The sequence below is a fragment of the Myotis daubentonii genome, chromosome 3, assembly GCF_963259705.1.
Source record: "Myotis daubentonii chromosome 3, mMyoDau2.1, whole genome shotgun sequence".
NCBI lineage: Eukaryota > Metazoa > Chordata > Mammalia > Chiroptera > Vespertilionidae > Myotis > Myotis daubentonii.
Window position 1 is genome coordinate 66,564 of NC_081842.1, and position 565,762 is coordinate 632,325.

The following is a 565,762-nucleotide window of genomic DNA, read 5'->3' on the forward strand; positions in this document are numbered from 1 at the left end:
TTGATCAGCTGCCTCCTGCATGCCCCAAACTGAGAATCGAGCCCGCAACCCAAGCATGTGTCCTGACCAGGAATCAAACCATGACCTCCTGGTCATAGGCTCAACCACTGAGCCACCCAGCCAGGCAAGAAGAGTCACATCTACATTAATAAAAGAGAAATATGTAAATTGACCATCTCTTCACAACACCCACCAGCCAATCAGGAGTCAGTATGCAAATTAGCAGGACAAAAATGGCGGTGGCCATGGAGCCAGCCTGAGCAGGTAGGAGGCTTGGGTCAGCCCTGGTGATGGAGGAAATCAAGCTTCTGGCCCTACTGGGCCAGCCGCCGAAGGAGGGGCCTGTGGGCGGCCGCCAAGGAGCCAGCCCAAGTGCACAGGAGGCTTGGGTCCACTGGGCCGGCCGCCGAGGGAGGGACCTGCAAACGGCCCTCAGCCCCTCTTTCAGGCTGGCCTGGCCACCATCGAGGTGTGGGTCCCTGCTGGGGGGGCGTGGCCAGCCTGCAAACAGCCATCAACCCCTCACCCAGGCTGGCCACACCCCCCAGCGGGGACCCTTAACCCATGGGAGCATGGCTGGCCTGCAAACCACCACAAGCCCCTTGCCCAGGCTGCCCCACCCCCCTGATCCGGGACACCCTTCAGGGCTAACCAGCTGGCCCCCGCCCGTGCACCAGGCCTCTCTATCTATACTAATAAAAGGGTAATATGCTAATTAGACTGGGAGACCTTCCAGGAGACCTTCCGGACGTTCTTCTGGACAAAGCCATGGTGGCGGGGCTGAGGTAGAGGTGGTTAGGGGCCAAGAGGGGAGGGCAGTTGGGGGTGAGCAGGCCAGCAAGGGGGCAGTTGGGGGTGAGCAGGCCAGCAGGCAGAGTGCTTAGGGGCAATCAGGCAGGCAGGCAGGTGAGCGGTTAGGAGCCAGCAGTCCCGTAATGCAAGAGGGATGTCTGACTGCCAGCAGTTGGACATCCCTCGAGGGGTCCCAGATTGGAGAGGGTGCGGGCCAGGCTGAGGAACGCCCCCCCCCCACACATGAATTTTGTGCACCAGGCCACGCCACTAGTTTTAAAATAAATGGTGAACCCAGGGGTTGAGCACCAACCAATGAATCATGAGGCCACGACTCAATGCCTGGGTTTTGGACTCAATCCCCAGTGTGGGGCGTGCAGGAGGCAGCCGATCAATGATTTGCTTCATTGATGTTTCTATCTCTCTCCCTCTCCCTTCCTCTCTGAAATTAATAAAAAAAATGTATTTAAAAGATAAATGGTGATGGGTGTGCCCCATGAAACTATGTGCCGAGTGTGTGCGGCTCATAGATACTGGAGCGGGAACCCAGCCGCCCCTGGGCTTGGCACCAGCTCTGCCCGACACATTGGGACATCGCCCAGATCCTGTTGGTGTACAGGGGAGCAGACCGAGGCTGTCATGGAGCGTCGGCACCGTTAGAAATGCCAGCCGCCAGACCCTGCTGACACATGTCTGTGCTGGGTCCTCAGTGCACACCTGCTCTGCCCTCCCGACATCCCATGTTCTTCTTGGGAACTTTCCAGAGTAAAAACAACACCTGGGCCCTGGCCGGTGTGGCTCAGTGGCTAGAGCGTCAGCCTGCGGACTGAAGGGTCCCGGGTTCGATTCCGGTCAGGGGCATGTACCTTGGTTGCGGGCACATCCCCAGTAGGAGGTGTGCAGGAGGCAGCTGATCGATGTTTCTCTCTCATCGATGTTTCTGGCTCTCTAGTCCTCTCCCTTCCTCTCTGTAAATAATCAATAAAATATATTTAAAAAAAAAAAAAAACAAACATCCGGAGGAGCCGCAGGCTGACACCCACCGAGGTACGTGGGCTCGGTGCAGCCGAGCACAGAGACAGTTCTGCATGCCTCAGCGATCAAGATCGGGTTTGGTCTGGGAAAACGCATAAATGGGGGTATTTGCTTCATTTTTCATGGACGCCGAGCTGGTCTCTCCAGACCCCGGAAGTCATGAAGACGATCCTCTTTCTCCTCACTGTTTTCCTCCTTCTGGCCCCAGGTAACATGAGCCCCTTTGCAGGATGGGCATTGGAGGGGGTGGACCGGAGACAGGGCCTGCCTCGGGGAGAACGTGGCCAAGGTCAACTCCGGAAACAAGGGCGCCCTGGGCCCCATGGCCCTGCCGGGACCACTGGCTCCAGGAGGTGACAGTCCCCTTGTGCCTCTTCTACAAACGCTTCCCCTTTTCCATTACTATCTGGGACAGAGTGTCACAGGTTTTCAGAAACACAGATAAGCCAGGAAAGGTGCGCCTGGACCCCTAGTCTCATGCTCACTGGCCAAAAGAAAAATTTGCAAAAAGAAAGAAAAGCAAGGGTAACCATCTATGGGTCTTTTAAAACATAGTTGTGATAGAGAGGAAGACGGGTAAGAAAGGAAGAGCTGGAAATCAATAGGAATGGAGCTTAGAGACGCTATTCGTGCCAGTGGGTGAAAGAGTCAAACCAGCTGCCATCCCGAAACACAAGCTATGCAGCTGGAGAGTGCGACAACAACTCCACATGCTGACATGCATTTAGCTCTGCAATGCCGGTGCCTCCCGGGAACTCTGTCCTGCCCTAACTCAGGGACATTCCAAGCAACTCTTTTCATTGGGAAGGACCATTTGACATCTCTTTTGAGAGTGCAGACAGGGAGGTTCAGGGGGGCTGAGCAGGTGCTGAGCCCTGCAGGTGCACAGGGGTGAGCCAGGCTCCAAGCCCAGCTCTGTCCCCAGCAAAAGGACTTTTCCTAACCAACCAGAACTCTCACCACTTTTTCCTGCTCCTGGAACCTCCACTGGCTCTAGTCCAATCCTCCCCAAAAGTAAAGTCCCAGACTGGACTCACCCCGGTTCCAGAGACCAAAGGAGGAACTTTGCAGAATTCACAGTGAGCCCAGGTGCACCCCAGACGACAGTGAGCTCTGTGCAGGGCTCACACCCACCATGCACCCACTATGCCAGGAGATTTGCAGTCACCTAAGGAAGTAGATTCTGGGTCAAGGACATGAGGATGGGGCCTCCAGTGAGCCATTCATTCCACTGGCTTTGACGCACACATCAGACACGGACCAAGGTATCATTTTCAGATCACTCCTGAAGATTGTATGATAAAGTGATCTGAGTACATGAACCTTTGCCATGGATGTGTCTTGGGTGCTCACACCTGCACAGAGTTGCATGAGCCTCTAGATGGGCGTCTCTGAGAATTCACCAGGAGCCTGTGGTCACCCATGCTCTTCCTCCTCCCAGAGGCCTCTCTTCCTGGACCATCACTGGGGGTTGAACCCAATGCAAGGGCTGTTGTCAGAGTGAGGTCCAGCACCCTAGCCTGAGACGCCTTACAAGACAGGAGGACAGAGAGTACAGGCTCCTTCTGTGGGAGCCACAGTTCCCTGGTCCTTCAAATGCAGGGTGTTTATCCGTATGAGCTTCTATGCTGAGAGGCAGGACCAGAGCACGCAGGGCACCCATCCCTCTTGTTAGTGCATGTCCAGGCTGTATGTTGACATTCATTCCGACCTGTGTCCATCTGACTCTTTATTGCAAATATCCAAATTAGCCAACTCTACAATGTGGATTCTGATGTGCTGTCTGTCCTGAACTTGAAGCTGGATGCTCTTATGGGTGCTACTGATCCAGGCCTCAGGCGAGAACCAGGCCCCTGGGCAGACTAGCAAAGGGAAGGAGTGGGGAGCACCCCACCCCACGCCCCTTCCTGCTCTTGAACGCAGGGGTGGATGTGGAGGAGAAATCAGACGGACTCTTCCTAAGCAGTCTCTTCACCTCAGCACACTTCTTTCTTCTACATATTTATTCGGTTTTCACCCTAGTCTCGGCCATTCCCCAAACTCAGGCTAGGCTCTCCTCTCTCCTCTCCTAGCACTTTGAGTGTGTGGGGGAAGTTACTGACTGCATGTGTTTATAGGAACAAGCTGATAATGGCTGGCGTGGCTCAGCGGTTGAGCATCAGCCTATGAACCAAGAGGTCACAGTTCGAATCCCGGTCTGGGCACATGCCCGGGTTGCAGACTCAATCCCCAGTGCGGGGCGTGTAGGAGACAGCCAATCCATGATTCTCTCTCATCATTGATGTTTCTCTCTCCCTCCCGCTTCCTTCCTCTCTGAAATCAATAAAAAGTATTCTTTAAAAACTTCTAAAAAAAAAAAAAACCCAACCCAACAGATTTTGATGAGAACAGTAGTGTCTGTTTCCCAAGGCCGCCAAACACTGGGCGCCAACTCTGTCCTTCCTGTTCTGAGACCAGACAGAAACCATTTCCTCACCCTCTCGGGGCAGGAGAGGCACCAACTCGGACAGAATCTTCACCAACTCGTCCCTCCCTGGCTGTGCCTGGAAACCACATGTGGCTGAGACGAGAACTAATCCTGGTGGCCCTTCCCTTGTGTAGCCAGGAATGCATTTTTTGATGAGAAATGCCTCAAGCTTAAAGGGAGATGCGTGAAATCTTGTCAGAAAAATGAAGAGCTCGTTGCTCTCTGCCAGAGGGCTCTGAAATGCTGCCTCGCCCTCCAGCCATGTTCCGACAGTGACAAGCAGGATTCCATCAAGAAGAAGATTCCCAGGACCACCGAGGCGGACCTACCTACAACTTCTTTCACGTCTCTCCCACCTCTCTCACCTCTCCCACCTCTCCCATCTGCCCCACCTCTCCCATCTGTCCCACCTCTCCCATCTGTCTCACCTCTCCCATCTGTCTCACCTCTCCCACCTCGCCCATCTGTCTCACCTCTCCCACCTCGCCCATCTGCCCCACCTCTCCCATCTGTCTCACCTCTCCCACCGAGTTCCCCTTGAGACGCTGCAATAAAAACGAGTGGCTGGCTTTCAGTAACGTGTCACATGCTTTGACTGGATGGGCAACATGAGTAGCTACCTTGACTGTCCCCGGATTCTTTTTCTGGGGTTTTGTTGCTGTTGTTTTGTTTTGTTTTGGTAAGGGAACTGTCCCGAAGCCATCTGATATTTCTTTTAAAGGGGGACTTCTGGAGGCTATAAACAAACAGACCTCTAGCTTCCTCTCAGGCAGTCAGCCCCAAGCAACCTGCTGAGATAGACTATGATGATGATGAGAGAGAGAGAGATGGAGACATAGTCATAGAGGTAGACAAAGACATAGACATAAATACAGATATAGACAGATGAATAGTTAATGAAATAAATAGACATCAGCATGGATAGTTATATTAATAATAAATAGATAGATGGAGAACCTACTTACCAAAAGCTCTCATGTGTCACACACCCATTGAAATTAATTTCTTGACTCCATGACTTTAATTGGAGACACTGAATTACTGCCCATGCGTTTGTTCTGCATCCATAAGTCTGGATTCAAATTTGCTGATGGGCAAATAGCTAAAATAAAACACTTATTTTTTTTCTCCCTGCATTATTCTTCAAGAATTAGGAAACTATTATTTTTTCTTATTCTTATGTCAACACTAGTGGCCCAGTGCATGAACTCGTGCACACTGAAAGGAAATTAATTAGAATATTTGAGTATCGCTATTCGCCCTTTCTCTATAATAAAAGTGTCAACCAAATTCACCTTCAACAATGACAGATCAAAACACACCTGTGCGACTGGCGCCACTGAGAGCTTTATATATACAGATAATTATTTGTGTAAGATCAATAAGAATGTTATCCTTGTAACAAGACACAATTGGAAACACTGGTTATGTTACCATGGCCGTGACTGGAATGTCTTTGCACCCAGAATCCAGTTTAAGGAACTGAGTTGACCTTATGGAGCCCGGTCCCTGGCTAACAGGCTTCCCCGCCTTATAGCTGTGGTGCATGTTGGCAGGCCCGGCACCCGGGGGTTCTTGGGGACCTCAAACATTCTCTATGTCATTTCAGTCTTTCCCCCACAAAACCTGCTCCAATGTCTTGCCTCTTATGTTCGGTGCCACTGCTCATACTGACTGTTATTTCAGTGAGAGGTGACCTTGACACAGACATGTGGCTCTGGGACTGCTCGCTGCCGGCGGAATTGTAAGAGACAGGAATTCAAAATTGGAGTCTGCCCCAACACTAACCCGTTCTGTTTGAAAGGACGGATGGCACCTCACTGAATCCTGTGAAAATACCCAAGCTCACTGGGGCCTGGTCCCTAGACGTGCCGACGGCCGGACCTCAGAGCCTCCCCTTTTTGAGAGCTGACAGCCAGAAAGTCCAGGTGCAGCCCCCGAGCTGGATATTAAAGGAGGGTTTGCTGGGAGGCAGAGCCGGGGAGCAGAGCAGCAGTCGGCAGGGCCTTGGCCTCCGGGCCCCCGACGGCCTTCTCTGCTGTGAAGGGAGCGTAGCAATGCGGGTTAACTGAGTTCCAGCACTGTAAAGCCCAACTAACATGTATCTAATCAGCTACAGCCTCAGTGAACATCATGGGGTTTTTTTGTTTTTGGCCTGAATTATAGCAATTGATCTTGATAACATTGTTGTTATTTTTCTGATCAGAAGTTCTGCTCAACAGTCATGTATGACTTTTGTTCTTTAATTTAGAAAATAAATCACTATTAAGGGCAATTTGGTATACACTGTAATGCAAACACAGCAGCTTCTGGGGAGGAAAACAATGTATGATGAGAAGGGTGCAAACTAAGGGGTTGACCCACGTGGGTGTCTGAGCGTCGCACCCAGCAGGTGGCAGCAGAGAGCGCATGCCCTGGGCAGTGCTGGGGGGCTGCATCCACTCACTGTCCCTAAGGAAAGGGAGGAATAGAACCTTTTTCCTGGCTTTCCCATCCAAACCGTCTCATGGTAACCAAAAGATTTATGACGAAAAGCTTCTCTGCAAAAGTAGCCCAGCTGATGAAGTAAGAACAGAATGAGAATGTCACTATTTTGCAAACACCCAGGGGACTCATGATCTAGCCCAGCCCCGTGATGGCGAACCTTTTGAGCTCGGCGTGTCAGCATTTTGAAAAACCCCAACTTAACTCTGGTGCCGTGTCACAAATAGAAATGTTTTGATCTTTGCGACCATAGTAAAACAAAGACTTACATTTTTGATATTTATTTTATATATTTAAATGCCATTTAACAAAGAAAAATCAACCAAAAAAACGAGTTCGCGTGTCACCTCTGACACGCGTGTCATAGGTTCGCCATCACTGCACTAAGGTCTAAGTGAGGCACAGAAGCGAGGAGTCGCCGAGGGAGATGAAGAGGCTCTGAAAGGGGAGGCAGGAGCAAGTTCAGTCGAATGGAAGACGGTCCAGGAAAGGAAGTCGTGTCTGAGACAACAGGGAAGATCTGGAGAAGAGTGAAGGATGCCACTGAAAAGGAAAGGGGGGGAGGGCTTGCAGCCTAGTCCAGTATCTGGTTACTTCCCCACTCTGACTGGCTCGGCCGGAGCTGCAGAGCCTAACCCCAGGCCCCGCCACAGCTGACTTGGGCGGAGCTGCGGGGACCCGCAGGGGCCGCCACAGGAGGAGATACAGGTCAGAGCCTCCCCTCGAGTGCAGATCAGACTTTGGATCCGGAATCCCTGGACGAGCAGATCTGCGAAATAAAGGCTAAACTTTCCTCCTCGGAGCTGGCTGATCGTTCTGCCGTGCACCCCGCCACACCATCTTCTCCACGTTTTCTTGGCTGCATCTGGTGGAGAGACTGGTCCATCAGCAACGTAGTTGGCGTTGGGGGCACAGTGGTGAGCATAGCTGCCTTCCGTCAGCAACGTAGCCTTGGATAGCAAGCCCGAGGATGTCAGATCTCCTTCTAAGTGATCAGAACAAACATGTCCTAAAGGGAGTTTCTGTTTATTTGGTTTTTTTGTGTGTAAGGGTTAAAATAGTGATTAACTATCAGTCCACAGTGGGGACTAGTGTGCATGTGAGGGGATCTTTGAAAGAAAGCATAAAGCTGAGATGATTGATAAGATGGAGAAAACTAGATCCTCTCTGCAAAAGTGTATCTAAGTCCGTCATCATTCTCCTGTCTCTCTAGTTCTGCCCGTTATCACTCCCTCGTTCGCTCGCTCACGCATGCATTCATTCGCTCACGCATTCTTTCAACACCCATGCAGTGAGCGTGCACAGTGCTCCAGGTGCTGTTCGAGGTTCAGGAGGGCCAGTCATGAACGAAATCCCCCACTCGTGTAGCTCACATTCAAACTGGGGAGACAGACAAGCAATATATGTCAGTAAAAACAGGACAGATTAGAAAGTGATCAACGACACGGAAAAATGTTGGGCAGGGAATACAAATGGTGAGGCAGAGGGTGGCATTCTGGAGGCAGGAGGAGAGGTAGACTGGGCGTGAAGACCGGAAGGTGAGGGGTGGCCCTCGGTGGTCCGTTTGGTGGGCGATGGGCGCCCAGCAAGAAGCCGCCCGGCCAGGGCCCAGGAAGGAGCATGCGGGGTAACTGAGGGGCGAGAGGGGCCAGTGTGGCCGGAGCCAAGGGAATCGCGCGGGGGAGGGGGGAGGCATTCCACACGGGATTTCAGTCGCATCAAGAAAGTCACAAATTTAACAGAAGAAAGAACTTTCTGGGCGTGAAGATTATAAAGCGGTAACAGGTTGCCCAGAGAGATTCCGGGTCCGTAAGGAGTAAGCTCTGCTCGCCGTCTTCCTGCGGAAATGTGTGCAGTTCCGCCGGGGCGGCCTCAGGCTCCGCCGCTGGGGGCAGTGACTGCTGGTCGCCGTGTGGGTCTCCCCGGGGCGCAGGGCGGGCGCCGGCTGTGCCCCCGGGGGACGAGCCTCCGCCGGCCGGTGGCTTTCGGGTCCCAGCTGCCCGGCCGCTGCTTCCGGCCTCCCCGGGACCCGAGCCCTCGGGCGCTTCGACCCTCTGACACCGGCCCGGCCTCCCTGTCCCCGGGAGTCGCTTCCTCCCGGTGCCCAGCCCTGCGGGGCCGGCTCCGTCACGCATCCCCACGCGGCTCCTCCGGCTCCAAGGGCCACACTGGCCTTCCCCCCGCGGGCGCTGGTCCCCTGACTGCGGGCGGCTTCCCGGGCTCGCCTCACCCCTCGGTCACCGGGAGGGACCAGGTTGGGCCCCGGGTTGCCTTGGCAACCAGAACAAAATAAAATGAGTCCGTCCCAGGGAAGAGACGGAATCCATTCGCACTTGGTGTTCCCTGGCCGATCCTGGAGGGAGAAGAGCGAGGGCCGGGGTCGCGCCTGGCCGCGGGGACAGCCCAGCCCTGGCTGCCGGTGAGCGCGCGGTGGGTGCTGCGGGAGCCGCTCCGGCCGGAGCCGCGCCGGGCTCTGAGCGCGTTCACAGCCGGACACTCGCCAGGTCCCCCACCTGCCACGGCGGACGGAGGAGCAGAAAGGGCTCCGCCGGAGCCGAGGAGCCGGGCGGCCGTGGCTCCTGAGAAACGAGTCCCTGCGACACGGGGAGCCGCCTCACCTGTGGCCCCGCCACCGCCCCGCCTCACTCCCCGCACCCCGCGGCCTCCCTGTGCGGGCCCGCCCGCCTCTTGTCCCGAACCCGCGCGGCTCCAGCGCGGCCCCCTCCCTCCCTCCCCCGGGTCCAGGCCTCCCGCCTCCGCTCCCGCTCCGCCCGCGCACCGGCGGGTCTCTGGGCTCCGGGCGCCCAGCACGGCCCGGCCCGGCCCGGCCCGCCCTCCACGGGGCCTTCTGTCGTTGGTCCGAACCCCAGGGCCGCGCTCTAACCACTGGGCGCACAGCTCGGGCTGCAGGGACTTCCGCCGGGACCCGCTGCTGTCTCCCGGCCCAGCTCCATTGATTATTTCACGCACATTTTTCTCCTGACCCGAGGCGACGTGTTTATCTGACAAAACTGATCTTTGGATCTGGGTCTCTTCCTGCACCTCCGATTCCGTTCCATGAGCTGATCGATTCGGCCGGCCGGTGCGGCTCAGTGGGAGCGTCCATCCCGTCAGGGCACCGGCCGGGCCGTGGGTCCGACCCCCGCGCGGGGCCTGAGGCGGCGGTCAGTGACTCCCCCCTCCCTTCCTCTGAAGCCAACGAAAACGTGTGTTTTAAAGTAAGACTTTGTAACCACGTATTTTCCACTCTGCTGACTAGGAATAGATTTGTAGACGCACCACAAACATTCCGCTCAGTCAGAACCGACTGAGGGCTGTCAGGTGCGGACCCACAGGATGAGACAAACTTCCATGTTCCAGGAGCTTTTACCCCGAACGGCCCGTTACCGGCCGCGTCACCGGCCCCGACGCCCGACGCCCCGCGCCCTGCGCCTGCGCGGACGCTCCGAGGAGATGGCGGCGCGCGGCCTCCCCACCCCCGCGCACGGGCACGCGGGCCGCGGCGCCTTCCGCGACGTGTACGCGCCCGCGGAGGACACCTTCCTGCTCCTGGACGCTCTGGAGGCGGCGGCGGCCGAGCTCACGCGGTGCGAGTGGGCGGGTCCCCGTGGGCCGGCGACGGGCGTCCCGCCGGCAGCGGCCCGGGGTCCCGGAAGGGCCGGAGGCGCGGTCCGCCGGGCAGGTGACCCGGAAGCCGTCACCGCGCTCCCCGGAAGCAGGAGCGAGGGCCGGGGTCCCGATGTCGGTACCGGAGCTGCGAGCGCTCCGCGCGGCCTTTCCGGGCGGCCTTTCCGCACCGGCCCCGCCAAACCCGCCTCCCCCGCGGCTCAGCCACGCGACCGGGAAGCGGGGCCGGCGCCGCCGACTTACCCGGAAGCCCCGCGGCCCCGGGGCCCAAACAGGAAGTGAGGTTGAGGGACCCGGATGGGAGGCGTTGGGGGGGGTTGTTTGGTGTTAATTCTCACTGGGGGACATTTTCCCATTGAATTTTAGAGAGAGTGGGAGGGAGGGGGAGAGGTGGGGAAAGGAGAGAGAGAGAGCGCGCGCGCGTTCAGTCGGTCGCCTCCCACGGGCGCCCCAAGGGGGACTCCAACCCGCCCCCGGGTCGGGCCCTGGACGGGGATGAACCCTGACCCCTGACCCCCCCCAGCGCCCGGCCGGGTTCTGACCTCTGCGCCCTTTAAAGCCCGGTTCGCATGCGGGGTGACGGCCGCCTGACTTTTTCATTGAATTGTGACAACTTCGGGACCTGCAGCCTCCGTGTCCCTAGCACCTTGCGCCTCATCACACCGACCTGTTGAAATGCTAGGAACTTGGCATTTAATGACCAAAACGAATGAATACCGGCATTGTCAGTGTTTAAATGGAAGGCGTCTGGGTATTCAGATGTGTTTAAAAATCCAGCCTTGAAGTGGCTTTTCGCAGGATGAAACCTGGTTGGGTTTTTCCACGTATAAAGTGGCACAACTATTACCATAAACTGGTTTTTCACTGTAAACGGCGGGACTTGGGGTTTCCTGAAAGCTAGACTGAAGTGGGGCTGTGCTGTAGGTCATGGCCTGCCAGCGACGACAAGCACAGATTGGGCTCCGCCCGGTGCTGCCAGCAGGTCCGATTCTGTGTACAGTTTGGGGGTTTCTGGTCTCGGAATTTTAGGTATTTCTGAGACCGTAACAGTTATTTTGTCCAGTATCAGCTGCCCGGTAAGATTCAGTCGCTCTCCCCACAGAATAAGGGTTTGTCGGATCCGGGACTGGCGCCTGGTGAGGAACCCGGCTTTGAGGTGGGAGCTGGGGAGCTGGGTGTCAGTGAGCCCCTGAACCCACCAAGCCGTTTCTGTAGTGGGGATACGTGGTGCTTGTGACCCCGTCTGTGTATGTAGTTACAGGCAAGGAAATGCATGTCATTGGAGGACGGAGTCCAGTAGAAGGGAGACGCTCAGCGGCAGCCTTAAGGTTCTTACGAATATTCAAGAGCCGACACTTCAGTGTTTTCCCAACTTAGTCAATAGTACAAATACGGAATTTCTTCGCTGCTCTCCATCTGTTACCTGCCGTATAGGGTAGCTTTCCTCCCCTAGGATATGCTGACGGATTGATGAGTGCTACATACTTTTAAATGATAGAGAAACGTCTTTCACAAATAAATATTGCAATAATCTATCCTTTTAGGACATGCCACTCTAGGAACTGCTCCTGGAAAGAACTGATGTCTTTCATATTAAAATGTCTAACCCTAAACTAACGTTATTTCATCGTTTTTATGTAATGTGCTATAGAAATGAATTGAAAGCCATCTATTATGTTACTATGTTATGGACTTAGAATAAGCTGCATGCCCAAAATTTTAACAATTTTGAGCTATGAATATTAAATGAGGCCAAAACAGTTGTCAGAAATTAACTTATTTATAAATTTCTTTTATATTTGTGTATTTTTGTGACACTCTGTACTTCAGGGGAGAAATGGATTAAAAGTAGCATGAGCGTCATTTTCTGTGATGTGTGTTTCACTGCAGCTGTAATAATGCGACTTTCTTTTGCTTAGAGTGGAGCTGTGCCTGGAAGTGGGATCGGGGTCCGGAGTGGTATCCACATTCCTAGCCTCCATGATAGGCCCCCAGGCTCTGTACATGTAAGTGTCAGGATGTCAGAGGCATCCACGTCTTCCACTAAGAGATTGACTGTAAATACTACCAAGTGTTGCTTGAATGAAATCATTTTTGGAATTAGATAATATGTATCTGACGGTGTCTGTTTCAGTAGTGTAAGGACTCAGATTGCACATGAACTTCCCTAAAAATTATAACGGAGTGTTTTATTCCGTCAGCATGGATAATTATAGAAGCTGCATAAGAATTTTAGGTCATCTCTAAATTTGAATTTTTTTAGGTAAATAATTTATCACAAATTAATTGAATGTTACCAGAATCTCTTTTGAGAAAATTTGAGAACATAGAAATTGTAAAGATAAAAATTACCTATAAATGTTACCACATGGTTGCTTCAGTTTTTTTCCTGTTTCCTATGTTTTTCAATTAATATGGTATCATAAGCATTTTCCTTCCAAAAACTCTTTAAATTTCATTTCTGATGGCTGTATAGTATTTCTTCATTGGATTCATAATTTAATAAATTCCTTCGGATGTGTGCGTGGTTATGTGTATTCTACTTTTGCACATTATCCTATATAATAAAAGGCTAATATGCAAATCGACCAAACAGCGGAATGACCGGTTGCTATGATGCCCACTGACCACCAGGGGTCAGATGGTCAATGCAGGAGCTGCCCCCTGGTGATCAGTGTGCCAGAAGCCGGGGTCACAGCTGGCGAGCGCAGCAGCGGTGGCGGGAGCCTCTCCCACCTCCACAGTAGTGCTAAGGATGTCCGACTGCTGGCTTAGGCCTGCTCCCACTGTGGAGCAGGCTTAAGCCAGCAGTCGGACATCTCCCGAGGGCTCCCAGACTGCACTGTGAGAGGGCGCAGGCTGGGCTGAGGGACCCCTTCCACCCCCCCACTGAGTGCACAAATTTCGTGCACTGGGCCTCTAGTATCAATGTAATAGCCTTTCTTTTTAAATCAATGTAATAAATCTTTATTCTTTTTCTACCATTATTAAAGTATTCAATTTTTAAAAAATCTGCTCCACATAAAAGAAATGGAATATTCCTTGAATTTTTCAGAAACTGATCTGTCTCCTGGGCATGGAATATAGTCTTTCTTTTCTGTTTGTAGGTGCACTGACATCAACCCCGAAGCAGCAGCTTGTACCCTGGAGACAGCACGCTGTAACAGAGTCCATGTGCATCCCGTCATTACCGATTTGGTGAGATGTTACTCCTTGCCCAATAATAGATTTCCTTTTCAGATAAGTTAAGGTCCACAGGATTTAAGTCAAAGATACTTGAGTGATTAATTTTCAGCCCAGTAAGCAGTATATCACAGTTGATAAATTCTTGACTGATACAGTACTCTGTCACAGTTCATGGGGGGTGTCTGTCGGCTTGTATGTCAGGCTCTGTCTGTCACGGTGACAGCATCCAGTTCAAACGGGCTTCACTAGAGTGGGTGGCTTCAGGCACAGCTGACTCTAGGAACTCAAGTACCATTACAGGCGTCCTTTTCTTGGGTCTGACCTTCTCTCTTGTGGCTCTGTTCCTAGGAAGTCTTCCTTGATGGTAGCAAGATACTTGCATGTCTGTTTCTTATTTTTCAGCAACCCCCCATGGAGAGAAACCCTGCCTTCCAGCAAAAGCCCCAGAATGAGTATAGCTTGCATCAGTTGGGTCATGTGTCTTTCTCTCAATCCGATGTCCTCTCGCAAACAGTCCTCCTGGTTGTGGACAGTAAATGCTTAGCTCATAGGCTGCAGCTTGAAAGCAGTGCAGTCTGTGCAGGACAGATGTACCAACTAGACCTTCCTCCTTCCTTCCTTCTCTCCTGAACGTGCAAACCACATGTCAGCACGTGGGCTGAGGAGCTGAGACTCCTGAACATCATCTTCATTCTGATAAATAGTCTTATTTCCTTATTTTTAGGGAAATTCATATAATCTTTATCTGAGTGAAAATCTAAGAATATTCACCTCCATTTCTGTTAATTAGTGTGGCTTAACACATTTTTCTTTCTAAAAATATGAGATATTTTTAAAGATGGTTGATTTAATTTATACTCTGGTTTAAAGTCTGACAGTTGTTGAACACTTAGGTCAAAGGCTTGCTACCAAGACTGAAGGAGAAGGTTGATCTTCTGGTGTTTAATCCCCCATATGTAGTGACTCCGCCTGAAGAGGTAAGACTTAACAGAATTTAATCGTTAATGCTGTCTGCTGCTTCCTTTCTAAATGCAAGCAAATTTCATCATTTGATGTCAGCTGTGGTTTAATACAAACTGCTCTGATTAAACTGACGCATCTCCATCCTTTAAAATTCCATTCAAATCAGGCCATGGTATTTAAATGGTATTTAAATTCATGTGTGTTTGTGCGTGTGTGCATGCCCTTTAATCCCCCTTAAATTCTAATAGGAATTCTTTTTGAAAGTGTTCGGTTTCCTCCTCTCAAGGGTATTATAAGGCAGTGGGGGCAGGAAAAGAAGGAAATTAGAAGATAAGAAACTTAGAGGTTATATCCGGGAGGCATAACATACAGGTAATAGAAGTGCATGCAGAAAGTTGTGGCTGTACTTACTAGTGTATCTAGACACACAACATGGGTGCTGTTGGTGTGTGCCCCTGATCTGCACAGGATCAAGGTCTGGTACAGCTCAGAGGTGGGCCCAGGCAGCAGGCAGGGCTTGACTCCTCCCTCCTGATGGACACCTCCCTCCTCTGGGTATAAGAATGTGGTTGGTGCCAGCTGGTCTTCCCAGGGGCACCTCCAGTGCCAGCACCTGCACCTGGCTGAGCATTCCAGGGTCCAGGCACAGAATGACGAGAAGGGCCTGGCCAAAGCTGCCTTCCCAGGCACTTGTCCACACACCACGGTACTTGGTGCAACATCCAGAAAATGGGGTCCACCGAAATAAGGGAGGAAACATGAGCCTGGAAAGGAAGGAATCATAGGAATGCCGAAACGGAGTCTCTAGGAGGAAAGTCGGACAAAACAGAGGAATGCATGAATTTCCTCATGATTAACTTTGTGGAAAGTTGTATATTGAGGTAGATATGGGAATAACTTAAATACAAAAGAAATTAAACAAGTGGACACGTTGAATGTTCATCAATAGCTATATGTGATTATTTTCCATCATAAAATGTTTTCCAGTCCTTAAAAGCAAGTTAGAACTCGACTAGATCACATGAAGAGATTTCATAAGGTATTGCGTAAGGAAAATATACATAAGTATACATAAAATAGATGGCTAGACTATTCCCTCATTTTTTCCCCCAACAGTGGGAAAATTAATTTTTTTTATCATTTTCTAACTTTATAATTGGAAACTATTGTTTTCCTAATTTTACAGATAAGGGAGGAAAGGAATTCACAAAGACTACACATTTATACAAGGTCACAAAGGCTAAGAAATGGTGGGGCTCAGATTAAATTTTACACCTATTGTGTGGCAGTAAAATACAAAATACATACTTGTTTGATGACTGTTACTTGTCAGAAAGATTAAGTTTGAGCCTAGCTGGTGTGGATCAGTCTCTCCCTCTCCTCCCCTCATCTCTGAAATAAAAAAATATATATATATTTTAAAAAGATTAAGTTGTGATTCTAAGTGTAACTTGAGTCAAAACAAGCTTTCCATTGGTCACAGGTCGGCGGTCACGGGATAGCAGCAGCTTGGGCTGGTGGCAGAAATGGTCGCGAAGTCATGGACAGGTTATTTCCACTGGTTCCAGATCTCCTTTCGCCAAGAGGGCTGTTCTATTTAGTCACCATTAAGGAGAACGATCCAGGTAACAGACCACTGTCAGACTGCACTCGATAAAGTAACCTGGAATGTTAGTATAACCAGCTGACAGATGACACAGACAACACAAGAGGGGTTTGTAGGAGGTTGATTTGGGGGTTTTAAAAAGTATTGTCTTGCGGTGGGGGTGGCAGTTTTCCCCTGATTCCTAAACTAATATTCAAATACAAAATCTTCAGTTTCTTCTTCTGACACTTCACCCTCCATATTGTGAATTCTCTCTCCTCCTTTAGTCTTCATGCCCTTGAAAATTCTGCTATGTACGTTTAGCTCATCAGAAGTTTTATCGTGAAAGCTATCTCATGGTGTGGGTGTTTATGCCTTAGCTTTCAAATTACTTTGTAACTAAATTGACCATGATTTTTCTTTTTCTGTACACCTCAGAGTTTGATTTTTTTGTTATACCTTATATCCTCAGCCCTTCAAATCACATTATGATTACTAGGTTGTTTTTCGTAACTCCATTTTCTTAGTTCAGTCTTCAGTGTTTGTAAAAGGGAAGGTTTTGCTTTTTTCAATGCGCCTAAACGAAATAAGATATTTTATCTACTACCATTGTTCCACGTTACTGTACACTTGGCCCAAACCTTCATTGACATTTTTTTTATCCAAAGGGAAGGATCTGGGCAGAGAATGGAGCTAAATAACTAAAAATCTAATTATTGCTGTAATAACAAGCAGGCTCCACTGCAACGCAGGCCGTTCAGTCTGGTTAGAATTCTCAGTAACACCTGTGTCAAGTCCAAGGTCACTGCAGTAGAATCCTGCTTGGGGTGCACTGTTTTCTCAAATGAATATAATTTGAAAATAGTCTATTATTTATTAAACCATTTAGCAGTCATCCACACTTCACCAAATGATTCAGTTGAATTTTACCTTTTGTTTTAATTTCCATTTTAGAAGACATTTTGGAAACAATGAAGGTGAGAGGTCTGCAGGGGACCACCGCACTTTCCAGGCGAGCGGGCCAAGAGCTCCTTACAGTCCTGAGGTTCACCAAGTCCCCACACAGGGTCTGCTCCACGTTAGACTGAACATTATGTATTACACTGAATATACACATGGATATATGTGTGTGTGTGTGTGTGTGTGTGCGCGCGCGCGCGTGTAGATAGGCTGAATGTAGTCACCATATTTTGAAACAAGTCATTTTTTGGTTAACAAGTGAAACTGTCAGAAATCTGCCGACTAGAGAAAGGTGACAGGGCTGGGCATTATCTTTCACCTACGAATCAAGCCTACAGACAAGTGCCAGGAAATATGTACATTATGTATAATTTGCATTTACATATAAAAGATAAGTTATGTTATATATGAAAGGACATTCATTTCAGCATTGCCTAAAATAGCAAAGCAAGAAGTCAACCAGTGTGCCATCATGAAAGGGGCCGGTAAAGGAAGTCACACTATGCCCAGGACACTGAGTGTGAGTGGCATCCAGCCCTCCAGCGACTCAGAGCTGTGTGGCCTGAACCACAAGGGGCTCATGGTGTGCTATTCGGTGAAAACGAAGCACGGCACAGACGGTGTTGCCCCGCGTGTGTGTTTCTTACAGGCCCACAGAGAGGGTAGGTTTGTCTGTGCATGTGAGAGTCTTGGAAGACATCAGGTGGGATAGAGGAACTTCTGCTTTTTTGTAGTAGCATTTGTACAAGGATAATGTATTATATAATTTTTTAAACTTTTCAATGAAAAATTTTTAGAATTTACTTTCACTTGTGTATTGTTTTCATTCTATTATAACTAGGGGCCCGGTGCACGAAATTCGTGCACTGGGTGGGTGGGTGGGGGTGTCCCTCAGCCCAGCCTGCCCCCTCTCACATACTGGGAGCCCTCAGGGGATGTCCTAGTGATGGCTTAGGCCCGCTCCCTGCTCCCCTAAGGGATAGGGCCTAAGCCGCAGTCTGGCCTCCCTTTGTGGGAGGTGACCGGGCTGATCAGGGGAAGGCACCAGCCCCATCACTGCGCTGCTGCAGCCACTGCCAGTCACCACAGCCACCAGGATGTTTTCATCAACATGGACTCCAGTCCCTTCACCATGAAAAAATGACAACTTTCTTTAGGCATTTTCAAGATGTGTCTTTCATATAATAATAATTTCTTTTTTTTTTTTTATCCTCACTTGAGGATATGTTTCCATTGATTTTTAGAGACTGTGGAAGAGAAAGGGAAAGAAGAAACATCAAAGTGAGAGGAACACTTTGATTGGTTGCCTCCTGCATGAGCCCTGACCTGGGCCCCGGCCAGGGAGAAGCCTGCAACCTAGGTACATGCCCTTGGTCAGAATTGAACCCAGACCCTGCCATTGGCAGGCCAAGGCATTATCCACTGAGCCAAACCGGCTAGGGCAGGATATGACATTTCTTAGCCCTCCAGCAGCGGACCTTCATTTTTTTCACCAGGAGTGTGGTGAAAAACCCTAGATCACCTTTTTGGATTCTTATTACCCAAGTTACTAAGAATATTACCAGTGGCATACAGGGAGCTTAACCAATGAGTGTTTCCCCTGTAGTTCACACCAATCGCCGGCTTGCCTCCCCCACTCCTGCCGGCCTGACACCTCTGGCCCAGGCTTCAGGCCAGGGCAGGGGACTCCCATCTCCCTCCAATCACCGGCTCCGCCCTCACCCAGGCCTGACGCCTCGGCCAGAGGCGTCGACCTCCATCACGCTCCAATCGCCGGATCGGCACATTACCCAGGCCTGACTCCAACGCCAGAGGTGTCAGGCCTGGGCAGGGGACCCCCATCTCCCTCAGATCGGCAGATTGACCTGGGCAGGGGACCCCCAGACCCCTCCGATTGCTGACTCTGACCCCACCCAGGCCTGACGCCTCAGCCAGAGGCATCGACCCCCATCACCCTCCAATTGCCGGATCGGCCCCTTGCCCTGGCCTGATGCCTCCGCCAGAGGTGTCAGGCCTGGGCAGGGGACCCCCATGTCCCCCTGATCACCGGCTTTTGGGGCCGGCCTGTGGCCCGGGATGGTGGCTTGCACTGGCGGCTGCCCTTCCCGCCCTGCCTGCAGTATGCAAATTTAGCCGCCACCTTTGTTGGCGGTTAATTTGCATATCGCGCTGATTAGCCAATGGGAGGTGTAGTGAAGGTATGGTCAATTACCATGTTTGTCTATTATTAGATAGGATGCCTTGCTTTCATTCTCCTTCCTGGTAAGATTTTCCCTATCTTTTATCCTTTACCATATACTTGTTTTCTTCTTGCATATGTACTGCAAATTGCTATACATTTTTTCTTAGGCCAAGGAGGATTACATGTCAATAATCTGACCACTCAGGTGCAGTGAGGAGATGTCTATCCAAGGAAAGTCGGAAGAACAAGGGTCGAGGACTCTTTACTCTTCAAGATTAATTACAAACCTTTTTAAAGGAAAAAAAAGTGTAGAATTAACAGATAAATAGGTCAGTGGAACAGAACACACCCGGGTATTTGGCGGCATGAGAAGGCGCAGGAACCTGGGGAGATACCACTTCATAAGTGATGCTGTGAGAACCAGCTATCGATATGGCTCAGGACTTCCATGGTCCAGCAATCACAACATTAATTTCCAGGTGAATTAGGCATAGAGTTTTTTTTAAGCCCCGGGGAACAAACAAAACTTTAAAAAAAAGATTGACAAATCTGACTAAACCTAACTGGAAAATTCTGTACAATTAGAGACAGCCACAGACCACATAATAGCCAAGCCCTATAGCCCCGGCCAGTGTGGCTCAGCTGGTTGAGCCTTCTCCCATGCACCAAGTCACCTGTTCAATTCCCAGTCAGAACACATGCCCTGGTTGTGGGCTCCATCCCTGGTAGGGGGAGTGCATGAGGCAGCCGATTGATATTTCTCTCTCTTCCTCTCCCTTCTCTCCTGAAAATCAATAAAAAAATCTTTTAAAAGTCAAGCCCGGTACTTGAAGAAGCCCTGTAATAGATAAACATTATGATCAATAAGATAATAAACTCACAAAATAATGACCAATAAATAGGTGAAATGAAGTTAAGACTCTTGACAGCCAGGTAAATGTAAATGAAAACAAAGACCTACTATCTCACAGCTGTGACCAGAAGAGGCAGTGTCTTGTAAGCCGGAGTGCTGGAGAGGAGGAGGGAAAGCAGGGGCTCATGGGTGCACACCCCCTGGAGAGCAGGCAGCCACCAGCTGCCGGTCCATGCGGGGCATTTACCCAGCACATCTGCACGAGAAAACACATCAAGAATGCACACGGGCAGCTCTGTTACAAATGGCAACGAATACCCATCGGAATGACCATTAGTGGGGGAACTGGTGAGTAAACTGATGTAATCTGGCCCTAAAAGGTAGTTATGTTGAGTTAAAAAGCAAGTTACAAAAAATAACATACAAAATCACAAATATGAATTTTTTTAAAACCACTATATATTATTTATGAGCACAAACACGTGGTAAAGTATAAACTCTCCAACAGGAAGGAGTCCCACCAATTTCCATTTAGCTCCAAGGAAGGAGAGAGGAGAGTCCTCAGAGAGAAGTACAAGAGAGTAACATTTTATTTCTTTAAAAATTAGAAGCAAATGTGGCAAAATAGTTTGTGAAGAGCACAAGGGCTTTATATTAGTACTCTGTATATTTGACATTATTGTGTAATTAAAAAGAACTTTAATGGGCACATATGGCATAACAACAAAATAATAAATTAATTATTCACAGCACAAACTTATTTATTAATAACAATTATTTAAGCTATGGAAACTTATGTACATACATTAGAGCGTGTGGTACAGAGAGTTAAAAATAAATCCTAAAATTTTCAATTTACATGAGGATTTTAAGTTAATAATTTTGCTAACGGGCTTTGAATCTCATGCAAGTTAAAATGTCCCTATGCTGTAATGTAAGGGTGTTCTCTGGAGTTGCCAAAGCTCTATAAATACAATTGTTTATAGCGTGGTACTCTGAACTCCAGTCTCATTTTGGAAAGCCCTCTCTTTAGCGGGTAACAGTAACAAGCACTATGTACACGTGTATTTACAGCTCAGAGAGACGTGAGGAGTCTGGTGCGGAGCGGTGCCCACCTGGTCACAGGGCTTCACAGTGGCAGGGGCCCGAGTCCCACTGGCAACACTGCTCCCTCCCTCCCTTCATGTCCTGCCTGGGGTTTGGGTCAGAGGCCGAGAAGTACCAATACTGGAAAAGTCATAAACAAACTCTCATTATAAAACAATCTTTAAAGAAAAAGTGTGTGCCTTTGAAAGAAGTAACGCGGTCCTTGGGGAATACTCTGTCAGAGGCCGACCTGGGAAGAGCGGCCGTCTGAAGACGGGTTAAGAAGAGGTAGTAGGATTTCGCTATCTGCACTTCACTTACGGACTCTGAGCCCCGAGGCAGTAGGACAATAAATACTAAGAAGAACTTCAGGGGACAGACAGAACTGGGTAGGACTCTGCACCCACAAACACAACTCCAGAGACCTGAAACGCACGTAATACCGCATTCTCGACTACCATACTCTGACCACATTCATACTATTTCAACAATAACCATTTTACCCATTTGATGGTGAGCAGTTGTTTTATTAACATGAATTGCTTTTGCCAATTAAACATTTGCAAGAGATGATTAGCTGATCTCACAAGTGACCTGGCTGCTGGATATGCTAATATTCCCCAGGGATGAAAGATTGCAATGGAATTATTCCAAGTTCCAAACCTCACACTTTCTGCTTCGGGCACAGCTGTTAGGGTGACACTGCTGTGACAGAGGGGGGTTGCGCTACTCCACGCCAGCCTGTCATATTCCCTTTTACTTGGTACTAAAACCTTAACTTGACTGGAAAATTTAGCTTCTTCAAATCTAATTTAATGTAACTTTGGCAGCATGAATAGCAAACTTCGCTTACAAAATCGGGAGCCAACTACAGCATTACTTTTTGTTTTTAATTTCCCCCATCACCAGTGTTAAGTTTCAGGACCGCTCATTCATTTCCTCCTCCCTCTCACAGAGGGCTAGATGCCCCTCTGCTACATGAATAAAGTAATCGATTCCTGTTCTCTCAAATTCTCACGTAACTGAGAATAATTCATGGGCAAGTCTACAGTTCGGATGTCATGGCACACGAAAGTCTTCCACAGCAAAGCTCGGGGTCGTGAGTTCCTGCTCTGGAAGTCAGAGCCCTAACAGCGAAGGCCGCGAGGGCCCGCGGACTTGCTGATGGAGGACTGCAGAGCATGCTTCAAACAGCTCAAGATAAACTATATTGATAGCTTAGTCATTTTTATCATTAAATTAATCTACAAATAGCAGAATACTAATTAATTTTGTTTTCATAACTAATAAATAAGTCTTAAAATATTGCTAGGTATAAATCATCCCTCTCAATTCATTTGCCTCACTGGACTGTTCTAGAACATAGATCAATGCAATGCTTTCACAAATTCCAAATCTGTAATTTAGGGGTTTTCCATATTTATTTTTAAATATATAAAGAGATTAAACTATTTTATAAATATTTCCTCCCAAATACGTAATATTCGTATGTAAAAGAAAAGGTTCCCAAACTGTTACAAACCAACCTAAAGGTAAGTAGACCCGATTGCAGGGCCATTGCATTAACCAAGGGGCTCCCCCGAGCAGGTCCGTCTAAGTACGCTCACTGCCTCCGCACACCAGCGCTTCCGGGCGGGCCCAGTCCACTGCCTTTGCTTTCCTTCAGGGTCACTTCCGGGGGGGAAACCTCAGAAAAAGGTCTCACGACAGAGCGGACAAGTGGATTTGTTGCTAGATGTAAACCACTTGTACTGAAAAAGAAAAGGTTTTAAATGTTAGAACTTCCCAAAGAGCTGTCATTTTCCATATACATCTAAAGTAACCTTAAAACGATACAGTAAGAGAGGGAGACGACTGTAAGCTCCTCCGGTTCGTCTCCAAATCCACACGCTCAGTGTCATGTACAAAGGCTACATACAGTGTGGTTCTTCCCACCAAGGCTCATGCACACGCCACTGAGACCTCCAAGCAACTAACCGGCCACGTGACCTTTAAAAAGAGCAAGAGGGCCCTGGCCGGGTGGCTCAGTGGTCACAGTTCGATTCCCGGTCAGGGCACAGGCCTGGTTCTGGGCTTGATCCCCAGTGGGGGGCGTGCAGGAGGCAGCCAATCCATGATTCTCTCTCATCATTGATGTTCCTGGCTCTCTCTCCTTCTACCTTCCTCTCTGAAATCAATGAAAAACATTTAAAAAAAATAAAAAGAGCCAAGAGCTCTGATGCAAGACGGCACTCAGTTCCAAATTTTTCAGTCTACTCTATGGTCTAGATCAGGGGTGAGCAACCTTTTTGTGAGTGCGTGCCAAAACCAGCAAAATCTCTGACTCAAAATTTTTCTGCGTGCCAACCCTCATTTTTCAAGAGCATGTTACGCCTACTTGATATCTCTTAAGGTGTACATATGTGAAGAACCTTGAAGAAATAATAAAATTCATTTGAGCGACAGAAACACAGTCTATGATGATGAAAAATACATTTATTTTTTAATGTATACACGTACACTGATAGTCCGACAGAAAACTTTATGACTCCGTTTGATAGTATCAGTGGGACTTTTGCTGCTGCATCACTGATGACAGAGATTTTACATCAGGTTTCTATTTCGTGACCTTCAGAGATATGCACGAGCTACTACTTTCATCCGTCAAGCTACTCCTATTACGAGACTTAACAAAATTCATCACTGAGAACAGAGATTCACAAGCGTATGTGGATGAAACCAAAACACTGGTCGGATCTAGAAAGGCCGGGAGAGTTAAGGCAGAGGCATAGAAATTGCTCTTCCCCCTCTCGTCAATCCATGTCTGTGGTCTTTAAGAGAACTTGTTATGTAAAATTATTTATTTATCTAAGATGCACCTACACTGAATTTATCTGAAAAATAAAAAAGTCGATATTAAGGAAAAAAATTGTAAATGGAAGATTATAAGAGAGGGTTTCGTGTGCCAGCAAAAGTTACTGGCGTGCCATATTTGGCATGCGTGCCAGAGGTTGCCCACCCCTGGTCCAGATCTTATAAGACCACCTATTTTTTGAGTGCTGAGACCTGTATTAGAAACACCCAATGATTAAAATGCTTTCATGCTGCCGAAACCGGTTTGGCTCAGTGGATAGAGCGTTGGAGCGTCGGCCTGCGGACTGAAAGGTCCCGGGTTTGATTCCGGTCAGGGGCATGTACCTGGGTTGTGGGCACATCCCCAGTAGGAGGTGTGCAGGAGGCAGCTGATCGATGTTTCTCTCTCATCAATGTTTCTAACTCTCTATCTCTCTCCCTTCCTCTCTGTAAAAAATCAATAAAATATATTTTAAAAAAAACAACACGCTTTCATGCTACCATTCTCAGTAATTTACTATTTACTTTGTACAGATTTTGAAAAACCATCTTAGTATGTCTCCCATTAACTACAATTAAGAGTTTATTTTTCACTGTTTTCTTTTCCAAAGTTAGATATCATACATAAACATTATACATAAAATAATAAATAAGTTATTTTCTTTTTAGACTCACCAAACAGGCTGAGTGGAACTTCTTCTTGCATGTTCTACAGGCTTTTTTGGGAAGAGAATAGTTGAACCCATGGATGACTGAAAAGCAGATCATGCAATCTTCAACACCCTCAAAGCGTTTGTCTACATTATTTTTCCATAATGCTAAGCCTTCCATAATACTTCCATTCTGTTAACAAGAAGAAAAATAAAGAGGAATATACAATGAAGACAACCAATCAGTTATTTTTATTCAACTTCAAAAATTTTAAAGTTGAGTTATAACTTGGAGAGAAGAAAATCTGTTTTGCTATATTCACATCTTTTAAGTTTTATGAATATTGGTTTTCAAAATGACCACCAAAATTTTGGAACAGATAAATCTTTCTCCAGTAAAGACAGGACTTAAAAAAGGGTTTTGCACCAGTACTTCAAAGTTCAGTCTCAGCTTGTTGCTTTATGAAACTCTTAGTAAGTCAATCATTTAGATTTTTTCTGAATTTTAAACTAAAACAATTAATCATTTTATCTTCACAGCTGCTGATTTGTTCCAGCTCTACAAATTGGTGAATATATTTATTTATTTATTTATTTATTTATTTAAATATATTTTATTGATTTTTTACAGAGAGGAAGGAAGAAGGATAGAGAGCCAGAAACATCGATGAGAGAGAAACATCGATCAGCCACCTCCATCACTCCTCCTACTGGGGATGTGCCCTCAACAAAGGTACGTGCCCCTGACCGGACTCGAACCTGGGACCCCTCAGTCCACAGGCCGATGCTCTATCCACTGGGCCACACCGGTCAGGGCAATATATTTATTTTTTAAAAAGTTTTCTTTACTGGGCAATGTTCACAATGTGTAAACAAAACTAGAGAAGGCTTATAGGTGTTTAAAAGTCAAAGGTCTTTAAAAGTACTGGGATTTCTACAGCCACAGAAGGAGAGTTGAAATGTTAGACTCAGCGTAGCTTGGAAGACATTCATCTGTCCGGCATCTTACCAAAAACTTCCATCTCTGACCACTTCCTTAATTACCATGTATCGTTCTGTATCGTTTATGTCAATAAAGTCAAAACAATTCCTCTCGAACACCAGAAGGAGATGCACATGAAACCTTGGCAGGTGCAAGTCACTCATCACAGATCTGTGCCCACCAAGGAGCCAGAATCCCAGCTCCAGCTGAAGCAGGAGAGATGTGTGTTCAGTGTCACTGCCGTGGCAGGAACCGACGAGTGGCCCTCAGTGTGGAGGCCACGTGTGCGCGGAACCGACCTGATGGGTGAGGTAGGTGCTCAGCTGCAGCATCCAGTTCCGCCACTGCTGCACGGCCACGCCCACGCGCCGCCCGCTCTCCACGGTGATGGAGCCCAGCGGGTAGTTGGAAGGCAGCTGTATTATCAGCTCAATGACGATGTCCTCGATGCTGTAAGTGGCCATCACTTCTCGAGTAGTAGCTCGAGCCTTAACCTGCAACACACGAACAGTAGTATTTGTTTTGTCAAATTTTCTTTCCTTTTTTTTCACTCAAAAAGCATTTCAATAGGTTGACTATTAGCAGCCAAAGTTTCCATTCAAGCAAAATGCAGGTAAACACATTCACTTATTGGACATCTATATTTAATAAGTACCTGACACAGTCGTCCCTCGGTACCTGCAGGGTAACTTGGCAGGACTCCCCTGCCCCCACGAGTCCCTCTGTCCGTGGGTCCACATCCCTGGAACCCTACTCTGATTTTGGACCCGAGGCTACTGAGCCGTGGACAAAGAACCCATGGATGAGGAGAGCTGAGTGTGTTTTATGGTGGTTTAGGACATTCCAAGTGCATTTTACTGGAAATTCACTCTCATGAAACAGTGTATTTTAGCCCTGGCTGGTTTGGCTCAGTGGATAGAGCATCAGCCTGTGGACCGAAGGGTCCCATGTTTGATTCTGGCCAAGGGCACATGCCTGGATTGAGGGCTTGATCCCTAGTAGGCGCCGTGCAGGAGGCAGCCGATCAATGATTCTCTCTCATCATTGATGTTTCTATCTCTCTCTCTCTCTCCCTTCCTCTCTGAAATCAATAAAGAAATATATTTAAACAACAACAACAACCCCGTGTATCTTATTTTATTCTATCAGCTTCACCAGGTAACACTAGTCTGACCGGACAAAGGACAGAGGGGTAGCCACCACTGCTTGTCTTCAGGGCATCAAGTGCCACGTGTGCCCAGCCTCCCTCTGCTGCGGATTCTGAATTTCACAGCAGAACACTCACCCCTGGTTCTGGTTTCCATACAGCATTGCAAACGCAACGTGAAACACCAATGACCCCCCCTGCCCCCAACAACTCTACTCTCTGACGCCCGAATCTCCAGGCTGACACCACAGTGTCACCTTAAACGTCTCCTCTGCCTCCTCCCAGCTATTCAAGGTGGGATACATTTCCACCAAATTCCCCACCCCGTTTACATTCCCACCAGCACTGCCCACCAGGCCTGCCCATGCCCACAGTTCTGATGCCAGCACTCCCCACACGCCTCAACCCTGCGCTACTCAGCAGCCCAGGGTTTATCTCATGGTCAGTCAGAGCAACTGCACAGATGATCACGCCACCCGTCACTGCCTCAACAGAAATTTGTCAGTGGCTACACAGGACCAAATACTTCAGACTGTTCTGTGAGGCCTTTCCCAGCGTGACCTAACCCCTCGCAGATCTGCCCGCTCCCTGACAGCCGCCTGCAGGAGCCTCCTCTCCATGAACACGGTTACTCGTCCTGCCTCGGGCAAATACAGAAATTCTCACTCCCAGCCTTTTGCTTCTGCCACTGTTTCCCTGCAGCGAATGCCTTCCACACGTCTCCCCAAACTCCTGCCCCTGACAGCGCCTTTCTCCATCGTCTCCCCTCCCTCAGCCAATGGTCCTCGCCTGGGACCACACTCCTCCCCTCCGTGTGCCACTTTCTAGTCTCAAACACAAACCGTGGTCAGTGTCTCCCCTTCCCTGACCAGAAGGCACGTCCCACAGGCCAGGCCCTCTCTGTCGCCCACACTGCTCGCACCCAAGCCCGGCACCTGGAGGTGTCCGATGCATATTTTACAGGAACTGATGACTATTCAAAAGCTCCCTGGTGGTGGCTGTGAAATCAGGCCACTGTTTCCATCTACGCATTCATATGAGATCTGATTTACAGGAGTCAGAGATACAGCAGCAATTCCTGTAAATTCTACACCAACGGTCCCAATGGTGATACTCAACTCACTACAATGTCAGACACAAATTCTAGAAAAAGTTCAAGATCATACTGACCGTCATGCCATTGAACAGCTGTGTGCTCGTCTGCACAGAAGCTATTTCCTGCAGAGAAAGCACGCTGCTGACGTACTTGCTGGTGAACCGGTCGACCACGTTGAAGACGCGCTTCTCGCTGCTGTTCCACCACAACCGGACCATGGCGGGCAGGTCCTTCAGGGCCATGTGGTAGACGGAGCAAGCCAAGTGCGGGATGTGGTACGGAAGGGTTGCTGTTTCTGAGGGAAAAGCAAAGTCTTCGTTCACAGCATGTATCTCGGACACGGAATAACAGACTAAGACAAGGACTTTCCTACGAAAATCCTAATTCCTCACATGAGGACCAGAGCTCCTAAAACAAACAAAGAAGCCGGGACGCTACCACATTAGCTTTTCCTACATATTTAACACGAACCACGGCAACAAGAAGATTCCAACTGACACGGGAAAACCTGCCTGGAAACAGCATTCTGTATTTCACACGAAGAGTCACAGGTAATATGAAGCACTGCCTTCAAAAGGGGGGAATAAAAGGTGAAAGGAGTCGCACCTCCTTTACTCCCAGCATCACTGACGTATTCACGCCAAGTCCTAGAACACCCACCTCAGCCTCACAGCCCCGCCCGCGGTGCTCTCAGGCAGTGGTCGCCCTCCTTTCGGACCTCACGGGCCACCAGTTGGCGACCGCTGCTCCAAAGGTTTCCTGAGTCTAAGGCATTTAACAAATTATTCCAAAGAATCAGTTACAAGGGTAGAACAGCCTGAACCCTTGGCTAAAATCTGAGCCTCCACACTGAAGGAAAGAACTCGTACTCGTCTCTGTTCCCTGACGGCAGACTACTGACTCACAGGCCTGCAAACCATTATCACACAACAAATACTTGTTTACAGAGTAAAATGTAAGTCTCAACAACCTAGGATTCAAAAATGTATTTATTTATTTTTTAATATATTTTATTGATTTTTTATAGAGAGGAAGGGAGAGGGATAGAGAGTTAGAAACATCGATGAGAGAGAAACATCGATCAGCTGCCTCCTGCACAGTCCCTACTGGGATGTGCCCACAACCAAGGTACATGCCCTTGACCGGAATCGAACCTGGGACCCTTGAGTCCGTAGGCCGACGCTCTATCCACTGAGCCAAACCGGTTAGGGCAAAAATGTATTTAATTCTTAACTGCGTTATCCACAAGGTCACACTGAATGTCCTACTTAGAGAAACATGGAAGGCCTTGCACTCAGGCCCCGTCTGGGGCTGGGCTGCACCCTCAGGTCTGAACCTGTCTCCAGGAGAGCTCACATGCATGTGCGCACACGTACACATGTGCACATGCACACATACCCCCCCCCACACACATACACACACCACCACACACACACACACACCCCACACACACATACACGCACACACCACACAAACGTGTGCACACACACCACACACACACACACGCACACATACACGCACACACCACACAAACATGTGTGCACACACACCACACCCCCTCGCTGACCTCGGATACTCAGCTGGACCTCCTCCGTGAAAAAGGTCTTGGGCTCCCTGCTGGGCTCAGCAGCTGCCTCGGTGCAGGTCGGGTTTTCGGGCATGAGCCTGAACAGGTGATAGAGCAGTTTATTTAAACTCTTTGTTTTCCGGAGGTACATTGAATACAGAGCCCGAAGCTGGTGGAAAGCAAAAATGTGTTAGTAAACCCAGGTTAACCAAGAGGAGTAGGTAAGAACAGATCAAAGTAGAACAGATGGCACAAGAACAGTAAAAAAATGTCAGGGGACATATGTAATACTTTCGACAACACGACTTTGAAAAGCCATTGATCTGAGGACTCAGAATGACACAGCAGAGTCCGCAGAACAGAGGCCACATCCGTACTCCCCGACGGGCCCTGGGACGGCCCTGCCTCCTCTCCTCATAGACTGCAGACCTGTCGCTCTCTCCTCACGCGACACGTACTCTAAGGTCTCTCTCCAACAGTCTCCCTGGGAGGCTCCCCTGCACTTGGAGTCCCTGAGCCATGGAAACCCACTCGCCACTCCCCAGATGACTCACTCGCTCTCTCACGCCTTCCACACATTCCTTCCACACCACAGGCCCTCGTCTCTGGAAACCTTGCTTAGAACCAATTCCATTTCCTGGCGGACCCGCCCCCCCAAGACCCTGCAGCGCCCCTGCAGATGGCACCGCCAGAGTCCGCCTGTCGCTTTAGGATCGGGGAGCTTCAGGTAAAACCAGAGAGCCTGGCACCACAGGGGCACTGCGGGCACCGGTGAGGCCCATCTGGAGAACTCCTCGTCCCTCAGGTCGCAGTACTTGTCATGTGCTCACATGGCTGTACCTTGATTTCCTCCATGCACTGCACAGCTCCTCCCAGGACAGACGCTGAGGGCTCAAATGCGGGGATCAAGCCATAGGGTTTCGAACCGATTCTTAAAATACGCTGATCCAAGTACCTTTACCATGGAGCATTCTGGGGAGCACTACCTTGACCAAGTACCACACTCAGTGTCACCAACAGGAGGCCTGGTCATGCTGAGCCTCTTGGGGACACGGTGAGACACATTACCCTGGGCAGAAGCCCTCCTGCTGAAAACCAATCGGCATCTAACCACCAGGAAAGTCAGAGCTGAACCGTAACCATCTACAAAATAGCTGACCTGGTGAGCGACCAGAGAGAGAAGAAAGGTGGGGAATTACTGAGTAAAGAAATATGACAAACCAACGCAAACAAGATCCTCAATTAAATCCCAAGAGAAGGAGATTAAACTATAAAGGACATTTACTGAGAAATGTGAATACAAATTAGCTAGTACCATTGTATGAAATTCATTTGAGTGTAATAGTTACATTGCACTTAGGTATGAACATGTCCTTGTTCTTAGGAGATACATGTTTATTTATTTTAAAAAATATATTCTTATTGATTTCAGAGAGGAAGGAAGAGGGAGAGAGAGAAACATCAATGATAGGAGAGAATCATTGATCGGCTGCCTCCTGCACACCCCCTTCTGGGGATCGAGCCCACAACCCGGGCCTGTGCCCTTAACTGGGAATCGAACCTGGGACCCTCCAGCCCGCAGGCCGATCCTCTATCCACTGAGCCAAACCAGCCAGGGAAGGAGGTACATGTTTAAATACTTTTGGTAAAGCATCATGATGTTTGCAACTTACTTCCAAGTAGATCATCAGGAAGAGCAAGTGTGAAAGTGTCGCAACAGGAGTAGGAAAAGGATACATGACTTCAGGAATTATTCTCCTTCGAACTTTAAAATTTTTCAAAATATAGAGAGCAAATTTTTTTTAAACATTGTACAATGATACTTTTTACTACATGGAGGTGGAATAATACATTTGTGCTGTTTCTTAAAAATATATTTTTATTGATTTCAGAGAGGAAGGAAGAGGGAGAGAGAGATAGAAACATCCATGGTGAGAGAGAATCATGGTGGATCGGCTGCCTCCTGCAAGGCCCCCACTGGGGATCGAGCCCACAACCAGCATGTGCCCTTGACAGGCATCGAACCCGGGACCTTTCAGTTCACAAGCCGACGCTCCATCCACTGAGCCAAACAGGCCAGGGCAGAAAGGAAATTTTTAAAAAATTAATCATACATATCAATGGACTTTTAAAACCACACACATCTTACCTAACAATCCCACTCCTAGGTAAATAACACCAGAAATAAAAACGTGCACACAAACATGTCCACACGAACGCTCGCAGCCGCGCGAGTCCCAACAGCCACAGGTGGAACCACCTGAATTCACCAGCAGGTGAACGCACTACGCTCGCATGTGGTACGTAAACACGACGTGGTGGGTCCTCAGCAGAAGAGACTCAGCCACAGAAAGGCCTCCAGCCCTGACACCCGCTGCCACCGGGTGGCTCCTGAGACTCGAGCTCAGGGAAGGAAGCAGAGGCAAAAGGCCACCTAGAGGGTGTCCCCCAGATGAGCACACACTGTGAGTAACTGTTAATTCCGATGGGTCAAATCTGAAAAGAAAAGACACCAACTGAGCTACCAGCTGTTGAGTGTGTAAGACAGCCTTCGGGACGCCCTGTACATAAAATGCCCATAATCGGCAAATCCAGAGATAGAACACAGGTAAGTGGTCGCCAGGGGCCGAAGGGTTCGAGAGGAAATGGGAACTGAGGACAAATGAGCGAGGGCTTTTTTTGCAATCACACACACAATCTCACACACACAATCTCACACACACAATCTCACACACAATCACACACACACAATCACACACACAATCACACACTCACACTCACACACACAATCTCACACACAATCACACACACACAATCACACACACAATCACACAATCACACACACACAATCACACACACAATCACACAATCACACACACACAATCTCACACACACAATCTCACACACACACACACAATCTCACACACACACACACAATCTCACACACACAATCTCACACACACACACACAATCTCACACACACACACACACACACACACAGCTTTGGTTACAGTTCAATCTGATTCACTAGGAGGTTTTTGAGAAGGTAAAAATAACCCAGATTTAGGGCTGATTAAGGTTTTTGTGGGTGTTAAATTCTGTTATAGCATTCACCTCGTGTTACTTGGTGGGTTACAGTGGTTTATCTGTCCACAGCTCAGTTCAGTTCCAGGCTTAGCAAAGTCGCTGGGCAATTCTCTGTGCCTTCCCACACTCTGGTTTAATGAAAAAGATGGTGCATGGCCATTTTCCAAATTTCTGAATATATGATGACAAGACCAAAATGCCTACACATACAGGCTTCAATTTAGGGCAATTTTTTGAAATGAGCAACATTTTAAGAAACAAATGTAAAGCCCAACAATGAGCTCTTGAGGTTTGTCACCAGCAAATAACACGAGCTCAGGCCACGGGGAGGCTCAGGCCACGGTGAGGCTCAGGCTACGGGGGGATCAGGCCACGGTGAGGCTCAGGCCACGGTGAGGCTCAGGCTACGGGGGGATCAGGCCACGGTGAGGCTCAGGCCACGGTGAGGCTCAGGCTACGGGGGGATCAGGCCACGGTGAGGCTCAGGCCACGGTGAGGCTCAGGCCACGGGGAGATCAGGCCACGGGGAGGCTCAGGCCACGGGGAGGCTCAGGCCATGGGGGGCATCAGGCCACGGTGAGGCTCAGGCCATGGGGGGATCAGGCCACGGTGAGGCTCAGGCCATGGGGGGATCAGGCCACGGTGAGGCTCAGGCCACAGGGGGGATCAGGCCACGGTGAGGCTCAGGCCACGGGGAGGATCAGGTCACGGGGAGGCTCAGGCCACGGTGAGGATCAGGCCATGGGGAGGATCAGGTCACGGTGAGGCTCAGGCCATGGGGAGGCTCATGTCATGGGGAGGATCAGGTCACGGGGAGGATCAGGTCACGGGGAGGCTCAGGCCACGGTGAGGATCAGGCCACGGGAAGGCTCAGGCCACGGGGAGGCTCAGGCCACGGGCAAGCTCAGGCCACAGTGAGGCTCATGTCATGGGGAGGATCAGGTCACGGGGAGGATCAGGTCACGGGGAGGCTCAGGCCACGGGGAGGCTCAGGCTATGGGGAGGATCGGGCCACGGGGAGGGAGGCCTGAAGAGAAACCAAGTGATTTCGACACGGAGGTGGATGCTGCCCTGTGACCTGATTCCCGAGAGATACAACGGCAAAGATGCACCTCGTGACATACTTGTCCCAGGAGATGGGTCACGCGCACAGCAGACCCCTAACGTAAGCGTCTGAAAGTGCACGTCGGAAAGGAGAGCCTGCACTTCCACTGAAGAGGGAAACTACGTCTTCTGGGAGGACCTGTCCCAGAAGCCACGTCCTCTATTAGACTGATTCCAAGCCTCTAGGAATTCTCAGTCGGTGTCTGCCTAGAAGCTTTTAAAAACAGGTAAGTAAACTAGAGTCTATTTTCCAAGTAAACATGACGCTGCAGAGTAACGTCGGCAAAATTACTGCCATCAGACACCCCCACGCAGAGGGCGCGGCTGGGAGAGCGTGGGTGTGCGCAGGTCTTCCTCTGAGCACGGGCCTTAAGGGATTTGCTGAGGACAGGCTTGTCCGACTGCCCCACGGTACTGACCTGAGAGGAAGAGGCTTTGAAGAAAGTGAGGATGAGCTTCCAGGTGAGGAGGTAGCCCAGCACAGAGCAGAAGTCCTCGCTCAGCGGCTGGATGGCCACGACCTGCCCGACGGGAACACAGCCGAGGATGCTTTCCAGCAGGTCCTCTTGCGCGTGGAGAAGGGACATCAGTGCTGCCGGCGGGGACCTGGGAGGAGGAGACACCCACTGTCTTCACAGCTTCCCTCAGCGACTGTCAGCACGCACACCCTCAAACGTTTTAGAAAAATCTCTCTTCATTTCCCCAAAACCATTTAAAAATCTCCTTTTATAGATTCACCTTGAACTCCGAATTTTACATAATGGCAATTATAGAAAATGAAAGACATAAAATGTATATCATTTATACGTGAAAATATATGTATTGTGCATTATATATTTTATATTCATAAAGATGTAAATATATATTACATGTAAAATATTTTTAAATATGAAACTTTTAAATTATATGTAAAATGTTACATGCTATAAAAATATGGACTCTAGAAGTTACCACTTAAAAAAAAAGACCCTTTTAGAAAACATCTATTTCAACCATCTGTTTTAAAGATAGAAAAAAATCACACCCTTCGCCAAGCTAAAATGACTCAAGTCCCTCAGCGACTGGAAGAACGAGGCTGCCAGGCGCTGCCAGGCCCTCACCCCTACAGTGGGCACGAGACACAGGCTGCGGGGCATCTGCCCAGGAAGGTTAACAGTCAGGGCAGCGCAGGCCCCTGTGCTCCCCCGGGGAGGTCCTCTGCAGGGGAAGCTGGTGAGACCCTGGGACCCTGTGTCCTCCATGGCTCCCCTCCCACACCCACGGGTCTTCCAGCTCCTGCCATGTTTTCCTCCACCACCCCCACCTCCCACACTGGCCTTTCGCTACTCCCGAGCCCAGTCCAGCTCAGCTCTCCACTCCCCACACGCCTCCACCGCATGTTATGATTTCTGGAATGGTCTCTAATTCTGCGTACACTTTAGGATTCATACTATTGCCAGAATCAGCTGGTGATATCCCAGTTCCTACCAAAAAATGCCCAAACCCTACAAAGTGTCATTTGTAAGCTCCCTTCCAGCTTCGTCTTCCACTGCCCCTCCTCCCCGCGACTCCACACACTCGTTCATGTATTCTTTCCTTCAACAAAGGAGCTTCACTCGAGTCTGCTTTAGGCCAGGAACCATTCTGGATGCGACGAACATGACTGAGAACAAGAGACAAAAGTCCCTGCCTTCCCTGAGTGGAAGAAGCTACGCAGTAAGAACGTGTGTCGAGGGGCGACGACTCGCCATCCCCAGCACGGCCTGACGGCTCGTGCCGCCCGCTCGGTGCGTGGTCTCCGGCCGGCGGCTCGCTGCCTGACCTGAAGGGCCAGACAAACGTCTCTTCCGCACGAGGAAGTGTCCCTTCCTGGTGCCAGCAGGGTGGCCCCCCACAGGCTCCCTGTCCTTTTCTCAGCACCCGTCACACACTGGCCACTTGTACAGGTCACACTGTAACAGTCAGCGAGGGCAAGCTGCTTATGAAAAGGAACAGTTAACCCTGGCTAGTTTGGTTCAGCGGACAGAGTGTTGGCCTGCGAACTGAAAGGTCCCGGGTTCGATTCCAGTGAAGGGCACAGGCCCAGGTTGTGGGCTCGATCCCCAGAAGGGGGCGTGCGGGAGGCAGCCGCTCCATAATTCCCTCTCATCATTGATGTTTCTATCTCTTTCTCCCTCTCCCCTCCTCTCTGAGATCAATAAAAATATAATAAAAAACAAAAGAACATTTACTCAACACTGTATCCTCCCCTCAGCATTTAATCAATACTTTGCACTAAATGGGTGCTCAAGGGACATTTGGCCACAAAAGCTACGATGTGGCCATAAGAAATTTTACTAAATAGCAGCAAACTAAAATATGGTTAAGGAGCAATTAAGATGAGAGAGAAGCCATCTTTCTGGGTGAACTCTAGATTTCATTTACATCTCACAGCTGGCTGTGAAGACCTGCTGAACCAACACACGCTCCACACTGAGAGTCTCGCTCAGTGAGACCGGTTATGACGCTGTAACAAACACATCATTAAAAACCTTACAAGGCTGGTTCCTCCTCTTCATCTCCGTATGACTTTAGATTATCCTGATCATATTGTGGTAATTCTGGCATCAACCTGGAAATCAGAACATTAGTTTAAATTGTTTGTTGTCAAAAATCATGTTTAAGAGCAGAAAGACCAATACTTATTTTGTAATGACTATATTTTTTAAATATTTCCTGAAATAACTACCTATGGCCAGGATGATCTAAATGTAAACTCTGCATGGAGAACACAGCGAGATCAAAACCCTGGCATCCCTTGTCATAACAAACGCACAGTCAAGTTTACTTTGTTTTTCTGTTGTTCTTGTAACCGTAAGTGACTTTAAAAGCGTTAAAACGGAATATATTCTATTATTTTAGAGCGCCATGACATCTAGTCAGACTTACTTGTACAGCATCTGGTAGACAGCAATCTGCACGGGCCGCGCTCCGAAGAGGAGTAACGGGGCCAGTGTGTTCAGCAGAGTCTGGAGATGCTCCGGCAGGTTTGTTTTCTGGCCGGCGATCAGTCTGGCAGGGAGCTTGTGACTCAAAAGCTGATCCTTTGGGATGTACGTTAACGCCTCGCACATGGGTTTCAGCATGGCGTTCTGAAAGGCTGTTTCAGACGTATCTCTGCTTTCTCCTGATGACAAAACAAAACACAACACACATGCACTTCCCAAAACAAAACGGGAAGCACAGCTCGGCTGCTTCACAGATGACAGTGTTACTACAGAAAATGCTCCTGGAAAACCAGAGCCCGGCCGGTGTCGCTCAGTGGGTTGAGCTGTGTCCCAGGCACCAAGAGGTCACTGGTTAGATTCCCAGTCAGGGCACGTGCCCGGTTGTGGGTTCGATCCCCAAGAGGCAGGAGACAGCTAATCAGTATTTCTCTCTCATCAATGTTTCTATCACTCTCTTTAAAATCAATTAAGAAAACTATATTAAAACTTCACATTAAACCAACTATAACTCTAGAAACACGAACTGAATATGTACAACATTTAGTGATCTCAACTGTCCGGCGACTTCTATTCTCGCTAAGACAGGTCTGAGCTATAAATCTGTGTGTATCTGACTCCTATCCTTTCACTCTGCAGTGGCCTCCGAAGCCATTTCAATTCTCATCGTGACTGAGCACCTGGCGCTCGGAGAGGCCCCGATTCTCTGGCTCTTGTCTCCTCGTCTGCTGGACGCTTTGACTGAAACACCCAGAGAAGCTGTTGTGGATTTTCTGACAAGTCGTTCTTAATGAACCTCATGATTACGCCTTTTTACTTGCCTGTAACTGTCACCAAGAGAGGTAAAAGCAAGTTGTGGATGCCTTGGGAAAAAAATTCTTTCCATTCACTGACTAGGTTTGCAGGAAGATGGCCAGCAGGGTCCCGCGTTGTGGAATCGAAGAAAGCGCTGAGCTCACAGGCCAGAGCACAGCTGACACAGGCCAGCAGCTGCACCAGCGGCACAGAGCGCAGCGCGTAGTTCTCACGCGTCGTCTGCGAAACAGAAATGAAGTCGGTAAGCAGACCTCTACCGGAACACCCGAAAATAAGGCCATACAGCGAAGGCCCTTTCAGTTCTCAGGGAGCATTTCTAGAGTTCACATCAAATAATTTTTCAAAATTAAATACTAGAAATTAGAATCAACCCATTTATTCTAAAATTTCTTTTTTATTTCTAAAACTACAAAACAAAGTAGCATCAATGACCATTTAGCAAGTGGAACACATTAAAGACACATTTATAATATTCTCAGGAGCCCTGCTAATTGGGCATTTTTAAATTATGTTAAAATAAGGACACCGAGGCTCAACTAGGTCACGCTTACACCCCCAGGCCAACAGCGGGCAAGGCAGACACCCCGACCAGGTCCACCCTGACCCCCTGCACGCTGGCGCCCACGATGACGGCGCACCAGGCCGCTCTGGGTCGCAGAAAGACGCCGATCCCCTGGGTCAACTGACCTCGGAGGCATCAGTTACTCTGGCAATACTGACAGTGTGTTTGAAGAATAATTTAATTAGAACCAAAAGCCCAAAAATCTTGTCGTGGAAAGATAACACCAGAAAGGGCTGTGCAGCAGATACTACATTAAAATGAGTGAATGGGGAAGACCAGCTCACTAGCGGTTGGGAGAGGGTCACGGAAGGATAAGGAACCTGTCCTCGTACTGTCCCGTGAAATGGGAGGCGGCGAGGAGTTCGTCCCCAGAGGCGCTGGTCACCATCATTACGTAAACGACACGACTGGGCGGCCGAGCGGCTCTGTAGATCGGCACGAAGACTCGGACGAGGGCACGAGACACCCGTGCGCTTACCTCCAGCCAGGCCAGCATGGAGCACAGGATGAAGTCCCACTCCTTCTCGGCCAGAGGGGAGGAGCAGCACCTCAGGAACAGGGAGAGGAACCGCACGATCTCCACGTTCACTCCCAGGACCTCTGGGCTCACTCCTGACAGGTCACTGTGACGAGGACAAAAGCAGAGCAGAACACAAAGCATTAAAGAGCCTTACAGACGACATTCCCTTCACCTCACACACGACGGAAGAGCGACTGAAACGTCCACCACCTGTCACTCTGCACAGCTGTGACTATAAAACACACATCCTGGGTCCAGACTGTACATACGGAGGAAAACAGTATAAAGAATCACCCACCAACTGAAAAGAAAAATGTCCTCGTGGTCTTTCTTCCAGCACATCAGAATGTTCAGTATGCCATGGAATAGCTCTCCGTCATCTATGCTTCTGGTTTGCAGACAAGAATTTAAAATGGCAAGATGTCCAAAACCTCCTAAAGGGAAATTCAAAATGAATATTAACAAAATGTAAGTGCTGTTGCTACTATCATAAAGACTACTTTGAGCTGGATCAAAACTTTCTTGGACAGGGAAGGTGTTAGAGGCACCAACCCCTATGCAGTTGAAAATCTGCATGTAACTTTCGACTCCCCCCCCAACTTGCTCCACGCCCCCACCCCATGGACCCTAAATCCTTGGGTGCTCAGGCCCCTGTATAAACCCATCGGGAACGCGCACTGCTGCCTCTGCACCCAGGTTCCCACTACAGGTCGCAAACGCCCAGGCCACGCAGGGAGCTGCACGCTTATTGAAAAAAGCGTGTACGAGGGGACCAGCCGCTCCAACCATGCATTTCAAGGGTCGACTGTGAATGCATCTCCTCTTCCTTTAAAGGCAGAGCTTTTTTTTTTTTTTAATCTTCCTGGCAAAATAGAAGAGACTTAAGGTACAAGGTGAACAAAAGGAGGTTTACATTGTTCGTATGGAAAATAACAATGAATGAAATAACACAAGAATAAACTCTGTTTAGCGTACTCACAACTGAAAACCTACTTCTGCACAGCCCTGTATAACCACCCTGTATAAACAGAAATCACTGATTTTCTAAGAACTAGAAGTCTTTGTCAGCTAATTCTGTCTCATCCGTTTGGCTGAAAGAACAAAACTGGCTGTCAAATATCAACACATCTGTCCTCCTCCGCTGTCCCCCGTCCGGCCTCTGCAGGCCGAGCCCCTTCTGTCCAGGACACGCCGCAGTCCCTGCCCTGCTCCTCTCTGCCGTCCGTGCAGCACGTCCTCGGTACCCCTGTGCTGGGGAAATCACCTGCTCCCACTGGGAACTCCTCTCTACAGGTCGGGTCAACTGCTTCCCCCTCCAGATCTGCAAATCCCAACCCCACAGCGAACCCCACGTGCACACAGCAGGAAGCCCATTGCCACAGGTTCTCTCTGGCAGCAGCTGCTCCAGGTGCCATTAGGGCAATGCCTCTAGTGCAGTGGTTCTCAACCTCGGCTGCACATTAGAACCACCCGGGAATCTTTTTAAAATCCTGATTTCTGGGCCTCATCCTCCGGGAATTCTGTTTCTTTGTGATGGGGTGAGGCCACAACATTAGTAACGAGGAAACAGAATTTCCGGAGGACGAGGCCCAGAAATCAGGATTTTAGGAAGATTCCCGGGTGGCTCTAACGTGCAGCCGAGGCTGAGAACCGCTGCTCCAGTGTTTATTGATAGGCACCTCTTCCATTATTTCACACGTTCACTGCCCTTCAGGAAACCTACAATGTAGCTGCCACGCGTTACATGGCCCGGCCTGGAGAGGCCTGAGGCCCGTCAGTCAGGCACACGGGAGTTCCCCTCCACACTCACCCCACACGGCGCCTACAAGGCTGACACCCTCTGACGTGTGTTGAGGTCCCGCCCTCTCGCCTTTCCTCACCTGCTCAGTGGGAATTTCCAGCAATGATTTTGTCTCAACTTTCTGCCCCTTCTCCTCCCACGTGTGACCTTGTATTCCTCTCCAGCTCCCACCTTCTTCCTACCACCCTTTCGCCAAACACCTAGAACAGGCTGTCCGCCCACCTTCTCAGCACAAGTACCTCCAACGCCGATGCCAGCGGACACTCAGGCCCCAGTTCTATGCGGCCTTCTGTGGCTTTAACACAGGTGCTGGGCGCTTCCTACAAGTCCTCCGTGGCTTCTCTTTATCTTCAGTCCTGAGTCTCACGTCTCCCTTCACGCACACCCCCTTGACTCTGTGTCTGACAGGCCCCCCTCCTTGATGGATCTGAGGCCACCTGCACGGCGTGGACCCCACAGCAGCAGCCCTGCCCAGTCGACAGCCTGCTGCTCCCTGAAATCTCCATGAATCCTCATTCCACAGGCACCTCCATCTCACATGCTCAGAACGTGGCACTGGCTCCCTGTACACTCCGCCCCACCCTAACCCTCGGGTGTCCTATGGGGCTTCCCACAAGGGCTATTGGTGCTTCTGCCTCCCCCGTAGGCAGCCCTTCAATTCTGTGTCCTACATCTCTTTCATGTCCACATCCTCTTCCACCTCGGCCTTGACTGAAGCTCTGCTTCTCGTTAAGACGATCCTAGCAGTTCCCATCGTTTCTTCCCCCACCTCCCCTCTCACGCCCGCCCTTCCCACAGCTGTCAATTTGCTTTCTAAGGGAATGTGCTCTCTCCTCCCAGATGTGGGCCAACAGCTCCTGCAGCTTCAAGTCCAAGCTCCACCCACACACCAGGCTCAGTATCTGCTCCTTCCCCTGCATGGAACCCACCATCCTGCGCACCCCAACCTTCCACCTGACACGCCAGCTAAACTCAACTACCCGCTCTCGTCCTGTTCCTGTGAACCTGGAGAGCCCTTCCCACACTGGGGCCATATAGCGACGACCCTTCCACACTCAGGTGGTGATTCCTCTGTGAGGTCACCACTGGCACTCAGAGTGGAAAACCCTTTTCTGCCACTTCCACACAAGGATTATGCCGGTTTTCACATGGTGTAATTTTATGTCTATCTTCTCAACACATGGCCAGTGTTCAACAGGGTTTATTAAGTTAATAAACAAATGGCAAAGTGTCCAAAGTAGTTTAAAACCTTTCTCTATTTCCCAATAACCATTAAAAAGTCTCCTTTTATAGATTCATCAGGACTTTTAAGAGCTGCCCAGACAGTGTTGCTCAATGGTTGGGCCTTCACCTATAAACCAGGAGATTGTGGTTCAATTCCTAGTCAGGTCACAAGCCCGGGTTGCGGGCTCAATCCCTGGTGCTGAAGGCAGTCAATCAATGACTCTCTCATCACTGATGTTTCTCTCTCTCTCTCTCTCCCTCTCCTTCCCTCTCTGAAATCAATAAACACATATTTTGAAAAAAAGAACTTAAAAAAAATAAAAGACAACAAAAGCTATTCCCTCTTTTGCCTTCATGGGCTCACTCCCTGGCTGACTTGGAGACAAGGCACAGCTTGAAGAGCTACAGGCAACCAGAGGGTCTGTGGTTGCAGGTCTTCCCTGGAGACTGTAGCTTTCTGTCCTACACACTGTAACAGACTCTCTCCAAAGACACTGACCCGACTGCCCATCAACTTGTTATGTAGCAAAAGTATCAACTAGGAATAAATCAGCTAGGATTTGTCTCTGCTAGATTTGGGTTCAGATATGAAGAGACACTTACTTCAACTCAAGCAATAACTAAAACAACAGAATATGTACCATCAGGAAACTAACCATTCGTACTGCAAAGGTCTTCCTCGGCCCAGGCCGGAAGGGCAGGCACACACTGGGCAATGAATTCTTTCTTGTCGTCTTCGGGCAGAAACGGACAGAGGCTTTGGATGGTGTGCATCTTGCCTTCTGTTAGGGGGAAAAACCTGTTTACAGAAAAGGTGGGAATTATATTTGCCCTAATATGAGCTATTTCAGAAATGCCTGACTCAGACTACTCAAATGCGCTAGTAATTCTACTGTATAAAATAACTACATTAAAAGAAGGAAACTCCGGAGAGAGACATGAGAATGCACACAACTGCAACATGCTGCTTCTCTCTCCTTTAACGTGTTTCTAATTTTTAGAACGAGCATGCTCCCCTCCCCCCATGTGTGGCTGCTCTGAACTGCACACACGGTGCATGGGTAAGCTTACCGCATACGTGCGCAGAGCTGGGCTCATTTATACAATGAGGTCACACTAAACATACTATTTTCTTATTTGCCACTTTCATACTTGAATACAAAGTATGTAAGTTGTTATCTGTCACTTATATACTCTGTAGATTTTTCTATCAGAACAGAGAGGTACAAACTGTTCTTTTTTAAAACAACACAACTTTAAAAATTAGAAACAAAAATATTCCACGCTATGGATGTATCACCATCTAACTACTTCTCTGTTAGTGGACACTTAGGTTTTACTCCCCACACTTTTGCTCTCATTTAAATAACGCTGTAGCAGATGTTCTGAGCACACGTGCACACACCTGTTCTGGCGAGATTCCTGGAAATGGGATTAGAAGATCAAAAGATCTGACTGTATTGTACTCTGGTCATTTCAAATTGCTTCCCAACAAACACACACACACATAATCCATTATACTTTCACCAGAAATGCACACAGGAGTGTTTTGCTGTGCACTCAATGAATCTTTTAAATTCCTGGCAATATGGTCGATAAAATATGCTTCTCTTAATCTGTACCTCCATCATTACTAACGAGGCAAATCCTTTATACTTTACATTTCACCTGTGAATTACCTGCTCAAGTCCTTGACATATTTTTCAATTTGGATTATTTTACTAATTAATAGAAACTATTACATAATATGAACATTAATTCTTTATTAATTTGCAAATGTTTTCTCCCATTTTGTCACTTGGCCTTTAATTTTGCTGTATTTTTGTCATACAGAAGTTCTGTTTTTTAAAAAATATTTAATTCTGGAGTGTGAATACAGGGTATATGCAATGCAACCAAACTATGCACTTAAGAATGCATGTCAGTACTAATTAGTTCTAATAGTTTGTTAGTTAATTCCCTACACCAGTGATTCCCAAAGTGGGCGCTACCGCCCCCTGGTGGGCGCTGCAGCGATCCAGGGGGGCGGTGATGGCCACAGGTGCATCTGTTTTAACTTTTTTTGTATTACCTATTCTGAGTTCAATAAATAGTTTCATAATTTCAAACTTCAATGTTTCTAATTTACACCTTTCTTTACTATATTTTACGAAAAAGGTAGAAACATTAATACATATATCTTTCTGTTTAATAGCTATTAAAATTTTAAAAAAATTAATTTCCAGGGGGCGCTGAGTAATATTTTTTCTGGAAAGGGGGCGGTAGGCCAAATAAGTTTGGGAACCACTGCCCTACACTTTTATAATCAGAAAAAAATTTAAATTATGCTGGATAAAACAACCAATATCAAAAGATCATAAACTGCATTCACTGACATCACAGTCCTAAGTGATGCAGTTAGAGAGGGAGGACAGAGGACTGGTGGAGGGATGAGGAGGTGGGATGCAGGGAGGTGGCTGGGGCTCTGAAAGGATCACAAGGGCCCTTATGATCAACACTGTCCTATATCTCATCTTGAGACTTCGGTGGCTGGTGCTCACACATGTGATCTACACAGAACACACGGAAGCAAATGACAACATGTAACCTGGTGGACAGATCGCATCCATGCCATTTTCTTAGTTGTGAAATTGCACTAAAGTTACGCAAAATGGTGCCAATGGGGGAAACTGAACTATGGAATCTCTTTGTATTAGTTCTTATAATTTGCATGTGAATCTTTAATTATCTCAAAATAATAAATCTATCATTACATCAAAGTACTAAGTTTTAACAATTTTAAATAAGATGTAAAACACTGACATTCGGTTCACAATTCTGCCGTGCCAGAACACATGCACGTCACCCCTGACGACTTCTCGGAAGTCAGTCAATTCCAAGCCCTTGGAGAGCCTCAGCCGAGTGCCTCCTGGGTGCCCGGCCTCTTTCTCTAGCTCGAGCTACACCTCTCGTATCTCCAACCACAGCTTAGCTCTTTGTCTTAGGAACGTACTTACTGCATTTCTAGAATATGCTTCCATAGGGTGACCCCGATGCAGAGAAGAGTAAGGAAATTTTCATAGAGCAAATGATGTAATGGAAAAGGATGCAAGAGACGGAAAAAGGAAAGACATCTAACCGAGATTTTGGGGGAAAGAGAACAAGTTTATGAAATGCTACTTGTGTAAAACAAGCATGAAATTCCACAACAAAGTGTTACAAAGTTAAAATTGATGATAAAAAAGAGTGTTCCCAACTGAAAACAGCTGAAACTGTTTTGTCTTTAATGCTCATTTCCTTTAACTTAATTTCTTCATCCCCTGGACCACATTTCCCTACTCCTCCGACTCTGCTAGCTGGAGGGAGCGAGGTGGCCCAACAACACATTACAAAGGAAACACTAAGCGAGTCTACCCTTCTTTCCTCCTGTAATGCTGCTTCACGTCATCAGGTGACACACTTCCGGAAAGGACCAATTTAGCAATAATAAGAGACCACAGGGTGCCATGTTCCATGGATCTAAAAAAGGAGGAAATAAAACCTATTTAGAAAGTGCACGTAAGATTTTTAAACACTGTTACAGAATTAAATCAATCCTGGGTTTCTGTTACCGAAGGAAATCCCCTCACGAGGGCGTCAGCTCCGCAGAGGCCTGCCCCTGAACGGCTGCGGGGCTGGAAGGATGGGGCGCCGAGGCTCCTGACAGAGCTTCCCAGCACAGGGCAGCCCTCAGCCCGCGTCCCCACAGGGACGACCTCACACAGCAGCCTGCACCGGGGAAAGGGCACCTCCCGGGACACGGAGGCTGCGGACTGAGGGGCTGCGGAGGCGAGCGCCGAGGGGGCAGTGCGTGCAGTGGGACGGCAGAGGAAGCCCTGACCAGCGGTCAGCCCAGCAATTTCAACCACTAGACATCTGACGGCCGCGACCGCTGCGACGACTGGTTTCCACCCTACTCCTCATCCCGGGGAGGGCTTATGATTCTACCATCAAGAGGCAACTGCAGCCGAAACCGGTTTGGCTCAGTGGATAGAGCATTGGCCTGCGGACTGAAAGGTCCCAGGTTCGATTCCGGTCAAGGGCATGTACCTGGGTTGCGGGCACATCCCCAGTAGGAGGTGTGCAGGAGGCGGCTGATTGATGTTTCTCTCTCATCGATGTTTCTAACTCTCTATCTCTCTCCCTTCCTCTCTGTAAAAAATCAATAAAATATATTTTTTTTAAAAAATATTTTTTTTAAAAAAAGAGGCAACTGCAAGAACACGCAGCACACAGGCACTTGGAATCCCAGCAGCGGAGAAGGGGCAGAGGCAAGCTGAAGCCACACCCACAGGCTGTTCCTCCATCACCTGCCCCTTGAACATGTTCATACAATAATACCACCAGCAAAGCTCAAATATCTCCCCATAAAAATAGACAGTACCTCGTATCCATAAGTTTTTATCATTAAAAATTCGGATTAATTTAGATCAACCTCTGAATGAAAAATTAGTATGAAGAGGGCTTAATTTTTTAGAAACAAGCCATAAAGTAGTAAAATGGTCATTTAAAAAAATGGAACTAGAAAGTGATTTTTACCTGTTAAACAGCAGGTGCAAAAGGCCAGACGTATTACCAAGTCCACATAAGTTATCGTATGTAATATTCATTTTTTCCAGCATTTCACAAAATCCGGTGAGGAAAGCAGGCGGGTTGTCCAGCTCCTCACACCACTGCAGCGAGTAGAGCAGCTCTGCGGCTGAGAAGGGGTGCAGGTCACAGATGCGCTCTGCCCACCACTCCCGTCCTGTCACTCCCCGGCCCCATTTCCTAACACTGGTTTATGTCCACTCGTCTCAGACGATCTGTGAACTGATTCAAATCTGCTTTGAGGTTTTCAAGATGATGAGCACTGAGAACATGTGTTTGACACAATGTACCACTCCTCTCCCAAATCTTACTCCATCCCTTTGTGGGCAGTTAGAAATGTGACAGAAACCTTCGTTACCAGACGAACAACTAAGGGACCCACGGCCTAAGGGAGACATTCCGGCCAGTGTGTTACGAACGGGCAGCAGGATGCAGCAGGGGGCGGGGCTTCGGCGACTGATGGGGCTGTCTTCCAATGGGCTGTCCACAAAGTTATCAACTAGGAAAATACAACCTCCCTCACGGGACTGTTGAGAGAGTATCTTTCACAAAACCTGGCGTGTCGTAGGTTTTTAATATACATTTAGTCACAACTCTCTTTTATAAATCCATGTATGATTTGGATTTTGAAGTCAGAAGGCTAGAGACCTGGCTAAAAATCTAATCCTCTCCTTTTCAAGCTAAGTAATTCTCAGCAAATGAAGATAAGAAAAACAGCCCGGCCGGCATGGCTCAGTGGTTGAGCATCGGCCTATGAACCAGGAGGTCACAGTTCTATTTCTGGTCAGGGCACATGCCCGGGCTATGGGCTCAACCCCCAGTAGGGGGCATGCAGGAGTCAGCCAATCAATGATTCTCTCTCATCATTGATCGATCTCGATCTCTCTCTCTCTCTCTCTCTCTCTCTCTCTCTCTCTCCCTTCCTTTCTAAAATCAATAAAAATGTATTTTTAAAAATTAGGAAAAAAAGATAAGAAAAGCAGTCACATCTAACTGATAGGATTGATGAGAAGATTGAATACATGATGTTGTCAGTTTGGAATTAGTGACACAGTTAACAAAAATAAGTGATCACAAAAATGATGCTCTACTTTCCAGTTCTGCTCTGAGCAATGTCCTGTGTGCTCATCTCCTTGCCCTTCACAGCACGTGGGGCTGGCCAGCCAGTGCTCTGCTGCCCCCTCAGGCACAGCCTCCGCCCAGCGAGGTCCCGGCTGAGGGCTTGCCCACGAGCCGACACAGGAACTGGAAAGGCCCTCCACTTCCAGCGCCACCCTGTCCAGGTCCCAGGGACCTGCGATTCTACACCCTGGGAGCCCACCTGCCAGGAAAAGGACTTCAGCCCGACGGAGCGGGACAGCAGTCCACACACCACGTCAGAGTCAGGGCCCTCGTGAGCCACCAGACTCGCCAGCATGTCCTCACGGCCGCAGGACGCAGGGTCCGCGGATGCTCTGTCCTGCTGGCTCGAAAAGTGTGCTGACACCAAATTCCGCTCAACACCCGACGCGTTGAGAGCCACGATTTCATGTTTCCACCCAACTTGCAACTTAACATTCATCACTTAACTGACCTCACATTTCTCATTACTAAAAGAGTTAATTAGGGGCTGAAGATTCTTGATTCTTTATGGATTTAAATCGCAGTATAATCTGAAGTATTTCAAACTTCGTATTTATGCTCACATATACTTACTTATTTTCTCAAGCTCATTATTTTCTAGGACTATTTCCTTTTTCAGCGCAACTAATATCATTTTGCTCAATAATGCCGAAGTACACAAATGGCTAGGAAGTTTCTCTGTATCGTGTTCTTTAAAATCTGCTTTGAAACACTCATAATTCAAGCTCAGTCGTCCTTCTAAAAGAGGTCTATGCAACCACTGTAAAAATATAAATTATACACAAAGTCATTACATATTCTATTTACCACCAAGTATACAACTAAGACAGGAAACAAAAATACAGTTATCAGAATATTCAAATCGTCATTAAAATAACTTCAAAAATAAAGTTATTAGCACCACCACAGAAGCCTAAGCTTTGGTTTCTGCTACAGGAGCCTCTCATATGCATGTTTCTGCAGACCCTACAGACATCACATACGATACAGAGCACTCAGAGGCATAAGAGCCAAGTGAGCTACTCATCTCACTCACTTGCTTTTCTTCGCCAGAAATTAATACATTGAACCTCGATGAAATCCAAACCTCAGAACGATGAATGCTCTCCAGCCTCAAACAAACTGCAGCGGGAAGGCCGGGGAGGGTTGGGGGGCAGGAGGTAGGGGGGCAAGAGATCAACTAAAGGACTTGTATGCATGCATATAAGCATAACCAATGGACATAAGACACTGGGGGATAGGGGAGGCTAGGGGACTGTCTAGGGCGGGGGGATAAAATGGATACATATGTAATACCCTTTGTAATACTTTAAGCAATAAAAAAAAATAAAAAGGAAAAAAAAAAAAACACACCTGCTTAGGCAGAGACTGTCTCATCTTCTCCCACTCCCTGGGGTCCGGCATCACACTCCCAATGTAGACGCCCAGGAGGGAAGGATCTTCGCTCTCCAAGAGCTTGTTCAGCAAGTCGTCCACAGCAGACAGGAGTCCCTGGAGGCTGAAAGTCACGCAGAGAACTCAGCTGCGCAGGGATGCCGACTGACACATGGTGAAAGCCCACGGCAGAAACAGCTTACCTGAACTCAACGACCAGCACAGCACATGCAGGCGGCCTGTCCACGCCCCTCCTCCCAGCACACACAGGCCACCTGGGGACGCAGTCCCACATTTATGACTGAATTGAGTGATACTTGCACCTCAGCATGCAGGGGACCTGCCCTACTTCAGATCCGACCTTTCTGAAACGCAGCTCCCTTGTTCCACAAAAAGAGCATGGTGACCAGACAAATACCTGCCTCAATCCCAAGGCCTCTGGGTGCATCTGCTTCGTTCCCACTTGTGTAAGTGGGTTTAGGTTGAGCTGTGAAATACACTGCAATGCAAACGCCTTGAAACCGTGGCTGCCAGACCAGCCAGGTCACCAGGCGAGAACCATCAGGGACCAGCCAGGAGAGGCTGTGGTCACACGCGCCCCGGTGAGACAGAGGACAGCACCAGCACCCGGCCCGGGAGCCGCCAGGAGTGGGCGGGTCTGTCACAACAGTCACTCTTCCATGAGCTTAAACGATGACCCATGTGGGAAATCCTCTCGGGAGTCCTATCGATTTCTTACGTAACAAGTCATTTTTCACAGGCACCCACACTAGTTATGGAGCCTGAGGTCAGGACAGTGATCAAGTAATAAGAGCTGCTGTGCAAATGAGCACAGACATGGTCACCTCGTAAGGTCCAGGGACGGAGACTGCGCCTGGGTCTTCAGCCACAGAGCCGATGCGCGCAGGAAGGCACTCTGCTGACCTGGACGGCCGGGGTGGTGGACCAATAAGTTCACGCCAGAGAGCCAAGTGTTTTTCAGTTTACAGATAAGGAAGTCTAAAACAAAATGTCAACAGGAATTTGTAATCCCACCGGAGTAACTATGATCATTACAAAACATCTGAAAGAACTCACTGCAGATCTCAGAATTCTAAGGTGCCATTTAAAAAAGAAAACAAAAATTACTACTCAATGTCAAACAAAATGTGTCATAAATATGCAATAATAAAGCTAGCTCATGCCACATGAGGTAAAAAAAAATGGTACGATTTTTAAAGTTAGCTTTTTTCTGTTCTGAAATTCTTTACAAGAAAGGTGTCCCTTAGAAGGTGTGAAAAATAGTATACCTTTTCCAAACAGAGAAGTTAGCACTGAAGAAGGGTGGGAGAGAAGGGCTCCCTATCAATAGTATTTTTTAATATTCCTTTTATAAATAAGTCTAAATTAACACAAGGCAGAATATAGTCCTTAAAAAGACAATCTAAATTTCATTTTGACATACATCAAGATTGAAATTTTCCATTAACGTTGCGGATGGATCATGAGAATTCTCGTGTTTTCATATTAAACAGTGTTTCACAAAGTATCATACTTTAAAAAGATATTTGCTTGTAAGAACATGTAATAACTTCAAAATGCAATGGGTATTTAATTTCAAAGCGTCCCTTTAACATTTATGTAAAACGTTTTTTGTACTTGTTCAATAGAAACTTATCTGGCCACTGGGTAAAGCTAGCGATAAAACTAGTGGTCCACATTGTGTTAAGAGAAAGAGATGTTAATAAATGTGGAAACTGAGGCATGAAGAAATTAAGCAAACTGCCAGAGCTCCTGAGCAAAGGGCTAACATTCTAACCAGGGCCCCTTGCAAAAGGACTTCCTTGATATCACGTAAGAACTGTAGACATCGTGTCTCTATACATCTTTAACATGGTTTCAAGGCTGAAAGTATTTAAGATTTGCAGCCCTTTACTCAAGAGTCTGAACTGTCACACACATTAAGACTCAGTTAACGAAGCCTGGCACTGACACTGCGAAGGGCAGGGCCAGAGCTTCCAGCAGGACCTGTGAGCTGTGGGCTGTTACCTGGCAGGCGCCCGTGTGCTCTGCTCTGAGCACACAACTGAAAGAGAGTGAGCAGCAGGTCTTCCGAGGACGGCACCAGCAGGCACCCTGTCACTGAGCTGAAATAGTCATAGGCCACATCACAGGTAAAAGACACCGAAGAGTCAATATTTTCAGCTTCTGACAATTTCTTTATGTTGGATAAGGTTTCATGAAGTTTAACAATAATTCTTTCAACATATACCTCTCCAATCAAGTAATCTAGAGAAAAATAATCACAAATAGAAAATATTAGCAGTATAATTTTGAATAACTTCCACTTGAGTCTTTCTATGCGTTAAAAAAAAGAAAAAGGTGCTAGTGTATTAGACAAAAGAAAATCATATCAGCCAGTCAATCTGTTCTCACATAGAAAAGCCCTTATGTAAAAAAGCAGGTCTAGCCCGGCCGGGTTGCTCAGTGGTTGAGCGTCGACCTATGAGCCAGGAGGTCACGGTTCGATTCCTGGTCAGAGCACATACCCAGGTTGTGGGCTCGATCTCCAGTGTGGGGCGTGCAGGAGGCAGCCAATCAATAATTCTCGTTCATCATTGATGTCTCTATCTCTCTCCCTCTCCCTTCCTCTCTGAAATCAATAAAAATACACTTTTAAGAAAAGCATCTTTACATTAAATTTAAAAACAATGCTCTACAAAATTAGAAGGAAGAACTTTGCTAAATTCAAAACCCTTTAGAAATAATAAAGATATTAAATGTCATCCAAGTTATGCTACAAGGATTAGCAAACATTTAGGGTACTTACAAAATTAAGATATTTTAATGAAGTATGTCTTGTTATTCTCAACCGGTAATATGCAAACTTAGGAGCATGAAACCCAAGTGACGGTATTATTCCTACTGAGAGACAAAAGCCGCCGTGTTGCCTACCATTGTTAACATGTTGGGATAACACCAAGCCTAAGAGAGCCCATCGCTCTGAGCAGTAAGGTTCAGAAGTCACTGTAGATCCCAAGTCCTGGTTGCAAAGACGATCCGCCAGGGTTACCAACTTCTCTCCGAGGATATCTCCTTTCAGCCAAGAAATTACTAAAGCATGTTTATCTGAACGAGAACATGCCTAAAAATCACAATTAGAGCAATGATTAGAGACAGGATCAAAACTGTATCTGCCTAACGGAGTACTGTACCAGTCCATATGCCTCCCCTTGTCACGTGGCCTGGCACCACGCCCCTCCTCCTCCTCAGGTCCAAGGCTGGGTCACCTGCTCCCACTCGGCCTTGCGCACTGCACTCCATGCTTTCCTCATCCATCTCCCCACCAGGAGTACCCCCTCTTCCCCACTCATCACCATCCCGCCTGCTGCATGAACCCCCCATCCTCTCCAGCCCATGCTCATCACTATCTGTCTCAGACTGTCTAAGGCACTTACTGGACTGCATTACTATTTACACTGTTTCATCTGCGTGTGTCTTGTTTCCAATGGGACTGTCAGTTCCTTGAGAGCAGAGACTGTCTTAAACTTCTTTGACACCTATCAATACTGCAGACATGCTCAACAACAGAGGGCTCAACTTGGAGGACACTTTTTTTAAATGCTCTACAGGTATTCAATTTTGTTCATTAATTTTGCGAAATTAAAGAACAATTAATATGTAATAATGGTAAATTACTTCAATATGAGTAATGGGACTTAATATTTCCACAAATTCTTTGAAATAGTTACCAGGGCCAGATATCTGACATCATCTGGTTTATTTTCATGGGGTGGGGAAGCAAGGAAAAAAGGTGTAAATCCACCCCCAAAAGCTGATCCACGTTCCCAGAGCTTCTTTTGCTTTAAGGGCTGAGAAGAAAGGAATTTGCAACTTGGTTCATTTCAAAGCAATCTAAGGAGAAAAAAAATCCAAGTGTGGATTGGGTAGTGCCTGAAAAACTGCTTATCCTTTTACTTAAAAAATTGTAGGTAAAGGGGGGACATCTGTGATACTCTCAATAAAGATGAAAAAAAATTGCAGATAACCAGAGCTTTTCTTTTAGCCCAAGCTTTACCACTATTCTGGCTTTATGACTTTGGGCAAATCTTTTTAAATCCTCACCTAAGTATATGTTTTCATTGATTTTTAGAGAGAGAGGAAGGAAAAGGGTGGTGGTGGGGAAAGGAGGGGAGAGAGAGAGAGAGAGAGAGAGAGAGAGAGAGAGAGAGAGATCAAGTGTCTCCCATACAGGCCTGGACCAGGGAACGAACTAGCAACTTGTGTGTCCTGATGGGAAATCAAACCTGTAACCTTTTGGGATAGGATGACATTCCAACCAACTGAACTACCACTGGACTAGGGCTCTAGACAAAACTCTCTCTCTCTTTTTAATATTTTTTATTGATTTCAGGGAGGACAGGAAAGGGAGAGATAGATAGAAACATCAATGATGAGAAAGAATCATTGATTGGCTGGCTTCTGCACACCCCCTACTGGGGATCGAGTCCGCAACCCAGGCCTGTGCCCTTGACCGGAATCGAACCCAGGACCCTTCAGTCCACAGGTCAATGCTCTATCCACGAAGCCAAACCAGCTAGGGCTGGACAAATCTCTTAAATCAACCTGGACCTATTTCCTAATTTGAAACACGAAGATTAAACTAGAAAATATCTAAGGTCTCTTTCTAGATACAAAATTCAGGTAGTTTTTAAAGAGGGTGACTTTAGGGCTCTGCTCAAAGTATGAGGTTGCATAAAAAACAAGGGAAACTAGAGTTTAGACGGCTACAAAATAGGCTTTCCTAATACAGCGTACCAAATAAACCAATCTATTTTACAGAATCCTCCAGAATCCAGAAAATAATCTTCTGAATAAAATGTGTCTCGGTAGCAAGGTGTGAAGTTCAACCTCTCACTGCTTTAACGCAGCGACAGAGAGGAGACCAGCTCAAGGAGACGGGAAGCTGTCTGCGAGCACTTGCGGAGGGGCCAGCCCTGCCAGGAGGACGGACTCCAGCACCCGTGCCTGGTGCACGCAGGCCCTTCCTCCGCCGCCTGAGTGCACGCTCTCATCCGCGTCTCGGCCCTTACTCTGACTCTAGACCTGTCAAGCAGCTCTCGTCAGGGTGGCTCTCCACGCAGCCCGCCTATGGGGAGAGAAGGCACTGGATAAGCTAATGCGAAGATGTGCCTGGGAAGTTACATTTCTCACTGAAAAACGGTAACTTTCCGTTTTTCTTTTGTGAAAATAAACTATTGGGGGAAAGGGGACGTCACTGTGTAATTGGCAGAGCTTCTGTTTTGCAAGATGAAAAACCCTGGAAAATGGCTGCACAATAATGTGAGTACACGCAACACTACTGCACGGCACACTGAGACACGGTTCAAGTGGTAAATTTCACTATGTTATAACGTAACTTCATTTTATTTTTAGTTATTTTTTATTGATATGAGAGAGAGAGAGAGAGAAAGAGAGAGAGAGAGAAAGAGAGAAAGAGAGAGAGAGGCATCGATTTATTTATGTATTCATTGGTTGATTCTTGTATGTGCCCTGACCAGGAATCAAACCTGCAACTTTGGTCAATTAGGAAAGCTCTAACTAACTGAGCTACATGGTCAGAGCTGTACCATAATTTTAAAAGAGAGAAATGCCCTAGTCGGTTGGCTCAGTGGATAGAGCATCAGCCTGTGGGCTGAATGGTCCCAGGTTCAATTCCGGTCAAGGGCAAATGCCCCCGTTTCGGGCTTGATCCCCAGTGGGGGGCATGCAGGAGGCAGCCAATCAATGATTCTCTCTCATCACTGATGTTTCTCTCTCTCCCTCTCCCTTCCTATGTGGAATTTTTAAAAAAAAAATTTTTTTAAAGATAGGAAAACACTTGTAAATTAAAGAGTTATCTGTATAAAACTTAAAAAATAATCTAAAATTGTTTAAAAAAATTTAGGTAGCTAGTCATAACATTTCTAGGGGTAGAAATGTGTTGTTACATTTGTACCTTCATTAGGAAAGACTACTGAAGCTATTAATTTTCGAAATTGTTTATGGTCCTTGATTTATTTTCATTATTCTCATCACCAATTTCTTATTTAGTCCAGCGGCCATCAAAGGCTGGAAGCTGGGCCAACAAAATTCCTGATGTGTTCTAGCCAAAGCTGGAGCCAATCAGTCCATTTATATAGAAGGAAAAGTAAGTAGGGCAAGAGTAGAAATTGTAGGCTGCTTAAAAAATAAACTTTTCACTCTGCCTTTGTTAGCTGCTAAGAAACAACCCTGGATTTCCCAGAGCCTGTTCAACCATCCCCGATATTTCTAACCAGAAAGGCAAGCAGCAACGTCTTCCCCAGTGATGGGAAGGTACAATAACGAGGAGGTCCTCTAACACAGACACCTGACCACATTCCAGGGTGTGACTGTGACTGTGGTGTCAATTTTTCTATACCCATAAATACACAAAGAAAAACGAAATAATCCCTGTGATACCTTTTCAATGACCTGAAGAACCGAATTCCATTTCAGATCCACCTAAAAGAAGAAAAAGACTCAGAAACAATCTCTGGAAGGAACAGTAAACATATACACGTAAAGTAACCATGTCATCACTGGAAAAAAAAAAACTTTTTTAGCTCATCCAACTTTAACGGATGGAGTGAAAGCACTCACCCTTTTACTTCCAAGCTCTTATCTGAACACCCACCCGAAGCCTCACACACGTCCCAAGTCACAGCCAATAAAAGCACTGCCCGTCCTTAGAAACCACCCCCACATCCCAGCAGGGCCCCCGCTCCTGGTCTGTGGTCACGGTGCGGTGCACACCACTCCTGTGAAAAGACTGACAGCAGCGATACCTCCGTTAGATCATCCAGGACGTCTTTTCTCTCCTTCTCATCCTCACAGCAGCAGAGGGCACTGTACAGAATGTCCACCACGAAGCCCGCCTCCTTCCTAGTGTCTTCGTTCAGCCACCCGACCACTTTCTGGTACAGGAACTGCACTGCTGGGTTTTTCTGTATAAGTTTGGCTATTTCCAGGGGTTTGGATTTGACGATACTCGGCTTTTCATCACCTAGGAGTATCTTAAATACTTGGGTCGAAGAGAAGGAGCTGAGCAGAGTGGAAAGAAACCGCAGGTGTTGCTCCGACTTCTGTTCGTTGACATAATTAATACTCATCTCTGCTAGTCTGCAGACTAAGTCTTCCAGCGGTTTCCTCCGCCGCGGAGATAAACAGTCTGAGCCGGAATGGGAGGGAGGCGGCTTAGCCACCAGTTCACAGGCCTCACTGCTCTGCCCTTCTGAGGAGACACGCGCCTCATTCTCTGTGTTACTTTCAGGCATCTCATCAGCAAATCTAACTTTACCCACTTTTTTGTTATTTGACTTCAATGAGCTGTTCGGCTTCTGAAGGACCTGCAATAGACTCGATACACCTGAAACCGACTTCACATCAGCTTCTGGCTCATCGATCTTCGCGGAACAGATCTCGGAGAGTCTCCCCCAGAAATTCAGCAGCACTTTCTCAAAGTTCTGAGCCACTTTATCATTTTTCTCCACATCTGCTTTGGCTTCCCAAGAACTTAAAGTTTCTGCTAAATAGTCAAAGAGCTGCCCATCTTGCAATCTTGGGTCTTTGAGAACTGTGTCAATCACAGGAATCAACTGAAAAACAAGATGAAACAGAAAAGTTCAGTTTTCAGGAGAAATAAAATTTAAACAAGGGATTTGTAAAACATTATAAATGTTCATATTTAATGAATGAGAAACATGGATTTCCCCCCGAACTCTGAAGAGTTAACTTGAAAATCATTTTCACACCATAGAAAGAGCATAATGATTTCACGCTATTCCCCCTGCATTACTTCGTTTTTATATGACTAGGGGCCCGGTGCACGAAATTCGTGCACTGGGTGTGTGTGGAGGGGGGGGGGGCGGGGGGGAGTGTCCCTCAGCCCAGCCTGCCCCCTCTCACATACTGGGAAGCCCTCAGGCGTTGACCCCCATCACCCTCCAATTGCAGGATCGGCCCCTTGCCCAGGCCTGATGCCTCTGGCCTAGGCGTCCGGCCCGGGCAGCGGGGCCCCACAGCTGCAGCGGCCCCGCGATCGTGGGCTTTGCTTTAGGCCCAGGCAAGGGACCCCTAGCTCCTGGGACTGCCAGCTTTGACCATGCCCAGCTCCTATCGCTGGCTCCACCCCTACTTCCTGCTATCACTGGCCAGGGTGGAAAAGGCACCTGATTCTCCAATCATGGCTGGGGGGCAGGGCAAAGGCGGCCCCAGCTCTAAGCTCCCCCCTGGGTTTCCGATCACTGTCAGTGGCAGGGGGCTTCTTCCTGCTTTCCCTTTCGCCTCCCTGCATGTGCCTACATATGCAAATTAACTGCCAATCTTAGTTGGCAGTTAATTTGCATATAGCCCTGATTAGCCAATGAAAAGGGTATCGTCGTACGCCAATTACCATTTTTCTCTTTTATTAGTATAGATTAACCAAGATTACTGTCATTAACAGATAATATATAGTTTTCATCTTCTGAAGTTATTCAAGTTTTCTTATTTTCTAAGCCATTATGAAAGACACAGAAGATCTACAGAAATCAGAACCCTTTTTATTAAATTACAAAAATAAGAGAAGTTAACTATGTGAGACACCCAGGAGGATCTGGGCTTGAGTTACATCAATTAACTGCCCATTGGAAGAGCCACATTCCAACACCTGCTCGCATCACTGGTTCTAAGAGCCAAGCACAACTGTCCACAAAAAGATACAAGACCCAGCCGGGCGTGGCTCAGAGATTGAGCAGCGACCCAGGAACCAAGAGGTCACAGTTCAATTCCCGGTCAGGGCACATTGCCCAGGTTGGGCTCAATACCCAGTAAGGGGCGTGCGGGAGGAAGCCAATCAATGATTCTCTCATCATTGATGTTTCTCTCTCTCTCTCTCACTCTCCCTTCCTCTCTAAAATCAATAAAAATATATATTTTTTTAAAAATATACATGCATGTAAATATTTTAGAAGTAATAAATAACTGTTGCATTATTTAAACTTAATACAAAAGATCACAAATAGCATCTTCTTGTACATCCAGCGACCAGTCCTCAGGCATGACAGTATGATACTATTCTACTAGCAGCTGTGAAACCCTCAGGAGGAAGGCTAATCAATAGAAAGGGCTACAAGACACAATGAGCTGGACTCCTCATGGTCAGTGTGAGGGGCACTGGTGGTTTTCACTCTATGATACCTGGTCATTGACGAGCATCTCCTCCATCTCCTCCTCACCTAAGCTTTGCTGCATTATAAAACGTAGGCATTCAAAAAAAGCAGACATCACTGCTGAGCACTCTGAAAAGCTGGTTTTGATTCTCTCTGTCGACAGCCTGAAATAACAAATAACTGTGGCTTACTCTTTCAAAAAAAAGAATATAAGCAATGCAGAAACACTAAAATAAAGTCATGGAAAAGGCATCATACCAAAAGGAGATGAATTTTTACAAATAAAATTCTTAAACTGAAAACTAAGAACAAATGATACAGCCTGATTAGAATGTAAACCTGAAGAACTGTGAAAAAAGCCTCAAGGATCCAAGAAAAATTTCAATTTAATTCTCTGAAAACCTGAAAAGTGTTTATAATGAACAGTAAAGCAATTTTGGGGAAATTTAAATAAGACAGTAATATGTGTGTGTGTGTGTGTGTGTGTGTGTGTGTGTAGATAGATAGACAGATAGATAGATAGATAGATAGATAGATAGATAGATAGATAGATAGATCTTCCACTTATCTGTGAAAATAATAGAAATCTCCTTCACTTTAAAGATCATGACTCTAGCCGGGCCAGTGTGACTCAATGGCTGAGCTTCAACCTATGAACCAGGAGGTCACAGTTTGATTCCGGATTCGGGCACATGCCTGGGTTGCAGGCTTGATCCCCAATGTGGGGAGCGTGCAGGAGGCAGCTGATCAATGATTGTTTCTCATCACTGATGCTTCTATCTGCTCTCTTCCTCTCTGATATCAATAGAAAATATTTTTAAAGATCAAGACTTTGAATTCCTTACCCTGCAACGAGAGAGGTGAGGAAGTTTCTGAAGAAGTCCAGCCTGGGGTCTGTGATGGACTGAGGGAGTTTGCTGATGAATGGCAGAAGATAAGGGCATATGACAGTGGCCAGACCCCGACCACCTTCACGAACCACAGCTGACAGTTTGGGAAAAACACTTTTTTTTGCATTTACATGAAGCCAACAGTCCTACCAAAGAAAGATGATAATAATTAAGGTTATAAACATACTTTTCCCAATTAACAGAGAAGACACACAGGTCTCTAAAATAAAAATCAAGTATTCTACCTAAAAAAGCTAACATCTCCCACTGCCATTAAAAACGAAAACTCTTGCCCTAACTGGTTTGGCTCAGTGGATAGAGCGTCGGTCTGCGGACTGAAGGGTCCCAGGTTCAATTCTGGTCAAGGGCATGTACCTTGGTTGCGGGCACATCCCCAGTAGAGGGTGTGCAAAAGGCAGCTGATTGATGTTTCTCTCTCATCGATGTTTCTAACTCTCTATCCTTCTCCCTTCCTCTCTGTAAAAAATCTATAAAATATATATATATATTTTTTAATATTTTATTGATTTTTCACAGAGAAGAAGGGAGAGGAATAGAGAGCCAGAAACATCGATGAGAGAGATCGATCAGCTGCCTCCTGCACGCCCCCTACTGGGGATGTGCCCGCAACCAAGGTACATGCCCTTGACCGGAATCGAACCTGGGACCCTTCAGTCCCCAGGCCGACACTCTATCCACTGAGCCAAACCAGTTCGGCTATAAAATATATTTAAAAACAAAATCCTAAATCACTGTGCATAAATATGATTAACTTTAAAAAAAACAACCCACGAAAACTCTGAAATTATAAAAAATTTATTGCATATAATATCAATGTATCCAACATGCTTCCAGAATATTCATCAGAAATAATTACTTACAATTAAAATATTTCTATAAAAGCTGCATTCTCAAAAGAACAGCAATATTTAGCCTTAAATATAAGATTCAGATATGCTTGCTTCAATGAGCCACAAAAGAATGAGTGATACTGGCTAAACTGAAAGTAAAAAACTCTTTGCCATTTTATAATCAGTTTATGATTTACACAAGTTTTGGATTAAATATTTTATTTCCAAGAAGCTTTTTTCCAATAACTTTTAGATATTATAACCTAGTAAGCTCTTTCCAAGACAAGTGTTCCCGGATGTAGCTAACGTACTTCTCTTTCGTACCTCAATGGTGGTAAGTGTGTAAAGCACAGCTTCCCAGAGAGCAGGGCAGACAACGGGGTCACTGTCATCGATGCTGAGCAGAACAGACGAGCTCACTTTTGAGGCTTCCTTTTTCATCAGTTGTGGAATACGCTGGCACAAAGCAGAAATTAGCTCAAAGTAAGCTGAGCGGATCTAAAAAAAAACACAGAAGTTGAATTAAATTCAAGCCAAATAAGACTAGGATAGGCTTTTATTCATGGTTAAGGACAGACAGGTTATTCATAACCCTCCCATTAATAAAACTGAAACAACTAGGAAAATACGTCAAAGGATATTTTTAAGAGAACTGAATGACTGAGAAGCCACGAGGAATCACCAAGCCAAAGTTAAAGGCAGGAAGAATTCAACTTCCCATTCCTGTGGCTGAAGGAAACACAGAGCCAAGTGCAGAAGCCTCTGTGGGGCCGTGGATTATTATGCCTACAGACACACTAGCAGCACAACGTTAAACAGAGCCAGACAAAAATCAGACACCTTGAGTCGCTATCAGTAGAAACCCAAGATAACACAGAGATCTGAGACTTTAAATCTTAAAATGATCAGTTACAAACTCCGTATCAACAATCCTTATTATAGTTAACACAAGCTTAAAGAAATTTGAGAGGAAGGACTCTTAGAAAAGGCACAGCAGACCTGAAAAATAAGCAAACACAATTCCTAATCTAAAGTAAATAAATACATAATTTTTTAAAGCTCAGTTCAAAAAAAATTATCCACCAAGTAGACTGAAAAGACAAAAAGATAAAAACACCAATGAGAGCATGAGACACAGACCAAGAGAATGAAAACATCAGCACATCCCAAGCAGAAAAAGATGTAAACAAGCAGATTAGAAAACCACACCCAATAACATCAATAGCTGATGAAGAGATGCTAAAGGTCACCCAGCAGAGAGCGCTTGAACGCCTAGGACTCTGTTAACAACCAGGAGCTGCAGGATGCCCAGTCGTGGCTAGAACAGAAGACTGTGGAGGACTCCATGCACTGGGTCCAGTCGAGAGTAACGGCCGTTCAGGTGAGCAATCTAGCACGACTTCAGAAAGTTAGTCCGTATGCATTTACTCTGGACTCAGCAATGAGAGGTTTTCAGAAAAATAAGCTCTCACAGGGCTGAGGATGCATGAATGAAGAGCGGTGAGGGCGAGGAACTAGAGGAACCAGGTGTCTGTCACGGGGGAATGAGCAGGGAAATGGAGGGGAGGCCCACTTCTGAATACCACGCAGCAGTTAGAAGCCATGGACCACATACACATTCAGGAACATGATGAGTTTAAAGTATTTTAGTACTTTTTAAAAGTACTAAATAAAAAGCAATAAACGGAACAGAATGTAACACAATGCCACTTAAGCACATTTAGAATGGCCAGCTGGTGGAGGTGGAGCATGGAGACAGAAAGGAAAGAGAAGAATAAACACATGCAATGAGAAGAGCCTTTGTACACCCCACAAGGTTAAGGTGCCAGGAGTGAGGATGACAATTCACTCTGACGTTGAAGCCAAATAAGAAACAGCAAAGAGAAAATACAGTTGCATCCGGTAAGAGAGGTGATTCAGTGCCACCACAGAGATGCTTTGTAGGGTTTTAAACATAAACAAGAAACATAAGGCATAAACAAACTAGCAAGATCAGAGGGAACAAAATCAATCAGAGGAATGTCTTAAAGTAAAAAAGATTAAGATACCTGAGGTACACTGTGTTTTCCATACTTCCAAAATTTATTCTGTGATAGAAGAGACTTAAATTTCTCCTCCAGAGAATCAAGTTCATTATCAGGTAAGAGGCAAAGCAATTTCTTTAATGCCAATAAGGAACAAGTTACAACCCGATAGAATTTAGCTTCTCTCTCTTCCTCTGGAACAGTTCTTATTGTAAAAAGAAAATAAATATGTATAAGGATTGAGTATAAGCCAAACTACATTTTTAAAATTAAAATGTCTAAGATTACTTTCCCAACAGACTCTTAACAGTGTGATTACAACATAAGAAACGTAAAGGGAACATTTTGCTACTATTTCAGTAAAACTATTCATAGTTCTTCAACTATTTCACCAGACCAGAGAGTGGTTCCTGCGATGATGGTCAAACGGTGAATGTGGCCTGGCCGGTGTCGCTCAGGCTCAGTGGCTGAGCATCAGGCCATGAACCAGGGGCCTCGATTTGATTCCCAGTCAGGGAACATGCCCAGTAGGGGGCATGCAGGAGGCAGCCGATCCATGATTCTCTCTTCATCATTGATGTTTCTCTCTTCATCATTGATGTTTCTCTCTCTCCCTCTCCCTTTCTCTCTGAAATCAATAAAAAAAGATATATATTTTTTAAAAGTCAATAATACATATTTTTAAAAAGAAGTGCATGTGGGAAAAACCTAAAAGCATCTCTTTGTAAACAAACCAAATATGTGGCTCCCAGATCATTCACCTCCCACAGCAGGACGAACGCAGGGAGAAGCACCTAGGACAGCACCTGCAAAGGGCACTCCAGGGCGTGTCTGCATCTCTGCACGCAGCAGCCCCTAACCATGTCACATTGCAATCCCCTTAGAACCTACGAGTGGGACAAGTCCTGACGCGAGTTACACGGTACCACTTACTGTGGGTCGCTGAGCGAGTCGGGTGTCTCCTTTATCAGGTGGTCCTGCAGCACCTGCAGGGGGACAACCGAGCCTTGAGACTCATGGAACTGAATGGTGACAGGTAGAGCACAAACCTTACCCCACCTCAATGCGTCCCCTGCCCCACAAATAAGCTAAATGAAGCAGCAAAGCTAAAAGGTTTGACTTGCACTTACTTTCTCTCCCTACCGTCCCCGAGACTGGCTGCTACTGGGGTGACTTCTCCAACAAGTGCTGTTTCCCTCAGGAGGAGGCGCCCCGAGACGCTCCTGCCCTGGCTGCTGGGTCCGCTGGCCCAGGCGGTGCCGCGCATGGACTCCCGTCAGGACGTCAGGACGTCCGGGCGAGAATCAGGCCCTGCTCCCCTCCCCCCCGAGCGCCTCCCTGCTCAGAGAACACAGCTGTGCTCTGCCCCGTCACACAGGCAGGTCTAGATTTTGTCGGAAATGCCGGGTGCGTCTGCCGACTTCTGGGCCCAGGACAAGCAAGGACCCGGCTCGTGTCAACGTTACCAGCACAACAAGCGCTGGCATTTCCTGAGCGTTTCCACACGCCAGACAAAGCCCGGGCACACTTCCCGCATCACCTCAGCCAGTCCTCACACCTCCCGAGTGGAGGACCATTCCCGCGGCAACAGACCGGGAAACGGGACACTCACCACACAACGGAAGAGGGGCCTGGAACGAACAGCATTGCCAGCCCTCATCTTACAGGCAGCACAGTCCGCTGTCCGCAGACAGCGTAACCGAGGCCTGGACTGGGGAACTGGAACGCACACCCTACACTGTCTACGCCTGGCGTTTCGATCTTCATTTGTCTACCTCCCCTCTAATGAGGTGGTTTTGTATTTGGGAAAGTTCAAACCTAGTGTCTGCAATGAACTGTGATAGAAGCGAAAGGGAAAATAACCAAGAGGAAACCATCCACAGATTCCACAAGAGCCAGAACACACACACACAACTCTGAACAGCCGAATCAGTTACCTCAAAATCCACTTTCTGAAACTCTTATTTTTAAAAATTTTTTGTTTTTAAAATTTACTTTTATCTTACATATTTTTATTGAATTCAGAGAGAAGGGAAAGGAAGAGAGAGAAAGAAACATCAATGATGAGAGAAAGCCCTAGCCGTCTTGGCTCAGTGGATAGAGCGTCGGCCTGCGGACTGAAGGGTCCCGGGTTCGATTCTGGTCAAGGACACATGCTGGGGTTGCGGGCTCAATCCTCAGTGTGGGGCATAGCAGGAGGCAGCCGATCAATGATTCTCTCATCACTGATGTTTCTCTCTCTCTCCCTCTACCTTCTTCTCTAAAATCGATAAAAATATATTTTTAAAATGATGAGAGAGAATCATTGATCGACTGCCTCCTGCACGCCCCTCATTGGGAATCGAGCCCACTGGGGATGCATGTACCCTTGACTGGAATTGAACCTGGGACCCCTCAGTCCACAGACTAATGCTCTATCCACTGGGCCAAACCAGCAAGGGCGCATTTTCTAAAACTCTTAGTGTCCAAACTCATGCCACTTCACCTTCGTAACAGTCCCCACTTGATATTTACACGAACAAGTGCCTCTTGCCCTGCGGCTGGGTCAGAGAACTCCCTTTGAGAAGAAGACTGAAGGTACAGACCCTCCGCCCAGAGGACAAGCGTGGCACACCTGAGAGATGGGGCCTGGAGGGACCGAGACCTCCTGGGGAAGGCGGCTGCAGATGTGTGCCTGGGGGAGAGGCGTCGGGGAAGGACCAGCCATGAAGAGCCCTGGAGTCCAGCTGCAGCGACGAGGGGAACCCACAGGAGACTGACCCACTGACAGGAGGAGGGAGAGGAGAGGGAGGGACAGACACGGGCTCTGAAGACCCAGGAGCACTGCACGGGGATGAACGGAAGCACACGTTTTTTCGATCCTCAACTCCCTCTCACTCACAGTCCATCTACTTCTACTTCATGTAATACCGAGAAGCTTGGTCATCTGGTTTTTCCAGTCCATATCTCAGGAATAGCAACAAGGAGGGCAGAAGTAAGGAAAATAGTACTAGATGCAGACAAACTGAAAGCTGCAGAAGTTATGGCTGACACCAGTGTGTAAAGTGTGGGCCAGGAGTTGAAGAAACTTTCAGATGTGTTAATAGGAGTCTAGATGTGTATGGCCATTTGAAGGGTAATTTGCCAATATCTACAGAAATTTTACATGTTCGTATCTTCTGACCCAACAAATGACGACTCAAAGTGCTGATAGTTATCACTCCCACAGGTGGGAGATATCTACTCATGAATGTGCACTAGCGTAGTGTTTGCTATCTTAAAAATATTGGGGTAAAACTACAAATGTATATTTTAAAAGTTAACTAGACTGTCATATATCCATACAAAGGAATACCAGAGAGCCAGAAAAAAGAGTGAGGTAGATCTGTAAACATGTGTTAATATGGAAATACAGCGGGGAAATAAGTTTAGATTGAATTTTTAGATGCACACTTTTTTATATTATACTAGAGGCACAAATTCGTGCACGGGTGGGGTCCCTCGGCCTGGCTGGTGATCAGTCCCAATCAGGATGGATCAGGCCAGCCAGCTGGGGGAAGGGACCATGGGATGTTGGTCGACCGGCTGTGGGAGTGCACTGACCACCAGGGAGCAGCTCCAGCATTGAACATCTGCCCCTGGTGGTCAGTGCGCATCATAGTAACCGGTCGACCGCTCATTCGGTCGACCAGTCGTAACGGTTGCTTAGGCTTTTATATATGGATGTATGTAGATAGATGTTACAAAGCGTATATCTAAGTTTTTAGGTAATATAGTTTGAGACTCATGAATTAAAGATGGAAAATTTAAACAGTTTAGAAAGATCCAGTCCAACAGCTCGCTATATAAAAGGCTAAGGTGCAAAGTGTCCCCTTGGGAGTTCAACCGGGAGACCCAGAGTTCGACTGCTTGCTATGATGTGCACTCGCCACCAGGGGGCGGCACGGAATGAAGGCAGGCCCCGGTCGGCAGCCGGGAGGCCCCAATCGGCCCTGAACGCTGGCCAGGCCCAGGGACCCTATCTGTGCACGAATTTCATGCACCAGGCCTCTTGTGTTAATTATATTTAAAATGCAACATGAACAGTTGTGTTAAATACTATTTTAAAAAGACAATCTTCTGGCCCAGCCGCTGTGGCCGAGTGGTTGAACCAAGAGGTCCCCAGTTCGATTCCAGGCAGGACACATGCACGGGTGTTTCAGGCTGGATCCCCAGCAGGGGGCATGAAGGAGGCAGCTGATCGATGTTTCTCTCTCATCAGTGTTTCTGTCTCCCTATCCCTCTTCCCTCCTTTCTCTTAAAAAATCAGTAAGAACATATATGTGTGAATACATATATACATACACACACACACACACACACACACACACACACATATGTATTTTTTAGAGACAATTTTCCATTGGAAAGACTCCACACACTTACTCCTTCATAATGCCAGGTAAGAAAGCTGTCATTGTAACATGCCTGCTATCCCTTAAATACTTGAGAAAAAAACAGAGAAGAGTGGCAAGAACTTACACTTGTGATCTCATCCTTACAGAATGCTATGGCTTCAGGCTGCTTGCTGGGAGGGAAGGCTGCTTCAAAAGCATCTTTTGCTGCAGACGCGGCTGGTGCGTACGTGTCACACTGAGCTATGAGCCAATAGCCCATTAAACTTTTTAAATAAGGAGCCAAGTGTTTCTTAACTTTGAGGATAAGTTTTTCAAAAGCTTGCTGTGTGGCTTCTCGAACCCGGCGGTCATGGTCCTATTGAAAGTATAAGATGGTTTAAAACAGCTCTAGCTCATTAAAACAAGTATAAATAATTCTGTACATGCTATGATGACCCCTTAATAAGAATTCAACTATGTACAGAGCTAAACAAAAGTCAGTAACTATGTGAAGTAATTAATTTATTTCCTTTCCCTTCTCCCAATGAGATAAGAACTATATTGAAGACTGAGTCAAGGCTAGGCCTTAACCCAAGAGTGGGGAACCTTTTTTCAGACAAGGGCTATTTGGATATTTATGACATCATTGGAGGGCCATACAAAATTATCAACTTAAAAATCAGCCTGCTATATTTGGTCAAACATTTAATTAACTCACCACTAATGCCTGGCAGGGCCGGACCAAATGATTTTACGGGCCTTATAAGACCCGTGGGCCAGACATTCCCTACCCCTGTCTTAAACAATGAAGCAACTGATTCTCATTTTCTGCATCAAATATACAAAGAAATTAAGCCACCCAAATTTACTGTGACTGGAAAGTATTTGGGTAATTTTGACCTAATTTTTGAAAACACAGACTCCCTATACACATCTTACAATGTGTAATTATGATCCAATCTACATAACAATACTGACATAACATTTCATTATCCTCACCAAAAATGTCCTATATACCTGACAGTCTCTATAATTTCAATAAAAAAAATATACAACAGTCCTGCCGGATAGTTCAGTTGGTTAGTGTGTTGTCCTGAAAGACCAAAGTTGTGGGTTCAATCCCCAGTCAGGGCACATGTATGAATCAACCAATCTATACGTATAAAAGCCTAAGTGACCATTACAACTGGTCGACCAAACGACCAGTCACTATGATGCACACTGACTACCAGGGGGCAGACACTCAATGCAGGAGCTGGCCCCTGGTGGTCAGTGCGCTTCCACAGCCAACCTCCCGTGGCCAGCCAATCTCCTGCGCTCCCTCCCGCCGGCTGGCCCGGTGGTCAGTGCACTCCCACAGCCAACCTCCGGCGACCAGCCAACCTCCCACGGTTCCTCCCTCCAGCTGGCTGGCCCTGATCGGCCCCTATCAGGACTGGTGAGACAGCCCCGATCGCCCCAATTGCCAGCCAGGCCGAGTGACCCCACCCGTTCACGAATTCATGCACTGGGCCTCTAATAAATACGTAAATAAATGGAACAACGAATTGATGTCTCTCTCTCTCTTCCTCCCTCCCTCTGGGCCCCTCTCTCTCTCCCTTTAAGGCCCTCCTCTCTCTAAAAGTCAATTTTTGAAAAATACAACAAAAATAAGCCAGTAAAGTCTTGATACTTACAAGTGAAATTTTGCAAAATATTCTTGGCCAGTATGGAAGAACTCCTTTTACAATTTCTGTATCTCTCTCTGTACACATAGTTCCAAATTCTTGCATAGCCTAAAGTAAATTATTAACATTGTTAAGGATCAACAGCCATAATATTGGCTTTTGATTAAATTTTATTCTGTTCTAGAAACTTCATCTGTTTTATTTAACAGGAGAATACATTGTTTCTATTTGTGCTATATAGAACTAATTTGAAGAGTTCCTTTACAAGCTAGTATGGTAGAAAATTTTAAGTTGTTTTTAAAAAGATAGATATACTATCTTTATAATTTATAACCTAGAAGGTAAATGCAAACTACGCTTAAGTCTGTGTGTCAGAAAAAAGTGCAACTGTGAAAGAAATTACTAGTGATGATTCATTTCTCTCTACATGAAACATGCCAATGATATCTTAATAAAAGGATTGTCTTCATCATTTTCATGAAAGCAAGAAAACTTACTTTTAATTTCGTGGTGACATCTTTCTTAGAAAGTTTCCGCAGCACCATTCGGAAATCAGAATCCACAAGGTTGTCTATTTCCTCAGCTCCTTGAACGGCAGGAACGTAGCCCAGGTCACTCTGAAACGTTCCGAAACCAATGAATCCAGGCACGGTTCCCTGTTCTTTGGCTAGAAGTTCTGCAGCTCGGCCACTGTTTGAAGGCTGATAAGAAAGGAGAGAAAAAATGTCCGAGACCAGGAAGAGTTCACAATTTAACTTTGAGTTCTTGAGAGTCGCCCCTTGGTAATTCCCAGGGGAGAACAAGCTTTCACTTGGGAACTTCTTCTTCCTAGCCTACGATTTCACTGCCGTGTTCCCCAAAGGTGAATGTCTCTGTCACCAAGAGGTTATCAGTAATGACCTTAGCACACTGCGGACGGATCACGAGAATTCCTGGGTTTTCATATCACACAGTGTTTTACAAAGCATCATACTTTAAAAAGATATCAGCTTGGAAGAACATATAATAAATAACTTCAAAATACCACGGGTGTTTAATTTTAAGGTGTGCCTTTAATATTTATGTAAAACGTTTTTTGTACTCGTTCAATAGAAACTTATCTGGCCACTGGGTAACGCTAGCAATAAAATTACTGGTCCGCAATGTGTTAGGAGCCATTTCCTGGTTTCCTAAACATCGGAAAAATGTTCTTTAAACTGGGTACATGATATCAAGTTAATGAGTCATGACAGCATTTTTAAAGACACAGATTAAAATATTTAAAAGCAGAGAATGCCTCACGAATGGGAGGCCCAAGTATGGCTTTATCAAATGTCTTACTTCCCATGTTTGTATAAATAATATGTATATGCGCTTGTATACTGTGTAATAATGCAGAATTAACTCACAATGGTTACAAGTTACATTATTATGGACATAAAAATCAATACAATTATTTTGTTTTGAACCATAATCAGTGGTCTGCTTGACTGATACACAAAGTGGTAGACTCTTAGCACTAAAAGGGATTAGTTGTGACAGAAAGAACATATTTAACTGTTGAAAGAAATTCACATACTAGCATTGTCATCAAATAGGAAGATGCCTCAGGTCAATGTCCAGGATGACATTACAATCCATCTAAACTTATCTGTTTTTCTCTGTAAGAATGTTCAAAAGGACTATCCAGATGTGTGATTCAGTTTGCTTGTACCTAACAAAATTGTGTATGGAAAACTTATTTGTCAAGGAATATTCTGGGTTACTTTCTAAACTAAAATGAGTGACCAGAAATGGAAATGATGGCCTGAATTACATTTTTTTCAAAACAGCAGCATTTAAGACTAATTGCAAAATAGGTTCTCTATTTTAAAACCTTATTTAAATGAGCATTATTCAATTCGTCTTTCTCAATATTGACGCATGCACAAAAAGCTACAAAGAAAGTTAGTGAACTAAAATACAATTCTGAAAACTAAATATGATGACCTTAGGACAGGGGTCCTCAAACCACGGCCGCGGGCCACATGCAAATACAAATATTGTATTTGCTCCCGTTTTATTTTTTACTTCAAAATAAGATATGTGCAGCGTGCATAGGAATTTGTTCATAGTTGTTTTTTTTAAACTATAGTCCGGCCCTCCACCGGTCTGAGGGACAGGGAACTGGCCCCCTTTTTAAATGGTTTGAGGACCCCTGCCCCAGGACATCCAAATTTTATCCATAACCCCATTGTAAACAGCTGTATGATACAACAGAATGAAGTAGTATAAAAAACTAACTATTGCTCAAAGCTAAAGGAGAAAGGCTGAATTCTGAACTGACCTGAATTATCAGAGCTGGACAGCGAAGGAGAAAAGCTATCCCATTTCTAGTTTCCAATTTAAAAGTAACAAATCAGTTCAATGTTCTGATTGTATCTTTTACTCAATGGCCACTTGGAGTTTAAAATACAGTTACTGTTTCTTTTCACTTACTCTATTGTATCTCAGATGGTCATACCCACAGCTCAGAAATCAAGAACCTTGATTTTCTTTCTGGCAGTTACTTTTCTTACACACCCAGCTCACTCTTGTGCCTGTCTTCCAGTTTTTAGACGACCATAGCACTAACTGATTCTAGCAATTATTATCAAAGAATGCCACAACTATCAGATGAAAGTTTGTGGGAGAGAACAAGGTATTTGAATGGCGAGCTTGTGTCTACAGTTTAAACACCAAACTCAGAACATATCTGTCCCCCGCTGGTCCCGATCGTTTCAGGAATGTTCTCCTGCCACCCTTTCCTTCCCTTGCCTCAACTGAGCTGCCTCAATTTATGTTCCAGTCCCAGAGTGAACGCAAGGGTCCCTGAACAAGCTATGCCCTTTCACAGTCACAATTCCGTCTTCGCATAATCTTTTCTCTCCACCCGAAAACCTCTCCATTTTAATTGTCTGACCAACTCCTACTCACCCTTCAAAACACACTCATGTTTTCAACATCTGCCTCCCTCAGGTCGATCCCCATTCTTTTTCTATTCCCCCACTTCCTTCCTACTCATACCTCTATCATAATTCTCTAATGTATTACCATTATTTATATACTAATCGGTGCCTGTCATCGAGAAAATGGGCCCCAGCCAGTTTCCCCAATGGTTAGAGCATTGGTCCGCAGACTAAAGACTCTCGGATTCAATTCCGGTGAATGGCATGTACCTGGGTTGCAGGCTCGATCCCCAGCCCTGGTCAGGGCGCATGCAGTAGGCAACCATTCACATTGATGTTTCTCTCTCTGTATCTCCCCCTCCCTTCCACTCTCTCTAAAAATCAGTGGGAAAAATATTCTAAGGTGAGGATTAACCAAAGGGAAGGGGACATCTGTCTATCACTTGAATACTTGGCATTCAGGATTCAAGATCGTCTGCTGAATCAATGACTGCCACTCAAATCCCAACTCCACAACTCCTGGTTACATGAACTTAGGTAAATTCATTTCTTAAGTCTCAGTACCATTGTTTTTAAAATGAGATAACTGTAGCTAACTCGTTATTTGGGTTGTTGTCAAGATTAAACATAAGTTTTTAGACTACCATAGCAATAACTGATCCCAGAAATTACTACCAAAGAATGCTAAAACTATTAGATGAAAGTTTGTGGGAGAGAACAAGGTATTCCCAGTCTCAAACTACCACTTAATATATTTTTAATTAGAGACCCAATGCACGAAATTCGTGCATGGGGGTAAGGGGGGATCCTTCAGCCCAGCCTGTGCCCTCTTGCAATCCGGGACCCCTCGCTCCTAACCGCCCGCCTGCTCACTCCTTACCTCTTGGCTCACCACCCCTTAGCGCTGCCACGGAGACGGGAGAGGCTCCCATCACCACCGCTGCACTCACCAGCCGTGAGCCTGGCTTCTGGCTGAGCAGTGCTCCCACTGTGGGAGCACATTGACCACCAGGGGGCAGCTCCAGCATCGAGCATCTGCCCCCTGGTGGTCAGTGCGGTCATAGCGACCAGTAGTTCTGGTTCTGCCATAAAGGTTGCTGGGCATATATATATACATACATACATATACATATATATATAGACTAGTGGCCCGGTGCATGAAATTCATGCAAGGCGGGCGGGGGGGGGGGGGAGGTGGGGTGTCCCTCAGCCCACCCTGCACCCTCTCCAATCTGGGACAGCCCTCTCGCAATTCAGGACCGCTGGCTTCTAACCGCTCACCTGCCTGCCTGCCTGATCGCCCCTAACTACTCTGCCTGCCAGCCTGCTCGCTCCAACTGCCCCCCTCCCACTGACCTGATCATCCCTAACTGCCCCCCCTTGCCAACCTACTCACCCCCAACTGCCCCCCCCACTGGCCTGATAGACCCCAACTGCCCCCCCCCCGCCAGCCTGCTCACCCCAACTACCCCCCCCCCGACCTGATTGCCCCTAACTGCCCTCCCCGCCAGCATGCTCACATCCAACTGCCCCTTCCACCAGCCTGATCACACCCAACTGCCCTCCCCTCCTGGCTTGATTGCCCCTAACCGCCTCTGCCTCCATGGCTTCGTCCGGAAGGTCTCCGGGAAGGTCCCCCAGTCTAATTAGCATATTTCCCTTTTATTAGTATAGAGGCCTGGTGCATGGGTGGGGGCTGGCTGGTCTGTTCTGAAGGGGGTCCCGGATCAGGGTAGGGTCCCCTTGGAGGGCATAGCTGGCCTGGGTGAGGGGCCTGGGGTGGTTTGCAGGCTGGCTACACCCCCTTCAGGGTGGGGGTCTCTGTGTGTGGGCATGGCCAGCCTGGGCGAGGGGCTGAGGGCCGTGCCCCCGGCTTTGTCCAGAAGGACGTCCAGAAGGTCTCTGGAAGGTCTCCCGGTCTAATTAGCATATTACTCTTTTATTAATATAGATAACCAATGGAAAAAGTTCTCTTCATCAAGTAAAGAAACAAATACCACCAGTAATGAGAGAAACAGGCTATGACACAGGGAGAAAGTCAGAGCTCCATCTACAAAGCATTCCTGCCAAAATGGCTTAACCTGAATCAAATCATAAGGAACAACGAGACAATTCTAAGTTAAGCAAAACAATTGGCCTAGAGACTCTTCCAAACTGTCCATGTCATAACAGAACACCCTCCACCAGGGGAAGAAAAGCTGGGAAACTGTCAAGATCTAAGTAACAAAAGGGAATGAGGGGTCTCTGGCTGGATCTTGGATGTTTTTTTATTTTTATTTCTTAAAAATCCTTTAAAATATGTTTTTATTGGTTTGAGAGCGAGAGAGGGAGAGGGGAGAACATTGAGTTGACTACAGAAGTCTGAATACAATGCTGTATCCTATCCGCTAACAGTATTATACGGAAGTTACACTTTTCTGCGTGTTATAATTGCTCGCGGTTACGGAGAATGGCATTATTTTTATAATACACGTGAAGTACTTTGGAGTTGAATTTCTGCAAGTAATTCTCATATGGTTCAACAAAAAACATACATTAGACAGAGGAAGCAAATATGGCCAATTATTGGCGCCTGGCGAGTCTAGGTAACGAATATATTGGTTGTCGTTGTAACAGTCTTGCGTATTATTCCCTAGTACTCTTTTCCTTATATTTGGAACATTTAAAAAACAAAACACTGAGGACGTTTTTAAAATAAAACGGCCCGGCTCCGTGAGGAGTCCGTGCGGCTGCAGAAGGGACGGGAAGAGGCGGGAGGGCGAGAGCCTGCCCGGGACCCCGGCGCGCAGGCTCCGTCGGCAGCCTCCCACCCACCGAGTCCGCGGCCCGGCTCGCCCCGCAGGCGCCCTCCCGGTGCCGCTGCACCGACGCATCTGCTCAAGAAAGTGTGTGCGCGGGGGCAGCTCGGCGTGGCACCCCCTCCTCTCTCTCCGCCACCTGCTCACCGGCCCCGCCGCAGGGACGCAGGCGGGAGGCCACACGCCCCCCGCCCCGCGGCCCTGCCCCGCGCGGCCGGCCACCCGCTCTCACCCGCAGGTTCCCTTTGGTCCGCTGCTTGTTCTTCCCGCCCATGGTCGCGACCTCCGCCACACTCAGCCCGCAGCCCCCGGGTTGACACAGCCGGGCCACCACTTCCGGCCCTGCCTCCGGAAGCGGTCACAGAACAACTTCCCGGCCCTCCCCTTCCGGCGCCCACCCCGGTCTTCCTGCCGCCCCACTTCTGCTCCCGCCTCCCGCCTCCCGCCGCGGCCTTGACTACCTTCCGCATCACCTCACAATTAGAGCCACGTCTCCCTGAGTGACGTCACCCCTGTCCAATAGGAAGCCGAGCCTGGGCCCACAGTGCTGACTCTCCGCTTCCTCAGCGGCAGGAGGCGAGATTGGTTCCGGGGGAGGGGAGGCTGGCCGTGTTCTCCCACCCACAAGGGTGGCAGTAGGACACTATCCATTGAGCCAAACTGCCTAGGGCAGTGTGAGATTTTGAAATGCAATCATCAGCATCATCTGGGTGTTTGTTAGAAACGCAGGCTATTAAATCACTTCCTATCTCTAAAAATCAATAAAAACATACTTAAAAAAGAATACTATTGTTTGTATAGGAATTACTTTTATAAATAAAAGTGGACATGTAGCCAATGTTTTCTGCTCACACTGTTTTCTATAGATTTTTAACTTTTAATCATAATTTGATTTGGCATTAATAGTTTCTTTTAAGGATAACACTTTCTTCACAGATGATTCTAATTCCAGACATATTACCGAAATAATACATAGAAAAATTGTCATTATGGAATGAATACACATATTGAACAGTTTTACATTTCAGGATCTTTATATCAAATATATATTCACTTTTAAAGTCTAAGGAAGCCATATTGCTCTAACATTTAACTGGCTTCTTACAGCTTTTATTGTGTCTCTTACATTAATGTAGGTAGGACCATCTAACTTGCTGTTTTCTTTTTTGCTACTACTCTCACCCATTTTCAAAGGAATTTACTAATCATGAGGTTGGAACATCTGTACTTTCTTGGTCACTGTCAATAATCCAATGTCTAAATTTGACAGGTTTGTCTCAAGGAAGGAAACTAATATATTATTATATTCTATGTGTTTTTGTTACACTTGAGATCTGTGTATCTGTACATAGCAGTGTGCTTTTTCTTAAAACAATGTACAGCCTGGCTGGTGTGGCTCAGTGGTTGAGCGCCGACCTATGATCCAGGAGGTCATGGCTCAATTCTGGTCAGGGCACATGCCTGGGTTTCTGGCTTGATCCCCAGTGTGGGGTGTGCAGAAGGCAGCCAATAAATGATTCTCTCTCATTACTCATGTTTCTATCTCTCCCTCTCCTTTCCTCTCTCTGAAATCAATAAAAACATTTTTTAAAAAGAGATTGAGCTCAGTGAGGTGAACTCAGGAACAGAGCATTAAGTATACACAAATATATATGAGCTGCAAACTCTACTTAAGAAATACTTCACGTATTTGTGTATCAAATGGTTGGGGTAGATTAAACCTTTGAGGTCCAATTTTATTTTTGGAGTTCAAACAGTCTGGTCCAAATTAATTGATGGGATTGAATGTTGAACCGGTTTGCGGTGTCGACCTCAGCCTCGACGTTGGACCTGCTCCTAGCGCCCGGTCTGTCGAGTCAGCCTCCATGTTGGACCGAAAAGGGTTAAAAACTAAAGCTTTCAAAAATTTATTTGGCAAAATAGCTTCCCACTGCTAGTAAGTGGCACAGAAATATAAATAAGATGGTTTTTATTTCATAACTAGAAGCCCATGTAGGGTCCCTAGGCCTGACTGGCGGTCAGGGCCGGCCGGGGCCTTCCTTCATTCCACGCCACCCCCTGGTGGTCAGCGCACATCATTGGGAGCGATCGAACTCCTGGTCTTTTATATTAGGCTTTTATATAGATGATAAGCTCTCTACAGCGAGGCAGGGGCTGGTGCTGGATCAGCAGCTCACCACAGGCGCTGGCATCTCTGTGGTTCTCCTGGCCCTTCCTGCCCTCGTGGATGAAGGGGCTACTGCAGCTCCAACCATCAGCCTTGGTGTTGCAGCAAAAAGAGGGGTAAGACGTGCTCTTGCTGTGTCAATCATATTCACCAGGAAAGCAAAAGTTTTACCAGGCAACCCATAGCCAAAGCCCTATCCCCAGGCCACCTGAGCTTCGAGCGAGGCTGGGAGAGCTCATGGAGGCAGGTAAACGGCAGGGGTCAGAGAACGGGTGGCAAGTTGGACTACCAATATTATCTCACTCAAGTCAAATTAATTTCTCTTTCAAAATGGGTAGATATGCCAGGGTATTCCTGTCAGTAATTTTAAGATTATAAATAAAGCCTCAGTTCTGCTTTCAATCAGGACAATTTTTAACAGATGCACTTGAGCTATGCTACTTTTTCTCTTCTTTTACCCCTAACATTTTAGAACGGACTGAAGGAAAATTACTGAATCTTTCTAGAAAGAGTGGGTAAAAACAGTGACAAAATACTTTCAGTGACTCCTCTGCTCAGCTACTGTCCTTCCACACCAAAGAACATCTGGAAAACATCCCCGCATCCACTGGCATTTAAAAATTGATACAGCTGACCAAAGTCCATGTGGTTTCCTCTGGCTCCACCAACACTGAACATTTTTTCTTCAAAAACTGAAAATTTTTTCCATCTTTCCATTTCATCATTTGTACCATCCAAAGGAATGTCTTCTCGATGGCGAATCAAAATTCTCTTCCAGTTTAATTTTTTGAGTCTGAAAAGAAATTTTCAAAGTAGAAAATTTGAAACTTGTGTTGTGCATTCAAGAACACTGAAAACATTACTTTCCTAGAAGGGTAGACATCTATTTTACAATCTCAGGGATTCATTTTAATCAAATGTGATTCTGGTCATAATCCTGTCCCCAAAGTTACTTGTTGCATTGTCACTGATACAGAAAGTACTAATTCTCAAACCCCCCAAAGGGACACCTCGGATACTCATTTAGGAAACCAGTAGAGAAGTTTGGGATTAGAAACTCCCATGCCTCGCAGGGAATACGCAGCTTATGACGAGGAAGAGTCAGATCCATGGGCAGGGAGGGCCTTGATGCAACATCTCTTTACAGAACCCTCCCATGTGCACTGTGTCCGATGAGCGAAGTGATGTGACCACGTGTGAGTTCTCCTTTGTCCAATGACTTGAGACTGAATTCCCAAAGGCACCACCCAGGGAAATACTTATTTTACATCTCCAGGATCTAGTTGAGAACTGAGATGATTGGCACGGCACACAGAGTTTGTGCGAGTGCACCCACCTTGACCAGAATTCCTCACAAGCACCGTGAGGGCCTTCCACACAGACGACGCCTGGCTTCCCAGGCATGCTAAACCCAGACAGGGAGAGCTCCTTCGCCCACTGCAGAATATCCTTTCGTTTGCATTTGTTGTAGATGTGATGGCTGTAGATCCAGAGTCTCGTGAGAATGACATGGACAGGCTGGACTGTACTTTCTGGAATGGGGGGAGGGGCGGGGTCTCTGCTGACATAGCCACAGGCGTGTTCTCTAACCCAATCGGTGGCATTCAGTATACAGACGTCTCCAAGGCAATGCTTCTGCAGGTAAGCGGTCAGATCTGTGTTCAGCTGAGTCTGCTGGGATCTACTTAATAATACTGACCTGGTAGAAAAGATATGGGATAAAACATTAAATCAATTTTCTTGGAACAGAAAACAAACTCAAGAATTGCTATTATTCTCCGATTAATTTTGACCTTAAAAGCTAGCCAGTTCCTGTAACACACCTGACAGTGATTTCAGGCAGAACTGCAGGGTATTCAAAGGGAAGAATACAGGCCAGAGAAAACACCACCTGATCAAAAGAGAAGGAAAATGCCCTCAGCGTTAAGTCTCGATGTGTTTCAATTCTCCAAAAAGCAAAGCTGCATTACCACTGTGTCCGCAGACATGTCCAGGTTCATGTTGATAGTAAAGTAAACGTTTGAAGATCGGCCCTCCATTGTCCCCTTCTCAATGCAATCTTTCAGTTCTGCTACAGCGAGCTGGTCATTCACTGTGAGCTCATTCTCGCCAGGGAACATGCTGGCCAGCAGGTCTAACTCAGAGAGCTGGGCCTCAGCCTGTTCAATCTCAACCATTTTTGGATGTCTGTAAGTTTCTAAGGAGGTAAGAATAAGAGACAATTAACACATATGATCTTAGGATTAAGGGTACTTATTAAAAAAGTATTTGATTTCTTCAGAAAATGTGAAATTTAATCAGAGTATTGTTCCCCATTATTCTACTTTGTAATGTCCTGTACTATGCATGGAATACATGTAATATGTTAATATGGGACAATCCAGTGAGAACAATAAACTCTAATTATAACCACACACCAATTCCTACATATCCAGATAGTTGATCTGGCATCTTGATCTACTTTATAAAAGTAACTGAATAATGTAATCAAAACCCACATCAATGATACAGCCAGGAAAGAGGCTAACACATATTACCGTGGAAACCTAGAATGAACACAGTGAGTAGGCAGAGCTAATTCTATGGATGGTTATTTTTTTCTTAATATTAAGTATATTAGTTTTAAAAGCAGGAGATTGGGAAAAGGGAAAATAAAGGCTCCTAATTATTCCACAGCTCAAGTAACCCTTGTCAACATGAAAAAAGTACAAGGTTGGAAAATTCAAATAGTAAAGAAAAAAATTAAGATACAGTTTCCTGCTGGCAGTCTCTTCCCTACCTACCTAAGTCCCCGATCCAAGGCAGAGTATTTGGTGTTTCACATCCAAAAAAATGTACGTATTAACATAAATGGAAACTACATGCTGGTATAACGTGTAAATACATGTAGCGTGAGCCACATAAACACAATTACAATGTATCCAAAGGGATGACACAAACATCTCCCCCCACCACTTCCCACCCCTCTGACCCCTCTTCCTTGGAGATCCAGTCCCTGGCGATCTAGCTCATTCTCTCGAGGGGCTGGCGTACTGAACCAGGCGGACATCATTTACTGCGTTCTTTACCGTGGACATGGGGTTGTTCCCACACTTTTGCTATTATGAACGATTCTGTAATAGAGGTTCTTTTCATATACAGTTTGATGAGCAACACACACAAACGCGCACACACACACACGTGTATATAGAGTTTGGTGACTACATATTCAAGGATAAGTTTGCAGAGATGGCTTGTTGGAACAACAAGTTCAACATTTAAAATCTGGGTAGATATTACCAACTTGTCTTCCAGAAAGTTGCCATACAAAAGCTTAAATTTTTTCATAGTTCCCTCCTTTTTAAAAGTAATTATGAATACATTGTCTTGTGTGTGTGTGTGCACGCGCACTTGTGTGTGTGTGTGCGTGTGTGTGTGTGTGTGTGTGTGTGACATTCAAACAGAGTTTTAGGGACATACAGGACTATAACAACCCTAACAACGTTCATGTCATCCGAGTCCCAGAAGGAGAGGAGAAAGAAGGCAGAGCTGAAAAAGTATGTGAAGAAATAGTGGCTGAAAACTTTCCAAATATGTCAAAAGGCATAAATGAATTCAAGAAGCTGAACATATCTCAAGCAAGACAAACCCACAAAAATCCATATCAAGACACATCAAACATCTGAAAACTAAAGACAAAACCTTGAAAGCAGCAAGAGATAAATGAGGAAAAGTAATTCATGTCAGAAAGTATTTCTCATCAGAAACTATAGAGGCCAGAAGGAAGAGTCATGATATTTCCCAAGTGCTGAAAGTAAAGAGATTATCCCACAGTATTACATCCAGTGAAAACATCCTCAGGAATGAAAGGGAAATCAAGGCATTCTAAGACAAATGAAGCAACTATTAATAGTTGACTAAACATGGGTACAAGGAAGAAGGAAAAGACTTTTACTTTCCAATTCGGACGCTTCAATATCATTTGAAGTTTTGTGATTAGCCTGCAGTACTTTTAAATTTCACAGAAAAAAGGAAAGGTTATACTCATAAAAAAAAACTCAGTCCCATTGCTCTAGAGGAAAACATGACTTATCTTCTTACAACAGAATTTACTGAGTGAAATCAAACACCATTATTTATGTTAGTGGTATCCTCGGGGAATTCTTTCTCCTCTTTGGTAAAGTTTTATCGAGCAGTTACTATATGTAGAGCTTCACCCATCCTTCCTTCCTGGAGCTTTTTATTTATTTATTTACTTATTTAATATATTTTTATTGATTTCAGAGAGGAAGGGAGAGGTAGAGAGATATAGAAACATCAATGATGAGAGAATCATTGATTGGCTGCCTCTTGCACACCCCCAACCTGTGCATGTGCCCTTGCCTGGAATCAAACCCAGGACCCTTCAGTCCACAGGCCGACGCTCTATCCACTGTGCCAAACCAGCGAGGGCGAGCCTTCTATTTAGTTTGAGGATCAGGTCATTAATAAGATCTAGAACAATGAAGACTTGGTGTTAAATGATCAGTATAAATATTATTACAGGCATGGGGCACAATAATGAAATGGGCCACCAGGAAACTTTTGGCAAAGGCCACAGGAACGGAGCTGAGGCTGGAAAGAAGGGTAAGACTTAGACAAGCAGAGCGGGAGGCATAATGGGGAGAGAGAAGAAAGGTCTGTGAGGCCGGAGAGCACAGAAAAATCACCGAGCCCTGAACCTGTCCCTGCCTCAGAGCCCCAACTACCAGGCCTAATCCAGAGGCTCATGATTTGGACTCTTTCCTCTGGCGCTAGCTACTTTGGCCCTAACCCATTTGGGCCCTTCTTTCCTCTCTGGGCAGGTGACTTCCACAGCCTCCAGCTCCCGACTCCTGTGCCTTTCTTGTGGTCGGGTTCAGCCAATGGGCTGGCAGGATGTGGAGGATGGGAGGACAGAGTCCCTGGTCCTTTTCCACGGCACAGCCATTCTGACAATGGCTGTGATGGGCAGAAGACCACCCCTTCTGCAGGCAGCCCTGTTCCTCGTCTCCAGCAGACCTTCCAGGCCGCCTCATGTTCCTTTACACGTGGCCACTCCCCTGTAAGCAGACCCTTCATTAACACTCTCCTCACAGCTTCACAGTCAAGTGTGTGTGTTTAGTTCCTCCCGGATAACCTTTGTGTCCTCCTACCCGGAGTCTGGCTCTAACGTCTCTCCGTCAGCTTCGCTCAGCACTGTCATCACACTGGCCGTATGCGGTGTCTGAGAGATGTATCTGAGACCAGCAAGACAGCACCAGCAGCCCTGTCGTCCTGCTTAGAAAAAAGTCAATGTGCCTGGTGACTGGGCAACAGCGTAGCAATCTGAGGGGAAGGCAAGCTGGCTGACCCGGACAGCTCTCCATGGAGTGAACTGACCAGGCTCACCATCTGGCTGTTCGCTTCAGGCTCAGAAGCAGGAAGTGCCAGCGTGTTGAGTGGACCCACGCTCCGCAGGCTGCGTGGGATGATCCATTGCCAAGTCCTTTAGGACATTAGCTGCCATGGGTCCTGTCGAAAGCACACCACCAATTCCGGGGGTGACTGAATGTCGGGGGAGCTGAGCTCATTAGGATGAACTGGACACAAATCGGGAAAGCAGGAAGCGCTCTTGCACCCGCGGGGCTGTCTGCACCCGTGAGAGCTGATGATGACACCACATCGTTCCTAATGCCAGTGTGGTTCCAACTGAAGTCCCGGTGCCAGCGCCACGCTGGGAAAACATTACACAAAGCACTTTCTGTTTCAGTAAGTCCCTGAGATGCAGAATGACAGAGTTCCAGCGGGTTCTGTAGGGTGTCCAAGAATGGTCGTCCTATTACCGTGACTGACCTAGTGTTTATCTTAGACACAAGTGTTGCATTTGGACAATAAATTATACGGGCACTTTTTGTGTGTGTGGCTGCTCGGCCTTTATTGTTAGATCACAATCTGCACCATGAATTTCTAGGAGGAGGGTTTAGTATGTGCTGTACCCCAAACCTTTCTGACCCTGATCACGAGAGTGAACATTTCCCTCCAGACCTAATGGCGTTAGCTCTTCCGGACACAGGAGCCATTCCTGGCTGGTCATCTAGCCGCCCCAACTTAAAGCCGTTCAGTACCAAGGCTACGTTCCATCTTCATGGAGTCCTTTTCAAAAGACGTTTAAAATCCCTGGACTTATTAGAATTCCAAAAATACCTTCTCCGGCGTGTTTTGGAGCTGAGGACTCTAGGAAACAGCGTACTGATTGGGTGGTTATGGGAGGAAATGAAGTCGCGCTGGTCTTTGTAGCGGTTAAGTGTGCGCTCTTGCCCGTCGGCCCAAGTGCCACCTGCCGCCCATGACCTGGGCCAGCGGCTCGGTTTCTCGGGCCTCAGTCTCCCCATCTCCAAAGCGGGGAGACGGCTGCTGGGAGGCCCGAGGGCGGCTGTGGAAAGTGCACACAGAGCTCGGCACGAGCAGCGCCCCACAGCGCCCGCCAGGACCGCACCTGCCGCTCACCCAACGAGTGTCCCGAGTGTCCCGCACGGTCCGAGCACCAACTGATAACGACCAACAGGACGATGAAATCTCTGCCGCCACGGATGCCCCCGGAGGGAGGAGCCAGGCGCGGCCTGCGGATGGCTGTTAGGAGGCAAGGGCGGACAGGGGACCGGAGCCAGCGGGCAGGTCTGGGGGCCCAGCACCCACAGGCCGAGGCAGGAGGATGCGGACCGTGGCGGGGCGGGAGCGGGGAGCGGGCAGCGCCGTGGGTCAGGGCTGGAGAGGGAACGCGGGCAGTGCCTGCTGGGCTCCCACGGGCCACGACGTCCCCTCCTGGCGCACATGGGAGGCCCCCGCGGGGCTGCTCGGTCACGCAGGGGCCGCACTGCCGCCAGGTGCTGGCCGCGGGGGGAGGGGGGTGCACCTGCCGGCAGGGCCCGCGGCTGGAAAGGGAGGCGCCGCTTAGTCCCCGGACCGCATTTCTGTGGACACCCGCGTCCTCCTGCCGCAGTGTTTCGAGGTCAGAACGGGCCGGCGGCGCCCACCTGTTTAATTCCCACCACGGGGCTCGGCGCCCATGGGTCCGGAACCAGCAGACGAAACCGCAGGTGGTCCACACGGGCCGCGCTGGGGCCCACCGAAGCTCAGGAGGGCTGCGACGCCCCGCGTGGGCCTGAGGAGCCGCGAGGGGCCCCGGGCCGCCGGCGGTCGCCGCTTCGCTAACCAGCAGGTGAGCAACCCACAGCCACGCCCCGCGGGGCAGCTCCCTCAGGACCAGACCTTCCGGACGCGGCGACTGCACTTCCGGCGCGAGGCGCGCGCATGCGCACCGCAGGGCCGCGCACCGGAAGCGGCTGCTGTCCGATCGCTCCGGCTTCCGCTCCGTCGCTTCTTACACGCCAAAGGGAGGAGGACGGAGCTGGCCGCGCGGGGCCCGCGAGGAGCGCTGGGATGGGTGCCGTCGCCGCGGGTGAGTCGTGGCCTGGCCGCGCGGCCTCCTGCGCCCTGGGCGCGAGTCTCCTGCCGGCCTCGCTCTCTGCGCCGCGACCTCGCTCGGAGCGCGGGTCCCCGTCTCGCCTGGCGTCGCGGCCTCGCCGTCCTCGTCCTGTCACTTCCAGGAGTTGCCCCATGAGTTGTGGGTGCTGGCGGCCCCCTCCCCCCATGGGCCCGCGGTTCCCGGGGATGGCGGCCGTTGCGGGGAGAGGGCTGGGGCGCTGGGGAAGCGGGCCGTCGCCTCGGAGACCCTGTGCTCCAGGGTCGGACCCCAAACTCGGCGCCACGGTCCAGACCAGCTGACAGCAGTCCAGACGCTTCCATGCTTTTTAGAGAAATGTGTTTTTATTGATCTTATTGATTTCAGAGAAGAAGGAAGTGGGAGAGAGAAGCATCCATGACGGGAGGGAATCACGGACCGGCTGCCTCCGGCACGCCCTGCACCCGCGCCTGTGCCCTGACCTCCCGGTTCCTAGGTCGGCGCTCAACCCCTGAGCCACGCCGGCCGCGCTTACTGAGGTTTCTTGATGTTTTACAGCTGGCGGTGCCCACGGTGCCGCCTCCTCCTGACTCATTAGAGGCCCCGCGCAGATGTCAGAATGTCACTGGGGCTGTTTCCGCTGCGTTGACGGCGGGACCCGCACGGTCCAGGCGCAGCTCATCCTCGGTTTCCCTCCAGGCAGTTCCTAGGGCGCGGCCGTCGCCGGCGGACGCCACCTGCTCCACTGGTTGCTTCCTTCGCTTGTACGTACCTCTGCACCTTGTCGTCAGCCCTAGTGCGTCAGGTATTTCCATGCGCGAAGTGTTTCTTGAGGACCTGCTAACACTGTTTTGGGTAATTCGGAGGCGATGCCGAAAACCGCTCCTTTTCCCAGAGCTGTAGGTCCCCGGCGGAGAAATTGCACATGTCCCGGTGGAGGATGCCCCAGCTCGCGGTCAGAGGGAGGTGTTTGGAGCGGCGGGCACCAGGGACTGACGGGGGAGAAGGGTCCGCCCTGTGGTCCTTCGTCATCTTGTTTTTGAGTTTCCTCCTTTAGTGAAATGCTCCGTGTGTGGAGTTGTGAACGCCAATGAGATGGTGGTCATGAAAGGGCTTTGAGAGCAAAGCACCATGTGATTAAACTTGAGAAGCCATGAGGGTCAGGGTTGCAGCGCATTGGGGACAGCTTGTGCAGGTTGTGCAGGACCTGGGTGCGGGCCCGGGAGTGCGGACTGGAGCCTGGTGAATGCTGCCAGTCAGGAGGGGGATGTGATGGAAATGGCGTCATGGGAAGATGTTTCTGGTGCAGAATGCAGCGGGTTAGAGGGAGTGTGACTGGAGGCAAGAACTTCAGTGCTATTTTTTCCCCTAGCATCTACAATTCTAGATAAGTTATGTTAAATGTTATCTTTAGGGCAAGAAAGCATACATAAAATATACCTTGTATTATATATACCTATATACTTTGTATTCTTTTGTTAGTTTATTTGCTTTGTAAACTTGTTACATTTTAGATTATCTTTGTAAAGGTTAACAATTACTTGATGTACTAATTTTTCGTACAGGCCTTTTGAATTACCTTTAATTACACTAACCCATTAAGAGCTAAAAGAGGAATACTTGTAAGATTCTAAGACAAGACATGGTGACAGCTAAGTAGCAGAATTAATTGGGAAGTGTTTTCAAAACATATGATCTAAGTCTTACTCTCCACTAATGTAATCAGAATTCTAGTAAGCATGCCAGGTCAGATATTCAGTGATTTTGACACTAAGCTATTGTAATGTATGTTAAATGCAACTTTTCAAAGTCATTACTATTATTTAAAATTATATAGACCTGTATGTACTTTCAGCACTTTTCGTATTTACTAAGTTTGCATTGTTGCCTAAGGAGGTGCAGACCTGATGTGCAGCTAGATTTGTCCTAGTATTCCAAACTGACTTTATAATATGAATCCTATATAACCCTGTATAATAAAGAGCTAATATGCAAATGGTCCTCTCGCTGGGGCCAGGGGACCTGAGGCCGGGCCCCCTTCCAGCAGGGCTTGAGGGGGGACCTGAGGCTGCGCCCCCCGCCCTGCGGGGCTTGACGGGGGTGAGGCCAGCCGGGTCTGGGTCTCCCACGATTTTGAGGTGCACATGGGTCCCATGGCATGCCCCAGACTCTAACAGGAGGGAGATTGTCTTACATATTTTACTCATTTTCTTTCATCTCTGACACTTCTATTATAGAGAAAGGGCAAATAGCAATATTAAAATATTTCCTCTAATTAATTCCCTTTTAATGTGCATGAATTTCATGTACCGGGCCACTAGTATATAAATATTTGACAATGCAATTATAATAAATTATCATATAATATCCATATAGGGTAGTATTCATATAGGTAATCCTGGTGTGGAAAATGCTGAACAATGTATCATTGTTTTGTATTTGGCCTGGTAATTATTTTGCAAATTTTCTAACTCCCTTTAATAGTTTGTTTTCAGAATTATTTATAATTTTTCTTAGAGAAATTATCGATTGAATTTGCATAGACCTCAGAGCTAAGAAAGGAAGCTTAGCCTGGCCAGCGTGGCTCGGTGGTTGAGCGTCAAGCTATGAACCAGGAGGTCACAGTTCAGATCCCTGTCAGGGTACATGTCTGGGTTACGGGCTCCATTCCCAGCGTGGGGCGTGCAGGAGGCAGCCAGTCAATGATTCGCTCTCATCATTGATGTGTCTATCTCTTTCTCCCCCTCTCCCTTCGTCTCTGAAATCAATAAAAAAATATTTTAAAGAAAGGAAGAAAGGCAGCTCAGAAGGGAAGAACACCGTCTGCGTGCCAGCAGCATTCCACACGTGCTCAGTGAGGAGTTGAATCCAGATGGTGTCACGTGCTGAGACTTCAGGTCTTGGTAAGAAGACCTGGGTTCTCTCCTGACCTTCACATTTATTGAAAGTCTCTTAACCTGACTAAGAATCTGTTTCCTAAGCTAAGAAACTGGTGTAGCACTATTTATTCTCTCTACTTCACAGTTTTTATTGAGAACTACATGATCTATGTGAATGGTCTTTATACATTATAGTGTGTGATAAACATGTAAAGTGTTACCTGTGGCTGAGTTCTCTTACTGTCTCAGAAAAGCATAAATGAACATTTTTTTTATCAAGCTAATTTTATCTTGTTTCCTAGATTATTATTTTGTGTCAGGAAGTAATCCATGAAGTGCCAACATGGGAAAGAAACGGATAAAGGGAAAAATTGTTCCAGTTGATGATTCTTCTGAATCTTTAGGTATATTTCACCAATTGAACCTTTAAAGTGATTTTATGTCTGTAAATGGACATTTTTTAATGTGTAAAAATGGGATTGCCCTAACTAGTTGGGCTCATTGGATAGAACGTCGGCCTGAAGACTGAAGGATCCCAGGTTCAATTCAGGTCAAGGGCACAGGCCCCAGTTGTGTGCTGATCTCCACTAGGGGGCTTGCAGGAGGCAGCCAATCAATGATTCTCTCTCATCATTGATGTTTCTCTCTCTCCCTTTCTCTCTGAAATCAATTTTAAAAAAAAGAGATGCAAATTACAGAACAATAATGTACACTTTGATCCATTAAAAATTATTTTTAAAATATATTGTATTGATTTCAGAGAGGAAGGGAGAGGGGGAGAGAGAGTGAATGTATTTAGGACTACAAAAATAGCAAAATTCCAGATTTCTCACGTAATCAACTAATATTCAGATTATCTAACAGTTTGTACCTAGTAAGTTCATATTTGAAGTTCAAATGAAAGGTAAACTTTGTGATTCTCTGAGAAAGTTGTATTTACCTCATCACTCGTGTGTTACTTGTTTTCATAGAACCTGTGTGCAGGCACATTAGAAAAGGACTGGAACAGAGTATTCTGAAAAAGGCGTTAGTGAATGTGGAATGGAATGTTTGCCAAGACTGTAAGACAGACAATAAAGTGAAAGACAAACCTGAAGAAGAAACAGGAGAAACCCCTCCCGTTTGGCTGTGTCTTAAATGTGGCCATCAGGTATGCTTGGTGTGATCAGTGTGGGATCGCACAAACTGACCTTGTTTTAGAAGGTGTCACCTAAGTACAGGATGGTGAGCAGGGTGCCAGCTCGCATAGGCCATGTGCCCTAGGGAGCAGGGACCTGGACTGAGGTTTGTGAGATTCAGGTGGTTTCCTGGGTGTGTTCGCACTGTGTCTTCACCAGGAAAACTGAGGGGGCAGGATTAGGCTGAGGGAGAGCAAAGAGGCAGACCTGCAGGGCCTCAGCTAGCCTCAGGATGAGCCGTGGTCTTGGTACCTGTGCATAGACCAGTCCTTGGATGTGGGACAGGCCGGGTGGGGGCCACCCTTAGCCAAGCCAGCTGCCTTTCTCGGGATAATTCCCGAGGGTGGACAGACCGAGCTGTGAGCTGTCAGCAGGCTACGTTCCTGGCAGCTGGGAGAAGGGAGTACCTTGGTCTTGTGGGTGGGGGTATCTGGGCGGCCGAACAGCTCCCAGGTATGCACGCACTAGAGGTCAGTGTCTCAGTCACCTGTGTCGGTTAGGAACGGGGCTGCGAGCCAGGCCTGCCATGAAGCTTGAAGATGAGCAGAGACCTTTGTTTTTCAATTTCTTTTCAGCTGAAATTGTACTGAGGTAATTATAAACTCAAATGCAGTATGAGAGATAATACAGAGATACCTCTGTACACTTTGCCCAGTTTCTCCCAGTGGTAACATTTTAACAAAACTAATACAGTATTATAACCAGTATATTAATGTTGATATGATCCATCAATCTTAATCAGATCTCCTGAGTTCTTTGTTTTGGAGAGAGAGACCTCTGTATCCACCACAACAGTTAAGATGCTGAATGGGCCTGGCCGGTGTTCCTCAGTGGTTGAGTGATAACCTATGAACCAGGAGGTCACAGGGCACATGCCCAGGTTTTGGGTTTGATCCCAAGTAGGGGGCGTGCAGGAGGTGGCCGATCAATGATTCGCTCTCATCATTGATATTTCTATCTCTCCCTCTCCCTTCTACTCTGAAATCAATAGAAATATATGTATATTTAAAAGTTTTTTAAAAAAAAGACAACACTGAATGATTCCAGTATCACCTGGATCTCTTCTTTGCTCTTTTATAACCACACTCTTCCCTCCTCCTGTCCCTCCCCTCAACCCCAAGCAATTACTAGTCTGTTCTCCATTTCTAAAATTTTATCATTTAAAAAATGCTGTAGAGCCCTAGCCAGTTTGACTCAGTGGATAGAGCGTCAGCCTGTGGACCAAAGGATCCTGGGTTCCATTCTGGTCAAGGTGATGTACTTTGGTTGTAGGCTCCTCCTTGGCCCGGACAGTGGTCAGGGCTCATGCAGGAGGCAACCAATTGATGTGTTTCTCTCACATCGATGTTTCTGTCTTTCACTATCTCTTCCACTCTCCCCAAAAACCAATGGAAAAATATCCTCGGGTAAGGATTAACAACAACAACAAAATAATAAGTAAATAAAATAAAAGTTACTCTGTTGTCAACATTTAAAAAAAAAATGCTATACAACCTGGCTGGTGTGGCTTAGTAGTTGAGCTTCAACCCATGAACCAAGAGCTCACTGGTTTGATTCCAGATCAGGGCACATGCCCAGGTTGTGGGCTCGATCCCCAGTAGGGGGCGTGCAGGAGGCAGCTGATCAATGATGTTTCTCATCAATGTTTCTATCTCTCGCCGTCCCTTCCTCTCTAGCTAAAAATCAATAAAAACATTAAAAAATAAAAATAAAAAATGTTATATAAATGAAACCATCTAGTATATAACATTTTGGGACTGGTTTTTCTCTTACATAAGCACCAGAGATTCATCCAGGTTGTGTATCATAAGTCTGTTCTCACTGCTGAGTGGTGGGTGGTTTAACTGCTGCTGCTTAACTGCGCACCTTTTGCAGGCTGTCTGGGCTGGTCCCATTTTTGGCAGCTATGAGGAACACTGCTATAAACACTGTGCACCAGTATTTATGTGGATTTAAGAATTCATTTCTCTGGGAAGTGTGCTCAGGAGCCAGTGGCTGGGCCACGTGGTCCTTAACTGTCCCCCAGGACAGCTGTGCCCCTCCATGTTCCTGCCCCTGCGCGAGGGGTGCACGTCCTCCGCGTCCGGGCAGTATCGTGTTGTTGCAGTGCTTCCTTCTTTAGCCTTTCTGACAGGTGAATGGTGCGGCCCCATCATGGTCAGACAATTTCTAAAGATTGTTAGCAAAGAACACATTTATTTGTACTTGAAAGGTTTTCATTGAACCTCTTAAATACATATGGTGAGCAGGAATATATTTTGCTACTTTAAATTTAAACTCTTTAAACTCTTTAAATTTAAACTCTTTAAACTCTTTCATTCTTGTGTTTCAGTTGATTTCCGATGGTGATACTAACAAAATTAATGTCAGATTTAATTCACTTTAGAATTAAATGTTGAGTGGGATAAACTAGATCAGTAGTGTCTTATATCATAGTTATAGGGTTAGAAGTCACTGACAGGTAGTTCCCCTCCAGAGTATATTTTCAGCTGCACTGGGAACAGGACCCATCGCTGCAGTGCTGTCCATGGGAGCTGGCCTGGTGCAGGCAGGTGCACAGTCCACATGGATTTCTTAGCAGTGACTCAACCAGCTGCAGGCAGGAAACGCATGTCCTTTTACGAGTAAGACTTTAGATCTTGTGGGTAAAAATCTCTCATTTCCTTGCATATGGGCACAGCCCGTGGACACAGAGGACAGTGTGGTAGGCCTGGAGGGTGTGGGGTGGAGGGGTCAGGGAGAGGAAGTAAGGGGGCACCGGTAGTACTTTCAACAATAAAGAAGAAAAAGAAAAGTTTGAGTTTGGAACCATAAAGAAAATCTCATTTGTTCAATTAATGCTATTGACTTTCCATTTTCTAGATAATTTTGATAATAGAAAAACGAACTCATTTCTTGTGCCTTCGAGATTTACAGTTCAGGGGAGGATGGACATGAACATTTGCACCTTTAATGTCAGGTGGAAAGTAGGGAAGGCCACCGGGATTTACACCATATTTAGTAGGAGAGCATTCACTGGAAGATCGTGATATTTTCCTCTGGGAGGACAAGCACAGTTCTGAGGGAGGCAGCCTCGGAGCGGGATCCTGAAGCCTGGGTGGGGTTTGAGCAGAGGCGGTGGCGGTGAAGGATTCCGCGAAGGGAGTCACGGGAACGAGATGCTGTTGGTTGGGAAGGTGCCGAGGGTGTCAGCTGGTAGACGTACGTGGACAGGAGGGTGGACTTAACCCTGGCGAGCTCGGTTCGGTCAGAGGGTGTCAGGCTTGTTGACTAGGAGTTTAAGAGCAACTTATAATTTTTGAATTAAGTATATGAACAGAGCTTTGTTCTATGAACATGAAACTGAAAAGATACGTGTGTGAACAGAGAGGTTGAAGTTAGGAGAATACTCTTTCGGAAGCCGATACGGAGTCCCGACCAGACCCAGTGAACGGCTGCATCGGCACAGCGTGGTGGGGACCGGAGGGCAGGCTGCGGGAGGGAGCACTCTGACTGCGTGGTTTTCTCCACGCCTAGGTTTTCCAACATCCACTCTCTTTAGAGCCTAACATTGTGTTTTCAAAATGATGAGAAAGGCAGAATGCCTCGAGCCACTTCCTGTTCACGACACAGTATGCATTCCCTCCTCTTTGGGTGAGTTTCTGTGGCCTTGAGACTGACGCTGCTGGTTCCCTAGGGCTGCGGCAGGAACTCGCAGGAGCAGCACGCTCTGAAGCACTACCTGACGCCGAGGTCCGAGCCCCACTGCCTGGTGCTCAGTTTGGATAACTGGAGTGTCTGGTGAGTTTCAGCTTCCTGGCTGGACGTTATTTGAGAAGGGAGGCATTTGAAATGTTTAAGGAGCAAGAAAGTTAAGATATTTGTGTTTGTTTAAAGCCACCACTCACAGAAGGCTGGAGACTGTGATGTTAGGAGAAGCTTCTCCTCAGTATTGCACTAGCCCAGCACTTGTAGCGTGCAGGAGACTAGAGCCCTCGCCCTGTTCTCTTGCTTGTGATACTGTAGAGCATATGGTAGGTTGTTTCCAGTTTCACAGTTGGGACACCAAGAACAAATTCCAGACCGACAGGGTAGAGTAAAACTTCGGCAATGATTTTACACGACAATAATTTTCACATCTTTAAAAGCCACTTACACAGCAATGTTCACGGAACATTATCTGACAGCCAGAGGCCCGAAGCACGAATTCGTGCACAAGTTGGCCTTCGCGGCTTCGGCCATCCGGAAGGTCGTCTGGATGGCCGTTCCGCTCGTCAGCCGTTCGGTTGATTTGCGTCTGGTGCTTCTATTATTATAGATTATAAAACTTGTTAATTTGGATGATGTAGGCTTGTACTTTGAAATAGGCGTAGAGAGAACTTGTGACTTTAATGTTATCAGTAGCCATTTCAAGTACTATGTTTGTTTGGGGTATTTTTCACAGTATTTATATGTAGCCATAATTTGGGCTAATGTTATTAATAGTAAACCAGAGTTTAATATGGACAGTCTTCTGTAAGAAAACATACAAGCTTTATTTTAATTTTTTTATTTTATTAGTAGAATAATTTGATGGCTATACATTTTGGATTCCAGGAATCATAATTTGTGCCCTTTTTGATTGTTAGTTTGTCACTTTTTTCTCTGTGGTCTTTGGGACGCAGGTGTTACCTATGTGATGATGAGGTCCAGTATTGCAGTTCAAACCGATTGGGTCAGGTGGTTGATTATGTTAGGAAACAAGCCCGCCTTACAGCTCCAGAATCAGGTAAAAAAATCATTGGTTCCTTAATAGATATGGTAATGTTGACTTACATATCTGCTGATATTTGATTAATTTACTGGACTACCCAGTATTGCATATAGGTGAGTAATATTGATTATGGTTGACTTTACACTATGAACCTATTTTTGGCTTAAGAATCTAAAACTGAAAACATAGATAATTCTAAGGTGTTAGAGTTAGAAGGGAATCAGAAGTAACCTCGTCCCATGTGATGAAGAGTCTGGCCTCACTGAGGGGCAGTCACGCCCTGTTCCCATGCCCTCCCGGCACAGGGGCTTAAGGTCGACCTGCTTTATTTTATTTTAAGACTTAAATTACTTTTCTAATATATATTTTCATTGATTTCAGAGAGGAAGGGAGAGGGAAAGAGAGAGAAACATCAGTGATGAGAATCATTGCTCCCCCTTCTGGGGATTGAGCACACAACCCAGGTATGTTGCCCTTGACTGGAATAGAACCTGAGACCCTTCAGTCCACAGGCTAATGCTCCACTGAGCCAAACCAGCTAGGGCAAAGTCGACCTGCTTTAGACTGAACTTAATCTTGTTTGAATGATATAAAAGTAAAATACTTGTAAATTCTTCAAAAGGCCAGGTACTTTTCAGGTATTTTTCACACATAATTAAATTAATTGGTGCCGAAACCGGTTTGGCTCATTGGATAGAGCGTCCGCCTGCGGACTGAAAGGTCCCAGGTTCGATTCCGGTCAAGGGCATGTACCTAGGTTGCGGGCACATCCCCAGTGGGAGATGTGCAGGAGGCAGCTGATCGATGTTTCTCTCTCATCGATGTTTCTAACTCTCTATCTCTCTCCCTTCCTCTCTGTGAAAAATCAATAAAATATATTTAAAAAAAAATTAATTGGGTGCTATGCATCCTTAAGCTTTAAGTTTGTGCAGGTTTTTACAAACACAGAAGTATCTTTGGCAGAGCCAGAATTGTTCCTAACTTCAGGGTGCGTTTTTGAATTCATTACAAATTTTATTTCATGTCTGCATTCTTTACTTGATTGCTCTGTATTCCAGTTGCACAAGGTAAGATATGCTCATTTGTGCATTAACAAAGAAAACTTTGTGCATTAACAAAGGGGTTATTGCTCAAAAGCATATCCTGTTTGGTTTTATTTGTCAGACTAATGCTCACCTCAGTTTTGAATATTTTATTTTATTGGTTTTTCTCAATGGTAGTTTACTTATATTTATTAGAAAACATTTAAAAAGCAGGTGGTAAATAATGATAGTGGGTAAAATTCACAAACTCTAGTACTTCATCCTCAGTGTAAATTTGCATTCGATATGGCTATATTACACATTTTGCTAAATCATTTTTTCTTTCTTTTTTTTTTTTCTAAAGCAGCAAAAGATAATGGTAGCATTGAACTTGAAAATAAAAAATTAGAGAAGGAGAGTAAAAATGAACAAGAGAGAGAGAAAAAGGAAAACATGGCTAAAGAAACTTCCATGAATTATACTTCTCAAATAACTGTGAAAGGACTCAGTAATTTGGGAAACACGTGTTTCTTCAATGCAGTTATGCAGGTGCCAGCGTTAATTTTCCTCCTATGAAAATTAAGTATCTCCCTATTTGTTACTTCCAGTATTGAGCTTTTTCGCCCTAAGTAATTTATTCCGATGTTTTCAAAGAAAACTCAAGGAAGTGCTTACTTTGCATGCCAGTTAAACACTGCTGAAGGGTACAGTCGGGTTCACAACAAACATGACCCCTGCCCTCGGGACTTGCCCTTGGTGCGGGGGTGTGGGGCACGGGCTAACCCAGGACAGAGCGGTGGTGCATGGGCTGCAAGAACCGTGGTGGAGGTGGGCGGTGGAGAATGCCTTTCCCGGGGGCTGCTTGTGCCGGGAATTGAAGTGCCGATGAGCGTGGAGCGTGGGCAGAAGGGCATCCGCTGCTTGTTTCCTGGGTAGAGAGTTGAGACTGCAGTGTGGGGAGTGACTTTGTGTTTGGATCAAATGGTTGATTTGTCTTGAGATAACTTTTCTTTTCCATCCTACATTCTAGAATTTGTCACAAACACCAGTGCTAAGAGAACTACTGAAAGAAGTAAAAATGTCTGGAACCATTGTAAAAATTGAACCACCTGACTTGGCACTAACAGTATGTACTTTAAAATTTTATTTATAATCACGACATTTCCTCTGTGAATACCCATAAAATATCCACATTTAAGTTATTTTAAAGCATTAGTGCTCATTTTCATCATTTCTGTTTGCTGTGCTTTAGGCTCCCAAGTTAGTGACTTTCCCACTAACAGAGTGTAAGGAGCCTTCCCATTTCTTGCTGCTGCTCTGCCGTGTCCTGCTGTGCTCGCGTGTGCGGCTTCCTTCTTGGGAATGTTGGGGATGTTTGAGGTCCTGGGTGTACAAAAGTGTAGCCGCATGAATTTCACCTTTTGCATTAGGTCTTTTGCTTCTTAAGTATTCCAAGTCCCTGATCATCTAAAACTAAGCCAGTAGAACTGAATTCTTCATAAAGCAGTCTGTGACCAGAAACTTTCTACATCTGTTGATGTGTATTTTGAACTTTTGAGTAGACAGCTCAATCAGGCACATTGGCACTATAGGTTAACAAGGTACATTTCACTAAAATAAATGCTTCCTAGTTTGGAATGAAGAGAGTATTTTTTGTTCCCGTCTTCAGGAGCCCTTGGAAATTCACCTTGAGCCTCCGGGCCCTCTTACTTTGGCCATGAGCCAGTTTCTCAGTGAGATGCAAGAGACCTCAAAGGGAATTGTGACACCTAAGGAACTCTTCTCCCAGGTCTGTAAGAAGTGAGTATCTGCGTTGAGTGTGCCTTCAGTGCCTAAGTCAGATGCTGAGAAATTCTAGGCAAATTCATAGCACTCGGGCCAACCCAGTGCACACATTAAAGCATCGTCGAGTGCATTTGGATCACAGAACATGTGCTTTATGTGACAGTGAAGCCTGCCAAGGGTGTTGTTAGACTAAACAGGAATTTTGAGAAACCAGAGCACATCGAGATTTGGGGTATGATCCTAAGACTTTCGTAAAAAGAGCTTCACATTTTAGTGGACTCGTCATCACTTTCCTCTCTCTCTGTCTTTCCCTTTCTTCTGTAGAGCAGTGCGCTTCAAAGGCTACCAGCAGCAAGACAGCCAGGAGCTGCTCCGGTACCTACTGGACGGGATGAGAGCAGAAGAACACCAAGTCAGCATGTTTCATAACCTCACCTCACTAGCTCTGCTGTCGTTTGGTATCTTAAGGGGCATTAAAGCAGTGAAAGGAGTTACTGAGGCCACTGGATCGGAAAGGTTTTTGTCCTGCACCAGCCTTTGCAGTCTGGCTTAGTCATCAGTGATGATGAGCATTAGAGATGGTGCTCCTCCTCGCGATGGTCTGTGCTCTGTGGTCCGGGCCGCACCCGCCCGCTCTCGTTCCCACCGCGGCGCCTCACTCTGATTCTGGGTGGGACTCTGCACAGCCTCTCGAGTCGGGAGCACAGTGGCCTCGAGTAATGACTCACGTGTTGTCCATGTTGTGTTGCTATCACGTTGATGAGCCTTAGGGCTTAACTCTTTATATCGATTAGCGGGTGGTAACATTGGTTTTGTTATATGTTGTTTTGCTTAAAGTTACAGAATCTAGACAACGTTAAGTGAAGATTCACTATATATTAACTCACTTTGTATGAGTCGGGACATTTGTTGCATTTTAAAGTTTTTGTTACTTGCCGGGATGGAAAGTAATGTACTTGGGGATGTGAATATAATTAATAATAGTAATAATGTAGTGATAACTAATATTTATTTTGCTCTTATTTTATGTCAAGCTCTGTGCTTAGTATTTCATATGACTAGCTTAGTCTTCACAGCCATTCTGCGAGGTAGACGCAGTTACCGGCCCCTCGCTCCTAGATTCCGGAGCGAGGCTGCAGGAAGCCCCAAGTCCCCTAGTGATGGGCGGGCTGTCTGGCTGGAGCCTGTCCCTGTGGCTCCTCAAACCGTCCTGCCTCTAGGACGCAGCTCAGTGGTCTCTGCAAAGGAGACGGGCCTGTTTTGAAAGCTTTGGTTTGAGTAGGTTAAAATTTTGAAATGATAAGACAGTGCCTTTTCTATGGGTTAGTGGTTTTATAAGTATAATTCTTTTTAGCTCCTTGAATTAATTTTGAAAATGTGATTTTAGAAATATTAATTTTTATTCAGTAAGTTTGGAGAGCTAATTCTTGATCACTTTCTTGACTTGATCACATATTTTCTAAGGAAAATAATTATAAAATTTTAAATTTAATAGTATGCATATATTCATTTTATTACTTTTAGAGAGTGAGTAAAGGAATTCTTAAAGCATTTGGTAATTCTACTGAAAAATTGGATGAAGAACTAAAAAATAAAGTGAAAGGTAATGTTTGACTTTTTGAACTAAACCACTGCCGTTGAGTTCCTCTGCCCTTAGGTGCAGATGCACCTGTACTTTGCATCCGGTTATTAACATGTACTTTCTCTTTACCACCATTGACTTTAAAACTTGTTCAATACTTCAAAGATGGATATTTTACAGAAATTAAATTTCTGATGTATTCTTTTTATGCAGTGTTATAGTGACATTTACAAAGATAGAGCTAAGATGACATCACAATTTGATTTTTCTTTTTTTTTAAAATATATTTTATTGATTTTTTTACAGAGAGGAAGGGAGAGAGATAGAGAGTTAGAAACATCGATCAGCTGCCTCCTGCACATCTCCCACTGGGGATGTGCCCGCAACCCAGGTACATGCCCTTGACTGGAATCGAACCTGGGACCTTTCAGTCCGCAGGCCGATGCTCTATCCACTGAGCCAAACCGGTTCCGGCCACAATTTGATTTTTCAAAAGCTTAAACTTCTAGTTAGCAGTAATCAGTGAAGTACGCTTGTCTGTGTGAGTTGGCATTAGCTGGTTTATTATCATGGAGCCAACGTCGCTCTGACTTGTGTGGCAGTTAGCGACCTGGCACCGGTCTGTCTCGGGGGCTCTGTGAGGTCGGGACTCTTCTCTGCCTCCTGTCGCCACAGTCGCCCCCGCTGGGTGCTGGGTCCCGGAAATGGGGTTGGTGCAACTGAGGAGCTACACCTTTATTTTTACTTAATTTTAATTAATTTAATTTAAATGCCCGCAAGACCAGTGGCTACTGTATTGTAAACCACAATTTAGAATCAACAGATAGCAACTCTCTGCCTCTGTGGTGCCCCTTAGGGCCTGGCTGGTCACAGGAGGACTCTCCTGCTGTCACTATCTGTCACAACATGTGTTTCTGTATAAATTGATATCTGCTATTTGAATAAAGTATGTAAATTCCATCTATTTGGAAAAAGGGGTGACCAGGTAGTAAGATTATGTTCCCTTATACTAAATTTATCAAGATTATTTCTGGAACATAGGAAAATAAAAGAATTTTGTCCGAAACATTTTCCTGAAGGTTTTTCTTTGTTTGTTTTGCTCCGGTTGTAAATGGAGCTCAGTCTTAGCCACCAGAAAGCAGGTGACGTGCATCGGTGCCCCAGCTTGCTGCTGAGTGTGAGATACCAGAGCCTGGAAGAGCGAGTGTCGTCCAGCCTCGCTGTCTGCTCGCTTCTCTGGACAGATAAACAGAACGTCTCCCTGCCTTGCACAGTTTGTTTTCCACTGACTAGGTCTTGGAGGAGAACTTTTTCTTCTCACGAGATGTGACAGCGTGGAATTTGTTGTGCTCAGAAGTGCAGTATATGCCGCTGATTATAGCATAAAAATAAAATCATGGTAATTTTATGACTAGAGAAAGACAAGTCTGAGATAGGAAGTTAAGAAGTAAAATTTTAGGGCTAGAGAGGTTAAGGCGTTGTAGCGTATTCCGTTGGTTTTGTAAGTGTAATTGATACATCCCCCTACAGATTATGAGAAGAAAAAGTCAGTGCTGAGTTTTGTGGACCGCATCTTCGGTGGGGAGCTCACGAGCACGATCATGTGTGACGAGTGCAGAACGGTGAGTGCAGTCGTGCTGGGGACTCACTGCCAAGCAGCCTGCAGCTGTGCTTTCAAACAGAGGCTGCGCCACAGCCGTCCTCGGCGCCTCCAGGTGCCGTTCGCTGCTGGCACGGGGCCCCTTGATGTTGGAAGAAGTTATTCACGTGTTTTGCTTCCCTGACCCGCAGTTCTCAGTGTTGTATTTTTCAAAGCTTAGGCCCCCGCCCCCAATCTTACTCTATGATGTTTACAGTGAATCTTTTCCTTCCTTTTACGTTTTCTTTTTTGGTTGGTTAAGGTCTCCTTGGTTCATGAGTCTTTCCTTGACTTGTCTCTACCAGTTTTAGATGATCAGGTAAGACTATTGAGTTCATTTTTTTAAGTAGATCTTTTTCCTGTTTAGATTTTATGGGGGAGCCTTGTCACCTTTTCCAAGTGTGTACATCACTAGCCCATGAAGAATTTTTCTTAAATAGTTGAAGAATGGGGTAAATACTTTTTTTTTACAAAAAAAAGAGGGGACTGCGGTTGGAATTCTTTATAGTTAAATTGGTTAGTTTATATGTAAAGATGTATTTTCTTCATACTAAAAGTTATTTATTTTCATTATTTAAGACTATCCACAAATCCCTTACAGTCCTAAGTTCATAGGTGTTAATAAAGACTATCTCAGTTTTAAGCCATATGAATTTGGTTTCTAGTAGTAGTAGGAAAAAAGTAAACATGGTATGAATTTTGGATAAATCATTATTCAACTTAATATGAATCAGGGGTCCTTTTAATCACTGTTACATAGTGATTAAAGTCTTACAAATTTATTTTCTCTTTCCCCAAATCTGTCATTTCCACACAAAGAAAAAAATGAATAAAAAGAAACACCTATATTGGGACGTGGAGATGATGGGGACAGAAAGTGCACTTGGAAGTGGACAGGCCCATCGGGCTGTGGCCTGTGTCGAATGCAGTGGCTGCGTGCCTTCTGTCGCCCTTCCTTTTCTTACTGTGGGTTTGCTTGTTTTGTCAGGATACGAAGAGTGCTGTTTAGTATTTGAGATGAACAAATTTTGTCCCGGGTATATTTTCAAACATTGTGGGAAAGCAATTACTGTAAAATAGGAGTAGAAAAACATTTATGTAACATGAAGTCTCTTCCCCAAATAGTAGTTGTGAAATTTTATTTTTGGCCCATTTTTCCCCATATTTTAAGAGTGGTAAGAAAAGTATAAATGATAAAAATCTGAAAAAGACAATGGAGAACGAAGATAAAGACAGCGAGGAAGAAAAAGATAACGACACTTACATAAAAGAGAGAAATGATGCTCCGTCAGGAATAAGCAAGCACTTGCAGAAAAAAGCAAAGAAGCAAGCCAAAAAGCAAGCCAAGGTGAGTCACTGGGGGGAAGGCCACGCCTCTAGTCTCCCATTGGAACGACTGCGTGTGAGTCGATGGACGTGGTGGACAGGCCTCGTTTACAGCCAGCACTTTCCCTTGGTCCCAGGGTTGTCCCTGCGTGCTCTCTGCCGGAAATCTCTTCCAGTAGATGCCAAGAAAAGGGACAGCTTTAAAAAAGTTTTTGTTCATTTTTAACTTTTTTGAGTTATTTATTCAAATAACATTGACATCCAACCTTTAAAAACACATTCATGTGTACAGGTCCTCTTGACCCCCGTCCTTTTATGATACTCATAACCACTTCACAAGCTCAGGTGTTCTCTGGAGTTTCTTTTGGAATATATGATCAGATACAAGGATGTTTTTAATCTCCTTTTAGAAATTATGCACATGGTTTTGGACTTTGTTTTTTGTTTGTTTCTACTTTATTAGATTCTTGGTCTTTCCATTTAGGACACAAACATATGTTTGTTAAATATTTTTATTGATTTAAGAAAGAGGAAGGGAGAGGGGGAGAGAGAGAAACATCAATGATGAGAGAGTATTATTGATTGGCTGTCTCCTGCACGCCCCACACTGGGGATCGAGCCCGCAACCCGGGCCTGTGCCCTGACCGGGAAGTAAACGCTGACCTCCTGGTTCATAGGTCGAGCTCAGCCTCTGAGCCACGCCAACCAGGCAGGTTGTACCAGTTTATATTCCCACCGGCAACATCTGAGACTTGCGTTTTCTCCTCGTCCTCAACAACAGTGTGCTCTCAGGCGTCCAGATTTCTGCCCGTCTGATGGCGACATATAGTAACTTACTGCAGCTTATTTTCCACTTATTTTAATATAAGTGAAGTTCAGCAGATTTTTATGTTTGAGTCATTTGTGTTTCATTTAAAGTATTCACTTATGTTCTTTCCCCATTTTTATTTTTTCTAATTGAACTTATTGAGGTGACATTGGTTAATGAAATTATATAGGTCTAAAGGGTACAGTTCTACAATACGTCATGTGTGTCACATCTTTCAGGTGTGACTCTTCTTACTGAATCACCTGGGAGACCGTTTGTGTCCTGTGTTCCCTTCTGCCCCTCTGTTCACATTAGCCTCCCGGGCCTGTCCTCTTAGTTACCGCCAGATGGTGACCCGTCTGCAGGCAGGACTCTCGATGAAATAAAGGCCTTTGTCCCTCCGCATGGAAATAGGCAGCAAATGGACAGTCCTCTGGACACAGGCTTCCTTGCTTCTCCCCTGACTTGGGAACATTTGTTTCCTGAATGTTTCCCTCCGTCTCTCTGTCCACAGCAGCCCCGTCTCCTCAGGGAAACCAGCCTGAGTTGCGTGTGTAAAGCAAGCCTGTCAAACCCAAAGGCTCACACGGGCCATGTAAGATTTAAGTTTCCGTGGCCGCAAAATAACAAAAGCTTCAGTTTTTGTAGGAACGTAGCTTTAGTTCGATAGAGACATGCTGAATACAAAGGGCTGAAATAAATGAGTCATCGTTAAAATAATAGAACACTTAAATAAAAGTTAATATTTTTCTTGAACATTAACCTACCAGAAACTGAATAACTGCACAAATTAATAAGCGTAACGCAAATAAACCTATTTTTCTTTTCTCTGAAAGCAAAATATTTCCTGTTGCGCACACCAAACAAGTCAACCCAAGATGAATGACGTGGCCACTGGCTGCTAAAATATTGGCTGCTGGTATTAGTGGAAATGGTGCACCTGCGCGTACAGTGTGTAAGGGAGATGAATGCAACACGATTATAATCACTAGTCATTAGCGAACGTTATAGTTCGTTATTAATAATTATGTATAACAGGATATTGTAAAAATTAAGTTACAAAATTTTTAAAACGTTTCTTACATGTCGTTATATTGGCTGGGCCGCAAAAATATTGGTTGTGGGCCGCGAGTTTGACATGCTTTGTGTAAAGTCACTAGAGGGTATAACAGTCTACTGCTCTGCCCAGAGCACTCCTCTTAGAACATCCTGCACATTTTTATTTGCCCTAGTGTGACGGTGGTTTGCTGATTGGTGATAGTTTATTCCTGCTTTCAATCAAAAACCTTTTCTTCAAAACTTATTTGATCCCTGATAGTAAAGGAACTCTTAGGATCAGTTTTGGGAACAAATTCTTCCTTATCAACTTCTTTATTTTTGATGAATAAGCAAGAGAACCTGATGTGGTATATGTATGCTCTTTCTCTTCCTCTCTCTCAATTTTTTAAAAAATGTTTTATGCTTTTTACACAGAACCAGCGAAGGCAACAAAAAATTCAAGGAAAAGTTCTTCATTTAAATGATGTCTGTGCCTTGGACCATCTTGAAGATAATGAGTGTGAGACTGAAATGTCAGTTGAGGGAGAAGTGGATATTAAATCCGACCATATCTCACAAGAGGAAGTTATAAATAAAGAATATTGTGTTAATCAGAATGACTTGAATGGCCAAGAGAAAGTGATAGAAAATGTAACTGACAATCAAAAATTCACAGAGGACGTAGATGTGGAAAGTGTCAGTGTAGATAACGACCTGGAGGTTTTATCATCTTCTCCCACTGACTGTCCCGGGAGTTTGAACGGTGCCTGCCTGGATGCGGGGGGCGGTGGGGAAGTGGACATTTCTAGGAATTTCCGGAACCTGCACTTGGATGCTGCTCTTCACCCCGACGACATCCGTCTGGAGATTCTGAACGGCAGCCCCGCTCCTGGGACCACGCTGTACGAGTGTGTGGGCCAAGATCCAGAAACTGCCTTCTGTACCCTTGCGAACAGGGACGCGTCCAGTGCTGACGAGTGCTCCATCCAGCACTGCTTATACCAGTTCACCCAGAACGAGAAGCTCCGAGATGCCAACAAGCTGCTGTGTGAAGTGTGCACCCGGAGACAGTGGGGTGCACCAAAGGCAAACCTAAAAGGTACTGGTCCCTCCCAGCAAGCACACTCGGTGTGGGGCATGTGCTGCCATCGGCAGGGCACTGCTGCTCTCATTGTGTCAGGACTTGGATGGCACCAGAAAATCCTCTCCATCTAAAGATTCGACTAGGAGGTCGGATCACCCGACCTTGATTGTGGGGCTTCCCAACAGTGTGTCCTGGACTCCTCCCCTGTGGGCAACCGGTCCGCGGGCATGGTCACAGCGGGACCCTGACGGGGAGTGGCGGCTGCCTTGCTCCTCAGTTTCCCACCAGCATTGGGATGGCCCTCACCTCCTTCCTCCCAGGAATAGAGGGATAGAGAGTTAGAAACATCCATCAGCTGCCTCCTGCACACCCCCGGCTGGGGATGTGCCCGCAACCAAGGTCCATGCCCTTGACGGGAATCGAACCTGGGCCCCTTCAAGTCCGCAGACCAACGCTCTATCCACTGAGCCTAACGGGTTAGGGCTTTTTAAAATATATATTTTTTATTGATTTTTTTTCAGAGAGGAAGGGAGAGGGATAGAGAGTTGGAAATAAGGAAGCCACACTTTAATTCCTCAGGCACTAACTAAAGGGACATGCCCAGTGCGAGGTCCTGGAAGCAAGGCTTTCTCAGCCGCCCTCGGAGGAGGAGCTTGGGGGAGTGGGACAGAGACGGGGGATGCTTAAGGACTCTTGCTAGATAGAATTGTCGAAACTAACTTTCAAGTCTAGTTTTCCATGTGTTTAGATGTCAACACAGAATAAACTGTTGATTCCACAATTGTTTTATTTTTTTTTACATTTTTAAAAAATGTATTTTATTGGTTTTTTACAGAGGAAGGGAGAGGGATAGTTAGAAACATCGATGGGAGAGAAACATCGATCAGCTGCCTCCTGCACACCCCCTACTGGGGATGTGCCTGCAACCCAGGTACATGCCCATGACTGGAATCAAACCTGGGACCCTTCAGTCCAGAGGCCGACGCTCTATCCACTGAGCCAAACTGGTTAGGGCCACAATTCTGTTCAGAGCAGATGTTGACAAACTAGTCCAGTGTGGCCTGCGTCTGTTTTTGTATGGTCTCTGGGGAAATGCTTTTCATACATAAATATTTCAAAGTTTATTTTATGGTAGAAAACACTAACTCTGAGCCCCAGTTAATTAAATGTTCTCTCCCCAAAAGTAATTACAGTATTTTCTTCAGTAGACTTGATCGCACTTTATTACATTTTGAGTTCCATCAGTAAAAATTTGTGGAAGTTTTTAATCTGATGTATAAATACCTACAAAATCCTTGATTGGTCCTTAGTCCATAAAGCCTAAAATATTTACCTGGTCCTTTCCAGAAAGTGTACAATTCTGGCTTTTTCATCACAGACTGAATGCCTTCGAGTTCTAAAATGTTCACACTGCTCTATTTTTTTCTCTTTTTTAGGTGAAAAGAAACATGTTTACACCAATGCCAAAAAGCAGATGTTGATATCTCTCGCTCCTCCTGTTCTCACCCTTCATTTGAAGCGATTTCAGCAGGTACCCATTTGTTACCTGAAACTTACTAATTCTAACGTCAAAGAAATATGAAAGTAAATATGTGTTTGTAAGACAAAAGTTTTGATTAAGATGCAAGTCGAGGAGGAGGAGGGATTTAGGCACAATTCTTCCTGTTTTACTAGAATTCACGTTGCTCTTTTTAGTAATGTTAGCATTGTGCTCTAACCTTAGTTTCAGGTTAAGAAAGCCCAGTTTACCAGTTACATGCCCAGTGGAGGCTGAGTGCTTCTCAGAAGAGTATTCTGCTCAGTTTTAAGCATCAGAACCTCAGGTCTCACATGGCTTTCCTCATTGCCGAAGCAGAAACGCTGCGTTTCCTCACAGGAGCACGTAGCCACACCGATCAGCTCCGTCAGAGAGAGACACTGAAGGGGGGCGGGGGGGGGGGCCTGCAGTTTCCTTACCACGCACAGCTTATGCGGGACAAGAACCTAACTCTGTTCCTCTTTTTCAGGCTGGTTTTAACCTACGCAAAATTAACAAACACATAAAATTTCCGGAGATCTTAGATTTGGCTCCTTTTTGTACTGCTAAATGTAAGGTAGGTAAAGCGTTCTTCTTGGGAAAATCCCTCAAAGGGAAATCATCTTACAATAGAGCAGCAGCTCACCAGTGTGAAGGTGGGCATTTCTGGGTGGAGTGGACCTTTGGCTTCTGTGCCTCCAGACTTTCAAGATCTGGGATGAATGGTTTTGAACGTTAGCGTTATTTCAGTTCAGCATTTTTTGAACTCCCATTATTGTGGTTGTCTGGGGAACTGAGAGCACAAAACTAAAGGTGAGCAGACATGTTAACAGGCAGTCTGTCTAATGAGGCTCAGTGGTAAGATTGGTGCACACAGAGCAGGGTGGTTCCAGGGAGGTTTTGCTGAGTGGACGCGTCTCAGCCAGCACTAGAGTAGGACTGGTGCGGCGAGTGGAGTGGCCATGTGAGGTGGCGTGGAGGGTGCAAGCAGTTCTGGAGCTCACAGGACAAGGTCTAGGGAGCGTGGGGAGCTGAGCTAGGAACCTGACTTTATTAGGCAAGCAGTGTGGAGCCACAGAAGGGGGTCATTGAAGATCTGTGTATTACATGGGTTCTTGCTGAAGCCTGGAGGCTGGGCTTTGAGGCGGAAACGACTAGAGGCAGAGGAACGAGTTGGGAGGCTGTGGAGTTCAATCTGTGGGTGCTGGGCTTAAACTAGGGCAGGAGGAAAATTAACCAGACTTGTGGTCAGTTGGCCTGCAATATAAGACAGAGTCCTTTCCATAAATGCTGAGGGTGACCCAGAAAGAGGGGTTGAGCGTAAATTCCAGGGCCTGGCTGGGTGTGTGGGCAGAGGGAATGCCATACACTGATGTGGGAAACTCACAAAAGGTGGGTGGAGAAAGTTGATAAAGGATTCTGTTCGGGGCACAGAGAGTTTCAGACGTTTTTGGGAAGGACTTGGATGAACTTGTTTGAGGCCAGGGCAGAGGCAAGGATTTGGCCATCAGTGCTAGATGGTGGTTAACGCTGGGAGGTAAATGCAGAGCTCTGGCTGTCAGTGATCTCCAGGTGGAAGGTCTGTGTCCAGTTTAAATACGCCAGTCTAAGTACATCCAAAGGTTTACTTTATCCACGAAACTTGGAATGATAGGAATTCCTCTTCTAAACTTGGCCTTGAAGCAGATTTCAGAGATGGCAGGTAGTGAATTGCAATTAGTATGTTCGTAGGCCACTGCCACTTTTGCTGGTAGCTTTGGATACAGGGCATCAGGAATCCAGCTTTTGCCTAAAATGACAGTGTCCTTTGTTCAGGCTTCAAGGGAAGGGCCATGTGTCCTTGACGTCAGAGCTTCAGAGAACAAGACAGGAAAGGAGTGTAGATTAAACAGGAGAGATCAGGGCAGGAGATACTGGGGATAAAGCAGGTAGATCCGTTAAGAGGCTTTGTGAAAAGGAAAAATGGCAGATCCTTGAACATTTTAAGTCTGGGAGACTTGGTAGGTTTGAAGGTCAAGAGGAAAACCTAGAAGTTGAAGATACAAAAGGTAACGGTCCTCGATGTAGGGAAGACCCTGAGGATGAGGACATGGCATTACAGGGCGAACAGGCCCTGTGCCTCAGTTTCCTGCAGGGGGAGGTGAGGCCAGTTTCTGTGAAGGACGGCCAAGGACAAGTGACAGGGTTGTGCAGTCACACTGAGGACCTGAGGAGGGAGGAATTCGTGAAGGGACCACCCACACGCACAATGGTTTCCCAGCAACAGCAGCGACGTGGGTGGGTGTGTGATAAACTGGGTGTGGCGGCCCTGCTGGTGCGGGTGGAAGATTGTGATGCTCATGGTCTGTTTTCGAACGCGAATGGGCACTGGAACCACCAGGGAATCACTAGGCCCCGCGGGGTCTGAGCATCTGCATTTCTCAGCTCTCAGGTGGTCCCAGTGCTGCTGTTGTTACACTGTGAGTCTTGAAGATACAGATTTTATCTGGGAACGAGACCACGAGGCAGGAAGAAATGGGACTGGAGGGTCCCGTTAGGTTGCAGAGTCCAGGTGAAGTGAGGCTGGCAGAGCTGTGCTCCAGATGAGACTTTCAGCCAGAATCCTGACAGCTCTGAGCGACGAAGCTGAACAAGAACAGCAGGGACAGTGCTGAGGGCCTGATGGACAGTCCCTGAGGAGTGTGGCTGGATTTGGGGTGAAGCAGCATTGAGCTCAGTGAATAGGGGTACCAATGAAAGCGGGGTGTACACAGCACCACTGGAGGGCGGGTGCTGGTTGGCAGCGGCCCCAGCTGGAGACGCCTGTCCACGTCCATCCAGCCTGTAACCGGCGGGTCTGTGGAGCCTCCTCCGCTCTGACAGGGACCGAGGCCCAGCCCCTCCCTGAACACAGGGGTTCCCGGGGGGTTGGATTTTTGAAATGTGACTGGAAGTTTTTAGCAGGACCAAGGGCGAGTGGTTGAGGCCTTTGGGATGATTTGATCCCAGCTCTCCCGAAGGAACTCGGGCAGGAAACGACGCCATGGGGTGGCCTCTTTGTAGGGAGCGTGGGCTTGGCTCAGTGGGCGGAGAAAGTCAGATACAACCTCACGGGCGACCTCTGGAGCACAACTGTCCTGCCCACATTTCCTGTGTAAATGTGACGAGAACTAACATTTGGGTCCTGTCCGGTTCTACAGAATGTGGCTGAAGAAAGCACCAGGGTGCTGTACTCCCTGTACGGAGTCGTGGAGCACAGCGGTACCATGAGGTCTGGGCACTACACTGCCTACGCCAAGGCGAGAATGGCAAACAGTCGTCTGTCTGACCTTGTTCTCCGCGGGGAGGTCCCCCAAGGTGAGCCCGTTCAGTTCTGGTAACTTGGCATACACTTGGCAAACCCAAAAAGTGAAGAACGGGAACCGTTCCATTTACACTTAATTTTCCGTCTCCTCGGCAGATTTTGAAATGGAATCAACCAAAGGGCAGTGGTTTCACATCAGCGACAGCCACGTGCAAGCTGTGCCTACAGCGAAAGTCCTGAACTCACAAGCGTACCTCCTGTTTTATGAGAGAATACTCTAAGTTTTTATAACAGCTGTGATAAAAATAAACAAGTGAAGACTAACTAAATCATGTTCACAGTAAATTACGTCACCAGGAGAAATCACGTGCTGAAATACTGATGGAAACACCTGCAGATTGACCACGGTTTTGTCCTGTCATCTGTCGTCATGGTGTTCCCGCCTGCTCCCAGGTTCTGGACGGATTCTGAATCAAGTCCTCTGGTTAACGTGTCTGTGGTGGTTGCAGCACATCAATAAACTGACTTACCCCAACACTTGTTTTATTACTCACAAGAAAAATGGTGAATTGTGTTGATTACCCCCACCAAGTACCATATGACTGGCTAAGGAAACTTCACTACATGTGTTAACTTTATGAACATAGTTATTTGGTATTGGCAGTGGTGACAGGCAGAAGCATGTCTTCAACACTGATGCTACGGTGGGCACAGCTGCGTGCAGGCTAACTGCAATTAACTGGCACCAGGCACCAGCTCCCTTCAACGCCAGCTTGTCGAGGGAGCCTGCAAACTGTCCGCCCAGTCCATTCCCTTTACCAAGCCTGTCAACAGTCCTGGGAGTTTCTCTAGGAATTTCTTTGATGACAGGAACCCTGGACTATGAAGTTCCTGAAGAGGTGTCACTTTTTAACGTGTGTAGAGCTTAGCCGGGACCCTGTCAGCCATAGGGCTTCTAAAAGAATACCAAAAACAATATAAAATTTGAAAGTTCTCCAACACATACGTGACACGTCCCATAAAAATCAGTTAGCTTTTACTGATCTTACGAAAGCAAACTTGGTTAATTTGTAAGGGTCAAGAGGGGCATGCTCAGCTGTATCTCAGCATCTTTGCACTTTGCTGCTAGAGTAAGGATTTCAACCCTTTGCTGCTAATGAAACAAGTTACTGTGAGTCTCAGGGTTTCCAGAGTTGTGATAAAAATTGGTCACACCCCTTCACAAGGCCAAGCCCCGCGAGAGAAGCGCAGACCATGTCTGAGTACACAAGCACAGCCATGTTCAGTACAACTCACGCACCAACAGGCAGCAGGCCAGGCACACACTGGAAAGAGGCCCCTGACCACTCCCACAGCCAGTTTCATGAACCAGGTCGAGTCATCTTAGATCCAGGGACAGTGGTCAACAGAAACGAGGGTTTGATAGTAACAACACCTTTACTGCATTGTCCAGCCAAGGACAGAAACACAACACTTCTTAACTTAAGAAAAAAAAACGCCAGGCAATTCCTAGTTCACTACAACTACGACTACAGCAAAAATTAACCCACTCAGTCATTTTGGTCGTCATCCCAGTCCTTCTTCCCAGTGGGAGGCTTGGGCCCACCGGCTGGTTTTGCCATGATGATCTGCAACACAAAACAAGAATATACTTACAAACTCAACCTTTAGGAGGAAAAAAGACCACGTTTTTATTGGCCTGACTGAAGATTAAGCAATCATCTAGACATAAGCCACGGGTTTTACGGTGTACATGGAATTCAGCGCTCAGCCGAGTTCCCTGCTTTCCTCAACATTAACAGCAACAAAACCCACACCCATTAGGGAAGGGCACTCATTCCCTCCAAGACCTGCAGGTCAACACCCATGGAGCCGAGAGACTGCCACGTACCACCAGCGCGAACCAATCAACATGGCACCCAATTTGCTATTTATACACGAGTGTTGCTTGCCAACCATCTTCATCACAATTTCCTTGAGGCTTAGAAACTTTAGGTCCACCTGCCAGTTTTGCCATTAAAATCTAGTAAGTTCAACACTGAAGAGTTCTAGCACTCCAGCGGCAGGAAGCGTGAGGCACGAACCCAGTTCACCTGTCCAGTCCCCAGTAAGTCCAACGCACGCCGGAAGCCTCTGCCTCATCTGCGGTGCGCTAGCCCAGCACTCCTCGGGTACAGTCACCCAGAGGCCTCGACACTGGGAGCCCTGGGGGAGGTCAGACTGATGGGGGGTGGCCTAAGCTGCAGTCGGACATCCTTAGTGCTGCCAGAGGTGGGCCACTGCGCTCACCAGCCCTGAGCCCAGCCTGTGGCCGAGAGAGGCTCCCCCTGTTAGAGTGCACTGACCACCAGGGGGCAGCTCCTGCATTGAGCATCTGCCCCCTGGTGGCCAGTGCACATCATACTGACTGGTCCTTCTGCTGTTCGGTCATTTGCATATTACCCTTTTATTATCTAGGAGGATTTGTTTGGAAAAAAGGGAGAAGGGAGGTGACAGTTTAGGGCTGAAATACATTTGGGAGAGTCTAAATTAAATTAGTTGGGTTTCCTTAGAATAGAACTCTCCAACTCATACTTTCTGAATCTCAAAACTAGAAACAGTGTTGCTTCCCAAACGTATATTAGGAAATGTTTCTGGGTTTGGCTTCTGTTTAAAGCACAATACCACCCCCTCACCCGCTTGGTTCCCACCTCTTTTCAGAAGCTTCCATAAGAAATATGAGCCTTAAATTCCTGGAATACCACTTTACAAACTGAAGGTAAGTTCAGATTGAACTAAAGGCATTATCATTTCAGAATCTAAGTGTAGCTTGATTTCTTAAACAGTCCCGGGACCAGTTCTCGAACTTTCGGGGCCTGGTAACCACCTGCACGGCTTCTTTAAAACACACTGCTGGGCCTCCTTCCAGAGTTTCTGATTCAGTGAGTCTGGGTTGGGCCCCAAATTTGAATTTTTACAAGTTTTAGGTGATGCTGATTTGTGGACTGTTATTTGACAAAGGTCAATCCATCCCTTCTACATTATGCAACACTTACAACTGATTTCCAAGTCCCGTCCCACAATATACGCTTTGCAAAATTAGTTACAAATTCATGGCGGCAACACACACTGGTGAATGTGGTCAGAGGGTGGTCGGCACCTGTTTTCCCAAGTGCAGACCAGGCAGACAACAACGCACTCACATAATTTGTCACATAGGAAAGTTAAGCACCCAGTTCCTACCGTCTCATGAATTTCCTATAAGCTGGTGACCTGCAGTGTCTGCCCTCTGTCCTGACTCATTCCTCACCAACGTCGCCCTGAACTTCCTCTCCGTGCTACTTTACAAAGGGCCTGAAAACGATGACTGTAAATCAGATCGGTTTAAAGACACTGGCCCGGCCAAGGCTCAGTGGTTGATTATCGATCTATGAACCAGGAGGTCACAGTTCGATCTCTGAGCAGGGCACATGCTCAGATTGGGGGCGCAATCCCCAGTAGAGGGCGTGCAGGAGGCAGCCGATTTTCTCTCATCGATGTTTCTATTGCTCTCTCCCTTCCTCTCTCTAAAATCAATAAAACAAAAACATATTTGAGGGTAAAAAATAAAGAATAGAGACACCGTTGCTGGCCCTCCTACACCTGTCAGGCGAAGATGAAGGCCACTCCTGTGAGCAGAATGAGAACTGTGCTCGGCCTAGTTCCACGAAAACACACTACTGAGCCCCACGAGTATTAGTTTTTCTAAAGATCAGAGCCCCCTCCCCTCACCTGGTCCACTCTGAGCACCGTGACGGCGGCGTTGGTCGCCAGTTTGATGGCCCAGTACTTCCCCAGGTACGTGTCCAGGACACCAGCCTCCAGCATGTCCTTCACGGCAGGGACTTCAGCCTGTGGGCAGAGCAGTTCTCCCTGTAGGTTCTTTATGTGGAAATGTTTACAGGACAGAAGTGCCACCCTACACACCCTATAGAAGGTTAATAACAAAGCAAGACACTAAATTCTCATCCCTGTTCCTTTTACACAAGTATTTCTACTTGCAGGTTTTGCATTCACAAAATCAGGTTCACAGTGTTTTTCCCAAATACCTCAATGTCTAATCCGACATTTTTGTTTCCTTCCTGATGCACTGCATAGAGCTTGGAGATGACTTCGTTGGCTTTAACCCCCGAGTTTTCCGACAGTGCCCGGGGAATAGCTTCAAAGGCCTCCGCGAACTTCTTGATGGCGTACTGTTCAAGCCCAGGACACGTCTGCAGCAGAAACAAGCTTGTTAACGTATTTGTTCAAATCGCAGGAGGAAAGACACTGCACCCGAGAAAGCTATACCTCTCCGTAGGACGTGATCTGCTTGGCTAACTCGATTTCTGTTGCTCCACCTCCAGGCACAAGACGTTTATCCTGTAACATGTAGGGAAATGTCAATGAGCAGGAGTTTTGTTTTCTGTACTCGGTTCCCATGCTCCACCCAGGGCCTGCTGGTCAGGACCTGTTCCTCACTCTCTAGGTACAACTGTTACCCAGATGTAGAGCTCTGGGCATCAGGTACATGACGAGGGAGAAAGCAGGAATGGGAGCCAGTCACACCTGCAGACCGAGCACTAAGAGCTGTGCCTGTGAAGGAACCCACCACAACCATCCCTTCAAGAATAGCTCACGATCTCAGGTAGAAGAGGGCTCTGCTCCCCACCAGCTGCCCCGGGAAGGCAGGAGTCTGTGCACTGCGCCTGAGCCCTGCAGTGAGCGCCACCTCCAGACGCCTCGGTACTGACCCTGGTGAGAACTTTGAAAGTGTTCACAGCGTCATCGACCGCCCTCTCCACGTCGTCCATCAGGTTGTCAGTGGAGCCTCGGAGCACGATGGTGGAGATGGCCCCGTCCTCCTTTTCTGTGGGCCAAGTGCAGACATTTGGGGAGGAGTAAAGAGCACGAGCTCCCGTGCTGCAGGCACCTGCGCCCTCCCCACCTACCGTGCTTGAAGACCACCACCTGGGTGTCCCCCACTTCTGAGAGGGAAACACTGTCACAATGTCCCATTTCTTCAGCCACAGGAGGAGTCTGGAAGAAAGAGACCATTTTAACAACAATAACCAACAGGCTTGGCCGTTTGTTAATGTGTCCAAAATGCATACCAGCCTAGGCAGAGCTGTAGCACCAACAGTCTTACACAGCCGCCGGAGGTCCCACTTTGAGTTCAGCCTTAAAAACAAAACCCAAAAAACAAAGACCTTAATATAAGAAGCTTTGATTCCAACAGCTAGAAAAAAATGCAGAGATTAAGCAGGAAACTGTACACTGGTCCCCACGCCACACATTTTTGAAGGTTCAAGCTCAGAAAAGGTTTGGATTGCACGGTGGGCCCAGGTTGGGGTGGGGGCGGTGCGGGTCACGCATTAATCTAGAACAGGGAGCTTCAAGTCCCCGTCAACATTGAGGGGTCAGTTGTAAAACATGAGGGTACGTAGAGAACGTCTGCTTTCCTGTGGCAGCCACATATGCAGGGATTTACCTGCTCGTTAGACCAAGTACGAGAAGGGGGGGTGGGGGGTGGTAGAGGACCTGTCCAGTGCCTCAAGTCCTGACCCCACACTCTGGTGACTGTGCCAGGCCTCTGCCTGGAACGCCTTCCTGCCCTCTCTTCAAATGACACCCCAAGATTAACCCTTTGCGGTCGTATTAAATTTGGACATGGGTGTCGTACTGGTCGGAATTAATTTCCATTGAAAGAGCAGTGATACATAACATGCAAGATTATGAAGGATAAACAAGATTCAATAATTCTTTTCTGGAACTATGTCACTACTAGTAGAATCACTACAAACGTTATCACTTTCTACGTCAGAGTCAGTATTCAAGGTGCCAAAATAAAACTCTTCATCGTTACTTTCAGATTCGCAGTACACTTCTTTCGGTAACTTTTCTTTTTGCCATTTTGGAGTATTATTTTGAAATATCTTAACAAGCGAGAATGCCTAATTACAGTTAAACGTAATTTGTAAAGTTTTATTTGAAATTCTGCGAAGTATCCGACGCGTGTCGATTTCTTCGCTCTCAAAAGGCGACTGACTCGCCACGGTGTTTTGCATGGCAAGTGTGGAACGACCGCGTCTGTTTATATTGAGATTCGATATCTCCGATTTGTCGGGGCAATGTTTTGGTTCGTGACAAGGTCGCTTAGACACTTAAGATTTTCAGAGAAATTATGAACTGACACATGAATGAATAGAGTTAAGATTCGTACAGTTTCTTGCTGTGGTGGCTGAGAGTAGACAAATGACCGCAAAGGGTTAAGTTAGTTCTTTTGCTCTTTGATCGAATGCCTTACACTTCCCTTTTTTAAACAGCCGTGCTGAATGTGCTGAATGTGATCGTGCCTCACCATGGACAAGTCCTGTAACAGAGGTGAGCAGAAGGAAGCAGCCCTCACCTCACCAGCATGACGTTGTACTTGTTTGCGTAATGGAGAGCCATGTCGGCCACCTTGCCGCCCGTGACGATGACGTTCGCACCGGTGTCAGCGATAGCTTTGACTTGTGCGTCCATAAGGTTTTCTTCTCCCTTACTGAAATTCATCAGCTCCTCAGCAGTCTTTATCAGCACTGTTCCCTAGCAACACAAGCAGGAACTCTCTCTAAAACCATCTCACAGCTTTGATGTTCAAAGTCATAAGATGGCATTCTACTGAAGACATAAACATTGGGAAAAACATGAAAACACACGTGAGTGTCTTACGAAGCAGAATACGAAACCTTTACAACAGACCCAGCTTGTTCCCTGCCTCCCCGGTTCCAAAACGGACCCCTGCTCCCTGACAGGCGCCCTGGCGGAAAGGCTGGAAACACCTGGCGTTAGATGTTTTGTCGGGCAAGGGTCCTGGTAGCAACGTGGTTCTTCCGCTACAACAATCACCTGCCACGTGCCAAACGACAACAATAGGCTTTTCTGTACCGAGCAGACATTTTTATAAGAATGTGGACTGACCACTCCGCACCCAAGCCTGTCCCACGTCTGAACCCATCAACAACTCGATTTCAACGATCTCGGGAAGAAGCCAGCAGTGACCCATAAACTTCAAACTTGACGTAACATGTATTTAAAAAAACACAAACGTATCAATTTTAACTACATCAGCATGTTTTTCTTAGGGTGCTACCGAAGCCCAACATCACCTTTGAAAACACGAATGAACAGCACGCAGTACGGGGGTCCCCGTGGGCACTCTGCCGCTGAGTGGGTAACTCCTTGCGGTCAAGGCCACGTTTACCACCACAGACACCACACCACGGCGAAAAGACTCAAACTCAATATTCAGTATTGGAATTAGACATTCAAATATAAACCCGGCTTTAAAAACCAGACATGACCTGAGTTTCCAATGATTTCACAGTATTCACTGGTTAAGAGCAAACCGCCCCCAGAACAGAGAACCCTCTAGCTGCCTGAGCGGGCAGCCCCAGGCCTCCCGGTGCTGGTACCTTGGTCTCGGTTATCATGCCGTCGAACGGACACGAGTACACAGCTATCTTCGCGTCTTTGACGGAGGTCACGTCCCCTTCCGCTTCCTTCTTGAAAACCATGCCGTGCAGGACCGAAGAGGAGCAGACGCCTGAGCCCTGAGGAGCGACACCAAAGCTACGATGAGCTCACAAGCAGCACCTGGGCTGTGCTGATCCTGCAGTCACCAAAAATACCCCTTCAACAGCGACAGACAGCAGCGCTGACTCCTGGGGAATGGGTGGGAAGGGGCCACCGATATGGGGGAGGGGAGAGGACCTTCAGTACAGTGGGAGGAGCCAAAGACAGAAAACTGTTCTCATCCACCACCCACCCATCGTCCACCTCCACCCCCAGTACTGGGTGCCGAGGGACAGGCACACTCAGTGCTGGGGCAGAACAGAGAACAAGCATCGTTTCCGATCTCCCAAGTTCACCACTTAACAGGGAGGGGGCACTGCATGGAGTCAGAAAACAGCATGGGCACCTTTACACACAGAGCGGGCACGTGTGTTTGTGCAGGCTAAACTTCCGCTACATCAACAGTCATATGGCAATGTGCAAACCACTAATTCTGGTTTTAATAGACCAATCAGACATTTTTATGAAAAACACAGGCTTATTTCAATGCTAACGTTGAAGTTATTATTGCAGAGCAAAGGACAACTTCCATCCCAAACAAAACTGCCCTGCCCAAGCTTGTGGCTCTAACGCAGCACATCCAAAGAATATGAAGATCAGTGTTTTGCTATGCACGCTCTCACCCTTCAAGCTGTCATGGAAGAATGACAACTTTAGCCCTAACAGGCTTGGCTCAGTGAATAGAGCGTCGGCCTGTGGACCGAAGGGTCCTGGGTTAGATTCCGGTCAAGGGCATGTACCTCGGTTGCAGGTTCCTCCCCAGCCTGGGCCCTGGTCAGGGCATGTGCAGGAGGCAAACAATTGATGAGTTTCTCTCACATCAGTGTTTCTGTCTTTCCCTCTCCCTTCCACTCTCTCTAAAAACCAATGGGCGTTGACTGATGAAGAAGAAATGGGAATGAAGAAGAGTCATTACACTCAAAATATCCCCGGGTGAGGATTAAAACAAATGAATCAATCATAAGTGCCAAAACCCAAGGCAAGGTTTAGGTGTAGATTAACACATTTTTCCCCCCCAAAACAAGTAACTTATCTAGGTCATGTCAAATGCATAATCTAAACTTACCAGAATCTTACAAACTCTGATGTTATCCACGTTGAAATGGCCCGACTCAGGAAAGATGGACACTGTTGAGAAAGAGGACGCATGAGGAGCTGCCCGGGGACAGCGAGGAAGCAGCTCCGGACGTCAGACGAGTGATTCTGGATCCGGACTCACCACAGGCCTGAGCAATGAGCTTGGCCAGAAAGCCTTCGTTGCCGTACTGCTTGCTCATGACGGACGTGTGGAGAAGAGAGGCCACTTCATCAACATCCCGGAGGTTTTTTGCAGAACAACACACCAAACTGGGGAGGATCTCGTGGGCTTTCCTGCAGGCGATTTCATAGCCTTCGATGACCTGCCGTGGGAAATGCAAAAACCGTTCTCAAAGGCAGACTTATGACAAAGCAGCACATCATGGCGACCCAATGAACACGTACGTTCATTTTCAGTATGAAATAACAAACACACGTCCAGAACGACATTCATAGCAGAGCCTACGAGTTAGGAGAGCCGTGGGCCAGAGGCCACCTCTGAATCCTAACCACCACTTATTAGCTACAAGGTCTCGAGCAAGATTTGCCTGAGGCCTCACCCCCTTCTCCTGAAATGGCCTGGGGTCCTTCTATTAGCCTCACAGGCAGGCTCTGGTGCGGACGAGGCGGGGCCTGCAGAGCCGGTCCACAGCACTGGCAGAAGGAAGGCTCACGCTCGCTGGGGCTCTGAGGTGGCTCTTGGAAGCAGTGGGGGTGTGCATGCACGAGCACACACATGCACATACGTGAGCACACACATACAACTAGGACACTAAAGTAAACGCTTGCCTCAGAGACCGACAGGCCGATCCTCAGGAGCTCCTCAGCCAGCTCCAGCAGAGCGCCGGCGAACACCAGCACGAAGTTGGTGCCGTCTCCAACCTCTTGCTCTTGCATGTGCGAGGCCATCACGATCATTTTGGCAGCAGGATGCTGCACCTGGTGGAGGGGGTTGAGTTTAACAGCAAGTTAAGGCACCGGATATTTAAAGCAATACAGCCATTCATTCCCATTTCTTCTTCATCAGTCAACTCCGATCTCCCAGGGGCCAGGGACTCCACTGCACAGACCAACGGTGTGGTCACGAGGGGACAACCAGGCATCCCTGGTCCCTGGCCACACGTGGTCACTGTGAAGGGGAACGACCTCAGTGTGTATGCTTTTCACCTGCAGTCGCAGCCCGTCCATCTCCACACACCAGGTCAGAGCGTCATTGTATGTTCACTCAATTAAAACAAAGTAACTCCCACCAGTAGTTCTAGGCTCTTGAAAAAGCTTTATGAGAGCTAAAACAGGTATCATTTCAGTGGGGCACGAGTCTCACTTTCTGTGTTTCTTCTTAATGTAAGGGAATCAGTTGTGATTTGAAAAAGGGGAACAGAAAATGTTTCTTCCAAAAAAGTATACCAAGATTTTAAGTGTTTTTCCCCCTTAGAATTCAGATGCTTTTTTAGAAATGAGAAAGGGGTACCAACTGACGGTGAGAAAACTCAGAAGTCAGTACTATGATCACATCATGAGGATTGTATCGCCACCACAACCAAGCAACTCCGAGAACAGCACAGCCCACAACGCTCACAAGTCCCTCCAGCATCTTGTGCAATTAACACATTGTATGCGGGAAACATGTTTACACGTTTTACGTATTTATACATTCTACCAGTGTAGTAGAGCGCAGGACACGTATTAATACGTTTTTTATAGGCTAGCAGTAGAATGCGGGTAACGTATGAATACGTAAACTAAAGTTATCATTTTACTGAACGTTGCCATTTGCACAAAAAATTAGCAAAAATGGCCCACGCCACCTGTTAGCGCGCGATAAAAACTACCCGCAAACAATGTGTTAAATGTTTTATTCAGTACATTAAGGATATACTGTTATTTAATAAGTGAGAGAAATGTTAACACGCCTATAGGGTTTCATTTAAAAGGACTAAGTTGCCTAACCGGTTTGGCTCAGTGGATAGAGCATCAGCCTGTGGACTGAAGGGTCCTGGGTTCGATTCCGGTCAAGGGCATGTACCTTGGTTGCAGGCACGTCCCCAGTAGGGGGTGTGCAGGAGGCAGCTGATCGATGTTTCTAACTCTCTATCCCTCTCCCTTCCTCTCTGTAAAAAATCAATAAAATATATTTAAAACAATAAAATAAAAAAATAAAAGGACTAAGTTATGCGGCTTTAAGCGCCAAGTTCAGGAGCATTTGCGGAGGGTCACGCGGCCTCTGGGACAGGCGGTGACAAGTGCTGACTGTCCCAATAACATGTGGCCGTATCTCTGCTACCGACTCTCAGAACAGCTGTTTCACTGTCACCAAGCCAAACAAATGGTCTTTTCTTAAAGCCACTGCTCTGAGCATCAGCTGTCCCTGCCTCGGATAAGCCACTTCAGAACCAGACAGCATAGCCACCTGTGTGCTTAGCAAACCTACTTATTGTTGCTGTTCATCCTCACCCGGGGATATTTTTCCATTTACTTAAAATTAGAAAATAAATGTTTTCACTGATTTCAGAGGGAGGAAGGGATAGAAACATCCACCATGAGAGAGAACCATGGATTGACTGGCTGCCTCCCGCACACCCCCCGCTGGGGATCAAGCCCGAAAAACCAGCATGTGCCCTGACGAGGAATCGAATGCTGACCCCTGGGTTCACAGGCTGAGGCTCAACCACTGAGCACCCCAGCTGGGCTCCACTGATTGGAGAGTGGAAGGGGGGAGGGGGAGAGAGAAACACTGATTGGTTGCTCCTGCGTATGCCCTGAACAGGGACGGGGACCGAGCCTGCCACCAAGGTACGTGCCCCCCCCTCCCCCCCAGAACTGAACCCAGGACCCTTCCAATTGCAGGCCAGGGCTGATCGGTTTCCTTCCTAAAGCACCTGACAGGGGACCAAACGCGAGGCCTTCTGGTGCATGGGACGAGGTCCAACCAACCGGACCCAGCTGGACCGGCCAGGGCTGAAATGAGGTTCCTTCCAGGTTAAGATCTACTGAACCTTGGAGTTACCAACACAGTTCTTGGCTTTTGAAAGGAAGCAGCTTACTTCCAGCTCTCTTAAAATAGTCGCCGCATCATTTGTCACAAACAGCTTCTCCAGGTGGTTGATAACCATTTTGTTCATTCCTGAAAGTTAAGTTAGAAAAGCAAGTCCATAACCATTCAAATCCGTCTCCGAACACCCAGGGAACTCTAATTAAAAATCTGTTTCCACGCATTTCTTAAACAACTGGAAACCCCCCCACTCCAACTCTCCCACCGCCCCAGCGCACACCTAGGCCACGCTCCCCTCGCATCTCCCCAGTCCACTTGGGACGACGCCAACCTCGTCTCCTTTTTGATCAATAAATACAAACCATACTGATACACACAGAAGAATCTACTTAAAAGTATGTTTAGTTCTCTGCTTATCATCTGCGTTAACTAGATTCCGTTGATGGCAGGAGGCCAGAGAACCTTCTCCCTTAAGTCACAGTCAGTGTGAAATGCTGGGCACCTGTAACACCGACCGTGAGCTCCCGTCTAACAGTCAGAGCTCCACTTTTCCTATCGTCCCCGAGGACAGAAAGGAACGTCTGATCCCTACTTTACTAAAGGCGACCTGAGCTGCTGATTCAACACTGGAACCTGAGCGGTGTCCCTGGACTGAGGTACCGTCACAGCCGCCCTGTGGGCCGCTCTCCAGCGAGCAGAGGGGCCGGAGCCCGTGCTGCCCGACAGCAGAGCTTGGAGATAGATTACCGTTCGGTCCGTACGCCGTGCGTGTGGTCTGGGCGAGCTCCTTGCAGGCCTGGATGTTCCTGTACACGGCCTCTTCCAACCCTGAGAAATGCTGGGACAGACCTTCCGATTAGAACAGGAAACAGGAACGGTCCTTCCCAGGGACAGTGGGGTCGAGAGTGGCAGCACCGCCCCGGGCCGTCCTGACCACCAGGCAACGCAGGGGTGAGAGCCCGGGGCCTGGTGCCCGGTGTTCCTGACGCAGAGGCCCCACCAGCGTCACGGATGGAACCCGGCCGGCAGGGACCTGGGAGGTCCTCCACCCTCTCTGCAGGGAGGGCCAGGGCTCCTCCAGGTGGGGGCACCGCCGGACTCTCAGGGGGCAGGGGAGGGAGCAGCTGCTGTGTCGGGGCCTGAGCTCAGCGAGGCCAGCAACTCGGGGTCCCGCTGGTGCACCTGCCCCCACGCTCAGGGCCCCGAGGGCAGGGCCCCCCGTCGCGCACGGAACGGAAGGAACCTGCTGCGTACGGGATGCTCTGGACTTGGGGTGACTGTGGCCTGTTTCCCCGAGAGCCGCTTCCCCCAGCACAGCAGCCCCTCGCCCCTCCCGCCCGCGGGGCCAGTCCTGCACCCAGTAGCCCACGTGCGAGCGGACACCGCCCCGACAGGACGGCGGTCCCGGCAGAGACCCTGACAGCGCCGTCCCAGGGTCACGCAGAGGAGCTGTGGCCGCAGCAACTCCCGCTCGAGCTGACGCCGGCTCTCGGCCTCCTGCCTCTGAGCCGAGCCGGGGCCCCCCCTCGGGGACAAGGCCCCTGAGCTCCACTCCTCTCCCCGTTCTCCGCGCCCACGGGCCTCCCCGGCCGGGACACCCGCACTGTGACCGGGCGGCCTCCCCTCCGCCCCTGGGGTCCCTCCCCGGCGCCCAGCCCTCCGTCTGCGCCGCCATCGCTGAGCTCCCCTCCCGCTCCGGTCCTGCTCCGGCCATTGCTTCCCCAGCGTCCAGACCAGCGGAGCCCCGTTGTCCTGCCCGCAAGAAGCTCGCTCCCGACACTGTCCGGGACGGAGCCTCGCCGCCGGTGTCCGTAACTGACCGCAGGGAACGGGGGGGGGAGAGCGGGGCCACCGGGAATAGCCGGCGCCCGGCCGTCCCGGAGCACGGACACTTGGAGGCTCCGGGGACACCGGGCCCGACCCCCATCGCAGGGGCTGCGGGCCGAGCTCGGCATCCCCGGTCCCGTGGGGCCCGGACCACGTGGCCCGAGGACCGACGGCCCGCCGCCCGCCCCGCCGCCGTCCCGGAGGGTGGGGACCAGGCGCGCGGCTGGACGCGAACCCGGGGTCGCGGGGGGACGGAGGCGCCCAGGCCGGACGCGCCCCCACCCCGGGCACCGCCCTTTCTAGAACCTTCTCTCCCTACGACCGCGGGACCGGGAGCAGCCGCCCTGCCCTCCGCGGCCGCCACGCCCGCCCCTCCCCGGCCGGCGCCCTCACCTTGGCTCCCTCCTTGAGCATCTGCGCGAAGCCGGGGGCTTTGGGGACGTGGAGCGCCATGGCTGCGCCGCGGGAGAAGTTCACGCGCCGACCCGGAGAAGCGAGGGCCGCACAGCCTCCTGGGAACGCCGCGCGGCCTCAGGCCCCGCCCCCGCTCCGAGGCCCCGCCCCCCCGCCGCGGGCGGCAGCCTCGCGAGACGGAGCGATTCCCGCGCCCAGACCGCGCTGACGATCCCCGAGCAGGTCGATCGGCCCGGCGGGGCGCGCTGTTGGCCTTCGGGTCCGCGCACGCGCAGGCCGCCCAGGCGAGGCGTCCGCTGCCGACGGCTCCGGCTCTGCGGGCGCGGGGCGTGGGCCGCCGGGTGTCCCGTGTCCGACCGGAGGCCGCGGCTGCAGCTCGGATGAACTTGCACGTCGTCCTGCAGACCCGCCGGCAGGGTCGAGTTAGGTCCCTTCCCGCCCGGAGCCCGGCCTGCAGGGCGGTTCGCTGTGAGCGAGTCTGACGCCGAGAGGCCTGCGCGGGGGGACGGTGCGGGCCGGGCCCCTGGGCGCGTTTCCCGCGTCGCGGCTGCGGCCCCGGCTCCGGCGCCGGGGTGGGCGGTCTGGGTCTCGGGTGGCAGCGGTGCCCCGGCGCCCGGTTCGGAAGCGGAGGCTCCTCCGACGGGTCAGCGCTGTGCCCCGGACTCGCCCTGGACGACAGCCTCGGAGCCGGCGCCCCACCCCCCGGGCCGGCGCTGGTTCCTGGTGTGAAACCTCCCGCTCAGCGCGGCTCTGGCTGAGTTTCCCCGGGGAACCGGGAGGTCGGCGCGGGCCCGGGCGCGGGGCTGCGGGAAGCAGCGATCCGTGATTCTCATCCACGTCTCTCCCTCTCCCTTCTTCTCGGAAATCAGTAAAAAACATTTTTAAAAAACAGAACTCTTTCTGCTTATGAACCAGGGTCTTTGTTTCCTTCCCGAGATGCCGATGGGGTTCCCGTGTGAAAGGCAGCGAGGAGGGTGCAGACCGGCCAGGAGTCTGCGTCCACTTGGAACAGAAGCTCTCGCCGCCCTTGAGCCGGCCCGCACGCCAAGCCCGACCGAGACAGGGCGTCCGGGGATGGCTGGCAGCCGCCCTGCACCCAGCCGGGCAGCTGGGCTCCGGCAAGCATTTTGGTATCTTGCCCCCGGCCTGGACTGGGTCAGGGTCAGGGTCAGGGACAGGGTCAGGGACTGCGAGGGACAGTGGTCTCTGCTCTAGGCTCGTTGCTGTCAGACATTTCGTTGCGTGGAATCTTTTATACGACCCGTGGGGAAACCGTGTCCTGTTAACCACTTTTTATTTTACGGCCTCTATGATCTTACATCTTTTCTGTTTCTCTCTTTTTTAAAAATATATTTTTACTGATTTTAGAGAGAGGCAGAGAGAGAAACATCAATAATGAGAGAGAATCATGGACCGGCTGCCTCCTGCACGCCCCACAGTGGGGATCAAGCCCATAACCAGGGCCTGTGCCCCGACCGGGAATCGAACCCTGACCTCCTGGCTCATAGGGCGACGCTCAGCCATTGAGCCCTAGTGGCAGGGTGTCGGTTATTTTTTATTAAAATGATTTCCATCGGGGTGAGTCAGTCTCAGGGGAATAAAATCAAGGCAGGATCTGTTGATGTGTGGTTGGCTGGAGCAGTTGCATTTTCTCTGCTGTTTGATGCAGCTGTTTTCTGTCCTTCATGATACTCACTCTTCTGACTGCGCCTAATTGCACCCAGGAGGTGAGATCCCCTCAGGCAGGAGTCCTGACCCAGGAGGGTAATGGCTACCAAGTCCTTTCCAGGAGTTGGTTTCATCCCGCCTGCATCGTCACACGGCGATTTTTGACAATTTAGGAGAAGATCATCTAACAATTAGAAATTAACTTTCCAAGATGAAAAAGGAAAGTTATTTAGAAATAAGAGCAACAGAGGAATCCTGTAAAATAAAAGGCTAATATGCAAATCGATTGAACAGTGGAACGACCAGTTGCTATGACGTGCACTGACCACCAGGGGGCAGACACTCAATGCAGAAGCTGCCCCCTGGTGGTCAGTGCGCTCCCACAGGGGGAGTACGGCTCAGCCAGAAGCCAGGCTCACGGCTGGTGAGCGCAGTGGTAGTGGCAGGAGCCTCTCCCACCTCTGCAGCAGCACTAAGGATGTCCTATGGGGAGCAGGCAGTCAGACAGCCCCCAAGGGCTCCCAGGCAGCAAGAGGGTGCAGGCCAGGCCGAGGGACATGCGCCCCCTCTCCCCCCCCCCCCGAGTGCATGAATTCTGTGCACTGGGCCTCTAGTATGTTTAGAAAAATGTAATAATACACAGTCACATCTCAAGATGACTCTCACATTTTGCCAAAAAATTACCAAGGCGAGAAGGAAAAAGAAGTTAGCAAGGAAAATGCCTGTCTCCACGCTCAAGCGCTTTCTTCTCATTCGAGGTGTGGGGATGAAGTGTGGTAGCAGTCATCTCAGGTAGAAGCTGTAATTTCACTTTAACCCTGCTGTTTGGCTTTTGTACTTACTGCTTTGTTTAACAATAGAAAGTTACTTTGATTTTCTGAACTCATGTATCCTATCCCAATTGATTGAAGGCTCCGTTTTTGGTGGTTTAAACATCCCATTGGTTGTGATCTTACTGGTTATCGAAGCACATTCCTCTGTACCTGGGAACCTGGGACAGCACAATTATCCTAAATTGCCTCAGTGGCCACAGATAATGTGTTCCGGTTGACTCAGTGGTCCCAAACCAGGGCAGCACAGTTACTCCAAATTGCCTCGATGGCTCCAGATCATGTGTTTCCGTTGACCCGAGGGCTCTAGATAATGTGTGTCTGTCGACTCAGTGGTCCGGAGACCCAAAACTATAATTTAACTAACTTGCTCAATTCTGCTTCTGTAAACTGCTTTTTTGCAAACCAGGTTCCTCATTCCAAACCCTGAGATGTAATCATTACCTTTGTGATTTTTGCCTATATAAATGTGGTGTTGGGGCTAGGAAATTACTATGAGATTTGAGAGAGCGAAATGCCCCCTCGTAGTCCCGGATTTGCAATAAACGTGACTCCTTAATTCGACCTCTTGGGGCGTCCTTGTGTGATTCACGGGGTACGTTACCGCAGGGAGACTGTTAGGCCCTCATCAGGACCTTTGGGGCTGAGACGTGTAAGGTGATGCCACTCGTTCCCATAAGCTTTCTGTATGATTTCTCACGCAGCCCAAGCGAGAACAGGTGTGGGTGCAAAGGTGACACACAGACCTACTGAGAGTAGCAGCAGGTGACAGATAACAGCCAGGGCCACACGTACAGAGACTTGAGGAACCAGAGAAGCATCATTGGGGCTATTCAATGAGGCATTGCCTGGATGGTGCATTGCAGGTAAGGTGATCACCAGCTGCGAGGAAAATAAGTAACGATTATTGCCCCTTTTGCGTGGTCAGTGAACATGTCAAATACATTTAAATTCTATCAAAAGTGACTTAATTTTTAAAAACATTTGGTTCTTTTTGTAAATTTTATTTTATTTTTTAAATCTTTATTGTTGAGATTATTACAGATGGCCTTCTTCTCCCCACCCCTCCACCTGGTTCCCACCCTGACCCAGGCCTTCACCGCTCCATTGCCTGTGTCCATAGGTAATACGTATCCTATATAATAAAAGGCTAATGTGCAAATAGACCAAACGGCGGAATGACCAGTTGCCATGACACGCACTGACCACCAGGGGGCAGACGCTCAATGCAGGAGCTGCCCCCTGGTGGTCAGTGCGCTCCTACAGGGGGAGCGCTGCTCAGCCAGGAGCCAGGCTCACTGCTGGTGAGCGCAGAGGCGGTGGGAGCCTCTCCCGTCTCCGTGGCAGTGCTAAGGATGTCCCGACTGATGGCTGAGGGCAGTGATGGCGAACCTTCTGAGCTCGGCGTGTCAGCATTTTGAAAAACCCTAATTTAACTCTGGTGCCATGTCACATAGAAATTTTTTGATATTTGCAACCATAGTAAAAGATTTATATTTTTGATATTTATTTTTTATATTTAAATGCCATTTAACAAAGAAAAATCAACCAAAAAAATGAGTTCACGTGTCACCTCTGACACGCGTGTCATAGGCTCACCATCACAGGCTTAGGGGAACGGGCCAAAGCCATCAGTCGGACATCCCTCAAGGGCTCCCAGACTGAGAGGGTGCAGGCCAGGCTGAGGGACGCCCCCCCAGTGCACGAATCCATGCACTGGGCCTCTAGTATACATATAAGATCTTTGTTTAATTTCTTCTCACCCCCTACCCCACTCCCCTCTGAGAATAGTTTGTTCCATTTCCGTGCCTCTGATTCTATTTTATTTACCAGTTTATTCTGTCCATTAGATTTCTCATTTGTTTATTTGGACTTTTAGATTCAATTGTTGATAGGTATGTATTTGTTGCCATATTGTTGTTCATATTTTTTATCTTTTTCTTCTCTTCTCAAAGTATATCCTTCAACATTTCATATAATACTGGTTTGGTGGTAATGAACTCCTTTAGCTTTTTCTTATCTGTGAAATTATCTGACCTTCAATTGTACATGATAGCTTTGCTGGGTAGAGTAATCTTGGTTGTAGGTTCTTGCTATTCATCACTTTGAATATTCTTGCCATTCCCTTCTGGCCTGCAAAGTTTCTGTTGAGAAATCAGCTGACAGTCGTATGGGTATTCCCTTGTAGGTAACTGAGTTTCTTTCTCTTGCTGCTTTTAAGATTCTCTCTTTGTCTTTTGCTCTTGGCATTTTAATTATGATGTGTCTTGGTGTGGGCCTCTTTGGGTTCCTCTTGTTTGGGGTTCTCTGTGCTTCCTGGACTTGTAAGTCTATTTCTTTCACCAGGTAGGGGACGTTTTCTGTCATTTCTTCAAATAGGTTTTCAATATCTTTCTCTCTTCTTCTGTCACCCCCATAATTCGGATGTTGGTACGCTTGAAGTTGTCCCAGAGGCTCCTTACACTATCTTCGTATTTTTGGATTCTTTTTGCTTATTGCTTTTCCGGTTGGGTGTTTTTTGCTTCCTTGTGTTTCAAATCATTGATTTGATTCTCAGAATCCTCTACTTTACTGTTGAATCCCTGTATATTATTCTTTATTTCAGTCAGTGTATGCTTAATTTCTGACTGGTCCTTTTCCATATTTTTGGAGGTTCCTAGAAGATTCTTCAGCTGAGACTACAGTGGGAGAGTTGCTGTGCAGGAGACACCCCTGTGGAGCAGAACTTGCTTCATTGGGGCTTTGGTGCTCACTGAGTCCGCCCCTTGAGTGTGTCCCTTGTGGATGTGTAGAGTTGTAATCTGGATGGTCTGACACTGACCACTGGGTACACTGGCTCTTGGGTCTCCAGGGAGGTGCAAAGTCAGCCAGTGCCTGGGGCCACCCAGTAGGAGCTACAGAGAGATCTGCAGATTCCTCCTCTTTGTATCGGGTTTGAAGTGCCCAGATGAGGCCCAGCTGTGAAGCAAGGCAGGCTGGTGTTGGTGCTGGGTCTTGGGCCTTTTATTGTTAGGTTTTGGGCTCCCTGACCCAGCTGCAGCTTGTCGAGAGAATTTAGCCTGAGTAAGGACAGGCCATTTATATGCAAAAGTTGTTGCCAGCTTGGGTGGGGCTGTAAATTGGATGAGGCGGGGTCTTAGGGAATCACCAGGGTGGAGCAAACAGAAATGGCTGCCAGTCAGCCCTGCACCGGGGAGGTCCCAGCACAGGAACAATGACTGCTGTGAGGACCTCTGTCTGGAGGAAAGCCGCCCAGAGCTCCTGCCCCGATGCCAGACAGTCCAGTTCCTCCTCCTGTGTCTGTGTTCCCCAGACGCTCGCCTGACACGAGCGCAGAGGAAGCAGGACCTCGTCAGTTCAGTTTGTGGTGCCGGCCTGTTCAGCGGAGCAGCTGGGTCCCAGCAGCCTCGGTGTCACTGAGCCCCAGTCCACACTGGTTTTTACAGCCCATAGTCCTCACTGCCCCTAGGGGCTTCTTTCCCAGCTCTGGGACCCTGAGCTGGGGGTCTGGTGTGGGGCTGGGACCCCTTGCTCCTCTGGGTGGCCTCCGCAGAGACGATCTCCCTCCCGATTAAAAAAGCAGCCCCCGTGGGTGCCGGACCAGCCCGTTCCCCCCTCTGCACCTCCACCTGCCTCGGTGCGCTTTCCTCTTTACTCCTCTAGTTGTGGGGCTTCGGCTCAGCCGGCTTTCCAGCGGTTCTGGGTGATGGTTCTTCGGTATTTTCGTTGTAATTTTGATGTGCTTGTGGGAGGTGGCGAGTACAGGCGTTTACCTACGTCGCCATCTTCCATCCTAAGTTTCTGCGTCCATCTCTTGGTGCTTGGTGGAGGGAGCTTAACTTACCTGAAACGTTCGTTTATAACATCTCATTCCACCGACATGATGGAGGAGTGAGGTGCTGCTGCGTTTACCGTCACTGAGTGCGCATGGCGGTGTCTCTGTTGTTGGGAGCAGCGTGGGGCAGCTTCCAGGCAGGATCATAGCTCTCACTCCGTGCAAGACCCTGAGGCAGTGAACCTGCTCCCATCAGAGTGACGGGCGGCTCAGATCTCTGCGCCTCCCGTGGGTTTGTGGGACGTGGTGACAGATCTCACCACCCCAGCCCTTCTGTGCCCCTTCCTGGAAGACTGCCAACTGCAGCCCTGTTTCCATGGGAAACACCCAGGAACATGCGGGAAAGCAGCAGAGAGCAGTGGACTTGGACGTCTCTGAGCTGACACTGCGGTTGGCACTGCGGGCGCCGTGGGGAAGGGCGTCTGTCCGTTCCTCGGGTGTGATGGAGACTCAGATGCTGAGTTCCCTTCATACAACGCCAGTTCCCAGCCAAGCCACTCAGACCTTTGAAAACAGACTCTAAAATAGCGTGTGATACCCTGGAGGGGAAATAAACCATGATTTAGATCCACAGAGTGAGGACTGCGCTGTACAGCATGCTCAGGGAATGAGCCGGTGCAGGTAATCAGGGGTGGCCGGTGAATTCTAACCTGAGACGCACCTGTGACGTTCCCAGTCCGTACCTGCTGCTGCTCCCCGGCTCTGGGAACCCCGGGTCCTTCAGTCACAGGCTGACGCTCTATCCACGGAGCCCCACCGACGAGGGCAGGAGCGTCTTCATGAGCTTTCGTGCACCAAGCCGTGCTCACCACGCCAGGGAGCGGCTCGGCGCCCTCCTGAGACTCGCGGGGAGACTGGGGCTGTTGATGTTTCCGTAGTGACCTCGGCGTTTGGGGGTTCCTCCTTCAGACTCGTTTTGCCACAGGCTGGGTGCCATGTCACTGCGGATGGCAAAGGTCAAGAATGGTGAGCAGTGCCAGCCGGGGTGGACCTCATTCAATTGGCGATGATGACGAGAGAGCCGGGGAGGCAGCCCGAACGGTGAGAACTTTAGCCCAGCGGTTCCCGACGTGGGCACACACCCGGGGCGGGGGGCAGTTTGACTTTAAGGGGGCAGTTTGAGAATGAGTTATGAACAGTGAAGTTTCTGCATTTCTTGTGGTTCTAGGGGCCTCATATACAGTATGTAAATCTATGTTGTGACATCTTTATGCCTTTCAGTTCTCCATTATATATTTTGAAGTTTGATTTGCTATTTTTCATATCACTTCATATTATTATTATTTTTTAAACAATTTCTTAGTGATTTCTTCCTCGGTCCTCCCACCGTCCTTTCGTTCTTTTATTTTTCTCTTTCGTGGCTGCCATGTTCTTTGGAAGCTGGTCTAGACCGAGTTCATGGCCTTTGAGGCTCCCTGCATGTGAACAGGGGGTCACTTTTTGAACAATAAGAATTCTGCGTCACAGGGGCATCAGGATGTTAGAGATGCTGAGGGGGGCCACGGCCAAAACAAGATTGGGAGCCACGGGGCTGGAGTGAGCGGTGGGCAGCTGACTCCCATCTCAGCTCAGGCCCGTCCTCACTCCGTCCATCTTGCAATAGCTCGGCCCTGAGTTCTGTAAGATGACATCTTTGGACTCGCTTACGTGCTCTATGCCAGGGCTGATCCAGTCACAGCGATGACGGCGTCTCCTGTCGCGGGTTCGCCCTGAGTCGAGTTCCCTGTGCTGAGCCCCTCGCGCGTTGGCTCACACCATCGTCACAGCCACCCTGAGCGCCCGCCAATGACTTCCCAGAGACTCAGGAGTTCAACCAAACTGCACCAGGGCCGCCAGGACCGGCACGATGCGCCCTTCCCTGCCTACGTCCTGCTGCGTTTGAGGCGTGGGGACGGCCGAAAACGCCACGGCGAGAGGTAACTCACCCTCCCGTTCTGCGTCACTTTCGGCTCCTTCAGTGCTTCCATTTTTCTTTTAAAATATTACCAAGCGGCCTGCAGAGGGTGCCCTTTCCTTAACGTAGGCCTTTGTAACCCCTTTCCAGAGCGGACACGTTTTATGAGTAAAAACTATTGTCCAAGAGGAGAAGGAGGCTGGGACAGCTTTTCTCTTCCCGCTATCCAGTGTTACAAAGCAGAACCTACAAAGGGCACAGGGCATGCGGTCTCTTTCAGCTGACAGAAAAATCAGTCTCTGCGACTTCCTTTTAAAAAAATAAGATTCCAGAGAAGAAGGGAGAGGGGGAGAGAGAGAAACATCAGTGATGACAGAGAATCACTGATCTGCTGCCTCCTGCACACCCCCGTACTGGGAATCGAGTCCACAACCAGGGCACGTGCCCTTGACCAAAATCGAACCCAGGACCCTTCAATCTGCAGGCTGGTGCTCTACCCACTGAGCCAAACCAGCTGGCGCTATGACTTCCTTTGTTTAGGTGGAGCTGGAATCGTCAGGCCCAAGTCCTCCCTCATGGACTGCGGTTTTTCAATTTGTTACATTCTTGGGACTCCTTTTCCCTCACTCGTGTGTGTGTGTGTGTGTGTGAGTGTGTGTGTGAGTGTGTGTGTGTGAGTGTGTGTGTGAGTGTGTGTGTGTGAGTGTGTGTGTGAGTGTGTGAGTGTGTGTGTGAGTGTGTGTGTGTGTGTGAGTGTGTGTGAGTGTGTGTGAGTGTGTATGTGTGTGTGTGTGAGTGTGTGTGTCTTCCCCTCCTTCAATAACAGCCTTGTCTATAACGCACCCTGCACATGTCATTGCAAAGTTTTTTAGTCGTCAGCATTAAACAAGTAAAAAGAAACAGGTCAAATTAATTTTAAAATAGACCCTATTTACTCCAACTTATCAAATTTTCGTCATTTTAATGTATAGCCAGCAGAACAACATTGGTGCAGTATTTTACATCCCTCTTTCGGCACAAAGGCTCCTGAGCCTGGTGTGAATTTCACCCTCTGGCACGTCTCCATGCGGCCAGTGACTGCCGAACTGGCGCACAGCTCTCCTCTCCTTCCAACCACGGCTGCCCCAGCCCCAGCCCAGCCACAGACATCAGTGTCCCGCAGGCGCTCTGTGTGCGGGCCGTGCCCGGTCGTCTACTGATTTGGGTCACGTGGGAAAACCGGGAAGCGACGCGTGTTCCTGGGGGAGACGGTCACCTCTACTCTGAGGTCTCGTCAGTGGGCTGTAAATAATGCTTCTCGGCGGCCATTTCTAAGAGGCTCTACCTCCCTCCGTTTCGGGGGGAGGGTGGGATGCTGGGACCTCCACTGTGTTTTCTGAGCTTCACGAGAGTACCCTCCAGTCTTGCCTCCTCCGGCCGAGGGCGGTGTGGCCACTGTTCACTAGGTGTTTCCACTTCCTGGTCGCGGTGCCCTCTGGGTTGGGTCCTGTGATGACCTCTGTGTAACCTTGAGGATGCGCGGGTCCGGGAGTGTCCAGGACCCCGCAGAGCAGGGATTCCGCGCTGGGTCTCACGCCTCCTGATGGCGGCTCCTTTGACTTCACGCTCTGTTTCCCAAGTTGTGGGCGTGTGGACCTCAAGGCGAGGACGCTGGTGAAGAGCAGAATTCTGCGTGTGGGAGATCCCGTCAGCAGATCCCTCCGTCTCACAGGAGCAAAGAAACCCACCCCTGAGCCCGGGGGCCGCGCGGTTTCCCCTCGAGTCTCCAAGACCAGAACCCAGGGCCCCCCTCTGAGAGGAAATGTGTCCGGATTTAAACTCCGGTTCACAGGCCATTAGGATCCTCTCTAAAGAGGAGGCGAGAGGTTTCAGATTCTTCTCAGATCAAAAAAGAACTGACATCAAAAGGTTTGCTTGGGGTCATTTGCCTCATCCTGACTTTGACTTGGCCTTGGTCTATACTTAGCATTTCAGTTTCAGGCCCTGCAACCTCCGCGGAGGGCCAGCCAGAGGCCACGGGCGGGTCGGCCGGCGGCCGGGCTGGTGGGCACTCGGAGGCCAACGCTATCTCTGCGCCTTGGAAATCCCCCCTCCCCTCGGTGCCCGGGAGCCGCCCCGGGAGGTGCTGTCGGAGCGGAGGGCTCCCTGGCTCCTGTCCCGATCTGCTCCCCTTTCTCCCCGGGGCTGGTTCAGAGGAGGACAGCCTTGCCGAGTGCGTGCGATTGAGCTGCTTTTATAGATGATTTTTATTGATTTCAGAGGAAGAGAGAGGGAGAGAGAGAGAGAGAGAGAGAAACGTCAATGGTGAGAGAGAATCATGGATTGGCTGCCTCTTGCACGGCCCCCACTGGGAACCAGCCTGCAGCCCAGATACGTGCCCTGCCCGGGAGTGGAATCATGACTTCCTTGTTCATAGGTCGACGCTCACGCCGCACACACTGCCCCCCTGTGAGTGCAGGACCCCGCCTGGTGCTTCCTTGTTGTGTTGACGTGCCCTCCCTACGCTGTGGCTGTGGCCGGAGAGAGAGGTCGGCCTGGTGGGCTGTGGGGCTGGCGTTCACCTCTGGGTGTGGTGCATTCCGCTTACAGAAAATGGGCGTGGTCTGGAGGGCGAACCCCAGGACTAGAAGGGGACTGTCTGCCCATGGCCTCCGCACAGCCGCCTCCTCTCCGTCCCTGCCCTGTGCAGGCACAACAGTGGCCTACGTTAGTCATACACGTCCTCCTCGCTTTCGCAGTTTTGAGGGTAAGCATGTGACCCAGTTCCGAGGAACGATTTTCTCCCCGACCCTAACCCTCCCCCCCCCCCGCCCCCTGCTTGGAAGGTGGCGTGTGGGGATGGGGTGTGTGGAGCCGCAGCAGCCATGGTGAGGCCATGAGGACATGAAGGTGTGGGAGCAACAGGGAAACTCACAGGCAGCCCTGGCTTTCCCGAGCTGGGAATGAACCAGTCCTATTCTGCACTGTTTGTTCTGTGGGAGGGTGTCCCTCGGTGAAGACATTTTATCGCGTGTTCTGCTAATGGCTGATGGCAATGTCGCTGCTGACATGGAGACTCCTGCTCCAGGCACTGCAGATTTTGTGGTCGTCATCGCTGCTCCGTGCAGATGAATTGCTGTTCTCTCTCTTTTTGGATGTGAGTAACGGAAGTTCAGAAATGTAGGGTGTTTTGTCCAACAGCATGGCAGGCAATGTCCTTATACCTGCGTTTCAGTCAAAGTGACACCCCCACTGTTACCTTTAATCAGTGGTTCCCAACATGGGGCACATGCCCCGGGGGGGCGATTCCAGAATGAGTTATTAACAGTGAATGGTCTGCATTTCTTATGGTTTAGGGGCCTCAAATACAGTATATAAGTAGATATTGTGACATTTATGCATTTCAGTTCTCTATTATGTTTTGAAACTTTATTTGCTATTTTTTCATATCACGTCATATTATTATTGTTTTTAACAATTCCTTAGTGACTGCTTCCTCAGTCCTCCCCCTGTCCTTTCGTCCTTTTATTTGTCTCTTTTGTGGCTGCCAGGTTCTTTGGCAGCTGGTCTAGACCAAGTTCATGGCCTTTTAGGCTCCCTCCATGTGAACAGGAGTCACTCTTTGGGGAATAAGGATTCTGTGTCGCAGGGGCACCAGGATGTTAGAGATGCTCACGTGGGGCCAGGAGCAGGCTGGGCACCGCGGCCTTCGATAGGAGACGGATGGGAGGGTGGCAGGAGCCTGAGGACGGTGCTTCTCTCCACGGGGGACGTGACCTTTGACTCATAGCCCTCAGGAAATCTCGGTTTTTATTTTAGTATGTGATCCTCGCTGATGCAAGCCTTTTATTTCTGTTGCCCGTTGCACAGGCCTGTTCGAGGTTCTCTGTCTATAAAAGGCAGCGACCAGAGCGCCTCAGACGTGTGCCTGCCGCGGTGACATTGCCACGGCTGCTAACTTGGTCTCTTCCACGTCGTCCTCTGGAGCCCATCCCTAAAAGCTCTAATTTGGGGACCGGAGCTGAAGCAGCTCAGCGGGATCTCGCCTGCTTGTCATTGAAATAGCTGAGCCCCTGCCATGGCCGGTTCAGCCTCTCGTCTTTCCGTCCGCTCAGCAGTTCTGCTTTCACATTTGGCTGATTTGTGAACGCAAAACCTCCTTTTCTTTATCCACTGCCATCGGCACCTATAAACAGCACCGACGGCGGGAGCGGGGCGTGGACTCAACGTCCCTTTCATAAGTGACCTCAGCGGGGACGGCAGGACCCACAGGCGTGGAGCGCGTGGTCCCCGCGGCTCCCGGCGGGCACAGAGGGGTGCGCCCGGGGTCCTGGCGCCCATGACACGCTGTCGGACCCTGGCAAGGGACCCGCCCGCCCTTTGCCTCAGTTTCCACATCTGTAAAATGGGAGTGATGGCAGTGCTGGCCTCAGACAGGACTAGTGTCAACGTGTGCAGAGCCCCTTGTCCAAATTTCGGAGAAATGAAAATGCTGGGCCCCCTGTTCCAGTTTCAAGGTGACGACACTAGATTGTCGATCCAAGCGTGAAGCCCTCCTGAGTGCAGGGCCCAGTGCCCGGGCCCAGGAGGCTGGCCCTGGTCGTAGGACCGCTGTGAGGGTTAAGTGAATTCTTGTATTTAAAGCCCTTAGTGTAGTGCCTGGCACAGGCAGGATCCAGGTGAATGTTAGTTAAAACTGAAAAAGAAGCAGTGAGGGCCCGGCCGGCGTGGCTCCGTGGCTGAGCGTCGACTATGAGCCAGGAGGTCACGGCCTGATTCCCGGTCAGGGCATAGGCCCGGGGTGTGGGCTTGATCCCCAGTGGGGGGCGTGCAGGAGGCAGCCGATCCATGATTCTCTCTCATCATTGATGTTTCTCTCTCTCTCCCTCCACGTCCTCTCTGAAATCAATAAAAAAATAAAGAAACAGTTAGTGAATCTGGGACTGGAGACACTGCCGCCAGCTCAGGGAAGGAAGGGGTCGGGGGGAAGCTCTGCCCGTGGCCCCCGCTCCGTTCACGTGCGTGTGTCCACACTGCGCTTCAGGGAAGGCCTGCCATCCAGCCGGCGTTTTTAATGCTTTGAATGTTCTGTGCGCACAGCGGGCAGTGGCAGTGCCTCGTGGGCGTAATGTGCTGTTACTACTTCACCTACAGCATCCAGATGAGACCTGGGCCAGTACCAGCCCTGTCGCTGGGCGGGCCGCCAGCCAATGCCTGATGAAGCCACATGAACTCAGAAGAGTCGAGTAAATGACACTGGGATCTTGTCACCAAAAATGAACGAAACGTACAAGTGTAAATCATTTTTAGAAGATAAATGTGAGTAGAAATGATGCATGCGTTGCCCTGGGGGCTCAACCAGGGGTGACATAGGTGATTTAAAGGCAATCTTCTGGTTTGAGTGTTTGCCGTGTGACCCAGGTGCCGACTCGTTGTCCCTGCCCTGTGGGCACAGCAGGACGCCCTGCGTCACGTTCTCTGGCGTTAGTTCCTAACCTGTCCTAATGAACGTCATCCGGAACATCTCAGGTCAAGGACAGACAGTTTTCTTGAAATCTTTGAAAAACCTAAACGAGTACAAAATAATGTCTATATTGTGATTAATCCCCATTTGCTTTTTTTCTTGGTAAAAAGGGAGTGTCATTCTTGTTCACTGTGAATTTCAGAATCTAAATCTGGGAAGAGAATTCTAAAGGCCCGCTGATGAGGCTCTGCAGAGAGTCCGCTAACGTTTGGATGTAGACGTAATCGTAGCAGCGTTCAGAGCACGAGCTCGGGGTCGTTAGTCCAGAAGGCTTTCTGAAGCAACGCGCCTTTTTCCTGTGCAGGAGTGCTTTCCTGGTAGCAAACAGCTCCCATTTCATGGACCTCGGCCCCGAGGGCACCAGGCATGGACTGGTCTAATTCGAATGACGCGGCTTAATTTGGCAAACGGTGAAATACGGTCCTCATCTCGGTCACGGGCACCCTGGTTAGCGAAGCCGCCGTGAACTCCGCCCGAACTACCGGTAGGTTTAATACATCTCAAAGCTCACAGGAGGCCCCGCCCATGTGGCTCAGTGGTGGAGCGTTGACCCAGGAGGTCAGGGCCCAGGCCCGGGTTCCGGGTTCCATCTCCACCCAGCGGGGGGGGGGGGGGGGGGCCTGGAGGAGGCAGCTGGTCATGATTCTCTCTTGTTGATGTTTCTATCTTTCTCCTTTCCTTTCTCTCTAAAAATCAATCTAGCCCTGCTCAGTGTGGCTCAGTGGAGAGAGCATCGGCCTGCGGACAAAAGGGTCCTGGCTTCGGTGACGGCCAAGGGCACGCACCTGAGCTGCAGGCTCCTCCCCAGCCCTGGTCGGGGCCCTGGTCAGGGCCCTGGTTGGGGCGTGTGCAGGAAGCAACCCATCAATGTGTTTCTCTCACATCCGTGTTTCTCTCTGTCTCTCCCGCTCTCTTCCACTCTCTCTAAAAGTCAATGGGAAAATATCCTCCGTTGAGGATTTAAAAAAAATTCAATATAAACATGTTTAAAAAAAAAAGTCAGAGGAGATGCCCGACCTTCGCTGGGTTCTCTGCCGCCTCCTCCAGGAAGCCTCCTGCTTGGCCAGGGCCCTGCAGGAAGCCGCCCTCCTCTGTGGGGCTCGCACCCTGTTTCTGTGTCTCATTTGAGAGGTGAGGCGGCTCGTTTGTGGTCGACACTGTGGCTTTTAAGTATATTTTTAAGAAGCGGGGGACGCATCTGAGCTCCGTTTTCGTCCGAATGCGATCACTGCTCAGGCACACGCGACTGTCATCGCCCGCGTCTGTGTGGGCGGGTCCCGCGCAGCTAAAAACGGGGAGCGGACAGGTGTCCCCGGGGCCCGGCCATCAGTCACCCGTGTCTGCACCGCGGTGACCCCTCCACACGCGGCCGCATTCCGGGCTTTCAGGAGGAGGCCCGCGGCGGTCCTGCGCCACTATTTTGGGACGTGATGGCTTAATTCGAGAAATGTCGGATGAACAACCGTGATCGCCTCCTGCCGCGGTCGGTGTCCTGGGCTCCCGGCGTCGCCGACCGAAGGGGCTCTGCCAGGGCAGGAGCAGCCGGTGACTGAGAGGCTCGGGTGACCGGCCGCGCGGTTACTTCCTTCTTTTCCTGCCGATGGCTGTCAAGTGTATTTTTGGTTCATTACAAGCCTTGGACGCTTCACTGAATCAAACCCAGGGAGGGAGTCCTGCGGTAATTGTTTTGTCATCTGGGGGCTGCTCCCCCGAGACGACAGGATGTGGATTCTAAGGCTCGTGGAGAGCATCGGTTTGATTTATTTACTAGGGGCCCGGCGCACGAAATTCGTGTGCGGGTACGGTCCCTAGGCCTGGCCTGCGATCAGGGCCATCTTCCCCAGCTGTCCGCGGTCAGCCCTGCCCCCGCCGCCACCCACCCCCGGCCCCCCGTTCGCCACCGGGTGATCGGAGCCTGACGGCCGGGGGAAGGGACCGAGAGGTCAGTGGTTCCCGCCCGCTCACTGGCCCTGCCTCTGCCACGGGTGGCCCTCTGTGTGTGGGGGGCGACTGGCGGGGCTGGGGCCTTGGCCTGGCGTTGCCCGTGTCCCCCGCCCCCCACCTCCAGTTCCCCATTTGCCATCGGGCGATTGGAGCCTGCCGGCCAGGAAAGGGACCGAGAGGTGGTCAGTGTGCCTCATAGCGACCAATTGAGCAGTTGTGCTGCTGTGAGGGTCAATTTGCATCTCACCCTTTTATTATACAGGATAGAGGCCCGGTGCGCGGGTGGGGGCCCCGGATTGGGGTGGGGGTCACCGCTGAGGGGCGGGGCTGGCCAGGGCAAGGGGCCGCGGTCGTTCTGGTCTCTGGTTGTCCCGCCATTTCAGAGAGAGAGAAGGAGAGAGAGAATCATCAATGATGAGAGAGAATCATGGATCAGCTCCTCCTATATACCTCACACTGGGCATGGAGCCCACATCCCGGGCATGTGCTGGGAAACGCGGCACATCTCTGACGACCGCGCCTTTTATCTTCTCTCCTTTGAGGCGTGGAATCTGTTTGGATTCTCGCTCTCCCTGCGCTGAGCTTGTTCCGCTCTCTCCGGTCTGTAATCACCTCGTCCACACTGTCACCTGCTTCCCAGCCCATGCACTCTTGTTCCTATTGTGTCCTCTCCCCATTTTCCCATCTTATGGATTTATGCCGACGAGCAAAGCCAAACCAATAAAAACACAGAACAGCACAACCACAGAGCTTCACCAGCTCTTCAGTAGGCGTCAGACATGGGAAAAGTCGCGCTCCGTCTTGCCTGGAAGCCTTTCAGCAGTAGGAGTGTGGGTCTGGGTTGGAGAGCTTGAGCCCCTGCAGTATCGTTGGAGACACAGGCTGCAAACTTACAAACGCCCTCCAGGTCTGGCAGTACTACGCACCGGCCGAGCCCTGCACCCACCCACCTTCACGGGTGCACCTTGCAGGCCTCGAGTGCCCAAGCACTTCTAGTCTTGCTCATAGAGTAGACATGGCGCCAAGCTTGGCCAGTGACTGTGGAATGAATGAGTGACTATCCACTCCAAAGCAAAGAGAGTATTTAATGGAAAAATAAAATATATTTGTACAAAAACAACTTTATTGGAGCCCATCCATCCATGTATACAGTGTATATTGCTGTGTTTAACAATAGAAATAGCAGAGATGAGTAATTGTGAGGGAGGCTTATGGCCTGGAAAGCCTAAAATATTACAGAAAAGTTTGCTGACCCATCTTCCTGATGGACAGACTGAGGCTCAGAGGGTTGACGTGTCTGGTCTAACTTGTACAGTATTTAGAAGCAGAATCATAGTTCAAACCTAGGTTTTCTAACATGTCGAATGCCCTTGGGTATGGTTTCTCCTATATTTTTGCCCCTGTGAAAGAATGATCCTGTATAATAAAGAGCTAGTATGCAAATGGTCGTCACGCTGTCACACTGTCATGCCAGGGCCGGGGGACCTGAGGCCCCACCCCCTACCCCAGCGTTGGGCTGGGGGACCTGAGGCTGTGCCCCCCCGCCCTGTGGGGCTTGACGGGGGTGGGGCCGGCCGGGTCTGGGTCTCGCGCAATTTCGAGGAGTGTGTGGGTGGGCGGGGACTTGACTCTGGGTCCTGTGGTGCACCCCAGGAGGGAGATTTTCATGTACATTTTACTAATTTTCTTTCATCTCTGACACTTCTATTATCAAGAAAGGGCAAATAGCAATATTAAAATATTTCCTCTAATTAATTCCCTTTTAATGTGCACGAATTTTGTGCACCAGGCCACTAGTGTTACTTATAAAGTACTTATTGTCTTCCCTGTTATTGTAAGTACTTTCCTTGTATTAAATCATTTAAGCTCCATGTTCAGACTAGGGTGAGGCAGGAGCTGGTAAACAGGGGCCTGAGGCTGAATCTAGGCAGCTGTTCATTTTTGTAAATAAAATTTTGCCCTGGCTGGTATTTTTCAGTGGATAGAGCGTTGGCCTGCGGACCAAAGGGTCCCAGGTTTGATTCCGGTCAAGGGCACGGACCTCGGTTGCAGGCTCCTCCCTGGGCTCTAGTCGGGGCTCGAGCAGGAGGCAACCAATCGATGTGTTTCTCTCACGTCGATGTTTCTCTTTCCATCTCTCTTCCACTTTCCCTAAAAATCAATGGAAAAATATCCTCGGGCGAGGATTATCAATAAATAAGTAAATTTTTGTTGGGACACACCACGCCCACTTGCTTCCTGTCTTTGTAAATAAAGTTTGAGCCCACCCATTCAAAGGCGTCTGCTCTGTGGCTCCCAGGAGGGCAGCGACGAGCAGTTCCCACAGAGCCCCTAGCAGCCTGGGAAGTGTGAGCACACGTTGTCTGGCCCTTTACAGAGAAGGGCCTGGAGGTGCTGGGACTGCTGATCATTTCACCATCATGAAATAGTTCTTTTTTGGAGACAGCCGGCTGCGCAGGTCACAGAGCCTGGGAGCGAACTGTGAGGACTGGAGAAAACGTCTGTAGACCCTTCTCCAAACGCTGCGTCGACAGCAGCGTGTCCCGTGCCGATGCGCAAGCCCCGGGCCTGCCCCGCTCTGGGGCGTCACTGCCTGGCAGGGCCTGGGCGCAGGCAAAGGCACGAAGCCAGGACGGAGGCGGATGTGGGGAAGGCCAGCCTGGAACACACTACGTCCTCCCAAAGCGTTGGCTGAATGGATGAGATCACGTTGGTTGAGGCCACAGGCGTACCAGGAGCTGCTGTGGGTCTGCTCGGCCGTCACTCGGAAGCTCAGCCTCTGAAAAGCTCCTCCGATCCTATGAGACATCACTTTCTGCGTCACAGCAAACACTTACGGCCGAAAAGGACACCGCACAGCTGCCTCCCGGAGTCCTCTGGCCGCGTGTTCACAGTTCGATGCGCACAAGACCCTCTGGGCTGAGTTACTGTCGTTTTATTGAATTCCCAAAATGCCATGAGGTTATTTTTGGTTCTGGTTCTGGAAAGCGATTCCACGTGGGGTGCGATTTGTTCCTTTCCTGGCATGCTTCGCTGAAGAGCCGAGAAGACGCACGGCTGCTCCTCTGGGCACAGGGTGGGGGAGGGAACATTCATTCGTCTGTGAAAGCCTTGAATTTATACGATCGGACTCGGGCAGAGCTCACTGGGCCCATGCAGAGGATCCTTTTTGTTTCTTGTCAAATCGTCCTTGGGTGACGCCTGCCCCTTGGGGGCTCTTCGCCTGCTGGGCCTCCGGTGCTGTCTCTGAGGCCAGGAGGCTGCAGGGGGACAAGCCGTGCCCGGGCCAGTCCTGGTCCTTCCCCGAGTGGTCTCTGGGTGAACTCTAGGCGGAACCTGCCAGGCACCCCGACAGTGTGGGCAGGTGACCTTTCCCACTGGTCCCTGTGCAGCTGCCCCTCTCACTCTGGGCGGCTCCCCGGGGGCCTCGGCTAGGCCAGATGTCAACCCTCCAAGCCTCAGTCTCTCCATCAGGAAGATGGGCCAGGGCGGAGGAGGAAGGGCTACTCATCCCAGGCCTTCCTGTTCCAAGGGACCAGTTTCATGGAACCCAGATGCTCCAGTCACTGACTGCCACGGCCATGGCAATGGCGACGGCGACGGCGATGGCGATGACCCAGGCCCAGGAGCCGTGCAGATGTGGTGTCTGCTTCCCCTCAGCACGTGTAAGATGCACGTCTTTGACTCCCTCTGGGTCCATCATGAAGACGCTGGTGCCAGGCGAGCCTGGATGCGAGGCCATTGGAGAAGGTCGCACCTTCGTCTGCTGCAAGCCAAGAGCTGAGAGCCAGGCTTTTTTTTTTTTTTTTTTTTAATTTGTTTTTATTGGTTTCACAGAGGAACGGAGAGGGAGAGAGAGAAACATCAATGATGAGAGAGAATCATGGATCGGCTGCCTCTTGCACGCCCCCCACTGGGGACAGAGCCAGCACCCCAGGCCTGTGCCCTGACCAGGAATCGAACCGTCACCTCCTGGTTCCTAGGTCGACACTGAGCCACACCGGGTGGGCCAGGCTTGTTGTTAATGAAACGATTCCGTTCACACAGACGGCATCTGGTTGGTGGAAACAGCGTGAGCTGTGACCTAATTGTCTGAGTCTCAGTTTGCTCCTGAGGACGGACAGGGATTATCTTATCGGATCTTGGGGAAATGAGGGAGAGACAGTGAATGAGATGCTTCTGATAAGTTATAATGTGTTATGCAAGGCGACGTGAACTGTCAAATAAAACCACGACAGTGATAATTCCTGGGAAGATTTGCAGTGCGCACCGCAGATAGGCTTCCCTGTGAATGCTCTCAGGACCCGAATCGACGCTGCCTGCAGGTGCAGCACGAAGTTAGCCTCCATGCACCAGGTCAGGGAGACCCGCTAAGGCCTCTCACCCCTTGATTGAACCTGTGTGAGCATGTTGAGGCGCACAGGTTAAAAAATGAGTGGAAATCAGTTTTCATGCATTCCCTACCCCGTAATGTCGCCCACTAAGAACGCCTTGCATTCGTGCGGTGCACGTGTTACAATGAGCCGATGCCGGTTCGTCGCTGTTAACTGAATCCCGTAGTTTACATCCCATGGGTTTCGGCAAATATGTAGTGACATGTGCCCCTCCTTGTAGCAGCACACGGATCACGGCCCTGAAACACCCCGCACGCCACCTACTCGTCCCTCCGTCCCTCTCCCTGGACTCCTCGCAGCCACTGAGCTGCTCCTGTCTTCCTAGTTTTTCCAGAATGTTCTACAGCTGGGATCTTATCCCTTGGCACGCCTTAAGCGTCTATAAACGCAGTTAAATTAAAAATATCGTGGCGTGTGGGGATGGATTCCGTTTGGGCGTGTGGCAGTTAACTGGTTAATAGTGTGTGGCCTTTCGATACCGGCTTCTTTCATCAGTAACATTCTCTAGAGTTTCCTCCATGTCTGCTGTGGCTGGAGAGCTCGCTTTTCACGACTGAATGATCTTCCACTGCCCGCCTGGGCCACAGCGATGCGCCCGCCAGCAGCTGAGGGCAGGACTGCCTCCAGGGCGGCTGTGGTGAGTGCAGGGCGCAGGCTCCGGGCAGGTCTGTGAGCTCCTGCGTGGCCAGCTCCTCTGGGTGAGCAGCCAGGAGCATGGCCGCTGGGTCCCGCAGTCACAGGGTTTCCTCCCAGGAAACCACGACCCGTCTCAGGGTCAGTGCCATCTGCATCCCCACCCGGGAACGGGCATTCCTGCTGCTCCACATCCCCCCAGCGGGGGGCGGTGTCGCGCTCTGGAGGTCAGCCTTCCTAACAGGTGTGCAGGCCTCCTTGTTTGTTTGTTTGTTTCTTTAAATATATTTTATGATTTTTTAGAGAAGAAGGGAGAGGGATCGAGAGTTGGAAACATCGATGAGAGAGAAACATCGATCAGCTGCCTCCTGCACGCCCCCTACTGGGGATGTGCCCGCAACCCAGGCACATGCCCTTGACCGGAATCGAACCCGGGACCCTTTACTCCGCAGGCCGGTGCTCTATCCACTGAGCCAAACCGGTGAGGGCGTTTGTTTTGTTGTTGTTTTTTAATTTGTTTTTATTGATGTCAGAGAGGAAGGGAGAGGGACAGAGAGAGAAACATCAATGATGAGAGAGAATCATGGATCGGCTGCCTCCTGCACGCTCCCCTCTGGGGATGGAGCCTGCAACCCGGGCCTGTGCCCTGACTGGGAATCGCACCGTGACCGCCTGGTTCGTAGGTCGATGCTCAACCACTGACCCACGCTGGCCAGGCTCAAATCTCACCTTGGTAACAGGGCTCCTGGCTGTTGCCATCTGAGCGTGGGCCTGTGGCCGCGAGTGGGCTGGGTGCCTGGTGCTGCCCCAGGGCGTTCCTGCCGACTGGGGTCACACTGTGTGTGCCAGTTCGCGGGCACAGCCAGGCCGGATTGGGCCACGCTGAAGACATTCCTGTCGTGTGACGCAAGCCTGCTTGTATTTTAGGTTTGCCAGGACTAATGAGTTCGAGCATTTGGCCTCTCCGCAGTCGCTGTTCATCAATGCCTCTGACAGGAGGAGGGCTGCACCCGCCCTGCTTTTTCTAGAAGCATGACCGCATCCCCGCTGTCGGGGAGGCGAGGGCAGGAGGGGTGGCAGCGGGAGCGGAACAGGAGGCCCGGGGGACACGGGTCTGGGACAGCAGGTAGCGGAGCCGCGGGCAGCTGTCGCTGCTGCTCAGACCGCCAGTGGCCGCGGCAGGTGCAGGGCTCGGAGTCTCTGTGCACAAAGGCGCCGGGCGGCCAGCAGCGCTGCCCTGGATTACACGAGGGCACACACCCCGCCGAGTGAGGTAAGGAACAGGTGTGCCCCCGCGCACCGGGCGGGGCACAGCCGGCTGGCCGAGCTCTGCCGGCCGAGGTGGGATGGGAAGGCATCTGCTCTCGGCCCCTGGTCCACACCGCGTCCCCGACTTGGCCGCCGCCACCCTGGAGGCACAGATGTCTCCGTCGTGCGGGGAGAAGGCCTGTGTGTCTGTGTCCCCTCCCTTCCCATCTCTGGAAGCCACAGAGCTGGGCGGACTCCCTGGTGCAGGACGCGCAGGGAGCCCCGGCCAGGAGGGAGCCCAGCTGCGCATCCTTAGACGTGGTGATGGTGTGGCCTGCGGACCGTGACTTTTTCCTTTCAGCCACAAGGTCCGGGGGTTTTTACAGTTTGTTTTGTTAAATGTGAGACGGCCTGTTCTGCTCCCGGGAGCAGGTGGATTCCAGGCAGACCGGGCTGCACAGGAGGGGACGTCAGGGCTCAGGGGAAACGCTCCCGGGTCGAGAAACCGATTCCTGCCACCCTGTCCCCAAGTTGGGTGCTTCGTGTTCCCACCCCACCCCTTTTCTAACGAGAAGGACAGGACTTGGGTGCCCTGGGAGCCATCGCTCTCTGCAGTGTGAATCGAATGGGCCAAGTGTGATTCTAGCTTCGTGATAAGCAGTTGGTGTTTTCCCCCCAAAGCTAAACAAGGTGGAAAAAGGCCTGTTTTCTTTCCAGATTCCGGGAGAGATGGTTCCGTGTAGGTTACGTCTCACACGCACGCACATATGTATGCCTCGCTTTGGCTCTATAAATAATTGTGAAAACAAACCCAATGTTCAGGCACTATTTTTAGGTGGAGAAAAGTTATGGGAAAGACTCAGGGCCCTTCCTGTGAGAAAATGCCCTGCCGACGCGGTTCCCAGAACCCCGCGAAGGGCGCTGAACGATGATTTATATTTTGCCATTTTTGGAGACATTTTCCTTAAAACATCCTTCAGCGCTTTTTGGTTTGCTGTCTACACGGGAAGGAAAGCAGAGGGTTTAGGGGAAACATGACTGAAAACAGAGAAGTTAAATCTATGTATTTAAGGAACCACGATGTTTAGAACAACATCTTTTCCTGGTGCCAGTGAACCAAAGCGACCACACACCTCGGCGTGGATGTATTTGGGCAAATGATCTTATTGTGACAAATGTGCTTGCCCACCTGAGCCCCTCTCATCTGTGGGCTATTTTCCTGTTCGTTCATTAAATGGTAATTTCCTGGATGAGGTAGAACATCAGGAGGACGTGTGCAGGTTTTGTGTTTCGAACCCTGCAGGCGAAGACACGCAACCTCGGAGATGCTGGCAGGTTCACAGGGAGCGAGTCTGGTGTGCGACGCACAGGCTGCTCATGCGGTGCCTGCGGGGTATTTTAAAACGGCCCTGGTCACTCTTCAAAGACCCCCGATGCTGATCCTTTGCCTACATTCACACCCCACAGACCTTGGAGCGTGGGAAGCGAGCCCAGTCTAATGGCGACCGCCCCCTGCCCTAGGACTTCTCCCCTCAATCAAAAACGAGGTGCAAGACCTGGAGGGGCCAGAGCTGGGCTGGTCAGTGTGAAAGGATGCGATGAAAGTCCTGTATATGTCACTCTAGGTGTATGTCACAAAGAGCATTGTTGGGTCAGAAAGGACTTGCAATGGGGCCGGGACACTGGATGCAGCGCAGGAAGGCCGGGGACCGGGCCGTCTTTACAATAAGAAAGCGACGCTTCACCACGCGCCCCCCACCCCCCCGCCAAGGCCCACGGGTGGCAGAGACCTGGGCGTGACGATGCCCCCCCACCCCCCACCCCCACCAAGGCCCCGCGGGTGGCAGACACCTGGGCGTGACGAAGCCTCTTGTCCCCGCAGCTGGAAGACCCGGGGGACAGCCGCGGCTCCGGCGCCCACATGCTCAGCACCGCCAGGGTTCCTGCGGACCGGCCCGTGCGCATCGCCTTCAGCCTCGGCCAGGCCTCAGGTGCGCCCTCCGTCCCCTCCCGCTCCCCACGCCCCCCCCACCCCCCGCGCTTGTGCAGGGAGCCCGCTGACCTTGACCTCCTGACCTCCATCGGTCCCGGCTGGGTGGCTTCCCCATCTCTCATTCTTGGGTCATTTTGGTCCATTTTCTCTTCTTTTCTTCCTTCCCCACGTCAGCTTTCTTCTGTTAGAGAGTCATGGGCTGCACTTTCCGACCACAGCCACGCGGGTCGGTGCTCAGTCTGTTGAAAACATCGCGATCTCGGTCTCAGCTCCAGCAGCGTCCCCTGCAGCTGAGGGAGGGGTGGGGAGGCGAGGCGGGGTGAGGCACGGGCAGGTGAGGTGGCTGGTGTGTGGGCAGGTGAGGCGGGCTGGTGTGTGGGCAGGTGAGGCGGGCTGGTGTGTGGGCAGGTGAGGCGGGTGGTGTGTGGGCAGGTGAGGTGGCTGGTGTGTGGGCAGGCCAGGCGCCTTCTCCAGGTGGCAAGGTTGAGGCGAGGCCGCCTGCACAGAGCTCCCTGTCACACTCCCCTCAGGGACTCTTCACACACCTGGAATCGCACCCCCTTTGACACGGACCTGGGGTGTGGTCACAGTGGTGACACTGGGAGGCGTGTATGTCCAGTGTGTCATCTGTCGCCCTCGGGCAGTGTCGTATCCGCACGTGTCATCCGTAGGACGTCCCCCCAATGGACACACGCACTTGGAATAACTCTAAAGGCAGTGCTCATTCAAATACATTTCACTTCCAAAATTGAGGTATCAGCTGTGAAAGTGTGTGTACATGTTTGGGGACCCCTGCCATGGTGTATATGCTACGTATGTGTGCACACGCGTGTACACATGTACACACACATGACATGTAGGCCTAGGTGCAAACAGCGTGGCCACCTAGACCTGTCTTTTGAGGGCTGGGTGCTTCTCTGCCACTCCATCCACTGACCTGTCATCTCCCGTCACCCCTCTTTCCTCCCACGGTGCCTGTGGGTGACACTGTGACCAGCAATGACTGAAGAGGGACAGGCCCATCCCCAAACGATGCCGCCCCAGCAGCTGGGCCCCTGAAGTCCCTGACCCGCAGTGCCCGTCTCCAAAGCTGGCGTTTGCCCACCTTCTCCAAACAGGCGCCCGAGAGCCCCCTCAGAAGGGCCCGGCCCAGATGGAAGCCGTGCCTGCAGCCTGGCGTGTGCAGGGCCTGGCTGCTCGGGAAGAGGCTTTGCGCACAGTGGGGGCGCCCTGGGACTTCCCGGGTCAGGGGTGTGCAGGTCACGCCGGGCAGCCCTTTGGATTCCAGTGCGTGTGGCGCACCCCCCCCCCCCGAGTTCAGGGGAGCACCCAGACTGTCAGGACGTGGGCACCGAGGGGGACTGTGGGGAGCAGTTCATGGCCTTGAACTTACTGTTGAGGAGTCAGCAGAGTCCACGGGGAAAGGACTCATTTCCTAGGAGCCTCATTCAGGGCTCCTTCCCTCCGCCATGTCAGGTCTGTTTTTCTTCTTCCTCCCCCTCCCCCCACCCCCTCCTCCCCGTCTTCCTCTTCCTCCTCCTCATCCTCCTCCTCCCCCTCCTCCCCGTCTTCCTCTTCTTCATATTTCTCTGAGATGAATTGGGGTAGAGATTAAGAACATAGGGCTCTAGCCTCAGCAAGGCACGGCTTTAGACCTATTTCCATCACAATGGTTTTGATTCTGTGTAAGTCACTGCACTTGCTGAACTGCAGTGTTTGGTGAGATGTGTGAGATGGTTGGCAGCTGTGAGACTCGCGTTCGCCCTGTGCAGGCACCATGCGCTTCCCGCAGATTCCGTCTCAGCTGTCCCTGCACCGGCATCTCACCCGTTACCCGCGGTCAAGGCAGAGGCTCAGGACCAGTGGCCAGGGACAACGAGGGGCCAGCTAGCCAGCTGGGGGCTGTGGTGTCCCTGATCTGACCTTTACTTCATTTCTACGCTCCCAGATCTGCCCCAGGTGGGCGAGGCGGCAAGAGAGGGCAGGGCACGACTCTCCCTCTGCGTTTCTTGAGGCAGAGAGAGTGGGGGCCTGTGATGACAGAGCAGGTGCAGCCGCTTCTGGGAGAAACCGGGTCAGGAAGAGCAGGATGGGTTCCATGAACACTAAAACCCTCGTCCCCCGGAGCGAGGGCTGAATGGTGGGACGTGCCCGGCCATTTCCCGAGCCTCTCTGACCCAGGAGGACCATGTTGTTACACCCGTTTTACGGATGGGGACAGTGGGCTCAGGGAGGGCCAGTAACTTGCCTCAAAAGGCAGCCAACAAATAGCATTAAAAAGGGACTCGGCCCATTTGGGGGTGGGTCCCCGTCATAAAAGAGAAGCCCGGCCTGGCCAGTGTGGGTCAGTGGTTGGGTATCGACCTATGAACCAGGAGGTCACGGTTCGATTCCGGTCAAGGACACAGACCCGGGCTGTGGGCTCGATACCTGGTGTGGGGTGTGCAGGAGGCAGCCGATCCATGGTTCTCTCTCTCATCATTGATGTTTCTACCCGTCTCTCCCTCTCCCTTCCTCTTTGACATCAATAAAAACATTTAAAAAATAAAAGAGAGACACACGAATGCTCCTGAGAGCAGTGTCCCCGCTGGCTATGGGGGGTGACGGAGGAAGGTCAGTTCTGATATGTTTTTAGAGGAAGAAGAGGGGAGGTAGAGGTAAATTTCATTTGATGGTGAACGACTTCCAAGGGGCTCTTGAAGCAGGTGTTTCTGGGCAAGTATGTGCTGAGCTAAATTAGTCAAAATATTCTTGCAGAAGGATAATTGATAAGAGTCACAAAGTGATAGCAGCAATAATGGCGACCAGATGGCTGCTCCTAAGAAACGCGAAACCTGTGCTCAAACCTGACCCGGTTCCCGGTGGAGAACACCGCGGCCTGTTTGACGCTCGGCCTTGTTGGCCTGACAGTGCCAGGTCCTGGCTGAGGCCACATGACGATTAATATTAATATTAATGATCAAGAATTGGCAGTCTGCCAGGTGTCGTCCAAGTCTCTGCCTGTATCCATATCTGTATCCATATCGATAGCCCCATTTGTCCCTGTATCGATACTTTTGATTTCATGCAGCTGGAAACCTAGTGTGGAGTAAAGAATTCACATCTCTGATGCTTAGTGAGCAGGAAACCGAGATGGAAAAGAGCCTTTGATGTGTTTCAAAGCGACGTGATGCTCTCATGAGAAGCCAGGCACCCAGACCTTTAAAGAAAGTTGTTTGATATATTATTAACGTGGGTTGGCAGCCTTATAGCACTTACTTTATTTCTATAAATAAAACATTAATCTCAATTTGGATTTAAAATGAAAGTGCCCGCAGTCCTTTTGCGCATCAGTTAAATTGGGGGCAATGTTTCATATAGAAAGTGTTTGCTTTGGTAGGAGAGTAACAGGGAGACCGTTCTACGTTGAGATTTAAATGAAGAGAGTTCACCCCAGGCCCAGGGCGATGTCCCTTCACTGGCCTGGAGCCCAGGAGGCAGGGCTCTCTGTTCTCTGTGATTCGGAGGAGGAACGAGGGCCGCATACACACACACACACACACACACACACACCCCACTACCCCTTTGTCCGACTTGTGGTGACAGAATGGAAGCTAAGCTTGACCATATTAAGCATTCATTGTTATTGTTATTATTACTGGTTATTTCCTAGGCCCCCGGCTGTGGGATAAATGATGGATGTCTGACCCCTTTACTGGCATCTAGTTCCCGGGACAGGGAGTATCGCGCCCATTTAGCAGAAGGGAAAACTGTGTCTCAAAGAGCTCACGCTGATACTCCACGTTCACCACCTGAAGAGCCGACGATCTCCCGTGTAGGCCTGTCCACTGTATGTTGCACTGACCCGCTGTGCCCTCAGCGGTCAAGGCCTTCAGAGGCGAACGTCCCCAGGAACGTGTGTGCGTGAGCCTGGGCGCGTCGCCACGGCCCTCACCCGCTGGCCTGTGAGTGTGTGTGTCCCTGAAGGACGGTCTCCGGCCACCAGCTCGGGCCAAACTGCCCACAGGACCAGCTGCAGGGTCTGGGGGCCGTGCAGTCCTGCGGGCTCCTGGTCGGAGATGGTGAGGAGTTGCAGACGCTGTGGGTGGAGCATGCCACCTGCCTGGGCCCACCTGGCCCAAGGGCCCCGTGGACTGAGCTGGCGGGAGACCCCGGGGCGGCTGCCCCCGCGGGACGTTCAGACAGATGGGACGGAGTCTGAGCAGGTGGCCCTCAGGCTCCTGGCTGGGATGGGAAGGAGGTGGGCTGTGCCCCGAGCTGGCTCCCCCGGGCTCTCCTCTGTGTGGACTGGGTCTCCTGGCCCAGCCCCCGATTGTGCCTGGGATGGGGACCCCGGTGGGGGGAGTCCGGCCGGGATGCCGTCCAGAACAGGGGCTCAGAGCAGGTGTGCACACCTGGCCTGGTTTTCACGCAGTTTTCACCTCTCGGATGGAAAACAGGAAATAGGAGAACCAAGATGGCGGCATAGGTTAACGCCGGAGTTTGCTGCTTTGAACAACTACTTCAAAAGTGAAACCAAAAAACGGAAGGGACATCACCCAGAACCACAGGAACGCTGGCTGAGTGGAAGTCCTACAACTAGGAGGAAAGAGAAACGCACACGGACACTCAGAGGAGGCGCAGTGCTGAAGTCAAATTCTGAGGCGCGGAGTGCGCGGAGCGGGCTGGCAGCGGAGGGCATGGTTGTTGTTTTCAATCGGGAGGGAGTCGCAGACTCTGAGCACCAGATCCGGGTGAGTCTTTAGGGACCCAGACTCAAACGGGAGAAGCGGGACTGTCTGGCTTCGGTCAGAGCGAGTGCAGCTTTCTCTCCGAGCTTTCCAGCGGGTGCTGGGACTCAGAGAGGCAGAGCCCCTGGGGACAGGACTGAGAGCCGCCATAACTGCTCTCTCCGGCCCACCCTGTTGATCCTGTGCGACCCACCCCGCCCAAGCCCTGCACAGAGGCATTTACCGGATAGCCTCAGGCAAAGGCTAGATTAGCACCTCCCTAGAGGACAGAAGTTCTCTCACTATTGTCACAGCTGATTCTCATAGCCACTTGGCCTGGAGGTCAAACCCTCCCTGGAATTAGCTACAACAATCAAGATTTAACTATAAGACTGCGAACAAAGACCACTATGGGGTGCACCAAGGAAGCATAACAAAATGCGGAGACAAAGAAACAGGACAAAATTGTCAAAGGAAGATATAGAGTTCAGAACCACACTTTTAAGGTCTCTCAAGAACTGTTTAGAAGCTACCGATAAACTTAATGAGATCTACACGAAAACTAATAAGACCCTCGATCTTATATTGGGGAACCAACTAGAAATTAAGCATACACGGACTGAAATAACGAATATTATACAGACGCCCGACAGCAGACCAGAGGAGCGCAAGAATCAAGTCAATGATTTGAAATGCGAGGAAGCAAAAAACATCCAACCGGAAAAGCAAAATGAAAAAAGAATCCAAAAATGCGAGGATAGTGTAAGGGGCCTCTGGGACAGCTTCAAGCGTACCAACATCAGAATTATAGGGGTGCCAGAAGATGAGAGAGAGCAAGATATTGAAAACCTATTTGAAGAAATAATGACAGAAAACTTCCCCCACCTGGTGAAAGAAATGGACTTACAGGTCCAAGAAGCGCGGAGAACCCCAAACAAAAGGAATCCAAAGAGGACCACACCAAGACACATCATAATTAAAATGCCAAGAGCAAAAGATAAAGAGAGAATCTTAAAAACAGCAAGAGAAAGAAACTCAGTTACCTACAAGGGAATACCCATACGACTGTCAGCTGATTTCTCAACAGAAACTTTGCAGGCCAGAAGGGGATGGCAAGAAATATTCAAAGTGATGAATACCAAGAACCTACAACCAAGATTACTTTATCCAGCAAAGCTATCATTCAGAATTGAAGGTCAGATAAAGAGCTTCACAGATAAGGAAAAGCTAAAGGAGTTCATCACCACCAAACCAGGATTATATGAAATGCTGAAAGGTATCCTTTAAGAAGAGGAAGAGGAAGAAAAAGGTAAAGATACAAATTATGAACAACAAATATGCATCTATCAACAAGTGAATCTAAGAATCAAGTGAATAAATAATCTGATGAACAGAATGAACTGTTGATTATAATAGAATCAGGGACATAGAAAGGGAATGGACTGACTATTCTTGGGGGGGAAAGGGGTGTGGGAGATGTGGGAAGAGACTGGACAAAAATCGTGCACCTATGGATGAGGACAGTGGGTGGGGAGTGAGGGCGGAGGGTGGGGCGGGAACTGGGAGGAGGGGAGTTATGGGGGGAAAAAAAAAAAGAGGAACAAATGTAATAATCTGAACAATAAAGATTTAATTAAAAAAAAAGGAAAAAAAAAGTTAAACTAAAAGACAAAAAAAAAAAAAAGAAAACAGGAAATAAGGACACAGCAGCGAGGACTTCTTAGTGTTTGTTTTTATCTACAAAGTACGTTTATCCAACAAATGGACTCGCTTCTGGCCCAGGGTCACGCTTGTCTTGTGAATCGAGTGTTAAGTGTTCTCTCTGTCACGAGGGTGCCGGTGACACGATTCCAGGGTTTGGGGAAAACTGCTGGGGCTCGAGACGGCCAGCGTGTGTGCCGCGGGGGTCATGGGCCAGAGGGGAGGCAGGCGGGGGCGCGGCGAGAGCCCGGCGGGACACCCCCTGCCTCTGCACCAGGGGACGGTCCAGCCACTGCGGGGCAGACCCCAGGTCCCACTTCCTCGGTTCAGGGAGCGACGCAGCGAACGGCGGTCTAAGGGACAGAACAGCCGTCCCGGGCACAGGGCGGAGGGTGCCGCGGAGGTGCAACCAGCGAGCTCTCTTTTAAGTGCCTGGACTAGTCCATCGCGTCTGCCCAAGGGCAGTGGACATCCGCTGGGAAACGCTCCTCTTTAGTCTCTCCTTCGGGGTTCACCCTCAGCAGTTTCCTGGGCCCTGGGAGTCCCGCCAGCCCCCGGCACCCTCTCGCAAAGGAAGCCTGGGACTGTTTCCCCGACACGTGACACTGTGATAAGGCGACTGGCCCATGTAGCCTAGAGCCCGGCGCGGCATCCAGTCAATATTAGGCAAATACGTAAATTTTTTTAAAAAATATGTTTTTATTGATTTCAGAGAGGAAGGGAGAGGGAGAGAGAAACATCCATGCTGAGAATCAGGTAAATAAATAAGCGTTAATCAAATACACTTGCCTCCGATTTTGCTAAACAAACCCGGGAGCTGCTTTTCTTTTTTTTAAAAAAAGGGAAGTTGGCGGGGGTGGCGGAGGCTCCGATGGCTACTGTACGGGCCACCTTGGCTTCGGGCGTCGCAGCCGGGCTCGCGGCTCTCAGGAGCCGGTCCAGCGCCGCCGGCCAAGGTCCCCGAGCTCAGCCAAGTGTCCGCGCAGCTGTGTCCCCGGGGCTGAGTCATCTCCCTCCTCCCTGCCGCCCGGCCTGTGACTCATCGTTCCGCTTTTAGCAGATTTGCCTATTTTTAAAACCAGTTGGAGAAGACGGCCACTGTTTGAGAGTAAACAGGCCACACATCACCGCGGGCGCAGCGGGCGGCTCCAGGCCCTGGCGCTGCCGGCGGCCCGGGTGCCAAGGCAGCAGATGGCCCGGGAGGCACCCGGCTGGCTCGCCTCCTCACATCTGTCTTGGGTTTTCTCGTTGCCGCGGCCACTTCCTGCTTGGATTAATCCGACTGGATGCACTTTTGAAACTAAAGTCTGACGTTTATTCTGCTTGTAAATTACCAATTCTGTATTTATTTCTCCGTCAACTAATCAGGCTTCCCTAGCAGCCCGAGGCTGAGCCTCTACTTGCTGCGAGCTCGTCAGTGTGGTCACGCAGACGTGCCCTGCGCTGAGACTGAACCAGGATGTAGATTTCTGTTAGGGCCTTCGCCGATTCTGAGGCACACTGGGAATTTGCTATTTTCTTGGCTATAAAAGTGAATTCTTTTTCCCCCAAAATGTTTGTTTTTACTGATTTTTCTGTAGTTTTAGAACAGCGGTTCTCAACCTTCTGGCCCTTCAAATACAGTTCCTCATGTTGTGGCCCAACCATAAAATCATTCTCGTTGCTACTTCATAACTGTCATGTTGCTACTGTCATGAATTGTAATGTAAATATCTGATCTGCAGGATGGTCTTAGGCGGCCCCTGTGAGAGGGTCGTTCGACCGCCAAAGGGGTCGCGACCCACAGGTTGAGACCGCTGTTTTAGAGAGAGAAGGAGAGGGAGAGAGAGATAAAACATTGATGAAAGAGAATCGTTGGTCGGCTGCCTCCTGCACGCCCCACCCTGGGGATGGAGCCCACAACCCTGGTGTGAACCCTGCCCGGGAATCGAACCGTGACCTCCTGGTTCACAGGTGGAGGCTCCACCACTGAGCCACGCCGGCCGGGCTGTTCTTTTTCGTTAATCCTCATCAGAGGGTACTTTTCCAGTTAATTTTTTAGAGAGAGGGTGAAAGGGAGGGAGGAGCGGGGAGAGAGAAAAACATTGATATGAGAGAGACACATTGATTGGTGGATTCCCAGGGCCCGGCATCAGACCTGCAACCCAGGTAGGTGTGCTGGACCGGGAAGCAGCCCTCCACCCCTCTGGCTGACACTCTAACCACTGAGCCACCAGCCGGGGCAGAGCCCCTCTTCACTGGGGAACAACCAGAGGCGTTTGCAAAACGCTGGTGTCGGCCCCGTGGCCGGATCCTTCTGTGTGTTTTGACCGTGAGTGCTGCTGTCCTCTGCGTCCTGTCCGTCTCCAATGAGGGAGCGACTCGTGGGGTATTGGTGCCGATGGCTCAGCCGCCGGGAGAGGAAGGGTCCGGAGTGAAAGTCTGATTTTCCTTCCAGATGGCGCCCCCCCGGAGGACCCCTCGCAGCTCTTCCCGGAACTAGACCAGCAGCTGCAGGTGAGGGCGCTCCCGCATCCCCCTTCCTTCTCGGCTTCAGCACAGAGCTGGGCAGTGGCCTGGGAGGCGGACAGAGGGCCAGGCCCAGGTGCACGGCCTGCCTGTGACCCTCAGCACCAGCCGGTCGGACGCGCAAGGGGGCGGCTCCTGTGCTGGGGGGAGAGGAGGGGCCCTGGGCCGGGAACGCCGTCCACCCCCCTCTGTCTGGGCCGCGCAGCGTCCACCCCCCTCTGGGCTGCACAGCGTCCACCCCTCTCTGTCTGGGCTGGGAACGCCGTCCACCCCCCTCTGTCTGGGCCGCGCAGCGTCCACCCCCCTCTGGCTGGGCTGGTGACTTTAGTAAATGATGGTGCAGGGGCGGCGACCTCAGCATCCTCGTCCTCGCTCCGCCCTCCCGCCTCCCGGGTCTCTGACGGCTTCCAATGGATTAGAACATCGTTACTCAGTGAAGCTTAGACCCCTGTCTGGTGTGACCGTGAGGACGATGTGATCACAGTCGGAGGATCCGTTGGAGACGCCCAGTTCAATGCGCCGAGGGGTTGGAAAGGCGCTGACTTAGGGCCCTTTGCTTCTCTCTAGACCAGCGGTTCTCAACCTGTGGGCGCGACCCTTTGGGGGTCAAATGACCCTTTCACAGAGGTCGCCTAAGACCATCGGAAAACACATCTATAATTACATACTGTTTTTGTGATCAATCACTATGCTTTTTTTTTTTAATATATTTTATTGATTTTTTACAGAGAGGAAGGGAGAGAGATAGAGAGTTAGAAACATCGATGAGAGAGAAACATCGATCAGCCGCCTCCTGCACATCTCCTACTGGGGATGTGCCCGCAACCCAGGTACATGCCCTTGACCGGAATCGAACCTGGGACCTTTCAGTCCGCAGGCCGACGCTCTATCCACTGAGCCAAACCGGTTTTGGCAATCACTATGCTTTAATGATGTTCAATTTGTCACAATGAAGTTGGGGGTCACCACAGCATGAGGAACTGTATTAAAGGGCCGCGGCCTCGGGAAGGTTGAGAACCGCTGTTCTAGACGCTAGGGAGTGACTCCAGGCAAACTCGGCTCTGGGATGAGGTTTGGCCTAGAAAGCCTGGACCCTGGACACAGGTCATAGGTGATTACACACGTCACTGCACAGGTCGCAGGTCATTGCACAGGTCGCAGGTCACTGAACAGGTCGCAAGTCATTGCACAGGTCGCAGGTCATTGCACAGGTCGCAGGTCATTACACAGGTCACAGGTCATTGCACAGGTCGAGGTCATTACATGGGATGCAGGTCATTACACAGGTCACAGGTCATTGCACAGGTCGAGGTCATTGCACAGGTCGCAGGTCATTGCACAGGTCGCAGGTCATTGCACAGGTCGCAGGTCATTACACAGGTCACAGGTCATTGCACAGGTCGAGGTCATTACATGGGATGCAGGTCATTGCACAGGTCACAGGTCATCGCACAGGTCGAGGTCATCGCACAGGTCGAGGTCATTGCACAGGTCGCAGGTCATTACACAGGTCACAGGTCATTGCACAGGTCGAGGTCATTACATGGGATGCAGGTCATTACACAGGTCACAGGTCATTGCACAGGTCGAGGTCATTGCACAGGTCGCAGGTCATTGCACAGGTCGCAGGTCATTGCACAGGTCACAGGTCATTGCACAGGTCGAGGTCATTGCACAGGTCGCAGGTCATTGCACAGGTCGCAGGTCATTGCACAGGTCGCAGGTCATTACACAGGCCACAGGTCATTGCACAGGTCGAGGTCATTACATGGGATGCAGGTCATTGCACAGGTCACTACGAGGCTGCCCAGGCTCACACCCGCACGTGCACAGTCACCACGTACTTTTCCCTAAACGTTGCGTCTGGAAGCCCTTGGAGGGGCTGCAACCTCCAGTTCCCAGCAGACCCGGCGTCTCCTCGCACCCAGCGCCATCCCCACTGTGGCTGGCCTGGTCCCTGGAGGCACTGGAGTTGGGGACCCATCGCCCTCGGCAGCAGGAAGACAAGGGTGGCCCCGTGTCACACGCTGGTGTCCCCTTTCTCGGCCGTTCTCCCCTCGGAGCCTGTGCCCCGAGCTGGGAACCTGGACGCTGGCGGTGCCTGCGGGGCCCCTGGGGGTGTCGCATCTCCCGCCCAGCCCCGCACGGTCTCTGCCCGGCAGGAAGTGCTCAGCAGGGCCCTGTCGGGGGTAGAGACGCCGCAGGGCGCCCAGGACGTGGGGGTCACCCCAGGGGTCGCACACTGGCTGTCGGAAGACTTCTCTGTCCCTGCACCCAGCGCCCGCCTCCCTCTCCTCCTCGTCCCCGGCGGGATCTGCTGCCCCCGCTGCTTCCTGGTGTCCACACATCCCCCCTTCCTCTCTTTTCACCGGCTCCGTCTGCGTTTCCGTCCACGTGCTCACACGGCACACGCTCCTGCTGGGCCTCGGGCTGTGTCAGCTGCTGGTGGTCTGGCTGGGGCTGCACGATTATCACCATCTACTGGTCCCGTCACCGTCTTTTCTGCTTTATTTCACCGTCATCCAAAGCTATTTTATTGGCCGGCTGGTGTTTCTCAGTGGTTAGAGCATTGGCCCCTGGACCAGGGGGTTGTGGGTTCAATTCCTGGTCAAGGGCAGGTACCTGGGTTGCAGGTTCGATCTCCAGCCCCGGGCGGGGGGGGCGGGGGGGGGGGGAACCAGTCGTGTCGCTCTCACGTTGATGCTCTCTCTCTCTCTCTCTCCCCCTCCTCCTTCCCTTCCACTCTCTCTAAAAATCAATGGAGAAATATCCTTGGGTGAGGATTAACCAAAGAAATGTAAAAAGAAACAGGAATGATGCCAGCCCTGGCGCCCGAATGCCCTCAGCTTTGGTGCCACTTGTACAGGAGCTGCCGGGCAAGGGTGTTCCCCGCCCACGCTCCCGTGTGAGCCTTGCCACAGCCGTGTAGCCGACTGGTATGTCCGCTGGGAAGGGGGAGGTCCCATTTTGGTCTAAATGCAGTCGCCAATCCAGACAGCGATTCTGCTGTAGGTAGCCTCCCTTCCTGTCACCTGCTGCGGAGCCTGTGGGCAGCTTACCTCACTTCGAGGGGTGGAGGACTGGTTTTGCTTCTGGTTTGCAAGGTCGTCATGGGGGGGGTCATAGAACAACCTCGCAAAATCTGCTCTGGCTTTCCGATGGCGATCACACATTCCGTGGCCACATACAAAATGCGGCTATAAAATATCTACGCAGTGGATGCTCTACCTCCAGTTTGACCCCCAGGGTTTTTCTGTCGCTTTGCCAAGAATGTGGACATGCTGGAGCATGAAATTCATGGTGCTATTTTCACAGAAGCCCAAAACAGCCCTGGGCAAGAATAGCTGTGACCCACACTGCTCTTGATGTCTCTATTAATGCAGAATGTTGGGCAAGAGAGCTTGGGGCACGGTAGGTGTTAAAATGAACATCCCTTCAAGACATTCATTTATGGGCTGTGGGCCTCAGCCCAGGGGCAGGTGGTAGGTTGGTTCTGTTTTGTGTGGATTCCTTTCCTGGAAATGGGTTTCTAAATTCTCCGTGCCTCTCAGAGGCCGCGTGTGGGCAGAGCGAGTTTAGACCATGCAGGGCCCAGCTTATGTCCACTTCTAAGAATGAATGAAACGTCTTTAGGCCCCTGTGTCCTTCCATTTGGAAAAGGTCAGGACCGACCTCCTCTCTCTTTGGAAAGATAGGACAGGAATTTAACTGGGTCAGGACCGAATTTGTCTTCAAATCTAATGACGTTGCTACGTTTTGGAGACCCCGGTATGGCCTATAGATGCTCCAAAGCTAAGCTGCAATGTGGTCTTGATTATTACCACTGGAATGAGGAATCTGTTTCTATACTCGGGCATCGAGTGGATGCTGATGGGAATCACAGGGACGGGTAGGAAGCGGGCTTGGCAATGGATTGGCTGGAATTGGAGCTCAGCTCCACACCCAGCAGTTCTGTGATCCGGGGAATGAATGCTATTCGCCCTCTCTAAGCCTCACTTCTCGGCACTGCAACGTGGAGATCATACCTCGCCCGCGTCACTGTTGTGGGGATTAGCTGTGAGAACGGCAGTGCTGGCACAGTGCTCGGCAAAATGATGGCTCAGTCCACGTTCACTCCCTTCCCTGGTGAGCTGTTTGCTGAGCGAAGCAGTGACAGAAGCACAGTTCTGTGCCAAATGCAGGAAGAGGGACATCTCTTCGGAGCTTTGAGTTGGGATAGAGTTCGGAGGCCGTCGCCTTTTAAGGGACTTGAAAACAAGGCGACTTTTTTTTAAAGCAAATTGAGCAATAGTCTCCCCCCTCCCCCACCCCCCACTCCAAGTCTCCCGTCGAATCTGAGCCGAAGGGACAGGTGTCTCGGTGCACACTGACCTGGCCCCTCCTTGGACAGTGTCTGGTCAGTGCAGAGCTGAGGTCAGCTCCACGAATAAACAGTGCGTCGCTCGAGCTGGGCACTAGCATATCTCGTGTCCGAGTGGTCCCTCCGGACACTTCCTTTAGGTCTTGCATCAACAGATCCCTTTGGCTGGAAAGGAAACCAGGAAACAGAAAGGAAGTCAGTCTTCCAGGGTTCTCCGCCATCAGCGGGAACGGCTGCTTCTCCCTCTCAAACGTGCTGAAAAGTCTCCTCCAGTGTCTCTGGCTGCTGTGACCACAGAGGAAACATGTAGGTCTTTGGAGCTTTAGAATGGTACCTTTTTCCTTCTTTTCTTTTCAGAAACCCAGGGGCCATTAGGGTGTGCCTTGTAGGAGAAGTTTGAGACACCCTGGAGTTGTCACCCTTGGCATTGCTTATGCCAACGGGAATGACTCACATACTCGTTCCAGGGTTAGATCAGGCATAGAGTCGCCGCACATCTACTAGTGCTGACGTTGGCCATCATGCAGATACTATGAAACGTCAGTTCCTAAAATGTTTAAAAATAATTAAAATTCTAGATAACAGCATTTTCAAATATTGCAATGAGTGCTGAGTATTTTTTCCATTTAGTTTTAACAAATTATGCTGGTTAATTTGGGGTCATTAAAGTGCAACATGGCCTTAGCCAGTGTTGTTCAGTGGACAGAGCGCCAGCCTGCGGACTGAAGGGCCCCGGGTTTGATTCCGGTCAATGGCTTGGTCCCCAGTAGGGGACGTGCAAGAGGCAGCTGATCAGTGATTCTCTCTCATCACTGATGTTGCAATCTCTCCCTCTCCCTTCCTCTCTGAAATCAATAAAAATATATTTTAAAAAAATAAAGTGCAACATAAATTTAAACCACTCTGCCCCCCTGCCCCCAATGAAAGGTAACACGAGAATTAAGGAATAAATACAAAGTCTGCTCGGCAACCATAGAACATTTAGCTTCCTAAATATACCTCGTGTGTGGGAAGCTGGGAGGAAAATTAACTTCTTACATTGTCAGGGTGGACGGGCCAGCAGCACTTGAAGGAGCCAAGGGGAAAACGGAAACGCTGAAGCTGGCTCTGCCCTGTGGAGAGGTTTGGCCGGGGCCGGTCCCCCGGGGCCCTGTCCAGGGACCGGGGCCATTTCAGGAGGAGCTTGCCCACACCGTGGCCGGCGGACAGCGAGATGGGGTGGCGTGGCTGGGCTGGCACTCCTGGACCAGGAGCCTGCGGTTTCTCAGTTACTTCATCTCGTTAAATCGGTCCGGTGAGTGGGTGGGGACCAGAGTGAGGCTCACCGCACCGCGTGTAATTAAAGCCCTTGGGAGCTCGTCCCAGCAGCTGGGGAGGCGGAGGTGGGAGGGCAGGAGGAAGTGCCCTCCTGGGCTCTGACCTCATGCAAACCCCAGGCTGTGCCTTGGAAAAGTGTCTCCGCGTTGGCTGGAGACGCCGTTGGGAGAATGTCTTAATTTAACCTTCGTAGAACCGGACGTGTTGTGAGTAGAGCAGACACCCTGCGGGGCCCTGGGTGGGCCTGCAGAGTGTCCGTGATCCGCGTGCGCACTGTCCGTGAGGCTGCCCCCACCTCTTCCTCTTCCGATCAAGGGTCTTCCAATAACCCCACGGCTGCCGGACAGGTGCAAGCACCCTCTGGTCAGCAGGACCCGCTGTGCTCAGGCGCGTTCACATCACCGGACACTCACTCCGCCTGGGAGACTCACCAAAGGATTTCTAAACACCTGTCTTATCCCAGTAGGAATTCTGCTGAATTAGAGTAGTAAGATATTTAGGTTTCACACCTGAAATGAAAAGTAGAACCATAGGGCCATGACATGTGATGCTCTGTATGACACGGGACACTCATTGCTCTGTATGACACAGGACACGACCTCCAGGCGGAGTGAGTGTCCGGTGATGTGAACGCCCAAGCACAGCGGGTCCTGCTGACCAGAGGGTGCTTGCACCTGTCCGGCAGCCGTGGGTTAGTGGCTCCCGATGTTAAAGGGGCAAGAAGTTCTCAGTTCCCAGGGTCCTCCTCTTGGAGTGCAGCATCGCACTCTTCAGCCGGAGTGTGGGCGGGAGTGGCATCCTCGTGGAGAAGGTAGGAACTGTTCCTCCTCCCGCGGCAACGAGAAAGTCTCACCCACGGAGTTTATTTATTGCTCGTTCGCTCCCGGCCCGGAATAACCACAAAGCTCTCTCGGATGAGAATGGTTAAAATTAAGCAATGAGAACTGAAGCAAAAATAAAAGTGTTAATTCTTATTCCAAGAAGTTAACCGACTATTTCATCCGGTTACCACAGGCTTTCCTTTAAGATACTCTTAAGTTTTTAGTGCGAACACGTGTCAGTATCTGACACGCATGGGGGCCAGTTAACTCCCCCCTGCCCGTGTTTTCTACGTCCCATGATGGGAGCTGACTGGTAGCTCCGCGTCTAAAGCGGAAACTTGATTCTGGTGCTTGGATTTCCGGAATCTATTTCCTCAGGCAGATCTGTCCATGAATTGTCATACAGTGTCTCCTATTCTGAGGGGTTGTAAGAAGGTAAGAGAGAGGATCTGAGATGCTACACACAAACACAAGCACACAAACATCCAGACATGTCACATACACACACACACACGCAGACACATTATATTGCAAAGCAATGAGTGTCCCGTGTCATACAGAGCATCACATTTCATTGCCCTATGGTTCTACTTTTCATTTCAGGTGTGAAACCTAAATATCTTGCTACTCTTATTCAGCAGAATTCCTACTGGGATAAGACACGTGTTTAGAAATCCTTTGGTGAGTCTCCCAGGCGGAGTGAGTGTCCGGTGATGTGAACGCCCGAGCACAGCGGGTCTTGCTGGGGGTGCTTGCACCTGTCCGGCAGCCATGGGGCTAGTGGCTCCTGATGTTAAAGTTCCCGGGGAGCAAGGTCGGGTGCACGGAGGTGAGCCTCGGACGGCCTCCCGGCAGCAGCGTTTGGGAGATGGGCTGGGCAGCAGGACGATTTAATGATAACTCTTGTTTGCATTAAATTTTATTGGTTTCAGAGAGGAAGGGAGGGAGAGAGAGAGAGAAACATCCATGATGAGAGAGAATCATGGATCAGCTGCTTCCTGCACGCCCCCCACTGGGGATGGAGCCCGCAACCCGGGCCTGTGCCCTGACCAGGAATCCAACCGTGACCTCCTGGTTCCTAGGTCGACGCTCAACCGCTGAGCCACGCCGGCCGGGCTGCATTAACTGTTTTATTCTGGTAAAAAACACGTATGTAAATGCGACCATCTCAGCCACGTCTGCGTGTGCACTCGGTGGCGGTAAGCACATTCACACGGTCATGGAACCATCTGCAGACCTTTCTCTTCTGCAGACGGACACGCTCCCCGTTACACAGCAGCTCCTCCCCGCTCAGCCCCTCGCAACCACACGACCATTTTACCGTGTCGTGGTGGGTTGTGCAAGATGACGCCCGTCCTCTCTTTAAAAGACTGCTCTTGCTCTCCAGGGCGTTCACGCGGATTGGGAGGCCTTGGTGTGGTGCGGCGTTTACGGGGCAGGTTGGGGTGCAGAAGGAGCTCGTAGGACCTGGCACGTTTCCTCCCCGGAACGCTGAGCATGTTTGGTTGGTGCTTTTAAAACTGGTGTTGCTTCTTACCCGTGGGAAATCTTTAAAGCATTATTATGGACTGGAGGCCCGATGCACGGAATTTGTGCAAGGGGCTCGGCCTCCACCGCCACGGCGGCTGCGGGCCTCTGCCTTGGCCCCCACCTGCCACGAAGGACATTGGGTCTAATTAGCATATTGTGCTTTTATCATTATAGATTATAGCATGGCCATGCTGCTAAGCGCACACGAGGACATTGAATATCCTGAAACGTCCCCTCTCCTCAAATACCCTTAGCAGTAGGGTCCCACTACCTGTACATAATTATGTCTTTGAATTTTCCACAATTAAGAAGCGCTAATAAAAAAAGAACCTGTGAACCCTGGCTGGTTTGGCTCAGTGGATAGCGCATCAGCCTGTGGACTGAAGGGTCCTGGGTTTGATTCTGGTCAAGGGCACATGCCCAGGTTGTAGGCTCGATCCCCAGTGGGGGGAGTGCAGGAGGCAGCCGACCCATGATTCTCTTCATTGATGTTTCTATCTATCCCTCTCCCTTCCTCTCTGAAATCAATAAAAAATAATGTATATATGTATATATATACATACACACATATATGTGTATGTATCCCATATAATAAAAGCCTAGGTGGTGCCGTGCGATCTTGTTACAAGATGGTCACCACAAGATGGCCAGCAGGGGAGGGCAGTTAGGGGCAACCAGGCCTGTAGGGGAGGGAAGTTAGGGGTGACCAGACTGGCAGGGGAGGGCAGTTGGGGGCGATTGGGCTGGCAGGAGAGCAGTTAGGCATCAATCAGGCTGGCAGGGGAGCAGTTAGGGGTGATCAGGCAGGCAGGTGAGTGGTTAAGAGACAGCAGTCCCAGATTGTGAGAGGGATGTCCGACTGCCGGTTTAGGCCCGATCCCACAGACATCCCCCAAGGGGTCCCAGATTGGAGAGGGTGTAGGCCGGTCTGAGGGACACCCACTCCCCATGCATGAATTTCGTGCACCAGGCCTCTAGTATATATAAAAGAACCCGTGAAAAAAATTCCAGTTAATAAAAAGCTAGGGGGGAGGGGCTTTCTCTTCTTTTTCTTTTTCTTTTTCTTTTTTTTTTCTTCTTAAGAAAATTATGTCTAATTTTCAGCTTTCCTTTTAAATTTTGGCAACAAAGGGCAGTTCCCCTTTTTTTGGGTTGCTCTTGTCTGTAGCCTCTGGCGCACATGAGTCGCTGCAGAGCCCTGGGATCTGTTGCCATCACGTAGGTAACTGCTGACTTTGAGGGTCAGGCTCCTACACATGGCAAGTTACTGACTGAACCGGTGTAGTTGGCGAGTTTCACGAGGTCAGGACACTGATGCACGGCGTCCCAACACGCCTCCCAACACGCTATCCCTATAGGCCTGGGGCCTGACTCACAGCTCAGCTGCCCAGAGTCCATTGCTTTCATCTCCTCACTGTTATCCCTGGTAACGTGCCAGTGGAACAGGTGAGAACTGATGAGGTGGTGAGTCCAGGGGCAGAGGTGGAGGGCCAGGAGTTCTGAATTCCTCTGGCGACAGCTTTATCTGGCAGGGTGAGTTGTACTGTAGGACTGCCCGGCCCGACTTTTCAGTTTATTTCTATATAGAAAAGGGTTTCCCAACAGGCTGAGCTCATGCTGCGAGTGTGCTCATGGACGATAAGGAAAGATGCCACATAATGTAATTTTTATTAGATTTTCCATTAATTAGGACACAACACATGTTCCACGGGAAGGTACATTTCCTCCAAATCTATTTCAAACATTTATTTCTTTTAAAAGATCTCTACTCGAGGCCTCATGATCAATGAGGAGGGTCATCTCATTCATCCACCAGACAAGAAACTCTATAGAATTTCTGTTGTACCTAGTGGGGCCCCTAACCATGACACCCCAAAAAGTCTGCGTTCTTGCAGAATGTAGTGAGAGGTGCAGCAGTAAGAAGTTCACTCGTTCTCAAGTTACCAACACAGAAAAGGTGAGAACACGACCAGCTGGACGCACAGCTCACACGTACAGGCCGCGGCGAAGAAAGGGTTATTAGGCGGAAAAGCTAATAATGAGCTCCTGTTTCTCAGATATCACATAACACTTTTCTATAAATAATTGAAAAGGGTGATTTAAAAAGCTCCTTAAAAGACTATTAACGAGTGTCTAAAAAGGACGATTTGAATAACTGGTTGCTAACTAGAAATTCGATTATAAACTCAGGAAAGCGAGGCTTTTCAACGTGTCAGGGGGTGAGGTCGCCATGCCGGCCTGCGCCTCGTGGATGGAGGAGAGCAAGGAGCTCGCCCTCCCTGGCCGCCCGGTCCTCCCTCCTTTCCTCGGGCCGGGCTTCCGCGTGGCCCCAGTCCTTGCAGACACTCCCGGCCCAGACCCTCGCAGCGGCAGTCCGGGTGCACTTCTCGGAGCCAGCCTTCCTGGCCGGCTGCTCCCACCTGGGCTGCGGGACGGGAGAGCCAGTCCCACGGACACAGGCCCTGCGCTGACCGTGGGTGAATGACGTGTGGGGTCCCAGCTCAGGCCGGGGCTGCTGACTGGCTCCGGAAGGTGAGTGTGTCCGTCCATTAGAACCAGCAGGATTCTGCTGACAATGCTGTTCTCACGCCCACGCCCCAAGACCATCCGGAGGGCAGGCGCTGGCTGTTTCTTCTGAAGCGAGAACGTGGACTGATTTCTTGTTATTGCTCCCCAAGCCTCTGCCGCCCCGACATGACTCCCTGGAGTCCATGCAGGTCTTCAAGCAGCACTGCCAGATCGCCGAGGAGTACCACGAGGTCCGCAAGGAGATCGCGCTGCTGGAGGAGCGCAAGTAGGTGCCGTCCTGGCTGCTTCGCGGGGGCCCTGCTGAGTGGAGGGGCGGGGCCAGGCTGAGCTGGAGGGGCGGGGCCAGGCGGAGCTGGGCGGAGTCAGGCTGAGTTGGGTAGGGCCTGCTGAATTGGGGGCGGGGCCGGGCTGAGCTGGAGGGGCGGGGCCAGGCTGAGTTGGGCAGGGCCAGGCGGAGCTGGGCGGAGTCAGGCTGAGTTGGGTAGGGCCTGCTGAATTGGGGGCGGGGCCGGGCTGAGCTGGAGGGGCGGGGCCAGGCTGAGTTGGGCGGGGCCAGGCAGAGCTGGGCGGGGCCAGGCAGAGCTGGGCGGGGCCAGGCAGAGCTGGGCGGAGTCAGGCTGAGTTGGGCAGGGCCTGCTGAATTGGGGGCGGGACCAGGCTGAGCTGGGCGGGGCCAGGCTGAGTGGAGGGGCGGGGCCAGGCTGGGCTGGGTGGGGCCAGGCTGGGCTGGGCGGGGTGGGGCGGGGCCAGGCTTAGCGGGCTCAGCTGGGGGCTGACGTCCTGGGGTTCTGAGGTTGCTGGGCACCTTCCTGTCCGTCCTGTTTGTCCCAGAAATGATCCAAGTGGCACCGCTGGAGGGTCAGTGCTTTGCGAGCAGTGAGGGACAACAGGGCGCTCTCTTCCCTCAAACTTAAGTTTTTAATAAGCACTTTTAGCTCAGGAAGTTAAAAATGCCAAAACACACCAGAGCAGTACTCTGTTCCCTGTGCACGTGCCCAGAGGCCCACCCACTCCGCTGCGTGTGGCGGGTGCTGAATGCTTACCTGGCGGGGCTCCCACAGCAGGTAGACAAGCCGCTGGGGGAGGCTTAGGGCTGGGGTGACGTATTCGTGTTGGTTGAGTGACACATGCGTGTTGAGTGAGTCCAAATATTGTCCTTCGTTCTCTGCTTCCCCCTTCCTCTTCCTGGAGAGACATTTATATACTTATTACTTAATGTTTAGATCAAAGCCAGGAATTCATGAAGCTGTCAGGACTCTGGAGACCCACGAGGCGGTTGTGCAGGGCGCGGGGGGAGTGTGGGCTGGGTGGGGACTCCGTGCTCACCCTGAGGCCCTGAGCAGGCCGCGGGCCTCGCCTTCCTCGTTGCTTTCTGTGTTTCACACACATCCTACCTGGACTCTGGTTATGGGGTTCAAGGCGTTTGCGAGATCAGAAACACCGCTCTCTCCTCACACGTCTGGTCTGAGGGTTTTCATAAACCGGTGTGTGCAGACTGAACCTTACACACAGGCCGCGTCCTGAGAAAAGCTTCAGAAAGGGACTGAGGAAGCTGATTAATAGCGTGACCAGTGGTGAGTCACAGGAGGACTTCGCAAAGTCTGTTCCTGTGTGTGTGTGTGTGTGTGTGTGTGTGTATGACTGTGTGTGTGTGTGTGTATAAGAGTGTGTGAGTGAGTGTGAGACTGTGTGTGGATTGTGGTGTCCTGACAGCGAAAAACAGGTAGCTGTGTGTTTATCTGTAAACTCAGTTGAGGTGCTGGGGGACTTTGTTATCTAAACCCACGAGAGTGGATCCTCATTTGGGGTGCAATGGAAGACTCACCCACTAAGTTATAGGATCTGTATGTCTATGTCAGTGATGGCGAACCTATGACACGCGTGTCAGAGGTGACACGCGAACTCATTTTTTTGGTTGATTTTTCTTTGTTAAATGGCATTTAAATATATAAAATAAATATCAAAAATATAAGTCTTTGTTTTACTATGGTTGCAAATATCAAAAAATTTCTATATGTGACACGGCACCAAAGTTAAGTTAGGGCTTTTCTGTTTTATTTTTTGTTGTTTTTTTAAAAAAATATATTTTATTGATTTTTTACAGAGAGGAAGGGAGAGGGATAGAGAGTTAGAAACATCGATCAGCTGCCTCCTGCACACCCCCTACTAGGTATGTGCCTGCAAGCAAGGTACATGCCCTTGGCCAGAATCAAACCTGGGACCCTTCAGTCCGCAGGCCGACGCTCTATCCACTGAGCCAAGCTGGTTAGAGCAAATTAGTGTTTTTCAAAATGCTGACATGCCGAGCTCAAAAGGTTTGCCATCACTGGTCTGTGTATCCGTATGTTGTATTTAAAAAGTACGCCAGGATAGCAGCGTGCGTGTGGCTCATCTGGAGTTTGTGAGAACCCATTCCTGCTCTCCTGCTTAGATTAGTAACCGCTGTGGCCGCCAGCGCAGCAGGAAACACCAAGAGGCAGAGTTGCCTCTGGGAGAGGGTGGCCTGTGGGTCAGGGGAGCGAGTCCACACAACCTGCCAAGCCACAGACGTGCCGGCCAGACCCCCAGCTCAGCCACTCGCGGCCTTTCGAAGTCACAGGCTGCTGTGTGGCAAAGGCCAGACTCTTTCTTCCCCTTTCCTTTCTCATAAAGTCTCTCAAATCCCTTTTTCATTCCTGCTCCTGCCGTTTGGGGCTGTAATATGGACGGTTGGCCTGGGAAGCCCCGTGCTCGGCCCGATTCAGACCTCCAGGTGGCCTCGTGCTTCTGCAGGTCCCCTCACCCCTCGCCTTCGAGGACACTGCCCCCTCCCCACTTCTGCCTCTGCCCCCCTGGCACCTCCCTCCTCTCTGCCTCCCGAGGGCCCCCTCGGAGGACGGCTTAGCTAGCCCCTGCCCCTGCCCGCCTTCCAGGGACCAGCTCTGTTCCCCAGAGAGGAAAGCCCACAGGAATGAGACTTCTGGCACTTGTGTGTGTGTCTGTGAGAGTGTGTGTGTGTGAGTGTGTGTGTGTGTGTGAGCGTGTGTGTGTGTGTGTGTGTGAGCATGTGTGTTAATATATATTTTTATTGATTTCAGAGAGGAAGGGAGAGGGAGAGAGAGACAGAAACATCAGTGAGAGAGATCAGCTGCCTCCTGCACACCCCTACTGGGGATTGAGTCTGCAACCGGGCCTGTGCCCTGACCGGGAATCGAACCGTGACCTGGTTCATAGGTTGATGCTCAACCACTGAGCCTCGCCGGTCCGGCTACTTCTGGCGGTTTTGTAGCCGGTTGCCATCGATAGTTACCCAGCTCAGGTCTGCTCCCTACAGACTCCAATCCCAGCCACCCAGTGGCAGCTGCGCTCAGGGTCAGACATGGCATGTGCGTGCGTGCGTGCGTGCGTGTGTGTGTGCGTGTGTGCATGCGTGTGTGCGTGTGTGCGTGTGTGTGCGTGTGTGTGTGTGAGAGAGATTTACAGTGGTTACTTACAGTGCTTACAGGAGACTGTAACAGCCTCTGTGTCCACACTTTATTGGAATTCCTTTGGTCTGTATTTAAAATAGAGTCAGTATCCGCAGTGAAGGCGAAGATGAAGAGTTGGGACGGACGCACGGCCACAGCTCACGTGATGATAAGGAAGGGGCCCTGCGAGGGTTCCGGGGTCATCGTGTCACTAACGCTTTCCTGAGGCAGGAACTCATTCGGCAGCAGCTGTTTTCCTAGACGACCTTTGTTTCCATGCGAGGAAAGGTGGCCCATGGGCTCCACCGCAGGGAGGGCTGTTTTCTGATGTTTGGAGGAGGGTTTCTTCCCGTCGCGTCCTGCAGTGGCTGCCCGGGCCCTGGTGATGGTGAGGGTCAGCGCTCAGGCCGGCCCTGGTGACGGTGAGGGTCAGCGCACAGGCCGGGCCCTGGTGATGGTGAGGGTCATGGCCCAGGCCGGCCCTGGTGACGGTGAGGGTCAGCGCTCAGGCCGGGCCCTGGTGATGGTGAGGGTCACGGCCCAGGCCGGCCCTGGTGACGGTGAGGGTCACGGCTCAGGCCGGGCCCTGGTGATGGTGAGGGTCACGGCCCAGGCCGGCCCTGGTGATGGTGAGGGTCACGGCCCAGGCCGGCCCTGGTGACGGTGAGGGTCACGGCTCAGGCCGGCCCTGGTGATGGTGAGGGTCAGCGCTCAGGCCGGGCCCTGGTGATGGTGAGGGTCACGGCTCAGGCCGGCCCTGGTGATGGTGAGGGTCAGCGCTCAGGCCGGGCCCTGGTGACGGTGAGGGTCAGCGCTCAGGCCGGGCCTGGTGACGGTGAGGGTCAGTGCTCAGGCCGGGCCCTGGTGATGGTGAGGGTCAGCGCTCAGGCCGGGCCTGGTGATGGTGAGGGTCAGCGCTCAGGCCAGCCCTGGTGACGGTGAGGGTCATGGCCCAGGCCGGCCCTGGTGACGGTGAGGGTCACGGCTCAGGCCGGCCCTGGTGACGGCGAGGGACACGGCTCAGGCCGGCCCTGGTGACGGCGAGGGACACGGCTCAGGCCGGCCCTGGTGACGGCGAGGGACACGGCTCAGGCCGGCCCTGGTGACGGCGAGGGACACGGCTCAGGCCGGCCCTGGTGATGGCGAGGGACACGGCTCAGGCCGGCCCTGGTGATGGCGAGGGACACGGCTCAGGCCGGCCCTGGTGATGGCGAGGGACACGGCTCAGGCCGGCCCTGGTGACGGTGGGGGTCACGGCTCAGGCCGGGCCTGGGACCTCCCGTGGGAGTCGCTGCGGCTACGGCTGCGCTTCCTCCCTTCGCCAGCGGGTGGCGCCGGGGCCGTTTGGGAGTCGGCAGAGCCCCGGGAAGAGCTGGTTGTAACTGTTGTTTCAAGTCCTGGTGCTGAACAGGTAAACTCTTTAGAATTATAAACTCAGCACCGAGTGACTTTAATTCAAATAATTACTTCTGGCCTATTCACCAACAACGGGAGAAAAGCCTGCTTTTATTGTTATCGGCATTTTTTCCCTTTGCTGTTGGGGAAAAAGGGCAATTTTATTGAAAGCTTTTTAAAAAAATTACTCAGCCTTCTTACATCTTTACACAGTTCCTGAATCCGCTTTTATTTCTAGGCTTTTTGCATGTGAATGTTTTTATATAATTACACATATAGTAACACGAAATGAGCGCATGCTTTTTCAGTAAATAGTGTGAGTTTTTACACGCAGTTTTGTGTCTGTAACGGGAGCACATGGGAGTGAGATATAGACGTTCTTTTACTTGGAACTGGTCCCTGAGCTGTTTGACAGGAAGTGTTTAATGCCCACCATGAAACAGCAATCGGCTCTGCCTCTAGATTTGCAATTGAAGGTCGCTTTGCTCCAGAGAGAGCGTTTTATCTCATTCAAAGGAGAACCACTTGGCCAGGACACACGGTGCTTAAAGGGCAGACTTGGAATGTGGGCGAATCGCTGCGTCGTTGTGACGTCGGGTGGGCCGGTTCTACGGTTAAAGTGTCTCCAGGTGCACAGCACCCTCCCATGGTAGGGCTTTGTCCTCCCGGAACAGAGGAGGGAAGAGGATGGGAGGGGAGGAGAAGGACTCCTGGACCCTTGGGCAACTCCCCGCCTCCCGCCGGCGCCTGGCTGCGCTCACTGCCCTCGGCCCGTGGGCTCCTGGCCGGGACACCCCGATGCCGTCAGACCCTCCGTGCCCCTGAGAACGGCTTCCTTATGGGGCACGATGTTTGCCAGGTTCACCCACGCACCCTGCATCGTCCTTCATCCCTGCTCATTCTGAATAATATTCCGTGTGCGGACGGACCAGACTTTATTAATCCGTTTCATCTGCGACGGACATTTGACGGGTGTGCACTGTGGGCTGCTGGGGGTGCTGCTGCCACAGACACTCATCCACGTGCTAGGCCGTGTGTGGACCCGTGCTTCCAGCTGACCTGTGCTGTGCGCCCCGGGGTGGGCTGGCCGCGGCCCCTGACGGCTCCGCGCGTCGCTGTGAGCAGCTGCCTCGGTCTGAAGTGGCCGCACCATGTTATCGTGTGGAAACTGTTACAGGTTCCCTCCGTCCGTCCGTCCGTCCGTCACGGTGCTCTGCCCCCGCCGGTCCCTGAAGGGGCGATAGGAACGATCCACAGGGACCACAGGGGCCCTCCAGCCTCAGGAGCTGGTTTGTTCCTCAGCCACCTCCTTAGGCGCTGGCCGGGCGGGTTAACCAGGACTTGCTCGTGAACGAGCGTGAATAGTCTGCAGTAATGGCTGGACAGGCGGTGACTGACGTTTTGACAGGATCATTGACTAGATGCATAATTGCTTAGCAAACGCACGACACTAATTAGAAACCTGTCCGTAAAGTCTTCCTGATTCTAGTGACGAAGACATTATTGCCAACATTCTCTGCTCACGAAGATTACACTAGAGCAGCGGTTTTCAACCTGTGGGTGGCGACCCCTTTGGCGGTCGAACGACCCTTTCACAGGGGTCGCCTAAGCCCATCCTGCAGATCAGATATTTACATGACGATCATAACAGTAGCAACATGACAGTTATGAAGTAGCCATGAAAATAATTTTATGGTTGGGTCACAGCATGAGGAACTGTATTTAAAGGGCCAGAAGGTTGAGAACCACGGGACTAGACAGTCGGGACCATTCCTTTCAGTGGTGAGACCTGTGAGTTATTTTCTCTGCCGCTCAGAAGGACTCGCAGATGTTCCAGGGATTGCAAACGAGTCGGACGTGGAGGCAGGGCAGCAGCCACAGTGAAACCAGGACGTCCCAACCCTGTGATTCAGAAACAAAACTCGACCTTAACCTGAGTCATTCGTGGGGCCGTTGACCGGGAAGGGAAACATGGAACAGGAACGATGAGCTAATGGAGGGCGTGAGGTGACCTAACGTAACCTGACTATGTGCAGGGCTTAGAAGCAGGTCTCTCGCTTGTGTGCGTTTTACTAATCGATTTCTGAAAAGTGTCCTTTTAATTACAGTTTACATGCACATGACTCTGCATCAGTGTCAGGCACACGGCGTATTGGTTACACCAGTGGTTCCCGGCGTGGGGCACCCGCCCCACAGGGGGCAATGTGATGTTTAAGGGGGCGATGGGAGAACGCGTTATGAACACTGAATGTTCTGCATTTCCCATGGTTCTAGGGGCCTCACATACAGCATATAAATAGATATTGTGACATCTTTATGCCTTTCAGTTCTCTATTATATGGTTTGAAACTTTATTTGCTATTTTTTCTTCTCACTTCATATTATTATTATTATTAACAGTTTCTTAGTGATTTCTTCCTCGGTCCTCCCCTGTCCTTTCGTCCTTTTATTTTTCTCTTTCGTGGCTGCCATGTTCTTCGGAAGCTGGTCTAGACCAAGTTCATGGCCTTTTAGGCTCCCTCCATGTGAACAGGGGGTCACTTTCTGAACAATGAGAATTCTGCGTCACAGGGCCATCAGGATGTTAGAGATGCTGAGGGGGCGTGGCCAGAAGAAGGTTGGGGTCCGAGGGGCTGGACGATCACGTTCCTTACAGAGGGACCCCGATACTTCCAGTCCCACCGGCACCACCCACAGTTGCTACATATTATTGACCGTCTGTCCCAGGCTGTACTGACCCTTTTCTCTACGATCGTCCGTAAGAAACTTTCCTGAGATTTCATTGCGACATTTAAGAAGGAGAAGACTTCGACGCTGGCTCTTGCGTAGCAGCCGCGTGACTTGTTCAGTTAAACGCAGAGCTTTGCATTTCTCCTTCCTCATCTTGAAAATATCCGGTGTTTGTCCCTGAGGTGCCTGACTCCTCGGGTATTCGTTCAGCGAGCATTTACTGGGAGCCTTTACATTCCAAACACCGTGGAAGACTCAGACCATAGCACAAGGGACCGTGTGTCTGCGTCCCCCCGCCCGCCCTCCCGCCCCCTCTGCCCCCCGTTCCCGCCCCCTCTGCCCCCCCCCCGTTCCCACCCGCCTTCCCTTGCCCTGGGTGTATGTCACGCTCCGTTGCCCTCAACACCTCAGGGGCCATTTCTAAGAACAAGGGCACCCCTTAGCCACAGCCCAGCGTTAAACGAGGATCTCGCACTGGGCGGCGCCGTGTGCCATCTGACTCAGTCCAGCTCACTCGCCTCCTGGCCCAGCGCGGCCCTCCCCGCGGTTCTTTCCAGTGCGTTTAGTTGTCACTTCTCTTCAGTTCCTTCAAATACTGTATGTGCTTAACCTTGAAGAGCACAGGCTGGCACCAGGCACGCTTCCTCTCGCCTGGGGTTGTTGCTGACACCCCGGGGTGCTCTCCACGCCCCTCCTTGCCGGTGCCCTGCCCAGGTCTCTCTGCACCCCCCCGCCCCCCGGCAGGGAGGGGAGGAACGGAGACTGCCGTCTGGGACTCCCTGACCCACCTGAGGCAGTGGACCTGCTGTGGGGGGTCAGGTTTATTAAATCTAAACGCGGACTGTGAGTCTGGGGCTCCTTTTCGCGCGTATTTACATCAATACATTTTTAAAATTTTTAAATATATTCTTACTGATTTCAGAGAGGAAGGGAGAGGGAGAGGGATAGAAACATCCATGATGAGAGAGAATCACCGATCGCTGCCTCCTGTGCGCCCCGCACTGGGGATCGAGCCGGCCACCCAGGCCTGTGCCCTGACCGGAATCAAACTGCGACCTCCAGGTTCATAGGTCGACGCTCAACCGCTGAGCCCGTGGCCGGCCCCTGCGTTGTGTGCAGGTGCTCACTGAGAAGCGAGGTGTTTGCCCCTCCAGTACCTGGAGCCGCTTCCTGAGTCCTCCGCCTGCAATAAAAGGACGTTTGGGCCCTGGCTGGTGTGACTCAGTGGATAGAGCGTCGGCCTGCGGACTGAAAGGTCCCGGGTTCGATCCCGGTCAAGGGCATGTACCTTGGTTGCAGCCACATCCCCAGTGGGGAGGTGTGCAGGAGGCAGCTGATCGATGTTTCTCTCTCATCAATGTTTCTAACTCTCTATCCCTCTCCCTTCCTCTCTGTAAAAAATCAATAAAATATATTAAAAAAATAAAAATAAAAATCATCAATCTCCCCTTAAAAAAAAGGACGTTGTTTTGTAAGTCAGGCTGCAGGATGGACGTCAGGATCAGGGGAAGCTGCCGGGGGAGGTGGAATTCTTAGTCCGAAGAACTAGCGCCGATTTGTTCAGCTCAGAAATAAGAGACAAGGACGGTAACTGCATTTGGAGGGAGGACGAGCTAAGGGTAAAGCTCAGCACTCCACCATGGACACTGGCGGCATCTTCAATCGTAAGCAGGTTTCCTGGCTTCCCCCAAACTAGCTGTCATTCCTGCTGCCCTTGGAAAGGCCAGCTTCTCCGACGGCCGATGTTCACTGGTTTGGGTGTCTCAGCAGAGGTGCCAGGACCTAAAGGATCCGAGGCCTGGGCCTGGCCGGTGTGGCTCAGCGGTTGAGCATTGAGCCAGGAACCACGAGGCCACCGATTCCATTCCTGGTTCAATTCCCGGTTCGATTCCCAGTTTGATTCCGGGTCAGGGCACCTGCCTGGGTTGCAGGCTTGATCCCCTGCAGGAGGCAGCTGACTGATGATGTCTCTCTCTCATCGATGTTTCTACTTTGTATCCTTCTCCCTTCCTCTCTCCAAAAAATTAATTAAAAATATATAAAAAGTAAAGGAAAAATATATAAAAAGTAAAGGATCTGAGGCTGGGGAGGCTGGAGGGCCTGGCAGAGGGTGGGATGTGAGGAGGGGGCTCCTCTGTGCATTTACATGCATTTGTGCGTGTGCATGTACATATGTGATTTGTGCGTGTGCATTTACGTGCATTTGTGCGTGTGCATGTACATACATGCATTTGTGTGTGTGCATTTACGTGCGTGCATTTCAGCGTGCTCTCCCGCTCCGCCTGCAGGAAGGAGCTCCTTGCCAAGCTGGCGCAGGCGGAGGAGGCGAAGGGGGACGCCGCCCAGCTGGCCCGCGAGTTCGAGGCGCTGACGGAGGAGAACCGCACCTTGAAGCTGGCGCAGTCCCAGTGTGTGGAGCAGCTGGAGAAGCTCCGCATCCAGTACCAGAAGCGGCAGGGCTCGTCCTAGCGCAGGTCCTCCCCCTGCCCCCCCCCCATCACCCACCCCTCCTGGTCACCCACACGCCGCCGTCTCTCTGGCTGGGCCCGGCGAGGTCGGGCCCGACGGGAGGGAGATTTCACGTTAAATAAGACAACGAGAGCAAACCTACTGCCCCGCGTGTTTCAGTATTTGTTCCCATTTAGAAGATATTTCTCCGCATTTAGAAGCTAGGGCCGAGACAGAGTATTGACAGGCTCCCTAAGAATCTTGAACAGGATTCAGCCAGGTGCTCACTGCCGTTCGCCCGCACGTGTTTAGATCTCACGTCGTTAGCATCTCACCTGAGCGCCAAGCAGAGGCCTCTCCGATGTGCTCATGTCCGTCAGTCAGTCCCTGCGCGAGGATTGCACCCGGAATAAACGGTCGCGTAGTCGAAGCTTCCTCCTGAAAACGTTAGCAGAGGCGGGTTTGTGCCCGAAGCGCATTGGCAGTGCCGACCTGCTGCGGGCGTTTCTTCACGCCGCGCTGGCCCCCGGGGAACGTGTCCCCTCGAGTGTGTTCTGGGGGCCCCAGGAGACGGAAGGGGATCGTTTAGACATCATTTTGGGGAGTTCTCAGGGAGACATCAAATGACGACCATTGCTCTGTTTGGATTTAAAAGGCGTTTGGGGTCAGTGATAACGAATGGAAATATATGAGTAAATTAAGGATTAACACGAGTTTCCCCCGTTCTACTTATCACCATCTCCCCCCAACGTGATCTCTTTGTTTTATGTCCATTTCTATTCATGTACCTTCTTTTTCATTAAACACGATCGAAACTGCCCGCTGCCTCCGGCCCCTTTCTTCCCCGACCGCGTGCTCGAGTCCAGTCGCTGACGCGCGTCCGAATCTGTGCTGAGTTGGGGCTGCGGGTGCCAGCGAGCAGCAAACCCCTTTCCTGGAGAGACGCGGCTTCTCGGCGAGCAGCGCGGGTCTGAGCTCATCTGAGCGCGAATGTCTGACGGGATTTCCCAGAAACGCACAGGGCGGAGCCGCTGGAAATAATACGGCGGCCCGGCCGCGTGGCTCATGGTGGAGCGTCGACCTGGGAACCAGGAGTCGCGGTCCCGTTCCCGGTCAGGGCACAGGCCCGGGTTGCGATCCCCAGTCGGGGGCGTGCCGGAGGCAGCCGGTCCACGATTCTCTCTCATTGTGGATGCTTCTGTCTCTCGCTGCCTCTCCCTTCGAATCTGAAATCAACAGAGCTCCCCCGGCCACAGGACTCCCCTGCTGTGGGTTTAACCCCGAGATGCTTTGTGACGCCAACAAGGGTCTTTGCTGGAATTAAGGACCATCACAGCCAACGCCGTCCGTCCCACGGTGCCCATCAGACTCTGGGAGGGTCAGGAGGGCTCCCTGCTGTGCTCAGTCCCCGATCTAAATCCTCTCTCACCATCGGATCCACTGAAATCACTTTACATTTAGCAAAGTCATGTTGGTGTCTGCTGTGCCAACACAGAATTGGACCATCATATCTTGCTTTCAGGCTTACCGTGCATTCACAGAGGCTGTAAAGTGATGCCTTGTATCTTATAAGACATGTGACTGTCCACGCATCCTGCACGGGTTTGCGTAGCTTAATAGGAAGAACCTCTTTTGCCCTGGCCCGTGTGGCTCAGTGGGTAGAGCGTCAGCCTGCGGACTGAAGGGTTCTGGGTTGATTCCGGTCAAGGGGACGTATCTTGGTTGCAGGCTCCTCCCCGGCCCGGGCCTGGTCAGGGTGTGTCCAGGAGGCGACCAGTCGATGTTTCTCTCACATCGATGTTTCTCTGTCTTCCCCTCTCCCTTCCACTCTCTCTGAAAATCAATGGGAAAATATCCTCAGGTGAGGATTAAAAAAAAAAAGTCAATTCAAACCCAATTATCCTGCCAACAGGGACAGCCCTGATCTCCTGAGAGAGACACCAGGTGGCACACGGCTTCCCCTGAGCCGCTGTCTCGCGGGTGCACTTGGAGATAAATGAGCCGTCTGTGCTCGGCCGTTTTATCAACACCCGCCGGTCGCCGGTCGAGGGGGGCTACACGGCCTTAGGTTCTCCCTCTTTCTGGTCACAGGTGTCTTAGCTCACCTGCTGCCCGATCCCTCCTCCCTCCTGTCGTGTGGGAGGGAGACTGAGGCAGGGGGGAGGACTGCAACCCGCTGCCCCGCACCCACCCCGCGCTCCAACGCTAGTCACTGGGGAGGGGCCGCCCCTGGTTCTGAGGTTTATGGAGCAAAGCGCGGGCAGGTCCCTCCTCCCGGCAGGTTCCCGAGGCCTTGTCCCCGCGACGCCCTCAGTCAGGCTCTCGGAGAAACAGGGTCTCTGCCCGTCACAGGCCGGTGCTCACGGGGCTACGAAGGCTGGTCTCCAAGGTGTTCAGGGGGGTCCGGAGGCCGGCGTCCCCGACGGAGTGTCCTTCCCGCTGAGGCCGAGGAGCTGGTCTCACTGGGCGGCGTCCAGGCCGGAGGAGCCCTCCTCGCTTCTGGGAGGGTCGGGAGGGCTCCCGGCTGTGCTCAGTCCCCATCTAAATCCTCTCTCACCTAGAACCCCCCCCCCCCCAGAAGCACCAGGACAACGTCTGACCAGGGATTCGGGCTCTTTGGGGCCCAGCCCGTTGGCCACAGAACTGACGTCAGGCACTGTGTGCGGCACCCAAAGGCCGTCTTTGCTCGGCACAGAGAGCAGCTGCCGGCTCCCTGGTCAGCTCTGCCCTCGCCACGGCAGCGGGAGTTTCACCAGAACCAGGTGACGGCTGTCAGCAGCTCCCGGGCCCGCTGAGCGCGAGGCACAGAGAACTGGGAGCGGACGGCTGGTCAGCGGGAGGGACGCCGGCTGGGAGGCACGCGTGTGTAACGGTCGCACCCAGAGCCCTGCCCTCACCCCTCCCTCTAACGGGAGGGTGGGTTTCCCCATTTGCACGTTCTGGCCGGAGCCCAGGCGTTGGCATCACGGCCGCACAGCGAGGCGGCTCCTCTAGGAAACGCAGGGCGAGTGGAATCGGAGTCATTTCCTTTCAGTGGGACGGAGGGTGGAGGGGGAGCGGGAACGAGAACTGGGAGCTGAGAGCCTGTGGGGGGAGGGGGCGAGCGCAGCTCTGATCCCAGGAAGGAGGGACCGACCAACCGACCGACCGACCGGCCGGCCGACCCGGGGGACGCGGGGGTGAGAGGACCGAGCCTTCGCCTGACCCGGAAAGGCTGTCCGCAGACGGCTGAGCCCGCAGGACGGCGTCCGCGGGGCAGAGCACACGGGACCTACAGGCGGGTTCGATTCCTTCGTGAAGCGTCAGAGCCGGTGACACTGGGCACTGCTCACACTGTTCTCACCGCCACCACGGCTGACTGAGCGCCTGGTGGGCACAGGGCGTGGGTGTGACTGTCCCTGGTGCCTGAGGCCACATGGAGCCATCACTCCCTGCTGCCTGCGGCCGCTGTGCCTGCCCTGCCGCCTCGCCCCTGCTCCGGGACCTGCCTGGCTTCCTGTGAGCGGGGAGTCCGGGCGACAGTGGCTGTGGCTCCTTTAAAGCTGTGCCTTCAGGACCCAGGGCCCGGCCGAGCCTCACAGCTGTTCGCTCACGAGAGAAGGAAGGAAGGAGTGAGTCCTACACACCCTGTCCTGCTCCTGCTCCCGGGTGTGTCGGGCTCAGAGCGGGGTGTCCGGGAGGTTTAGGGCTCAGAGCGGGGTGTCCGGGGTGTGTAGGGCTCAGAGCGGGGTGTCCGGGGTGTGTAGGGCTCAGAGCGGGGTGTCCGGGAGGTTTAGGGCTCAGAGCGGGGTGTCCGGGGTGTGTAGGGCTCAGAGCGGGGTGTCCGGGAGGTTTAGGGCTCAGAGCGGGGTGTCTGGGGGGTGTGTAGGGCTCAGAGCCGGGCCTTGGGGTGAGGACAGGGTTCCTGGGCTCCGGGAGCCAGCACCCCAGTAGCACCGCTGACCACCAGGTGGCGCTGCGCTGCAATAAGTAACCCCGGGGCCCATCCCTCTGGTTCCACATAAAGGACCCGAGTGCAGACCAGACCGTCGGGTGAGCCGTCAGGGGTCCGGGACCTGCTGGCCCTGAACGGTTAGTTGTTGGTTAAGGTTGAGGCTGGACCGGGTCTCCTGTGTGTTCCCAGCCCCACGAGAGAGGAGCCGGCCCAGGAGGACTGTGGCTTCCAGGGCGTGTGAGGAGCAGGAAGTGACTCAGTGAACGTCCTGGAAAGAGGGGAGGGGACTGCGTTCAGCTGTCATGGATGCAAAACCCACACGTGAGGCCACGCGGTTCTGACGGAGACACCCCGGCGAGGCAGGGCCGGCGGACGGGAGCCTGGCTCCCCCTGAGGAGGTGTGACGGGGAGGAGAGAAACCCAGCAGGTGGGAGGCAGGGCCTGCGGCCCCCCCCTTCCCCCCCTTCCCGTGGGAGCCTCGCCCCTTCGCCTCCGCCAGACTGTGGTCCGTCTGTCTGTCTGGGCAGCAGTTTCATTTCCCAGTGGAGCAGGGTGGACATCGGCCTCTGAGTAAATACTGAAGAGGAAACTCCAGGAACGTTTTGCAGAATCATGAATTGCTCGCCCGTTTGCACCCGCCCCCCCCCCCCCGCCCCCAATACTGGTGTCAAAACAGCATCTCTACCAAGTTGAGAAAAGAGTGAAACTAATGACGAGTTATCCAAACAAGAGGGGAGGCGTGGGCGATACTAACTTCTGCAGAGTCTGCAATTTTAGGTTTTTTCAGTTTTCTTTTCAGCATCACATAGTAAATACATAATAAAATAGACAAAATTTTCATATTCATGATGTTGGAAAGAGGTGGGAATACCTGTATAATAACTTTTGAGCAGTCACTATGCTCCCTATGAAATGTCCCTTAATCTTGGCATTACAAAAATACAATTGTACACACAAGTGGATACAATAATACAAGTACAGTATTGTATACAGATGTAGATACAATAGTACTAGGACGCTCTATATATAAAAGCCCAGCGACCAAACGGCGAAATGACCAGAACGACCGGTCGACTAGTCGCTATGATGTGCACTGACCACCAGGGGGCAGATGCTCAACGCAGGAGCTGTCTCCCTGGTGGTCAGTGTGCTCCCACAGGGGGAGCGGCTGCTCAGAGGGCAGGTCCACAGCCGCTCGGTTGACCGGGATGAGCGGTGTTCCCACGGTGGGCCACGCCCCAAGGCCACGCCCCCACCAGTGCACAGATCCGTGCACCAGGCCTCTAGTTGTAAACATAAATAGCTATAGTGACACTAGAACAATTATGTGAGTCTCGCTGAAGTTTGTGTTTATTTGCTCATCTATGATCACCCAACTAGCAATTAGTTACTTTGAAGTTCAAAGCTGACTTGACTCCCACATCCTTGTGGTTTCCCTCATTTCACACCTACAGGTAACGACCCACAGGTGAGTGACGGTTCCTGAGCCCCACACACGTGCCCTGTGGGGACAGAAGGCAGGAGTGTCCGTCTGTCTGTCTGTCTGTGGACAGGGCTGGTTCTTGGGGGAGGCTGGGCTAGAGGAGGGACGGACCAGGTCACCTCACCCTCTGATAAGATGGGTAGCAGGCAATGTGAGAGGAGTACTCAGGAGTGAAGGAAGTGTTACTAGTTTTAAAGCAGATATTGTGGTTCATTCTCGAAAGCTCTGACCTGGCTTATGTGATCTTTCATTAACTATTCCACGTAGGTGACTCACACTTAAATTCCCACACTTGCTCCCTTTTCTTTTAAGCACCCACTGGCATCATGAGTCATACTTATTAAATGGCCATTATTTATAATTTTCAGCTTCTTGTGTGATTATAGTTGGGTACCTCTTCTGTTAGAACTCTACACATTTATGTAGAAATATGTTTAAAATGTCTTCATAATTCTATAACCTACACGAGTGGTTATATAGTTGGGTTGACTGAATTCCCCCCCCCCCCACATAATTATTTCAATTATATAAAAACTAGTGTCCTGATGCACGGATTCATGCACATTGAAAGGAAATTAATTGGAAGAAATATTTTAATATCGCTATCTGCCCTTTCTCTATAATAGACGTGTCAACCAAATTCACGATCGACAATGACAGATGGAAACACGCAAGCGATTGGCGTCAGTGAGAGCTTTATGTGTATCGTGCATGGGTGAGTCAACTTAGCCTTTTATATAGAGAATATATATATAGTTTATAGAGAATAAACTTGCTTCATTAGACCTGCTTTCTGATTAGCTAAACTTTTTCCAGCCCAGTGAAGCACCCCAACTTCTCTTTCAGGTAATTGTCAGCAACACAGCAGTAAATATCAACACGAAGCAGATTATTATTGTAGATCACGCAGGGAGAACAAAGGGTGAAATATTTCACTGCAGCCGTGTTTGACTATATTCTGTGCAGTGAGAAAACCTGAAGTCATTTTCATGGTCCACCATTTCTTAGTTCTTTTCAATCGGGTTAAGTTTCTAAGCTTTCTAAATCTCCATTTTCCGGCTAATGAAAATAGGATTCCACCAAGTCTCCTATCTACCTACTCCAGGACTCCTGTGAGGATCAAATGAGATGAGGCATGGGAAAACGCTTCACAGACATTTGGTTACAGTGTAAAATGTTTGCACCTGGCTGTAAAGCAAGTCAGGTTCCTGGGCTGGAGACACTACAAGGAGGTCAGTTGCTAGGGAGAGAAAGCCGGGTGTTGCTACATGACATCATTACCTGGCGTCATTACCATAGCAACCATTTCTGGGCTGGGCTGTGGGCCGCATTTTGCGCCATGGGGTCTTGGTAGCGTTGGCTGCGATTTGGTGGGCTGTGGCTCCGGGGTGGTGACGGGGCCTGTGTCCCACTTGGGGGAAGCCAAGTGTTGGTTTGTCGGCACCAGGTCCGCGGTGCCGTTTCTTTTTAAATGGCCAATACGTGTCACGGCAACTCCTGCCCCCTGGTGGTCAGTGTGTGTCATAGTTACCGGGTGGAAGGTTGGATGGACACTTAGGCTTTTATATATATAGATAGAGGTTTCTAACATAACTGGGATGGTATTACAGTGGTAAAATATTCAATTCCTGCCAGGAGCCGGTCCATCCTTGCTGTTTCAAGGGGCCTGGCGCATATGGCATACTGTTCTTAATATGTTTGCTCACCTTCTTGGCGCTGTGTTTTAACCAAGGTCACCTCTCTGAGAAAGGTTGTTTCCCTAGGTAGGGATTTTCCCCTGAAGTTAGGGAGGGAATAAAACCCCTCAACTAAGTGCCAGGCGGGTAATTAATCACTTTAACTATGAACAATCATGCTTAAGCTACATAATCTTTACTCCCTGGAATGGAGATAAGAAACGCCCTAACCTTTGGAATAGAGATTGATAGGATTGAATCAACTGGTATAAATACAGATGTAACAAGACAACAAGAGAGACAGAACTTAGAAGACGGAACCAAGAGACACAGAACCTAGAGACAGAACCTAGACACAGAACCTCCCACAGAACCTACACAGAACCTAGAGACAGAAGAACTTCCCTGGAGAGAACATGGCAAAAGATCCTGGACAGAACCTGGCTACAGAACTTGGTTGGAGAACCTAGACAGAACCTGGCTGAAAAACCCGGCTACAGAACCTGGCGACCGAACCTGGCTGGAGAACCTAGCGAGAGAACATGGCTACAGAACCTGGCTGGAGATCCTAGACAGAACCTGGCTACAGAACCTGGCTGGAGAACCTACAGAACCTGGATAGAACATGGCAAGAGAACCTGACTAGAACCCGGTGACTGAACCTGGCTAGAGAACCTGGACAGAACCTGGCTGGAGAACCTAGCGAGGGAACATGGACACAGAACCTGGCTGGAGATCCTAACCAGAACTTCGCTGGAGATCCTGAACAGAACTTGGCTGGAGATTGTGGCTAGAGATCCTGGCAAGACTGCTGCTCAACTGAACGCTGTCTCCGTGTCATTCCTTCTTCGCTGACTCCGTCTACACCTTTGGGGACCCCTGGACCTGCTGGGGTTGGACCCCAGCAAATTCCGTGGTTACATACGATTAAGACAGTAAGAAGAAAGGCCTACCAACGTTATCCCTAGAGAGAAGCTGAATAGTTGTATTTCTGTATTTTAAAAAAGGTGATAAATATGAAAATGAAATGCTTTTAAGTATTTTTCTTTCTCAAAAGACATGAACCAAAATTTAATGTAAATCATCAAAGTGTTAGTCTGGAGTGTACCCTGTGGGGTGAGTACCCTGCAAACCTCTGGCACTCAAATCTGGCGTCCACGTCCTCTCTCCACAGATGCTAACTTATTGTCTGTAGCCCTAGAAGGTTTGCAAGATTTTCTGGTATAAAAGCAGCCATGAAAAATGCCCGGGCCACTGGTCCCTGCTCGGTCAGCTTCCCAGTCATCTCTGACGGCGGTTTTCTAACGGACTGCTCAGAAGCCACTGGGAGAAGGTGTAATTCTGCCCAGACCGGAATCGACGAGGAAGGCAACGTGCTGAGTCCAGATGTGTGCCTGAAGGAGTCATGGACAGTTGACATGTACACTTACTTAAAAGAAGTTTTTATTGATTTTAGAGAGAGAGGAAGCGAGAGGGATAGAAAGATAGAAACATCGATTGCCTCCTGCACGCCCCCTACGGGGACCAAGCCCACAGTCCAGGCACGTGCCTGACCGGGAATCGAACCGACAACCTTTTGGTGAAGGACGAAGCCCAAACAACTGAGCCACCGGCCGGGGCTGGGTGTGGTTTTCGTTTTTCATAAAAAAAAAAAAATCTTTATTGTTGAAATGGACGTGGTTTTCGATGGCTCAGTCCTCCAACTGTCCAAAGCAGCAGGGAGAGAACAGTGTAGGTTCCGACAAGGATTTATTCACTGGTTTTGGGGGAGGCAGAGCTGTGCAGTGAAGTCTGGAATAGTCACCTTTGGTTTTGTTCCTAGCAAACAGCACGTCTGAGGGCATTGTAGCCTCTAAAGAAATTGTTCCCTCCCCCCACTCCTCGGGCCTCACGCTGGTCCCCCTCCATGTCAGCACATAGCGCAGCCCTGACGCGTGAAAACGTGTGTCGTTCAAAAGGGAGTGGACACTGGCAATAGGGGGAAGAACGCGATAGGAGGAAGCACGTTCCGTGGCCAGCCGAGAAATCATGCAGACTTTGGGGGAAGCGCTGAGTGCGTGAGTCACTAGCTCCGTGTTTGAAGCCCTGAGGCCGGCTCTCTGCTTGGCAAACCATCGGAAAGACACTCAGGCTTCTAGGAAGGAAGTTTCGCAACTCTGGGTTTCGGCCCGTCTTCGGGCTCAGAGGAGACTGTTTAAAAATGAAGTCATCAAGCCCTCGCCGGCTTGGCTCAGTGGCTAGAGCGTCGGCCTGCAGACTGAAGGGTCCCGGGTTCGATTCCGGTCACGGACACAGGCCCGGTGTGGGCTCGATCGCTAGTGTCGGGTGTGCAGGAGGCAGCCGGTCAACGATTCTCATCATTGATGTTTCTCTCTCTCCCTTCCTCTCTGAAATCAATAAAAATATATTTAAAAAATAAAATCATCAAGAGAATCAGCTTCTCTCCATAATGAGGAATAACACTGTTCTTACAAGCTCTGGTTCCCAGACCTTCCCGTGTGCTTGGTGGAGAGGAGACACGGATGCGGGATCTCTGAGGCACACGCAGGGCAGGCGGGGAGTCGCGGTCTCGCTGGTGTGCCAGGTCAGTGGCCTGCAGGTGTGACGCCCAGAGACGTGCAGTGTACAGCCTGGAGACGGCCTCCTCTCTGAGACGGGCAGTTTGAGTCCCACCGACGAGTGGACCCGCCAACGGCGTGAGCACGACGTGGTCCCGTCACAGGGGACGGACTCCTTCCCGAGCAAGAATCACTGATCCATGACGTCGTCCCACCGCCCTGCCGGTCAGGGGGGCTCATTCCTGCAGGTGTGTGTGTCTCTGCGTTTCCGGTCTCCCCACCCGCCTCTCGAATCCACGTGTCCTCCCTGGCAGGCGCCTGTGGTCCGGAAGGATCTGGCTCCTTCTGCAGGGCCCAGGTGTGGGGGCCGGAGAACAGACTCCACTCAGACGCCCACTCGTTCTTATTCCACCAAAAGCTCCCAGAGGAGCACCTTTTCCTCTTTGCTGGCCCCGCACGATGGCTCACAGGACAGACTGTTACCAGGGGGAGTTTATGGGAAGCCTTTCCCGAAATGTCATCACGTTCAGGTCACACTGATGAGTCGGAGCCGTTACCCAATTCCTCCCACACGGACGGTTCTTGCTCTTCCCCGAGATTCAACGGAAATGCCTCCTTTTCTGTGAATCACCCCTCCGCCCCCCCGACCTGTGCACGTCTGTGTGTCACACGCCGGCATCTCCTCTGGCTCAGGCACGTGGAGGAGAGGAGAGTGGAGCCCGTGACCCCCGTGTCCCCCGTGTCCCCAGCATCTGCACCATCTGACAGCATCGACGCTCACGTGCGGCCGAGCGAGGAGCCGCCGGCCTCCGGGTCCCCTGGCGACTGTGGCCCTGAGGCTGGGGCTGGGTGAGCGGAGGACACCCTGGGCCTGCAGATGCAGCTGGAGCGACGTCTGATCCCTTACAGACCTTTGGGCTGTTGCTCCACCCTGTCTCCTTCCCTCTGTCCCAAGACTGCTGCCAAAAACAACATCCTGAAGCTAAGCTGCTCGTTACTTTTGTGATTAAGTTTTCAAAGGCCCCCCTTCCTCAGACCCCAAGGTAACTGGGTCCTGAGGGTGCAGCTGAGGGAGGAAGTTGGACTTTTCAGGACGGCTCAAGGCCCGCAGGCTTTTAAAAATTTATTGAATATATTTTTATTGATTTCAGAGAGGAAGGGAGAGGGAGAGAAACATCAGTGATGAGAGAGAATCACTGACCGGCTGCCTCCTGCACGCCCCACACTGGGGATCGAGCCCACAACCCGGGCCTGTGCCCTGACCGGGAATCCAACCGGGACCTCCTGGTTCCTAGGCCGACACTCAATCACCGAGCCACACCGGCGGGGCTGACTTCATCTCTTGACTCCACGTGGCGGCCGTGGTGTTTATAAACGTCCACGATTGCGGACCCTGAACCAGCTCTCGCAGCTGCAGAACCCCTGTGGGCTGGCGCCCGGCCAGCGGGCGCAGGCGTCGGCCTGAGGGAGACCGGGCATCGCGGGCGAGGAAGTAGGAGAGGGCAGGGGCCCAGAGGGGTTCTTGTCTTCCTGCCAGGTGGCCTCACGGGCCCTCTTGCCTTCTCTCAGTTCCCCCAGCGAATGATCCAGAATAATCAGGTGTCTCTCCCATTTCAAACTTTATTCTGAGAATCCATTGCTGCCAGGTGAGAGGCACCCCCCCTTTAGACTTTCAAGAAAGCATGAAAGTCAAGAAAAAGTTTCTCCACCTAAGCTGTGTGTTCCATGAGAAAGACACCGACAGAAGATAATCCAAAAATTCACCTGCAGAAAGGGAGCAACATTATAGTTTCTACAATAATCACCTTTCTTATGCCACGTGGGCGCTTTGAACAGAAGCCAATATTTTCAAAAAGCACCCGATTGAAATACCAGAGGAAAACGAGAAGACAGCAACCACACCCATGCCTTTCCCTCCAGCAGCTGCGGCCGAGGGACGCGCCCTGTGCGCCAGGCGGTGCAGGCCCTGCCGGGAGAGGCGGCTGTGCCCCTCATTCCCTCCCCGGGGGGCACGGAGCTGATGCCACACCCATGCGTTGGGAGGAGATATGGCTCAGTAACAATTAAAGTTAATCATTAAGGGAAATGATTCTAGTTTATGTGCCAATGAGACTGATGTAGCACAAAGTTATCTTTCTTTAAAAAATTTTTTTTATTGAATTTATTGGAGTGACATCTATACTAATATAGAGCTAATATGCTAATGGTCGATACGCCGTAATGGTAACGACCAGGTCATTAGCACATTAGCTAGGGGGTTGCTCTGGAGATGGGGCGGAACCTGGGAGGCACCCGGAGGAGGCGGGGCCAGCCCTAGGCGACTCAGTGACTGAGGGCGGGGCTTGCGGTGGCCAGAGAAGGCCAGAGGGTCTGGGGGCTGGGCCGGGCGTGCCGGGGCTCTGCGTGGAGAGGTTCGTGTGTCAGGCAGGAGGGCGCCGTGTGATTTCAAATCGTGCGCTGGGCTCCTAGTTGGTCAATAACATTATACAGGTCCCAGGGGCACAAGTCTATAACACATCGTCTGCCTGTTGTATTGTGGGGTCACCACCCCAAGTCCAGTCTCCTTCCCTCAGCATTCACCCCCCTGGACCCTCTCCCACTGCCCCGTCTGGTAACCGCCAGGCTGCTGGCTGGGTCGATGAGGTTTTGTGATAATTTTGCTCAATCCCTTCCCCTTTCTCACCTGACAGTGTCGGGCTGTTCTCTGCAGCCGAGTCTGTCTCCTGGTTCATTTGGGTCATTGGGTTCCACACGAGTGAGGTCTCGGCGCTTGTCCTCCTCGGTGGCTGAGTCCACTTGGTGTCGTAAACGTCTCCTTCTGGAGACCAGACCTGCCTCGTGTGCCTGAGCTTGGTGTTGTGTCCATAGCAACAGGCCTCCATCCTCCACAAGGTCGTCCCCTCGGGATGAGCACAGCTCGGCTTGTAATTCCTGTCCTGGAGCCACGCCCACGAACCACACCCATCCGCACGGGCGTCTCGGCAGAGGTGTGTGTGTGTGTGTGTGTGTGTGTGTCTGTGTGTGTGTGTCTCTGTGTGTGTGTGTCTCTGTGTGTGTGTGTCTGTGTGTGTGTGTCTGTGTGTGTGTCTCTGTGTGTGTCTGTGTGTCTGTGTGTGTCTGTGTGTGTCAGGGGTCCTCTCACTGCAGAACAGCGATCACTGACGGGGGAGAAGCCTCATGCTAATCCCACCTCCCCACTTACTCCTATTCCTGTGAATAATGAAGGCATGCCTGCCTGTTGTGCTCCCACCAGCCAAAGGGTCGTGTCTTAGAATCAGGGTCGCACCACATAAATACAGGGTGAGGTTACAGTTGTGAGTACATGAAACACAGAGTTTATTGCTGTATTATTATTAATATTGTATTGTTTTCCATATGAGAAACTGTAAACCTACATTTGCCCACACCATCTACACTAATAAAAGAGAAACATGTAAATTGACTGTCCCTTTGCTACGCTCACCAGCCACTCAGGAGTGAATATGCAAATTAACCTGACAAAGATGGTGGGTTAACTTGCATACACAGGCCCCGGGCGGAGAGCAGAAGTGGGAGAGCCGGCAACTTGGGGGGCCGTGGCTCCCTTGGTCACTCCCAGCATGGGGAGCACCAGGAATTCTGGGAATAGTAGTTCTGGTGGCAGCCCAGGACCAGAAGCAGAAGCCGAAAGCGCAGGGAGCACCAGGAATGCTGGGAATTGTAGTTCTGGTGGCAGATGGATCTCCTAGGCACTAGAGCAAAGTGAGCCTGGAGCAAGTTACTGTTGCGGTGGGGGATGGAGGGAAAGCAAAGGTGAGAGACATAAGTAAAATCAGTGTCTAGGAAAAATTAAAGGGAAGATATCCTAAAACTTCCAGGAAATCTCCACCTATGAAGCAAAGAAAAAAAAAAAGCCTCTATTATTCTGTGAGCAACAAACCAAACTGATTTGGGGTCTCAGACAATTCGCTCATATGATTGCAGAGACAGACAGAAACTCCCGGATTGGAGAGGGCTCCCCTGAGGGCTCCCGGATTGGAGAGGGTGCAGGTCGGGCTGAGGGACCCCCCCCCCCATGCATGAATCTTCGTGCATCGGGCCTCTAGTTTATATATATAAAAGCGTAATATGCAAATCAGCCGGTTGGCAAATGACCAGTCGGCTATGATGTGCACTGATCACCAGTGAGCAGACACTCAACACAGGGGCTGTCCCCAGCCTGCAGGCCCCGATTGCCCGATGGGGAACCAGGAACCAGGAACCAGGGGGTTTGGTGGTGGATGCGGGCAGCGCGGGGGGCCCCGATCACCCTGCCGGTTGCTCCACACCCAGAGGGCAACCAGTGGCAGTGGTCGTGGTGGGGGCGGGGCTGGCTGCTGGCAGCCGGGGAAGATCGGCCCTAATCGCAGGCCAGGCCCAGGGACCCTACCCTGCAGGAATTTCTTGCGCCGGGCCTCTAGTCTATTAGAATGAGGACGTTTTTCTCTAAAAAGAATTACGCTAACACACTGTACATAATTAAGGTGTTTGTTCTTCACTCTTTAAATCCTCTTCTAAAAAAATACATGGTGCAGCCCTGGCTGGTGTTGCTCAGTGGATAGAGCGTTGGACTGCAGACCGCAGGGTCCTGGGTTTGATTCTAGTCAAGGGCACGGACCTCGGTTGCAGGCTCCTCCCCGGCCCAGGCCCTGGTCGGGCTCGTGCAGGAGGCAGTCAATCGATGTGTCTCTCTCACATCGATGTTTCTCTCTGTCTTTCCCTCTCTCTTCCACTCTCTCTCTAAAAATCAATGGAAAAACATCCTCAGGGGAGGATTAAAAAAATAAAAGAAAATTTTAAAAAGTAGAATACATATTGTCACATGGTTTTTCCCCAATAGAAGTTCTGTCTTTGGTCACACACCCTTCTAGTCTGGGTCGTCAGCAGATTTCGTGTCACTGACGGTCCGCCCACTGACGGGCACTGAGCTTGCTGTCCTGTTTCCTATTTTCAGTCGATTCGCTGTCAGAGGCAGACATGCCGGCAGGGCCTATTTCCTCCTCGTTCCCAAAGCGCCCTTTTTGGGTGATTTCATTTCTTCTTCCAAGAAGAAGATTGGCTGACCCTCCCTTAGCAAGTTCCGGTGTTGTGTTTGGTCACAGATGAGACACAGAGATGAGCGCCCGGCTCTCCCCGTGCGGGCGGGAGTCGGCAAGACAGACACCCCGGGTCCCGCCCCGGTTCTGGAGACGGGGGTTCCGTTCCGCGCTGTCTCGCCTCTGCTGACAAGGCAACACGTGGAGAGTGTCAGACGAAACTGTTCGTTTATTTTCATGTTCAACATCAGCACTTCTAAGCTTTCAAATTTGTCCTATAAACTGATTCTTTGTTTCATGGCGAACAAAACTAAGAAATCAGAGCTTGGGCCCTAACTGGTTTGGCTCAGTGGACAGAGCGTCCGCCTGCGGACTGAAGGGTGTGAGGTTCGATTCCCGGTCAGGGCACAGGCCCGGGTTATGGGCTCAATCCCTAGATGGGGGTGTGCAGGAGGCAGCCGACCAATGATTCTCTCTCATCGTTGATGTTTCTCTTTCTCCCACTCCCCTCCTCTCTGAAATCAATAAAAATATATTTTTAAAAAGAAAGAATACAGAGCTTGGTTTTAAACAGACTAATGATGAGTAAATTTTTAAAAATGTCCAGTGAAAACAATACCCACTTTTCTATTGTTTTTATGTAATGAGATTGAGGATGTTTTTAATGTCTTATCATATTTGGTGTTCTCAATTTTTTACCTTAAACATTCAAACACTCATCCAGAAAACATTTAGATGCATCTTAGTGGTGGAGGTTCGTTCGAAAATGATTTCCACTTCTTTAGTGTCTGCCTTTCTTCGTTGCAAAGGGCCGTATTTTTATTAAACTTTAAAAGGTGTTTCATCGCCCTGACCGGTCTGGCTCAGTGGATAGAGCGTCGGCCTGTGGACTGAAGGGTCCCAGGTTCGATTCCGGTCAAGGGCATGTACCTTGGTTGCAGGCTCATCCCCAGTGGGGAGTGTGCAGGAGGCAGCTGATCGATGTTTCTCTCTCGTCGATGTTTCTAACTCTCTATCCCTCTCCCTTCCTCTCTGTAAGAATCAATAAAATATATTTAAAAAATAAAAAAATAGTGTTTCATATAGGGGTAATTTCTTCAATATCCACCTCCAAGGTCATAGACTGACTAGTTTCGTAAGGGAAATGCCTTGCCCCCTCTCCTTTCTCTCATGGATTCTTCTTCTTACTGACTTGTCTTCATCATCTCGGATCCCAGCAGACGTTTAGGCTTAAGGAGGTGAACTTGTGAGTGGGGAGACCCTAGACTGAGAGTTAAAATGTGCGGATACAGGGAGGAAACCTACAGGAAGAGCAAAGGACACAGCACGTGTTACCCTGGCTGCTCTCAGCGGCTCCTCAGATCAGCCCACACATTCTAGGCAGCATTCAAGCACCAGGTACATGATCTAGGGAATCGTTTCTTTATTCCTGTTTCTTGTGATTATAACCCATGGACACTCAGGTGGCGCCCACGCAGGGGCCTCTGTGTGGATTAGAAGATGCCCGGTCCAGGACAGCCAAGCCCCCTGCCCGCCCCACCTGCCTGGTCTGAGGTGGGTCTGCCCAGGACGGCCGCGCCCCCCCCCCCCACCTGCCTGGGTCTGAGATGGGTCTGCCCAGGATGGCTGCGTCCCCCGTCACCCCCCCCACACACACCTGCCTGGGTCTGAGGTGGCTTGGCCCAGGACGGCCGCGCCCCCCGCCCCACCTGCCTGGTCTGAGGTGGCTCTGCCCTGGGTGCCGTCCCTCCCTCTGGTCCTGGTGTAGCTTCTGTTGGCGTCAGCCCTGGGAGCGGCTGCAGGAAGCTGGGAGGAGGCCTGAGGAGAGGCTGGGCTTCCTGCTGGGACTGGACCGTGTCTCTCTGATATCTGCCCCCTCCTCTGATGTTCCTCCCTCCCTCGCCCTCTGGCTGGGACGCTGCACCCTTCTGTAGTGTCTCCACCCCCTGCGGTGCCGTCATGAATAGCCTGTTTACTGAACTCTGCGCAGATCACCCAGTTTGCAGGCCTGTGAGCTTCCTGCTGGGATCCAGCTGGTAAATGCTTTCTCCACACGATGTTGGATTGTTGACTGGAGCAGGCGATCAGCCCCTTCCCTTTAAGCTCCTCAGGGTGGGAGGTGCAGGCCAGCCCTGGACAGCACCTGCACCTTGGCTGCAACCCACGTGGTGTGTGTGCTCATGTGTGATCATTGTGTGTGTGTGTGTGTGCGCACGTGTGATCATTGTGTGTGTGAGTGTGACCATTGCATATGCACGTGTATGCATATGTGATCATTGTGTGTGAGTGTGTATGTGTGGTCATTGTGTGGTCACATCTGTGGTCGTCGTATATGTGTGAGTGTGTGTGATCATTGTGTGTGTGTGCTCATGTGTGATCATTGTGTGTGCGCGTGCACGTGCGATCATTGTGTGTGTGTGGCCATTGCATATGCACGTGTATGCATATGTGATCATTGTGTGTGAGTGTGTATGTGTGGTTATTGTGTGGTCACATCTGTGGTCGTCATATATGTGTGAGTGTGTGTGATCACATGTGTTTTCATGAATTCCACAGGATAAGGTATTAGCAGTCTGTTGCTGGGTCAAAGGTTATACATACTTTTTAACTCTGAGTTTGCCAGATGCTCTCCAAGAAGTTAGCCTGAATTTACCTTTTCTCTGTGCTCTTGTCAACTGTAGGTTGTGAAACTTTAAATTTTTTTGCCATTTTATAGGTAAAATGCTATCTCTCTTTCTCTATGACATTATATTTCTTTAATTATGAGGAAATTATGGGCTTTTTTCACATATATCTTGGATACTTACATATGCTTAGTTGATTTTTCTATGGGGTTAATTTTTTCCTAACTTAGAAGTACTATTTTTACATTAAGGAAGTGAGCTCTCTGTCATATGTGTAGCAAATGTTCTTTTCCAATGTTTCATCCCATGTGGATGTTTATGCGTTTTTATAGGCAAGTAGCATCACCCTTTCCATAGCGTCCGGATGTATCGTCAGGCTCAGAAATGCCTTCTCACTCTGAGAGAGTGGCTGGAGCCCAGGCCCATCTCCTGTGCGCATTGCTCTTTTGACGTGTGCCTTAGCGACCCGCTGGGAATCGGCCCGGGCGTGAGGACGGAGAGTCGAAGTGTCCCAGCTGGCCGGCTGGTTGTCTGTGGGATGATCGGTGATGCCTGGGTCTGGTGAGGACACAGTAAGCAACACAGCTCTTCGTCATGGATGTGGAACACCATCTTTACTGTACCCTAACCCTCCAAAGGGCTGTGGGTTTATCCTTATTCTCTTCATGTTCTTCTGCTGGTTCGTCTCTCTGGTCGTGGCAGGAAGACTTGTAAGGTGGCCCAGAGATCCCAGTATAATTCCTGCCCAGGGACCATCCCCTCCCCTCACAGTCGGCCGGGCCTGGTGACGTGGTCATAATGACCAGGCCACGTGAGCGTGGTGGGATGTCCCGCCAGCAGTTCTACAATCCCTGGGACTGTGGCTACCTGCTCATCCTTTCCTGCCCCCATTGGGGCTGTGACGAGCCGCCTGCCGTGTGGGAGCCGCCCTGTGGGGGACACCTGGGCAGGTGAGGTAGATCCCCAGTCACCCACCAGCAAGACGGCATCCTTCCAACAGCCAGAGAGCGAGCTCGGAGCAGGCCCTTCGCTGGGTGAGACTCGAGTGCGGCCGATACGATGCTCCGTGTCCTGGTGGGACCCAGGAGTCAGGAAACCAGACTGAACCCCCACGTCCGGGGTCCTGACTCAAAACTGAGATGAAAAGCCTGACTGTGCGGGCCGGCGGGTTTGGGGAAGTCTGTTGCGCAACAATGGATGACAAATGCGCCAGTCCCGCCACAAGTGTTTCACTTCTGGTAGTTTTATGTTTTCACATTTGACACAAGAAGCCTTTTCTCATTGTATTCTCTCCAGATTCCCTCCTGGGTAGTCTAGTAGATTGAATCTTCCAGATAAACTCAATATTGTTTAGTCAAATATCTCCCAAAGTCTTGATCCTTTTAAAACTGATTTTTTTGAAGGTTGGATTGATCCTTTTAGATTTTCTAGGTAGAAACGTTCAACTTTTATGCCTCCTCAGTAAAGTTGTAACATTTTCTTCATATTTGTTCTGCACATTCACCGTTAAGATGATACCTCATTAGTTGTTGTTTTTTTTGCTGTTGTAAGATTTAATTTATTTTTTTCTGTTATTATGATTTGTATATAGGAAAACTATTCATTTTTGTAAATGGCATTTTTAACCAGCCACTTTATTTAATCTTCTCCTGCAATCATGGGATCTTGAAACAATGAGAATTATGCGTCTGGTCATTTCCAATACATAGACTCCTTATTGATTTTTCTTCTTGATGGTGTTGGATTTTTCGTCCAGAACACTGAGTCTTGGTGAGAGCACTTTTGTTTTGTTGGTAAAATTTGAATGCAGAGTGGAAAGTTTCACCACTGGGTTTGATGCTGGCTTTTGATGCGATTAAATATAAGGATTGATCTATTTTGCTTTGTGTCAGGAATGGCTGTTTGATTTTACGTCATTTATTTTCTGCATTTATTGAGGTGGTTGCTTGATGTTTCTCATGTGAACGATTGACACTGAGAGTCGTGCTAACAGACCCTCACGTCGGCAGTGCGGCAAGTGGGGACACAACCCTCCAATGTGGCTGAGCGTTGCAGCTCGGCCTCTGCGCTGTGACAGGCTGCTGTGAACATCGGGAAATGCCTCAGCGAGTCCCTGTGAGGTTGTTTTTAAAGTACAAGGGGACAGAAGTCGGGGGGGTTCCCCAGCGGACGTGACGGTCAGAGACCCTTTCCGTTTCTGCCCGCTTTCCTTAGGGTTCGTTTCTTTAGCGCCTCGTTTCATCCTCACGCCGCCTGTACCGCGTGCGGGGAGAAAACATCACTCTTTCCCAGGGACTTCAGACTGAAGGACTTCAGAACGTGACGCAGACGGAAGAGGCAGCCTTTGGGGTCAGAGGAGGCTCAGCCGGCGTCAGGCCACAGGCCGATGCCTGGGGGCGGTTCCTGAACAGGCCCCTCTCTGCAGAGGGAGAACCCCGGCTCCTTCTCAGGGCGGCCGTCAGAACGAGGCCGTAGCATGAAGAGCGTCTGCCTGCAATGGGGGATAAAGGAGGGACATCTGGCCCTGGCCGGGGTGGCTCAGTGGATAGAGCGTCGGCCTGCGGACTGAAGGGTCCCGGGTTCGATTCCGGTCAAGGGCATGTACCTGGGTTGCGGGCACATCCCCAGTGGGGGGCGTGCAGGAGGCAGCTGATCGATGTTTCTCTCTCATCGATGTTTCTGACTCTCTATCCCTCTCCCTTCCTCTCTGTAAAAAAACCAATAAAATAAAATAAAATAAAAACATTAAAAAAAAATAAACGAGGGACATCTGTTATCCCTTCAACAACAAAGATTAAAAAAAAAAAAAAGAGCATCTGTCTGGGGAGGTGTCCAGCGATGTGAGTCCTACTGTGTGTACGTGACATGCGGCTGCGTGGTATTCGCACCCGGGGACACCTGTCAGCGTGATGCAGGAGGCATTTACAGTCCAATCCCAGAAGCCCAGGGGCGGGAGGAGACGGGGACAACGAGGCGGGGCCACCCGGGCCTCCTGACGGAGGGCAGGCGTCCAGCTTCCGGCCGGAACGGGCGGGGAAGGCGGAGGAGTCACGTCCAGTCCCGGGAGGAGCTGGAATCTGGGTGCAGCCTGGCACGTGCCTGCCCCGCCCTTCCGAGCCCTGGAGGCCGTGCCTGCGTGGCTGTGCCTGTCGCACTCCCGATCAGTCATCGCTGTGAGCCCTGTAGCCGACCGTCCCATCCCTTCTCGCCTGTTTGTGTCAGGATTTCCTTGGCGTTATCACTGGCGGGAAGAACGGACCCTCTGAGGTTTCCTCTGGGACGTGATTCCTTGCAGTCACGACAGCTTCGTGAATTCTCGAGGATTTCATCCTGATTCATCCTCCTTTTTTTTTTTTGTTTTCATCCTTCAACTAGCGGCCTGGTGCACGGATGCACTGGTGGGGGAGCGTGGCCTGGGGGGGTCGGCGCTGTGGGAGCACCGCTCATCCGGTCAGACGAGCGTGGCTCCCCCTGTGGGAGCGCACTAACACCAGGGGGCAGCTAGTGCGTTGGGCATCTGCCCCCTGGTGGTCAGTGTGTGTCATAGCGACTGGTCGAGCGGTCGTTCTGGTCGTCCTGCTGTTCGGTCGGTCGCTGGGTTTTTATGTATATAGATGTGGTTCCTTTGTTCTTGGCTGCTTTTCTCTTGGATGGTTTTGAATGATAATAATGATAAAAAAAGCTACAGCCCTGGCCAGTTTGGCTCAGTGGATAGAGTGTCGACCTGTGGACTGAAGGGTCCCCGGTTCAATTCTGGTCAAGGGCACTGGGGCTGGAGCCTACAACGTGGGCATGTGCCTTGCCCGGAATTGAACCATCACCGCTGGTCCGTAGGTCGATGCTCAACCACTGAGCCACACTGGCCAGGTGGGATAGCAGTGGTTTTTAATGAAAAAAGAAGTCTGTGGAAAGTTCTTTGTGTTGCTGGTGGGAAGATGCATAGATGCTATCACCCTGGAAAGCAGGGTGGCATTGTCTCTGAGAGCTAAATGCTCACAGGCAGGTAGCCTCACAGTCCTGCTCTCAGGGGTACGTCCAAGAGGAAGCCGGCCCAGGTGTGACGGGCAGCGTGAGAACGCCGTGCCAGCCGGCCCCAGCAGAACGTGCACCATGGCCCACGCCTGGGAGGGCCGGGTGCCCGTCATGGGACGGGGGTGAGAGAACTGCCGTGTAGTCACACCGTCCGATGGTGCACAGCTTCTTGCTAATAACATACTGCAGCACCGACGACAGGATGCGTCCCATAACTAATATCGCGTGGAAATACTAAACGCCAGGAGGTGACCTTCAGCATGCCATCATTTTTAAAAACGAAGGTAAAATCAAATAAAAGTATATATATTTTAGAAGTGCATACAGATAAAAATTCAGAAAATGCTTGTTGGATTTAATATAATTATTTATTTGTTTATGTATTTTTTAAAGTGTCAATTCTTTTTTTATTTTATTGATTTGAGAGAGAGAGAGAGAGACACGAGGGAGCGACACAGCGAGAAACAGAAACATCAGCTGTGCATCACTGGCGGGTCTTGTATGTGCCCTGAGCGGGGGTCGAACCTGCAACCTTGGCTTATCAGGACGATGCTCTAACCAACTGAGCTACCGGCCAGGGCTCACGTACTTCCTTAAACTGGCCATGTCCTTAGGTGGCGGTGGCACTTCCTGAGCGTCAGGGTGCAATTAGAGTCCTGGTCACCAGCCCCCCCCCCCCCCCATGGCCCTGGCGACCCGGCTCGGGCTCCTGCCCGTCCCCTCCCACGCGGACCAGATGCCGGTGAGTAACGGAGGCTGTTGCCCAGCGACCACGCGTGGCTCCTGAGGCCGGAGCGTGAGGAGATGTGGCGTGGCCTGGCTCTCTGGGCGACTCCCTCTGGGGGAGCACCCCTGCCAGGAGGATGTGCAAGCAGCTGGAAGGGGAACCCGCTTCCTTTCCGCGGCGGGTGAGTCACCTCGGAAAATCCCGCGCCCCCGGGCCCGTGGGTGGCCGTGGCCCCGGACAACGGGGGACGAGGACCTAGGAGCGACCCCAGCCGGGACCCCCAGCCCTGCCCCCAAGTCCTGGCCTACGGCAGCCACGGGACAAGGCTAGTAAATCCTACTGTTACTCTGAGCTGGTACCACCTACAGTAACTGGTTATTCAGCAACGTATGCCACATACCGTTAACCGGGGACTGCTCTTTACTTTTTTTATTTTATTATTATTTTTTAAATTATATTTTTTTTTATTTCAGAGAGGAAGGGAGAGGAAGAGAGAGATAGACACATCAATGATGAGAGGGAATCACTGATTGGCTGCCTTCTGCACGTCCCCTACTGAGGATTGAGCCCGCAACCTGGGCATATGCCCTTGACCAGAATCGAACCCGGGACCTTGAGTCCGCAGACCGACGCTCTATCCACTGAGCCAAGCCAGCTCGGGCCGGTGACTGCTCTTTAAAGCCATATCCCACTGGTTCGCTATTTTCTTGTCCTAAGAACCTTGATGTTCACATTTTAACAACAAATTGTTCCTAAATAGCGATCGCCCTGGTATGTTTCACTGTTTATAGGATATAAAATTGTTCAAATGTCTTAATGCACAGTTTGCATTTTAAAAATTACCTTTATAATGTTAATCATCTTGAATATAAAATGAAAGCTTATGTTTTTTTAAAAATTTTAGCACAGTGGAGGGTGTATTTGGAATTTGGAAATAATACTGACTCGTGAGTGAACAACTCTATTATGAGAATAAAATGATCACAAGAGGTGCGTCTACATCCAGAAATTTAAGGTACGATTTTCTCCCTCCTACTTACCTGTATTTTCCTCATGCGTCTGTTTCTGACAGAGACCCAACCCTACGCTGAATGTTAAATTCCAACGAGTGATAATAACAGGGATGACGTTTTCAAAAATAACTCAGAGCTACAGAGACCCGAGAGGGGACTCTTCACCGGATAATTCCACTTATACGACGTTCAAAAGTCAGGCCAACTACCGTGTGGCCTTAGGTTTCTGTATGGAGAGTGGTGGTCTTTGAGGGACGCGGGTCATTATTGAGGGGCACGCCAGGGAGTCATCGGGGTAAGGACGCAGCTCTACCCACAGGCCTAGAGGTGGCTCAAGAGGTGTCGTCAGTCTGTTCGGCGCTTCGCGTTGTAGACTTGACTGCATATTTGCCCGTGTGTGAGCTTCACGTCAAGAAAAGGTTTCTATTGAATTAAAATAAAAGACAGGACCAGGGCCCGAGGCAGCGCGGACAGAGAAGGGGAAAGGACGCTGAATGAAGGACGTGTCCGAGGTAAACGTAAGGAGGTGGTGACTGGTGTGGAGGAGGCAGAGGCGTCGGGGTGAGACGGGCAGCCTGGCGGAAAGTGGTCGGTGCCCCAACGGAGACGGACGGACGCATACACAGCGAGGAGCTGGAGTTCGGAGTGAGACGGCGTGATGTGAGCGGTAGGAGCGAGGAGGTTCTGAGTCCAGAAACCCTGGGACCGTGAGCCTTCCCAGGCCCTGCAGCACGGAGCTAGGCAGCGGCACGATGCGGTGATACCGTCTCTGCCGGTGAGGCTTCCGCTCCTTGGCAGCGAGTTCCAGTTCTGCTTTGTTCCACACGTTGGTCGGCGAATGCTTTCTCTTTGACCCTTCTAGCTGCTCCTGCCTCGTATCACCCCTTCTCTTTGCTTTGTTAAGAAAAATATGTTTTTATTGGTTCCAGAGAGGAAGGGAGAGGGAGAGGGAGAAATATCCATGTTGAGAGGGAATCATGGATCGGCTGCCTCCTGCATGCCCCCTACTGGGGACTGAGTCTGCAACCAGAGCGTGTGCCCTTGACCAGAATCGAACCCGGGACCCTTCAGTCCACAGGCTGAGGCTCTATCCACTGAGCCACACCGGCCAGGGCTCCTCTTCTGCTTTTTAATCGATTAGACAGAGGTTTCTTACTCCACCCGATTCCCCCATGAGAGTTCTTCGTTACTCCTTTTGAATAGATTTGGGGCCTGGTCAGCTTATCTGGGACATGTTTACGGCTCAGTCAGTCCCTTCTGAGTGTGTTGCAGGTGCAGCAAGATGCCTGTCATGTCCTTGAGGTTTGTGGAGTTTCTTGGATGTAGATGTCTGAGGTTCTCATCAAGTTTAAAGACTGTGCAGGCATTCTGACTTTAACCCGTTTTCTGCCCTCACCTGTCTCTGTGGAAGGCCGATGGGGTTGTCCCCGTTCCTGATCTCAGTTCTTTCCTTTTCCATTGTTTATTTTATTTCATTTTGGATAGTTTTCATCACTGTGTTTTCAAGTGAACAAATCCTTTCCTCTCCAGAGCCTAATCTTCTGTTAATTCCATCCCACTGATGAAATTTTCATTTTAAAATATTGTATTTTCCCCCTAGAAATTGGATTTAGGTCTTTTTAATATATCTCATACCTCTACTTAAAATATTTAATTGTCTTCTGCCTTCTCAGAGATCTATATATATAAAAGCCAAGCGACCAGAACGATCAGAACGACTGGTCGCTAGACACGCACTGCAGCGGCCAACCAGCCCGATGGGGGTGGGGCCGGCCAACCTCCTGTGGCCCCTCCCCCCAGCTGGCCCTGCTCTGATCGCCCCTCCCTCTCCCAGATCGGGGGGGCAGGGCTGGTGGCCAACCTCTCGTGTCCCCTCCCCCCAGCCAGCTGGCCCCGATTGGCCCTGATCGGGGTGGGCCGGACGGACCCCACCCGTGCACTAATTCGTGCACCGGGATAGTTACAACAGTGTGACAGCCTTGCCTGCTGATGCTGTCATCTGTATAACGGTCATCTCTTGATCTGTTTCTATGGATTGGTTTTTCTCTTTCTCATGGATTGCCATCGTTTCCTGCTTCTTGGAATACCTGGAAATATCTGATCGGATGACATTCATTATGAATTCACTTTGTTGGAGTGCTGGCTATTATTTTAAATTCTCATAAACATCCTTGAGTTTTATTGGGATGAAGTGATGAAAACAGTCTGATTCCTTCGAGGCTTGCTGTTAAACGTTTAAGCTTTTGAAGGAGCAGCCTTTAGTTGTAGCTTGTTTTGCCCACTCCTGCGGCAGCAGCCTTCTGAGAACTCCCCCCCAGAGCCCCTAAATCAGGCGCTTTCCCCTCTGGTTTGTGGAAACGGAATCACTGAGCTCCAGCACTTGCTCCTCTCAGGTGTTTCTCCCCGCCACCCCCCCCCACCACCACCACCACCACAGGCATCCCCTGGCCATTGCTAAGCTGTGATTTGAGGGCACTCTGCAGACTCCCAGGGTTTTCTCCATGGGCTGCCCGCTCCTCAGCATTCTGCTCTGGGAATTCCACCTGCCTCCACCTCCCCAGCGCCAGCTCCTCAACCCAGGCTGACACGGGCTCCGCCGGAGTCGCTCTCGCCAGGCAGAGTCTGGGGCACGCATAGGACTCCCCTCGAATGCGTCCCCTCCCTCAGGGAACATGGTCCTGCGTTGTCGGAACCCAAGATCCAAAAACATGGTTCCGTAATGTTTTCTTAGTTTCTGGCGGGAGGGCCAGTATCGTCCCTGTTATATATCTTGGGCGTCAGCAGAAATCTGGTGTCTCCTGCAATCACTTGGCTCCTTTCTGCTTTTTTCTTTGTAAGCGTAGAGAGGAACCTGCCATCCTCTCCCACGGCGCCTCCTGAGTCTCACGTGTTTCTATTTGTGAACAAGCAGTAAACAGGCACACCTGCGTGCGGTCGCCCCCGGGAAGCGAGCGAAGCATTCCTCGCATTTCTGGCGTCTCCTATCGCTGAATTCTATCGGTGGGACTGACACGTTTCCTGAGAGAAGGCTTGGCGCCCGCCCTTTCTTTTCTGAGGCCTTTCCAGCCGCTCCAACACGATCTGATCAAAACACGGACTCGGCTCTGCGGGCTGCCCGTGTCGGCGGCTCAGCCACCAGGCGGCCATGGCCTCCCCCGAGCCCCCCGGCCGCCCTGTGTACAGCCCGTTTGCGGGGGCTCTTCCCCGGGACGCCCATGACAACCCTCCCTAGGACGAGGTTGGGTCATCATCGTGTTACTCAGTGGCCATCAGCCCTGGAAGTCAGCTGAGGCGAAGACTGGCATCGCTCCTACTGACTGTGTTATCAGGGGAGTTCTGGAACCTTCCCGCCCTGGGGTTCCTCACCGGTGAGGTGAGAGTCAGGACGTCACCGCGCAGGGCTGCTGTGGGGACTATAAGAGAAGCAGCACACGCGGTGTTCGCACAGGGACGGTGCACGCACGCGATGACACAGGTGGCCAGCCGCACCTTCTCCATGTGAAACACCGAGAATAAAGGGGCTGCTGCTTTAGAACTTGCAGAGACTCTTTGCGACGGGGCAAATGGCCATGGAAACGTGCCTTCCAGACCTTCTACGGGGGTGACTCCCATGGATCCAGGGCCGCGCCGGTGGCTTTGAGATGCCTGGCATCTTTGACGAAGGCCCTGCCCCCCTGGGTGGGAGTACTGGGCGGGGGGTACTGAGGCAGACCTGTTCACGGAGCCAGGGGCTCAGGCCCTGGCCGACGTAGGCCGGGACTTCTGGCGGCCTTGCTGCCCCGTGTTGGGCTCTACCCAGGTCTCGGGCCCTTGGCGCAGCGTCTCTGGCTCTCTGCTCTGCTTGCGTTGAGACTTGCATGAGCCCGTGACTCCGTCTTCGCTGGCTCCGTCCCACTTCCTCTCACACGGCATTCCTCTCCGGGCAGCACTTGCCTGTTCCATCCTGCCTGCCCTCTGCTTCTTGGAGGGCCTGGAGGAACTCTCTGGAGCTCTTGTTTGGTTCCCTCTGGTCCTCACGCCGATCCAGGCTGCACAGCGCCGTTCCTGCCCCAGGCGGGCAAGGATGACCCCCCGCCCCCCGCTGTTCTCCCTCAAGGTCTCTCCATCCTCCCAATGGCTCCTCTGGCTTCCTTCACTTATTAAATAGGTTTTTATCGATTTTAGAGTGGAAGGGAGAGGGAGAGAGAAACATCCATGATGAGAGAGAGAGTCATGGATCGGCTGCCTCCTGCACGCCCCGCACTGGGGATGGAGCCCACAACCCGGGCCTGTGCCCTGACTGGGAATCGAACCCTGACCTCCTGGTTCATAGGCTGACGCTCAACCACTGAGCCACTGGCCGGGTGAGGACCCAGCGCTTTCACGAAAGACCCATTAGGACCTGCTTTCCCTACCAATCGAAGTCAGAGAGGGCTTTGCTTTTTTGTTGTTGCTGTTAATACTCACCCGAGGATATTTTTTTCCATTGATGTTTTTAGAGAGAGTGGAAGGGGGAAGGGTGGGGGCATAGGGAAAGGAGAGAGAGAGAGAGAGAGAGAGAGAGAGAGAGAGAGAGAGAGAGAGGAAGAGAGATGGATGTGAGCGAGGAACATGGATCCACTGCCTCCTACATGCTCCCTGACTGGAGTGGGGATTGAACCCACAACCTGGGTATGTAGGAAAAAATAAGTGATTTATTTGTCCAGCATTACACTGAACGAGGTTTTAAGTTCAGCCGGGGAATTGAATCGGCCACACTTTGATGTACGGGATTATGTTCCAACCGGCTGAGCCACACCGGCCAGGGCGAAACTATTTCTATTTTAACAGAGAACTTGAGAGCTTGCAAAACCTTCTGACCCCAGAAACTGGCCTCCAAGGGGTTTCAGGCACCAAATAGAGAAGTCATAGCGGCCAAGCCTGACCTGCCTGGAGGTGGCAACAGAAACGTTTAAAGTGGGTTTTTGTCACTTCAACGATAGAAGTGCCTGGGACCCTTCTCTTCCTCCCGGGCACAGCCTGCTGCTTGGCTCCTGCTGCGGAGGCTGAGGCTCCAGCCAGGCCCCGGCTTGTTCCGGGGGAGCCCGGGGCACAGGGAGTCCGAGACGCGCCTCTGTGTCCCTTCTGGTTTATCTGACGGGACGTGAGTGATTTTTCCAATTGCATTTCTTCTGGAAATCTTTTTTCTTTCTTCTAAGTCAGGGTGCCATTTTCTAGTGTTTAATTAATTTAAACCGATGCTTTTAGAATTTGAAGCTTAATATTAATTCTAAAGCAGCTTTTTACTTGGGTAAAATCTGCAAATTTTTAGTATAAGAACACAGTTCCTTTTCCCAAAGGGAACTCACTGTTCCCTCACCCCATGGCTTCAGGGCATAGGCATAGTGCATTCTTTGCTGTGGCCCTTGCAGCAGCTCTGCCTCTTGCAGTCCAGGCCATCTATTAATTATATGCAGACTTTTTACCATTCAGCTATGAAATGCACAATAAAGGAGGAAGAATTTAAATTGTCACAATAATTCCATATCATTTCTCACAATGTTTTTGCAGCGCTGAAACCCATGAAATGGTTTTGAGAGATTTAAGCTTCCTTTCTCCCCTCTGGCAACGGTCCCGTGTTTCAGAAGAACCATTTCCTGGAATTTTATTGGAGTATTTTTAATGGGCTTATCTGCATCCCTGCTTTCTGATTGGTGACCTCGTTCTGTCTGAGAGGAGATGGCAACTCTCCATCGTTTCACGATAAGGCCTCGTTTTTGGCCTCACACGACCCCTTTGCCAGCTCCAGGTCACATTCCAGGTCGCCTGTCTTCATCACAACCTGTTTCCTCCCACGGAACCCAGCAGGCTGGCTTCGGGGTCCCCGCGCTGGGTTGAAGCAGAATGAGAGCGGGTCCTGCCAGCCCCTGAGCTTGAGGAGGGGTGTCAGCTAGGACTGCATGCGGCTTCTGTACTCGAGACTCCGCGTTAGACGCTGAGCTGAAGAGGTTTTTCTAGCTCTGGTTCGAAAGGAGCTGAGCCCACAGTCGGGGCTGGTCAGCCGCTCAAGGAGCCCCGAGAACCTGAGCGTCTTTGGGGCTCAGCCCGCGACTTCCAGCGTGGCTGACAGAGGCAGCCACCTCCCCCCTATGGTGGGCGGCAGAGGGCACAGCCCAGCTGCTGGTTGTCTCTCCTTATCAGGAGAGGAAGAGCTGCTGCAAGTTCCATCCAGTGCGCATCTGCTCACATCTGGGGGCCAGAAATGGGGGGGGGGGGAAGGGAGCTGGGCGGTGTTTAGTGAGGAAGGAAGGGGTGGGCGCTGGGCAGCCAACCAGCAGAGTCCGCAAAGGGGACTTAGGGGAGGGACACGAGGGGAAGAAGGCGTCCCTGCTCTCACGCCGAATACAGTGTTTCCGTGGAGTCGGCACCATTGGACCCACCCCGTGGGCTCCTCCGTGGCAAACCCGCCACGACTCTGAGCCTGCAGGTCCCATGGTGGTGCCCAGCTGCAGGTGCACACCCCCCTGGAGCTGCGGAGGCAGGAGATGGGCAGGTAACGTGTGGGTGAACCAGGAGAATGTTGCCGCAGGAGCACCAGACGAGGACTCGCCTCCCGGCGCCGTCTCCCCGCAGACAGCGCACACCACGGCCAAAGCAAAGGGATGCGAATGCGACTCTCAGGGCGAAGCTGGTGGAACCAGCCGCCTGGGCCCTGCTCCCCTCCGCATCCTGCAGGTCACGGCGCCAGGAACAACGCCCACGTCCCGGCTACGGGCCCTCGCCCCGGGCAGTGCCCGGGTGTTGCCTGGGTCGCTGCCTCAGGGTCTCTCTCTCTGGTCTTCGGACTTTGACAACCCCTCTTCCCGACAGTGGCAGCCCCAGTCTTCCCTCCCGGCTGGTGACAGATTCACTTGACCTGGTGCATCAGTCAGGGGCCGGGCAGAAAACAGGGACCGAACTCAAGGGTCAGGGTCAAACCTGGGCTGGCCAAGGAGAGGGGTCACCACCCTGGAATGATGGTGCTTTGGTTAAAGACTAGGTGAAGGGGACCTGGCAGGAGCCAGGGACTTGGCCGAGGAATACAGCCAAGCCCACCTCTGGCCGGGTACGGGGGCGACGACACCTCCCCTTGTTCAAATACCACCGCCCACTGTGCCCAGAGGCCTGCCTCCCGGGCACTGAGCTGGGTGGGGGGCTGGCCAGGGGCTGTGGATGCCCTCTATGGCAGTCTGTGCATCTCCCCTCCTTATGTTACAGCTTTCACATCTCAGAGGCCAGTCCTTGTACCCCATTTCCAAAGCACTTCCCGTATGTGGCGCCCTGGCCAGGGGCCGGCTGGTGCTGGGTCCCCGCTGGGCACTTCCTCCTCTCCCTGGGCCACCCAGTCCCACCCACCAGTTAGCTCCTCACTCACTCAGCAGGTTTCCCTTTGAACCCGGCTGCTGGGAGCCTACAGCTCTGCCTGCAGCCCCTCTTGGCTGAGGATCCGCATTTGGTGATAAGTCTCTTTAGCTTCGTCCTGGCTCCACTGCATCTCCTCTCATTCCTTCTTTTAGTTTATGAACACACTTCCCACATCAGAGCACGAGGACCCCGAGGTCAGGGTCTCCCACCCTGGGCACTGTTGACACTGTGGGCCCACCCAGGGGTTCTGCGCTGTGAATGGGGAATCAGTGTCTTTATTCACAGGTTTTATCTGTGGGACGTCCTGTGCATGGCAGTGTGTTCAGCAGCGTCTCTGGCCTCTACCCACTGGATACCCCCATATTAATGCCAGTGTCTCCTGGGGGGCAGCCTCCGCTGAGAACCTTGCTGCAGGCGAGTGAGGCGAGAGGTGCCAGAGGGGGAGCAAATCTGAGCCCAAATATGGCACCTCTGTGCACTGTGCCCCTGCCCCGGAAAGGCATTTTTTAAATATATATATATTTATTGATGTCAGAGAGGAAGGGAGGAGAGAGAGATGGAAACATCAACGATGAGAGAGAATCATGGATCCGCTGCCTCCTGCACGCCCCCTACTGGGGATCAAGCCCACAACCCAGGCATGTGCCGTGACTGGGAATTGAACCGTGACCTCCTGGTTCATAGGTTGACACTCAACCACTGAGCCACGCTGGGCGGTGAGAATGCTTTCATTAAAGGAATATGTGATTTGTAGAGTCCGGCCCTTGCACGCATTTTAAAGATGCAAGCTGCAGGCGCTGTCCTGAATGGAAGCCGCAACAAGGGCGCGAAGCAGAGCGTCTGTGGGGTTTCCTGCTTTGTGGACGTGACTGTGGCTGAAGACGACTGTGTCTGACTCGGCAGGAAGCACAACCATCACCGGCTGGACAGTGAGCACGTGCACCAACCAGCTGGGAATCTCCCGCGGCGTCAGGGCGCTTCCGGGGGGCTCTGTGCACCTGTCCGTGTTCTGGCTCCCACCCACCCTTCCGTCCCCTCCCACCGCCCCCACTAGGTGCCGAGCATGCAGGCTGCACCCCAAATCCTACGGTCTCACTTGCTATCGCCAAGCACTCATTACGAGACCTGCGTATGCACATATACGTGTCCGTATAGCGATATAAAGTCCAATTTCCAGCACTGGCTTCTGAGAGAAGAACCATTCCTGACTTCAGTATGTAGATAAATACATGCAGCAGAATGAGGGAACCCTGTCACTGGGGATCCCCTCAAGGGTCATCTCTGATCAAGGGGGTGGACACAGGTTTAAAATGAAAGTCCCTTTGACATGATTTCTGTTTTATTTATCTGACCTTTCCTCTAAGCCCTGATCCTTGTGGTTCTTCTTACAAATTTAACTGCATTTTCAAGCTCTATCCCATCATCAGATATTTTAACCAAAACACCCCAAAACTTAGTGGCTTAAAACAACAATCATTTTATTATTATTATTTAATCCTCACCTGAGGATATTGTTCCATTGATTTTTAGAGAGAGAGTGGAAGAAGGGAGGAGAGACAGAGAAAGAAACATTGATGTGAGAGAGACACGTTGATTGGTTGCCTCCGCATGCACCCTGGCCAGGGCCAGGAACCTGCAACCGAGGAAAATGCCCTTGACCGGAATCGAACCCAGGACCCTTCAGCCTGCAGACCAACGCTCTATCACTGAGCCAAACCAGCGAGGGCCACAATCATTTTATTATCTCACTAGAGGCCCGTTGCATGAAGAGATTCGCGCAATAGGCCTTCCTCCCCTGACTGCTGGCATCAATTTTCCTCCGGCACCCGGGACCCAGGCCTTTGGTCTGGCTGCAGTGGAGAAGCCAAGCCTTTTCAGTCTTCAGTCTTCACTCTGGCCGGAGCCTTCAGTCTTCACTCTGCGCCTGCACATGCAAATTAACTGCCATCTTTGTTGGGTTAATTTGCATAGTCGCTCTGATTGGCTGGTGGGCGTAGCGGAGTGACACCAATTTTGCATGTTTCTCTTTTATTAGTATGGATGATTCTGTGAGTTGACGGGCTGGGCTGGGGGCTCTTCTGGCTGGGGCTGGAGTCACGTGAGCTTGGCTGGGCCATGACAGGAAGGTGGCTCGCACACACCTGATGCTGGCTTAGGCTGGCTGCTGGGGGCGAGGACAGGGGTCCCTGCTGGCTTCTCACAGCAGGGAGTGGGGAGGTGGCCTGTTGAGAGGGTGTCCCAGAGAGATCCTTTGGGGAAAGAAGTAGAAGATGCCAGTTCTCCTTAAGACCTGCCCCAGCACCCCTCCTGGGTGTTCCATGGTCCACGCAGTTACACAGCTGCCCGATCCAACGGCCTGGAAATCAAACTCCCCTCCCAGATGGAAGAGGGACAGACCTGGGGTCACCTATAGGCCGCTGCAGGCTTCAAGGGGTTTTGAAACGTTCCCCGCCTTGGGCCCCCTCTCCTCTCTCTCTCCCCCTGAACTCCCCAGCCGAAGGCAAAATCCTTTCAAAAAGTCCTGGGGGCCACAGGGTGGTGACGTCAGGTGGTGGCGTGGGGTCCGCACAGGCTTTGCCGCTTTGCACGCATCTCCTCGCAGAGACGCCATTTCACGTCCCGGGCCACTGGGCGCCTCTGCAGCTCAACTTTAAACTGAGGGGCGACAGGTAGTGAAGACCTGGGGCTGGGGGTGGGGTAGGGGCTAAGGGGGGGATGGGAGAGAACTGTAAAACTATCAACAATAAATCATACATTTAAAATAAATAAAATGGACGCTGGATAAAGACCAGCATAAGCAGCAGAAACAAAGGCCTGAGCAGAGCTAGGCTAGGCCACGGGTGCTGGGCTTTCCTGGCAGCCGCAGTGCCAAGGGCACACCTGGGTCTCAGTGAGACTGAGGGGCTCCTGGGTGCTGCCTGGGCCCTGGGTGCTGCCTGGGTCCGGGTGCTGTCTGGGTCCAGGGTGCTGTCTGGGTCCTGGGTGCTGTCTGGGTCCAGGGTGCTGTCTGGGTCCGGGTGCTGTCTGTCTGGGTCCAGGGTGCTGTCTGTCTGGGTCCAGGGTGCTGTCTGCCTGGGTCCGGGGTGCTGTCTGTCTGGGTCCGGGTGCTGTCTGTCTGGGTCCGGGGTGCTGTCTGCCTGGGTCCGGGTGCTGTCTGCCTGGGTCCGGGTGCTGTCTGGGTCTGGGTGCTGTTTGTCTGGGTCCGGGTGCTGTTTGTCTGGGTCCGGGTGCTGTCTGTCTGGGTCCGGGTGCTGTCTGGGCTGTAGGTGCAGGAGGCACTCTCCCGCTGCCCGCGAGCTGCAGATCCCAGCTTACCCGGGCGCTGCCCACCTGCCGACCGGGGCTGCGCGCTGCCCGGGCTCCCGCCGGCGACCCAAGAGGCTGGGGACCACGTGTTCCCGCCCATCCCGCCGCTCTGACCGCGGGAGTCCCGGCTCTCCGGGCGGGCGGCGGGGAGAAGAGGGGGGCTTTGCTCATTTGGGGAAGCCGGGCATCACGAGCGCCGGGGCCCGTCGGCCTCCTGCTCTCCGCCCCCAACACCCGGCCGAGCGCACCCCGTCGCCGCCTCCCGAGCCCCGCCCCGCCCCTGCCCGCGCGCCCCCTCCGCGCTCCCAGCGGGGGCTTCAGGCGGCGCGGACTCTGCAGCCAAAGCACCTTCAGCCGCGCGGGACTCGGGACTCCCGGGCTGCGGGGCGGGGCCTCCACGGAAGGCGGGGCCTCCAGCGAGGGTGGTGCGAAACATAGCGGGGCGGGCCTGGGGGCGGGGCCTCGAGAGAGGGCGTGGCCTCCAGCGAGGGTGGTGCGAAACATAGCGGGGCGGGCCTGGGGGCGGGGCCTCGAGAGAGGGCGTGGCCTCCAGCGAGGGCGGTGCGAAACATCGCGAGGCGGGCCTGGGGACGGGGCCTCGGCGTCCCGGGAAGGGCGGGCCGGGTATCGCGAGGAGGGCTAAGGGGGCGGGACCTCGAGGGGGGCGTGGCCTCGGCGCCCGGAGGCGGTGGCGGCTGCTGAGGAGAAAGGAGAGGAGCGAGCGGCCGGCCGCAGGGAGGCGGTGAGTCACCTGACCGCTGCCCGCCCGCCATCTGTCCGTCCGTCCGGCCCTCTCGCTGCCGTCAGTCGGGCCGCGCCGTGTCTCGGCTCCGGTGAGTGGCTTGGTCGCCCCACGCTCTTCCCCGGGGGGTTCCGGCGTCCGCGGTGCGGGCTGCGGGCCTGTGCGGGCGGCTGCCTGCGGGGCGGGGCGGGGGCGGCGGCGGCCCGGTTCCTGGAAGTGGCCGCGTCCGCCGGAAGGGGGACCCGCCGGCCCTCTGGACCGGCCGTGCCGTCCTGCCTCGGGCGGGTGGGGGTACGTGCCGGGCCGCGGTCCGGGGGCCTCTGCCCAGCCCGCCCGCCGGTCCCTGGTCCCGCCCCAGCCCGCCCGGCTCCGCGCGGTCCTCCTGCCCCTCCGACCCCGGGGCACGCGCGGGTCTCCGGGAGGGCTCGGCCGGGCGGTGCGGCGGCGGGGGGCGCGGGCCGAGGGGCGGCGGGGACGGGGACGGGCGCGGGGCTGGGACGGGCTGCGTCAGGGACGCCGACCCGGCGGCAGAGGGGCCGGTGCCGCGCCGACCCGGGGGCGCCTTCCGTCCGGGCCCGCGGGCGGAGCGAGCGCTGGGGCTGAGCCTGAGCGGGGCCGGGGGGACGGAGGCGGGGACGGCCGCGCTGGTGCTGCTCGCGTCCCGGCAGAGTCCGGGGCCGCCGGGCGCGGGGCCGGAGGGGAACCAGGTGGGCCGGGTCCTGGCACAGCCGGGCCGCTGAGTCATGGGTCCCAGCCCGGAGGGAACGGGGAGCAGCTGCTGCGGGCGCTCGTCACGTGCCGCCCCTCGGAGGGGTGCCGGCTGCCGGACCGGGCCGGGGTGCCGGGCGGGTCAGCGGGCGAAGCGGTGCAGCCACAGCGGTCCGGGCCCCGGCACCAGGCGTCCCGCCGAGGGCCCGTGGGCAGCGGGGCCACCCTGCAGCCGTGCGGCACCGCCTGGTCTCCGGGCAGGGACCTAGTTGTTTCCCTTTTGTGGTTTTGTTGTGCGGCTTCTGCGCTTCAAACAGCGAACTTGTGTTCTTCTTAAAGGTTCGTTGATGAGCAGGACTTCCTCCTGGTGTGCGGGCCGTGCGGGCCGTGCGGGGCGGCGGGCCCTTACCCGCGCCTTCTCTCAGCCACGCGGGCGTCTTCGCAGGCGACCAGGCTTAGGAACTGGAACGAGGAGGGCTCCGGCCCCCGGCCCCCCGGCCCCCGGCCCCCCGGCCCCGGCCGACCAGGTTGAGGAACTGGAACGAGGAGGGATCCAGCCCTGACCTGGTCCAGAGCGTGACTAAGCCTTTGGTGGCGGTTCACTGAACACGTTTGTATTTGAGACAACGACAGCCCTTTACTTGTTGTTCCAGGTTTGGGACTAGAGGAGATTAGAGATCATGATCTTTTGTTTTTGGTGTCCAAGGTGAGGTGCAGATTGATTCATTTGGAAGAAAATGGGAAAACTTTGACATTAAAATTATACTTTTCTGTAGGATAAGAAAGACATTAACTTCAGGGTACGGATGAACAGAAGCACATGCATAGAGTGTGGGTGCTCGGCCCGCTTTTACCCTTGGGGACACGAAGGGCTTACTGTGAACCAAAACATTCACCAACTGGAGGACTTACTTTAAAAACACCACACACCTGACTTCCTGACTCTTTCAAAATGTTCCTCATGTTCATTTAATTTTTATTTCCAATGCAGTTCTGTTCTTTTTATATTTTAAAGATTAGAAGCTTGAGTGTAAATTTCTTACTGCATTGTTGACATGGGGGAAAGGAAATAAAAAAGACAGATCTGCCCGTTACATTGGATACCACGAGGCTTGAATTGGAGACAAGCCAGGGGGTGGTTTCATGTGTGTGACCTGAAGTGTGGTCACATGTGAAAGGATCCGGTGGGATCACCTGAAGATAATCTATGCATTGGAGTGCGATTTAGATACAAATTTTAAAAGATGACTCTGTACCTGTGACGCCTTGTAAATCTGCATTTGTGGGGCCACGTGCGCACTCCTTTAACAGTGATTAATAAGACCACATATTTAGCAGGTTGCTTGGCAAGTGGCATTTCCCTCCTTAGGAAAAAGTGCTTGACTCTGAAAATGGACCTGGTCGGCATGCTGGGGTGAAGAGTACTTACCACTCGACTGACGCTCTGTGAAGGGAGAACTGCTTCAGCTCTCAAACTTGCATTTCCTGAGGGTCCTACCAAGTGGAGGGTGTATTTTATGTGGTGGAATTGATGATTTATGAAATTATTTTGATTAAAAACATATGCCACATAAGGTAATCTACTGGGGCCCAAGGTACGATAATTTGAGCACTATTTGCCAAATCCACGACCTTTGGAGAGTAAATATTTCAGGACTACAGATAAAATATAGACTTTCACCTGCATGAAACCTGGGCTTGGGGCCTTCTCAGTGCTTAGCATTAACAGAACTGGTCGGGCTTGCCTGTACCCTGGGCAGAAATGCAGGAAGCTCAGGGGTTAAGTGTGGGTCTGGAGCCAGCCTGCCAGAGGTCTGTTACTGGCTTTGGAGCCTTGGGAAGTTACTGCATTTAGTTGTGCCTCCATTTCCCACCTGTCACATGGGGATGATGGTAATGCAATCTATAGCACGGATAGTTCGCAAATTAAATGCGTGAACATGTGTGAAGTGGTTGAATATCCATACATGTTAGGTGTTGTTATCTGTCTTCAAAATCAGGGAAGTGCCTGGTTGCACAGCCAGGCTTGGCAGCCTCCTGGTGCTGAGTTACAGCCACAGATGAGGAGGGAGGTGGAGGCGAGCACGTGGGCGAGCCCCAGTCTCTGCTGCTGGAGAACCAGCTCCTGGGAGCGTGCTGGTAGGTCAGACCCCCACTGCCCAGGGCCAGGAGTCCAGCAGCCATGTGAGGTGCTCCAGGCAGCTCTGGCCAGCGACTTGGAATTGGCTGTTGAGGAAATAGAGGCACTTTGATCTGCATCTGGCCTGTTCACGTTGAGGTTAAGGGCGTTGTGGTTGGCAGATTCAGTAGCCTGTCCACTCCCTCCCGCCCAGTCGCATAGGACAGAACTCATTTCTTGATTCTCTTTCCTGGGCAGTTTGTTGGGGACATTTGGAATGTAAATTTACCTGCCAGTTACGTCTAAGTATTCTATGTTCTTTCAGTGACATGCCTATGCTAATACAGAAGAATTATCCATGCCACACAGTGGTCGGTTTAGATGCGGCTTCTTGCACCTGTTCGTCACTGAGAAAGGTTGGGGAGATGTTTTCTGGTTGATCTCCTGTGCAGTGTTGGGGTGCCTTGGCTGGGTTTGTTCAGAAAACTGTTGGTTTCTGTGCTGGTTGTACAATATGGATTCATTTTAGTTCTGTGGTTTTGAAACTTGGGCATTTTTAAAAGTGAGACCATTATTTGTTGTATCTATTAAGCTGTGTTAAATGGTTACCGAGTTGAAACTCTTAATCATTTAGAATTCTGCTTTCTGTTTTCATCATTGGTGTAAATATTGAGGAAGCAGCTGGACTTAAATCATTCTTTTGGTTCATCTCCTGAGATAGAAAGAAAATTTGCCTTGTGGCTTTTTTTTTTCTTTACCTATAATTGATCTGGAATTGAATTGAACCAAATATCATTTGGATTGTCTAGGTGTTAAACCTCTGATGCATGTAATAGTTTTCCTTTACTATTATTATTCCTCTAGAACTGGCCCTTGTTTTGTACAAAATCAGGGATAGTTTAGAGAACATGAATCCTCCTATATAATAAAAGGGCAATATGCAAATTGACTGAACGGTGGAATGACTGGTCGCTATGAGGTGCACTGACCACCAGGGGGCAGGCGCTCAATGCGGGAGCTGCCCCCTGGTGGTCTGTGCGCTCCCACAGGGGGAGCGCCGCTCAGCCAGAAGCTAGGTTGACGGCTGGTGAGCGCAGTGGTGGTGGCGGGAGCCTCTCCCGCCTCTGTGTTAGCACTAAGGATGTCCTACTGCCGGCTTAGACAGGTAGCGAGCCGAAGCTGTCGTCGGACATTCCCCAAGGGCTTCCGAACTGCTGCGAGAGGGCGCAGGCTGGGCTGAGGTACCCCCTTCCCCCGGTGCACGAATGTTGTGCACCGGGCCTCTAGTAGGATAATAAAAGTTGCCCCTAAGCAAACAAAAGGAGCAAAGACCTCGTGCTGCCAGTACCTTGTTACTGACTGGGTAGGATGGCAGTGGGCGTGCGGCAGAGTTGGTGGGCTGCTGGCTCCTCTCTCAGGTCTGGCCAGTTTACAAAGTGTTACCTGACTGCAGCGGAAGCTGTGCAAATCATGTTCCCTTAAAGCATAACTTTACATCATTTTCTTAATTTCCTTGAAAACTCATTATTCAAAAGAATATTTTTGTAATAAAATTATTCCCAGCTTCTATCTGGTAAAGTTATTTTCACTTTTTTGTTTGTCATTTCTTAGATTGGATCAGTTATAGTGGACAGTTTTACTTCCCTATCCCCCATTACAGTGGAATTACACTAAAAAGTGTTTCATATAGGGGTAATTTCTTCAATATCCACCTCCAAGGTTATAGACTGACTAGTTTAGTAAGGGAAATGCCTTGCTCCCCTCTCCTTTTTCTCATGGAGTCTTCTTTTTACTGACTTGTCTTCATCCTCTCGGATCCCAGCATAGATGTTTTGGCTTAAGGAGGTGAACTTAGGAAGGGGGGAGACCCCTGGTATCCTCATATCCTTATGCCGTGTTCCTCCTCTGAAATGTGCCACCTGCTTTGAGAGCCAGGAAAAGTAGCGAAGGAATTCTCCGAATCATCCATCTCCATGGAGAATTTGTTAGAAAGTGTAGCTTTAAACGATCTATTACTCTTTCAATACATTTGTTAGGTTGTAACTTTTGATTGTCATTCTGTAGTAAGTCTTTTTTTGTTAAGATCGTAATTTCATTAGTGTGTATTTTGCACTTAAGTGTATTTTTAAAATGCCAAGTGCCTATCAAATCTTGGCCTAGCACACTTCTCATTCTCAAGATACCTAACGTCTCCTTATTTACTCGGTGTGTCTGAGAAGTGTTCCAAGAATGGCTCAGGGCTCCTCAAGACAGAATTTTTCACTTAAATTAGAAAGAGAGGTAAAAAAAAAAAAGCCAATGGCCCTTTTAATCACCTTTCCCCAATTAGTAAAGACTTGAGGTAGAAAAGCATTTTTCCCGGATGACGAGGGTTGCAAACCTTCATTCCCGCCTGTCACCCGGAGAACCCAAAGTAAATGCCAGTTAGGGATGAGCTGTAGTTCCTGTCGTTTTGCCTACTTAATTGGCTCTTGGAGGTAAAGGACTGTCACAGATACTATTAAAACTCCAGATATAGTTCTTTTTGTTTTGAAAAGGTGTTTTGTCCCTGAGGGCGTGCCTGTTGCCATTGGCCTAGCTGCTTGTCTGTTTCTGACCTCAGGAGCCTGGACCACCTCCTCTGTGGGGCAGGCCGGACACCAGCCCCTCCCTGCCGTTGCCCCACAGACCTCAGTGTGGGAGGCCCTCCCCCCTGCTGAGGGGACTTGGAGCAGCTCCCTAATCCTGGAAAGTAAAGAAGAATCATCTTTAAGGTGAAGGCACTTCAGTCTCCTCTTTGTGCCACTGCCCGCCTCAGCCTCGCACACAAGCACGTCCAGCTGTGGTGTGTGCGATAATGGGGTTGCTAACTTTGTTTCAACGTTGGTGATGTGCTTACATGCTTGCTGTCCGGTTTACATTTGCTATATGGATTGCCAGTATCTGCTTTAGGAAGCAAATGTGCCAGGAACTTTGGCAGATACTGGCAATCCTGGACTTTTGGAAAGTCCTAGTCCAGTAGACAAGCAAGCCCATAGGTAGCCTGTGTTGCGCAAGGGCAGCCTGTGAAGTGTGCCTTGGAACCTCAGGAGGTGGGAAACCTAGTTTTTGGGAAACCAGGAAAGCAGTAGGAATGTCAGTGATGAATGAATAGGTTCGTGAGGCAACAGCTTGTTTTGACAACTCCTTTGAGAAGTTTAGCAATGAAGAAGAATAGAGAGATGGATGTTAGTAGGGGAGGTTGGGTCAGAATGGTTGTGTGTCGGTGTATGTATTTAAAAATAAGGTCAGTGGGAAGAGGTTGAAGATGTAGATTTGTCTTTCTTTGTCTTGTGATTGCAAGATGTTGGCCCCAAGTTCAGGTGTCAGCAATAACTATGACTAAGTTTCTTGGAAGAAAACTCTTTTTCCTGGGCTGTCCTGTCTTTTTATCCGTGTGAAACCTATGCCAGAAGCCTCGTAGTAGATGCATCCTGGCCCCTCCTCTCGGAGGTTCCTGGGCCAACACTGCACATCAGCCAGGAGCCGAGTCCCAGGGGCCAGGCACCACTGGGATTGCCTGGAATGGATCGCGATTTGAGCTGGGACAGGAGTCTTCCCCAGAAACTCATGCCTCAGGTGGAAAATGGGTGTGTGAGCACAGTCAGGGCGGGGCTAGGACGAGGGTGAGCAGTGCTGTGCCAGTGGGTTTTCCCTGCCTGCTGCTGGCCCACCGCGGCCCACACACACACTGCCCAGTGCAGAGAAGGTGTGCTTGCCTTTAGGAACTTTAGGTGACTTTCTCCCTTCTACCTGATCACATTTTCTACAATGACCAAGTAATACTTTTACAATCACATCAATCAAATGTTTTATTTAAAAACTAGAGGCCTGGTGCACAAAATTCATGCTTGCGTGCGTGTGTGCGTGCGTGTGTGTGTGTGTGTCCGTCCCTCAGCCCAGCCTGCACCCTCTCCAATCTGGGACCCTTTGAGGGATGTCCGACTGCCCGTTTAGGCCTGATCCCACCGGGGGCAGTCAGACATCCCTCTCACAATCTGGGACTGCTAGCTCCAACCACTTTCCTGCCTGATTGCCCCTAACCGCTTCTGCCTGCCAGCCTGATCGCCCCTAACCACTCCCATGCCAGCCTGATCGATGCCTAACTGCTCCCCTGCTGGCCCTATTGCCCCTTACTGCCCTCCCTTGTAGGCCTGGTCCCTCCCAACTGCCTTCCCCTGCTGGCCATCTTGTGTCCACATGGGGGCGGCTATCTTGTGTGTTGGAGTGATGGTCGATTTGCATATCACCTCTTTATTATATAGGATTGTTTAAAAATTAAAAATGCCCTTTCTATCCAAGCAATTACATATGGAAAGAATATAATTCTTTCAGTACTCTAAGCCATCCTAAAGTTCTTTTCCTTCTCTGAATGCTTCCAGGATAAGGAGAATAGATGCTGTCTTGCCACCTCTCATTGTGTGTATACCAGGTGAACCGCGGGCTCTTAACCTGCGAGCATGCCCCCTGCGATGGCTGTGGCTCTGACCTGAATAGAGTGCTGGGTTCATTGACTGGATGGGGAGGATTCTGTGGAACACAAGTCATAGAAAAGACTTGTAATATGGCCAAAATATTTTTTGTCTCAAATAAAAAGACAGTATTTATCTATTCAGTTGTTCCTCAAATAATGTCTGAACCAAGGAATATTTCACCTTTTCCTTTTAACAGACCTCGCATTATTATTTGACTAAATCTTGGGATGATTATATTTTGGAAAGTAGCCATTGAGAGCTTAGCTGGAAAGTCTACGTTTTGGAGATGGCAGTTTGACTCCCAAGTTACCGTAAATAAAGGAACTGGACTTTAGCATTTTAGGTTTAGCTGCGGATGTTGAGATACTGTAGCTCTGTGGTACTGTCATGGACTTCTGGGTTAGGTTTTTTAAAACAATACTTCTACCTAAATAAAAACATTTCAATTCTCTTATTCATGCAGTGTTCTAATTGCTTACTGTAACTGCTGCCTTATTTAATTAAAATGTTATTTATTTATTTTTTTTGAGTGGCTGAAACAGTAGGAATTTATTGTCTGTGTAAATTTGGGAGGTCAGAGGTACCAAATCAAGGTCTTGGTAGGATTGGTTCCTTTGGAGGGCTGTGGGGGTGACTCTGTTCCACACCTCTTCCCTAGCTTTATGTGAACTTTTTTTACTCTTCATCCTTTTTTTGTGACTCAAATTTATTATGAATTGGAGCGAGGTGTGTGTAAGGAATGGTTGGGCATTTGAAGGGTGTTTTTCAGTTACTTTGCATATGTGTCAGATTCTGTTCTAGGGCTTCCACTTTCTCTGGGCAATCAGAAATAAATAATTTGGATTATGGTTATAATTTTTACAGTTTGAAAACAAAAGGATATATGAAGAATCTTTAATATTTTAATTTAAATGTAGGGCATGGACACTAATGCTCTGGATTGAAAGTAACTTTTAGTGAAATATCGAGCATACTTTCCTCGAATTTTCCCTATGTAGATGGGTGTAACTATAGAATTTGATATAAGTTCAGCATAGTACAGTGTCAGGTTCCTCTTAACACTATGTGAGATTGTTTATGTAACCCAAGAAGTGTTAATAACAAATTAGTTAACCAGATATTGAGTAATAAGGGGAAATTTGGTATTTCTTAAATGCCATTTTAATCTGCTTAACAGAAATGAGGATACTTGAGGCATTTCCATCTTATTCCTTGTTCTTCTACCTCTCTTTACTTTTATCTCCCCCCCCCCCCCAACAACACACACAACACAGAGATTATGGAACATACTTGAAATGTAATATGTGGACCGGGGCCAGGAGACCTTTTCAACCTTGAAGTTACTGACCCTTCAAGGCTTCACTTTCTTCATCTGTAACAAGTGGGGAAGTGGGTCAGACTGGTTGAATGTGCTCTTTTTACTAGAAAATCTTTAGCCTTGTGAAATTAGAATTTATCTTGAGCAGAATTGTGGAGCTTTAAAGTTTTCTTTTTACCTTGTTGAGATCTTTAAATTTTTATTTTAAAACTAGAGGCCCAGTGCACAAAATTCGTGCATTGCGGCAGGGGGGCGGGGGGGGGGGTCCCCTCAGCCTGGCCTGCACCCTCTCGCAGTCCGGGAGCCCTTGGGGGATGTCTGACTGGCAGTTGGACATCCTTCGTGCTGCCATGGGGGAGGGCGAGGCTCCCTCCACCACCGCTGTGCTCGCCAGCTGTGAGCCCAACTTCTGGCTGAGCGGTGCTCACCCTGTGGGAGTGCACTGACCACCAGAGGGCAGCTCCTGCATTGAGCGTCTTCCCCCTGGTGATCTGTGCACCTCATAGCGACCGGTCGTTTGGCCATTTGGTCGATTTGCATATTAGCTTTTTATAATATAAGAAGTTTAGGAAGCTCTGCATTTTGTAACAATTCTTGGGTTTATAGAGCCTTTTAAAATGCAATCTTCTTTTTTTAAAAAATAAAGTTTTTATTAATTTTAGAGACAAGAAGGGAGAGGGGAAGAGGCGGGGAGAGAAACATTGATGTGAGAGAGGAACAATGATTGCCTCTCTTTCACATGCACCCTGATCAGGAATCAAACCTGCCACCTTTTGGTGCATGGAACGACACTCAACCAACTGAGCCACACCAGCCAGGGCATAAAATGAAGTTTTATTTTCATCACTTGCTTAATAATGGCAGTAGTAGTGATAAAATGTTGATCTTGTGCCAAGCTTGTGCTATGAAATGTGCCAAACCGTCCAATCCTCAGAGTAAGTGGTGGTGCTTTCTTAGGGGACCTGAGTGTGGAGTCAGTGTTTTACGGAAGGTCGCAGTTGGACATACCGGCAAAGCCTTAGTTGTATCCACGTACTCCTGCTCGTTCCCACGCTGTCCTGTTGATAGTGCTAACATGACCTAAACTTGGTTTTCTCTTGCATTTCATAACTCTTTGTATTTGTCTAGCACTTTATTGTCTTCAAAGGACTTTGTGAGATGAGGGTGGGCGCTACCTACTTATTCATGGTGCGCACCTGCCCTTGTTCCTAGGGCTACACCTGACTCGATGGTCTGTCTCCTTCTTTTCCTTTAACAGGGTTCTCTTTTTCCAAGTCAGTTCACCATCCTATTTTAGCTTGCTGTACAATTTAATTTTCTTTTGTGATTACTGTGAAGATACCAGTGGAGGCTGCTGTATTTTAGAGGCACCCATGATTTTTCTACCTAGTGACAAGCCAGTATCTACTGATAATGGGAGGAAATATTAATTCACTTGAGAGTATTCAGAACAATAAAAATAAATGTGAACTGCATTTTTAATGAAGGCACCTTTTTTGTTTATAGTTACTGCTTATTTTTAACATTTTTCTGATTACAAAGTAATGGGTGTTTATGGTTAAGCATTTAAATGCAGAAATAAACAAAAATTGCCTAGGTGTAACCCTTGTTACTATTTTGGTATGTATCCTGACTAAAGGTGGAGGAACCAAGGTTTATGGATATGTTAACTCTGAGGTGACTTTGAGATACACAAGTAGTAATGGGAGTGCAATTGGTTATGTGAAATCCTGGTTGGGCCAAATGTAGATGAGAGGGTACTGCAGCCCAGGAGTGAGCATGTTCCTGTGGGTCTGGGTGAGTTCACCCAGGGAGTGTGTGCAAAGGGGAGGAGAGCCCTGGCAGATGGCTTGCTTGGTTGGAGCGTGGTCCTGTGCACCGAGAGGTGGCAGGTTCGATTCCCTGTCAGGGCACATGCCTAGGTTGCAGGTTTAATTACGGTCAGGGTGTGTACAGGAGGCAACCAATCGATGTTTCTCTTTCACATGATGTTTCTCTGTCTCACTCTCTTTCTTAAATCAATACACATACCCTTCAGGTGAGGATTAAAAAAAAAAAAAGAGGAGAAATTTAAGGATTAAGCCCTGGGCTCTCCAGCATTTCGAGGTTTGGGGGAGGAGGAGGATCCACCAAAGAAAGTTGGTAGGTGGTGCCAGTATGATGGCATGTTGGGACTGTGGTACCCTGGAAGCCAAGTGAAGGAAGGATGCGGGAGGGGATGACTCATCTGGACTCCTGCTGGATGCTGGGAGAGAAACTGGTGGTTTGCCATTGGCGGAGGGGAGGCCATCGAGCCTCAGAGTGGTTTTCCTGGCGTGGAGAGGAAAGCCTGATGTTGTGGGCTCATGATGTCAGGAAGACGGAAGTGGGGATGCTGTGAATATAAACGGCTCTTTTTGGGAATTCACCAAAGGGAGCAGAGATTTTATTGCAGGTAGCAGGGTCTCGGAAAGGTCAAGACATTTTATTCTAAGAGAAAAGTCATTTCAAAAAGAAAAAGAGAAGAGTCATTGCAGTATGTTTTGTATGAAAATGGGAATGCTGTTGATTCATTTTCTTTTCGTCTTGTCTTGGTGAGACTGTGCTGAAGTTTGTCCATTTTATTGGTCTTCTCAGAGAATTAGCTCGTGGTGTAATGAACAGTTCCACCAAAAGCAGACACACAGTTGCACTGTGTGAGGGGCTCTGTTGGTGAGTGCAGAGGTTCCCTCAGGTTCGGGTAGGTGGGCCCCGGGCATCACAGCTCCTCCCTCACAGGACACCCACACCTGCTGTCAACATAAACATTAAACCGCGTGTGTGACACTGTCCCAAACAAGAGCTCTTACTCTATTTTTTCTACCTCCTCCATCGCTTAGTTTCTATGTCAGACCTAAGATTTTAGTTAAAGGTTGATGTTTTTTTCCACTTATCAAATTCCTTTTTAGTTTGTAGAACCTTTAAAAAGTTGCATTAAGACTCGAACCAAGTTATCAACAATTTAGACAACTCAGTTTTACTTTTTTGGGTTTGCTATCTAGTTAAACATCTTTTTTAGTTTGGGTTTTTAGTCAAAGTAATACATGTTGCTTTTTAAAAATACAGAGATTTCTCCTAAAGCAGCCTCGTCTGTTGCACCCCATCCCACCTCTAATTCTGCTTCATGGTTAATATTCATGTTTGTTTATTTTTGCTATTTAATTCTTTCGGTGCTTACTTACCTCTGTGTCTCTAAGATGTTTGTACTTCATTTATTTATGAACTTAAGACATTATCTGTTGGTTTCCTGTTATCCTGAAGGTTGATTTTTGTTTGCTCCTACCATCCCTCCCACCTGTATTTATAATTATTTTATTCCTGTTCTTGGTCACCTCTATAAATCAAAATTAATATGTATCTTTTTTACTTTGGTCTCATTAATCTAAGGAAGTACCTTCTTGACTTTGGATATTATAAGTCGTTAGGTGTACATCCTTTCCTTTCAGTTCTTTCTTGATCCCATCTCCCTACCCGTCAGTGTTACTTTTATGTTGTCAGGGTTAATAGTACTTACTTTCTGTTCGATAGCTGTCATTCAGTCCTGTGTTACTGTCTGTTCTGAAAACCAGTTCGTGTTCATGTTTTGTCTGTGGTGCTGGGCAGGGAAGCTGAGCAGCATGTGTTCCCTTTCCCCACAGCCTCACTGTCTCCTGTGCCACTCAAAACCAGGTTAATATTTAAAAAGTCAACTTCATGTTTACAGAGCAGAAAGTGAAGTTAAATCCGCTTATAGTAACTACACAAAAATATAAAGTACGTGGGAGTAAAGGTAACACAAGATATTCTTTACTAGAGACATTGGAATAATGCTGAGGGAAATAAAGAAGACCTAAGTAAATGGGGAGATAAGCATGTTTGTTCATCAGAAAACTCCATTTGTTAGATGTGGGTTTTCCCTAAATGGGTACATAGATTCATTGAAATCCTAATAAAATTCTACTGGCTCTTAAACTCAGTAGAAAGAAGAAAACAGCCCAGTTAAAAATAGACAGGAGACTTGAACAGACATTTCACAAAAGAAGATACACAGCTGGCCAGTAAACACACATAAAGATGTGATGTTCAGCATCATTAGCCATCAGGACCTGCAAACTGAAATGACAGGAGAGCGTGCTGTGCGCTTACTCGGGCAGCAAAGGTGAAAAAGACTAGCAGGACCAGGGTTGGTGAAAGCGAGGAGCAGCTGGAACCTTCAGACATTGCTGACAGCAGTGTCAAATGACACCATTGCTTTGGAAAGACGGTTTAGCCATTTCTAAGAAGTTAAACACAAATCTACTGTAGCACTCAGCTCTCCTCTCCTAGATATTTATTTGCCCAAGAGAATGAAGTGTATGTCCATTCAGATGTTCACTGAAGCTTTATCACAAAAATCCCAAATTGGAAACAGTGCAATTGTCTATGTTTATTACAATTGTCCATCTATAGTGAATGGATAAACAAATAGTGGAATATCCATGTAAGGGAATATTATTTAGCAATAAAAACAAATAAATCACTGATGTACACAGTATGATTGTCACAAGTTGAGTGAAAGAAACCTGAAACCAGAGAACACAGTGTGTGATTTCATTTATATCAAGATCAGAGAAAATGCATAAAGAAATTGTTGGTACCCAGAGCCAGGGAAACAGGAAGGAGAGGGGCCTGTGGAATTTTGAGGAGTGATGGGCGTTTCTAGTCTTGACCATGGTGGTAGTTTTCTGCACATATGCCAGTGTCAAAACTCACTGAACTGTACACTTTGAATAGTGCAGTTCTGCATAATCATAACTCAAAGTTGAGAAATAAAACAGTGACCCTGAAACATCAATCAGAAAGAATATATGTGCCCCTATGTTCATAGCGGCATTATTTACAGTAGCCAAGATCTGGGAAACAGCCCAAGTGCCCATCAGTAGACGAGTGGATAAACAAACCTGGTGCATTTACACCATGGAATACTATGCAGCTGTAAAAAAGGATCTCTGACCCGTTGAGACAGCGTGGAGGGACCTAGAGAGTATTATGCTGAGTGAAAGAAGTCAGTCAGAGAAAGACAAGTATCACATGATCTCACTTATATGTGGAATCTAATGAACAAAATGAACTGATGAGCAAAATAGATCCAGAGACACTGAAGCATAGAACAGACTGAAGATTCTCATAGGGAAGGGGTGTGTGTGGGGGGGGGGGGGAGGGGGGGAGGTTGACCAAAGACCTTGTATGCATATATGCTGAACCCATGGATTATAGACAATAGTGGGGTGAAGGCCAGGGAGGAGATGAGAGTGGGGAGGATGGGGGCCAATGGGAGAAAAAAGGAGACATCTGTAATACTTTCAACAATAAAGATAAATTTAAAAAATAAAAATAGTGACCAATAAAAATATATATTCAGTAAATTAGCTTTATTGGTATGGGCCAAGTGTCCTTGCTACGTCACATTATCTTATCATAGTCATATTCCATTGAGGTTTAATAATCTCTTTAGGATCAAGTACCTGCTAACTATGTTCACCAATAAAAGACCTCATCATTTATGTTCTCTGTAGTAAGAAAGTATAACTGTGGAATCAATTATTCTTGTTTTGGTTCTGGAACTTGGCTTTCCTATGTTCCTTCTCTTCTTTCCTCCCTTCCAAGCTGTTTTAAACTTACTACCCAGAATCCTCAAAATTGGGTTTGTTGACTTGGGAAGTAAAAAACCTATGTTTTGTTTCATGAGCCTGTAAACAACTCCCTCAGACTCTAACCATTCAGACGGCTCACTTCTAAGTGTAACTGTAGCTTTACATTTTAGATATGGAATTATTCCAAATAAATATAGCAAAAGATCCATGATTACATAGTTTCTAATATTAAGAAGAGTAAATGGGGGAAAAAAACACTAACTTTCCCTGTATGGAACCTCTCATAATGTTATAATAATCATGAGCTGCAAAAACTGCTTTATTCTATCCCCCCTCCCCGCCGCTCCTCCATTAAAGAAATGTTATGGCATCCTTAGTGGCATGGTTTTAACATGGATTGCCAGCCCAGTTTCCCATATGTCACTGTAAAACAGCGGTTCTCAACCTGTGGGTCGCGACCCCTTTGGGGGTTGAACGACCCTTTCACAGGGGTCGCCTAAGACCATCGGAAAACACATATATAATTACATATTGTTTTTGTGATTCATCACTATGCTTTCATTATGTTCAATTTGTAACAATGAAAATACATCCTGCATATCAGATATTTACATGACGATTCATAACAGTAGCAACATGACAGTGATGAAGTAGCAACGAAAATAATTTTATGGTTGGGGGTCACCACAACATGAGGAACTGTATTAAAGGGTCGCGGCATTAGGAAAGTTGAGAACCACTGCTGTAAAAGTTCTTCAAATAGCGCCGTTATTGTGCTGCTGTAAGCCTTTCTGCTACTCAGCCTTGTTCAGACTTTGTTTTACATTTTCTTTCAGCCTTTTTTGATATATTCATCCATGCATCTTACCCAGTCAAACTTATGATTTTTTCCTAAGACGGAAACAGATTTAGAAAATAGGATTATCAGATACGATGTTTAAACAAGTGTGATATTTAAGATTTGCCAAAGGTGAAAGAAAATAGCAAATCTTGGTCACAGAGCTCTTCTCCCTGGCTCTTCGGCAGGTGAGTCGGGTCTCAGAGCGTTGGGAAGAGTGCCAACTTGAATAATCGTCTCTGACTTAAATTCCATAGATATTTTGATGTTAAGGCTCTTTCAGAATTGGGAATGGTGACAAGAAAAGCCAAGTTTTAAAGAAATTCTTTCCTGTGTACATCCTCCTGAAGGAAAGACAAAGGACTGAGCTGCGGGGCTGACACTGTGGGGCTTTGCCGTCCACTGGACAACAGAGGAGAAGGTTCCCCTAGTGTCCAGAGCTGCTCCCACTCTGGGTACCTGGGTGCATCGTAACGGACCTCGACCGCCCTGGTGTAGGGGATGTCGAAGTGTCGGAGGGAGACACGAAGGAGGCATGGTGAGGGGACAGCCATAGAGACCCTGTCCTGCGGCTGAGCTGAGGGAGGCAGAGTGATGGGCGGGTGCTGGAGGGGGGTCAGGCAGAGCCGTGAGGACGAAAGAAGGACCTCAGCCAGGCCGCCATGGAGGCACTGCGTCAGTGTACAGGCCAGGAGAGGCCTGTTGCACTATTTCTGATATCAAGGGTCACTGGTCACTTATTGGCCCCTCCCCCCAACCCTTGGTGAACAGGATTGTTTTGGAAATGATTGTTCTCTTTAGCTGGATATTATGGTTAAGTGAGGATTGACCAGGAAGTAGTTTTTGTCTGAAGACTTACTGCAAGTAGATATTTTGGGAAATATCCCCCTTCCTGTGTCTGTGGAGGATAACGGTCACTGTTGTCTCCTTCACCCGGGCATCCTTTCTGGTCTGAGCATCTCTGGGTTATGTTTTGATGTGGGAACTGTCTCTTGTTGTCATGGCACCCTCTGCTGTGTGGCAGGATAGACACCTGTAGGAAGGATAGTTGTCACCTTTCACTGAAGAGGGAGGATGTTTGGATGGTTGTCCTTTTCTACGAAATGAGCCTTGGGTGTTAGATGACTTTCTGTGCCTCCCACCTTGAGAACTTAGGACAGTGCAGCCCCGTGAGACGTGAGGTGGGTGGTGCGCCCGCTCTTGCTGCTCGTGGACGCGAACCTCACACAGGATCTCTGAGTGTCTGCTTCAGTGCAGGCAGGCCTGGCTCCATGACCCGATAGCTACCTGAGGTGCTTAAAGGTTTTTAAAAGTAAGTTATCCGTCAAGTTACTTGTATTAAGATGTGATAAAACCACAGCACAATTTTCATTTTCTTCATGATTTTGAAAGAAAAACATCAAGTGATCACTGTTTTAAAACTCACATTGTGTGTGTTGAGCAGAGAGCAGAAGTTATTTCCAAATGGAGGTACAGGAAGCGTGAAATGTCTGCTCATCCTTCGTCAGCATTACCGGGTGAATCAGCAATTTGCTAAAGTCAGCAAACTTTTACTTTGAATTTTAACCATAGTATATGTAGAAAAAATCATCTGTAACATAGGAATCTAAATTTGGTATTAATACATTAACAGAATTTTAGTTTTGGAAGGTTCCTTGGGGGTATTATATCTTTTTAGGTTTGAGAAATATTAGAAGGTGACTGTGTTATTCGAGGGATGTGTGCATTCTTACCTGATTGAGTCATTGCCTGGTTACACTGCTGGGTGAGAATGGGGTACTGGCCACTTGGAAGAGTTTTGGAATTAGGGCAATAGATTTTCTGAACTTCCTGTGGTGCCCCATGCCAGTGAGGCCAGGCCTGAGGGGCCTCATTCATACAAGTCAGTGAGGTGGCTGTGCTCAGAGCTGCCAAGCCTTGCTCTTCTTTGGCCGTTGTCTTGCAGGTGTATCCAGCTCCCAGAGCAATGAGCGAGGGCTCTCTCGCTCCTCCTGGCTCTGGACAAGCCATCAGGGGTGTTTCTCTGAGTCCTGCCTCAGGGCGTATGTATGGCAATAGGCTGTGCTGTGTTTGGAAGAAGTTGATGATAGAGGTTTTGGGTTTGTATCAAAAATATCAAGTCATTCATTCAGAAGCAAGTACCTGCATTGGACCAGGTCCTGTGTTATATGCTTGAGGGCAGGAAACAAGACTGGCAAGGTTTTATCATTTCGGCTGAGACCTAAAGGAGAAGAGGTCCAGGCGCCGCAGGGAGGAGTTTATGCCTGTGGGCAGGACGAATGGTGAGGCTGGAGAAGAGCAGGAGAGGGAGACAGAGGCTTAAGAAGACGTTGGGCCAATAGGTAGGAAATCTGACCACACAGGTCCGAGGACGCGCTGAGGCTTTAAAATCGGTCATCAGACACTTGGAAGGCATCACAGGAGTTTCAGCAAGGGAGGATGACATTGCTGTGGGAGAATCAACTAGAGCGTGGTTCTCAACCTTCCTAATGCCGCAACCCTTTAATACAGTTCCTCATGCTGTGGTGACCCCCAATTTCATTGTTACAAATTGAACATAATTAAAGTATAGTGATTCATCACAAAAACAATATGTAATTATAGATGTGTTTTCCGATGGTCTTAGGCGACCCCTGTGAAAGGGTAGTTCGATCCCCAAAGGGGTCGTGACCCACAGGTTGAGAACCGCTGAACTAGAGGATTCAGAGGGCTTGGGGGGAATGAAGCTTTTGTTATTGTCTTGAATAGCAGCTAATATTTATTATTTGTTGGCTGTGGGCTAGGCAGTATGCCAAACACTTTTACTCTCGTCTCAGGGAAACCTTGAAAGAGCCCAGTGGGTGCTGCTGTTATCCCTGCCTCACGGATGAGAAAGCAAGACCCGCGAGGATCAGCAGCTGGCCCAGGCCCTGTGTCAGGCAGTGGCTGAGCTGGGATTGAGCCCAGACAGTGTGGGGTTCCAGACCCCGTGCTGTGAGCCACTGGGCATGCGCTTTCAGGGCAAGAGGTGATGGTCTGCCAGCGGTTCTTGACTGTGAGTGGGTCACGCTGGACATTTTTTTATACAACAGAAATTAGAGTACTTGGGACTAGTAAAAGTAAAATATTGGTATGTAAAACTTTGGTTCACTTTTTTTTGTACAGCTGTGCGTGTGCACTTGTGAGCTTGTAAGCCATTGCAGAAAGCAAGCAGCATTGGTGTAGCCGAGAGCCGGTGGAGTGGTGGCAGTGCTCATGGAGGAGAGGGGGTCTCGGGGTGAGAGGCCGATGTGCAGTCTCCATGTGAGATGCACGCAGGGCCCAGTGTGGGGAGGTGTCAGGATGTGCCCCGCTCTCTGGGGGAAGAAGATGGGTCCAGGTGTGTGTGTGCGCAGTGCAGGCCTCCTGGTTCTCTAGCTTCTCTCAGCGGTAGCTGATGGGACAGGGTTGGCATATCACCCACATGTGCATCTTCCAGCAGATCTGTCAGCTGGCTCTGACTTGTGAGGTGAGCTGTCACCCCGAACTGCCTGAATAGGGGGTTGAGCCACGAATCAATTCTCCGGAGTTTAAGGTGAGCGGTGAGCCACCCAGTGGCCGTGGGCTCGCAAGTAGTGTTGGAGTGAGGGTCTGGGAATGGTTTGGCTGCAGTCAGTGCCCTTGGGATCCAAGGACCTCAGGGTTCCAGGGTTGAAGGCCCAACGTAAAAGTAAGATTAGTACAGTTTTAGGAGTTCGCAAGGCAGGTGCCGCAAAGCACAGGCTGGGACTGGGTGCGGGACGCAGGCTGGGAGGTGACCGTCTGGAGAAGGTGGAGGCTCTGTCTGTGGAGCCAGCATGCAGGTGCGTGATGTCCTTGACCGATGGTGCTGGCCTCTTCTTCCCAACACTGGTTCCCTGTTGGTAACTGAAATATTAAGACCAGCTGCCAAAGGGAATTGCCTGTTTCCTACGGGCACCCCCAAGTCGAGTAGTTCTCTGGGTGATTTTGGAGTTGATTGCATGTGGTGCTGAGTCAGTCAGGTGGAGCGTGAACACAGTCTGAGATGTTGTTTTCATCGACTGCTTCTGAGGAACTCAGTTTCAGTCACACGGAGCACCTGGAAGCAAGCGTAGAAGTAGGATAGCGTTTGAGCTGCATCGTGTCTGAGTCTTGGAGGTGGAATGCCCTGGTCTGGCTGGGTCTGTCTGAACGTTGCAGTCCTTGTCTCTCCTCACTGTTTGGAGGAGAGTGGATCTGAGGACAGGGACGTTTCCTCAGTTGCTGAACATTTGGGACCTTCCGGCTTTAGGCAGTGAGTCCAGTGTCGGGGGACAAGGGGTCACAGGAGTGGTTCCTGAGGAGCTTCTCAGCCGCCGTCACATGATCACACGCCGTGGGAGGTGCACACACTGGGGGTGCTCGCCACGGTGTTGGGGTCTGGAAGGAAACGCGAATCACCGCCTGCTTTCAGCTCTGTGTGCTTGAAACGTCATGTGTGAGGACGGTAGTACATGTCTGAGACACATACACGTAGGCTGGGCTACCTTTCTTTGCAGGTGGTTGTATGTGATAAAATGTATGGAGGCTGCTATATGTTAGTTTAGATCTTAAAAAGGCACATGTTGATAACTTGTCCTAACGTTTTGGGAGAACCAGGAGCCTCTGTGCATGTGACCTGTGTGACAGCGAGGAGGGAGCTGTGCTTGCGGCCTGCACTGTCGTGTGGAGCAAGACTTGCTCTCAAAGAGGTCGTTTTCTCCTCCTGTTGGAGGAACTTGACCTTTTGTGGGACGTGTCCCTTGTTAGGAAGCACCGTGCCCTCCTGCCAGCTGTCAGGTTGGGGATGGGGCCTGGAGAGCGTGGTGCACCTGTGCCCTCGCCCTGGTCAGTCCTGTCCCACCCGTACCCCCTGGGGACCCACACGCCTATTCACGCCTATTCACGCCTTAGAGCAACAGGAATGGGATGCTCCCCCCCAATGTCCTGGCCCTTCTGCTCTGCGTCGTGTTTTCTCAGTATGAAAGGCCCCACAGTCAGAGCCCGTGTAACCCTTGGTTCACAGGTTCTTTCTCCCCCACCCTGAGAACCTTTGTCCTAAATTAGTTAGAAAAGCGCTATCCAGCCCTGTTTTAAATGAGGGAAATTGGTTAAGTGCTTCTAGGGCAGTGATGGCGAACCTATGACACGCGTGTCAGAGGTGACACGCGAACTCATTTTTTTGGTTGATGTTTCTTTGTTAAATGGCATTTAAGTACATAAAATAAATATCAAAAATATAAGTCTTTGTTTTACTATGGTTGCAAATATCAAAAAATTTCTATATGTGACACGGCACCAGAGTTAAGTTAGGGTTTTTCAAAATGCTGACACGCCGAGCTCAAAAGGTTCGCCATCACTTGTCTAGGGTCACTGAGGCCTTCATGTTCATTTTTGTTCAGGTGACACCTTGCCTGTGTCTTTCAGGTTGGACACAGTGGGGAGAATGCTTTCACGGCACATCCCAGGCCCACTCACAACTCAGGATGTCCCGGGGGGAGAGCGCGGTGTTTGCCTATGAGTCCTCGGTGCACAGCGCCAACGTCCTGCTCAGCCTCGACGACCAGCGCAGGAAGGATGAGCTGTGCGACGTCACCGTCCTCGTGGAGGGGCGGCCGTTCCGCGCCCACCGTGCCGTGCTGGCCGCCTGCAGCACTTACTTCCACGCGAGGGTCCTGGGCCAGGCTGACCCGGAGCTCAGCATTTCTCTCCCAGAAGAGGTGAGCGGGTCCACCCTCGGGAAGCCACCCTGATTTTAACTCATGGAACCTAATTCAATCTCTATGGTTCACTCAGTTAAAGACAAAACCATCTTGTCTCAAGGCTCAGGTGCAGTTCCTAGGTTCTGCAGCAATACGTTTAACTTTTTTCACAAAATTATGACATTTTACATGTAAAATTATTAATTTTGGATTTAGTTAAAAATATTTATTGAGCAGATGAATAACGTACGTTATTTTTAATTTTAACTTTTAAAATATATTTGTATTGCCCTAGCTGGTTTGGCTCGGTGGATGGAACGTCAGCCTGCGGACCAAAGGGTCCCGAGTTCGATTCTGGTCAAGGGCACATGCCTGGGTTGTGGGCTTGGTCCATCCTGCAAGAGGCAGTCAATCAATGATTCCCTCTCATCATTGATGTTTCTATCTCTCTCTTCCTCTCCCTTCCTCTCTGAAATCAATAAAAATATTTTAAAAATATATATTTGTATTGATTTCAGGGAGAGGCAGGTTAGGGAGAGAGAGAGAAACATCAGCAATGAAAGAGAATCATTGATTGGCTGCCTCATGCATGCCCCCTACTGGGGATCGAGCCCACAACCCAGGCATGTGCCCTGACCTCCTTTGCCAAGTTTCCTCCAATGGTAACATTTTGCAGAATTGTAGAATATCACAACCAGGATATAGACATGAATACAACCCATCAGCTTATTCAGAGTTTTTGGTTTTACTTGCACTAAGTGTGTGTGTGTGTGTGTGTGTGTGTGTATGTGTGTGAAGCTCTGTGCAGTTCCATGTGTCCACCACAGATACTAAATGTTTCCCACACCCAAAGAACCATTTATAATTGCACCCTCCATCCCTAAACCCTGGCAACCACTAATCTGTCCTCCTTTCTAAAGTTTTGTCATTTCAAAAATGTTATATAATTGGAATAACACAGTATGTGACCTTTTAGAATTGGCTTTTTTCCACTTAATTCCCTTGAGATTCATCCAGGTTGCATGTATCGATAGTTTTTTTTGGATTGCTGAGTAATATTCCACAGTATGGATGTGCCAGTTTTTATTTAACTGTTCGCCTATTAAAGGAAATTAGGCTCGTTCCAGTTTTTGGCTATTACAAATAATGTTGCTGTGGACATTGGGCCGAGCCAGCTCAGCCAAGGATTCGAAAGCCTGAGTGAGGGCGGCAAAAGGATGAAGAAATGACAGACAAAGAATAAGCTGGGTCTAGGTGGGTCTTCCTGTGCCTGGCTGAGGCCACAGAGGGAGATCCAGAGGCAAGCTGAGTCTTTATTTTATAGTCACAGGTAAACAAGGTAGTGGTCACCATAGTTACAGTGTTCTTGTGAGTTTCACTTGTTTTGGCAGCACTTGCTGCACCTCCCACAGCCCATTAGCTACCTAGGAAGGATCTAGGGAGCGTCATAAGGTCAAGCCTCATTATGGTAAGAGGACTGTGCCCTCTAAGCCGGGACTTGTTTGTGGCTTTGCCAACAGATCAGTCCGAGGCTTAACCCTATAGCCGCGCCCTACATCTCGCCCTTTTTTTTTTATTTTTAAGCTACTATAATGAAAGTAAAACTTAAGCATCAAGAACAAAACTCTGGCTATTAAAACAATAACAAAACAATGCCAATGCAAAACCCAAACTACAAACATGTTAACATTTTAAAACTTAAACATAAAGCTCTGGCTATTAACAAAACAATGCCAGTGTGTTAACGTTTTTAAAACTAGTAAGAATAATAAAACAATGCCAATGCAAAACAGCAATAAGTGAGTTTTTGCTAAATGAAAGTTTCTTTTGCTGATCTACTCAGAATCCTCAGACATGGCTGCGCAAGACTTTGCAGAAGACTGGCAGCTAACGAATGCTAGCATAGCCAGAAACATGTTTGAGGGAGTAGCTTCCACATCTTGCTTTTCTACCATCTGCTGGGCCTCAGTTGTTAACTTCTTCAGCTGGCCCCATGTTGGCACTTCAGTCCCCTGCGTAGCCTTCGTCATCTTCCTTTTTTTGTTTTGCTGTCATCGGGGCAACTCTCAGTCTTTTGAGCGAAGGGACAAGGAGCTTCTCTGGGTCCATTGTGGTGACGCACGTAACACCCTGGTACCCAAATTGGCTGTGCTGCTCCGTCTGGAAAGATACAAAACACCACCTCTTCCCCACATCATTACTGGATCTGGTAAAACTCTTGTCAGGAGGCCCAATGCCTTTCGGCTGCTGTACGACCCTCTGCATTGTAATTCAAAAACTTTAACACATAACATTCTTCTCTCCCTTTTTTTTGTTTTTATAGTTGCATTTTAAGAGTATTATTGGTGCTTTCCGCTATTGCCTGAGTTCTGATCCATCACCCCAGGGAGAACTTGCCAATCCTGCGCTTCCCGGGGTGGCATGAGAAAGGTATACTGAGCCTGCTGGAAAGGCTGCAGTGGGGTTAAGGATAAGACCCCTACTGTTTGGTGGGACCCAGCTGGCCTCCCTTGAAGTGTCTCTGCCTAGGGGGCATTGGTTGTCACAGTTAAAGCAGCCCCCTTTTGTTTCTGCGTGTTTAGGGGGTAAAAGGAGAGGCTTATGAGCAACAGTAAGCTCCCCAAATGTTTGCACCCGACCCCCATCATCCCAAACCCGCCGGCGCTGTTCCCTTGCTTCTTCATGGGAAGAAGCGCATCCTCCGGAGGGCGCTCTCCCACAGGAGCTGCAGCCCCAGGGACTGGAGGAGGCAGCGGAGGCGCCGATGGTACAGGTGGAGCCTGAAGCCTCTGGTAGCCTTCTCCCATCTGTCTTGATTCCCCTGCCACATTCATCCACTCCCTTTCAGGAGTGGGCTCTAGGCAGTCCCGAATCAGGGACGACAGACTGAAAGCAGAGGCAGGCATTTCCTCTGGACCTTCAGCGATATAATGATCTTTAAGTTGTTTTCCTACCTTCTCCCATGCCTCTGTATTTACCTTTCCTTCCTCCAAAAACCATGGGCAGATTTTACTCACAAAACCCAACAACTCGAAAAGCTGTTCGTACCTCACAGAACAGCCCCGTGCTTGGAGCATAACCTTAAGCATGGATATGTATAAGTTCTTTTCCTGTGATCCTGAATTTCCCATGTTTTACACCTAGTTATATCACTGAACTTTGCTCCGTACCTTCCTTCTTGTTTTCTGCACGTTCTTCACTGGAGTGTCCTTTCACCTGACAACTGCAGTTCCCCCAAACTCAGGCCCCTCGTTGGGCGCCACATGGGCCGAGCCAGCTCAGCCAAGGGTTCGAAAACCTGAATGAGGGCAGCGAAAGGATGAAGAAATGACAGACAAAGAGAATAAGCTGGGTCTAGGTCAGTGATGGCGAACCTATGACACGCGTGTCAGAGGTGACATGCAAACTCATTTTTTTTGGTTGATTTTTCTTTGTTAAATGGCATTTAAATATATAAAATATCAAAAATACAAGTTTTCGTTTTACTATGGTTGCAAATATCAAACAATTTCTATATATGACATGGCACCAGAGTTAAGTTAGGGTTTTTCAAAATGCTGACACGCTGAGTTCAAAAGGTTCGCCATCACTGATCTAGGTGGGTCTTCCTGTGCCTGGCTGAGGCCACAGAGAGGGATCCAGAGGCAAGCTGAGTCTTTATTTTATAGCCAGAGGTAAACAAGGTAGTGGTCACCATAGTTACAGTGTTCTTGTGAGTTTCACTTGTTTTGGCAGCACTTGCTGCACCTCCCACAGCCCATTAGCTACCTAGGAAGGATCTAGGGAGCTCATAAGGTCAAGCCTCATTATGGTAAGAGGACTGTGCCCTCTAAGCCGGGACTTGTTTGTGGCTTTGCCAACAGGTCAGTCCGAGGTTTAACCCGATAGCCGCACCCTACAGACATGTGTCCAGGTCATTTCTTGGGGACAGAGGGCAGGATCCCGTTGCCAGGCCTTGTGCGTTAGCTTTACAAGAAGCCCTGGACTGCTTTGCAGAGTGGCTGTGCGTTCCCATCCTGGCCAGTGTGAGTGCCCTGCTTCTCCATGTCTCCCCGGGGAGAGCTGCTTTCTGTTTCACACCATGTGAAAGCCAGTGCAGTGCGCACAGCTTAGAATGTTTTTAAGGAGATCACGGAAACAGTGTCTTGGCCACTCTTACAGGGACTCAGTGTTGAAGAATCAGTTCTGTATCGTAACCCAGACCGAGGCTTTCCCTGCACTTCACCCGCTCAGTTCCGTCTGCCCTCACGGTGTTGAGGCAGGTTCAGTGCAGATGTGCATGTTTCTGCTTAAAGCTTGTGTAGCCGGGAGCCCGTGGATCTTTGCATGATTTTTAGAATTTCACTTCGTTCACTTTTAAAATTTGAATCTTTAAAAATTTTATTAGAAGTTTTTGGAATGAGATCAAGGTAACAGTTACCATTTATTGTGCATTTGCCCTGGATCAGAACTCCTTGAAGTCCTTTAGCTGTGTTGTTCTCCACCTGTAAACTGCTCCCTCTGTGGCTGACAGCAGCTGGAGTTGTTCACATATGACTGCCTGGTGGGCTGGCGTGGACACGGGGGGTGATGCGTGTGTCAGGCTCCTCCTGCTGTAGTTACCGGTATTTACTGCAGCCCGTTTGGAGACAGTGTGGTGCTGTCTCTCTCTCTTTCCCCGTGTGAGTACATTGTAGTTACGTGTCAGTCAGCGTGGACTCTCTGAGTAGGTGTGTGTGATAGCGTGACCCCCTCAGCTTTGTACTCCCTGGGAATGGTTGTCTTATCCAGTTAAAGAACCTGCTTTATCGTTGTCACAGGTAAGTTACTCATCTCTTGTCCCGTCTGCTCTTGTGTTATCGACTAGACAGCTGTCGAGTAATGCATTTGTTTTCATTTTGTATGTTAACAGGTGACAGTTAAAGGATTTGAGCCTTTACTTCAGTTTGCCTACACGGCTAAGCTGCTTCTGAGTCAGGACAACGTGGATGACGTGTGCAGGTGTGTGGAGTTTCTAGGCGTCCATGACATCGAGGAGTCCTGCTTTCAGTTTCTCAGATTTAAGTCCTTGGACTCGACTGCCAACCAGCAGGAGTGCCCGAGGAAAGCCTGCTTCCCCGCCCACTGCCAGAAAGCAGGCCTCAGGCTCCCACTTCCGGACCAGAGGGATTTAGAAGTTAATGAGGTGGAGGAATTTTTGGAAAATAAAAATGGTCAGACTCCGCAATGTAAACTCCGTGGATGTCAAGGAAATACAAAACCGTCACCTCCCCTACAAGACAGTGCCAGTCAGACATGGGAGTCCATGTGCCTAGACAAGGGGGCTGCTCTGGCTCTGCCATCTCTATGCCCCAAATACAGAAAATTCCAGAAAGCGTTTGGGACGGACAGAGTCCGCGCTGTGGAGTCGGGGTTCAAAGACGCTCACACTTCTGTTCCGCCCAGTGAGACGCCTGAAAGCGAGTGTCCGGGAGGAGCCCAGGACTGCGCAGACTTGCAGGTGGTTTTAAAATGTGAAGAAAGTAACACAGCAGCAGAGCCTGAAGACACCACGGAGGAGCCTGCCTCTCAGTGCCCGTTGGAGCAGACGGGGGCGCCGCTCCTCCACTCCCCCGCGGACCCGCCGGGCCTCTACTCGCTGTCCCTCCTGCACACCTACGACCAGTATGGCGACTTGAACTTGGCTGGTATGCAACCCACAGCAGTGTTAACCGAAAAGCCGTTGTCAGGCCCAGCTGTTGGAGAGGAGAAGACCTTTGCTGGAAGTGAGGATTTACTTTTGAAACCGGACTCCAGCCCTCGGGGAGAGGGCGGCCCCACTCCTGGTGGTCGCAGCAGTGTAGAGCGGGAGGTGGCCGAGCACTTGGCCAAGGGCTTCTGGAGCGACCTCTGCAGCCCAGACGCTCCTGGCCCAGTGCCGCTGTCACCTGCCGGGGCCAACAATGGGGCAGGACAGGGCCACTCACAGAAGCGGTCCGAGTGCCCCTGGCTGGGGATCAGGATTAGCGAGAGCCCGGAGCCGGGCCAGAGGACTTTCGCAACGTTAAGTTCTGTCAACTGCCCTTTTATAAGCACCCTGAGCACCGAAGGCCATGTGAGCAGCTTGGAGATAGGAGCTGACGGTTATGCCTCGGAGCCCCAGCAGGAGCCCTGTCCGTACGCCTGTGTGATCAGCTTGGGGGATGACTCTGAGACGGACACCGAAGGGGACAGTGAGCCCTGCTCAGCCCGAGAGCAGGAATGTGAGGTGAGGGCTCGCGGGGGTGTTCAGTCAGGTTTCGCCACCACTGACGGGGATTCACTATCAGCGCCTGGCGCCCCACCAGGGGGGCGCGCGGGCTCGGGGAGGGGACCGCACCATGAGGTGTGAAACTGTGGGGTCTGCACCAAGCAGGTACTTCTGTCAGCCATGGCCTGGAGGCCCACAGGGCTGTGTAAGTGCTCCCCTCAAACGCCAGGTCCCCCAGGAGGGGAGCAGTGGTGCTGGGTCCCTGCGTGTGACTCCTGAGTGGGTAGCACGGACGGTCCACTCACTGCCATGGGGTCCTGCTCCTGGGCAGCCCCTTGGCAGGACTGCGGTGCCCATTGTAGGGATGCGGCCGGCAGCGCGACCTGCCTTTACTAGTAGTTACTCTCTCATAGCCGTTCTCGTTCTCTTAGTGCCCTTAGTCTTTCAGCATTGACTTCATGATGTCTAATAATTGAGCAAGTGCTACGTTAGTTGGTGTGCGATAGCTGCTGTTTGTAAAACATGCCTGTAATTCCCAGGGCTTCTTAGTTCTTTATTATTTTCTTGGTTCTGTAGTTGTTGGATGACAGGTTTGGGAGAGTGTAAGACAGTGATGGCGAACCTTTTGAGCTCGGCGTGTCAGCATTTTGAAAAACCCTAACTTAACTCGGGTGCCGTGTCACATATAGAAATTTTTTGATATTTGCAACCATAGTAAAACAAAGACTTATATTTTTGATATTTATTTTACATATTTAAATGCCACTTAACAAAGAAAAATCAACCAAAAAAATGAGTCCGTGTGTCACCTCTGACACGCGTGTCGTAGGTTCGCCATCACTGGTGTAAGAGGTTGTTTTTCCTGGGCTTGGGAGGAGGTGATCAGTGATTTAACTTAAGAAGTAAGATGTATGCATGAGTTGTATCTGTAGATTTTTGTATGCTATTTATAAACTCAGCGTTTGGAACTATGAAAAGAACATTAAAAATAAAACATTTAGGAAGTTTAAAAATATTTCATATATGTAACAAACTAAATAGGTTGCCAGAAAATTGACCAATATTTTATTTGCATTTTTAGTCATTAATATAATTAAGCTGTTCTACAATTTTGTTATTAGATTCCCCCCCCCCAAATTTATGTATCTTGAAAATGAATTTACAACATTTTCCTAATTATTTCTACACTAGAGGCCTGGTGCACGAAATTCATGCACTAGTGGGGGAGGGTGTCCCTCAGCCCATCCTGAACCCTCTCCAATCTGGGACCCCTCGGGGGATGTCCGACTGCCCGTTTAGGCCCGATCCCACCGGCAGTTGGACATCCCTCTCACAATCCAGAACTGCTGGCTCCCAACCGCTCACCTGCCTGCTTGCCCCTAACCGCTTCTGCCTGCCAGCCTGATCACCCCCTAACCACTCTCCTGCCAGCCTGATCGACGCCTAACTGTTCTCCTGCCGGCCCGATTGCCCCCAACTGCCCTCCCCTGCCGGAAAGTGAGATGTGTGCCTTTGTCTCCCAGGGTTGAGTGTGATAGCAAAACACAGCAGTGGTGACTGATGTTTGTCTCACGTCCTAGGTAAAACTGCCATTTAACGCACAGCGGATCATTTCCCTCTCTCGGAATGACTTCCAGTCCTTGCTGAGGATGCACAAGCTGACTCCAGAACAGCTGGACTGTATCCACGACATCCGGAGGAGGAGCAAGAACAGGATCGCCGCCCAGCGCTGCCGCAAGAGGAAGCTCGACTGCATACAGAACCTGGAGTCGGAAATCGAGAAGCTGGTAAGGATGCCAGAGCGTTAAACTCCACCACACCCACCCATTCTTTTTACTGTGGAGGAGACAGCTATTTTAATTCCTAAGTCAGATTATAATGTCCAATTATACATTGACTTTAAAATTTACCACATACCATTTAAGAAAGTAAATTATATGACATTTAGGAAGTAAAAAAGGATGTTTATAGACTACTTTACATATATACGTATTCTACATGTTATAGCATAATATGTTATAAATTGAGAACTATTTCTGGGTGCCTTTTTAACGATTTACAAATTAAGGATAGTTTTACCACCTACCTAATTCTTAGGTGGAATCAAGATGCAAGACATTGTGAGGCACTTCAGTGTTTTGTGCCATGAATCTGTAACGCTTAATGGTTCAGTTGTTAGTTAAAATACACTGTAGACTTGAATAACTTGTTTTGGTTGATACCAAAACAAACCCACTTGGATCTTTTATCTAAGGGAAAAAGTCAGATGCTGATAGGAAAGGAACATTCCGAGATCTAAGGAGACCCTGCGTGTGAGGAATGCCTGCTTTGTTGAAACTTATTTTCTGTTCCAGCATCAAAACACAGATTAACTGAAAAACGATTAACTTGCAGCCAGCCAGGTGTCTCTGTCCCCTAGTGGCGGCTGGAAGGAACATTGTCTGAGCAGCAGAAGCTGGGACTGGTACAGACAGCAGGGAACAGGGCCCACATGGAGGGAAGACCTTTCTTCTGTGCTTAGTTTTGGGTGTTTGTTAATTACTGATGAGAGCTTAAAATTGTGATTGTAGCAAATCTTCAAGTATGAACATTCTAGCTATGAATAGCAATTAAATAATTTAGAAAGAAAACCAAGCTTTTATATACCTTCCAAAAAATGGAAAACAAAAATTTATATATTTTGTGTATACTATAATTGTGCAAAAAGAGGAAGACATATAACTATTTAAAAAGACGAGGCACAACTGTAAAAGGTTAAACAGAAACCAGATGTTTTACAAGTGAAGGCACGAGAGAGATGAAAACCTCTGTGATTTTGCTGACTGATTAAAGTGGTTGGGAACACAGAAAAGTTACAGATTTGGGCCCTGGCCAGTTTTTCTCAGTGGTTAAAGCACTGGCTTGGGTCTGTGGGTTCGATTCCCAGTCAGGGGCATGTACCTCTGTTGTTTGGTACTTTATTTTTTTCAAAATATTAGCTGCTATGAAATACTTAAATACTAATTACCATAGTTAGATTTACAGTTTTTTAGAAAAACTTTTATATAAAACCGTAATCGTACTTCTGTATAAAGCAAATTTCCTTTTACCCTTATAGCTATTTTTGTTCCAGAAAAGAATCTATGTAGAGGGTTATCACTGATATCACCCATCTAACCGTTAACCACAGCGTCAGCGCTATAGAACCTACCCGTGAGCAGAAAACCAAGAGCCCTGTCTCATCCCACAGGGAGCCTTTGGCCTCCTGCCAGCTTTTACGTCCTCCCTCTGGTCACCTGGCTCCTGCTGGGCCAGAGCAGGTGCAGGGGCAGCAGGTGGGGTGGATGGGCTGCAAGAGCCAGCAAACCTGCGAACGTTGTGAAGACTTGCCTGGAGAAATAACAGTTCTAAATAATAATAATACTATGACTGACAAAACAGACCCCCCCCCTCCCCCCACACACCCCAGTTCTTCACACTCTTGTAGCTCACGCATTAGATTTCTAACTGTGGGCATTTTAGACGCTGAGCCCCACCTATAATGTGGGTTTAACGTTACTTAAATCAGCAGTCGTGGGAATCACACAGCTGAGAGTGCGAATTCGAAGACATTTTGCACAATATTTGGCACAAAGTAAGTGCTCAACAAATGCTAGTTGCCGTTCGAACCTGGTGGTGATTTGAGTCGCAGGAGTTCGGATGAGTGTGCTTGTGCCTCTTTGGACTCTGCTGTCCAAGATGTTAAGTCCACACTTGCTGTTCCGCGGTCCACACGTCCAGAAAGCTCTGAGAACCGTACAGGAGACAGTACCGAGTGTCACCGCTACTTTGGCCAGAAACTGATGCAAATGACATCAGGCGACGTAGAATCTATTTTTCTCTACTTTGCGCATTGTTTGATATTTCACTGTGTTTTATTTAGAAGTGTAGAGATGTTTGACAGTGGGTGGCTGCCCCAGACCCCGCCAGAGGGAAGATGTGCGTCCACATTATCTTCCTAAATCTGAAAAATCCTGAATCCCAAGATACGTCAGGCCTAGGAGTTTTGGATGAGGGATTATGGACCTGAGGTATTGAATACATTTTTCAATTGAATTGAAAGGAAAAATTCCATGTGACCTTGTTTAATGAAAAGATACTGCAGACACCAACGTCTGATCGCCTTAGCAATGGTTGCTAATGCCCCCGAGTCATTGCGTTCTCTCTGTGCCCACAGCAGAGTGAGAAGGAGAGCTTGCTGAGGGAGAGAGACCACATCCTGTCGACGCTGGGTGAGACCAAGCAGAACCTGACCGGACTTTGCCAGCAAGTCTGTAAAGAGGCGGCTCTGAGCCAGGAACAGATTCAGATACTCGCCAAGTACTCGGCCTCAGACTGCCCGCTTTCGTTTTTAATTTCTGAAAAGGACAAAAGTACTTCTGATGGTGCTCTTGTGTTCCCACCAATTCTGAGTTTACCGGAGGGGCCTCCTGCCACGCCACCTGCTGGGGGCCAAAGCCCCTGCTTCCCCGGCGGGAAGGGCAGTGGGTCGGGCTGCGTGCTGGCTCAGGAGTCTGGGCCGAGCCCCAGGGTGGCCCCGGAGTGCGCGGGGCCCTCGGAGCAGAGCCGGCAGAGCGCAGGCATCTCCGACTTCTGCCAGCAGATGACCGACAAATGCACTACTGACGAGTGAGCCTCATTCCTCCTTCCAGCCCCCGAGCCTCCTGCTGAAGCTCTGGCGTGTGTCTTGAGCCTCATCCAGCCATTGGTCTGCTGACAGGGCTGTTTCCCCTCCGTGGCCGAGGGGGCTTCTCTGAGGCCCCTGATGCCTCGACTCCACAGAGATGCAGAGATGGCGGCTTTCGACGGAGAAGTTCCATCGAACACGTAGTGAGGCTTTTATTCTGTTTCAAAGAATAATAACTGTTAGTAGCAACTCTCCCCCTCATTCAAAATGTCAGAATGTGGACTAGCCTATCCAGCAGCCGTGTAACTGCAGGCGCCTACAGGGTTCCCCAAGGAAGGGCCCGGGGAGTCAGCAGCCTGCCCTGCCTGCGTGTGCTGAGAGAGCCTGGCCCCAAGAGCTGATGGGGCTGCGCACAGTGGGGCAGCTGCTTGGGATGCCAGAAGCCTGGAGCTTGGCTCCTCAGCTCCTGCTAAAACCAGAGGTGGGTGGCCTACCACTGTGACCTAAGCGCCCATGGGCCTTGAGGAGCCGGGGCAGGCGGGTGGCCCAAGCAGAGGCTCTGGCCCTGTCGTGTGGCTCTTAGGGGCTGTGGCCATGGCAGTGGGTAAGAGCCACGGCTTCTCTCCTCAGTCTACCCAGCTGGTCCTTGAGGTCTCTGCCTCCTGACGTTCTGCCCCTTTGCGGGGGGAAACGGGAGTTGGATTCAGGCAGTGTGGCCTTCAGCTCCGTGGACCCCAAGGGCTCGCCACAGCGCAGTGCCCTGCAGAGCCCGACGTCTGGGGAGAGGGCCACCTGCAGGACTGGGAGCGGCAGGCACTTTCATATGGTTTTGAAACCCTTTGGTTTACTTGTAAAAAGTATTCTTGTAGATTTAAAAGATGCCTCCAGAACAACCGTATAGGTTTGTGAAACGGGATGAAACTCGATCTTGTTTCATGTGAATTTGAATTTGGAAACTAGAGTGAATGTTGCTGTTCCTGAATCTGGTGTCTCGGGGCCCACGGTCCTGGTCCTCTGAGTCGTCCTTTGTGTCTGCCCGTCCTGTTCAGTGCAGCGTTCACCTCTGAGTGCTCCCGCAGCACTGCCTGCTGTTACAGACTTGTTTGACGAGGAACGCTAGACTCTTGGCCTCCTACCATTACAAAAGCGTGTTCTCAGGCACAGACATGTGCAGAGCCCGTTGTAAAGGGTACGAAGGGGTGGTTGAGGGTGTTTGGTTTAGACAGTACCTCACTGAGTCAGACACCCAAGGCTCCATCCAGGGTGTCCTGAACCACGAGAAGGGCCCATGGGTGCCACTCCCGTGGGGACAGCTCTCGTCCGGGACAGTGAGCCTGAAGCAGGGCAGCTTTGGCTGAGGGCACAGGGACCACTGAGGACTTCAGACTCCTGGCCAGGTGCGACCCTTTCTGATGGGCAGTGGCTGCAGGAGGCATTCCCAGTCTATGTCTGTTACTGGCTTAGTGATTGTAAGAGAAAACTAGTTGGGCTTGCTTCTTGTCTAGAGCAGTGGTTCTCAACCTTCCTGATGCCGCGACCCTTTAATACAGTTCCTCATGTTGTGGTGACCCCCAATTTCATTGTGACAAATTGAACATAATTAGAGCATAGTGATGAATCACAAAAACAGTATGTAATTATATATGTGTTTTCCGATGGTCTTAGGCGACCCCTGTGAAAGGGTCGTTCGACCCCCAAAGGGTTCGCGACCCACAGGTTGAGAACCGCTGGTCTAGAGGCTTTCATGAATACACTCAAGAATGTGTCAGGGAGAATGAAATTAGTTCTGCGCTAATGCATCCCAGCCCATAAAGTGTGTGGGCACAGACATCCCGTGTAGCTGTCTGATACTTATAACTTTAACTTCAAAATACGAAATAATATAAAAATGCTTCTGGTTTACAAATGTAAAATCTAATACAAGCCAATGGAATCCTTGATTTCCTACCTCAGCGGACACTCAGCTGTCTGTCATATAAGTGTGCGTGCGTGTGCGTGCGTGCGTGTGCGTGTGCGTGTGTGTGTGTGTGTGTGTGTGTGCAGGTGTCACATGATCTGCTTAGTTGCCCCGTAAATAACTGCTTTAAAAGCTTCCTTTCTCCTTTAATGATAAAACCCAGTTGTCTCCAGAGTATGTATATGATTTTTAAGGCACTTGGTTTAAATTGATCTCTACATAGAAACCGCTTAGCATTAAGGGTTTATGTTAATGATACTCCGATTATTGGCCAACGGTAAAGCATAGCATTGTTTTACTAGCCAGCATGGAATACACAGGAACTACACTACCTCATACCTCCATGATTTTCAAGTTGTAACAGAGGGACAGGAAGATAAAAAAGATTTTATCTTTGTCTTTTGGCTGTAATTTTCTACATATTGCATAGGGTTACACACTTATGCGTATTTCAAAGTTAACTTCTAAAGAGGTTTTTTCCTAAAAGTGTGTTTAAGTTGATTTTCCTGAGGGTGCGGAAGACAGATGGCTGGGTTGTGTGCGCACGTGTGCGGCGTTTTCTTCCCGCAGAAGTCAGTGTCTGCTGCATAGTCACACGGTCCCGGTCCCCAGGTCTATGAATCGGCTTTCTCAATGCTTGATGGTTTTTAAGAAGCTGTTGTCTAACTCAGCAAAATAACATTTACCTTAAATTTGTTATTTCAGCTCACCTATAGCAAATGATTTGTTAAATTGTTATGCTCAAAGCAAATATGGATATAAATCTTGGTCCTCCATTTGTAACTTTTATGACATAATTTACTGCAGCTTAATGTTTTGCCAGTTTTGAATAAGGAAATATATATATATATTTTAAATATATTTTTATTAATTTCAGAGAGAGAGGGAGAGGTAGAAACATCAATGATGAGAGAATCATTGATTGGCTGCCTCCTGTACACCTCCTACTGGGGATTGAGCCCTCAAAACTGGGCATGTGCCCTGAACAGGAATCAAACCGTGACCTCCTGGTTCATAGATTGATGTTCAACCACTGAGCCACGCTGGCTGGGCGGGAATTAAATATTTCTGATGTGGTAGACGATACAGGTTGCATGTGGACACTCAGCCCCATTCACAGCTTGGAAAAAAAATCAGACAAATGGCAATGTTATAATGAATTCTCAGGTGAACTTGTTTTGTATAAAACATCTGTTTTGAATTTGTAAGTATTTTAAAGGTTTACTAAGGCATGTAATAAACTATTCTTTGAAGCCTGTTGGGTAAATGAAAATTTAAAGCCATAATGGCATACTAATTGTAAATAAACATCTATTGATTTTTTTGTATCTTCCTTAATATAATTTTCTAACAATGCAATAAAACCACTAAATTTATATATTCATAGCCAATTAAGGTCATGTTTCATTAAAACAAAACTTTCATAGTATTTAATTTATATTTCCTCCCTAATGTGCTTATCCAAATGTAGCAAAACGATAGATGTTAGTTGTTGGCAATAAATTGACAGTTAAATAAAATTCCCTAAAATTGCTTCTAATGGAATAGAGTTGTGTATTCCATTTCCATTTCCCACGCCTGAGGAGACTTTACTCATAATCTCAGTCTTCGGTCAGGCAGTACTTGTCTGAGGGAGGACTTAATATCTGATGATGGTGCTGAAAACTGTGCCCAGACATGGGGTTGAGGGAGCACAGTGTCTGCCGTGCCCGACGGACTCGGGTGGAGATGTGGGCTTTTGGAGGGGACGCTGTCTCTAGTCCCCGGGTTTTACAGACTCACCCGCTCAGGCACCGCTCCCAGGTGACAGGCCCTGTACCAGGCTGGCCACCCGGAGCCTGCACCCCCGTGTGTGCCTCTCCCGGAAACGTGACTCACCAGGGGGACCTGACACCCTAGTGTTCGGCAATTTCCCAGTAGCAGGGGCAGGATATAGGACAGGGCACCAGAAGTGTCTGTGAGGCGCAAGGTGACCAGACACCCTCACCAGGCCCGCCCGGGGCAGGCTGCTGGGAGGTGGAGGAGAGAAATGGGGTGTCACAGGCGGGGGATCTCGGTGTGGGCCACGTGCCAGGAGAGGGGGCACCAGTCAGCCTGGCATGCGTTGGCACCGAGGCAGCGTCACAGTGGGAGAGGCCAAGGGCCTGGCAGCCCCAGGACGCCACCGTGTGGTCACCATGGTTACCACAGGTCCAGGCATCTGACGGCCCCTGTGAACACTGACCCTGTCACGGGAGGCCTGAGGCCAGGTGCAGGGGCTTTGAGGAGGAGTGTGAGGGGTGGATGTCGCACTCTCTGAGGGGCCAGGAAGTAGCACCGCGCCCTCTGCCCCCGCACCCCAACATGAGTTTTGGGCCATTTGAGAAAGAAGGTGGGCGTGGCATCCACCTTGCCGATGGAGGCCCGAGAGGCCCGTGGGAGGGCGTGGCTGCGCAGGTGAGCCCAGTGGGTTTGCTGAACGTGGGCGAACCCCAGCCAGTCGCCCAGCTTACCTGGGACAGCGCCCCGGAGGGCAGGTCCCAGCACTTGGGTTCGGCCGGCCACCTGCTTCAACGGACCGACTAGAACCTAGGGCCTCCCTGGGCAGTGGGAGGAGAGGGCCGTGGGGACAAGGGGTGCGGGGCATGGGGGCGGGGGCAGGGGTTTAGGAAAGACCTGGAAGCCGGATGAGGGAGGGGTGTCCCCTTCATGCGCCTCCCCTGGCTTTTCCGGAAACACTGGGTCCTCATCCCCAGCGGCCTCGGCCAGGCCTGTCCCCGTGGCTGTGGCAGCGCCGGGCACGGCCCTGCTGTTCCGGACAGGCCTGCCCATGAGGGGGGCCCTCCATCCTGAGGGGTAACCCCAGAAACTCCAGACGTGCCAAGATGCCCATCGCAGCAGCGTCCAGTGCAGTGGACAAGCCCTCCGAGAGGGACAAGGTGACTCCTGTCCTGACCCTGCGCCGGGGTCCCCGAGGGCGGCCGGCGCGCTGCGTGGCTCTCGTGACCTTGTTCGCTGACTTCACAGCCGCCCCGCGGTGGGCCCTGCGCTCCCTCCTCCCTGCGCTTTAGCGGGTGCGCCCACCCGACAGACGCGGAAACTGCTGACAGCGCCCGCTGCGTCCGGGGCGACCATCACCTGCGCGTGAAAGTCTCTAAACAGCCCGCCAAGGTGTCGCCAAAGCCGACCAGGTCTTGTGTGCGCCATTCGCCTTCACCGGTGCACGCGGATCCGGGACTGCGGCCACCGCAACCGAAAACGGTCCGACGTGGTTTTAAGAAACAAAAGCTACAGGCGTGTCAGCCAGGAACCTAAAGGCAGGAAGTTATCTCACCAAGAACCGAAATCCAGGCCTCGGGACCGGCTCCCGCTCCCCCTGCGTCTCCGCCCTTCTCCACGCACTGGGCCTTGCCGCTGTGACGTCGTGATCGCCGCCGCTGTGACGTCATCGCCATTGTGGCGTCACGGGGCCTGGTTTGCTGGTAAGCAGTCAGGGTCTCACAGGACGTTAACCTGGGGAAGGTCCGTCGCCGTGCACGTTGGAACGTATTTTGTCTTATTTTCTTCTGTTCCTGGAACTTCTCACAGTCCTGGCCTTGTCAGAACTCTCTGCGCGTGACTTTCCTTTCCACCATAGATGGCAGCGCAGCCCCGCCTGCGCCCGGCCCGGCTGCGTGGGTCAGGCTGTGGCCGGAGCAGCCAGACCAGCGCCGTGGCGGGTTCCTGTCCGCGGGCAGGACGCTCTCTGGTGCCTTTGGGGACGAGGCCAGTGTTTCCAACCCACGTGTCTCACAGCAGATCCACCGCGTGGGCGTGACCCGCTGCGGGCCACCCTCCTGTGCAGCGCCCTCTCCCGGGAGCCCCCGCTCAGGCTGCGGGAGCAGCTTGGGGAGGCTGCCCCCTGTGCACGGCCAGGCCACCCGGAGCAGGCGAGGTCCCCCATCCCGGCTCTGCGGTCCCTGTGCGCCCCGAGGGCTCCAGGTGGGCCAGGCAGTCTCTGTGCAGCCGGAAGGGCAGGGCAGGGCAGGGACCCAGTGCCGGGGTCCAACCCCAGCAGGTCCAGGGGTTCCCAAAGGCGTAGACGGAGTCGGCGAAGAAGGAATGACACGGAGACAGGGTTCAGTTGATCAGCAGCCTAGCCAGTATCTCTAGCCCGGATCTCCAGCCAAGTTCTGGTCTGGATCTCCAGAGAGGTTCTGCTTCGGATCTCCAGCGAGGTTCTGTAGCCATGTTCCCTCGCTAGGTTCTCCAGCCAGGTTCAGGTTCTCTTGCCAATTTCTGTAGTCAGGTTCAGTCCAAGATCCCTTGCCATGTTCTCCCGCTAGGCTCTGTCTCTAGGCTCCGAGGCCAGTCCCTCTCCAGGATCCTCCGGCATGCTCTCTCCAGCGAAGTTCTTCTGTTTCTAGAGAACGTTCTGTGTAGGTTCTGTGCCTAGGCTCTGTCTCTCTTGGTCCTGTCTTCCAAGCCCTGTGTCCTTAGTTCTGTGTTCTGAGTTCTGAGTGTTTCTGTCTTGTTACAACTGTATTTATACCAGTTGATTCAATCCTATCAATCTCTATTACAAAGGTTAGGGCGTTTCTTATCTCCATTCCAGGGAGAAAAGATTATGTAGTTTAAGCATGATTGTTTGTAGTTAAAGGGATTAATTACCCGCCTGGCACTTAGTTGAGGGGTTTTATTCCCTCCCTAACTTCAGGGGAAAAATCCCTACCTGGGGATTCAACCTTTCTTGGAGAGGTGACCTTGGTTAAAACACAGCACCAAGAGGGTGAGCAAACATATTAAGAACCGTATGCCATATATGCCAGGTCCCTTGAAACAGCAAGGATGGACCGGCTCCCGGCAACCCAGGTGTGTGTTTGATGAGAAAGTGAGTCCCAGTTACCTGTGCGGGGCCACCGACCTGCGCTCAGCCCGGCCTGTCTCCTCCCGCTTCTCCAGGATAATCCTTCTCTGTAACCAGGACCAGGGAGAGTGAGGAGCGGCAGGAGGCAGGTCAGAGCCTCGCATCCTCTTCTGTCTCAGACACGAGATGAAGGATCCTCTGAGTTTTGATGGAGGGTGCCAGGCACCAGATTAAACATCAGTGAGCCTAAGGAGAAAGGGTTAACCCCATCTCGGAATTCATCCAGCACCACCACCCTCTCATGCTCAGGCTTTACCACAGGGACTAGAACCAATTGCCTGAGGCTGCGGGTCCCGGCTCCCTGCTCCAGTCACCGCCCCTGGTCACCTCCTCCAGGTCACAGGCCGTCCTCTCTCCTGCTCAGCCTCCTCCTCCTCCTCCAGATCACAGACCCGTCACCTCTCCCGGTCACTCCTCCTCTGGTCACAGGCGATTCTCTGGTCAGTCCAGCCCTGCCTCTTGGACTTTCTTCCAGGCCACTCCCCACCTCCCTGGGCCAGAAAGTGGCAACTCCACAGGGTGAACCCCTTCGGAGGGAAGAGGGTGTGAACGAGGGGGAGGAGCTCTGTGCTAGGACATCAAGGAGGGAGAACACCTTCGGACACAGGCCCCTCAGAAAGACCAGAGCAAGGTGAGTTTCCCGGGGGTGTTTCAGCGCGTGGTGAATGAGGCCAACAACGGTTAAAGGAAGTCTATTCAATACACGGTTTGGAACACTTAGTCATCTGTTTACAACAAATGATACCTTGGATTTTATCTCATTTCATGCACCAGAAATAAATTCTACAAAGCTAAAGGAATTCATGCAAAATTCATAGAATTGAAAGAGTGTAGAAGAAACTAGGACCTCTCTAGGTGAAGGAAGACTTACTAAACTTAAAAATATCAGTAAAACTATCAGGGCGAAGATGGATTTTATACTACAAGATAAAACCTGATGTCTATAAAAGTCAGAAATAAGAAGCAAGTACTGTGGGGATATTTTGAATCAGCTATGAATCCTGTTCATTTTCCTTATTGTAAAATACCACAAACAATAATAGAAACCTCAAAACCACAGCAGCTAAATATGCAAAAACCATTATCAGAAAGTCACAAAAGACGGCACCGATTGCTAAAGGAGCACATCGGAAGCATTTTCGACACTCGTGACCAGACTCTCAAATGCAGAGACTAAAAGGCCATTTCTTCCCAGCAGATCGAGACCCGTAAGTTGTTCTCAATGAGAATGCTCGCTGTCAGGCAGGCGAGGTCGAGGCAGGGGCATGCCCACACCTGGTAAGGCAGGTGCAATCTGCTGCAAAGGTTTTGGGGGAAAATTGGTAACATAGAACTTCAAATATTTCTGCCCTTTGAACTAATAATTTCATTTCTGGGAATTTGAGGAACCAATCCAACTAATGGAAACGCTTTCTGTGTAGCGGTACTCCTCGTGTGTGTAAGGGTTAAGCCTGAAGCCCATGTTACCATACCACATAGTAAATAGTTCACTCAGGCCAGGTCTCCCCAGTCAATGGGATTTTATGTCATTGCTTTAAGATGCTTTTAATTTTTTAAATATATATTTCTATTGGTTTCAGAGAGGAAGGGAGAGGGAGAGAGAGATAGAAATATCAATGAGAGAATCATTGGTCGGCTGCCTCTTGCACACCCCCTAGTGGGGATTGAGCCTGCAACCCGGGCATGTGCCCTTGACCGGTATCTAACCAAGGACCCTTCAGTCCACAGGATGACATTCTATCCACTGAGCCAAAGCAGCTAGGGTGCTTTAAGATGTTTTTTTTTAAACAATTTATAATAAGAGAAATGTCATGCCACAGTAAAGAAAGCAAGGTACATACGGTATGTATACAATGTAAAGAAAGCAACGTATACAGGGTGTCTCCCCCAGAATGTACACACACAGTTACAGCTGATAGCTGATGTTTCTTTCTTTTCAGATTTAACTCATTGGAATTAATAATTATTCAAAGTGTATATACATTTTTTTGGGATACCCTATATCTTCTATAATAATAAAAGCTTAATATGCTAATTAGACCAGACGTCCTTCTGGACGACTTTCCAGATGAAGCCGGGCTGTGAGGGAAGCCCGGGTCCCGGGTGCCAGAGGGAAGCCGGAGCTGGCCGCTGGGAGAAGGAAGCCTACTTTTTCTATGAATTTTCTGCACCGGTGGGGTCCCTTGGCCTGGCCTGTGCCCTCTCGCAATCTGGGATCCCTTGGGGGATGTCGGAGAGCCGGTTTCAGCCTGATCCCTGCAGGCCTGATATAGGAGGGAGCCCAATCCTGTGTGTTGAGCATCTTTCCCTTGGTGGTCAGTGCATGTCATAGCGACCGGTCGACCGGTCATTCGGTTGTTCGGTCACATAGGCCTTTATATATATAGACTAGAGGCCTGGTGCATGAAATTTGTGCACTGGGCTGGAGGGTTCCTCAGCCTGGCCTGTGCCCTCTCGCAGTCTGGGACCCCTTGCTCCTTACTGCCAGGCTCACTGCTCCCTAGCACTGCTGCGAAGGCAGGAGAGGCTCCCACCACCGCCGCTGCACTTGCCAGCCATGAGCCCGGCTTCTGGCTAAGCAGCTCCTCCTGTGAGAGTGCACTGACCACCAGGGGGAAGCTCCTGAATTGAGCATCTGCCCCCCTGGGGGTCAGTGCGCATCATAGTGACCGGTCGTTCAGGTCGTTCTGTTGTAACAGTTGCTTAGGCGCTTATATATACTAGAGGCCTGGTGCACGAATTCATGTACCAGTGGGGGCCCTCAGCCTGGCCTGCGGGATCGGGCCAAAACCAGCTCTCTGACATCTCCCAAGGGGTCCCAGATTGCAAGAGGGCACAGGCCAGGCTGAGGGACCCCACTGATTGCATGATTGGGGCTGGGGAGGGATGTGGGAGGTTGGCCAGCCGGAGAAGGTACCACGGGAGGGCTCTAGGGCATGTCCGGCCCATCTTGCTCAGTCCCGATTGGCTGGGACCCAGCAGCAAGCTAACCTACCAGTTGGAGCATCTGTCCCCTGGTGGTCAGTGCACATCATAGCGACTGGTCGACCGGTTGACTGTCTGCCCCCTGGTGGTCAGTGCACATCATAGTGAGCAGTTGAGTAGCCTTAGCATATCATTAACATATTACGCTTTGATTGGTTGAATGGACGACTGGACACTTAGCATATTAGGCTTTTATTATATAGGACTAGAGGCCCAGTGCACAAAAATTTGTGCACTGGCAGGGGGGTTGTCCCTCAGCCTGACCTATGCCCTCTCACAGTCTGGGACCCTCAGGAGATAACCACCTGCTGGCTTAGGCCCGCTCCCCGGGTGGTGCGCTGGGTCGCAGATGGCAGGCCCGGATGGCGGCTGGTGGTGGGGCGGGTGACGGATCACACTGCCGCCCGCCTTGCCGCCCCTGGTCGCACACGGCAGGCCTGGATGGCAGCTGGGCAGGTGGCGGATTGCGCTGTCCCGCCCCGCCTGCAGTATGCAAATTTAATGGCCATCTTTGTTGGGTTAATTTGCATACTCTTCTGATTGGCTGATGGGTGTAGCAAAGGTATGGTCAATTAGCATCTTTGTCTTTTATTAGTGTAGATAACTATATATTTATGAAGTTCCATATACACAATAAACACTATTCTATAAAACCAAAAAGTAAAAAAGGATAAAACAGACCCCTCCCCCCCATTCTCATTAGATAAATACAAAAAGAAAATCAATTCACCAAATGTTAATACGGCTTTGTATTGTGGGAGTAAGGTAATTTTTTTCACTTTTTTCTGTTATTTTTTATAATGAGCATAGATTACTTTTCGAATGGTCAAAATGAGAAAGTTTTAAAGGTAGGACACCCACACCAAATGCTTTCCCAGAACTGATTTACATAACGTGATTTTACTCAGCAGAAACCCATTAGTGCCCAAGTTCACATTCTCACTTCAGGCAGCGACTGAGAAGAATATAACCCTGTTCCCTTCACTCTGCAGCCTCAGCTGAAAGGTGGGGTAAGTGCTAGCATTTCCTTTTTAATAAGAACAGCCTCAGCCTCTCTCCAGCACTGAAATGTCACCAGGAAAGGGTGGTCCTTAACTAAAAGCTGAGACTCGAGACCAGTACATTCAGATTCATGACTGAAATGAAAAGGCCTTTAAATTGCAAAAGGCCCGGACAATGAAGTGAGTCACTTTGAGGGTGGTTATTTTTGAAGATGAGATTTCCCCCCAGAAATGTTTGAAAGCATGAACTTGGCAGCTGGAGAGCATCCCACAGGTTTGGGGGAAATGGGGCTGTAATGGGATGAAGACACCAGAGGCAGGACGCAGAGGAGCGCGCGAGGGCCCCCGGCAAGGCCGGCCAACTCGGGGTGTGCGCTGCGTCGGTGAACGTCGGTGAGGCCCTGTGAGCAGAGAGGAAGGGCCCTCCTACGGACGGGGCCGCAGAGAAGATGGGGAGGGGGGCTCTAGAAACGGTCTTGGCTGCCACTGCGAGAAGAATGACATGAGCACGAGCGGTGAGCACGCGCACGTCTGCCGATGCCTGAAGTCAGCTGGTCGGTCAGTCTCCTAAGAGCTTTCACGTGCGACATCTGCACACTCAGCCCCTTCCCCACGGTGATGTGCAGAGGAAAAGAGTGACCTTTCTCTACACGGACCTGGTTTTCTCCTGCGAGCTCATCCCGGGGTGGTGGGGTGTCTGTCAATCACCTGAGGCCCCGGTCGGTGTAGCGCTGAGGCATTGGGTGCGTCGCACAGAACCGAGCGAGGCTGGACTCTGAAATGGTTTCCGTTCTTACGAGGGGCCGGGTGGAGAGGGCGGGGCGGCGGCAGGTCCAGGCTTTCCTTGGCTCTGCCGTCTTCCTCACGCTGTGGCTTGTAGCTGGGAGCTCCCAGCCGTCAATGGCTTCGGCAGCGTTACAGGGTGACCTGCCATCCCCTGGGTTCCCGGGGCGCTGGGCGTGGGCTGATGAAGGTATAGCCTCCGGGGTCACCACCAGCCGCTGTTTTCCGGAGCCCACGCGTGTTGATTCCTGCCCGTGTGCCCCTCACGAAATGCGAGCCGGCGCTCTGTCCTGTGATTCAGCTACAGGGAGTTTGGCGATTGTCTAGCAGCGGTTCTCAACCTGTGGGTCGCGACCCCTGAAAATAATCCTGCAGATCAGATATTTACTTGACAATTCATAACAGCAGCAACATGACAGAGATGAAGTAGCCACGAAAATGATTGTATGGTTGGGGGCCACCACGACATGAGGAGCTGTGTTAAAGGATCGCGGCATTGGGAAGGTTGAGAACCACTAGCGAAACCCATCATCAGAAATGCGTTGTGGAGGGGGCCCAGGCTCCGCTCATCCACGGGTCGCCTCGACCTGCCCTTTCACTCCCGGCCTCCACTCACTCACGCCGCCCGCCCGCGGCAGGGGCACACTGAGTGCTGTTTATCAGGCAATTCACATCTCACTCTGGACTGAGCCTGAGAGACGCGGACCGGCCAGGCTGGCCCGGCTTCTCCTTTACGTGCACGAGAGGGTGTTGGCCACGTTTTCATTCCTGCCTTCCGACGCGGGAAAAGACTGAGGGCCTACGGGAGGACCGGACGTGAGCCAGCACTGTGTCTCGAGCCTCTCCTCGGGCCCTGTGGATTGGGGTTAAGATCGGTTGTCAAGGCCTCTGAGTTCCTGTGTTTATTCCTTCCTGGGGACACATGGGAAGCGTGGAGAAGACGAGGGTGCGGTCAGCATCGGGCCTAAGAAGGTGGCCGGCATCGCGTCGATCAGGCGGGGCTGCCGTCGAAGCCACGGGCACCGCTGCCACGTCTGTCTGAACGCGGAGTCGGTTTCCCGAGAGCCTGTCTCCCGGAGGGGCTGTCGGGGCTCTTCTCTCTGCGCAAACGTCAGAGTCGCCAGCGCGGGTTCTGGGCCAGGTGGTGATTCTTGGAGGAGGAGGCGCAGTGTGGTCCCCGTGTTTGGTGCCGGGGTTCAGTCCTGCACCGGCTTCTCCCGGGAGAGACTGCCCGGTCTTCCTGACGCCGCAGCCTCAGACAGCAGACCCCCCACGTCCTGGCGGCGACATCAGGTGTATTGACGTCCACCCAGGTCAGTCGTTCCCAAAAGCGTATTACAGGTGTTTGTATTGACCTCAGAGAGGAAGGGGGAGGGAGAGAGAAGCATCAGTGATGAGGCAGAGTCATGGGTCGGCTGCTCCCACACGCCCCGCACCGGGAATCGAGCCCAAAACCCGGGCCTGTGCCCCGACCGGGAATCCAACTGTGACCTCCTGGTTCATAGGTGGAGGCTCAACCACTGAGCCACCCGGCCAGGCAATGCCTTTACTAAGTATCGTTGTTTATGGAACATGCCTGTCTCCGTGTGTGTGTGTGTGTGTGTGTGTGAGTGATAGATATTTATACTGCACTCTTTCTGAACATCTTTGCAAAAAACCTTTTCCCCAAAGATCTGTTTTGTCTTGTTTGTTCATCAGCTCTTTCTTCTTTAAATTTTTAACCTCATGTTCTTTCCTTTGGTTGATGATAGGAAACGAAGGCTGTGAAGAACTCTACTTGCCTTTCACAACTAGAGGGTTCGCCTTCCTGGGGAGGTTGCGAGCAACTCCGACTGGACAGGTGAGGGCTCTCTCCGCCCACGACCAGGTTCAGCAGAATAACGAGAAGGTGAACTAGCTCCACGCCCCACCTCCGTCCAGGAACGCGTGTTCCCGCACCGACCTGACCAGCCCTGCCCACGGCCACATCTGAGGGCCACCTCTCAGCCCAGCATCTTCTCCGGTAGACGACACATGTGGACACACCCGAGGTCCAATGTGCAGTTAGTCAAAGTCAAGGGACCCCACACGATGCACTTTGACGGGACAAGACAAAAACAGAAACCCTCTCCCTGTCGCCCCTCGTAACCGTGGATTCTACCAGTGGATGTGTTGGCAAGCGCATTCGTGCGAAGTGAAATATTCCCCCAGTTCGCTGGCCAGGACCACTCACTGGCGCCCTACTGTGTGCCTGGCCCTGTGCTGTCCCGCCGAGGCCACACTTCTGGTTTACTCTGTGGCCTCTCAGCCCCGTGCTCCCCAGCGGCTGCCCCGCCCACATTCCTGATACGGGTGCTCAGTGGATGGTTGAGACAGTCCGTCAGCGGGGTGGTCCTCCCGCCTAGAAAAGAGCGTCTCGTCCAGGAACCCGCGCTCTGATGGTGGTGAGGAGGGCGAGGAGGAAGGCGTGTGCTCACGGACACGCCCGCTGCGGGCCTGGGTGTTTCCTCAAAATTCCCATGTTGGGGTCCTAACCCACAGGTGGTGTTTTAGGAGGGGGCCTTTGGGGGTGCTTGAACCACGAGGGCGGGGCCTGGTGGCGGGCATGAGGGCTGCTTTGACAGGTGGACCGGGGGGAGTCCCTCTCCCTCTGCTGGGCAAGGACACGGGGAAACGTCTGCCACCTGCACCATGGCCCTCACCCGGCCTCGCTGGCCCCCAGACCTCACACTGCCAGCCCCCAGGCCTGCGAGGAATTGATTTCTGCTGAGAAGCTGCTGGGTCTGGAGTATCTGTTAGCAGCCCAAATGCACGAGGGCACCCATGTGTGTGGAGATCTGAGACAAGCAGAAGGCATTTCCCATGAGGCACCTGGGTAGGTGGACCTTCCCAGGGGAGTTTCCAGCCAGAGACAGACTCTCAGGAGCAGCCCAGCATCTGACCCTCAGGGCCGTGGGGGCACGAGGTCAAGAAAAGAGGAGCCTGGCCGGGTGGCTCAGTGGTCGAGCGTCGACCTAGGAGCCAGGAGGTCAGGGTTCGATCCTCGGTCAGGGCACCGGCCTTGGTTTTGGGCTCGAATCCCAGTGTGGGGCATGCAGGAGGCAGCCGATCGATGATTCTCTCTCATCATTGATGTTTCTCTCTCTCCCCCTCCCTCCCTCTCTAAAGAAAACATACATTTAAAAGAAAGGAAGAAAGAAAAGAAAAGATATTGTAGCAACGACAACATGGGCAGCTGGCCCTGACTGACCCGGGCTTTGGAGCGTCCGGGACGGTGGCAGGGAAATGCCGGCGGTGGAGCTGGTTGTAGCGACAGAGCTTTGGGGTGACGGACACCCCACGACGGGCCAAGCCCCTTCTGAGGAGGATGAGCTTCGCACCGAGCGCGGGGCGGAGGGCCGAGCGGAGGAAAGGGCAGCGCCTGCCCGGGGAGGCGTGTACAAAGCCAAGAACTCGGCCGTGTTCCTGCTGGAGCTGTTCTTCCCGCCGGGCTGTCAGCCAGCGGAGCCGAGGAGATGCACAGTGTGGTCGGCAAACACGACGTGGAACAGAAGCCGTTCCGAACCCAAGCCCACGGGGGTCACGCAGCCTTCGTAGTCGGGGAGCTCCATTCTCTGGGCTCCGGGCTCGAGGGGAGGTGCGTGTAAGCTCTTTGGGCGGAAGCAGAGCGGCTCCTGTGGAAACAGACCACGCAGCGTGGCGGCGGCCTCCTCTCGCCCACGCTGTGCACGGGGTGGGCCCAGGAAGCCTGTCTGCACGGAGCCCCTCCCCGAGTTTCCACGAAGAGCAGGCCTGGCGTCAACCTGTCTTGCGGGCTCTCCCCGGGGTCCCCCATGACCACGGTCTTCATGGCTGCCGGCCAGTGAGACTTGGACCTGGAGTCCGCTCCGTGCCGTGGAAGAAGCGAGCGGGGCTTGCCTTCGCGTGTCCCTGTCGCCGGTCATGCCGTGGCTCGTGGTGGAGCCAGACTCCATTCCCGGCGGCCTCGTCCCGGAGGTGGTCCTACTGGCTCTCGGCGAAAGGTGACAAAAGTGAGGTTTGGTTTTGGTCCCCAAACATCCAATGTGTTCCATCCCATCCACACTTCAACCCCTGCTCCATGGTCAGTTCTGTTATTTATCTGTTATTTATTTATTGAATTCTCACCCGAGGATATTTTCCCATTGATTTTAGGGAGGGTGGGAGAGAGAGGGAGAGACAGAGAGAAACATCGATGTGAGAGAAACACATCGATTGGTTGCCTCGTACATGCATCCCGACCAGGGCCTGGGCCGGGGAGGAGCCTGCAACTGAGGTACATGCCCTTGACTGGAATCGAACCCAGGACCCTTTGGTCTGCAGGCCGACGATCTATCCACCGAGCCAAACCAGCTAGGGCAATTCTCTTATGTTTATTCATCACACTAATATTATTTTTACATATTACTGTATTTTAGCTTATGTCTTATTTATTAAAAGTAACATTTTGATATGAATAATATATGACAATACATAATTTTTATAACAAAAACAATATTACTAATTATTTAGTTGTATTTTGTATAAAAGTTGTTCATCATAGAAAGGACTCTGGGGGCCAGCAGCAGAGGGGAGTACACTGGGTTAGGGACCCTCAGTAGAGGCAGGGACAGGACTGGTTGCACCTGCCACTGTGGCCTGCATGGCCTTGCCTCGGCCTCTAGAATTGGCAGCTCTGAGGTTTCTTGTCTCTGGACGCTTTCCTCCCTATGTTATGTGCCTGATGAGGACTTTATGCAGAAGGAGGTAAAGTATAGGGGTGCAGCACAGAACAGGGCAGGGCAGGCAGCATGCGGGAAAGAGGGGGGGCTCGGAGCCAAGGGACTCAGGTTCTTCTTGTGCTTCATGACTTGGACAAATCACTACTTACCTGGACATTGCTGTCTTCATCTGTGAAATGATGGTGATGGTGCTGATGGTGGTGATGCTGGTGATGATGGTGATGGTGGTGATGATGGTGATGGTGGTGATGATGGTGGTGATGATGGTGATGATGGTGATGGTGGTGATGATGGTGGTGATGATGGTGATGATGGTGATGCTGGTGGTGATGGTGGTGATGATGGTGATGCTGGTGATGGTGGTGATGATGGTGGTGATGATGGTGGTGATGGTGGTGATGGTGGTGGTGGTGGTGGTAATGGTGATGGTGATGATGATGGAGATGGTGATGATGGTGGTGACGGTGGTGATAGTGGTGTTGATGGTGATGATGATGATGATGATGATGATTAACTGAAACCGACACACCCTTTATAAGCTTTCAATTAAGGCATCAAAGTCAAACTAGTTTACGGAGCATAGAGAGAGCTTGTGTGTTCTTTCAAGCAAGGTGTTCAGCTTTACATCTTTTATAGCCTTTGCAGCTCAGGAGAGAACTCAGACCAGCTTCAAGGATATATCAAATGCTGAACGGTTATGCACGTTGGGAAAGAATGAGGAAATGGGCTGCAGAGCAAGTTGGAGACGTGATGGGCTGGCTCTCACTGGGCCCCGTCTGGGCTCTTATCTGTTAGAAAACATATTGCGCATCCACACAATTTACATTCCGTTAAAGATTTAAAAACTCCTAATACCAGCTAACATGCACTGGGTGCTGACTCTGTTCCATCTTTTTACAGGAGTAGAAAGGTGCTCTCCTACTATGTGTTCATTTGCAATGTAATCTGGAGACTTAATCGCTAGTCATCACATTGCTGGCTTGGCAGGGGCGCGTCAGAGGTGACAGTCTCCGGGCAGGAGCAGTGCTGGACTTGAATGGTCTTCGAGGCTCATTCCACCCGTGGCCTCTATGACCGTGGGATGTGTGTGTGCTCCAGACTTTAAACAAGTGACTTCCAAGTGGATGCAAGTCCACGGCTGAGCGAGAGCTCGCCTGCGACGTTGCAAGTTCTGGTTCCTTCTTTTCCCCCTCATTCTAAGTTTTCACCTACACATTATTCTCTGATTTTTTCCCTACTCTTCTGCACAGGATTCTTCCTTAATCCCAAATTGCTGCTTTTTGGTTATAAGCAGTTCCGAATCGTCATTGGCTGTTTCATTAAGTGAAATAAACATATCCCCCACAAGGTGGAATATACTTGCAAATGAATGACATGGGGATATAGCATTAATTTGCTTCTAAGTCTTTTCAATCATCTATGTTAAAGGGTTTAACTGATTTTTTCCCTCCAATGGAACGAGAAGTGGTTGTTAATTTTTTATCATCTCCCCAAATAGACCACGGCATCCCTAACGGATGCATAACCAGAACTACTCTGCGACAGAAGTCATCCGTGAGGCGTGGCAAGATCTCGTGGATTCCTGGCAGCGTCTGACCAGGAGGCATGTTTTCCCGGACAGCTTGCATTTGTATTCAGTTGCTTTTATACTTTTGGTCGCACATTTTGATTCTTAAGAAAAAACACACTTGTATATGACGTGGACACAATAATGTTGGGTAGAATTAGACTGACAGAGGCCATTAAAGCTCCCTGATCCCTTCCTGGCAAGTGAGAATTCACTTTGCAATGTCATCCACGCCAAGCTACGACCTTCACAGCCTCCGTGGCAACTAATTCTAACCAACACGTTCTGTCAGGATTTTGCCCACAAACAATGGAACTGAAAGGCCTCTTGTCATTGTTCACTTTTCAAACCTTCAGGAAAAAGGCAAACAATGGCTTATGATTCTTCACAAGGTCACGAGTTGGTAGTAAAATCATGAGTTTAAAACGATGAGTCTCTTATTAAACTCATCACACTAAGGTTGCCTCTTGTTTGTTTTTTACTGATAGGAGACTGTGGACACTGGCATTAGAGGTGGGGTGGGTGGGTATCGGCTCAGCGGGGAGATAAGAAGTTACTAGACAGCCTTTTATCCACTCGTCTGCTGATGGGCACTTGGGCTGTTTCCAGATCTTAGTTACTGTAAATTGTGCTGCTATGGGCATAAGGTTGCATGTAGGCTTTCTGATTGGTGCTTTGGGTTCCTTAGGATATAGTCCTAGAATCACTGGGTCGAATCCATATTTAATTTCTTGAGGACACTCCATACCGTTCTCCACAGTGGCTGCACCGTCTGCACTCCCACCAGCAGTGCATGAGGGCTCCCTTTTCTCCGCATCCTCGCCAGCACTTGTCGTTTGTTGATTTGTTGATGGCAGCCGTTCTGACAGGTGTGAGGTGACACCTCGTTGTGGTTTAAATGTGCAGCTCTCGGATGATTGGTGACTTGGGGCACCTTGGTGGGGGTGAGAGACAGGCTGGAGTGAGAAGGAGGTGCGGGTGCCTTAGGGTTGGTCTCTACCCTTTCCTCTCAGGACAGAGAATGCCTAGTGTTTCTCATGGACCAACCCTGTGTTGGCTCAGACCGATGCTTTGGCCCGAGCTGTCCCCTCCAAATGCATCTTAACCCCTAGGAGGAGGATCGTTTGATTGGACGAGGAAAGGTCCCAGGACGGGATCTCTGGATTTGAGAGTTTTCACAGGTAATTTTTATTTTTGAGGCGCTGGGGGGAGGTCTTTGAAATGAGGATTTAAAGCAGCTGTAATCCCCACAGTGGCCGCGTGGTGGCAGCGTCCACGGCAGCAGCGTCCTGCTCACCCCCCCCCCCCCCCCTCTGGAACCCCGAGCCTGGAAACACCTCGCACACCTGAGAGGTGATTCCCGCCCCCTCCCCTTCCATCTTTTTAAAGTTAAAAACCAGTTTTGGTTCTTCCTCCCTTTTCAGAATTGAATCTAAACCTGCTCACGGTTGACTGTTGACAGTCTCACCCTGTCCTGCCTGTGGATCGCTACGACTTTTCCAGGATTCTTGGGGAGAACGTGTCCATGCTTTGGTTTAATAATCGCTTTGTCGTGTGATTTTGGGCGAGTGACTTAACTGCCCTTCGTGGTAGCGTCTTCATTTGAAAAACAGGCTACTAACCTGACGGTGGAGCAATGGTGCCTTCACCGGGGTTGCTTGAGGATTAAATACGTTAAAAAGGCGTGACGAGCGCTATACGCTGTGCCTATTGGCTGTTCCGGTGCAGCCGCCTGGTATCCCACGGCGTGACTGTCCCACTGCTTGTCCACGCGTCTGCTGGTGGCGCTGGGGCTGTTTCCAGATCTTCGCTGTTGTGAACTGTGCTGCTGTGACCTGAGGGGCACACATCCTTTGGAATCAGTGTTTCGTGGTTTTCAGATAAATTCCCAGAAGTGGAATCACTGGGTCAAATGGCAGTCCTATATTTAACTTTTAAAAAATATATACATTTTATTGATTTTTTACAGAGAGGAAGGGAGAGGGACAGAGAGTTAGAAACATCGATGAGGGAGAAACATCGATCAGCTGCCTCCTGCACACCCCCCACTGGGGATGTGCCCGCAACCCAGGTACATGCCCTTGACCGGAATCGAACCCGGGACCCTTCAGTCCGCAGGCTGATGCCCTATCCACTGAGCCAAACCGGTCAGGACACCATATTTAACTTTTCGAGGAAACTCCACACTGTTTTCCCACAGTGGCTGCGACAGCCTGCATTCCCACCGGCAGTGCACGCGGGCTCCCTTTTCTCCACATCCCTGCCTGCATTAGGCCTTTATTGATTTGGTGATGGCAGCCATTCTGACAGGTGTGAGGTGATACCTCATGTGGTTTAATTTCCATCTCTGTGATGATCGGTGCCCCTTGGCCGTCTGTACGTCCTCTCTGGAGACGGGTCTATGCAGGTCCCCTGCCCATTCTGTAACTGGATTGTCTGTCTTCTTGGTGTTGAGCTGTGGACGTTCTTGATGTGTTTTGGAAACTAAACCCTGACCGGGTGCGTCGCTGCGAATACGTCCTCCCATTCAGCGGGCTCCCTTCATTTTGTTGTGGCGCCTTCTGCTGTGCAGAGGGTTTTAGTCTGATGTCCCATCTGCTTGTTTTCCCTTCGTTCCTCCTGCCCGAGGAGACACGTCGGCAAGCGTGTGGCTACGAGACGTCTGAGACGTCGCTGCCCATGTTTCCTGAGAAACGGCTCTCGGTCGTGAGAGATCCCCGGGCACCGGGCACCGGGCACCGGGCAGGGGAGAAGTCTCCGTCCGAATCCCTCAGCCGAAGGCGGCTCCCAGCGTCGCAAGGGCGGGTCTGCTGAGGCACCAAGGGCTGCCCTTCCCCCAGGGCTGCCTTCGTCCTGCTGAGGCCGGCCCCGCCCTCGAAGGGGCATCTGCAGGTGTCCCGGGTGGGGACGGAGTGAGAGCCGTTGCTGTGGCAACGAGGGGGAAAGTTGGCCCAGGAAACACCCATGAGAGGCTGTGCTGGTGTCGGGCCAGAGGCGCCACCAAGAGTTTAAAAATGCGGCCGCGGGTCTGAGGGTCCCCGCCCCCCCCCGTGGGGGCCGCAGAGCGTGAAGGGCAGGAAATTAGGGCTGAGCCGCGTGCCCACAGCCGTCGGAGCTGCTTTAGCGTCAGATGAAGCGAAGTGGAAACCCACGCAGCCAGGAGGCGACTTTAGATTAAACTTCAAAATCATTTTGTGTGGTAACCCCCTGGCGCGCTCAGCATTGCAAGTAAGACCTCTTTCTTTAAGAGCCAAGGATAGGTAATTCAATACAAGCCCTCCCGGCCCCCTCCCCTTCGCATGCTCAGCACGCGCGCTCGGGGAAGCAGGTGGCCAGGCGGGCGCCGCCACGCGGCTCCCAGGAAGGGCTGCCAGCCCGCCGCCCGCCGCCCCTGGCGCCTCCACGGGAGCGGGGCCGCGTGGGCATCACGCTGAGGGCCCGGTGCCCCCGGGTGGCTGCGTGCAGAGGGCCCTTGGGGAGCAGACGCCTGCCCGGGGGTCGGGTGCCCCGGCTGCTGCCTCTGTGGGGCGGTGGGTGCGTTTCTCACTCACCGGTCGGGACAAGGTGCGCTGCCCCAATTTAAAAACTATATTATATATTGTATTTTATTTTCCCTTTATTGATTAAGGTATTACATATGAACCCTTTTCCCCCCATTGGCCCTCTCCCCCCACTCATGCCCTCACCCCCCTGGTGTCTGTGTCCATTGGTTAGGCTTATCTGTATGCATACAAGTCCTTTGGTTGATCTTTCCTCCTTACCCCCACCCTCCCCTACCTTCCCTCTGAGGTTTGACGGTCTGATCGATGCTTCTCTGTCTCTGGATCTGTTTTTGTTCATCAGTTTATATTGTTCATTATATTCCATAAATGAGTGAGATCATGTGGTATTTACCTTTCCCCGACTGCCTTATTTCGCTTAGCATAACGCTCTCCAGTTCCATCCGTGCTGTTGCAAATGTTGATTTCAGAGAGGCGACTTGTGTCCGTTCTGGGAGCCTCCCCCACTCCCTCCCTGCACTTCCCTCCCTCCCCCACACCCTCCCTGTACGTCCCTCCCTCCCCCACTCCCTCCCTGCACGGCCCTCCCTCCCGACCCACCAGGCGTGGCTCCAGGGGAACAGCTCCTGTCTCACTTACGGGGTCAGAGCCTCTTCGCCGGGAACGCCTCCGCAGCAGAGAGGGGAGGCTTGTCGTCCAGGGTGAGTGCACAGGAGATTCCAGAGGCTGACGGCCCCTCGGCCCCGTTCCCTTCCCTAGAGCTCGAAGCCTCCGTGCAAATTAGGAATCTAATCAGAAAGGCTTCTCGGCTGGAACAGGCTTAATTGGGAAATCCGCTCAATCAGGGCGTCCTGGGGGCTGATGGAGGCGAGAGCACAGCCGACTGATCTGGTTAAAGGGGCTGGTGATCATCTTAATTGTGACACTTTCAGGAAATTGGTTGTGTGTGTATGAGTGTGTGTGAGTGTATGTGTGTGTGTACATGTGTGTGAGCATGCGAATGTGCATATGTGTATGTATGTGTGTGCGAGTGCATGTATGTGCGTTGCATGCATGTGTATGTGTGTATGTGTGTGTATGAGCATGTGTGTGTGCGTGTGAGTGCGTGTGCTCATGACCCCTGATTCTGCGTGCTTCCCTCCACAGCGAGGTGTGCAGGGTGATTCACCGTGAACCGGTCGGCGCTGCCCCAGCCGCTTGTCCCCACGCACAGCCCTGAGGAGGCCAGAGTCCCGGGCAGACCCCGGCACCGCCTCAGTGACAGGACCTGGGGCGGCGGCCCATTGGTGGTTATTTGGTTAATCCTCCCCGCGGATATTTTCCCACTGATTTTAGGGAGAGAGGAAGGGAGAGGGAGAGACAGAGAGACATCAACCTGAGAGAAACACATCAATTGGTCGCCTCCTGCACGCGCCCCGACCAGGGAGGAGCCTGCAGCCCAGGTACGTGCCTTTGACCGGAATCGAACCCGGGACCCTACGGTCCACAGGCCGACACTCTGCCCACTGAGCCACACTGGCCGGGTGACTCTAACCCCTTTAAAGGAGCGTGTGGGCTGGGGGCTCCCGGGTAACGGGCCAGAGAAGGTGGCGCAGGCAGCGGCAGAGATGTGGTTCCCACCCTGGGTCCTGTCCCTACTGGCTCCCGGGCCGTCCCGCTGGAACCTGAAGTCACGTGGGTGACCCACGCCCACGGTCGAGCCACGCTGGGAACCAGGAGGTCCCAGTTCGATCCCGGGTCAGGGCTCAGGCCCGGGTTGCGGGCTCCATCCCCAGTGGGGGGCGTGCAGGGAGGCAGCCAATCAATGATTCTCTCTCATCATTGATGTTTCTCTCTCTCCCTTCCTCTCTGAGATCAATAAATATATATATTTTTAAAAGTTGCTTTATTTTTTCATTCTTGACTCTCAGAAATTTCAGGAAATGCAGGGAAGTAAGGGGAGAAGCAGTCACTTAACCGGACCAGGAGCCTGGGGCCCGTTTCAGGGTCCACTGGTTCCGGCTCAGGGACACCAGCCGCACGGCTCACAGCGCTGCTTCTGGGGCAGCGCGAGGAGGCCCCCAGGAAACCGGGGTGAGGTCGCCCCGCCTTCGGCCAGAGATGCCCTCGCACTGACTTCATGGCGACCCGCTGATGGCCCCCGTGCTGCTGGCATGTTGAGCCGAGGCTGGAGCTGACCGACTCCTGACGCGAGCCGCTCGCTGCCTTGGTTCCCTGGACACACGGTCGGCTCAGTCCCGTCCCCGCGGGGTCCTTTTAAAGCTTTAATGAAAACGTTTTCATCTCTATCCTTTGGTTTATCGTGCTTAATGCCACTAAAGCACTTTTAAATCTCGGACGGCTTTAGTAACCGTGGTCTCGTTTTAACCTGCGGCTCTGGGTACAGAATTCGGGAGGCCGGGGCCAGTCAGCCCCTGAGGCTCCGGGGGCCCCACAGACAGCATCAGGCACCGTGAGTGCGAGCTCCGTGGTCCACGAGCGAGGAGGAACGCGGTCGTGGGCCTGGAATGACCGCCGGCCAGGCTGCCGCACCATCTACGTCAGGAATAAAAGTGGAGACAGCTCTTGCCGCCCGGCCCGGGACAGGAAGTGAGAACAGACGGGACGTGTCCTGAACGGGGACCAGGCCGTCCTGCTCCGCGTGAGCGCTGAGCGGGCACCGGGCGCGTTTCCATGGGCGGCGCTGCCTTCTCGCTGCTGCCGGTGAAACGCCGACTCCTCGCCGCCCGGGCGTTCACGGTCACGGACACGTCTGCCACCGGCACTTACAGGTGGTTCCCTTTTCTCTTCACGTCTGGGAATATTTTCGTACTTAAGCTCTGAAGGGACGAGACTGGGAGTTTCTCGGTTGCAGAGCGATCCTCTCGAAACCAGTGGCGTGACCGAGTGAGGTGGTGACCGGCATCTGCGGTCCCAGCATCTGCTGGCCGAGCCCTTCAGGTCCCGGCACAATGAACGACTCCTCACCCTCGAAACCCGCCCCTCTGCCCCCCCACCCCCTGCCACCCGGGGCTGTGTCACCCCCTCCCCACTGTTACCCTGTTACCCCCCCCGGGGCTGTGTCACCCCCCCTTACCCTGTTACCCCCCCCGGGGCTGTCACCCCCCCTTACCCTGTTCCCCCCCCCGGGGCTGTGTCACCCCCCCTTACCCTGTTCCCCCCCCCGGGGCTGTGTCACCCCCCCTTACCCTGTTACCCCCCTCGGGGCTGTGTCACCCCCCCTTACCCTGTTACCCGCCCCCCCCGGGGCTGTGTCACCCCCACCCTGAGGCTGTGTGTCTTCTCGCTGCTGGGGGGAGAGCCTTCCAGGTGACCCCCACCCTCCCTCCGCCTTCTTTCCTTCCGTTCTTTCTCGCCTCTTGCCCATCCGTCCCCTCGGGAGTTCGCCCCGAGCTCCCTTTCTCTGTTGGTGCCTTTGACCATGTGACGCCCTCGGCCTGGAGCCCTCGCCTCCCCACCCACGTCCCTCCTGCTCCTGATGACGCCTCCTCCAGGGAGCCCTCCGGGCCTCCCTCCCAGGCGGACACTTCTCTGTTGGTGCCTCTGCTCTGAGTCCTGCTTTGAGTGACGGAATGTTCTCCTTTCCCTTTTGCTGTGAACCCTGTGAGAGCAGGGGCCATGGCAACCCCAGAACCAGAGCGGCACCCGGGACGGGCGGACACTTACTCTCTGAGCGAATTTCCCTCTTTAGTGGCCTTTCATCTAACCCTCACCGATGTTCCCAGGGCCATTGGAGCGATTTCTGAACTAAAATGTAAACACAGAGATGGTTTCCTTCACTCCAGTGAGCAGGTCTTGGGAGTAAATGAAAAGCATTGCCCTCAACTCGGCCAGAACCGACTGAGCAGGTGAGAGGACTCAACGCAGCAAACCTGGCAGCTGACAACCCCCGGCAGCCAAACCGAGCGGAGCGAGTCGGGGACAGATCGACGCAGATCGTTCTGGAAAACCCTGCATTTACTCGTCGTTAGAAACACGCACAGTGATTCCCTGGGGGAGAGACGGCCAGACACGCGAGCACAGTTCATTTAGAAAGAGGCGGTGCCACCTTCCGGGGATCATGGGGTTGTGAGCGTTCTAAAGGCTGGCGTGTCTCGTCTCTGTACACACAGCCCGCCCTGCCTGTGGGTGGCCGTGTGCGGGTGGCGTGTGGGTGGCCGTGTGCGGGTGGCCGTGTGCAGGTGGCCCTGCCTGTGAGTGGCCATGTGCGGGTGGCCATGTGTGTGTGGCCCTGTGTGCGGGTGGCCGTGTGCGGGTGGCCGTGTGTGGGTGGCCCTGCCTGTGAGTGGCCATGTGCGGGTGGCCGTGTGTGTGTGGCCCTGTGTGCGGGTGGCCGTGTGCGGGTGGCCGTGTGCAGGTGGCCGTGTGTGTGTGGCCGTGTGCGGGTGGCCGTGTGCGGGTGGCCGTGTGCAGATGGCCGCGTGTGTGTGGCCCTGCCTGTGGGTGGTCGTGTGCAGGTGGCCGTGTGCGGGTGGCCGTGTGCGAGTGGTGTGTGGGTGGCCGTGTGCAGGTGGCTGCGTGCGGGTGGCCGTTTGCGGGTGGCCCTGCCTGTGGGTGGCCCTGCGTGTGGGTGGCCGTGTGCGGGTGGCCCTGCCTGTGGGTGGCCATGTGCGGGTGGCCCTGCCTGTGGGTGGCCCTGCGTGCGGGTGGCCGTGTGCCGGTGGCTGTGTGTGGGTGGCCGTGTGAGAGTGGCCCTGCCTGTGGGTGGCTGTGTGTGGGTGGCCGTGTGCGGGTGGCCCTGCCTGTGGGTGGCCGTGTGTGGGTGGCCATGTGCGGGTGGCCCTGCCTGTGGGTGGCCGTGTGTGGGTGGCCCTGCGTGCGGGTGGCCGTGTGCGGGTGGCTGCGTGAGGGTGGCCGCGTAAGGGTGGCCGCGTGTGGGTGGCGGGAAGCCTCATGCGCTCGTCAGAAGCCCTTTCTCCAGGAACCGGAGGTGCGAGCCCCCGGCCGCCTGGCAGCTGCCCACGGGCGCCGTCCTGGGGGGCCCCGCCGCCTCCCTCCGCGGAGTCCGTCTCGGGCGACAAGTGAGGAGACTGGCGAAGGCAGATTTCCCCTTAGTTCTCGACTTTTTCTTTAACTTTTTCTGGTTCTTGAGTGGGATGCCCAGCTCTTCCATGATGGCGTTGAAGGAGAGGCACTGGGAACACAGAGGACAGAGGTCAGTTAACCGGCTCCCGTCCCGCTGCCCAGGCACATGCGACACCAGGACGCGCCCGCCAGTGCCCACACCTTCGCCAGCCCGGCTCCCGCCTCTCCCGCGTGGGGAAACTGAGGCAGCGGGCGAACATGGGGGTTTCATTCGCAGATGCAGTGACACAGACCACCCGGCGGCTCTCAGAGCGGACAGCGTGCCCTGCCCGAGCCGAGAGGAGAGCTAAGCCCCTGCCCCCTGAGGTGACCCAGGCCCGGACCCTCGGGGGACGCCGGAGAGAGTGGGCAAACCTTCGCTGCACCAAGGCTCTGCTTTCCCCCCATGAGCCTCGCTCTGTTCCTAAAATACAATCTAATTCTTGGTGACTTTCCTTTCTGATCAAGAAAAAGAAGGAAAGCACCATTTAAAATTGTACATTTTCTGCGGAAAACACACAGAGACCGGCCAGCAGCAGTGAAGGGGCGGAGGGTGGGATGGAAGCGAATGTGTGCGTGAGCGACACGGGGGACAGCGGTGATCGCGGACGCACGTGGATGCAGAGGGTGCATGTCTGTGGGTTTCACCACGCCGTTCGCATGCACGGTGGGTGGAAGGCGGACGAACCGACAGGACCCCGGTCCTCTCTCCCAGCCACGAGGTCTCTGGCACATTCCTGCCTGGAGGGATTTCATTAAGGGGGGATTGTTTTGTTGACATTACTCTTTGTTTTAAGAACATTTTTATTGATTTCAGAGAGAAAGGGAGAGGGAGAAAGAGAAACATCAGTGATGAGAGAGAATCATGGATCGACTGCCTCCTGCACGCCCCATACTGGGGATCGAGCCCACAACCTGGGCCTGTGCCCTGACTGGGAATCGAACCCTGACCTCCTGGTTCATAGGTCAAAGCTCAACCCCAGAGCCACGCGGCCAGGCTGTTTTTGTTGATATTACTCTTAAAACACCTTCTGAAAAGGTCAGAGCCTTGCTCCTGTTCACAGGCTCACAGTGTGGATCTGGCTGATGTCACGTGGCAGCCGGCACCCAGCAAGCCCTCCGGGCGCGAGGCCTGAGAGGAGGCTCGTGTTCTGTGTGTGCAAAGCACACACACCCAGTGTGCCCCCTGCACGCCCATGTGCGACGTGTGCTTTTGCAAAGCGGCACCCCATTCGGTTCCACAGAAGAGCTGATACTGGCAATGCCTGCCTCTGCCTTCTTGCCCGTCCTCTCCCAGGGAGTGAATCCATGCAGCCGGCCGGGGAGCCAGAGCAGCGAGCGAGGGCACGATGCTCAGAAGAGATTGCTCCCGAGCAGCTCTGTCCTGTGAGTGGGAGCAGCTCTGTCCTGAGTGGGTGTCCCCGGGACCGTGGCTGGTGTGAGTGGGTGTCCCCGGGACCGTGGCTGGTGTGAGTGGGTGTCCCCGGGACCGTGGCTGGTGTGAGGGGGTGTCCCCGGGACCGTGGCTGGTGTGAGGGGGTGTCCCCGGGACCGTGGCTGGTGTGAGTGGGTGTCCCCGGGACCGTGGCTGGTGTGAGGGGGTGTCCCCGGGACCGTGGCTGGTGTGAGGGGGTGTCCCCGGGACCGTGGCTGGTGTGAGTGGGTGTCCCCGGGACCGTGGCTGGTGTGAGGGGGTGTCCCCGGGACCGTGGCTGGTGTGAGTGGGTGTCCCCGGGACCGTGGCTGGTGTGAGTGGGGGTCCCCGGGACCGTGGCTGGTGTGAGGGGGTGTCCCCGGGACCGTGGCTGGTGTGAGGGGGTGTCCCTGGGACCGTGGCTGGTGTGAGGGGGTGTCCCCGGGACCGTGGCTGGTGTGAGGGGGGGTCCCTGGGACCGTGGCTGGTGTGAGGGGGTGTCTCCAGGACTGTGGCTGGTGTGAGGGGGTGTCCATGGGACTGTGGCTGGTGTGAGGGGGTGTCTCTTGAACCGTGGCTGACTGAGCCCTGCTGTCCAGGGAAGGGTGACCAGCCGGCTTCCCTGTGACACCAGAGGCTCTGTTCCGTTTCGTGGTCACAGTCTGAACCTTTAAGATCTGAGCGTCTGTGAGTCTCTGTCCTATAATCCATCTGACGAGTGAAGAGGGTTGGAGTGGAAGGAGCGTTGTTACCGAGTCAGAATGGAGACGGGGCCCCCTGGGGAGCGGGATCGGCAGGACCTGAGGGAGAGGGAGGGAGGGAGGGAGAGATGAAACCCATCCCACAGAACCGGCATTTTGTCGTCACGCTTTGCCCAGGTGAACGTCTGAATCTACTTTTTCAGGAAACAGCGGCTTAATTCTAAGGCATGAAGACAGGACTGAGGGACGCGGGTGGGAGAGCAGATCCTGCAAACACGCCCCGCGGAGCCCACGCCCTCAGGCCATTTCCAAGAGCCGTGCCCTCGGTCTCCAGCGTTGAACAGAGCGCGTGAGCTTCGCTCTCCTGGGGATGGGGACGGGGCAGGGAGTGACGGTCGCTTACGCTCCGCTCCGCGGATACGAAGAGCATCGTGACACCGATTAGGAGGGGAATTCCACCGGGAGCACCTTTCTTTCTAAGCCGATTACAGTGTGAGCGATGGTGTGTCCGCATGCTCTCGCCTCTCGAGCTGATCTGCCACCTTCTACATCCCGGACGGGGTGGTCCCGAGCGGAGCGGCCGACGGGTTGCTTACACGGAGTTGGTGCAGCACACACACAGCCTCGCAGGCAGAGGCAAGGAGGAGACGGAGAAACACGAATACGCCAGAAGCGACGCTGAGCACGCGATGACGTCACAGCCAGCACAGCGGGCACGCGTGAGCCGCACAGCAAAGCGTGACACGGGCGCCCACCAACAGGACGTCCGAGAGCGAGTTGAAGGTTAAACCAGGCCGGCTCCCTCTTTTCGGAAAGACAGTCTCCCTGGGAGGCCCAGGACGGGGCTCAGGGCTCTCGCAGCCGCCTGGGGACTGGGGGCACGTTTTCCTGATGAAGCCTGTTATCCTCAACCCCTAACCCCCCCGCCCGCCCCCCAGATCAGGGAGCTGCGGGAGCTCCCGCGAAAGGCAAGTGAGATAGAGCGAGATTCGGCAGGAACGGCCACCACGTTTGCAGAGCCCGGGCCCAGTGGGGGGCTGGAGCCCCCGTTCAGAATGATTAAGGATTCGAAGGCCTGACAGCGGAGCGTCAAGCCAGCCCTGCAAGGAGCAGCACCTGTGACTCCGCGGTGGCCGGTGGCCCGTACCCCGCGAGCCGGCAGCTTGTTTACTCTCGTCTGTTTGTGAAGGAACCATCGTAACCACAGTCGTCCTCCCAGAGGCCTGTACGCTCCTGTGTGATTTCCGTCAAAAATAACAACCACAGGAAACCATGGCTGACGGCTGAAGGCAACCTTCATCCTAACTGCGATTTGGAAAATAGTGTCTCACACGTTTTCTCGCCATTCGGGTGGCTCATCGTGCCCCTGGCCAAGGCAATGCACGGGCGCTGTCCTTTCTGGTCAGACCCCGAGGGGTCCACGCTCAGGTTGGAGACACTGTGTTTGCATCTGTACATAAATCGCTTTGCATGGCCGCGTGGCTCAGCACGGGCCTGAGGGAGGTGCTGCTTCCCTCATGGACCGGCTTTATTCCGTCCTCGCTCATCTGAGGCGCAGGTCTCGCTGCAGAAGCGACGGAGCCTGCATTCCTTCCCTTCGCTCAGAGAAGCGCTCACTGGATGCCACCTGCACGGCTGCCCTCGTCCCCTCGTCCACGGCCACGGCCATGTCCACGTCCACGTCCACGGCAGAGGAAGGCCAGCAGCCCTGCCAGGGACGCGGCAGATCTTCGCTCTAACTCAGCAATGGCGCTTCTGGGCATCGAAGTCCACAGACCGTTACGGAAAGGGGCGCACGCCCCCCAGGTCCCCCAACTCGCGACGGTAACCCAGACCGCAGGAGCCCAGGCCCGGGAGCAGGGGCTCACCTGCTGGGCGTCGCTGCTCCCGCGGGACGTGTACAGGAACTCGCCCACGGCCACGAACACCGCCAGCACCAGGCCGGCTGCCAGCACCACGAAGATGCCGCCGATGCTCTCCACGTCCAGGGCGCTGGCCTCCTGGCCGTCCTCCTCGGGGCAGCCGCGGCCTCGCCACCACTTCTCCTTCATGCTGTGCAGCTTCCCCTCCTCCTGCAGCTGCAGGATGGCGATGGTGACCCTGTCCCGGAGTGGGGAGCCTGGGGGCACAGGGAGGGAGTGAGGGACCCTGTCCCGGAGTGGGGAGCCTGGGGGCACAGGGAGGGAGTGAGGGACTCTGTCCCGGAGCGGGGAGCCTGGGGGCACAGGGAGGGAGTGAGGGACCCTGTCCCGGAGCGGGGAGCCTGGGGGCACAGGGAGGGAGTGAGGGACCCTGTCCTGGAATGGGGGGGGCGGGGGAGCGGGGAGCCTGGGGGCACAGGGGGAGCGAGTGAGGGACCCTGTCCTGGAATGGGGGGGCGGGGGAGCGGGGAGCCTGGGGGCACAGGGGGAGCGAGTGAGGGACCCTGTCCTGGAATGGGGGGGTGGGGGAGTGGGGGGCCTGGGGGCACAGGGGAGGGAGTGAGGGACCCTGTCCCGGAATGGGGGGGCGGGGGAGCAGGGGTGCGGGGGGCACAGGGAGGAAGTGAGGGACCCTGTCCCGGAATGGGGGGCGGGGGGGCGGGGGGAGCGGGGGGCCTGGGGGACCACTGGGCGGAGGGAGGGTGGTCTCACAGTGACCGTCCGACTGTGGCTGACAGGAACCTCCACCCTGACTGGCCAAGGGCACAAACGCTCAAGCCTGTACTTCGAAGGCTGAGGTGAACCCTTGTCCACAGTGTCTGTCCCTTTTATTTATTTTTTAAAATTTTTATTATATTTTAAAACCTATTGTTATTGATTTCAGAGAGGAAGGGAGAGGGAGAGAGAGAGAAACATCAATGACGAGAGGGAATCACTGACCGGCTGCCTCCTGCACGCCCCTCACTGGAGACCGAGCCCACAACCCGGGCCTGTGCCCTGACCGGGGTCCAGCCGTGACCCCCTGGCTCCTAGGTCGACGCTCAGCCACGGAGCCACAGCAGCCGGGCAAGCAGGGAATGTTCTAGATCCGAATAGATTTCATCTTCAGTTTCTGTTGTTGCTGCTTAAATGGCCTGAGTGACACTGGCCGTGCACGTGGGTGCACACGGCTCACCCTGAAGAGCAGCTGATCTCGCTTAACCGTCGATTCCTCATGGAGGAAACACCCCACAATCCGTCCCACAGCCGCTTCCCGCCGGAGGCCCTCTCTCTGAGGCCCCATCGGCCCCAGCCTCCCTCCACAGCCTGTGGGGTGACAGCGCGATGGGCTCGCGGCCCGATGACAAGCCCCCAAATGCGTGCTTCTCACCCGCGAGGGAAGGCACCCCCACTCTGGCGTGTGCGTCCGGATGGGTGCCGATGGCCGAGACCTGGCTGAACTGCTCGCTCACATCTTTCTAGCAAAAAAGTGATTCCTCCAGGCCGCCTCCCGCACGGGGCGCAGGGACACTCAAAGGGCCGCGTGCATTCAGGGGTTTGGAGACAGAGCCCCTGGCTCCACCCCCCCCCCCGCCCCCAGAAACACTGGCTTCAGAGTGACGTTCCACTCAGTGAGGAAACAGCCATCCAAAGGCTCCTCCCACAGGCACAGTTCACAGCTGGGGGGACCCACTTTGTCATTTTCTATCCTTATTGCCAGGCAGGGGGTTTGGGGGGCAAAGGGGGGTGCGCACAGGCGGTTGAGGTGGGGTAAAGGGCGGAAGACGGAAGGATAAGAGGTCAAGTTTCCAGTTTTATAGTTTAGTCCACAGACAGTCCACCTGAGGAAGGGCAGGTGCTCCTCTAAGGACACGCAGAGTATTTTACACCCAATCGCAAGGTTTTGTTTTTGTTTTTTTTAAGATTTTTTAAAATTGATTTTCACAGAGAGAGCAAGGGAGGGGGGGAGAGAGAAACATTGATGTGAGAGTGAAACACCCATCAGCTGCCTCCTGCACACCCCTCTACGGGAATCGAATTAAGCCCACAACCCAGGCATGTGCCCCACCCGGAGTTTTAAGGTAGAAAAAGTACACAGGCACGTGTAGGAACGGGAAAATAACGCCGAGGAAATTAACCAGAAGATGTTCTCGTTAAGACCTTTGGGGTAAAATAATAGAAACCTACAGGCTCAACCAGACACTAGAACGTGAATAATAGAAACCTACAGGCTCAACCAGACACTAGAACGTGAATAATAGAAACCTACAGGCTCAACCAGACACTAGAATGTGAATAATAGAAACCTACAGGCTCAACCAGACACTAGAACTTGAATAATAGAAACCTACAGGCTCAACCAGACACTAGAACTTGAATAATAGAAACCTACAGGCTCAACCAGACACTAGAACGTGAATAATAGAAACCTACAGGCTCAACCAGACACTAGAACGTGAATAATAGAAACCTACAGGCTCAACCAGACACTAGAACGTGAATAATAGAAACCTACAGGCTCAACCAGACACTAGAACTTGAATAATAGAAACCTACAGGCTCAACCAGACACTAGAACGTGAATAATAGAAACCTACAGGCTCAACCAGACACTAGAACGTGAATAATAGAAACCTACAGGCTCAACCAGACACTAGAACCTGAATAATAGAAACCTACAGGCTCAACCAGACACTAGAACGTGAATAATAGAAACCTACAGGCTCAACCAGACACTAGAACGTGAATAATAGAAACCTACAGGCTCAACCAGACACTAGAACGTGAATAATAGAAACCTACAGGCTCAACCAGACACTAGAACGTGAATAATAGAAACCTACAGGCTCAACCAGACACTAGAACGTGAATAATAGAAACCTACAGGCTCAACCAGACACTAGAACGTGAATAATAGAAACCTACAGGCTCAACCAGACACTAGAACGTGAATAATAGAAACCTACAGGCTCAACCAGACACTAGAACCTGAATAATAGAAACCTACAGGCTCAACCAGACACTAGAACGTGAATAATAGAAACCTACAGGCTCAACCAGACACTAGAACGTGAATAATAGAAACCTACAGGCTCAACCAGACACTAGAACGTGAATAATAGAAACCTACAGGCTCAACCAGACACTAGAACGTGAATAATAGAAACCTACAGGCTCAACCAGACACTAGAACGTGAATAATAGAAACCTACAGGCTCAACCAGACACTAGAACGTGAATAATAGAAACCTACAGGCTCAACCAGACACTAGAACGTGAATAATAGAAACCTACAGGCTCAACCAGACACTAGAACGTGAATAATAGAAACCTACAGGCTCAACCAGACACTAGAACGTGAAAGGAGTAGTGACTTCACAGTTTACGCGGTTACGTGTCTGGGACTGAAGACGCCAAACAGGCCTCTGACCTAGGGGGCGTTTGCCTCAGCGATCAGTCCACTCAGGCCTTGGAGACCTGGAAGGTGGAGCAGATTTCCCGAGCCCACTTCCCGCCACGCTCCCTGCCACGCTCCCTGCCATGCCCCACGGTGCCCGCGCCCTCCTCAGCCTCTTACCCATCGGGGTCCCCACGCCGTAGCCCTTGGAGTCGATGAGGCCCCCGATCTGCGTGAGGCTGCAGTTCCTCTGGGTCACGTACTCGATGCTGGTCGACTCCATGAGCAGCGCGTAGTCGGCGGTGAGCACGCGCTGGATGCCGTCCTCGCTGCTCCTCACCAGGGCCGTCTGCTGCCGGCTGCCCATGAAGGCCCACATCTTCTCGTAGGTGGAGATCCTGGACTTCTGCAGGGACAGGGAGGGGCCGGTGGTTCAAACAGTGCAGGGGAGACCTTCGCCCTCGGGAGGGAAACCCCGTGCAGGTCCTGGGCCTGCAGGTGGGTCGCCAAGAACCACCCAGCTCCCTGCCGGCCCAGGCGGGAGGCGCGAAGGGGCTGCTTGGTCATCGGTGCTTCTGTGGGTCTCAGTGAGGGAAGCGACGGGGCGGCTCATAATCTGACTAGAGGCCTGGTGCACAGGTGGGGTCCTGCGGCCTGGCTGGCAATCGGGCCCATTGGGGCCACGGGAGGTTGGCTGTGGGAGCGCACTGACCACCAGGGGGAAACTCCTGTGTTGAGCGTCTGCCCCCTGGTGGTCAGTGCGTGTCACAGCGACCAGTTGGTTGGTCCCTTAGGCTTTTATATATACAGATAGACAGGGCACCTGGGTTGATCTGAAAAGTGATCATATTATTTTAGATCTTAGAACACACACACTTCTGTGCAAGGGGTTAAGCTTCTCATATGTGAATAGGGGTTAAGTTTTTCTTAAATTTCCTTTCAAGGCCTGTGCGAAGCAATGGAGGAGGTGACTCAGCTGTGAATCCAGCAAGCAGAACCCATAGGCAGGGTCAGGCTGACCCGTCAGGAGTCAAACCATCATTTCACCCACCTCATCTCATCGCCATCATCTCCTCACCATCATCTCATCCACCTCATCTCATCACCATCATCTCATCCACATCATCTCCTCACCATCATCTCATCCACCTCATCTCCTCACCATCATCTCATCCACATAATCTCATCACCATTATCTCATACACATCATCTCATCACCATTATCTCATCCGCCTCATCTCCTCACCATCATCTCCTCACCATCATCTCATCCGCCTCATCTCCTCACCATCATCTCCTCACCATCATCTCATCCGCCTCATCTCCTCACCATCATCTCCTCGCCATCATCTCCTCACCATCATCTCCTCACCATCATTTCATCCACATCATCTCCTCACCATCATCTCCTAACCATCATCTCATCTGCCTCATCTCCTCACCATCATTTCATCCACATCATCTCCTTACCATCATCTCCTCACCATCATCTCCTCACCATCATCTCATCCGCCTCATCTCCTCACCATCATCTCCTCACCATCATCTCCTCGCCATCATCTCCTCACCATCATCTCATCCACCTCATCTCATCGCCATCATCTCATCCACATCATCTCATCACCATTATCTCATCCACCTCATCTCCTCACCATCATCTCATCACCATTATCTCATACACATCATCTCATCACTATTATCTCATCCGCCTCATCTCCTCACCATCATCTCCTCACCATCATCTCATCCGCCTCATCTCCTCACCATCATCTCCTCACCATCATCTCATCCGCCTCATCTCCTCACCATCATCTCCTCGCCATCATCTCCTCACCATCATCTCATCACCATTATCTCATACACATCATCTCATCACCATTATCTCATACACATCATCTCATCACCATTATCTCATCTGCCTCATCTCCTCACCATCATCTCATCCGCCTCATCTCCTCACCATCATCTCCTCACCATCATCTCATCCGCCTCATCTCCTCACCATCATCTCCTCGCCATCATTTCATCCACATCATCTCCTTACCATCATCTCCTCACCATCATCTCCTCACCATCATCTCATCCGCCTCATCTCCTCACCATCATTTCATCCACATCATCTCCTTACCATCATCTCCTCACCATCATCTCCTCACCATCATCTCATCCGCCTCATCTCCTCACCATCATCTCCTCACCATCATCTCCTCGCCATCATCTCCTCACCATCATCTCATCCACCTCATCTCATCGCCATCATCTCATCCACATCATCTCATCACCATTATCTCATCCGCCTCATCTCCTCACCATCATCTCCTCACCATCATCTCATCCGCCTCATCTCCTCACCATCATCTCCTCACCATCATCTCATCCGCCTCATCTCCTCACCATCATCTCCTCACCATCATCTCCTCGCCATCATCTCCTCACCATCATCTCCTCACCATCATCTCATCCACATCATCTCATCGCCATCATCTTGTCGCCTGATGACTAAGGACAATCGCTGACGTCCATGGACCCCCCAGCCTGCTTGTAGCTGTATCCCGTCCCCAGCCTCCCCCAGCCCCGTCCCCTTACAGGCCTGTCCCCTGCACCTGCTGGAAGGCAGGGGTTGATGCTGTATGCGCCTGTCTTCTTGGTGGGCTGGCCTTGTCAGTACATGCCTGATGGGATGCCACCTGCCTTTGTGGTTGGACACAGTGACCAGTGGCTCGCGCCCCCGGGGTCTCCCGGTGACAGAAGGAAGACCTTGGCATCAGTGAAAGGGGTAGCTGACGAGCTGTGGGCATTACAGCGAGTCCTCGAGGCCCCGGGCTCACCCAGGACGGGACTCACCGACCCCCCGGCCCCTCAGCCGGCCCCTCAGCGGCCTCACGGACGTCACACTTCCGGGCTCACCCTGCCCCGCGGGCCTGTGCTGGGAGCGGCCGCCTCCGCTCCGTTTCTGAAAGGCCCGCATTCACGCTCACCTTTTCTAGAAAACGCCGAATACAAACGTTCTTTGCAAATGAAAATTCAGGTCAGAAAACGCTTACACACGTGTTTATGTGCCTTTTACAGATACATTCAATTTTTAATTGGAACCAGATTTTAGGTGATGAAGACCGAGCATTTTATTTCAAAGTGTTCTGTGCTTTTGCCTTTTCCCTCATTCTTCGTTTTTGGGGATAGATTTAATAATAAGCCACACCTGTGATGTATTATATACACACCTGCATATTCCTCTGTCCACTATCCTCTTTCCTTGTTAAAATATACTGCCTACGTTTCCATATTGCTTAGCTGTGGACTCTCTATTCTTTCGAATGGCGATCTGTGACTACCATGTTACAGTCGACTGTAATTTCCATAGTGCCCCCCCCCCCCATCTGTCTTCCTTTGTATCAACACTCCCTCCGCTTCTTTGCGAGATGAGACTTGATGGGAGTCACTGGTAGTTCCACGCTGACGCCACTGTCACCCTCGAACCGGGGCCCACACACCAGCCAGCGGCTCGGCGGGCACAGGCGACGAGCTCAGGAGGGCGAAGGGCTGAGAACCGGCGTGGGGCCCACTCCGCGTGGCCGCGTTCGTGCTTCTTCCCGGGCTCCCCGGGCGCCTGCCTCTAGTTCAGACCGAGGTCGACGCTGTCGGCTTCACGCGTCAGGAGAGGACGGTGGCTCCGTCTGGAGAGCCTGGGGGAAGGTCTTGTGAGACAAGGGACACTTCAGTAAACAGTCCCCACAGACACCGCGCTTCACGGGCGCCATTCGCTCACGACGGCCGTGAGTCCTCCACCCGCAGGCGCTGCGAATCGACCCCGTGGCCAGGACAGCGGGGCCGTGGGTCAGGCCGCTTCCTGCCCTGCGACTCTGGCGCAACCCTCCGATGCTGCTGAGGTGCCAGCCGAGCGGCCGTGCGAGGGGGGTTGGGGGGGGCAGCTGTCCTGGGCAAAGCCGGGCACATCATTCTCCGCCAGGAAACTGCCTTCAGGGGGAATCGTTGTTTTAGAAGCATGAAACGCTGACGCTGCCAAAGACTTGAGAAATGGGCTCATTGAAACGGCCGCGTTTACACATTTACGGAGGACGGAGGTTCGGACAGGAGGCGGGGACGTCAGGAAGGCGGCGGACGTCAGCGGAGACCGAGAAGGAAAGGCGGACACCGTCGCTCTCTCCTCGGCGGCGACTGTGCCACAGGCCCCGTGGTTGCAGGTGCCGGGCACCAGGTGCGACGGGTAAACCATCTGTGAATTCGGGAGCGGGAGACGGTCTCGGGTCGGAAAGAACCTCCATTTCAGGGGCACGTCCCTCGAATGCTTCATCTACTCAGATTCACCCCTTTCCTCACCCAGGTCGTGGGGTCTGCACGGAAGCTGTGATCCTGTTGGTCGCAGCGTGAATTACTACACCGTCCTGTGCCTGAAGACAGTATCGATCCAGGAACACCTGTGTGCACTGGTCACGTCTCCGCAGCTGCCCACTAACACTGGGACGTTATTGTATTGACCTTTGTCATCCTATCAAAGGTGATCTGATAAATGGGGTAGATATATCCATGTGAACAAACAAAATACCAAAAACACACTGTAAGATCTCCAACATGCTTTCACTTTAAGTAAATCCTGATTTAAGAAAACCTTAAAAAGTAACCAAACACCTGGCTGGTGTGGCTCAGTGGTTGAGCATCAACCTATGAACCAGGAGGTCACGGCTTGATCCCCGGTCAGGGCACAGGCCTGGGTTGCGGGCTCGATCCCCAGTGTGCGGCGTGCAGGAGGCAGCCGATCCATGATTCTCTCCCATCACTGATGTTTCTCTCTCTATCTCTCCCTCTCCCTTCCTCTCTGAAAATCAATAAAAACATACTAAAAAATAAAAAAAAAGTCCACCAAAGACATGGAGATCAGCTATGTAGACATCCAAACTCGTGAACTAGATCAGGGATGAGTAGCTGCCCTGAAAACAACCATTTCCTCTAACACATGATTAAATATGTTATTTCACCGAGTAAATTTCGTAGTGTTTCCAAAACAGGATTTACTACATAAAATCCACTTGGCAGGGAGGGCGGCCAGCGGGAGACACGGTGTCTGTGCCAGGAGGCCCCCGTCTTTGTCTGTAAGGTACCCACTGCGTCCGACGGCGCCTGGTCTCAGGTTGATGGAAAGTAATGCCAATGGCCGAACCCCAAGGCTGGAGACAGTCCCGCGTTCCCTTTAAAACCCCTCAGTGGGCGTAGGCCCCTTGGCGAAGACATTTTTCACGGGTTTCTTCTGTCTGGAGTTGGAGATTGGTCCATTACGGGCAATGCACTCGGCTTTGAAAAAGGTTAACTCGAACTGACCTCATGGATTTCCTCCCAAACACACACATCTTTAACCCACAGGGTTCCCCTTTCAGACACGGAGGGTGGCGTTAGGAGGGTGCCATTGGGAGGGTGCCATTGGGAGGGTGCCATTGGGAGGGTGACATTGGGAGGGTGCCATTGGGAGGGTGCCATTGGGAGGGTGACGTTGGGAGGGTGGTGTTGGGAGGGTGACATTGGGAGGGTGCCATTGGGAGGGTGCCATTGGGAGGGTGCCATTGGGAGGGTGACATTGGGAGGGTGCCATTGGGAGGGTGACATTGGGAGGGTGCCATTGGGAGGGTGACATTGGGAGGGTGCCATTGGGAGGGTGCCATTGGGAGGGTGCCATTGGGAGGGTGACGTTGGGAGGGTGGTGTTGGGAGGGTGACATTGGGAGGGTGCCATTGGGAGGGTGACATTGGGAGGGTGACATTGGGAGGGTGCCATTGGGAGGGTGCCATTGGGAGGGTGGTGTTGGGAGGGTGACATTGGGAGGGTGGTGTTGGGAGGGTGACATTGGGAGGGTGACATTGGGAGGGTGGTGTTGGGAGGGTGACATTGGGAGGGTGGTGTTGGGAGGGTGACATTGGGAGGGTGGTGTTGGGAGGGTGACATTGGGAGGGTGACATTGGGAGGGTGGTGTTGGGAGGGTGACATTGGGAGGGTGGTGTTGGGAGGGTGACATTGGGAGGGTGGTGTTGGGAGGGTGACATTGGGAGGGTGACATTGGGAGGGTGGTGTTGGGAGGGTGACATTGGGAGGGTGGTGTTGGGAGGGTGACATTGGGAGGGTGGTGTTGGGAGGGTGACATTGGGAGGGTGACATTGGGAGGGTGGTGTTGGGAGGGTGACATTGGGAGGGTGGTGTTGGGAGGGTGACATTGGGAGGGTGGTGTTGGGAGGGTGACATTGGGAGGGTGGTGTTGGGAGGGTGGTGTTGGGAGGGTGACATTGGGAGGGTGGTGTTGGGAGGGTGACATTGGGAGGGTGACATTGGGAGGGTGGTGTTGGGAGGGTGACATTGGGAGGGTGACATTGGGAGGGTGCCATTGGGAGGGTGCCATTGGGAGGGTGGTGTTGGGAGGGTGACATTGGGAGGGTGGTGTTGGGAGGGTGACATTGGGAGGGTGACATTGGGAGGGTGGTGTTGGGAGGGTGACATTGGGAGGGTGACATTGGGAGGGTGGTGTTGGGAGGGTGACATTGGGAGGGTGGTGTTGGGAGGGTGACATTGGGAGGGTGACATTGGGAGGGTGGTGTTGGGAGGGTGACATTGGGAGGGTGGTGTTGGGAGGGTGACATTGGGAGGGTGCCATTGGGAGGGTGACATTGGGAGGGTGACATTGGGAGGGTGGTGTTGGGAGGGTGACATTGGGAGGGTGGTGTTGGGAGGGTGACATTGGGAGGGTGGTGTTGGGAGGGTGGTGTTGGGAGGGTGACATTGGGAGGGTGGTGTTGGGAGGGTGACATTGGGAGGGTGGCGTTAGGAGGGTGGTGTTGGGAGGGTGGTGTTGGGAGGGTGACATTGGGAGGGTGGTGTTGGGAGGGTGGTGTTGGGAGGGTGCCATTGGGAGGGTGGCGTTAGGAGGGTGGTGTTAGCGGGGCCTTTGAAACATGAGCTCACAGGTCTGCCATGAAGACTGCCTCACACCCAGACACCGAGAAATGCCCCCAGTCGTGTGCTCCCCGGAATAGCTGCTTCTGTTGGAAGCGCCCCCACCCCGCGCCCGCTCACTGCTCTGGCCCAGGAGGCAGGGATCTGCCCTATTAAGGGGTCGATGGCACCTCACCCCCCACCCCCCCGGGAGGAGTGACAGAGGTCGGGAGCCCGTGCCCCTCAGCTGGCCAAAGTCCCCCCCCCCCCCAAGGCAGAAAGGACAAGTCTGTTACGAATCTTTTTAAATCCTCACCTGGGGATGTTTTCCCACTGAGTTTTAGAGAGAGGTAAAGGGAGAGGGAGGGACAGAGAGAGAGAAACATCGATGAGAGAGGGACACACTGATTGGTTGTCCCACACGCACCCCAACCAGGACCGGGCGCCTGCAACCGAGGTACCTGCCCTTGACCAGAATCGCACCGGGACCCTTCATTCCCAGGCCAGCGCCCTATCCACTGAGCCAAACCAGCCAGGGCTTTTTTTCTTAAAAAATTGTCTTTTATTGATTGATTTCAGAGAGGAAGGGAGAGAGAGAGAGAGAGGAGAGAGAGAGAGAGAGAGAGAGAGAGAGAGAGAGAGAGAGAGAAACATCAATGATGAGAGAGAATCATTGATCAGCTGCCTCCTGCACGCCCCCCACTGGGGATCAAGCCCGTAACCCGGGCCTGTGTCCTGACCAGGAATCCAACCCTGACCTCCTGGCTCCTAGGTCGATGCTCAGCCCCTGAGCTACAAACTGATGGCTCTTCGTGTTTTCTAAGGTGCTGTGGTGGCCCGGCTGGTGTGGCTCAGTGGTTGAGCATCGACCTATGAACCAGGAGGTCACGGTTCGATTCCCGGTCAGGGCACAGGCCGGGGTTGAGGGCTCCATCCCCAGTAGGGGGCGTGCAGAAGGCAGCCGATCCATGATTCTCTCTCATCATGGATGTTTCTCTCTCTCCCTCTCCCTTCCTTTCTTCCTAAAAATCAATAAATGCATATTAAAAAAATAAAGAGTCCAGTAATTAATTAATGGTGTGACGCGGAGGAAGAGGGGGCCCTGGTGTTGGGAGAACTTCCTTTAACGTTGAAATGCCTCCCTCCCCTCGTCCTTCCTGCTGGTCCGCGGGTGACCGTCCCCCTCTGACCCAATAGCTGTCGGATCAGCCACAGCATCAGGGCCTGAGGGTGTCAGGCTCAAGGGGCGTCACCCCTGAGCCACACGGCCTTCGTCGAGCTTGTCTTCGTCGGCCGGGACCCGGCTGCCCCTCCACAGCCCCGTGGGCGCGCGTGGGACTGAGGGTACGATTCTTCCCGGTTCTCACGTGTGAGCGCGGCCCCTGGGGACCAGGGTGGTTGTTCCCTGCGCACCCCCCCCCCCAGGGGACAGCGAGGCCCCTGGTCTCAGACCCCGCGCGGCCCTCCCCCGAGTCACGCAGGGGAGAGTGGGAGTCGCGGGAGCTGTATTACAAAAAGCACAACTGAAGTTTGATTTTGTTTCATGTGGAAAATAAGATATCGCAGACCTGCACTCCCAGGGCGCCCTGCCTGCAAGAACAGCAAGTTTACGGGGAAAAGTCGATGGGTTTTGATGGAAACTTTAGCGAGTGTTTCCTGGCCCCGTTTTTCATGGAGAAACTTCGTTAAGAGCATCGAGGGCCAGTGCAGGGGTCAGTGGGTTTCTCTGCTCCTGGGTTTTGGTAATTTCTATCGTCCTCCCCTCCTGGCAGCTGCCTGCGTTTTATTTATTTGCTTTTCAAAGCTGTAAAACCATGTGGAATCGAGAAAACAAAGAGGCAAGATTTTGCCAAAGGGATATACACACAGGGTGTCCCCCCAGACGTATACACACACTTGGAATAATTACAGAGGCAGAGTTTTATCAAAGCACATTTCATCCAGCCCGTCCATGGCTCTCTCATCACTTATGTTTCCATCTCCCTCTCCCTCTCCTTTCCTCCCTGAAATCAATAAAAATATATTAAAAAATACACTTCACTGTCAATATCGAGCTGCCTGCTGGTCAAGTGTGTATACATCTTGGGGGGACAGCCTGCGTGTGTGTTTTCCTGGGAACAGAAGGCCCTGCTCCCCGTGTGCGACGGGAAATGCCGCTTGTCAGGCGTTCCTGTGCCTGAGGGGCGGGGCCGGGGGGGCAGGTGGGGGCGGGGGGCAGGCAAGGGGCAGCTCTTCTCATTCCTCCAGCAGCTGGCGGAGGGGGGTGGTGGTGACCGAGAGAGAAGGGGGCGGGGGCATCGCTGATGTGGAGTCAGGTCGGCTTGGGGGGCCCCGTGCCGTGGCTGCGTCACTCAGGGATTCGGGGTGCGGGGTCGGGGGGAGACCCTGGGACATGCGTTTAGGACCCAGAGCGGGGGACCCTGACGCTGTCTGACAGCGCACCTCCCTCCAGGGGAAACTAAATCGGGTTCAGCCCTCGCTCTTTTTTTGCAAATAAATTCCTTCTTGATACACAGGGTTGCTGGGCTGCAAGCCAACTTGTGAATCGAGGGACTTGCCACAGTGTCTCCTCCTGCCTGGACTCCGTGTCCCCGTACGAGGTCGGAACGTGTCCCCCAAACTCACACGTGAAAGCTCCAACTCCCGGGGCGGGGGGGGGGGGCATCAGGAGGCCAGGCTTGGGGAGGCGCTCACGGCCCGAGCGGAACCAGTGCCCTGATGGCCAAGGGGCCACGGACGTCGCTGTATGTCCCCCGGGGGCACATGGCCACCCACATTCTTATTCTCCTAAAGAACTGCCCAGCATCTGGCTCCCAGGGGGGCTCTCTCACCACCCCCCCCCGCCCGCCCGGCCGGGGCGCCACGGCGACCGCCCGCCTCTCACCTTGAAGAATGCCACGGTGGAGCCGTCCCGGACGGCGCCATACTCGATCCTGGTTTGCTTGGCCAGGTCGTCGGCCGAGCCGATGGGGGCCTCCATTCTCTCCACGGTCAGGAAGGCGGCCAGGTTGGCCGTGTAGGACGAGAGGACGACGAGGGCGAAGCACCACCAGCTGCCGGCGAGGATCCTGGTGGACAGCGCCTTGGGCAGGAGCTCCGACCCTGGGGGCACCGGGGTGGGCGTCACAGCGTCAGGAGGACCCGGGCTGGGCGGGTCCCGGGGTTAATGCATTTTTGTGGCATAAACGTCGTGAATTCATCAAGCGCTTACCCTGACATGTGGGTACAATTCATGCATTTTTTTTTTAAAGAAAACGGAGGGAAATCTAAGGGATCTTTTATCACAAAGCTCTGCTGCCGCCTGACGTGTGATTTGCTGGCCTCTGAGGCATGAAGTGGTCCCCCCCCCCCCCCCCCGAGATAATCTGCCGCGACCACGCGCGGGGCGAGTGCAGTTCTTGGTTTTGTGGTTGAAAAGCCAACCCCTGACCCGGCTCTGGCTGCTCTAACAGACACGTCGTTGGTGAAATAACACGTTCGAGGTCTCTGACGGCCACGAACGCCCCGAAATGCCAGCGGTTTCCATTTCAGGTTAAAGAGCTCGAGAACCTAACCTGCCGGCCGCTGACCTGAGCGCGAACGGAACCTGGGGTTTTACGGTCGAGTCAGCGAAGGGGCAGCCGGACGGGGGGTGTGTGTGCGGGGGGGGGGGGGGGGGGGGGGGACGCGCGTTTCACTGTCGGACGTTACTGTTCGAGCTGAAAGTACTTTTCCTAATGGAGAGACTGATTTGCCTGAAAAGAATATATTCACCGAAAAGCATAATTTTCGTCCTTGAATTAAATGCCATTTCTTTTTTTTTAAATATATTTTTTATTGATTAAGATATTACATATGTGTCCTTGTCCCCACGTTACCCTCTACCCCCCCCCCCCCGCTCATGCCCTCACCCCCCCGTTGTCCGTGACCATTGGTTAGGCCTATATGCTTGCATATAAGTCCTTTGGTTGATCTTTCCCCCTTACCCCCACCCTCCCCTACCTTCCCTCCGAGGCCCGACAGTCCCATCAATGCCTCTCCGTCTCTGGATCAGCCCTTGTTCATCAGTTTATGTTGTTCATTATATTCCACAAATGAGTGAGATCCTGTGGTATTTATCCGCTCTCCAGTTCCATCCATGCTGTGGCAAATGGTAAGAGTTCCTTTTTCTTCTTCCTCTTCTTAAAGAATACCTTTCAGCATTTCATATAATGCTGGTTTGGTGGTGATGAACTCCTTTAGCTTTTTCTTATCCGTGAAGCTCTTTATCTGACCTTCAATTCTGAATGATAGCTTTGCTGGATAAAGTAATCTTGGTTGTAGGTTCTTGGTATTCATCACTTTGAATATTTCTTGCCACTCCCTTCTGGCCTGCATGGTTTCTGTTGAGAAATCAGCTGACAGTCGTATGGGTATTCCCTTGTAGGTAACTGAGTTTCTTTCTCTTGCTGTTTTTAAGATTCTCTCTTTATCTTTTGCTCTTGGCATTTTAATTATGATGTGTCTTGGTGTGGTCCTCTTTGGATTCCTTTTGTTTGGGGTTCTCTGCGCTTCTTGGACCTGTAAGTCCATTTCTTTCACCAGGTGGGGGAAGTTTTCTGTCATTATTTCTTCAAAAAGGTTTTCAATATCTTGCCCTCTCTCTCCTTCTGGCACCCCTATAATTCTGATGTTGGTACGCTTGAAGCTGTCCCAGAGGTTCCTTACACTATCTTCATATTTTTGGAATCTCTTTTCTTTTTTCTTTTTCAGTTGGGTATTTTTTGTTTCTTTGTATTTCAAATCTTTGACTTGATTCTTGGGATCCTCTTGTCTGCTGTTGGATCTCTGTAAATTATTCTTTATTTCAGTCAGTGTATGCTTAATTTCTAGTTGGTCCTTTTTCATGTCCTCTATGGTCTCACTATACTTATTGAGGGATTCATTAAATTTATCGGCGGTTTCCATAAAATTCTTGAAAAACCTTATAAACGTGGCCTTGAACTCTATATCCAGTTGTTTGCTTTCCTCCGTTTCTGCCATTTGTGACCTTTTTCTTTGTCTCCGCATTTTGGCTGCTTCCCTGTGTTGATAGAGTGGCCCTGCGCGCCAGGTGTCCTGTAGGGCCCAGTGGCTCAGCCTCCCCAGTTACCTGAGGTGGACACTCTTGGTGCCTTGGTTGTTGTAGGATCACTGGGAGGAATTGACCTCCAGGCCAATTGGCTGTGAGAATCAGCTGTGTCTGAAGTGGGAGAACTTCTGTGCTGGAGACACCCTTCTGGGGCAAGACTTGCTTCAGTGGGGCTTTGGTGCTCACTGAGTCTGCTCCCCGAGTGTGTCCCTTATGGATCTGAGGGGTTGCAATCTGACCACTGGGTACAGTGGCTCCTGGATCTAAGGAGGTGCTAATTCAGCCTCTGCCTGAGGCCACACAGCAGGAGCCACGAAGAGGCTCAGCTGTGAAGCAATGCAAGCCGCTGCAGGGCCTTGGGCCTTCTCTTGGAAGTTCCGGGTCTGCCTGGCTCGGCTGCAGTTAGGTACATTCACATGCAAAAGCCTCTGCCGCAGCCTGGGTGGGGCGGGGTCTCAGGGAATCAAAGGGCGGAGCAAAGAGCTATGGCTGATTCTCCGCCCAACCCTAAGGAGTCCCGAGTCTCAGTGACCCGATAATTACTGCAAGCACCTCTGAGGGAAAGCCGCCCTCAAGTTCGCCCGCTGCCCGACAGTGCAGCTTCTCCCGGTATGAGTCCTGGGTCCCCAGAGACTTCCCGGAACCGGAGTTCAGAGCAGTCGGGAGCTTGTGATTCAAAAAGACAGCCGCGTCCTCAGGTGCCACCCGCTTTCCGCGCGCGCGAGCCGCCATACCTCTGCACTTCACCTCCGCAGCTCCTCTGGCTCTCCCTGTGCTTTTCTTTCCTTCTAGTTGTAGAATTTACACTCAGCCAGCCTTCCTGTTGTTCTGGATGATGTCTGCTCTGTCCTTTGAGGTGTTTTTCAATTGTTGTTGGAGGCGGCAATTTCCCGGTGTTTATCTATGCCGCCATCTTAGTTTCTCCCTTCTTTTTCAATCTGTGTGAAGCAAGTCTAAATGCCATTTCTTAATTGTACTCACAGACGGGCTGTTTCCCGGTGAGAACATACATTTTAGTCACCGGAGGCTCCTCGTCTGTGAGTAACACAGGGGCCCTGAGTGTTCACCCAGAACGCCTTGCTCTCCGAAGACAGGGCGTGGGACTGAGCTCGCTTACAAGAGGACAAACATCTATGGAAATTCTCTGGCTCAGGCCGGCGGTGCTCAGCGGCTGAGCGTCGACCTGTGAACCAGGAGGTCAGGGTTCGATTCCCAGTCGGGGCACAGGCCCGGGTTGCGGGCTCGATCCCCAGTGGGGGATGCAGGAGGCAGCCGGTCCGTGACTGTCTCTCATCATGGATGCTTCTCTCTCCCCCCGCAGGGCTCACCCCAGCACCGGCTCCTGCATGGGTTCTGGCCGACCCGCCGGCCTACAGTTCACCGTTGGTTCTGCGCTTAGCGTTTCCTCCAAAACCCGGAGGCGTCGCTGCGCATGCGACCATTTAAACCCCGAGTGGAAGCGTCCCAGAGGGTTAGCCCTCGGCAGGCAGAGCCTCTGGGTTGGGGAATCTGCCCGCTGTGCTGGCGTCTCCACCCTGGCAGTCGGGCCGGAGAGAGGAGCCCGAACTGAGCTACAAGCACACGCGTGGCTCCTCGGGCACAGGCACTGCTCGCCTGGCCCGCAGCGCAGCTCAGTCAGCGGTCGAGGCGGGCAGAGGCCCTGCCTGAGCGACGTTTCCCCCCCCCCCCCCCCGGCCCCGCCCCCATCGGCACCTCCAGGCCCTATTCTCCTTCAGTGAAATAAGCCAGCGCTTCGGCGGCCTGCGCTCCCTCCCTGTGCTTTTCTGTCCGGACCCGGGGCTGACAGTCCCCAGATTTGTAATCGTTTCCAGGAAGTCGCCCCCCGGGACCTGGTGGAGCAGCTGCTGCTGCTGTTTGCGCCTGGTGGTTTGATGGGGTTTCTGTGCCCGGGGAGGGGGGCAGGGAGGGGGCGGGGGCAGAGGGTGGTGGTGGTGGGGGGGGCTCCTGCTTCGTATCTTTGCACTTAATTGACTTCCCAGCCCGGTGGCCGTGGGACAGGAGGTTCGCTTTCCGGTGGGTTATCATTAAAACACCATTTCTTCCGTAAGGTCGCCATGGGAGTAACATGGCGTTAATAAAGGTGTTTCTCAGCGCAGAGGTGGAGGTCTCCGGCTGCAAGTGCACCCTCCTGTGTCTGGATGTGTTTACAGGAGATAAGGCTCCGCGCCATGGCTGTGAAACTGTGATACCGCAGCGGAGCTGGACGACAGCGGCAGCCAACGGCCGACGTGTAAGAAAATACTATAAACTCACGCCGGTGACACTGAAAGTTCGCGGTGATACTTTTGATAAAAAGTCCTGGGAATTAAACGCCATCAGTAGGAAACCACTCTGATTGCACCTAAACCCGGGAGGCGGCCAGGATGGCAATTTCTCAGCATCCCATCGTGGCTGTTACTTTTACGCAACTTTGGGACGTTCACGGCGTCGACGTTCTCTGAGGCCCTCGGCCAGGGCCTCCCTCCCGGGAGACGAGTGCGAACTCAGAGCCCGAGAGGATGGCGCTGGGAAAACAGCCGGGTCAGGGCAGTGTTCGCGGGAGGTGGGATGAGGGTGGGATGAGGGTGGGATGAGCGATGGCACCGCTGGCCCCTCAGGCCTGTGACGCGGACGCCACAGCCAGTCCCGCCCGACTTTCTGCGGGAAAGAGAGCGTCTGGGCGTCACAGTCAGAGGAAACTCATCGGACGGTTTCCGATCGGGGCAGCGCCAGGCTCCTGCCCACGAGAGAGGGCGTGGTGTTCGGCACAGAGGGAGCTGCCTGGCACGGTGCCACACGGGACGGACGGACCGACAGCCGCCAGCACCACACACCCGTCCGCGGGCCCGTGTCACCGGGTGCTCTCAGCTTCTCGGAGAACAGGCGGCGTCTGGGGGGCTGGCAGTCATGGACCTGGGGTCGTGGGGAGCGGCAGACACTGCACCCGCATTTGCTGTGGGAGATGGTGGGCTCCCGGGGAGAGCAGGCGGGAGGCGTGGGGGGCGGGCGCTCTGGTGGGACAGAGGCGGTCACGGTCGCGTGTGCGCTGTGAGCCCGTCTGTATCTTCCATCCGATGCACCAGTTGCTTCTCAAGAGGGCAGGGCGCCTCCTTCCCTACAGCCTTGGGGACGTCCACCTCCAGCCATGGACATGCACGTCAGTCACACAACCAGGAGGAGCCAGCCTCCTTCCAGGGCTTAGACCCCTCCCTCCCCCCGCCCCCCATCAACATGGGTGACACATATGGCTTTTCTGTGGTTGGAGTTGGATGTCCCCACCCCTCTCGGCGACGGTTGCTATGGTTACCAGGTGAGGGAGCTGGCAGAGTGTTACCTGGGAGCTAAGATGAATCCTGTAGTTGGTTGATGGCAATTAAGTGATGGCTTTAGGGAGAATGGAAGTCGTCTTATTTGTCAAAGGCTCCAGGTCCCTCTCAGACCCCCCACCGGCGGAGTTACGGGTGAAAAGAAAAGGCTGTGTCCCCATCTGTGCAGATTTGTAAACGATTCCGCAGGCCTGTGTTTTCCCTTCCCTCCAGGAAAATCCGCCCTCAGCCTCACAGGAGTCTCACTTTAGGCTCAGCACAGAGGCCCCCTGGAGCCACATCTCGGCTCTGCTGCTTCTAGGCCTGATTCTAGGTCTCCAGTCCCAGGCAGTGCCCGCCTGACCCTCTGCTCTCGGGGTTTACCAGGATGGATGCCCACGGACTGTGGGGGGTGGGGGCGTCTCAGGGTTTACCTGCATGGACGCTCACAGACTGTGGGGGTGTGGGGGCGTCTTGGGGGGTTTACCTGCATGGACGCCCACGGACTGTGGGGGTGTGGGGGGCGGGCAGCGAGTACCTTGCTGCATGAGGGCTCCAACTCCGAACCAGACGCTGTTCAGCAAAGTGAAGCTGTTCTCCACCACGTCCGGGTCAGGGCTGCACGGGTGGGGGTTGTACCACTCGTAGGGCGTGAACCTGTGAAGTTAACAGAGTCGGCGTCAGCGACGGGGAAACAAGACCTGCCCGAGGAGGCGCAAACCCCAACAGCTAGTGAATGACGACAGCCTCACCCCAACAGCGGCCTCACCCCAACAGCGGCCTCACCCCAACAGCGCCCTCACCCCAACAGCGGCCACAGCACAGACGCACAGCGCTGGGGGCAACTGCAGAGCAGCCTTCAGACACTCCACTCACCAAACTGGCTCAGCGGCTGAGCCGACCTATGAACCAGGAGGTCAGGGTTCAATTCCTGGTCAGGGCACAGACCCGGGCTGCAGGCTGGATCCCCAGGGTGGGGCGTGCAGGAGGCAGCTGATTCATGATTCTCTCTCGTCATTGATGTTTCTCTCTCTCCCTCTCCTTTCCTTTCTTAAATCAATAAAAATATTTTAAAAATTTTTATTTAAAGAAAGGTTCACTCATCCCAAGAATTTACTGCCTCCCCCCGCCCCCCCCAAGTAGCGAAGCTACCACACACCTGGTCGCGCCAACTACAATGTGAAGATGCCATGTGTGTGGGAGACACAAGGACCAGGGACCTGCCTACTGGGCATCCGTGGACAGAAGCTTAAAAGGGACCCACGTGGTCTAGAGAGTTTAGGGCACCTGAGGGGCTGCGAGGTGGAACTCAAGTAGCCAGCAGCAGGCAGATCTGGGTCTGGGCTGTATTACCTGTTTGTGGGTAGTCATGGAAACAGTCACACCCTTAACCAGAGAGGCAACGTTTAAACTTTCTGCACCCACCCCCCACCTCAGAGGGGTCCTTAGTCCCAGCTCCCACGGTGTGTGGGGCTCAGAACCTCCTCCTCTGCTGTTGCTAATGTAACTGTTGCTAATGTAACTGTTTCTATTGTAACTGTTGCTAATGTAACTGTTTCTATTGTAACTGTTGCTAATGTAACTGTTTCTAATGTAACTGTTGCTAATGTAACTGTTTCTAATGTAACTGTTGCTAATGTAACTGTTGCTAATGTAACTGTTTCTATTGTAACTGTTGCTAATGTAACTGTTTCCAGCACGAAGGGCTTAGTCACTGATCGCCAACCCCCATGAGGAAGCTGACTCTGCACACGTCACTTCACATCTCCGGCCTCAGTTTCCTCATCTGCAGGGAAGGGGGAATCTAGGTATTTCTGAAATGTCACCATAAAAACCTGGGGAATGTCACAGGTTTTCCTCGATTTTCTAAACCTGTCTGACGGCTGGAGCCCAAAGGAAGTCCTGCTCCGTGGTTGTTTTGGGGGTTATCTCGCCAAGAGGCACGTATTTTCTGGAGACATTAGCAGGTGCTGCACGAAGTGACGGGACAGTGATTGAAAATGTGGCCGTTCTTAGCAGGGGGTGGGGGGCTAGGGGGCTCTGCCTCGGGCCAGGGCACCCCTGCAACGTGAAAAGGGGCCCTGAAAGGCCATCCCGCTGAGGGGGGCACACGGGGGCCCCAGCCAGGAGCTCAGCCTCCATGAGTGGGGCCCCGGGAGCACAGGGTTTCGGTGAATCCGTTACCGGCAGCCACAGGCAGGGCACCAGGATTCAAGCACAGGGAGCCGGCAGGCGCCCCTCCTCAAGACGGGGGTCCTCGAAGCCCCAGACCCTTTGGAAAGCACAGCGTCTGCTCCCCAGGTGCTGGGTGACGGGGAAGCCTGAGGGGTTGCCCCGCAGAACGGCACCGCCCTCCCGGCGCCTTCCCCGCGCTGCGCCTGGAGTGGTCCCACGCGGCTCAGAGCCGCCATGGCGGGCGATACATTTTAATTAGTTTCAGCAGCATAATTACGTTTTGAATTTACACACTCTTCTAACCAGGCAGTTGGCTGAGTGAAGAAGTGAACACCCGTGTTAATGAACCTGCTAATGGAAGCAAAGGCGAGTAAAGACGCCGTTACTCAGACAACACCACGGCCGCCTGTGCCGTAATTTAAAAATATTAATCGCAATCCAGGAGCAGGCTGTGCGTCCAGCAGCAGGCGTTTTCTAATCAGACCGCGAAGCCGGCAGCCGGCCCTGGGACCGGCATCCCCCGCCCAAGCTCCGAGGGCGAGCCCACCACGCCCCTCTCTGAATCCAGCCGGGTCTTGCCTCAGGATTTGGTACTTTCCTCTTATAACTGAATAACTAATGTAATTTTCTTTTTCTTTTTTAAAAAATATGTTTTTATTGATTTCAGAGAGGAAGAGAGAAGGGGAGAGAGAGAGAAACATCAGTGATGAGAGAGAATCATGGATCGGCTGCCTCCTGCACGCCCCACACTGGGGATCGAGCCCGCAACCTGGGCCTGTGCCCTGACCGGGAATTGAACCCTGACCTCCTGGCTCCCAGGTCGACGCTCAGCCCTGAGCCCCGCCGGCCGGCCTAGGAGGAAGAAATGTCGGGTTTGTGCAATAACCTTGGCATTACCTCAAAGGGTTTCTTGATTTTTTTTTTTTTTTTTTTTGGCCAGATACGAACTGAAAAAAAAAGTTTATATTTAAGAAGGACACACATATCATAAAATATAAGCAGACATTACATCTGGCTTGTTGATCTATTTAAATTGTTCATGATAGTAGACATGATTTCTCAGGTTAAATATTTCTCAAAAAATAGTAAGAAAAAATGTCAGCCACAAAACCCAAACCCCGACGTGCCCACCGGTGACAGCCAGGGTGCCGGGGGCTTGTGCCGTTCGCTGATGTGTGACGTCACACACGCAGCTCAGCTCCGCCAGGGCCCCGTAGGCAGCTCTCCAGGAGCGCGCTAGCCTAAAAGCAGCGGCCAGCCCTATCCTTCCTCTTTAGAAGGACGTAGATTTATTCAAAACCACACCACACGCCTCCCTGGAGAGGACGACGAGGATACGATTCACTGTTTCGTTCTCCGTCACCAACTGAACGCAAACGGCTGAGGAGCTGACAGGAGCCATCTCACCCCTGAGCCTCCTGGGGCGGAGCCACCGAGTTCAGGCCTCAGCCGCTCCTGGGGAGAAGCAGGGCTGGGTCAGGGGTGGGGTCAGGGCTGGGTCAGGGCTGTGGAGAAGGGGGCGCAGCTGAGCGCAGACACCAGACAGAACACCTGCCAGGGCAGGGGCCACCCTCTGGGTCCAGCACCCACTGTCTAAGTCTGCACTGATGCCCACACCTCACTCCCCAAGACCAGAGAGGAGACAGTGATGAGTGTGACCAGGAGACAGACAGTGATGAGTGTGACCAGGAGACAGACAGTGATGAGTGTGACCAGGAGAGAGACAGTGATGAGTGTGACCAGGAGAGAGACAGTGATGAGTGTGACCAGGAGACAGACAGCGATGAGTGTGACCAGGAGACAGACAGTGATGAGTGTGACCAGGAGAGACAGACAGCGATGAGTGTGACCAGGAGACAGACAGTGATGAGTGTGACCAGGAGAGAGACAGTGATGAGTGTGACCAGGAGAGAGACAGTGATGAGTGTGACCAGGAGAGACAGACAGCGATGAGTGTGGCCAGGAGACAGACAGCGATGAGTGTGACCAGGAGACAGACAGCGATGAGTGTGACCAGGAGAGACAGACAGTGATGAGTGTGACCAGGAGAGAGACAGTGATGAGTGTGACCAGGAGACAGACAGCGATGAGTGTGACCAGGAGACAGTGATGAGTGTGACCAGGAGAGAGATAGCGATGAGTGTGACCAGGAGAGAGACAGTGATGAGTGTGGCCAGGAGAGAGACAGCGATGAGTGTGACCAGGAGACAGACAGCGATGAGTGTGACCAGGAGACAGACAGCGATGAGTGTGACCAGGAGACAGACAGCGATGAGTGTGACCAGGAGACAGACAGCGATGAGTGTGACCAGGAGACAGACAGCGATGGGTGTGACCAGGAGACAGACAGCGATGGGTGTGACCAGGAGACAGACAGCGATGGGTGTGACCAGGAGACAGACAGCGATGGGTGTGACCAGGAGAGAGACAGCGATGGGTGTGACCAGGAGAGAGACAGCGATGGGTGTGACCAGGAGAGAGACAGCGATGGGTGTGGCCAGGAGAGAGACAGCGATGGGTGTGACCAGGAGACAGACAGTGATGAGTGTGACCAGGAGACAGACAGTGATGAGTGTGACCAGGAGACAGACAGCGATGAGTGTGACCAGGAGAGAGATAGCGATGGGTGTGACCAGGAGAGAGACAGCGATGAGTGTGACCAGGAGACAGACAGCGATGAGTGTGACCAGGAGACAGACAGCGATGAGTGTGGCCAGGAGAGAGATAGCGATGGGTGTGACCAGGAGAGAGACAGCGATGAGTGTGGCCAGGAGAGAGACAGTGATGAGTGTGACCAGGAGAGAGATAGCGATGAGTGTGGCCAGGAGACAGACAGCGATGAGTGTGGCCAGGAGAGAGACAGTGATGAGTGTGACCAGGAGAGAGATAGCGATGAGTGTGGCCAGGAGACAGACAGCGATGAGTGTGACCAGGAGACAGACAGCGATGAGTGTGGCCAGGAGAGAGATAGCGATGAGTGTGGCCAGGAGACAGACAGCGATGAGTGTGGCCAGGAGAGAGACAGTGATGAGTGTGACCAGGAGAGAGATAGCGATGAGTGTGACCAGGAGACAGACAGCGATGAGTGTGGCCAGGAGAGAGATAGCGATGAGTGTGGCCAGGAGACAGACAGCGATGAGTGTGGCCAGGAGAGAGACAGTGATGAGTGTGACCAGGAGAGAGATAGCGATGAGTGTGGCCAGGAGACAGACAGCGATGAGTGTGACCAGGAGACAGACAGTGATGAGTGTGACCAGGAGAGAGATAGCGATGAGTGTGACCAGGAGACAGACAGCGATGAGTGTGGCCAGGAGAGAGATAAGCACAGGAGAGCTGGTGTGCAATGGGCTGTCTGTGAGCGGAACTGTTGGGTGGATGGTATCCACTGGGGGAGGAGGCTGCTTTCTTAATAGAAATAGAACGAAGCTGGAAAATGTGGGGACCTGGGTCACCAAGAGCCGATAGAGAAACGGGGAAAATGAGGAGGGAAACTACATTTTCCACCACTTTGACATGATCTGATGACAAACATCAGGCAGTGTGAGGGCGCGTGAAGGTCTAGTGGAACAGGGCACCTGCCCGTGTGCCCGGGAATCCTGCTGACGAGTCTTCTCCCGCCAGCTGGGACCAAGTCACGTGACCAACACACGACTTCCTCACACCGTGGGCGTCGCCTCCAGGACAGAGCAGAGCCGCGCGGAGTGGGGTCACCTCTCTGCCATGTGGATGGCCAGACCATCCCTGGCATCTCCGACAGCCTGGGGCCCGGGGTAGAGCCAACGCGAGATTTCTCGTTCATCATCGTTGGAGGCACATGGCCTTAGGCTCTAGGGCCGCATGGGTTTATTCAGAAGTCAACACTGAGACGTGCGCCTCCAAAGACGAGCGACTTGTCACTGAAAACTTGTTATCCAGCCCGGCTGGCGGGGCTCAGTGGCTGAGCGTCGGCCTAGGAACCAGGAGGCCAGGGTTCCATTCCCGGTCAGGGCACATGCTTGGGTTGCGGGTTCGATCCCCAGTGGGGAGTGTGCAGGAGGCAGCTGATTAATAACTCTCGCTCATCATTGATGTTTCTCTCTCTCTCTCTCTCTCTCTCTCTCTCTCTCTCTGAGATCAATAAAAACATTTAAAACAAAAACAAAACTTGATATCCAAAACATCTCTAATTACGGCGTGGCCGCTCAGCCTGGTGGTGGGCACTGCCCAGGTATTATGGGATATTTAGCAGCATCTCTGGACCCCACCTACCAGGGGCCAGTCCCACCTGCACCCCTGTTGTAACAACCAGAAAATGTTTCCAGAACGTTGTCAGCTGATTCTCTAGGAGACAAAACCTCTCCCCACCGAGAACCAATGATTTACTATATTCTATATAATAAAAGGCTAATATGCAAATCGACGAACAGCAGAACGACCGATCCCTATGACGCACACTGACCACCAGGGGGCAGATGCTCAATGCAGGAGCTGCCCCCTGGTGGTCAGTGCACTCCCACAGGGGGAGCGCGCGCTCCTCAGCCAGAAGCTGGGCTTATGGCTGGCGAGCGCAGCAGTGGTGGTGGGACTCTCTCCTGCCTCCGTGGCAGTGCTAAGGATGTCTGACTGCTGGCTTAGGCCCGCTCCCTGCCTAAGCTGTCAGTCGGACATCCCCCGAGGGCTCCTGGACTGTGAGAGGGCGCAGGCCGGGCTGAGGGACCCCCTCGAGTCCACAAATGTCATGCACCGGGCCCCTAGTTAAACCATAAATATTACTATATATTACTATATATTTTGTCAACATGTGATCTTCTGAGGTAAGACCTATGGGAGGAGAGCTTTGGTCACTATTTAAAAGTAGTTTAATATTCGCCTGAAATGCGGAACCAGTCTGGGTTTGGGAAGGGCACGCTGTGACAGGCATGGAGAAGACTCATTTCCTGTTGGGGGTGTAAACACCCCTCGTTAGGGTGACTGTCTGCTTCGTGCACCTCAGACCTTGCCCGCCTGGCGAGTTTTCTCACCTCTGTCATTCTCCCGGGGAAGAGCCCCTGGCATTCATCAAAGCCGGCCGTGCACAGCGGCAGAGACGAGCGTGAGGAAACCTTCTCTTACACATTCCGGGGGCGGGAGGGGGGGGGGCAAGAACTGATCAGGGAACAAGCCCACCGGCTTCTGCGGAGGATGGGAGAGATGGGAAGCGGGTGGGAGACAAAGCAGCTGTTTGCACGGTTTCTCCAGGGACAGCAGCTGCCGACGTAGCGGGAGGAGGATGTTGCTGTTTTAAATTCAGCACCAAAGGTATTTAGGAAACATAATCCTAGAGGCACGGGCCCGTGAGGAACTGTGTGAGCGGAATGGAGGTTCAGGGTTGCCTCAGGACACAGCCTCTCAGTCATCAGCAACAGCACGCACCTCAGGCCTCCAGATCTGACTGTCAGTCATGCTTCCTTCCAGAGTTATTTCCAGGATTCTCTCATCTCTAATGTTTTTGCAAATATAAATTTTACAAATATTTGAAAGGATGTGTCTTTATTCCTGAGGATGTCATGGTCTGGTTTTATTCCCGTGTTTCTATTTGCTACAACAGCTCCTCGCTAACTTCTCTCTGCCTTGCCCACCGGACTATCCCAGGGCTCAAGTCTACGGGCAGGAAAAATGCTCCTGTTGAAACATTTTCGATTTATCGGCTGAGCCACTGCTTTGGTTGTAACAGAATCCCAGGGAAAAGTGAGCATAACTATCTTGCCTGATAACATTAGATGGATATAAAGTTATTTTCTTACCGTCTTTTAAAAAAAATTTTAGTTGTGTACATGAAGTTTAATAAGAAGTAAAATAATCACGTAGACTTTATAAACTTAAAAAATACTGCAAAATAATTTGCTCAAAGAATAAAAAGACAAGCCACAGCCTAGGAGAAAATCTTTGCAAAACACGGATCTGATACAAGATTTCTGCTCAAATGACACACAGGCTATAAAACAACAGCCCCAAAACACAGGTAAAGATCCGCACTCCTGGCCAAGGTGCATGCGGACCCAAAGGGTTCTATGGGAACCACCTCTTGGTGACTGACCAGCACCCCTAACTGAGCAGGTCATGGTGGATACTCCTCCCCGCCCAGCACATAACTTCTTTTTTTCCTTTAATTTCACGTCTTTATTGTTGAAAGTATTACATATGCCTCCTCTTTCTCACACTGACCTCTCTCAGGCTGCTCCCCTCCCCCCCCAGCACATGCCCTCACCCCCCTAGCGTCTGTGTCCATTGGTTATGCTCATGTGCACACATACAAGTCCTTTGGCTGATCTCTTACTCCCCCCACCACAACCCCCGCCCCTCCCCTGCCTGCCTTCCCTCTGAGATTTGACAGTCTGTTTGATGCTTCTCTGTCTCTATTTCCGTTCACCAAACCGTGTCCATCTACACAGTGGAACCCTACGCTGCGGTGAAAAAGGAAGAACGCTTGCCCTTCGCAACAGCATGGAGGGACCGGGGAGCATGATGCCGGGCGAAATACGCCAGCGGAGAAGGGACGGAGCACAGGCTCTCGCTCCCCCGCGGGATCTGGTGAACGGCACGGCACTCCGTTAGCAAATGGCTTATCTTTGCCGTCAGCACCCTCTGCCCTTGTGTCGGTGCCTCTGCATGAGCAGACCTCTTGTCTTTTAAAAGGCCCTTCACAAAGCATCGAAGGTGTTTGTTCACAGAGTGGCTTTGACGAGGGAGAACCTGACAGAACAGGCCATGAGGCAGAAACGGAAAAGCCCCTGAAACACCCCTTTCACATCCCTCACCGTGTCCAGCCCCGGAGCCCACAGGCCACCGAGCCCACCCAGGCGGCGGCTCGGGGTTCGGACTCACCTGGCAACCACGAAGAGCACGCAGCTGACGCCCAGGCAGGAGAGGAGCACCCACACCCAGACGTCGGGCGCCAGCGGGCGGAGGAAGGAGAAGACGCTGGGGCTGGCACCGCGGGGCTTGCGGTAGAGGATGCCGATGCCCAGGGTCATGAAGGGCTTGGAGAAGTCGATGACCGTCTCGCGCACGTAGGTGATGGTGAGCGGGGCCACCGCCAGGTCCGCCCTCTGCAACGGCAAGTCCCAGGTCACCGCCGTGGGCCCAGCCTCTGGGCAGGTGCGCGGCCTCCCCCAGGGCCACCGACCCTTATTCCATGACCACCGGCTCTGCGATACCACGGGGCGGCTCACGCCAGCGGTTCTCAACCTGTGGGTCGCGACCCCTCTGGGGGTCCAATGACCCTTTCACAGGGGTCACCTAAGACCATCGGAAAACACATATATCATTACATATTGTCTTTGTGATTCATCACTATGCTTTCATTATGTTCCATTTGTAACCATGAAATTGGGGGTCACCACAGCATGAGGAGCTGTATTAAAGGGCCGCGGCATGAGGAAGGTTGAGAACCACTGGTTCATGCGGTTGTGGTTACGAAAGAGTATTCTTTTGGGAACAGAAACCAGAAGGTAGGACGTACACACAGGCAGACAGGCAGACAGACCCAGACACACATACATTCTGGAACTGAACGAACAGAAAAGCTGCAGAATGATGTCTTTAAAAAGAGCATGTGTCTGGCTGGTGTGGTTCAGTGATTGAACGTCAGCCTATGAACCAGGAGGTCACAGGCCCGGGTTGCGCGCTCGACCCCCAGGAGGGGGCGTGCAGGAGGCAGCCGATGGATGAGTCTCTCTCATCATTGATGTTTCTCTCTCTCTGCCTCCCTCTCCCTTCCTCTCTGAAATCAATAAAAATATATTTAAGAAAAAATACAAATACAAAGAGCACGCGGGAAAGGCACAGAATGAGCAGCTTGGGCCTAAGGTCCGCTGACAAGACGAGGCGTGACTGAGCTGCGGACGTCAGAACTCTTAGTTGAATGTAAGAGTCACCAGGTTTGCTCTCCAGGCGAAGGGCAGCCCAGACACTCCGCCTTCCATCGTCATCCTCGCCTGCCTCCAAAGAAGCAAACACCATTCCCAGGTTTTCTCCTACTTTTACTTTTAAAACCATCCTATCTAATAATAGACAAACATGGTAATTGATCGTACCTTCGCTACACCTTAAGCCACGCCCACCAGCCAATCAGAGCGACTGTATGCAAATTAACCCAACCAAGATGGTGGCCTGCAGCCACGGAGCTGGAGCAAGCAGGAGGCTTGGTTGCCCCAATGATGGAGGAAGCCAAGCTTCCCACTTGCCATGGCAGCTCTGAGCTCCACCAAAGCAACAAAGTTTCAATTATAGAAGATAAATACACTCCAGATACCTACTTTCAGCCGGTCGTGGCCACAGAGCTGGAGTGAGCAGGAGGCTTCCCTCCCGCCCGCCCTGGCCGGCTCCGAGCTCCTCTCAAGGCTACAAAGTTTCAATTATAGGAGGTAAATAAATCCCAGAATAAAAAAAAAAGATAAAAAGGAAAGGCTGGGAGCTTCTGTCGCCAGTGGGCTTGGCCAGCCTGAAAACCCTCAGCCCCTCACCCAGACTGGCCAGGCACCCCAGTGGGGACCCCCACCCTGAAGGGGGTATGACCAGCTGCAAACAGCCATCATCCCCTCATCCAGGCTGGCCAGGCACCCAAGCGGGACCCCCACCCTGATCTGGGACACCCTTCAGGGCAAACCAGCCGGCCCCCACCCGTGCACCAGGCCTCTATCCTATATAGTAAAAGGGCAATATGCAAACTGACCCTAACAACAGAAAGACTGGAAATGACTGGTCACTATGACACACACTGACCACCAGAGGGCAGACGCTCAATGCAGGAGCTGCCCTCTGGTGGTCAGTGCGCTCTCACAGCGGGGAGCTCTGCTCAGCCACAAGTCAGGCTGACAACTGCCAGCACAGCAGTGGTGGTGGGAGCCTCTCCCGCCTCCCCAGCAGCGCTAAGGATGTCTGACTGCAGTTTAGGCCTGCTCCCCGCTGGCAAGTGGACATCCCCCGAGGGCTGCCAGGCTGCCAGAGGGATGTCTGACTGCCAGCTTAGGCCCAATCCCCCGGGGAGCAGGCCTAAGCCAGCAAGTGGTTACCCCTGAGGGGTCCCAGAATGTGAGAAGGCACAGGCCGTGCTGAGGGACCCCCTGAGTGCACACATTTTTGTGCACCGGGCCTCTAGTTTCTGTGATAAAAGAGTGACCTGTTTCTTCTGACCCCGACTCAGAATCGCCCTCCTTTCACTTCTCACTGCGCTTTCCCGGTGTCCGCACCGAGGGGGGTGTGCTTACATGGTCCATCAGCTCCCGGACCATCCCATTCCACTCGCCCTGGTCGTCCTGGGCTCCGTATCTGCCGTCGGGGACGAGTCTGACATCGTAAATGAAGCCCAGCATGGCGGACAGCTCCTTCAGAAGGTCCAGGCAGTACCCTTCGAACCTGTCGTTTCCGAACAGGGGCTTGTCCGACTTTCTGTACATCACGTAGGGCTCCTCCTGCAGAGCAGACCGGGCGGGGCGCCTGTCACAGGAGGCAGAGCCCCGCCCAGCGCCATCCCCGCCGGAGGCCAGTGTCTCACAGTGACTCGGAGACAGGGCGGCCGGCACCCACCACCCACCACCCACCTCCCGCCTCCGCTCAGCCTTCTCCCCGTACTCTCCCGTATAACGTCTCTCCCTCGGCTCTTTATTTATTTTATTTTTATAGATACCTTTATTATTTCAGAGAGGGAGGGAGTGGGGGAGGGAGAGAGAAACATCGATGATGAGAGAGAATCATGGATTGGCTGCCTCCTGCACGCCCCCCACAGGGGATGGAGCCTGCAACCCAGGAACATGCCCTGACCCGGAATCCAACCCTGACCTCCTGGCTCACAGGCCGACGCTCAGCCCCTGAGCCCCGCCGGGCGTGCTCCCTCCTCTCTCTTTACGTGACATTTGAGACAAAGGTGTGAGGGGGCCTGAGTGGTCACGTCCCCTGGGGTTGGGCAGGGGCCGTGGGGACAGACTGTACCCACACCCGGCTTCCTGGGCGCGACCCGCCCGCCCTCCTGGCTTTCATCTAAGAGCTGCCCTGCCCACAGGTGAGTCTAAATCGGCTGAGAAATCTCTGCTTCAAACTTCCCAGCTGTTCTGACTCCTCTCGGCTCAGTTCCACCTCAGTGTCTCCCTCATCCTCTGGGTATTTGCTTGGCTTCCTTCAGGGCCTCTTACTCAGAGCCTTTCTGTTTTTTTAAATCACCAGCTTCATTTTCTTCATTGACTCACCTGAAATCTCACCTCTGCCAATGCCTTGCTTCAACGACAAAGCCCCTCTCCTAGAATAATGGGCCTTTTCTTAATGCTTGAAACCTGAATTCTCACTTGACTGATCAAAGTTTCATTTTATTTTATAAATGTCTAGTAGTTCCTATTAGTTCCTCTGCTACCGGCGTGTCCTGTTATTTCCCAGCTGCGTGGGCCCCACTGAGGCTCCCCTTGAACCCTGATAGACACAGAGCTCTGTGTCCGGAGGCAGCGGAGAGAGAAGTCGCAGCCACAGTGAGACTGTCCGCTCCATTTTGGACAAACAAGCCTCACAAGTCAGCGGCTTCAGAAATAAACAGTCTGACATGAGGGACTGAATCCAATGAGCAGGAAGGACTGAAGGTGACGATTCTAGACGTGGCGGCTCCTGCCCCGTATCCCGGGGGTCAGGGCTGGGATGGGGGGTGGGGGGCTGGGAAGTGGGGGGCACCTGGCAGGTACAGCGGCTGGACAGGTGTGCGGTCGGCGCTCCAACAGGAAGCGGGAGGTGCCCTCACCTGGGCTTTGAGGAGTGAAAATAAGGGCTATTTACCCAGGAGTGGGCAGGGGGTGCCCAGGATGCAGGGGAGAGAGGGTGCCACCCTGGGACCCGCCTTACCAGGAGGTGGTGCCACTCAGGCTGAGAGGCGGGGCAAGTCTGGACCTGGGGTCCCGGTGGGCGGGGCCTGGAGGCTGGATCACGGAGGGGCGGAGCCGGTGGAGGACAGATTTCTGACAAAACCAGAGGCAGGGAAACTGCTCTTACGTGGCCTCCCCTCCCCTGGCATCTGGTCACAGTCTCGCTCGTTGAAGCCAATTGGCAGCCAGAAAGCATGGCCCACTGGGCGGCGGGGGGCAGGGGGCGGGGGCGGGCGCGGCAGCTGGTAGTTCCTCCCACACAGGAACCCATGTGCCCTCAGTGTCCCCGTCAAAACGAGACATCTGGGCCGGCCGGGTGGCTCAGTGGTTAAGTGTCGACCTGTGAACCAGGAGATCTGGGATCGATCCCGTGAGGGCACAGGCCCGGGGTGCAGGCTCCATCCCCGGTGGGGGGTGGGCAGGAGGCAGGATCCATGATTCTCATCACTGATGCTTCTCTCTCCTCTCCTCTCCTTTCCTCTCTGACATCAATAAAATATATTAACAAACAGACAAACCCTAGATCTGCAGACAGAGCTGCTGGCATGGCAGACACAGGGAGCCCCTGGAGGTGGGGGCCTGGGTGGAGGGGACACAGGGAGCCCCTCACCAGGATGGTGGTGACGATGAGCGTGCGGTTGGCCAGTGCAGCGCCGGGGCGGGGAGCCGGCTCTCTGCTCGTGTCCGGCAGGCGGAGGCCGCGGCGGGGGCTCCAGGCTCCGATCTGCAGGGACACAGGGAGGCTGAGCCCAGGCCCTTGGCGGGGGAGGGGCCCCGCGACCCATCCCTGAGCTCCACAGCAGCAGCACAGGCAACTCGGGAGCTGCTGATGCGGGAAAGCGAGACCACGGACAGACAGACAGACGGACAGACAGACAGATAGACGGACAGATGGATGGACAGGCAAGCAGCGACCGGACAGGGAAGCCTGTGCCTCTGGGGGGAGGCCGGGAGGCCTTTTCATTTTTATTTATTAAATGTGTTGTTACTATTATTATCAACATGTTTTTATTGGTTCCAGAGAGGGAAGGGAGGGAGAGAAACATCTGGAGGAGAGAGACCCATGGATCCATCAGCTGCCTCCTGTGCCCCCCACTGGGGATGAGCCCGCAACCGGGATGAGCCCCGAGCGGGAATCGAACCCTGACCTCCTGGTTCACAGGTCGATGCTCAGCCCCTGAGCCCCTGGCCGGGCTGAACTTATTACTTTTAAGTGAAGAATTCTCTTCTTCCAACAGGTACTTGGTGATCAGCCCACCTGCCAGGCCCTGGTCTAGGCGCTGGAGGCCATGGATGTGAACAGACAGAGAGCAGAAGAGAGAGGGAGAGGGGGAGAGGGGGAGGGGGAGGGAGGGAAGGAGGGGGATGAGGAGAGGGGGGGAGGGAGGAGGCCCCCCTTCCAGCTTGATCACCCCTAACCACCTCTGCCTGCCGACTTGATCGCCCCTCACTGCCCCCCTGCTGGCCTGGTCGCCCCACTCAGCCTGTTTGGTTGTCCATTCGGTTGTTTCGGATGTGACGGCCCCTGGCTCTTTATATATAGACTAGAGGACCAGTGCACAAAAATTTGTGCACTGGCGGGGGAGGGGGGTGTGGGGGGTATCCCTCAGCCCCACTTGTGCCCTCTCACAGTCTGGGACCCCTCGGGAGATAACCACCTGCTGGCTTAGGCCTGCTCCCCGGGTGGCAGAGGGCAGGCCCAATCCCTCGGTGCCTGCCCCGCCTCCCTGGGTCGCACACACGGCAGGGCCGATCCGGGGGTTGGGGCGCCGCCCCGGGTCGGGTCGCACACGGGATGCCTGGATGGAGGCCGGGTGGGCTGGCCGATCACTGCTGCACCACCCGGCCACCCCAGGTTGGGTCACCCACGGACGCCCACCGCCCTGGGTCGCAAATAGCAGGCCCAGATGGCGGTGGGGCAGGCGGGATGGCACTGTCCTGCCCTGCCTGCAGTATGCAAATTAGCCATCATCTTTGTTGGCAGTTAATTTGCATATCACGCTGATTAGCCAATGGGAGGTGTAGCGAAGGTATGGTCAATTACCATGTTTGTCTATTATTAGATAGGATAGCTAAATAGTTACATTTAAATTGCTCTAAGTAGTAACTAAAATGGAACTTTAAACTTTGAGAGATTGAGAATTACAGCAGACCTAACCCTGAAACCAGATTCCACCATTGGGCGTATTTCCCCCCAAAATGAAGGAGGCAGAGCTGGTTCGCTCCACGGAGCTCCTGCCTCCTTCACGGTGTCCCTCCAGCACCAGCCTCACTGGGGGGTGAGCCAACGCTGAATTCTGGGTCACGGTGGACACCCCTCCAAAGCTAACCGGGGAAGCCTCTGACTTCCGTCTAAACTTACTTTTTAATCCCGTGAGGAACGGGGCCAGGGACACCCACGCCGGGTGATGCGAGCCCGACACAAGCACGCGGCTCTACAAGCTCATGGCGTTGCTACTAGCCATGTGCCCCGAGAATGGCGTCAGCCCCCGTCTGTGAGGCAGGAGGCCAGGGGAACGCTGGACGCCCGCGCCCTGGACTGTGCTCGCCGTGGGAATGGGTGGGCCGTGCTTTCCGTTTCCTTCTGTGGCTCTGTTATCGGTTACCTTCTCGGTGCCTTCCTCCCCGAGACCGAGGATGTCCAGGTCGAAGTCCTTCCTCAGGCCGTCCGTCTTGTTGAAGGCGATCCGCCCGGTCAGGCCGTCCCACTGGGCCTGCGGGAGGAGGGCGTGGTCATCACACTGAAGTCCAGACACCGTCACCCTGAAGTGCTCGCCACCCGCCGGCTCCCGGCTCCAGCTCGGTCACAGCCGCGTCAGGAGCCGAGCCGGAAGCTCGCACTCCCTGGTGTCACAGCTCCTGGATCTGTCCTCTCACAGGCCAACCCCAGTCTGTAACGGCGCCAACCCCACCGCCCGCCCCGGTGACCGCCCGACAGTGCCCGTAGCGAGCCGCCACGTCTCTGAGGCCACAGGACCCGCTTCCCACGGTCGCCCGAGCCTCTCCCAGGACTCCCCGGGGAGCCCCCCTCACGTTTCTCTGTGAAACAGTGCAGCTCAGTGAGGCGACACTGAGAGGTTAGGGTGCTTTTTAGGGTGGCCTAGGCCTTCCAGTGTCACGTGGGCATTCTGTCAACTTCCCGGGACTTCGTCCTGACGTGATGTTGGGGGGCCCTGTCTAAGTGGGGTTCGCTCACAGTGAGGATAAGGGAGAACTGGGCCCTTTGTGTACCATGAGCTGTTCTCCCTCCTGACTGACCCGAACAGCGTGTGAGTGGCCATGGCGGGGCTGCAGTGCGAGGTCAGGCGCCGAACCTGCAGCTGCTCCCTCAGCGCCCACGTCTGCCTGTCTGACTCGCCTGGATTGCGACTCCGTCCCCAGCACAACCCCGGTTCGTGTGGTTCCCCAGCACACAAGCACCTCACGGGTCCGCGCCCCACAGCTCAGTCCACACCCACTCACGCTTGAGGTTGGGGCGCTGTTTCAGCGGCAACTGGACAGGGCCACCTCCCATTCTCAGGGGCGATGGTTGACCTGCCTCGGCTCACGGCATCTCCTGGGAGTGGGCACTGGGCTCACGGCATCTCCTGGGAATGGGCACTGGGCTCACGGCATCACCTGGGAGCGGGCACTGGGCTCAGGGCATCGCCTGGGAGCGGGCACTGGGCTCACGGCATCGCCTGGGAGTGGGCACCGTCCGACACGGCCTGTGGGGGTCTCGTATCCTTGGTGTCGGACCAAGTCCGTTTCGGGCGCCCCCTTCATGCTCCTCCTCACGCTCAGGTCTGTTAGAAGGAGGGGCTCCCTTCACTAGTTCTGCAGGGTTTTCTGGAAGCTTTGCCCGAAGGCGCCGTGTCTTGCTGGGGCCGCGCTGAGAGCCACTGGGTGCGTTGTCCGGAGCTGACGGCCGGGAAAGTGCAGACTCGGAGCGTTTACTCTCACGGCGCCGCTCATGGCAGGGCCTCCGGCCAGGCAGGAGCCACTTCCGCTGCCTCGGAGGGTCCATGGCGTCGCTGCGGGTCTGCGTGTTGTTCCATCCCTTCACTTAGGGCTCCAGTCACCGCGTGTCACCCCTCCCCCCCCCTCTTTCTCTCTCTCTCTCTATATATATACATGTTGATTTCAGAGAGGAAGGGAGAGGGAGAGAGAGAGAGAAACATCAGTGATGAGAGAGAATTATGGATCAGCCGCCTCCTGCACGCTCCCCACTGGAGACCGAGCCCACAACCCGGGCCTGTGCCCTGGCCGGGAATCGAATGGTGACCTCCTGGTTTGTAGGTCGATGCTCAGCCCCTGAGCCTCGGCGGCCGCTGGGCACGGCTTCTTCTCTCCCATCACACAAGTCTGACGGCCAAGAGATGGAAACCAAGAGACAAAAGGAGAAAAGCAAACATTTTCGTTCACGTCTTAACTTGTATGCTCTTTTTCAAGATGGCGTTCACTGTCCCAACAGAAAGTCTAGATCCGAGTGTCAAGGAAGGAGGCAGCTACTAGCACGTGGCTCCGGGCTCTTGTGAGAGTCGCGTTCAGCCCAACGAGCTAGCACGACCGTGGATGCACTTATTCTCCCCAAATGGGCGGAAGCAGGCGAAAGCGCGACGGCTCCGTCCAGTTTCCCGACTCGGCGTTCCCAGCTGCCGGCGCCGGAAGGACAGTCTCTGCTTTGGGGAGGAGAGTGTGCTGTTAAGCAGACACGGCCTCTTAGGAACAATAGTGTCTTCACGGATGTGCTGGAAACTGTGCTCTTTTTCCGTTAAAATGTGATCAATAGGAGGCTAATGGCAACCCCCACATTCACTCCCGTTAGGGCTAGAACAGGCGCGTGGGGAACTGCTGGGGTCCAACCCCAGCAGGTCCAGGGTTCCCCAAAGGTGTGGACGGAGTTGGTGAAGAAGGAATGACACAGAGGCAGCGTTCAGGTGATCATCATAGCCGGGTTCGCTTGTCAGGGTCTCCAGCCAGGTTCTGTAGCCAGTTTCTAGTCAGGTTCTCTTGCCAATTTCTGTAGTCAGGTTCAGTCCAGGATCTTTTGCCATGTTCTCTCCAGCAAAGTTCTTCTGTCTGTAGGTTCTGTGTAGGTTCTGTCTGTAGGTTCTCTCTTCTTAGTTCTGTGTCCTAAGTTCTGTGTTCTAAGTTCTGTCTGTTTCTGTCTTGTTACATCTGTATTTATACTAGTTGATTCTAATCCTGTCAATCTCTATTCCAAAGGTTAGGGCGTTGCTTATCTCCATTCCAGGGAGTAAAGATTATGTAGCTTAAGCATGATTGTTCGTAGTTAAAGTGATTAATTACCCGCCTGGCACTTAGTTGAGGGGTTTTATTCCCTCCCTAACTTCAGGGGAAAATCCCTACCTGGGGAAAACAACCTTTCTCGGAGAGGTGACCTTGGTTAAAACACATAGTGCCAAGAAGGTGAGCAAACATATTAAGAACAGTATGCCATATATGCCAGGTCCCTTGAAACAGCAAGGATGGACCGGCTCCCGGCAGGAAACCACTGTTCAGTGACGATTCCACGTGTTAGGAAACATCACAACTTGATATTAAAGGATGAGACGAGGCGGCGTGGCCGTTCGTGGCCGTGGTGGCTGCTGTCTGGCAGGTGGGTTCCCAGGGAAACATCTCAGCCCAGAGCCCGGGGAGGCCCTGCCGTAGGAAAGGGGTCTCCGAGCCTCTCAGGGCCTCTGCGTGCCCCAAAGAAACAGGTTCGCCCCCATGGCCATGGTTCTGGGGTCACACCGACCTCCAAGGCCCTCCGTGGCCTCTGGGAATCGACCCTGGCCCGGCCCAGCCCCACCCAAGGTGCCTTCGTTCCGGTTCTTTCTGGTTCTGTGTTTGTACGTTTGGGTTTCCCCGTGTCCGCTCCACGGAGCACTGCGTGCGTTCCAGCCCCGCCGGAGCCTCCAGTTGCGAGCTTCCTCCGAGCGAGGCCTCCCCAGCGTCCGGGGCAGAGCGTGGTCTCCACGGCCGTCTCTGCTCCCCACCCTCTTCCCCAGCTGCTCTACCTGCATGAACGTGCTGAGTGCACGACAAGGAACATGGATTTCTGGGTAAAATCGTCCATAAAAACGTAGAGTCCCTGCTGCCGTCTCACTGAGGGTGCGATTATTCGGAGGAAAGACGAGCCCTTCTCGGTTGACCTCCGGGGTGGAGACTGTGTGGTTCCACCTGGGTGACGGCCCCGTCTGCCCCCCTCGGTCCCCGGGGCAGCGCCACCTGCAGGTCGCAGCTCCCGTGGTCCCGGGGGCACCCGTCCACCTCACCGGCTGCCGCATCTCCTTCCAGACGAGAAGATGCTGAGTGAACATCTCCGAGCATCGCTGTCCGCCCCTCCCTCCATCTGGTTCGGAAATTTGCCCGACTCCCCAGCAGGTGCCTGCACGGGCCTTGCTGCCTCAGCACCCACCTCACTGAGCACAAACACCGCACTCCCAAGAGCGAGCCAGACATGCCCTTTGAGGCAGCGAGGAGGGACCTGGAGAGCGTTATGCTGAGCAAAACGAGCCAGTCAGAGAAAGACAAGCATCACACGAGCTCACCAGACGTGGAATCCAGTGAACAAGATCAACGGACGAACAAAATAGACCCAGAGACATTGAAACCCGCCATAGACGGACGAATCTCAGAGGGAGGGGGGCGAATTAACAAAAGACCTCGTATGCGTATGTGCTGAACCCATGGACACAGACAATTGTGGGGTGAGGGCCGGGGGCGGGGGCGAAAGTGGGGAGGAGGGTCGATGGGGGGAGAAGGGAGGCACCTGTAATAATTTCAGCAATAAAGATAAGTTAAACACTCACACCTAAATAATGCCAACAGGAGGAATAAAAAGCCCTTGCATAATTTAGTTGGTAAGCTGGGCCTATGCAAGAGTCAGCGTGTTGCCCCCTCATGTCTGAAACACGAACCCTGTCAGGCTAAACATGGATTTAGAACGCCTGCCTAAAGCTCAGCTCACCTTCCCCAGAGGGAACTTCCTTTACTGCCTTTATTTTCAAAGTGTGTCACTGGCAAACCCTGTGGCTAGATGTGAGCACGTGAGGGCAGCTGAATCCGTGGCAGGACGTGTGGCCTGGTGCAAACCGCCGTTTCCATTTCTAATAATGGCCAGACGCAAAGAAGACACGGACTCATCGCACGGAGCAAACATAATCCCGGCTCCAAATTAGGCCAACAGCGATCACATGTACCGTCTCCGCTGTTCCTTCAAAACGAAATCCCTTGCAGTAGCTGATAGTGACCGTACAGATATTTAAACGTTTGACCCTGACCACACTCACCGCCTCTACTGACTCAGAAACGTGTTTACTTTTCAACTCTCTGTACGAAGATTTTAATCCCAGACGCTCTCACTGCCTGATAATGCTGCCACCCGCCTGCCAGACGCTGGGTCAGGAAATTCACTTGCAAAGGGGGTGGACTGTTTAGAAAGGATTTTAAAAAAGAGGCTTCCTTAAGAGACATTGCCTTTCCTCCTATTTGTCCTGAGATGTAAACTTTCAAGTTCTATTTACCATGGAACCAACGAAAGAACGGGTAGAAAACTTACAACATTTATACCCACACGGTCAGCTCGAGCGCTGGTGCCCACGTAGTGGGAGGGAGGGGCCGTCAGATCAGCTCGTTTGCACCCCAAGATCAGCTCTTCCTCCTCAGCCCAAGGCCAAGGGAATTTCCTTTGAATTTTGAAGGCTTTCCAGGGTCAGAAACCCCCTTCGGGCTGTGAACACGCACGGAAGGAAGGACCTTCGAGCGCCTGCCGAGTCCTCATGAGGAGGCGTTCACTGACTTAGCTCGTTTTCATTTTGCCGACACTCTAGCAGGGAATGACCAACGGGGGGGGGGGGGGCCAGGAGATGGAGGCTCCTTGGGGGACACGGTGAAGAGGAAAGAAAGCAGAGCAAGAACTTCATGGATCTTAAAAGTCTGACCACACTTGGCTCTGTGCCCTGAAGGAGTTAACAGTGCAGTTCACTGTGGTGATAAATTGTTTTTTGTTTTGTTTTGTTTTGTTTTGTTGTTAATCCTCATCCAAGGATATTTTTCCATTGATGTTTAGAGAAAGTGGAAGGGACGGGGAGAGACGGAGAGAGAGAAACGTCCATGCGAGAGACACACGGCTTGGCTGCCTCCTGCTCGCACCCGGATGGGGCTGGGGATCGAGCCTGTAACCCAGGTCTGTGCCCTTGACCAGAATTGGTCCTCGGGCCGATGCTCTATCCACCGAGCCAAACCGATTAGGACTATTTTACTTGTTTTTAAATATCTATACTAATAAAAGGGTAATATGCTAATTAAACTGGGTGACCAGACATCTTCTGGACGTCTGACTTCCTTTTAAACAAAGCCACGGTGGTGGGGGCCAAGGCAGAGGTGGTTAGGGGCGATCAGGCCGGCAGGGGAGGGCAGCTGGGGGCCATCAGGCCGGCAGGGGAGTGGTTAGGCGGTGATCAGGCCCGCAGGCAGGCAAGCAGTTAGGAGCCAGTGGTCCTGGATTGCGAGTTGGACGTCCCCCACGGGGTCCCAGATTGGAGAGGGTGCAGGGGCCAGGCTGAGGGACCCCATTCCCCTGCATGAATTTCGTGCACCAGGCCTCTAGTATTTTTATTATTGATTTCAGAGAAGGAGGGAGGGAGAGAGAGAGATAGAGACATCAATGAGAGAGAATCATGGATTGGCTGCCTTCTGCACACCCCACACTGGGGATTGAGCCCGCAACCTGGGCCTGTGCCCTGACTGGGAATGGAACCATGACCTCCTGGTTCATAGGCCGACGCTCAACCACTGAGCCTCACTGGCCGGGGCTGTTTTACGTGTTTCTAATTAACGGCGGCCCGTCCTGTGGCTGTTGTGTACGTGGACACCCTGCACAGTGACCGTCTCGCATCCCCAGAGTGAGGCCCAGCACGGTGATCGCTGGCAGTCACCACAGTCTCAGGCCAGTTCTCGGCGAAGCTGATTCAGAACAAGGCTAAAGTCTTCATCACAACGGGGAGAAAATACACATTAAGCAAAGGAGGAAACGATAAACATAACCTCCAGGCCACACAGCCTCCTCGGAGGTCAGCTATTCCGGGAGCTGAAGTGATGCATTTACCACACGCTCAGCTGTTCAATCTATAATTATTTTAACTATCGTGTGTGTTGTTTATAACCATTATCTTGCAATAACAGCTTGCATGGATCACGGCATAATTTAAAGATATAATAGCTTTTCTTGCCAATATTTGATTTCCAACTCTACATCTGCTGGCTGTGTTTCATTCTTTGGCATCTGCTGACTTTAACTGTTGCTATGCCGAGCTCACTGGGTAAGCGTGTTACTTCCTCGGGGTTTGTCTGAGACCATGCACCTGGCTGTTCTCTGTGCATAAACCCTTCTACTTCTGTGCTGGTTCATGGGGTGACCTGTTTGCCCAAATGTAACGACTTGGGTTCTGAATTTGCAAGTCAACTACGTGGGCGAGAACACCCACCGGAGACCCAGCGGGTGGGGAAGGGTGGAGGTCATGTGAGCGATGCAGCCTGGAAATCAGAGCACCCAGTCAGGAACGACTCAGTTACTTCGGCCGCATTAATCAGATTATGGTCTTCATAGCTGATCAATATGTTCCTTGTCCACAAAGATAAAACTTTGGATCCCACATGGGTTTAATTTATATTGTTCTCTAGTTAGCCTGGTTGGATGGGGGAATTTTATTTATTTATTTATTCATAAATATATTTTTATGGATTTCAGAGAGGAAGGAAGAGGGAGAGATAGAAACATCAATGATGAGAGAGAATCATTGATCGGCTGCCCCCTGCATGCCCCACGCTGGGGAGCGAGCCTATAACCTGGGCATATGCCCTGATTGGGAATTGACCCATGACCTCCTGGTTCATAGGTCAGTGCTCAACCACTGAGCCACGCCGGCCGGATGGGATACGCTATTCAAATATTTATTTACTTAGCCACCAAGATTCACCAAGCACTTGAAACATGGCTGGGCCAGAGTGAGTGTAAAAGTTTAAAATACAAACTGGATTTAAGAAACCTGTCCTGACAATAAAGTCATAACTTCATAACAAAGTACACATTACAGTGACATGATTTTGGTCTGTGGGGGTAAATAACATGCAATATTAAGAGTGATTCCACCTGCTGGCTTTTATTTTTCAATGTGGCCACTGGGGACCCCAGTCTCTATGTGGCTCGTACGATTCCTACGGGACGTGCTGAGGAACCACTTTATGAGGTACAGCGATGCCCACTCTCTCCGGGGACCCGCACACCCGCCCCCGTGAGCGTCGCTTGTTGACAGCCCTTGTCATCATCGAATGTACGTTTCCTCACTTATCTACCCGGTCCTGCCACTAGGACGTCATTTCCAGGCGGCGGGGACTCTGCTTTGCTCGCGGTTGCATCCCTGGTACTTCGACTAGTGCCTGCCCCTCGCTGGGTGCCCAGCGAACTTTGCTGACCGGAGGAAGGGGCCACACGCTCGGTTTCAGTGAGAATGAGTGAGGCGGGTAAATGACGAACATGAGTCAGCTTAGCTAGATCTCACAACGTAAGTACGGTGGATTGGAAAGGCAAACAGCTGAGTGAAACATACATAAACTCACATAAATGCATATCTAGCCGCCCAAACACACATACACCCACACATGTGCACGTACGTGTGTGCATATGTCTCTGAGTGACATCCACCTAAGTCCACAGAACACGCGTGTACTAGTATGTGCACACACACCACAGACTGGCATAGAAAGCAGCTCCCCATGCACACGGGAGCCAGGTGCCCACAGCTGGAGGGAGGAGGAGCCGGCAGGACGCAGACGCTGCCTGAGAAACACGGATGTTATTTGGATCCACAGACGCGAAGGGGACCCGGCAGGACGGCCAAGGCCGACACTCCTTTCGCCGTCTCATCCCCCACCGCCGACCCCGGGGACGGCGTCCTGGCACCTGAGTGTATGGGAGACCCTGCGCCATGGGTAACCCCTGGAGACCACGGACACAGAGGAGCTGGTCTCCTGTCTCTGCCCAGAGCCGCCCGGGGAACCGAGGGGAGGACCTGAGAAACCCACTCTATGTCCTGAACGTGCGAAGGCGCTGAGCTGAGGGGGTGACGGGAGGCGGGAGGGGCCAGGTGTGGTGCTGGGCAAGGGGTGCAGAACGAGAGACACCCGTGGGCGCTCGTCCAAGAGGGGCCTCTTCACCCGGCCGGCGCGGCTCAGGGGTTGAGCCTCGACCTATGAACCAGGAGGTCGCGGTTCAATTCCCGGTCAGGGCACAGGCCCAGGTTGCCACTTGATCCCCAGTGGGGGGCGTGCAGGAGGCAGCAGGTCCGGGATTCTCTCTCATCATTGATGTTTCTATCTCCCTCTCCCTCTCCCTGCCTCTCTCTCTAAAAATCAATAAAAATATATTAAAAAAACAACAACAAAGAGGGGCCGCTTCCCTGAGTTCCCGGCCGGATCCAATGTTGTTATTAACGGAGGATCAGGCGTCCCGGCCCAGGTCCCCGCTGCGGCCGTGGGCAGCGCGCTCCGCGGGCCAAGGACAGGAGGTCGGGTCAGAGCCGACCTGTCTGCAGGGCGTCACTTTCTTCCAAATCTGCATTTTTTCACCCGAATCCCGTCTGTTCAGCAGCCACCCAACGCTGACCCACTAAGTACAAGCCCAGTCGAATACGAAGGAGAGAGAAGTGCCTCCGGGGAATTTCGCCTTTTACTCTTCGCTTTTTAAAGTTGGAGTTTAAATGTCCCGTTTGCACATTCAAACGCATCATCTTCACGCCATCGAAACAACCAGTGAATCACCTTCCGCAGCAGAGCGGAGGCAGACGCTGCCGTGTGTGCCCTGTCTCAGGGGCCTCTCCCACCGTGGCATTTGGAGACAATTGCCCGCTCCTGATGGGCGATTTGTCTCGGTCCAGAGGAATTAGGAACCAGTTACATTGCTTTTAGGTCACCGAGAGGCGTCAAGAGTTTGCGAGATTCTAGCTCCCGGGGTTCAGTTCAACAAGTGTCTTTCTTACTTTTTTGGTTAATCCTCACCCAGGATATTTTTCCCATTGATTTCAGAGAGAGAGGAAGGGAGGGGAGGGGAAGGGAGGGGGGAGGAGAGAGAAATATCGATGTGAGAGACACAGAAAGGTCCTTTCGTTCAGCCCGGCACAAGCCCAGGCTCAGGGGACCCCTGGGTGATGGGCTGCGTGGGGGCAGCCTCGGTCCCTTCAGGGATGGACGGCCACTCACCAGGCGCGGAGCAGCACTTTGGGGGCCTGTCAGCGCGGAGGGCCAGCGGCTGCTGAGGCCACGTGGAGCGCGGGAGGGTGAATGCTTCCATCAGGTAGCGCCCGGACCTCTCGGCATCACACGGGACACCTCCTGGTGTTCTGGACGCCCTTGACCAGCGACATCCCCGGGAGCCGGGCGCAGGGGACGGCCCACCCACCACGGACCCTGGGCCCGGCTGAGCTGCAGGAGGAACGGGCACTTGCCTCTCTGATCAGGTTCATGAATCTGGGTCCCAGGCGCCAGGGCTGGTGTCGGTGGCACTGCAGGGAGCTGACGGCCAGCTGGGCGGCCCGGTGGGCGGCGACGGCCACCACGTGCACAGCGTCGTACATCAGCGCCGCCGCCGCCTGCGGGAGACACACAGCACACGCTCAGTCCCCCGCACGACTCCCTTCACGCGCGGGACCCGAGCTTGCGGGGGGGAGGGGGTGCTGGCGAGGGAGCCGGGGTGGGAGGGTGAGTGTGCTGAGCGGCAGGAGGTGGGGAGGAGCACCCCGCACCCGGGGTGGGGAGGCAGCACAGACACCACGTCCTCACAGCCTCGCACGCCAGGAACCGGGCAGCAGCGGTGGTGAGGGCTCTGGGGTCGGCCCCTGGTGAGTCTCAGCGAGTAGTTGCCCGCTTTTGAGTGAGATGAAGGGGTCGGAGAAGGGCCGTGTGTGGAGGAATCACACCCGGGGGTCCCCCTGTTGGACAGGGTCCCACAGGTCCCGGCGAGGCCCACCGTGGTCTCCACGTGGAGCCAAGCCCCGTGTCTCCTGTAAACACGTGGATTCTGCCGCCGTGTCTCGAGTGCCTTTTTCCTTCTTACTGATGAGCTGGCAAACAGCAGGTGGCAGCGACTGCAGGAGATCGCGTGCCAGAGGCTCTGTGGGGCGGCTGGTCTACCTGGGGCAGCCCTGGGCGTGTCGTATAGATTCCAGACGAGCACGGAGGGTCTGAGGGGCTAAAGGGCAGCGGGTGCTTTGGGAACAGAGCCAGGACTCAGAACTGGGCTTTGCTTATCCCGAAAGGCCTTGCTGTCTCCACCGAATCTCCATGACCATTGTGTTTCGTCACAGGCTGAGCCGGGGGCACTGAAGACGGCTTCTCTGGGAGCCAGGACCCCAGCGGGTGCCTCCAGTGAGGCAGGGCTCCTGACAACGTCCTGTTCGGATGCACCTGAGGGGCAGGAAGGCGGGGCCACTGAGGTGTGGGGCGTCCACGACCCCGCACAGCATCGGTCAGACGGGACTTGGCTCACAACCAGAGGAAGACCCGGCGGAGAACGGCCCCATCCCATCCATCCAACGCCAACGCCAACGCCAACGCCAACGCCAACGCCAACGCCGAGCCAGTCCAAGTGCCGAGAGACACCCACACGTGGTGAAGGGACCACGGAGAAAGGATGATGGACACGTTCTCTTCTAACCTCAATGCCTTTTTAAATAACGAGTTTGACTATTTTTGAACTCCATTGACTCAGTAACACTTTTCTTACTTCACTCAGTTTTAACCCTATTTTTTAACGTTCATATTTTTTCCTTGATGAAGTCTCTGGGTCTTACGTCCAGCGCCAAGATGTTTGCACTGGGACTTGGCTTCTTACTTTCAGGTTTGAATGTGGTGACACTTACGACGATGTCCTTTAGTTCCTGGGATTCTAATAAGTGCTTCATAGTTTAACATGTTAAAGAGGAAAAGAGGCAAGCAGACGGGGAGCAGAACACACGGGTTTTCAACTTTCAAACATCGAATACACTCATATGGGCATCGGTGCGTGCGTGTGCTACACGCAAAAATGACGGTAGGGCTGCAGGGAAATTCACCCTGAGGGACAGGGGACATGCATGAAATTCCGGGGACGGCAATTCCATGACAGTGATGGCATTCCTTCAATATTAATCGTGATCCGTCTACCGGAAATTCTTGAAATAATACGATTACTTTAGAACAATCTCTGTCTTCACGAATCAGGCCTATTTCTTACTTATACGCCCATTTCTTTCTTTAAACGTTTATGAAACGATTTCAGGGCGATGGGAAGATTTCTCTGTTGATGTCACGAGTCTTAGCAGAAACTCACTCCTGCGTTTGCTCAGTACAGCGATGCCTGTATTAGACCCGTGTTATTGACGGTCTTCTGTGGGCCAGCTCTCCCAACGCCATGTATTGAAGAGACTGTCTTCCCCGTCGTAGATTCTTGCCTCTGTCATCAGAGAGTAATTGTCCATATAAGTGAGGGTTTCTGTCCTGGCTCTCTCTCTATTCTGTTGCACTGATCTGTTTTAATGCCGGCACCGCACTGGGTGGTTCATTTGTAATATAGTTTGAAATCAGGGAGCATGAGGCCTCCAATTTTGTTCTTTTTCAAGGCTGCTCTTGCTGTTCAGGGTCTTTTATAAAATTTGTCATTATTTCTTTCTAGTTCTGTGAAAAAATGCCACTGGTATTTTCATAGGGATTGCATCGAATCATAGATTGCTTTGAACAGTTCAGATAAAATGTTCAGATTCATAACATTTTAATGCTACGCATTCTTTCAATCCATGAGTATGGTATACCCTTCCATTTATTTATGTCTTTCTTTAACTTCTTTCACCAATGTCCGATAGTTTTCAGAGTACAGGTCTTTCACCTTCTTGGTTAAATTTACTTTAGGTATTTTATTCTTTCTGATGCACTTGTAAATGGAATTTCTTCATTTCTCTTTCTGGCAATTTGCTGTTAGTGTACAGCAAGGCAACATATTTCTGAACATTAATTTTATATCCCGTAATTTTACTGAATGTATTAGTTCTAGTAGCTTTTTGGAGGAGTCTTTGGGGTTTAATAGATATAGCGTCATGTTACCCGCAAATAAGGACAGTTTTGCTTTTTCCTTTCCAACCTGGATGCTTGTACTTCTTTTCGTTGTCTGACGGCTGAGGTCAGGACTTCCAGTCCTATGTCGAATAATAACGGCAACAGGGGGCATCCTGGTCTTGTCTTGATCTTAGAGGAAAAGATTTCAGTTGTCACCACTGAGTGTGATAATAGCTCTGGGCTTGTCACATGTGGCCTCATTGTGTTGACATGTGTTCCCTCTGTACCCACTTTGTTGAGAGTTTTTTTCATAAAAGGATGTTGAATTTTGTTAAAAAATTTTTATTCTTTCTCTCTTAGGTGAGACGGTAGTCACCAGCTCCAGGCAGAATGGGCCCCTCCACCCACTGGGCTGGGCACGGGCTCTGCCACCCACTGGGCTGGGCACCACCGGCTCTGCCACCCACTGGGCTGGGCACCGGCTCTGCCACCCACTGGGCTGGGCACCAGCTCTGCCACCCACTGGGCTGGGCACTGGCTCTGCCATGCACCCCCCGCAGGACAGCGCCTGCCCAGGTCACTGCAGGGGTCCCCAAGGGCCTCACACCCCACCTGCTTCCCGTGGGGCCTGCGTGGCTCAGCCTCTCGCCTGTGGTTTCCTCATCGATGTAGACACGCTGTCTGTAGCTCAGCACAACGACCACACGCCCCTCCCGTGGGTCAGTCAGCCACGCCCGTGACGAGGACTCGAGTTTGGCGTAAACTACACCTGCCTTTGCTCTCAGTGGTGCCCCCGAGTGCAGGTGACAATGATGGGAGCTCTCGCCTTGTGATAGGGGTTTTGGGGGGGTCGGGGGGGTGGGGGGGCGTGGACAGAGGGTCTTAAAACATATTTGAACTCACTGGAATTAGCAACCGGAGAGAAGAGAAAAGCAGCACGTCGCCCCCCCCCCCCCCCCGCACCCTCTCCCACACCACCCCCTGCAGAGCCCCGTCTCCCCGACACTCCGCCCCCCCCCCGCCCCCGGCTCCGTCCTCCGCAGCCTCAGGCCACCCAGGCGCCCGGAGCGAAGGGCGCGAGTCTCCCTCAGGCCCCTCTCGTGGGGAAGCTGGTCGAGGAGCAGCCAGGGGCCACCCAGAACCACCGCCCCTTTATGTCTCCTTTAATGGGTTCCTCATCAAAAAAAAGTAGAAAAAGAAAAAACATCCCAAGTTAATTTCTCTGCGCCGACGTCTTCGTTGTCGGTAAATTGCGTCCTGGAGGCAAATGTGTGAGTCCCGGCGCCGGGAACAGAGTGGGACACTCGCAATTTGAAACGCTATTACCTGCCTGGGCCCCGCTCGCATCTTCTCCCGGAGATGGAACTGCTCCTGCACCGAAGGCCGTTTCACAGAAAACGTCCTGCTGTTTCCTGTCTCGCGGGGAGTCCCATTAGAGGCCTCGTTGGTGACAACGAAAGACAGATGGTGTCAGCGCAGCTCGGACAGGCCGCTCCATCTCCCTGCTCAGCAGAGGCGTGGGGGGGGGGGGCGGGTGGGCGCCTGCTGCTCGGGGGTGCCCTACCCTACGGGGCTTGGAGTGATGGGGGGAGGGGGGCCATGTGGGGGGCGGGGGGGCGTGTGCACAGCCACCGCCTGTGAACCCGCTCTGCCCGCTGGGCGTCCTCTCCCGGGATGGGGAAGTGGGCAGAAGCCAGGAGGCCCTGGTCCTGCTGGACCTTCCCAGGCGGCTCCTGCCCACCCGCCCTGCCCGCTCCTCCAGGTCGCACTCCAGCGCGAACTCTCCGCCCCTGGTGTCCGCTTGGTCCCCGTTGGCTGCCAGTGGTCGGTGGTGGCGATGCTTTTAGCTGTTTTTTATCCGAGACAAGTACAGTCAGAAACCCCCAAACAGCAGTCATTTATTTGTTTATTTATTAATCCTCACCCGAGGGCATTTTTCCATTGATTTTTAGGGAGAAAGAGAGTAAGAGACAGAGAAGCATCGGTGTGAGAGAGACACGTCGATTGGTTGCCTCCTGCACACGCCCTGACCAGGACCCGGGCCGGGAGGAGCCCGCAACCCAGGCATGTGCCCTTGGCCAGAATCGAACCCGGGACCCTTCCGGCCGAAGGCCCACGCTCTACCCACTGAGCCACACCAGCCAGGGCCCGGCAGCTGTGTTTGACACACCGGGCTCCTCTCCTCCCTCCTACGAGCCAGGGCACCGGCCGTCCCACCTTCTCCGGAGGCCGAAGGCGCCGGGCCCCTCAGCCGAGCCCTCGGGAACTCAGACCCGCCCCGGGCCGACCGCAGGCTCCCTACCGTCATCACGCCGCCCAGCAGGCCGGGCGCGGGCGGGGCCTGCAGCCTCTCCAGGGCCCACTGCTCCACGACGGACGACACGCGGGGGCTGTCGGCCTGGAGCAGCCGGAAGCCGGTCATGTGGACGCCGCTGTGCCTGTAGGGCCCCAGGTCCAGGGCAGACATGTCCTGCGGGCGGAGGACAAGGGGGGTGTTCAGTGACGCATCGCGACCGCCAGGCTCCAGCGACACGGCGCCCTTGGCCCCTTTGCATATCCCCCGGTGTTTGCATTTGCCGGCGCCTCCCCGGCAGGAAGCAGCTCTGTCCCGTCCACGTCCGTTGTCCGCAGCCCGAGGGCAGAGAAACCGAGGGAGCTGCTGCCCATAGCCCGCGGGCGCCTGGCGGGGCCTGGGAGACCCTGAGAGGCCGGGGCTCGTTTCCAGGATCCTCACCGGGAACGGGCAGGGTCTCTGTGTCCATTTGGATCAATACCTTTGTTTTATTTTAGTAAAAAGATTAAATTTTTTTTTATTGATTTCAGAGAGGAAAGGAGAGGGAGAGAGATAGAAGCATCAGTGATGAGAGAGAGTCACGGACCGGCTGCCTCCTGCACGCCCCCCCTGGGGATCGAGCCCACAACCCGGGCCTGTGCCCTGAGCGGGGATCGAACCCTGACCTCCTGGTTCACAGGTCGACGCTCGACCATGAGCCGCCCCGGCCGGCAACGCCTTTATTTTGTAAGGCAGCTGGGGCCTGAGGCACGTGGTCCCCCAGGAAAGACCATCTCACCTCCCACATCTTCAAAGGAGGAGATTGGGAACTGCCCAGCATTGGACAGGAAGCTCCCTCGGCGGAGAGGACACCGTCCCCCGCGCCCCACAGCGCCCCACAGCGCGGGCAGGACGGTGCTCACAGCACCAGCTCGGAGGAGGAACAAAAGGTCCCCCCTCTTCAGGGAGAACAGAAGCTCCCCGCACCTGCTGGAGCACCTGCCTGTGTGTGTGTGTGAGTGCGTGTGTGTGTGTGTGTGTGTGTGTGTGTGTGCGCGCGTGCGGGGGGGGTGAGTGTGTGTGTGTGTGGTGTGTGTGCGTGTGCGTGTGTGGGTGTGTGTGTGTGCGGGGGGGGGGGCTTGTCTTCACAGGAGAACCCGCCCCCCCAGCAAGGCCTCAGGAAAAGAGCCCCCCCTTCCCCCCTTCCCCCCCCCCCCCCGCCCCGGTTTCCATCACAGACGAGGCCGAGCCAAACCAGACGTGCATGAGTGGCTTCACATTTAAAACAGACACATGTGGGAACCTCACCTTTTCTCTAAAAAGGCCAGACCGTGAACGGTGTGATTAAGAATCTATAACCCGTTTAAGTCCAAACCAACCTTCCAAAGTATCACTGGACAGGAAACAGCCTCCAGGAAACGCCCTCACAACGCTCCAGCCGGCGTGGCTCCGGACTGAGGGGTCCCGGGTTCGATTCCCGGTCAGGTCCGGGCACAGGCCCGGCTGCGGGCTCGATCCCCAGCGGGGGGCGCGCAGGAGGCGGCTGACAGTGATTCTCTCTCGTCGTGGACGTTTCCATCTCCCTCCCCTCTCCCTCCCTCTGGAATCAATAAAAAAAGTCTATTTAAGAAAAGGCCTGCTGTGACGTCCCTGGGTGAGGAAGGCACCCGCTGTCCGAGGTGAAGGGGCCGCGGGCAGGCGTCGCAGGAGTGAGGTCTGACGGCCTCGCCTCTCACCCGCTGCCCTTCCCCGAGAGCCTGGAGCAGAGGGCAGGACTCCGAGAGCTCAGCGCTGCGCCAGCTCAGGGCCAGGAGGCGCGCTGCCCTGACGCTGCCCTGACGCTGCCCTCGCGCTGCCCTCGCTGCCCTCGCGCTGCCCTCTCTCTGCCCTGACGCTGCCCTCGCGCTGCCCTGACGCTGCCCTGACGCTGCCCTCCCTCTGCCCTCGCGCTGCCCTGACGCTGCCCTCGCGCTGCCCTCGCTGCCCTGACGCTGCCCTCGCGCTGCCCTCTCTCTGCCCTGACGCTGCCCTCGCGCTGCCCTGACGCTGCCCTGACGCTGCCCTCACTCTGCCCTGGCGCTGCCCTGACGCTGCCCTCGCGTTGCCCTGAAGCTGCCCTGACGCTGCCCTGACGCTGCCCTCGCGTTGCCCTCACGCTGCCCTCGCGTTGCCCTCACGCTGCCCTCACGTTGACCTCACGCTGCCCTCACGTTGCCCTGACGCTGCCCTGACGCTGCCCTGATGCTGCCCCTTCCCTCCCCTGCGCCGCAGGGCGCCCTCTAAGCTTTGCTAACACTCACGGGGAAGGACGGCGAGAGCGCGAGAGCAAAGCTGGGCGGCGCGCAGCCTAATTGGGGGGGGGGGGGCCTGAAATCAGCAAGTTTAAAGGCCGGATCCCAGGAAGGAGCGATTCCTTTTCACACTCAGGAAACGGCCGGAGCCACTGCGGCCGGAGGAGGGGCGGGAACTTCCCGACGCCCACGGGTCCCTCGTGGTGCAGCAGCCCAGGGACGCGGGGAGCTAAGAGGAGCCCCCGCACGGGGCGCGGCCAGGCCGGCCTGCGGCCGAGCTTCCACGCCGGGAGAGGGCGGGGATCCAAGGCCTGGTCCTCAACGTCCGTGGAGTGAGGACGAGAACCGAGACGTGGGGACACCTGTCCGTTCCCAGGGGTCCCCCCGGAAGACCAGCCTCCTGAGGTCCCCTCGCTCCTCCTCCTCACGTCTCGGCAGGACCGGAGCTTCGGGCGGGTCCCGCTGGGGACGCTGGGACGCCCCGGGCAGGTGGCCGGCCGCCGGGGGAAACCCAGGGGCCCCTGGCGGTGGGGGCTGTGTGTGAGCAGCCACACGGCTCTCAGGTCCCTGACGCTCCCGACCGAGCAAGTGGCCGCGATGCCACCGGGGAGGGACGCCCACGGGACCAGAACCGTGGACTCAGAACCTCGGCCCAAGCCCAGGGCGGTCACGTGACAGCTCCCCCGCTGCCCTCTGCACCCTCTGGCCTCAGTCACACCCGAGCCAGGACCTGTGTGTGACGCTGCCTGGTCCTGGTTCCGAATCCCTTATTTCCCCCGCCCGCCAGCCCACTTGCCAGGCGTCCTGGGCAGATGGCACCCTTACCGACCGCCCAGCGTCCGAGGAGATGGCAGTCAGCACATCCTCACGGATTAGAGCGGAGGCTGGGGCTGTGCTTTCTCCTCGTGTAAGTGGTGTGTGTGTGTGTGCGTGTAAGTGGTGTGTGTGTGTGCGTGTGCGTGCATGTGTGCGTATGTGTGTATGTGTGTGTGTAAGTGGTGTGTGTGTGTAAGTGGTGTGCATGTGTAAGTGGTGTGTGTGTGCGTGCGTGTGTGCGTGCGTGTGTGTAAGTGGTGTGTGCGCGCACGTGTGTGTAAGTGGTGTGTGTGTATGTGTGTGTGTATGTGGTGTGCGTGTGTGTGTAAGTGGTGTGTGTGCGTGTGTGTGTGGAGAGGGGTGGGGGCCTGTGTGGCTGACTTTTGAAACTGAATGAATGAGAGCTATCACACCATTTTGAGGAGTTAAACATCCCAAACCATTCTCCCTTAATCTGGTCATCTCTCAACATCTAGGGTGTTACAACTTTTAAAAACATTTCTCAGTCTGAGGGTCATGCTCTTTCTTAGGTGCAAAGTGTTCCATGTGCCAACATCTCCCAAGCTGCCCTTCTGAATGGTCCGCAGACACCGACAGCGACCCCTCCTGACCCAGCTCGCCTGGACAGGGTGGGGGGGACCAGGTCAGATCACAGAACCAGGACACACACGGAACACGGGGTCGAGGCTTCTTATGAACGGTTTGCACGTCGGCAGCTTCCACGTGATGGAAGTTTCACGTTAACCCCTTCCTGGATGCACGTGTATGGAGCTGGTTTAAAGAAAGAGAGAAGCCTGCTCCTCCGTGTTCCTGGATTTAGAGGATTCTAGAAGAGTCTGTCCCAGCCCCATGGCAAGGGCTGCCTCGGACCGAGGGGCTGCCTCTGAGACACGGGGTGCTCCTGTCACGGATGTATGTCTGTGGTCACGGATGCGTGTCTGTGGTCAGGGACGCGTGTCTGCGGCCACGGACGCGTGTCTGCGGCCATGGACGCAGGTTTGCGGTCACGGATGCGTGTCTGCGGTCATGGATGCGTGTTTGCGGCCATGGATGTGTGTCTGCAGTCACAGACGCGTGTCTGGGGCGTGCTTACCAGGGTGGTGAAGAGGTAGTGGTAGTGCTCGGTCATCATGCCCATGAACAGGATCTGCAAAGGGAAGCAGGGGAGGGATCAGAGACAGGCGGTCACGAGGCATCAAGACTGCGAAGGCGGCTCCGACAGCTGGGAAACGGGACGGGAAGGAGCCCTGAGAGTCCAGCAGACGAGGAACCGGAGGGACCCATGGCTGAGGCGGAGCCAACACCCGAGCCACTGACTCCATCCGAGGCCTGGTCACGGCACCGTGTTTGACTCGGAACGAAGTCATTGGACTCAGGATCACATTTAAAAACAGTTTGTGCAGCCCTGGCTGGTGCTGCCCAGTGGATAGAGCATCGGCCTGCGGACCCAAGGGCCCCGGGTTCGATTCCGGTCAAGGGCACATTCCTCGGTTGCAGGCTCCTCCCCTGCCAGGGCCCAGGTCAGGGCGTGTGCAAAAGGCAACCCATCAATGTGTCTCTCTCACATGGATGTTTCTCTCTGTCTTTCCCTCTCCCACTCCCTAAAAATCAATGGGAAATGCCCTCGGGTGAGGATTAAAGAAAATCAACTTCCTGCTTGGACTTGTCGGTAACGGCACAGGGTGGCCTCCGTGCGACCCAGTTTCTGAGTGACCCCAGGCGTGGATACACACCCGACGGGTCCTCGTAGCTGATGTGCTTGTCATCTCGCCCGAGTGGGGCTCCCACACGCTGAGTTAGCCATGCGGGTGCGCAGATGCCCTAGGTGAGGGCTGGAGGCCCTGCCTCTCTGAGACCCCCCACCCCCCGCTGCTCCCACAGAAGAAGAGGGCTTGGCGCGTAGATGGAAGGAGGGGATGTCCTCACACAAGTCTCCCACGGCCTCTCCAGCCCGACCTCAGTGACCTATTGGCGTCTTGTGGCTTCAGACGTGCCGTGCGTCTCCTTTGTGTTTGGCGAGGAAGGGAAGAGAGTGGCGGTGAGAAGGACAGGGTCCGAGGTAGACCTGGTGGCTTGTTAAGCTGTGGCCCTCCCTTGGGATTTTTGGAAATGTGTTCCCTGAGAAGCAAAAGCGGCTCATGGTCTGGAGATGCACGTTGTTGCTCAATCTCTGAAACCAGAACCATCACCTTCCTCGGGGCAGGTCCCCTGAAAGCACTGTTGGGGGAATTGCCTGGGGGTGGGATTTCTGAAGATCAGCACACAGCCCTCAAACTCGGATGCGTTTTGGACGCTGTGAGAATTGGCCCCGGCAGCTGTGCAGTCAGAGGCTCCGAGATACCACCCCAGAGAACCCCGAGTCCCTAGGATTTCTGAGGTGGAGCCGGGGTTGGTACAGCCCTTTGCAGCCACATGGAGAGCCGCTGCTCTATGGGAACATGGATGTTTGTGTGAAGAACAAAGACAGCCATGGCTTCCAGTGAAAGATGCACCGAAGGGTCCGGGCAGAGGCCACCTGGTCGCGGGAGTCCTGGGAGGGGTCTGAGATACGATCAGAGTGGTTCCGCAGGAGAGGGGGCGACACATGAAGAGGGGGTGCGGCGATAGCACACCCGCCATGGCCCACGCCCTCGGCTACCCCGGACACGGTGGGGTACCCGCTGAAGGTAACGCCATGAAGATCAGACAGATGACAGGAGACGCTCCCCATGAATCATGAGCCCGCGGCGTGGAAGTCGTTCCTGCGGTGATAACAAGCCTGGCTCACGGGGTCTCAAAGGGTAGAGCTGCTCCAGGGCCATCAATAACCCAGCGCCACGCGGGGCGAGGCCTCGTTAGCCGGTCCCTGATCTTGGCGGAGCATCAGGAGCGAGCCTGCTGGGCCAGCCAGGAGCCCAATTTCTCACTCAGTCATTAGACAGTGCAATTGCCGAGACCAGCTCTTGAAAGGGAAACGGACAAGTTTTATGTTAAGACGTGGAGCTGGGCACGGAGCTTTAAAATATTCTTCCTGGAATTGAGAGCGAAGCACAAAGGCACCCGAGCTTCTGGCTGCACGTCAGGGCTGGTGTTTCTTTTTAAACTTCATTTTGGAGGTGTTTAATCACCCATGGAGGGCCTAGGCCTTTTAAAAAAAATGATATTATAGCCCTGGCCGGTGTAGCTCAGTGGATAGAGCGTCGGCCTGTGGACCAAAGGGTCCCAGGTTCCATTCCGGTCAAGGGCATGTACCTTGGTTGCAGGGTCCTCCCCGGCCTGGGCCTTGGTCAGGGCTCGTGCAGGAGGCAACCCACCAATGTGTTTATCTTTCCCTCTCTCTCCCACTCTCCCTAAAAATCAGTGGAAAAATATCCTCGGGTGAGGATTAACAACAACAACAACAAACCGATGTTGTCGTAGTTTCACACAAAACCAAAAGATCTAAGATATGACCCCCCAAACATGAAGGCGGGAGGGGAGTAAAAGCGTGGTCCTTGTAGAATGTAGTTGGACGTACATGCCTATCGACCTCACACAGGCTGCTGTCGACACGGAGTGGTACACATTACCCTATGGAAGCCACAAACCAAAACCTACGAAAGACACAGAAAATGAAGAGAAAGGAACCCAGCAAAACGCTGAGGAAAACCAGCAAACCGCAAAGGCAATCAGTAGAGGAAAGGAACAGAAAAACTACAAAGACAATGAACAAAATGGCAACAAGCACATGCTTATCGGTAGTCACTTTAGATATAAATGAATTAAATGCTCCAGTAAAAAGACAAGGGGTGGATGAATGGACTAAGGAACAAGACTGGTCTATGTGCTTCTTGTAAGAGCCTCACTTCACGTCTAAGGACACACGCAGACGGAAAGCGAAGGGATGGACAAAGGTGTTGCACGCAGATAGAAATGAAAAGAAAGCTGGCTTAGCAGCCCTCATAGCCGACAAAATAGACTTTAAAACAAAGAATGCAAAAAAAAGGCATTACATACCAATAAAGGGGTCAGCCCCAGAAAAGGCCATACCATCATAAATATCTATGCCCCCAGTATACGGGCACCTCAGTATAAGAAGTAATTATTAATAGACGCAAATGCAGACATTGACGGTCATCCCATAATCGTAGGGGTTGTTCTGCCCACTCACGTCAATGGATAAATCATCCAAACAGAAAATTAGTAATAAGATAACGGCTTTAAATGTCCTATTAGACATTTATAGAAAAGTTCATTCAGAAACCGGATAAAGTTCTATTTCAGGCGCACAAGCCTCAATACATTCAAGAAGATTGAAATCCATCAAGCACCCTTTGCGACCACAGTGGCGTGAAACTAGAAATCAACAGTGGGAAGAAGACGGGAAAGACGCGCGCACACACGTGGAGCCAACACCAGGCGAGGAAGCAACCAGCAGGTCCAACGGGAACTCAAACAGGACAGAAAGAATGACCTCGAGACAAATAATGAGAAACACAACTTCCCCAAACTTACGGGACACAACTAAGTCAGCTCTAAGAGGCGGCTCATAGCTCCACAGGTTTGAGAAACAATAAAAAGCTCAAACAACCCACCTTTCCACCTAAAGGATCTGGGAAGAGAAGAACCAACAGCAGGGAGGACTAATAAAGACCGGAGCGGCTGTAAACGCCACAGAGATGAAAACGCACCAGTGGAAACGGCACTGAAACTGGGGGCTCGCTCTTTGAAAAGATACAAAACTGACAAACCTTCAGGCAAACGCTCCAGGAAAGAAAGCGCCCAAGCCACTGAAGTCATAAGTGAAGGAGGCTACAGCCGACACCAGAGAAATACGCAGGGTCGTTGGAGAATGCTGTCCATGCTGCCTCCCGGCCGAGGGGCAGCCTGGGGGTACGGATACGCGTCCAGCAGCGCACGACCTGCCAGGACCGAACAGGAAGAAACGGCAAATCTAGACAGGCCGATTCCTAGCAATGACACGAAGCAGGAATCCACACACGCACCGCGAACAAAAGCCAGAGGGTGTCACAGGTGAATAAGACGTGAGATGCTTTTTTTAAAAAGCAACCATTCAACTTATTATTTTTATGAGCATTTTATTGTCATACCTGGAGGCCAATATCCATTCGATATGCCCCTTATTCAACGTCAAGAAAGAGCTACGAAGATGCATGAATAAGCAGCTAATAGGTCTCCTGCTTTTTTAAAAAAATATATATTTTTATTGATTTCAGAGAGGAAGGGAGAGGGAGAGAGAGATAGGAACATCAGTGATGAGAGAGAACCATGGACCGGCTGCCTCCTGCACGCTCCACACTGGGATCGAGCCCGCAGCCCGGGCCTGTGCCCTGACCGGGAGTCGATGCTCAACCCCTGAGCCACGCCGGCTGGGCTAAGAGATGGTCCTTTAATGGCCTGTCGTCCGAGAGCAGAGCACTTACGGGGGGAGCGCTGCAGTCGCACAGGGTTTTCCCTCTGTAGGTTGTTATTTCAGCTACAAGTCGCTAAGGGATTAAGGAAACGTCCTATCAGGATAGATGTCAGCTCTCCCAGTAAAAGCATAATCGGGAAATGAAGTTTCCTAAGAGTTCTTTGCAGAACTGACGCTCCCCTCAGAGACACGGCCCCTCTGAAGGTTGATGCTGCGCTTGTCTGCGGCCAGATGGGGGCGCTGACCCAGGCCCTGCACACGTTCAAGGCAGTGCTCTCAGCAAGCAGCCCTGGCTCGATTCAGAGAGATCCATGGATGTGAGAGAAACATCGATTGGTTGCCTCCTGCACGAGCCCCGACCAGGGCCTGGACCAGGGAGGAGCCTGCAACCAAGGTGCATGCCCTTGACCAGAATCGAACCCAGGAACCTTCTGTCCGCAGGCCAATGCTCTATCCACTGAGCCACACGCCCGGGCCTATTGAGATCGTTTTAATGGCACACGGCACATCACACCACACACACTGTGTGGATAGCGTGGCTGCCAATACTGCTTGTATGGATGTGTATTCCCCTCCATGGCTCACACTAACGGAGGCAACCCATCGACGTGCCTCTCTCACATCCTTTCTCTCTCTGCCTCTCCCCGTCCCTTCCACTCTCTCTCTCTCAAAAAAAAAATCAATGGAAAACTATCCTCTAGTCACTCCTCCTCACGGCGTCAGACATTCGCTCCAGAAATCCGCTCCGTGGTCCCCAGCCACCTGGTGGGCCCTGGAGAGCCGCCCAGCGACACTCACTGCCCAGGTCTCCTTTGCCTCAGGGCAGAGGTTAGAGATGGTTGTGCTGTTGCTTTCACTTGTTGTATCGTTATCTCCATCGATCGGGGCTCAGTGTTGAATGAAAGAAGGAATTTCTGTGCCGTGTGCCCACCACACCCTCGGGGGCCATGGGACTGTTAATTGACGGCATTTCTTCGGCCGATGAGACGAGACGTGACTGGATGTGGAGAGTGAAGAGGAGCGCCGGGTCGAAGGAGTGGAGGTCAGCGGAGGCCGGTCCAGGCCCCATCGCTGGGAGTGGGCGTCGGGGTTCAGAGCAGCGGCAGGATGGGGGTGGGGGTGGATTCCTTTACTCTAAAGCCCGAGGTGAGCCTCCATCCGGACCAGCCGCCTGCGGGCCTGGGGCCGTGGGAAAGTTATAAGTCTCTCTGCGCTCGGCTCATGTCTCCAATACAGTTTTCTCCTCACCGTTGAGTGAGTGGCGCGTCTCATCCCCATGACCAGGCTGCGTCTCCCCATGGCCAGGCCGCGTCTCACCGCATGGCCAGGCCACGTGGCACGTGCTCGTTCAAGGCCGCTCCGAAGGTCTCCCCGATCTGACTGATGATGAGAAACGACGCCCCTCGGTGGTGCAGGTTCCAAACACGGGCTCGGCGTCCGTCCCGAGGGGTGAGGAGTGAGGGTGGTAACCACAGGAGACCCACCTCTGCCTCCGCACCCCACCCACAGCCGCGAGACACAACTTATGGGAGGAAAGGATCCACGCACACGGCTGCGTGACTAATCGGCGGTGCGCTCGCCTCCCACAGCGGGAAGCCAGGCGTTAAAGATGCATCCTCTCTCGGACTTGCTTTCTATTTTTTATTTTTTTAATCCTCATTGAGGCTATTTTTCCATGGATTTTGAGAGAGAGTGGGAGAGAGGGAAAGGCAGAGAGAAACACCGATGTGAGCGAGACACACCCATCGGAAAGAATGTTCCAGGCGTTGGAACTGCAAGTGGAGAGGCGGGAAGCGGGGAGAAGACGGGCACCCGGGGCAAGCTGAGTGTTGCTGGCGGAGGCCGGGGCTGGCACCAAGGGAGAGAGGCCTGGGCAGATCATGCCGGCCACGGGTTTTGGCATTAAGAGCAGGCTCCATCCTCCCTGGCCGGTGTTGCTCAGTGGATAGAGCGTCGGCCTGCGGACTGAAGGGTCCCGGGTTCGATTCCGGTCAAGACCACATGCGCGGTCGCAGGCTCGATCCCCAGTAGGGAGTGTGCAGGAGGCAGCTGATCCATGATTCTCTCTCTTTCCCTCCCCCTTCCTCTCTGAAACCAATAAAAGAAATACATATTAAACATAAAAAGAGCAGGTCCGCCCATGCCCATGGCGGACGAAATTATTACTGACTCTGAGCTTCACATTTCATTTGGAAAATAAGGGTGATACCATCACATCCAGGCTCCTTGTGTGACTGAGGGGGGTGGGTGCTGCCGGCCATCCTGCAGGTCGGTTTCCTGTGCTTGTCCTGGCCTAAGCTCTCCACCAGCCAGGCCTGGGGAGGGGGTGGGATGGCGCTCGTAGGAGCCAGCGCGGGGCAGTGGGGGGGGGGGGGGAAAGCCAGGAGCCCGACGGGTCCCCAGGGCAGGCTGGGGGGCGGGGGTTCCACCCTCAAAGTGCAGAGGCTGACGAGGCACTTGGTCCCGACCAAGCCCTGAGTCTCTGCAGCTGAATCCAGTCTTGACATTTGAATTTCTAACGAATTTTTGGGAAATAACTTTGCAGCTTCTCATCACACAGCACTGTTCCCTCTGAATAGAAATAATTGCTTCGCTGGGCGCTCAGCGTGACTAAGAATAACGCGGCCCCCCCCCCCGCCCCCCACTTCTAGTGAATGTCAGACGTCTTCCCCAAAGTGCACGCGAGGACCTGTTCTCTGAGGATCATTACAAAGTGGTCAGAGAGGGTGAGGGCGACGGGGGAGGGAACGTGCTGGAGAGAAAGCCAAGCCTCCAGGCCCGAGGGGACGTCTCCGCGGCGAGAGAAAAGCTATTGATACGGATTCGTCTGAGCGGCGGGGCTGCATTTCCCCAGAAACCCAGGAGCCCCCGGGAAGACATGCTCACCCATGGACCGGGGGGGGGGGGGGGGCGGAGGATTTAAAGAGAGAGAGAGAGAGAGAGAGAGAGAGAGAGAGAGAGATGCTTAAGGGCCTTGCAGGGCCCCGCTTCGCTCCCCTCTGCACACCACCCGCCCGCGTCCGTCCCGCGTGCACACAGGACCAGCGGCAGCGGCAGGGGCTTTGGCGGAGACGCCCGCGGTCCCGGGGCCCTGGCCTCCTAACGGGTCCGAAAGGGCCACTTCCAGCCTCGGGGCGGCCGGTGCTGGGGCTGCGCTGGGGAGGCCGACGTGTTCCTGGGAGAGAGCAACGCATGTCCCCCCCCCTCCCCCCCGCCCCTCACCTGCTGCAGGACCTGGGCGGCCGTCTCCAGGGAGCAGTCGAAGACCACGTGGAACTCGCGGGCCCCCTTCATCTCCTTGAGCAGGGCCTTGGCGTCCTGGGTCCCGGGCGGCAGCTGCCGGATCCGGATCCGGAGGTTGTGTCTGGAGGGGGCCTTGATGAGCTCCTGCAGGCGGATCAGACCTGCAGAGGCCAGAGGACACGTGTTCATTCCAGCAACTCCCATCATCCCCGAAAGGTAGCCAGAGGCCCGTCCAGGTCACACTGCTGACGGCACGCGTGTGGTTCCCCTGCCCGGGCGGATGCACTGCGTGGCCGCGTGTGGGGGAGATGTGGGAAGCATGTGGGGGACGCATGGCTGTGTGTGGGGGACGCATGGCTGTGTGTGGGGGACATGGGGCCGGGACGCTCACTCTCCCAAGCGCACCAGGAATGCATTGGGGTGCAATCATCCTCTGCAGCCGACACCCCCCACTTTTAACAAATGACGTCCGTGCCCCTCACACGGGCGTAAACAGGAAGTGGCTCCGTGCGACAGGGAACACCTGCCCCTCCACCAGCCGGGGTGGGGGGACTTCGCGGGCTGTGACCCCTGCGGCCCCGCCAGGGTTTCTCGGTGACGAGGTTTCCCGGCTGAGGAGCCGGTGGCCCAAAGTCAGCAGTTCACAACCTGTGGGTTGCGATCCCTTTGGGGGTTGAACGACCCTTTCACAGGGTTCGCCTAAGACCACCGGAAAACGCATCTATAATTACATATTGTTTTTGTGATGAATCACTATGCTTTCATTATGTTCAATTTGTAACAATGAAAATACATCCTGCATATCAGATACTTACATGACGATTCATAACAGTGGCAACATGACAGTGATGAAGTAGCAACGAAAATAATCTTATGGTTGGGGGTCCCCACAGCATGAGGAACCGTATGAAAGGGTCTCGGCGTGAGGAAGGTTGAGAACCACTGCCCTAAGTGATGGCGTCCTCCCCACGGAACCTCCTGAGAAGCGGCTCCTGGGCTCTCGCTGACGGGGCGGCGTGTTGCCGTGGGGAATCCTTTCTCCATTAAAGTAAAGAGGCCACAGACGCCTCAGAGAGGGCGGCGAGGGAAGCGAACAGCAGCCTTTAACCCCCTCCTGCCGCCTGTAGGGAAGGGCGCGGCCCACGCTGGCCGGATGTGGGCTTTCCCGCGAGTAGGACTGTGAGTGGCGCTGGCTTCTGGTTGTTTTTTAAAATATGTTTTTATTGATTTCAGGGAGGAGGGAGCGGGAGGGAGACAGAAACAGCAGTGAAGAGAGAGGATCACTGACCGGCTGCCTCCCGCGCGCCCCCCGCTGGGGATGGAGCCCACAGCCTGGGCCAGTGCCCTGACTGGGGATCGAACCCAGGACCCTTCAATCCGCAGGCCGACGCCCAGCCCCTGAGCCACCCCGGGCAGGGCTGGCCGCGCCGGTTTTTAACAGAAGTGCTTATGGGCGTGACGCACGGTCACACCCCGCTCCCCGTTACCTCGGCCGCGCTGTGGACTCTGCCGGCCACGCCCGTCATGTGGAAAATTGACTTTAAAAAGAAAATCACGCAGCTCTGTGCCCTCGGGAGCTGTGGGCTTCGGGAACCGTTGGAAACGCTGAGCTTCGTCGTGTTCAGATGGAAACGGCGGCGTGCGCGGTGGGAGACGCGGCCGATGGCCCGACGCCACCTGCCCGGCTGCACTCCGGCCTTTACTTCCTGGTTTCCAGCTCTTCCCCCCGAGGGCACATCCTTCGGGCTCCCCCGTCCAGAGGTGCCTCCAGGACCAGGCACGGGTGGCACTGACGGACGAGTCCAATGGGAGGGCGAGGACGCAGGAGGCGGGAGCCCACGGAGCCTCCCGCTCAGCACCCCCTAAATGCTTCAGCCTGAAACTGGATGTGAGCTGGCTGCCCTCCTGGCACCTGCTTCTTGTCAAGTCAATCAACACGATGGAAGGCGCTGAGGGCCAATCAGGAGCACGGCCTCCTCCCGACCCACCTGTCCGATGCGCACTCAGGGCGGGACAGGGCCAGCGAGGACGGGAGCCCCTGAGTCCTCACGGCCGGCGTGAAGCAAGCGCCGCTGTCTCCCAGAGCAAGGGAGCGAAGCCAGGCCCCCGCAGTCAGTGGCTCCTGAGGGCCCTGGGGCAGCGGGAGGGCGTGGACCCCACTGTCCTCAGGGAGCCCGCCCCCCACCTCCCGTCAGCGTCCCCCTCACACAGAGAGACAGCTGTGCCGGGGAACAGGTGCAGCTGCGTTATCTGACGAGACGGGAACTCAGAGACAGGCACCCCCCCACTCTTCCTTCTTTTTTAAAAAATATTTTTATTGATTTCAGAGGGAGGAACAGAGAGAGAGATGGAAACATCAATGATGAGAGAGGATCATGGATCACCTGCCTCCTCTAGGCCTCCTCGGGGATCGAGCCCACCACCCGGGCATGTGCCCTGACGGGAATCGAACCCGGGACTCTCTGGTCCGCAGGCCGATGCTCTATCCACTGGGCACACCAGCCAGGGCCATCCTTCCTTCTTCTTTTCCTGGCCGCTCCACGTCCCCTGGCGTTTCCTACCCTCCTGCTCCGCCATCTCTCTCTCCCCCTCCCCCCCCCACACACACACACTCCCCTGGAGCAGGACCGCAGGGAGGTCCGCGTGGCCCTCACAGGAAACAGGAAGCATTTAAAACGCGCGTGTGCCCTGCAGGGCCTGCTCTTTCGCGTGGCGGACGGAACGCCAATCCCGTGTGTCTTCTTGTCTCGCTGACGCGCACGCATCTGTTTGGCATTTAAAGCTGAAACGCTTCCTCGCTCCATTGGCTTTTAGAAACACTAACGTTTCCGGGGGCTCCCTGTGCGCCGGGCCCCCCGCTAATGGCCGAGGGTGCGCGTGGACGCGTGGCGCTCCGGTCCTCACGCCGCACAGGACACTGGCCGCCGGCTCTCGCCCTGGATGGGCCTGGGCTGCTGCCTGACTCCAGGGACGGTGAGCGGGGCCCACGGAGAGGGCAGCTCGCACAAGGTCGTGTCCCGGCTTAAACCTCTCGATGCCCAATCCAGGCTCTTGTCACCAAGTCAGGCGGCTCCTGACTGAGGCTTCAGATCACGGAACAACTGACCGAATTACTAACTAGCTAGCTAACTAGCTAACTGACTGACTGACTAACTAGATAGCTAACTAACTGACTAACTGACTAACTAGCTCACTGACTGACTAACGGACTGACTAGCTAACTTAATAACTGTCTAACTAGCTCACTAACTAACTGACTAACTAGCTCACTAACTAACTGACTAACTAGCTCACTAACTAACTGACTAGCTCACTAACTAACTGACTAACTAACTGAGTAAGTAGCTCACTAACTAACGTTGTAAGCAGGGAACTGCAGAAAGGAACGGAGGACGGGCTCGCTCAGCGGGAAGCCTTCGACCTTCCCTTGGCAAAGAGGCTTCGTCGACGCCCCCCCCTCCCCCCGAATCAGGGTGACGGCGACTCTCCCGGCCATTTCACAGAAGTCGGTTATTTCATCACCAAGAGGACGGGGAGAGCACCCGTACACGACCAGGCTCGCGGACTCGGTTTCCCTCCGGAAGAGCTCACGCTGGGCCCCACCTCGGCTTGGTCTGCACGGGGTGTGTGTGGGCAGAGGACGGGCCATGGAGGGGTGACAGACCAGGTCCCGGGGACGGGCAGCGGGGACAGGGCTCGCCTTCCCTCCGAGCACGTGTCTGCGTGGAGGAAGCCTGCCCCTCCTTGGCCAGCCTGGTGGGAGGTACAATTCAAAGGGCTTTTTAAAAACTGTTTTTACTGGTTTCAGAGAGGAAGGGAGAGGGAGAGAGAAACATCAGTGATGAGAGAGAATCATTGACTGGCTGCCTCCTGCACGCCCCCACTGGGGATGGAGCCCCAACCTCCTGGTTCACAGGTCGATGCTCAACCCCTGAGCCTCGCAGCCAGGCGGCGTTCCGTGGTCCGTGTTTGTGACTGTCGTGCGGTGACCACGGCGGGTCCTCCTCTCGGACACACGCTGTGTTTAGGGGTGAACGTGTCGTAAGGTCTTTCTCGTGGGGAACAAAGTGCTGTTCGCCGTCCCAGTCGCTGCAGCTGTTTCCACAGCGAGAACCACAGAGACGAGGCGGCGAGAGCCTGGAGCCCGGAGGGAGGGGGTGCGGGACCTCCCGGTCCACGGTCACAGCTTTCCCCAGGTTCCCATCTTCCTAAAGGAAGAGGCAGCCTGCCCGGCGGGGCCCCTGCTTACAGCGCCGGCCTCGGGCTGAAGGGTCCCGGGTTCGGTTCTGGTCAAGGGCACGATCCTTGATTGCAGGCTCGAGGCCCAGTCGGGGCCATACAGGAGGCGGCCGGTCGGTGATCCTCTCTCATCGATGTTTCCATCTCTCTATCCCCCCCCCACTTCCTCTCTCTCCAAAAAATGAATAAAAACATTAAAAAACAAAGAACAAGGCAAACCTGCAGCTGTGAAATCACACAGGCCTCACGTGTCCACCCCGGCCGGGAACGCAGCCGGAACCACACCGTCGGTTGGAGGTGCCGGGGAGCAGGGAGCCCGTTAGTCACACGCGGGCAGGGAGCTTCCGAAATGCCGGCGGCCACTGCGGGGCCCTGGCCTGGGCCACCTGCCCATCTGCTCTCGGGCATGACCAGGAGAGACGCTGATTGGCATGAACACGGGGACCCTGGGAAAAAGGACCCGCTCCTTCCAGGGCGTTCGAAATTTCCCCGGAAAATACAAAACCAAACACACAGAGAGAGAAATGAAATTTCCCAGGATCCCCCTTAAGTGACAACAGCATTGCTGTGTGCATTGCTGTGTGCATTGCCCTGCCGTGTGCATTGCTGTGTGCATTGCCGTGCCGTGTGCATTGCTGTGTGCATTGCCCTGCCGTGTGCATTGCTGTGTGCATTGCCGTGCCGTGTGCATTGCCGTGCCGTGTGCATTGCCCTGCCGTGTGCATTGCTGTGTGCATTGCCGTGCCATGTGCATTGCCGTTCCGTGTGCATTGCCGTGCCGTGTGCATTGCTGTGTGCATTGCCGTTCCGTGTGCATTGCCGTGCCATGTGCATTGCTGTGTGCATTGCTGTGCCGTGTGCATTGCCGTGCCGTGTGCATTGCTGTGTGCATTGCCGTGCCGTGTGCATTGCGTTCCGTGTGCATTGCCGTGCCGTGTGCATTGCTGTGTGCATTGCCGTTCCGTGTGCATTGCCCTGCCGTGTGCATTGCTGTGTGCATTGCCGTGCCGTGTGCATTGCCCTGCCGTGTGCATTGCCGTGCCGTGTGCATTGCCGTGCCGTGTGCATTGCCGTGCCGTGTGCATTGCCCTGCCGTGTGCATTGCCGTGCCGTGTGCATTGCTGTGTGCATTGCCGTGCTGTGTGCATTGCCCTGCCGTGTGCATTGCCGTGCCGTGTGCATTGCTGTGTGCATTGCCGTGCTGTGTGCATTGCTGTGTGCATTGCCGTGCTGTGTGCATTGCCCTGCCGTGTGCATTGCCGTGCTGCGTGCATTGCCGTGCTGCGTGCTGTGCACCGTGTGCCTTCACGGCTCGGTGCACCGGGCACAGGCCCCCAATAGGCCGGGCGGCTGCTGTTTTGCCGGAGGAGAGGGAGGTTAACGGGTTGGGGGGCCCTGAGCTTGGTCACAGGTGCTGGGCATAGGGAGGGACCTCAAGGACCCCTCCAGGCGGCGGCTGCTGAGCACCCGGCTGGAGAGATCGGCTCCTGGGGCGGCAGCTGGTCCAGGCCGGATGGGGAGAGTGGCAGTTAGTGAGCGTGAGTTCGAGAGAAAAGGGCCAGGTTTCCCCGAGTCTAACCCGGGTCCCGGTCATTAGGCCTCAGCTGTGGGCCCCCTGCCCCCACGCCGGGACCCCGACACCACGCACGCATCAGGCTCCTCGTCCTGGGGACCTCGAAGCAGGCGAGGAGGCCTTTCCCAATCGGGGAGCTACGTTCTCAGGCCTCACCGTGTCGATGGAAACGGATGGTGGTGAGTGCGTCACCCCGGAAACAGCACATGTGAGCGCAGACCCTCACACACGTAGAAAACGCATCACAGGAGGCGAGACTCCCCACAGGAGAGGGCCCGTGTCCCCCAGGACGCAGAGGGGAGGCCCTGTGCCCGGAGCGGCCTGAAGGGGTTTCTCAGCTGAATTCTGAAACAGGGGTCTGGCCAGGAGCCACGGTGCCTGAAGGGAAGGACGCCCTGAGGGTGGGGGAGGTGAGTTGTAAATTACCGGCTCCTGGGTGCTGGGAGCCTGGGCTCCTCATCCCAGCCACTCGGGGGTGAGAAGGGGTAGAAGTGCTGGGCTCCGCACCAGGTTTAAGGGCACGGTGGGCGAGGGGCGGTGGGCGAGATGGGCGAGGAGTGGTGGGCAAGGGGTGGTGGGAGAGGGGTGGTGGGTGGGGGGGTGGGCGCGGTGGGCGTGGAGTGGTGGGTGAGGGGTGGTGGGCGAGGTGGGCGAGGAGTGGTGGGTGAGGGGTGGTGGGTGGAAGGGACAGGGAGTGGGGTGCTGGGTGGAAGGGACGGGGAGTGGGGTGCTGGGAGGAAGGGACATGAGGATGAAACACTGTTATCAGGTCAGAGTTGAACTCTGTGTCGTCCTGAACTCCCTCTGTATTGCTTAGGGAATGGGGTCCTGGCCCAGGCCTGACTGTGGGGTATATGAAGCGACGTCTGTAATATTCTGACTAGATAACTTATATATCAAAAAGGTGGCATTTCTTTTTAGAAATCCTTTTAAAAAATTAATGATGAGAAAATCACTCCCCCACAGACGCTGGATTGGCTGTCCGGAGCATCCCCCCGTCAGAGCACCCCTCTCCCCCCCGTCAGAGCACCCCCTCCCCACCCCCGTCAGAGCACCCCCCTCCCCCCCGTCAGAGCACCCCCTCCCGACCGCCTGCTGAGCGAGGCCAGAGTCCCCGGGGCCGGTGCCTGTCCACGGGGCTACCTGTGCCGTCCTCGTACACCACGGTCAGGGCCCGCCAGCCGTAGTGGAGGACCAGGTCCAGCACGGCCCTGCCGACGGCCGCCGGGTCGGGGTGCAGGTTGACGTGGAACGCGTCTCGGGCGTCCGCCGAGGGGGGCTTCCAGCGGGTCTGGATGTGCGGGACCTGCAGGGCGTGGCAGATGGACTGCACGGCGCTGGCCGAGGGGCTGTGCGTGGGGCCGAAGAGCGCGGCCACACCCAGGGCCAGCTGGTCGCAGGCTGCCCGCGGGGGTGGTGGGGCAGAGAGAGAGAGAGAGAGAGAGAGAGAGAGAGAGAGAGAGAGCTGTGAATTCATGTAAATTCCAACCCCCCCAGCCTCCTCGCCACCTGCAGGCTCACGTCAGCCTCCAGAGTCCCAGACACTGAGCCCGGGGATGGGAACACCGGCCGGCGAGGAGCATCGCAGGCAGCTGACCCTGGCCTCACATCCCCACCCCTCATCAGGTGGAGTCTATCTTTTTAAAAAAACATTTTTATTGATTTTAGAGAGGAAGGGAGAGGGAGAGAGAGAGAAACATCCATGATGAGAGAGAATCATGGACCAGCTGCCTCCTGCACGCCCCCCACTGGGGATCGAGCCCACCACCCGGGCCTGTGCCCTGACCGGGAATCGAACCCTGACCTCCTGGTTCACAGGTCGATGCTCAGCCCCTGAGCCACGCCGGCCGGACCTCAGGTGGAGTCTAAATCCCTGGCCTGGTTCAGGGGCACCAGGAGCCTCCAGCGCGTCTACAGCCCTTCGCTGAGTGACGCCAGGTGAGTGACGCCGGGTGAGTGATGCCAGGTGAGTGACGCCAGGTGAGTGGGGTGAGTCGCCTGCCGGTGGCAGCGTCGGTGTCAGCGTGGCCACAGGAGTGGGAAGATGTGGTGGGCGGCTGCAGGTGCTTTAGCTCCTACAGGAAACGGCCAGAGAGCACCCCGTGGTGCCGGCACTCCGCTAATTACAGGATAACGAGTAGCAGCACCTACAGGGCGTTGGGAGACGCTGTGTCCACGACGGATTTCAGAGGACGGAGGCTGTCAGGGCCCAGCTCCGTCACCCTCTCAGCTCCACACCAGCCAGTGTGCAGCCCAAAACCCAGTCAACGTGTGTTTAACAACTCATTTATGGCCCGGCCGGCGTGGCTCAGTGGCTGAGCGTGGACCTAGGAACCAGGAGGTCAGGGTTCGATTCCCGGTCAGGGCACAGGCCCAGGTTGTGGGCTCAATCCCCAGTGGGGGGCGTGCAGGAGCAGCCGATCCATGATTCCCTCTCATCATTGATGTCTCTCCCTTCCTCTCTGAAATCAATAAAAACATAATTTAAAAATGTGACCATGTCTCAGAGTCCCCTCTGGTATCAGCAGACCCCAAAACAGGCCCCACCCAACTCTTCCCGGGAGGGAAACCTCGCCGCCTGCCTAGGAATTAGGTTACTTTTTAGAAACTTTTCTGTCCGAAGGCAAAAGGGAATCGAACGCGCAGATGGTGGGGTTGTTTCTCACGGCTTAACCTTTAATCATTTAATCTGATTCCAATTAATTCCTGTATTTGCGGTGGGTGTGGCTCTCCTTTCCACGTGGGGGCACGCGGAGAGCACACCCACTTCTTTGACCCCAAGTTCTCCGCTGTATTTATTTGTTCGTTTTTCCCCTTATTTTTACCCTTTTTGTGGAGATAGAGATCTGACGGGACACCAGTGGCTGGTGCACAACGTAACGACTCACTGTCGGTCACCGACCGCGTGGAAGGGGTTAGGGGAGCCGGGAGGGCGCTGGGTCAGCCCGGGGTCTGCACCCCGTGAGACGGAGGCGAGGACGGGCCTGCCACACGTCTCCTCTGCCGGCACCGCCCACGGTCACACGGATCTCGGCTTCGGGCCGAGAGGCAGGGCCAGCCCGACGTCTCCACTCACAGCCGAGCCGCTTCCTCCCGGGCGGGGGTGCGAGGGGCGAGCTGAGCGGAGGGACGCGCAGCCGGGTGCCTCCCTTAGGATGGGGACCCCAGCACCCACAGGGACCCCAGCGCCCACAGGGACCCCGGTGGCCCCTCCGCACAGCGATGCCACGGGGCCACATGGAGGGACCGAGCAGACCCCTCGCCCGGGAGGCGTTTGGACGTGTGAACGGTACCTCTCTGCGAGGCGTCGAAGCTGTCGAAAGGGGCTATCCGCTGGATGTCGTAGGTGAGGGTGGCGTCGGGCCTCAGGCTGCGGTTCCTGTTGACGCTGGCGACGGCGAACTTGAAGGCTAGCTCCTCCACGTTGGTCGGCTCGTTCTCCGCAGTTTCAAAAATGCCGCCTGCGGGACAAAGGAGGTGCGTGAGTCCCAGTGTCCACGTGGATTTTAAACACATTTTTATTGCTTTCAGAGAGGAAGGGAGAGGGAGAGAGAAACATCAATGATGACAGAGAATCACGGATCGAGCCTGCAACCCGGGCCCGTGCCCTGACCGGGAATCCAACCCAGAATCCTTTGATCCGCAGGCCGACGCTCTACCCACTGAGCAAACTGGCCACGTATATTTTTCAGAGAGAAGAATATAAATGATTCAAACAAGAGGCGCAAAAGAATAAACGCAGGCGGCTCAGGCTGGTCCCGGCCCCGGTGCTCACGCCGATCAGCAGGGGTGCTGGGCGGGCGCACAGGTCCACCGCCAGGCGGGTGCTCATGACTTCAAGTCCGCGGCTGGGCTGTGCAGCGCCTCCGGACGGCTAACGTGGCCCCGTGGTTGGCCCCGTGGAACGTGATGGAGGCAGCGATTTCTGCATTTGCACCCGAATCTTGCTGTGGTCGCCTGAACACACCCTGAGCCGTCTCCTGAGAACCAAGCTCCTCGCATTCGGAAGCAGACCTGCTAGATTCGGGGGGTGAGGGGGTGTGCAGAGAGCTGAGGGGTCCAGTGAGCCCCCCGCAGAGGGTTTCAGAGTGGAAGCATCTCTTCTGTGGCTGGGGGCTCAGAATCCTGGGGTCTGAGGCGAACGCTTTGCAAAGGGCCGGTTCAAGCACTGCCTGCGTTGGCTTGTCGTCTGGTTTTTGGAAACCTTCAGTCTTGCTCCAAAGCACCCAGTCTCCGTCGAAATCCGTTCCTCCACCGAGCAGGACACAGGAACTAGCCTCTCCCGACTCAGACAGCTCAGAACCCGTCTGAACGGTGTTTCAAGTCCCACATTTCCAACCGGCTCGTTTCCCTGACGTGGAGACAGGTAATGAGGTAGTTACCGTGGAAATGCCGTGCTGGTCCTCTCTGGGCTGCAGGAGGGGGGCGGGGCCTGAGGCTGGAGTCCAGCCTGTCGGGTCCCGTCTCCCCCATGAGGGGCTCCCACCTGGAGCCCCTTGTTCTCGGCTCCTCAGTGGCCTGTGGGCCTGGAGCGAAGGCAGGTGCTCCCGGAGCATTAAATCACCCCAAACCCAGGTTCTCCCCCCCGAACTGGGGTGACATTTCACAATGTGCTGACTTCTTCCTAAAGGACACACGTGTGGCCCAGCCAGCCTGGCCCAGCGGACAAAGTGTCCCGGGTCCGACTCCGGCCAAAGGCACGTCCCTCGGTTGCGGGCTCCTCCCCGCCCCAGGCCCTGGTCGGGCGTGTGCAGGAGGCAGTCAATCGAGGTGCTTCTCACATCGATGTTTCTCTGTCTCCCCCCTCCCTCCCGCTCTCTCTAAAATCAATGGGAAACATCCTGGGGGAGGATTTAAAACAAAGAATGCGCTGTGGTTAGAAGGCTGTGTGCTCAGCGATGGTCCACGCGTGCTCAGCCCCCAGGGGATGGGCCCTGCCCAGGGGCTGGAACAGTGGGCGGAAGAGCAGGCAACTCCGATTCCCACGCAGAGGCCTGGGCAGGGGCTGCGGGGCCTCACTGGGTGGGAGCCCCTCCTCCCGGGTGCACGTTTCCTCCGTGGGGCGTCCTCCTGACCGGAACCCGGCTCCCACGACCCCTGCCTGCCCGGCCTGCACGCAGCGTCCCCACAGCAAAACCCTCCGTCTCACTGGAAGGTGAGCCTGATCCCGGCTCTGAGATTCACGCACAGAAATGCCCCGCCCCCCGGCCCCTGTCCCCCCTCTGCCCCCGGACCCCGGGGTAAAAGTGCCTCCGGAGGAAGGAGTGGGGGCAGAGCCTGGCTGTGGGGAACGGCCTCCTCACTCTCCAGACACGGGCGCATCTCAGGGCCCCAGGCCAGCGCTTTGCAGCCACTGCGTGGATGTTAATGCCTGTTTCTTCCTCTTGAGCGAAGGGGCGAGGCCTCCCTGCCGTTTACATTTCACTTTCAAATCCATATTCGTGACTCGCGTCTGGGCTCGGCAGGCCCTTACAGACGGTCTTTTAAGCAGCGCAGGCGGGCTCACGGCCCAGCGGGTCGCCGGCGGTCCTCATTGATCGCGGCCTCCAGGGGCCTGTGTCCACCAGCGGCTGCTCGCGGCCCTTCCCGGCACACGGAGCCGTTTGACGAGCTCTGTCCTCAGAGGCCCTCTTCCCCGAAGGTATGACTCACTCCGGGGTGACGTGGGGGTGCGAGGAGGGGGATTCGTCCTGTGCAAATGCCGGCCAGTTCCCAAAGGATCCGGCCGGTGGCCAACGGAAGATCCATGGCTTCTCGGGGAGTCAGTTCCTGTTTGTGTGACCGACTCTCCCTGACGCTCCTCTCGGCAGGCGTTGACGCGCAGGGTCAGCCACGAGAAACGCCCGTGACACTGGACGGCCGGCCGTTGGGTTAGGGGCACGCGTCATGCGTCCTCACAACATAACTGGCGCGTCTTCCTCTGGCGTCCAGTGCGTTCGGGGTTCGCGCCACACTCGCCGCTTTGGCCCACGGGCGCCGCCCCCCTCGCCGGTCCATGGGGGGGTCAGGCGGAGGGTAGAGCCGCAGGGACTCGCGTCCGTTCTGTGGCTGGTGTCACGTAAATGTTCACACACGACGCGGTGCTCGGGGGACTTCCACGGCTGGAGCCCACGGCCAGGACTGTACCGCCTCTTCCCTGCGGGGCCCTCGCTCTCCGGAGGCGCGCGAGGGAAATCGCTTCTTTAACATCATCCATACGCCCAGCAGGCTCCCGGGGAGGCGTGTACCTGGCCGTGTGCACCCACCTGCTCACTCATCCTCTTAACCTGGCAGCTCATCCGCCACCTGAGAAACGCCTGTCGGTAACGACATGGCAGCGAGCACACGGGAGCAGTCCTGCCCTTCTGCGTGATACGTGCAGTGAGCACTTACGTGTAGCGAGCGTTCACGTGTAGTGAGTGTTTACATGTAGTGAGTACTTACGTGTAGCGAGCGTTCACATGTAGTGAGTACTAACGTGTAGGGAGCGTTTACGTGCAGTGAGCATTTACGTGTAGCGAGCGTTCACGTGTAGCGAGCGTTCACGTGTAGGGAGCGTTCACGTGTAGTGAGTACTTACGTGTAGGGAGCGTTCACGTGTAGCGAGGGGCAGACAGCAGGCCAAGCCTCCGTGTGTGAGAGCCGTGGAGGGAGGGGAGCAGTCGAGGTGCTGGGAGGTGGCTGTTGTTTGATGGTGTCACGTGGTCACAGGTGGAAAGGCCACACGTGAGGAGACACCTGTGGGCAATGAAGGGGGAAGCGGGGAGAGGGCGGGGAGGCTGTGGGCGTGGGTGAGAGGGTGCAGGTGAGAGGGCTGTGCCATGGGCTGTGTCAGGTTCTTGGCTGATCCCAGCTGTGCTCTATCGGCCATGACTGCCACCTGCCCGGCCCTCTGTGCCCCGTTTAGCACCTCGGCCCCTCTGGGTCCCGGCAACGCCGAGCTCGTCCTGTTAGCCGTCCCGACAGCAGACGGCTCTCCCGTCCTAGGTGGCGGCTCCTCAGATCCCAGCTCCTCACAAAGTCCTTCTGCTCCCGCCGCGTGCAGACGGACCCGAGAGCCCCCCCCCTCAAGGGTCCTCTCCCGCCTCTCCCCATCGCTGGCGGCTCTGAAGGCCGACGGGACCCGATGCTCCTGGCCCGGTGGGCACACGCCACCCACGCGGGAGTGAGGGGTGAGCCCCGGCCACGCCTTCCGCCCACACCCCGCTCCGTGTCTGCCCCCCATGGGCCCGTCCTCCTGTTTTTATGGGTTTTACGTCCTTTTAGTGAAGAAGGCTGTGTTCACTCGGGATCCTGGCCCGAGCCGCGGAGACCAGTGGCTGCTGCTGAATTAAAGGGTTTGGAGCAAATTCCAGAACAACATCGAGTCCCTGCCAGGACCTCACAGATGGTGACGGCCGTCTCTCCTGTTACCGCTTCCAAGGGTGACGACGAGATGAGGTCCGTCTAGCACCGTCGTGGGCAAAGCTGCGAATTGCGGGATCCTGCCTTAAAGGCACAGCGTTGCCTGTCGTCCGGTGAAAGCCCTTGGTGCCGTGGCCGCGGCCTCGGGGCATCGAGCCGGCTCCCAGGTGTCCCCGTGGGGACGGAAGGTGCGGGCGGAGCGCGAGGAAAGGCCATTAGCATCGCTGCTGTTCCTGGCCCCTCCCCCCGGACCTCCCGGCCCGGCCGCTCAGCCACCTGTAGGGAGAGAGGAGAGAACTGACCCGCCCAGGTGAGCATCAGCCAGGTCCTGCAGGGGTCACTCAGGAGAAGCCACTGGGCAGCTGTGGGCTCGGCGCCCTCTCGCGCCCCCTGGTGTCTGCCCGAGGGACTTCGGGGCCCAAGACCAGGCTGCCCAGCGGGCGATGTTCTACCCGCACACCTGGTGCACAGGCGCCAGCGACACACACGCGTGTCTAGTGGCAGGACGTCCTTCCAGACAAAACGGCGGGGGCCGAGGCAGAGGGGTTAGGGGCGATCAGGCAGGCAGGCAGGCAGGCGAGCAGTTAGGAGCCAGCGGTCCTGGATCGCGAGAGGGGTCCCAGATTGGAGAGGGTGCAGGCCGGGCTGAGGGACCCCCCTCCCCGTGCGTGAATTTCGTGCACTGGGCCTCTAGTTAGAATATATTGAAATGTCATAACTGAACACTGATCCAGGACCTCTGTCGAAATGCATGCTTTCAGGTTGCTGTCCTGATGAGCGCTGCGTTCGCGTTGCTTCCCAAAGGCGATGCCAAGAAATGAAAGTGCCCGGCTCACCGGCAACAACAAGCTCCTCAACCCAGGGGAGCAACTGCCACCTTCCATCTCCGTTCATCTTCTTTTGCCAACAGTATAGTCGCTTCTTACAATGCTGGCGAACCGAGGAGGGGAGTGATGGCGCGTTTATTTTACACGAAATAAACTACGGGCAATGCAATCACTTTAGGTTAAGATACGCCGTTTCTTATTTACATTTGTGGTCAGTATCTTCCCCTCAGCCATGCAGACCTGAGCGGCTGCTCCAGCCTGTGACTGTGTTAGCAGTGGCTGCGTCCTTTCACAATTCCTCCATATTTCACTCACTTTCCCTAAGCCCAGTCTCGCCTCCACCATCTCTGTGACACACCAGGATCACATTTATGGTCTAAATCTGATCACATTTCTGCTGCTTTATTTCTTAAAATATGTTTTTATTGATTTCAGAGAGGAAGGGGGAGGGAGAGAGACAGAAACATCAATGGTGAGAGAATCATGGATCGCTGCCTCCTGCACGCCCCCCACTGGGGCTCAGAACCAAAGAGGTGGATGGAGACAGATTTCCCCATGTAGGTTAGTCGGGTCCTGCACGGAACCAGAGCCAGTCGGACGGGTCTGGATATAGACTAGATCCAGAGAAGAGTTTTTATAGGATCGGATCCCATGGCTATGGAAGCGAGAGGTCCCATGGGGCCGCGGAAACCCCAGCAGAAGCCGGGCAACATGGATGCCTGGACCCCCGTGCCCCCGCTGCCCCGCCCCTGCTGTGTGCTGCCATATTGTGATGGTGTGAGGGTCAATTTGCATATTGCCTCTTTATTATATTTCTATATCTCTATCATCTATCTATCTATTTATCTATATTTATTGATTTCAGAGAGGAAGGGAGAGGGAGAGAGAGAGAGAAACATCAATGATGAGAGGGAATCATGGACCGGCTGCCTCCTGCACGCCCCACATTGGGGATCGCGACCGCAACCCGGGCCTGTGCCCTGACGGGAATCGAACCCTGACCTCATGGTTCCTAGGTCGACGCTCACCCGCTGAGCCCTGTGGCCGGGCCGTGCTGCTTTCTATGCCCACGTTGCTGGTGCCACATCTCGTGGTGGCTGCGTTGCCCTGGGGAGGGCGGTCTGGGGGGACACCCAGGGGCACCCGATGCTATTAAACTGGACGTGCATCTCCGCACTCCACCTACGACCTCCTTCGGGGTTCGTTTGGGATCCGGGTTAAAAGCTCAGGTCAGCATGGTTTCTTTTTTAAAAAATGTGTCACCTTTTGGAAAAGTCTTCACTTGACCACATCCGTGCATAGAAGAGTTAAAGTTTGATCATTCTTTTAACTTTTGGAAAATAATTACGGCTCATCAGCGATGCTTCCTGGAGGAATCATTAAGCCAGGAATATGCTCGACATGATGAATTACAATCGATTTAATAACCTGCATATTAAGGAGAGCCAGCTCCGAGGAGTGCAAATACACAGGCTCCCCATACAGCCCAGCTCACGCCGAACGAGGCCTTCCCAGAAGGCCCCCCCAAGGTCTGCTCTCAGGGATGTTTGGAATAAGAACTTGCCAAACAGTTCTGAGGCGCAGCTCGTAGAGCTAAGTCGGCATTTCCCTGTGCCACGGCCAGGATCAATATTTACTTGTGCATCTTTTATGGCTTTAAAGTTTCGTGGACGCTCGCCGGGGAGTAGGCAGGCCCGCGGTCTCCTGGTCAAGGCGTTTTCATCCTTAATCCTTTCTGCTCGTCTCCTGTGGGAGGGCCTTCGAGGATTAACGAGAAAATATTTCAAAGCACATTCTCATTAACTCTCGGAATCGTAGATAATAGGCGCTCGATACAATGAGGGGGATTATATTACTGTTATTCACAACAAGAAAGCTGGAGTGTCGAGGAATTTCTCAACTGACTTTTATATTTTAGGATGAAATCTACAAATCGCCCTGCGTTGGATGAAGACGAAGGAGCACCCAGCCCCCTAAATGGTCCCTCATACTCTCTCTCTCTCTCTTGGCTTTTGACAGCGTCTGGCCCACCCTGACTGTCTTCTCCGACATCCACTAGCTTCGAAGCTTTCCTTAGCCGTTTCCTTCTGGTCCGTTCCCCTTCCCTCTATCGCCGAGGAGATGCTTTCGTGTGAGACTATTTCCTGATCGAAAAAATTCCTGAGAGAAAACAGGGCTGCTGGGTGGGAACTGCTCGTGACGCCGTCCCCACGTCTGTGCCGCACGGTCACACGCGTGTGTGGGTGGATCTGAGAGGGGCCCACGATGGCGAAGCTCCGACAAGGCTGGGTCTCCATCCCTCGTCCCTCCACGCGCTCGCCTCGCAGGTTAGTGCCAGGACTGCGTGCGTGTCCACCGGGAGCCGTCCTTGCAGCCCCGGCTCCCCCTCACCTGATCGGTCCCCTCACCGGCAGGGTCTGCGGGACCCGAGGGCCCAGGCCGCGCCCCGCGTGCTCCGGGAACACTGGCTCTCAGGTCCCACCGGCCGTCCCTCCTCCCCACGGAACGCGACGGGGACATGGGCGCAGGACGGACAAGGATTCTGCAAATCGCGGCGCACCTTCCCGTTCACTCTAGATGCACCCGCTGGTCTTGGGCGGCCAGTTCTCTCAGTTTATTAACTGACATTGACCGGGAACCTGTTTCAGCCTTTCAGTCGCCCTGGTGTCAGCACGGGGCCGCCTCCATCTTCCCCGGAACCGCTGCTGGCTCAGCGCTCTCCTCCCCGGCCAGGGCTCGTGGCCGATGATGCCTGAGTCCCGCCTGTTGCTGTCACAATGGTCCTGTCCCGAAACCTCTGCCTACAGGCCTGGGAGGTGCTCCCATCGCGCTTCCTGCCAGACGCTGAGCACACGACGCCGTTCCTGCTGATGACAGGCGGGTGCTTGTAAAGAGGTGGTCACAGCGTGAGGCTGTTAGGACCGACCCCGGACTCGCACACTGGGGGTGCGTGCGAGTCCCCAGGGTCATAGCTTACATCAGTGTGTTTTGATTTTATCCAGAGATGAAGAGAGAGACGTCCCGGCCGCTGTGGCCTCCCCTCCTCCTCTCGTTCTGGTGTGGCTCAGTGGATAGGGTGTTGGCCTGCGGACTGGAGGGTCCCAGGTTCGATTCCAGTCAAGGGCACATGCTCGGGTTGTGGGCTTGATCCCCAGTAAGGGGAGTGCAGGAGAAGGCCAATCAAGGATTCTCTCTCATCACTGATGTTTCTATCTCCCTCGCTCTTCCTCTCTGAAATCAATAAAAATATATGCTAAAAAAAGATAATAAAAAGAAGGAAATCTCAAACAAACAAACAAACAAAACAAAGAGGAAGGAAGAATCATGGATCTGCTGCCTCAGCACGCCCCACATGGGGGATTGAATCCGAAACCCGGGCATGTGCCCTGACCGGGAATCGAACCCAGGACCCTGCAGTCCACAGGCCAGTGCTCTATCCACTGGGCAACACCAGCTAGGGCTGTATCCCTTGTCTTATTACTATAATGGATACTCAGTGGACGAATGAATGAATGAACCCACTAATCGAATGTCACCATTGGCCACCTGGGTCTCAACTGGGGACGTGCTGTGGCCCCCCGAGAAGAGACGCTGGAAAGCTGAGGGGCTCAGCAGAGTGACCCTGCACACCTGGCCAGCCCCCCTCCTCACCCCTACACCCCCCTCCTCAACCCTACACCCTACACCTCACCCCTACACCCTACACCTCACCCCCATCCCCCCTCACCCCACAGCCCCCACCTGACCCCCATGTGCCCTCCTCACCCCCACACCCCACACCTCACCCCACATCTCACCCCTACACCTTCCACCTCATCCCCACACCCCCCATTCCTAATGAGGAGGTTGTTATTAAGGGACCCTGAGTCCCTGGGTCCCAAAAGCAGAGGCAAAAGGTAAAATCTTTTATCACTTTATTTTAAAATAAAAAATCGCCTTAAAACTCGGATTGCCTTCGTGGAGGAGAAATAGATGTAAAGCCGGGTGGGGGAGGCCCTTCCTCTGCCCCGGACACGCACACTCAGCCGCGACCGGTCATTTTCCCTCTCTGCTCCTGCCCCGTCTCAGCGACGCACGGCCAGCACAAAGCTGTCCCTGAAGTGTCATTAGTGACCCGGAACGCGAGCGCCTGTCAGAGCCCAGCTCCGCGCGGGCGGCCGGGGCCCGAAGCCGGGGGACGCAGGCTTAAATTACAAAGAGCCGTGTGTCCTCATCGGAGCGGCCGCGACGTGAAATTGACATGGAATGAGTCTGACAGTGAAATATGATCCTGAAGTCTCGAGAAGCAGGAGCGGGAATTCAGTCGAGTAACCGAAGGGAACGGGAGAAAATGGACCATCGATTCGTTCCGACCCGTCCTTCCAAGGCGGGTTCCCCTGTGGGTCAAGCTCGTTCCGCACACAATTAGTTACCCCGTGGCTCACCTTTTCACTTAATCAATGGTCAACCTCAGCCATCATTTAGCTGCATAAGGAGGAAGTTTTCCGTTCGTGTGAAAGCCAACACCAAGCAGAAAGTTGCAGAAGTGATTCGAGTCCGCGTTGCACCGAAGAACGTGGGTCCAGGGCTTGGCGTGAATTAGCTCGACTCCTTCAAGGCTCGAGGGAGAAGCCGACGCTGGGCAGAGAGCCCGGGACCCCGGTCAGGCTCAGAGTCTCTGCCTCTAGGTTCCTCGGCTGTAAACCTGAGCCGCCCATCCCCCTCCTTCATTCTTCCGAGGCATCAGGAAGCCGCAAGGGAGGGAGGCGGGAGGCGGGACTGAGCCGGACGCACAGAGGGAGACTGGTAAGACTCTGACTTATCCATATGATGCGAACAGGTCAGTGTGCTGTAAGTGCGTTATCTGTCTATCTATATAAAAGCCTAAGCGACTGTTCCACCATCCGACCATCCGACCGGTAGCTATGATGCACAATGACCACCAGGGGGCAGACACTCAACGCAGAAGCTGCCGAACTGCAGTGACTTGGCAGCTGCCATTCCCGGGTGACGCACCCAGAGCCAGAGAGGAGGGAGCCCGATTCCGGGGTGCGTCACCCGAGAACCACCCCCTTGCGATCTGGGACCCCTCAGGAGATGTCAGAGAGCTGGTTTCAGCCCGATCTCCACAGGCCAGGCTGAGGGACCCCAGAGGTGCACGCATACATGTACCAGGCCTCTGGTGCTTGAATAAAGCTGCCATATGGCCCGGCCGGCGTGGCTCAGGGGTTGAGTGTTGACCTATGAACCAGGAGGTCACAGTTCGATTCCCGGTCAGGGCACAGGCCCGGGTTGTGGGCTCGATCCCAGTAGGGGGCGTGCAGGAGGCAGCCGATCCATGACTCTCCCGCCGTTGATGTTTCTGTTTCCCTCTCCCTCTCTGAAACCAATAAGATCCATATGTTTTAAGAAAACCTGCCCTACAGCTGATGGGCCGGTGCGATTGTACAAGTCGGAGGAGAACCGTTTGCAGTCACACAGGGCAGGTGTACAGGGAGGGACTCGTGCCATCGCCATTCGTGAGGCTAGAACGTTCTAGACGCAGCCTGGGGCCTGAAGACGTAGGTCTGGTCGGAGCTGTGGGTGAGGGATCTACCAGGAAAGTCCGGAGGGCGACTGGCAGGCTGAGAACCCTGCGGCCCAGGCAGGCGGGACGCGGGGTCGGGTCAGCCCGTGTGTCCAGATCCCCACGGCGAGCTGGTCTGGAGTCGGGCGCTAACCCAGGAGCCTGAGACCCTGTGGTTACAGCCTAGAAAACAGCACAGCTGCTGGCTTCCCGACCTGGGTGTTTTCTGAAATAATTGGCTTCTTAATGAAAAGGAAGTTAACTGTACCTTTACAGTGTGCTTTCCAGTATGTTCAGAAGTCATCACGGAGGAGGGCTGAGTGCGTGCGTCTCCAGAACCCACATGTGGGGGCCTTCCCCCGTGTGATGGCCTTTGGGGTGGGGTCTGTGGCAGGTGACCAGCTTTCGATCAGGGGGAGCGGGGGGGGGTGTCTTTATGAGAAGGGAAAGCCCGCCCTGGACGCGGTCCTCAGGCCCGGCTGCCACAGCGGGAGTTCGAGCCGGACGGCAGCGCTCTTCACAGGGCGCCAGCGGCCGTCAGAACTGAGCAGAGTGAGGTCGGCGCCTCCGGGGCGGTAACTTTCTGCGGATTTGAAAACCTTGGCTTCTCCCTTGGGAACAATCCAGGATGCCACAAAATAAAATAAAACCAAAACAAATAAACGCCACCTTGAATCCCAGCACCACGCACAGCACCACGCTTTTCAAACAACCCACTTGCTGTAAGGTTGCATCATTGCAATGTGGTAATCTCTGAGGCCTTTTGTTTAATTTCTATACGGAAACGATTCACTATAACTCACATTAGTGAAGGACTGAGAATTGAAAATAAAATTCAGAGTTCTGTAAAAGTTTCACTGCTCTTACCTCCTATTTTGTATTTTGTGTGTGTGTGTTAATTAATGAGTCATGGAAACCAAAGTGTGTCCCACCCTAAGAAGGTCCCAGGTAAAATTTCTCAGTTTTATAACAGAATCTATGCGGTAGATTCTACAACAGTATTCACCTCATTACCTGATAATTAGATGCTTATCCTGTTAAAGGAAGTAGCTGATTGCGCTATAAATCACAATCCGAGGCAAACGCTTTCAGTGCCTTTAATAATAATTATTTTTAGTCGCTCTAAATATATATTTAAATTATATTATAATTAGAAGCAATTGAGAATTTTAAGCTAATGCATTTTAAAGCAATTAGACCGTTACCACACATTTAAAAAATTCATTATGTAGAAAATAAATGATGAGATGCATTGGACATGGATGAGAGTGAGAGCTATGCTGACAGGCAGGAGCTAAAGGGTAGACCCATCCCCACAGCCACAGCGACAGCCACGACCATGGCCACGGGCTCAGAATCTGCTGCTGAGCTCAAGAACGCAGCTTCCAAGGAGAACGGCAGTTTAGTGTGGAACAGCAGTCATTTTTCAGTTCTTTTTTTTTAATCCTCACCCGAGGATTTCTTAGAGAGAGTGGGAGAGAGAGGGAAAGACAGATAGAAACATCGATATCAGAGAAACACATCAATTGATTGCCTCCTGCGTGCGCCCCAACCAGGGCCCAGGCTGGGGAGGAGCCTGCAACTGAGATGCGTGCCCTTGACCAACTGAACCCGGGATCTGCAGGCCGTCGCTCTATCCACTGAGTCAAACTGGCCAGGGCTATTTTTCAGTTCTTATTTCAGTGTTAGAAACTGTGCCTGTCTGTTCTGTGTTGAAAACCAATCCTATCCTATCTAATAATAGAGAAACATGGTAATTAACTGTAACTTTGCTACCCTTCCCATTGGCTAATCAGTGAGATATGCAAATTAACTGCCAACAAAGATGGCGGCCGGCAGCCACGCAGCTGAAGCGAACAGGAGGCTTGCTTGCTCCAGTGATGGAGGAAGCCAAGGTTCCCTGCCTGCCGCAGCCCAGCTCTGAGCTCCGGATGCAACAATGTTGCAATTATAGAACCTAAATAAACTCCAGGTACCTGCTTTCAGCCAGCACAGCCTCAGAGCTTAGAGTGGCCAGTGATGGTAACAGAGTTTCAATTATAGAAGCTAAACAAACCCAGGTACCTGCTTTCAGCCAGCCGTGGCCTCAGAGCTGGAGCCGGCTCTCAGCTCCAGTGACAGTTATAGAAGGTAAATAAATCCCAGAATAAAAAGAAAAAAGGAGAGGCTGGGAGCTTCAGTCGCCCACCAGCCTGAAAACAGCCCTCAGCCCCTCACCCAGACTGGCCAGGCACCCCAGTGGGGACCCCCACTCTGAAGGGGGTGCAACCAGCTGCAAACAGCCATCAGCCCCTTACCCAGGCTGGCCAGGCACCCAAGTGGGACCCCTACACTAATCCGGGACACCCTTCAGGGCAAACCAGCCAGCCCCCACCCATGCACCAGGCCTCTATCCTATATAGTAAAAGGGTAATATGCAAACTGACCCTAACAGCAGATAGACTGGGAATGACTGGTCACTATGACACACACTGACCACCAGGGCGCAGACGCTCAATGCAGAAGCTGCCCTTTGGTGGTCAGTGCGCTCTCACAGGGGGGATCTCTGCTCAGCCACAAGCCAGGCTGACGGCTGCCAGTACAGCGGTGGTGGTGGGAGCCTCTCCTGCCTCCTCAGCAGCACTAAGGATGTCTGACTGCAGGGTAGGTCTGCTCCCCGCTGGCAAGTGGACATCCCCCGAGGGCTGCCAGGCTGCCAGAGGGATGTCTGATTGCCAGCTTAGGCCCAATTCCCCGGGGAGCAGGCCTAAGCCAGCAGGTGGTCATCCCCTGAGGGGTCCCAGACTGCGAGAGGGCGCAGGCCGGGCTGAGGGACCCCCCCACCCCAGTGCACAAATTTTGTGCACCAGGCCTCTAGTAAAATATAACCAAACAGATGTACAATTATATTTTGGTTAAAAACTGACCCCTTTTCACCTAAAACAACACCTTTCCGGGATGTAGAATCTTCCTCTGCACGTGACACAGGTTGAAGCAGTGGTCCCTGTGGCCTGGTCTGTCCAATGAGCGTTCCCCTCTGCTGGGCGCTGGCCACCCCGCAGCCCTGCCCGAAGGGTTGGCATGGATTTAAGAGGCCTGGACTCTGTTGGCCAAGTTACACAGACCAGGAGACGACCAAGGGACAAGGCTGCTCTGTTCCATGGGTTTATGCAGGTTTCCTTCATGTCCAACTCGATTAAGTAAAACCTATAATCAAAATCATCACTTATCTCCCTAACCCTCAAATACCTCCATTTCCCGGACACCGGCCTGCCTTTCCACCGTCTTCCACTCTCTATTGTGACCTATTCTCCCCCTCCCCGCCCCCCCATCTGCTCCCTTCTCCCCCAGCCCCGCCCAGGTTCCCTCTGGGTGCCCAAATCCCCGAAGTCGGGGAAGGAAGCGGAAAGCCGCGTTTAGCTCCAGGGGCTGCCCCCCTACTCCTTCCCCCGAAGGCAAGTTAGAAACCAAAGGCTATTCCTCACAATTAGCTCCCAAAGGTGTTTTTAAAATCATGTCCCTTGCTAGCTGGCCTGTTAGGCACCTGCATCTTAGGGTGTCCAGGCAACGTGATTCGTTATAACATAAAGGGTACGTACTTCCAGGGCCTTACAGCTCAGCCTGTGACCGGCATGGTTTACCCATTTATGCCTTCAGGCGAACAGTTCTAATCAGCCTTCCCCTCGCTCCCCGTGAATGGGGAACCGCAGGCCATGAATACGGTTCTCTGCTGTCAGTGACCTTTACTGCAGGTGTGACCTCTGCTCACAGGTTAGTCAATGAAACGGTAAACACTCTTCAAGGTTTTTCTCCATAAAGTACCATTGGTAGATGCATTTCTCCCCTAGATACACTGCAAACTTTCAGTGTTAGGCACAGGAAATCTTTATAAAAATACACCAAAAACCCTTACTTTAAAAAAATAAAATAAAATTTCATTTACGTATTTGTTTGTTTTTCAGATGTGTTTTTTATTGATTTCAGAGAGGAAGGGAGTGGGAGAGAGAGAAAGAGGAACATCCATGATGAGAGAGAACCATGGATCGGCTGCCTCCTGCACGCCCCACAGGGGGATGGAGCCCACAACCCAGGCCTGTGCCCTGCCCCGGAATCGAACCGTGACCTCCTGGTTCATAGGTTGACCCTCGATCACTGAAGCCCACCAGCCGCGTTTAAATTTCATTAAAAAACCCCTTGTCTGAGTCTGTACGCAATTTCAGGGAAATGCTTGTCTAACAAACAGCCCCCCTTAAAAAGGATTTGTGTCCGCTCTAATGTACTAAGCTACCCATTGTGTTAATCAAATCTTCCTAAAATGGCAAATACAATATTTAGTAGTGCTCTTTAAGTGTTGCAAAGATATTTAAAGACTCCAAGATCATGACAAATGATTTTATTAGCTGCTTCACCTCATGTTTTATTGCTCTATACAATATCAATCAAATTATCAGCTATTCTGTTAGGGTTTATAATGGTTATTGCAACAAAAACAAGTGAATTTTCTGAGAGATCTTGACAGTCATTAACACATGATTATGTGACTAAAATATGACTGTGAGGAGAAGCTATACTATGAGAAAGGCATGCTTTTTGTGGCTACCGAAGTCAATACCTTCTAGACTAGCCTCCCCGCCAGGGTGGCTCAGTGGTTGAGCGTCCTCCCGCGCACCAAGAGGCCAGGCCACCTTTTCGATTCCCCGTCAGGGCACGTGCCCTGGTTTCGGGCTCCATCCCCAGTAGGGGGCGTGCAGGAGGCAGCGGACCCATGATTCTCTCTCATATCGATGTTTCTCTCTCTCTCCCTCCCCTTCTACCTCCCCCCCTCCAAATCACTAAAAACATATTAAAAAAATTAAAATCGCTTTAGTTTGTTTGTTGAAATCCACGCTCAGCAATAAGAATTAGAAATAAATGAACTAGCAGTGACTTTGTTAACTTGGAGACGGTCCAGTCCTCCAAGCTGAGCATCCTGAGCGGTTGGCAAAGGGAAGAGGCATTTATTCTCCTGTTAGGGGACCCGCAGAGAAGTGTGGGGGCCCGAGTGACAGGGAAGCAGCTGTCCCTTTACTGAAACTATCAGGGACCACAGGCCTACTCGCATCATGTTTATCCCTCAAGAGATTCAAGGATGAATCACTGAAAAAAACCACATTCAAATTCCAGGCACTTGGAGGAAATGCCCTGTGAAGTAGTGGGCTGACCACACGTCCCACAGCGCCCGAGGAAGCCAGCGGCCTGGGTGCCAGGAGCCCAGCACGTCAAGGAGAAGCCCTCGCGACACGAGAAAACGCAGCACCAGCAGGAAGGAGGCCTCGGTGGAGGGTGGGAGCTCCTCTGGGCTGGTCACATTTCAGTCCGTGAGACAATCCGGCTTCGCCGTGCGCTGGGCTTGAAACGCAGCCCACAGCTCTCGGGCAGATGTAAGCATTTGGCCGGACTCCACAAGGTTGTGCAGAACCGCCTCTCACTGCTGGGCATTACTATTCCGGTTTATTAACTCAGAATCCGAGAACGGCGCCGTGTCGGGAGGGTGGGTGTCTGACGACCGGCCTGTACGACAGCAGTGAAAGCAGGAAGGACCGAGATGAGGAGAGAGAACAAAAGCGAACGAATAGGAGAAAGCAAAGGATAATACGTTTGCTGATATGATTAGAAAGAAACTCATCAATGTGATTGCAGATACCACTCAGGTACTTACAGTTACAACAGGTATTGACACTAGGAGCTAATTGATAATGAGAACAGCTTTATGTGAATTTAACGTATATTGTGCCAGCTAGAGAAACCTTATGAAAATGAAAAGTGAGACGATGTGTTTAAGGACGCACATACAGGTCTGGACCTATTTTCGATTTCTTCTGTTGATCCCAATGAAACTTATTTTTCAGTTTATAAAAGTATGTTGGGCCCGGCTGGTGTGGCTCAGTAGTTGAGCATCGACCTATGAACCAGGAGGTCACAGTTCGATTCCCACTCGGGGCACAGGCCCGGGTTGCAGGCTCCATCCCCAGTGAGGGGCCTGCAGGCGGCAGCTGATCAGTGATTCTCTCTCATCATTGATGTTTCTGTCTCTCCGTCTCCCTTCCTCTCTGAATCAATAAAAATATATTTTTAAAGGTATGTTGGCTTGCCCTGCGGCTGCAGTTCTGCTAGTTGATTATATCGCCCTGACCTTCCTCTGGCCGAGTCGGGCGGCGCCTGCTCTGAGAGCCCCGGGCAGCCGCGCCCCTCGGAGCAGGGCGACGCGGTGCGTTTCCCGGCCACGCGAGCGACGCGACGGGAGCGAAAGGAGTGAACACTTCCCAGCTGGAAGCTCCTCGCGGATTAAAGAGCCGCGTCCACCCCTGGGTGGCGGTCATCACGCTGAGCTCCGACTGACCCTCTTGTTCCGTCAGGGATCTCGTTTCCAAGTGGCGTCTTCCCTTCCTCCCCTGACTCATCTTCTGTGGAAAGGCAGCGCCTTCTGGAATGGAATCCGCAGCCCTGAGCCTGGGCCTGGGAGCCTCTTCAATTTATCAAAAACAAGGAGCGTGAACTCCCAGGGAGTTCCCCCAGGGACCGGGTGTCTGTTCCCTTCTCACTGCACATCCCCCGGGGCGGGGGCGACGATGGTAAGGCCCCGCAGGGGTTCCCGAAGCTGGTGCCACAGGGGATTTAGCGAAGCCGGTCCCCCTCGGAACCCCTGGTGCTCGGGAATATAAAGGTGTTTGCGCCGAGCATCAGAAATTTAGGGGTTTTTGACCCTCTATGTCCGTGGTCGGCAAACCGCGGCTCGCGAGCCACGTGCGGCTCTTTGGCCCCTTGAATGTGGCTCTTCCACAAAATACCACGTGCGGGCGCGCACGTACAGTGCGATTGAAACTTCGTGGCCCATGCGCAGAAGTCGGTATCTTGTGGGAGAGCCACACTCAAGGGGCCAAAGAGCCGCACGTGGCTCGCGAGCCGCGGTTTGCCGAGCCGCAGTTTGCCGACCACGGCTCTATGTGAATAACGTTCCGAGAATGTGCGGCATTTGTAATATTTATTACGTGGCTTCTTCCAAGGGGTTTGGCGTTTTATACGATATAAAAAGCTGCCCCCAATTCGGCAATCTTGGCTTATCCCTGACGGGGTCGTGACCTTGGGTATTTCACTCATTCTCTCTCATCTTGAAGTTTCTCAGCTCGGAAACAGGTAGAACGTGGACGCGAGCTGCCCCCTGGACTTGCTGGGTGCGACGCACTCGATGTCTGTGACCGAACTTCATGCTTGGTCAGCCTGACCCCGCCGTGTGCTGCTTGGAGGGGGTGCCGTGGGAGATCCCTGGGCTGCACGGGGTCCCGAGGATGAGGCCCCGGGGGGACGATGGGCTAAGAAGAGAAAGAGGCTGCCGTTCTCTCTCCCTCACGTGAGGAAACGAGAAACGTGGACGTGGACAAGCCGGGCAGCGATGCTCACCAGCACCCTGTGCCCCGGACCCTCAGCTTCCAGAACTGTGATCGGCAGGCCTGAGGGTTCAGGCCACCAGCCTGTGGTATAGGGGGACAGCAGCCCGATGGACTAAGACACGATGCAGATAAGGAAACGTCCTTCTGAACCACAGAGTTATTTGCAAAGGAAGCAATAGCAACACGGTCAGAGGTAATGTTTCTGTCCCCTTAGCCGTGGTCCTGGCCACGGGCTCCTTGCCCTCCACGAGGGAGGCCAGCTCAGCTCACGGCCATCAGTCCCGTTTCACAGACAAGAAAGTCACAGTGGCCCTGACCGGTGTGGCTCAGGGGATAGAGCGTCGGCCCGCGGACTGAAGGGTCCCAGGTTCGATTCCGGTCAAGGGCATGTACCTCGGTTGCGGGCACATCACCAGTAGGGGGTGTGCAGGAGGCGGCTGATCGATGTTTCTCTCTCATCGATGTTTCTAACTCTCTATCCCTCTCCCTTCCTCTCTGTAAAAATCAATAAAATATATTTAAAAAGAAAAAGAAAAAAAAAAAGAAAATCGCAGTGGAGAGGAGCCAGGCAGTGTGGCCAGCCTCCCGCACCTCGTGAGTGTGGAGCTGACATTGAAGTGCACACAATATTGAAAACCCAGCCTCATCGTCACCTGTGCAGGTTACAGCTCTTCCATTGACGTTGAACGACTTTGAAGGCAAAAAAAAAAAAAAAAAAAAGGTCTGGAATTTCCGGGCACCCTCACGGCGCGGACCCCGCCGGGAGGGTGTCGCTGCTGATTAACAGGTGCCTTCGCTAAAGTGCACCCGTCCCGGCCGCCGACTGAAAACAAACAAACAAACAAATGTCAAGCAGCAGGGCGGATGCCGTTTGCCGGAAGCGGCATTTTCAGGGACACCTGGCGGGAGGCTGCGCGTGGGAAACGCCTGGTGTGCACGTCAGGGGCACCGTGGCCGTCTCCGTGGTTCACTGTCCCGTCCGCGGGCCGTCCAGCCCCAGGGCCTTGCACGGTGTCGCTCGGCGGGAGGCAGACGGGCTCTCGCAGGAGGAGGCAGAAGAGTTTCACGAAGACGCTCTTTATAAATACGGCGAAGAGGAGGTGTCACGAGAGCCGTGGGTCACCGCCAGCCTGTCTCCCCTGGGACGGAGGGCCAGGGAGACACGCAGAAAGCTGAGACCTAGAAGGAGGTGTGAGTGCGGCGCTGGCAACTCAGAGAATCCGCGGGCGCAGCCCAGGAGACACCTCAGCCAGCCACCTTCTCGTCCTCGCCTTCCCATCGGATGGGGTTTCCTGTTGACCAGAGCGACAACGGCAGGAGGCAAGGCCGTTCTCCACTGGCCGATTCCGTGCGTGACATCTGCCCTCAATTTCCACCCAGAACAGATGCCTGAGAAGTAGCCACCTTCTGCTTTGGGGTGACACTGAAGCTGCCCTATGGACATGCGTATCACACAGCCCAACACATGACATTTACATTTTAGGGTGAATTGGCCACGCCACTAACCTGTTTCAATTTTGAAATGCTTCCTCTCTATTGATTTCTTCAACAAATACCAAACATTGTGGGGAAAAATATAATTTCGGTGGATTGAATAGAAGGGATTTCACAATCATCTTACAAATGTGTTTCTTCCTGCTGTTCTTTGTGTCCTTGAAGAATTTAAGATGCACTTAGGCCTTCATTATGCAGAAACGGCTCCATCTCTAACAATGTGCATGGAGACGACGACTCGCAGAACAGGCATCACCGAGGGGAAAAACCCACCCCACATGGACGCGTCTTCATTTTCTTTCCTCTTCAGTTTTCTTCACGACGACGCGTTAAAATTACACCGACTTCCGTTATCCTTTGAAAAATGAATGGAAGCAGCTCTTTCTTTTAAATAGCAAAACTGCAAATTCCTTCTTTTACTTAATTTTAAAAACTGGGTCCTGCACTTCCACGCTCCCAAACACATCGCTTTCTTGAGCAGCTTCTGGGGGGAAAGTGTAGAGAGGATCGTGGATTTTTGGGGCAGAAGGATCTTAAATATTAGTGTTCGGTTCATAAGACCAGACACAGGACGTAACATGATTTTCCCCGTATCCACTGGGCAGCAAGTGCCACGGCTTGATGCCTGAATGGACTTGGGTGGGTTTCCAGAATCCGAGTTCCAGGGTTCTGGGACGTTTGGGTGTGTGCATGTGGGTGTGTAAGTGGGTCTAGACCAGGGGTTCCCAACGTGGGGCACATGCTCCATGTTGGGGGGGCAGAATGGCAGAATTTGACTTTTAAGGGGGCCATTTGAGAATGAGTTATGAACAGTGAACTTTTTGCATTCCTCATGGTCGTAGGGGCCTCATATACAGCATGTAAATATATGTGGTGGCTCTGACTGATCCTCTGTGAGGAGATGGGGTACAGCAGCACCTTACACGATAGAAACACGGGGAGGCCAGCGGAAACACCTGCTGTTTACGGGGAGACGACGCACGGAATCTGACATTTTAGAAGTTAAAAAAATACACACACACAGGCAAGAAAACGCCGAGAAGTTGTAATGGAGTCTTTTTTAAATTAAGTCTTTACAAGGGAAAACGACACTGGTTTTCACTCCCCTTCCCCCAGTTTGAATGACAGGGTCCGTTCCGTTCTGGGAAGTAAGTTTTGACTTTCTAAAGGCTAATTGAGACGATTTCGCTACGGAAAGGACCCGTGCAGAGTTTGCGGTGAGCAGTCACCCAAAGACCTCGGGGTCCCAGCAGAGCGGGCGGCGATGCTGGAACCAACATTCGAAGTTGGATGATGGTTCACCAAGCACAGGAGGCCAGGAGAGTTGGAAGCCTAGAGGCTTGTGGGTAGAAACTGCTGGTCCGACTTCCTACACACGCGTCACAGGACCCTCAGGGCGACGGACGGCTGTCGCGTTTTATCAACAGCACTTTCTATACCAAGGTTATTTCTTTAATAGTGTTTCCTGACTCGTATGCTGTTGTCTTTATTTTAACGATGCCCGTAGGAAACCCTTTAGGCAGCAAATCGTCGGGGACTGACCACAGCCTTTCTGTTCTCTTGGTACAATTAGTTACAGACCTTTCTGTGCGCAGCGGAGATGGGACCGAAGAGCAGAAGAAACCTGGATTGGATTCAGGTTTTTTTCCCCAACAGACTCTATTTCTTTATGTTTTAGGAGAGTGATAGATTTACATAAAAGGTGAGGATGTAGGAGAGAGAGTTCTCACATCCTCTGCATCAAATTCCCCTGTTATTAGCATCTTTACATGACTGTGGGCCTCTGTTAAAATCAGTAAACCAACCCTAACCGGTTTGGCTCAGTGGATAGAGCGTCGGCCTGCGGACTGAAGGGTCCCAGGTTCGATTCCGGTCAAGGGCATGTACCTTGGTTGCGGGCACATCCCTAGTAGGAGATGTGCAGGAGGCAGCTGATCGATGTTTCTCTCTCATCGATGTTTCTAACTCTCTATCTCTCTCCCTTTCTCTCTATAAAAAATCAATAAAATATATTAAAAATTTTTTAAAAAAATCAGTAAACCAACACGCACACACTGTTCTGAAGTGACACCCATCTTCATTCCCCGGCCTCCGTGTTTATAATGTCCTGTGTCCGTTGCGAGATCCCATTAGAAACGCGTGACGAGTGTTCATCGCGGCCACTGGGCTCCTGGCGGCCACCGCAGCTCCCCCAAGTTTCTTTGTGTTTGTGGCCCTCGCAGAGCCGCAGGGTCGGCCGGGATTCTGGAGGACGCCAGGCCGGCAGTGCCCGGCGTTTTCTCGTGACTAGAGGGGGAATTGGATCTTGGGAGGAAAACCAACGGGCAAGGTGCCCATCACAGCACGACTCACCCCTGGGCATGCTGACCTCCCTCCCCTTCCCTTCTGCCCGGACAGCTGCCTCTTCTCTCCCACTTGGGTACGGAATTATTTCTCCATCTAGTCGACCATTTTTCTATATCAGTATGGATTTGTGGATACTTTGATTTACAGTTAATATATATATTTATATTTCAAAGAGGAAGGGAGAGAGACAGAGAAACATCCATGATGAGAGAGAATCATGGACCAGCTGCCTCCTGCACGCCTCCTACTGGGGATCGAGCCCGCAACCTGGGCATGTGCCCTGACTGGGAATTGAGCCCTGACCTCCCGGTTCTTAGGTTGACCCCCAACCACTGAGCCACCCAGCCGGGCTGGTTTACTGCTAACAATGTTATTGCTCCGACGTCTCCCGTGTGGGGTCGGCAGTGCTTGGCGGCTGGGTCCCTGTAACTCCCCCTTTGCCAGCCCTTCCTTCCTTCCCGGGCACCGGAGATGCTCTGGGGCCGTCCTCATGCTCCCACATCAGCCCCAGATCGTCCCCGTTTCTCTCGGGATCCAGGTGCGGGGAGGGGGCCCTCTGCCACCGCGGCGTCTCCAGCCCCCTCAGCTGACACACCCAGGAAGTTACGTGTCGAGCAACCCACTTGGGGGTGAGTTGTCATCCGTCAAATAAAATAGATGCTTTGCCTTAACACAGCCGAGACGTGTGAACCTGCTTACTGCAACAAACAGTCCATTTTAATTTTCTTCTTTAAGGAAAACAGTGGGTGGACGTGAACCGACGTCTCCAGATGGATCACTGAAGGCAGGAAGAGCAGTGAATCTCCGTATTTCTATTAACTAAGAACAGACACACACGAGGCTGCTTTAAAATCGGTGTTTGAGTTCCTCCCGAAACATGATTCAGTAGAAATCTAAGGAGCGCGGACAGGCCCCTGTGCTGTTTCATTTTGTGTTTTGCTTCCCTGTCAGGATGACAGTAAACCGCTCATTCATCAAAAGACGGGAGACGGGCGACGCTTCAGGTGCATTTAGTCCGCCAACCAGCACCGAATAGGAGGCTAAAGAACTTAGAGAGCCAGCCGGCCGGGTGGCTCAGTAGTTAAGTGTCAACCTCTGAACCAGGAGGCCACGATTCGATTCCTGGTCAGGGCCTATGGGGGGCGTGCAGGAGGCAGTTGATTCCCAGTGGGGGGCGTGCAGGAGGCAGCCCATCAAGGATTCTCTCTCATCATTGATGTTTCTCTCCCTCCCTCTCCCTTCCTCTCTGAAATCAATAAAAATACATTTTAAAAACAGAATTTAGAGTCAAAGGCCGTGTTTGCGGGATTGTCTCTTGCGCTTGCGTTTCCAGGTGGTTGGCTGTGGTCCCTGGGCGTCTACTCTCCCTGCAGTCAACGCCATTGCGTCTTCCTTCCACCTCGTCTTACCGTGTATTTAATAAATGTGTGAACGGCACCATACAAAAGTACATGCTTTCAGGACCACATGAAAATAGAGCCGTCAGCACAGCAAAAGAAACCATCAACAAACGAAAAGAGAGCCCGCTCCATGGGAGCACATATTTGGCAAAGATACATCTGATAAAGGGTTAATATCCAAAATACACAAGGAACTCATACAACTTCACAGAAGGAAGACAGACAATCTAATAAAAAATGGGCAAAGGACCTAAATAGACACCTTTCCAAAGAGGACATACAGATGGCCAAGGGACATGTGAAAACATGCTCAAAGTCCCTGACCATCCGAGAGATGCAAATTAAAACGACAATGAGGTATCACCTCACACCTGTCAGAATGGCTGCCATCAACAAATCAACCAACAACAAGTGCTGGCGAGGGTGTGGAGAAAAAGGAACCCCCGTGCACTGCTGGTGGGAATGCAGACTGGTGCAGTCACTGTGGAGAACAGTATGGAGCTTCCTCAAAAAATTAAATATGAAACTGCCATTTGACCCAGTGATCCCACTTCTAGGAATATATTCCAAGAAACCCAAAGCACCAATCAGAAAGAATGTGTGCACCCCTATGTTCATAGCAGCACAATTTACAATAGCTAAGATCGGGAAACAGCCCAAGTGCCCATCAGTAGACGAGTGGATAAAAAGGCTGTGGTACATTCACACCATGGCATACTAGGCAGCAGTAAAAGAGAAGGACCTCTTACCCTTTGAGACAGCACAGAGGGGCCTGGAGAGCATCATGCTGAGTGACATAAGTCAGTCAGAGAAAGACAAGTATCACAGGATCTCACTCATACGTGGAATCTAATGAACAAAATAAACTGATGAACGGAGTGGATCCAGAGACATGGAAGCACGGAACAGAGGGCAGAATCTCAGAGGGAAGGCGGGAGGGTGGGTGGGTGGGAGGTGATCAACCACAGACCTTGTGTGCATGTGTGCGCGACCCACGGACACAGACAGGGGGGTGGTGAAGGCCTGTGGGGGGGCTGGAGGGGGTCGATGGGGCGAATAAGGGGACATATGTAATACTTTCCACAATAAAGAATTATTTTAAAAAGTATATGCTTTAGAAAACACCTTATTTAATAAGAACAAAAAGAGAGAGGAGTAAAATATGGTCCAACTGACTTGGGAAAGATATTCCCAATTTCTAAATTTTCTTAGTTCACAAATAACATAAATACAAAATCAAATGTTTTTGTCTCTTTACTGGCTTTGCTTTCCCCTCCAGGATAAACCATTTTTCCAATAAACTTGTTGTCACTAATATTACAGTGCTGGTGTGATAAGACGATAGGTTTTTGCAATTCGGTTTGACAACTTCATCTCGGGACCATAAACTTACGGGGTTTATGCAACTGGCATGCGTTCCCTTTAACTGAAATCCTTCCATTTCTCTATGAACATTTATCATCGAAAAAAATCAGATATGCATTTAAAAAAATAAATGAGTAGGTTGAACGTTTAAGCGTAGGTAGACCTTTAACTTTCTACAAAGTATATTCCTGGAAAATACACTACACATCTAACCTAGTTTCCCCTTTAAAACGATGTTAACATGTAAGGCTAGGGGAGGGGAAAGCATCAGGAAAATGCCTCCGCCAGGTCGCCAGCTGGTGAAAATGATAACTTTTGGATAGGCTGTGCGCTTTGGGGAAGGTTTCCTGCCTCGTGGAGAACACATGGGAACAGGGAAGTCTACTCTTGAAGCTTTTTATGCGAAAGCTCTGGAGGGGAGGGAGGGGCAGGGTCTGATGGGGCTGAGGAAGCTATCGGATGCGGCCACGTGCGTTCTCACCCGAGTGTGGAAATTCCCACGGTTCTACTGGCCAGTGATTCCTCAGCGTGTTCCCAGGGGCGGGAGTCCGGGGGCCATTCATCGCTGCGATTCCAGTTAGAGTCCTCTGAGCATCCAGCGTCGGGAGATAATGGATCAAACCTGCGACTGCCAACCTTTCTCACCTCGTGGCACATAAGCTAATGACTGATTGTGTGTGTGTGTGTGTGTGTGTGTGTGTGTGTGTGTGTGTGAGAGAGAGAGAGAGAGAGAGAGAGTGACAGAGAGAGATATTGAGAGAGAGTGACAGAGAGAGACAGATATTGAGAGAGAGCGACAGAGAGAGACAGATATTGAGAGAGAGCACACCAAAAAATGTGATTTATTTTCCCAATCTAATTAAAAAGTCGGCATAATTTTGACTCATGCGCACCAGTCGGCTATGGCTGTGCTGCCTGTGGTCATTTGCTGACCGGACCATCTCGGGGAGGAGAGGCCGGCGCCCTGACTAAATGGTCAGGTGTTGCACGTTTTCACAATTCCTGCAGCCACGGGTTGGAAGTTACTGGATTAAACAAAAGAAACTGGTTCCTTTACTGAGAATGACAAGAGCCTTTAACGTACAAACTTGCCTCACGAGACTCTGGGGGAAAACATCGCCCTCACTGACCTGAGCCGAAAAACAAACTCTTCGAAAGCATGACACTCCTTCCTGCTCATTAACAGAGAGAGAAAGAGAGGGAGGTGCCTCCGTAGGCTCTACAGGGGCCACGCATTCCACAGAAGCTCTCACAGTTCCTCCTGCATTGCTTCTTCTACAGCTAACACCTCTCTCTCTCTCTCTCTCTCTCTCTCTCTCTCTCTCTCTCTCTCCCCCCCCCATCTCTCTCACACACACACACACAACACAGTGATCATCTCAAGGGCAGCCCATAGAAAAGGCAGAACGCTGATTCCCACCGACATACAGCTCCCCATCTCGCTCGCTTCTAGTCGAAACAACTTTGGAAAATGTGTTGACACCGACGACCTTGTCTGTGTTAGACAGTAATCACAGCCCAGCGACCGGAGAGGCCTCACCACCAGCTCCACCCTCTCCGTGCTGCTCCCCGACCCCCCCCCCCCCCCCCGTCCCAGCCTCCTGGCAGATGGACGAACTGGTTAACAACAGTGTGTCTGCGGCAGCCCCTCCACGACCGCCTTCCTTTAGCCTCGTCTCAGAGACACTGTCGCGTCCAAAGCTCGTATCCACCGCCCTGGGTGCCGATCGCCTAACAGGTGCTCCAGCGCAGCCGCACGCACTGTACCTGTGAGCTACCCCGCGTGACTGACAGCAGCAGCTCCTTCCTCCTACCTGTGACTCCAGCCTCGTGCAAACACGAGTCCACACACAACACAGCCCAGGCTCACGCCAGGAGACGGAACGAGGGACGGGCGCAGCTCCCTTCAGGTTCCAGCATTTCCGCTCACTCAGCCCTTGAACTTGGGCAAAGCCACTGAGGTGTGGGATTCGCAATGAAAAGGGGGATCGAAACCAGGCAGGAAAAGTAGCAGCCGCTCTGATGTGTGGGTGCGGGAACCTGATCTTACGGCTCACAGGGTGAGCACCAGGCCTGTGGCGTAGCTGTTCCAGAAAAAGCTGAATTATGCAGATAAAGCAACAAGGCAAGAAGCCTGTCATTTGGAGAAAAATGCTAGCACCAGCCGGGCACTTGGCCCCTTTCATCCAGCTGCCGGCTTCGTTCTGGATTTTCAAAGGCCCGTGGAGTGACGGCCAAGACGCCGTCTCGGGATGAGCGCACTCGGGCCGAACACGACTTTCCAGACCGAGGCCGGAAGCCGGGACCACCTGCGACCTCCACGCCCGAGGGGCTTGGGGCTACTCTACGCCGACCACGCGGTGATGGGAGGAATCAGCAGCAGAAGATGAGCTAAAGCCCCCTGAGAGTGATATTTGGAGTAAAAAAATAAGAAGTGTCAGCCCTGGCCGGTTTGGCTCGTCAGCCTGTGGACCGAAGGGTCCCGGGTTCAATTCCGGTCAAGGGCACGTATCTCGGTTGCAGGCTCCTCCCAGCCTGGGGCCCTGGTCGGGGCTCGTGCAGGAGGCGACCGATCGATGTGTTTCTCTCACATCGATGTTTCTCTCTGTCTTTCCCTCTCTCCCACTTTCCCTAAAATCAATGGGAAAATATCCTCGGGTGAGGATTAAAAATAAACAAACCAATAAATACACGAATAAATAACTAGGAAGCGCCTGAGTGGGAAGCCGGGTGAAGAGTTTTGGGAGGAACATGGAGGGTCAGTGGGCGGAAGGGAAACCGCAGGGAGGGGCCGGTGTGTGTGTCATCGCCTGCCCTGTGTGCGGTCTTCGTCTGCACGTGTGTGTGGAGCAGCTCCTGGCAGGCGAGCCAGGCCTTGGCACAGGTTTGCAGAGTGAAGAACCAACATTAAGGTGATGAAAGGATTCGGCGATTAAAGCAAAACTATAGGCAGACGTGTAGTAAACATGCCTTGGAACGTGGGGGGAGGGTCCTTAGGGTTAAATATTCAAAAATGACGCTACAGACAACTTGGAAACTGACGTGAAAGACCTCGGCCTCCCTCAGGGAAATAAAGGCCCCTGGGTAACTACGTTTATCCTCCCCACGACGCGTAAATTCCCACCGCGTTTCTCTGTATACGCTGTGTTGGCTTACACAGTGGTCACGTATTTATTTATTGTTTTGGTTGCAAATACAAAAATTAGGTCATTGGGTCCTCCCCGGTGACTCCCAAAAGCAGAGGCGATCGCGGCTGGCTCACAGAAGAAGAGACTGGGCTCAGAAATACTAAATGCCTTAGGAAGACACCACCTCACCTGCTACGTCCCCGTCCAGAGAGAAAACGTCAGTAGTTTTTAAAAATAAAAACAAAAAGACAACGAAGCAAGTTGACTCTTGAACAATGTGGGCGGTGACGGACGACGACCACCGGTGGGTTACGGACAATGACCACCGCGCACTGAAAATCCGTGTACACCTTCTGACTCCCCAAAAACTCAGCTGTCCCCGAGCATCAGCCCAGGATTCTCCCAGGCCCCCCACAGAGACCCAAACCCAGGCAGGCCCAAGTCCCTTGCGTGAGACGGTGTAAGTCAATGCAGACGGCCTGTCCTCGCACCCAGGGACTCCCTGCTGCGGATCAGAACCAGTGCCGGCGTGTACCGAAAACTATCCGAGTAAGCGGCACGTGCAGTTTAACCCGTGTTGTTCAAGGGAGAACCGGATAACGCAGCCGATTTACTCCTGTTCTGCGCAAGCCGCCTCACACTCCATTGCACGTACTCTCACCAATTGTCTGGGTGCAATTGTCTTAGCCAATGTTTCAGACGCAAAGCACAGGCCTGGTCTACGAGACACGTGTCTGGTAAGTCTGAGAGATGGACGCAAACCTCTGCTTTCTGACAACAAATCGCGGCTGACAGCTGCCTACCCACCACTCAGCTCTCAAGTCTCTGCAGTGACAGCACCGCTGAGGCTGTGCGGTTGGAGATGACGCAGGAACAGCACCCTGTAGACAGGCCTGTTGTTAGAAACATGGCATATCTGCCCCAGGAATTGCGTATGCACGTGGAATTGTTCTTCTTTTCCCCAGTGATGGCGGTGGGCAAAGGTCCCCCAGACCTGCTCTGCCAGGTACAGGCTGTGTGGCCATGTGAGGAGGATGCCTGTGACCGTGAGACGCAGTTGTGTGTGTGTGTGTGTGTGTGTGTGTGTGTGTGTGTGTGAGAGACATTACTGGTTGTTCACATGCACTGGGGAAGCCGGTGTGCCAGGAATGACCTCGGCATCCTGTAGACAAGGAGGGGCTGTATCTCTCCTCCGTGCAGCTGCTGGGGCCCTTTGGGGTGTGGGAGTCACCTTAGCGCACCCCCCACCCGCAGACCCTCTTCAGGCGCCGACTCTGTAGACGATGAACTTGAGCAGACACGCAGCGTCCGCGCGGGCGCCACGGCTGCACACACTCAGGGCCTCCCTGTGCTCAGGGCGCGCGAACTTGGTCTTAGCGTTAGCACCTTCCTCACTGTCCCCGGCAGCCGCAGTGTAAGCGACACCCTGGTGAGCAAAGCAGACGAGCAATCGCCCGTCCGGGCACTGGGGTGCCTCCCTGCAGAAGTGCTGGGCGAAGTGCCCGCCCTGCACCTCAGGGACCTTCTGCAAAACGCTCACAGGAGCCATCAGGAGCCCCGGTCGGCTGGTTGGTTGGTCGTTTGTTGGAAAGAGAAGGAGAGAGATGATAAAGATGCAGGGATCCTTCTCTTTCCTTCCCTACACACACACACACACACACACACACACACACAGACACACACGCGCGCGCGCACACACACATACACGCACATACACACACATGCACACATACACACACACACCACATGCGTGGTTCCCCATCTCATGTCATATTCTGTGTTTGGTGCTGGACTTCACTGACGGAACACACTGCAGAGAGGCAGGCCTCCCTCCGCTAGCGCTGGTTTCCATGGCGCTGAGATGCCATGAAAAGTGAGCCTGGTCCTAGGTGTGCGGGCGGGTGCCCGCCAGGCCAGGCCCTCGTGCTTTGTGCCTCCGGCTCTCGCTGGAAAGGCCGTCTCGTCATCTCTAGCGTCTGCTGCAAGGTCCACGCATCACAGTGGGCTCTTCCCACTTTGAAAACCGTGTCTGCGTGGATGGGTGTGAGGCCTGGAGCCTGGCCAAGCATCACATCTGAGAGCAGACACATCCTGAACCATCCCTCCACCCTCGGGGACCCCTTTAGACCTGGGGTGCGGGGGAGGGAAAGCCACCTTAAGCTCCCCGTGCAGGGAGGGCTGGATCGACTGTGAAGGCTGTCAGCTATGAGTGGAGTTTCTTTTCCCTTTTCCTTTTGTAAAAGGAATACATCGGGACTCTTTTAAAAGGCCGTCGGAATTACCCAATCGCTGAGTTCCCCAATCGTCTGAGTTCCCCATCAAACGCACATTATCGCGATCCATAGTCTAGGAAAGGCATCTGTAGGGGCGCCTGTGTCGGGACCTTTCTTTCCCTGAGAAAACACACTTCATGGCAGTCACCTGTTTGTAAGAACCTGGCGTGTTCGTTCCGTTAGGAGGACCAGGCCTGAATGTTTGCACCGAGGTTTGCTCATGGCCGGTCAGACCCGGGAAAGTTACTGAGACGCCTCAGCCGCTCGGGGGCTGGCTGAGCAGAGGCGCTCCGGCAGGTCCAGCACCTTCCCTGGGCCCTGGCACATCCCCTGGGGTCCCGGGAGGCCCTGGCACATCCCCTGGGGTCCCGGGAGGCCCTGGCACATCCCCTGGGGTCCCGGGAGGCCCTGGCACATCCCCTGGGGTCCCGGGAGGCGTGGGGCTGGAAGCTGCCCGGTGGGGAGAGGGGGAGATGGAGAGGCTGGGGACTGGGGTTCGCACTCCCTGTGGCTCCGTCTCTGAGAGCACAGGCAGCAGGAGGGGGAGGAGGATCAACAGACTCAGGGAAGAGGCGGGTTTGGTTTGGAGGAACCTCACGGGAGGGAAGAGCTTTCTCAGCCCAAACAGCTTCCCGGACACCCTCAGGGCCGCTGCCGACCAGACCTGGGTCTGTTCCTACATGTGGGTGCCCGGTGCCCACACCTGCCCAGTGCCCACACCTGCCTGATGCCCACACCTGCTGCTCCCTGTCTTCTTCCCGGTGCCCACACCTGCCCAGTGCCCACACCTGCCTGATGCCCACACCTGCCACTCCCTGTCTTCCCTGTGTCCCCCCTTCTACTCCCTCCCCACCCCTCCCTCCACCCCAAGGGAAGTCCAGACCCAGCAGGTCCCCCCATTCCGACCATCAGCTTAGCCACAGGACACACACTGGGGAGCACAGAGGGCACTTGGTGCTGGTGCCGCAGACCCGCTCCGAGTCCTGGACCCTCAGCCGGAGGGCGCCTTGGGCTTCCGGACGCCCCGCCGGAGGACCAGCGGGGAGGAAACTTGGAGGGCGGCGGGCAGAGTGTGGGAACCCCAGACCCCTGTGGGCCCCTCTTCTACCCAGATCCGGGCGCCCGCGGACCAGACCCGTGGCCAGAGACCAGGGCTGCACACGGGGACCGGGACCGGGAACCGGGGTGGGGGCGGGGGGGGGGGGCGATGCTGGCAAAGAGAAAGGAGAGCTCTCTCCACGCCCCGCCCCGCCCCGGGCTGCAGCCAAGACCCCCTCGCGGAGCGGGGAGCCCTACCCCCCCACACCCCCTGCCGCGCCCGGAGACCCGAGGAAAGCCCGTCACCCCGTCACCGGTGCCCGGCGGCGGGGAGCGCGGAGCGGGGACGCGCGGCTCCCCCTTCCCACCCGCGGGCGCTGCCCCCTCCTGCCCCCGGCCCCCGCCCCACTCACCGATGCGCAGCGCCTGCGGGGCCGCGGGCGGGAGCAGCGCGCACAGGACACACAGCAGCGCGCGGCCGGGGTCCCTGGTCCAGAGCCCGGGCTGCCGGGGGGCCACGCAGCGCCCCATCTTCCCAGCCGCTTGGCTCACGCGCGACGCGCAGCAGGGCCGGGGCCGCCTCATGCTCCGGGGGCTCCGAGGCTCGGCGTCTGCGCCCCGCGCTGCCCGCGGTCGGAGCGGGAGCCCGCGCGTGGGGAGCGGGGACGCGGGGGGCGCGTGGGGAACGGGGACGCGGGGGGCGCGGGCGCCCGGCTCTGGCCTCCGCGCTAGCCCATCGCCCTGCACCCCGATTTCGGTCCCCGGCCGGCGGGTTGGCGCCCCCCGCTGCCCAGCGCAGAGCCCGGAGCCCAGATCCGGGGGAAAGTTGCTGCCTGTGCGCTGGGCAGCGGGTCTCCCGAGGGTCCGGTGGCTGCACGCGGAGGGGCTGGGGGTGGGGGGTGGGGAGGCTCGGGGCGCCCCAGCAGGTAGTGGGGTCCCAGCCGCTGGGCTTCCCGCCCGCAGTGACCCCGCACTCAGGAGCGCACAGCCTCCTGCACCCCGGCGTCCTGAGCCCCCAACTTGGAGCTGCTTTTATGGGAAACTCGCGAGCGGCGAGGGGCGGGGCTCCCGAGTGACGTCCCCGCGCCCGTGGGGTCCTGGGCGCCTCCGACTGGGGGCCGCCCGCCCAGCGCTGGATGGAGCCCCGCCTGCTGGCGCCTCTGTTCCCAGCAGGGCGAGCGCCCGCCTCGCTGCCAGGATGAGCAGGCGGGGAACTGGATCAGGCATCAGGGCACTCCCTCCATTCGGATCCGGACCAGACAGGACCCGGCCCGGACCCCGCCCCCTCACCAAACCCCGGACCTGGACTGTTCTGGGACCCACGTGGCGGGGGCCGGGCGCGCTCCTCCCGCATCGCTCCGCTCCCTTCCCTCCTGCAGCCGCCGGGAAGGGCTATTTCTGAATGTAGGTTTGGAGGCTGTTCTCTGTCCAGGACAAGGACGCTTCCCGGGGGAATCACCGCCTTTGATGTCCCGCTTCCTCTCTGGGAGCTCGGTGCCCAGATCCACTGACCTGCCCGCAGCCTCTGCACTGACGGCCAGGATTTCCCTACGTAAGACTTGCAGGAGGACCGACATGAGTCAGTCCATCAGAAAAGCCAGAACATGTCCACACACATGAGCCTAGAAGAGGAGACTGTTATAAAGTAGGTCTGAGATGCAATTGTCCATCCATCCATCCACCCATCCATCCAACCCATCCATCCAACTACCCAGGGTTGGACCAGACAGGGCCTTTCCACTAAGACTTACTAGTGGAAAAATGCACCGTCCACCCTCCAAGGCAGGTGATAACCACAGTGATGGAGTCCCATCATCCATCCCCAGGTACCAGCTCATCCCCAGGGATCATCCATCCCCCAGCTATCAGCTCATCCCCAGGTATTAGCTCATCCTCAGGTATCAGCTCATCCCCAGGTACCAGCTCATCCCCAGGTATTAGCTCATCCTCAGGTATCAGCTCATCCCCAGGTATTAGCTTATCCCTCAGGTATGGCATCCAGTTCTGGATACTCTGGGGGAGAACGGACAAAACAGAAAATCCACAGAGAAGAGTGTTGATCTGGATTTAGGGGTGCACCTTATGTAAGGGTTGAGGAGATCAAGAAAATTTAAGGGTCACATGTTGGTTATCTTTAGACATTTGAGGAGTTCTTGGGTTAAAAGAAGATAGCCCAGCTTGTGTGGCTCAGTGTTTTGAGCATGAACCAATGAACCAGGAGGTCATGGTTCAATTTCCTGTCAGGGCACATGCCCAGGATGGGGGGTTGATACCCTGTAGGGGGTGTGCAGGAGGCAGCCGATTAATGATCCCCTCTTGTCATTGATGTTTTTCTCTCTCCCTCTCCTGTCCTCTCTCTGAAATCAATAAACACACACACACACACACACACACACACACACACACACACTCTAGAGGCCTGGTGCAGAAATTTGTGCACCAGTGGGGTCCCTCAGCCTGGCTCTCCGACATCCCCCGAGGGGTCCTGGGTTGTGAGAAGGTGCAGGCCAGGCCGAGGGACCCCACCAGTGCACAATCAAGGCCAGGGAGGGATGCGGGAGGTTGGTCAGCTGGGGAGGGACTGTGGGTGGGTGGTTCCAGGGCATATCCAGCTCAGCTCGCTCAATCCTGATCAGCCGGACCCCAGCTGATCAGAGATTCTGCCCCCTGGTGGTCAGTGCATGTCATAGCCAGCAGTTGAGCAGCCTTAGCATATCATTAGCATATTACGCTTTGATTGGTTGAGTGGCTGACTGGCCAACTGGACACTTAGCATATTACATTTTCATGCACTGGGTGGGGGGAGTGAGGTGTGTCTCTCAGCCCGGCCTGCACCCTCTCACAGTCTGGGAGCCCTCGGGGGATGTCTGACTGACGGCTTAGGCCCACTAGCCATCCATTGGACATCCTTAGCGCTGCCACGGAGGTGGGAGAGACTCCCACCACTGCCACTGAGCTTGCCAGCCGTGAGCCTGGCTCAGGGCTCCCCCTGTGGGAGTGCACTGACCACCAGGGGCAGCTTCTGCATTGAGCATCTGCCCCCTGGTGGTTCGTGTGCGTCATAGCAACCAGTTGTTCCGCCGTTTGGTCTATTTGCGTATTGCCCTTTTATTATATAGGATATAAATATGACAGTAGTCTTAGCCGTGTTAGTTAAATGAGAGAAAATAAGAAATGCTATATTCCATGGAAATTGGGGAAGAGTAATTTCACCTTATTTGGGGGGAGCATTTCCGAGTCAGGAAAGTGTTAACAGGTATGACCTGCTGCAGAAAAGAGGCGGACTCTCTGTGTATCCGTCCATTTATTCTGCGGTTTATTCCGTGAGTCCATGAGCGCCTGCTTTCTGGGAGACCCTGTACCCAGCCCTGCCCCCAGCAGGAATGTGGGTGCCATCATTGGAGTGAGGGTGCCACCATCATGAAACTCAGGTATTAAAGAAGTGTGATGAGTTTCCAAAAAAAACCCTCCATAGCACTCTGGGTGAGAAGGAAAGAGGAATTTAACCTTGTTTAGCAGTTTGGGAAGGTCTCGATAAGGGGGCGAAACGTCAAACCTCAAAGAATGGCTAGTTCACAGGGGATTAGTAAGTATTTCTGAAAACGAGACTAAATATAAAACTTGTCAGAGGATTTATTTTTAAACCGAAAGATCTGGGTTAAGCCTATTCAGTTGTCCTTTTTTCCGTGATGCACCAGGGCCCACGGATGGTAAACATCGTGTGGCTGTGCCTTGAGACCAGAGTCCAGAACTGGGTCAGCTCTTCAGCAAAGCGTGTTTGAGTCCTGGACTCACCTCGTTCTGGGTGTGTAGCGTGGTTCATCGCTTTACCTCCCCGTGGCGGGGACTGGTGTGCATGCCTCTATCCAGTTCCCTTCTCCAGGCGCTGGGAAGCGAGTCCCTTTTCAGTTTTGTGTAAACATGTGACCGCGTTTAGCCATCGAACTGTGAGTGGACGTGGGCGCCCATTTCTGGACGAAAAGCAGGGCAGTGCGACGCTGTCGCGTGGCCTCAGGACCCTGTGCTGCCAGAGGGACCACGGAGGCCACACGTTCTGGACGGGAGGGGCGGGACCCGAGGCCCTTCTAGAAAGGAGTGGCTTTCAAACAACGACAAACCAGCTTTGTGTTCTGTTTTGTTTTTCTGATCCTCGCCCCAGAGGAGAGCACGGCCTGCAGACGGGAAGGGCCCGGGTCCGATTCCGGTCAAGGGCAGATACCTCGGTGGCAGTTCCCACCTGGGCTGGGGCCCTGGTCGGGGCGCCTGCAGGAGGCAACCAACCCTCGTGCTTCTCTCACATCCATGTTTCTCTCTGTCCCTCCCTCTCTCTTCCACTCGCCCTGAAAATCAATGGGAAAATGTCCTCGGGTGGGGATTAAAACAATAACAAAACAGAATGCGTGGCCACTTCAGACACTTCTCTGTGTCTTCCGTAAGATGCTGCAGAGCGGCACAGGGAATGTGTTTCCTTGTTAAAATGCTTCCCTCCGCTGCTCGTGCGCGGGGCTGGCCGGGCCGAGCTCCCCGCGAGTGGGCGGCGGCGGCTGCAATGAGTGTGTGCTTTTCACAAGGACGGTGTGCTGTGCATCTAGGCACCTCGTTACTTTATTTGCCCGAAGCGACTACGTTCACAGCACTCAGCTCACGTTTGTCATGAAAACGTGCCTCTTAAGAATAAAAAGGTCGGACGACATCATGCTGGCTTTTCTCCGTCCCCCAGCTTAATCCTAAAGCGAGACGGTCGCGGGCAGCCCTGTGTCCTGTGAGCGCTGGTGACCTCACTCAGGTGCGAATCCCTTGAAACTCGCCTAATTTTCAGATGATTAGATAAAGAGAAAAACACCTCAGGATAAAGTGAGGGACCCAAAGGTTATAGCTGAGCTCTCACGCGTGGTGAGGATGCGTGGGTCAGTCCTGGGACCCAAGTCAGTGGTCGGCAAACTGCCGCTTGGCAGACCGTGGCTTGTGAGCCACATGTGGCTCTTTGGCCCCTTGAGTGTGGTTCTTCCACAAAATACCACGTGCGGGCGCACACGTACAGTGCGATTGAAACTTTGTGGCCCATGCGCAGAAGTCGGTATTTTGTGGAAGAGCCACACTCAAGAGGCCAAAGAGCCGCATGTGGCTTGCGAGCCGCAGTTTGCCGACCACGGACCCAGGTGGTCTTAGCACCTTGTAGCTGGTTTAGGGTCAGTTTCTTCCTTTCTTGAATACATTTTAAAAAATTTTTTTATCTTTACCCACGGATATTTTTTCCATTGATTTTTAGAGCGAGTGGAAGGGAGAAGGAGAGAGAGAGAGAGAGAAACACCAAGTGAGAGAGACACATTAACTGGTTGCCTCCCACATGCCGGGAGCCTGCAACTGAGGTAGGTGCCCTTGATTGGAATCGAACCCGGGACCCTACAGTCCGCAGGCCGACGATATATCTACTGAGCCAAACCGCCCAGGGCTTGGATACATGCTTTATCTACACCCCATTCTGCTAAGTGATGTGGTGTGTTCCTAGGAGGTTAAACACCTGTAAGCCAAGAGGCCCCCAATTTTATCTTTTGCTCAGAATGTGTCTCTGAAGCCCAGACTCACGGAGCCAACGCTGTCTGCGGTGTCTGCCTCGACGTGCCAAACTCCCGATCCTGTGCCCATCGCTGCCCTGCCAGGGCCTCTTCCGACCTCTCATCTCGACGTGCGTGTCTCCCCCCATCCCGCCGTGAACGGGGGAGGCATGCATCTCTCTCTTCTTCCCTCACTTCTTCTCCGCGGCCAGTCGGTCTCCGTCCACGGCCGCTTCTACCTTCACCCCAGGCCTTCCGGCTGCTCCTCTGCACCTCAGGGCGGAGGTGGTGGCTCAGCCTCAGCGCCTTTGGCTTCTGGGGCCAGAGAAGTGCTGGTGGGACCCTGGGCCCCTTGTGGGGTGTTTGTGTAGCAGCCTCCCTGGATCCGTCCACTAGATGGCGCCAGAGGCCCCTCCAGGGGCACAGCCGGTCCTCAAGGACAGTCACCTGCGGGGTCCTGGCTCCCGCCCGCGTCACCGCGAGCTCCCATCTGGCCGATGACGAGAGACTCTTCATGGTGCCCATCTGGCCTTCCGCCCCTTTCCCTCCATCCCGCCGTGGGACCTGAATGAGCTGCCGTCAGCCCCCACTCGGCCCGCGTGCTGGCGATCGTCTCTGAGGGCTGGGCTGGTCTCCTTCGCTACAAACTCAGTGACTGCAGAGGACGGGCCCGGAGCCTTGGCCCCAGCGAGCCTGTGTCTGGCTCTGGGGGTGGGGGGGGTGGTGGAGGGGGGACTTGTAAGGGCCGTTGGATGGGTCTCTCCTACGCCGTGCAGCCTGCAGTTTACGAGGGCGTCTTCATGAGATGGAGCCGAACGAGGAGCCCATTTCTCTTCGATTCCACCGGAAGCTCCCGCTGGGCCGGCTTGCCTGTCCTGTCGCACGCAGATGTTGGTCCAGGGTGCTGTCCCGGGCAGAACTGGGCCAGAGTCTCGCCGCTGCGGCTTCCGATGTCAGCGACGCGCTGCTGGGGGCAGGGGTCGCTCCTCCCCTTCGTGTGGCAGCACGTGGCTGCCACCACCAGACACTCTCACGGGGGTGATGGCGCTCACGGCGGCCCATCTGCAGGAGCACCGCACAAGGCACCTGCGCAGAGTCCCTGGGAGAAACCCAGTGTCTGTCCACCCACAGTTTGCATCCTCGTGTGACGCCTGCACGTGTGGAGAAATCCCATGGCGGGAAGGGCCGGCCGAGTTGGTGGTTCGCTGCTTCCAAACGCAGTGAGGCCCCCCCACCCCGAGAGTAAGAGGGAATGTGGGGAGACCCGGTCCCAACCCTGACGTGGCCGCACGCGCAGGCCCCGTGGGCCTCGGCCAGAGCGCGGGCACTGGGCTCGTGTGTGACAGATGGGGCTGCTGTCCACGGCCCCTCCCAGCACAGGCGGCTCACGCCCCAGCTGGTTCTTTGCTTGTAAATAAGACAAGCATGTCCTGAAGCTGGTGGACGTCCGTTGTGTGCACATCACACACGCCAGGCTGCTGTCCCGGGTGCTGTTACACGTATGAATGCACTTAGCACCGATGGCGACCTGGGGCGGTAAGGGCTGCGCTTATGCAAATGAGGAAGCAACAAAGGAGAAAGCAGGGTCACATGACAGACTCGCATTTGAACTGAGTCTGGTTTTAGACTTCCTTTTAAAAAAATGTTTGTTTTTTTTATTGATTTCAGAGAGGAAGGGAGAGGGAGAGCGAGATAGAAACATCAATGATGAGAGAGAATCATGGATCGGCTGCCTCCTGACACTTCCTACTGGGGATGGAGCCCACAACCCAGGCATGTGCCCTTGACCAGAATTGAACCCGGGACCCTTCAGTCTGCAGGCCGATGCTCTGGTCCCTGAGCCACACCAGCTAGGTCTAGAGCTTCCTTTTTTAAAAATTGATATACCACAAAAGGAACCATCTATATATATAAAAGCCTAAGCAACCGTTATGACCAAACACCCGGAATGACCACTCGACCAGTGGCTATGGCACACCCTGACCATCAGGGGGCAGATGCTCAATGCAGCCAACCTCCCCCAGTCCCTCCCCCATATGGCCGCCTCGCTCCTCCCCCCCTCCCCCCAATAGACCTCTATTGCTGGCCAGGCCGAGGGACCCCACCTGTGCACGAATTCATGCACCGGGCCTCTAGTTTTAAAATAAACAGCTCAGTGGCGGTCAGTACATTTGCAATGTTACACCCATATATCAAGCTCATGGATTCAGTTCCTATGAGTTCAGGGGCTGCATGTGAGAGCCTGGAGGCCAGGGTGCCCCTAAGACATGACCCCGAAATCTCATCGCCGGAAGGGGGAGAGGCCCAGCCCGTAACAATGTGTTCAGTTTGCAGAAGGCTGGCTTTTGCACGGTGTTTTAATAATCACTGTTCTCAGCAGTCCCCTAAGTTGAAATCACTTGAGTTTGGAATGATTAAATGAGTGCGCAGGAACCTTAAGGACTGGTGTTCGGGAACAGGTAATTGCCTTTTAAAAGTTAAAATTGAAACTCGCGGCCATCACACCATTTTCATTTCTATTCAGCCCGCCCTCCCGCGGGGATTGCAGTTAATGTCTCCCCGAGATGACACACGGCGCCTTCCTGTTAAATCTCAGAAATTCAGCCCCGTTTCCGATGATTGCATCTGGTTCAATTTCCCTCCGCACCACCTCTTCCTGGACGCACCGTGTATTGTTTAAATGGCTTTTAAAAAAACTATTAAAGAAATGCACATTATTTTTATTTTATTTTACTTTATATTTTATTTTATTATTTCATTTTATTCTGGGGAACTCCATCCCCATCCCACGGCGGCTGTCCACTTGTTCCCACCAGCAGTGCATGAGGGTCCTTTGTCTCCACAGCCGCTCCGTAGCTGCTGACTCCTGTCTCGTTGCTGGGAGCCATTCTGTTTTGGCCTCTCTCACCTGTGGGCCTCCCGCGGATGCAGTGATCCCTGAAGAAATGCACGGACTTGAGACGCTAGGATCGCCGAGGACATGCAGCCCAGCAACCCCCAGCTCCGCCTCACGAGGGAGGAGCTTTGAAAACAAAATGTATAAAAATCTCACTTTGCCGCTTGGGAAAGCACACCTCGCCCTTTTAAAATGAGTGTTTCTGTTTCTTATTTGGGGGAAATCACTCCTGTGTGTCATGGACCGAATCCAGGAGTTTTACGGGATTTTGTAAGCCTCGCCCCTCACCCCCCCACGCTCTCTCTGCAGGTACAGCCCCTCCCCACACTCTCAGCGAGCGCTTCGCCGTCTGTCTCTGTATTTCACAATAACACGCTGGGTTTTCCGTTTGCGTGCTGGGGTAGAATATGGGCCCCCAAGTATGTTATATTCTAAGCCCCCGAACTGGACGTGTGGTTAACGTCAGGTCTTTGAAGGTATGAGCTGGGATCACAGGCCTAATCTGCTGCTGGCAGAGAAGTGGAGCCACCTGGGCTGCCAGGTGAGCCCCCCGCACTCACCTGCCTCACCTGCCGGGAAGGTGAAGAGGAGGCGGAGGGTCCGTGTGAGAGAGATGCATCCTGGGAGAGACCGCGGCCAGTGCTGGCCTGGGCGCCGGAGGAGCAGGGCAGCGTCCAGAAGCTACAAAGGTGAGAACACGGATTTTCCCGGGAGAGAACGCAGGCCTCTGCCCACCGGGAAAGGTGGGAGACGTCTCTTTCTCTCTCCCAGAACTTGCAGAACAGAACACGGAGCTGCTCCCACCGGAAAAGGTAGGAACACAGACTTTCACCTGAACTTCCCGGTGAGAGGGAAGACCTGCTCGCACACCTCGGTCTTCACTCATTTTGGACTTCGAGCTCCAGAACCGTAAGGTCCCCGATTTGCATTTCCTTCAGGTGCTAAGTGTGTGGCCCTCTGCTTCCCCAGCGAAGGGAAATTAAGCAGAAATATGGGTGCGGCCAAGGTTCCCGTTAGGGCTCCGTCACGCTGGGTTATAGTTAAAGCCCGTGTTTAGATCCTTCGGGCCTTTCATACTTTCCGCTGGTGACCATATGCTGTCTTGGACAGAGGCTAGTGTTGCCCGTCTAATGGGCCTGGTTTTGTTTGCTTTGGGTTTGAAAGGCGGGTGTCTTTCTGAGGAAGGTTCACTGGGGAGAACTTTTGAGACGTGAGTGTGTGGGATGTCTTGGTGCCGTGCTCGTGTCTGACAGGCGTTGAGCTGGGTATAGGATTCCGTGTTGGAAAGGCGTCCATTTTCTCCTAGTTTTGGATGCAGGGCTCGGAAGGGTCCGGTCTGCGGCTTTTGTTGTCACCTGTCCGTCTCCTTTGCTTTAAACCTTTAAATGGAGGAGGACTGTGACGTGTATCCAGGTGTCCGGTAACATGAGTGAAAGGAATCGCATTGCCCTTTGCACCTGACTCGCTCTCTGGGTTTGCTAATCACTGGGGGGATTGTCCTGCGGCTTTTCCGCTGCACCTGAGGGTGCGATGGGATCCGTTTTTGTCATTAAGAGACGGGAAAGCCCGCGGGTGCTCTGGCCACGGGCCGAGTCTGTGCCTTCTGGCCTCCTTCCCGGAGGGGGGCCCAGTGACGTCAGGGGTGAGACAAGTGAATCCTGGGTTTTGCGTGGTTTTACCGTCTCGGGCTGCAACTTTTCTCTCGATGCTCCAACAGGTGACTGCACGGAGCTCATGGTCTAGGGAAGGGACGGTTAGGTGGCCGGTAGGAAGTTGATGCGAAGCACCTTTCTCTGCGCCGTGTCACACTGCGGGCCAAGTCCATCAGCCACTCGTGGTTGCTCACGTTTGCGTGTGGCAGGAGCGTGGCGGCTGTTTCCGTGCTGACGGTTTCCTGATTGTATGCGGCGGCTTTCCTCCGTGGGGGCCGACAGCCCAGGGGTTGGACACAATACGCGATCCTGCTTGTGCGTGCGGTTCCCCAGGCCCATCGGACACGCCCTTCGTTGGTTTGGAGACGATGAAATGAGCGAAGGGTTGTTTTCCAGGGGTCAGGGGAAGAGGGTGACGGCCGGTCCTGGACGCCGAGGGCGGGGAGGGAGGAAGGCTGCCTGTGGACGGGCCCCTGGCTCTGGCCTCGGCTGTCGGGCGAACGGTCGTCACCCCGGGTCCTCGAACTCCGGTGACCGGGGGGCAGGGCCAGTGTTCCCTCAGATCCTTGTGTTTCTGTTTTTCTGTCGTCTCCACGCTGCATGTTTTCCGTTTGCGTGTTGGGGTAGAATATGGGCCCCAAGTTTGTTATATTCTACCCCCACGAACTGGACGTGTGGTTAGCGTCAGGTCTTTGAAGGTACGAGCTGGGATCACAGGCCTACTCTGCTGCTGGCAGAGAAGTGGAGCCACCTGGGCTGCCAGGGGAGCCCCCCCCCCCCCGCACCCACCTGCCGGAAGGTGAAGAGGAGGCCGAGGGTCCGTGCGAGAGAGATGCACCCTGGGAGAGACCGCGGCCAGTGCTGGCCTGGGCGCCGGAGGAGCAGGGCAGCGTCCAGAAGCTACAAAGGTAAGAACACGGATTTTCCCGGGAGCCTCCGGGGGAGAACACCGGCTGCCCCACGTGGAAAAGGTAGGAAACGTTCTCTTTTTTGTTTTATGTTTTGGGGGGATTTTCCTGCGGCGTTTCTGTTCCATCTGAGATGTGAAATGTGACACTTTTTAACGTTAAGTGACTATAAAGCCGGCTCCTGCTCGGGCTGTTGGCCACCTCACCAGGTCTTGTCCTCTCCGTTAGCTGCTCAGTGATCAGACCGTGTTCTAGTGACGTCCCTGCGACGGGGATGTGGGAACGGGGGGCTGGGTGGTACTTGAGTCGATGGCTGGGTGTGATCCCGTGATGTTGGGGGACAGGGGGTGGAGGGAGGAGATGGTGGAGGCCCCCGCGCTGTGAGAACAGGGGGCTGGGTGGTGCTTGAGTCGATGGCTGGGTGTGATCCCGTGATGTTGGGGGACAAGGGGGTGGAGGGAGGAGATGGAGGGGGCCCCACGCTGTCGGCAGCAGCTTCGCTGACCTGGGTTTGCCGAGGGAGGAGAACGGTGTGAGGGCTCCTGGTTTTGGGGGCCCGCTGGGCATTGGGGCCCTTCACTGAAAGGGGACACAGAGGAAGGTTTGATGGTGAAGGTGATGATTTGGGCGTTTTCACCGGCTACGATCGATCCTGAGGTCACGACCTCCCAGCAGCACACACCTGGAGCCCGTCTCCCCACGGGTCCTGGAAAGAATTCAAATCCCACGTGATTCTGAGAAGCTGTGTTGACTTTGTGGCTGTTTCAGTGGGAGACAGGGGACTGGAACTGGGTCACACGTCATATGTTAGCATTTAGGATCATCATTTCCTTTCTCTCCTTCCCTCTAACCATCCTCCTCCACTGGCCCGTGGAGAGGGCAGCCCCTCGGGGTCGTGGTGGGGTCCCCGGATCCGCCCCCCACATCCCACTCCATCACTCAGCACCGCACCCGCCTGGCACCCGCCTGGCTCTCTCCTCCGTTCCTGTATGTGATGCTCGGCCACCTGGGACACGGCTGATGTGTTTATGACATAACTCATGGCCTGGGGCACAGACTCCAGCACAGCGAACAGAAGTCAATTAGAAGAAATACGTTACTATCGCTGTTCGTCCTTTCTCTATAATGGAGTGTCAGAGGCGAAAGAAAATTAGTAAAATGCATAGGAAAGTAATATATAAATTGATTAATAAACAATAACAACATGATATAACAACAAAGACATGATATAAAACAATAAAAACATGTAATATGAAAACAACAGTGATGCAAACAATGACTGATAAAGTGATTAAACTTACTCTGATATCTCCCTGTACACCACATTGAGAGTGAAAACACTTTCAGAGTGCTTGACTAATTTCCCCTGTGATGAAGCATTTACAACTTTAACTTTAATGTCATACACTCTTCAAACTCGAGAGAAAGCAACATATAACTGACCATCTCTGTAAATGGGTTCAGGTAGGACTATGCCTACTCTGTCTAGAGTTTGTCCTTGTGATTTAAGAATAGTCATCGCAAATGCTGGCATCAATGGAAACTGTCGTCGAATTAATTTAAATGGGAGGCCAGTGTCAGATGGGGACAAATCAATTCTTGGAATCAGAACAACCTCTCCCTCTGCAGATCCTGTTAATACTTCAGCTTTGATAATGTTAGGTCGCAATCTTTTGATAATAAATCTGATACCATGACAAAGACCCCATTTGCTATTAAGATTCCTCAGTTGCATGGTGATTGCACCGACTTTCAATTTTAATGTATGACACGGCATTCCCGAAGGAGTAATACTATTAAGAAATTCGATGGGAGCTTTATGTGTATCACACATGTGCGAGTCAACGTTTATTTTTAAATTGCCAGTGCGCGTCATATGTACCGGTAGGTCGGTCGGTCAGTTGGTTGGTCAGAAGGATGTACGATCAGTCACTTAACCTTTTATTTATATGAATTGCCAGACATAGGTAGCATTCATATTAGGTGAAAAAGGCATATTTACTTAGTGAAAAAAGGAAGTATACTTAGGCATTAGCGAATTATTTTTCAAACTACACTTTTTAATGAAACTTTGCTGGATTTTCCAGTTTGAAATAGTCTCTCCCGTGTAGACTCCCCAACACACATCCCACCTCTGGTTTTTAACGTCCGCTCGTCACCAGCGAGGCCCCCTGTCACTGATCTCGTGCGTATCGTGTTCCTGCTCTGGTGTGGTGGTGTGTGCGCTGCCAACACCGAGCCTGTGGTTTGACTATGTCACGTGTTCATCCGGCCGGCATGGCTCAGGGGTGAGTGTTGACCTCTGAACCAGGAGGTCACGGTGGGATTCAGGTCAGGGATCCCCAGTGTGGGGCGTGCAAAGGGCCGCCGGTCCATGACTCTCTCTCATGGACGTTTCTTCTCTCTCTCCCTCTCCCTTCGTCTCTGAAGTCACTAAAAACATGTTTTTTAAAAAAGTGTTCACAGCACTTTGCAAGCACACGGCGGCCTGAACGGAGGAGGCGGCCAGGGCCGGGCTGTGTCTGTGCGCGGCCCCGGCCTGCGTCTTCTCTGTGAGAGACGCCCCGACCCGGCCGCCCATCTGGGCCGGGCACAGCACTACTTTGCGCGGGGACAGGCCTGTGCCTCTGGCTGGTCTGTGTCCTTTCACCCCTTGTCCTGCTCGCGCATGTGGCTCCTGCTGATGCTCGCGACGCGTTCATTCACGAAGCCTTTCGGTCGCCGACCCGCGGGCACCCACCCTGCCGCCTGCAGAGCTCACCCTCAGACGCACAGGGGCCGCGCAGCCTGGCGACGGCGAGGAGGGGCCGGCAGGGGCACCGAGGCCGCGGGGCCCCCGGCCGGACGCTGCCGTCCTCGGGAGCAGGTGTGAGGGTTCGTGTCTGTTCATAACGGACTTTTGAAGCGTTAGCCCTTGGTTGCAGCGACACGGCCTCGGGGGCGGCCCGCACGGGGCGGAGGCCGGAGCACGAATGCGTGTCTGATCTTATGTCCCCCAGAAGGACGTGTGAGCCTTTTATTAATCCTTCAGGAGCGAAAACCTTCACCAGCCGTGACGTGCAGCCCACCGCTGAGAATCGCACGGAAATGGCCGAGCTGCCCCAAACCGGCCTCCCCTAGCGAGAAGGGCAGCGGGCGTGCGGGCAGGCGGGACCTGCCGCAGTCACCACGGGAAATCAATGCTTAACGAGGCCCAGGCCACGTGTCCTGAGGAGAACACGGGGGGATCTGTTCGCTTCAGACGAGTCGATAAATTATGTTGATGTCCCCGAGTCTGTGCTGATTAAAACCGGGCAATACCCTGGGGCGGCGTCTGCGGCCCCCTGTCCCCGCAGGTCTGGGCTCGGGGAGGGTGTTCCTGACTGCCAGGTGGATCTCAGAAAACGGGACTTTCACCGGCCGGTGTGGCTCAGCGGCTGAGCCAACCTAGGAACCAGGAGGTCAGAGTTCGACTCCCGGTCAGGGCACAGGCCCGGGTTGCAGGCGCGATCCCCAGTGGGGGGCGTGCAGGAGGCAGCCGGTCCATGATTCTCTCTCATCATGGATGTTTCTCTCTCTCTCCCTTCCTTTCTGACATCAATGTAAATACATGTAAAAACACACACAATCAGAAAAGACGCTCAGGTCTAACCTGAGTGGGAGCAGAAGCTCTAAGTGAGGGGGAACCGGGTGGGGCAGGGCTCCCGGGCGCCAGCTCTGGCTCGGCGGCCCCTGCTGTCCGCCCGCGTGCGGGCGTTTTATCGAGGGAGGAAGGGTGGGTGCCAGGCCCTGACCCGCGAGGTGTGTGAGCTGCAGGTTGTGCGTCGCCGGGTCCCCTGTCAGGCCCCACGGCTTTGATCCTGCCACTTGGGCATGAAGTGGAACTAAGGCTCCTCATTAAGGAGAGAAAACGTTTCCCCAGGGTGTTCGCTCCGAGTCCGAAGGGGAAGGTGCCGTAAAGTAAACGTGCTGCCCTCGCGGGTGTGGCTCAGCAGACAGGGCATCCGCCTGCGGACGGAAGGCCCCGGGTTCGATTCCAGTCAAGGGCACATGCCCGGGTTGCGGGCTCCGTCCCCAGCCAATCACGGATTCTCTCATCACAGATGTTTCTCTCTCTCTCTCCCGCTCCCTTCCTCTCTGAAATCAATAAAAATACATTAAAAAATAATAAAATAGCCCTGACCGGTGTGGCTCAGTGGATAGAGCGTCAGCCTGCGGACTGAAGGGTCCCAGGTTTGATTACGGTCAAGGGCATGTACCTTGGTTGCAGGCACATCCCCAGTGGGGGGTGAGCAGGAGGCAGCTGGTCGATGTTTCTCTCTCATCGATGTTTCTAACTCTCTATCCCTCTCCCTTCCTCTCTGTAAGAAGTCAATAAAATATATTTTTAAAAATAAAAATAAAATAAATGGCATTGTCACATGTTCACTGAGGAAAACCTGCTCGAGGGGAGCTGGTTGCTGGGGGCTCAGTGGGAAGAAGGGCTTCTATTCGCCGCGGGAATCACACCTTCGATGGGGTCCGTGTTGGCGCCGCCCCCACGTGTGCGGGCAGGAGGGGCGTGTGGGCCCGACGTTCTCACGGGCACCCCTTTGCCGAGAGCGACGATGGGAACAGTGTTTACTGAGTGTGGTCCCTGCTGTTACTTTATACGTAATATCCTCTCTAACCCCACCACCACCCTCAGCCACTTCCGTCCTCATCTTCCCACTTTTCCGGAAGAGGATTTGGGAACAGCAGGTGAGGCCCATCGCCAACCCCCTCGGCCCACAGGACCCAAACCAGGGCTGGTCGCCGCCTCGACGCACGGCCTGAGCTCGCAGAGGCTCACGCGGGCGTGGGGTTGACGTCCGGATGCGGTGATTGACGATCTCCACCTTTTCTCCCGAAACATAAAACACTCCATGCCTGTCCGCCTCCTGCGAGTCCATTTCACTGCAGTGGAGACCAAGGGCCGTTCCTGTTCTTATTTTGTTCCCTTTTTAAAATGTGTTTGTATTGATTTCAGAGAGGAGGGGAGGGGAGGGAGAGAAGCATCAGTGATGAGAGGGGATCATGGATCGGCCGCCTCCTGCAGCCCCACACTGGGGATCGAGCCCACAACCCGGGCCTGTGCCCTGACCGGGAATCGAACCCTGACCTCCTGGTTCATAGGTTGACGCTCACCCACTGAGCCACCGGCCAGGCTTGTTTTGTTTCCTTCAATTCCCTTTCCTACCTCTGAAGCCGACAGACAGGCCAACACATGCCCATACGCAGGTGGGGCCGAGATCCCACCCCACAAGGAACCAGCCTGAGCCTGTGTTTCCCTCCCTCAGGCTCACTCCCCAAGAGACTCGACCCCTCTCTGCCCCTCGCCTATGAGGTGGGTGCACGGGGGCTCTGAGGTCTCGAAGGCCTTGGTCACAGAGGCAGTCCCGTCATTATGCACGGCAGCCATCCTGGGCGACACGGTGCAAGGGGGACAGGTCTCCCTGTGGGGAGAAGCAGGGATTCCCCGGGAAGCTTGGGGCTGGGGCTGGTCCCAGCTGCGTTCCCATAGGACCCCGCACAGCCCAGACCAGAAGGTGGCAGATCGGGATGACCCCAGGACAGGCGGGTAGGAAGGTGGGCCAGTGACCGGGAAATGGACCCTTGACACGGTGTGCGGTCAGGGGGGACACCAGGGGAGACGCGGGGGGAGCTCTGAGAAAAGCACAGAACAACGACGGGGACCATGACCCAGGAGGGGCCGCTGGGCTGGGGTTAGTGACCGCTGCCCTGGGGGCGGGTGTGTAGACAGACGGACGCAGGAGGCCAGAGGTTGCCCGGGGACAGGAAGGCAACTGCCGGCCATCGACAGCCACACCTGCCCATGCCCAGCGGTGACGGCAGGTGGCCTTGCCCGGGTCCCCCCGACGGGGTCTGCCGACAGCCTCCCGGCAGGTTAAGGTGACCTAAAGCATCGGCTGTGTGTTCTCCCGGTAGAGCTGGTTTCCCCTTCTCCGTCCTGGTAAATGTTATAAAAAACGGAACTTGTGTGGCCCCTGCCAGTGTGGCTCAGTGGAGAGAGTGTCAGCCTGTGGACTGAAGGGTTCCCGGGTTCGATTCCGGTCAAGGACACGCACCTCGATTGCAGGCTCCTCCCCGGCCCGGGTCCTGGTTGGGGTTCATGCAGGAGGCAACCAATTGATGTGTCTCTCTCACATCGATGTTTCTCTCTGTCTTTCCCTCTCTCTCCCACTCTCCCTAAGTCAGTGGGAAAATACCCTTGGAGGAGGATTAGAAAGAAACAGAACATGGCGCTTGTGTGAACGGCTTTGCCGGAGGAGCGTGACCAGGGTGCCGAGTTCCAGTTCCGGCTCTGAGTCTTAGACCCGTGCACTCATGTTCCCCACGTGGCCTCCTGCAGAAGTGAGTGTGTGAGATGTGAACTTGTGTGGTTTCTAATCCTGTGCTGGAGCCTCTGTTCTCGAGGCTCCATCTTCACACCGACTCTGCCTTCCTCACGAACCCGGGACCCCCCAGTGATCAGACACTCTCTGCCCAGGCCCCGGGGGCACCAGCTGACTAAGGGGAGTGTGCAGCTCAGCTCACTGAGCTTAGAAAACAGCGGGGATGGTTCTGTGTGTGCGTGTGTGTGTGTGCGCGCGCGCGTGCGTGTGTGCATGTGTGTGTGTGCGCATGCGTGTGTGCATGTGTGTGTGTGCGCGTGGGTCCCTCCCCCACCAAACGGACAGGCTTCTGGCTTTGAAAGGAACGAAGATGAGCTGTAACCTCAGTGGAGAAGTGATGATGCGCACGTTGTCTGCAAGCTCGGGTACTCACTGCAGTGCGCGGGGTGGTGGGGGAGCAGCCATCCCTCTAGCAGGGTCTCAGAGTCATGTTGGATCATCTAACACAGAGTTCACAGAGGACCCGAGGACTGTGATGGGATGAACATGATAACGGCAGACGCGGGAGAGCGTGTAGCCTCAAAGAAGAGAAGGGGGGACATTGTGTCTGGTTAGCTGCCAAGCGGAGAGGGACAGCGAGAGCAGGGCCCTGGTGCTCACCTGGGAAGCGAGGTCCCAGCCCCACAGGTAGCGGGGGTGGGGGGGGGCGTGGGGAGGGCAGGGCTGTGTGTCCCCGGGCTGGTGGGTCAGACCTCCAAGGGCACCTCCTTGAACGGCCACAGAGCTAAACCGTGGAGGTTTGCCGTCCTCATCATATTCGTACCCTGGTCACTGGGTCACCGTAAAAAGACCTCACACCGGGCGGCTTAAAACCACAGCCCTGGGGCCAAGAGTCTGGAATCGAGGTGGGGGCACCCCATCCCTCCGGTGTCTAGAGGGCCCGGGGCGTGGGGCTCGGGGCGCATGGCTCCACCCTTCCCCCCGCGTCTTCTCCTGTCTTCTCTCCTTTGTCTGTGAGGCGACTTCCCTCCCGTCTCCGCTCTGTGGGTCTCTCCTCTTAGGAAGATGCCAGTCTCTGCAGGCAGGGCCCCTCCTCCAGTCTGACCTCGTCTCTAATTCACTGACTGCTGCCCGGCCGGTGTGGTTCAGTGGGTGAGCATCGACCTACGAACCAGGAAGTCACCGTTCAATTCCTGGTCGGGGCACAGGCCCGGGTTGTGGGCTCCATCCCCAGTGGGGGGCGTGCAGGAAGCAGCTGATCCATGATTCTCTCTCATCATTGATGTTTCTGTCTCCCTTCCTCTCTGAAATCAATACAAAATATTTTTAAAAATAAAAAGCTAAACACAAAAATGTGTCAAAATTCCCCAAGCTTGTTTTTACAGTGAATCTGTATCTGCGAGTTTCCTTCCTTTTCTAAAAATGACGTGGACGACGGAATCCGCCAAAAATAAAAATAAAAAGGGGCTTGGACTCGGCGATCGAGTTCTACTTGGGCAGAAAGACTCCAACCCGCGTCTTAAAAGGTTGTGTTTGTGGGCGGGTGTCCCTGATGCCAGACGCCTCAGCTTCCACCGCCAGCGGGTGCGGCCGTGCTGGGCGGAGGGCTTCTACTCCGAATGGGGCCTGAGCAAGTTTCTAAATAAAGAATCTGAAACATCTCCCCCGACACCTCCCGCATTGAGGGCTGTTAGCACCAGGCTAGCTCCTCGTTCTGGTCTCCGCACGTCGACGCCGACCCCTCTTTTTCTCTCTCTCGATCGTGCTGAGTTCTTCACAGGTGCTTTGAAGTAAGAACACCTTCCATCTATTTTCTCTGTTCCCCAAAACGGCTTTATTTATGTGGGAACCGGGGAGATGTGTGCGAACCCCCTCCCGGAGCTGGGAGAGTCCTGACGCCTGGCTGCGAGCCGAACCGCGGGCGCATCTGCAGTTATAAATAGAGAACGGCACTTACATAAATCAGCTCGGCAAGGTCTTCCTAAAAGTTTTTAAAAAGTGGTTTATCTTCTCGGCTTTAGTGATATTGTTATGATTGGGTCTCTGCTACAAATCAAACTTGAAGCCACACCACCTGCCGTTTTTTAAAAAAAGCTTCACAGAAGATTTCCGTTTCTGCCCATGAGAGAAAAGGCGACCTCGTGAACGGTGGTCAAAGGTAAGAAAACAAGGAAAAGACACAGCCGGTCCCTGTCTCGCTCTCGTCTCTGACGTGATAGCCTGAGACCGAGGCAGCCGAGCAGGGGGTCCCCGCCGAGTCCCAGCCCCCACCCCATCCCATGCTGGCTGCTTCCTTCTCTCCTGTTTGTTTTTTAATATATTTCTGTTGATTTCAGAGACGAAGGGAGAGAGAGAGAAGCATCCATGATGAGAGAGAATCATGGGTTGGCTGCCTCCTGCACGCCCCACACTGGGGATGGAGCCCACCACCCGGGCCTGTGCCCTGACCGGGAATCGAACCCTGACCTCCTGGTTCATAGGTCAATGCTCAACCCCAGAGCCACGCCGGCCGGGCCACTTGCTTACTTTCCAATCGGCTGGGGCCACCGTGCAAATGGAAGAAAAGGAGACCGCGGCCTCGCAAATGTCAGGCTCCCTGAACTTTCCATCCTGTTGTGTAAGAGCAGAGCCGGTTCCCACACGGGGAGGTGTGTGCATGGCGCGTCTGTGAGCAGATGGCCCTGCGCACACCCAGCTGGGTGGAGGGCGCCGTGTTCCTCCATGGAGCGAATTACCTGCCACAGCAGCAGCCGGCCACGCAGAGACGATGACCTTGGAACGTCGGGTCACCCTGCCCAGGTCACGCTGCCCAGGGCCCCCTTCCCGCAGCTGCTGCGAGCTGTGCCCGTGTCCGAGGAGGTTAAGGCGCCGGCGCGACCAGGTCAGGTGTACGTGTCTGTCAGCTGCCAGACTGGAGGGGCCCAGCCGAACGGTGCAGGGACGCGGGTGTGTGGACCCCCAGGTCGCTGCAGCTGAAAATGCCATGTGAGCAAAAACATTGGAGATGCCGACTTCCCAAGTGCCTGTCACACTCAGGGATGCAGCTCGAATGTTTATCCAGGATGGCAGCAGTCCAGTTATATCCCAGATTATGAAACGAGCAAACGTGGCCGTCAGATCCAGCCTTTCGTACGGGTTCCATCCTTAAAGACAGCAGCCGTCGGCAAACCCTGCCGCTGGATGGAGAGTCTCCTTTCATTTCTCCCCTGGCTTATAGAAGCCAAAGTGACTGCGTGGAAATGATTTTAAAGCGATATTCAACTTTGTTATTAAAACCTGGCTCATTAACTGTTAGTGTTCATCACCTAAAGACGATATCTGAATCCCTCTTTGTAGCAACAGTGTTCTGAAAGAAACATTGTTTTTACTCATTGCCTATATGCTTTTTAGAAATCCTATGTAATAAAAGCCTAATATGCCAAGTGTCCAGTTGGCTGTTCAACCAATCAAAGCGTAAATGCTAATGATATGCTAAGGCCACTCAACCGCTCGCTATGATGTGCACTGACCACTGGGGGCAGACGCTCCGACTGGTAGGTTAGCTTGCTGCTGGGGTCCGGCAGATTGGGACTGAGCGAGATGGGCTGGGCACACCCTGGAGCCCTCCTGCGGTCCTTCCCCGGCGGGCCAACCTCCTGCGTCTCTCCCCGGCCCCAACTGTGCACCATTGGGGTCCCTTGGCCTAGCCTGCACCCTCTTGCAATCCGGGACCCCTCGGGGGATGTCGGAGAGCCATTTTCGGAGACTGCAACCCGGGCATGTGCCCTTGGCTGGAATCAAACCCGGGACCCTTCAGTCCTCAGGCTGACGCTCTATCCACTGAGCCACCCCCGCTAGGGCGCTAATTCTCATTTCCAGATTCAGTTCCTTCTGTGAGAATTGGATGCACTCGTGGACGTTAGGTAAAATGAGGTGGTCAGAGCGTGGGGTGTTCCTCCACAGCCACGTGGGGACGAGGCTGCAGGCACTGTGTCGGCCCTTCTCCTTCTGGGGGACCCCTCCCTGCTCATCAAGGTCAGGGGCGTGTTCAGCCCAAGCGCAGCTCAGGGTCCTGAGAAGGCGGAGGGAGCAGGTGTGCACAGACGTGGCCGTTTCTACCTAACTTCCGATGGTGCTGCCAGGCCGGCGGGGTGTTTGCTGGAGGGCCCCACGGTGGAGCCCCGGCGAAGGGCCTTGAGGAGGGGGCCGGGGCTGTGGCTGGGATAACCCAGGAGGGCCTTCAGGAGGAGGCGGCCGACGAGATGCATTTTAAGCCGAACGTTCTGATTCTGCTCACGATTCTGGGCGCCCGAGGACAGAGGGAGAGGAACTCCCGTCTCGAAGTCCAGGTGAATCAGACGATTCGACAAAACAACCACAGAGCTTGAGCGTAGAGATCCCGGCTGAGCCAGACGTCAGTTGTCACAGGGAAGTCACTGCGTCGCATCTGAACCTAAAAGCCATCAACGGCCCGAACTCTTATCTTACGCTTCACGGGGGAGCGAAGCCGTCAGGTGTAATACTTTCCATCGTTAATTATGAGGTGCCTCCTCGCTTCAGACCTGCTGAGACACAGAAAAAACATACAACCAAGAAATGAGCTGTCTAAACAAAAAAGCATACTCTTTGCATTTTGCCCTAAAAATGTTCCGTTTTCTTTTTCTTTTCCTCTAAACAAGCGACTCATCTGAGAGTCACAAAGATGCCAACTTACAGAAAATGCAACGAGGATCCAGGCAGAAGTGCAGGTAACTTCAGCCAGGAACCCAGCTGGGTCGGAAGGAACACAGCTTCATCACCCAGCGGGCAGCACCCCCGGCTCCCGTGGCCTGAGCGGAGGTGGCGAGGGAGCGCTGCCCGTTCGGCTGGCTGCTGTGCTGTTTCTGTCCGAGTGCCAGGGGGCTTTGAGGTGAAATCTGCCATTTGCAACAAGGAGGCTGGAGCCCGACAGTTTGCGAAGCAAATTAAGTCCCAGGGAAAAGGACCCGAACCGTGTCCTTTCACTCACCTGAGGGATGCAAACCTGAAAGCAACAGACCGGCCCTCACACTCACCCACAGACGCAGACAACAGTGTGGGGGTTGCCGGGGGGGGGGGGCGGACCGAGAGGGAGGGGGTCCCAGCGTACGGGCGTTTAGCTTTGAAAAGCGGCCTCTTTTACCTGCTGGGCTCTGACCGTTCCACCCACTGGTCATTCCTCCTCAGCGCACGGCCAGGACACGGAAAGAAAGCCAGTGACTTCTTTTTTCTTAATTATTCTACTTTCTTCCATTTACTCAGAAAATAACCACCTCAGGACACTGAAGTTTGATGCCGCGAATGCAGATCTCCAATTAAGAGGCTCAGTGCCTGGGACTCTGACATGTTTTCCCTTATTTTCTCCATAAATTGGCGAACTTGTGGACTTCGCTGTTGCATAATAGCCCCAGGGTCACGCTGATCTCATTCGGTCTGACAGTTTGGGGGGAAAAACACAGTTTGGTTATTTTTCTATCAAAGAGGCAAAGCCGTCATGTTATTGACGGGACGAGCAGGGTGTGGGCTGTAACCGGCCTCGGGGCCCCCAGGAGCTGCAGGTGAGTGCCACTCCGCTGTCCTGCACCCGCACACGCCCCGGAGAGCCATCGGCTGGGGGAGGCGGTGGTTTTAAAATAGGTTTGTATTGATTTCAGAGAGGAAGGGAGAGGGAGAGGGAGACAGAGAGAAACATCCATGATGAGGGAGAGTCATGGATTGGCTGCCTCCTGCACGCCCCACACTGGGGATCGGGCCCGCAACCTGGACATGTGCCCCGACCGGGAATCGAACCCTGACCTCTTGGTTCATAAGTCGATGCTCAACCACCGAGCCACACTGGCCGGGCCGGTATGCCTACTTTTTTTTTTTTTTTAAATGTTTAAAGATGGAAAACCCTGTGCCCCAGAGAAATGCCTCCAATTTGAGATGAAATGTATAAACTATCCCCCGATCGAAGGATAACGTGAGATTATTTATGTACTTTATACATTTTAGTCTTCTTTTTCTTTACAAATTATAAAATCTTATATACTAGAGGCCCGGTGCATGAAATTCGTGCACAGGTAGGGTCCCTAGGCCTGGCTGGCGATCAGGGCCGATCTGTGGGGCAACCAGCCGGGCAATCAGGGGCCCCTGCTGGCACCCGCCTAGGCTGGCCTGGGGCCTGCGGGTTGGGGGCAGCTCCTGCATTGAGCGTCTGCCCCCTGGTGGTCAGTGCGTGTCATAGCCACCGGTCATTCCACCAGTCGTTCCGCCCTTCGGTCGATTTGCATATTAGGCTTTTATTATGTAGGATAATGTATGTCTAAGATTTTAGAATGAAATGTGTATCTGACTTAATGAAGTTGTTGGGAAAGGCAAATGCATATTTATCTTGTCTGGTACGGTTCCAGCGGAAGATATTTTCCTTGATTCTTCAAATAACAAGTGAAGGAGACATGTGCGCCTGCTGGCAGTTCATCTGTAGCCCCTAATGCGTCTGTGCCCACAGTGCCTCCTCCCAGCCTCTTATCAGCCCTGAGCAGATAAGGTACTAACGTGATCTCCATGGGTGTTCCCTGGGGGTCACCGTATGGGTCTGTGGATACAGTGAGACGCTGCCAGACAACAAGTCAGGAATGGACTGACGTGGACGTGTTTGGCTTCGTGCAGCAGCGCTAACGATGCCTTAAATGTGGGGACGTTGGAGGGCCCCCAAAGGAGGTGTGAGGTGCAGGCAGGGGCGCGATGGCTCCCAGGGCCCAGGTCCTTGCCGTGCCGGCTCTGCCTCGGCCACGGCCCCTCGGCCACCAGGCATCTCTCGTGGGTTCGCGGCAGCTTCGTGGGTCGGAGGGAGCCTGAGAGTTTCCGTGGGCAGGAGAAGGATGTCTTTGTCCAGGGCTCCGGTCGGGGGCGGGGCAGGAGGCCTTTCCCAGAATCCTCTCTGTGTTCATTGACCGGACTTGCTCAGGGGCTCACTCTCAGTGCAGCACTGACCTGGCAGGAAGGAGGAGGGGTCACGCTTCCGGGGGGCAGCCGGTGGGCGAGCGGCGTGTGCAGGCGGCGGCAGGCGTGTCCTGGAGGAGAATGAACTTAGGGCCAACGAGCCACGCCGTCCACTGCTGCCGGGACACAGTCCAAATATCCAAACCTGATAGTCTGCAGCGATTATAGTGATTGGGTTAGATGCTTGGCACCGCTCACCCAGCTAGCACACCACGGGCTTCAAACGGTGCATTAATGCTTTTGTGTCTCTGGGGGTGAGCGTGCAGACCTTTGAACCGGGGGCGACACCTGGCATTCCTTTACTTCCCATGTGGCTTTCAGCTGTAGACGTGCTAAAGGCTCTGGTGGTTAAGTTGCGTGTGTGCGCGCGTGTGGGTGCGTGTTTCTTTGATGATCTAAGCCAGTGGTCGGCAAACTGCGGCTCGCGAGCCACAAGAGGCTCTTTGGCCCCTTGAGTGTGGCTCTTCCACAAAATACCGACTTCTGTGCCTGGGCCACGAAGTTTCAATCGCACTGTACGTGCGCACCCACACGTGGTATTTTGTGGAAGAGCCACACTCAAGGAGCCAAAGAGCCGCATGTGGCTCGCGAGCCGCAGTTTCCCGACCACGGATTAAGGCCATCGTTTGGATACATCGACTTTACAATCTGGGAGGTCCCGTGGTAGCCACAGGCACTGAGGTGCTGAAGGTTGAGGGGTCTCGATGAGTCACTGGCTGGTTTGTTCAGCGTGGGTGACAGCGGCCCCTGCGCCCGGGCCCCCCTGGGGTCCCGAGAGGAAGCGGCGACTTCCGTGTGCGCGTCTGTCTCATCGGGTTCCTCACTGTGAGGCGTCTGGTGGGGCAGGTGCACTCAGGTTCCATAGGAGGATGGGGCCTGGAGCTTGTCACCACCTCCCCGGTGCAGGGCCCGCTGAGGGCACTGTGATTGGACAGAGCTGCTGTCCATCACTCTGTGCACAGAGGGGAGGGACCCTCTGGACCATTGCACACCACGCACCTCAAAGCCGCATCCCCGCCTCCTCCTGCGAACACGTCCCAGCGACACAGAGCCATGCGAGTCCCAGCTGTCCTTGCCCGGATGGTGTCGGGGTCCATCTCCCCAGCCCAGAGCCTCCTCCTGGGCCGACACAGCTTAACCAGGCTTCTCCCGGGAACCTCTCTCCTGCCCGCTGAGACCCAGTGGCAGGTCTACGTCTCCGGCGGCTGCGGCCAGGTCAGGCCACACCCACGGCCTCTGAGCGGCATCCGGCTCAGCACTAAGCCGCTGGCGTCCGTGTGGCATGTAAGCGTGTGTTTCGGTACCGATTCCACAGGTTTCATTTCACTTCTCTGTTTTCTCTTTCTAATTTCCTCACCTGTTTTTCTCTAAAGACTATTTTCTCAGAGCAGTTTTAGGATCGTGGCAAACGTAAGAGGCAGTTCCGAGATGCACGTGTACCCCGAGCCCCACACGCACCGCCTGCCCCATGACCCACACCCACCGGGGCGCACGCCCGTCACAAATGGTGACACGCCCCTGGGGCTCGCGTGTGGGGCTGCACGTGCCGTGGGTCAGACCGGTGTGTGAGGACACGGATCGTGTGGCATCACACGGCGCCTTTATGCTCCCTAAAATCCCTGTGTCCACTTACCCATCCCTGCCGCCCCCGGGTCAGGACCTCCACTTACCTTTTTGGGGGACACACGTCAACCCACAGCAGATGTTCAAGAAGATTTTAATTAATGTTGTGTGTGACCAACATGCAGGTAGTGGGGGGATTAATGATTAATGTCACAGGCCGGCTCCATGGTCTCCTGAGGCGGCACTGAACTCGGTCGATGTGTGTGAACACGTCAGGGAAGGAAGACGAGGCTTTTGGAATAAAACTTCACCCCTGCTGTCACGTTTAATATAAATGGTTGAAACCCACCTAATGCCCAGCCCTTAGAATACGTATATTCTGTTTTTGTTTCATTATTATATGGAACCACATTTTGAACTCGAAATTTCCAGTTCAAATGACTGTTCTTTTTAATTGTTCTCTTTGAAAACTGTGTGTGTGTGGGCACGTGTTTTTGTGCACGTGTGAGTGTGTGCGTGTGAGTGCATGTGTGCATGTGTACACATGTGTGTGGTTGCGTGTGCACATGTGCGAGTGTTGTGCCACGTGTGCATGTGTGTGCATGTGTGGTTGCGAGTGCACGTGTGTGCGGCTTTAGCTGTAGGTGTGTTAAAGGTGCGCAGTAGCTACGTGAAGAATGTACTATGAATGGGTCCTGTTTCTGGGCCCCTGAGCAGCTGGTGGTGTGAGGAAAGGGCCTGATAAGGAGCCGCTCTCCCGGCGCCACAGCCCCAGGCGACGGTGTCTCCACTCCATGCCGTGCCCCCTCCCGAGGCGGGTTCTGCGTTAGTTACCCCGACGGACACTGAACCGACGCCGAGATGTCTAATGCTGAGCGCCGGTCTTGTGACTAGAGCTCCCGGTTCACAGAGAGACAAACAGGTCGCCGCGCTGGCACCTGTACTAACCTGTGGTCGTGGCACAGACTGACCCGGAACTGCGTCCTCGCGGCTGATGCCTGCTGCACTCCGCGGCTGTACTGCAGCCTGGAATTCTGCTAAAGCAGTCGGCGTAGCTCAGATTTGCTCAGAGGTCACCGAACGTGGGAGGGTACCGGGGTGTCTATTCCCCAACGTTATCTGTCTCACCCAAGAAAGCTTGTATTTTTGTTTTATTTTAAAATATGTTTGTATTGATTTCAGAGAGGAAGGGAGAGGGAGAGAGAGAAGCATCAACAATGAGAGAGCATCATGGATCGGCTGGCCCCTGTGTGCCCCCCACTGGGGGCCGAGCCCACAACCCGGGCCTGTGCCCCGACCGGGAATCGAACCCCGACCTCCTGGGTCCTGGGTCGACGCTCAGCCCCCGAGCCCCGCAGCTGGGCCCCAAGGGAGCTTTTAAGGTTGAATCCATAACTTTGGCCCGTTCCTTCCCATTTCACTGGATCCGATGAATTGCCACTATTTTTCTTTTTCTTGAGAATCCACGTGTCCCGGGTGGAATGCCCTCCTCTCAGACGCCTGTTCTTCCTTCTCCGCTGCGGAGCCGTCTGTGCCGGAATCCTGTCCGTGTCCCTCGGACTGACCTTCGGTCCTCGCCGAAGCGGCGATAGAGGTGCCACAGGCTCTCCGCTCGCTTCGTCTCTGAAGGAAAGAGGAATTAAGCTGTTTCCCGCTGAGCGACTTCCAGTTTCCCGGGAAGAAAAAACAGTCGCTTTCAAAGCTCGGAGGGGAAGCAAGAATGCCCGGGCTCAAGAGGTTAAATAAAAGCAAAAGTCGTTTTCAAAGGCGCGCTGGGCCCTGAGGTGCGGTTTTAGCTACTGTGAGAGTCACTGGGACAGAAACTGGGGAAAATACAGGCAAAATGGGGAGGGGTGTGTGTGGAATCTGCTCATTTGGTTCAACTGTAGAGGCGGCCTCCATGGTCCCGACAAGTCAAAAGACAGAAACACGTGGCTGAGTTCTTCCCAGAACGTGTGAGCTCGCAAGTCGCAAGTTAAAAACAGGGTTCGCCTGGCCGGCGTGGCTCAGTGGTTACACCCGGAGTTGCAGGCTCGATCCCCAGGGTGGGGCGTGCAGGTGACAGCCAGTCCACGATTCTCTCTCATCAGTGATGTGTGTGTGTCTCTCTCTCCCTCCCCCTTCCCCTCTGAAATCAATAAAAATATATTTAAAAAAATAGGTTCCCTGATCCACCGATTAGATTTACTGAAGACGGGCTCCGTGTCAGAGCTGCTCTCTAATCTCCGTCTATAGGACCTTAGTCTGACCAGCTCCTGCCTCACCTACCAAGTCCTGAACTTGCCCCTTCAAACCCGGCCTGCACGCCCCATACGCAACTAAAAAGTAAAAAGGGAGGGAGCCGTGCTTTACGGCAGCACCAGAGGCCTGGTGCACGGAATGCGTGCAGGGTAGGGTCCTAGCCCGGCCTCCCGGCCTCCTCGCCTCCTCCTCCCCTCGCTCCCTCAGCACCCCCACTCCCACCGCTGGTCACCTGCCATGCTCCGTGCTGCCCCCTGGTGGTCAGCACACGTCATAGCGAGCAATCAAACGCCTGCTCTCCTGGTTGAACTCCGAGTGGGCAATTTGCATATTAGCCTTTTATATAGAGAGATGCTGTGAGCCCCTTCACCCCTGTGTCCCCTGAGCATCTGTTCAGGGATGGGGTGGGGTCGCTCAGGAGGTTAAATTGTAAGACTATTGTTTCCCTCTTGGGCGTCACCTCTTCCTAGATCTCCCACTCCTCTGTGTCCCTCTGTCTGTCTGTCCCTCTGTAACCGGGCAATCAATGGGTCCGGGCTGCCTGTCACTCCCTGAGCCAATTCAGCAGGGACAGGGTTGAGTCCTAGATGAGCGTTTATTCCAATCCTGGCGGCAGCTGGGAGAGCAGCGATTCACCCACAAAACCTGCTCTGTCTTCCCCTCCCCACGAGCCGGCTGCTTATATCGGGTAGAAGGACACAGATTACATGAGAAGGAGGCAAAGGGGCACGTGCTCCTGGGAAGGAGACAGGGAGCGACTCTTCCTCACGGTCCCACCTGCTCCTGCAGATACGTGGACGTCTCTCTATTTTCCTCCGAAAGCACTGAGTTCATGGTCACAGGGAGCCTGGCTGGTGGTTCAGTGGTTAGAACGCCAGCCACAGACCAGAGGGCTGCTGGTTGCATTCCCGGTCACGGGCACGGGTCTGGGCTGCGGGTTTGCTCCCGGCCCCACCTGGAGCACACGCGGAGGCAGCCAGCGGGTGTGTCTCGCAGCGATGTCTCTCTCTCTCGCCCTCCCTCCCCTCCCCCTCCCCCTCCCTTCAACTCTAAAACTCAATGGGAAAATTCCTCGGGGGAGGAGCTACAAAATAAATAATAAATAACAACGAGGGGGAGCTCACGTGTCCTGAAGGACAGGCGTGTCCCCGCGCCTCCCGCTCAGTGTAAACGTCGCCCCGGCTTGGACCCGGCGTCTCCCATGCTCCGGCTACAGGTGCTGTTTTTATTTTTTATTTTTTCAATAAAATGCCCTTCGCATCCCGGCTGCTGTTCCAGCTCCTCCCCCCAAGCTGTTTTTGATGCGGAGAAGCCCTGACTCAGGCCGTGTCTCCGCGGGCGGGAGCCCGTCCTCAGTGTTTGATTTGGCGACGGCAGCTCTTGAAGAGGAGCCAGCTCTGCACCGAGGCAGGAACGCAACCAAACCCAAACCTCCGGCTCCGCTGGTCCATCCGGACCGTCCGCCGCGACCACGGAGTGGCAGCCGGGCCTGGACAGGCAGCCGCTGGCCCTTAGTCACTGTCCCACGGGCGTCCGAGTCCGCACCTCTGCCCACAGCTCCCCTCCTCCCACGTGAGGGCAGCCAGGACCACGTGCTCTCGCCAGGGCACGGCCGCTCACAGGGCTTTCGTTTCTGAGGCAAATCCAGCGGCTCATCGGCCGGAAGTGGGAGAGAGGAGAGAGGTTATCTCCTGGTGAATGGAACTGTTAGAACACACAGTCACACACACACACACACACACACACCCCACACACACACAACATACACGCACACACAGTAACACGCACAACATACACGCACACACAGTAACACGCACAACATACATGCACACACAGTAACACGCACAACATACACACACAACACAGTCACACACACGCAGTCACACACACAACATACATGCACAGTCACACACACAACATACACGCAGTCACACACAACACACGCACACAAGTCAGTCACACAGCCACACACAACATACACGCACAGTCACACAGTCACACACAATAGTCACACAGTCACACAGTCACACACAACATACACGCACACAGTCACACAGTCACACACACATGCACAGTCACACAAGTCACACAGTCACACACAATATACAGTCACACACAACATAGACACACATAACACAGTCACACACAACATACACGCACACAGTAACACACATGACATACACACAGTCACATACAACATGCAGTCACATACACAACATACACGCACACGAGTCACACAGTAACACACACAACAGTCACACACACAACACACATGCACACACAACACACAGTCAAACACAACACACACATTCCCACACACAACATACATGCAGTCACACAAAACACACACAGTCACACACATGACATACACGCACAAACACATGACATACACGCACACACAACATGCATGCACAGTCACACATACACCCTCACACGCACACACCGTCAACACAACATACACACACAGCCACACACAACACAGTCACACAACATACACGCAGTCACACAATATACAGTCACACACATATACATGCACACGTCACACACAGCAACATACACGCAGTCACACAACATACATGCACACACGACATACACGCACACACAACACAGTCACACGCAACATACACCCACACATGCACACACCGTCACACACACAACATTCACGCTCAGTCACACATAACACACACAATCACACACACTCGACATGCACATAGTCACACACCATACACACAGGCACACACATGAAACATGCATAGCCACACAGTCACACATACAGCATACATACACAGTCACACAACATACATGCACACAGACACAACGTACATAAACACGCACAACAGTCACATACAACATGCACACACAGTCACACAACATACACGCGCACAGACAACATACACACAGTCACACACACAGTCACACACAATCACACACACAAACACACACAACAGTCACACAATTCACACACACACCATACATGCACACACAATCACGGTCACACATCACACATGGTCACACATATCACACACATGCACACACACATGCACACACACATGCACACAGTCACAAGTCACACACACCATACACACCCACGCACACAGACACACAACATACATGAAGTCACACACAGTCACACACAACATAGTCACACAGTCACAGTCACAGACAACATACATGCACACACACGGTCACACACAGTCACACACAGTCACACACATGCACACAGTCACACAACATACACATGCACAGTCACTCACAACATACATGCACACACAGTAACAGAACATACAGTCACACAATATACACGCAGTCACAGTCACACACGACGTACTCGCACAGACACACACAACATACACGCACACACGCGCAGTCACACACAACATACACAGTCACAACACATGCTGTCACACACAACATACACGCAGTCACACACAGAGAACATACATGCACAGCTACACACAACATACATGCACACACCATCAGTCACACAGTCACACACAACATAGTCACACACAGTCACACACACAACATACACGCACACATAGTCCCACACAGTCCCACACAACAGTTACACAGTCACACACACAACATACATGCACACAGTCTCACATTCACACAGTCACACACTGTCACACATGCACAGTCGCACAAGTCACAACATACACACGCGCACATGGATGAACACACATACACATGTGCACACGTACAACATACACTCACATGCATACATTCACACATGTGCACACATACATGCACACACACACCTTCTAGAGACAATTACTTGAGACGCGGTGCATTTACGCTGTGGCGGATGCCTGCCCGTGTCGCCCACAGCCCGAGCCCCACCTCGAGGGGCCTCCCGGAGGCTCAGGCGGGTCTGAAACCTGAAGAGCTGGCTGCGGGGCCTCAGTGCTGATGCCCTGGAGGCCGGAGGCGTTTGCCGGCGGGGGGTGCGTGTTTGTGTGGAACGGGCTGCGGGCGCCCGGGGAGAGTTGGGTCCTGAAACCGATCAGGTACAAGTTCCATGTCTGGTAACTTATTTGACAGTTGGGAGAATCCTGGCGACAAGAATCCCTTCTCTTTCCTTGGATATTGTGTGTGTGTGTGTGCATGAGTGTGTGAGTGTGTGTGTGTCTGTGTATGTGTGTGTTCATGAGTGTATGTGTGAGTGCATGTGCATGAGTACGTGTGTGTGCATGAGCGTGTGCATGTGTGTGAGTACATATGTGTATGCAAGTGTGTGTGCATGTGTCTGTGTACGTGTGTGTATTTATGAGTGTGCATGTGTGTCTGTGTGTGCATGAGTGTGTGTGCGTGTTTGTGTATGTGAGAGTGTGTGTGAGTGCATGTCTGTGTGAGTACGAGTGTGCGTGCGTGTGTGCGTGCATGTGTGCGTGAGTGTGTGAGTACATGTGTGTGCATGAGTGTGTGTGCGTGTGTGTGAGTGCGTGTGTGTGTGACCGTGTGTGTGACTGCGTGACTGTGTGTGTGTGCATGTGTGTGTGTGTGTGTGTTCCCCCCTCGAGGTGCAGGGGCTCAGTCTGCATGGCTGGTGGTGAGCAGCACCATCGGAAAGTCAATGCCGATCCCATCGATACCTTGCACTATGCACATTGATAAGAGGGGTCACCCCTGAGCGTGCAAAGTGGCAACGTCACGGCTCACCTTCCGCGGGGCCTGCCTGAGCTCCAGCCGCTGGGACGCCCCCACCGGCCCCTGAGGGGGCGCAGCCTGAATCCTAGGGGAGCTCCCAGGAAGCCAGTGGCTGACGTGACGGGGAGGGGGACGTGGACGTGCTCTGGGCGTTGGGAGAGGCGCGTGGATCCATTTGCTCGGCAGCGCCACTTGGGGGCCTGTGCCCGGCCCCTCCGCTCCTCTGCGCGGCCAGGCGTTGGCACCCGGCCTGCGGGGCTGTAATTATAAACCCGAGCCAGCCTCTCAGACTCATATGCTCTGCCCCCGGAGGAGCGTAGCAAACGGGAGGTTATAAATCAGGTTAGCGCCCCCAGATTGGAGAGCTTTAAAAATGCATTTAGTTATTTAATAGATTTTTCTCTGAACATTTGAATCCGTGGCCTTTGATTTATGTTGTTTCGTTGTTGCTGGGATTTTTTTTCCTTTTCGGGAAATGTGGGCTGGTAGCCACAGAAGGGAATGTGTGGGACCCAATGGCTGCACACACACAGATCCTCAGCACACCGCTCAGAAATTCAGTATAATTTTTTAATGAATAAACATCGCTTATCAATGTCAATCAAAGAACTTTCCCACAGGAGAAAAATGCTCATTTAGCCGTCATCTTTGACAAGTGAGGACTTTGTACAGATCTCTTCCCAGTAGCACACAGGCCAGGGAAGGCTCTGTGTCCAGAACATGGATTCAGAAATCCCAGCGTGAGCACCTGTGACCCAAGTACCTGTGACCCAACGCACGCGGACCGTTTATGCAGAAGGTTCAGAGTGACCCCCACTGGGTGCCACGGGGACATTCGTACCTTAGAACATAGTGGGTGCAGGGACGGTCTCCACGACACGTTTGCTGGTCGATGCAAATCTGTATGTGAAGGTCACGTCACTTGCTTATTTCCAGAAACAAACCCCGGACCCCAGCCCCAGGGGTAAATTTCGGCGCCGGCGCCTGTGGTTTGGGGGTGGAGCAAACCTTCCCAGCCCCGTGGCCTCTCACCGTTTTGTACAACAAACACAGGTAACTCTGGTTTATGTCTCACTGACATCGTTTTGCTGTGGCTGTGAAACGCTTTCGGAGCCGAATTTTTCAAACGATCAGTATTTACAAAAGCGTCTTTAAACTCTGCAATCTGGGCAGCTCGGCTGACTTACAACCTCCCGGGTGTCTTCTGTTCCGAGGGGCGAGCGCACTGGCCCGCAGTCAGACTCACAATTAGAGTGAGGACTGGAGCACGACAGCCCACGGTCCGAGGAGGAATAATAGCAGCGACGATGCTTTCGAAACCCTTCTTTTTTGTGACGCCGTAGGTGTATGTGGGTTATGGTTGCAACGCTGGCTTTTTTTTCTTTTTAACTGTGGGTAAAAGTGAAAATTAGTTCGAAAGCAATTATTCTAAAGATATGTCTTTTCTTTATTGTCAACATCCAACGGAATGAGTTGACCATAATTACTATCTGTGCTAAAGTAAGTGAACTCTTTAAAACGGAGTGACAACGGTGTGCCAGCCACGGGTGAACCTTTTAACATTTTTATCCATTACCAGCCCCAGTAATTCCGTAAGATGATGCTTAAAATTAAGCTCTTGTTACAATAAGAAAATAAGACATAGAAACACAACTGATTATAACTTGGGATGCTGCAAAAAATACAGCGATATCAGCATTTCCCCAACGTGAGCTTCCTAGGTCTGCACATAACTGGATTTATTTCACATAACTGGATTTCACGGTTGATGGGTTTTGGAAATTTCGTGTTAAACCTATTAAGTTTTCTTGACTGCAGTCATTCTTTGGTATTTTAATATGCTAATGGAATCTCAAATCACCCAGTGTGAAGACATGGGTAAAATCATTTAAAATATTATTTTTTTCAGAGTATTATTTATTGAGACACACTTTGGGAAATGTTTAATTTAATCATGCAACTGAAGCACGTTAATAGAGACAAGGCCTTATCGAGTGAGTTGAGATGACGTTCTGCTGTGCAATAGAATTTCTTAGAAATCAGACTAAACTCAGATTTTCCTGTTAACAAGAATTTAAGGATGGGAGCGTTTGGTATTTTCCAAGCTTGAGATTCAACTGAAATGGATATTTACTGGTCTACTTTCTTAGGAATTCACTTGAGTAAATTTAGAGACATAGATGCTTTATGTTTATTTGCCCCTCTTATAAACCATAGTGTAAATTATTTATTACTGGAGGCCCGGTGCATGAAATTCGTGCACTCTGCGGGCGGGGGTCCTTCAGCCTGGATTGCAAGAGGGTGCAGGCCAGGCCGAGGGACCCCACCAGTGCACGATCGGGGCTGGAGAGGGATGCGGGTGGGTGGCCAGCCAGGGAGGGACCGTGGGAGGGGTCTGGGGCATGTCCGGCCCTTCTCGCTCAGTCCCGATCGGCCAGACCCCAGCAGCAAGCTAACCTACAAGTCAGAGCACCTGCCCCCTGGTGGTCAGTGCACGTCATAGTGAGCAGCTGAGCGGCCTTAGGATTTCATTAGTATTACGCTTTGATTGGTTGACCAGACAACTGGACATTTAGCATATTAGGCTTTTATTATATAAGATTATTTATATTTTTAAAATAATGTGCCATGGCTTGGCTGGTGTGGCTCAGTGGTTGAATGTCGACCTATGAACCAGGAGGTCATGGTTCGATTCCCTGTCGGGGCACATGCCCGGGTTGTGGACTCAATCCCTAGTGTGGGATGTGCAGGAGGCAGCTGATCAGTGATTCTCTCTCATCACTGATGTTTCTCTCTCTCTCTCTCCCCCTCTCCCTTCCTCTCTGAAACCCATGAGAACGTATTTAAAAAATAATAATAATGTTCCATGGCCAACTCCCAGACGTTGTGTGAACTGTTTGCTCAAATCACTCTGTTGAGGTTACAACCGTGTCGCACACACAGCTGCCGGTATTTCCGTTGTCCAGCCGTCTGCAGGCTTTGGGGACAGGAGGCCCCCTCACGCTTCTCTGAGCTCCTGTCCGGATTGGCCGTGCGGGTCCACAGCGAGCCCCGAATCTGGAGGTTTAGGACTGTCAGGTGTGCATCGACGGAGGACCTGGGAGGGTTAAACTCCCGGGGGGAGGGCTGGCTCCCAACCACCCCCGGGGCCCACGCGTGCTCCCTCACCCCTCTCACCTGCTGCTCACCAGGCCCTCTCCCGGGTCCATGTCCAGTGCGTCTCATGGGCCTTCCAGGTGAGCCCTTCTCTTCTGTTTCCTCCGAGTGCAGGGCTGTCTGTCCACGGAGATGCTCGGGGCCTTGCTTCCCAGGCCCCTGTGATAGGCCTCCCTCCCGAGGGCGTTGTCAGGAGGGACACGGGGCAAAGGGAGCTGGGCCTCACCCGGTGGACGGAGCGGACTTTCGTGGGGGAGCCCTGGCCTTTGGCCCAGGTCCCCAGGATCCGTCTCCTCCCCCCTCCGTGGAGGGGGGTCCTTCTCTGCGCCCAGCGGCTGAGGGGTGCCCGGCAGAGCCATGGGCTCACCCCCAGACGACCTTGGGTTCGTGACCGATGCACGTGACCCTTCTGCTCCCTTCTCCACAGCAACAGCCCTCACACCTCACACCCGTGTCACCGCTGAGCCGGAAACACGCCTTTCTGACGGGCGGGCGCCTTCCCAGGCAGAAGTGAGCCCTGCGAGTCCCAGGGTTAATAGTGTCTCTGGAACTTGAACCCAGAGCTGTGGCTCCGGGCGAGGCCCATCTGGGTGCAGAGCGTTCCCAAGGGAGTCCCTCCGAAGTGACGATGCCTCATTACAACGTCCGGCTTCTAGGACAGTGACCGCCTCGCCTCCCTGCTCACAAGAACACAGGTGGTAGTTGGTTTTATAAAATATGTTTATTGGTTTCAGAGAGGAAGGGAGAGGGAGAGAGAGAGAGGAACATCGATGATGAGATAGAGTCATGGGTCGGCTGCCTCCTGCACGCCCCACACTGGGGATCGAGCCTGCAACCCAGGCCTGTGCCCCTGACCAGGAATCCAACCGTGACCTCCTGGCTCATAGGTCAATGCCCAAACCCTGAGCCCTGCTGGCCAGGCAAGAACAGTTTCAAGGTCACAGGGCTGCTTCTCTATGTATTTTTAAAACCAGGAAAGACAGACAACACCCAGACCCTTTACTAAGCACCTGGTGGTGGGCCTGACACGGAAACAGGCTGGCGCGTTGGGCGGGAGCGAGCCCAGTGTGGCCACCGTGAGTCTGACTGACTAATACTTCACGTGGGAGCATCTCGGGGTTTGGGGGAGGGGGTGAGGGAGGGCTGGCTGTGGGGAGGGATTAAGGGATTAGATGAGTCAATGAGGAGCCCCGGAAGGGAGCGGCCGGGCGAAGAGAAGGAAATGAGCCGGTTCCCATTGCAGCAGGTCGGAGGGTGAGGGAGGGACCCGAGGGAGAGCTGGGAGTGGATCCAGGTCGCCCTGAATGAGGCCAGCGTTTGTCTCTGAAATTCTGCCCTTTGCTCACATTTCCAAAACGCCACGTTCATGCACAGAAACGACCTAAGCCTCAGGGCGGGCATTTCAGAGGAGCTGTCTCCCTATCGCCGTGCCGTGCCCACCACACCCACGGCATGCATTCCCCGGGACTGACTCGGGTCTGGACCAAACCCCACGCAGAGAATAAAGACTTCACCTTCGATGGCTGAAAGGCAGGAGAGAAGGGACGTCCACGTCTCAGAAGACGCTCCCCACACAACTCTGGACGAAGATGAAAATCTATTCATTGATCAACGTTCAACCCACAGGAAATAAACTATTTAAATATCCTCCGGCAGGCGGTGGCATAAAATCTATACTAATAAAAGGGAAATATGCTAATTAGACCAGACGTCTTCCAGACATCCTTCCGGACAAAGCCACGGTGGCGGGTACCAAGGCAGAGGCTGTTAGGGGCGATCAGTCCGGCAGGGGAGAGCAGTTATAGGCGATCAGCCAGGCAGGCAGGTGAGCGGTTAGGAGCCAGTGGTCTGGGATTGTGAGAGGGATATCCGACATCCCCTGAGGGGTCCCAGATTGGAGAGGGTGCAGGCCAGGCTGAGGGAGCCGGCGCCCCCCCCCCTATGAATTTTGTGCACCGGGCCTCTAGCAAATAATGAACAAAATTCTCTCGAAAGGGTCTGAGTCGCCGCCAGTCTGTGGACCAGGCCAGGAAGACCTGTGGGTGTGGGCAGACTGCTGTTTAAATGCAGACACACTGGCTACAGGTGGGAACGTGGAGAAACGCCCACGAAAACCCTCACTTGGCATGAGAAACCGGAACAGCCGTGCGAAGCGAGCAAAGCGACCTTGAAGGCAAAGTAACATCCGGAATAGAGCCAGTTCGTCAACATAAAACGCTCCGTCCATCAGGAAGGCGGAGCCACGCGTGCGGCCCCCCTAGCGGAGCCCCAAACCACAGGCAGGAAACCCGCCCGAATGAGCCAGAAGGAAGCGTGGAGGCGAGACCTCGGCTCTCCTCTCAGCGCCTGCACCGCGTGCTGCACCGCGTGCTGCACCGCGGCCGGAGCGAGGAGGCCTGGGGGTGGCAACAGCCAACCTTGTCCTGGTTGGGCATCTCCATGTCATTCGCAGAGCAACGCGCCCAACACACGCAGGGCACGGTCCTCGCCAGGGCACGCGGCAGCGACGGTCCCCAGACGGCCACGGCGGGTTGTGACGCTGTGAGAGGAGGTGCCCCCAGCCGCCCTCCGTGGGCAGCACGGTCATCGTCACCGCCACCGCCCGGGTCTACGTGTGAAAGCGCGGGAGGGACAGGCACGCAGGCCTCACCCCCGGCCGTGGCTTCCGCCCCCTCCATGCTCGCTCTTCTCCTTTCTCCCTGATTTTTAAAAAACATCTTTATTGATGTCAGAGAGGAGGGGAGCAGGAGGGGAGAGAGAGAGACACATCCATGATGAGAGAATCATCCATCGGCTGCCTCCTGCACGCCCCCCACTGGGATGGAGCCCACAGTCCGGGCCGGTGCCCTGACCTGGAATCTAACCGGTGACCTTTGGGTGCCGAGGACGATGCTCAACCAACGAAGCCACACCAGCCAGGGCTATTGAGCTGTTTTTAAAAGAAAAGAGTTTAGAGGAAGACAGAAAAGTAGAGACACAGCCTATTTTCTGCATATTTTTTACCACACGGACACTTTAATGAGACAAGCTCGTGATTAAGACATTAATTATGTAATTGTGTTCTCGTTTTTCGTGGCAGTCCGATGAGGAGCGTTAGTATTGGGCGGGAACTGTCTCACGCTGAGTAATAGATAAGCACTCAGCATCAAAACGGGGATATTGATGTTCACGGGAAGGAGTCTAACACCCATCACTCCTCCCCGACAGCTCGTCCGCTCGTGGCTCTCACTCTGTCTCCGCTGTCCTTCTCCCGGTCACCCCTGGGATGCTGCCTCCACTCGAACTGTTTTTGTTCCACATCTTGTACCACAAACTATTTTTTTTTTTTTTAATTCTCACCTGAGGAGTGAGGATATTTTTTCCATTGATTTTGAGAGAAAGAAACATTGACGTGAGAGAGAGACGCATTGATGGGTGGCCTCCTGCTCCCAACCCGACCGGGGCCAGGGTTCGAACCTGCATCTGAGGTCCATGCCCTTGACCGGGAGTCAAACCTGCAACCCTTCAGTCCATGGGCTGATGCTCTAACCACTGAGAAAACTGGCCAGGGCCGTGCCACAAACTTTTTAATAACAACAATGTGATATATTCAATTCACTCCTCTTCCTCTATTGAACCAGATCTTCATTTTCTTTATGTTTTTCACTTTTGTGAATTATTCCTTCCCACATTCTAACTCCTCCCTGCCTTTATTGCTTTATCTCCTTGATTTAGCAATCCTTTCAACAATAATTTTACTAAGGACTTAAAAATTCCTTGTCTATAGCCTTTTGCAATATCTTATTAATATATGCACAATTTTGGATATATTCTTTCTCTACATACCTCAGCGACTAAACACTGCTATGAGTTTAAAAAAGTAAATAAGTAAGCCATCAATAAGCAACTAACAACATCAATTACTATAATGTAAAAAAATACAGCAGAACTTTCTCTTCCTCTCAGCAATCCTATTTCATCTGTGTGGCAATTAGCAGGTCATCCTATATAATAAACTGGTGATATGCAAATTGACCCTCACTCCATCACACCATCACAAGATGGCTGCACCCACAGGGGAGGCGGGGTTCCCGTAACAAGTTGTAACTAACAATCAGCAGGGACCTGAGGCTGTGTGGCGCTGCACCGGGGTGGGGGACCTCAGGCCGCCCTCCTGGCCGGGTGGGGCTTGACCGGGGTTCTCAAGCCGTGCCTCCTGCCCTGGCGCCAGGTTGGGGGACTTGAGGTTGTGCCCCTGCCCGGCACGGCTTGACAGGGGTGCAGCCGGCTGGGTCTGGATCTTGCCCAGTGGGGGTGGAGCTGGCTGGGCCTGGGTCTTGCGCGATTTCAAGGCTCACGCGGGTGGGCAGGGACTTGACTCTGGGTCCTGCAGCGCGCCTCAGACTCTGACAGGAGGGAGATTTTCATATACATTTTACTAATTTTCTTTCATCTCTGACACTTCTGTTATAGAGAAAGGGCAAATAGCAAAATTAAAATATTTCCTCTAATGAATTCCCTTTTAATGTGCACGAATTTTATGCACCGGGCCACTAGTTATTTTATAAAGACAGACAGGCTTTGTTTTGCTTCAGAAACAAGTCATTTCAAACCCTTATTGGCTTAAAGTAGCAAATACTCTGTTAGTTCCTGTGGGAGGAGGGACTTGGCTGACCCGACAACGTCCCCGCCCCTGGGGCCTCCATCCTGGACCTGGGCCTGCCCCGGGGGAGTGAGGGACACGGGAGGGACACGGGAGGGGCACGGGAGGGGCACGGGAGGGGCATGGGAGGGGCACGGGAGGGGCACGGGAGAGGCATGGGAGGGACACGGGAGGGACACGGGAGGGGCACGGGAGGGGCACGGGAGGGGCATGGGAGGGGCACGGGAGGGACACGGGAGGGGCATGGGAGGGGCATGGGAGGGGCACGGGAGGGGCACGGGAGGGACACGGGAGGGACACGGGAGGGCACGGGAGAGACACGGGAGGGACACGGGAGGGACACGGGAGGGGCACGGGAGGGACACGGGAGGGGCACGGGAGGGACACGGGAGGGACACGGGAGGGGCACGGGAGGGACATGGGAGAGACATGGGAGGGACACGGGAGGGACACGGGAGGGACACGGGAGGGGCACGGGAGGGACACGGGAGGGGCACGGGAGGGGCACGGGAGGGGCATGGGAGGGGTACAGGAGGGACACAGGAGGGACACGGGAGGGACACGGACTCAAACTCGCTCGTTCTCCCTCACTTGGCCGACTATGCTCCCACTTTATTGGGCAAAGAGGTGCTGAGCCGCACCTGCCGCCCCGTTCATCCCCGAGCCCCCGACACCCTTCTCCTCTCCAATCGCCTCGAGTTGAGAGCAGGGCCCCCGGTGGTTGGTGCCGGGAACAGAGGGGCCGTGGGCAGCAGGACTAACGCAGGCGTCTGAGGGAAGGAGCGGCCGGTACGTTAGGTCCCCGATACCCGGTGGTGGGAGGTGAGGGCTGATGTCAAGGAGGGTTCATGCGGGACGGGCGTCTCGTTACTCGGAGGCCAGCACGCGGGAGCCGGGGCCACAGCGCTGCCTTCCCCGCATCGGCAGGCACCCCCACCAGGAAGTCTGAACGCAGCCAGACCCACAGCTGAGATGCTCCCAGAGTTGTCCGTCTAATTCCCGTCACATTTAGGCTGTAAACAAAGACAAGCGTACGCGGCTGCTCCAGCAGCTCACTGATGTTTCTCTCCCTCTGAAATCAATAAAAATATATTAAAAAAAAGACAGGTAGGTCTGCTTGCAGGTGAAAATCATAGGTTACGGAAGCATATTATTTCTTAATTACACATGGGTTTTTTGATTCTATAATTCTGAGCGAGTCTAACTGGATACATTAACTGCCCTAGAATCACCTTACGCACCCGAGGGTGAGTCACAGCCCCTTTTCCCCGCACGTGCCCGGCCTCTGCGCCTGGAGTCCCCAGGAACGAACACAGTCTTCCCTGGGCCGGGCGTGGCCACAGCTTGAAAAACTCCATCAGAGCCCGAATGCCTGTCTGCTCCTCTCCCGGCTGATGGTTCTGACGCGAGGGCATCGCTGTGGGCGGAGGGAGCCGGTGGGAGACACGTGGAGGGGACACGTGTTTCAGGCGCCTCGTGGCTCGGCCTAGGCATGCGAGGTCAGTGGCCTTCTTAGTGATGATAACTGATTGTCCAGCCCGGGGCGTCCACTCTTCCTGCGATGGGGGCCCTACTTGCGTGTAGACACAGACGGGAATAGAGACCGAGTCCAGCAGCGGGAAACGCTCCCACTGCGCGAGGTCGGAGTCCGGTCCCCACCCCAGGCGACCGCCCCTCCGTGTGCCTTCGCTCTCCATCTCGGCTCGGATGGAGCCGTGAGGGGGACCCTCCGCCCGAGGTCCTTACAGTTCCCGGCAGGACCTTCTCAAACCCACTGGCCGCCCCCGGCCCCCCCGCCAGCTGGAGCCGCGCAGGCCTAGACGTAGCTGGTGCAGGGCTTCCTGGGCACGGCCGGGTCCCCGTGCGGCCCCCGGGGAGGCACGCGGTGCCTGGGGGCCGGGCGCCGCTGCCCTCGCTTCCTCCGGCTGCAGCAGCAGAACCCGCAGAGCAGGGCCCCTCCCGCGAGGAGGACGGCGGCGCTGGCCCAGCCCAGGAAGAGCGCGGCCCCCAGCTCGCGCTTCTGCCCCACGTGGACGGCGGGGTCGTGGAAATCCCGGATGACGATGTGGGCCGTCCAGGACACGGGGATGAGGACGAAGAGGCCGGTGAGGAGGAGGAGGGCCCCGGACGCCCCCACGAGGTACGCCTTGGCCCTCTCGTCGGAGCCCGTGCACTGGACCTGCCTCAGGCCACACACGCCCAGGAGCAGGGCCGTGAGGGCGAGGGCCACGGCCACGCACATCAGGGCCCGGGCGGCCTCCAGCACGGGGGGCAGGGCCAGCAGGGAGCTGTAGAGCTTGCACTGCAGGGTGGTCCGGGCCTGCCGCACGCAGGTCATCCACAGCCCTTCCCAGATCCTCTCGAAGACGATGATGTTGCTGCCCACGTACGCGGACACGCGCCACTGGGGCAGGAGGGTGGTGGCCAGAGCCCCGGCTAGGCCCAGGACGCCCAGCACCAGCCCCGCCACCTGCAGCGGGTAGAAGGCCATGGCCTGGGCGGGAGACGGGTCGAACCCAGAAGCTGCTCACGATCCCGCAGGCCTGTCCTGGCCGGTGGCTCAGCGGATAGAGCGTCGGCCTGTGGACCGAAGGGTCCCGGGTTCGATGCCGGTCAAGGGGACGTTCCTGGGTGGCAGGCTCCTCCCCAGCCCGGGCCCTGGTCAGGGTGCGCGCAGGAGGCAGCCAGTCGGTGTGTTTCTCTCACGTGGAAGTTTCTCTCTGCCTTTCCCTCCCTCTCTCTCCCACTGTCTCTAAAAATCAATGGAAAATGTCCCCGGGGGAGGATTAACCAAACCAAAAGGCAGGTCCTGGAGGTGGAGGTCTCGTCTACAGGCGTCTCGGAGGGCGGTTTCCACGGCAATGGCCCATCACGATGCGTCCCCCTGGCAGCCCGGGCCCTGGCCAGCGGCAGGACCTGCTGCGGGCGATGCCGCCTCTGCCCACACTCGCCCGCGTCCGGGGGACTGTGTGCCAGGCACAGAGAGCGTCCCGGCCGGGGAGGAGGAAGCCAGAGGTGTGCCGAGCGGCTGCCTTCACGCCAGCCTTTCTCATCCCCCGATTGTCTCGGTGATGCTGTAATTAGTGACGGAGAACCGCTGTGGAATGTTAATTACAGAGCCCGGAACTTCCTGCCTGAGATCTCTCTATAGAAATGCACAAATGCACCAGTTAAGCCACCAGGAAGACAACGCCAAAGCCTGGAGGGCTCTTGGTGTTTTGTTGTTGTTGTTTCTCCTCTCTCGCCAGTTCTTGGCAAGGAAGACGCCGTGGGCTCCGGAGGATCCAAGACTCTTCTCCACCAACTTCCTTTCCTGCAGTCCGTCCGTCCTGCTTCCACCCAGGTGTCGGACGTGGGGAATGGTAGGTGTGAGACTCAGGACTCCTGCTGAAACCAGTGATACTTTACAGAAGGAGGAGCCCTGAGCAAGAGATTCAACTGTCACAGTTTATTCCCAAGATCCAGAAAGGAGGGACGGAGAGAAGCCTTCTGTTAATTTAATTTGCTGGCAATTATCATATTATCTTTTAAGCAACACCCTTCTCACTGGTGAAATGCTGGTTGGCCTATAAACTTTCATACGTGTTTTTTTTTTTCAGTGGCAGCTTGAAATACAGCACATTTATCAAAGTGAAAAACATCTCTCCCATTTTCAGGGAAACACCGTGAAAAGTGACCTTTGGATTAAGCGAGGCCACTGGTTAAATTCAGAGAAACCTTCTTAGGGACGGGAGTTACCTTCCACGTGACCAGGCTTGTGTCTCGTTGGCCACATGCAGGATGAGAGGGCACAGCGAGGCCAGCTCTGCGGGTGCTGATCAGGAATACACCCATCTTGGACCTACTAAGCGCGCGTTCACCTACTAAGCGCGTCTTCCTCAGTCGGAGTCAACAACAGGAAGGAGAAAGGTTTTCTCAGGCCTTTTCCTCTGAAGGGACTAAACCAAAAATTGAATGCCACCCCTTCCATAGTTTCCCAAATAGTTTTCAAAGCAAGAGAACTTTAATCAATGCTGTTTCAAAGTTCAGGGGGGACACTGTCATCCTTGACTTCCCTCCACGCATTTCCTAGAGGTGGGGGTAGGGGGGTGTGGGGTGGGGGTAGGGGCTTTATGTGGGGAGCAGACCTTCCCCCCTTTTCCTTTTATGTCCTGATGCAAGGAATCCATTTCAAGGATGGAAACTCTGGGAAGGTGTAGCCATTACTCAGGGCACAGCATGCGGACTCCTGCTGGGAGACCCTACCTTTGCACAGCCCTTCATTTGAGTCAACCCCAGCCAACAGCTGGTGTGTGACCCACTACTACTGAGATATTTTTGTAGGATTCAACACTCTCAATCTATATAAAAGGCTAATATGCTAAGTGTCCGAATGTCCGACCGGTTGCTATGATGCACACTGACCACCAGGGGGCAGACGCTCAACACAGGAGCTGCCGTGACGTGCACCGCCCATTTATAGAGAAATGGCACCGCGGAGCTGGTGCCCACAAAGCAACACTTGGCTTCCCCCAAGTGGGACACAGGCCCCGCCACCACCCTGGAGTGACAGCCCACCAAATCACAGCCGACGCTGCCAAGACCCCATGGAGCAAAACACAGCCCACAGCCCAGCCCAGCCCAGAAATGGTCACTGTGGGCACTGGGTAATGATGTCACCTAGCAACACCTGGCTTCCTCTCCCTAGCAACTAGCCTCCTTGGAGTTTCTTCAGCCCAGGAACACGACTTCCTTTCTAGCCAGGTGCAGACATTTCACACTGTAACCAAATGTCTGTGAAGCGTTTTCCTGTGCCTCATCTCATTTGATCCTCACGGAAGTCCTGGAGTAGGTAGATAGGAGACTCGGTGGAATCCTATTTTCTTTTCATTAGCCGGAAAACGGAGATTCAGAAAGCTTAAAAACGTGACCCGACTGAAAAGAAGAAAGAAATGGTGGACCTTGAAAATGACTTCAGGTTTTCTCACTGCACAGAATATAGTCAAACACGGCTGCAGTGAAATATTTCACCCTTTGTTCTCCCTGCGTGAGCTACAATAATAATCTGCTTCGTGTTGATATTTACTGCTGTGTTGCTGACAATTACCTGAAAGAGAAGTTGGGGTGCTTCACGGGGCTGGAAAAAGTTTAGCTAAATCAGAAAGCAGGTCTAATAAGCAAGTTCATTCTGTATAAACTATATATATATTCTCTATATAAAAGGCTAAGTTGACTCACCCATGCACGATACACATAAAGCTCTCGCTGACGCCAATCGCACGCGTGTGTTTCCATCTGTCACTGTCGGTCGTGAATTTGGTTGATATCTCTATTATAGAGAAAGGGCGGATAGCGATATTAAAATATTTCTTCTAATTCATTTCCTGTTGATGTGCATGAATTTGTGCACCGGCCACTAGTAATTTATAGTATCTAGAAAGAACATCAGGTAAGATCCAGGTGACCTGCCTGGCTGGTGTGGCTCAGGGGCTGAGCTTTAACTTATGAACCAGGAGGTCAGGGCTCGATTCCCGGTCAGGGCACAGGCCTGGGTTGTGGGCTGCATCCCCAGTGTGGGGCATGCAGGAGGCAGCCGGTCAATGATTCTCTCTCATCATTGATGTTTCCATCTCTCTCTCCCTCTCCCTTCCTCTCTGTAATCAATACAAATATTTTTTAAAAAAGACCCTGAACCAGCCCCGAGCAGGCCTCCCCTCGCCTCTGTGTTTCAATTCGCAGTCGCCTGCAGGGGACAGTCCGGCCTCCTCAGAGCCCACACAGCCCCATCCCGACCCTGCTCCTGCTCAGCCTTAAGCGTCTCTTCTCACCGTGGCTCATCCAACCTTCACCGCACGCACGTCGCCGTGAGAGTCGTAAATATTAGGTGGTGATTGCCAAAATGTGTTAATTACAAATGGACACACAGCTGTAGACAGAAAGATAGAGTGCAGAAACATGGGCTATAGAAGAGTCCAAACAGAGGAGAGTCCTGAACGTTAATTGTGAAGTGAAAGGAAGACTCGCTGACAAAACCGTAGCTCAGCCGTAGCCCGAGGCCCGAGCCGGAACTAGCCTGAGCGTCTCGCAGGGAGTGGGATGGAGCACGTGCGTCACGCGGGCGGGCTGGCGTCAGACGTGAGGCCAGAGGGCTCAGGGCTCCTGGGAAGGGGCCAGAGGAGGGGGGGTGACAAGGGGAGAGGGGAGGCCGCAGACGGGGCCACGTGCAGACCTGCAGGTGCTGGGAACCTAAATTGATAAAAATACATTTGTTTAGTAATTATTTTTATTATTTTTTAAATTCTCAGCTGAGGGTATGTTTATTGATTTGAGAGAGAGAGGGAGAGAGAAACGTTGATCAGGTGCCTCCCGCACGTGCCCCGCCCGGATGGAACCCGCCACCTTCCCGTGCAGGGACGATGCCCCAACCTCCTGAGGCAGCCGCACGTTGTCATCGACCAAAGCTCAGTTATTCGCACTTGCTGGTTCCTCGCTGTGTCCTCGCTCTGTGCCCAGACCCCCGCCCTCCCCTCCTCCCCTACCCCCCCCCCCCGCCCCAGGCACCGCGACCTTCAGCTCTAAGGTTCCGGCTCTTCCCGGCCGTGACCTTCCTCGAGTGTTCCCGCACTCGGTGACCTTGACTCTGAGGGGCATGCGCACGGCTCGGTGGGTCGGCCACCCTCGTCCTGCAATGTCTCCTGTTCCCCTGCTGATCCCACGAGGCTGTGGCTGGGGAGACGGTCCCAGAGGTGAGACCTTTGCCCCCATCGCCTGCAGGGGAGCCGCCCTCTGTGGCTGCCATGGGGCCTCGGTCCCGGCTGGGACCCGCTGTCGGGATTTCGGGTTTCTCACCCAGAGGTGGCCCTCGCTCTCCCGCGGCCCCTCCAGGGAGGTCCCTGCACAGCCCACCCTCGGGGAGGGGGCTCCAGGCATCAGGTGGGAATCCCTGCCCGGCTCGCCTTCCCCTCTTACTCACCCACGAGCCACCTGTGCACATCCGTGGGGACTCGTGACCGTGCATTTCGTGCTCCGCGCCGTAAGCTGCAGCACCGGCTGGGTTTGCTCCCATTTTCCCTTTGGGCCTGGGGATCCTCCCGTCCCTCCCACACGGGTTTGCGCTGCAGCCTGAGCACATCCAGCACAGCCCCTCCCCTCTTCCCAGCAGCACAGATGGGGTTCATGCCCCGGTTGGGAGGGGGAACCCAGACGCAGCCTCAGGCCGCGGTGCCCGAGCCGCACTGCCCAGCACCACACGCTGCCTTTGCGAGTTCCGTTAACTTCACGGGAAAGGCTCCGTCGGCCTTAAAAACGCATGAATTTGTCTCCCAGAAGGAATCCCAGGGGCACCGCACCGCTGGCTTCATTGCATGCGGGTGGGGGACGGTCGGTCCCCCGAGGCTCCCCTGAAAGTTCGTTCCGCGGGGACAGGCGGGCCCAGAACCCGGGCCTCCACGGGCTCCCTGGGTGCCCTGCACCCCGAGCTTTTACTTCTTTGTGGTTGAAAGTGTCACCTGTGTCCCCTCCCGCACGGACCTCTCCTGCACTCTTTGTTGGGGACACAAAGCCGGAGGCGGGGCACCGGGCTGGCAGCGCTCCCAGCCGGGTCACAGGAATGATATTCCGTGCTGTTCGTTCTGTGTTCGTGGTAAGAAAAGGAGACAGACACGCAGACAGAAGCCACAGGACCCGATTCAGGGAGACTCTTTATGGGGGTGCCCCAGGGGAGAGACGTTTAATGAGGATCATCGGTGGTGGCCTGGGAACAAAGGCTGCCCATAGTGATCTCACCTCCCAACATGCCCGAGGGGGGAGGAGGGGGAGGAGAGGAGGAAGAGGAGGAGGAGGAGGAGGAGGAAGAGGAAGGGGAGGTGCAGGCACTGGGGTGGGGAAGTAGCTTTAGTTCCCACTGCTTTGCCCATGTCTCTCTGAACTAGTCATGCTTTTGTGGGAGTATCTGTAGTTTGCTCTGCAATCCTAACACTTACATGATGAAATAGACATGTATATATTTGCATTGATTTCAGAGAGGAAGGGAGAGGGAGAGAGAGAGAAGCGTCCATGAGAGAGAATCATGGATCGGCTGCCTCCTGCGGGCCCCCTGCTGGGGATCCAGCCAGCAACCCAGGCCTGTGCCCTGACCGGGAATCGAACCCAGGACCCTTCAGTCTGGAGGCGGATGGTCTCTCCACTGAGCCAAAGAGCAAAGGCCAAATCGGCCGTTAATCAGTGACTCTGCCTCCCACGGGTCCCGAGGTGGGAGACGCAGGTGAGGGCCTTTTGCAAATGCGTGTGCGTCCGGGGAGTGGAGCTGGTTGACACCCACTGACTGGGAGTGTCCCTGGCATGTCTTTATTTTTATGTGTTTATGTGTTTATTTGGCTGAGTTGATTGGGTGCCTTGGCTAATGAAATGACACGGGCTCCAGGTGCACCGTCCTCTGACACCACCTGTGCTCTGTTCCCAGCCCTGGCTCCGTCCTGGCACCTGCACAGGCAGGACCCGTGAGCAGTCAGTCAGCGCCCAAGGGGGCGTGTGCCCCTCTCAGGCCGCGGTCTCGGGCTCTCTGGGCAGCACCTGGAGCCCCGTGTGTGAACGCAGACGCTCCTCCCCTTTACATCTAAATCCAAAGTCACCTCCTCGCCTCAGGGCAGCCCGGGCGTCCAGGGATGGGGGGGGGGGGGCGGCTGTGGCCTGTGTGGTTTGGGACTCACGCTGACGGCTGTTTGTCATTTAAAACATGTGGCATCGCGGCATCGTCTGGCCCGTGAGCCGTACGCCTGGCCGTCTGTCCCGTGCTGCCGTCTGCCAGCCCCTCCCCGTGTGGAGCCCGGGCGTCCAGGTCCATGTCCCTCAGAGGTGGTCCCCTTCGACCACGCGATGAAGTAGGTGCTGGTTTTCAAACAATGTTTTCATTGATTTCAGAGACGATTGAAGAGAGAGAAACATCAGTGATGAGAGAGAATCCTGATCGGCCGCCTCCTGCACGCCCATCACTGGGGATGGAGCCCGCAACCCGGGCATGTGTCCTGACCGGGAATCGAACCCTGACCTCCTGGATCATAGGTCAATGCCCAACCACTGCGCCACCCGGCCCGGCCTAGAGTCTATTCTTAAGGCATTTCCATTGTTTTCCTTTGTTTTGTTTTGTTAGTCCTCACCGGAGGGTATTTTTTTCATTGATTTCCAGGGAGAGGGGAAGAGAGAGGACCATCAGTGTGAGAAACACACCGATTGGTTGCCTCCCATGTGCACGCCCCCCCAGGGCTGGGGAGGAGCCTGCAAAGGAGGTAAGTGCCCTTGACGGGAATCGAACCCGCAACCCTTCCTCCAAAGGCAGATGTTCTGACCACTGACCACACTGGCTAGGGCTCATGTTTTGTCCTATTAAAGCCCCAGGCAGGTGTGACCACTGGGCAGTCTGTGTGCTGCCGAGAATATAGCACCCGCCACATATACCAGCTGCACTTGTTAATATCATCAGAGAAGGTCCACAGCCACACAGAAAACACATGCACACACACATATGCACACACATATGCGCACACACGCACACATATGCACACACGCGCACACGCACACATATGCACACACATATGCGCACACGCACACGCACACACACACACACACACACACAAGAAGCCTAAGAGAATTGCAGTCGCCTGCCCTCCCCGTGAGCTGCAAACCTCCAGCCACCGGAGCAGAAATCCCTCCGAGTCCCACCAGGCAGGGCCGCCGGGCACAGCGCTTCCTGAAAACGTGCGAACGCGCGGCCACGCAGACAGCGCAGCACAGGCAGCTCTTCGCTGAGCGCCAGCCCGCCATCGGTTTGGGGGACGTGGGTCTTTTTACATCAAGCACAACCCCAACCAGGGGAAGGGTCAGACGGGAAGCTGGTGAGTCCCCAAGCGCCTGTGAGCTGAGTGTGTTGGAAGGTTGCGTTGGTCATGTGACACGTGACGCCGGGCACTGGGCTGGGAATCCACGTGCGTGTGCGTGACTAGAAGTGCTGACTGTTTGCAGTGTCCACACGCTTAGCCATGGTTCAGGGCAGTCCTCTGCTTCACCTTTTCCTCGTAACTGAGCAGCAATAAAACAGCATAAGCCATGAGCACAGACGTGCCCTGGAGCATGGCCAGTGGGAACTGGGAGCCAGACTATGGAATGAAGTTTGACCGCAAATCCATGCCCCCACAGGGGAAGGGGCTGGAGGCTGGGGGCCCTTGGATTCTAGCGCGTTATTCGAAAGGCCCAGCCGTGCCTGACAAGTGTAAGTGCTGCGCGTCGCACCCCGGTCCGTAACCATCCCCGCTGTGAGGGTGAGAGCTCTTCATGTCCACACTGGGTGTCAGTGAAACAGCAGCCGATGAGGTGAGGAAGGAAATGGTAGTTCTCATTCCGAGGACGTCCTCCAAAGCGGGTTGGTGAGGTTTGCGAGGCTCCGTGGCTGTGACAGCTGCGCAGGGGCACACAGTCCCTCCCCTCGGCGCCCGGCAGCCACGCCCGCACCCGCCCGGCCCGTGTCCCACGGCCGCTCCCAGGACCCGGCTCCCTGGCCCTCCGCCCGCGGCTCGCACAGCCGGGCCTGGGCACAGCTGGGGGCGGTCTGGGCACAGCCTGGGGTGGTCTGGGCACAGCTGGGGGCGGCCTGGGCACAGCCTGGGGCGGTCTGGGCACAGCCGGGGGCGGTCTGGACAGTACCCACACACGCTGGTTGAGCTGCGCCTCCCTCTGCCCAACGCTCTGTCGTGACTGTGCCGTTGTGACCACCCCGCTCCCGTGTGAGGGGGGAGGATGGGAGGGCGCTGCGCCCCGCTGTGCACGCGAGCAGACAGTTATATGGGCTCATCAGCCCTGGCCGGTTGGCCCAGTGGATAGAGCACCGGCCTGGGGACCACAGGGTCCCGGGTTCGATCCTGGTCAAGGGCAGGGACTCGGTTGCAGGCTCCTCCCCGGCCCGGGCCCTGGTCGAGGCGCCAATCGCTGTGTTTCTCTCACATGGATGTTTCCCTCTGTCTGTCCCTCTCTCCTCCACTCTCCCTAAAACCAGTGGGAAAACACCCCTGGGTGAGGGATACATGCATGCATAGTGTCATCTGCTGACTTTCACTGACAGTGCAGGGGAGTGGAAGCCATTTCTAAAACTCTCTGAAGAAGAGCATGCTGGTAGCACTGCACGTGGCTTCACGTGACAGACGTTCCAGCGGCTTTGCGTCAACAGCGAGATGTTTACTTTTCTCCCTTAAAAACACACGTGTGGCGTTTGGCGCTCAGGGCTGGCCGGCCGCCCGCACTTCCTCCCGGAGGCCCGTCCAGCCTCCTGCTCACAGGGGCCATCTGTCCTCAGGCTCAGAAACGCGGAGTCACGGTCAGGCCAACGGGAGGGGACTTGGCAAGGCAGAGCCCGGCTGGGGGTCAGCTTCCACCCCACACGGCCTCAGGCCTGGCCCGGAGACCCCCCACGGTCACACTGGCCAGAGCGGGTCCCACGTCAGAACGGGGCCCTCGGGCTGGGAGGGGCGCGATTCTACTCCCACCAGATGGAGATTCTCTTCGCGGAGGACACACGGATCCCGGACAGGCCACGGCCGCTGTCGGCCACGGAGGAGAGGGTGCCCCTCAATGCTCTTCCCGGGAGAGGCCGGCCTGGCTGGCAGGCGGCCTTCCTGTCCTCACAGCTCCCCCAGCGTCTCCCATCCTGATGGCGTCTCCTCCGCCCGCCGCCCCCTCCACGTGCGAGTCTCACCTGCACCTACCACCATCCACGGAAATGCTAGCGTGGGTCCCCTCCCCCGAGACGCTGACCCAACTCCCCTTCCAGTCCAGCTCCCAGGGAGGCTGATTGGCAGCCCCGGGGGATGGCAGCCCGACCGTTCCCCCTCATTAACCTGGCCCTCCCCACACATCTTCTGGAACATTCCACGCTCTGACCTTCACCACCAGTGACCCTCTGACCCCATGGAATCCACAATCCCTCGGTTCACATGTTCAAAGTCTCCCTCTCCTCTTGTCCTCACTTCCCGCCGGGAGCACCTCCCATCCCTCTGTCCACACCCTCCCTCGCTTCCTAACTCCAGTTTCTCTACTTCACGCTCTGGCCAAGCCCCCTCTGGTGCCCCCGGGGGGCCTGACCTCCACCCTGTGCCCAGGTGCCCCATGGCCTTACCTCCACCCTGTGCCCAGGTGCCCCATGGCCTGACCTCCACCCTGTGCCCAGGTGCCCCATGGCCTGACCTCCACCCTGTGCCCAGGTGCCCCATGGCCTGACCTCCACCCTGTGCCCAGGTGCCCCATGGCCTTTCCTCCACCCTGTGCCCAGGTGCCCCGTGGGCCTTACCTCCACCCTGTGCCCAGGTGCCCCATGGCCTTACCTCCACCCTGTGCCCAGGTGCCCCGTGGGCCTTACCTCCACCCTGTGCCCAGGTGCCCCATGGGCCTTACCTCCACCCTGTGCCCAGGTGCCCCATGGCCTTACCTCCACCCTGTGCCCAGGTGCCCCGTGGGCCTTACCTCCACCCTGTGCCCAGGTGCCCCATGGCCTTACCTCCACCCTGTGCCCAGGTGCCCCATGGCCTTACCTCCACCCTGTGCCCAGGTGCCCCGTGGGCCTTACCTCCCGCCCTCCGCGTGCCCCGCCTGTCCTGTCCCCGCCTGCAGCTCCTATAATTTCCCTGGAGAACCTCTCAGGCCTCTCAGGTCAGCGTCCCTGGAGCCACATCTCCAGCTGCTCCAGCACCCGCCCCTCTGCTCGCCCTGCTCAGGGCCACGCTGTGGGCCGAGGTCACGCAGCCCAAGGCCTGTCGTCCGCCTGTGACCCTCATGCCTTTTGTTTTCACCCTCCCGTCCCGTCTGTCAGCCTCTCGGCCAGTTTTGCTTCCGACACGGGCCGGGCTGAGCCTCACTTTTGAAAGAAAAGAAAGAAAAGAAAAGAAAGAACAATTACCTGAAGTTGTGATGAACTTTAAATGTAAACCCCAAAGCGGTTCCCAAGGGCTACCTGCCCTCGCACTCGGAGGGACACCTGCCACCCCGGCCCCAGGCCAGCAGCTGGCATCACCTCGCAGCGGGGCCTGGAGCGCCCCCTGGTGCTCGGGCCACGTCACTGCTCTACCTTGGCCTTGCTGCTCACAAGGGGTTTCTGTGTTTTCCTGTGAAGGAGACGGGGTTTGAGGCTGTAAGGTCTGAGCCTCACACTGAATTCTGGGCTCAACCTTTTTTTTAATTTTTATGTATTTTTATTGATATCAGAGAGGCAGGGAGAGGGAGAGAGGTAAACACCAATGATGACAGAGAACCATCACTCAGCTGCCTCCTGCACACCCTATACCAGCGATGGCGAACCTATGACACGCGTGTCAGAGGTGACATGCAAACTCATTTTTTTTGGTTGAATTTTCTTTGTTAAATAGCATTTAAATATATAAAATAAATATCAAAAATATAAGTCTTTGTTTTACTATGGCTGCAAATATCAAAACATTTCTATATTTGACACGGCACCAGAGTTAAGTTAGGGTTTTTCAAAATGCTGGCACGCCGAGCTCAAAAGGTTCGCCGTCACTGCCCTATACTGAGGATCGAGCCCACAGCCCGGGCATGTGACCTCCTGGTTCATAAGTCAAAGCTCAACCACTGAGCCACATGGCCGGGCATTAAAAGACTATTGCTTGTTGCCGTGGCCACTGCAGCGGGTCCGTGCTTGCCTGTCTCAGCCGGGGGCGCTCATGTACGTGGGTCCCCGAGTCGGGTCTCCAGGTGGCCACGTGGGGGGGATACAGGAGAGCAAGTGGCACAGAAGGACCCAGATCCCATTGGGGGCGCGGACGGACAGCAAAGGGAACCCTTATTGTTGAGCCCGATGTTCTCCCCCATCCAGACCTTCAGAGACCGGTGTGGTCTCCTGTGTTATCCAGTTCGTGTTGGGGACGCGCTTCAGTCCAGGCTCCCGGATGGGGCTGAGCCTTCTGCATTGGGCCTGAGGGATTCTCGGTGGAAAAACTAGTAAATAATTCAGTACATTGAACGGTAATTAAATGTTGATGCATAAGCGCCTGCGCCAACGGGATCATGCATCCGGGTTCCAAGACGGGGCTGCTTTCATGTCATGGTGGGTTTTCATTCTTGTTAGAAGAGACGGGACCAAGTGAGTGCCCGGTGCGCCTGACACAGCTGCTCCAATGAGGAAGGAAGAAGCCGGCTCTGAGTCTCCACGTTCGTCCCCCACTTCCTCCTCCTCTGCTCCCATTCTGCCGTGATCCGGGCGAGGTCTCAGTGGGGCGATTCCATTCCGACGTCGGTGGAACACGAAGCGTATTCCAGACAAGTGTCCACAGACTTGGTGAGACCAGCAGCCTTTACATCATTAGCGATAATCTCCTTTAAAAATCCAGAGGTCAATGAAGCAGGGGGATTGTGTGCGCCTACGACGCAATAAATACATCAGCAAACCGCAGGGGATGGGTTACTTAACAAGTGCAGCTAAGAGTTAGCTGCTTGGGAAATGTGGAGCTTACATTCTTACCTATTACCGTGCTAAACAAAGTGCATTTTCTCCGTGGAGTAACACAGTTTAAAGGACTCGATGCAAAAGTCAAAGGGCAAATGAAAGGAAAACCCACTTGCTCTCTTGTGTTATTACTTTAGGGTAGAAATAAAACTTACGTTTGTGTACCGACTGGACAACTTTCATCTTCACTTTGATATTCCCCAAATCCTTTAGTTAAACGTGAGCTCTAAAGCTTTTATCAAACCAGCTCTTAGTCGTCACTAAAGATCGTTGGTTTTTCCTGAGACGCGATAGACCAGCTGTCTCTCCGTTGCGGGCCTCGATTCCCAGCGATCTTTGCAATATTCTTCACTCTTCCTCTTGTGTTCCGTCATGTTTAACCTTTTTTTGTTATTTACCTGCACTTTTCCCCCACAGTTTTATTATTTCCTTCAGAGTTTAATGACCTTGTCTCCTCTCTTTCCTCCTGGTCCTGATTTGATTTTCTGCAACATGAAGCCTGCCATCTATTGTTTTAATAGACTCCCCTCTTGAAAGTATACTCACGAGTGTATTGATTTTCCCCACTAGGAACATGTTGGCATATCAACACTAATAAAAGAGAAAAATGGTAATTGGCGTACGAGCTACCCTTTTCATTGGCTAATCAGGGCTATATGCAAATTAACTGCCAACTAAGATTGGCAGTTAACTGCCAACAAAATGGCGGTTAATTTGCATACGTAGGCACAATGCAGGGAGGCGAAAGGGAAAGCAGGAAGAAGCCCCCTGCCACTGACAGTGATCGGAAACCCAGGGGGGAGCTAAGAGCTGGGGGGGCAGGGCAAAGGCGGCCCTGGGGCCACCTTTGCCCTGCCCCCCAGCCATGATCGGAGAATCAGGTGCCTTTTCCGCCCTGGCCAGTGATAGTAGGAAGTAGGGGTGGAGCCAGCAATGGGAGCTGGGCACGGTCGAAGCTGGCAGTCCCAGGAGCTAGGGGTCCCTTGCCTGGGCCTAAAGCGAAGCCCACGATTGCGGGGCCGCTGCAGCTGCGGGTCCCCGCTGCCCGAGCCGGACACCTAGGCCAGAGGCGTTAGGCCTGGGCAGGGGCGGAGCCTGCGATTGGAGGGTGATGGGGTCAACGCCTGAGGGCTTTCAGTATGTGAGAGGGGGCAGGCTGGGCTGAGGGACACTCCCCCCCCACACACACACACCCAGTGCACGAATTTTGTGCACCGGGCCCCTAGTCTATATAATAAAAGCCTAAGCGACTGTTATGGTGGAATGACCAGAATGACTGGCTGCTATGATGCGCACTGACCACCAGCGGGTAGACGCTCAGTGCAGGAGCTGCCTTCTGGTGGTCAGTGCACTCCCACAGAGGGAAGCGCCGCTCAGCCAGAAGCCAGGGTCATGGCTGTCGAGCACAGTGGCAGGAGCCTCTCCCACCTCCATGGCAGCGCTAAGTAAGGAGCAGTGAGCCGGCGGGTGGTAAGGACAAGGGGTCCCGGACTGTGAGAGGGCGCAGGCCGGGCTGAGGGACCCCCCTTCCAGTGCACGAATTTCGTGCATCGGGCCTCTAGTTAAGAAATGAAAGCACAAAAAATTAGGAAAGTGAATAATAATCACATTAAGTTCATGTGGACGTGTGTGCATGCGTGCTGGTGTGTGTGGTCCATGTGTGTGCGAGAGAGTTTTTATGATTTCCACGAATATAAAATTTTAAAGTGTTTATTCTACTTTCATAGCCTTGTGTCAGTAGCCACAGTCAGGTCGTCAGGGATGTCTCATAGCAGGAAACACGGACCCGAGCGGGTAGACGCACCGTCATCAGTCCCCGTCCTCTGTGGGACGCTGGGGTTCTTTCCGGCGCCTCCTCCTCATCACTTGTGTTTAGATGAACACAAACTTACAACGTATGTAAGTTACGGCCGACCATCCATTTCTAGATGATGGGCTTGTTTCTCATGTTTTTCCTGACTGTGTCCTGTGTCGGGGGAAATGGAATAAAAAGAAAATCACCCGACCTGGGAAGGCTCTCCGCAGAGCGGTGGAGAAGGAGAACTTGCACCGGGGAGTGAGCGTCAGGGCAGGATGAGGCGCAGTCGTGGGCGATCGCGAAGAGATGGACGGCCACGGCAGCCAGAACCTTGTGCCTTATGGGGCCCCGGATACAACCCCTCACACTCTGTCAAGACAAACTACGAGCGAGGTCACCTCGCTCGTCACCCTCCGTATTCTTCCTGGTGAATTACACGTCTTCCCAGGTCTGCTCGGTGCGCCTCGATCCCCCAAACATCCAGCTTCTACCTCAGCCCTGACCCTGAATTCTCCGTCCCTGCAGACTTTTTATTTACTTATTTTAATATATTTATTTTAGAGAGAAAGGGAGAGGGAGAGGTAGAAACATCAGCAATGAGAGAGAATCATGTACCGGCTGCCTCCTGCACGCCCCACACTGGGGATGGAGCCTGCAACCCGGGCCTGTGCCCTGACCGGGAGTCAAACCTGGGACCCTTCAGTCTGTAGGCTGACGCTCTATCCACTGAACCACACTGGCTAGATCCCTGCGGACGTTTACGATGTGAGGTCCCGTTATTTTTGTCCGAGAGGCTTTTCAACCCTGTGCTCCCGTCCGTTCTCGGCTCTCCCAGGTGTGTGTGTGCGAAGCCCTCCTGGAGGTCGCCTCCTCCGGCCAGTGGTCAGCTCGGTCTGCTCTCCCCTGGCTCTTCCTGGCGGAGGTCAGTTCCTGTCCTGAGTGGCCACCGGGGGCAGCACCCGTGCTGGCTGGCAGCTGTGCCAGGAGCTCACTCTCCCTCCAGGAGCCCCGGGAGGTGCCTGTGTGGTGCCCGCGCTGCACCCTCACCTTCAGTCACAGCGCCGGCCGGTCAGGAGGAACCTCCGCAGCCTCTTCCGTGTTCTGGCCCTGAGATCCCCCCGAGACCGCAGAGGTCAGGCGTGTGAGGGGTCAGGTGAGGGCGTCCTTCCCGGGGCTGTCTGGGGGGCAGGAGGCCCTTGCCCACCTCCTGCTGCTCCACGGGCCCAGCCTCAGGCCTCACTGGCCAGATCCCGAGTTTCTGGTTACTGCAGAGCCGGGCGTGTGCGGAGCTGGGCGTGTGCAGAGCCAGGCGTGTGCAGAGCTGGGGAGCTGGGCGTGTGCGGAGCTGGGCGTGTGCGGAGCCGGGCGTGTGCGGAGCTGGGCACAGGCCGCCGCTGGCCCTCCCCTGGGATCCTGCAGGAGCTGGAACTGAGCAGGAAGCCCCCGGGCGCTGCCTCTGGGACGTGCAGCTGCTCAGCCTGGCCTGGTGCCCGCGTCCGAGGTGGGAGGAGGGGCAGGGTTCTGCTTAGGCGGCCGAGGCCTCCCAGCCGGACCGGACTGGACCGGGGCGTCCTCACTGCCAGGTGGGGGCAGGGTCTCCACATCCCAGCGTGTCCCGGGGAGGCAGGGCTGGGAGCCCAGCTCCCTTCGCCTGCAGGGTCCCGACCTTGTGACCTTAACTGGGCCCAGGCTGCCTCGGGGGTGAGTAGGGGTGAGGGGGGGTGGGGGTGAGGGTGGAGGGGCCACGGAGGCTGATTATCTGGGGAAAGACTAGGTCTCTGAGGAGGCATGAGAGAGAGAGAGAGAGGGAGAGAGAGAGGGGGGGGGGAGGAAGAGACCGATGTACTTTTAAGGCTGGAACCTAAAGCCACGTTCAACCACTGTCCTGAGGCCTGTGCTGTCGCAGGCGCTTTAGGTTAGTTTTGTGGAGGAAGAGCTCAGACTGAGCCAGAGGCACACGGCCTGCCCCCCAGAATCGGGCAGGCGTTGGATGACTGCACAGGCAGCGTCTGAAAACACGTGTCATCTTCACAACGTGATAGAAGCAGCCGTGGGAGTGTTTTCATGTTCACACACCCGCACAGGCGTGTGTTTACGCTCTGTGAGGTTAAAATACAGGGAGGGAGACTGTCCACGTCTGTGTCTCCTTGAACTCGACGTTGTCAGGACTCCACGTGTGATTCAGGAATTCTTGGGGGACTGGCGGCTGAACGCACAGCGCAGGTGCCCGGCCTGCGGGCTCAGGGGCTGAGCATCGACCTGGGAACCAGGAGGTCCCGGTCCGATTCCCGGTCAGGGCACAGGCCCGGGTTGCGGGCTCGATCCCCAGTGTGGGGCGTGCAGGAGGCGGCCCATCCGTGACTCTCTCTCAACATTGATGCTTCTCCCTCTCCCCCTCCCTCCCCCTTCCTCTCTGAAACCAACAAAATCTACACTAATAAAAGAGAAACATGGTAATTGGTGTACGACCACTACCCTTTTCATTGGCTAATCAGCGAGATATGCAAATTAATTGTCAGCCAAGATGGCGGCCGGCAGCCAGGCAGCTTGAAACTAACATGAGGCTTGCTTGCCTCAGTGACGGAGGATCGTTGGAGGAAACCACGTTCCCCGCCTGCGGCTGCAGGCCTCTGAGCCTGCAGTTTCAAACACTGTAACAAATACCGCGGGACTTCAGCCAGCAGATTCGCAACATTGTAAGCAAAGGCCAGAAACCTACTTTCAGCCGGAGGCCTAAGAGCTGGAGCCAAGCCTCAAGCTAAAGCTGGCCCAGAATTAAAAAAAAAAAAGAAAAAAAGGAGCGGTTGGGAACTTCAGTCACCCCCAGCCTGAAAACAGCCATCATCCCCTCACCCAGGCTGGCCAGGCACCCCAGTGGGGACCCCCACCCTGATCCAGGACACCCTTCAGGGCAAACCAGCTGGCCCCACCCATGTACCAGGCCTCTACCCTATATAGTAAAAGGGTAATATGCCTCCCAGCACCGGGATCAGCGTGACAGGGGGCAGCACCCAAACCCCCTGAGCAGCCCTGCTCTGTGCCTGATAGGGGGGAGCTCCCCAACCCCCCCCCCCATGGGCCCTGCTCTGTGTGTGATGGGGTAGAGCCATAACCTCCCCATCGGCCCTGCCCTGAGTGTGAGAGTGGCGGCACCCCAACCCCCTGATCGGCCCTGCTCTGTGGGTGATAGAGGGCGGTGCCCCAACCCCCTGATGGGCCCTGCTCTGTGTGTGACGGGGGCAGCGCCCCAACCCCCTGATTGGCCCTGCTCTGTGCATGACAGGGGGTGGCGCCGCAACCTCCCCATCGACCCTGCCTTGAGTGTGACAGGGGGCGGTGTCCCAACCCCCCAATCGGCCCTACCCTGAGCGTGACTGAGGGTGGCATCACAACCTCCCAATCTGCCCTGCTCTGTGCATGACGAGGCGGTGCCCCAACTCCCCAATCGGCCCTGCTCTGAGCCCGACCAGGGGCTGCACCTAGGGATTGGGCCTGCCCTCTGCCACCCGGGAGCAGGCCTAAGCCAGCAGGTCGTTATCTCCCGAGGGGTCCCAGACTGCGAGAGGACACAGGCCGGGCTGAGAGACCCCCCCTTCCCCCCGAGTGCACAAATTTTTGTGCACCGGGCCTCTAGTCTGTTTATAAGAAGGAAGGCGCCAGTCGATGGTGACCGCGGTAAAGGTCTGATTCTCCCTCTGGAGCCGTCTTGTCTGTTTCCCCTTCTCCCCCCCTAGACCAGGGGTCCTCAAACTACGGCCCGCGGGCCACATGCAAATGCAAATACTGTGTTTGTTCCCGTTTTGTTTTTTTACTTCAAAATAAGATATGTGCCGTGTGCATAGGAATTTGTTCATAGTTTTTTTTTTTAAACTACAGTCCGGCCTTCCCATGGTCTGAGGGACAGTGAACTGGCCCCCTGTTTAAAAAGTTTGAGGACCCCTGCCCTAGACTGTCCATACTGGACAGAGACTCAGTGGAAGGGGCTGGGGGGCAGGCAGCAGGAGGTACAGTGAGGGCGTCAGGTGGGAGCGTCAGGTGGGGCGTCAGGTGGGGCGTCAGGTGGGGTGTCAGTGGGGGTGTCAGGTGGGGCGTCAGGTGGGGCGTCAGGTGGGGTGTCAGGTGGGGCGTCAGGTGGGGGCGTCAGGTGGGGCGTCAGGTGGGGCGTCAGGTGGGGCGTCAGGTGGGGGCGTCAGGTGGGGCGTCAGGTGGGGCGTCAGGTGGGGGCGTCAGGTGGGGCGTCAGGTGGGGGCGTCAGGTGGGGGCGTCAGGTGGGGCGTCAGGTGGGGGCGTCAGGTGGGGGCGTCAGGTGGGGCGTCAGGTGGGGGCGTCAGGTGGGGGCGTCAGGTGGGGGCGTCAGGTGGGGTGTCAGGTGGGGGTGTCAGGTGGGGGCGTCAGGTGGGGTGTCAGGTGGGGCGTCAGGTGGGGGCGTCAGGTGGGGTGTCAGGTGGGGCGTCAGGTGGGGGCGTCAGGTGGGGCGTCAGGTGGGGCGTCAGGTGGGGCGTCAGGTGGGGTGTCAGTGGGGGTGTCAGGTGGGGTGTCAGTGGGGGGACCACGCCCGTCCCCCGCAGACGGTGTTGCTTCCATCACATCCCCTCCTCCCCACAGACCTGCACTGTGACGCCGATAGGAGGTCCCCTGGCACATATTTGCCTCCAACCAGCCCCCCTCAGTCCCAGGCGCCCCCTCGAGGATGGACAGAGGCCCCTGAGCGTGCGGGTCGCCCTGGTGCCTGGACGTCGCTGTGGGCCGCTGTCCCGCTGGCGCTGACGGATGTGACCGGGGCCTCGCTGTGGAGGCGGTAACGGCCCCGGCAGCTGCGCTGAGGGTCCCACGCCCCGTGCGGGCAGGGAGGGCCCTGCGGACACCGGGCCGGGCTACGGGCCTGACTCCCATTCGATAATGAAGCCCAGAGGGACCTGGGGAGAGGCCGGCGGGCGCACACGTCTGCGAGGCTCGTTCAGCCTGGAGGGAAGGGCGCTGGCACCCCGGGGCGGGCGGGGCAGGGTTTGAGCCCCTGGAGCCATGTCCCGAGGAGAGCCCGCGGGGGGCGTCGCTTTAGGGAAAGGTGAGGCTGACACGGGGGCCTGGGACACGCGGGCGGGTCCCTAAGAAACACGGCTGTTTGATGAAAGACCGGCCTTAGCCGCTCGGGCTGCTTCTCCCAACGGCTTCTGTTTTCCTCCCCTCACAAGTGCTTTGGCCTGAGAGCAAAGTGCTCGGACAGAAGAGCACGTCCCGCCGGGGAATCGCCGGCCACGGGCGGAGGCCACGGGCCCGGCCAGAGCTGCTGAGCAGGCGTGTCCACATGCGCGTGCCGTGTGCAAGCGACGCCGTGTGAGGAAATCCTGTGTTTTCTGAAGAGAAAGAGCAGGAGCTGGGAGTCAGACAGGCCGTGTCCTTCCTGCCGAGTCTGGGGAATCAGCTGTGAGCAAACCGGGGCCACATGCGGCCCCTCACGGTCCCGGGGGCCCGCGGCGGCCCCCACAGCGCAGGGGACCGGGACGCACCACGGGAGGGTGTGACGTGAGACTTCCCGGCCAGAGCGGGTCGCGGGGCGTCGCGTGGGGCCTCAGCCTCCCTGACAGCCAGTCTTCGCCCTAACTGAGCTGGCGTCTGTTCGTACCTTGTAAACGCGCCTTTGAATGTCGATGTCTCCTTCTCCAGACCCGGACCCACCCTCCCGCAGAGAGAGACCACCCGGCCCTCGGCGATCTGCTCCGCGAATGCGTCCCCATGGCTGCAGTGCTCACTGTGAGCGCCCGTTTCCTCCCGTGCACAGGGCGTGTGCGTGTCCACGGCTGCAGTGCTCACTGTGAACGCCCGTTCCCTCACATGCACAGGGCGTGTGCGTGTCCACGGCTGCAGTGCTCACTGTGAACGCCCGTTCCCTCCCGTGCACAGGGCGTGTGCGTGTCCACGGCTGCAGTGCCCACTGTGAACGCCCGTTCCCTCCCGTGCACAGGGCGTGTGCGTGTCCACGGCTGCAGTGCCCACTGTGAAGGCCCGTTCCCTCCCGTGCACAGGGCGTGTGCGTGTCCACGGCTGCAGTGCCCACTGTGAACGCCCGTTCCCTCCCGTGCACAGGGCGTGTGCGTGTCCACGGCTGCAGTGCTCACTGTGAACGCCCGTTCCCTCCCGTGCACAGGGCATGTGCGTGTCCACGGCTGCAGTGCCCACTGTGAACGCCCGTTCCCTCCCGTGCACAGGGCGTGTGCGTGTCCACGGCTGCAGTGCCCACTGTGAACGCCCGTTCCCTCCCGTGCACAGGGCGTGTGCGTGTCCACGGCTGCAGTGCCCACTGTGAACGCCCGTTCCCTCCCGTGCACAGGGCGTGTGCGTGTCCACGGCTGCAGTGCCCACTGTGAACGCCCGTTCCCTCCCGTGCACAGGGCGTGTGCGTGTCCACGGCTGCAGTGCCCACTGTGAACGCCCGTTCCCTCCCGTGCACAGGGCGTGTGCGTGTCCACGGCTGCAGTGCCCACTGTGAACGCCCGTTCCCTCCCGTGCACAGGGCCTGTGCGTGTCCACGGCTGCAGTGCCCACTGTGAACGCCCGTTCCCTCCCGTGCACAGGGCCTGTGCGTGTCCACGGCTGCAGTGCTCACTGTGAGCGCCCGTTCCCTCCCGTGCACAGGGCGTGTGCGTGTCCACGGCTGCAGTGCTCACTGTGAATGCCCGTTCCCTCCCGTGCACAGGGCCTGTGCGTGTCCACGGCTGCAGTGCTCACTGTGAACGCCCGTTCCCTCCCGTGCACAGGGCGTGTGCGTGTCCACGGCTGCAGTGCCCACTGTGAACGCCCGTTCCCTCCCGTGCACAGGGCCTGTGCGTCTCCACGGCTGCAGTGCTCACTGTGAACGCCCGTTCCCTCCCGTGCACAGGGCGTGTGCGTGTCCACGGCTGCAGTGCCCACTGTGAACGCCCGTTCCCTCACGTGCACAGGGCGTGTGCGTGTCCACGGCTGCAGTGCCCACTGTGAACGCCCGTTCCCTCCCGTGCACAGGGCCTGTGCGTGTCCACGGCTGCAGTGCCCACTGTGAACGCCCGTTCCCTCCCGTGCACAGGGCCTGTGCGTGTCCACGGCTGCAGTGCTCACTGTGAGCGCCCGTTCCCTCCCGTGCACAGGGCGTGTGCGTGTCCACGGCTGCAGTGCTCACTGTGAATGCCCGTTCCCTCCCGTGCACAGGGCCTGTGCGTGTCCACGGCTGCAGTGCTCACTGTGAACGCCCGTTCCCTCCCGTGCACAGGGCCTGTGCGTGTCCACGGCTGCAGTGCTCACTGTGAATGCCCGTTCCCTCCCGTGCACAGAGCGTGTGCGTGTCCACGGCTGCAGTGCTCACTGTGAGCGCCTGTTCCCTCCCGTGCACAGGGCGTGTGCGTGTCCACGGCTGCAGTGCTCACTGTGAATGCCCGTTCCCTCCCGTGCACAGAGCGTGTGCGTCTCTCCCTTGTACCTCATCCCAGAGGTTTCCCTGCTTTGCTTTCTCCGGCCCCTAACCTACCCCGTGGACGTCGTGTAACTAACCCCCCTTTACGTCTCCTCCTTTGAGTCTAATCCTATATAATAAAAGGTTAATATGCAAATAGACAAACGGCAGGCGACCGGCCGCTATGACGCGCACTGACCACCAGGGGGCAGATGCTCAAGGCAGGAGCTGCCCCCTAGTGGTCAGTGCGCTCCCACAGGGGGAGCGCTGCTCAGCCACAAGCGGGGCTCACGGCTGCGGAGCGCAGCGGTGGTGGCGGGAGCCTCTCCCTCCTCTGCAGCAGCGCTAAGGACGTCCGACTGACGGACATCCCTGAGGGCTCCCAGACTGCGAGAGGGCGCAGGCCGAGCTGAGGGTCACCCCTACCCCCCCCCCCCAGGCACTGGGCCTCTAGTGTTTAGAATCAGCTGTGAAACTGCCATTCTCTGAAATGTTTTCTCAACTTGTTGAGATTTGGCTTCTGTTTGCTCCAAGCTGTGCTCGTCTGTGGATGGAACGAATCATGTCAATATCATAAAACACGTAATGACACAGTCCATGTAAAGTAGTAGAGGCCCCAGCATGCAGTACCGGCCCCTAAACATGAACCACCGTTACTAATTAATGCCACTTCCTGGAGGCAGAAATGCACTGAGCCCTGGAAAATGCTTCTAAAATGGCTTTCGCATGCGCAGTATGTACAGTACATGGATTGGGACCTATGGCCCTACCTCAATAAATTACAAGTATATTGCATTCATCAAATCGTAGTGTATGAATTCAATGATTACAAGGTAAGTGTATTATTATTGAAAACAATACAGTATTTTATAGTCTCAAAAGTTAATGCTGATCCTACTTTTACCTTTCAGATGTGACCTTGTTACTCTTTTTAATATTAGAGATCCCAAAACATTATGTTTTCAAAAACTCATTTCAAGTGAATGAAACAGAAAAAAATGGAGAATAGGGAAAAATATAAAATTTATATAAAAGGCAAATTTATTAACACAAAGGACAGAAAGCAGATGACACACAGTCACGTAAGCTAAGAAAATGTAGGTACAAACTTTCGAATGAGATGATCAATTGCATCAAATGTGGAGGAAACACGCAGCTACAGCATTTCCAAACGTCCTAAAACACCCGGAGACGGGTCACGTGGGGACCGTGCCTGGCACCTGGAATGGCGACTGTGACAGGAGCCCAGCGTGAGGAGACCCTGTTCGGAGAGAACTTGCATGGGGGTTGTTTTGGTTGGTTGGTTGGTAAGTTTTTGGTTAACAAATAAAATCAAGGCATTTGACTTTTCCGTCCTGTGTACGTTGGTAAAAACCTGAAGGCTTTATCCACGCAGCTACCACACGATTCACATCCGTACGCGACTTCTATCCAGAGCAGCCCGGACGCGGTTAAGAAGGAGACACTTCACTCCCGGCCGTCTTCAGGGCGTCCCGGTCTCAGCCCGGCTGCCTCCTGGGCGCAGTTCTGGCGAAAAGCCCTTTGCAGACGCAGCCCCTGGCGCAGACCTGCCTTGGACAAACGGTTGATTTAATCGGGGAGGAAAGGCAGGCCTCGGGCAAGAGCAGCCGGAGCCGGAGAACGGCTCCCGGAAGCCATGGCGTTGCCTTCACCCGCTGATGAACGCCTTTTGCTCAAACCCCCGTTACGACCCAGGTGCACTCCTTGCTAAGCCGCGTTTCAGTCCTCAGTATTCAGTCTCCAGCCCTCTTACCCCGGGCCCCCGAGGGCGCTGTGGGCTCTGGGCTCCGTGGGTGGACCCGCGTCTCCTTTAGAATAAGAACCCCAGGAGCCGACTCGGTCTCTGGGAGACAGGAACGTCCCTCCCGTCCGTCCTGAGGAATCCCGGGGACAGATCACAGTCCGCAGGAGGCGGCTCGGGTCAGGGAGGAAAGGCCGGCACCGCGGTGAGAAGCAAACCTCCGGACGGACCCGCTGGGGCAGCCTGTCTCCTGGGCTGCGCTCTGAGCTCCGCAAACCATCCTCAGCGACCGACCGACCGACCGGGCGGGTGGGTGGGGGCGCCCCAGGTGAGAAGGCGAGTCCAGGCCCGCGGGCTCCGCTTGTAGGAAACAGTGGGCATTGCGGCCACCTGCTAGGTGAAGCCAAAACCTCCACACGGTGCAGGCGGCATGGCTCAGGGGTCGAGTGTCGACCTGTGAACCAGGAGCTCAGGGTTCGATTCCTGGTCAGGGCTCATGCCCAGGCTGCGGGCTCCAGTGCAGGGTGTGCAGGAGGCAGCTGGTCCATGATTCTCTCATCATTGATGCTTCCATCTCTCTCTCCCTCTCCCTTCCTCTCTGAAATCAAGAAAATACTCAAGAAAAAACACTTAAAAATAAAACATTATGGTCTCTATATAATAAAAAATAAAAAGAGGGGAAAAAAAAACCTGCCCACCTACACGTACTGGCTTCGCGAGGGCACGCTGCCCGGCCTCCTCTCCGAGCGCCAGCTCCTGGGGGCCACGCGGTGGGCAGGCAGGTGGTACCGGGGGCCCCCGCTCTCCCCGGGGACGTAGGACGCGCAGGACAGGACGGCGCCCCCGGACACGAGCAGCAGCGCGGACACCCAGCCCAGGTACAGCGCCTCCCCGAGCTCGCGCTTCCGGCCGTCGTCCAGGGTGGGGTCGTAGAAGTCCCTGACGATGGAGGCGGCCACCCAGCTCACGGGCGCCAGCACCGCCACGCCCACCACCATGAACAGGACCCCGGCGGCCAGCAGGGTGGCGCCCTTGGCCTTGGCCTCAGCCCCGGCGCACCGGGTGCAGCGCATGCCCAGCGTGGCGGCCAGCGAGGCCAGGGCGGCCAGGGCGCAGGCCGCGCACATCAGCCCGCGGGCTGCCTGCAGGTCGGCGGGCAGGGCCAGCAGCGAGTCGTAGACCTTGCACTGCAGCCGCAGGTTGGTGTGGCTGCGGCAGCTCATCCACAGCCCCTCCCACAGCGACTCGAAGACCACGATGTTGCTCCCGATGAAGGCGGACACCTTCCACTGCGGCATGATGGTCACGGCCAGGGTGCCCAGCGCGCCCGCCCCGCCCAGCAGCAGGCCCACCAGCTGCAGCGCCGCGCTGGCCATGGTCCTGGTCCGGGTCTGGTCCGGGTCTGGGTCCTGGTCCGGTTCTGGTCCTGGTCTGGTCCTTGTCCTGGTCTGGTCCTGGTCCTGGTCTGGTCCTTGTCCTGGTCTGGTCCTGGTCCTGGTCTGGTCCTGGTCCTGGTCCTGGTCTGGCCCTGGTCCTGGTTCTGGTTCTGGTCCTGGTCTGCGCCCGGCCCGGGCGGCTCTCCGGCTGGGCTCCTGAGCCTGAGCCCGAGAGAACAGTCTGCAGGAATGAGCTCAGAACCTGGCTTCTCTCTCCGAGCTGCCTGGCTGCCTCCTGCTATTAGATTAGATCCAGTGCCGGCCGCCCGGCCTCCCTCCCCTGTGACGGGGGAACTGGCAGAGCAGGTGCAGCAGCTTTCTCGGCCAATGAGGGACGCACAGGCAGCCCGCGTGCGAGGCGGCCGGAGCCGCTTGGAACCCGGACAGAAACACGCTTTGTGCTTCTCCGGTTTCCAAGAAGCCGGGAGACGGTGCTGTGCCCGTGGGCATCATCCTGAATGTTGGCGCCGCCCTCAGGTCACCAGGGGCTGCCCCACCGATCCCGTGACGTGAGCAGGTGCCCCTGGTCCAGGCAGGCGGGAGACCCGGCCCAGAGCGGCTGTGGCCGAGGAATAAGTGGAAACGCTGCCCGAGAGGGCGGCCAGGCCTGCACGGGCCCGAGGGAAGGGCAGGGGGCGGCCGGTCCTCAGACCCGGGAGCCGCGTTCTGGACACACGGGGTCCGAGGGGTGGGGTTAATCTGCCCACAGCTTGGAGGCGGGCTGGGCCGGGGCGACGTCACGGGACAGAACGGCCCGTGGACCGAGTACGTCGTGAAACCACAGGGCTGTCCCCTATGGGGCCAAACACATCCGTTTCTTTTGAGCCAGGAAACTCCTGGATTTAGGAGGAAAAAACTGTATAAGAAAAAAAGCCTGGCCAGGGTGGCTCAGTGGTTGAGCGTTGACCTATGAACCAGGAGGTCATGGTTGGATTCCCCATCAGGGCACAGGCCCGGGTTGCGGGCTCCATCCCCAGTGGGGGGTGTGCAGGAGGCAGCCGATCCATGATTCTCTCTCATTGATGTTTCTCTCTCTCTCTCTCTCCCTTCCTCTCTGAAATCAATACAAATATATTTTTAAAAAAGAAAAGAAAAAAGAACCTGTTGGAATTTGAATCCTGGTCTCTAAGAAAAGAACGTAGTGCAGACGTTGACAGTTTCCCGCCTGTAAAGAGAGAACCGGGACCCGCATGACCTGCTGTCGCCGGGTCTCAGCACAGCGATGAGCGGCTGCAGGGTTTGCAGCGGCTGCTGATGTTGCTGCTGTCTTCTTAGGCCGAAGCAACTAGACTCCTGCCGATGGGACAAGGATGTGCACAGATGGCTACTATTTCTAAATAAAATCCTTACAGGATAAGGGGCTAAAGTCGTTGAACTGCATTCTACTAGGTGCTCACGAAACCAGCCTTTAATACCAGGTCTGCAGAGGGAAGCAGGCGCCGCTCAGCGTAGCGCAATCCGACTGTCTCGTCTTAACGCGCAGAGCGACCCGCACGTCGTGTCTGGGAAGAACCCAGTGGACCCAGAACCCGAGAAAGAGCCGCACGCTCAGGGGACCCCGTCTCCGGAGGGCGCCCCTTTCCTCCGTCGTCAGAGCAGAGCCTGATGTAAGGGTGGCCGCCGATCCCACCGCGTTCGCTTCAGCCCCGCGGACGACGTCCCACAGGCCAATGCCTGCTTCCCCGTAAACGCCCCCCTGCCGTTCGCTGCCCTCGATCTGATCTTGTCGTTCTTATCCCCGCAGCAGCGAATCCGGGGCCAGCACCTGCTCCTCTGAGGCTCCTGTTCATTCTTATCACGACTTGAAGTAGTTTTGCTTCTGCCAACCAGGCGGCTGCCCGTGTCTGCTGTTTTCTGGGTTGTGTTTGAGCCGTTTTCTGGGCTGGTGACCGTCCTCCTGCATTTGCCTTTTAATTATTTTCCTGCTGTTGATTAGCTGCGCTTGGCTGCCCCCTGGTCCCGGGAAAGCCAGCGCGCATTTCAATAGACCCCTTTGTGTGTTGTTCCCAAAATAACGCCGCGCGCGGCTCCTGCCCTTGAACGCCTCCCTGCGTGTCCTCCACGGCGCGTCCTCGAGCCCCGTGGTCATTAGCAAGCGGTGCCCCGTCCGCCACGCGCTGTGACGTCCTGCGACTGCGCTGCTCGGAAACGAGCGCCTCCCAGTCCAGTCATCGTCTCGGGGCTCAGTCACCTCGAGCAAAACGCCACCGTCAGGCGGTGGGAAGTGGGGGGCCAGGGCCAGGTGTGGTCTGGTCAGAGCCCCTTCCCGGGCCGCTCACACGCTGTGCCCTCCACGGCTGCGCCGACGGGGAAGCTCTGGGGAGTTCTCTTCTTTCCTCCTGACGACACTAATTCTGTGTCCCCATCGGCACGTCTATCTCATCAGCCTCCTGCTCTCTTCTCCGCCTGTGGCTCTCTCTCTCTTTATTTATTTGTGTTTGTTGTGGAGGGTATTGCAGATGTCCCCATCCCCCCTCCCTTTTCACTGCTGCATAGTATTCCATGGTGTAGACGCACCACAGCTTTCTATCCACTCGTCTCCTGATGGGCACCTGGGCTGCTTCCAGATCTCGGCTGTTGTAGATTGTGCTGCTATGAACAGGGGGTGCACGCCTTCTTTCCGACTGGTGTTTGGGGATCCTTAGGGTAGATTCAGGGGGGGATCATGGTACTTAATGCTCTGCCACCACTGAGCACGCATTTGTCTGGAAGAGGAACTGAACTAACTCAGTGCAGTGACACCGACAGCTGGTGTACCAGAGCCCTCGGCTGCTGGGGTGCAGGGGACCCCATGTTTCCCAGGAGTTGGCGAATGACCCGTCCACTGAGGTCTTCTCAGCCACTCAGCCATCTTCCTCCTCCGGCCAAAAGCCAACAGGCAAACGAAGTTGCGCCACACTGCCCACCACGTGGTTGTGTGTGAGGTTGGCGGGGGCGGGGAGGGGGGGTGGTTGCTGGGGAAGCGGGTGTGGGACTCTCTGAGCCCGTGAGGGGCCGTCTGTGAATGAGAACAGAGGGCCCAGCGGGGAGCGCACACACGTGGTTGTGTGTGAGGTTGGTGGGGGCGGGGGTGGGACTCTCTGAGCCCGTGAGGGCCGTCTGTGAGTGAGAACAGAGGGCCCAGCGGGGAGCGCACACGAGGTGTCGTCTCCCGAGGAGAGGAGCCCGTGCTGACCAGGCGGGCGCATTCCTCCGTGACCTCGTGACCTCCGGGAACCAGCGGTCCCAAGAGCTCTTCCTGCAGCTTTCCACGGAGCCCACCGCAGTTCAAGTGCGAGTCCGTATGCGCGAAGGAGGAAAGGGGAAACGCTGTGGAATAGTAGCTTCAATGTGGCAGCCTGTGCTCAACGTAGTACGCATATGTGTGTGCGTGTGTATGTATATAGTATGTTTGTATTGGTGTCAGAGAGGAAGGGAGAGGGAGAGAGAAACATCCATGATGAGAGAGAACCGTGGATCGGCTGCCTCCTGCACGCCCCCCACTGGGGATGGAGCCCCCAACCCGGGCCTGTGCCCTGACGGGGAATCGAACCCCAACCTCCTGGTTCATAGGTGGACACTGAAACAGTGAGGCACACCGGCCGGGCGATATAATATATTTTTAATATATGACTTAGTATTACCATGTGAATCATGAAAACGATTCAGTCATTATCAAGTATGTTAACAATTAGAACTATTTAGTGATACAGTTAATGATTCCATGGTTTGATCCTTATTAGAGCAGAACTATTATCGTGTCAGTTTTATTAAGGAAACCGAGTCTGATGAGTAACAGGCCCGAGCCCCCCACTCCCAGCCAGGAAGGCGGGTGCGGCTCTCCCATCTCCAGACCCAGAGGCCACGCCTGACTCGGGGTGACCTGCTCCCCCTCGAGCCACCACTGGGACCACGTAGAGGGGGTGGCGGTGAAAGCTGAGCCCCGCCCACCTCCGGAGGGAAGCGCACCCGTGGACATGCACAGACATGTGTGGACACCCACAGACACGCGTGGACATGCACAGACATGCGTGGATACACACAGACACACGTGGACATGCACAGACACGTGTGGACACACACAGACACATGTGGACATGCACAGACACGCGTCCCGCTGAGCAAACAGGAACGCAGAGCACACGGATGACTTTCTCTTGTGAAGGCGGAGTCGACAGGCAGGGAAAAGTAATTAACCAGGCAAACAGCTCCGCTGTGTTACTGATTAATTTACCAAACAATCACCTTCCGCTACAATTTACACTCAGATTCCGTCTGCCGCAGGCGGCCAGCGTCTGCACATTTAACGGTTAGACGTAAGGGCCTCACTGACACCCGCTCTGACCTCGCGGGGAAGGAGGTTGTCGGGAGGAGAGAGCGTGGAATTCTCGGCTCTCGGTCCCCGATGCCGGCTCCACGGCTGCGATGCTCCCTGTGAACGCCTGGTCCCTCCCGTGGGAAGGGGGTGCGGCTCTCCCTTGTACCTTATCCTCGAGCAGTGATGGCGAACCTATGACACACGTGTCAGAGGTGACACGCGAACTCGTTTTATTGGTTGATTTTTCTTCGTTAAATGGCATTTAAATACATAAAATAAATATCAAAAATATAAGTCTTTGTTTTACTATCGTTGCAAATATCAAACAATTTCTATCTGTGACTCGGCACCAGAGTTAAGTTAGGGTTTTTCAAAATGCTGACACGCCGAGCTCAAAAGGTTCGCCATCACTGTCCTGGAGGTTCCCTAGAAAGAGGTTGCTTTCTCCCGCCCCCAACGCACCCCCGTGGGCGTCCCGTAACAGCACGTGGGGTGCCGGGTGGGCCTGGAATGTCGGGGGGCGGGGGAGGCTGTGCATGTGGTCATCTGACCGCCCTGCTGGACACCTGAAATGGATACGAACAGTGTTGAATGTAAAATAGAAAGGAGACACCTGCTTTCCTCACCACTGGGGGGAAATGCCAGGACGCGGGAACATCTGTGCTTGGTAAACACTGAGGAATGTGGAGAGTGGGGCCGGCCCAAGGGAAGGAGGTCACCCAGACATTTCAAATCAAAACCAACCAGCCCCGCTGTTTTCAAGTGAAACTCCACGTCGTGTCCAAAAACAGAAAGAAAAAGGTGATGGGTCAGTGAGCGCCCAGCGGAGCCCTGAGCCGTGAGGGGGCACAGGCCCGGCCCCGGAGCTGGGGCCCGTCCGGGAGGCGCTGCTGTGAGCTGGGCGCGGACCGGCACCCCCCTCCGCCCCAGCATCTGTCGCACACACGGCGTCGGACTCCAGTGCCCTCAGGGCCCGGGGAGGGGACAGAGACCAGCGGAGGGAGGAGACCTGCAGACTCCCAGGTGCCAGGAGCCACCGAGTCCAGCTGGTGTGGCTCCTGGGGGTGCACCCTGGGTCCTCAGAGCTTTCCCTTCCATTCATTCATTCATTCATTCATTCATTCATTCGTGTTAATCCTCACCCAAGGATATTTTCCCATTGATTTTTAGAGAGAGTGGAAGGGAGAGGGAGAGACAGAAAGAGGGAGAGACACATTGATTGGTTGCCTCCAGCACGTACCCAGGACCAGGGCCTGGGAACCTGCAACCGAGGTACGCGCCCTTGACCGGAATCGCACCCAGGACCCTTCAGTCCTCGGGCCGACGCTCTATCCCCTGAGCCAAACCGGCCAGGACCAGAGTTTTCCCCTTTTAACCAGAAGTCAGAAACCTGGGTTGTTTTCAGTGGAATTCTCCGATTTCAACGCTGCCAACGTGGTGGTTCTGAACAAAAGCGTGTGGGAAACTTTGGCTCGGGGTTCGCCGGTGACCAGCCCCTCGCCAAGGCCCAGCGGCCTCCGTGGTCCATCGCCAACAAGAAAGTTCCTGCTGGCCCGGTCGCTGGGCCCTCTGGGCTTGTTTCCATGCCGACGACGCGGAAGCTGCGCACCTGGAATGTCCCAGGAGCCAGTGGCCCCAGAGGACCTAGATGTCCCGATAAAGGCGCTGAGCAGCCCGAGGCCCGATGCTATCTGTGCCGCCCCGGCCGCTGGCTCTGCACCGGCCACCAGGAGGGGGGAGAGTGACCGTAACCTCAGGTTCCCTGTGAGGGTGAAGCAGTATTGCACGCAGCGCGATTTAACAAAATCCTGCTCACTTTTTCCAAGAAGCAAGTCAATAATAATTTAAATTATCAGCCCGGCCCGGTGGCTCCGTGGTTGAGTCGACCTATGAGCCAGGAGGTCACAGCTAGATTCCTGGTCAGGGCACCTGCCTGGGTTGCGGGCTCCATCCCCAGTGGGGTTCGTGCAGGAGGCAGCCGATGGGTGACTCGATTCTCTCTCATCATTGATGCTTCTCTCTCTCTCTCCCTCTCCCTTCTTTTCTGAAATCAATGAAAATATATTTTTTTAAAACTGAGGCAGGCCTGTGCTGTGTTGCTCCGTGTTACTTTGTTCTGTCAGGACATGTGATGGCTGTGGTTAGCGTTTGACCTTGTACGGCAGCAGGGAGACGAGAGTGAACACGGTACTGGGCGGGAGGGGCCGTCGGCCTGCGTGCCTCATAGCCACAGGCCTGGCGAGCTCGCAGCCACGGAAGGGCGTGTATTCGTCGGGGAAATGGCACGGAGCCCGGAGTCTCACGGATGCGGCCCCCGCCGGCTTCCGGGGATGGTTACACGGGGAGGAGCACGCGTCTCGGTGGCCGAGGCGCTGGGCTGGGCAGGGAGCGCTGACCTCTGTGGGGTCCTGGTGCCGCGATGGGCGTTCTCTGTCCATGAGGGTGCGCTCCACGCGCTGTTCTGTCCGGGGCCTGGGCTGCAGCACCGCTGAGGGCAAGAGCTTATCGATCGCGGCTGGAGCTGTTTCTGGGCCGGCGGCCTGAGGCTGTGTTCGTAGGACAGTTTGGGGCCGTCACAATCTGATGTCCTCGGGGCCTGATGCGGGAGGAAGGGAGTGGGCGGCTGAAGGAGGAAGCATCCCTTACAGAAACGGAGTTTCAACACGGTTGCACCTGTGATCATAAAAGTTCATGATCCGGCCGGCCGGCGTGGCCCAGGGGCTGAGCACGGACCTGGGAGCCAGGGGGTCAGGGTTCGATTCCCGGCCAGGGCACAGGCCCGGGTTGCGGGCTCGATCCCCAGTGTGGGGCCTGCAGGAGGCAGCCGGTCCACGATTCTCCCTCATCATGGATGCTTCTCTCTCTCTCTCCCCCTCTCCCTTCCTCTCTGACATCAATAAAAATATCTAATGAAAAGTGAAAGTTCATGATCTGAAAGCGTCTGTCCTCAAGGTCCGTCTGGCTGGTCTCAGAAGCAAACACACAAGACAGAGCAGCAAGAGCAGTAAACGAATTCCATGCCTGCGTCTGTAGGGATCCCCCCACACGGGAGAGTCAGAGACCCCACGGGCGCGAGAGGTTCAGGGGCACAAGGGGGGCGAGGGACGGACGACCCCCTGAGCCGGGACGAGGGAGGTGCCGGGGCTCCGGGGGTCCCTGCAGGAGGATGAGCTGAACAGACTTGAGTCAATAATCCGTCCTCCTCGGCAAGGGGGTTATTAGAGCTGATGCAGCGAACCTTCTGTCCCGCTCATCTTTTAGCTAAAATAAAAGATAAAAAGTATTTACGGAGCTCATGCTTGCTCAGAGATGTGCTGTCTGCAGTTCTGTGTAAAATGCTGTATTTCTTTGGGCGACCCTCACATACTTGTAAACGAAGCCCTCAGATTTGGGATGAAAAGTACGTGTCATTCGTGGCATCGCCTTCTGTTCCTCCACCCACGGGATCTGTTGCCAAAGGATGTTGCTTCCTGACCCCAGTTTTGGCCGGGGAGCCCTGTTCATTGGTTCTCAGGGTGGCATCCCTCTGTGTATGTGTGTGAGTGTATGTATGTGTCTGTGTATGTGAGTATGCATTGGTGTGTGTGTGTATGACTGTGTATGTGTGTGAGTGTATGTATGTGTCTGTGTATGTGAGTATGCATTGGTGTGTGTGTGTGTGTATGACTGTGTATGTGTGTGAGTGTATGTATGTGTCTGTGAACATGCATTGGGTGTGTGTGTGTATGACTGTGTATGTGTGCGAGTGTATGTATGTGTCTACGTATGTGAATACGCATTGGTGTGTGTGTGTGAGTGTATGACTGTGTATGTGTGTGAGTGTATGTATGTGTCTGTGTATGTGAATATGCATTGGTGTGTGTGTGAGTGTGAGTGTATGTATGTGTCTGTGTATGTGAACATGCATTGGTGTGTGTGTGTGTGTGGGTGTATGTATGTGTCTGTGTATGTGAACACACATTGGTGTGTGTGTGTGTGTAAGACTGTGTATGTGTGTGAGTGTATGTATGTATCTGTGTATGTGAACACGCATTGGTGTGTGTGTATGCACGCGTGCTGAGGCAGCTTCCGTCAGGGGGAAGCTGGCCAGGAACGGGGAGGCCCCTTAGGACAGCTGAGCTCCGTGGGAGGCTGGGCGGCGGGGGGGTGTTTGGTTCAGACGGACCTCCCCGGGCTCCGGTGGGGCCCAGGCCGTGGAGATTGAGGCGTGGACGTGGTATTGATCCCTGCAGCTTAGTGAAGCCGTGTGAGTGTGGAGACCACAGTTCAGGGGCACGAAGGCAGCCTGTGAGTGACACGGAAAGAGCTGTTGGCTTCACGTCTCCTGTCCGTCTGATCCCGGCGGGCGGGCTGGCGTGCAGAAGGACAGCCCCTTCCCCCTGTGTCCCCCCCCCCCCCAACAGAACAGCTGACCTGCCGGGTCAGGAAACATGCGTGTCTACAGCACCTGAAGCTGCAGGTAGCGGGACCTGGGCAGCCAGCCTGCCAGGGGCAGGGGTCCCCTCAGGTGAGCGGGACATTCTGCATCCGTTCCCCTCACGCCTGTCAGGTCGGAAGAGGGGCCAGAGGCCGAGAAGACAAGCGGATCCGGGACCGACAGGCGAAGGCCTGAGCGAGATGCTGGCCGTCTTCGGGGCTGGAGAGCCAGGTGCGTTCAGGCCACCAGAGCCGGATCCCGGAGGGGAGGAGCCGCGCCCCCTCGAACCTCCTCCGCTCACCGTGGCTCAGGCCACGAGGCAGGAGTTCAGGGAGCCAGCTGCTCTGCGGGCGGGGAAGGATGCGGAGCCGCTGGGCCTCCGGGCTGGAGGGAGGCGCTCTGACCCCGGGCGGACAGCTGGGGGGACCCCAGCCAGGCTCCGGTCCGTGCCCTGCCAGCCCACCTTCGGGGAAAGATAGAACCAAAGGGTACTCGACCCTCCCAGGACTGCAGCCGCCCTGGGCTGAGCTGAGCCACTGAGGGTGCTCTCCGGCCCTCGGGTGCCGCCGAACGGAGCTGAGGGGAGTCACCTGGAGAAGGATCACTGGGGCACAGCCTCTAGGAGCCTCGTGTTCAGTTACAGAGGCCAGTGGTCCCCAAAACAGGACAAAGGAAAGCAGAGGCCGTGGGGATGCACCTCCGCTGTCCAGAGAGAGAGGTGACAACCACAGAGTGACAGTCCAAACCCTGAGCGCACGCCGTTCTCTCACATGAATGTCCGTGGAAGCATTTAAACCGGAGGTCCGCGGGCTGGCTCTCGCCGTGTTTAAGGGAACAATAGATCACAGACCAAGCCTCTTATTCTAGGGGCACTCGCTTTGGTCAGCACTGAAAAGCGACACTTTAGTTCTCTCCACAGAGAGGCAATAGGAAGTGGCAGCTGAGGGTATTCCCAACAGACGCGGTGAGAGCATGTTCACAAAACGCCGCCCTCATTTGCGAAAAAGCAAAACAGCTTCGCCAACTGGAAAAAGAAGGATTTTTTAAAAAATTGTCTTTACTGTTGGAAGTGAAGAGGGTTCTCTTGACCCGCCGAGGGCGTCTGCAGAGCCGCAGCGGCCTGTGTTCAGGGACAAACACAGCCCTCGGGCTGAGGAGGGACGAGGAGGACACCGGCCGCCCGCTGTGCGATTCTGAACCGCAGGCCCTGCCCCTGCGGCAATCGAAGGAGAGAAAGAGGATGAATTTTGAGCAGAAACGAAGAGCATAAACACGCCGTTTAGATGTGCATACATGCCCGGGCTGTCCAAAGCACACTATAGGGAAACGATGGCAATCAGTAAGTGAACGCAGCAAGTTCGCTGTATACAACGAATGCAAAATCAATGTGTGCATGGACGCTCACAATAAAGTCTCAAGAAATAAAATACAAAAGTAGACTCATTGCACTTAAAGGAGCCTCTCGCTTCACGTTTTATTAAAGGGGGCTCGGATGAATGCAGGTACTGCCCGCGCGTCGATCGGAAGATGCAACGCTGTTAACAAGCCCATTGTTCCCAAAGGATCTATCGGTTCAACACCGTCTCCACAAAAATCCCAGCAGGACTTTTTTTCAGAAATTGCCCCGGTGCTTGTAAAACATACACGGAGACGCAAAGGGCGAGACGTGGCCAAGACGAGGTGGAGACGTGGAGACGGACCGGGCCCCACTCAGGGATAATGCCAGGTGCGGGGGAGCGTGCAGAAGCCGGGACGTCGCCAGGGGCTGGCCACGTAAGCGAGCTCCCGGAAGGTGAAAACTGCGGATAAGCTTTTATTGAGTAAAACGTGTCCCTTTCTAGTTTTCCTAATTACAGTTTTTCTTCCGTTTTCACTGAATGGAAAACTGGTCATAAAAGCAGGATGATGATAACATGCCCGTCGAATGCTTGCCCTGGGCCCCGTGACAAACGCTCTGTGGGCTCAGCTCATCGAGCCGCCCGCCCGTACCTCTCAGGTAGGAATTCTGGTTGTTCTTGTTCTCGCGTGAGGCTGTGTCGCTTCGGAGACCCGGATACAGATTTAGGGCCTAAAATCACTCTCACTGACTCAAGAACCTCTGAGCCCCTCCAGCTGGGTCTCCAAACCTGGAACTAGTGACATTTTGAGCTGGATCATTTTGGGGGGCTGGGGGACCTTTCCTGGGCATTGGACGATGCCCAGCAGGATCTCTGGCCTCTGCTCACTGGATACCATCCCCTCCGTCCCCCACAAGAAGGAAAAATTTTAAAAAGGGTGTCTCCAGGCCGGTCCCTGTGCCCTGGGGGCCAAGTCACTCAGAGCCACGCTGGGCTCGGTACTGCTTTCTCCCTAGTCACCCCTCCGCAGGGGAGAGCAGAGCCGTAGAGGATGCAGGTTGCACGTTTCTGCACAGAAGTGGGATCTCCACCGTCTGCTGTGGGGGCCCAGGGAGTGTCGGCCGCCGGGCCTGCGTCTGGCGTGGGACTTGCTGGGGAAACCTCGTTCGCTTTCCGTGCGAGCCTCTTTAAAAACACACGCACTCATGATTTTATTGATCTCAGAGAGGAAGGGAGAGGGAGAGGGAGAGAGAGAGAGAAACTTCAATGACGAGAGAGAAATTTTGATCAGCTGCCTCCTGCACGCCCCCTCCTGGGGATCGAGCCGGCAACCCGGGCTGTGCCCTGACCGTGACCTTTGGTGCATAGATCAGCACTCAGCCACTGAGCCACGCGGGCTGGGGCTCATGCCTGCTGCTGCAGCCCACATCCCCGGGGTTGGAATCCAGGGAAACAGGACTTGGTCTGAGACGGCCGCCCGATCTGTGTGACCTGCCCTTGCTGCCTTGTCCCCAAGCATCTCTGCTACTGCCCCTGCCCCACGTGAGCTGCTGAAGTTGGAGCTCGGAACCGGGGACCAGAATTCCCGGGGAAGCGCAGAGCGGAGAGGGCACCTGGGCTAACCTACCAGGCGACCTGCTGTGACAGGGGAGCGTCCTTCAGTGACCAGGATCCTGTGGGAAGGAAGGCAGGTCCTTCCACCGCCTGGGAGGGCAGCCAAGCCTTTCTTTCCTAAAGGCAACGTCTCAGCACCAGGGTGCAGCGGTGAGCCTCCTGTGTCGGCCGTGGAAGGCCCTGGACCAGAACCATCTGGTTTTGTTCCCACTTTGGCTCAGGATGTTGTAGGCGGAGAAGATCGATTGTTTGCTCAGAGCTGGGGGAGCCGGGAGCCGTGCAGAGGGCAAGGGCGAGGGTGAGGGCGAAGGCGAGGGTGAGGGCGAGGGAGGCTGAAAGAATGTCGGGGGGCGGGGGGGGGGAGAGGAGATCAAACCTGGGTCTGAGCCCCTGGAGGGGACACGGCAGAAATGTTCGTGAGGCCTGAGCGGGTGTCCCCAATAGGGCATACGCACTTGGGACGGTGATAAAGTCAGTGTTTGTCAACATTCAGTGCGTGTTCAACATTGGAAAGACTCTACAGAAGCGAATAATTCTTTTATTTTTCTGGTAACACCTGTTTTCAAATGGATGGCTGTTCTGGTCCCGGCGCCGCTGAGAATGGGAAGCAAAGGCAGCTCGAACAGCAAGAACCAGTTCGCTGTGTGTCGTGTGCCCTCAGCTCACCGACCGCTGTCTTCTCTGTGTCCCCATAAGAACAGCCGAGTGGCACATCAGGATACATTTTCTTTGTTCGAAACTTAGTTTGGCCTCTCCCATGACTTCAAATCAGTTAAACCCCAAAAGGAGTGAAAATTAAGTGAGTTGTCAGCTGTTAAAGTGTATATACACTTTTGGGGGACGCCCTGGTTTCCACTTTAACTGTCTCAAGAAGTTTCCTTATGAATAAACTAGAGGACCGGTGCACACATTCGTGCACTGGTGGGGATCAGGCCGACACCGGCAGCCCGACATCCCCCGAGGGATGTAGTTGTATGCGGAGCCGCAGGTGGCAGGAAGGAGCCGGAGCCTGGCTGGGCGCCCTGCCGCTCCCCCTCATCCCGGCCCCGCTGCGCCTGCTGCCGCCCCTCAGTAGGCTCGCTGCCACCCCGCTGCGGTTTCCGTGCGCCTGTCCTAGGGTGATACCGACGCATCCAGGGCCAAGAAGCGACCGTGGGCTCGCGCCCAGTCGGTCCTGATGCTGGTCCCAATCCTGGTCCCTGCCTCTGGGGTCCCACTGAATGGGGGGGGGGGCGGTGGGGCACGCAGGGGGAGTGTCCATGGGAGAGGCTCCCACCACCGCAGTTGCACTCGCCAGCCATGAACCCGGCGTCTGGTGCCCGTCGGTCAGCTGAGCAGCGCTCACACTGTGGGAGTGCACTGACCACCAGGGGGCAGCTCCTGCATTGATTGTCTGCACCCTGGTGGTCAGTGTGCATCACAGCAACCGGTTGAACAGTCGAATGGTCAATCAGTAACTTAGGCTTTCATATATACACTAGAGGCACGGTGCACGACATTCGTGCGCTGGGGGTAGAGGGGGTGTCTCTCAGCCCAGCCTGCGGCCTTTCACAGTTCAGGAGCCCTCAGGGGATGTCGCTGCCACAGAGGCGGGAGAGGCTCCCACCACTGCCGCTGCACTCGCCAGCTGCGAGCTGTCAGCCTGGCTTCTGGCTGAGTGGCGCTCCCCCTGTGGGAGTGCACTGACACCAGAGGGCAGCTCCTGCATTGAGCGTCTGCCCCCTGGTGGCCAGTGCACACCACAGCGACCAGTCCTTCCACCATTCGGTCTATTTGCATATTTCCCTTTTATTATATAGGATATAGATTATCGCGACTATAACAAGCATGTACCGAGCATCCAGCTGGTCATTTGAGGGACATGTGATGTGTGGACTACACTGCTTTGGTATTAAGATGCCTAAGATCCCCAGTTTCAGAAAATAGAGACATACTCACCAAGGCTACCTTCTAAACACATAGTATTTTTAAATCCTTGCATTTGATGGGCATTTAATGACAAATCTACAAAAGGTATTTGTAAATTATATTTATGACCTAAAACAACACAGGAGTAGAATGCTGCTTAAGTATTATCTGCAGATCTAAATCTTATGAGGACAATGCCTATAGAAAATAAAAACTTCCCATTTTTATATAAAAAGCATATTTAAGCATATTCACTAGGTGCATATATGCCCTGTCAGTCATATACGTCACTCAGTGGCCTTGTTTCTAGCGTTTTTATTGGTTTCTTGGCAAATGAATATGCATAGGAAACACTAAACACATATTTCTGCAGAATGCTCCACCAGGACTAACAACAGCTAATCTCTAATAGGAGATAGCACACTGAGAGACATTTTATTTAGGAAAAGCAAACAAATTTAATTCATTAAATTGCTAGGGGGCTGAATTAAGATTCTACAGTTAGTTTCATGCTCCTATGGGTACTTAGGTATAATTATTCAAATTATAGCAATGGGGAAATGCATAGTTTTAAAGTAAATGGGAAGTAAGCCCTCTGGCATCATTCTTAGGTTCTTCTTTCACACACACTCACAGACATGCCTGTGCCCGCACGCCTATGTTTCTTCCTTCTTAATTAGTTAGCAGTTAACTACAGCTTAACCTTCATTAATCAGAGAGCTGTGGCCAGGTTGCCTGCTTCATTGGTTTAGTTTTGGGGTGCAGGGCTGGGAAAAGGAGCTGTGAGAATGAGGAATTGTTTGCTAGCACTGTGTGGTGATAAGGGATGAGGGTGGGGTATACAAATATATATATTTATAATTTTTAAGTATTCAAGTGGTTGCAAATAAGTGTAAACATAATTAACTGCTTTAGAGTCACCTCCTTAAAACCAAGAATGTTGCTCGCCTAAATAAATATGAAATTAGGTCTATATCACCCGAGTAATGTGTATTTTTGACACAGTCATAAGCACATCTTTCTGAAGCCTGTTGAACTACACGTGTTGGGGCTCTAATTGTTTTCTTGTCATGAGTTTCAGAAGTCAGATCTGGAAATGGATGGTAGGCATCTAACATAAAGAGCTTATATAAGAGAGGAAGCAAGAAATTGAAAAAAATAAGGGAAAACTTCCCCCACCTGGTGAAGGAAATAGACATGCAAGTCCAGGAAGCACAGAGAACCCCAAACAAGATGAACCTAAAGGGGCACACACCAAGACACATCATAATTAAAATGCCAAGGTCTAAAGACAAAGAGAGAATCTTAAAGGCAGCAAGAGAAAAGCAGTAGTTACCTACAAGGGAGCACCCATAAGACTGTCAGATGATTTATCATCAGACACTAAGCAGGTCAGAAGGGAGTGGCAAGAAATATTCAAAGTGATGAAAAGCAAGAACCTACAACCAAGATTACTCTACCCAGCAAAGCTATCATTTAGCATCAAAGGTCAGATAAAGAGCTTCCCAGACAAGAAAAGCTAAAGGAGTTTATCACCACGAAACCAGTATTACATGAAATGTTAGAGCGTTTTCTTTAAGAAGAAAAATATTTTTTAAAAGATAAAATATATGAACAATAAAATGGCAAAAAAGACATATTAATCAACAATTGAATCTAAATAACAACATAAATGAACAGAACAGAAACAGACTCATAGAAGCAGAGAACATTTTGAGGGTTGCTAGATGGGTGGGGAGTTGGGGCGCTGGGGGAGAAGGAGAGGGGATTGAGAGGTACAAATTGGTTGTTACAGAACAGCCATGGGGCATGGTGAAGAGCAGCACAGGGAACATAGTCCACACTATTGTAATAACCGGGAACGGTGCTGGGGGTGGGATTTACTGGGACCGTCACTTAGTGCGTTATGTCATGTCTAATCTCCGGGGTGTGCACCCGACATGGATGATATTATTGTCCGCTGTGGGGAAGGTGTTTCGATGGAGGGGGCAGGGACCTACAGAGAACAGAGAGCGAGCTGGTCTGGCATGAGCAGCTACTAAAACGCTGAGTGGCTCCTCTGCCTGCCTTGGGCTTCCATTTTTAATGCTTAGAAGAACTCCTCTCCGTAGGTGTCAGTAACCCCACTTTTCATGAAAATAAAGCTCAGAGAGGTTAGGGAACAGGTGGAAACTCCCCGGATTTCTCACTTCAGTGCCTCCATCACGCCTCCGCCACCACACACGACTCTCGACTCTCGGGTGCGGGATCATATATATAGAAAGGAGAAGGGCATTCTGATCGTCTTTGGGCAACAGACAGCATCTAAGAGACAGAAAGAGCCCGGCCAGTGTGGCTCAGTGGTTGGATGTCAACCTATGAACCAAGAGGTTACGGTTTGAGTCCAGGTCAGGGCACCGGCCCGGGTTGCAGGCTCTATACTCAGTGCAAGGTGTGCAGGAGCCAACTTTGACTCTCTCATCATTGATGTTTCTCTCTCTCCCTCTCCCTTCCTCCCTGAAATCAATAAAAATATATTTAAAAAAAGATGAGATAGAAAAAACCTGAGTAAGGACGGGGGGGGAGGGACAGCCACTCAGCCCCGTGAGCTGAGAGGGACGAGGCGTGTGATGGGGGCAGGGCATGTTCATGATGCTCTCATTCGCTTGCAGTTTCACCCAAACTCCCCGAGAATCATGGGACTCTCTCACGGCGACACTTAGGAAGCGAGACAGAACATTCCACAGGAGTGTCAGGAAGGATCCTAAGCCAGGGCAAGGGGTCCTGACCACGCAGACCCCAGTGGCCTCGATTTAAAGCCATTGCTCTGTGTCTCTGCGCCCGCGGGCCAGTGGGCTCGGGCTGCCCCTGGGAAGCCAGGATCGGTCCGCTGCTCCTCGAAACCCCCACAGACTCTGTGCAAAGACTTGTTGGATGAGATATCAAACCACAGAACAGTTTCCTGTGTGTGTGTGTGTGTGTGTGTGTGTGTGTGTGTGTGTGTGGAAAGGTTGTGCATCTTTGGCTGATAAAAGTACTTGAGGGAAAGTTAGCATTTTTTAAAAAAAATATTCATTGTTGAAAGTATTATAGTGGCCCCCTCCCCCCTACCCCACTGACCTCTCCCACCCACCCCGCCCCCACCCCAGGCCTTCCCTCTCCGATTGTCCGTGTCTGTGGGTTATGCATATGCTTATACGCATACAAGGTCTTTGGTTGATTTCTTCCCACCCCCTCCCCAACCTGCCCTCCGAGATTCACACTGAAAATGTACGAGGCGCTAATATTTTGAAAGGAGCACATCCCTGGGGCGCGGACAGAGGGGTCCCACGTGCACCCGGCTGAGCTGGCCGTGGCCGTGGCTGGGGGGCCAAGTGCGCCGCCAGCAACCCCCTCACTAACTAGATCCAGAGTAAGAATAACCGACCGGCTTAGGCTGGACTCGCAGGCAGCTGGAGCCTCTATTTAAAACCATCGCGCTAAGACGTGCTTTATTATATGCATAATGCATGAAGGCATTTGCATTTAAATACACGCACATTCGCTGATGAAGACAGAAAAACGAGAGCCCTTGCCCCCCCCTCCCCGCGCTTCCCAGTAAGTCCCTCATTTCGAAATGTACCCACCCCCTGCACCCCACCCCACCCCCACCCCCGTTCCGGCCGGCTGCGCGTTCTCTGTGCGAGCTCCTAAGCGCGGGGGAACATTTAGGAGATTGTCAGCGTGGGGTCATGTTCCTCTTCTTCCTCCTCCTCCGTCTGTAACGTGTGTGGCCCACACGCTCCTGCTCCTTGTCCTGGCTTTCTGTTAACGATGTGTGTCCAAGGCCAGCGCCAGTCAGACTGCGTGGGCCTCACCCAGTCTCACCCCGGGGCTGCGATTGGCCGGCTGTGTCAGCATCAGGCTGCTGTTTTCTCGTAGAGCAAGAGCGTGAAAAAATACGTTTCTTATTTCATGGTGCGTTTTGTCACTGGCCTCTTTAAAAAATATAATTTTTATTTGATTTCAGAGGAAGGGAGAGGGAAGAGAGAGAGAGAAACATCCATGATGAGAGAGAGTCATGCACCGGCTGCCTCCTGCACGCCCCCCACTGGGGATCCAGCCCGCAACCCGGGCCTGTGCCCTGACCGGGAATCGAACCCTGACCTCCTGGTTCATAGGTCGATGTTCAAGCACTGAGCCACCCGGCCGGGCTGGCCTTGTTTTCACTTTCCTGCCTCAGTTTCCCTACTCCTCCTGCCCTGGAACGGTAAGGCCCTCGCTGCATAGGTTCGCTGTCTGCAAGCAGACGGGCTCGGCCATAAGCCCCGCTGCTGAGAGGTTAGCTCAGAGCGGCCTGGACACTGACCAGGCTCCTCAGTGCAGTGTTTCACGGCTGAGGCTGCCTCGGGGCAAGAATAAATCGGGGGGAGAGGGGGCACACGGTCCTTGCTTTCCTCGGAAAGGCCATGGCTGGGGGTGACGAGCAACCGGAAACAGCGTTAGCAACAGTGGCAGAACCGTCCACTCGGCCTCTTAGGCTAAGAAGGTCTCCTCGGGGTGCCCTGGCCCTGCTCCCGTCACCTGGGCCGGCTCACTCTAGCGTTTCATCTCGTCTCTGGGTCTCAGGATTGATCCCATGGATCAGCGATCAGCGCGCTGGCCCTCCCTCTGTGTTTTCCGTTCATTTCCTGCTTTAAAACAAGCAGAGAGATCTCCGGACCCGCCGGGGGGGCGGTGCCTTAGTGACCCTCTCACTGACGGATAAAGACACCCAGGTCCGCCGGCCGCCCCGCGTGGAGAGGTCACTGCAAAACATGCCCGACTGTTCTTCGTTTCCTCTCGTAAGAGGCTCACAGGTTGGAGAGCGTGTCCCTGACCGTCACCCTGTGATGGCACGTCTGCAGGTGGGGAACCTACCCCCCAGCAGGGCAGGTGTGAGGAGGCGGCTTACAAGGTCTCCCTTAGGGGTGAGGTTTTATGGTGTTTGGGGGGCGGTGGGGGTGCAGGACTTGGAGCGCCTGCAGTTTGCAGCTCTTCCTCAGAAAATGAGGTGCTGGAGGGAATTCGGCCCTGAGGGCCTGCCCTGCCCTGGCCCCTTCCCTCCCAGGCCAGCTCCTGGGGACCCCAGAGGGGGCGGGGCTCGGCCGCCTGTCGCTGTGTCCAACCACGAAGGCAGGTGGCATCCCATCAGGCGTGTACTGACAAGGCCAGCCCACCAAGAAGACGGGCGCTTACAGCATCGACCCCTGCCTTCCAGCAGGTGCAGGGGGCAGGCCTGTAAGGGGACAGGGCTGGGGGAGGCTGGGGACGGGATGCAGCTACGTGCAGGCCAAGGATCAATGGATGTCAGCGATTGTCCTTAGTCATCAGGCGATGAGATGATGGTGAGGAGATGATGTGGATGAGATGATGGCGATGAGATGAGGTGGATGAAATGATGGTTTGACTCCTGGCGGGTCGGCCTGACCCTGCCTATGGGTTCTGCTCGCTGGATTCACAGCTGAGTCACCTCCTCCATCGCTTCGCACAGGCCTTGGAAGGAAATTTAAGAAAAACCCAACCCCCTATTGACATATGAGAAGCTTAACCCCCTGTTCACGCAGCATCTGTGTCTGAGAGTTAAGGTGGTGTGAGCGGTACCCTGTCTGCCAGGTTGTAAGTTCCCCCATCAGTAGACGAGCCTCAGAAACACCCACGTCATGTGCACAGCTTCCCGGGTACTCAGGGCCATGGAATAACGGGGTCCCAGCGAAGGCGGGTCCTGCCTGGGGGGGGGGGGGCGCCCGTGTCATTAACAGGTGGGGGGTGGGGGCAGGGGGTTAAAGCTCCTCGCACTGGGGCTGGCTGGGCAGTTCCCCTGGGGAAGGGAACCAGGAAGAGAGCCAGGGAAGCGCCTGGCAGGTCAGACAGGCCCACAGTCGGGATCAGGCTGCAGGTCCCGCGGGATCCGCCCTCGTGGAGGGAGGGTCTGGGGAAGGTTGTTGTGCTGCTGCCCCGCAGGGTGGTCAGGCCTCAGGTGGTGGCGCCTGTGCTGGGTTCGCAGCTGTTTTCCCTGTTGTCGTCCCCTAAGCACAGCATCGGGGGTCACGCTGTTCCCATTGGGTCGGGGCTCCATGCTCTGCGGGGGGGTGGGGGGTGCCAGGAGGCTGGGCGAGGCTCAGAGACGATGCCACCCGCCCTCAGGGCCGCGGGTGGGGGGGTGTTGTTATCCTGGGGCCGAGCCCACCCTCAGGATCCGAGGAGAAGAAGATGGTGGTGTCTCAGAGGGTGCGGGCTCCCTCCTCTCACCCCTCCTGGCTGGTCAGACACCGAGCCCGGAGGGGAGGCGGGTCCTCATCTCGGTCACACGGCTGTTCAGTGGCAGAATCAGAGCTGACCACCGCCAGGCCCAGCTCCCGTGTGACCAGGTGTGACGACAACCCTGTGGCCATCACGGGTCTGGCTGTGCTGTGTGCTTTAGTTCCCCCCTCCTCTCCCGCCCACGGTAGACCTACTGTGGAAACAATCGGGTGGGAGCCCATGTGTAAGCTGCATGCGTGTTTCCGTTTCAGTCCCTGACACGGACATGGACCGTCCCCCCCGCCCCCCCGCCCACCTCAGCCACAGCCACCTGCAGCTCACCCACCTCCAGGCGCCATGGTCCTCGACTCTAAGTGCGAAGTTGCTTTTTACTTATAAAAACTCTTAGGACGTGTGTCACTGTCACCCCTGGACGAGTGGTTTTATCTTCTGCGTGGAGAGCGTCACGGAGGGAAATCACCTCCCGGAGAATTCGGTGTTAAGTCTGTTTCAAAGCCCAAACATTATCTGCGGAACCAAGAGCTAAACCTCTTGTGCGAGGAAACATACACACACTGAATACTGCATATACTTTTTATGGAATTGCTTTATGTTATAGTAATTTCCCCAAATGCTCCTGTAAATATCAGTCGCAGCCTCTCTAAGGTAGGTATTAGTTAACGTGTAGAAAATAGGACAAGCCCGGCCGGCGTGGCTCCATGCTCGAGCGTCAACCTAGGAACCAGGAGGTCAGGGTTCAATTCCCAGTCAGGGCACACGCCCAGGTTGCGGCTCCATCCCCAGCGTGGGGCGTGCAGGAGGCAGCCGATCCACGGTTCTCTCTCCCTTTCCCTTTCTCTCTGAAATCAGTAAAAAATATATTTAAAAATAGAGCAAAACGAATCAAAGTCTTGGGAATTCATATTATACCTTCGTTAGCTTTTTAATTTAGAACAGAAACTAATTGGCAGGAAGCTAGTGCTTGGACAGTGGTATGCATGTGGGCGTGAATGCTAATAAAATGCGTGAGCACGAAATAAAACATAATGAAAATCACTGTTTCCCCACGGAAATGACTTTATTTCCTGCGAACCGGCATTTTCCAGAAGGAGACAGCCACGCCTGGGGAGGGGGCAGGGGATGACCAGGCAGGAGCCGGAGTGGACGGTCCCTAACTGTGACCGCCCGCGAGTGTCTTGTCCTCCTTCCTACACGTGTCTCCGGTCCTAAGGCTCCGCCCAGGTGCTGCCAGGCCCCGGGAGCACCAGCGCGTGCCAGCGTGCGCCCGGCTTCCTCGGAAGAGAAGGCGCTGGGGGTCCCACTGCGAACCTAGGGACCCCCTGCTCGCTGCCATGACCGGCCGCGGGGGAGGGTGACCTAGCTCCATCCCGTTCGCTGAGACGCACCCTCAGCTGCTGGGAACCGAGTTCCGCAGTTGACAGGACTTGACAGCAAGACCATGATCTGGGAAGAGGTGCTGGAGTCAGCGGCCAAGCCCAGGGCCCCTTTTCCCGGGAAGGTGGGTGGGAAGAGTGACAGAGAGGCCACCCCAGAAAGCAGGGCCGTGCCCGTGGGCGCTCCCCCGGGGCGGGCTCAGAGGCAAGGACGCGGCCCCAGGTCTGCCCCGGCCTGGACAGTGCAGCGGGAAAGCGCGGGGGTTGGGGGTCATGGTCCTGGCGCCGGAGGGAGCAGCGGCGAATGCGACCAGGCTCCTAAGACGGAAGTAACTCCATGGAAGAGTCAAGAGGCCCCTACACAGTACCTTCTCCAGCAGCTGCCGCCGCGGATGCAACATGCACAGCAGCAGCTCAGGCCCTGCAGCCGTGTCGCAGGTACCGCAGCGGCGGGAAGGTGCTGGGCAGGTGGCCCAGTGGCCGGATGTTTCTGGAAGCACAGCTCAGTGGCGGGCAGCTCGCGGGCCTGAGCCTGGGCCAGGGACCGTCTCTCAGGACGCAGTTTCGGGACTGGCAGCCGCTGGCCACGCAGCGGGAGGGGGCGAAGCCGGGTACGGAGCCAGGGTTTCTGCAGCTTCTGCCCCAGAGACCGCCCCGTCTGCAGGGGGGCAGGGGCCGGGCGCTCCCGGGGAAGCAGCGCAGGCGCGCAAGGCATGGGGGGCCGACGCCCAGGGTCCGGCCGGCTGCAGGGGCGCGCGGGCTGCACGTGGGGCCGTGGGGCGCACGCCCCTGGGTCCAGGTGCATGGGCGGCAGCTGGGGTGGCGGCTGGGACGGGGTCCTGGTCCTGGCCCCGCGTTGGGGGTCCCCCAGGCACCGCAGGCCGTCCCCCCTACAGGAGCGGGACAGCGGCCGGGCGCACAGCAGGTCCGGGGGTCCCAGCTCATGGTGCGGGCGCTGGGCTCGCAGCTCCACGCGTGTCCGTGGCCTCCCTGGCCGTCATCCAGGAGCCAGAGGGTCCCTTGGTGGCAGCTGGGTAGGCAGAGCCCAAAGGCAGGGCTGGTGTCACCCGAGCAAACGGCAACCGAGGGCGCCCCCGGGTCACAGCAGCGGGGTGCGCAGGGGGGGCCCAGGAGACACAGCGAGCCCGGGTGCATGTCCGCTCTGCAGGGTGGCGGGGTGGCGGGGTGGCGGGGGCTCCTTATATGTCCCCCGTGACCGAGGCGGCTCTCCACTCTTCCTCCTTCTCCTGGGGACAAGCACGGCAACATCTCATTAGTGTGGTGGCTACGGCGCCGCTGGCCCCACACGCATGTAAACGGAGGTTTATTTTGACTCTTCAAAGTGTGATAATGGCCACCTGGCCGCCCACCTCACTCATCCCCGCAGGGCGGCCGGGGGCAGGGCTGGAATGCCATGGGCACAGGCGCCTGCAGCCGGGGAGCACCAGTGCGTCCTGCTCCCCGGTTATTACAGGTTAACGAGGAGTCGCTGGGACAAGGAACCTGGGCTGCTCCCCTTTCCTGGGGGCTCAGAGTGAGGCCGGGGCCCTGGCGGCCAATCGCTGCTCAGGGGAGTGGGTGGGACACCAGCCACCAGGAGACAGACCTGCTTCCCCACCAGGAGTGACCCCTCAGGTGCAGGCCTGTCCTGGTGACCACGTCCTCTGACTGTCCGGGAATTCCACCTGTAAGGCCCCCAATCCCCCTGAGACTAGTGACCCCAAGGCCAAAGGTGACCTGGACCTACGGGTCAGTGTGGCCAAGGGACCAGGACCCCTGGCGACCCCTGGGCAGAGCTCCTGTGAGGTGAGTGCCAGAAAGGCCGGTTCTCACTTCGCCTCCTGCTCCACTGAGATGACACATCCGCCCGTGGTCGCAGCATGAACCTCGATGGTGTCAGAGGTAACGTCTTCCTGTCTTTTTAAAAAATATGTCTTTATTGATTTCAGAGAGGAAGGGAGAGGGAGAGGGAGAGGGAGAGGGAGAGGGAGAGGGAGAGGGAGAGGGAGAGGGAGAGGGAGAGGGAGAGGGAGAGGGAGAGGAGAGAAGCATGGATCATTGGCTGCCTCCTACACCCCCCACCCCACCCCCCCCACCCCCGGGGATGGAGCCCACAACCCGGGCCCGTGCCCTGACCGGGAATGGAACCCTGACCTCAACCACTGAGCCACGCCAGCTGGGCCGTCTCTCATGTTTCTGTATTTCTTCTGAAATACGTTGTGCTCTTCTTGCTCTGTTTTGTTATTGTTTTTTGCACATGGACTTCATTTTATTCCAGCGCTGAAAAATGTCGCTGTTTTGGGTCTGTGCCCACCAAGGGAGTGTCTCTGTTTAACATTCTATTTGCAAACCCAGACGGTCCTTGTGAGCACCGTCCCTACTACATAACGCCTTTCACTCCGCACGGTGCAGGCTGAGGGGAACTTAGAGGGGAGGGGAGCAGCTGGTGGGTCGCCTGTGCAGACGATGTCCTCAGACAAGGCAAGCAGGCTTCCCCCCTATCCTCTGCTCCCGGCTGCGCTGTTGACCGCACGCCCGTGCCCACCCGCAGGCGTCCTCCCCGAGTGCCCGGGCCCCCCCTTTCCCGGGGCCTCTCAGCATCGGTCCTGAAGGTGAGGCACCTGTTCTCCCTCCACCTTCCCCATCGCCACAGCCGCTGTCTGGGGGCATCTGGGTGAGAAGGTCGTTGTCGGGAGCACACGTCACCCACCGTCTGGCTCCGAGGATCCTGGATTCTGCAGAAATGCGGGCCCTGAGGCAGCAGAACAGGACGAAGGTGCAGGGGCCGCTGGTTGCCCGGTTCCTGGGCCTTCGTGACGCAGGAGCCAGAGGCCGCGGGCGCTGTGCCTGCGTCCGTCACACCGCGGGCCCCTGTCCTGTCTCACTCAGTTTTTATTAAACGGTTGAAGGGCAAAGAGCAGAATGGACCCGGCACCTGTGAAGCCCACTGCGCCCTCTCCCTCCTCACAGCAGGAAATGACGGAGCGTTTCATGCCGGCTGGTGTGGCCCAGTGGTTAAGCGCTCGCCTAGGAGCCAGGGGGTCACGGTTCCGGGTCGGGCACAGGCCTGGGTGCGGGCTCCGTCCCCGTCGGGGGCGTGCAGGAGGCAGCCGATCCGTGCTTCTCTCGCACATGGATGTTTCTCTCTCTCCCTCTCCCTTCCTTTCTCTCCAAAATCAATAAAAACACATTTTAAAATAAGAAAGAAGACTTCCAGCCCCCAGGCGGTTTCCCGAAATCCCCGTTCCTTCCGGGGAACAAGACACAAGCTCCCTTTATCGAGCGAGGCCGCCGGTTCTCTTCTCGGCAGCTCGTTAAAGGGGAGCTGGGAAGGGCCCCCCGGTTTCTCCGAAGGTCAGACATCCCGGAGGGTGAGCACAGACGGTCACAGAGCGAAATCCCTCCCCGCAAACGGCCCTTAAAGAAAGGCTTGAGGCCACCGACCAGCCCATAGGTCAGGCTGGCAGGCTTAGCGTCTTTGCCCCGATACACATGTAATTACGCTCTCATTCCACTGCCACAACGCTGCCGAACGAAGCGACAGTGATCCCATGATTTATAAAAGCAAATTGCATGCAGATCCAGCCTCGCACAGCACGGAGAGGGTCAGGAGTGAGTCAGAGCGATTCTGAGACGGACCAGGGTAACCTCAAGGGCAGCCACGCGGCTGGCTTCGCAGATCAGAGACGGTTTCCAGGACAAAATACAACCTTTAGGAAACAGCCCGGCCGGCGTGGCTCGGGGGTTGAGCGTTGACCTAGGAACCAGGAGGTCACAGCTTGATTCCCGGTCAGGGCACAGGCCCGGGTGGCGGGCTCACCCCCCAGCGGAGGGCGTGCAGGAGGCAGCCGATCCATGATTCTCTCATCATTGATATTTTCCTCTCTTCCTTCCTCTCTGAATCAATTAAAAAAAACCCAAAACATTATTTAGGAAACAGAAGTAAATCAAGACAGAGCACACTTTAGAGATAATAACCCATCAGGCGGGAAGCCAGGACCGAGAGTGAGTTTGTGGGTGCCTGTCAGGGGAGCCTGGTGTGACTGTGCCGAGGTGGGGTTGATGGGAGCTCAGCATCTGAGCTGGACCTGCCGTGGCTGCCAGTGGGGGTGGGTCACCCCTTTTTGATCACCATGGAAACGTGTTGGTCAGTGGTAACCTCTCGGGACCTCAGGATGTGCGGACGTGAACCCAGAGCTAACGGGGTCGGGTCTGCAGGACCCAGCGAGGATGGGAGGAGAGAGTGAGTGTGCAGAGACCTGGGGATGCAAGGCACGTAGTGGGCGCCAACCAGCTGTCACTCCTCTTCTAATTGTCTAAAGGCCTCAGGTAGGGACTTCTGGTCGCCCATCAGACCAAGAAAACTCTTCCTATGCGTTTCCTTTGATGTTGCAAATACGGACGTACAGGAACCCCTGTCTTCTCCAAAAGTTAATGCCCAAGACGAGCAGCTCCGCCGCGTGCCGCGGAGAAACCTGTCCTGTGGGAGGGAGACCCAAAGCCGCTCTCATTTAACCCTCATTCCCAGGGCCCACGTCGTGGCTAAGAGTCGGGGCTCATATGCAGATGTCCCGGGTTCGAATCCTGTCTCTGAGGCTCCCTGGGAGCGTCCGTTAACAGCCACACGTCCTCTAACTCCATTCCCACGTGTCCACAGTGGGGTTAACAATAGTGTCGTCTGCAGAGACGGCCGCGAGGGTCCAGTGAGCTCGTCAAGGACAGGTGGGCAGTCAGAGCAGCAATGTCTCAGGGCCCCAGCCGGTTGGCTCAGTGGGTAGAGTGTTGGTCTGTGGACTGACGGGTCCTGGGTTCGATACCCAGTCAGGGCACATGCCTGGGCTGTGGGCTCGATCCCCAGTGTGTGTGTGTGTGTGTGCGGGGAGGGGGCGTGCAGGAGGCAGCCGATCAGTGATTCTCTCTCATCATTGGTGTTTCTATCTCTCTCTCCCTCTCCCTTCCTCTCTGAAATCAATAAAAACATATTTAAAAGCAGCGTCACTGGAATTTCCAGGCGGCCTGTCTCCTTGTTTTAATGCTCCGCCGAGGGCACCGCTGCGTGAGCCGTTCTCTGTGCATCAGCCCCGACCGTCCGTCTCACGTTGCAAACACCCCCCGCCCCCCGGCAGCCTAACACCTTTACAGTTAAAAGTGGAGTCTGATTTCCGAAGTCGTGGGGAGCGCAGGGGGTGTTTCCACGTTGTCATGTGATGACACACCTGCCGGGACCAGCGGACGTGTCCTGCGTGGGGCTGGCGGGTGCAGCTAACGCGTGAACGCGGTCCCAGAGCCGCGGCTGGGGGCCGGCATTCCGGGTCCAGAGCCTCCTCGCCTGAGACCTTCACTCCGACTCTGGTCTCTGCACTAAACACACAGCATTAGGCAGTTTGTTTGTTTGTTTGTTCTTGGTAATCCTCACCCAAGGGTATTTTCCCGTTGATTTTTAGAGAGAGTGGGAGGGAGGGAGAGACGGAGAGAGGCATGGGTGTGAGAGAACCGGTCCTGTCCCTGGGACCCCTCCTGGCTCGACCCAGAAGTGCAAGTCACCGCGGCTGAAGCCGTTTCCACGGAGATAAACACCTGATGCACCAGGACCCCAGCCTGCCCTGGCCGGGTGGCTCAGTGGGCAGAGCACTGTCCCCCGCACCACAGTCAGCAGCCACGTCGGTTCCACGTGTTCTGACGCCACCTCTGTGGTGTTTCTCCTGCAGACCCACAGCCCCCTCATCCTGAGAAAGTGTCCGGCAGGTGGTAACGGAGGGCGTCGCACACAATCCAGACAGGACCCCTCAGAATTCCCAGACCCGTGCCCCTCAGGACCCTTGAGGCAGTGGGGCTCCCCGCAGGCTGTTGGTGGGGGGCTAGGAGCCAGGTGGGCGCCTGGGGTTAGAGCAGCTCCCCCAGGACCCCCCTCCCAGAGCAGAGCCGAGCGGACAGAGTGGAGCAGCGACCCTGAGGAGCGGGGCTGAGCTGCCAGGCACTCCCATCAGGGTGGGCTTCCTGATCCCAGGGACGTCCTCACAGGTGCGCCTCCCCCTGGGCAGGGTGCCCACCCTCCCCTCGTGGCTCCCGGCAGCTCCGGGGGCACCCCCCTCCCTCCCTCCCTCCCTTTTCCCCCCTCCCGCCGGCTGAGCCCCGCCTGAGGCATTCCATGGATGGTTGTCCTGCTGCCATGAAACACCCCAGTGTTCGCTCCGTCTCACGGCCGTGTCCAGGCGCTCTGCCCCCCACCCCACCATGCCTGTCACTCCGCGAGGGGCCGGGGTTCCCAGCAGCCGAGACGGAACCCCTTCTCCCGGGGGCGCCAGAGGGGAGGTCAGACGCGTTTTTATCCGAAAGTGGTGGGACCACACGCCAGAGACCAGGCCTGCGGCTCACGGAGCAAGACCGCCCCCTCGTTCCTGAAGTTTTCAGCCTGGTGACCAGCAAGATGGGAAAACCAGACACGTGCGGTGGGTTCTATAAACTGATTTCAAGATGAAATAACGCATTTATCCGAGGATTATGCCCAGGTCACATCCGCATGGAAATCTCCCCATAAAACACGCGGACACGGAGAATCCCTCTTCATGGGAACGCCCCACCCCCCAGCCCCCCCTTCCCCCGCCAGGTAAAGTGGTTCCCGAGGCCTGAAGTCTTTTCAAGTGTCTCCATGGCAACCGGTGAAGTCAGCAGCATTTGTTTGGAGCCTGTTTTTTTTTTCCATTGGAATCTTTCCGCTTTATTCCTGTTTATTATTCCTTAAAAAGCTCTAATCCACTCCTCACGGTATATTTAAAGACCTTGATACATTTCTAATACCGTCCACTATGCCATTGGATATCGTTACCGTGACGTTAAAAAATGCTTTGCCAATTAGATGTGGAAAATATGTCCTATTGTTGACCTGATTTGCACGTTAGATGCCTGCGAGGTCCCCAACGTTGTGTACTTCTATTGATTGTTTAGCTTGCTAGGTTTTGGATCTTGATGATCAATTTTAGTATCATTTGTTAAATATATTTTAGTATCATTTGTTAAATATATATCCCCAAATTTGATCCTTTTCTAAGAACCCAGAAGAAAATGAGCACCAAGAAAGAGTAGATCAATTCTTTTTTAAAAATATATTTTTACTGATTTCAGAGAGGAAGAGAGACAGTGAGGGGAGAGAATCACTGACCAGCTGCCTCCTGCGCACCCCACACTGGCGAAGGAGCCCACAACCCAGGCCTGAGCCCTGACCGGGAATCGAACCCTGACCTCCTGGTTCATAGGTCGACGCTCAGCCCCTGAGCCAGGCCGGCCGGGCATAGCCCCTTCTTTATACTTTCCTACCAACCTAGATCTCTCCAGCCTTTGCTGTGTATGATTATCATTCCTTAATTCACACACACAGACACACACTCACACTCACACATACACGCTCACACACACTCACACACACGTTCACACACATGCTTACACACACATACTCACATACACACATATGCTCTTACACACAGACACACACTCACACTCACACATACTCACACGCTCACTCACACGCTCACACACACACTCACGTACACACACATATGCTCTCACACACATACACACACTCACACACACGCTCACACACACGCACACACACGTTCACACACGCTTACACACACACATATGCTCTTACACACATACACACACTCACACACACAGACACACACTCACACTCACACATACTCACACTCTCACACACACGCTCACACACACATGTATGTTTACATCGCAAACGAAACACTCTGTACTTGTCTTATTGTCCTGACTGTAGTATGGAACCTTGTTAGCTACTGTTTACCCAGCCCTTGTTCTACACCAAACACGGTTCGCACGTTTCGCGTGTATTACTAACTGATTTCATCGCCAGGACACCCCTGTTGGAGTCGGTGTGATTATTGTTCTCGACGCATGTGTGGAAACTTTAGTCAATTCTTAGTAATGTTTGCGACTGGCACCAGAGCTCTCACGAATACAACGTGGGTTTTCTTTTTCCAATAAAACTTGGCCTTCCCTTCGTCAAGCCTGTAACCTCCTTCATCCACTTCCCTCTCCGTCCACCCATTTTCACGCGGGAGCGCCGAACACCATGGAGATGGGAGGGGGTGCAGAGGGACGGAGCCCATCCCAGCCCCTCGATGGGTGTCTACCTGAGCCCGGCTCAGAGAGGACAGCCGGTACCCGGAGCCGGTCCACGGCTTCTCCGCAGAATGGAGCGTGTCTCACTTACCCGTCCTGTCGGGTCTCACCCGTGAGATCACTGAGTCATGATCCACTGGGAGATAAACAATCCCACGACCGGCCGGGGGGTGGAGCTGGGCCACCTGGAAAGGCGGCTGCGGGCCACTTCCCGCGGCAGCCTCGCTCGGCCCTACGGTTCTCTGCGATGTGCACGGATGACGTGATTTCTAGGAAACTGGCTCCGCTCACGCCCACTCCAGTCACACACGGCGCCCCATGTCAGCGACGGTTTGTACTGATCGCACGTCCCGTCTGCCTGATGAGAGACGGAGGGGCTGGCGGCGTCCCTCCTCCTATGTCACAGCCACGCCCTTGACTCTGTCCCTTTGACCTCCACAGGTCTCTCTCGGTTTCCTCTCTCGGTTTCCTCTCCGTTTATTGAGGTACCGTTGACAAGCACTAAACTGAACATATACACTCAGTGGCCAGATTATTATGACCACCTGACGTTGGTAGGCAAATCAGCTATAATTTCGCGCTGAAGTTGCTAGAGGGCCAGGCCATGATAAATAGGGAAGCAGGATGTTTACCACGACAGGAGAAGTGATTTTTTTCTGAAGATATGGGTAAACAAGGCGATTTAACAGCCTTCGAACCTGGGAGATATATGATATATTTGGTTAATCCTCACCCAAGGATATCTTTCCATTGATTTTTAGAGAGAGAGGGAGAGGGAAAGACAGAAACATCGATTGGCTGCCTCCTGCACGAGCCTCGACCAGGGCCCAGGCCGGGGAGGAGCCTGCAACCGAGGTCCATGCTCTTGACTGGAATCGAACCCGGGACCCTTCGGACCCTTCAGTGCCCTGGCTGGTGCTCTATCCACTGAGCACACCAGCCAGGGCACTAAACATATTTAAAGAGTGAAATTGGATAAGTTTTGACATCGGTGTGGGCCAAAGATCACGCTGACGTGTTTATCACCGGCCCCGGCAGTTCCTCCCTCCCTCCCCCTCCCCCCTCCCCCCTCCCCCCTCCCCTCCCCCCTCCCTGAGCAGCCTCTGCTACGTGGACACCGGGACTTGCTTATTCATACGCTGATGGACTCTGGGTTGTGTGCAGCTTTTTTGGAAACGACAAACACACAGATACCACGGGCACCTGTGTGCCAGGGTGCGGATGGACACGTGTCTTCGTTTCTCGTGGGTCAAGGCCGAGGAGTGAAGTGAGTGCGTGGATCCTGGGAGGGGTCCGGGTGTGAGTGTCAAGGAAACATCAGATTTCCCCGAGTGACTGCATCGTGCGTGTTCCCGCCGGCGGTGCCAACATGCGGTCGGACTTTCAGAAATGCCAGGCGTCCGTCCCGGGTGGCAGCGCTTGGCGGGGGCTCTCGTTTGCTGGTGGCCGACGCGGCGGGCGGCGCTCATGCTCATCTCCCACCTGAACGTCGTCTCCAGCGTAGAACCTGCTCGGCGTTTGCTCCTGTTTGACTCGGCTGCTTGTCTTCTGGCTGTTGACTTCAGTTCTTGACGAGCATTTAAGCGCAACCTCTTCGTCAGACGCGGGATCTGCGGGCGTTTCTCCCGCCCGTGGCCTTCCCGCTGCTGCCAGAGAGACGTCTGGAAGAGCCGGCGCTTCCCGTTTTGGTGAAGTGCGACTTGTTGGTGTTTCATTTTACAGACGTGCTTCCGGGCTTGCATCCAAGACGGCTTTGCCCAGCCTCACGTCTTCACGGCTTTGCCCCTCTGTGCTCTCCATCTGCTTTGGGATCGAATTTCTCTCCCTGCCAATATTTTAGGCTCTGCGCTTAGAGGTCCCCCGGGGTGAATCCCCTGCTTTCCATGCCAATTTCCACCCTCAATGGCTAAATGAAACCGAAACTTCACTATAGACACAATCATCGAAATCATCTCAAAGTAACTGTGACAAATGCGCGCACTCACACGGGAGTCGCCAGGGGAGCTCTGGCACGGTTATTAGAAGCTGAAGGAACAATTTGAAGCCCCAGCGAACACATCTCAAAGGCGCAAAGGGCATGAAAACGAGAGGAAAGGAAGCGAATGGGGTCGTGAAGAGACAGCCGCCCGTCTGGAGAGAAGAGCGACGGATGGCGAGCTAGACCCTCCTTCGAACAGCACGGCCACAGGCTGGCCTCTGCGAGACTGGCCGCCTCTCCCAGCGCGGCCAGGGGGGAATACCGAGGTCCTTTATTAGACACGGACAGCGAGGAGGGGCTCCCCAAAACACCTCAAGGTCTAATGGTCTGGAACTCGGAGGCAAAAGTCCTTGCACTTAAAGGCATATGTGGGTGGCCATGGACCCAGACAGTCGTGTGATGAAGGCCTGGGGGGCAGGGGGCGGGGTGGAGGGGTCCGTGAGGGGGACAAGGGGGACACCTGTGACACTTTCAACAATAAAGGTAAATTTTTAAAAAAGAAAAGCTGACCCTACGGGTTTGGCTCAGTGGACAGAGCGTCAGCCTGTGGACTGAAGGGTCCCGGGTTCGATCCTGGCCAAGGGCATGGACCTCAGTCCTCCCCTGGCCGGGCCCTGGTCGGGGCGCGTGCAGGAGGCAGCCAATCACTGTGCTTCTCTCACATCGATGCTTCTCCCTCTCCCTCCCTCTCTCTCTAACAATCAATGGGAAAATATCCTCGGGTGAAAATTAAGAAAAATAAAGGCTGTTGTGTCGAAGCAAGGCCGGCCACTAGGGGGCAGCAGCCGCTAGGACCGGGCGGGGAGGCGGGCGGGGCCCAGGGTGAGGTGTGCCACCAGCAGCCACTGTCCCCGCAGCCCGGGTTCTGAGGCAGCTGCTGGGCGGGAGGATACAGGGGGAGGAGCAGGGACTCAGGTGTGGCAGGTTCTGGACACAGCGGAGAGGGGTCGGGGCCGGGGGTCAGGGGCTGGGACGGGCGCTGGCTGGCAGCGGGCGCTCCATCCAGAGCCGGCCGGCCCTCCTGGCGAAGCAGAGGCACTTCCCAGGCCCCGTGTGAGTCGTTAGACGAGAGGCAGAGGCAGAGGCTGTGGCTGGGTCGTTACTGAGTGAAGGTGACCCCAGGGAGGCTCCAGGCAGAGCACCCACGGGTCAGGCTCCTCCCGTCTGTGCTGTGGCTTCTAGAAGCTTCTAATAATGAGCATTGCCATCCAGTGCAGACCCCAGTCTGACCCCGTGGGGCTGGCCCTGGCCGGTGGCTCTGTGGGTGGGCGGCAGCCTGGGCACGAAAGGTTGCTGGTTCAATCCCCCTGGTCAGGGCTCAGGCCCGGGTTGTGGGCGCGATCCCGTGTGGTGCGTGCAGGAGGCGGCCCATCGATGGTTCTCTCTCACATGCATGTTTCTCTCTTCTCCCTTCCTCTCTCGCTAAAAACCAATAAACTTTTCTAAAACACACACACACAGAAACCGCAGTGCTAAGCACGGCTGGTTGTTCAGACGTCAGGGACCAGGCCGCTCTCAGCCACAGACAAGCACCCACGACCCTAAAACAAGGGGCGCAGTCTCCCCCTCATCCCACGGACCTCGGGCCCAGAGAAACCAGGTCCGACCTTCGCGGAAAGGTGGTCGCAGCCTCTGCAGACGATGAGCGTGTCTGACGGCGTGTGAGCGGAAGGGAAGCCTTCGGATCCGATAGAGCAGCAGTTCTCAACCTTCCTCACGCCGCGACCCTTTAATACCATTCCTCATGCTGTGGTGACCCCCAATTCATTGTGACAAATTGAACATAATGAAAGCATAGTGATTCATCACAAAAACAACATGTAATTATAGATGTGTTTTCCGATGGTCTTAGGCGACCCCTGTGAAAGGGTCATTCGACCCCCAGAGGGGTCACGGCCCACAGGTTGAGAACCGCTGCGGTAGAGGTTTCCTATGTGTTGAGCGCGGCCTGTGACTGCACACAGGGGTCGTGACAGCGTGTGGTGCTGGCGCAGGGCGCATGTGGAACGACCTTCTCAGGGGGACTGCGTGCCGGCAGCGGCTCCGGGTGTGAGTCGGCCGCTCGCTCCAGTTCCAGCCGCGGCCCCGCCGGTGCCCGCTCAGCTGCAGAGCGAGGCCCCGGGAAGGTCTCTAGGGACGAGGAATAAGCACGATTCCGTGAGAATGTAGCCGATGAAAGTGAGGGAGCACCGGAGAACCGTGCAAAGTGGCCGGTCCGTCTTCGCCACGAATATCTAGGCCAGTGACGGCGAACCTTCTGAGCTCGGCGTGTCAGCATTTTGAAAAACCCTAACGTAACTCTGGTGCCGTGTCACAGATAGAAATTTTTTGATCTTTGCAACCACAGTAAAACAAAGACTTATATTTTTGATATTTATTTTACATATTTAAATGCCATTTAACAAAGAAAAATCAACCAAAGAAAATGAGTTCGCGTGTCACCTCTGACACGCGTGTCATAGGTTCGCCATCACTGCTCTAGGCCCTCAAACCGCACTCGGCCTCCTGAGGGTGTGGGGCCGCTGACCTGGGAGTGGGCGCCTTCCGGGACAAAGCCCAGCCTGGCTGACGGGGTTGCCCTGGAGCGTGAGGGCCCCTCCGAGGGCAGTCCACAGCCGCTCGGCCAGTCCAGCCAGTCCAGCCCCACACACGTCACTCGTGGTCTGTGGTCTTCACAGTGGCGTGTGCCCATCTTCAACACGGTCTCGGATTCTCCTTCATGCATGCAAACGGGGTGAGGGCACATGCCCTCTTCCCTCCAAATAATTATACTGTTGTCGTCTTATGAAAAAACAACAACACAGCCCGATGTTATAAAACCCTCCAAAGCACTGACTGAAAATAATAGCCTGACGGTGAAGTTTGTAACTTTACATGAATTCAATGTATTTGATACAAAGAACATTTCCCAGCTCAAAACCGCTTACGAAAGAGTGAGAGGAGGAAGCCGCGGGGCTAGAGGCGCTGTCCATGCTGCACCCCATCCTCGCGCCCAAAGAGCCCCGGCGGCCGCGGGCTACCGTGTCCACGGCTGTGAACCCACAGTGCTCTGCCGTGTCCAGCGAGGGGTCAGCCCCCCCGTGACCCGGCGGAGTGTGAGCCACAGCACAGAACGCGGAGGAGGGCAGCGCGTGCACGCGGACGTCGGTGTGGTTCTGACGGTTACCTGCACGGCGGCTCCTGCAGAGCCGACCCTGAGGGTCACAGGACTGGGTGGGCGACAGGTCTCAGCTCCAATAACATGTGGGTTCCTGACATTAGTTGTACTATATTCACATTATATTATGTTATATTTTATTATATTATACTATACTATACTACATTATGTTATATTATTATTTTATTAATGACTCAGTGCTGCTAAGTGTGTGCGTAGATAATAAGCAGCAGTTGGTGTAATGGTGACGTGGCACGGACTCATGTTAGTCTCTGGTTGAACTTTGATTGACCTCTGACCCTTAGTGACTAAAGTAATTAACAGAGTTTCCCGTCCCAGCTCAGCACCAGAAAGCCCCCCTCCCCCCCGAAAACCCAATGTATTTGGACCCCGTGGGAGACACGCTCACCACTTACAGCCCGAGCACCTGCGTCTGTTTTCAGAGAGAAAAGCTCCCCGAGGCCCCAGGAGCCGATCCACTCACTGAGCGTGCCCTCCCTCCACGCCGCCCGCCCCTCACTTCCCGGGCAGCCGCCAGCCCCCCGTCACGCAGCAGGTTGGCTCACACGCACCAGCAGAAGGTCCCGGGAGCGGTGGCCCCAGCGTGACTGAGACGAGAGGTCTGCGGGGCCGGGAGTCAGGGCTCTGAGTGTGGCCCTGGCTGGACTCACGGTCCAGAGTCTGGGGAACCTCGGGCACATTAGTCTTGGGGGGCCAGCGCTTGGTCACCCCAAGTGGACAGCCCTGGACGGCAGAGCACAGGGACCGGCTCTTTCCTGCTGGGCGAGGCTCAGACGTGCACGTGGACTCGGCCGCGACGCGCCCTGACGGGCCCCTGGGCCTCTCGCAGGGGCCGGCATGGGCGCCAGTCACCTGGGCAGCTCCCGGGAGGCGGGCCTTGGGCAGGCCGCTGGCCTCTGGGCTCGGCTCCCGTGGAAGGTCGGGCACTCGGCCGCTGCTGGTTCCAACCGGGACCTCGCCCGCGGGGTCCAAGAGCCAGGTCCTGCCGTGGCAGCTGCTGGGCAGCACCAGTCCGCCGTCCAGGCTCACAGGACGCGGGTCGTGCTCGATGGCAGCGAGAGGGGGCGCCTTGTAGATGCGCCTCAGCGCGGGGCTGTGGCTCGGGGCCATGGCGGCGAAGCTCTGGGCTGGAGTTGGCCGTGCGGACCCGGGCCCGGACCCGCCATGCTGGTCTGCAGGGGAGCTCTGCCCTCGGGAGGTTATATACTCGGACCCTGGGCGGAGCCTCTGCTGGGCTTGCCCACCTGCTCGCTGCCCGTGAGGGCGGCTCATGGCCCTGGGTGCGGTTCGCAGGGCGGTGGTGTGAGTCAGAGAGGGGCTGGTCCAGCCTGACAGGGCTCTGGCGTCCCAGCGGACTCAGGACTCACCGGGCGGGTTTGTCCACCGTCGGTGCCAGCGGCACCAGCCAGCGCTGCTCTCCCCGTCGCGGCGGCTCTGCAGACCGGGCAGTGGGCGATGCGACACGAGGTGGGACAGCCGAGCGAACGTTAACATTCAGCGTCGGAGCTCGGAGAGACGCCCCCTTCGCAAAACACGGTCACACCATCCAGAGACCTTTTGCCAGAAATCACCCCCGTGGAGCCCACCCTCGGGCCATGCAGGCCCTGGTCTGCCCGGGGGCTCGGACTGTGAGCGGAGAGCGGCCGTGAAACTCCTTCCTGCCGTCCCCCCAGAACACAGTGCGGCCCTGCCCGTGAGCACCGGCCCTCCCTCCACCGCTGTCCCCACCTCGTGCGGAGGTCGGGTTCCCTTCTAAAGCGCGTCCTGACCTCCCCGTCGGAGGGTGAATGGCCGCTGACCACTCCTCATTCTGAGGTGCTGGCACTAGGCAGTCTCTTACTTCCATCACCTCCATCACTGCCCCCCAAGGCTGACCGCGACCTGAGCCACGCCCGCTCCAGACCTGCTTGTTTTCGTTTATTCAGTGTCTCGTTTGATCGCAGGGCGATGGTGGCTCCTACGTTGATCACATTATGGGTGACACAAAGCAGAGCTCCCTCCTCACAGCACAGGACGGGCCAGCACATTGTCCACGGCACCATCGACAGTGGCTGCGCTCAGCCTCAGCCCTGCGTGGGGAGCAGGCACCCTGAGGGGAACACCATAGTCTCCCTACTTAGGACAAAGGAAACCAAAAACATGCAAGAGCCGTGGACAGTTCTTACAGAATGATCCGTGGTATGTGGTCGCAGAGGGATGTTACATAATTCAGAGGTTATGTCTGAGTAACTTAGGGCTAAGAGGCTGTGTATAGTGCCTCTCCTGGGTGATGAAAGACCTCATTACACCCTCCACAGGAAAATTACAACAGGAACCCTAACCGTAAACACAACCCTAATCACAACCCTGACCCTAACCTAACCCTGACCCTGACCCTGACCCTGACCCAGTGGTTGGCAAACTGCGGCTTGCGAGCCACATGCGGCTCTTTGGCCCCTTGAGTGTGGCCACGAAGTTTCAATCACACTGCACGTGTGCGCCCACACATGGTATTTTGTGGAAGAGCCACACTCAGGGGGCCGCAGTTTGCCGACCACTGCCCTAACTCAACGCTGACCCTGACCCTAAATCTAACCCTGACCCCAACCCTAACCACAACCCTGACCCTGACCCTAAATCTAACCCTGACCCTAACCACAACCCTGACCCTAACCCTGACCCTAACCCTAACCACAACCCTGACCCCGACCCTAACCCAACCCTGACCCTAACACTAACTCTAATCCTAACCACAACCCTGACCCAACCCAACCCAACCCTGACCCTGACCCTAACCTGCTTCATCCTCCTTCATGTTTGGACTGATCTCTGCACAGAGGCTTCTACTGCTGCTTCCCACTCTCATGCCTCAAAGTATTAAGTGGCTCCTCACTGACCTCAGAACAGGCCCCGTTCCCCACCTGCACAGCGTGCCAGGCCCGGCTGCTCCCTGCTCTTCTGACTCCAATCTTGTCCTTTCCCCCCCGCCCAGTGAACTCGCAGGCCTGGAGCCACTCTCAGAGCCGGGACGGCCTTTCCTTCTGCAGACCCTACAGGTGCGCCTTCTGTCTGCCTCCTCCTCCCTCAGCTCCCCCTGCCCCCCTGTCCAGAGCTCCCCACCTCTCTGCTCATCTCTCGCACCGTGTCTTCCCATCATTCCCCACCTGAAGAGACCCCACTCCCAGGGCCCAAGTCTTTCCTTCGTGGAACTAATCTGAGTTTGTGGGGTTTCATTTCCTCGTTGTGCCGTTGCCGCCACACTGTGCGCTCCACAGAGACAAGAGGCATGTGTCCTCCCACTCCGTGTCCCCAGCACTGTGCACAGGCCCGGCTGGTGCTCAGTCACAGCTCCGTGGCGTGCTGGTAAAGGCTCATGGCTAGAGCGCCGAGTACAGAGGCCTCACGTTATGGTTGCATATACGAGGCATCCGCTCCACAGCACTGGCACCCGGGCCCCACACTGGCCAGGACGCCGCACTTAGAGAAAATACGTAAATCCCCACGCCTCCCTCCCATCGCCTCGTGAAATAAGAATAAAATAGGTTCAGCCGCGTGTGAGCATGGCGCAGGCCGAGTCAGTGATCTTAATAAAGGCTGCCTGTCCGTGGGCGTCGTCTGAAGAGCTTTTACTGGGCATGAGGGCAGCGCTTCTCGCCGCCACTCGGGGTCCTGCTGAGAAACCCGGGGTGGCGGAGGTGGACACTCCCCAGGCGGCTCCCACACACGCTCTCCAGCCACAGCCGTCCACTAGCCTCGCAGCATGCAGAACATTAGTGCGTACCCGCCACTCCACGTCCCCAAATGCCACCCAGCCGGGCCAGGCCTGGGTTTGGGAACGAGGCCGCCCCATGAGTTCCTTGCTCTTTGGGGCGAGGCGTTAATGGCACATTCTGCCTTGCTGAGTGGGGGGTTAATAGGTGTCTCAGCACACGATGGTGACGATGAGTAACTGCAGATTCTGGCTGGGCTGGGTTTATGGAGGGAGTTCCCAGGCTTAGGGTTGGGAACGGCATGGGCTGGACCACTGGTCACCTGGCAGCCATTCTCGTGAAACTCCGGAAAGCTGAGTGTTAGCATTGCAGGTGCTTGAGCAATGGGCACAAAGCCGGCTGCCTCCTGCTGCTCCTGGGAAATGGTGGGAATGGAGTGGGATTGCTTAGGGCAGCGGGCGCTTCGCTACTAAAAGGTTGACCAGTCCCTGTCTCTCCGAGTCTTGAGGTGATTACAGCTGCAGTGATGCCTCTGAGCCACCAGGGGGTGGAATATCAGCATTCGCTGCAAATTTACCTACAAGGACATAGAACCATTGCATGATCATAAACAAGCAATGAAATATACGGTTCTAAACCAAGTTCTACAAACACAAACTGTGACCTCAAATATTCCCTTAAATGTCTGTGCCTTCGCTTCTTAACTTTTAAAATGAAAACAGTAAGATTGTGGACCTCATGACACTGCTTTGCTGATTAAAGGGGAGGTTATCTGCACTAATAAAAGAGAAACATGCAAATTGGTGTCACTCCACTACGCCCACCAGCCAATCAGATGAGTGTGCAAATTAACTCATCAAAGATGGCGATTAATTTGCATACGTAGGCGCGGAGTGAAGACTGAAGGCTCCAGCTGGAGTGAAGACTGAAGAGGCTGTGGCCGCAGTGGAGAAGCCAAGTGGCCATGGAGCTGGAGGCTTGGGTTGCCCCCAGCGGTGGAGGAAGCCAAGCTTCCCACCCACCAGGCCGCCGCTCAAGAGAGAGAACAACACACAGGCACAGCCAGGAGCCTGAGAGATCAGCACAGAGGGGCGCCTGCTCCGAGCCTCCGCGGTGTGGCTGGGGGCAGGCCCACAGTGGACACACACACACACACACACGGGGCGTCTGCTCCGAGCCTCTGCTGACAGACTGTGGCTTAGGCCCGCTCAGTAGGACATCCACTGAGGGCTCCCGGACTGTGAGAGGGGGCAGGCTGGGTGGAGGGATCCCCACCCCCCAGTGCACAAATTTTGTGCACCAGGCCTCTACTCTATATATATAAATGCCCAGCGATTGGAGCAGCGGAACGACCAGAATTGCTTAACGACCCGTGGCTATGACTCGCACTGCGGCAGACAACCAGCCTGATCCAGGCCCCGATAGGCCCTCTCCCATGAGCCAGCCCTGCCCCCAATCAGCCCCCAACACCCCGATCAGGGGTGGGGCCGGCCTGCCAACCACCCGTGGCCCCTCCCCCCACCAGCCCAGCCTGATTAGGACAGGAAGGCCAGACCCCACCTGTGCACGAATTCGTGCACCCGCCTCTAGAATTACATAAAAGATTGCCAGCCACATACTGAGTGACGAATACATAGAAGCAGCAACTCTCTCCGATCGGGTGCAGCATCTTCGTGCAGCCTCCCTGGGGCTGACCTAGAGCTGCAGGGCAACATGAGCAGTGTCTTTTCTTGTCGTACCTGCTGCCGTGGTACCTGCTGCCGTGGTACCTGATGCACGTCCCATTCTTCTAAGGGTGGCTGGTGTTTCCATCCCCGTTCAAGGTCCAGCCGGCCTGTCTCCATCTCCCAGGAGCTTGGCCCCTGGCGGTGATAAGGTTGAAGAGTTTCTATTGCTTTGATGTGTGATTAGTGGCTATTCTGGTCTTGGACTCACTTGCTCAGCTGCATGGAGCTTAAAAAAATTAAGAACTAGAGTCTCCCTGAAGTAACAGGATTCAGCCCAGCTCTCCCACAAGGTGTTCCTTCTCCCCTCGCCTTAGTTTTGTCTCACCTTAGTTTTGAATCGAACCCTGACCTCCTGGCTCATCGGTCCACACTCAACTGCTGAGCCCCGCCGGCCAGGCCTGTGGCTCCATTCTTAAGTAGAGAAGTAAGGGGGGGCGGGGGGCAGGGGGGGCGGGGGCGGGAGGTGAAAACAGAGCTGGAGCTCTGCAGTCTGTGCTGCTGACACTGCGAGGACTTTTATTTCTTTATCACGAAGGCCGGGCAAGAGCTGCCTCTGACTTTGAGGAGGAGGATGGTGAGGTTACAGATGAGGAGGGACCTTAACAAGTTGATGGGGAGTAGAAGCCAGAGCCGCAGGCTGGGCTGTGACAGGATGATCAGCAGCTGCTGGAGGCCAGGCCGTTGGAGCGGCAGAACCCGGACCCATAGCTCATCACGGGGAGGGCACAGCAGGGGGAGGGCACAGCAGGGGGAGGGCACAGCACAGGGTTCGATTCCAGGTCAGGGCACAGGCCCGGGGTGTGGTTGTGATCCCCTGTTGTGGTGCATATGGAGGCAGCCGATCGATGTTTCTCCCTCTCTCCCCCTGCTGTGCCCTCCCTGTGCTGTGCCCTCACTGTGCTGTGCCCTCCCCCTGCTGTGCCCTCCTGTGCTGTGCCCTCCCCCTGCTGTGCCCTCCCCCTGCTGTGCCCTCCCCTGCTGTGCCCTCCCCCTGCTGTGCCCTCCCTGTGCTGTGCCCTCCCCCTGCTGTGCTGTGTGAGTCTCGTCAGGAAAGTGGCTCATAACCCTGGGCTGTAATTGTAACTGCACACACTCAGGGCGTAACTGCTGCCTCGTTATTTGCGTGTAGCCGCCTCTCCGTTTCTCTCTGTAGAGCAGTGGTTCTCACCCTTGGCTGCACGTTAGAATCACCTGGAAATCTTTTTAAAATCCTGATTTCTGGGCCTCGTCCTCCGGAAATTCTGTTTCCGTGTTACTAATGTTGTGGCCTCACCCCATCACAAAGAAACAGAATTTCCGGAGGGTGAGGCCCAGAAATCAGGATTTTAAAAAGTTTCCCAGGGGATTCTAACGTGCAGCCGAGGCTGAGAACCGCTGCTGTAGAGGGTGGGTGTGCTTTGCCCTCAGAGACCTTGGTCATGAGACCCCCGCACCCCCGCCCTGAGCTGGACTCGGGGGTTTCGAGATGAGCGTGAACCTCGTGACCGGCCACGGACGCCCACCGCCATGAGCCCTGCTCCCGGGGTCATGTGTGTTCTGGGGCGGCTGCTGGGTAAGCCCGGGAGGCTGTGGCCACGTTTAGCTCCTCAGCCGCCGTCTGCGATGGGCCTCTCCGCCCGGTCAGGGCCCCCGTGTCCGGCCCCAGGGCCGCGGCCACACTGTGCACTGCCAGCGGAGAAGCGTGTCTTCCCGCCCTCAGAGCCGCTGAGCAGCGCGTGCCGGGGAGAGAGGCCTTCCCGCGGTCATCGCATGGAGGTGCTGTGCCAGCCGGCGAGTCCCCCCTTTAGGACACCCCAACGCAGCCGCGAAGGGATGGCCTCTCGGGCCTTTAGTTATGTTTTCCCATTCAGAGTCGCACGGAGACGTTGTTGCCAGCTCTTCTGTTTGTCCTCCATTTAGCGAGTCATCCGAGGCCAGGCCTGCCCCCCCCCCCCCGCCCCCAGCCCGGGGCTGAGGAGGATTCTGGGAAAAGGCTTAGGCTGCCCCGGGGTCACTGCCGACACGGCTGCACCCTGGGGATGCACCCTGGGCGAGGTGATGACCTGAGCAGTCCCTTTGCAGACACTTGCACTCTATCTGGGCGTCCCCTTTGCCAGCCCCGCTGCGGTGGGAGTGGGACCCCTTAGCCGATTCCTCTCACCCCAGCGGAGAGGCTCTCAGCACAACCTGCCTGCAGGTCCAGTGGAACCGGATCCTCGTCGCCATAGAAACCCAACCGCATAGAGATGTGTCCTGGAGTCAGAGGTGTCTTCCCCCACGTATCACGCCCAACTTCTGCTTGAAGGGCTTTTAGAAACTGGAAACCAAGACGCTGTTCGTGTCATTTGATCTTTTCTATTTGCTTCAGAGATGATTGCATTTTCTGAGTCTTAGAGTATCTGCTTACCCGGCACCAATGGAATTGTCTGTGTTGCTTCGCTTACAAAATTCTACCAGATGCATTGCTCACGCCTGCAAACCCTTCTCCGACCCAAAGCCAGCGTCACAGCCTCACACCTGGCAGGTGTTCATCCCCCCCGAGCCCCACCTGCCCGCCAGGAGGGTTTCAGAGTCTCATCAGCTCTCCATCTGGGTGACACACAGGCACATGCACACATACACATACAGGCATGGACATGCACACACATACACACAGGCACTTACAGGCATGCACACATGCACACATACACATCTGCACACATGCATACACACAGGCACTCACAGCCATGCACACACATGCACAGAAGCACACATACATATACACAGTCACACATGCATGCACACACACGTGCACACATACACACACAGGTATGCACATACACACATGTATACACAGACACACACCTGCATATACATACTCAGGCATGCGCACACTTGCACATATACACACACATGCACACATGCACACATGTGTGTACATGCCTGTACACGCGCACAGGCACACATACACACATGCATGTACATGCAGACAGGTGCACGCACATACACAGGTATGCACATACACACATGTATACACAGAGACACACACCTGCATATACATACTCAGGCATGCACACACATACACACGCATGCACACATACACACATGCGTGTACATGCATGTACATGCACACAGACACACACATGCATGCACAGATGGACACATGCACACATACACCCATGCATGTACATGAACACAGCACACACAGGCGTGCACACACGCACACAGGCATGCACGCACATGCACAGATACACATACATGCACACATACACACAGGCACGCACACACACACACCTTGGAGCAATTGGAAGGGATCTTTTGATGTGGGTCATGAAGACGAAGGCTTCAGCTCTTTGAACACAGAAAAGTCACGTGTGTGGAAGTAGCTGGAACGTGGCAGTGCCTCAGGGTCAGCCTCAGGGCTTGGTCTTCTTTGACCTCCTGCCTGGCCCACCGCGGGCGCTGCCGGTTCCCTGTGGAATGAAGGAATGCGTCACGTCATTAACGTTCATCCTCACACCATCTAAACGTATGCGTGGGGACATCTTTTTTAAATTTTAAAGTTCCCATTCGTAAAACAGCAAGTGAGCATAAATCTCTTTCATGATTAAATATCTGGCCCAAGTGGCCACCACTGGCTCAGTGCGGGCAGGGACCCTGGTGCCTGTGCCCACTCACCCCGCGCGAAGCCGCCCCGGGCCCTGACCCGTCCCTCCCCATCCCAGCAGCTCCCTCACAGCCGCTGTGACGGTCCCGTTTTCGGCTTTAGACACACGGCCGCCGCCGTCCATCCAGACGTTCCACAGTGTCGCCCCCAGGACGGCGTAGCCCCCCCCCAACCTGGAAAGACGGGGTGCTCTGGAGGTTGTACAGCCACTCTGCCCACCGTCTCGCTGTGTCGCCTGCCAGTCCCCACGCTGCTCTCCGTGTCACACGGTCTGACGCGCCCTGGCCACGGCCCAGTGGCTCGAGGCTGCGGAACGCCGTGGGCGTGTTGGGGTGACTCCTTTATGTTCAGTTCACCGGGGAGTCCGTGTGTTTCGTCCGCCACAGGTGTGTTATTTCTTCGTCGAAAGGTATGCAAAGCCGGCTGGCTCAGCGTGCCGGCGAGCGCCGTCGTGTCGGACCTGGACACGCGGGTTGCACTGTGTTGGTCCTGCTCATCTGGTCTCGTGTCGGTGTTACTGCTGGTGAGGCCGCAGGAGCCCAGAGCGTGCGGGGAGATCCTCGCCTCCCAGAAACCACATTTCTCCACGGGAGGCTCCTCCCTTCCTGGCTTAAAGCACGGCCCACAGTCTACGCGTCCGAACGTGTGTTCCCAGCGCACACTTCCAGTTAAATTCCAGACCCGGGCACCCCGCTGCTTACCACTCACCTGGAGTGCTCACTAGGGTGTGGAACTTCTGTCTGTGAACTTGAACTTTTAGCACAGCCGGCCTGGCTCAGTGGTTAAGCTTTGACCTATGAACCAGGAGGTCAGGGTTGGATTCCCGGTCAGGGCACAGGCTCAGGTTGCGGGCTCGATCCCCAGTGTGGGGCGTGCAGGAGGCAGCCGATCCATGATTGATATTTCTATCTCTCTCTCCCTCACCCTTCCTCTCTGAAATCAGTAAGAAATTGTTTTAAAGAAATGGAACTGTTGCACACACACACACACACACACACACTGACAATTAAAAACGTCCCCAAGTCACATGGGCTCAGCGGGTCTGATGGGGACCCTCCTGGGGGAATCTCCTGGTGGGACCCCGAAGGTTCCACGTGGCCTGGCTCCTTTCCCAGTCTCTCCGGCTTTGCTCTCTCTTCCCCCTGAGCATCTGAAAGGAAGGGCGGCCCCTCCCGCTCCTGGTGGGACCCTTCCCATCCTCTTCCCATCACACCCGAGGACGCCCAGAGCCTCCTGATTCACAGCTACAGGTGCCCCGCCCGCGTCTGTGAGCCATTGGCACCCCTTTCCCCCCACTCGCCTCTGCCCCACAATTAAACTCTCCCTGGCGTTTCCTGCCACAAGGACACGCTGTTTTCTCCGCCGGGAATGGGAGGCCTTCCTGGGGTAATTAAGATAATTAAGCTTTTCCTCGCTTTCCAGCCACATCCCCTGGGGAGTTCCCTCCCTGTGGTGGCCTCTGTGCTTCCTGCACTGAAGTCTGTGCTTTTGTAACGTCTGTTTTTAAATCGTTCTGCGGACCGGCGCAGTGACGCGTAACCAAGCCGGCCCGTGAGGCAAGTTTATCGGCAATAAACCCGGCCAGTCCTCCTCCATGAGGGAGCCTCCCAGCCGGCAGGGCACTCGGTGGGCTGAGCATCGTCCCGGGCACACAAAAAGGCTGCCAGTTCCATTCCCGGTCGGGGCACGGGCCCAGGTTTCAGGCTTGACCCCCAGTGCGGGGGGAGGGGGAAGGGATGTGTGTGCAGGAGGCAGCCGATGGATGTTTCACTCTCACATCGATGTTTCTCTCCCTCCCTCCCTCTCTCCCTCTCCATTCCTCTCTCTCTAAAGAAAAATCAATTAAAAATCTTTTTTTTTTTTTTTAAAGAAATCTCACGTGATTGAAAAACCTCAGTTTGGCAGGCTCACAGGTGTGGCCACTTCGCTGACTTGCGGGTCTGGGCCCCTCTGAGCGGCCCCCTCCGGCCTAGTCTCCAAGGGGGGGGGGGGCGTGAGTTCCTTCTTTCTGACGAAACACTGAGTTCTCAGCTCGAGAACAGTCAGCCAAACGGTTGTTGCTCGGTAGATAATTCTGGGCAAGTTGGGAGATGGGCGGTGGTACGGCCCGAAGTAGCGTCGACCTGGTCCCGTCTCCACACGTTTGCTGGATGCTCAGACCCCGTGGACATTTCATGGGAACCGGAACCCCAGCAGCGGCCCACCCGCCCTCAGAGCATCTCCAGCCAAACTCCCTTCTGCACATCCCCTCCCTCCGCTGTGTCCGCCGGCCACGCAGGCCTGAACGCAGGGTCCCTGGGGAGACCTGTGACCTCCCTCGTCCTCACCCCACCTTCCCTCTCCCGTCAGCACATCTTGGTGTGTTTTTCAAATATATTTTTATTGGTGTCAGAGAGGCAGGGAGAGGGAGAGAGAGAAACATCAGTGATGAGAGAGAATCACGGATCGGCTGCCCCCTGCACGCCCCACACGGCCGGAGCCCGCAGCCCGGGCCTGTGTCCTTGACCAGAATGGAACCGGGACCTCCCGGTTCATAGGTCGACGCTCAGCCCTGTTTTCTCCGAACGCGCCAGCCCCCTCCTTTCCCTGCCCCTGTAACCCAGCTCCGCAGCCTCTGTTCTCCAGGAGGACCCAGGGCGCCGCCCAAGACAGGAGTCTTGCCGATCTCCATGCTGCTTTCCATGGATTTATGTTTTTCTAGAAGTCTCTGTTGCCTTTCAAACTCGGGTTTAATTCCCTAAGTACCTTATGCCGGTTCTGTTATGATCCACCCCCCCCCGCCCCCCAGTTATTCACACCTGGGGTCTCCCTGTCCTCAGTGTAGCTTCAAACGATACCAGGTGGTGTCGGCTCCACTCAGCGCCGGAGCAGAGGTGTTAGCTGGCGAAGGGTCTTGTGTCAGAAAGCCAGCCCTGAGGTCGGGGAGAAGAGGCGACAGGTGAGACAGACAGACAGACGGACGGGGGCCTGACCACACGGGGCCCTGTCGGTCCTGGTGCAGGCTCCACCGTCTCCAAGGCCCCACAGCTCTGAAAATCGTTTTCTAGAACGAATTGGGCGGTGAAAGGCGACATGACCGGCCTCTTTAGCTGGAATAAACTAATGACAATGGCATATTCTTCCTTCTTCTTGGCGTGGTGCCTTCATGGGTCACCTCGGAAAGAGTCGTGTGTTTGATTCGGGTGTTGCTTCTAGATACGCCTGGGGTTATACAATACGCAGCTTATTTGTTCTACCATCGTTCTGAAACGGGAAAAACTGGGTTCTACAACATACCGGTTCCATTGGCTTCGATAGAGAATGTGGATCCGCAGCAAGGAGCAGCCAGTGACGAACACGGCACAACGGGCGAGCTTCAGCGGACCTGCCTGGACGGAGGCCTCGGGGGGTCCCGGGGCAGGAAGAGGGGCCCGGGCCCTGCACGTCACCCAGCAGCCTGAGCTGTTCGCCGCGTGCCCGGCCGCCTCCCGCCAGCGAGCCCCCGAGGCCCCGCAGCTGGTCGGGCGCGATGGGCAAGGGGCCTGGTGCCCTGAGAGCAACCTTCCACGTAGGGAGTCGGCAGTCACAGGCCCAGAAGCCGGGCAAGGGAGGCCGTGGAGTAAGGAGAGACGCTGGGTGACAGTCAGGTTTAAGCTGCATCCTGACCATGGGGAGCAGCCGGGCATCCAGGCCGGACGGAGGTCGGCGCAGTGGGCGTCCGGGACGCCAGCATCTCCCTGCCGGACGCTGGGCCTCTCTCTCTATCAGCTGCACTGCTGTGTTTTCATTTGAAAAGGGCCCCTGGCCCTGGCCGGGTGGGCTCCGTGGATGGAGCATCGCCTGGGACTGAGGGGTCCTGGGTTCGATTCTGGTCAAGGGCATGTACCTCGGCTGCAGGCTCCTCCCCGGCCTGGGCCCTGGTCGGGGCAGGAGCAGGAGGCAACCCATTGGAGTGTTTTTCCCACATCGATGTTTCTCTCTGTCTCTCCCTCTCCATTCTCCCTGAAAATCAATGGGAAAATGCCCCCAGGTGAGGTTTCACAAAAAAGAAAAGAAAACGGCCACATTTCAATCGTGCCTGGGACACAGCTGACGCTAAATAAAGCTCGTTGGACGGAACACCTTATCCCACTTGTCCAATCTGTTAGATGGAGAGTGAGGGCTGGAGGGACCCATGTGGGTGGCCCCGCGAGCTGCATGGAGGGCGGAGGGCTGGGGGCCCTGAGGGCGCTGCCCCGGGAGGCACGCCTGCCGCTCTCTCTGGAAAATAAGTGGAAACGTGGGGAGACGCGGAGTGGCTGTGAGTAAGTGCCTCACAGGCAGCCCAATCCATCACTTGGGCTCCTCCTGGCACCCCCGCCGCGGCTCACCCACCGACTGCACCCTGCGCCCTGTGCGTCCACGCGGCGCCTTAGTTTGAATTCCGAGTGTGTTGTCCATGGGAGCCGTCACTCTCTGATGAGAAGTCGTTGCTGACGGTCGGCTTTTCTGCTGACAGTGCGCTGCCCCGGCTGGTTTACACTGTGTCTCACGACATTAGTCACCAGAGCTGTCCACACAGTCGTCGTCCAAATAAAAATAACACGCAGCCGCCGACAGCCAGCCACACTGAAAAAAAGGGGCCATGAAGGCACCCCAGGTCCGTCCAAGGGGAGCTTGTGGACTCGCACTAGGCCTTTCCCAGGAAAGGACCCCGGAATCCTCTTGTCTGTAGCTGCCCGTCATGTCTGGCCTGAAGCTCCAAGCTGGTCTCCCAGCCTGGACTCCTCTCCGAGTGCGTCATGGCGATAGCCTCATGTGTCTGCGTGAAACTGAGCGGCCGGTGGCAGGTCCGCCCCTGAAGCTGGGGGCGGGGGGCGGGGGGGTAGGGGTTGGAGGTGACGGGCAGCAGCACTTTGCATCCAAGTGCGACGAGGCATCACGCTGATCCCTGGGAGCCAAGACGTGCAGCCTGGTCTGTGCTCGAAGGGCGTCCCTGGGAGAGAAGCAGTGTGGGTGGAGGGAGCTGGGGGATGAGTCTGATGGTAGGAATCACAAGTCTGTAGGAAAGGGATGGCTTGTGGCTGCTGGGGACTCATCTCAGCTTCTTTTTTAAAATATGTTTTCATTTATTTCAGAGAGGATGGTAGAGGGAGAGAGAGAAACATCAATGATGAGAGGGAATCATGGATTGGCTGCCTCCTGCACACCCCCTACTGGGGATTGAGCCCACAACCTGGGCATCTGAATGGAACCCAGGACCCTTCAGCCTGCAGGCTGATGCTCATCCACTGAGCCACACCGGCCAGGGCCACAGCTTTCTTGAGGGTCGTCACAGAGCAGCCTGACTTGGTGGAGCCTGGAGAACACAGGTCAGTGGGGAGACAAAGATGTTGACATAAGAGGAGCCACAGGGCAAGGCAGGTAGACCAGCAGGCCTGGACAGAGCAGACACTTCCAACCAGCAGATAAAGGATGTGATCGCCACGTCTGATCCGTTTGTTATCGGTGTCAGAGGGCCGGGCTGGCCTCTGCTGCCTGGAGGGCCCTGCAGAGTCTCTCCCTGTGGGTGGGACGTTTCCCATGGCCAACTTCAGATCCGAGACAGGAATTTTCCCAAGAATGTCTCCCGATTGTGTTGTCCAATTTCAAGCCAATAGATCAGCGGTTCTCAACCTGTGGGTCGCGACCCCTTTGGGGGTCGAACGACCCTTTCACAGGGGTCGCCTAAGACCATCGGAAAACACATATATAACTACATATTGTTTTTGTGATTAATCACTATGCTTTAATTATGTTCCATTTGTAACAATGAAAATACATCCTGCATATCAGATACTTACATGACGATTCATAACAGTAGCAACATGACAGTGATGAAGTAGCAACGAAAATAATTTTATGGTTGGTGGTCAGCACAACATGAGGAACTGTATGAAAGGGTCGCAGCAGTAGGAAGGTTGAGAACCACTGCAATAGATGAATACCTTCATAAACATGCTCTCGTGTGCTTTGCGGCTAGAAGTCAGTTGACCGCGTTGCCGTGGCCTTCAGATCAGCGTTGCCTGACAAGCAGCCTCTCGGTTGTTTACAGGGAGCTGGCACGGAGCTGGTGTCCGTCCTCCCGCCGTGTTGTATTTTAATGTGACCCTCTTCTCGGTCCCCAGCGCGGCTCGCCGTGTCATAAAGCATGCTCTTACGTTCAGTAGCAGCCAAATGTGGGCTATAAATGGTGCGTGAAGGAACACAGCACTGACCATCCCCATACGCCGCCAGAATCAGATGAGTTCATGCTGAATAATTCTGCTCGGCGCTCCTGCAGCGGGGGGTACGGGTGCTCCATAAGGGGCTTCAATTACATCAGCTGAGAAGACGAGCTTCCCAGCCAAGTGCTGTCGGAAAGTCATCTACTATCAGATTTGTAGTGCGTAACATTTTAATGGCCCCTCAGGGCTGCGCTTAGAAGCAGGAAATAAATACCAAATTATTTTCTTCAAGCACATTGGAAATTGCACATTGAAAACCGCTGAGCAAATAGGAAGTTCCAAAGCAAGGTCACAGGGGGTCACCCTTTCATCTTCTGTGAGGTGGGCACTACATCGAAGGAGCCTCAATTAACTGCACAGAGGGATGTGGTGGTTGCAGAGCAGACAGATGCTGCTAGAGGCCCCCGAGTTAAAGGCAGAGATAACAGTGCCCAAAGGGTCGCAGTGTGAAAGAAATGTCTAAATAGATGATAGATATTAGATAGATGATAGAGAGATGAAAGATAGAGGGATGATAGATAGATAGATAGATAGATAACAGATAGAGAGATGATAGGTGGATAGATAGACAATACATAGATAGGTAGGTAGATGGATGGATAGATAGACAGACAGACAACAGATAGAGAGATGATAGATGATAGATATTAGATAGATGATGATAGATAAAAGATAGAGAGATGATAGATGGATAGACAATACATAGATAGGTGGATGGATAGATAGATAGACAACAGATAGATGATAGATAGATAGACAATAAATAAATAAGTAGGTAGATGGATAAATAGACAATAGAGAGATGATAGATAGATAGATAGATAGATAGATAGATAGATAGATAGATAGATATAGATAGACAGACAATAGAGAGATGATGGTTGGATGGATGGATGGATGGATGGGTGGGTGGATGGATGGATAGATAGATAGATACATAGATACATAGATACATAGATAGATAGACAGACAATAGAGAGATGATGGATGGGTGGATGGATGGATGGATGGATGGATCAGAGACCCCCGAGGTCTCACTGAGTATGTTCCGGAGAAGCTCTGACCAAGTGCCGACCCCGCATCGAGCCTCAGACACAAAACTCACTCAACAAACAATAAGCACAGAGCGTGTTCGGTCGCGGATCCCAGGGATCCCTTACAAGGGTCTACTTCCTTCTCCCTGTCACGGGAGCAGCAGGCCCCAGGGACACCAGGCAGGTGATAAGGTTTACAACATGGAAGGTGATTTAATCAGAGCCTGGCCGGGGGGCTCAGGTGGCGGCTGCATCCCATGCACTGAGGGTTGCAGGTTCGATCCCCAGTCTGGGCACCTATCGGAGGCAACAGATCCTGTTTCTCTCTCACATCGATGTTTCTCTCTCCCTTCTCCTCTCTCTAACATACCAATTACAAACTTTAATCTAATTATATCTCCAACTCAGTGCAGAAGTCACCCAAAAAAAGGGGGTGGGGCGGTAATTCACTTGTCTTTTATTACTTGAGAAACTCAATAAGTTCAAGGAAAATTACCCAGGACATAATAATTCTATAACTTTATAATTCATAAATGTGTATCCTATACAATAAAGAGGTAATATGCAAATTAACCCTCATGCCATCACAAAGATGGCTGCCTGTGACCAGGCTGGCAGGGGGGGTTAGTGAGAGATGACCAAACAACTGAACAGCAGGCTGCAAGGGGTGACCAGGCCAGCGGGGAGGGCCATAAGGGGTGACCAGGCTGGCAAGGGGGGCAGTTGGGGGCAACCAGGCCAGCAGGGGGGGCAGTTAGGGGTGACCAGGCAGGCACACAGAGGCAGTGAGGGGCAATCAGGCCATCAGGGGGGGCAGTTAGGGGCAACCAGGCAGGCAGGTGAGCAGTTGGGAGCCAGCGGTCCAGGATTGTGAGAGGGATGTCTGACTGCCGGTTTAGGGCCGCGATCAGGCCTAAACTGGCAGTCGGACATCCCCCAAGGGGTCCTGGATTGGAGAGGGTGCAGGCTGGGCTGAGGGAACCCCTCCCCCCGCACAAATTTTGTGCACTGGACCTCTAGTATCTTTATAAAAGCCAACATACTCCCCCCTATAACTCCATTCCTCAGTTTTAATCTTTAAGACTCTCTCTCTCTCTCTCTCTCTCTCTCTCTCTCTCTCTCTCTCTCTCTCATAGACACACATACGCACACACATTCACACTGAACACCCACTTGCCCGTATATGTAGAGATAACATGAGGCCTTCCACCCCCTGGCATTTTACATTTTCTCTTTTCTGGCCATGAGAGTAGCTCTATTCACATAGTCTACACAACATGTTGTAAGTGTTTCCTCACCCAGTTGACACCTGGACAAAAGCTAACTCAACGTGGCTCAGAATACGCACAGTCAAAACCAAATGCAACTGTGGGGTACAGTTCCCTCACGGAGCCCCAGGGAGAGGCCGACGCCACTCGGGCGGACCCTCAGGATGAAATCTACGGCATCGATGGTGGGGAACAGCGGACTCCTTACCTGTGAGGCAGAGGGGGGACCAGGGGACCCCCACCCCCCAGCCTCGCGCCTTCTCCGGGTGAAACGCTGTGCTCCAAAGGCCTGAGCCCAGGCCGACCACAAACCAAACTTTGAAAACCAATAAAAACAACGACAAGAGAGGCAGCATCCAATGCAGAGCAAGCGGGTTTATTGGGGCAAGGGGGGGGGGGGGGCGGGGACCTCCACCAGTTCATCAGGAGAATTTACGCAAATCGCAATCAGTTGTTCCAGAGCCGCAAGCACTGGACTCGGTTGTGATCAGGTGTTGATTTCCCGGGTTTAAAGGGGCTAATCTGGCAGGAAAACGAAGTCGGGGAGAGGGCAGAGCGGGTGCTGGGAGGGACAGCTCCCCGGGCAGCAGGCAGCAGCTCTGGGCAAGACGAGGCTCACGGGCTGGAAGCCCAGCGGGTGCTCAGCCAGGCTGACCCACTGGTGGGCCGGCAGCACGGGGACTGGCCGCTCCCAGGCAGCAGCCTCCAGACCCACAGCTCAGGGGAGGGACCCACAGACCCCGTAACCCAGGGACCTGACACCAGGGGACCCGCAGCCCAGAGCCTCAGGGCGGGTCCCGCAGGGCGCAGGGGTCCTGCAGGGACCACAGGGTGAGGGGGTCTTGCAGGGACCGCAGGGTGCGGGGGTCCTGCAGGGACCGCAGGACAAGGGGGTCCTGCAGGGACCACAGGGTGAGGGGGTCCTGCAGGGACCGCAGGGTGTGGGGGTCCTGCAGGGACCGCAGGACAAGGGGGTCCTGCAGGGACCGCAGGGTGAGGGGGTCCGGCAGGGACCACAGGACAAGGGGGTCTTGCAGGGACCGCAGGGTGAGGGGGTCCTGCAGGGACCGCAGGACAAGGGGGTCTTGCAGGGACCGCAGGGTGAGGGGGTCCTGCAGGGACCGCAGGACAAGGGGGTCCTGCAGGGACCGCAGGGCGAGGGGGTCCTCAGTCCACGGCAGGGTGAGGGGGTCCTTGGGCCACCGCAGGGCGAGGGGGTCCTCGGGCCACAGCAGGGCGAGGGGGTCCTCAGGCCACCGCAGGGCGAGGGGGTCCTCAGTCCACGGCAGGGCGAGGGGGTCCTCGGGCCACCGCAGGGCGAGGGGGTCCTCGGGCCACGGCAAGGCGAGGGCGTCCTCAGGCCACCGCAGGGCGAGGAGGTCCTCGGGCCACAGCGGGGCGTGGGGCAGCTGGGTGGCTTCCGGCAGGTCTCCTGGCGGCCCCTGTGGAGAGAGGGGCTCTGCGGGCAGGGGCTGGGGGTGCAGGGGGCAGGACTGTAGACCAGGTTGCTGGGGTGGGAGCCACAGGAGGGGCCTGGGGTGCACAGGGAGCCCCCGAGGGAGCGGGAGGAGAAGTTTCCGGAGCAGCCGCTGAGGGACATGGTGGCGGAGTGGAGCGGAGCGGAGAGGAGAGGAGGTCAGCGAGGACAGCAGAGAGTCTGAGTGTGGACGTCGTGGTCGGGAGTCCACGTTATATACCCGTGCGGCCTGGGTGTGACGGGCAGGGGGCCCTCCCCCGGCCCCGCCGTTTCACGGAAGAGTGACTGTGGGCTGCTGCGTAGCGTGAACTGAGCACGTCTTCACGTACTAATTGCACTTTAATCCCCGGAAGGCACTTAGGGCGACGCTGCTCACTTCCTTCCCAGGATCATCTGGCGCGGCCTCCACGGCTGAACCCCAAGCCCCTCCCTGCGTCTCTGTGCGGCCGCGAGCCCCGTCCGGCCCAGGGGCTCCCATCGACCCTTCCTTGGCCCCGGGTGCCAGGAGGCCAGCGTCAGGGCTGATCAGACAACCGGGTTGATGCCCCTCCCCCGGGAACTAACCTTTGGGCAACTTCACAAGGACGTTCTTTGCTTACAGCAGTGGTTCTCAACCTTCCTCACGCTGCGACCCTTTCATACCGTTCCTCATGTTGTGCTGACCCCCAACCATAATATTATTTCCGTTGCTACTTCATCACCGTCATGTTGCTGCTGTTATGAATCGTCATGTAAGTATCTGATATGCAGGATGTATTTTCATTGTTACAAATGGAACATAATGAAAGCATAGTGATTCATCACAAAAACAATATGTAATTATATATGTGTTTTCCGATGGTCTTAGGCGACCCCTGTGAAAGGGTCATTCGACCCACAGAGGGGTCGCGACCCATAGGTTGAGAACCGCTGGCTTAGATCATTCCATTGGCTCAGACCAGTAACTTCCCCTCCGGGCTTGCCCTGGATCCGGACCCGCCCAGGGAATTCCTGCTGAAAAGCCCCCCTAGATCCTTACAGCCTCTCCCCGTCCGGGGGTGCTGGCGCCCGTGGGGCTCAGTCCATCTGGCTTCCAGGTGCCCTAATCCCCTCACGCTCTTTACTCTTGGCCCTGCGCCTGCCTCCTTGGGCGACCCTCACGGTCAGTGGTCACTGTTCCACACGGTCCGTCTGCTTCTGCGCCTGCGTGTCCAAGTGGTCTCCAGGTTCAAAGCCTCCACCATCAGTGCGACCTTCCCCGTGTCCGTGTGACCTGGACGACCCCCGTGGTTCCTGCCAGCCACGGATGGAGCCTGAGGGCACGGAGGCTCCTTGGCCATGTGCTCAGCTTCCTGCGCGGTGACAGGCGTGGCTCCCGGGCCCTGAGCTGGGGGTCGCATGGAGGGGTGCCTCCTTGTGTTCATGTGACGCCTCCTTGAAGGCGATGGGAGCCCGGAAGGTCCCCCCACCCCCCTGCGTGAGGCTTTGAGTGGAAGTGTTGGCGAGAACCGTCTCCCCGAGCTTCCCCATGAGTCTGTCTGGTGTAGGCGCCATTCTTGGCTTCGTCTCTACGCCGATTCACGGTTCCCGTTTTGTTTAGTTTCTTGGGGGAAGGACATGTAAGTTCTCAGCTGTAATTATTATACTAAACCAAAGTCGTGCTGCCGGAGTGGCTGCGCCCCCTGCAGTCGTGAACGTGGAGCGCTGGGGCTCCGTGGGGCTTCGTGGCCGGTCAGCCACGCGGAGAATGAAGTCCAGAGCGGCTCCCGCGTCCCCCCTGAGGCTCAGGGAGGTCGGAGCAAAACTAACCCTGGACCCACGGCCTCCACGTGCAGAGCCCGGATCCCGACACCCGCCCCCCGAGACGGCAGCGAACCCGCTGCCATGGGCCCAGATGAACCTGCAGGTCATTCACCCCGAGAGGCAGCCTGGTCCCCCTCCGGGCAGCATCGGCTCGGAGCAGCCTGGACCTCCATGGGGCTGGTCTTTCTGCGGGCGAAGTCAGTGTTACTGTGTCGCCCCAGAAAGAGGAACAAATACTTGGGTTAGTGGAGAGAGAGAGAGAGAGAGAGAGAGAGAGAGAGAAAGGAGGAGGAGGAGGAGGATCTTGTCTGTGCTCATCTGCCTGCCTGTGGGTCTGGTGTTTCATTCGGTTTAACTCAGGGAAGTGGGATTCGGGCTGTCGTTGAAGAGGGCCCTTAGGACCGGAAATTAACCTGCTTTATCCCAAAGCCCCCGCCTCCTTTGTTCCGTGATTCTCTCCCGGGCAGAACCCGTGAGGTGGGAGGGCACATGGCCGTCCTGGGGCCCTCACTCTGACTCACGGCGGAGCGCACGCTCGCTCTGCGAATGGACAGCTGTTACATTCACATTAACACACACGGGGCCCATGAGGCCAGCTCCTCACGCCATCTGGACGGCGATACTTCCCTCTTCTCATGAGGAGTTGGTTCTGCTTTGTGAAAAATGACTTTTTAACGTCCAGACGGCCTTGCTTTTCCCAGCCACGCCCACGTCGGGCAGCGCACATCAGGATGGCTGGGGCGTGAGTCGGTGCCGGGAGCACCCGCCCGCCCTGACGAGGCCAGCTTCTCATGGGAGTCACCGCCCCTTGCAGGATGCTAGTGAACAGCTCGCGATGCTCGTAAACGTGTCCCCGGAAAAGGGGAGGCAAAAGCAGTCCTGCTACAGCTGGGAGTGGGTCCAGAGCTGCTGGAACGTTCCGTGAGCCCGTGTGCACAGGCTGAGCGTGAGGGGGAGCGCTGTCGGGATGGGTCCCAGGGGAATGTGAGAAGGGAAATCTCTGTTTCTTCTAGAAATGGAGGGATGCCAACATGACAGAGAATTAAGACACGTCCACGTCTCCCTCCTGCTCACCCTCTCAGGCCTCCAGCTCTACCCCGTGAGGCCTGCAGGGCCTCTCCTTGTCCGTCCCCACCGGCTGCTTCCCGGAGGGAGGGGGTTCAGCTGTGACACATCCTTGCGGGGTGTGAGCTGGGAGCCCCACTTTGGGGTGAGGGACTGAGAAGGCTGGCCTCTCTCCGGGCACCAGGCCGGGTGGCTGGGCTGGTCACCTGCCCCACGTGCACCCATCTGCCCACCCCAGCCTGACCCCTGTGCCTGCAGCACCGAGCCACCTGCTCTCTTTGGTTTCATGGAAAGGCCTGTCCTGGTGGCAGATGCCTCTGCCCACACCAACCTCGCTGGCCTCCTGACTGTGGGTCCCCCGGTCCGTTCACACCCGAGAAATAAATAAAGTCACAGGGAGTAACATAGCGAACCCCAGACAGCCTCCCGGTGCCCAAACCCACGGCCGTGAGCACTGGATCCTGCTTATTCACTCTCTCTCCCTCTCCCTCTCCCTTCCTCTCTCTAAAAATCAATAATACTTTTTAAAAAACACGTTATAGTTATAAACTGTGTTTGCCTTGTGTAGGATGTAAATTTCCACTCACTAGACATGTCACGGTTGGTATCTTCACTTTGACATCACCGTGTCAGTCCTCATCCCCTCACTCTGACATCACTGTGTCAGTCCTCACCACCTCATCACCATGTCAGTCCTCATCCCCTCACTCTGACATCACCGTGTCAGTCCTCACCACCTCACTCTGACATCACCGTGTCAGTCCTCATCACCTCACTCTGACATCACCGTGTCAGTCCTCATCCCCTCACTATGACATCACCGTGTCAGTCCTCACCACCTCACTCTGACATCGCCGTGTCAGTCCTCATCACCTCACTCTGACATCACCGTGTCAGTCCTCACCCCCTCACTCTGACATCACCGTGTCAGTCCTCACCAACTCACTCTGACATCACCGTGTCAGTCCTCACCACCTCACTCTGACATCACCGTGTCAGTCCTCACCACCTCACTCTGACATCACCGTGTCAGTCCTCACCCCCTCACTCTGACATCACCGTGTCAGTCCTCACCAACTCACTCTGACATCACCGTGTCAGTCCTCACCACCTCACTCTGACATCACCGTGTCAGTCCTCACCCCCTCACTCTGACATCACCGTGTCAGTCCTCACCCCCTCACTCTGACATCACCGTGTCAGTCCTCACCAACTCACTCTGACATCACTGTGTCAGTCCTCACCACCTCACTCTGACATCACCGTGTCAGTCCTCACCACCTCACTCTGACATCACCGTGTCAGTCCTCACCACCTCACTCTGACATCACCGTGTCAGTCCTCATCCCCTCACTATGACATCACCGTGTCAGTCCTCATCCCCTCACTATGACATCACCGTGTCAGTCCTCACCACCTCACTCTGACATCACCGTGTCAGTCCTCACCCCCTCACTATGACATCACCGTGTCAGTCCTCATCCCCTCACTCTGACATCACCGTGTCAGTCCTCACCACCTCACTATGACATCACCGTGTCAGTCCTCATCCCCTCACTCTGACATCACCGTGTCAGTCCTCACCACCTCACTATGACATCACCATGTCAGTCCTCATCCCCTCACTATGACATCACCGTGTCAGTCCTCGTTTGCGATCGGCCTGGGCTGCAGGCCTTCGGAGCACGGCGTTTCCCCGAGAAGGTGAGCTCCTGGGGAGCTCTCTGCGACTAGAAACACCCCCACAACGATCCTTGTTCTTTAAAATTGTGCAGGTAAAAGAGGTCAGAGAGTCTAGGGATTAATTCTAAACACGTGGCGGAATCTCAATTTCCTCTGTTAATACAATGACAGCGGGTAACATTTATAAGGTTTCCTAGGCACCGGGCACGGTCAAGTATTACAAGCGGGACATGCGTTATCTTATTTTTTATTTTATTATATTTTTATCTTTATTGTTGAAAGTATTACATTCATCCCTTTTCCCCCATTGACCCCCTCCAGCCTGCCCCCACCCCCGGCCCCAGGCCTTCAGCACCCTATTGTCTGTGTCCGTGGGCCATGCATAGATGCACACAAGGTCTTTGGTTGATCACCTCCCACCCCCCCACCCCTGACCCCCCGCCTTCCCTCTGAGAATCTTCAGTCTGTTCTATGCTTCTGTGTCCCTGGATCTATTTTGCTCATCAGTTCATTTTGTTCATTAGATTCCAGATACGAGTGAGATCATGTGATATTGTCTTTCTGTGACTTATGTCACTCAGCATAACACTCTCAGGTCCCTCCACGCTGTCTCGCTGGGTGAGAGACCCTCCCTTTTCACTGCTGCATTGTATTCCCTGGTGTAGCCGCACCACAGCTTCCTATCCACTCGTCTCCTGCGGGGCACTGGCTGTTTCCAGGGCTGACCTTCAGACGGTTCCTCCCCCATAGCAGGTCCCTGCCTCTTGGCCAGCGACACTCAGGGCCGTGACTGCGTTCCCGTCTCCACCCCAGAAACAACGTCTCCCAGCCCCACGGGCGGGGCCCAGGCGCTCACAGACACGACGCAGGAGGGACTTCCCGTGATGAGGGCCCATCACACACGGCCGTGGCGTCCGTGCGGGTGTGAGTCCCTGACTGAGAGCCATAAACCCCAACGAGCCCCATAAATGCCAGATGACGAGGGTTGGTTCACAGCAGTCACCGGGGAATGGCCGGTTACGCGCCTTCACACGGGGACTTCAAATGTGGGGACGATGATGCTGGGGGGGCCACGCCCAGGGCCGGGAGGATATAAACGCGTAGTCCAGGGTCACATTCACACTCTTCTCGCTGACCTGCTCTCCTCTCCGTTGCCATGTCCCTCAGCGGCTGCTCCAGGAACCTCCCCGGCTCCCACAGGGGCCCCCTGCGCACCCCCGGCTCCTCCTGTGGCTCCCACCCCAGCAACCTGGTCTGCAGCCCAGCCCCCTGCACCCCCAGCCCCTGCCCGCAGGGCCCCTCTCTCCACCGGGGCCGCCAGGAGACCTGCTGGGAGCCCCCCAGCTGTGGCCCCAGGACCTCCTCGCTCTGCAGTCCCTGTGGGCCAACCCGCCTGGGGTCCCTGGGCTGTGGGTCCCCTGGCGTCAGGCCTCTGGGTCACGGGGTCTGTGGGCTCCCTTCCCAGAGCTATGGGTCCGGGTTCTGCCGCCCCACCTGCTCGCCTTCGAGGGTCACCCAGGCTTGTTGCTACCGACCAGCCTGGGGCTCCAGCCGCCGCTGAGCGTCGCACTGAGTCCCTCCCGGGCCGGCCCACCAGCAGTGCCTGTCTCAGACCTGCTCTGGCTTCACCAGCAACGATGCATCGCTCCCTTGTTCTCCATCAACTTCTCACCTCGTCTCTGGCCCCAAATACGACGGAAAGACTTTATCTCAAAAATTCCATAATTAATGGATGAGCTCTCCACTGGGGATGGAATGAATGACACTGGAATCTCTTCCAGAGTTGTATGAAACGCCGAGTCATTATACTCTAATACAGTAATTAATGAGCAGCTACGTGTACTGTTGCTAGTTGTTCACGCACGGGGGTTTTGACTGTGATCTGTGAAAGCGATATTATGGAAAGGTTCACGTGCACTGGAAATAGGTTGTGAAATTCCAGGGAGTTGGAGGTTTGAACAAATTTTGTGGGACCTCAAACTGTAAGTCGTTGGACTCTTGTTTGAATAGATAGGCTTTTATGGGTTAAAATCTCAAAGTCAGGAGTGAGATTGACCTCCTCAGAAGACGTGGGCCCTCTGGCATGAAGCAGCAGCGGGGTGGTAGTTACACGGGCAGCGCAGAGAAGGAAACGTCTGCTTTGATGGGAATGGTTAGGGTTACACACGAAAGAAAAGCTGAACAGAAGGCAGAGCCTCAGAGTACACCTTCACATGGACAGATGAGCTACAAATGCAAATGGAGACAGAGATTTATGAACAGGTGGAGTTACATAAATGCAGATGACTATCTAGCTGTGATGTAGACGAAAAGACAGAGGAGACAGACATAGAGACAGGCTGAGAGCCAAGAGCACTTCAAGGAGTTAAGAAACTACAGAATCCAATACACAGGCCATGCAGTCGAAACACGCCAGCAGGAGATTCAGTAAATGGAAATATGAGACACAGATGTTAAAGTAACTATAACTGATAGACGCGGAAAACAGAAGGATGGATTTTAGATGCAGCTGGAGAGACAATTAGTGACTGTTCGCTAGAAAATATTCAAAGTAAAAAAAATCGAGGATATTTTTTTAAAATGTTGAATGGAGCTTCAGAGACTATGGAAAGGTTTGACATAATTTCAGTTGAAGCCCAAAACAAGATTGTGTGTGTGAGTGTGTGTGTGTGTGTGTGTGTGTGTGTGTGTAGGGCAGTTGGGGGTGACCAGGCCAGCAGAGAAGGGCAGTTGGGGGCGACCGGGCTGGCAGAGGAGCGGTTGGGGCAATCAGGTAGGCAGGCAGGCGAGTGGTTGGGAGTCAGCAGTCCCGGATTGTGAGAGGGATGTCCTGTGGGATCGGGCCTTAGCCAGCAGTTGGACATCCCCCGAGGGGTCCCAGATTGGAGAGGGTGCAGGCTGGGCTGAAGGACATCCCCCTCCCCCGCACAAATTTTGTGCACCAGGCCTCTAGTATACAGTAAGTGTCAAAAGCAAAATGATCCCAGAATATAGTGAAAAGATGTAGGAAGGAAGGAATCGTAAATAAAAGAGAGATATTAGATAAAGTTAAGAAAATACTGCCCATACAAACACAGGGACAAACATACTAGTCCCATGGTCGGCAAACTGCGGCTCGCAAGCCACATGCGGCTCTTTGGCCCCTTGAGTGTGGCTCTTCCACAAAATACCACGTGTGGACACTTGTACAGTGCGATTGAAACTTCGTCGCCCATGCGCAGAAGTCGGTTTTCGGCCTGGGCGAGTCTATTTTGAAGAAGTACTGTTGATATTTGGCTCTGTTGACTAATGAGTTTTCCGACCACTGTCCTAGTCTATCCACATGCATCAGCCTACATGAAATTAAAAAACAGAAATTCCCAAAACACAGTAATGCACGAATTGGGGTAACGATAAGTGGCCTTACAATTCCCAACATTCTTGTGTTCTAGAGGAAATAGGAAAAGTATTCATGTCACCCAGCCGGCGTGGCTCAGGGGTTGAGCGTCGACCTATGAACCAGGAGATCAGGGTTCAATTCCTGGTCAGGGCACAGGCCCGGGTTGTGGGCTCCATCCCCAGTGGAGACGAGATGGGATGTTAGGGAATCTCAGGTATGACCGTGTGTGCCGTGGCCCTGGTCCTGCTGGTGACTCACTCTGTGAGTGGCCCTCACACGGCTCTCTGTTCACGCCCGATGTGTGAGCTGCTGCTGTTCACTGGCTAGTTGTGTCCCTGAGCTCAGTGACTAGTGTCTGTGGGTGGTGGGGTGGCCCGGCAGACACCCAGACCCTAAGCCCTAGAACTTGAGATTGCGCCACCTTAGGGGGCAGAGGCAGGCAGTGGGCAGCATGAGAGCTGAGAACCAGCCAGCCTGGAACTCTGGAGGGCAGGGGGGCAGGGGAGGGGGGCGACAATGGAATTCTAAGCCTCCTTAATGATGGATGGAGGCATGCGAACAGGTGAGGGTGATGGACGTGAGAATGGTTGAGCCCTGGCTGGTGTGGCCAGTGGTTGGGTGTCACTCCTGCACGGAAAGGCTGCCTGTTTGAATCCTGGTCAGGGCACATGCCCGGCCTGTGGGCTCCATACCACCCCCTCACCTTGGAGACGTGCAGGAGGCAGCCAATCAATGTCTCATTCTCACATTGATGTTTCTCACTCTCCCTTCCTCTCGCTCTCAAAAATATTTTTTTCTGTTTTAAAGAATGATCTGACCTGCCATTGGCCTGGAAGGTGGAGGGAGGGACAGGGAGCCCAGGTGGCCTCCAGGAGTGAAGGGCGAGGAGGAGAGCTTCCCGGGGCCTGTGGGGAGGGTGCAGCCCCGGCCCCCCCAATCCCTCCCTGGACTCACCCCCACCGGCTCCTGACTGCAGCCCAGTGAGGCCGGGCTGACCTCTGACCCATAGAACTGTGACAGCCACTGACGTGGGGGGATTTGTTGTCGCACAGCAGGAAACCGAGGCACGGGTACATATGGAGGAGAACTCCCTCTCCGCTCCTGGCCTCGGGACACGGGGGGAGAAGGCCTCTGCGCTGGCTGCCTCCTGTCGGCTTCCATTTTGGGGTAAAATTGGATGATTTCTCTCGGTTGGAGATTATGTCTGAGACCAACGTGGATCATGAAAAGCCATGAGCTGGACTGCTTACTCTTGACCATTTTAAATGTTATGAGGCGATGGTGGCGACTCCCCCGCATTTCCTCTCATCACCCCGTTCTCTTCCTCTGTAGAAGCAGGGCCACCATTTCATGGCTGAGGAAAGGCAGGGAGGAGCGAGGGGGCACCTGGGAAAAGGGCAGGAACAGGAAATGGGCCGTCGGGGATTAGGTGGTTCTGTCGCGCTGTGCGAGCCCTTCCGTGTGGCCCGTGAAACGCCGGCTCCTCTGGGTTTCCCTGTGGAAGGGGTTAGGTTGAGCTGGATGAACGCGGCCACGTCTTCTGTGTTGCCTGCTTTGTGGCGGCTCTGGGGCGGGTGGCGGGGCGGGCGGCGAGGAGATGAGTGGCGTGTTTATAGGCTCCCCAGGCCCCAGGGCCCTGCACTCCGTAACCTACACCAGGGGTGTGTGAGGACCCGGATGTCCACGTAAGAAACAGTCAAACCCGTAAGAATGTCTGTGAGTGTCTTTGAGCCCAACTGCCGACAATTGCTGGGAAGCAGAACCTCAACGGATGGGGATGACGCTCCGGAGAACACGTTTCTCGCCGTGTTTTATACGTGACGTCGAAGGAGGAGACGCAGGCCGGCTCATGAAATCCGCTGGCGATAGGGAGGCGGGAGCAAGCGAAGCGGTGGGGGGCGTGGGGAGGACCCTGGGATTGGGTGAAAAGTGAAGTGATGGACACATGCCCCTTTCCCGTAGGCGGGTGCCGGGTAGTAACTGTCAGCAGCTCATTCACTATCGAGGGGCCGTGGCCTCGCAGAGCCGTGCCTGGGCTTTGGGGGTGCGGGGAAAGGGAAGTCGCCCTGACATTCCAGCGAGATGTCATTTGTTATCATCGATGCAGAAAGACAACAGGCTCAGCCAAGGGAAAGGTGGCCCTTTGCCAGGGAAGAACCTAGCACACGACGGCCCACAACGGCTTTTTAATTCAAAGGTTTTCGTCTCAGGCCGCCCTGTGGTCACTTTCCGTCTCTGAGTTTGCCAGGCGGCCACGCCGGCCCCCCCTGAGCCTGTCGGTCAGCACGTGGCCCCTTTCCGTCCACACTTTATGACAAAGGCCAGGAGCACTAGGACACATTGCGCGTTCTCTGTAACAGCTGTGTCTCCAGGTAGCAGCGGACGCCGTGTTAGCGCCTTCCTGTTACGGTACCGGGACGGGAGGGGAGGCAGCGCCGCCGGTCAGTGCAGAGCCGAAGCGTCCTCCGGGTGCTGTTGACGGCGTCTCGTTGGCACCGCCAGGCGCGAAGAGCCAGGTGCGCCCGCAGGTGCTGAGCGAGGGCCCCCGTCTGTGGGCTCCTGACGCCTATTCGAGGGCAGATGATGTGGACAGACTGAAAACGGGGATGGCGGCCAGGCGCTCAGCCAGTTTTAATAGTAGGAGCGTTCCCTGCCGTGAGGGCCTCGAGCGAGGGGTGCGTTTTCCCCACATTTCACGCCCACACGCTGGCGTCTGCGGCAACAGCCTCGGTGCCGGCCTCGCCGGCAGAGCCAGGTTGTTCCGCGCCCTCCAGGCTCTGGCTTCAGAGCTGCGTGGACCATACTCAGCTGTGAGCAAGGACGGCCCAGCCTTCTCATCGATTTATTAAGAGAAAGGCTCCATCTAGAGCCGTGGTCGGCAAACCACTGCTCACGAGCCACATGCGGCTCTTTGGCCCCTTGAGTGTGGCTCTTCCACAAAATACCACGTGCGGGTGCACATGTACAGTGCGATTGGAACTTCGTGGGCCATGCGCAGAAGTCGGTATTTTGTGGAAGAGCCACACTGAAGGGGCCAAAGAGCCGCATGTGGCTTGTGAGCCGCGGTTTGCTGAGCCGCGGTTTGCTGACCACTGACCGAGAGTGTGGTGGTGTCCAGGACAAACTCCCCCCTAAAGATGGAAAGCTATCTAAGGCCAACCACATGAGTACACAGCCCCCCAACAGCAGTGACAACGCACCTCCTGGTTGACATGTTCCTCCTGGAATAAAACCCTAATATGCAAATCGACCGAACAGCAGAAGGACCAGCGAAACGACCAGTCGCTGTGACGCACACTGACCACCTGGGGGCAGACACTCAACACAGGAGCTGCTCTCTGGTGATCAATGTGCTCCCACAGGGGGAGCTCTGCTCAGCCAGAAGCCGGGCTCAGGGCTGGTGAACACAGCGGCGGTGGAGGGAGCCTCTCCCGCCTCCATGGCAGCGCTAAGGAGAGCGAGCCCGGCTTCTGGCTGAGAGGCGCTCCCCCGAGGGGTCCCGGACTGTGAGAGGGCACAGGCTGGGCTGAGGGGCCCCCTCCCCCCTGCACGAATTTCATGCACCAGGCCTCTAGTTATATAATAATGAGTAAGATTCCTTTTCTTAAAGTAGAATACCTGAGTTCACTTTGTATTAATAATTTTGGCTGAATGTTTTGCTGAAGCAAAAAACATACTTTTCTCAAATGGAGGAAAATGAGCTCAGACTGTTTTCCTGGTTTGTCCGTGGGTCAGAGGCACAGATGGGGCCTCTCCCGTCACCCTGTCTTCTCAGGCTCCGAGGTAATCACCCCCCCACCCCCTCCCTGCTCCGCGTGGGTCCCAGCCACTGAATTCCCTGGCGGCCGGGGCAGAGGGACACGGGCACGTGTGTGCAGATGTGCTGGAGCGAGGGACAGGGCCGAGGCAGGCACTGTGTCCATGGGCTCAGCCGTTGCTTCTGGACAGTTTATAGGAAAACACGCGTGGACGCCTCGCTGATAAGTTTATTGAGAAACCTCCACTGTGTCTCCAGCTCAGGAAGCCTAGTAGAAGGGTCCCCGGGGAAAATGCCAGGAGCCTATGGCGGAGCGGTGGCTGCGGTGTGATTCCTGCACGCGGCACACGGAGGAACCCAGCCGGGTAACGTGGCCCAATAAAGTGTTCTTTAACGGCAGAACTCCAGGTCCTCTCACCACGCGGGGCGCGATAAAGCGCGTGTTTTGCGGCTGGTGATTAATTCAAGGTGATGAAGGAGAATCTCTGTCTGGACTTGGCGTTTGCCCCCCAGCGTGTCGGTGACAAGGTCACGGGTCACTTGGAGAAGAGCAGTGGGTGGCTGTCCAACATGGCAGCTTGCAAGGATGGAGGCGATTCTGCTGGAAAAACAGCTCAAACATCAAAGCCCATTTGTTCACGGCTCAGAGGGCGCCGAGCAATCAAAACGGCCGTCGCCGCCGGGCACATGGCCAGAGGGGACATTTTTGTGAGAAATGTGTCTATTTTTACGTGTTGGTCAATGGCCCAGGTACAAAATAGAATGGGGGAGGTTTGTGATACAGAACAAACAGTGTATCCGGGCTTAATTCAGTTCCGGGCTGGGGGGGGGGGTTGGGGGGTTACACATCCTTCGGACATTTGTGTTAACACCATGCAGATGAAGTTGTTACGTTTGGAGACAAAGGGAAGGAAGACAGCTTCCCGGAGCGGGATCCGTGGACAGGAGGCCGAAGCCACGGAGACGCGGCCACTAAATGCCCCGGGTGTGTCTCATAAATGCATCTCACGGAACCCTTACGCTTTATCCTCAAGAATCTTTTAGTTTTTTTATAGTTTCACTAGAGGCCCAGTATACGGATTCGTGCACCAGTGGGGTCCCCCTGTCGAAACCGGCAGTCCGACATCCTCCGAGGGGTCCCGGATTGAGAGAGGGCGCAGACCAGGCTGAGGGACCCCACTGGTGCATGAATCTGTGCACTGAGCCTCTGGTATGCATATAAGATCTTTGGTTAATCTCTTCTCACCCACCCCCTCCCCCCTTCCCTCTAAGGTTCATGAGTCTGTTTCATGTTTCCATGCCTGTGTGTTGAGCGTCTACCCCCTGGTGGTCAGTGCATGTCATAGCTACTGGTTGAACGGTTGAACAGTTGCTTGGGCTTTTATATACACAGATTGATTTTCTGAGCGAGAGGAAGGGAGAGGGAGAGAGAGAGAGAAACATCAATGTGAGAGAGAAACAGCAATCGGCTGCCTCCTGCATGCCCCCTGCTGGGGATGGAGCCCACAACCTGGGCAAGTGCCCCGACCAGGAATTGAACTGGCAACTTCCTGGTGCCTGGGACAAAGCCCAACCCATTGAGCCACACTGTCCAAGGCAAGACTCTTTTATTTTAAGTTTGAGTGACAAGTAAACGCTGTGACTGCTTAAGGTGCACCATGTTTTGATGTAGATATGGATTGTGAAAATCTGACCAAAATCAAACTAATTGGCACACCTTCATTTCTCACGGTTACAGTTCGTGTGTGTGTGGATGTGGTGGGAACACGCACCATCACTCTCTCAGCAAATCTCAAGTCTGCAACATGGTAGCACCGTTAACTACAGCCACACACTGTACGTTAAGTCTCCACGGCGCCTTCATTCTGCGAGACTGAAGCTGTGCCCTTGGCCCAGCATCCAGGTGACTTTAAAGAGGTTGGTCTGAAAACAGAAAAAATGGGAGGAGCCAGGTCCACAGTATCGTGTCTGTAAGACCCACCTGCCTGGTGTCCTCGCTCTCGCTGCTGCCCTAACAGGGGACCAGGTCGCCGGGGAGAGTGGGGACACGTGAGACGAGACGGACCCTCCCAGGAAGGCTCCCAGCCGCTGGGAATCGAGCCTCTGAGCTATTGAACCAGAAGGAAAGCAATGTCACCCCCCCTACTCCCCTCGGAGCAGATCACCCACCAGCCAGCCAGTCGCGGGCCCCTGGGGAGCGACTCGGGAGCCCCGAGGTTCCCGGCCGGGACGTGGGCCTGGCCACATGGACGCCCATTCGTGTCCACAGCCACGGCAGCTCCTGGGCTTCGGGGTCACACAGAACCATCCACCGTAAACGCAACGCCTGCCAGCGGCCCCAATGTGACCGCGGTCCCAGGAGGAGCACTGAGTCCCACACGTGCACCCAGAAATGCGATGCTGCAGCCCCTTATGGGCCAGAGACACCCCCCTCATGGGCCACACCCGCGGCCGGAGGAGAAACACCAGCATCCAGAGCGACACCCACACTCAGACCCTCAGCTGCTCCCCATCTCCACCACCAGGTCCCTCAGCGGCTGCTCCGGGGCCCTCTCCTCCCGCTCCCTCAGGGGCCCCCAGCACCCCAGGATCCTCCTGTGGCTCCCACCCCAGCAACCTTATCTACAGCCGGGCCCTCTGCGCCCCCCAGCCCCTGCCCACAGGGCCCCTCTCTCCACAGGGCCACCAGGAGACCTGCTGGGAGCCCCCCAGCTGCCCAATGCTTGCTGTGGCCCCAGGACCCCCTCACCCTGCGGCCCAGGACCCAAATTAATGAGAGAAAACGTTGATTCTCCTGCTGCCCACGAAGGTGGAAAGTGAAGTGGGGAGACATGTGGGGAGTGAGCGAGGTTCCCTGTCTGGGGGTTCCAAATCTGCTGTTGGTTTCTGTCACCGCTGTCTAGAGATATACAGGGTGTCCCCCCAAAATGTATACACACTTTGAATACCTACTAATTCCAATGGTTTTAAGCATAAGAAAGAAACAACAATGGAGCTGTTATCTGTTAAAAGTGTGGGCACAAACAGGGAGTTGGACATTCCCTGAGGGGTCTCAGATTGGGGAGGGTGAAGGCCAGACTGAGGGGCCCTTCCCCCCCCACCCCAGTGCACGAATTTCGTGCACCGGGCTACTAGTTTATTTATAATAAAAAAGTTCCATCATTTCGAAGTATGTAACATGTGCTTTATGTTTTTATTATTTATTTACCACAAGTAAAGGTCAGGAATTGTTCTCTTTCTTTTATGGTTTTTTACTGTTTGTTTCACTTCATTACTGCTGTGTCTGTGCTCCATGTGAGTGACGTAAGGGCTTATGTAGGAGGGTCCGGCTTATGGTGAAAATCGCGTTATGTCGCTGGAGGACTGGATCTCTGACGTCACCCGAGGACCTACTGTGTATGCTGCTGAGTTCCTCACAGAGCACTGCCAATGAGCTTTACCCTAATGAATGTGTGCCATCGGGCTCCCGCGTGGCTGTCCACTTCGTTGTTATCGCTACCAGAGGCCCAGTGCACAAAACTCGTTCATGGGGCGGGGAGGGGGCGCCTCAGCCTGGCCTGCACCCTCTTCAACCCAGGACCCCTCGGGGGATGTCCAACTGCCTCTCGCAATCTGGGACCACTGGCTCCTAACCGCTCGCCTGCCTGCCTGATCGCCTTTAACTGCTCCCCTTCCTGCCTGATCACCCCAACTGCCTCTGCCTCGCCCCGCACCCGGGACCCAGGCTGCCCTCCCTCTGGCTTCACCTGGGCCAGCCACAGCCACAGGGGACTGTGGGCGGGTGGCTTCACCCGGGCCGCAGCCACAGGCATGGGCGCCTGGGACCATGGGGCGGGCGGCTTGTCCCTCTCCCGGGCGCAGCCTGGCTGGTCCCCATTCTCCTCTCCCCAGTGTTGAGTGTCTGAGCCGTCACGGCGTGACTGCGTGAGGGTGTGACGACCATTTGCATATTAGCTCTTTATTAATACGATATTCTCTCTTTTTGCCTATGGTTTTTGCTTCAAGGATTTGGAAGCTGTGAGGAGAGACCGACATGACTTTGAAACTGGCCTTGAGCACAGCACACGGGGGCAGGTTTGAGTGAGTGTCTGTGGCACTGACAGCGACATCGCCGGCCAGCGTGAGGCCTGCGTCTCTGCCTTAAATGAGGGAAACGGGAAGCGGGTGCGTGAGCGGGAAATGCAGGCGAGAATGTGCTGTGACTGGGAGGCGAGCTTAGACGCAGACGAAGCTTAACTGAAAGCCCCGTATCCGAGTCTCCATGTTTCCGCCAGCAGCTCCCGGACAGACGCTCAGCTCAGCTCTCTGTCGGCTGCTGTCAGCGCGCAGTCCCCGCCCCACAGGCGGGTGGTCCTGAGCCTCCCCTGCCCCCCGCGCCCTCCCCCCATGCCCTCCCCGTCCCTGCCCACCTGTGGGGGGATCAGTGACCTGAGGTGGGAGGAACCGAGGACAGAGGGCAACCTCCCGAAGCTCCCCAGCTCCCCAGCTCCCCGGAAACACTCAGCAACACTGAGCCGCGATGCCCGTTCGTTCACGGGTCTTAGTGGGGCCCCGCCCCCTCCCCACGCAGAGCAGAGGCCCAGCACCTGGTGCAGGCGGTTCATCTGGGAAAATATTCAGGACAAGGACGGAGACCCTGGAAGTCACAGCAGCAAACAGGACTGTCGCATAAACGGGCACACTTTTCATTGATTTTGAAGCAGAGGGTCGAGCCCTAGCTGGTGTGGCTCAGTGGATAGAGCATCGACCTGCAGACTGAGGGGTCCCGGGCCCCATTCCAGCCACGGGCATGTACCTCAGGTGCAGGTTCAACGCAGGAGGCAGCCCATCGGTGTGTCGCTCTCACACCCACGTTTCTCTCTGTCTCTCTCCCTCCTCCCTTCCACTCTCTAAAAATCAATGGGAACAGACCCCCGGGGAGGATTGGCAAAGAAGAGTGAGCAGTCGGGAGTCTGGGAGCCTGTGCCCAGGGCTGTTAGGAAGCACAGAAGGGCCCTGGGGTTGACACCCCGAGACCTGGCTACTAGGGAGCAGCCAGCACCCCGCCCCAGGCCTGGATGTGGGCCTGCTCGCCTGCCCCACGCAGGACACAGACCTGAGACACGTGTGGTGGCGATGTCACCGGGTTGGGCACGTGATCAGTTTCCAGGTTAGAGATGACTGACCCTAGTTAAGGCTTCTGGGAACTTCTAAGGCCTGGGGTGCCTGGGGGGAGGGAGGGGTGGGCGAGGAAACTATTCCTTCTCCCGTCACCACGACAAGCCTCCTGAGCGAGTCCCTTTGCGTAACCCCCACGCCCACGGGAAGTGTCTGGCTGCCCACGCCCGGCCTGTGGGGCTGGGTCCACGTGCACCTGGGGAGCCCCAGGGGAGTCGAAGGCGTCCCCACCCCAGGCCCAGGCAGCCCTCCCGCAGCTCCCACGGCCGCACCTGCTGGGCTTGGTGCAGGCCCCGCGCCCTGCAGGCCGGGGAGGAGCCCAGCGCTGGCTGTTCTCCAGCAGCACAGAGCCTCGCGCTGAGCCCCGAGCGGTCATCCTCCCCGTGTCGGGGGCCGCTGGCTTTTAGGGTTCCCCCTGCATTCTCTCTCTGAGGCAAAGCCGTGGTTCGACCGGTGCAGAGAGCGAGCAAAGGCGGGGCGGGATGCGGCTGGTCCCCTCCCCGATTCCACGTGGGTGAGTGTGTGGTGTCTGCTACCCCTGTGCATCTCAGTCACCAGATGGAGCAGCAGCGAGGGGGGCGCCCAGGCCAACCCCGAGAGGTGAATCCAGCCATTGTTCATTACAAATAAAAGTGAAGATCTCAGCCACCAAGTGGGGTGGAGGCAGAGGCGAGCAAAGCAAAGGAGGATGTAGGGTTGCCCTTGGGTGAGAGTCAAGGTCACCTGCAGCCTTGGTGACTGTCCTTGACGCGGGCCTCTGGCTCCCTTGGGCGTGGCTGCCGATCGGCTGGCCGGGGGTTGAGCTGGGATCTGTAACAAGAAGATCCGTGACGGTTGTGAGTCATTGTTGCCCCTCTGTCCCCCAAAATCAGTGCCATGAACTGAGCAACTGACAAACAGGAGCGAGTCGCGGCTCCACTAAACGTGTAGAATGACTGTGGAAGCTGTGGGCCTGCCTGCTGGTAGGTATCGGGGTGCGGTGGCTCTTCACGGAGAGGCTCCGTTCTGACGGGCATAAGCTGGCGTCACCGGGACCCTCGCCAGATCTAACCCCCCCACATCGAGCTTCTCCCCAGGTGCCCTCCCTTCAGCTTCTCAGGTATCTTAGGGGGTATTTTATGGGCACTGTTCCTTCCGAAATTACGTAATGTAGTCAGTTTAACATTCCTTACAGCATGCAATTATTTTATATAAAAATAACGACATTTCTAACTCCCTGCGAGCAAAAGGCCACAGTGTTAGCCTGTGTGTAGTATTAAAGACTGGATTCTGGATTTTGTCATATGAAGTAATTGATGGATGCAGTGACCATAAAAGATAAGATAGTTTCTTCCAAACCGAAAAGACAGTGGACAATTTCACTTTGTAAAGTAAAATTTTTCAATGATAAATAAAAGATACACAAATATCCGGCCAGATGATTTACAAGCAGTTTTGAAGACAGGAAACAAACAATATAAAAGCAAATATGTGGCTGTCACGTCACATCTTCGTTTAAACTTGCTGCGTGGCTCCACTCTGTAACGTGCAGAGCCAGTGGACGGGGGAGACAAGTAGGAGAACAGGAGAGACAGGCCCAGAGAGTGGGCGTCCCCGTCGCCCGTGGGCCTGACACGGGACGCAGTGTGTCCCCCTCCTGCAGTGAGGCCGCTCCCACGGCCGCATTCAAGTTACTCGGAAGCCATCATAGGTGACAGGACCATCAGATCTGCAGCTGAGGTCGGACAGGAGGCGGGCAGAGAGCAGGGGCCGCTGGGGCAGGTGCCGTCTCACACCCCAGGTGTGTGTCCTGTGCAAACCTGCGGTCAGTCTGCCGGACCTGCAGGCCGCTTGGCAGGAAGCGGACAGGCAGCGCCTGGCTGACGAGCAGGTCGGGCGGGAAAAGCTGGATCCACAGCTTAGAGATGAGAAGCTCGGGGACCTCAGCCCACTGATCGGACAGCCCCTGGCCTGCCGCCCAGCGCCCCAGGGCGGGTCCCACAGGGACTGCAGGGCGAGGGGTCCAGCAGCTGGGGGGCTCCCAACAGGTCTCCTGGCGGCCCCCATGGAGAGAGGGCCCCCGCGGGCAGGGGCTGGGGGCACAGAGGGCTGGCTGCAGACCAGGGTGCCGGGCTTGGAAGAGCCGCAGGAGGATGCAGGGAGTTGGGGGGTGCGGTGGCCCCCGAGGGAGCGGAGGAGGTCCCAGAGCAGCCGCTGGGGGACGTGTGCAGACGTGACTTACAGTGAGAAGGCTCTGAGGCCCGGCCGGGTGGCTCAGTCGTTAAGCATCGACCTATGAACCGGGAGGTCAGGGTTCGATTCCCGGTCAGGGCACAGGCCCGGGCTGTGGGCTCCGTCCCCAGTGTGTGGCGTGCAGGAGGCGGCGATCCATGATTCTCTCTCATCACTGATGTTCTCTCTCTCTCTCTCCCTCTCCCTCCCCCTTCCTCTCTGAAACCAATAAACACATATTTAAAAACGAAGTTCCTGAGTTTGAAAGCCACGTCTGGGGCCGGGCATTCACACACCCCATCGCTGGGAGTGCCGCAGCGTGAAGCAGGTTCCTTCTGCTTTAATTGGGTTGTAAAGTCAGAGTCATGCATATGCAGCGTTTGCGGTTTTACGGCTGGAACACGCTGGGCGGAGGGGGGTGGGGGGGGAGTCAGGTCCTCGTGTGGCACCTTCAAAGCTCTTACTCACCCTCTCCTGGAGGTCACCCGAAGGCCACCCAGAGCTGCGGACGGTCCCTGTTAGAGGTGGACGTGGCTGGGCCCAGGGAGGCCGGTCCCTGTTAGAGGTGGACGTGGCTGGGCCCAGGGAGGTCGGTCCCTGTTAGAGGTGGATGTGGCTGGGCCCAGGGAAGCCGGCGGAATTAGAAACGACGGACATGCCTTCCACGGTCCGTTTCCACATTGTCGCCATCTGGACAGCAACGCAGCTGGCTGGTCTGTGCGTGGCCGTGTCGTCTCCGCGGGAGCGAGCGCTGGCTGCGGCAGGGGGCGAGGTCCTGAGGGCAGGGTCCCCGGAGCCGCGGCGGGCACAGGAGGTGGGAGGCGGGAGGCTTCTCACTGCGAATCGCCCCAGTGACCTCTGACCCCACTCTCCCGTGTCTCCCACGCCCCCGCCGGGAGCTACGCAGACCGTGAGCATCCTCGCTCTCGGCTCCTCGCGGCTGTGTTCACCGGGTGCGAGTTCAATGTTATGACCTGCTTTCTGCTGCTCTGCAAGGTCAGAGGTCACTCATCGGAGGTGCTGAAGGAGCATTGACAACAAGCGCAGCCCAGCCGGTTTGCTCAGTGGTTAGAGCGTCTGTCTGCTGACTGAAGGGTCCTGGGTTTGGTTCTGGAGGCAGCCGGTCAATGATTCTCTCTCATCACTGATGTTTCTCTCTCTCCCTCTCCCTTCCTCTCTGAAATCAATAAAAAACACATTTTTAAATAAAGAAGAAGCAGCACAGCCCTACAGCCCTGGCCAATCTGGCTCAGTGGTTAGAGGGTCAGACTGTGGACTGAAGGGTCATGGGTTCGATTTCTAGTCAAGAGCACGTCCCTGGGTTTCAGGTCCCATCCTCGGCCCCAGTCTGGGTGGAGGCAACCAACTGATGTGTCCCTGTCACATTGATGTCTCTCTCTCATCCTCTCTCTCATCCTCTCCCCCTCCCTCCCTTCCACTCTTTCTAAAAAATCAATGCAAACAAGATCCTCAGGTGAGGATTAGCAGAAACAACAGCAAAATAACCTGGAAAACAAACAGAGAGAAGCACAAACCAAGTGGCAAAATGCCGGCTGTGCTTTCCTCTGGCGAGAGGCAGTGCTCGCACCAACCGACCAGGGACGCTGTCTTGCTCTAAAGGAGGTCGAAGGGGGTGTGGCCTTCGTCATGGGGCGGGGGGCCTCTCCCGGGATTCCTTCCCTTCAGAGGCAGCAGACCGCCCTTCGCATGGAGCTGGTCGGTGGTTCTGGCAGGTACTGCACGGTTTTCAGGGTCGTGGCGTGTGTTTCCAGTTGCGCGTCTGTGCCCAGCTCCGTGCAGCGGGGAGATGAAGATGGGTGCTCGGGGAAGAGATCGGAGAGACCAGACACCTTCACTGGCCAGGCCGCAGGGCCGTCCAATGTATCTATGTTATAGAAAATCGTTCCCCTTGCACTTCCCAACAGCAGTGTTTGGGTGCAAAACCTCCATTTTGTTGAGGAGAAAATGTTCAATATTCCTTAATATCAGATCGCACAATATTCTCCCACAGAAATCTATACCAATAAAAGGGTAATATGCTAATTAGACTGGGAGACCAGACATCCTCCTACTGTCCGACTTCCTTCCGGACAAAGCCATGGTGGTGGGGGCCAAGGCAGAGGCGGTTAGGGGCAATCAGGCCAGCAGGGGAGGGCAGCTGGGGGCCAGGAGGCTGGCTGTGGAGGGCAGTTGGGGGCCATCAGGCTGGCAGGGGAGTGGTTAGGCGGCGATCAAGCTGGTAGGCAGGCAAGTGGTTAGGAGCCAGCAGTCCCGGATAGGAGAGGGTGCAGGCCGGGCTGAGGGACCCCCCTCCCATGCACGATTTTCATGCACCAGGCCTCTAGTCCTATGTAATAAAAGGCTAATATGCATATCGACTGAACAGCAGAACGACTGATCTCTATGATGCACACTGACCACCAGGGAGCAGGCGCTCAATGCAGGAGCTGCCCCCTGATGGTCAGTGCGCTCCCACAGCGGGAGCACCACTCAGCCAGAAGCCGGGCTCACGGCCGGTGAGCACAGCGATGATGGCGGGAGCCTCTCTCACCTCTGTGGCAGTGCTAGGATGGCCCACTGATGGCTTAGGCAGGGAGCAGGCCTAAGCCATCAGTTGGACATCCCCCGAGGGCTCCTGGACTGAGAGAGGGTGCAGGCTAGGCTGAGGGACTCCCCACCCCACCTCCCGAGTGCACGAATTTCATGCACCGGGCCTCTATAGGTTACATAAGAGAGGATGACATTGAAGCAAGTAAGCAACTTCAATTAGGTGAATTCAATATTCATATGGATGTTTTAATGTTCAATTTTTTTGATAAATGAAACAGGAAGGCTTAGAAGCTAGTGGAATGCTTCTTGCTGTTCATAATTAAGGAGCCTAATGAGTGAGGAATGTTTATGGTATAAACTGAGGATGGACTGTGTTAACTAGTAAATGAAACTTGGTTGAAGGCCAATTTGCCTATCAGAAGAGTCTGACGTCTGTGATCTGAACTCGCTTTAGCAACGAGCTCCAGGTTGGAGCCTTGGAACCCATCACAGGATCCTGACTAGGACTCCTGGGCCCTCGGGGTGAAATCTCATCACCCACAAACGTAGCTGCTCCTTTGTTGTTGTTGTTGTTGTTGTTCTTGTTAATCCTCACCCGAGGATATTTTTTTCCCATCGATTTTGTTAGAGTGGAAGGGAAGGAGGGAGGGAGGGAGAGGGAGAGAGAGAGAGAGAGAGAGAGAGAGAGAGAGAGAGAGAGAGAGAGAGAGAACATTGATCTTGAGGGTCCTGCAACCCAGGTCATGCCTTTGACCGGGAATCACACCTGCGACCCCTGGTGGGCAGGCCAGTGCTCTGACCTCTAAGCCAGTGGCCGGAGCAATAGTGGCTCCTGTTACATGTTTAGCTGAGGTTTCCCTTAAAACCCCCACCCAGGGTCTCAGTCCCTCTAGAGCAGCCCCAACTCATCCCACTGAGCAGCATATCAGCCAGGGAGGTGGGTGTTTTAAGGGGAGGCCCCTCCCCCTGGATTTATTAAGCCATTTCCTGCCCTGGGCGGCCCTATTCTTAGTTGCCTGAGGAACTTAGGGGGCATCTGGGAGGATATGGGGGTCCTGTCCTCTAGGCAGAGGGCACGGCACCAATTCAGGCACCACCGTGGACCCCAAAGACATTCGTTCTGTGTCCCTATCACTCGCTCTGACGCCCTCCCCACCCCCGTTTGTGAAGGTCACTTGTGACTGTAAGCTCTTCAGTACTTGGCCTTTCTGTGAATCTCCACGGGGCAGATACTCCTGGTTTCTGGGTTTTCCTCGCCTTCTGTTAGGGAGCGCCCGCCCTGTGAGGCCAAGGGTGAGGCCTGTCTTTCAGGTGGATGGCTCGTTACTTTGTTCTCAGCGGCACCAACGTGACCAAAAACGACTTACAGTGTGGGGCTGGGGGATTTTTGAACATTTAATCCATTGATGACATCTATCAGGAGGCAAGTCAACTTCAGAGCAATTATCCCTTCACTCGAGTATTTTTACAATGTAATTTTCAAAAGCCCTCCTGCAAATGTCAGACCCTTTGGTCTCAAATCAAAAATGACAACTAGAACTAGCTTATGACCGAGCAATCCCGGTTCTGGGTTCTGGGTCTACAGCTGAAGAAATCTGAAACCCTAATCCCAAAAGATATGCACACCCCTACGTGCACTGCAGCATCACTTACAACAGCCAGGGCCTGGGAGCCACCCAGTGCCCATCAATAAACAACCAATCACAAGGCTGGGGGGCCTGTGTACGTGTGTGGAGTGTTACTCGGCCGTGAAAAACGAAATCTTACCATTTGTGACAGATGGCCCCAGAGGGCACTAGGCTGGGTGAAATAAGCCAGTCAGAGAAAGACAAGGGCCATATGATCCCACTTGTACTTGGAATCTAAAGAGAAAAATAAATGAACAAGCAGCACCAAAACAGACTCATAGACACAGAGAACAGCGGAGGGTGGCCAGACGGGTGGGAGGCTGGGGGGCTGGGTGAAGGGACTGAGAAGTGCAGATTGGTGGCTGCAAAACAGCCATGAGGTGTACATTACAGCACAGGGACTGTCATCCTATCTAATAAAAGAGAAACATGGTAATTAGCGTACGACCGCTACCCTTCCCATTGGCTAATCAGTGAGATATGCAAATTAACTGCCAGCCAAGATGGCGGCCAGCAGCCAGGCAGCTTGAAACTAACATGAGGCTTGCTTGCTTCAGTGACGGAGGAAACCAAAGTTCCCGGTTCCCCGCCTGCCTTGCCGGCCTCTGAGCTTGCAGTTTGAAACATTGTTACAAATATAGAAGCTAAACAAAACCCCAGAAACCTGCTTTCAGCCAGCCAGGATCTCAGAGCTGGAATTGAAACAGTGTTTTGATTATAGAACCCAAACAAACCAGATACCTGCTTTTAGCAGCAGAGGCCTCAGAGCTGGAGCCAGAGCTAAAGCTGGCCCAGAATAAAAAAAGAAAAAGAAAAAAAGGAGCAGTTGGGAGCTTCAGTCACCCGCCAGCCTGAAAACAGCCCTCAGCCCCTCACCCAGACTGGCCAGGCACCCCAGTGGGGACCCCCACCCTGAAGGGTGTGTGACCAGCTGCAAACAGCCATCAGACCCTCACCCAGGCTGGCCAGGCACCCCAGTGGGGACCCCCACCCTGATCCACGACACCCTTCAGGGCAAACCAGCCGGCCCCCACCCGTGCACTAGGCCTCTATCCTATATAGTAAAAGGGTAATATGCCTCCCAGCACCGGGATCAGTGGAGCCGCAAGGCCTCCAGGCACCGGGATCAGTGTGACAGGGGGCAGTGCCCAAACCCCCTGATCGCCTTGCGGCTCTGTGTGTGACAGGGGAAGGCACCCCAACCCCCTGATCAGCCCTGCTCTGTGCCTGATAGGGGGGAGCTCCCCAACCCCCTGATCGCCCTGCGGCTCTGTGTGTGACAGGGTGCGGCACCCCAACCACCCCCCACGGGCCCTGCTCTGTGTGTGACGGGGTAGAGACATAACCTCCCCATCGGCCCTGCCCTGAATGTGACAGGGGGCGGTGCCCCAACTCCCCTAGTGGCCCTACTCTGTGAGTGACAGGGGGAGTTCCCCAACCCCTGATCAGCCCTGCTCTGTGCATGACAGGGGGGAGCTCCCCAACCCCCTGATGGGCCCTGCTCTGTGCATGACAGGGTACGGAGCCCCACCCCCTGATGGGCCCTGCTCTGTGAGTGACAGGGGGGAGCTCCCCAATCCCCTGATTGGCCCTGCTCTGTGCGTGACAGGCGGTGGCGCCGCAACCTGCCCATCGACCCTGCCTTGAGTGTGACGGGGGCGGTGCCCCAACCCCCCAATCCACCCTACCCTGAGCGTGACTGAGGGTGGCATCACAACTTCCCAATCCACCCTGCTCTGTGCATGACAGGGGTGGCGCCCCAACTCCCCAATCGGCCCTGCTCTGAGCCCGACCAGGGGCTGCACCTAGGGATTGGGCCTGCCCTCTGCCACCCGGGAGCAGGCCTAAGCCAGCAGGTAGTTATCTCCCAAGGGCTCCCAGACTGCGAGAGGGCACAGGCCGGGCTGAGGGACCCCCCCTTCCCCCGAGTGCACAAATTTTTGTGCACCGGGCCTCTAGTCCTATATAATAAAAGCCTAATATGCAAATCGACCGGTGGAATGACCGCTCGCTATGACACGCACTGACCACCAGGAGGCAGACGCTCTACACAGGAGCTGCCCCCAGCCCACAGGCCCCAGGCTGGCCAAGGCGGGTGCCAGTGGGGGCCCCCTGATCGCCCCGCCGGTCGCCCTGCAGATCGGCCCTGATCGCCAGCCAGGCCTAGGGACCCTATCCGTGCATGAAATTTCGTGCACCGGGGCCTCTAGTAAATAATAATGAAGAGCGATGTGTGGTGCCAGGTGGGCGCGGGAAATATCAGGGGCTCACTCTGCATAGTCTACGATTGGACATTCACTCTGCTCTACATCAGAGACGAATACAGACTGTATGGAAAGTGCACTGTACCTGCCAATAATAATAATAATTAAAATATTAAAAATAAATCCACGTACACAAGAGTGGCTGGGGCAATTGGGCTGTAAGAAAACTCAAAACCGAACGTGTCAGACACTCACGTAGCATCTCTCCGCACCAGGGCTGTGCCCGGGTCATTTTCCTACCAGGTGCACCGACTGGGGAGTTGAAGCAGACACTGAGGGTGAATTTTTCCTGTTCTTGGTTGGGGTTCCTAAACCGGAACAAATTAAATGCCCCTCCAGACTCCAAAGCAGTTTTAGAGCCTCGGACACACAGTGATCACCAGGGTGCCCAGGCGCTGCCGCCCATCCGCAGAGGGAGGGACACACGCCGGGGCTGCGGGTACAATTACAGCGCAATTACCTCCACCCGCCCAAGCGAGATGAATGGGGAGACGTGTGTGCCTCGTGAACAGCAGCTTTGAAAGCCTCGCGCGCCCCTCTCATTACCCGCCCCCTCCACAAAGAGGCCTTTGAAGGTGAGCGCATGGCTCTCGGCTGGAGCCTAATTGAGCATCTTGTGCCGGACCCCAGTCCGGGTATAAAAGTGCCGGCGCAGGAGCCATCGCCACAGTCACAGGTCCTCCCTGCACCTCCGCTCAGCCCAGAACCAGAACCAGAACAGAACCCGACAGCATGTCCTACAGCCTCAGCTCCCGGTCCCTCTCCTCCCGCTCCCTGGGCGGCTGCCTGCGGTTCCCGTCCTCCTCCTGCGGCTCTTTCTACCCCGGCAACTCCTGCTCCGGCAACTTCTACCCTGGCAACACCTGCTCCGGCAACGTCTACCCCGGCAGCGCCTGCTCTGGCAATGTCTACCCCGGCAACGTGGCATACGCCCAGGGCACCTGCCAGCAGGACTCCCCGCCCTACGGCTGCCAGGAGACCTGCTGGGAGCCCGCCGGCTACCAGGCGCCCTCCTACGGCCGCAGGTCCTCCTCGCTCCGCCGGTCCTACGGGGCCACCTGCCCGGGCTCCCTGGGCTGCGGCAGCACCGGCCTCGGGCCTTTTGGTTACGGAGGCTCCGCTGCCCAGTCCCCCGGCTGTGGTGCCGGCTACTGCCGTCCCACCTACTTCTCGTCCAGGACCTACCAGGGCCCCTCTTTCCAGCCGGCCTGCGGCTCGGGCTGCTACGGACAGACTTACTGACGGGCTCTGACCCACGGGGACGGGGACGCCCGCGCCTGAGCAGCACCCCTGGACGTCCGGCCTCGGCCTCAGCCTGACCCGCCTCGCAGCCTCCTGAACCCCGCTTCCTGGGGCCCAGCCCCCGGGGCCTTCTCTGCCGGCCTGGGAGCCGGAGCTCGGCCACTCCTGAGGCTGTCCCTCTCCTCCCGGGCGCTGTCCTGTCTCACCGTCACCATCTCGCGTGGACGCAGCATTGAAATAAACGCTGTCTGCGATGAGCTGCGGCTGCCGTGTTGTTTGTGCAGGCGCCGCGTTTAGGGAGAGGAAGCTGCGCCGTCGGGGCGTGGGGGGGGGGGGCGTGTGGTGTCTCCCGTGTCCCCTGTGTCATTGGTGTTTGCGGCGGGAAGCAGGGAGGGGAGGGGAGACCACGTCCCCTCCTCGGTGCTGGCCCCCCTGTGGCTTCGGGGATGTTGTTTGGCTTCCTGGGAACCATATACATGGAGCTCCGACTGCGGAGCCGGTGAGACGGGACTCCCTGCCTCGGGCCACGCTGGCAGCTCCCGCTGTCGCCCACGTGGGCAGCAACAAGGGCCGTGACGGGGCCAGGCCGCGCGTCGCGGGGGGAGCACAAGCCACCGGCCCCGGAGCCGCGTGGGAAGCGGGGGAAGCTCACTGTTGGTGCAGAAGCTGCGTCTCCGTCCACAGGAAACCGCGGCCGGTGGGTCTGGGGGGTGAGGGAGGGAGGGAGGTCCTTCGGGAAGAGCCCCAGGTGGGCCTGGACACGCAGGACCTTTGGGAAAACACGTGTCCGGGAAGATGGGAGGCCAGGTTGCTGGAGGAATCTGGGAGCCATGAGACCCACGCGGGTCTGAGCTCAGGAGGTTTTTCATTTCTATAACTGGATAAAACCGTGCACTTGGTGGGACTGGTCCAGGGACTGAACGCGGGGTTTTATTTTCAACGGAACGTGTTTTCTGATGGACGCAGCTGACCCTGTCTGACCCGCCGCCAGTTCCGTTCCACGCGGTTTAATTTGCCGTAAACGCAGAGCCGTCTGGGTGGGTCGCCAGCAAACACTCACTGCAGGTCGCTGTGGGAGCTGTCACTTTGCAGCCTCGAGTGCAGGAAGCTGAAAAGACGTAGCTCCTCCGCCTCACAGACACGGACGTGGGGCGGAGGCATCGCAGGAGAAGGGGACCCGCGTGGTGGTGCCTCAGCAGCGCGGGCTCGGGTGGCCGTGGCCGAGGGGAAGGTGCTCGCAGGGGCTGAAAGGCCGGCACGGACCTGCAGGGAGTTCACTTTCCTTCGTTGTGTGTGAGCCTCGAAACTGCCCCGGAGCAGCTCTGCGAGCAGAAGAGCCACAGCCCCTGGCCCAGGCCCCGCCACTCGGCGCGGAGGGTGGGGCTGGCCATTTGCGGACCCACAGGAGACACGCGTCTCACCTCACAGCCTGCTTCTCCCGCCCTGGCCCGGTGGCTCAGTGGTTGGAGCGTTGGTCCTCGGACCGAAGGGTCCCGGGTTCAATTCCCGGTCAAGGGCACCTTCCTTGGTTGTGGGTTTGATCCCTGGCCCCCAGTCAGGGCTTGTGTGAGAGGCAGCCAAGGATGAGAATCACAAAAAATCAAAATAAAATTCAGAGCCTGGTTCTCTCTCCCTCTCTCGCTCTCGCTCTCGCTCTCGCTCTCCCTCTGAAGAACCAAACTTTCGAAAACAAATGCGTGAAATGACTGAAATGTTACGTTCTATCCTGATGCTTCCTGTTAAAGGAAGCTCTGAGGGCCCATCTACCCGTAGGTCTGGGGACCCCCTAACGATGCAAGACTCGCCCTCAGAACGCCTTTGCGACGGAGATGGCCCCCGGGAGCCCCTCCAGCAGCTGCTCCAGGTCCCCCGGCTTCACCTCGTCTCGAAGCGGCTCCTTCCCTCACGTCACAGCCCCTGTGGCTCCCACTCGGTGAGCAGAGGTCCTGTTAACCGGGCTCAGCCAGGCAGGCGATGTCCGTGGCATTGCTCACCGTGGATCGCAGGACGGTGTGGACAAGGCCAGTGGGCTGCGGCTGCCCCTGCCGGGCGGCTGTCACCAACAGGGCAGCGAACAGGAACGTGAGGCCGGGAGGAAAGGGCGCCCCGTGTCCATGGGAGGCAGCAGGCTCAGCACCTCCCACTCCGCACGGGAACGGCGCCCTCTGCTGTCACGTCTGGGGAGCATCACTGACAATGACTGGACACAGCAGCAGCTGCAGGTCCCTCAGCTGGGGACGGGGAGAACAGGGCCTGCACACACAGCGGGAGGTTGTCCAGCCTTTTCCCAGCGGTTCTCAACCTGTGGGTCACGACCATCGGGAAACACATCTATAATTACATATTGTTTTTGTGATTCATCACTGTGCTGTAATTATGTTCAATGTGTAACAATGAAAATACATCCTGCAGATCAGATATTTACATGACGATTCATGACAGTAGCAACATGACAGTGATGAAGTAGCAGCGCGAATAATTTTATGGTTGGGGGTCCCCACCACATGAGGAGCTGTGTTAAAGGGTCGCGGCATCAGGAAGGTTGAGAACCTCTGCACACGGAAGGAACTCACGCCCTGGCTTGTCTCTCAGTGTTAGAGTGTCGGCCCTCCCACGGGAAGGTCATGGGTTTGATTCCCGCTCACAGGCATGTACCTGGGTTGCAGGTTTGATCCCCAGCCCCAGTCGGGGTGCACGTGGGAGGCAACCAGTCCATGTGTCTCTCTCACGTCGATGCTCCTCTCTCTCTCTCTCTCTCTCTCTCTCTCTCTCTCTCTCTCTCTCTCTCCCTCTCCCCTCTTCCCTCCCTACCTCCTTTCCACTCTCAGTGGAAAAAGACATCCTCGGGAGAGGATAAAGGAAAATCACATCAAGAAAGAAATCCCGCCACTGGTGGCACACGGGTGAGCCTGGAGGGCGTCATGGACGTGAAACGAGCCAGACACGAAGGGCGAACACCGCGTGGGCACCTGAGGGCGGCTGGCGGCTCGGACTCACGGAGACAGAGGAGCAGGGGGTGGGGCTGGGAGGCGGGGAAGTCGGGTCTCCGTCCGCGTGTCGGCCGTGACACCGGCGTAAACCCTGTGGGTCTGCGTGGGCAGCGGCGCCATCCCCCGTGTGGCGCTGTCGCTCAGCATCTGCTCAGAGGGCAGACCTGAGACGTGCCGTCGCCGTCGGTGAAGGGGGAGGCGGAGACCCTTGAAGGCGTGAATATGTTCGTGACACCGATGGCGGGGAAGGCTTCACAGTGGACACGTATGTGCAGATGCATCAAGTTGCACACGTCAAACACGGACAGCGTTAGGGCTTAAAAACAGAAAAGCAACGTCAAGGCAGCGAAGAATCGCACACACAAGGGTGAGCAGAGACACAGGTTTTCCTTAGGTCTAGAGGGGTCTACACGTGCCAAGACCTGTGCTATAGGCACATCGTGTGAATAACAGGCATTTATGAAACTCCCCAGACGAAAGGCGAAGGTTTGGTCAATTCCCGGGGAGCCCTTGGCTGCGGGTGAGAAGCCGGCCCACAGCTTCCTCCGGACCGTTTCCAGCGTCCATCCGTCTGGAGGGGCAGCATGTCGCCGAGCACCCCTCCTCTCCCCCGCCCCCCCCCCCTGCTTTCTCCGCCTTCTCACGGGGACTTGTGAGGCTCAGGTCTCTTCCTGCAGAGGCTCCGGGCGAACACCCGCCAGGGACATGCTTAGAACCGTGTCTCCACAGTGGCCGTGGCGCTGGCTGACCGACGCTCAAGCTGAAACATCCAGTGGAAGCCTGTACCAGCTCCTGCAAAAAGCGCTTTCTCTTCCTTTCTCCTGCTGTCAGGTTCGGTTCTCAAAGGCCTCGCAGGCCCCTAAGCTGGGGTACGTGCCTCCTGATATCGGACGGAGGAGGATTGATACACATTTCACAGGTGACTGCCTTGCCAGGGGCCTCCCTCACATGATTCACAATCAAATAGGATCACACGGGCATGTGTCCAAACGCAGACGCCCACTCGACAGGACGAGAGAGGGAACTGGTTTAGACACGCGGAGTCTCTGTCTGTCCCACCAAAGAGTGTCCCGCGGGCGCGGAGCGTCTATCATTTCCCGTAACTGAGAGAGAGGGCGCGCGTCCAAGGTCCGAGGAGGCGGACGGGTCGGAAAGGAATTCTGTTCTCTCTGTTTCAGGAAGGGACACGTTTGAGTGAAGTGTTAGAGGAAAGAACGGGAATCGTGGGCAAAAGCGACAAGACAGCGTGACCGAAAGCTGATGTAAGGGAGGAAGGAAGGGACGAGCAGACACAAGTTGGTGAGGCCAGGAGAGCTCCTGCCAGCCATTGCCTGTGAGGAAGGGTGTTCTTTTTTAATATATGTTTATTGATTTCAGAGAAGGGAGAGGGGGAGAGAGAGAAGCATCAATGATGAGAGAGAATCATGGATCAGCTGCCTCCTGCACGCCCTCGACTGGGGATGGAGCCTGCCACCCAAGCACGTGCCCTTGACCGGGATCGAACCCGGGACCCTTCAGTCCACAGGTCAACGGACTGAGCCAATCGTCCAGGGCGAGATGGGGAGCTTTTTACAGCTTTATTGAGATGCGACTGACACATAAGCATTGCACGTATTTAAGGTGCCCAATGTGAGAGGTAACATGCATATATATTGTGAAATGACTCCACACTCGAGCTCACAAGTACATCCATTGCCTGACTTCCCTCTGGCCAGCACACTGGAGGTTTTCTCTCTTCGCCACGTCCGCGTGCACAATGCGTCCTCAGTCGGCGTGACCGTGAGGCTCTGCAGGACACAGTCATCTCACACCTGCACGCGTGTGCCTCTGCCCGGCGTCCTCCCATCCCCGCAGCCTCCAGCCGCGGTCGTCCTTCCCTTCTCTGCCCCTGGGTTTGGGGTTTTAGGTGTCACACTTGAGTGATATTATGAAGCATTTGTCTGTCCGAGTCTGGCTTATTCCACTGAGCATAGTGTTCTCTGGGTTCATCCATGTTGTTGCAAATTATTCCGTCTTAAATGGCAGAGTCTTTATTTAAATTCGAAGAGAGCCGGAGCCGCAGCCGGACTGCTCGGCGCTGTGCACGCCAGCTCAGCACGGCCACAGGCTCACTTGTGTTATTTTTAGCAAAAAACGGCAATTCACAGGAGGAAAGAAAACGGCTCGAAAACAAAAGTTTGTTAATCCCAGTCATTGTGAGTCATGAAGTTAAGTCCTCACGGCTCTTCAGCAAATGAACACTGATGAGCAGCATTTTCATGGCTTTGGGCAAAGCTGGAGACGGATAATTGGCTTGAAATTGTAGCATTTTCCTCACTGAGTTCATAGGCGGCCAATCAGATAATCAGACAACCAATAGCGACAGGTCGTCAGCGTTTAAGGAATGTTTCAAGGTAAAATAAAAAGCTGGAAAAGCCTACATATTCTGTAATGGTTTGTCGCCGCAATAAGAATTCTCAGCCATTTATCTTAATCCAAAAAGACTTCTTTGTAAGGTGTTTGGCTTTATTTTCTAAAGAAACTGTGCTTAGTAGTAATGTCACCAACAGGAGTATAGACGGCAAAACCCCTTGGTCACACCCTTATTTTACAGACGTGGGCGTGCGGTGCAGTAACTGTAAGAGGCGTGTGCACTGCCCTGACCGGTGTGGCTCAGGGGATAGAGCGTCGGCCTGTGGACTGAAGGGTCCCAGGTTCAATTCCGGTCAAGGGCATGTACCTGGGTTGCGGGCACATCCCCAGTGGGGGGTGTGCAGGAGGCAGCTGATCGATGTTTCTCTCTCATCAATGTTTCTAACTCTCTATCCCTCTCCCTTCCTCTCTGTAAAAAATCCATAAAATATTTTTTAAAAAAGAGACATGTGCACGGTATGGGCATGAAGTGGAAATGACGGATGATGTTTGCACTATGCTACTCTTTGGAATAAAAGTTAAAAAAAATTAACTCCATAGACAAAGTCCTAACTAAAGACTATTCACCATAGACCATCTACTGGTGTTTCTGTAAGGAGCTAAAGGGCATGGTTCTCTTAAGAGTTAAAAGATTATTATATCAGCTACATCATTGAAATTGGCTTTGAAAAACAATTGTGTCTACCCTGTCATTATAATCAGTGTCTGTGGTAACAACATATATTATTACCAGAAATAAGAAAGCCTTGCTCACTTAGAAGGTCCAATCAATGCGAAAGTGGCATAGTACTCACCCTGGCTGGTTTGGCTCAGTGGATAGAGTGTCGGCCTGCGAACTGAAGGGTCCTGGGTTCGATTCTGGTCAAGGGCACATGTATGGGTTGTAGGCTCGATCCCCAGAAGGGGGCGTGCAGGAGGCAGCCGATCAATGATTCTCATCACTGATGTTTCTCTCTCTCTCCCTGTCCCTTCGTCTCTGAAATCAATAAAAATATAAAACAACAACAAAACACCTTACAGCTAACTGCCTTATTAACTCTAATGATACATGGATTCATTTGTATTTTAAAAAAGAGAATAGTCGCATAGCACTCAGAAATCATTGCTTTTTGCAACCATCGTAGATTCAATGTGAAAATGCAAAGAGAAAAGCATGCCTCCCGCAGCCATTGTGAAAGATATAAACTGAACACTGGGGTCAAGGTCAAGCACGTGTTTAAAAGTCACTGCACAAGTGTCACCCCAGCCACGGAGCTGCAGTGAAGACGGCTTCCGCACTGGAGAATTCGGACAACCGCACAGGGCAACAGGCTGCACATGAGGCCGTAATCGTGCTGATGCGTCTTTACTGAGATGAGGTTGCTATTTCTTCTTATAAGTCTTTTGTCATAAATGCAGATTTTAATGGGCCCCGACGCTGAATAACTATCTAATGCATCATAAATATCAGAGGGAAAGAATGACAGTATCGCTCTATGTGTTGCCAAATCGCCTCTTATTGAAGGTTCGCTGGAGCTGCCTTGTTTCAGTTGCCGCAGACGTAGTTTTTCGCTCGCGTCCTGCGTTACTCCTCAGTATTAGTTGCGCATTTGCTCTTTGTGGTTTTAAATATCTGTATCCCTACCCCTCAGAGTGACAACGTAAGGCCCGTTGGGCACAATATTCCTGCGAAAGGCCCCCGTTGGGTCACGTCCTTGGAGCAACTCCCATGTTCACCTCAGGCCCCCGGGCCTCGCGGGCTTATTTCTTCTGCACAGAAACTTCCCGCCTCACGATCCATCTGAGGTGGGAGTCAGGCAGCCGGAGGACTGCGGTGTGATTGGAAAGGTAACGAAGTGAAGTTTATTCTACAACTAAATGCTGGACGAGTCACGCTAAGACCATTTGGGGGAAAAACGTCTATCTTTAACGATCCCCGCCTACAAATGCCACAACAGTGCCCAGGGACGGGACAACCATGGTGTTAACTCAGTGAACGGACGCGTTGGCATCCGGCTCCTGGGTGTTGCGTTGAGTACAGACACCCCGCCGACCGGCCGGAGCCAGTCCTCATCTCCGCGTACAAGCAGTGACTTAGGCCACTGAGGCCGCGGTACCCGTCGCCGCGCTGCTGGGGGGAGGCCGTGACCAGAGCCCCCTCTGCTGCAGGAATGAGGCCAGTTGGGTAATAAACACTCCGGTGCCTGAGCTCAGACGTCACTGGGCACGGTGACTACAAGTCCTCAGAAGTGGGGGGCAGGAGGGGGGCAGCCTGCAGCCTTCCCATCTCAAAGGGCGACTGGTCTCCCAAACCCTTTACTGCTCCCCATCCCTGCAGGGCGGGCCTGCCGCATGTCTGCGTGTCTGCGTGTCTGCGTGTCCGTGTGTCTGCGTGTCCGCGTGCTGCGTGTCCGTGCGTCCGCGTGTGCTAATTGGGGTTCCTTTAATCAATGTGGTGCCCATTAGAGATGATCCCATCTTCAAAGCTGTGCTTGTATCTGACTCGGGTTCAGAGTCCCATAAACTTGTCCGTGACGTGACGTAATACCCCACCTGTATTTCTAAAGACCATATCACGTCACTAATTACACGCGGTGCCTCTGCTGCTCTCTGGAAGGAGGCGCATTGAGAAACGCCAGGATGCGACCACCTTCCTCAAAACCAGCCCCATGACAGGGCTGACCACTTCTACCTCGTCCAGGACAGACAGTCTCTGAACTTGGCAATAACCATGGTGAGAACAGTGTTTATTCAGACGCATTGTGTAGCATGACCTTCACGTGTATCATTCATTTAATACCCTTACTGCCCGCATGTCACAGAAGGCTGAGGGCGCTTACGCACCAGCTCGCCCAGACACACCGTCTATAGTTAGGGGCACACGGGGCATCTGAACGTAGGAGAGCAGACTCGAGACGATGTTTTGCCTGTGCTGCTGGTTTAGAGAGAGTTCCAGAAGGGGGACGAGGCGGACACTTCCTTACAATGGTTTTCACCGCATGCTCAGATCCACTCAAAGCCCGGGCACCGTGTTTATGGAGGGGGCGGGTCTTGGCTCCTCCTCACCCGTTTCCTTTTGCTCTTGGCCCGTTACCCACCCTCCCGCCCCCCCCCCCCCACACACACACACCTGCTGGTAGGAGCTCACTCCCCAGGGGCTCCAGGTCCCTCCCTGTCCTCCACGGGAGCCTGTCCCCTGACACCACCTGCCCATGCACGCAGGTCCCTCATTCTCTCCTCTTCCTTCCCCTTTTTCCTCCCAACACATGTGTGTCCGCCTGGCCAGGGAGAGGCTGTGAGTAACGTACCGTCCGTCCTCCTCTCAGAACCCAGGACATACGTTCCTAGCTCTTACCATATTAGGCCAGGACCCTATGTGTTAACTTGATTTGATTTGATTTGATTTGATTTGATTTGATTTAGGGGAATTTTCATCCTCCATAGCAGCGATTTTCAACCGTTTTCATCTCAGGCACATAAGCTAATTACTAAAGTTCTGCAGCACACCAACAAATACAGTATATTTTTTGCCGATCTGGCAACGCAACAGGTCTAATTTGGTTCCTTCACACCGGATAGCTACTATTATGTTGGCTGTTGCCATTTTTAAATGTGACAGTCTCAGGGAGAAGAGGGGGCGCCCTGGGTAAATGGGGGTGGCACGTTTGACTGTAACAATGCTGGCCGCACTCTGGGCAGGAAATCGCTCGTCGACCGGAAACGAGTGTCTGCTGGGCAGTGCTCCCATCGGGTCTCCAGATGAGGTGACCAGCAGTACACGCACAGTGTGTGTCACGTAAATAACTGTCAACCTGTGACGTTGGTGGAGATGGTGGCCACTGTCCTCACGCCTTTGCCGCCCTGAGGCAGAGCCCCAGTAGACTGACGGATGGGGGAGAGGAGTTGCGTCTGGGCCTCTTGCTGGGCACAATGGCTATTGGACGGGCTTCTGGTCATTTCCGGTCCTGGCTGTGCGTTTCCTGTCTGTTGGGAAGCAAGCTGGTGTTCTACACGAGCTGTTTAAAAAACGTTAGCAAATTATTTTAGTCTAATTTTACCATAAAATGTAGCATCAAGATAAACACAACATCTAGCGGGCACACACCCCGTGTGATACCATCGCGCCATCCCTCCAGGAGTGAAGTAGGAAGGAATGACATTCACTGCGGAGTGGGGCGGGGACTCGGGCAGGCGTCAGGGTGAGTAAACGCAGATCCCAGTGCAGGAGCCACGCGTGAGCAGGGGAGAGAGAAGCAGACAGCACGTTACACGATGAGGGGGCGGTTGTGGGAAATGAAACCTGTGGAAAGGGCACAGCTGTGCCCACACTGGCTTTTTTTTCCTGAACGATGAAAGTGGATTTTATGTGCTGAGCCTTAAAGGATGAGGAGGTGTTTCTATGAAATGAAACTGAGAAAGAAAGGTTGTTATAAGGAGATCCTATATAATAAAAGCCTAATATGCTAAGTGTCCAGTCGACCGGTTGGCTGTTCAGCCAATCAAAGCGTAACACGCTAATGATATACTAAGGCCACTCAACCGTTCACTATGACGTTCACTGACCACCAGGGGGCAGACACTCCAACCAGTAGGTGAGCTTGCTGCTGGGGTCTGGCTGATAGGGGCTGAGTGAGAGGGGCCGGACACGCCCTGGAGCCCTCCCGCGGTCCCTCCCCAGCTGGCCGACCTGCCGTGTCCCTCCCCGGCCTGATCCTGCACCCGTGGGGTCCCTCAGCCTGGCCTGTGCCCTCTTGCAGTCCAGGAGCCCTCAGGGGATGTCCGACTGCCATGGAGGCAGGAGAGGCTTCCGCCACCGCCACTGCACTCACCAGCCATGAGCCCGGCTTCTGGCTGAGCAGTGCTCCCCCTGTGAGAGCGCACCGACCACCAGGGAGCAGCTCCTGCATGGAGCGTCTGCCCCCTGGTGGTCAGTGTGCGTCATAGCAACCGGCCGTTCTGCTGTTCAGTCGAGTTGCATATTAGCCTTTTATTATATAGGATTTTATTCTAACTTGGAAAATTGGTCAGGGAGCCTGAATTTTCATTCTATACACACATATGATACAATATTCACTAAACCTCCCTTTCATAGTAATAGAGCAATTTTTCATTGTTTAAAGGGTTTTTATGTTGATTCTCATCATTCGATGCCTGTGACCAGTTTGAGCTCAGTGATGGGAGCTGATGGTGATTGTTGTGTTTTTACAACCCTTCTCAGTGAGGGTGGGAATTTTTACTTTGGTGTCTGTGTTTCATGACATTACTGTCCCCGCCAATTCTATTCTTTAACATTAACACCGGATCCTAAATTAGGCCACCTCCGTCCGCTAGCCCCCCAGGGTACACGGCGCATTATCATACTGTCTTCAAAATCAAGGCCTCTATTTTTAATCAGGAGCTCTCTCCCGCTACTTGCATTGTGAAGGAAGATGAGTTCAAACGCTTTCTGATATGACACATACTTAAAAAATTCCCCGACAGAACTATTCAGTGATTGCAATTTAGAGAAATATTTTATGTTCCCAGCCTCCGATCCCTTAACAATCAGGCCAAGAACAGACACGTGGCTCTCGCCTCCGCCTCTAAGAGCCAGGGCCTCCCGGAGGGCCACGGATCATGTGTGGGCGCAAACCCAACCCCACGGCTGCCAGACGGTTCAGATCATGAAAGAGGCCTTCAGGCAAGACCCCATTTACCCTGGACGCGCGCGGGGCCCGTCTGTCCGTCCGTCTGTCTGCGGAAAGCGGTGCTGAGCAACCCCCGTCGCACATCCCCAGTCCTGGTCCCCCGGACGCCCCCCCCGTGCTCTGTGTTAACAGGGCCACCTTCGAACACGCCACCTTTACCAGTACGCACGCCCCTCAGGGAGCAGCCGGTTCACACATTGCTAACATTTAAACGGTGAAAAATAAAAAAAAATCCAAGATATAAATCACAGAAGGTCGATCTTACAGGCTTCGGGCCTCATTTTGTCGGTCAATTCATCCTGCTCATCACATTCCACACGTAAGTGAGAGCAGACGGGAGCCTGGAGCACGGGCCAGACTGACGCACCTCCCTGTGGGGTGGGGGCCGAGGAGACATAAACCGAAGAACTATTATCAACAGTGAAATATTCTCAACAATAAAAACATATTTTTAAAAAGTGGTCCTTACTATTAGCCCGTGGGTCCTCCCACTGCGCCTTGTGGTGGCAGCGCCCAACAACAACATGACGGACTCTGGTTTCATCCCGGGGCTCAGAACTCGCTGAGCTTCCCGTGTCAGGACCCCGGGCGCCATGAGGCCCGTGCAGGGTCCACTGGGCCGGGTCAGGGCACTCACACCCCCGCTCTGCCCTCCCCATCCCCCGCAGACCGGGCCCCGGACTGAGCGTCTTCCGTTTCCTCTTCCCCTCCTGCTCCCCCTGCTCCGGGTCCTGGTCTGAAATGTGACTGCGTGTGGGGGGAGGGCCGCTCCCCCTGGGTTTATGGGAGGATGAAAGGCTCCCGGAGATAAGCAGTCGGGGTCCCAGCAGGACGGTGCAGGGTGCGGACCTGCCTGGTCACGTCAGACAAACTGGTGAGACAGGCTGTTCTGAGACGCAAAGGCGGCCACCAGTGTTCTATGCCCAGCCGGGGTGGCTCAGCGGTCAGAGCTCCAGTCTGTGCAGCAAAGGGTCTGGGGTTCGATTCCTGGTCAAGGGCATGCACCTGGGTTGTGGGCTTGCTCCCCGCCCCCAGCTGGGTGCATTCAAGAGGCAACCAGTCCATGTGTCTCTCTCACATCAGTGTCTTCCTCTCCCTCCCTCCCTCTCACTCTCTCTCATTCCCCTCTCTCTTCCTTCCTCTCCCTCCTTGCCTGTCTCCTCCCCCGCTTCCACTCTCTGGAAAACACCCTCAGGTGAGGAATTAAGGAAACCACGGGGGCCCCGTAGCAGATTCCCTGGGCCTCCCGATGCCTGGGAGGCGGTTTCGGGGGACAGCGGGGAGCCTGGCAGAGGCCCCTTTGGGCACAGGACGAGCTCTCCGGGGGGAATGGAGTCCGGGAGAAGGGCCGCTCCGACCTGAGGGCTGACACCCGTGAGCGGCTCCCCCTGTCCCGCGTCCGTGCTGCTGGGCTGGACGTGGGGCTCCCGTCTGAGCACCCGCAGGTGCAGGAGGCCCCTCAGGCAGAGAGAAGCCAGGGGACCCGCACCGTCCCCCCGAGCGAGCTGTGCCGGGTCCCTGCCCGTGGCCACGCGCGGGCAGCCTCCGGAGGGACTGGGCCTGGTCAGCCCGGCTGCACCCCCAGGGGAAGCTGTGGACACGCACCGGCCGGGCCGGGCACCCGCGGGACCGGGGAGGGTGCTCAGAGCAGGGGAACTCTGGTATCGCCAGGGGAGGCACGTCAGTGCACATCGTTCCAAACCCCGAAGTACAGCACCCGGACGAGCCCTGCGGCGAGCTGCTCCCTGTGCTGCTGGCCTCTCAGTGTAGGTCCCTCAGTCCTAACAGATGGAGGGGGACGTCGCCAGTGGGGAGCGGTGCGTGTGCGGGGTGGGGAGGTGGGAGGGTGGGGGACAGGGTGTGCGTGGGGGTGGGGGGTGGGGGGATGGAGGGTGGGGGGTGGGGGGTGGGGGGTGGGGGGGATGGGGTGTGGGGTGTGGGGGGTAGGGTGTGTGTCGGGGGGGTGGGAAATCTCTGCACCTTCTCCTTTTCTGGAACCTGAAGGTGCTACAAAGAAGCTACTTGGCCGAAGAGCACGTGACCCCGGAGAATGAAGAGTGGGAGTGGCAGTGCCCTTAGCAACCCCAGGACCGTGGGGGGGGGGGGGTGAGGAGGCTGACATCTCGGAGAGAAGGGGGGTGAGGGGCTGACATCTCGGGGAGAAGGGGGGGTGGTTTGTGTCGTGTAACGCCCTCTGTGTCTCCAGCGCAGACGAGGGACGAGCTAGAAACACGGGCGTCCCCTCCGCCCGCCCCACGCCAAGCCGTGCCCCATGTGCGTGGCCGTGGGTTGGACGGAAGCAAACCGCTTCCTCCGGCATCTGGCGGGAGAGGAGTGTCCTGGTCGCCGGATGAGAAGACTGAACCCACGTGAGCTCAGACCAGAAGGCGACGCACGTGAGCAGCACCTCAGCGAGAGGGGCTCGGCGGGCAGGGGACAGGCTCTCAGCACCCAGGGCCGGGGCCGGGGCCCGGCCCGATGAGCAGCCGCCAGCTGGTCCCGCAGGGAATGGGGTGGAGGCTGTGGAGGGGGCGCACTCGACGGGGCACACAGCCTGGAGGGCCTCCACCTGCTCCACGCACAGCAGCTGGGCTTGATGAACAAACAAAACCATTTGTGTCCAAGTTCAATGCTTTATTGGAAGGTGGACAGACAGTCCAATCAGTTCTGACAGCAAACGCAGAGGATCCTGGTCTATGAGGGAGACGCAGGCACAGTTGAAAATCTACCCATAATCCTGAGGAGCTAAAGACTTTGTGCGAATAACCCAGCATGAGGTCTGCTGTCCGGTTACTTAGATCCAACGTGGGAGGAAGTCCCTTGTAAGTTCAGAGGCTGAGCTGCTGGGCAGGGTTTCAGTAGAAGCCAGAGTATCCGTATCCCCCGCAGCAGGACGGGCGCCAGCAGCCACAGCCATAGCTTCTGTAGCCATAGCCACAGCCCAGGCCCCCAAGGCCGCCCCAGCCCCAGCCGGAGCCATAGCCACAGCCCAGGCCCCCAAGGCCGCCCCAGCCCCAGCCGTAGCCGCGGCCTCCGTAGTAGCTGCCATAGTAGCTCATGGTGTCAGGGGGAGTGGGTTTCTGTTCAAGACGAGGTCCTGAGAGTGAGTGTCGGCGAGGGGGGAGGGAGCTTATATACCTCGGCCAGCAGGTGCTGAGTCACATGACCATTCCTGGGTTTCATTCCAAAGATCATGGCCCTGAGGCAGCTCTGGACCAGTTAAATCTCTGGTCCCTGACCACACGCCCTAAGAATGACGGGTCGCGCTGGGCTGCCGACCGCGGTGCCTCCTGAGCGAGTTGCTTTATTTTTGGGACGAGGACTTGCTGCATCTTCAAAGTCAAGACGTGCCACGCCCCGTGGAATTCTCTAGCAACAGTCACGTGACATGGGTCTCATTAACCATCACGGGTTTCTACTTAAATGTCTTCTCATCGCAGGCACTTTGGGGAATTGTAATTGAGACTACTCACTACCAAGAAGCAGTCGAAGTCGGAACTCTGAAATGTATCGAAGCACACGGTGCGACCCGGCCAGGTGGCTCAGTGGTTGAGCGTTGACCTATGAACCAGGAGGTCAGGGCACCTGTCTGGGTCGCAGGCTCGATCCCCGGTGTGGGGCGCGCAGGAGGCAGCCAATCGATGATTCTCTTGTCATGGATGTTTCTCTGTCTCTCTCCCTCTCCCTTCCTCTCTGAAATCAATAAAAATATTTTTTTAAAAAAAATAAAAGCACCCACAGTTGGCAGCTTGAGAAGCAGAGGCTGCCCCTCTGTCCAGGAGATGAAGCGAAAAACACTGCGGGTCGGACAGACGCGGCCTGTCTGCTGCGTAGAGTAGAGTAGACGGAGAACAGCAGCCACAGCAGCGCCCCCCCCCCACCCACCCACCCCACACCCCACCCCCGACCCCCACAGCTTCAGAATCTGGACCGGGCTCAGGGGATGGATTTAGGTTTGGCTTCACGCCCTGGCGTTCTTTTTTGGTTTTAAAACAACAGCACAGTCGGCGTCAGAAGTGGAGCGAGCCTCGCGGTGATCAAAGCCCATCTTGTGGGGACCCCCCCCCACGGTCTTCTCTCTACACCCGGGCCCTTCCTCAGGAGCCCTGGCCTCCCTGCCGCCTGGGTGCAGGTGGGCGCGCCCCACAGGACATTCCCCGCGTCCCACCCGCGTCCTTCAGCCCCGTGTGAGGCCGCACTTCAGAGGTCACCCAGCGCCCTCCTCCGCGACTCCTTACCCACCAGGTCAGCGTGAGGTGGGACCAGGGTCCGGAGGCGCCTCAGTTCCAGCAGCTCCCTCGTTTCCTTGGCATTTAAGCCAACATTAGCCTTTAATCTCCCTGCAAATCCAGCCCCACTCCACCTCATTCCTATTTCTCATTGGAGAAGATCAGCCAGCTGATAAAATGAGTATTTTTCTTTAAAAGGAATCATTTATGGGTCAATTCCCTAGGAATTTCACACTTTTTGTGTGGCTCAGTCAGAGCATGTGGCCATGATGAAGGGCTATTTTTTTTTTTTTTTTTTTTTTTTTTTGCTTTTTAAAGCGGAAGACTCTTCCTGGATGGGACAGCAGTAAAACACTTCAATAACACAGTCCACACGAAATTGTTGTTTCCAGATAAGAACACACAGGACGATGACATGCATAACTTATAAATGCTCTTTAGCTGCAAAAAGAATAAAAGATAGTTTGAAAAATCTGGAACAAATCTGTTACTCTTTCTCTATATGAACAAGGGGAAAGTAACACTGGAAATTTCTTTGGTGGGTGATTGTCTTTCTGTCCATTCAGTAGACCAAGAGCAGACTTAGCTCTTCATTTTTCTAGACTAGAGGCCCGATGCACAAAAATCATGCAAGAGTCGGCCTTCCTTCCACTGGCTACCGGCACCGGCTTCCCTCTGGCACCCGGGACCCGGGCTTCCCTCCATGTTTATAATGAAAGAGTAATATGCTAATTAGACCGGACATCCTTCCGGGCGAAGCCAGGGCTGCGAGGGAAGCCTGGGTCCCAGGTGACAGAGGGAAGCCGGTGCCAGTAGCCAGTGGAAGGAAGGCCTACTCTTGCATGATTTTCATGCATTGGGCCTCTAGTAGATAATAAAAGCCTAATATGCTAAATGTCTGGTCGGCCGTTCAACCAATCAAAGCATAATATGCTAATGATATGCTAAGGCCGCTCAACCGCTCGCTATGACATGCACTGACCACCAGGGGGCAGACAGTCGACCAGTTGACCAGTCACTATGATGTGTACTGACCACTGGGGGGCAGATGCTCCAACTGGTAGGTTAGCTTGCTGCTGAGGTCTGGCCAATCGGGACTGAGCGAGACAGACTGGACATGCCCTGGAGCCCTCCCCCGGGCCCTCCCCGGCTGGCCAGCCTCTCATGTCCCTCCCTGGCCCCGAGTGTGCACCAGTGGGGTCCCTCAGCCTCGCCTGCGCCCTCTCACAATCCGGGCTGAGGGACCATCCCCCTCCCCCAAGTGCACGAATTTCGTGCACCAGGCCTCTAGTTTTTAATAAAGTTTTATATCATGAATCAAGTTTTGATTCATATTGATACATGGAGAGCTAAACAACATTCTCACATTTCCCAGAAAGTAAGGAAATCTTTTGTTATTAATTCAAACAATTTTCTCTCACTTTAGATACAGATTGGTGCAACCTTAAATAGAACAAAATTATGATAATATTGATTATACTAAGAATGTCAACAGCAGTAATAATTAGATGGCTGCTGCTTGTCAGCCCCGTGGAAACTGTCCCTGGAGAAATTAGCCAAATGAGAGGAAAACAGAAATCCTATTCTGCTCGATTCAACTGCATAACCGGGTCCTTCCGTGGTTGCTTGGCTCTGTAACCCTGCTCGCCCCATCGGGACGAGACCTGCGAAAGGGTGTGTGGTGGTTGTTTTGTTAGGTATGTTTGGGCTTTCTCTGTTTGTCGTTTTTACCAAGAGTTGAGTTTTTAGTTGTTTATTGGGGTGACATCGGTTAATGAAATCATACAGGTTTGGGTGTACATTTCCATGATGCATCATCTGTATACGCATTGTGACTTCACGTCCCCAAGTCAAACCTCCTCCCTCACCATAGATTTGACCCGTGTGGAGTGCGGTTTTCACAATGCCTCGTGATTCAGGCGGAGACGGGGAAATGGGGACATCCGCGTTGGCGTTAACATTAAAACTCTTTAATAAGAAAAGGATTTAGTTTCATTCAAACGCAGACACAGTAGAAGTTGACAGGAAATTCTCGCCATTAAGTGGGAACGGTGTTGGAAGAGCAGGGGACTGGCCTCCGTGGCCCCGCGGTGCTCACTCGCTCTCATGTCCATCCCCGGACGTGCACAGCGGCTGTCTGACCACATTCCAGGGGGAAATGCCTGCGGCTCCGGGTCGTGCAGTCGGAGACAGGGGCTCAGGTTGCCGGTGTGACCCCGTCCTGCGCCCACCGCCCAGGAAAGCACCCGAGCTGAGCCCCGCCTGCAGCAACCTGGGCCACGGAGGCAGGGTTCCCTGTCCTTTCAGGTTGAATCCTGTGATTCCATCTCCTGCCTCTTCTATGGCATCCGCCCGGCTTACACCACGCAGGACTGGGGCCTAGCATCGCCGGAGGGGAGTCTTCAGCTTTAGGAAAACAATATTTTTGTAGATATTTCACGTGTCCTATTCCTGGTCTCTTATATTGCTAATAAAGTGGTCATTTTTTGAAGGGATGCTATTTATCCCTGAAACTCATATTTATATGACTTTTAAAAATGTATTGAATGCCCTACCCCGCGTGGCTCAGTGGATAGAGCGTCAGCCTGTGGACTGAAGGGTCCTGGGTTTGATTCCCGGTCAGGGCACATGCTCAGTTGCAGGCTCTGTCCCCAGTAGGAGACGTGCAGGAGGCAGCTAATCAAATGATTCTCTCTCATCATGGATGTTGCTGTCTCTCTCCCCCACCTGCTTCCTGTCTGAAATCAATAAAAATATGTGTTTTTAAAATGTAGTGAATGGTGCTGTGAGTCACTGGAGGCCACACACTGCTTCGCTCCATGATGACGCCTCCCGATGTGCATTCTCCTCACTCAGCTACAGGCTCCTCAGCACAACGAGGAAGAGGAGGAGGAGGAAGGGGGGGAGGGGGAGGAGGAGGAGGGTCCTCCCAGGACAGGACGGGGGGGGGGGGGGGTGAGCGAGTTGAGTAACCCAAGGTCACATTGCATGGTCCAGTTTATCAACAGCTTCTAGGACAGTCTTCTTATCCACTTCCCACATGAGATGGAAGCAGGAAATGATGAACAACGGAAGGTTCTATACGATCCAAAGATTCCGGGGAAAACAGCTGACCTTCTCAGAAAGTGCACAGATATGGCTGCTGAGATTTGTGGAACGAGAGTTGCTAAGATTACCGTTTCTATGAGACAGTGTCTAGCAACTAGCAATGGGAAGATCCACCACCACTTGTTTCTATAAAATTATATGGATAAGAAGACAATAACAAATATTCGAAAAAGGTAGAGAATTAGTCCCTGATTTTGAACTCCATTAAGAAATAAAAATAGATAAAATATGAAACATGTAATATAATTGTGTTTTTATAATGTGTATAGGTTTACAACTCCATGTGTGTATTGTATTTACACTGAGTGGCCAGATTATGATGACCACCCCATCAGTACAGTGGAGTGAATTAGTTATGCAAATAATAATAAAACCTTGAGAGTATTTGCTTAGGAAGTTTTCAATATTAGGAAGTGTCAATGAAGTACTGATGGGGTGGCCATAATAATCTGGCCACTCAGTGTATAATCAACAGATTGTAAAATTTACATGAAAGTCTGTACACATAATGGAGATAAATGAACCGAAAACACCACATTTTCCATTTCAAATTCGATGATTTATTGGGTATTCAGCCTAAATCATTGGGAGTTCCCGAAGCTGCGCATGTCTGGCCTGGTGCAGACACGCTCATAACGAATACATCCTCTGATTCGGAGCTTTCTCTTGAACGCAGGCCTAGGGTCACTCAGCCACGGGCAGAGGAAAGGCTTGGCCAATCCACGCCTGGTGCCAGCCGCTGGCGTCTAAGGCAGAAGTTTAGTAGAAGCCAGAGTATCCGTAGCCCCCCCAGCCATAGCCCAGGCCCCCAAGGCCGCCCCAGCCCCAGCCCAGGCCCCCAAGGCCGCCCCAGCCCCAGCCGGAGCCATAGCCATAGCCCAGGCCCCCAAGGCCACCCCAGCCGTAGCCGCGGCCTCCGTAGTAGCTGCCATAGTAGCTCATGGTGTCAGGGGGCGTGTGTTTCTGTTCAAGACGAGGTCCTGAGAGTGAGTGTCGGCGAGGGGGGAGGGAGCTTATATACCTGGGCCAGCAGGTGCTGAGTCACGTGACCATTCCTGGGTTTCATTCCACAGATCATGGCTCTGAGGCAGCTCGTTAATCTGTTTGCTGACGCCAGAGATGCTCATATTTATTAAAATTTGGAGCCGGCACAGCTGCCTGGTTAGAACACCCTGGAACCCATGACAGTGTTTGTTTCTAAGGAGAAGCATATCTGTCTTCCACGTCACAGAATAAAACCTCACTAAACACAATTCCCCATTCCTAAGTGCGTGGAATTCGTCATATTGGTTGGCGTGTTCTCATTAAATGTTGTGTCATCTTAATTTGCATATCATTCTTTGGATTTTCCTATCTTACTTTCATCTCAGTTCAAATGCACGGATCCAATTTAAAATTCTTTTTTTAAAAAATAAATCTTTATTGTTCAGATTATTACAGTTGATCCTCTTTTCCCCCCATAGCTCCCCTCTACCCGGTTCCCACCCCACCCCAGGCCCTTACCCTCCCCCATTGTCCTCATCCATAGGTGTACGATTTTTTTTCCAGTCTCTTACCGCACGCCCCACACCCCCTTCCCCCCTAGAATTGTCAGTCCACTCCCTTTCTGCCGGGGTCCAACCCCAGCAGGTCCAGGGGTCCCCAAAGGTGTGGACCGAGTCGGCGAAGAAGGAATGACACGGAGACAGTGTTCAGTTGATCAGCAGCCTAGCCAGGATCTCCAGCCAGGATCTCCAGCCAAGTTCTGGTCTGGATCTCCAGAGAGGTTCTGCTTCGGATCTCCAGCCAGGTTCTGTGGCCAGGTTCTCCAGCCAAGTTCTGTCTGAGATCTCCAGCCAGGTTCGGTCACCAGGTTCTAGTCAGGTTCTCTTGGCAATTTCTGTAGTCAGGTTCAGTCCAGGATCTTTTGCCATGTTCTCTCCAGCGAAGTCCTTCTGTCTCTAGAGAACGTTCTGTGTAGGTTCTGTGCCTAGGCTCTGTCTCTCTTGGTCCTGTCTTCCAAGCCCTGTCTTCTAAGTCCTGTCTCCTAAGTTCTGTGTCTTGCTGTCTAGTTACATCTGTATTTATACCAGTTGATTCAATCCTATCAATCTCTATTCCAAAGGTTAGGGCGTTTCTTATCTCCATTCCAGGGAGTAAAGATTATGTAGCTTAAGCATGATTGTTCGTAGTTAAAGTGATTAATTACCCGCCTGGCACTTAGTTGAGGGGTTTTATTCCCTCCCTAACTTCAGGGGAAAATCCCTACCTGGGGATTCAACCTTTCTCGGAGAGGTGACCTTGGTTAAAACACAGCGCCAAGAAGGTGAGCAAACATATTAAGAACCGTATGCCATATATGCCAGGTCCCTTGAAACAGCAAGGATGGACCGGCTCCGGGCACCTTTCTATGCCCCTGATTCTATTCTATTCACCAGTTTATTCTGTTCATCAGAATTTTTATTCACTTGATTTTTAGATTCACTTGTTGATAGATATGTATTTGTTATCACTTTGTTGTTCATAATTTTTATCTTCACCTTTTTCTTCTTCCTCCTCTTCTTAAAGGATACCCTTCAGCATTTCATATAATACTGGTTTGGTGGTGATGAACTCCTTTAGCTTTTTCTTGTCTGAGAAGCTCTTTATCTGATCTTCAATTCTGAATGATAGCTTTGCTGGGTAGAGTACTCTTGGTTGTAGGTTCTTGCTATTCATCACTTTGAATATTTCTTGCCACTCCCTTCTGGCCTGCAAAGTTTCTGTTGAGAAATCAGCTGACAGTCATATGGGCACTCCTTTGTAGGTAACTGACTGTTTTTCTCTTGCTGCTTTTAATATTCTCTCTTTGTCTTTTGCCCTTGGCATTTTAATTATGATGTGTCTTGGTGTGGTCCTCTTTGGATTCCTTTTGTTTGGGGTTCTCTGCACTTCCTGGACTTGTGAGTCTATTTCTTTCACCAGGTGGGGGAAGTTTTCTGTCATTATTTCTCCAAATAGGTTTTCAATATCTTGCTCTCTCTCTTCTTCTGGCACCCCCATAATTTGGATGTTGGTATGCTTGAAGTTGTCCCAGAGGCTTCTTGCACTATCTTCGTATTTTTGGATTCTTTTTTCTTTTCCAGTTGGGTGTTTTTTGTTTCTTCGTATTTCAAATCTTTGACTTGATTCTTGCGATCTTCTATTCTGCTGTTGGATCTCTGTATAATATTCTTTATTTCAGTCAGTGTATGCTTAATTTCTAGTTGGTCCTTTTCCATATTCTTCAGGGTCTCACACTATATTTCTTGGAGGTTTCTAGAAGATTCTTGAGTAACCTTATAACCGTGGTTTTGAACTCTATATCCACTAGTTTGCTTTCCTTCATTTCTTTCATTTGTGACCTGTTTCTTTGTCTCCGCATTCTGGCTGCTTCCCTGTGTTGATAGAGTGGCTTTGTGTACTAGGTGTCCTATAGGGCCCAGTGGCTCAGCCTCCCTAATTACCGGAGGTGTATTCTCTTGGTGCATCCCTTTGTGGGCTGTGCGCACAGTCTTGTTGTAGTTGAGCCTTGATTGCTGTTGGTATCACTGGGAGGGATTGACCTCCAGGCCAATTGGCTGTGAGGACCAGCTGTGTCTACAATGGAAGAGCTGCTGTGCAGGAGACACCCTTATGGGGCAGGACTCACTTCAGTGGGGCTTTGGCACTCACTGAGCCTGCCCCCTGAGTGTGTCTCTTAAGTCTGAATACTTTATGAATAAAATCAAGAGATTAAAAGGTTTAAATCCCTGGCCATTTGAAAACTTTTATTTTCATTTTGGTGTAGACTTATTGATCTCTACGTCTATTTCCTGCCCCTCTGCATGCTTGTGAGGTGTGTGAACGAAAGGAAAGACTGTTAGCCAAGAAGATGGCTTCTCCCTTGGACAGTGGAGTGGATGTGCCCAGAACCACTTCCTCATAATTGCGTTTCACGAACAAACCAACAACCATACTTTATTTTCAAGTTCAATGCTTTATTAGAAGATGAACAGACAGTCCAATCAGTTCTGACAGCAAGGATCCTGGTCTATGAGGGAGACGCAGGCGCAGTTGAAAATCTACCCATAACCCTGAGGAGCTAAAGGCTTTTGTGCCAATAACCCAGCATGAGGTTTGCTGTCCGGTTACTTAGATCCAATGTGGGAGGAAGTCCCTGAAAGTTCAGAGGCTGAGCTGCTGGGCAGGGTTTCAGTAGAAGCCAGAGTATCCATATCCCCCGCAGCAGGACGGACGCCAGCAGCCACAGCCATAGCTTCTGTAGCCATAGCCACAGCCCAGGCCCCCAAGGCCGCCCCAGCCCCAGCCGGAGCCATAGCCACAGCCCAGGCCCCCAAGGCCACCCCAGCCCCAGCCGTAGCCGCGGCCTCCGTAGTAGCTGCCATAGTAGCTCATGGTGTCAGGGGGAGTGGGTTTCTGTTCAAGACGAGGTTCTGAGAGTGAGTGTCGGCGAGTGGGGAGGGAGCTTATATACCTGGGCCAGCAGGTGCTGAGTCACGTGACCATTCCTGGGTTTTATTCCAAAGATCATGGCCCTGAGGCAGCTCATTAATTTGTTTGCTGACGCCAGAGATGCTCATATTTATTAAAATTTGGAGCCGGCACAGCTGACTGGTTAGAACAGCCTGTAACCCATGACAGTGTTTGTTTCTAAGGAGAAGCATATCTGCTTTCCACGTCACAGAATAAAACCTCACTAAACACAATTCTCCATTCCTAAGTGCGTTGCATTCGTCATATTGGTTGGCGTGTTCTCATTAAATATTGTGTCATCTTAATTTGCATATCATACTTTGTATTTTCCTATCTTACTTTCATCTCAGTTCAAATACAGTGATCCAATGTAAGATCCTTACACCTATGAAATTCCTTAATTGTCAAAGGTATTTCTCTCTAGTTGAACACGCACATGAGAAAACCATGTTAATCTTATGTATCTTCTTGTAAAATACCCGTTTGGTTTCTCCACACAGTGAAATGCATTTCAGAAGCTGAGGATCTGACCACAGAACAATCTCACATGTGAACCCCCAGGCTGAGCACCTGGTCACAAAGTTCTCTGTAAACATCACCCTCTTTTTCACATAGAAATGGATCATCTGAAAACATAGGTGATGGTGTCTTCTGCTTTGCAGTTGCTCTTTATTTTCTCTCCCTATTCTTCCCGGTTCCCACACATCCTCTGTCTCTTCCAGCCGCTCTTTAAGTCGTCATTCCCCGCTCAGTCCCACACACGCTCACACCAGCCAGGGCTTCCACTCTGATCCAGTTTTCCCATCAGTACTTCATCCCTCCACTCAGGTTTGTAATTTTACCCTGAGGTTTTCCTTATGTTCTTTTTTTATTTATTTGCTTTTATTGATTTAAGATATGAAGGGAGATTGAGAGAGAGATGGAAACATTTATAATGAGAGAAAAATCATTAATCAGCTGCCTCCTGCACACCTCACACTGGATATCAAGCCTGCAACCTGGGCATGTGCCCTGACCAGGAATCAAACTGAACCGCGACCTACTGGTTCATAGGTTGATGCTCAACCACTGAAGCATGCAAGCCGAACATATGTAACATTTTTGATAAATCATTTTCCTACCATCTGAATGTATTAATTCCTTTTCAAAGAAAAACATAGTTGCTGAGTGACTGAAAGATTAAATTCCACCTGCAGAGCTATATGGAGTATCTAACAGCATAGACTCAAGCACATATATTTGACCAATTATATGAGTTTAAACAAAATATCTCCATCTTACATTATTCTCTGACAATATTATTGGATTCTAGTAAATCATTGGTATTTCAATCCAGTGGTCACCAACTCATGGTCCTCCGACCACTGGTGGTCAGTAGGTCCAAAGATTTGGCAAATGCTGTTTTACTCCAAACTTTTTCTTAATTTCATCAAAGATATATGCCCCCTGTTGCCCCATTTTTATCAGGAGAAATTCAAATTTTGCTGAAATTTAGATTTTTAAGAAAGCTCTTTGGTATTAGCTTCAACTCAATAATAATTGGTTCACAATGATGTCTTGTTGTTCTTTTCCCTGATGGGATTGAAGCTAACTCCTCAGTGTGGTGATGGTGGTGAAGATGGATGCCAGTGAGACACAGTGAGAGCAGACGAAAGGGAACAGAGACGTTTAGTTAAAAAATGTTTTGAGTTGCCCTCGCCGGTTTGGCTCAGTGGATAGAGCATCAACTTGTGGATTGAAGGGTCCCAGGATCCTATCTGGTCAAGGGCACATGCCCAGGTTGCAGGCTAAACCAACAGAGGGGGGCATGCAGGAGGCAACCAATCAATGAATGATTCTGTCTCATCCATGAGCTTCTATCTCCCTCGCCCTCCTCCTTGCTCTCTGAAATTAAAAGAAAAATTAAAAACATAAGCCAATTTTGAATGAATGGAATGATTCAATTGGGAAATGTTAGATGTGTTAAATAAAATCCATATGTTGATAAATACATAGATATGATAAATATTCATTGCTACTTGTTGTTGACTTAAGTCTGAATGTTTTATGAATAAAAGCAAGAGATTGAAATATTTAAATCACTATATCTTTAAAAACATTTATTTTTCATTTCAGTGTAGAGTTGTTAATCTTCAGATCTATTCCTGCCTCTCTGCATGCTTGTGAGGTGAGTGAACGAAAGGAAAGACTGTTAGCCAAGAAGATGGCTTCTCCCTTGGACAGTGGAGTGGATGTGCCCAGAACCACTTCCTCATAATTGCGTTTCATGAACAAACCAACAACCATACTTTATTTTCAAGTTCAATGCTTTATTGGAAGGCGAACAGGTAGTCCAATCAGTTATGAAAGCAAAAGTAGAATATCCTGGGAATATGAGGGAGACGCAGGCGCAGTTGAAAATCTACCCATAATCCTGAGGAGCTAAAGGCTTTAGAGCGAATAACCCAGCATGAGGTCTGCTGTCCGGTTCCTTAGATCAAACGTGGGAGGAAGTCCCTGTAAGTTCAGAGGCTGAGCTGCTGGGCAGGGTTTCAGTAGAAGCCAGAGTATCCGTATCCCCCGCAGCAGGACGGACGCCAGCAGCCACAGCCATAGCCTCTGTAGCCATAGCCACAGCCCAGGCCCCCAAGGCCGCCCCAGCCCCAGCCGGAGCCATAGCCACAGCCCAGGCCCCCAAGGCCGCCCCAGCCCCAGCCGTAGCCGCGGCCTCCGTAGTAGCTGCCATAGTAGCTCATGGTGTCAGGGGGAGTGTGTTCCTGTTCAAGACGAGGTCCTGAGAGTGAGTGTCAGCGAGTGGGGAGGGAGCTTATATACCTGGGCCAGCAGGTGCTGAATCACATGACCATTCCTGGGTTTTATTCCAAAGGATTCATGGCTCTGAGGCAGCTTGTTAATCTGGTTGCTGACGCCAGAGATGCTCATATTTATTAAAATTTGGAGCCGGCACAGCTGCCTGGTTAGAACACCCTGGAACCCATGACAGTGTTTGTTTCTAAGGAGAAGCATATCTGTCTTCCACGTCACAGAATAAAAACTCGCTACATGCAACTCTCCATTCCTAAGCGCGTGGCATTCGTCATATTGGTTGGCGTGTTCTCATTAAATATTGTGTCATCTTAATTTGCATATCATACTTTGTATTTTCCTATCTTACTTTCATCTCAGTTCAAATACAGTGATCCAATGTAAGATCCTTACACTATGAAATTCCTTAATTGTCAAACGTATTTCTCTCTAGTTGAACATGCACATGAGAAAACCATGTTAATCTTGTGTATCTTCTTGCAAAACACCCTTTTGGCTTCTCCACACAGTGAAATGCATTTCAGAAGCTGAGGATCTGCCCACAGAACAATCTCACACGTGAACCCCCAGGCTGAGCACCTGGTCACAAAGTTCTCTGTAAACATCACCCTCTTTTTCAAATAGCAACGGATTATCCGGAAACAGAGGTGATGGTTTCTTCTGCTTTGCAGTTGCTCTTTATTTTCTCTCCCTATTCTTCCTGGTTCCCACACATCCTCTGTCTCTTCCAGCCGCTCTTTAAGTCGTCATTCCCCGCTCAGTCCCACACACACTCACACCAGCCAGGGCTTCCACTCCGATCCAGTTTTCCCATCAGCACTTCATCCCTCCATTCAGGTTTGTAATTTTAGCCTGATTTTCTCTCCTTATATTCTTTTTTTTAAAAAACTCTTTTTATTGATTTCAGAGAGCAAGGGAGAGAGATAGATAGATAGAAACATCAATGATGAAGAACAATCACTGATGGGTTGCCTCCTGCACACCCCACACTGGGGATCAAGCCTGCAACCCAGGCCTGTGCCCTGACCAGGAATCAACCTGAACCATGACCTCCTGGTTCATAGGTTGATGCTTAAACACTGAGATACACCGGCCGGTTGTGTCCTTATATTCTTTATCAGTTCTCTGTGTCTGCCCCTAATTTTCTTTAAGCAATCAACAAACACTATTATGTTTTATTTTAGAATAGTTGAATGCAGTCTTACATTGGCTGTATTAGTTTCAGGAGCACAATAGAATAACTCAGCATGTTTATACCTCACAATGGCCTCCCGCTGTAATGACCTGGCAATCACCTGTCACTGTGCAAACTTGTCACAGCATTACCGACTCCATGACCCTTTCCCTTGTCACTCAACCTCCAACATTTTTAATAAGATATTCTAATTTTCAGGGTTTTAAATTACCAAAACTTCTGTACTCCTAAGATTATATTTTTTTTTAATGAAAGTCTCCTGAAATCTTGATGCCTGGAAATGCTGCAAAAAATAAACATGGCAGGGAGGATGTGACTGAGACAAAAACAGAAACATCATAGAGGTTAGCCGCCAGCCTTCAGCGAATTTCCTTGGCTCGTAAGCAAACCCGAGTGTGAGCCCAGGGTTCAAGGTGAAGGCCTACTGGAGTGTGCCCGCGCCTGGGGCTTGGTCTTTACCATTGTGTGAGCTTCACAGACTTTAACATGTACCTGGGCTTTGTTTTGTAGGAGGTGCTGGGGTTTTTGTTCTGTTTTGAGGTTTATACGTGTCAGAGGCAAGCTCCTAGGCTAGGGACTTAACCTTCTGGGTGAGGGGAATCAGAAGGACATAGGGTACCGGCAGGCAAATGGGACCTGCTTACTTACACACAACAGCAGCCACAGCAGGTGGTCAGTGGCACCTTATACACATGCCCAAACACGCTCAAGAAAAGAGGCTTTTTGCCAAATACCAGGTGTACCTGTTAATATTGTGTATATTTTTCACTAGATGGAGTTACACATATATTGATATATATGTGATGAGATGTGTATGCTATTTTGTTGTCTTGACAGCAAGCTTCAAAACTTCATATGTCAACTTTTCTGAATGTGTTAACATCATAGATATTTTTACACTTAAAAATAATGAATTTCATGCCAAAAAAAAGAGCATTTTCAGGAAGTTTTAATTCATTACTTTATTTTGAAGACAAGTGCTGCTGGAAGTTATTGTATACTTCAGGAAGCTTATGGTGAACATTCTCTATCTCAAGATACTTGTGAACGCTGGTTTAAACGCTTTAAAAGTGATGATTTCCATGTGAAAGACAAAGAATGTCCAGGTCAGCCGAAAAAATTTGAAGACCAATAATTACAAGCATTATTGAATGAAGAAGGGTGTCAAACTCAAAAACAACTTGCTTAAAGATTAAACGTTGCTCAGCTAACAATTTCTGATCATTTACAAGCAATGGGAAAGATTTTAAAGGAAGGAAAAATGGGTGCCACAGCAACTGAATGAAAGACAAATGGAAAACCGAAAAGTCATCAGTAAAATGTTGCTTCAACGGCACGAAAGAAAGTCTTTTTTGCATCAAATTGTGACTGGCGATGAAAAGTGGATTTATTTTGAGAATCCCAAACTCACAGAATCATGGGTTGATTCAGGTCAACCATCAACATCGACTGCAAGGCCAGATCGCTTCGGAAAGAAGACAATGCTCTGTGTTTGGTGGGATCAGGAAGGTGTGGTGTATTAGGAGCTCCTAACACCAGGTGAAACCTTTAATACTGATCGCTACTGACAACAAATAATCAATCTGAACCACGCTTTGATCGTGAAAAGACCTGACTGTGCCAGAAGACACGGCAAAGTAATTTTGCTTCATGATGACGCACCATCACACACTTCAAAACCAGTTAAAGACACGTTAAAAAATCTGGCCTGGGAAATGTTAACCCACCCGCTGTATTCACCAGACCTTGGGCCTTCAGATGACCACTTGTTCCGATCAATAGCACACGCACTTTCTCAGCAGCACTTGAAAACGTATGAAGAAGTGGAAAATTGGGTCTCTGAATGGTCTGCCTCAAAACAAGGAAAGTTCTATTGGGACGGTCTCCACAAATTACCTGAAAGATGGGGAAATATGTAGCTAGTGATGGACATTACTTTGAATAAAGCACTTTTGATGTTTTTCATGAAATAATTGTGTTTTCTATGATTAGAAAGTCTGCATTATTAACCGGTAAATGTTCAATTTGCATTACTAACCGGTACAACTGATAGTAACATCAATATTTTGGCTACAGAAAGGCACGTGTTTGCAGTGTATGGTTTGCTGCATCCTTGCCTTGCGCCTGCGCATAGCAACTCAACCTTGAACACTTTGATTAGTATTCCCACATGCCGGGGTCCAGCCCCAGCGGGTCAAGGGGTCCCCAAAGGTGTGGATGGAGTTGGCTAAGAAGGAATGACACGAAGATAGCGTTCAGTTGATCAGCAGCCTAGCCAGGATCTCTAGCCAAGTTCTGGTCTGGATCTCCAGCGAAGTTCTGGTTAGGATCTCCAGAGAGGTTCTGCTTCGGATCTCCAGAGAGGTTCTGTAGCCATGTTCCCTCGCTAGGTTCTCCAGCCAGGTTCTGTACTAGGTTCTAGTCAGGCTCTCTTGCCAACCTCTGCAGTCAGGTTCAGTCCAGGATCCCTTGCCATGTTCTCTCCAGCGTAGCTCCTCCATCTCCAGGTTCCGCATAGGTTCTGTGTTCTGAATTCTGTCTCTCTCTGTCTTGTTACATCTGTATTTATACCAGTTGATTCAATCCTATCAATCTCTATTCCAAAGGTTAGGGCGTTTCTTATCTCCATTCCAGGGAGTAAAGATTATGTAGCTTAAGCATGATTGTTTGTAGTTGAAGTGATTAATTACCCGCCTGGCATTTAGTTAAGAGGTTTTATTCCCTCCCTAACTTCAGGGGAAAATCCCTACCTGGGGAAACAACCTTTCTCAGAGACCTTGGTTAAAACACATAGTGCCAAGAAGGTGAGCAAACATATTAAGAACAGTATGCCATATATGCCAGGTCCCTTGAAACAGCAAGGATGGACCGGCTCCCGGCACCCACACTCAGAGTGGCCTTAAATATCCAGCGTGCTCTAGACAGGGACCCACAATAAGAAACATATATTTTCTTTTTCTTTCTTTTTGCTTTTTAATACAGAGAAAAAAGGAGAGGGAGAGAGAGATAGAACCATCAATGATGAGAGGGAATCATTGATCAGCAGCCTCCTGCACGTCCCCCACTGGGGATCAAGACTGTAACCCAGGCATGTGCCCTGATCGGGAGTCGAACCATGACCTCCTCCTTCATAGGTTGATGCTCAACTACTGAGGCACGCAGGCCTGGCATAAGTAACATTTTTGATAATACATTTCCCTCCCGTCTGAATGTATTCACTCTTTTTCAAACAAAGCATATTTGTTGAATGACTGAAAGATTAAATACCACCTGCACAGCTGTAGGGAGTATCTAACAGTATAGACTCAAACACACATATTTGACCAAATTATACGAATTAAACAAAATATCTTCATCTTATATTATTCTCCGACGATATTATTTGATTCTAGGAAAACATTGGTATTTCAGTTCCGTGGTCGCCAACTGGTAGTCTGAGAATGAAGTGTGGCCACTGAGGTCTGAAGGTTTGGCGACCACGATATCAGTCCTTCCGTTTTCTTATTCCATCAAAGATATATGCCCCATGTTGTCCCTTATTCATCAGGAGAAATTCAGATTTACTGACATTTAGATTTATAAGACAGCTCTTTGGTTTCAGCTTCAGTTAAAAAATAATTGGTCCACAATGATGTCTTGTTGTTTCTTTCCCTGATTGGATTAAAGCTAACTCCTCAGTATGGTGATGGTGGTGAAGATGGATGCCAGTGAGACACAGTGAGAGCAGAGGAAAGGGAACAGAGACGGTTAGCTAAAAATGTTTTGAGTTGCCCTCACCGGTTTGGCTCAGTGGATAGAGCATCAACTTGTGGATTGAAGGGTCCCGGGATCCTATCTGGTCAAGGGTACGTGCCCAGGTTGCAGGCTAAATCAACAGAGGGGGGCATGCAGGAGGCAACCAATCAATGAATGATTCTCTCTCATCCTTGATGTTTCCATCTCTCTCACCCTTCTCCTTGCTCTCTGAAATTGAAGAAAAATTAAAAACATAAGCCAATTTTGAATGAATGGAATGATTCAATTAAGAAATGTTAATTGTGTTAAATAAAATCCATATGTTGATAAATACATAGATATTATAAATATTCATTGCTACTTGTGGTTGACTTAAGTCTGAATGTTATGAATAAAATCAAGAGATTAAAAGATTTAAATCACTAGCCCTTTAAAATTTTTTTTTTTATTTTGGTGTAGAGTTATTAATCTTTATATCTATTTCCTGCCCCTCTGCATGCTTGTGAGATATGTGAACGAAAGGAAAGACTGTTAGCCAAGAAGATGGCTTCTCCCGTGGACAGTGGAGAGGATGTGCCCAGAACCACTTCCTCATAATTGCGTTTCACGAACAAACCAACAACCATACTTTATTTTCAAGTTCAATGCTTTATTGGATGGTGAACAGACAGTCCAATCAGTTCTGACAGCAAACGTAGAGGATCCTGGTCTATGAGGGAGACGCAGGCACAGTTGAAAATCTACCCATAATCCTGAGGAGCTAAAGGCTTTTGTGCGAATAACCCAGCATGAGGTCTGCTGTCCGGTTCCTTAGGTCAAACGTGGGAGGAAGTCCCTTGTAAGTTCAGAGGCTGAGCTGCTGGGCAGGGTTTCAGTAGAAGCCAGAGTATCCGTATCCCCCGCAGCAGGACGGGCGCCAGCAGCCACAGCCATAGCTTCTGTAGCCATAGCCACAGCCCAGGCCCCCAAGGCCGCCCCAGCCCCAGCCGGAGCCATAGCCACAGCCCAGGCCCCCAAGGCCGCCCCAGCCCCAGCCGTAGCCGCGGCCTCCGTAGTAGCTGCCATAGTAGCTCATGGTGTCAGGGGAAGTGGGTTTCTGTTCAAGACGAGGTCCTGAGAGTGAGTGTCGGCGAGTGGGGAGGGAGCTTATATACCTGGGCCAGCAGGTGCTGAGTCACGTGACCATTCCTGGGTTTCATTCCAAAGATTCATGGCTCTGAGGCAGCTCGTTAATCTGTTTGCTGACGCCAGAGATGCTCATATTTAGTAAAATTTGGAGCCGGCACAGCTGCCTGGTTAGAGCCCCTGGAACCCATGACAGTCTTTGTTTCTAAGCAGAAGCATATCTGTCCTCCACGTCACAGAATAAAACCTCACTAAACACAATTCTCCATCCTAAGCACGTGGCATTCGTCATGTTTGTTGGCATGTTCTCATTAAATATTGTGTCATCTTAATTTGCATATCAGACTTTGGATTATCCTATCTTACTTTCATCTCAGTTCAAATACAGTGATCCAATGTAAGATCCTTACACCTATGAAATTCCTTATTTATGAAACGTGTTTCTCTCTAGTTGAACACGCACATGAGAAAACCATGTTAATCTTGTGTATCTTCTTGCAAAATACCCTTTTGGCTTCTCCACACAGTGAAATGCATTTCAGAAGCTGAGGATCTGACCACAGAACAATCTCACACGTGAACCCCCAGGCTGAGCACCTGGTCACAAAGTTCTCTGTAAACATCACCCTCTTTTTCACATAGAAACGGATTATCCGGAAACATAGGTGACGGTGTCTTCTGCTTTGCAGTTGCTCTTTATTTTCTCTCCCTATTCTTCCTGGTTCCCACACATCCTCTGTCTCTTCCAGCCGCTCTTTAAGTTGTCATTCCCTGCTCATTCCCACACACGCTCACACCAGCCATGGCTTCCACTCTGATCCAGTTTTCCCATCAGCACTTCATCCCTCCACTCAGGTTTGTAATTTTAGCCCGATTTTTTTTCTTATATGTATTTTTTTTCTTTTTAAAATTTTGTTTTTATTGATTTCAGAGGAAAAGGGGCACGGAGAGAGAGATAGAAACATTTATATTGAGATAAATCATTGATCGGCTGCCTCCTGCACACCCCACTGGGGATTGAACCTGCAACTAGGCATGTGCCCTGACCAGGAATCAGACTGAACCGTGACCTCTTGCTTCATAGGTTGATGCTTAAACACTGAGGTACACAGACCAGGCATTAGTATCATTTTTGGTAATACATTTCCCTCCCGTCTGAATGTATTCACTGTTTTCAAACAAAACATATTTGCTAAGTGGCTGAAAGATTAAATTCTGTCTGTGCAGCTGTAGGGAGTATCTAACAGTATAGACTCAGCACACATATTTGACCAAATTATACAAATTTAAACAAAATATCTTCATCTGATATTATTCTCCGACGATATTATTTGATTCTAGGAAAACATTGGTATTTCAGTTCAGTGGTCGCCAACTGGTGGTTCACGGACCATTGTGGTCGGTGAGGTCAGAAAGTTTTTCGAACGCCCTTTTAGTCCATCCGTTTTTTATTTCATCAAAAATATATGCCCCGTGTTGCCCCATTTTTGTCAAGAGAAAGTCAGATCTTGCTGAAATTTCAATTTTTAAGAAAGCTCTTTGGTTTCAGCTAAATAATACTTGGGGTTCACATTATGTCTTGTTGTTTCTTTCCCTGATTGGATTAAAGCTAATTCCTCAGTGTGGTGATGGCTGTGAAGACGGATGCCAGTGAGACACAGTGAGAGGAGAGGAAAGGGAACAGAAACATTGAGTTAAAAATGTTTTGAGTTGCCCTCGCTGGTTTGGCAGAGTAGATAGATCATCAACTTGTGGACTGAAGGGTCCCGGGTTTGATTCCGGCCAAAGGCACATGCCCAGGTTGCAGGCTCAATCACCAGAGGGGGGCATGCAGGAGGCTACCAATCAATGAATGATTCTCTCTCATCCTTGATATTTCTTTGTCCCTCCTCCTTGCTCTCTGAAGTTAAAAGCAAAATTGAAAACATAAACCAATTATGAATAAATGGGAGGATTGAATTGGGATATGTCAGTTAAGTACAATCTATAGGTTGATAAATAAATAGATATGTTCAATCTTCATTGCTATTTATTGCTGACTTAAGTCTGAATATTTTATGAATAAAATCAAGAGAATGAAAGATTTAAATCACTGGTTCTTTCAAAATGTTTTGTCCATTTCAGTATAGACTTATTAATCATTGTATCTATTTCCTGCCTCTCTGCATGCTTGTGAGGTGAGTGAATGAAAGGAAAGACTGTTAGCCAAGAAGATGGCTTCTCCCTTGGACAGTGGAGTGGATGTGCCCAGAACCACTTCCTCATAATTGCGTTTCACGAACAAACCAACAACCATACTTTATTTTCAAGTTCAATGCTTTATTGGAAGGTGGACAGACAGTCCAATCAGTTCTGACAGCAAACGCAGAGGATCCTGGGAATATGAGGGAGACGCAGGCACAGTTGAAAATCTACCCATAATCCTGAGGAGCTAAAGGCTTTTGTGCGAATAACCCAGCATGAGGTCTGCTGTCCGGTTCCTTAGGTCAAACGTGGGAGGAAGTCCCTTGTAAGTTCAGAGGCTGAGCTGCTGGGCAGGGTTTCAGTAGAAGCCAGAGTATCCGTATCCCCCGCAGCAGGACGGACGCCAGCAGCCACAGCCATAGCCTCTGTAGCCATAGCCACAGCCCAGGCCCCCAAGGCCGCCCCAGCCCCAGCCGGAGCCACAGCCACAGCCCAGACCCCCAAGGCCGCCCCAGCCCCAGCCGGAGCCATAGCCACAGCCCAGGCCCCCAAGGCCGCCCCAGCCCCAGCCATAGCCGCGGCCTCCGTAGTAGCTGCCATAGTAGCTCATGGTGTCAGGGGGAGTGGGTTTCTGTTCAAGACGAGGTCCTGAGAGTGAGTGTCGGCGAGTGGGGAGGGAGCTTATATACCTGGGCCAGCAGGTGCTGAGTCACGTGACCATTCCTGGGTTTCATTCCAAAGATTCATGGCCCTGAGGCAGCTCGTTAATCTGGTTGCTGAAGCCAGAGATGCTCATATTTAGTAAGATTTGGAGCCGGCACAGCTGCCTGGTTAGAGCCCCTGGAACCCATGACAGTCTTTGTTTCTAAGCAGAAGCATATCTGTCTTCCACGTCACAGAATAAAACCTCACTAAACACAATTCTCCATCCTAAGCGCGTTGCATTCGTCATGTTTGTTGGCATGTTCTCATTAAATATTGTGTCATCTTAATTTGCATATCAGACTTTGGATTATCCTATCTTACTTTCATCTCAGTTCAAATACAGTGATCCAATGTAAGATCCTTACACCTATGAAATTCCTTATTTATGAAACGTATTTCTCTCTAGTTGAACACGCACATGAGAAAACCATGTTAATCTTGTGTATCTTCTTGCAAAATACCCTTTTGGTTTCTCCACACAGTGAAATGCATTTCAGAAGCTGAGGACCTGACCACAGAACAATCTCACACGTGAACCCCCAGGCTGAGCACCTGGTCACAAAGTTCTCTGTAAACATCACCCTCTTTTTCACATAGAAACGGATTATCCGGAAACAGAGGTGACGGTGTCTTCTGCTTTGCAGTTGCTCTTTATTTTCTCTCTCTATTCTTCCTGGTTCCAACACATCCTCTCTCTCTTACAGCCGCTCTTTAAGTCGTCATTCCCTGCTCAGTCCCACACACGCTCACACCAGCCAGGGCTTCCACTCTGGTCCAGTTTTCCCATCAGCACTTCATCCCTCCACTCAGGTTTGTAGTCTTAGCATAGTATTTTTCTCCTCATATTCTTTTTCTTTTAGAGGAAAGAAGATGGAGAGAGAGATAGAATCATCAATGATGAGAGAAAAGTCATTGATCGGCCACCTCCTGCACACCCCACACTGGTGATCAAACCTGTAATCCGGGCATGTGCCCTGACCAGGAATCAAACTTAACCATGAACTCTTGGTTCAAAGGTCAATGCTCAACCACTGAGACATACCGGCCAGGTGTGTCCTTACATTCTTTACCAATTCTCTGTGTCCTGCCCCTTATTTTCCCTTAGGCAATCAGCAAACAGTTTATTTTCAAATTTATTTTAGGACTAGAGGCCCGGTGCACGAAATTCATGCGCAAGGGTAGGGGGTCTTCAGGCCGGCCTGCACCCTCTCCAATCCGGGATCCCTCTCGCCATCCTGACCAATGGCTCCTAAACGCTCACCTGCCTGCCTGCCTGATGCCCCTAGCTGCTTCCCTGCCAGCCTTATGTCCCTAACTGCACTCCCCTGTAGGTCTGATCCCCTAACTGCTCTCCCCTCCTGTCCTGATCGCCAAAACTGCCTATCTGCTCTCCCTTCCTGGCCTGATCCCCCTAACTGCCTATCTGTTCTCCCTTCATCTCCGCGCCCTTCAACCCCCAGCACAGGCGAGCTGAGAGCTCTCTGCCATGACACCGCCCCTGTCCTATTGGTCGTTATGTGACGGCGTCCTGGACAATTTGCACATTCCTCTATTATTAGTATAGATAGTTGGTGTGCAATCTTACATTGGTTATATTAGTTTCAGGTGCACAGCATAATGACTCAGCATGTTTATACCTCACAATGGCCTCCCCCAGTAATGACCTGCAATCACCTGTCACTGTGCAAACTTGTCACAGCATTACCGACTCTCTGCCCCTTTCCCTTGTCACTCAACCCCCAAACATTTTCAATAACATATTCTAATTCTTCAGGGCTTTAAATAAAAACTACTTCTGTACTCTTAAGATTATATAATACTAGGGGCCCGGTGCACGAAATTCGTGCACTGGGGGTGTGTGTGTGTGGGGGGGGGGTGTCCCTCAGCCCAGCCTGCCCCCTCTCACATACTAGGAGCCCTCAGGCATTGACCCCCATCACCCTCCAATCGCAGGATTGGCCCCTTTCCCAGGCCTGACGCCTCTGATAGAGGCGTCAGGCCTGGGCAGGGGACCCTCATTTCCCCCCATCACTGGTTCTGCCCCCAGCCCAGGCCTGATGCCTCTGGCCCAGGCATCAGGCCTGGGCAGGGGACCCCCAGACCCCTCCGATTGCTGGCTCTGCCCCTTGCCCAGGCCTGATGCCTCAGCCAGAGGCGTAGACCCCCATCACCCTCTGATCACCTGATTGGCCCCTTGCCCAGGCCTGACGCCTCCGCCAGAGGTGTCAGGCTTGGACAGGGGACCCCCCCTCTCCCCCCGATCACTGGCTCTGGCCCCCGCCCAGGCCTGAGGCCTCTGGCCCAGGAGTCATGCCTGGGCAGCGGACCCCCATCTCCCTCTGATCGCTTGCTCCACCCCCCGCCCAAGCCTGACGCCTCTGACCCAGGCTTCAGGCCTGGGCAAGGGGACCATCATATCCCCCCAATCCCCAGCTCCGCCCCCCGCCCAGGCCTGATACCTCTGGCCCAGGCATCAGGCCTGGGCAGGGGACCCCCAGCCCCCCACCCAGGCCTGATGCCTCGGCCAGAGGAGTTGACCCTCATCACCCTCTGATCACCAATCACCGGATCGGCCCCTTGACCAGGCCTGAGGCCTCCGGCAGAGGTGTCAGGCCTGGGCAGGGAACCCCCAGCTCCCCGCGGTTGCAGGCTCCGCCCCTGCCCAGGCCTAACGCCTCTGGCTGAGGCGTCCGGCTCGGGCAGCGGGGACCCGCAGCTGCAGCGGCCCCGCGATCGTGGGCTCCGCTTTAGGCCCAGGCAAGGGACCCCTAGCTCCCGGGACTGCCAGCTTCGACCATGTCCAGCTCCCATCACTGGCTCCACCCCTACTTCCTGCTATCACTGGCCAGGGCGGCAAAGGCGCCTGATTCTCCAATCATGGCTGGGGGGCAGGGCAAAGGCGGCCCCAGGGCCGCCTTTGCCCTGCCCCCCAGCTCTTAGCTCCCCCCTGGGTTTCCAATCACTGTCAGTGGCAGGGGGCTTCTTCCTGCTTTCCCTTTACCCTCCCTGCATTGTGCCTACATATGCAAATTAACTGCCATCTTGTTGGCAGTTAACTGCCAATCTTAGTTGGCAGTTAACTGCCAATCTTAGTTGGCAGTTAACTGCCAATCATAGTTGGCAGTTAATTTGCATATAGCCCTGATTAGCCAATGAAAAGGGTATCGTCGTACGCCAATTACCATTTTTCTCTTTTATTAGTGTAGATTTTAATCAAAGTCTCCTGAAATCTTGATGCCTGGAAATGCTGCAAAAAATAAACATGGCAGGGAGGATGTGACTGAGACAAAAACAGAAATATCATAGAGGTTAGCCGCCAGCCTTCAGCGAATTTCCTCGGCTCTTAAAGAAACCTGAGTGTGAGCCCACGGTTCAAGGTGAAGCCCTACTGGAGTGAGCCCATGCCTGTGGCTTGGTCTTTACCATTGTGTGACCGTCACAGACTTTAACATGTACCAGGGCTTTGTTTTATAGGTGGTGCTGGGGTTTTTGTTCTGTTTTGAGGTTTATACGTGTCAGAACCAAGCTCCTTAGCCAGGGACTTGGCCCTTCTTGGTGAGGGAACTCAGAAGGACACGCCAGTACCAGCAGGCAAATGGGACCTGCTTACTTACACACAACAGCAGCCACAGTAGGCTGGTCAGTGGCACCTTACATACATGCCCAAACATGATCAAAGATGAGAGGCTTTTTGTCAAATAGTAACATCGGTATTTTGGCTACAGAAAGGCATGTGGTTGCAGTGTATGGCTTGCTGTGTCCTTGCCTTGCGCCTGCACATAGCAACTCAACCTTGAACACTATTATTAGGATTCCCACACTCAGAGTGGCCTTGAACATCGGTGTGCTCTAGACAGGACCCCACAATAAGAAACATATAGTTTCTTTTTTTTTTCCTTTTTCTTTTTTCTTTTTTTTTTAACACAAAGAGTAAGGGAGAGGAAAAAAGAGATAGAAACATCAATGATGAGAAGGAATCATTCATCAGCAGCCTCCTGCTGATCCCACACTGGGGATGCATCCTGCAACCCAGGCATGTGCTCTGACCGGAAATCAAACCCTGACCTCCTGGTTCATAGGTCAATGCTCAACCGCTGAGGCACACAAGCCGGGCATAAGTAACATTTTTGATAATACATTTCCCTCCCGTCTGAATGTATTCACTGTTTTTCAAACAAAACATATTTGCTGAGTGACTGAAAGATTAAATTCTGACTGCACAGCTGTAGGGAGTATCTAACAATATAGACTCAAACACACATATTTGGCCAAATTACATGAATTAAACAAAATATCTCCATCTTATATTATTATCTGATGATATTATTTGATTCTGTGAAAACATTGGTATTTCGGTCCATTCGTTTTCTTATTTCATGAAAAATGTATGCCCCGTGTTGCCCTTTTCTATCAGGAGAAATTCAGATTTTCCTGAAATTTAAATTTTTAAGAAAGCTCTTTAGTTTCAGGTTCAGATAAATAATAATTGGTTCACATTATGTCTTGTTGTTTCTTTCCCTGATTGGATTGAAGCTAATTCCTCAGCATGCTGAAGGTTGTGAAGACGGATGACAGTGAGACACAGTGAGAGCAAAGGAAAGGGAACAGAAACATTGAGTTAAGAATGTTTTGAGCTGCCCTCGCTGGTTTGGCTCAGTGGATAGAGCATAAGCCTGTGGAATGATGGGTCCTGAGTTCTTATCCGGCCAAGGGCACATGCCCAGGTTGCAGGCTCAATCACCAGAGGGGAGCATGCAGGAGGCAACCAATCAGTGAATGATTCTCTCTCATCCTTAAGGATTCAATCTGTCTCCCTCCTCCTCATCTCTGAAATTAAAGAAAAATTAAAATCTTAAACTAGTTTTGAATGAATGCAATGATTGAATTGGGAAATGTGAGTTGACTTAAGTAAAATCTATATGTTGATAAATAAAGAGATAGGTATATTAAATATTCATTGCTATTTGCAGTTCACAAGTCTGAATATTTTATGAATAAAATCAAGAGATTGAAATATTTAAATTATTGGACCTTTCACAACTTATTTTTTCATTTTGGTGTAGAGTTATTAATCTTTATATCCATTTCCTGCCTCTCTGCATGCTTGTGCAGTGTGTGAAAGAAAACGAAGATTGTTAGCCAAGAAGGTAGCGTCCCCTTGGACAGTGGAGTAGATGTGTCCTGAACCACTTCCTCATAATTGCATTTCATGAACAAACCAACAACCATACTTTATTTTCAAATTCAATGCTTTATTGGAAAGTTAACAGATAGACCAATCAATTCTGACAGCAAACCTAGAGGATCCTGGGCTTAGGAGGGAGATGCAGGCACAGTTGAAAATCTACCCATAATCCTGAGGAGCTAAAGGCTTTTGTGCCAATAACCCAGCATGAGTTCTGCTGTCCGGTTCCTTAGATCAAACGTGGGAGGAAGTCCCTGTAAGTTCAGAGGCTGAGCTGCTGGGCAGGGTTTCAGTAGAAGCCAGAGTATCCGTATCCCCCGCAGCAGGACGGGCGCCAGCAGCCACAGCCATAGCCTCTGTAGCCATAGCCACAGCCCAGGCCCCCAAGGCCGCCCCAGCCCCAGCCGGAGCCATAGCCACAGCCCAGGCCCCCAAGGCCGCCCCAGCCCCAGCCGTAGCCGCGGCCTCCGTAGTAGCTGCCATAGTAGCTCATGGTGTCAGGGGGAGTGTGTTTCTGTTCAAGACGAGGTCCTGAGAGTGAGTGTCGGCGAGTGGGGAGGGAGCTTATATACCTGGGCCAGCAGGTGCTGAGTCACGTGACCATTCCTGGGTTTTATTCCACAGATCATGGCCCTGAGGCAGCTCGTTAATCTGGTTGCTGACGCCAGAGATGCTCATATTTAGTAAAATTTGGAGCCGGCACCGCTGCCTGGTTAGAGCCCCTAGAACCCATGACAGTGTTTGTTTCTAAGCAGAAGCATATCTGTCCCCCACGTCACAGAATAAAAACTCACTAAACACAATTCTCCATCCTAAGCACGTGGTATTCGTCATGTTTGTTGGCGTGTTCTCATTAAATATTGTGTCATCTTAATTTGCATATCATACTTTGTATTTTCCTATCTTACTTTCATCTCAGTTCAAATACAGTGATCCAATGTAAGATCCTTACACCTATGAAATTCCTTATTTATGAAACGTGTTTCTCTCAAGTTGAACACGCACATGAGAAAACCATGTTAATCTTGTGTATCTTCTTGCAAAATACCCTTTTGGCTTCTCCACACAGTGAAATGCATTTCAGAAGCTGAGGACCTGACCACAGAACAATCTCACACGTGAACCCCCAGGCTGAGCACCTGGTCACAAAGTTCTCTGTAAACATCACCCTCTTTTTCACATAGAAATGGATCATCCGAAAACATAGGTGACGGTGTCATCTGCTTTGCAGTTGCTCTTTATTTTCTCTCCCTATTCTTCCTGGTCCCCACACATCCTCTCTCTCTTTCAGCCGCTCTTTAAGTCGTCATTCCCTGCTCAGTCCCACACATGCTCACACCAGCCATGGCTTCCACTCTGATCCAGTTTTCCCATCAGCACTTCATCCCTCCACTCAGGTTTGTAATTTTAGCCCGATTTTTTTTCTTATATGTATTTTTTTTCTTTTTAAAATTTTGTTTTTATTGATTTCAGAGGTAAAGGGGGACAGAGAGAGAGATAGAAACATCTAAAGTGCGAGATAATCATTGATCGGCTGCCTCCTGCACACCCCACACTGGGGATTGAGCCTGCAACTAGGCATGTGCCCTGACCAGGAATCAAACTGAACCATGACCTCTTGCTTCATAGTTTGATGCTCAATACTGGGCACGCAGACCAGGCATAAGTATCATTTTTGGTAATACATTTCCCTCCCATCTGAATGTATTCACTGTTTTTCAAACAAAACATATTTGCTGAGTGACTGAAAGGTAAAATTCTGTCTGCAAAACTGTAGGGAGTACCTAACAGTATACACTCAAGCACACATATTTGACCAAATTATACCAATTTAAACAAAATATGTTCATCTTAGAATATTCTCTGACTATATTGTTGGATTCTAGGACATCATTGTTATTTCATTCCAGTGGTCACCAACTGGTGGTTCACGAACCACTTGTGGTCGGTGAGGTATGAAAGTTTTTCGAACGCTGTTTTAGTCCTTCCGTTTTTTATTTCATCAAAAATATATGCCCCGTGTTGCCCCATTTTTATCAGGAGAAAGTCAGATCTTGCTGAAATTTTGATTTTTAAGGAAGATCTTTGGTTTCAGCTTCAGCTAAATAATAATCTGTTCCCATTATGTCTTGTTGTTTCTTTCCCTGATTGCATTGAAGCTAATTCCTCAGTGTGGTGATGGCGGTGAAGACGGATGCCAGCGAGACACAGTGAGAGCAAAGGAAAGGGAACAGACACATTGAGTTAAAAATTATTTGAGTTGCCCTGGCCGGTTGGGCTCAGTGGATAGAGCATCAACTTGTGGACTGAAGGGTCCCGGGTTTGATTCCGGCCAAAGGCACATGCCCAGGTTGCAGGCTCAATCACCAGAGGGGGGCATGCAGGAGGCTACCAATCAATGAATGATTCTCTCTCATCCTTGATATTTCTTTGTCCCTCCTCCTTGCTCTCTGAAGTTAAAAGCAAAATTGAAAACATAAACCAATTATGAATAAATGGGAGGATTGAATTGGGATATGTCAGTTAAGTACAATCTATAGGTTGATAAATAAATAGATATGTTCGATCTTCATTGCTATTTATTGCTGACTTAAGTCTGAATATTTTATGAATAAAATCAAGAGAATGAAAGATTTAAATCACTGGATTTTCAAAAAAAACAATTTTCATTTCAGTGTAGAATTATTAATCATTATATCTATTTCCTGCCTCTCTGCGTGCTTGTGAGGTGAGTGAATGAAAGGAAAGACTGTTAGCCAAGAAGATGGCTTCTCCCTTGGACAGTGGAGTGGATGTGCCCAGAACCACTTCCTCATAATTGCGTTTCATGAACAAACCAACAACCATACTTTATTTTCAAGTTCAATGCTTTATTGGAAGGTGGACAGACAGTCCAATCAGTTCTGACAGCAAACGCAGAGGATCCTGGGAATATGAGGGAGACGCAGGCACAGTTGAAAATCTACCCATAATCCTGAGGAGCTAAAGGCTTTTGTGCGAATAACCCAGCATGAGGTCTGCTGTCCGGTTCCTTAGGTCAAACGTGGGAGGAAGTCCCTTGTAAGTTCAGAGGCTGAGCTGCTGGGCAGGGTTTCAGTAGAAGCCAGAGTATCCGTATCCCCCGCAGCAGGACGGGCGCCAGCAGCCACAGCCATAGCTTCTGTAGCCATAGCCACAGCCCAGGCCCCCAAGGCCGCCCCAGCCCCAGCCGGAGCCATAGCCACAGCCCAGGCCCCCAAGGCCGCCCCAGCCCCAGCCGGAGCCGCGGCCTCCGTAGTAGCTGCCATAGTAGCTCATGGTGTCCGGGGGCGTGGGTTTCTGTTCAAGACGAGGTCCTGAGAGTGAGTGTCGGCGAGTGGGGAGGGAGCTTATATACCTGGGCCAGCAGGTGCTGAGTCACGTGACCATTCCTGGGTTTCATTCCAAAGGATTCATGGCTCTGAGGCAGCTCGTTAATCTAGTTGCTGACGCCAGAGATGCTCATATTTAGTAAAATTTGGAACCGGCACCGCTGCCTGGTTAGAGCCCCTGGAACCCATGACAGTCTTTGTTTCTAAGGAGAAGCATATCTGTCTTCCACGTCACAGAATAGAAATTCCCTAAATAGGATTTTTCACTGGGAAGCGTATCGCGTCATCACAACCAGTTGGTGTCGTCTCGCTGAGGGTGTGTCATTTCTCATTTGCATGCCGTTCTTTGGATGATTGTGTCTGACTCCATCTGGGGTCACATCCACCAATCAAGTTTCACATTCTTTACTGTGCCCCTTTCTGTGTCGAATTTACTTCTCAAGTAGAAAACACACACACACACACACACACGCACACGCACACGCACACGCACACACACACACACACACGCACACACACACACACGCACGTAAACTCTTTAGTGTGATGTATCCTCTTGTGAAATACCCTTTTGGCTTCTCCACACAGTGAAATGCATTTCAGAAGCTGAGGATCTGCCCACAGAACAAACTCACACGTGTAACCCCAGGCTGAGCACCTGGTCACAAAGTTCTCTGTAAACATCACCCTCTTTTTCATATAGAAGCAGATTATCCAAAAACAGGTGATGGTGTCTTCTGCTTTGCAGTTGCTCTTTATTTTCTCTCCCTATTCTTCCTGGTTCCCACACATCCTCTGTCTCTTCCAGCCGCTCTTTAAGTCATCATTCCCCGCTCAGTCCCACACACGCTCACACCAGCCATGGCTTCCACTCTGATCCAGTTTCCCCACCAATACTTCATCCCTCCACTCAGGTTTGTTCTTTTCGCCTGCGTTTTTCCTTATGTTCTTTTTTATTTATTTGCTTTTATTGATTTCATAGAGGAAGGGAGATTGGGAGAGAGATGGAAACATTTATAATGAGAGAACAATCATTGATGGGCTGCCTCATGCACACCCCACACTGGGGATCGAGCCTGCAAGCAGGCGTGTGCCCTGACCAGGACTCAAACTGAACCATGACCTCCTGGTTCATAGGTCGATGCTCAACCACTGAGGCATGCAGTGTGTAACATTTTTGATAATACATTTCCCTCCCATCTGAATGTATCAATTCCTTTCCAAACAAAACATATTTGCTGAGTGACTGAAAGATTAAATTCTGCCTGAACAGCTGTAGGGAGTATCTAACAGCATAGACTCAAACACATATTTATCCAAATTATACCAAGTTAAACAAAATATCTTCATCATATAATATTCTCTGACTATATATTTGGATTCTAGGAAAACTTTGGTATTTCAGTCCAGTGGTCGCCAACTGGTGGTTCATGGACCACTTTGGTCGGTGAGGTCCGAAAGTTTGGCGACCACGGTTTTAGTCCAACCGTTGTTGTTTTTTAATTTCATGAAAAATATATGCCCCCTGTTGCCCCATTTTTATCAGGAGAAATTCAGATTTTACTGAAATTTAAATTTATAAGAAAGCTTTTTGGTTTCAGGTTCAGCTCAATAATAATTGGTTCACGATTATGTCTTGTTGTTTCTTTCCCTGACTGGACTGAGGATACATCCTCAATGTGGTGATGGTGGTGAAGAAGGATGAAGTGAGATAGCGTGAGAGCAGAGGAAAGGGAACAGACACGTTTAGTTAAAAATGTTTTGAGTTTCCCTTTGCCTGTTTGGCTCAGTGGATAGAAGATCAGTCTTGGACTGAATGGTCCTGAATTTGATTCTGGCCAAGGGCACGTGCCCAGATTGCAGGCTCAATCACCAGAGGGGGGCATGCAGGATGATTCTCTCTCATCCATGATGCTTCTATCTTCCTCTCCCTCCTCCTTGCTCTCTGAAATTAAACAAAAAATTAAAAACATAAAGCAATTTTGAATAAACTGAAAGATTGAATTGGGAAATGTTAGTTAAGTAAAATCCATATGTTGATAAATAAATGCGTAGATATGTTCAATATTCATTGCTATTTGTTATTGACTTAAGTCTGAATGTTTTATGAATTAAATCAAGAGATTTAAATCACTGGATTTTCAAAAACAAATTTTTCATTTCAGTGTAGACTTATTAATCTTTATATCTATTTCCTGCCTCTCTGCATGCTTGGGAGGTGTGTGAAAGGAAAGGAAAGTTGCTAGCCAAGAAGGTCGCTTCTCCCTTGGACAGTGGAGTAGACGTGTCCTGAACCACTTCCTCATAATTGCGTTTCATGAACAAACCAACAACCATACTTTATTTTCAAGGTCAACGCTTTATTGGAAGGTGAACAGACAGTCCAATCAGTCTGACAGCAAACGCAGAGGATCCTGGTCTATGAGGGAGACGCAGGCACAGTTGAAAATCTACCCATAATCCTGGGGAGCTAAAGGCTTTTGTGCCAATAACCCAGCATGAGGTCTGCTGTCCGGTTCCTTAGATCAAACGTGGGAGGAAGTCCCTGTAAGTTCAGAGGCTGAGCTGCTGGGCAGGGTTTCAGTAGAAGCCAGAGTATCCGTATCCCCCGCAGCAGGATGGACGCCAGCAGCCACAGCCATAGCCTCTGGAGCCATAGCCACAGCCCAGGCCCCCAAGGCCGCCCCAGCCCCAGCCAGAGCCATAGCCACAGCCCAGGCCCCCAAGGCCGCCCCAGCCCCAGCCGTAGCCGCGGCCTCCGTAGTAGCTGCCGTAGTAGCTCATGGTGTCAGGGGGAGTGTGTTTCTGTGCAAGACGAGGTCCTGAGAGTGAGTGTCGGCGAGTGGGGAGGGAGCTTATATACCCGAGCCAGCAGGTGCTGAGTCACATGCCACCTGTTTTGTGTCATCCGTGTCACCCCTCGTTGACGCAACGCCAACCTCTGAAGGGGCCACGTGCTCATCAAAGTGTCTCGCCTGCCTTGTTGCCAAGTCAGGGTGTCCCTTACACACCTTGCGTCTCTTTTATGAGAAGAAATTGCTGCATCTTCAAAGCCGGGACATACCAGACCGAGCACAATCCTTCAGGGCGAGCACGTTGCGTAACAGGTCGGATGGCGGTGTGTTCAGAAGT

General features: G+C 53.3%; 19 protein-coding genes across 37 annotated transcripts; 6 read left to right on the forward strand and 13 right to left on the reverse strand.

The window, feature by feature from the left end:
* The first annotated feature begins 9,682 nt into the window (after positions 1–9,682).
* On the forward strand, positions 9,683–17,902 carry N6AMT1 (N-6 adenine-specific DNA methyltransferase 1). 2 transcript variants are annotated; one of them, XM_059686266.1, is made up of 6 exons: positions 9,683–10,683; positions 12,325–12,411; positions 13,513–13,603; positions 14,485–14,568; positions 16,038–16,179; positions 17,094–17,902. In XM_059686266.1, the coding sequence occupies exons 1-6, from the start codon at positions 10,115–10,117 to the stop codon at positions 17,225–17,227; spliced, it is 1,107 nt and encodes a 368-aa protein (XP_059542249.1). In that variant the 5' UTR covers positions 9,683–10,114; the 3' UTR covers positions 17,228–17,902. The 2 variants fall into 2 exon arrangements, with proteins under 2 accessions (XP_059542249.1, XP_059542250.1); XM_059686267.1 differs by having other exon boundaries at positions 9,696–10,365.
* Positions 17,903–20,706: 2,804 nt separating this feature from the next.
* LTN1 (listerin E3 ubiquitin protein ligase 1) lies at positions 20,707–73,738 on the reverse strand. Of its 2 annotated transcripts, XM_059686268.1 has the most exons (30): positions 73,590–73,738; positions 68,151–68,354; positions 67,663–67,761; positions 66,132–66,362; positions 62,565–62,617; positions 61,656–61,836; positions 59,932–60,105; positions 58,712–58,902; positions 57,895–58,030; positions 55,503–56,312; positions 55,138–55,179; positions 51,610–51,799; positions 50,704–50,943; positions 49,521–49,674; positions 48,655–48,799; positions 47,875–48,061; positions 46,129–46,288; positions 44,965–45,069; positions 42,228–42,370; positions 38,845–38,980; positions 38,505–38,649; positions 37,470–37,683; positions 36,593–36,830; positions 36,201–36,275; positions 34,105–34,291; positions 29,495–29,663; positions 28,002–28,222; positions 25,984–26,178; positions 24,728–24,895; positions 20,707–22,971 (listed from the first exon to the last, which is right to left on the reverse strand). In XM_059686268.1, exons 1-30 carry the CDS (start codon positions 73,629–73,631, stop codon positions 22,909–22,911), a joined length of 5,298 nt encoding a protein of 1,765 aa, XP_059542251.1. In that variant the 5' UTR covers positions 73,632–73,738; the 3' UTR covers positions 20,707–22,908. The 2 variants fall into 2 exon arrangements, 1 of the variants encoding a protein (XP_059542251.1); XR_009451721.1 differs by lacking the exons at positions 20,707–22,971; positions 24,728–24,895; positions 25,984–26,178 and having other exon boundaries at positions 28,030–28,222; positions 29,495–29,592.
* Positions 73,739–74,153: 415 nt separating this feature from the next.
* On the reverse strand, positions 74,154–82,786 carry RWDD2B (RWD domain containing 2B). 3 transcript variants are annotated; one of them, XM_059686279.1, is made up of 5 exons: positions 82,417–82,786; positions 77,495–77,721; positions 77,348–77,415; positions 76,861–77,223; positions 74,155–76,317 (listed from the first exon to the last, which is right to left on the reverse strand). In XM_059686279.1, exons 2-5 carry the CDS (start codon positions 77,699–77,701, stop codon positions 76,083–76,085), a joined length of 873 nt encoding a protein of 290 aa, XP_059542262.1. In that variant the 5' UTR covers positions 77,702–77,721; positions 82,417–82,786; the 3' UTR covers positions 74,155–76,082. The 3 variants fall into 3 exon arrangements, with proteins under 3 accessions (XP_059542260.1, XP_059542262.1, XP_059542261.1); XM_059686278.1 differs by having other exon boundaries at positions 74,156–76,317; positions 82,538–82,785; XM_059686277.1 differs by lacking the exon at positions 82,417–82,786 and having other exon boundaries at positions 74,154–76,317; positions 77,498–77,721.
* An 18-nt stretch (positions 82,787–82,804) lies between these two features.
* USP16 (ubiquitin specific peptidase 16) lies at positions 82,805–107,387 on the forward strand. Of its 6 annotated transcripts, none has more exons than XM_059686270.1 (20): positions 82,805–82,962; positions 83,524–83,729; positions 85,752–85,868; positions 86,147–86,248; positions 86,816–86,994; positions 90,699–90,802; positions 91,666–91,769; positions 93,141–93,325; positions 93,807–93,902; positions 94,446–94,576; positions 94,886–94,973; positions 96,086–96,164; positions 97,674–97,765; positions 98,045–98,101; positions 98,954–99,130; positions 101,390–102,053; positions 103,475–103,569; positions 104,045–104,131; positions 106,734–106,890; positions 106,994–107,387. In XM_059686270.1, exons 4-20 carry the CDS (start codon positions 86,188–86,190, stop codon positions 107,116–107,118), a joined length of 2,481 nt encoding a protein of 826 aa, XP_059542253.1. In that variant the 5' UTR covers positions 82,805–82,962; positions 83,524–83,729; positions 85,752–85,868; positions 86,147–86,187; the 3' UTR covers positions 107,119–107,387. The 6 variants fall into 6 exon arrangements, with proteins under 6 accessions (XP_059542253.1, XP_059542256.1, XP_059542257.1 ...); XM_059686273.1 differs by having other exon boundaries at positions 93,144–93,325; XM_059686274.1 differs by lacking the exon at positions 98,045–98,101.
* Positions 107,388–108,255: 868 nt separating this feature from the next.
* Positions 108,256–120,895, reverse strand: CCT8 (chaperonin containing TCP1 subunit 8). Its single transcript, XM_059686276.1, has 15 exons — positions 120,741–120,895; positions 119,268–119,358; positions 118,573–118,652; positions 116,323–116,467; positions 115,671–115,856; positions 115,518–115,579; positions 114,292–114,429; positions 113,244–113,422; positions 111,949–112,015; positions 111,787–111,874; positions 111,589–111,704; positions 111,146–111,217; positions 110,905–111,069; positions 110,588–110,707; positions 108,256–108,465 (listed from the first exon to the last, which is right to left on the reverse strand). The coding sequence occupies exons 1-15, from the start codon at positions 120,798–120,800 to the stop codon at positions 108,388–108,390; spliced, it is 1,647 nt and encodes a 548-aa protein (XP_059542259.1). The 5' UTR covers positions 120,801–120,895; the 3' UTR covers positions 108,256–108,387.
* Positions 120,896–124,633: 3,738 nt separating this feature from the next.
* Positions 124,634–474,864, reverse strand: LOC132229156 (keratin-associated protein 27-1). The gene is made up of 2 exons (XM_059685906.1): positions 472,971–474,864; positions 124,634–124,832 (listed from the first exon to the last, which is right to left on the reverse strand). Exon 1 carries the CDS (start codon positions 474,814–474,816, stop codon positions 474,202–474,204), a length of 615 nt encoding a protein of 204 aa, XP_059541889.1. The 5' UTR covers positions 474,817–474,864; the 3' UTR covers positions 124,634–124,832; positions 472,971–474,201.
* On the forward strand, positions 142,501–175,000 carry MAP3K7CL (MAP3K7 C-terminal like). Its single transcript, XM_059685903.1, has 5 exons — positions 142,501–142,735; positions 144,593–144,701; positions 153,551–153,609; positions 164,328–164,443; positions 174,038–175,000. The coding sequence occupies exons 2-5, from the start codon at positions 144,632–144,634 to the stop codon at positions 174,216–174,218; spliced, it is 426 nt and encodes a 141-aa protein (XP_059541886.1). The 5' UTR covers positions 142,501–142,735; positions 144,593–144,631; the 3' UTR covers positions 174,219–175,000.
* BACH1 (BTB domain and CNC homolog 1) lies at positions 208,627–243,868 on the forward strand. Of its 10 annotated transcripts, none has more exons than XR_009451724.1 (7): positions 208,628–208,799; positions 225,259–225,331; positions 229,239–229,531; positions 234,405–235,739; positions 237,302–237,508; positions 239,623–239,770; positions 239,920–240,057. XR_009451724.1 is itself a non-coding variant. In XM_059686285.1 (7 exons), the coding sequence occupies exons 4-7, from the start codon at positions 229,298–229,300 to the stop codon at positions 240,370–240,372; spliced, it is 2,232 nt and encodes a 743-aa protein (XP_059542268.1). In that variant the 5' UTR covers positions 208,628–208,799; positions 226,959–227,012; positions 227,275–227,367; positions 229,239–229,297; the 3' UTR covers positions 240,373–243,868. The 10 variants fall into 10 exon arrangements, 8 of the variants coding, with proteins under 8 accessions (XP_059542264.1, XP_059542269.1, XP_059542270.1 ...); XR_009451723.1 differs by having other exon boundaries at positions 239,917–240,055; XM_059686285.1 differs by lacking the exons at positions 225,259–225,331; positions 239,623–239,770 and adding exons at positions 226,959–227,012; positions 227,275–227,367 and having other exon boundaries at positions 239,917–243,868.
* GRIK1 (glutamate ionotropic receptor kainate type subunit 1) lies at positions 266,583–372,653 on the reverse strand. Its single transcript, XM_059685904.1, has 16 exons — positions 372,114–372,653; positions 340,789–340,956; positions 338,639–338,896; positions 331,663–331,844; positions 324,142–324,195; positions 319,972–320,139; positions 315,089–315,232; positions 305,204–305,311; positions 303,208–303,321; positions 300,966–301,169; positions 298,582–298,805; positions 290,102–290,220; positions 284,054–284,271; positions 274,420–274,645; positions 270,810–271,060; positions 266,583–266,896 (listed from the first exon to the last, which is right to left on the reverse strand). The coding sequence occupies exons 1-16, from the start codon at positions 372,283–372,285 to the stop codon at positions 266,654–266,656; spliced, it is 2,853 nt and encodes a 950-aa protein (XP_059541887.1). The 5' UTR covers positions 372,286–372,653; the 3' UTR covers positions 266,583–266,653.
* On the reverse strand, positions 414,076–415,421 carry CLDN17 (claudin 17). The gene has a single exon (XM_059685905.1). It carries the CDS (start codon positions 414,786–414,788, stop codon positions 414,114–414,116), a length of 675 nt encoding a protein of 224 aa, XP_059541888.1. The 5' UTR covers positions 414,789–415,421; the 3' UTR covers positions 414,076–414,113.
* LOC132229823 (claudin-8-like) lies at positions 436,998–439,613 on the reverse strand. The gene has a single exon (XM_059686289.1). The coding sequence runs from the start codon at positions 439,133–439,135 to the stop codon at positions 438,458–438,460; it is 678 nt and encodes a 225-aa protein (XP_059542272.1). The 5' UTR covers positions 439,136–439,613; the 3' UTR covers positions 436,998–438,457.
* On the reverse strand, positions 460,817–461,557 carry LOC132229118 (keratin-associated protein 24-1). The gene has a single exon (XM_059685885.1). The coding sequence runs from the start codon at positions 461,555–461,557 to the stop codon at positions 460,817–460,819; it is 741 nt and encodes a 246-aa protein (XP_059541868.1).
* A 4,914-nt stretch (positions 474,865–479,778) lies between the features above and the next one.
* Positions 479,779–492,927, reverse strand: LOC132229176 (uncharacterized). Its single transcript, XM_059685934.1, has 2 exons — positions 492,003–492,927; positions 479,779–479,843 (listed from the first exon to the last, which is right to left on the reverse strand). The coding sequence occupies exons 1-2, from the start codon at positions 492,871–492,873 to the stop codon at positions 479,779–479,781; spliced, it is 936 nt and encodes a 311-aa protein (XP_059541917.1). The 5' UTR covers positions 492,874–492,927.
* A 5,488-nt stretch (positions 492,928–498,415) lies between these two features.
* LOC132229157 (keratin-associated protein 13-2-like) lies at positions 498,416–498,866 on the forward strand. The gene has a single exon (XM_059685908.1). It carries the CDS (start codon positions 498,437–498,439, stop codon positions 498,839–498,841), a length of 405 nt encoding a protein of 134 aa, XP_059541891.1. The 5' UTR covers positions 498,416–498,436; the 3' UTR covers positions 498,842–498,866.
* Positions 498,867–518,914: 20,048 nt separating this feature from the next.
* Positions 518,915–519,532, forward strand: LOC132229158 (keratin-associated protein 13-1-like). The gene has a single exon (XM_059685909.1). The coding sequence runs from the start codon at positions 518,959–518,961 to the stop codon at positions 519,466–519,468; it is 510 nt and encodes a 169-aa protein (XP_059541892.1). The 5' UTR covers positions 518,915–518,958; the 3' UTR covers positions 519,469–519,532.
* Positions 519,533–544,877: 25,345 nt separating this feature from the next.
* On the reverse strand, positions 544,878–545,081 carry LOC132229159 (keratin-associated protein 19-3-like). Its single transcript, XM_059685910.1, has one exon. It carries the CDS (start codon positions 545,079–545,081, stop codon positions 544,878–544,880), a length of 204 nt encoding a protein of 67 aa, XP_059541893.1.
* Positions 545,082–553,511: 8,430 nt separating this feature from the next.
* On the reverse strand, positions 553,512–554,000 carry LOC132229160 (keratin-associated protein 19-3-like). The gene has a single exon (XM_059685911.1). It carries the CDS (start codon positions 553,998–554,000, stop codon positions 553,749–553,751), a length of 252 nt encoding a protein of 83 aa, XP_059541894.1. The 3' UTR covers positions 553,512–553,748.
* A 5,387-nt stretch (positions 554,001–559,387) lies between these two features.
* Positions 559,388–559,773, reverse strand: LOC132229164 (keratin-associated protein 19-3-like). Its single transcript, XM_059685916.1, has one exon. The coding sequence runs from the start codon at positions 559,771–559,773 to the stop codon at positions 559,570–559,572; it is 204 nt and encodes a 67-aa protein (XP_059541899.1). The 3' UTR covers positions 559,388–559,569.
* A 5,437-nt stretch (positions 559,774–565,210) lies between these two features.
* LOC132229161 (keratin-associated protein 19-3-like) lies at positions 565,211–565,414 on the reverse strand. Its single transcript, XM_059685912.1, has one exon. It carries the CDS (start codon positions 565,412–565,414, stop codon positions 565,211–565,213), a length of 204 nt encoding a protein of 67 aa, XP_059541895.1.
* Positions 565,415–565,762: the final 348 nt, after the last annotated feature.

Excerpts from the sequence above, each read along its gene's own strand:
- N6AMT1 (XM_059686266.1), top strand. The coding sequence starts at position 10,115 with ATGAGACAAACTTCCATGTTCCAGGAGCTTTTACCCCGAACGGCCCGT. Across the intron at positions 12,412-13,512 it reads GGCCCCCAGGCTCTGTACAT|GTGCACTGACATCAACCCCG; the intron begins GTAAGTGTCAGG and ends TTCTGTTTGTAG. Across the intron at positions 16,180-17,093 it reads CATTAAGGAGAACGATCCAG|AAGACATTTTGGAAACAATG; the intron begins GTAACAGACCAC and ends TTTCCATTTTAG.
- LTN1 (XM_059686268.1), bottom strand. The coding sequence starts at position 73,631 with ATGGGCGGGAAGAACAAGCAGCGGACCAAAGGGAACCTGCGG. Across the intron at positions 56,313-57,894 it reads AGATGCTCGTCAATGACCAG|TTGATTCCTGTGATTGACAC; the intron begins GTATCATAGAGT and ends CTTGTTTTTCAG. Across the intron at positions 37,684-38,504 it reads CCATGCTGGCCTGGCTGGAG|ACGACGCGTGAGAACTACGC; the intron begins GTAAGCGCACGG and ends TCTGTTTCGCAG.
- RWDD2B (XM_059686279.1), bottom strand. The coding sequence starts at position 77,701 with ATGGTTGAGATTGAACAGGCTGAGGCCCAGCTCTCTGAGTTAGACCTG. Across the intron at positions 77,416-77,494 it reads ACATGTCTGCGGACACAGTG|GTGGTGTTTTCTCTGGCCTG; the intron begins GTAATGCAGCTT and ends TCTTTTGATCAG. Across the intron at positions 77,224-77,347 it reads CTGCCTGAAATCACTGTCAG|GTCAGTATTATTAAGTAGAT; the intron begins GTGTGTTACAGG and ends CTTTTCTACCAG.
- USP16 (XM_059686270.1), top strand. The coding sequence starts at position 86,188 with ATGGGAAAGAAACGGATAAAGGGAAAAATTGTTCCAGTTGATGATTCT. Across the intron at positions 93,903-94,445 it reads CACCTGACTTGGCACTAACA|GAGCCCTTGGAAATTCACCT; the intron begins GTATGTACTTTA and ends TCCCGTCTTCAG. Across the intron at positions 104,132-106,733 it reads TTTGTACTGCTAAATGTAAG|AATGTGGCTGAAGAAAGCAC; the intron begins GTAGGTAAAGCG and ends CCGGTTCTACAG.
- CCT8 (XM_059686276.1), bottom strand. The coding sequence starts at position 120,800 with ATGGCGCTCCACGTCCCCAAAGCCCCCGGCTTCGCGCAGATGCTCAAG. Across the intron at positions 116,468-118,572 it reads CTATTTTAAGAGAGCTGGAA|GTGCAGCATCCTGCTGCCAA; the intron begins GTAAGCTGCTTC and ends CCCCTCCACCAG. Across the intron at positions 108,466-110,587 it reads CGGTGCTCAGAGTGGACCAG|ATCATCATGGCAAAACCAGC; the intron begins GTGAGGGGAGGG and ends TTTGTGTTGCAG.
- MAP3K7CL (XM_059685903.1), top strand. The coding sequence starts at position 144,632 with ATGCTCAGCACCGCCAGGGTTCCTGCGGACCGGCCCGTGCGCATCGCC. Across the intron at positions 144,702-153,550 it reads CAGCCTCGGCCAGGCCTCAG|ATGGCGCCCCCCCGGAGGAC; the intron begins GTGCGCCCTCCG and ends TTTTCCTTCCAG. Across the intron at positions 153,610-164,327 it reads AACTAGACCAGCAGCTGCAG|CCTCTGCCGCCCCGACATGA; the intron begins GTGAGGGCGCTC and ends TTGCTCCCCAAG.
- BACH1 (XM_059686280.1), top strand. The coding sequence starts at position 225,301 with ATGTCTGCTCATCCTTCGTCAGCATTACCGG. Across the intron at positions 235,740-237,301 it reads CCCGAGAGCAGGAATGTGAG|GTAAAACTGCCATTTAACGC; the intron begins GTGAGGGCTCGC and ends CTCACGTCCTAG. Across the intron at positions 237,509-239,916 it reads AGTCGGAAATCGAGAAGCTG|CAGAGTGAGAAGGAGAGCTT; the intron begins GTAAGGATGCCA and ends CTGTGCCCACAG.
- GRIK1 (XM_059685904.1), bottom strand. The coding sequence starts at position 372,285 with ATGAGGCGGCCCCGGCCCTGCTGCGCGTCGCGCGTGAGCCAAGCGGCT. Across the intron at positions 338,897-340,788 it reads CTTCGACGCCTCGCAGAGAG|CCTGCGACCAGCTGGCCCTG; the intron begins GTACCGTTCACA and ends CCCCGCGGGCAG. Across the intron at positions 331,845-338,638 it reads GGTGTACGAGGACGGCACAG|GTCTGATCCGCCTGCAGGAG; the intron begins GTAGCCCCGTGG and ends TGGCCTCTGCAG.
- CLDN17 (XM_059685905.1), bottom strand. The coding sequence starts at position 414,788 with ATGGCCTTCTACCCGCTGCAGGTGGCGGGGCTGGTGCTGGGCGTCCTG.
- LOC132229823 (XM_059686289.1), bottom strand. The coding sequence starts at position 439,135 with ATGGCCAGCGCGGCGCTGCAGCTGGTGGGCCTGCTGCTGGGCGGGGCG.
- LOC132229118 (XM_059685885.1), bottom strand. The coding sequence starts at position 461,557 with ATGCACCCGGGCTCGCTGTGTCTCCTGGGCCCCCCCTGCGCACCCCGC.
- LOC132229156 (XM_059685906.1), bottom strand. The coding sequence starts at position 474,816 with ATGGCCCCGAGCCACAGCCCCGCGCTGAGGCGCATCTACAAGGCGCCC.
- LOC132229176 (XM_059685934.1), bottom strand. The coding sequence starts at position 492,873 with ATGTCCCTCAGCGGCTGCTCCGGAAACTTCTCCTCCCGCTCCCTCGGG. Across the intron at positions 479,844-492,002 it reads GGGTTACGGGGTCTGTGGGT|TCCCCGTGATGAGCTATGGG; the intron begins CCCTCCCCTGAG and ends CCTGCTGTGCCC.
- LOC132229157 (XM_059685908.1), top strand. The coding sequence starts at position 498,437 with ATGTCCCTCAGCGGCTGCTCCAGGAACCTCCCCGGCTCCCACAGGGGC.
- LOC132229158 (XM_059685909.1), top strand. The coding sequence starts at position 518,959 with ATGTCCTACAGCCTCAGCTCCCGGTCCCTCTCCTCCCGCTCCCTGGGC.
- LOC132229159 (XM_059685910.1), bottom strand. The coding sequence starts at position 545,081 with ATGAGCTACTATGGCAGCTACTACGGAGGCCGCGGCTACGGCTGGGGC.
- LOC132229160 (XM_059685911.1), bottom strand. The coding sequence starts at position 554,000 with ATGAGCTACTATGGCAGCTACTACGGAGGCCGCGGCTATGGCTGGGGC.
- LOC132229164 (XM_059685916.1), bottom strand. The coding sequence starts at position 559,773 with ATGAGCTACTATGGCAGCTACTACGGAGGCCGCGGCTACGGCTGGGGC.
- LOC132229161 (XM_059685912.1), bottom strand. The coding sequence starts at position 565,414 with ATGAGCTACTACGGCAGCTACTACGGAGGCCGCGGCTACGGCTGGGGC.